The 576,716-nt window shown below is 38.2% G+C and overlaps 22 protein-coding genes and 2 pseudogenes across 34 annotated transcripts in view; 13 read left to right on the top strand and 11 right to left on the bottom strand.

Annotated features, from left to right (window-relative positions):
- ca16b (carbonic anhydrase XVI b) overlaps positions 1-5,513 on the bottom strand; it is a 139,603-nt gene extending 134,090 nt beyond the window's left edge. Inside the window, exon 1 of the mRNA XM_042507475.1 lies at positions 4,842-5,513. Within this exon, the coding sequence (XP_042363409.1) occupies positions 4,842-4,926 (85 nt within the window). The 5' untranslated portion in view covers positions 4,927-5,513. The remainder of the gene's footprint in view (positions 1-4,841) is intronic.
- Positions 5,514-95,336: 89,823 nt separating this feature from the next.
- cfap20dc (CFAP20 domain containing) lies at positions 95,337-136,254 on the top strand. The gene is made up of 17 exons (XM_042506580.1): positions 95,337-95,357; positions 95,540-95,629; positions 96,794-96,887; positions 96,974-97,046; positions 98,131-98,245; positions 98,427-98,574; positions 98,955-99,101; positions 102,884-103,056; positions 103,171-103,279; positions 107,356-107,466; positions 109,027-109,161; positions 110,665-110,987; positions 119,569-119,940; positions 123,662-123,907; positions 129,212-129,273; positions 134,506-134,600; positions 136,136-136,254. Exons 1-17 carry the CDS (start codon positions 95,337-95,339, stop codon positions 136,252-136,254), a joined length of 2,433 nt encoding a protein of 810 aa, XP_042362514.1.
- An 11,399-nt stretch (positions 136,255-147,653) lies between these two features.
- On the top strand, positions 147,654-150,527 carry si:dkeyp-67f1.2 (uncharacterized protein LOC556106 homolog). Its single transcript, XM_042494563.1, has 9 exons — positions 147,654-147,674; positions 147,758-147,856; positions 147,961-148,002; positions 148,109-148,232; positions 148,320-148,378; positions 149,628-149,678; positions 149,782-149,866; positions 149,948-150,074; positions 150,199-150,527. Exons 1-9 carry the CDS (start codon positions 147,662-147,664, stop codon positions 150,304-150,306), a joined length of 708 nt encoding a protein of 235 aa, XP_042350497.1. The 5' UTR covers positions 147,654-147,661; the 3' UTR covers positions 150,307-150,527.
- A 4,204-nt stretch (positions 150,528-154,731) lies between these two features.
- On the top strand, positions 154,732-158,951 carry LOC121952710 (protein FAM107B). 4 transcript variants are annotated; one of them, XM_042499544.1, is made up of 4 exons: positions 154,732-154,805; positions 156,498-156,684; positions 157,356-157,512; positions 157,885-158,951. In XM_042499544.1, the coding sequence occupies exons 2-4, from the start codon at positions 156,506-156,508 to the stop codon at positions 157,987-157,989; spliced, it is 441 nt and encodes a 146-aa protein (XP_042355478.1). In that variant the 5' UTR covers positions 154,732-154,805; positions 156,498-156,505; the 3' UTR covers positions 157,990-158,951. The 4 variants fall into 4 exon arrangements, with proteins under 4 accessions (XP_042355478.1, XP_042355463.1, XP_042355471.1 ...); XM_042499529.1 differs by lacking the exon at positions 154,732-154,805 and adding an exon at positions 155,741-155,870; XM_042499537.1 differs by lacking the exon at positions 154,732-154,805 and adding an exon at positions 155,887-155,968.
- An 864-nt stretch (positions 158,952-159,815) lies between these two features.
- Positions 159,816-184,562, bottom strand: camk1a (calcium/calmodulin-dependent protein kinase Ia). Its single transcript, XM_042507462.1, has 12 exons — positions 184,330-184,562; positions 181,984-182,102; positions 168,975-169,106; positions 167,857-167,931; positions 166,378-166,516; positions 166,161-166,287; positions 165,794-165,869; positions 165,603-165,715; positions 165,426-165,504; positions 164,085-164,172; positions 163,722-163,896; positions 159,816-162,346 (listed from the first exon to the last, which is right to left on the bottom strand). The coding sequence occupies exons 2-12, from the start codon at positions 182,067-182,069 to the stop codon at positions 162,243-162,245; spliced, it is 1,194 nt and encodes a 397-aa protein (XP_042363396.1). The 5' UTR covers positions 182,070-182,102; positions 184,330-184,562; the 3' UTR covers positions 159,816-162,242.
- A 3,074-nt stretch (positions 184,563-187,636) lies between these two features.
- Positions 187,637-203,523, top strand: pbrm1l (polybromo 1, like). 4 transcript variants are annotated; one of them, XM_042507434.1, is made up of 30 exons: positions 187,637-187,721; positions 188,036-188,208; positions 188,407-188,504; positions 189,551-189,698; positions 189,823-189,972; positions 190,651-190,767; positions 190,852-190,920; positions 191,014-191,112; positions 191,204-191,289; positions 191,409-191,500; positions 191,586-191,802; positions 191,978-192,119; positions 192,309-192,394; positions 192,585-192,864; positions 192,989-193,094; positions 193,727-194,366; positions 195,004-195,224; positions 195,321-195,512; positions 195,752-195,909; positions 196,013-196,255; positions 196,824-196,969; positions 197,106-197,263; positions 197,671-197,854; positions 197,961-198,168; positions 199,068-199,266; positions 199,346-199,501; positions 201,192-201,311; positions 201,704-201,768; positions 202,515-202,728; positions 203,104-203,523. In XM_042507434.1, the coding sequence occupies exons 2-30, from the start codon at positions 188,068-188,070 to the stop codon at positions 203,265-203,267; spliced, it is 4,899 nt and encodes a 1,632-aa protein (XP_042363368.1). In that variant the 5' UTR covers positions 187,637-187,721; positions 188,036-188,067; the 3' UTR covers positions 203,268-203,523. The 4 variants fall into 4 exon arrangements, with proteins under 4 accessions (XP_042363368.1, XP_042363362.1, XP_042363385.1 ...); XM_042507428.1 differs by having other exon boundaries at positions 201,192-201,344; XM_042507451.1 differs by lacking the exon at positions 201,192-201,311 and having other exon boundaries at positions 199,346-199,417.
- A 1,044-nt stretch (positions 203,524-204,567) lies between these two features.
- Positions 204,568-214,833, top strand: stau1 (staufen double-stranded RNA binding protein 1). 3 transcript variants are annotated; one of them, XM_042507407.1, is made up of 15 exons: positions 204,568-204,752; positions 207,250-207,560; positions 208,674-208,795; positions 208,900-209,056; positions 209,172-209,328; positions 210,243-210,414; positions 210,524-210,622; positions 211,263-211,475; positions 211,576-211,719; positions 211,860-212,006; positions 212,112-212,187; positions 212,303-212,622; positions 212,718-212,840; positions 213,058-213,137; positions 214,027-214,833. In XM_042507407.1, the coding sequence occupies exons 2-15, from the start codon at positions 207,368-207,370 to the stop codon at positions 214,112-214,114; spliced, it is 2,091 nt and encodes a 696-aa protein (XP_042363341.1). In that variant the 5' UTR covers positions 204,568-204,752; positions 207,250-207,367; the 3' UTR covers positions 214,115-214,833. The 3 variants fall into 3 exon arrangements, with proteins under 3 accessions (XP_042363341.1, XP_042363350.1, XP_042363336.1); XM_042507416.1 differs by having other exon boundaries at positions 207,246-207,560; positions 208,900-209,044; XM_042507402.1 differs by having other exon boundaries at positions 207,246-207,560.
- A 2,248-nt stretch (positions 214,834-217,081) lies between these two features.
- On the bottom strand, positions 217,082-221,468 carry LOC121955379 (retinol dehydrogenase 10-A). Its single transcript, XM_042503316.1, has 5 exons — positions 221,016-221,468; positions 218,781-218,879; positions 218,442-218,587; positions 217,698-217,829; positions 217,082-217,199 (listed from the first exon to the last, which is right to left on the bottom strand). Exons 1-5 carry the CDS (start codon positions 221,466-221,468, stop codon positions 217,082-217,084), a joined length of 948 nt encoding a protein of 315 aa, XP_042359250.1.
- A 3,852-nt stretch (positions 221,469-225,320) lies between these two features.
- On the top strand, positions 225,321-234,927 carry si:dkey-7k24.5 (somatomedin-B and thrombospondin type-1 domain-containing protein). The gene is made up of 5 exons (XM_042506569.1): positions 225,321-225,543; positions 226,467-226,670; positions 233,943-234,021; positions 234,157-234,342; positions 234,725-234,927. Exons 1-5 carry the CDS (start codon positions 225,321-225,323, stop codon positions 234,840-234,842), a joined length of 810 nt encoding a protein of 269 aa, XP_042362503.1. The 3' UTR covers positions 234,843-234,927.
- A 5,749-nt stretch (positions 234,928-240,676) lies between these two features.
- On the bottom strand, positions 240,677-277,522 carry kcnb1 (potassium voltage-gated channel, Shab-related subfamily, member 1). 2 transcript variants are annotated; one of them, XM_042507391.1, is made up of 3 exons: positions 277,454-277,522; positions 272,622-273,292; positions 240,677-243,253 (listed from the first exon to the last, which is right to left on the bottom strand). In XM_042507391.1, exons 2-3 carry the CDS (start codon positions 273,243-273,245, stop codon positions 241,328-241,330), a joined length of 2,550 nt encoding a protein of 849 aa, XP_042363325.1. In that variant the 5' UTR covers positions 273,246-273,292; positions 277,454-277,522; the 3' UTR covers positions 240,677-241,327. The 2 variants fall into 2 exon arrangements, with proteins under 2 accessions (XP_042363325.1, XP_042363316.1); XM_042507382.1 differs by lacking the exon at positions 277,454-277,522 and adding an exon at positions 277,196-277,422.
- A 2,195-nt stretch (positions 277,523-279,717) lies between these two features.
- On the bottom strand, positions 279,718-290,212 carry ptgis (prostaglandin I2 (prostacyclin) synthase). Its single transcript, XM_042507370.1, has 10 exons — positions 290,086-290,212; positions 289,243-289,366; positions 287,866-288,041; positions 287,611-287,757; positions 287,388-287,500; positions 287,106-287,281; positions 282,173-282,335; positions 281,687-281,868; positions 280,595-280,746; positions 279,718-280,039 (listed from the first exon to the last, which is right to left on the bottom strand). The coding sequence occupies exons 1-10, from the start codon at positions 290,154-290,156 to the stop codon at positions 279,880-279,882; spliced, it is 1,464 nt and encodes a 487-aa protein (XP_042363304.1). The 5' UTR covers positions 290,157-290,212; the 3' UTR covers positions 279,718-279,879.
- A 5,652-nt stretch (positions 290,213-295,864) lies between these two features.
- On the top strand, positions 295,865-338,113 carry LOC121958435 (SLIT-ROBO Rho GTPase-activating protein 3-like). Of its 2 annotated transcripts, none has more exons than XM_042507356.1 (22): positions 295,865-296,369; positions 306,917-307,112; positions 312,236-312,398; positions 314,441-314,503; positions 319,335-319,526; positions 319,732-319,860; positions 319,987-320,208; positions 320,338-320,439; positions 324,187-324,384; positions 324,485-324,569; positions 326,243-326,270; positions 329,012-329,042; positions 329,398-329,458; positions 331,296-331,373; positions 331,698-331,832; positions 331,922-332,027; positions 332,100-332,327; positions 333,884-333,957; positions 334,072-334,252; positions 334,967-335,113; positions 335,285-335,600; positions 335,923-338,113. In XM_042507356.1, exons 1-22 carry the CDS (start codon positions 296,303-296,305, stop codon positions 336,385-336,387), a joined length of 3,267 nt encoding a protein of 1,088 aa, XP_042363290.1. In that variant the 5' UTR covers positions 295,865-296,302; the 3' UTR covers positions 336,388-338,113. The 2 variants fall into 2 exon arrangements, with proteins under 2 accessions (XP_042363290.1, XP_042363281.1); XM_042507347.1 differs by lacking the exon at positions 329,012-329,042 and adding an exon at positions 327,454-327,556.
- A 34,517-nt stretch (positions 338,114-372,630) lies between these two features.
- LOC121949863 lies at positions 372,631-380,374 on the top strand (annotated as a pseudogene).
- Positions 380,375-388,009: 7,635 nt separating this feature from the next.
- LOC121958429 (caveolin-1-like) lies at positions 388,010-390,522 on the bottom strand. Its single transcript, XM_042507334.1, has 3 exons — positions 390,296-390,522; positions 389,829-389,973; positions 388,010-388,897 (listed from the first exon to the last, which is right to left on the bottom strand). The coding sequence occupies exons 2-3, from the start codon at positions 389,937-389,939 to the stop codon at positions 388,556-388,558; spliced, it is 453 nt and encodes a 150-aa protein (XP_042363268.1). The 5' UTR covers positions 389,940-389,973; positions 390,296-390,522; the 3' UTR covers positions 388,010-388,555.
- Positions 390,523-392,305: 1,783 nt separating this feature from the next.
- Positions 392,306-395,497, bottom strand: zgc:172270 (uncharacterized protein LOC100136849 homolog). The gene is made up of 3 exons (XM_042507323.1): positions 395,178-395,497; positions 394,795-394,982; positions 392,306-392,826 (listed from the first exon to the last, which is right to left on the bottom strand). The coding sequence occupies exons 1-3, from the start codon at positions 395,403-395,405 to the stop codon at positions 392,676-392,678; spliced, it is 567 nt and encodes a 188-aa protein (XP_042363257.1). The 5' UTR covers positions 395,406-395,497; the 3' UTR covers positions 392,306-392,675.
- Positions 395,498-404,857: 9,360 nt separating this feature from the next.
- LOC121949229 lies at positions 404,858-406,139 on the bottom strand (annotated as a pseudogene).
- Positions 406,140-410,523: 4,384 nt separating this feature from the next.
- LOC121952510 lies at positions 410,524-414,053 on the bottom strand. Of its 2 annotated transcripts, XM_042499251.1 has the most exons (6): positions 413,948-414,053; positions 413,481-413,652; positions 413,230-413,386; positions 411,919-412,091; positions 411,450-411,678; positions 410,524-411,335 (listed from the first exon to the last, which is right to left on the bottom strand). In XM_042499251.1, the coding sequence occupies exons 2-6, from the start codon at positions 413,634-413,636 to the stop codon at positions 411,133-411,135; spliced, it is 918 nt and encodes a 305-aa protein (XP_042355185.1). In that variant the 5' UTR covers positions 413,637-413,652; positions 413,948-414,053; the 3' UTR covers positions 410,524-411,132. The 2 variants fall into 2 exon arrangements, with proteins under 2 accessions (XP_042355185.1, XP_042355193.1); XM_042499259.1 differs by lacking the exon at positions 413,948-414,053 and having other exon boundaries at positions 413,481-413,788.
- A 348-nt stretch (positions 414,054-414,401) lies between these two features.
- Positions 414,402-422,961, top strand: rrp9 (ribosomal RNA processing 9, U3 small nucleolar RNA binding protein). Its single transcript, XM_042506438.1, is given in 16 exon segments — positions 414,402-414,613; positions 416,352-416,446; positions 416,554-416,666; positions 416,755-416,822; positions 417,648-417,689; positions 417,806-417,932; positions 418,100-418,224; positions 418,316-418,408; positions 418,515-418,615; positions 418,708-418,842; positions 422,000-422,068; positions 422,211-422,265; positions 422,267-422,384; positions 422,641-422,711; positions 422,879-422,890; positions 422,893-422,961. Coding segments are annotated over 16 exon segments (1,377 nt in total). The 5' UTR covers positions 414,402-414,529.
- Positions 422,962-429,278: 6,317 nt separating this feature from the next.
- grm2b (glutamate receptor, metabotropic 2b) lies at positions 429,279-462,309 on the bottom strand. The gene is made up of 5 exons (XM_042506350.1): positions 461,826-462,309; positions 456,694-457,321; positions 435,946-436,783; positions 433,536-434,596; positions 429,279-429,527 (listed from the first exon to the last, which is right to left on the bottom strand). The coding sequence occupies exons 2-5, from the start codon at positions 457,201-457,203 to the stop codon at positions 429,279-429,281; spliced, it is 2,658 nt and encodes an 885-aa protein (XP_042362284.1). The 5' UTR covers positions 457,204-457,321; positions 461,826-462,309.
- A 7,172-nt stretch (positions 462,310-469,481) lies between these two features.
- On the bottom strand, positions 469,482-515,909 carry LOC121948480 (testis-expressed protein 264). Its single transcript, XM_042493881.1, has 4 exons — positions 515,482-515,909; positions 506,837-507,058; positions 481,067-481,232; positions 469,482-471,738 (listed from the first exon to the last, which is right to left on the bottom strand). Exons 1-4 carry the CDS (start codon positions 515,734-515,736, stop codon positions 471,452-471,454), a joined length of 930 nt encoding a protein of 309 aa, XP_042349815.1. The 5' UTR covers positions 515,737-515,909; the 3' UTR covers positions 469,482-471,451.
- Positions 515,910-516,896: 987 nt separating this feature from the next.
- Positions 516,897-518,857, top strand: gpx1a (glutathione peroxidase 1a). Its single transcript, XM_042495084.1, has 2 exons — positions 516,897-517,219; positions 518,172-518,857. The coding sequence occupies exons 1-2, from the start codon at positions 516,995-516,997 to the stop codon at positions 518,520-518,522; spliced, it is 576 nt and encodes a 191-aa protein (XP_042351018.1). The 5' UTR covers positions 516,897-516,994; the 3' UTR covers positions 518,523-518,857.
- A 1,762-nt stretch (positions 518,858-520,619) lies between these two features.
- Positions 520,620-522,334, top strand: brk1 (BRICK1 subunit of SCAR/WAVE actin nucleating complex). The gene is made up of 3 exons (XM_042498801.1): positions 520,620-520,836; positions 521,387-521,469; positions 521,806-522,334. The coding sequence occupies exons 1-3, from the start codon at positions 520,719-520,721 to the stop codon at positions 521,830-521,832; spliced, it is 228 nt and encodes a 75-aa protein (XP_042354735.1). The 5' UTR covers positions 520,620-520,718; the 3' UTR covers positions 521,833-522,334.
- Positions 522,335-523,173: 839 nt separating this feature from the next.
- rbm5 (RNA binding motif protein 5) lies at positions 523,174-535,448 on the top strand. Its single transcript, XM_042507303.1, has 25 exons — positions 523,174-523,321; positions 523,596-523,637; positions 525,736-525,913; positions 526,711-526,869; positions 527,032-527,101; positions 527,517-527,590; positions 528,855-528,938; positions 529,234-529,294; positions 529,684-529,749; positions 529,858-530,018; positions 530,151-530,248; positions 530,367-530,454; positions 530,547-530,615; positions 530,886-530,952; positions 531,296-531,396; positions 531,494-531,689; positions 532,202-532,290; positions 532,386-532,562; positions 532,691-532,831; positions 532,930-533,016; positions 534,065-534,250; positions 534,359-534,433; positions 534,532-534,632; positions 534,768-534,897; positions 535,007-535,448. The coding sequence occupies exons 2-25, from the start codon at positions 523,621-523,623 to the stop codon at positions 535,130-535,132; spliced, it is 2,601 nt and encodes an 866-aa protein (XP_042363237.1). The 5' UTR covers positions 523,174-523,321; positions 523,596-523,620; the 3' UTR covers positions 535,133-535,448.
- Positions 535,449-541,206: 5,758 nt separating this feature from the next.
- slc38a3b (solute carrier family 38 member 3b) lies at positions 541,207-576,376 on the top strand. 2 transcript variants are annotated; one of them, XM_042507282.1, is made up of 17 exons: positions 541,207-541,527; positions 553,992-554,172; positions 554,561-554,581; positions 554,752-554,833; positions 554,921-555,036; positions 558,796-558,869; positions 559,786-559,878; positions 561,015-561,096; positions 567,504-567,586; positions 568,876-568,934; positions 570,158-570,331; positions 570,457-570,536; positions 570,626-570,726; positions 572,325-572,449; positions 572,547-572,691; positions 573,871-573,974; positions 574,796-576,376. In XM_042507282.1, the coding sequence occupies exons 2-17, from the start codon at positions 554,069-554,071 to the stop codon at positions 574,898-574,900; spliced, it is 1,548 nt and encodes a 515-aa protein (XP_042363216.1). In that variant the 5' UTR covers positions 541,207-541,527; positions 553,992-554,068; the 3' UTR covers positions 574,901-576,376. The 2 variants fall into 2 exon arrangements, with proteins under 2 accessions (XP_042363216.1, XP_042363224.1); XM_042507290.1 differs by lacking the exon at positions 554,561-554,581 and having other exon boundaries at positions 541,208-541,527.
- Positions 576,377-576,716: the final 340 nt, after the last annotated feature.

Genomic DNA, 576,716 nt, shown 5'->3' with positions numbered 1-576,716 from the left:
ATGCACTGATTTAAGAAAGAAAATAATCCCCCTCCATTTCAAATCTTTTATTTTCATGTTAACTTAAGCACCGGTTTGGTAATACTGTCTATGTCAACTCTAAATTTATATTACAAAGATTTAGGTCACCAGCCTAGACGATAGATGAATACGGTTACGTGACAGTGTACAAGTAGTTAAATTGGATTTATCCTTCGCCACCTTGGAGCCAGTCTGCCCGTCAGCCTGTATTGCCCGTTTGCTGCGTGTCAAAGGTCTGCTGAGACATGCCATATGAGAAAACTCAGATGTGTTATGGGCCTGGAAGGCTACTAGTCAATAAAGCTGCAAACTAAGGACGTGGAAGCAGGGAACTGTGGGATTTTGGGACAGAGAGAGGGGGGGCTGACTCAGAGAGGAACCATTCTCCTGTGTTACATCACTGTAACTTCAATATGGAAGATGATTGGTGCCACAAAATAAAGCATCCAATATACTTATCATGGACACTAACTAGGAGTCCCTCCAGATGATGTAATGTTAAAATGAAATTTAACATAAAAGTGATTATACAAAGTAGATAATTAATTAATTATAATTAGATCATTCTTCTAATGCTTTTAATGGAATGATAATAGAGTCACATTGATACATTATAGGGCTATTATTATCAGCCGATATTAGCTTAACATAGACATAGTTTATCCATCACATAACAATGACAAATTATGCAACCATATTCTCCCTTTTTTGCGAGTACTCTATAATAATTTAATGCAATTACTCAAATATGGAAATAACATATGCCTATTCCTAATCAATTTATGGTGTGAATTTAATTTTATCAGAATTGAAATCCTGCACTAGTAAGGCTGCACACTTGATCTTATATATACCACAACCACCACTTTGGCTTCACACAATTAAATGAACATGATCAGCTCCAATACTGACATTTAAAATGCGTGCTCTGCTCAGAGAAAGCTTTGCTACATATCGAATCAAACACTTCCTAAACAGCAAGCCTCCACTTTTGAAGAGTTGTCATACCGCTACGCGTGTGTCTGTTAATCCCCGTCCTTTTACAGTGCAACTCAGACATTAATGACAGCAACACTGCAGCGCTTCACGATTCCATAACTGCTGTAAAAAAAAAAAAAATTTTTGTGTGTGTGTGTGTGTCCCTTTTTTTAACATTCTGTCCCCTTTCTACATTCAGACGCTTTTGCACGGTTAAAGTAAACTTTTAGACCTGCGCAATTAACTGTTAAGTTTTACTTAAACTGCAGCTGGCGTTTTCTGCTCCTTCTGTAACCAGTGTGCACTCTGTGCTCCGACAGTATGGTGCAATGCATAACTGCAAGCTATATCTATTCCAAGGTACTGTTTTTGGACATCCAGCTCCAAAAATATAAAATCAATTCAGGGCGGAAGATGTTTTATTGTGGTGTGCTGCCACAACTGAATGATTGTGTAGAAAACTCTGCACCGGTCTTATTTTGAACAACTCCAGAATTGTAGCACAACATGGTTTAAGCACTTATGCTTTATATCATGCAGTGACTTTGAACCTGCTGATGCCATATTTATTGACATGCAAGACACACTTCGTAACTCTAAGCATAAATGATAATAATACTATAAATATTATTATAATTTATGATTAGAGTTATTTGCCATTGTTAAATCTTATCGTCATTTGGAGTTTTACCTTGTTTATATTTTGTCTTAAGGTTCTAACTTAGCTTTCATTTCATGTTTTATTATGTTTGTGTACAGCTACAGAGTAAACAAACATAATTTTGTTGTACATCTACAATGACAAATAAAGTGTCTCATGTCTTATGTCAGATAAAATCAGTGCTCTGTTTTCTTAAACGTGAAAATGCAATAAAATATTCTATCACTTTCATGAATAATAATGATCTCAATATTGCAATCATGCAGCCAGATGTTTTTATTAGATGGGGACAAATGCAAATGTTCTATATCAGGCATGTCTTGTCCAGCCCTGGGGCCAATCGTGGCCCTCAGATCGATTGTAAATAGCCCTCGGCTGGTTGTTCAAGATATAATATGTGTAGCCCTATGCATTATTGGTTAATAAAGCTAGATCAATTTGCATTTTTCTCTGGTAACCTCACAATGACAGGACTATCACACAGTTAAAAAACAAGTACCAAGTAGGAACCACGCAGGTTGAACAAATGTATTTTCATCAACAGACAACCAACAACGAACAGTAACCTAACATCAGACATTTCCTGCTACGAAGCTGATACAGCCACAGCAAAGTAGGGGTGGAAGAAAATATCGATACACTACAGTATCATGATTTTATGTTTCCTGATTTTTTTTTTTTAAATCAACACCATAAAACCATACAGATAGACAGCCATGCTGTAATCTGTCTTCATTCATATGACATATTCCTCGGGTGTTACAGAGGCTGTGATAAATACTGATCCTTATGCTCTGATTGCGTTAAAAAAGGAAACATCAAATTTTATGCATAAGGTGGATTGGTCTTTATAACAATTTTCCTTCATATTAGACTTTAAAAAAAATACCACACTATATTAACTTGCCTACAATATTGCAACATATTGTGATATATTGAACTGTGATCTGCGTTGTGGTATGTATTGTTTTGTTAGCTTTTTGCCAATACAGAGTCCTAAAGTAGGGGTGTGCCATATCGTATCGTCCACAATAATACCAGTGTAGTTTTTAATATGATACGAAAACTTCATATCGTGACAATGGCAATATTTTGACTTGACATAATAATGTCATACCGCTACGCACAGGAAAGGCTGAAAAGCAAAATTGTGACTGGCCACAAGCAACTTTTTGAGACATAACGCTCAGAGTAAACTGTCTGCGGCTCTGAGCAGCACAGCATCTTTCTCTCTCTCCTCTTGCACTGCGCGCAGGAATACGTGGCATCAGGTTATTTTGTCATATGCCTGTTCTACAGCAAACCTATGTACGCCCACTTACATACATACATACATATATACAGATACAGATATATATATATATATATAGTCATTGTAACATTATACGCTGCTACTGCGTGTTTACATACATGGCTCTGTGTGTGTGTGTGTGTGTGTGTGTGTGTGTGTGTGTATGGGGTGTCTGATCATCAGCACTAAGTGACACACAATCAAGAGTGGAGGAGAAATTGCAGTGCATACAGGTCCTAGTGGATAAAACAACTCTGTCATTTATATGTATGTACTGTATTTTATTTATTGAATTATTTGTTTTTTACACAGACTCTAAATCTCACTGTGAGTTACAGTCATTGTTTACAAACTTAAGAACTGACAGTTTGTTTTTGTTCAGCTTTTACAAAATATTTGAGGGCAAACTACAGTTATGTTGACATATACCATAATAACACTTGTAATTTTTTTGCAATTACATTAGTTAATTGCACTGTAGATTATTATAAGGTAACAGTGCTCATGTACAGATGTATTATAGTATGTGTACTGCAAAACATGCATGTGTACTGCAAAATGTGTATTGTGGTATATGTACTGTAGTATGTGAATTGATGTTAGTGTGTTTTCCATGTTTATAGTGTATTATGATGTTTGAAACTGAATATTTTGACACTGTGGAACTGCATGTAAAGCCCAACTGGGAACAAGGATTGAAAATTAGCAATACTTATAGACTCTGTGCAATAATTCTGTATTGGAACGTATGTTAAACTGCATTGTCCCTTTAAAATAGATAATTTCGAATATATTTTTGAAATCAATAATGAAATATTCTCAGTATTTTAGTCCCATTGTCAAGAATATCATTTCTGCAAAAATACCTGGAAATAGTGGGATATTTTACACCCACCCCTACCATAAAACAAGGAAGTGTTCAGCTGACAGTAAATTCACTTAAAGATGAAACATTGTTTGTCTCATTTTTTTTTTCTTCTAATAACCTACATGATGCAAGAAGCAGCTGGCCCCCAGGTATTTTCATATTATCTAATCTGCTCCCCATTCAAAAAAGAAAAATTGGACACCCCTGTTCTAAATAGTATAAATATTGGGGGGGGGGGGGACGTGACCCCTGCGCCCCCCCCCCCCCTGAAATCTACGCCTTTGAACAGCGGTCATCTCAACCTGCCAGCCGCTATTCCAGGACTACGTTTGTGCTCTGGTGGCATTAATCGCCCCTCATACATGCACATCCATCTACGAGCCAACAGCGCTAACTATCGCCCTCATCCCCGTTTCTACCTACACACATGACAGTAAGCAGACACAGATTATACCTCCACATAAACCCCAACTACACTCAGCCTGTAATAAAACTTGTGGGCACCTTATAAACACCACAACAAAACTACAGCTTTAACAGACACAGACAGAAATACTGCTAATTCCACTGGAGATAAAGTAACTCAGTGAATACCCATAAATCACACAGAGTGCTCACAGGAATGTTATATTAGCTGCGTTTCCTGGGATTGATGAATTCTTCAGACACCATGTTGTATGAACAACCAGTAGCTATCGGGTCAAACAGGAGTTGTTTAACGGGACTGGTAAAATGTTTAGCCTAAAAGCAGAGGGGTAGTTTGCGCCATACACAGTCCAGCTGGATAATCAATAACATGCACACACATCACGGAGGCTAAACGTCTCTAACGTTTAACCGTTGGACGTTAAACTCGACTCGGCCCTGTAACCGTTAGTGGAGCCGGGGCTAAACGTCGCCTCTGAACAAAATGTCTTTTACTCGACAACCAAAAGTCGCGTTTTAGCCTTTTAATATAAAAACAAACAGAGTGGACTCTCAGTAGTTATGCTATATACATGAAAGCTAACCCAAGTACTTACCAGGATGACAGTCTTTGTGTTTGGGCAAGGTTAAAAAAAATAAGGATAAAATCCACCAGTAACTCGGTTCCCGTATTCTCCGCATGTTAGATAGCTCATCGAGAGCAACAAGAAGGCAACGGGTGACAAAGTTTTTCAGTCTTTTCTCTTCTTTAAAAAAAAAAATCACATACACACGACCGAAGCTGAGACGAAGTTGGCACAGCAGCCACGAAGGCAGAGCATCAAAGTAAATGGTTAGCGGCTCGGGCTGCAGAGTTTTTTTTTTCCTCAAAAAGACAAATTTATTCGCCTCCAGTCCGAGCAGAGGCTGTTTTTAGCTTCGAGGAATAAAACGGTACGCACACTACGGCTGTGCAAAAACAGTTGAAAATGTGTTGGACTCCACCGTGCCTGTAGCGGGCTTCCAGATAGCGACATTCCCGTAGTGTGGAGGGGTCAATCGGCGATCAATCGCTGTCTTTAACTACAGGACAAAAAGTGGTCGAATAATATCGATCACACGTGGTCATTATTAAGCGATTATCCGCGGCGGCAACGTGACGAAGGTCAATGCACAACGCGGAGAAAAGTGGTGCTGGAAATGTCCCATTCTTCCATCCAGGAAGTGGACTAGCGGTCAGGCATGCATGGATATCTGGCTGCTGGTCCCATCCTACAGGACAGGCTGCGTGTGAGAGGGAGCCAGCGGGGCGGGAGCAGCGGAGGGAGGGGAGGCGGCTCCCGGATTTGCTGAATGCAAAATGAGTCGGAACGGACCCAGAGTCTGTTTTTTTTTCTGTCTGTGATAAAGAAGACTCCAGAAATCAGTGACTCATGTCACATTGTCAAGTCACCAAAGTCCACAATGGATTGCCTTTTTTTGTAATGTTGCGTCAAAAACATGTTGCATCAAACATGATGAAAAACTGTCAAGGCTGTTTCAGAATCTGCACAGGATTGAAGTCGTGTTCAAAGAGAGAGAGAAAGAGAGGAGAAAACAGTGCTAAATCCACTGATTCCAACCCCCATCCAGTCATCTCAGTGTTTTGTTGCTTCCTCCCAGGCCCCATTATTAAAACGACCCTCCTGTGGCCACACAGTGATGTCCCTTTGCCTCCTGCTGGCAAAACTGTGAATGGAATACTTTAGCAGTAATCATCACCTGGAATATCATCATGTATGAGTGTGTGCTGATTGGAGAATTATGCATCCACCGGTGACACTCCCTTAGGTAAATGTGTAGTCAGTGGTGTTCTTGCAGAACTATCCAGCTGGACATTTAATTTGAGGAATCTGATTAAATTTCTCATTTAATTACCCAGTTCTCTGCAGGGCCATTGAAGACAGTCACAAGGGCCCTTTGCTTTTAATGTGGGCCATCTGCTTCCTCTCCAAAATGCCTACCTTTTCAAAGCCCCCACAGCCTCGTGGGCATCCTCGCACGATCCTCCAGGCTGCACTACCTCCATACACACTGCAAAACATTAGTGTGGTCGACAATCCTCCAGACCGGACTGTATTATGACTGATCGAGTGCAATTAACCTGAGCATCAGTTTCTGAATTCAGTTTTGTTTCCTGCCTTGGTCTGTCAGGTGATGTGAGGGAATGGCCCTTTGATTAATCATGCAGACTCCACAAATGTTTCTACAATAGAGCCAGGGGACCCAGGTACCCAAAATGACCCGGCATCAGCATCGGGCCAAATTCAGCACGGTGGAAGAAGTACGTCAGGCTGCATCCGGTTGAAGTCTGAAATTTGGGATAAATTACGCCCCAGAATCAGACCAAATAAACTGGCCCAATTCCAGCTGCCAACACTGCCATCACTAGGCCATCATCCAAAATGACACAAACTAGCATTTGCCCAAATTCAGCACTCCAGAAGAAATAAGTCAGGCTGCACCCAGTTGCCCATCTCGGCTAAGACTCAGGATAATGACGTTCCCGAATCTGGCCAAATAAATGCGCTTGATTCCAGCTGCCGACACTGCCATCACTGGGCCGTTATCAAAAATAGCATGGCAATGCTTTGGCCCGAATTCTGCCCGCTGGAAGAAATAAGTTGGGCCATATATGATTGCCCATCTTGGCAGAGAATCAGGCCAAATAAACTGGCCAAATTGTGGGCCAACACTGCCATCAGTGGGGATTTACCCTTATGTGTAGAGGGTGAAAAGAAAATGTGTCACCAAACCAAGAAAACATCACAAATAATGGAAATAATCGCACAAAGTTACCTAAGTCATATTAAGTTTAAGTATATAAATACTAGACTAGGTCACAAACTTATCAGAGTGTTTTCTCAGTTGAATATATAAGTGACACAATTCATAAAGTAGCCGAATGACAGAAAATCAATCTGCATTTTTTGATCTCAAGTTTTATTGCCAAACATTCTCTGCTTACACCTTCTCATTCAAGGCAGTAATTAAAATAGCCAAAGGGGGACACATTCCCCCAATATATTAATTAAAAACAATTAAATGACAATTGCTCTGCCAAGACAGGTAACCTCCAGTGAATTTATAAAATAATAGACAAAGGTACTGTGACGTCACCCATTGGTTTGTGGGCTTCCATTCTGAAGCCTCAGGTTTGGCATTTTGGCTGTCGGCAGCTTTTTTGTCGTTTTTTGGAGGCAGAAGTGACCAAATTTGGAGGAGAGGTTGTAGCTGTAGATGAGCGAGGGGTGGAACTGACTCACAAACTGCAGCAAAGCATCACAGATAACCTGTCAATCAAAGCAGCCACACCCTTAAATATGCATAACTTCAAGACTTAATAAAATGTAAACCGGGGATTTACTCTGTTTTGGAGCAAGCGTCATGTGGCCATTTGATGAAGTGCAGTTTTTGGCACTTCTGCATTGGCTTAATTTTTCAGTGCAACTATGCAGCGCTGTCTGAAACAGTCATTAGCAAACGTATTCACATACATAAATAAACCTAACAAATTGCTATTTTACAGTATAGTTGTACCTACTTTTAATAAATAATATTCCTATAATATAAAAGGACATTTTGAATTTAATTATTTTTAGATTTTAGTTTATCATAGCCGCTCACCCCGATGGATAGTTATATAATTAGACATAGACTTAATTTTCCCCAAGGGGAGATTCTTTTTTCCCAGCACTATACATTAATTATTGGTGAGGGGGGGCAGACCCAATGGCAGATTTTGCCCCCCACTCCATGGCTATACACCCCTGTTCTCATTTGTAAGAACTGCAGCCTTTCATGTCTCATATGACAGTAATAATAGATAAATAGTACTTTTCTAAGTACTCAAAGATAAAAAGGTAATAAAAAGGATTTTAGTAAATGGAATATCTTTTGGTTTTGGATGGTTGCTTAGAACAAAAGTCAAACTTAGAGACGTCACTTTACTGTTTCAGCAAATTACTTTTCACCTAGTGGCATATGCATCCTCGGAAAACAGCCCACAAACAGCAATCAGTGAAAACTTAATAACAGACAGTTCCGAATTAAAAAGCCATGCTTGCATTTGTGGTCATAATGTAAGCAATACGCCACAAGGCTCTGTGATGTACTTTGTGTCTTTTGTGAAACATTGCCTTGCAGCTGTTTTGAAATCAGCCATGACATGATCCAGGCTTACAGCTTTAATAAAAAGGATGTAAGTGTTCCACAATGTTTCTCTCTCTGTCACTCTTTCTTTCTTTATTATTTAAAATTTCCCCAAAAAATTGCATTCAAGCAACACTAAAACAAAGCAGATGGGTGACATGCTCTTCATGAAAAATCTTAACTTGAGAATATTAAAAAACAAAACGCAGTTAAGGAGTTCTTCATCAGATGAGTGTTTGTGTTTGTAGACTAATTTTGCGGCTGCATCTCAGCGCCTGTTGAAACTCAATTTTCTCCCAAACAGTAACACTTATTAGCCTCCCTGCATGCAGTGAGCTGTGAATTTCTAAAACATGTGAAATAAGGGAACAGTATAATTAATAATACAAAGCAGCTGTTGTTGCAACCTGCATGGCATCAAATCTGGAAGTAAAATGCACTTGTGAGTCCGCATTGATTTGGTCAAAGTCTTGCTTTTTTCAGACAGAGCCGCTGCTTTTTTCTGTCTCCGGCAGTTGCCAACACATAAAAGCAATCACAGCCATATGAGTCATGACCATCATTTTTTTTTCTTCTGTCTTAAAAGCATCATGCAAAGCTTCATGCCAGGACCACGGAAAATCAAAGAAACCCTGAACTAGCCTTTGCTCTCTTTGCAGTTTCATAAGGCATTTCTAAAGTGTGCCCTGACATTTGACATTCTAATCTCTTATCGCCCTTTGGGACATGAGACCCTAGAGGCAACCCAACACTTCCTCTGACACAAATTGTGCTTCAGATTAAAAAAGAAAAGAAAAGTTGCAATATACATGATTCATGCGAGTCTAGCCATGACACCAGCATTGTCCCCAAGGGCATCTCCCTCCTCTTTGCCCTTAAGTGGTTTGAGAATCACACTTCTATTATTTTTTCAAACACACTTCACATGTTGACAGTTGGTACATAATGTACGACTCTGTGCATCAATTATGTAATGCAATTCAGGCTATGACCATATATAATTTATTTGATTCTCAATCTCTTACATTATTTAATCAAAAGCTATTTTTACCATTATTACTCTGCCCAAATAGTTTTATCTTTTGTTGGTCCATCCTCTGGTTCTCCACATCAGTGTGTCATGTTTCTGCACTGAATCTACTCTGCAGTAATGCTTCAGGACAGTGGCACGAGTGTCTGTCGGACAGGCACAGGACAACCTTAAAAAGGGTAGCACTCTAAAACTGCAAAGAGTGGCTGAAAAGTAAGCCTTAATAGCAGTTTGGGTTTTTGGTTCTTTTTTTAAAAGAGAAGCCTTATAACACAAGAGTGTCAAAGAAGTGGGATGCAGTCCAGCTACAAAATGTGATCCTCCTGCCCCGTGGGTGTATTACTGTCTAGATTATTGGTGAACAACTGCCAACTTAACTCATATGAAAAATGTAGGTTATGTAATATTTGCATTAGAACCACATTATGAAAAATATCGCTCGCTCTTTTGAGGCTGAGTTGCTCTTGAAGTTGATTTCAGGAGCCAATAGGAGGCTAAGGATCTGAAGAGGCACCTTGGTTGTGATAATAGTCCGTGGCAACACCTGAGTTTTGATTCAAAGACTTAAGGACTATACCAGTTTTATTTAACCTTTATTTAACCAGAAAGACCTCTTTAGATTAAAAATCTCTTTCTCAAGAGTGTCCTGCCAAGACAGGCAGCAATATTAGTTACAGACAGACAACATAGAATAAAACTACAAAATCAAAACATACAACTCCAAAACGAAAAATATAAAACACAAAAAGAGCACAAAGGGAAGGACTAAAGGTATGTTAATATATACTAGAAGTGAACCATAAAAAATCGAAAAAATATGATGGCTGACAACCGTTTTTTAAGGATTTACAATATAAGACCAACACCGAGCATTTCACTTGAACAACTCAGCCACAAATATCTTCACAAACAGAAGAAACAAGTCTTGGCACTTCAACATTACATACATATACATGGCGATAGAGAGTGTCTGTCAGTCCACTAAAATACACTACCATCGAGGTACTCCAGCATAGGACTCCAAATTCTGAGAAATATTTAAGTCTCATTGTTATTGCAGAAGTTAAACATTTCTAAGAGCAATGCATTCATCAACTCGCAGTCTGGCTTATATATCGGTAGAATAAGTTTCCTCACCAACAATAAAGCCACAATTAGTATTAAAATGTCTTAAATCAATATTTAAAAAGTATTAAAAGGCAAAGACATGCCAAAAATGATTTCATGAACCGTTTTCCCATGACATTGCATTGTAAAATCTCAAAATAATTGGCAACATCTATAATTTACCAAGTGCCTCTTGCATTAATGTCATGCAGATCAGGATAGTGGAAAAACAACTCTTTACTTTTCTTTCCGGCTGGGATGCTCAGAGCAGCTGATCCCCTGTTAGCTAGCTGTCACTGTGTCCTGGTTGACACTGGGAAGTACAAATTCAATGAAAATTGGCTATTTTACCAAGATTTTGTGACACGGCTAAAACCAGTGGGTAATACATTTGAGGGTCGGTGTACTTTATGCAAAAAGGTTTTAAAACTCAAAGCAACGGAAATGAGGACAGTGGAATCCCACATGCACAATGTGAAACACAAAAACGCCAAGAAAACCCGGCATCAAATGCAAGGTATTTCTCAGCTCTGATTTACCCTCATCTCAGCCATGAGACAAAAAGTGCTGCTTAAGCTATTACTGCATAATAATTATGTGAGTTGTTTTTGTTTTCGCAAATTAAATTGTGTTTGAAAATACACATTAAATGAATCCAACATATTATTCGCAAAGACAAATTGTCCTATTCATAAAACCCATTTAACTTAGAGTACACAACATTAATGACAGGCTGTGTCATCATGTGAGCAAGCTAATGCTAAATCACTGTATGCTACCTTTTTTTTATCCCACAGTGTGGCACTTCCGCATATTCAAACATATTGGCCAATTAGCTGTATTATCATTCAAAGTGAACGGACATTCCTGTGAGCCACAAAGGGTCGTTTTGTAACTTTCTGAGCATGAGACTGACACACCTTCCTCTTCAGGCACCACTTTGAAAATTGCAGACAGTGAGATGAATGCACCTAGCCATGCTATAGGCAACTGCAAATGAGAGAAGACCAGTGGCATGTCCACACTTATTTTGGGGTGGCCCAAGTGGGGCACTGTTCTATGCAGGGGTGGCATGAAGTATGAACGCAGCTGCAGGCACACGCGTCGGCATAGCTTTGCTTTACCATTTTTCTCTCCACTACCTACTTTAATTACTAACATTGCGGTGTCTTACATTCCTCTTCATAGTTTAGTTTAAAAGATAAATAGACCTACCAATCACAACACAGCAGAGTGACACCACACAAATGTAAAATACAGTGCCACCAAAACGAAAATAAATAAGCCTATGTGAAAAAACTTTTAAACAGTTGTATTAATTTATGTATATGTAAAATGAATCAGGCTAGACACGACTCTGGCACATTACTGCCTCTCAGATTTACAACAGCATTGCACCTAAAAACGAAAAAATTCAGTTTACTCATCAAAAGGTTCAAACTGGCCGCGCAGATAGCCAGTTATAATGGGGTGGCCACTTCTTTGTCTCAAGTAAAACTCAGTATTATACAATATATGTTGCTGAGGTTCCCTGCTCAGTCTCTCTTTCAGCCAAGTGGTCCTTGGCTGAAGACACTGAACCTCCCTGCTGTAATTTCTTTATGGTATGAGACGACTTGAAAACATTACTGTCTCATTTTGTCATTGTTAATGCAATGTTATTATTTTGTTGTTGTGCATAGATTGATTTGAAAAGTCCGTCTGCCTGCGTGATGCATTCCTGTGCTGGGGGAAGTCAGCTGCCAAACAGGATTGCATCTATGATTAATGCTGATGGAAAGGTGCGAACACAATCAATAAGCAAATAGGTAGAAGCTGCAAAGTAAAATGTGAATTTTGTCGCAGCCTACTCAGTGTTGGATATTGAATGTGCTCATGATTCCTCTCAGGGATTCAGGATTTGAATTTAACTTTTGCAAACGCGCATCAAAACAAAGTTGCCCCTGAGAACAGAAGGGTGTCGATAGCAATAATACTCAAACCAACACGATTCCCTGAGAGCAGATGGGAACCTCTGCGGTTCCTGTGGAAACAAGAGGATACAACTCCTGAGGTGCAACTGCTATCCCCTGTATTGATTATTGATGATATTCTATTTGTCATCTGTCTCCCTCAGTGCCAAGGCATACACTGGCAGTGAGTGTTAAAACAAAGAACACGAAATTCTTGCGCTGTAAGCATTAACTGAACCACTCTGTTTCCCACTTTCACAATTTGTTTTTAGATCATTATAAGACCATACAGTTGTTTCTCATGTGCAAATTATTTCATTCATCAAAGTAATAATGTACTCTCAACTGCAGAGAGCCGTTGTCATGATGTAATATGTTGGTGCAGTTGACCTAATTTTGGAGGACTGAGAATAATTTCCTGTAATGTGGAGATAATGAGAGAAACATGGAAAGTTGTAGATTTGGGTGGTCAGTGTTGAATAAAGGAGATTTGAGCAAAAGAGGGGAAAAAAGGGAGTTTGGCAGAGAAAGAGAGAGAGAAAGAGAGTTATGACTTGAATGATTTGAGGCGGTAGTAGTTACTATTTGAAGCCAGTAGAGGGTGTCTGCAAAATTCATGTTGCCATTAATCACTGCAGTTGTTCAAACCACCTAGGACCATCAGTGAAGAATATAATAGATTCATTTGTCACAGAAGGGCAACGAATCCCAGCAAAGGACTTGGATGGATGATTTAATAGCCAAGAAATCCAGAAAATAGAGTCAGAGTGTCAGCGTGTTTAATATGGTATATTGAAGCCACAATAACTTACTTGATGTCAGTGTATGGAGGCCTTGCATAGTGTGTTTGTGTGGTTATCACCAATAAAGCAATGATTAGGGACTGTACTTTATTTATTAGAGTGGTAGGGTGGCTGGGGTGCTGCCTCATTTTTTAAAATTTCTTTTTTTATATCATGACCCTCTTAGGAACTACCAATATTTTTCCTTGAGCCCTCCTGAGTGAATGGAGAAAAAAGGCACAACTCTCTCTTCACTATAAATAACCATATTTCACAGATTCTGGCAATAATAAATATTGTGATTTTGGGGATTAAAACAACAACAACATGATTTTCAAAGCAACACGTTCTCCTCCTAAGTCATCACATGTCCCTGCTCTGTCAGTAGACTTTCATGTCCACATATTAAGCACTACGTATCCTCCTGCATTTGCTGTTGATGTTGTGGGATGCAACAAAAGCAGATGGTTAGGTTAAGGCAACAAAGAAACGTGGTTAGTTTTGGGAAAAAAACCCATCATGGTTTGGCTCTACATTCATATGGGAAGCAAATACTGATCTCTCAGGCGAAGGTTGTAAAGTGAGCCCATCCACTGTCCCTCCCACCGTCGTTAAGTGACTTTCAGACTCTTTAAATTACATCGTTACCAGCAGCATTTCCACCCCTGAAAATTGATTGGCTAGGTCCCACCCCATCATGACTGGTTATCTGCCCAGCCAGTTTAACTGCTTGACGAATAAACTAAATGTTCTTTTATAGGTGGAATTCTGTCTTAAACCTGAGAGGCAGTAATGTGTCAGAGCTTTTTCTAGCCTGACTGGTAGCCACAGAAGAGGAAAAAGATCTGTTTGGAATTGGAGCAGAAACAAAAAGTATGTTTTTATTTTACATTTGTGTGGTGTCACTCTGTTGATTGTGATTGGTATTTGTATTTATATTTTAAACAAAACTGTAAATATGAATGTAAGACACTGCAATATGAGTAGTGGAGACAAAAATAGTCAATAAAAGCTATGCCAGTGTGTGCACCCCTGCATAAGTCAGTGCCCCACTTGGGCCAGCCCAGCAAAAAAAAGTCTGGACACGCCACTGCTGACGCCATACGGTGGTGTACTGTACCGCCACAACAGGGAGCTTCTGGGGTCGGTGTCTGATGCTGAAATCACAGACAAAGTGGTCGTATTTGACGACTTTGGAATGAGAATGGACTGTTTAAACCCTCTTGCAGGTTTGGGAGTTTCAATCAATCAATCAATCTAATTTTATTTACATAGCACCTTTCAAACAAATCAAGTGCAATTCAAAGTGCTTCACAGTTTGAAGAAAAACAAACTTGAACAAGAACAACATATGGAATAAGCAAAAATGGATCTTAAAAAATCAACCTTAAAAAAATATTTAAAAATTAAGTAATTAAAAAAAGAATAAGATAAACCAATAAAATAATGATAGTGAGACACTACATAAAAGCCAGACTACAAAGCTTTTTAGTAAGTTTACGTTTAAAAATATCTATAGTTATCAAAAGTTCGAGGGTATTTGAAATAAATACAAAAATGACCATTTAAAGTTGAAAGTCCATTCCGTAAGCCAAATCAAAAAACATAACTCAATCCTCAGTGATTAAAAAAAAAAAAAATTCATCCCCTCCCCTCTCATAAATAACAAACAGTCCCTAACCTCTTGTCAGAGAAGACAGCCACAGGTAAAACATAAGAAAAAAACATGATATTACTTTCCCGTTGTGACTTCTAATATCAAGCTGTGAGACACCAATTTACACATAGCAACTGTTCCTCTGCACATTGCAACCGATGTCTTCTTCCAACATGGAACAGAAAAAAAAATCATCCCAGATTCTGTGAAAAGCTTGGCAAAACGTCAGTGTGTCTTTTAAAGATCATTTGTACCACAACTGGCAAAGCTCAGGGATCAATTTTCATTTCACTTCCAACAACTTCCGCTCTTTTGCAAGTCACAGAGGACTGTTGAAAGTTATCACCGTTTATCAAATGACACAAAGCGTGAGAGAGACAGAGACAGAGACAGAAAGTAGGGGAAAACAGAATTGTTCTTCTCGAATTGCTTAATGAATTTGCATGCATAAAACCACTATATCGAGATAGAGAGGGAAATGATACAGTCATGGTTTAAAACTACCACTCCTCACTGTCTCTAAGCTGTTACTAATATGACTGCTGCATCTTGGTCATCAGCCACAATCAACACAGGTTTGTGTCTCATCATTAAGCCTGATTTCCATCGCTTTGGGACCGCCACTGTTCCTAAAATAGATCAGAACTTGGCTCCTTGTTAAATTAGACGATGCTTTTATGTCCTTGCTGTGATTGAAAAGAGCAATGACAATCCTCAAATTCCCCTCATGTCCAAAGTCATTAAAATTAAGATACCTCTGACTTTCTTCAATAATTCAGAAGTTGCTGCATTTATCTCCCTCTTGGCACTAGCTGGCGTCTTTTTAGGCACAGAGTGACTGCTAGAGCTGGCAGATGTTTGGACACATGGCCACACAGCGTTGCACAAAATAAGCTGTCAGAGTAACGCGTCCTTATAAAGGAAATTAGTTTGTCAGCATCCTGGCTGAGAGCTGCATCCCCTGTGCTTTACAGCACATCCATAACATGATTCGAACATGATATTGTGCATTAGTGTTTGAGCTCATGGATCTGCTCGAGTGTTTTACTTAACGACTGTGTGCATTAAGTGTGAAGCTCCTCAGAGCTTTCTAACTTCATCCACAGCCTCCCCTGGACATCAGGTATCACAGGGTCTTCTTGCCACAACTAATCATTTAAATGAGTCTCCTCTCGCGTGCATAATCACAAATATAAAACGCCAAATACAAACTTGACGTTGGATCCCATCAGTGGACTTAGAGACAATTTATTCCAAGACTTAATAAACCTGCTGAGGTGGCGAGTGTTGGACCGATGCAGAATTATATTATAATAAACAAGGACATATTTTTAACCTTTCAAGTAAGGAGAGCTGTGATTCAGATTCTCTGCATTTTTCTGCCCTTTTCCTGCTACATAGAAACGTAACATTCTCAAAGCAGGTCCTTTTAATATAGTGGACTGCAGAGGAGATCTAAAAACATGACCTGATGCACTTTTGTTCCTCATGAATTTGTTGTTCAGTTTGATAACGTCAGACAGATCTGAGTCATTCCTGTTGGCTTCATCTGTGTATTCATTATATTTTCTTTTTGGACCCATTAATGATGTTTGTTGGGTCAAACTGACCGTTGACAAGAATGGCCTTTTAAACCATCATGGAAATAAGTCATGTGAATAGTCCATCCATAGACTGTATACCATTATAGAGAAGGCCACTCTGACATGCATTGGTTTTATTTTCTTGTTGGATTTTTGGAGCCAGAAGTGACATGGAAATAATCCTAACGCTTGCTTGGTTAGCAAGAGACCATGGTAAATTATGACATTACTACTGCTATTGCTTATATTCAGGTTTCAAACCATTACACCAAAATGTGTGTACTGGAAAAAAGGGAATGTCTGACTCCTAAGAGGGTCTTTCAGTAGACTTCTATCTAATAAAAACTGACTTTTTCAGGTTACCAAAATGCAACATACAAGTTTTAAGAGCTAAAAAGACATTGAAAAAGGGACAGCTACAGCTACACGTATACTCTGTGATTCTTGGGTGAGGACATGGTTACATTACCTGACCAACGTTAGGTAAGCAGTAAAAAGCCACATCTTTAATTATGCATAATTAAGCCTCAATAACATTTAGTAAAACAAAATATCAACACCATTTAGATGAAGAGGAAAATTTGCTACTGAGACCAAAACCAGTTTTTGTTCCAGACCGTAAAACATATTTATATCTGCTGTTAAGTTGGACATTTTAACATGGGGGTCTACGGGGATTGAGTCGCTTCTGGAGCCAGCCTCAATTGGCCATTCATTTTTTTAATTTTAATTGTCCATCACAAGTCCAACAATGTTTTAGGGGCCCAGTGCTACATCAGTGGAGTACTCTCAAAATTAAGTTCTTATCTCAGGCTTTATGATGTGCATTTTTTTGTACTTTGTGGGAAATTGAAACTGCAAAAACTTCTCTGGCCAATTTGACCAGGTCAGCACCAGATCAAGGACATACATTTGTAGAAGTGCGGTTGTACACTGAGAAAATATGTTGTGTTCTTCCCAGAAAATAAGCCACAGAGATTCAGCAAAGAACCAATTTATAGTATAGCCTTTTTTTTCAGACCCAAACACCACATAAGGGTTAATCTCTAGAATAGCTGTTTTCTACACAAAGAAACACCAACAGAATTAGAGACATCTCACCCAGGAGAGATGACAAGCAGTGCAGAATTTGAAGCCAATTACACAGTAGCAGATGAAAGTGCTATAACATTAATATCTGTAAAAGTATGTGACTGTATGCACAGCTGATAATGAGATGTAATTTATGCGAAACTTAGGGATGAATATTTTACCGGCCTGCTTTTTTTTGTGTGTGTGAAAAATCACTAGCAAGAGTCTGAATGCAGCATAAGAGAGAGCACAAAGCAATAGCGGCCAAATAGTGCTGCTGGGCAGGTGCCTGGAGTTCCATTTGAGCAATGCAATTATCAAAATTGAAGTTATGCAGATGAACAAAAGGATTGCTGTTGGGAAATGTGCCACTGTCCTCTATTCTTCTCATGAACAGTTTTTAAATAAAGAAATAAATATAACAGAATGTATTTGGAAGAATCTCTGTATCTGTGTGGAACAGGCTTAACTTGTCTCTTATGTGTCCATCGTTTTATTGACCCAAACCAGTTAAAAGAAACGAAAAACAGATTCCAGGCAGTATCCACGCTTGGCAGTGCTACCGCACTACAAACAACCCAGCAGCAAGGTCAAACTGCGTACAGCACTTTATTAGTCTGAATTAGGTCTCTTTACTCTTATAATGGAACAATCTATCTTTTCTCTCCCTGTTGTTTTAAATGAAAGTAAACTGTTAAATGTCTGATCACTGAATTGCTTTTATACTGTCTGTATCCATTTTAATCTGAACGTTAACCCAAAGGTAGGACACGCTGTATATTTAATGCCACATACTTTGCAGAGGGCTATTGCCTTTGCACTAAAAAAAAAAAAAAAAAAAAAAAAAAATTAAAAAATTGGTCAGTTGGCACGGCTTAGTACCACCTAATAATAATGGATGGATTGCAGAATGGGCCTGTCAGGCAACAGCCCAGGGGCCCAAATTGTCAGGGCCCCTGGCCTTCACCTGCAAAGTGTGCAAAATGTCACCTGAATTAAAACATACTGACTAGGAAGAGACACAGAAAGACCATGAAGAGATCTAAGGAACTGCAAAGAGACACAAAATTATACAAAAATAGGCTACACAGTCACAAAGACACGCAAAATATCCACAAGGAGACACAAAATAACATAAAAAAGGACCAACAAAGAAACAAAATTGGTTTCAGGAGACACAAAATTACCACAATAAGACACAAATTTACCTCACAGAGACCCAAAATGAAACCAAAGAGACACAAACTGACCAACTAAAATGCAAAATGATGACAAAAAGACACAAACTGACCAAAATAAAAAGATATTGTACATTAATACCACACTAAGACACAAAACAACCAAAAGTAGACACAAAACAACCAAAAAGGACACAAAATTACCTCAAGGAGACAAAAAACAACCACAAGGAGATACAAAATGACTACAAAGAAACATAAAATGATAAAAAAAGATACAAAATTACCTTAGTTACACAATGTGACTTAAAATGATCTCAAAGACATGCAAACAAAAACAAAAGGACACAAAACTGCAAAGAGACACAAAACAATCACAAGGAGATGTAAAATGACTACAAAGGATCACAAAAATGACCAGAAATTACATCAAAGAGATACAATACCGCAATAAGACGCAAAATGACAAAAAAGACTCAAAGAAACAAAAGACAACCACAAGGAGACGCAAAATGTTAACATAAAAAATACATAGTAAATAAATATACCTCAAAGAGACATATACAACTACAAAAAGGCACAAACAAACCTCAAGGAGACACAAAATGACTACAAAGCATCATAAATGACAAAAACAACACTAAACCACAAAGAGACCCAAAATGACTACAGAGTATCACAAGATGACCAAAGGACACACAATTACCTCAAAGAGCCAAAAAATCACAGCAATAAGAGACAAAATGATCCCAAACAGACCCAAATATCAAAACAACCACAAAGTAACACACAATCACAAAAAGATGCAAAACAAAAACACCCATAAGTCTATGTCTTGCTCCTCTGTAGGAGAGGTAGCGGGGTCTTTCACATATCTTTGCTCAGGGGCCAATTGTCTCATAATCCACCCACCCATGCTAATATTGTATAACAGAGGCTTCATTCTACCTGTTCCACTTACATATGTTACTTTGCCTTTTACCCAGATCAGTGTCCTAAAGTGAGACAGAAGTCACTCATATTAAAGGAAGGTGCTGCTTCTGTTGCCATATTGACATTGCCTTTATCCACCATTCCAGTGTTTTCTTGCTGTACATACCATGTCATTATCTCAGAGTGATGGCATATATAAGACACAGATGTATGCATCATCGGATTGACAAATCAGAGCTCAACAGCTTGCACGGTTGAGCTGAATTCCTCGGAGACGTCTCTTTGCCCTCTGAATAAGGATTTCTTTTTTGACGTGGCAATTATGCACGGACCTGGGTTTGTATATTTTCTTGTTTTTCATCTTACCCCCCCCCCGAACACATGATCACCCCTGAAGCAGTCTTTATGCTCTCTCACCGCAGTATGTCACCTGTATTCATGGCATCCTGCAGGTGTTTTTTCTGTACATAGGTGGGGGATGACAATGATAACACCATGCAGTCAAGTGAGATTACAGCTTATTGTGCTATTTCTATATATAAGAGATGAGATATCACATGGAGATGGAGGGACAAAAATCAATTTCACCATCAATCCACCCTGAGAAGCCTTCTCGATATGCCTTGAAAGGTCATATACTCTTGTATTTCTCTGGTGCCCTGGTTGTAATAATGAAATTTAATTGAAATCTGTATGTGTGACCTTTTGTGCAATACATCATTTACCTTTAAAGTATTTCGTGGTGGTAACTCTATGGAAGAATGGTGGGCTGGGATTTATTATTTTTGAAATAAGTTGAATATGTGTTAAATATGTAAGCAGACATTCAATCATAAAACTTCTTTTACCATAAGCTGTTCTTCTTCCAGTGCTATGTGTCGAGCAACTTTCCAGACACCTTAATTTGTTTGTTTTGCAATGAGAGCTTCGCAGACGAGCTCCATTCAGTCTCCCCACCTGAATCATTGCCGGATTGATGCATACTGAAGATCATTTTCTGAGCTACTCGTCTGTGTAGTGGCTCACATCCAGCGCATGCTTTGTTTTAGGTCCCAGAGAAAAAGATGGATCCAAATCCAAGAGCAGACAAATAGGAGCGTTCGCTACCTGGATGCCAGGATTCTGCCTTGAATCAGATTAAACTACATTATCGAATGCACAGAGCAGACTGAAAATAAATCAGGCTTTATTGTGCCGAGGAGATAGATACATGTCCTGGGGGAGGAACATCCAGCTAAAAAAACAAAACAAAACAAAAAAAAAACCACACACACAAATGGAAGGAAGTGCGCTAAAAGTGCTGTTTTCAATAGCAAATCAATGAAGCATGTTTCTCTAAATTATCTTGTCCAGGTGTCTTGCATTTGTAGACTTCTCTGCAAATGAAAAATCCTCAGCCGAGGCAGAAATATATTTGTGATAAGGAAGACAGACAGTCCATGTGATTCCTGAGTCACTTTCAGAGCACAAATCATGCATTGAATTTCTTCGCTGCACTGCTGCAACAAAAATAGCGGCTTACTCTGCAGATATATGATACAGGCCTGCAAACAGAGCATAGATTCAATATAAACGTGTGATGGCGGGCCTGACAGTTGAAAAAACAATACACTCCTGACACTCCCCGAGCCTTTGTTTTATCGACCAGCCTCCCTCCGCAGTTATTGTGGAGTCTATAATAAAAATGCATCAGATGCATCTCCCTGTCCTCAGCAGAACGTCACTCAGGGGACGGCATGTAGACCTTTATGCGAGCTAATGACCCACGGCTTTTAGAGTCCCACACCCATCAGCATAATTAGGTTCAATGTCTGCACTCAACCTTTCGTTTATGTGCCCTTGAAAGCAAAAATGGCAAGTGATATTGACAAATGAACAGAGGGATCCAACTCAGATGGCAGGGATTGTATATTTTCAGGTGATGTTGCCAACTAAAGTCCATCCGCCCTGCAAGAACGATTTCAGTGCCTCTATTACAGTTAAACTTTGAGTGACACTCGACACCCCCTATTTATCATTAATAAGGCATACATAGACTCTTAATAAATTGTCTGTCATACACTAAATTGCAGTTGTGAGAGGAGAAGACAAGGACATATTTAGGTGTTTATTAAAACATTTTGTCAAGAATTTCTACTTTTCCTTATACCTGTAACTGTTTACACAAATCATTCACAGGCAGGTTTACAGCTGTTTATAATGTGTTCATTAAAAAAAAAGCTCAAAGGTTTGTTCTTCATCTTTGAAATAGTAAATTAAAAAGTGAAGAACAAAACATACACACCAAAAACAGGTCCACGCAACAAAAAACTCAAACTCTCCTTACTAAATTGCTTTGGAGCTTTCAGCTACACCTTGTTCCTTCATCACTGGATGGTTTGCTAAAGGCCTAGTGGAGAACTAGTGGCAACAAAAGCCGACTCTTGTGTCGCCCTACGTTACCTGTGTCTCAGCCAAAAAGTTGCACACTGCAAAAAATACAACAGACAGCCAACAAGCATGAAGGTTCTGCACGAGTGTGAGAGTAAATACACCTCAATACCAGCAGACAGTTGTAATCTTAGCACATTAACAACACAATCCAGTGTTGAAAGAACAAAGTATATCAACCATGTGCCAGTGAACAACAGCACAGTCCACCAGGAAACATTGCAGCTAAAGAGCTCAATGGCTACAGAAAAACAGTTTTACCTTATACAGCTCTATGCTAACCTGTTTGTTTTGATCTCACTCCCTCCTAACTGTAACTGTTTATTTGCTTTCCTCACTTCAGTTTCTCTTCTTGTGCACTGAGCTGAAACTCCAATCAGAGTGATTTCATTCACAGACAGGCGATTCGACATGCTATCAGCTGAAACAAAGCAGACAACGGCCAACTAGCACCAACTGTGGAGGACTCCACAAAGACTAGGGTGATAGACAGTACCCAAGCACCCAGCAGTGATGGCAAACCACTTCGGTCAGTCAAAATTCATAAAGTTGATGAAAAAAATACACATAAAAAAGTTAAATTAATAACACTAACATAAACACAGTAATGAATACTAAATAAATACTTCATATATGTAAGTGAAGATGTGTTACTTTACACCGATCTGGATCAATATATCGATTCACTGATCAATTGTTCAATATCAATGATGCAAAATAGATTGCACATAGATTCATTTCGTCATCTTTAAGATATTATTTTAAAATTCCAATGGCAACGTCTGTGTCATTATTTCCATCTATGCACGCCCCCATTTAAACAGTGTTAACAGCCTAACACCAAGCCGATAATGATGAGCAGCCAGCAAAAATATAATTAGGTTATTTACTGATATTGTCTGATATCAGTCAAAGGTCCCTGTATTGAATCAAATCGAAATCATATCTTTGAAGACTCTGTGATATCAGCAAATATTGTATCATTGTCCAAAGCATTGATATAATATTGTATCATGATGAAACTTGTGATTTACACTTACTTTAAAAATGTATCATATTTTATCTACACATAAGCTTTGGATGTTTCAGAGGAGCAGTTATAGTTTTTGACGAATCCATTGATAAACACCTAAGATGTCATGATATGTGCTTACAACTTAATGTCATACACTGCTTACAAACTCTGGGTTAAAGTAAAGCATTACCAAACTGGGTTGACTTATTTTACCCCATGAGCTGTAGATCACACTCACAATACTGCATATAGCTTGTTACACTATTAAAAAAGACATTTCCAGGGATATTTCCACATTTAGGATAAAACTGAGGAGTTATTACATTTTCTGTAACAAATAACAAAATGCAGCACAAGGTCTATTTAATTCATCAGACTCATTAGATTATGTGCACTTATCTCTAGGGAAAAACATGTACGATACAATGAGTATGATAAAACTGAAACTGATGACCCTCAACTCAATTAACCATCTTTTATGTTTCTCTTACACACTGTATTTCCACAGCGTATATTAATTCACATGCTATTATTCTGCCACATTCATGAAGGTATTTCTACCCTATTTGTGATCTAAGTTTATAGGTAAACAATGAATTATGGATCTGATCCCTCGTGACTGGTTATACCTCCCCCTAACTAGATGCATATGTAACATCAATTAGCACTCTGTTCTAATCTGGGAGCTGCAAAGTGGAAATGCAACAATCTGTAGTGATTATTGTCTAATTTGTTTCTCTTATCTCTCCTTTTCATTTGACGTTTTGCTCAAAAAGGGTTGTTTAAATAAAAAGATAATTAAGCATTTTTAAAAGTTTAGTGAAGTAGTTGGTTGAATATGTCATTCAGTGTGGTACAAGGGTTTAAAATGTCATTTTCGTTCAGTTAAGTGAAAAACCGTACCTCAAGGATGAGTTAATACTTGTTTTCAGTTCGGTTTAAATTGGTTCATTGATTTAAGTGAAGTGTAAATTATTCTCTTTTTCTTGACACTGGTGAATTACCAGCTTGTTCTTTTTTTTTTTTTTTACGATACTGCCTCTTGTTTAAAAGTGCAGTGAAAGCAATTTGAATGACATGCAGCAAAACTGAAAAAAAATCATGTTCCAACCCATTTGATGTGAGATGCTACAGTTGATGTACATGATTAACCACACGAAAGAACTGTTTTTGTATGTGAATATCATGGATGTAAAAATGTAGTAGAAAAAATAACTGGATATAGCATTGCGGCAGAGCCCTGTTCATTCCTATAAAAGTTGCTCAGTGGTGCTATAGACGAAAAAGTTCAAGATCAACAAAATCTTAGCAAAACATGAGTTTGTGACCTAGCTTGCTTAGGGATATGAAAGTACTTAACTTTCATCACATACAATATGACAAAAACTTCAAGCCATCTGTGGCTCCACTCGTGCTAACCTTGTGCTTAGCTGTTATCTAATTTAGGAAATCCAAATAAGGAAAGTCAATATAGGGATGAAGAAATGAGAGAAATGAGAACTGGAGCTGAGAAGAGTTTTTTTTTCCCATCTGAGAACAAGACTGATTAAAACTAAAACTCACTAACAAATTACAGTAAAGTTACACACTGTGTGCAGCTGGGCCACGTCCACAGACAAAGGCTTTTATAGTGTGGTCTAAACTCAAAAAGTAACATCTCCCTAGAAACAAAAGTATACTTGCAGCCTAAATAATTTTCAGCAAACATACTGACTGTTACTTTTTGGAGTGGAGCTGTCATTAAATAAGTTTTTCACAGACATAAAGAGGGCCCTAACATAAGATGTTGCCGTCTATGCAGCAGAAAGACACAAAAACTTGAAATTGGTGCTACATGACCAGAGAAAAAGGACTGTGGCATTCACTTTTGCTCAAGCGGTAGAAAGCCTACAAATACCAGAATGCACCGCAGTTTAAATATTTTAATCTATACTTACTACACACATTGTTTACACTACACACAATAAACTATTCTAATCTAGTATTTTTGTGTTCAGGCTACTAAAAGTGCTGGACAGTAAACAGTTGGATGAATCACCTTGCATCAGTCTATTCTGCTTAGAAACTTGCTCTGTAGGTAAACAGCAGCCTAGTCATGTCCATTTCAACGTGAGGACTTCACTCTTTTAAAGGAGCACCATGGTAACATCATCGCATCCGTCAAACTGCCATGTGGTTTTATGCCTCTGTGCACCGGTCATGTTGCACTTTACATCCATGCCTGTGAGAACATGTGAGCTTCACACACATCCTCATCCTCAGCAGCACAGAATATCTATACAATCACACTATCAAGGTAGACACCCAAGGTTCCTGAATTATGGCCTAAAACATGCTTTATGAGGGCACCTTAAACGAGCAGATTCTAATCAGTTCATTCTTGAGTCCAATTTGCCAAATGTAAAGAAACTCCCTCTTCGGATATTGTGTTCACAAAAATGAGACGAACGCAAGGTCACAGTGATTTCAACCTTTAAAAAACAAAATCTAATCAGCTCATCCTTGAGTCTACTCGAATGTCTGTTCCAAATTTGAAAAAAAAATCCCTCAAGGTTTTTTAAGACACTCTTGACAAGAACGAGACAGATGAGGTCACAGGGACCTATGACCACCTTAATGAATCTTGATGTCAAATTCAAAGAAATTTTGAGGTGTTCATAAGATATTGCATTGACAAGAATGTTACTGACGTACGTAGGGACAAACTGACAACCTGTAAACATAATGCCTCCGGTCTCAGATATCACCGTCACAGAGGCATAAAAACAGATGCCCAGTACAGCAGATACCCAAAATCATCCTTACAGCAATGGACCAAGATTGCTGATTATAAAGGCAGCACAACAAATTTTTATTTTATTTTTTTAACCTCTGTAGCCTGCACATCACTAGTGGCCTCCTCCAAGGCACTACAGATGATAATAAGCTTTTAGCTATATCTGGCACAATACACGTATTGTGCATTGTCCCAGCTGAATAAACAATAAATAAATGAAATAAAATAATTTCTGTTCTGTTTCCAGACATCTTCTCATTAGTTTTGAATTAAATGGATGAATGTTTTCAACACAGTTGAGCTTATGTGCTCTCCATTCAGCACTGTCAAATTAGCTCAGCTAGACTGTGGGTGGTGACATCACTTCAACCATTTGTAGAAAATTCAAAGCTGGACTCAGACGCTGACAGAAAGTCATAGTAATAGAGCCACAGCTGAAAGGAACTCACTGCCCAAACAGTAATGAGAATAACGCTCATATGGGTTTGTTTAAAAAAAATAAAAAAGGTGCAAATACTGCAGATGAGTTTCTGAATACTGTAACTTTACAGTTTCAATTTCTAGTAGCTTCACAGTTAATTATTCATCCTGCCAAGACTCGTCATGGCAGTCACACTTACATCCAGACATTATAATATGCATTGTGAAGCAACACTGACACTTCTCTATCCTGTCATGGGGGTTGACATAAATGAAGCTGAAAACAATCAGTGCATTTGCTGGAAGCAGAATAGTAAAGAGGAGGTTAGGGTGTCCTTTTCAAAATCAGCTAAATGGTTGTCTAATGCACCGATGTCACATTTGGGTATTTAAAGAAAAGCTCTGGTTTCTTTCAACCTGGGATAATTCCAGTAAATGGGCTCTATGGGACGTGGTCAGAGACTATATAAAATAATGGACTTAGCTACTGTTACGATAATGACTGGTTTGTAGACTGTCGTTTTGAAGCCTGAAGTTCGGCATTTCGATTATCAGCATTTTGTTTTTTTGGAACCAAAAGCAGTGGTAGACAAACTATTCATATCTTTTAAGTTAAAGTATTAAAAATAAATATACCCAATGCAGACAAAAAAGAAAACAAACAAACCCCAAAATCAAAACAACAAAAAAAAATTCAAGCTTATCAGAAAAAAAGTTATTTAGAAAATAGAAACACCCAGAAACAATTTAAAAGAAAAAAACATAACTTAAAATAATAAAAAAAGATATTTATCAAAATAGTTGGCAATTAATTTACTGTCAATCGACTGATTGATTCTGGTTGTCCTAATAACTTTAGTGAGATAAAATAATAGCTTAGTTAAAACATCACAACTTACTCGACCCCTGCAAGCTCGACTCCCCTATTCTTTGTTTTTTAACCAAAGGAACTACCAGCTGTCTGAACAGTGCCACCTGGAAATACCTGATACCAGAACATCAAAACATCACTGTGAACACTAAAGATGTGTAAACAAGATGGTAAAAATAAATTCAAAAGCTAAACCAACGTTATTATGTTTACCAAAGACAATTTCAATCGTAGAGTTTTATGATGTGAAAAATGATATAATAAAGGTTTGGTTAGGTTTAGGCACAAAAATGACTTGGAAGTGTTTAGGGTAAATATTATGGAAACAAATTGTGATGTCTGTGGTGACCTTTCTGTGGTGCTACAGAGTACTGAAGACCAACCATTTTACTGCGCAGAAGGAAGAGTGCATCTACTCGTGGATGAGAGGCTCATGCTTGTGATAGTATTACAACATTAACATTATTGACGTCCTCCTCTGCTGAGCTGTAATGTTCACCAGCTCAGTGATGCTAGGTGAGCTAGCAGTAGATACAGGCTTCCTTCTGGTCAATGATATGCTTGGTGTTGTTTGGTAGAAAGAAAATAGTTCCTACATGAAACTGCTCACAACAAGGTCTGTGGGTTTTCTTGAGTATCCAGGTTATGATTTTTGGAAAAAGACATTGCTGTTGAGTTTTTCAAAATGCATTTTATAGTTCCATTATGTTGGAGAGAAAGCAGACATCTTGATTTTTTAATATAATATATTTAGCTCTATTTATTAATTTACCTCAAGACCATATCACATGATATGAAGCACAAAAATTACATACAAAAATAACAACAATTGCACACGGCATGGCTAAAGTACCACTAATGTTACCTAAACAAAGGAAGGCCATTCTTTAAAAGGAATCTACAGATAACTTTTGGCTTATCTGACTGTAACAACAAATTTAACTTGAACATAGATGGGCATTTTAAATAATACTTTTGGCAAATACCTTTGTCAAACGGACACTAAAACAAAATGTGATACTTGTCTCCTACATGATCTCAAACACTCAGCAACTCACGATGAGGTTAATAAGCACTACAGGAAAGAGGAAAAATATTTAGTTTTGATTTTCAAGTGAACTGTCCCTTCAATATACCTCAGAAATTCATAATGTGAGCTTGATTCTTTACCTAAAACTCCAAAAAATAATGACAATTAAAAGGGGATTTAGTATCGAAAAATAATCTTTTTAGCTATAAACACAGATCCACATCCAGATCCGGACAGGTGTGTAGGCTTCCCAATGTTTTGCACTCTGTTGTACAAGTTGTGGTTGGATTTTTTCACCTATCAGCCCACACTTTCCTGCCAATATCTCATTCCCACATGTCTCTCTGTAGCTGAGAGCAAGAATGATGCAAAGGTTATTGGACTTTCATCTTGCATGATGTGACGTGACTGCACCGAGCCATCTACAGAAGTAATAAGAAGGTCAAATGGTACCTTCATGTATTACTATCAGCAATAATGTGTAAGCAGCTCTAACTCATTCTGTTCTTTCTTGCGCTAGTTGTAAGAAGTTGGGAGTTTGGAGAAAGGATGGCTGTATTTTGAAGCTTTACAGAAGTGACAAGCGATGCTGCCAGTGTCTCGGTAATCACGTTCCCTCCGCCAAATTTGTCATCCAACCCTCCACTTTCTTTCTTTTCCAGCACAAATGAGTGCACACACAGGAAGAGCTCGGCTTCTCAAGCTCCAGTTTTTGCATGGAATATTTTTTTATTAATAAAAGGCCATGCTTCAGGTTACTAACGGTGACACCCCTAGTTCCCTCGAACAAATCTGAGCACGACACAAAATGATGAACGACCGTATTAAGATAAAGAATAAAAATAATCACTATGTTGTACAGAGATGTCATAAATAAATGGGTCATGATGCCATTTATCTCATCCTGGCATGTGTTGATCACATAGAGGCCCAAATCTCCTTAATGAGCACAGCTAATGCTTGCCATAGCTATTGTGAGTGCGACCACTAAGTGAGGTTATTACCGAGTCTAATGAAGCTGATTTGGCTTTTAGTGGATTCCACAATATTCTATTTCAAGCTGTTATTCTTTCTATAGAAAAGTAAAAATGACAGTCACAGTTTTACATGCTGTAATGCTCGTTACGTGGGATCGAGAGAGCTGCAGTCCTCCAGCGTGCATGCTGAAGTGTCTGAAAGCTATTCCACTGTTGACTATCCCCCAGTGAGAGCTGGCAATACCGAGATGCAGAGAATTTGCAATAGAATCCCATTAGATTGATGGTCCCTTCTTTTTGGTGCATGTTTCATTTCCCTGTTGTTTGCTGCTTACAGCAAGGCAACATCTTTTTGTAATTTTCTTGCGTATGGGTGAAGTTTTGCAAGTCTAATTCCTGCCCTTGAATTGAATTACAAAAAAGTGGCCACAGCCATACGGTGTATTTGCATGTGGATCATTTAATATTTCGCTGTCGAAGGTCGTTAATCTTGCTCTTGTTTCATATACAAATTGTGCATCGATAACGTGTGGGGACAGGAACAAGGAGAAATGAATCACAAGGGTAATATTTTTGATTTATCACACATCTAATTTTTTAATCGGTGCAAGAAACAGAAAAATTAACAATAGATTTATCTTGCTTGTGCTTCAGAGCAAGATGAACCATGCAGCAATAGTGTGTGGCAGGTCAATTCAAACGACACACACAAACCCTTTAATTTGTTATTCTCCACTTTAGATAATCACACACTGTGCAAAGATGACAGCAACGTAACTGCAGCCTTACATTTAGACCCTTTAGCCAGCTCATTTAGCGCCACACAACACCCACAGCTTAATTAGCTCTGTCAGTATCATTTGCAATTCTGAATGTTTTCACAGCATCTTTTTGATGCTTGGCTGAAAGACACATTTTCTCTGTAATTTAGTCGGCTACTAATCTAATCATTACTATATCTTGGGAGTGTTTTCTCACTTTAGCGGGCAGTTAGCTGTGATTTGACGGCCTACATAAAAGCCTATGCTGTGCCTGCACAACGCCAACTGGGTGACACGTGTGAGGCACTAATTATGATGATGATTAATGAGCAAGGTCACATCATGTCTTTCATTTAGCACAATCCTCTGAAAAGTCTTTCAGAACCAAAGCGTTGCAAGCTTCTCCTTGTTAAGATAATCAACATATTGATCTATTTATATCTTAAACACTCAAATCAAGACTCATCAGACAAGATTAACTACTTCCTATCTTGTGGATGTATTTAAGGATTGTTCTGGTGTTTTACAAAATGGATTTTATTTTTGCAGTTGTGGCCAGAATTTTTGATTGGTTATGATAACACTGTCGCTAAGAACTGGTTGGTGCACATGTTACCACTTGATTAAATGGGCATTTTTAGTTGTAATCAGTGTCACAATAGATTAGGGCTTTTTTTACCCGCCTTATTTTGGTGATCACTAAGGAATTAATGTCATATTATGCATAATCTTATTGTGATGGCCCATCAGAAGATGGACACATACAAAAACACTTTTTTTCATGTATGTATTATTGATTCATCTAGCAAAATAAAATAAAAATAGTACTTCAATTTAGGATTAATGTTTTCTACATGTTCACTTTGTCAATTAAAACCATCTTTACCTATCTTTACCCCAAAAAATGCTTTCTGTCATTGTAGGTAGTTCTGATCACCTTGATGTTTGTTCAAGTATTTATTTTTTCTGATTTATTTGGTTTAAATTAGTTACTTGATCCCAAAAAAGGGGGTTTGATGTCATGATTGACAGATGTGTGTACCAATTGGTGTGCTCATGATCAAAGGCGTGCTCGCAATTTGTCTGATGGGTGTATGGACAGGAACTCAATAACGCATAGATCAATACTGCAGACTTTGGCTCCAAATGACATCACCAACGCAAGATGGCAGCAGCTGTATCTGGGATATTTACGCTTCATTTTTATACATTTGGAGAAAGTGGAGACACGTTGTCCATCTCTATATACAGTCTCTTGTCAGTATGTGTTAATTTTAGTGACATTTTGCACGCCCATTCAATAATCCATCCTCATCTGAATGGCTCTCTCAAAGCAATAAATGCCAACTGGCATAAGAAGTGGTTCAGTTACATTTTACTGACATCTTAGCTAAGTTTAGAGGCTAGGTTTAGAAAAAAAAAACATTATGGTTTGGCCTAAAATAAGTTTGTTACAGAATGAATATCACATGGAGATCCTGTGGATCATTAAAAATCTTAAAAGGCATTAAATCAATTCATCTAAAAGTAAGGCCTTAATTGGCATTAACATGTCTTGAATTGATCTGTCAAAGTAATTGGTAATATCTATGTTTATCTTATAATTTACTGGACGCCTCCTGCATTAACGTAATATAGGTCAGGTTAGAAGAGAAAAGTTTTGATTTTCTTTTAAACATTTGAAGTAGTTTGTCTGATTTTTTAACTTTACGCGTCCACATGCAACATACACGGGTGACTCATTTGACAACTCGGATGGACGAAATCGGATTGTGTGCACATAAAACACTGAAGGACAGCATCAGGTAATAATGCTGCCGGTAACCACGTAACATAAGGAGCACAAGTGTGCTTATAGGGCGGGTGTGTGGGGAGGTGGATGGGTCCCACAAACAACCAACTTTTGTGTGGGAGTTCGGCGTTCGCTTCCTGTGTGGATGTTTTTGTGTGTTGTTTTTTTTCTACACCTTACCATGTGCCTCTTCTGCCTAAACCTCACCATCCGTGAATGTGTTGCTTCATCCGAACCATGATGACAGTCCACGCTGTTGTGTAAACATAAGGACCATGCTGCATTTGTTGACATCACATCAATGGGCTGCGTCATCCCACCATGACGTCATCCCACCATGTGCATTTTTTGACATCACCGTAACAGCATCATGGAGCGTAAACAGCTGACGCGGAAGGATACCTAAAACATCATAGGCATATGCGTAAGGTCCTGACAGAGCGGCACCATGTGACAAGTTTGGAGTGAGAACGTGTTGTTAAATACTAGTCAGTGAAGTTTTAACCCATATTTATGACGCTGATAATCACTCATAATGCCCATTTAATGAAGTGATAACATCACCAATTTGTATTAAATTAAGTTTTCACTTTCTGCTCTCCTTATATGCAGAGGAGAGCTAAGATGTAAAATTGCAGCTGAAGCCTCAGAACTTCCTGCATGTGCTTGACAATAAATAAATTCTGTTGTGAGGGCAGTGGATGGCCTTTAATGTGAAACTGGAAATGTGGAAAATGTCCGTCACAGTTAGCGAACATCAGCAAAAACACAACTCCTTTTTTAGATGATAAATCTAGACATTCTCTTCTCTTTTTGAGAGGTTGTTTTGTTTTGCATGGAAGATTTACCCTTTCTGACTTCTGTTTTTAGGACATTGCAACATTCCCAGATGTCTTTAATTAAAGTCTTTGAAATGAATATAATGTTGTAGTCAATCAGAGTCCCTTTAACCTTTTATATGTGGTATGTTGACTCATTTGTTTTCTCATTTGCCCCTCATCCCCACAAAGTGAATGTCAAGCTATTCTTATAGTATAAGCTGTTTTCTTTAGCTTTCATTAAGAAAAAATAACAATAAATATCGATGAGAGACACACATTTCTGTCATTAGTATTTACATGCCCACGCAAATCCTCTATAATCTTTCCATTTCTGTCACAGTCTACCTGTTTCTTTGTACCCGCAGTGGCGGATTTGTTTTAGTATTTATTTGTTATATGCTAATAATGTATTGTATTTTCCTCCGCATCTGATTATGCACACTGGAAACATTCCCAGGCTCATTAGCTGGTTGAGATAAATCGTCCCAAACATGTTTTGGTATTAATGCGATTCTCAATTGCTTTATCTCACATCAAAGCTGAGGAATTGGCCTGATGATAAAAGGTTTCTCAAAAGAAACTTATTCTATTGACTTGAAAAAGATAAGTGGCTATCCGGAAAATTAAACATGATTATTAGGCATTAATGAGTATATTGTGCAAGCCAACAACAGAGAAGGGGTTAAGGTTTGTGTCCTTGAACTGGGTATCACAACCTATACACAGCTGCTAAACTTTCAGTTACGTTTGGAGTGAGATAGTGAAATTACTTCAGATGTTTACATGGTCATAGTCAGGGTCATCCTGAACAAGATTGAATTAGAAAAAAAATCTCCAAACCTCTGAAGGAAAATTTTATGGTAATTTAAACATAAGGACATTTCCCTTGTGTTACAATATATTTTGAGGTAATTGTCTATAATTTTCTCCAAACTGTAAAGTAAAATGAAATAATATATTCATTTTATATAGTTACATTCAGGGTCATTCTGAAGAGGATTACATTGATAATTTTGACAAACCTCTGAAGGAAAACATTCAGCCATCCACTGTCCCTCTCGCACCCCCTATAAACGCCCACGCACTCCTTACACTGTGTCATTACTGGCAGCGTTACAACCTGACGCTGTCCTGATGTGTTTTAATTTGCACGGGACAGGTTCTGTCCGTCCTTGTTCTTAAGTGACCTGTTCCCATATCAGGCAAGAGCAGCAGGTGCTGTCCAACCGCCCGCTCTGTCCAGCCGTGCTCTCACTTGACACCATCCTGCAGCATTACATATGCACGCGGTGCCTATTGACACCGTGCACTTGTAGCAAAACCACTGACAGAGTGGAGCTATTTGACAAATTCGTAAGAATGGGATGGATGTTTATAAATCTGTCATGATTTGTCATATAAAATGTGACAAATTATTCCCTACATGGGAATCTTTCTTCATCCTTTTTGGCTGCTTTAAGAGTCGGTTCTGTAACAGAACACTGCTGCTGTTGGGCTGTGCTTCTTTGTCCTCTTTTCGAGGCCTTGACATTCACTTCTAGACTTGTTGTCAATGTACGAGAAAATGGATGTGTGGAATGAGCGAGCATGAAAAGTGTCAAGTGCATGAGAGTTGGCAACCCTCCCAAAAGGGACTGCAATCGGCAACCTTTTGATACGAAGTGTCATTTTTTTGGATCCGGGAATGTAGCGCTCAACATTTCATGAGTTCTTTTTTTTCCTCAGCAGCACCTTGTGAAGTTTGAATAGGTAGATCTGTTGATCCAATCAGAGCTGATCAGATCAGATTGATGGATGAGAAAAGCAGCTGCTAGGGAGTGAAAGCAAACTATTAGACCTGGCCGAATGAACGGTTAAGTTTTACCGTCACTGCATCTGGAGTCCTGCTGCTGCATCAGTGCCCAGAGTACACTCTGCACTCCAACAATGTGGTGCAATGCATATTTGAACAGTATTTATATTCCAGTAGCGTTCCTAATAGTACAGCAGTTCAGCGGTTAGCTTCCAAAATTGTGAATTTTGCACTTTTTGAGAAAAGCATGACATTTTCAACTTGCCAAAGAGGGGTTGCAGCTGCTGTCTTGTTACTGAAAGGTTGTTTCTGCCTCAAAATGACATCTTTAATTTGACTAATTGTAATCAGTCCAGTCATTTTTATCAGTGATATAAGTCAGTAAATAGCCTGATGGTAGCCTCAGCCACCAAAATGTGTGCTTTTAAACATATTTTGACCCTGACTTTGACCTAAATGTTTTTTCTTGAATTCTGATGATTTCACCAAATGAATGGGCATCCCCAATTTCGTTGGAAATGACATCTCAATTGTTTTTCTACTCTGTGTGGTTCTAAAGTTAAACATGTTTGGACATCAGATGGCGGGGACTGGCCGTCATCTTGGATTGAACCTCTCATGGTCTCCAGAGGTCAAATCTGACTTTCCTCCACATCTGAAAATAAATATTATGGTATGCCCTAACTATGTTAGAAGTGTAAAAATCAACTCATGGTGGCAGATGTTTTGATCATGGTGTGGCAACATAAATAAATGAATGTGTGGAACCCTGGACCAGTCTTATTTTGATGCAAAGACTCCAGGAATGTAGCACAACATGATTTATGCACTTCATATCATGCAATGACTTGAGCCACAATGCACTCTAAACCTGTTACTGCCATTTATTTATTGATAATTATTTGAATTAGCTCATTAAGATCTGTCGATTGTGTGATGAATGGGAACTTGAAAATGAAAGTTGAACTGCTTTATAAAGGTTTTGCAGTATGTGGTTTATTGCTTAGCTCTAAAATACGTAAAATGACCTCGAGTACAAATGCTCATCTGTTTTCAAATCACATTATTCATTACTCAATGTGCAGTAGACTTACAAATACTTTTATATATTCCTATACCTTCACATGAGAGAAAAATGCTGCAGTTTTTGTCAAACTTGATATTATCATCAACATTAAAATAAGATATCCTCTGTTTATGTCTGACAAGGCTACTGTTGCATAATCCTGCCAATCACTTATGTGAATGGGTAGATTCAATGCCTAATCAGTTTGCAGAAAAGAGAAAAACAAAACAACAAGAACAACAAAAACATAACAAAACAAATGACTTGAGATGAAATCATTACAGACTGAACCCTTTGCTGTTCTCTTTGGTGGGAGTTTTTTTTTGTTTTGTTTTTTAACTGTAAGTTGGCACTTTATATAACTTTTTGATAATGAAAGAAAATGACAGAAAGTTTTCTTGACTCAAAGCTTAAATTCCTCAACCCACTACATTTCTGAAACCATGAATATGTTACATTTGTACATTTTTTGTAGCAGATATGTTTGGAACTTTACTTTTTAATTTTAATGTTGTGACAGAGTGTGGTTATGTTAAGGCACAAACAAATCTTGTTTTGGTTTAAGATACCCAGTTTGATTGTTACAACATGGCTGGAAATGTCTCAGTCCCAGTTTTGTTAGTGGTCTGCTGCAGTCTGCTGCTTGGCTGCCATCTCGCCCTCCACCATCCCCTCCTCCTCCTGATGAGAAACTCAGCTAATCTGCATGTAATCTGAACAACAGTACATCATATGTATGAAATCTTCAAATGCAACATATTGGTAGTGGTAGGTGAAATGTACAATTCCAAAATGTACTCTGGAAACTGGGCTGAATTTGGAATATGATTGCTAAAATGGCTTTTCTCAACTATATGGAAAAAATGATAAAAATGTGCACATCCACAAAACATCCACAAAAGGAAAGGTGCTGGACCCACAAAGAGTGCAAACAAAAACAGAGAGAGGTCTGCACACTTTTTGCTCCCCTTGCAGCTTTTATTGAGCTAATCACAAGTGACGTTTCAAGCAAAACAGCTCTTTTTCAGACAGTCTGAAGAAGAGCTGTTTTGCTCGAAATCATGGGAAATCTTTTGCTGAAGCCTGAATTGAAAACATTGCACTGCTCTTTTTGCCCAAACATAAATAAGCCATTACTATTTCTATTCTACTCCATGCTTTTCCACTTTTAAATGCTAGGGAGAAGAATCAAGAACCAGTTCCAAAATGTCTGATCCACTGAACTAATATGCCTCGGAGCTTATCAGTTCATTTGCATGTTTTTCGAACAGTTGCACATTGCAAATGACTTCAAACTCAGGCATTGTCTAAGCTGCAAGAAACTTGCAACAAGGAGTCATGACGAGTAAAACAAACAGTCCAAAGCCTGACTCCATTTTACAAAGAAACACTGACAACAGTGCTGCTTGTAATATTTGTGAAATGATACTTTCAAATAAGAATGAAAACACCAGCCATATGCTGAAACAGCTTTCTATGCAGTAAGGGCTTAAAATCCAAGAATGCCCAACAGTGCCGTTCACGTCTACATATGACGTGTTTGGGATCCTTCTGCATTTGGTGATGATGTTCTGGGACGCTCCTGTTAATTCCATTTGTTTTTCAAAATACACTTCTGTTTTCACAGGAAGTGTACTGTTTCTGCTTTCACACTTTCTGTTAGATGCATACAGTCTTTCTAAAATATAATTACAACACCTTGAACTGACATTTAACTTATGTGCAACAAAAGCACATGGCTAGGTCTAAAAAAAAAAACAACAAAAAACATCATGATTTGCCTCAACATTCAGGAAGCAAACAGCAGGCTCCTTGGAGAAAGTCTGAGGTTTGTTGGACCCCTCCTCTGGATCTCAAGTCCACCCTATAGGGACTTAAACAAATTATGGTCACCGCTGCTACGAGGCTGTAGAGCCGTATTAGGCGCAATTTAGCATGATGATGTTCTGTAGTTCCGTCTACTTACTCCGTCTTCTTCCGACACTTATTGCCTTTTTTAAGACACATAAAAGCTTCAGAGTTTGTGAGTGGGTTATTTGCTGATGTATTTAAGGTCAAAGAACAGAACATGAAAGTGTCTTGAGCTTGCATTAACCGCAGACCTTATTTAAGGCTTATGACCAAAAATCCATAAAAACAAAAACAAAAAAAACATTGACTTTGAAAACTAGAGAACCACTGGTGCTCAAATGCTCACAGATTTCCAGATTTTAGGACTCATTACTGGGTTTTCCATGCATACAGGTTGTATAATTTTGTGATTTCAGCAAAATAATTGCCATAGTCAGAGAAACACTTACATTAATGTTATGCTGCTGTCTGCTTTATATTGAATTTTTCTATGGCGTCCCATCCATTCTCATCTTGGGTGAAAAAGTTTCCAAATTGCAAATAAAAACTTATTTTTCCTCTCATGTAACTTGGATCTGTCATCTGTCTGAAGAAGAAATCCTCTAATTGGCACCAGTTTAGGCAAAAAAAAAAACAGGCAGAAATCACCTGAGAAAGATTTCTGTCACAAGTTAAGTACCAGAGGCCCCGCTGTGGTCCTGTCTGCTCCCCTTTAAGATTCACTGAGCAGTTCATTTCTGTACCAGGGTTCAAATGACAGAGACCAACACTTTGATTCTCTGGTTTGCTCCTTTGTGCTCCATATTGAATCACATACTGTTCTGTATCAGGATAAACAGAAATATAACAGCAGCCTTATATTTAGACGCCTGCTCATTTAGCGCCACACATCACCCACAGCTTAATTAGCTCTGTCAGCATCATCTGCATTACTGAATGTTTTCATTGCAGACACTTTTTCTCCATAATTTAGTCAGTAACTTATCCAAGCATTGCCACAGGCCGGGCTCTCTGCATCTCCAGTCTACTTCACCTGCTCACTGTCCACCACTGTGTCCACCGACATGCCTTTCTTGCCACGGTGTCCATGAGCGGTACAGGACACAGGGGACATGGAGTGAAAGTTTAATAGACCTGTTTTACAGCACACATTTCTTGTTTAACCAAAGTTTTACTAGTATAATTATTTGCGGCATTGCCTACAGTAATGACTATGAAAGAGACATCAGTCTTTGTATTATTTCAGGTCAAACTCATCCGTCTCACTGTTGTTTTAGTAGGCAGCTGGTTTAGATAAACTGACTGCACACTACCTAGTGTAGCATTTAACAGCTAAAGAACCAGATGTTTCCCTCAGGAATTGGTGAAGCCAAACACAAAGCTGAAAGAGAAAATATAGGACTTACACATAACAGCCTTGATTACATTAACATTGGGAGGGACCATTTTCCATCTACAGCTTCTGCAACCCAACCTTTTTGGAGGGTCTGTGAAGAGAGATTTTTGTAACTTTTAAAAACAGCTAAACTGACCATTTTAGATTATTTTGGTTTGCCTGATGGGACAGTGCGCGGGAGTCCTTTTGCAGCTCTTTGGTCGATCCGTCCCTCACCAACTGTCTCATCTGACAGATGTGCAAAGTGTTGTTTTGTTCAAGATAATTTTGAAACAAAAATCCTAGATCAAGGGTTTTCAAAGTTGTGACGCCTGAGTGTCACTTCAGGGAGCCAGTGTTATGATTGAGGGCCGCACACAATATGACTTCTTTATGACAAAATTATACTGTGACATTTTTATGACATATTAAACTTCTTTTACTTTTACAACTTTTTTATGATCTTTCTTTGACATACTAACATTTTACAAAGCAAAACTATAAAAGTCAACAATGATATATCCTATTGAAAAGGATAGGTCGTGTTTGGGATTTGGGTTTGAATGAGGTACTTATCCATAGTGTGTTACAGGCAGTAGATGCCAGTCGGCATGCCCTCAATGCTGGATTCTAACAGGGAAGCGAGGCAACTTACTGCTGCGTGTGGGGATCAGCAACAAAATGTATTTTAGTCACCTAAAATAAGTCCCATCGTGAAAAAAAATCAATACCAAGTGATCACTATATTGAGAGTATTTTCATCTTATTACCTTTACATCTGTCGTCAAAGCCATCAGACTCCATTGATGAAAACAGTAATTTTAGCTCAAACTTAAATTTCAGCTTCAATCAGTCAGTCAGTGGTCCTCGGCATCCGACACCAATGCCAAGAGAGACCCTATAAGCGGCTCAGACTTATGTCAGTCGAATTGGATTTGGCATTTCAGTACAAATATTCAATGATTTGTTTTGTTTTCCATACAAAGTTTTAAAGTTTGAATGGGGCTCCACAGGACACAATTTGTGACAGCAGCATTCATGTAATATAGTAAAAATAAAAAAAAGCTAAAGGCTCTAATGACAGATCACAAATGTTCAACATTTTTTGACAGCAATAGATATCAAACAAAAGCAAGAGACTGCAGTGTATTAACTTGCTGTGAGCTGTAAATTCACCACTTCTAAGCAGTAACTATCTCCTCTGTGATGCAGCTGTTTGAATCAAAGCGTAGTGTGACAGTCATGAAAGTCAAGTGTGCTCACTCTGTAGCAAAATCTGGAGACCAAAATGTCCCTAGAAGCACACTGCACAGTACACTGAATAACCAATAAAGAAAAATTTAAATGAAATGTTCGACTTGAAGCGAACTGAGGGATCTCCGAATGATGATTCAGATCTTCAACTTTATAATCCTAGCCCTAATAAAAAGTGATAAAATCCTCTCAGTACTTATTTTGAGCCAAGCCATGATGTTGTTTTATAAACCTAATTACATGCTGTTGCTTCCTAAACCAGTTTCCTAAACCTTTGCTTAACCTTTTTTGATTAATGCTGTCAGTGTCTTCACAGGTCAGTGCTGAAGGTAACATTTAGTTGAATGAACCATCTGAATCCATAAAAATGTTCAGAACAGAGTTGAAAAAAACAACCAAAAAAACATTTATTTTGCCTTGGACAGTGTCTGCTAGTTCCAATGCTTCAGCACACTAATAGTGAGTGAAATATTCAAATCAAGGATATTTTTCATGGCTGCACCATTACATCAAATAGAGAGCACAGATACACTGTTCCTCATTTTATACAAATGGGAAAATCAACTCATTTAATATCTTGTGGGAATGTTAGAGACTTTATGAGGATTAAATTAAATGGTTTGTGGTCTTCCAAACAAACAAACATCGTGTATGTGTATTGATGGACTATCCAGAAGGTCAGTTGGTTAACAACGTTAACGTGAACAATTGATAAGGAAAAACATTAGTGGCTGGCCATATCTGGGAGAATCAGTTGATATTGTCTGAGGCATTCTTGGCTTCTTTGCAAACAAATCAAATAAGCAGAGAAACATCAAACATTTACAGATTCAGTTACTGCACCACTATATACAGTAAGCATCGCCTCACAAATGTTCTCTATCTGTTGCTGGATACATTACCAAGATAATGACATTCAATCCACAGGCCTCATTTACAATCAAGTTACTGTATATGTGGGGCCAGATACACAAAAACCTAGCATACTGCACCTCACACAAAGCAGGCACACATGGTCTTTATGAGCTGCAGGAGCAATTACAAAATGTGAGACAGAATCTAAATAATAAAACATTGGTTGTTACCCAAATTCACTGTCTGAGTTATTATTACCCAATTCTTAATACATTTTGTATGAATTCATCTTTTTTTACATTTGAGTCATCATTTAATGCTCTTCACATTTTATCCCTGATGTGAAGTGTTTTACAAAGTCTTTTTCAATAAAAGTGCTAATATGTCTTCATTGATCATCTGGCCTTTGAAGCCTTAAGAGAAAACTTTTTTGTATTTTTTGTGAATATATATGACTGTCTATTTATATGTTTTTCTATTGGTTTTAAATCATAGATTTATATGCAATGGACACTTACTTTTATTACATTAAGTACTTTTACAAAAGTACAATTTTCAGTACAGGACTACTTGTAATAGAGTATCTTTACAGTGTGGTATGACTGCTTTTACTTAACTAAACCTACACAATCATAAAACAAAGTGTCACTGAAAAGATACAATCCATGTTTCCATGTTTCCACAATGAAAGATATTCTTACTATCAAACTAGCACCCATTCATTCATTCAGTCAGTCAGTCAGTCATTTTCTGTAACCGCTTGTCCTCGTAAGGGTCGCGGGGGGGCTGGAGCCAATCCCAGCTGTCATCGGGCAGAAGGCGGGGTACACCCTGGACAGTTCGCCAGACCATCGCAGGGCCGGCAAACAACCATACACACTCACAGTCCCAGTCACACCTAAGGGCAATTTAGAGCCACCAATTAACCTGCATGTCGTTGGACTGTGGAGAACCCACGCAGACACGGGGAGAACATGCAAACTCCGCACAGAACTCCACCTGGACCGAACCCCGTTCCAACCGGGATTCGAACCAGGGACCCTCTTGCTGTGAGGTGCTAACACACAAAGCCACCGTGCTGCCCCCATTCATTCAAACACAAATATTTTGGTCAGAGCGTAAGCCAAAATAGTTTTTATCTCTTTACATTTGGATGGTGTATTTTACAAACGTCTACAAATATTAAACCTCCATAGTTTAAAAATGTGTTGTACAAAAGAGTAATAGCTGAACTTGAAGTAATGAAGTCTAATGGCGCCGAAACACTAAGCCAAAGGTCGGCTATTACATTGGTTTTTTGCGGTGTGTCCCACATCATTGGCAGTGTCAGTGTTGGATAGGGTGATGCCTGTTGGTGAGTAAAATCGCTCCGATTGCTCATGCAGGAGAAGAGGAAAGTAAGTGAGGAAAGCAAACGAAAAGCTAAATTAAGAGGGTTTGAAATTTATTTAGCCATTGAGCTCTTCAGCAGAAACAGTTCATAATTGTTGTGTTACTTACTTGTTTTGCTGTGCTACTTTTTGATCTTTCAACATCGGGTTGTGTTGTTAATGTGGTAACTAATGACTTGAATCTGTCCTGTCAGTCTGCTGGTTTCCTATGGTGTAGGTCAGTGGGCCCCAGTGCAGCTATTATGACAGGCCCTTGGGCTCCTTAATTCCTGGAGCACATATGCACGTACAACTAGATGTACGTATTAAGTACCAACCATATGTTGGATTTACAGTCAAAAGTAGTTACCTAGGCTATTGTATTTGCAGAGTCCAAAGGTCAAAGAGAAAGTGATCAGAAACAGGGATAATGCAGTGACAGCCAAAGTTCACAAACGTGACAACAAGCACCTGAGAGCAGAGGAGCTGTCCATTTCACTGTGGTACTGAACTGGCCACTGTCTTTTTCTGGCATTTGTAGTACAATAACCTCTTGCCTCATGACAATTGCACTCCTCTTCGACATAGAGGTAAGAAATTATAAAAAAAATAAGAGAGAAAAGAGCTGCAATACAAACAACACCAAGTCCCGTCAACTGGCCAGCTACAACGGCACACAGTTTTCCAACAAAAGTACAAAAACATACAATGAATGAAACAGTTGCTCAGTGGCGACCTGACTCTAAAGTAATAACCTTTTAAAAAGGGGCACGGCGGCCCATCAGATACCCCAAATACCCTCAGAAAGACACTTGTACTCACCTATTTGGATGGTTTTGACTCTGTCTCCAACTTGTTAGGCCTGCAACGGAAAATATGTGCATGTAAAAGTTATCTCATTTTAGGAATAGCTAGCATCTACAAGGCTATTAGTTAGCTTACCAGAATAATTCATAGACCCCATAAACCCATTATATACAGGTTAGCCTACATAATACATGTATACCTTGTCTAAAAACTTACATCTAACATGATGGCCTAATGTTACGATCATTTAGATCAGCTCTGTCTAGCTTGCTCTGAAGGTTATCTTACCTGCTGCATGTTTGTTGATACTCCACTGAGGGCAGCGGCAGAGATGCTGAACTGGATTGATGTACTGCTGCTAGGAAAGGGCTTGTCCGTGGGCTGGCAACTGTAAAAAAATCCAAAAGAATCTAATTCAGGAAACGTTGTAACCTCCTCCTTCTCTTGTCTTCTCTTGTTTACATGGCATGACTGCTCGCTTGGCTTAACTAGGTTTGCTCAGCTTGTCAGTCTCAACAGATTTTGTGCGCTAGCTGGAGTCTTGTTGTCTTGTCACATGATCAAGTAGAAATTTAAGATCAGGCAACAACACACACGCACATGCTTTTTGAAACATTATTATCACATTTCTGCCAGAGGACCACTCTTTATCAAGCGGGGTCCACTTATGTCAAGGGCCCCATTACGGCACAGGGCCCAGTGCAGCTGCACTGTCTGCACTGTGTATACTTACACCCCTGCTGGTTTCTCTTTTTGAATGACAAATACAGAGTACCGGCACCCTCTATGGGGAGCTATTTCGTCTCACGCAGGCGTAGAACGTACCTGCTAGTCAGCATTTGGCTTTGTGGTGTTTTCAAGTGCAACTTTTTAGCCAAGACACAGGTGACTCAAGAAGATGCAACAGTCAGCCTTCTTCACCACTAGTTCTCTGATGTCAGTTTGGCGTGTTTGGGCCTTTACACGCGTTGGGTCTCATTCATGAAATGTGAGTAAATATGCAAGCAGATTTGCACATGGAGCACCTTGGTACTAAAAACCTACACCAGATTCATGAACCCTGTGGAAAACCTTGAATTGATCATAGACATGTGTGAGTTCATAAATGTCAATCAATCTTAAACTGGCAGCGTGCTCCCGCTACTCAGCGATTTGCATCCATCCTCGCCCATGAATAGCCATATAAGGAGGTAGAAATGACTATGAATGGTGCATCCTGTCAACCTGCAAACATGCTGCTAACAAAGAAAGAGAGAGAGAGAGAAAGAAACACTTTTCTGAAGCTGAGATTGAAGTTATTGCCGGTGAAGCTGAAAAAGATATTTTATTTACTTCTGTTAGTAGCCTAGTGGTGTGAGAGTAAATTATATTTAAAATTGTTAATATTTTACAGGCAGGTAGAGCAGCGGAGGGAGCAATCAGGCTCTGTAGGAAATACAGTTTAGAAAGTAGATGATCCACCAAGTTTAGTCTATGTGATGATCTCGCAAATAGTTATATATTCTGACAGCCATCACTGAGATTTTTTTCAGTGTATCTGCCAACTAATTCAGCTAAATGTAAGTTAAAATTGCAATTTCTTATGATGAGCAATATCTATGTGCATTCCTTATTTACACAAGCACTAGGAGCATTCGGAGGCAGGTGTATATATTGATAATATCTACGAAAAGATCGGAGGTGCATATTGTTGAATGCCAGAATACACATGAACTGCCTTCTGTGAACGCTTTACGCATAAATTTGCTCTGTTCATTTCCATTGGGGCACATTGGCAGCTCTTTACACACTCATGGTCAGAACCTTGATAGAAAGGAAATAGTGTTCAGCTAATGTTTCGAAAATTGCTATGAATCTATTAAAGTCCATCTGAGTCAGACTCAAACCTGTAAATAAAAGTTGTTGGATGGACATTTGTAAATATTCAGTCTTTGGTGACACATGTTGTCTTTGAGTTAGTTTCTAGCATCACTTGATTAGAAAAAAGCACTGGTGTGATACAGAATGAACTTTAAAAGCTGTTGCCACACAATGTTCTTTTTTCCAGAAATGTAAAGCTGATAGATGGGATAATTTTTGCAGTGCCATTTGAGAAAAAAAGTGATTTGGGGCTGCAAATAACTTTCGAACACGGTAATAATGTCAAATTGTCCTCATGTGGTTCCATCACTTCTCATTGGCATGCTCACTAGGTGCTAATAGTATAAACCTACACTTTATTTTGTGTCCATGGGAACACAGCAGGAAATAGGAGAAAGGTTGCCACTAACAAAATCTAAATGACGAGTTATTTTCTGTAAAGGTCACAATCACTTAGAATCACAGTAGCATGAAGTAGTAGAGCAATTTTCCTCAGTAAACCTGATGTAAACTATTACATTCAGAGGAGGCAGCAGGAAGCTAATTTATAATATTGTGCAAGCTGCTGAGAGGAGGCTAAGTCTGCCTAACAGTAACAGGTGTCTGAGTTAGATGTGTTGAGCTGAAAACAGCTTGTGTTCGTTTCCTAAAGCAGCAGATGGAGAGTGGTTTTCTCCGAATGTACCCGGTCATATGCAAGCATGATTATACCGATGACAGGAACGGAGGATGGGTGGAACCTGTTTTAAGCACATTTTATATAAACATGTCAGTATTTATCGGCTGGTTTTGAACATTAAAATCTGGTCACGGATACAATGAGTCATAGAGGAGAAGCTGTAAGTGCAGCTGGCAGATTTAGATCATTACTTTAAGTTATGGCATGATGCTGTTGTGGTAATTGCAGTATAATGGGCCATCAATGTAAATTTGGATGTTGGTAATTGTAGCTGTCTGGCAGAAAATGCACAACAAGAAAGTAAGTTCATATTCTATTATTGCTAATAAATATAAGTCTTCAGTTTCTTTTTTCTTTTTTTGCTGGGTGATGTTCTTTGTAATAAAAACTAACATTTTTATTATGGTTAATTATTCACATTTATCCCATTTATTGTTCTTACAAGATGAGGAGTTGAGGTTACTTAAACCGAAAATCACGGTGACCGTTTCCGCATAGACATTTAAAGATGTTTGAATGTGTGTTTGGGATTCATTAGGACAGGTCAATGTTTTCAGCCCAGTCTAATCAGGAGAAAAATAGCAGCCACTGCTTGTCTCAATTAAAAAGCCAAACAGTCCATTTATATGAGCATCAACACAACCAGTATGAGAAATAATTTAACACTGCAAGTAATGTTCTGCTTGAGTGAAAGGGCACCACAGGCCCCCCATTATTATCTGATTGGTATGCATAAAATAAGATATGGACCTGCCAGTATCCTCTTTTTCACCTTAGCATTAATTGTTAGCTACAGTAATGACTTTGACCTTCACTAGTGAGTTGTTTAAGTATATTATGTGTACTCCCCCTACATCTGCGCTGCAGCAGGCACTGCTTGTCATGGCATACTGAGGAATTTAAAAACATTATGGTAAGCTAACTAATAGCCTAGTAGATGTCTAACGCTTAACTTTTTAAACTATACCCATTGTTGCACAGGAGGGCTTTGTATTTAGTGTCAGTAGGTTTTTGGTTCTTACTGTAATGGTCAATGGACTTGAACTTACATACAATGTAAAAAATGTCTTGAAAATTAACAGCAAGGTGCCATAAAACTGTAACTATAAAAACAATGAAAAAGAGTTAAATTTATAGTCATATTTTGTAACGCACTGAACCAAAAAAAATTGTGAATTCAAAGATTATCATAGTTTAAACACAAGAAAACTGTAATACAAAAAAAATGTTCTTTAACCGATACATTTACCATGTGTTAAAATAAAGGTTTTTGAAAGGTACCATGCATTTGAGTGTTACATTTGAATGTTCCTTAAAACTTGAGCTTTCCTATTAATGATCACTCTAAAAAAACACAAAACAAAATGCTTTTGGCATAAATATTAGGAAAGAAAAATAATTTTGATTTTCTAATGTATAGATTTCTAATTATTCATTTAATTTGAGGGTTTTTACACATAAAGTGACTGGTGATGGAGTTGCAGAAATTGCATATTTGTCTTCCAAATGGACAGTATAAATTGTACAGTTTAAAATGTTGTAATTACAACAGCTTTACAGTAAAATTACAACAACTATAAACTGTTAAATGTACAGGTTGTTCAGTGAAGTTGTTTACATCTTCACTGTATTTTTTTACAAAATTATTCTGGCAACCACAGCTGCCATTTTTTTTCTGTAAAAAACAGGCAATTTTCTTCTTACAGTGTATCTTTCTAGTTTTCCGACCACACAAGGTGCTTTTACACTCCATGTTACATCACGCATTCACACACACATTCACTGACTGGTGACTACTATACAAGGTGCCACCTGCTACTCACTTAACCATTCACACACACTCACACAATGATGGCACAAGCATCAGGAGAAATTTGGGGTTCAGTTTGTTGCACAGGGATACTGCGACATTTGGACTGGAGGAGCCAGGAACAGCTCGTCCTCCGATTACTGGACAACCCGCTCTATTTCCTGAGCCAGAGCAGTCCAAATATACCCTTAGCCTATCCTCACCAAACAAGAATGACAGGGAAGGAATGTCAATATCTGACTAAAACCCTCCATTATCTCTATTATAATTACTGACTGCAGCAGTGCTGCCCCCACCTAAATTTGTGATGTAAAAACTGATGTTAGCCCTGAGTAAAATGAAAGGGGGCTTATAATTTGAGGTGGAAATTACATTTTACAATCCTCAGTGTTTGTACCATTATGAAAAAAACTTTGCATATTAATTTGTGGAGTAAAACAGTGGAACAGTATGAATGTGCATCTCGTCCAAACATGAGCCAGTTTAAAAACAGGTATTAAGATATCATTTTCTCAAGGGACAGGGATGTTTACATGGATTAATATGAAGATAGGAATTTAGATATGTAGATTTGTTCATTCATGGGTATGTGAATATGTTTATACTTTGTATTTTTTATATGAACAGTTTAGCATATATAAATATATATATATATATATAGATAGACATATATAGATATATATATATAAATATAGAGAGAGAGAGAGAGAGAGAGAGAGATGTGTGTGTATTATTAGTTATAATTTAATATATTTTTGTATAAGATAAATGAGGGTCTATATATACAGGCGTGTATGAGGCAGTATTTTCTATATTCGGAATTGTAAATGTTTAGACATAAGATGCGTATGTGTACACTAGTATTTATATGACAAGATGTGATTTCTATAGGGGATTTTTTGTTAATAATTTATATATTAAGGCAGTATTAAATAGGTTTGTACCTCTTCCTACTCATTTGGGGGGACCTTGATGATGCTATCATATCTGGTTCTTGTTAAAGCTAAGGACAATATGGTCATAAAGACAGCAGAGGGAAAAATGCACAACCCACTTGGTTCCCATGGTTTGTTGATGTTTGTTTTTCTCCTGTGTTTTTACAAAAAAATATCTTTAAATTGTTTTAAAATACAGAACAGATGGCAGATGCAGCAGGACACTCTCTGAAAGCACTTTACACTCTTGAGAAAAGTTTTGTTTTGGTACTGATATTAAAATTCTGTACTCAACCAGTATTGAACAGAAAGCAGTTGCACGCAAGCTGGTGGGTGGCGGATTTGATGATAACTGACCCGCTCACTTTATTATGACAGAGATGGAAACATTTTGTCACGTTTTCCTTTAGCAGGGAATGTACGCTGTTCTGAAATTAAACTGTATTACACCAGTATGTACACTGCATGTTTACTGCGTACAGAATAAACCAAATAACAATCTATTGTGAGGCACACACGATAAGCATCTAATATATTCTTTTTTGTTTTGAAATGCTAATTAGTAAACATTTACTCAATATGCATGTGTATGTCTGTGTGAGAGGGATATGGAGAGAGTATGCATGCCATCAGGAAGTTATTTGCATTGTTGCACAGGTGTCTGGTTTGGAATGAAAATGTAACGCTCATTTGCAAACATAATTCAATGTGAGATACAGGGGAGGCTTTTACAGAAGTTATATAACTCTTTAGTGAATAAGCCAGCCCGGATCAACAGGATTTTCGACGACAAATCGCTTATTCACCAAATCATCACATAAACGGCTTTGCCTGATGCTCTGTATGACCATTCAATGAGAAAATACCAACTTGCCACCAATGTTTTTTCACCCTTGGCTGCATTATCAATCCTCTTAGCAGGATGTGAGATTGGGCTTTCTGTCACGGTGCATTCATAGGTGCAGCAGCACCGCGGCGGGGAGGGTGCGTCTCCACTGTGAGCAGATAACAATCATCAGCTATCACAACTCATTCAAGCCCTGCACCAATGTCACAAGCAGCCTTTTCAAGATGTTAGCGATTAGCATGGGTCGGCCTCATCGCTAATGACATTTCGGAGCAATGACAACGCTCCTGTACCGCACTCATTAGCATTCCAGCGACACTGGGGCCGGGTCAGAGGTGGCATGCATGCAAGCAGGATGTCTGACAGCATGCCAAAAGCAGCACACCTGTCCACTTTTCCGAAGACCACAAATGCCCCTCAGTCATCAGCATCAGAGTCGTGGTGCAGTCTCAACCTCAGTTGCGCAGGTTGCTGCTGACTCACCCACTGCGTACAGTGGCCACAAACAGACTGTGATGAATGATGAGCAAGTCGGCTGGCAGGTCCCTTCTTCCATCTGAGTTATTTCCTCTGCAGATACAGAAGCAGAATATGTGACGGGAGGAAAGAAGAGACATAAGTGGAAGGTGCAGTACAGAGGGTGGGCAGCAGGAGAAAAGCAGTATTATGTAGCTCTTAAAAGTACTTTTTCATGCTGCAACTGCTCTCTGAAAAACAAGACATGAATGCAACATGAGAGAGACGCTGAGTCCAGCTCAGTCCAAGAAAAATAGAGCATTTCCTTTGATGTAAGAATGCATCGGGAGTAAAGGCAGGAAAAATAGTCGGGGAATGACACATTTAAAGAATGCTAGCCAGCCTGTTTCTCTTGATCTTCCTGTCACATCGTGTCATAAAATGTTTTCTTTAAAATATTTTTCTCTTTAGTTTGCTGGAAATAATGCCGTAATAATAACTGCTGCACAGTCAAAATAACAGATGCTGACAGGTAAGTTGACAGATGGCTTTTTAAAGTCCACTGAGCGCGGTGAAAAATGAATAATAAATAAATAATAGCAAATACTGCATCATGTCAGAGATTAGATGCTACTGTTTTCATCACCATCACTGTGAGCAGAACCATTAGCATTTATTTTCAGCAGCACTAAGATGGAAATGCACGCTGGCTACGTGCCCATCAGCCTGGCATTTAACCCCAAACAGGTGCCAGTGATGCTGCCTTTTGATGTTGAGCACTGAGTCAGAAAGATGATCTCCGTGGTGAAACACAGACACTGTAAGGCTTTACTCTTCTCTGTTTTCGGAATTAAAACGGCAAACATGTCCTTTAAAACTGACCTTCAATGTGTCTGTGTGTGTGTGTGTGTGTGTGTGTGTGTGTGTGTGTGTGTATGTGTATGCACCAGTGTGGGTGGGGGGGTGGGCGGATGATTGAAGGGGGGGGCAGATGCTCAAAATGGTAATCACATATCTCATTGCATGTATAATGAATCACTGAGAGTGAAATGGACAATTTAAACAGCAGTCACATTTTAATTTTTTTTACAGCTTATGTGGGAAAAAACAGGATTTTCTGTTTACGCTTGTACATAAGGATTCAGGTTGAATGTTTGAAATTAAATGGCCTAGCACCAGATGATGTGTGGATAATTTATCAATCGACATCAATTTTAAAAGATAATGAAAATCTTGTAAAAAAAAAAAGTTTTGTGCTGCTGATTTCACCCATTTAAAATGCTCTGTGGATGACAGATTACCTAAATCAGAACAGAAGATTAGGGTACAAATAACAATTATTTTCAATATCCAAAACCAAAACTTAGATAGATAAGATATTCAGTTCATTATCATATATGATAAAATAAAAAGCATCTGATCTTCACATTTGACAATCTGGAACAGCAAAAATGGCAACCCAATGGTCAGAAAAAATGTTGGTATTAAACTTTTCTGCAAACCGCATGTTATTGTGAAGCGGATGCATTAAAAGTTGGTGTTTCACCAACACTATGGCTAAATGCTTAGCTAGGTTAATGTACAAAAACTACTTGGCTGGTCAGAAAAAGATTTGGCTTAAATCTCCCTGTTTTGGTTCATAATCCCTGAAGTAAAAGCAGTGCTGTCTTTGTGAAAAGGCCAATATTTGTGGTTCCATCTCCACCGATGGGTCGCTACGAAATATACACAACTGGAGCAAAATAACCTTGGAAAATCACCAAGGATTGCCACAAAATGCCCATGATTGAAGCCTAAAAGTCAATGGAAAACAAGCAATGACTCACCAAAACACAACCTGTTTGTCACAACAGTTATCTGCAGCTTGAGAGCCGCCTCACCACAGTGACACGTCATTCACCGTCCCCACCACCTCCTGATGACAAAGTCAGCTCATGTATGTAACTTTAGAAACGTTAATATGATGTGTATAAAACATATGAAACATGCATGTGATGTCTGTGCGGTTTGGAGAAACATACAATGCCAGAATTTTCTTCTGGTGTCTGGACTGAAAATGTGACATTCATACTTTAAAAATGACTAGTGGCTTTAACAGATGCCAATTCTGGGCTCCAGAGCTTCAGTAATGAACAGTATCACACAGCTAATGTTAGCTAAGAATTTTTTATGGGTTTAACAGTGAAGTAGAGCCGTTTCGGTGTTGGTGTGAGTTGGTTGGGACCGTTTGATGGCTCGGTTCGCCACTGCTGCTGTGTTAGCTTATGCTACCTGAGCCACCGTGGCATCACCCAGTGATTTGTGGTCTCCTAGAATTTAATTCTGTAAGGAAACAATAAATGTTCATAATCATGAGCTCCGAATCTGATACAACAGCTGTAAAGGCAGTGTCAAACCGATGTGCAGGGCATACAAGCTCCAACAAATTAAAGATTTGACAACGCCCACAGATTTGGCCAGGCCGATTATCTGCTGAGCTATTCAACATTTTTAAAAATAATGTTGAAAAGTTTTGCACTATTGCTTAAAGGCATTTAAACAAAGTTGTGGATTTTGGGATATTATAAATGTTGACATTACATTTTTACTTTACATGTATATCAGTTTCAAATACTGATTATTAATATTAAGATTATTGGTAATCTTCTTGATTACTAATAATTTGTAGTCTAATCGCACCTAAAAAAAAATGGTCAGTTCCTCATCCTCCTTAACAAACAGTAACAGTCAAATATTTTGCCCTAAAAATAACAGAAGAGATTAATCGAAATAATGATAATTAATGGTTAATTTTCTGTCTAACAATAAATCAATTTAGTTCTGGCTTTCTGAGCTTATAATGTAAAGCTGGTTCTTATAAACCTTAGCAAAGGTTAACCAATTCAGCAAATGTAAGTGCAAAGCTTTATAGCCCTTTGAAACCTGAGCAATTTTACCTGATTTCTGTCAAAAACATGGGAAAAAGGAAATGAACAACAAAGGAAGAATGAATTTGTAAGAACAAGAAAATTACTTGAAAATTAGTTTAAAAAAGAAAAAAGAAAACAAACAAAAAACAAACAAACAAACAATTAGTCAATGACCTAAAGAATACAGTTAAAAATTATAATAATTCTGTTACATAATTTTAAACATACATTTATTAAAATCATATCTCAATCTATTTTCTTGCAATTTGTGGTATATTTATTTACAGGTTGCTCATTGCCTTTTTTCCATGTTTTTGAACAAAATCACACTAATTTGCGTAGGGTTCAAAGATTTAAATATGTCTGAAAGGCATCTGAAAGCAACATGAGAAAAGTGATGTTGCTGCAGGTTTCAAAAGGGTAAACAAAACAAGATGACAAATTTATGTCCATTTGTCTTTGATCATGCAGCAACAAACACAAGACATTGATGATTTTACCTAAAACATATCACATAAAGCATAAAATGTAAAACATGAATTATCTCTGATATGCGTGCACAGCCACACACACACACGTACACACACACACACTCTATGACTCATACAAAAGCTCAGTGTGCAGTCCAGAAGAACAGTAGTAGTAGTAATAGTAAGTGTAGGGAAAAAAGAAACATTTTTTAGTATAGGATATCAGTTGCACTGGAAATACGTGACTTTTTGTAAATATTCTTTTTTGCCAAAGGCACCCCTGAGGGCAGGAATTTAAACGAGGCATACAGGGGGTGAGAGTGGTCCTTTCAAATATCTGGGCTTTGCTTTTGGTTCTAATAGTGAAAAAAGCCCCAGCTGATTGTGTTGTTTCCCGGTGATTTTACTGACTACGTAACCACTCTAGTTAAAGTGTTTTTGCGTTCAAACCACAGTATCTCCACCAAGATGTTAGATTTTTCAAGTGTATCTAAAATGAAGCTTTCAGTGCAAGTTCAAGTAGAAATGCAATTATCATTATAATTCACTATCACCCTTTCAGTGATTTCTCTGGCATTTGCTCACAGGCGCCTGTTATACAGTGCTGGTCTTAGCTGAACAGATATATTATACATATGTAAAAGATTTTACTGATATATATTTAACAGATATATCTCACATTTCAAATCCACTGTGAATTCTTCTGAGTTGATCTTAGTTAAAGGAAAAAATCTCGGAACCGATGGCCTTGAAAACTGCGAGTAAATATAACTATTGATCTTAATTAATGTTTACTTTACATATAATTAAGTTTACTTAAAATCTTGTTTATTGTGACTTAAAAATTGACAAGTTTAATTAAAATAAGCTTTTTAACTTCAGTAAAGTAAGTTTACTGTGCCATATATCTCTCTTCTGCCAGTTGCAAACTAGTCAATCATATCTGTGTTTTCTTAAACATGTTAGGAAAACAGATCTCATAGATCTCCTAATTTCGTCATTGGAGAAATCCTCTTTGTGATGAACTATTTAAGTAAATGTAATTTGGTTTGCTGAAATGGCTAACATTTAGACAGAGCAAGGTCATTCATTTTAAGTTGTGAAAACTTTACAAAATCAAGTAAACACATCTAAATTTTAAGTAAATTTAACACTTATATATAAAGTGACCTACTTAAAAGACAGAAGATGAATACAGGTGTTCCAGCACAGATGGTATGAGGAAAGGTGTTTGACCATTAACCCTTTGAAACCTGAGCAAAGTGGCTTGATATCTTTCAAAAACACAGAAAGAAGGCAATATGCAACTTAACAAGAAATGGCCCAAAAATTATGAAGACAAATATAAAAATTTGCAAGAAAATTACACAGGGAAAGAAAAGTGACAGGACAAAAACAGAAAATGTGAAAATAAAAATAATAAATATTGATAATAATAGTAATATTCTAATCTTTAATCTAATTTTAAATATATATAATTATAATAATGTTACACTTCTCTTGATAAACTAGTTTAAGCTAAGATAAGGTAATTTTCTTGTCACATTTTACTTTCTGTATAATTTGCAGGACATTTCATAAAAGTTTCTGATTGCCTTTTTTCGTCATGTTTTTGTAGGAAATTCCATTTGAAAGGTTACCAAACAGTTGAGCAAGACATTTAAGGCTTAAAACCAGTAATCATGTTCCTGTAGAAACCCAAGATATAAGTGGTAACCTTAAAATTTGCATAACAGATCCGCCTTGAGATGCAGTTGATTAACAGCCAAAAGCACTAAACCGTAAAGCCTGAACCAAACACAAAACTCCACTGCTGTAAGAGTGTGATTGCAGGCAAACCCACAGGTTCAATACTTTCATAATCTGCAGCTGGACTCTGTCTGGGGATCAACAGGCCAACCCACTGGCAGAGCAACTTACATAAGCCAAACAACACACACTTACAGAAAAAAATTACCTTGCCACAGTCAGCCGCACAATAACACCCGCTCACCAACCAACACTGACACCTTCTTGGATAATTGGGTACTTTATGCCCTGTCGTCGCTGTCAGTGGTCCCAGCCTGAACAAATGTTCCATAACAACTCAAGCAACACAAAACCTCAAGAAGACGATGACCATTATTCCATTATGAAGCAATTAAAATCAAATCTATAGGCGAATAAAGTTTTGCATAAAAGCAGATGCAAAGGGTTGACATAAGATGAAATTTCCATTCTAACCATCATAACCATTCGTTTTGGTTTTAGCTACAAAAATGCCACCAAAAGTTCAGAACTTTTCCAGCACTTTCTCAGCACTCTAAGTAAGAAACAACTTTATCACTTCAATCAGCTTGTCAAGGTAGAAGTTAATTGGAGGAGATTTTTGCCACTCAAATTGATTTTATTCAAATTAGTGCTGGGCAACAAAGTCCTGGTCAGGAAGGAGTCACAGGCAAGATAATCAAATTATGTTTGATTATGTTTTCATTATTCTTCAGTCTGCCTTATTGTTTTCTTGCTTTCCCTTGCTTTCTCTTGAGAAGCTACAGTTGAGATTTTCATTTATTTTTAATTTTTATTGTGACGGGCTATGATTAAGAGAATCAAATAAAACTGAAATAAACATTACTTGAGGCAAAAGCCCACACAACCTTCACTGTGTGACAAAGGTTTCTGAGGTTTGTTTTGCAAAATAAATGTTCTCAAAATTGGTCTTATTTTTACTGTTTGACATGCAAGTATTTTTAAACATTTCTTTTTCAAACGGGACTCATTACAGCCCCAAAATAAATGTTGGCATTGTACATTTCTGTCAACCACAGATAAGTGGTCAGGTGGCTCAGAGGTAAAGTTGGTTGTCGACTAATCGGAAAATCGGTGGTTTGATCCCTGGCTACACCTGTCCACATGCTGAAGTGTCCTTGGGCAAGATGCTGTATCCCAAATTGCTCCAGATGGCTGCCAGCAGTGTGTGACTTTGGCATGAATTTTTAACAACTGAGTGGCAGGTAGCACCTTGTATAGTAGCCTTGGCCTACAATGAATGTGTGTGAATGTGACAAGTAGTGTAAAAAGTAAAGTCTGCTGACTTAAAAAACGCTGTGCAATTCCATTCACCATGTAGCAGTTGCATATATCGGATATGTTGAAACTTAGGAAAATATCCTGTTTTGGCTTAATTAAAATACTCAGCTTTGGTGAAACAATTACTATCAAAAAATTGTGCCAATTTGCCTAAACCTAACAGTCTGTGACTTTGTTGTTTAATCCTAAACAGCGTGTAAACATAAGGACCATGCTGTGTCATCCCACCATGTACATAAGTTGACATTAAGGGAACGGCATCCCAGAGCGTAAACAGAGAGGCACCATGTGATGAGTTGGGATGAGAATTTGTCATTATTGTTATTATTGTTGTTGCTGTCTGTTCTTCCCTCTCTCTCTCTCTCTCTCTTTTTCTCTATGTGTATCCTTTTGACATATTGATTGCTGTAATTTTATTATGTTGATGACACAACATCTATTACACATCTGCCTGTCCTGGAAGAGGGATCTCTGCTCATTTGCTCATTTTTTTTTTGGTGGGGGGTTCCCTTATCCACTGTGAGGGTCCAAACATAAAGGGATGTTGTATGCTGTAAAGCCCTCTGAGGCAATTGTGAATTATGATGAGGGGCTTTAAAACTAAAATTGACTTGACAATAGCTGCTGGAAACATATGCATGTCCCGCCAAAATACAACCGGTGTTGCTGTTTCTTGGTCTTGAACAGTGGCCTGAAGCTTGGCAACCGTCTTGCCTTAGTGTTGCACCATCCACCATCCCCTCCACCTCCCAATCACAAAGTCAGCTCATATACATGCAATCAGAACTATGGCACTTAAGAAACGTTGAAATGTATAAATGTAATGCATCTGTGGTTAGCAGAATCATACAATACTAAGATTTTCTTCTGGTGGCTGGGCTGTATAGAGAGCTACTCTTTCTAATGGGAAGAGATGCTTTGGAGTGTTGCTTCATTTTTGTCTTTGGCTTGTGCAGTCCTAAAGTCTCATTGGGAAAAGCCCTATGGCCATGAGATTGCTATATGCAGTGGAATGCTTATGAGTCATTTTTATACTGAATACTAATTAACATATGCATTATTAAGTGGCGGGTGTAATATGGTCTTAAACTTGTGTGTTTTTCCTCTCTGCTGATTTTGATCTTTAACTGTCAAATACATTTAAACAATTAATTCATTTCTTGAGGGACAATATCTCCCCATTTGATATGCAATGCTTTCTGTCTTGTAAATACTCATTAAAACCTTGCCTCAGGTTATATACACCGGTACATGGTCTACAGATGTGGCTCATCACATGCCGTGTGCATCAAGACACTTTGCACTCCCAAACTCTGCATGACAAAATCCAAAAAGCATTTCCATTCACTGTACCTCAAGCAAGGTCTTTGATGTTTGAATGAACAACTATGGTAATATCAAGAGGATAATGATAGTTGATGTGCCAAATGAGGTCCAATAGAAAAATATTAAATCTAAGAAAGAGCAAAATAATAAGAAAGTCAGGAAAACACATTCAAATTTGCAGTAACAAGAAATAAAAAAGGTGACAATTAGATACAGCAATATGATTCAAACAGAAAGTGCATTTCAGTTTGCCTCTGCTAATTCTTTCATGTCTTTGTCAAGGTCCAAAATCTACTTGCAGAGGACAAAAACAGACAAAGCTGTAACCTTGCTTTGAAATGTCAAAGTGAAAGGTATGTATGAAGTATGTTTGAATATGATTATGGGTGGGTTAAAAGTAATTTAAAGGTGTATGTCATCTTCTATAGACTGAACCTTTCCTTTTAAGTTATTAAAAATGTGGAAATGGCCAAATGAGCCATTCACAAAATATACAAATTAATGTAAAGGCCATAGAAATTAAATTAAAAAGAACATTTCAATTGTTTCCATTGCGGCAAAAAGGTACTCTGCTGCTTTCTTCATCAGAGGGACACAGTGATAACGTAGTGCTTTGGGACATGTCAGTCTTTTGTTCAAATCCCCGCTTTAATCGCTTTCTGATGCGTGTGGTTGGATTTGTTCAATGGGCGTTCACACCGGGTTCACCAACAAACCTGTTTTAATGAGGTGTTCAGCTAAAAACTCCACAGGGGCTCACAAGTGACGTTGTATCTCTGCAAATAAGTCTGCAAACAACTGAAACAGCCACAAGTGCCACAAAATCAGGCAATTCCTGGTCTCACATTTTCATTGTTGGTTTTTTTTCCCTTGCCAGGTACTAATTCTGCCGCTGCTCTTTCAGATCCTGCCACTCCCATCTGCCCTGCAGTAACCCCAGTGGTCCCACTTCTTCTTCAGCCCCCTTCCACTCATTCCCCTCCACATTATCTAATGTGCAATCCAGTCATTTTCTCTGCCTGTTAGGACCACTGCCTGCCTGCAGGTCTCTCCAGTCTGATCCCTCTTTTGAATACATTATCCTCATCTCCCCTACCTGCCTGTTTTTGATCATTATTGAAGTAGGCCTCTTATGACAACTTCTTTTGTTGAACGATATATCGTCGCAGAAATAATTGCAATATAAGATATTTTAATAATTTTAAGGTCTTTTTTTATGCCACTGATACAATTACTGTATAATATACACAGTAAAATCTAACAAGTTGATCTTATTTAAAATAATCTCAGAAACTGATTGCCTAGAAGATGTAAAGTAAATGTAACTATTAATCTCAAGTATCAAAATTTAGATGTATTTACTTAATTTGGTGAAGTTGTTGCAAGTTAAAAAATGGCAAGTGAATTTATCTTGTTCTTTCTAAGTATTAGCAACTTCAGTAAACAAAGTTAGTCTGACTTAACTTGATCATGACGAAAGAGTATTTTTGCCAGTGTTGAGGAGATCTGCAAGTTCTGCGTTTATAACATGTTTAAGAAAATACAAATATGAGTTTAGGGTACAGATATGAAGCATAGTGAACTTGGTTTAATAAGTTGATTAAACTTATAAAGATTGGTTTAGTTAAACTCGCCGGTTTAAGTTGAAACAAATTCACAAAATTAAGAATATTTTACAACATTTTAAGTCAACTAAACAATTAGATATATAGTAAACCTAAATTATATTAGATTTTTCAAGGCAATCACTGAGTCACAGGGTCAGCAGCCTAAGCAGCAAGCTCCCTCTTCAACATGACAGTGCGGCACAAAGCCTGCACCACTGCTGATGCCCCACCAAATCGCCTGTTCATCTCACACTCCATTTTACCCCCACACATGGACAAGACCTTGAAATACTGGAACTCCTTTGCATGGGCCAGTAACTCACTCCCTTAAAGGAGCTGTATGTAAGATTTAGTGGGATTTAGTGGCATCTAGCAGCGAGGATTACAGATTGCAACCAGTTGAAACTTCTCCTGGTTAGAATACCCTCAGTGTTCATTGTTCATGAGGTTTTTATCTGGAGCTTAACCATCCGCAGAGGTCTCTTCCGCTCCAAAACAAATCTACCAGGTGATTTAAACCAGTAAAAATGCTGAAGAAAGCAGGTTAATGTGAAAAATCTGTTTTTCTCACACTGCTGATCACAAAGGGTCTGCTACTACAGTGGCTGCCGCAAAAACGTGAACGGCTCTGTCTATAGCCAGTTGTTGGTTTGTCTGTTCTGCACTACTATAGAAACATGGCAATCTCCGTGGAAGAGGACCCACCCTCTATTTAGTTTCAAATGGGTCATTCTAAGGTAACAAAAACACAATTATTCTTATTTTGAGATGATATTGCTGTAAAGAAACCATACTTTTTTTTATTATATTCAATGTGTGCCAATACATCCCCCTAAATCCTACACACTGAACCTTTAAAGAGCAATGAACTTTTAATTTTTAAGAATATTCAGAGATTGTAATGTGAAAATGTGGGGGTACATAACACACAGTTTCACAGGTAGACAGTGTGTGTGTGGAGATGTACCCTTCCTCCAGTGAATCTCTGACACAGACGAGGGGACAAAAGCAGCGTGACCAAAAATGACAGCAAAACATGTCTCAGTGTAGCTTTTTATCTGTTCATTCAGCTAGTCGGAGCTCGGAAATAAAAATATATTGTCCAAGTCTTACTGTAAATGGTTGAGAAAAACCTGCTGTTTTTTCTGACATCGTGTTTAAAATGTTGGTGACATTCTTATGTAAACACAAGGGCAACAACCTACAACATATGGTCATGACCTTATTTATTTTTGCTGACCTGGATTAGTCAATGTAATTATTGTGACAGGCCTAGCTTGAACTTTTGATTTTTCCGCCCCGGTCCCTAAGGGGGAGCTTTTGGGTTCAAACAGGTGGTGGAAGAAGTATTTAGATCCTTTAGTAAAAGTCCTGCCTTGAAAATGTTACTTAAGTAAAAGTAATTAAGTATTATCAGGAAATGTACTAAAAGTATTAAAAATAAAAGTACCCAATGCAGAAAAAAAACACAAAACAACCCCACACCACCCCACCACCCAAAAAAATCAAATTTTTTGAAAAAAAACTTTCTTTTTTTACCATCCCTCAAAATTCTTAAGAAATAAATTAGAAAAAAACAGCCCAAAACTCTAAATTATTTTAAAAAGAAGGGGAAAAACACTGAAATATTTAAAATCATAATTTTTTTTTTCTTAAAAAATAGAAAAAAAAGTTTATCAAAAATAATTGTCAATTAATTCTCTGTGAATCGATGGATTGATTAATCAACTGCTTGTATAAGAGTTGTGAAGTGATGAATTGCCTTTCTGTGTGTTCAGTTGTCCTATTGATGAAGCGGACATTTAAGGGACAAAGAAACTGAGAAGACGTCTCCGTGCTTTTCTTACCCACAGCCCTTAAGTAATTCAGCTTATAAAGTTAAGGCCGGATAAATGTAGTGAAGTAAAAAGTACAATCTTTCCCTCTGAAATGTAGTGGAGTAGAAGTATGAGCATGAAAAGGAAAGTAAAGTACAAATACTTCAAATATATACTTAAGTACAGTACTGAAGTAATGTACTTAATTACTTTCCACCAGTGGTTCAAATGTGTAAACTCAGCTTTTACAATAAGAGTGTTAAGTCAAAGAATCCAGAAAAACAGTCTGACAAATGTTAAGTGAAAATGAAATTGATTCAAAACAAGCTCCTCTGACAAATTTTGCCAAAAGGACTAGTTTGTGTGCCAAGCCACGTGGAGTGTATGTACAGAGCTGATATTTGACATCTGAGCTCGGCCCTCATCCCACTCGGGCAAGCATACGCCAAACTCGACACTGCAGAGATTGGAGGGTGATGCTAATAACCCCTTATTAAATGCTACATTTACTGAAATGTTATGTGAGCAGCAGCAGTAGAAGTAGCAGCACTAAATGTTTGCAGCAGTGTTACAGCAGCCACTGGCCTCACCTCAGACCACCGAGGAAATATACCATCTAATGAGCACCCTCCTTCGCTGTCTGAGCACCAGATGCTTTGTGGCCGTTCTCCAACAAAGCGCCTGGTATGTTAAAGCCTGCAAACAAAACACAGCAACCACCGAACAAGACTAATTAGTGACATAAATTGCTCTAAATGACATGTTTCAGGCTAATGATATTGTTTTGGGTGCTGGGAGACACCTGTGGGGAAACCTGTGGACCGAACTGTCAATTAGGCAATGATAACTGACAAATTGGAATTTCATTTTTCAATTATTAGGTGTGATAGAGTACAACAATTATGGTTGCTATCACTGTCATTTTCACTATTTCAACTGAGCAGTTGAATGTCTGTATTTCAACACAGCTAAGAGTCTGCAGCCATGCTTGCAGCTCAGTGAGACTGTAATTAGACAAAGCAGAACTGGTATGAGGAAAATGCTAACGTCATATTTAGCAGACTAAAATTGTTTCAGGGCTGCCGTTGTTTCAATTTAGTTTGGAGTTAGATTTGGTATCTGTGAAGTTAGTACATTTTGTAAGTGACATTTCCCACCGCGGGGGTCCCGGTCATCACTCCTCAACCCCCAGGAATTTTTTTCGAAAACTTTCAGCAGCCAATTCACAGTTTTAAAGCATTTCCAAGTCAATAATCATAGTCGGTGATGAACAAGTATGCTTGATCAGCAAACGCCCAAATCTCCAGATACCATAGCTTAAAGTGTGAGATTTAGGAGGAACTAGTTTCATATTGTGGTGAAGACTGCAGATTGCAACCAGCTAAAAATTCTCCTGATTAGTTCTTTTAAGATTAATTGTTCAGGATGTTTTTGAGTGGGAGACAAATTATCCACAGAGGTCCCCTCCTATTTAAAATAAATGGATCCAGAGACCTAAGTAGAAAAAAAACACCAAAAAAAGCAGTTTCACGTTAAAAATACTGAGGCTATACCTGACTCAGAATTATGTCATTCAAATCAGATTCGGCTGTTAAATGCGAATATTTGACACATCAGGGGATTTTTTTTCCGTGCAAAGCTTTAAAGTTTAAATGGGATTCAGTGAGACGTTCAGATTGACAGCAGCATTCATGTAATATAGTAAACAATCTAACGGCACTAACGATGGAGCGGCAATGTGTAACATTGAGCTGTAAATTTACCATTACCAAGCAGAAGAGAGAAGATAATGTTGCCTCAGAGCCTTACAGTGCAGACTCTCGCTCCCTTTTCTTCAAAGAGTAGCATGACAGTTAAGAGCACTCACTCTGCAGCAAAGGTTGGGGACCAACCACATCTCCGATTCTCAGAGGGCAGCCCTAAAAAAATCTGTATTTTTCTGGCACTCTTGTCACAAAGGGGCTAATAACTAAGGTTACCAGTGTTTGGTTTGTCCGTTCTGGGCTACTGTAAAAACATGCCGGTGCAACATGGCGATCTCAGTAGACGAGGACCTGCTCCCCACATGGATATAAACGGCTTATTCCAAGGTAGCAAAATCACGGAGGTTCTTATTTTTCTTATTTTAAACGACTCTGGAGCATTACTTTTCATAGAAAAACATATGAACAGTGCATGAGATCACACCGGGAAGAAGGCAATGAGCAACAAAATAAGAAATTACCCAAAAATTAGCTAGAGATTGGTAATAAGTACAAGAAAATTACCTGAAAATTTGTTTAAAACACACAAACGCACATGCATGCACGCAAGCACGTATGAATGCACGCACACACGCACGCACATACACACACACACACATACACACACACAAATTAAGTTTAAATAAACAAAAGAATGACCCTCAAAAAAGTGTGTAAAAATATATGACAATTTTGTAACATAATTTTAAATATGTAATCATAGGAATTATAAACACGTTTTTTCCCTAGCTTTTCATTTTTCCCTCTAGATATTTTGGCCAAGCATTTTTTTATTTTATTTTATTTTTTTGCCCAAGCAAATAATTTTCTAAATCTATGAATTTCTTGCAATTTGTCAACAATTTATTTCCAAGTTGCTGATTGCCTTTTTCCCCATGTTTTTGAAAGAAATAGCACCAATTTTTCTAAAGTTCAAAGGTTTAAATTCTTGTGATATTTTGAAGGTTACTGATGCTGCTGAACTGTTTTAGCGACAAATGTGTCTAATATTGTGTCTACTTTCACTGATAAATGAGGTAGAAATTCTCACACATCTAGAAATTTTTATCTGCAGTGCCTGTGAATTTTATTCTTACTTTGAAAAATGTGTTTTTGTTTTACTCTTATTGGCTTGACTAAAACTTTCTGTGATTTATTTGCACTCAAACTTAATTCTTAAAAGTGATTTTTTTTTTATTGTTTTTGCAGAAAGTCAATTTTACAGTGACAACAGATTTATGAGATCAGGGAACTATGCAGCAGTTAAATTGAAAGAAAAAACATCCACTGTGCAGATTTGATCATTTTTCTTTGCAGTTTGATTACTGAGACGTCTGTGGGACTGCAAGGCAGCACGAGGGGATACAGCTCATTTGTTCGATGCTAATGTGATGGAAAAAAGATGAGGTCAGCGAGGCACCAGAGTCACCAAAGTGGGATTGATTCCAGATCAGATCTCACTTACATGAGAAACATGGGTGTAAACGTATTGATTATGAGTGCTCAGAAATCCTCAGTGCCTCTAGCTAGATTAAAGATGCCAGAGCCAGAATCAGCAGTGTCCTCCTCCTCTCGCCCTGTCCTTCTCTGACAAGATCATGATTATCGGGGATCTGACTCTGTCAGCTCTTCCCACCATTGGCTTTGCGGCATCAACAACTGGTCAGCATAACTTTACGGGAAATCACACTCGCTGAGGGTGTTTAATTAATAGCTAAAAATTTCCATTTGCAGGAGTTTTCCCCCGGTATTAAATTCACAAGGCACAAAAATGACACGTAAACACAACTGCAGCTTAGTATTATTATTATTTTTTGTTATTAACGTGAAAACAGTGAATTCTTAACTCTTGACACACAGCACAAAAGTCTACAGGCCTGTTGCCAGAATTTATCTTCACATGTCTCTCCCTTTTCTTTCTCCAATCTTTGCCCTTGTGTTTTTACTTAATCTAGTAAAAATTCAAAGCTACAGGAGCAAAACTGCTTCTGTGCAAATATCTAATCATTCACAAGGTGACACATGTAGACCTCAGAGGCGGCCCTCCTTCGCAAGTCTCAATGATAATCTGCACTTACTTACATCACTGATTATGTCTGTGGAAGAGAAAGTCCGCCGGGCATTCACTCCCGCTATTGCACAGAGACAGAGAAACACGAAACAAACAAGATTAATCATAGCCTGCGGTGCTCATCCCTGGGGCCAAGCAGCTAACAACTCTTGACAAAACAGGGTTTAGAACGGCAGATGGATTGTCTGTAGAAATGAAGGCAATGTGCATAGGGAGTGTAATGAAGAGAGAGAGAGCGCTCGGTGCAGGCTTCTCCCAAAGTCCCTTTGAACGAGCCTATGGAAATTAAATCAGCCTTGTGACAGTTCCCATCGACTGATTCCACCTGGGGACAGTGACCACAGATATGAATATACACTAATCAGCCTTTGCTTTTTTTCCAAAGAAAAGAATGCTTTTAATAAATACAAACAATGCTCATGTGGTTTGATAAAAAGACAGCCGGTCCTTGGGAGAGTTACAACTGGACCAACTAAGAAACTGAACACAGGCATCAAAATCTTTTACTGGCTGTGACGAGGAAACGTGAGATGCATCTATTTGTGAAAAAGGGGAAAGCCAGTGGAGCATGTTTGGAAGCGAAAATTTCAATTTCCTGATTCTCTTTGACATCAAAGCTTCCAAGCACCTCATGTTAATTAAGACTCTCTCGCTTCTCTGTGCTGCTGATACTGGATATGACTCGGATAAACCGGAGGCTGCGAGGACAGCTAAGTGGCATTTTATCACTGTACTGTAGACAAACTGTTCTCACAAGAAGACAGTGGTGGAATGTAACTAAGTACATTTACTCAAGTACTGTACTTACAAATGACTTCGAGGTACGTGTACTTGAGTATTTTCTTTTCATACCACTTAACACTTCTACTCCACTTCATTTCAAATGGAAATATTGTACGTTTTACGTCACTGCATTTATCTGACAGCTTTATTTACTTTACAAATGAAGACTTTTGAATAAAACCATAAAAAGAGTTTATAAAATATAATATTTTGTTATAAATTAAATTACCAAACAGTTTATAAAAGTACAGCTGCAGTAATTAGTTGATTAATCAATAGGTCAATTCACAGAAAATGAATTGAAAATTATTTTGATAAACATTTCAGTCTTTTTCTATTTTTTCTTAATAATTTTAAGTTTAAGGGTGTTTTTTCTGTTTTTTATTTTTTCTAAATGTTTTTTCTTTTTTTATCAATTTTAGTTTTGGGGTGCTATTCTTTAAAGAAAAAGATGTTTTAGGGTGATTTTTTATATGTATTTTCATTTTTGGGGGTGTTTCTTTATTTTTATTCTTTCAGTAGTTTTAAGTTCTTTTGGGCGAGTTGTTTCTTTTTTTTCTGATTCGTATACTTACTTTTAATACTTACAGAGTATTCCACAGTGTGGTATTAGTACTTGTATTTAAGTAAAGGATCTGAATACTTTTCAGCAAAGACTGTCTTTTTAAATAGAATTTTGGGACTTTTCCCGGCTGTGTTTGTAACAACCAAACTGGCTATTTTAAACCAAAACATATTCTCCTAACCTTAACCAACTAGTTTTTGTGCCTAAACCTAATCACACGTTAACCACAGAACTGTTACAACACAAAACTGGAAAATAAAACAAAGAATTGTAAAGTTTCAACATATCCCCCTACATATGAAATGTGCACATGTAACATATTAGTTGAAGAAATGTACAATGCCAACATTTATTCCGGAGATTAGGTTGCTGTATAATGAAGCATTATTGCCAGTATTGTGAGTGAACTCACTTTCTGTTTTACAGATACTCCAAGGAAAATGTTTTTATATATATATATAGCAAAGACTGTCTTTTTATATATATACGTCCAGGTGCTGAATAACACACCTGGGCCTGTTGAATATATACTTAATCCATGGCTGGATTAAGACGCAACAGGGCAGAAATGAGCCACTAGGGCTCTGTTATCCCACCGTTTCCTCCCGCTGTCTGTGCAATGTTTACAGTTTTTCTCAACCTGATGGCCAGACAAAAACGTCAATATTGGACAACTCTGCAAAGCCCTGGATTATGTTTAGTGACAAGAATTTTTTATGTCCAATGTCAACTCTATTTTCTTTTTTGGTTCTCGCTGTCTACAATATATTTGCATGGCAGCAGAGGAAACTGACTAAATGTTAGCTCTGGTCTTCCAGTATGAATGACTGGTTTCTCTCCACTGGAATTCTCCTCTGCCACAGTGACAGGTATTAGATAAGTTGAAAGATCGCACTCTGAATCTTTAACAGGAACACCCGTCCAGGTGCTGAATAACACACCTGGGCCTGTTGAATAAGACAGTGATATGTAGCTTTAATCGCGAGGTACAACTGCTAATGTTATGCCCATGTCTGTAAAAAACAGGGATCACAGATCAAATCCAGAAGCTGTCAGGAAACTACACCCACTGGAAGCCCCCAGGCAGCTGACATTACTGCAGTGGTGTGAAGACCAACTACTACCTGACACATTTAATCAAGTGAGAGGGTCTACATTTAGACAGGTACGGTCCACAGGGAGCATGAAGAAGGGTCTCGCAAAAAAAGGAAGAGAAGGGGGGAAAAAAACCATCTCGTCTGATTGATTCTCTCAATCTGTGATTGAAATTCATCCACTGCCATTTAACTACATGACTGCAGAGAGGGATTTAGTTCAGTTGGAATGATGCAACAAGACATCTGATGAACAGACAGTTTTGTCATGCACTGGTCAATCTCGAGCTTTTGGGCTATTTTGTCTCCATGAAATGTCTCCTTTCAGATATGTGAAGAGAAAACATCCAAATTACACATTTAGGTGTTACTTTTGGTTCAGGTCTTTGTTCGGGAAATGCAAAAGACAAATATTTAATTAGATAATGCATTATTTGCATATTTAAACATTAAATTTCTGAAAACTTGAAAGTTTCATGGTGATATCAATAAGTGATATCAACTTAAAAAAAATACAAGTGGTCTGATGTCATGATATTCTTAAATAAGCAAGGTATCGAAAGTACAACCTTTCAGTGAGTACATTTAAGGCAACGGGTCAATGATAATGATGCTAAGGGATTTTCTGATGGCTCTTATACAAAATAATAGCTGTGAAAGTTGTGACCGGATGTCACAGCCAAATAAGAAATGGTTTGATTGAGCAAGCTATTGAAATCAAAACCATAAAGTGTGCATATTTAAGGCAATAGGTCCTAATAATGATGGGATTTTATGCTGGCTCTTTTTGGAAAAATAATAGCAGTAAAAGTTGTGACAGCATGTCACAGACAGGTGAAAAGTGGTCTGATGTCAGTTTAGTCATATATGAGCAAGCTTTTGAAATTATAACTGTAAAGTGTGCATATTACAGCAACAGGTCGGTGATAATAATGTTAAGGGATTTTCTGAGTGTTCATTACACAAATTAACAACTGTGAAACTTGTGATAGGATGTTCAAGGGGACTGGTTTGATGTCAATATAATCCTAAATGAGCAAGCTATTGAAATCACAACCTTGAAATATAATTTAAGGCATTAGATCACTGATAATAATTTTGAAGGATTTTCTGACGGCTCTTTTCCTCAAAATTATAGCTGTGAAAATTGTGACAGGATGCCACAGACACATGAGAAATTGTTTATTGTCAATTTATTCATAAATGAGAAAGCTATTGAAATCACAACCTTGAAACGGTGTATTTATGGTAATAGGTTACTGATAATGATGCTAAGAGATTTGCAGAGGGCTTTTTTAAAAACAGCTGACAGTTGTGACAGGTTATGAAATGTTTACAGATCACCACTCTCTGTGAGATTGCTATGCTGGAAAACAAAACAGTTATTTGATATTGAAATGGCGTGTATTGCACTTTTACGACAGTCCCTAAATATGCCTTTAGTCACAGGCGCATTGGACAGACATTCAGTTCACTGACCTTTCAACGCCATTGTCATTACTGACTAAATTGAGTTGACTAAAATTTTGAAATATCTGCCTAAGTCACCTTTCCAACATATCCAAAAACATTTTGATTGAGGCTTTGACATGTAGCGAATATCAGATAATAGCCACAAAAAAACGGCAAATATCAGATAATAAACTGACTAGCACCATGGTCCTAGACCATGTGTTTTAATATTCTAAAAGCCAAGACTTTCCCTGCATTCCAATACCCATACAACCATACTATTTAGTATGTCTGAAAAAGATTTAGTATGTGAAATGCCGTATGCAAAAAATACCAGGATGTCCTACTACATCCGGCCGCATTTTGCAGTATGCAAGCCAGCATGCTTTTCTGGCTATTCTTACCCACAATCCTCTGCACAGCTGCAGGTTTGTCACATCTTGACCAGTCACATGGCAATAATAGCAATATAATTTGTTGTTTATATTTTGTAAACAAAAAAATGCATAGAGAAACAGAGAGAAATGCATATTTAGGCTAATAAAATAAATACATCATGTTAGAATTCACAATGTATGCAGTTATAACTGCGGTTGAGCAGTGTTCACAGCTTGTCGTCAGGCCATTACAAGCTACAAAATTGTATTATCATCTAAATTTGGCAATAAGTTTCATATTCTGAAAGCCAAGACTTTGTTCATTTAAAATCAAACAAAAGCTAACAAATGCCCAAAAATGGAAATGCTTTCATAAATAAATGTAACATATTGCCATTTTTATTATTATTGTTGTTGTTAAAGCTGGTTCTAATGGGTGTACTGCACTTCTGTGTGTGGTTTGAGTGTTGCTGTACTCCAGCAGAAGCAGTTGCTCACCTGCTGTGGGTACAATAAATGTCAAACACTGTCCTGTCTCTGTTTAACTACTTTCAAATGTATTAGGGCTGAAAAGCAGAAAACTGGAATGTAATAATCTGCAGAGTTTCCCTCATCTAAAAGGGTTCAGATTAGTGCCAATAGTAGAAAAGTTTCAGTCCCTTTCCAAGATAACTTTTATGTTCTACAGGTTTCTCAATATTTTTAGATTTTTTTTAAATTTTAAAACATCAAATAGAACGAAACACTGCTGTTTTTAGTTACATGTTGGCCATCGATGAATCAGCAATAGCACATTTCAAGGACTTGCATCACTGCAGACCTGAGATTGGATAAGCCGTTTATATTCAATTTGATTTTAATATCAAGGACTTGAAATTACTTTAGTCCTCAGAGGTGCATGCACTATTTTGAATGCAACATCAATTAAAAGCACCACATTATACCAATGTGTGGAATGCGAGCCTTAACATGAACTGGCTGCTGCATTTAGGTTTCCTATTATCTGGAAATGACACTATGTGGTAGAAAATAATGTATGTTGCCGGTCTGAAAGTTCCTCCCACAAGACATTTGTAATTACTTTGAATGAATTAAATCAGTCAATCCACTGGCCACTGTGAAAGTGCCATTGTGCCCTCTACTGCTGGAATTCAATACATCCTGAACCTCAGAGCAAATGCACTTGGAGAGATGTAACTGGAGAACTTACTCGGGACACAGAGGAGGCAGCAACAGGCGGCAGGCAGTGGATGATGAATATGAGGAGAAGACAGCAGCACAGCCACACAGGTTTATGACCATCTCGACCTGCTGAAAACATGGAACGAAAAAACAGCTGTTTAGTCACACTGGTAACTGAGAAAGATAAGATTGGACAAAACAAGCAAAGAACCAACTTTTTTTTTTTTAACTTTTGACTTTGAACAAATGGAGCATAGCGTTATTTCAGGTAACACGCTGAAGTCACACTTGTATTGGTTGAATGACATCAGCTTTTTTTAAATGTTTCACAATCACTGGCTCGTTCTCCAGCAATGGTGTGTCCCAGCCCCTTTTTTTACTGGGGTGGCCCAAGTGGGGCGCTGACTTATGCAGGGGCGGCGTAAAGTACAAGTGCTGCTGCGAGCACACGCATCGGCATAGCTTTAATTTACTATTTTTGTCTCCACTACCCATACCTACTTTAATAACTAACATTGCAGTGTTTTACACTCCTGTTTATAGTTTAGTTTAAAAAATAAATAGACCTACCAATCACAACACAGCAGAGTGACACCACACACATTTAAAATAAAGCCTGCATACTTTATTAAAGAAAGTGTCCCTCCAAAAATAAATAATAAATAATATTAATATTAAAATGATAAATAGTACAGTAGCAAGTTTAAAGTGCCAACAAAATCAAAGTGCCAAAAACTTTCAATAAATAAGCCTGTGTGAACACACTTTTTAACAGTTGTATTAATTTATGTGTATGTAAAGTTAGTTTGGCTAGACACAACTCTGGTACATTACTGCCTCTCAGGTTTAAGACTGAATTGCATCTATAGAAGTAAAAATTGAGTTCAAACTGACAGGGCAGATAACCAATCATAATGGCCAATCATTTCAGGGGTGGCCCCTGCCACCCCTGCCACCCCAGGCCACTCCTTAGACACACCCCTGTTCTCATGGTGTGTAGCAACGTGACAATATAACTTGAGACTTATATCTGTTCCTGAATTGCTAAAGTTTGTGCAACATTTGTTTCCTTTAACCTTGTCCTGATGTGGTAATCAGTTAATAAAGGTTTTTGATTAGATGTGTTTATCAAAAGATCATTTGTATTCCTGTTACATTTAATTTTTGAAGAAAACTTTGTTTTTCGTGCATACCTCTACAGTGAACGGAGAATCCAAAAAGGCGAACATTCGTCATGAATTGAAGTAAGAGATTTAACAGCAGCAAAACTGTATCAAAACATCTGTTTACAAACTCTCCCACAGCTCCTTTGGTCTAACAGAAGTCTCATTTATCCAGTCGTACTTGGTAGCTTATTTCCCAAACACATGCATTTTTGCTCCAGCGTTACAATCAAGCCTCGATCTTCCTGTCATGACAACTAGAGATGGCAACGGCCATAATGCCAAGGCTTCAAAACGGGAGTCCACAAACCAGTTGCTGATGTCAAAGTAGCTACATCAGTTATTTTTCATTCAATGGTTACAATATAAGCGGAGCAGAGCGCAAAACATACATGCTTGCCCAGGCACGCTACTCAGCTGTACATGAGGGTTTTTGTACTAACGTGTTTTAATTCATATGTTTTCATATGATAAAACTGCAAGTGTTGGAAGTACTGAGCATACAACTAGATATATGTGACTGGGGTTATACTGTAAGAGTTTGTTAACAGATGTTTTGATATTGTTTTTGTTCGTTGTTGAACACAGTCCCTGTTTATGAGGGATGCAAGTGACCACGTTTCATGATTTTTACGATATTATAATCATCATTCATAACACAAAATTGCAACTTATCGCTTAAAAAAAAGTTGCCTGAAAAAGTTTTTAGTAATGAAAATACCTACAAATTAAACGGCCTCACAGAATTGATTAAATGTATGTGAACTAAAATTAAGAGGGGTGAAAATGGATGTGAAATGAGGGATGATGTATTAGATTTGATTTGTTCATCGAACATTCATCATTCACAACACTCAGCTGATGTGAAATGAAAAATAGAGTGACAGATTGTTAAGTGATTTGATTAATTTAAAGACAGCTTGATTAGAAGAATTGTGGTATCATAAAAACAGCAATGTTTCATTGTATTCCTCATCTTATATTCATAGTTCATAGCAAAAAATACCATTATTCGTATAAGAAAGTGGCCTTAAGGGTGGAAGTAACAAAAAAAGAAAAGAACTGAAGAAGAAAAATGTGCTATAAATCAGTCAAAAAAACTTGACAATTTATCACTAACTTTCACTTCACATCCATGTTTACTGCTCTATTTTTCAATTCACATCAATTCCATTGCCTCCATTTTCTTTTTTTTTTTGTTTGGTTACTCCCGGTGCGCAACAGTTTACTTTAGTGATGAATGTTTGCTATTTTTGGATTCTCCATTCGCATGTGAATTTTCTTCATGAATTCACAGTAACACGCAGTGAGTAACTGATATACAAATGGTCATTTTGTGGGTGAAGTATTCCTTGAAGAGGTTTTAGCTCTCTCAGCAAAATCTTTGTTACTGCTCTTATTCTGTGAGAGTCTCCCTCAAAAAGCACAGCCTTTTCTGCTTAATATAACAGAATAACCATTTGCTATAATGGTCAGTTCCTTGGTGGAAGTGTCTCCAACTGAACTGGTTTTGCTGACTTCGCTGTCTTCAGAGCCCAGGAAGAAAAAAAACAGCTTTCTCCCATAAGGTTTTACTACATCCTAGTGAGTTTGGTTTGGGCAGTTTCATGTTAACTGCCACTTTTCAAAATGCCATTGACAAGATAAATTGTTGTTGTTTGTTGCAGGAAATAAGGTACAGCAAAGCAGTCACAATACTGTTTAGCCAGCATCTTCTGACATGTGCATTAAAGGTTTGTATTGGTTGGGGAACAAGGGTGTTTTTTCTCCCTCGGCTTAGAATCAGTTGCAAAAAAATTACCTAAATCATTGGGCGCTGTTCTCAGGATGCACTTAAAGTGACTCTAAATGACTTGGAAGACAAATCTGTCGAGGAATGTTTTTTGATAACTTATAATTCTGTAATTTATCTGTTTTCATTTTAGGTTGTTTTATGTTCATTTCATGTCTGCAACCATGTTATCTGTGCTTCTGCCTGTCTTTGGACAGTCTTGAAAAACAGTTTTTATTTTCTGGTTAAAGAGATTCTTTGTGTAGTCTGTAGATGAACCATGTTAAACTTCCCTCCATCTTACAAAATCTGCCAGATTTTAGCTGGCTCTAAGCCTGTTGCTTGAGATACGCATTGCACTTCCCCATTTTTATGTATGCCTGCCACGTTAAGAGTAAAGAAGCGGATCTAGAGAGAGACACGCTCCTCTTTCTCTCTCAAAATCAGACCAAGCAAAGATTTAACTGTAAACCTACGTGGTGCTGGTCAAATCTAAAACAGGCTTCTGTGTTGCCTATTTCTCAAATCATGTTTTCAAAAACAGATTCTAGTATACTGTTTAGCTGTAATATTAGAACATTTGTCCCCAGCTGGCCACCATATTGTTTTCTTTTATCTCTTGAGCAAAAGTGAATGCCACAGCCCTTTACCTCTGTTACAAAAGTATTTGTGTCTGCATAGACAACCAAACCCTCTTTTATAAAAATGACATCTTTTCAGCAGGGAAGTACTTCTTTAACCCTTCCATACTGTCAAACTTAATGCAATACTGTCAAACTTGTGCACATGCAAGCACAAGCACCTGCAGGGTTACAAGATAACCCTTATAATAAGCAAATTAAAAGTTTGGGGGACTTCAAAACATTGACAATTCGTTGCACATGTGGGTAAGGCACACACACGGGTCACACATACAAGGTTTTCTACCACTGCTTTGAATCCAAAAAACTAATTTGTCATTAGCAAGTATTTTTTATTTTGTTTGTTGGTTAAATGTTGGTCAATGTTAGTTAAGGTCATAATTACGTATTAGTTATGAGGCTTTTATATACCTGCTACTGCCATATGCAGCCTACAGGGCTGCATATGGCAGTAGCAGGTTTTTCCTCCAGCTCATTTGGGCATTTGGGAGTCGGTCACTGGCTGAATGTGTCCCCAGCATGTAGTTTAGTGAGGTTATGTGGCAGCAGGGCGCTGTTTCAGGCATCATGTGTGACTGGAGAGTGATTAGTGACTCAAATGAGCGTATTGCACAGCTCTAAGTAGCTGTGCTGAGTAAACAGTGCTTACATACCATTCACAGTGTTCTCTGTTTCTTACAGTGAGTCTTGGTTCACAGGCACATGTGCAAACACCACACAGACCATGAACTGATTTTTTTTATTGATTTCTTTCAATAGAGAGCTCAGTGTGACTATGTGCTGGTCTTACTTCTTGTCCTTCAATAACCCCGGTAGAGACAGCCTTTCTGCAGTAATACATTACACTTGAAATGCTTTCAAACAACATAAATGTGTGTGTGTATATATTATATATATATATATATATATATATATATATATATATATATATATATATATATATATATATATATATATTATATATATACACATATCATCTTCTATGGAAATACATCATAACATTTAATTGCCCCCCAGTAACTACAGTATAAAGAAATCTATTATTTTAGCTAAAACACACAAACACACACCCGTGTCACATTTATTCTCTGTTGTCTCACAATACAAGGTTTTTTTCAGTAAATCATATGAGAAATATTACATTCTGTTACCCCTAGGGTGAAGCTTCATAAATTAAAGCGAGGGTAGCGTCTTTTTCAATCTTATCAGGTCATGGTCATTATTCAAACAAACAGACGTTGGCACAGTTTTCTAACAAGTTTTACAGTTTCCTTAAAATCAATTATAAAAGTTGCATTGAGAAGAAAATAGACCACACGGTAAATTCTGTTTGCTTAATACACTGTATAAGTGGCTGAAGGCAACGCATGCACACATACATACAGCATGTGTGATATATGAAATTGCGCAAGCGTAAAGATGGCACAGATTCAAAATTATGTCTCCTTTTTTTCTTGTTTTAGTGAACATTTTTTCATCTATTAACCTCAGTTGGTTGATGAATAGGTATAACAACAGGCCATAACAGCCATAAAATGTATGCAAAAAAATCTAAAAAATATTTTCAACCTTATGTCTTGTCCTCTATTTCACTTTTTTACATGGAAAAGCCCATGTCTTACTTTTAACACAGGATCATCTGCACTGAGAGCGCTGCACGCCAGTGTTTTTGTCGTAATGAGGCATTGACAACATTCGCCAGTGATGGGGTCTTTCATCACTCAAGTGACTGCATAATGCTGGAAATCACTTAGCTGAACATATGGAGAGTGCTATCAAGGTCTCTTCAGCCATTTTCAGCAGAGACACATCTCATCCACCACTGCAACACAAATGGGATCGGCAGTCGAAAAGAATCAAGCCATGGGAATCTGTATTGAAACGTACTTGCAGATAGATCACTGCCAAGACTTTGTAAATTGCTCTTTGAATTTGTGGCCTTAAAATTGGAGAAAATAGCTCCCGCTCTGCAGAGAAAGCCAGTTGAGCGGGTTCAAGATAAAGATTTTTTTTTTTAATGGCCCTTTATCCACTCCTGTCATTGTAATATCCTGTTGAAAAGAGTGTCCTGTTTTTCCTCACAAACAAGTGTGTTATTACCTATTATTTTTTTTCATTAGCAGGAGTCATCACACTGGATCAATAATGCATAATTCACCTCGCCACATCACTGGGTTTCATTTATTTGTGCTCTTTTGTTCCTGGCTTGTTTGTCCACTGTGTCATAATGAAAACAACTTAGAGGCACTGATGATGATTGCACCCTTCATTCTGACCTCAGCAGTGGCTTGTTTTCAGTCTTGTTTGTTTATCTGTTTGTCTGTTAGATTGCAACAAATGTCAAAAGCTTATTTCAATGATCTCCAAATAAATTTCTTGTTTTAATGAGTGTTTTCCAAATTAAGATACTTCGTAAATTTAGGGGAAATGAAAACGCGATTCATCAGGATCAAGACTTGTTGTTTTTGGTATTTTTTCACGAGCAAGAAACAACAGCAATTAAATGACACATGCACAGAACCTGATATTGTCTGTTATTTTGTTACAGATCTGGTTCCTGATACAGATTATGAAGTCTCAAGTCTCTATCCATGCAAGCAGCACACCAGCAGATCTCCACTAACTTGCATGTCTGTGGTTATATGTTAAGCTTTATATATTAGTACGATGTTGGCATTTATCTCAAAGTGCAGCTTAGGTAGTAATTTGCTTTCAAGTGGAAATATTAACATGGTAGCACAAGAGGAAATGTCACCAAAGACACTCTGACTACAAACGAAAAAGCTGTGTGCAGCTAAATGCTGCATTTGTCATGAAAAACTTACTAACCTCATCACCTTTTTCTTATTTTTTTACAGTGGTCTGTAGCTTTCCAGCTGTCTCATCTAGGTGTCACACCATCCCCTTGACTTCCCAATGAGAAAATCAGCTCATATTCTTCATATGATTCATGCGAAACACACAAATGCAACATATGTGGTTTGCAGACACCTACAATGCCAACATTTTATTTTGGTAACGTAGCTAAAATGTGAGTTATGGGGATCTGATGCTAACTTCCGATTATGGGTGATGTGATACAGTGAAATTGATGACTGATGATTTGATATTTAAAAAAAAGAAATTCTGATATCATGTTAACAACACATATCATGATATCATGAAAACAATCCAGCACCTCTTAAATAGTTTCAGTGTCTGGCTTGGTCTCCTTCTCCACCTTCCTACACTCATATTTTAGCCTACTGGCAATTAATTTATTAAAACGTGACAAAACACACAATAAACAAACTTAAAGATTAATTTTACAGATAACATTATTATTATTATTATTATTATTATTATTATTATTATTACTAATTTTCTTTGGATATCACAATTATATTGTATGAAATCTTTTGGCCACAATAATCATGTCATGGAAATTTGATGTCATGCCTGTCCTACAATACACTTTAAATAGGACAAATATGGTAAAATGACAGAAACTATGATTTATTCTAAAAAAAGGGCATTATCATATTACATGATTGATGTTGTGACTGATGAAGTAGAAGCCTGTTGGTTTAAAAACTATTGCTACTATTTCATAGTACCATGTATCAGAGTATTCTGATGGACTGATTCACCATAAATAGTATAACTATACAGTAATGGTTGTTTTGGAGGAAAAGTTTTTTCAGACCCCAAAGACACTAAGGGTATTGTATTCTCTGTGTAAAAGTCGATTTACTTAAGATACATTCACATTAACATTCACATAACCACAATGGTGGCTCAGGACTGTGAGGCTCCACTTCTTATTTCTTTTATTGCGATGTTGTTGGTTGCATCCAAAAGAAAAGAACTGAAGAGATTGAACAAAGGAGCAATTAAATCAAGTGTTCAGTGAGCACTTCCATCTAAAATAATTAAGGACATTGTAAATAGAGCTGAACTGTCAACAAAAGAGACAATATGAGAACAAGCACCCACCCCCGCTCTCACCAATAGTTCCATTTTCTGGTAATTAATTCAAAGACAAACAATATTTTAGGTACTGCCTCAGACCACACAGTGTTTCTGTGAATCGGGCACACTGCAGAACGGCCCGTGGGATCACTTAAAATGGTGCATGAGCACCAAGTGTATTGTGTGTCTACAGCAGGCAAAGCAATGACCTTAACTTCCCTTAAAGAAAAGCATCCTTGAAGTAAAATAACTGTGATGCTCTTGGGCTCAGGAGAAATCTCCATCCCCAGAAGAGACGTTGGCACGGGCAGACCTGCTTTGGGAAGAGGAGCGTCGGAGGGCCCCGCGGGCTGATGAGTCACTTTGAGGCAGATCTGAGAATATCGTTATGGCTGCAGGGGCTGGAGAATTGTCAACCACGCGGTCTTAACCCTGAAGAGCTGCAGGAAGGAGTCTCCCCCTCACTTCCTCGCTAATATTCAATGACAATGAGTGAATCATTTTTATTTTAACTCACATTTATTCAGGAGAAAAGTTTTAAAATTTTTGTAGCTATGCTTGCACGATGCAGAGGCAGACGCTCGGAAATGGCAAACACAAAGGTGTGTTTCTTAGGCAAGAAGAACAGGACCAGTGACAATATGCAGGGAATAATAGTCTCTAGACTCACAGATAGTGAAGTAAAGATTTAGCCTTAAGTTCAAAATGCCATGCAGAAGAAAATGAAAGAGTTTCCGTAAGGTCTTATCTGTCTGTGTATTAGAAATTACTTTTTTATCTTAAGAAGACTGTAGAAACCGATGAACTAAATGCCGAGCATAAGGTCTCCTCTAAGCAGAGCAAAAGATTACCTTACTCTATTATACAGCAATTTTGAAGTGAGGTAAAGGTTAATGATGAAAGGAGGGCCCCTGTCTGTGGCCAAAGGTGCCATGCAAGCAGACAGAGGATTACTCACGAATGTTTTACAAAAATGATTTGACACTCAGGAAACGGCTTTAGTGATGAGTTAATCAAAGGCACTACATTTTTTTTTTCTTTTTCAAACATTACTTCAGAAAATTCAGCTCTCCGTGCTGATAACCTGGTTTGTTAAGTATTTATTTGCATTGTTTAAGCATCCTAGCTCCAGTGTTGGGCAAGTTACTTTAAATTAGTAACTTAGTTACAGTTACTAGTTACCTCTTTCAAAAGTAACTCAGTTACTTTAAGTTACTCGTTACTTCCAAGGTAACTAGTTACTAGGGAAAGTAACTTTTTTTTTTTACTCTAAATTCTCTTATTAATGCACGCACTTTATTTTGGGGTTGATGTGGCATAGTGTTCGACAAAACAACTGTAAAATTTGATCATTGTACCCAGTATCAGTATCACTACGATGCAGCAGATCAACAAAACACAACATACCGTATATTTTGAAACTTTTGATAGATGTTTCAGCAGATTCGAGTTGCTGGTCTTTGATGAGGATAGTGTTTTCGAACCTACACACAGATTGCAGGTCACCACAATATTCCTCTCGTCTTTCGCCGTAACAAAGGAAAAATAATGTCCATATTTCCACGTAAGAAATCCCACGCCTGGACTGCCGTCGACTGCCGCCATTGTTGTTTTCATTTATTGACGCGGACGTGACGTCGCCGTGTCACGTGAAACTATATTCCTGAGTTATGCACGTGAAGTAACGGGTAACGAGCCTGTTTAAATCACAGTAACGATAAACGCGTTACTGATTTTGACAAAGTAATTAGTTACTGTAATCGTTACCGTAAAAGTAACGTAGTTACTGTAACGTGTTACTTAGTAACGCGTTAGTCCCAACACTGCCTAGCTCTAACTTGGTCCTGTTTGTAGTCAGCTACAATGAAAACTAGAGCTGTACCTGACTCTGGCTAATGCCAGTCCAATCGGATTTGGCAGCTCAACATGAATATTTGACAATTCATTTTGTTTTCTATACAAAATTGTCAAGTTTAATGGGCTATGCAGGATGTTCAGTGTGACAGCAGCATTCATTTAATATACTGAACAAGAAAACAGCAATAATGATGGGTTGCATATGTGGAACAGCATTTTTTGCCAAAAATAGATATCACAGGAAAGCCAGAGACTGTATCCTGTTTTAACTTGCTGTGAGCTGTAAATTCACCACCTCTAAGCAGAAGGTCTCTTCTCTCTCCTCTGTGCTGCGGTCAGTATGTCTGCACGTCCGTGTTATCAAAGAGTAGCGTGAACAATAAGAGCACTCACTCTACAGAAAAATCTGGTGACCAAAATGTCCCCAGAAGTCCCCAGACAAAAAAACGACTGCTCGACTGGACGTAATCTCATTCGACTGAGGGGTCTCCGACGATTTGATTCTCAAACTTACACGGGGCAGCCCTTATGATAACCATGTAATATCTATTGCTGTACACTAATGTGTAACAGAGGATTTTAACATACTGTATGAACCATTGGTTTTAAGGGGTGACAGCTTTGTTCTCAACATATTTTATGTTGTTGAGCAAAATGTGAAAGTCTCTCAAGCTAGAGTTACCCACAGACCTTATTTAAGGCTTCTAACCAAAAACCCATTCAAAAAACACACTGACTTCAAGACGACAGAACCGCAGGTACTGAAATGCTAATGGATCTCTGGGTTTTAGGAGTCATTCTGGGGTTCACCATTTGGTCCTAAAAACGATGATAAAAATGGAAACTTTACTTAAAATCACAGCGTACATGTGATGTGTTTCTATGATACAAAAAAAAAAATGAGGGCCACATTAATAATGCAAACAAGTTGACCTCAGGATACCACATACCAACAAATCCAAGAGGCGGAGGTTGCCACGGCAACATGGAACAAAGAAAGCGGAGGCATCCACAAACTGCATGTTTGACTGAGATACAACAGAAACTGAAAATACTACAAAGTAACCCAGCAACCCAAGATGCAACACAATGAAAAGTCTCTTTGTGCAGAACACTGCCAGAGTATCAATACACCTGAGAAATGAGACCAGCTGAATGTTACGCACTGAATCGATTCAATACAACAGCCCCATGAATGGCAACAAGGTCTGTTTTTCACTGTATGTGTGTGTGTGTTTGAAACAGGAAGCAGGACGTGTTAATTTAGTGATGCCAGCCTGCCCTTTAATGTTACACGTTACACCTTGTGCTGAGCTCTACAAAATGCCAACAATGGAGCCATTGTGTCCTGTACTAAATCTTGTTCACTCGGCATAGTTTTTTTATGAAGTCCTTCCTGAAATGCACACTGCATATAAATATCCCTTTTCCCCTTTCACCTAGAATACCTCGCTTGAAAGTTTTATGTTGAAAAATCCGGCCAAATGGACAGGTTTCTCCTGAATTTCATTATAAAGACGACTTGGAAGGTCTGCAAGATGCAATTCTCTCAAGTCTAACAAGCGGATTACTGACTTGTCAATCACACAACAAAAAACGATAGCCAGGGCAGGATTCTGTTTTTGGAGATTTTCATGTCTCTGAGGAGGCAATTCGTCACTGCTCACAGAAAGTCTAGAACCAGGAAAATGAGCTGATAAAATTAAAAGGAATTCCATTTCTAGGAGTTGCTGGAAAGACCACAAACACAATTTATTTTATTATTTTAGAAAGCATTTAAAAGCAAGTATGTTCAGAACACTGATATCATCTAAGTTTGTGTTTTCAGTCTATTTTTTAAGACTTTCTGCCCCCCGGTTGTGAAAAATTGTGTAAAGCAGCTTTAATTAATTTGGTGGTCATAAAGTTGCTAGACTCGTAACCATGGCAACATGCAAAAACCTGGAGTTACCAACTTTTTGCTTCACAACCTCACATGTGAGTTCAAATTGTTCAACAAAAAATATTTAATTTTGTTTTGCCCATGAGTCATGTTTAATGGTTCTTTGTGTCCATATCTTGTGTTTGAAACAGTCAAAACACACCTCATGGTGTTGTTCATCATGGATTATCCTTACTTCAACAACTTTATACCACTTAGGAATAACTATATTACTTTAGACAATCTTTGCTTGTGGCAATGCAAGCATATTAGGTGAATAAATTCCCCCAGTGGACTGGACATTATTATGTGCAGGCATGTGTTCAAGATATAGCTTGCTTCAGCAAATGCCTCATACTCAGCAGCAAATTAAATTAAAATGACCAATAGGGATTACAGAATAGCGTGAGCCAAGTTAAACATTTCTTTTTTCTGGCACTAATGAGAACAAACCACATGTCATGTTTTGATTAACATGTCATTTATTTTCAGTGACTCAGAGGTCATGAAACCATAACTGCAGTAACAGTGTTGCAAAGGGGTTAAAACAAAGGTGTGTTGAGCATTTTGGCAGCTCCTCATTAAATGTGAGTAAAATCTGTGTAGCAACCACACTCCATTTGACATCTCCTCTTTCATATTGCCGGCACAAGACCCTAATTTTCTCCCTCTAATTCTGTTAGTCATTATTTAGTTCTTCATCAATGCTTTCATGGCCTGCTGAGTTTTTTCAACATACTGACAAAACAAAAAATTCCTCCCTCTTGTCAGTGAATTGCAGCTGATTGCCTCTGACTTTTTCAAGGATCAGATTCTTATAATGAAAGTACTATTTATAAGCTCAGGACATAATCAAACATAATATCAACTGAGCTGCAGTTCATCTGCAAAAGTGAGACAGAATCATGCATGAGGACATTGAAATATGCAGCACAAATGGTTTGAGAAGACTCTCTGGGAAACTATGTTTAAAAAATGAGTAATAAATCTACATTGTACCTCATTATCTAAAAAGGGAAACCAGAAGACCAAGACCCCTGCTAGCCAGTTAGCACAACATAATCGGATGGTGACAGGATGAAAGATATTTACATTGTACTTGTTAACAGTAACACAAAAAGTTATGATCTGTTTCTGCTAAAGAGCTCAATGGTTAAAAAAAAGTAAATGGACCTTATATAAAATGTTTGTTTCAAGCTCACTCCCTCTTACGTAAGTTGTTTGTCTGCTGTCTTCACTTCTGTTTCTCTTCTTTTGCACTGAGCTGAAACCAATCAGAGTGATTTCATTCAGTGCTGATTAAACGTGCTGAACTGGTCAAAAAAAATGTTCTGCTTGTTTGGCAGTGTCATTCTGTATGTACTTATGTCACTTCGATTGCTTTTAAAAATTGCATATCCTTTTCTAGTCTTTAAATTGCATGTTTTCTTCTTTTGTGTGTTTGCTTGTTGTTTCTCTTGGGGTTTTTTTTTTTCTCTGCTGATGTGTTTAAGGAAGTCTTTTAAACTGTGCGCCCTATTTCTTTCTCCTTTTTTTGTATTTTAACTCTGGCATTTTTAAGAGCTTGTGTTTTTATTCATCTGCACTGTCCCTTTTAAACTAAATTAAATCGAAACTGAACCCTAAAGAGCTCAATGACAATGGAAAATAATCTGAACTTGTATAACAAGTTTGCTTCAGTCTCACTCCCTCTTGACTTCAGCTGTTTGTTTACATCCCCAACTTCCATTTTTCTTCTTTGCATTGAGCTGAACAGCCCATTAGACTGATTTAATTCACCGATTGGCTCCACTGTCATCGATACTGCTTCGACATGCACAAAAAAGCGAGCGTCGACAATAGCACCACACACCACAGAGACTAGGGCGACAGATTTTCACCAAAAGTCCAGCACTGACCAACAGTTGGCTTGGTGTGTCAGGGTTACGTCCTCAGCAATGCTGGAGCTTCAAATAACAGAACTAGTGTTATTATGTATAACTGCTGTTGTATTTTACTCAGCCATTGCTCCTGAAAGGGGAAGACATAGAGCCCTGTGCACTCAAGTGAAGTGCGTGTAAAATCTTAAAATTGTGATAGTTTTGATGAAGGTTATTAACAACAACAAAACAAACAAAACAACCCATAAACCAAATTGCTTGCAATGAAAATTGTTTTTTTTTTTTCTGTTGATAGGAGCTATCTCAACCCGCAGGAAGCTCCTAACAACCACAACGCTGTCACACTGCCAAGCCCACCTCCAGGGCGTTATACTCAAACACACACGTTGGCATCTGTGAGGGATCAAGTGCATGAGACAACCTCCACTGAGCCTAAATTCAAATTAGAAAATGAAGCCAGACACTATATAAAGATCACAAACAGAATTGACAGGGTAAAGGTAACTGTGATCAATTTAAAATTACAAACTGACAGACTGACTTTTCACTGGCAGGTAGTGTGGGTGTGTACCGGGTAGCCGGTGAGTTGCAGCTGTCAGCAGCGCTGAGCTATAGCAGGGTTAAACAAAACCACCACTGAGCTCTCAATAAAGCTGTGCCAAGTAGCACAGAAAATAGCCAATTCTGTCTGTCTGTCTCTCTCCGACTCACTCACACACCCGACACACACCCACACCCACACGCATCTACAAACATTTTAACAAAGGAGGGTCGGATGAACCAGTCTTGAATCTATTCACAGCTGTCCAACAACATGAAAAGAACAGAGCTGGTTAGAAAAATTGGTCTTCCCTCTACTGCTGCTCAGTTGTCTCGACTGTCCAGCAGCAGCAAATGAGCACAAAGCCTCCTTACAGTTACAGTTTGAAACAGACTTTGTGCTCCAAGCAATTAACAGAATATCTTTAGCATCAATAAGATGAGCAGCTTATAATTTTTCTTTTTTAACCACCCTGTGGAAATGATTTTTCATTCTCATGATAAATCTTGAGGCTTACAATTTGTTTTTGTCAGTTAAGTCTACCTGATGTGTGTTTTTAAGCATTGACACAAAAAAGTGTCATGAAGGACAAAGGAACAAAACAAACATAAACTGAGAAGGAGTCAAACTATTTTTAATGACTGTTTAGACACTAAAGTTGTGAATGCAGCTTGCAGGGGGTTGTCTTGCACCATGTCGATATTCTAATCGATTTTAAATTATATTAGTTGCAAAATTTCACATTTTTTGACATGATTATTATGAAAAGTGTTGAGACGGGCATAATTTCAATCATGTGCAACTGTGCACTGTTCCACATTTACATATTTGCATCTGGGAGCTGCCATCGTCCAGCTGTCTTCACTCATTGGCCACTGAGAAGCAACTGTTATGATTGCTCATTGAACTGGACCACCACAAATGAACCACTTCATTGTCACTGAATGGTTTTATTGATCAAAACCTGACAGAAAAGTAAAGCGCAATGAGTAAACAATCCGTCAATACTAAAATAATCTGCAATATTTGATTAAACGTATTTGAAAAGTACTCTATACAAAGAGCAGCCCCATCAAATTTAATATATCAGGAAAATCAACCTCCAAGTTAAATCAGACTGAGAATTTATGAGGCTTGTAAATCTCCCATTCATCTGACTCACCATTCGTCCACCTTGCCAGAGCATTAATAGAACCTGACGAGAAGAAGCTATTAGCTTTGCCAGCATACAAGTTTGGTGTTGCCAGCTCGTGTCATGTGGAGGGAGATTTTGCAGTAATTGCCATAAAAATCCACCAGCTCTATCCATGTTTTTTGGGCACGTAAATGATGTAAGACAGGATACATCATTTTCAATCCAAGGTAACAGACTCTGCGTTCCCTTTTCAGAATGGTGTGTGTGGAGCACACACATCTAGTGAGCAGTGCTTACAGCAACAGGCCATGTGTATACTGTATATCAATGACCAAACTGGCATCACATAACAACAATAATAATAATAATGACAATAATAAACCTTACCAATTCATTAATGCTTAACATGAGTACCAGGGTCAGTAATATCAAAATACTTTGGAAAAAAATAAACAAATGTATGAAAGCTAAGCGTCTTATTTGGATGTGGAGAGGGCAGTGGATGATATGAAATCCCAGCCCGTTCTTATTCCAAACTCATGAAATAGCGCTGCTCTGTCAGTGCTTTAGGCCTACAAGTGTGATGCCAAAAGCCACCCTCTAAGTCCACATGCAAAATGCATGGACAGCATCACATGATAACGCAGTCGGACAGAACTGTTTGCATTGTAATTGTATACTGGCGGATGGCCGAAAGGCAGAACGTGCTGGAAATCCAGTCAAGATGGCTGCCACGCAGCAGAGCACTGTTTAAGACCATCGCACAACAAATGTGGTATTTTTATCATCATGTCAGGTTTTTTAAATCCAAAACATGAACTTTTGATAAGCCTGACTAAGTGGTTTCTGTGGCTAAACATAAGACTTGAATGTGGAGGCTAATGCACACCTTCAAAAACGTATAGACAGGCGCGTCAGAGGAAGGCGTCCTGGAGAGAATTCCCACACATTGTCCTACTGCTTGAAATAAACTTTAAGTTAACAACCTTTTCAGTCCTCAGACCTTCATGAGGTTAAGAAAAAGAACAAAGAACATTTGAAATCATATACTGATTGAATTCTCAGCTCATGCTTTCAGAAGGGCCTTAACCGAGTAGGCGTTATCTGATCATAATATTATTAATAATTATAATAATAATAATAAACAGTATATCTATTTTTCAAAAAGAGTTCACAAAGTGCTTTACAGACATAACAACAGAAATACACAGCACAATTACAAGATTGAAATAAGTCCAATGCGGCTGATAAAGAAAACAAAAATAAGAGAAGCAGTGATACTTTATACCGCTCTGAAAATCACTAATGTGACTCAGCAACAAAGTGGCATGAGACATCTGCTGTGACGCAAGTTTCAATTTGTGGTTGCAGAAGTTTAGAATAGCAAATTGGCCAGCAAAAATATGATATTACAGCAGACTGTAGGCCGGGCACTTGGCAGAATTGAGGTCTTGTGTGTGCACAGTAACTGTGTGGCGCCGCTTATGCTGTCTGTGTTCATCTTCCTGGGTAGAAAATAATATTAGACCTTTTTGAAGCTTAGCTACTGTAACCTGCTGCAGAGCTCTCCAGTTATCTCCACAAAGATCACAAAGGCTATGTATTTTCATCATGTGCCTCGTGGTCCTAGCCAATTCAAAGATCACCAGCTTAGCGACATTTCACAGACACACTCATCAATCTCCACTGCTCCAAAGCCTTGTCTCAGGGCACAGTCGCGTTAAAGATGAAACACACAGAAAGAGGTGCCACTTTAGAGGTACTACTGTGTGTGTCCTGTCCATTTATCTGCTACCCTGCAGCCTGATCCGTAAACCGCTCTCACGACTGACATGATTATCCAAATTCACCACCTTAAATGCTTAAATACTGGAAGCAGCCCGTCCGTCTGCAACCATGCATGTGAATTATTGCCTGTCGTAGAGGTGACCCATTCTTTCAGATAAGCAAGAAAATGGAATTTGGAAACCGCATACTTTAATAAATTAATCAACACTCTCCCTCATGTGCGATACTTTGATGGCTTTGGCGTTTGCCCCGAGCTAATTTTACTGAATGACAGTACCTTGCTCATTATCTGTTTCCAGCTCACTTTCTAGTGCAGGTGTTCTCTTCCAGGGTGATACCTTATTAGTTTGTAATCCAAAATGAGTTTTAGGAAAAACTGATTCACTATGTTATGAGTTGAAGCCACGTATATAGACATATCATTTCACCGCTTGTGTTAGATACAGTTGGGAATTAAGACATCATGATTTTTCTATTTTAATCAAATTGCTTCAGAGTTTCAGCAAAAAAAGTTCATTTCAATGCATTCTGCATCAGTCAGTCAGAAACTCTGCTGTAACAGGAGGGGGAGCAGACCTGATTCACCACCCCATATAATGTCGACTACAAGCTGAGAGAGACCCAATGTTTAATTTAAACATTTCAAGTAGCAGAATTTTTTTTTTTTTTTTTACATTTTTTAATGAAAGAACAAGACAATCTAAGGCTATGCAGGACATTTTCTTGACAGAAAATGCTTTGTTTTTTTATGAATGGTTGAAGTCTATACCATAAATAACAGAAATATATACACCTTTGAAGTCTAATTAAAGTCCCTGTTAACTCTCTGGGTGTTGCTACACATTTTGACAAATAAATGCTGGCTTTAATTAGACGCCAGGGCTGGTTGCCATTGATGCTGCAAAGCAGTACCGTTTTATAAAAGTATAAATGTTTTTAATGTTTATATATATGGTAATGCCACACGTCGTTAGCTCAGATATATTCTCACAGTTCAGTTCAGTTCATTTTACAGAAATGAAGTTGACTGAAAAAGACCATAGCGCTATCTTCACATAGTTTCTTTTTTTTATTTTAGCAGAAAAGCATTAGCACGGCCAGCACTTTTTTTTTTGAAATAGCGCACTGAGTGCAGGTTTTGTTTCTATGACAACATGCTGACATTAACAATTAGACAGCTAGCTTGACACCTACCACATGTACAGTGATAAAGGCACAACACACACAAGCATCCAGTGTCTGATCTGCTCCCACAGATTGACTTTTCTTTCTCTGTTGTGACAGCAGTCTAGCTAAAAAGCGGCAGTAATATCACCACTTTCTAAAAAGTTCAGAGATTTTCAACTAGAAATACCAGGAGTGGCCGCACAAAAGAAGGCAGAGCAATCTGAAGAAAAGACTGGGGCTGGGCGCTTATTCCCCAGGCGGCAGCATGCAGCCGCAGACTCCCACTCCCCATAAGGAATGACTGAAAAAAGACGCTGGTGCTGAGAAAAAGAAATGCTGAAGACACATGCGCCAAGTCTTTCAGATTTACTGGCATTGTAAACAAAAAAGATGTTGACTCCTTACCTCTGAAGTAGCTATGAAGTCCAAATATGTGTCCATTCCTCATTTATTAAGCCTATAGGCCTTTGTCCATGGGGGTAATCTGATTTTCAAAAAAAAATAAAAGGGGATTTTATGAAAATAAATCTATATTATTAACAAACAAACAGTTGAACAAACAATTGCTAGGGCTTTTCTCATTTCCATGTCAGCCACGGTACACATGGGTTAAATAGTTGCTAAATTAATGGATATGGTCACAATGACCTCTCACATTCAACTAGCAGAATACAATAAAGAACGTAACAACGAGTGGAGTGACCTAAATATGTCTTCAGAAAATAAAAGCAAAAGGCCTTTGTGGTAATACAGTTTACTGGGCCAGAGGCTGAGCCCTTGCTCAAACTCCCAGTGCTATAGTGTGTTCAATATTCACTATTCAATTTGACACTGTTTGTACACAAAGCCCAGTTTAATGTGATGCACAGATGTAAAAATTAAATCTGAGCAAACAGTAGCCATAATCACACACATGATTAGTTCAAGGATGTGGGTCAGAGATCTGGAGGGCCAACTGCATTTAAAATATTAGTTAAATTAGCACTTTTGGGGAAAACCTGAGCAGGGACAAGGTATGAGAAGCTTTACAATTTTTCAAATTAGTTTCTATTTAAGGTTAGAAATGTGGCTTTGTGGGATACAAAAAGAGGTCACGGCGGTTGAGAATGTGTCCCACTTGCCACCAGCAAGAGGAAGTGAGAATACAGAGGACGGTAATGACCCTGATTACTGACTCCTCACTTTCCGACTTCTCGATTCGTTTGTCTTTGTGAACTCGTGGCAAGTCTTATGTTAGGTACCTATAAATAGATATTCAAGGTTGCGGGTTTAGGGTGTCCAGATTGTTAAGGTGATCTGAACATTTGATTGAAGTAGGTCACAGATGAAAAAGTTCAACAAACTTGTAACTTATGATGAGTACTTTATATTGCAAATGGCATATGGGTCAGGAAAAATAATGTAAAAAGCTCTTGAAAAGGTATTTAAACTCTCAAATGTCTTTATCACAAAGATGGTTGAATGCAAATAGGACTTCAATATGTTTCTGGAAATTTCAACTTTGCCTCACTTGAATTGTAGGCATAGACAAAATTTTAAAAAATATTTAGTATAACAACAGTTTCACGCAAAATGTCATGCTAACACAGACAATCTGCACTGCAGGTTGAAATTAAACAAAAAGCATTTTACAGACACAAAAGGGGCTGGCAACTGCTGCTAAAACGTAGCGGGCAATGTTTGCAATTGTGATTCATTTTAAATGAATCATTTCTTATATGCATACAAAAAAAAAAAACAGGTAACAAAAACAGATAAAATTTATTGTCCCCTATCTCTTTCTTATGGAAGAAAACTAGCAGGGCCAGGCATATGTAAGGACAAAAGGGGAGTTACAAGGGGAGGATTTTTTTTTTCCATTATGAAAATAAAGTTGAAATGTCAAGATTAAAGTTGAAATGCCATTTAAGAAAAAAGTCAAAATGTAATTTAAATTGATTTATTGTCAAAAATTTGGCAAACTACTGGCATTAGTGCACATGGCTGCTTTGTGAGTCGGTGACATTGTACTTTAGAATCCGCTTTACTAAGAAGGAAACTGTTTCTCTTATACAGCATAAACATGGTGTGGTAATTAGTACTAATTAATTATTTTATCTCAATATGCCTTGAGTTGAATGCAGCTACACACTTTTCTGTGTTTTTAGCCTCGACACAGATCTGAACAGTCTTTCACCAGACCTCTGGGAACGATTGACAAAGGTAGAAAATAGTAGCTGGTATCATCAGCCTGGACAGCGGTCCATTAACGTACCGAGTTGAAATATAAAATACAGTTATACTAAAACACATTTACTCACCGGACCAAAAACAAGACAGCTGTCACTCACATTAAGTGTCCACACAGAAAATAGTTATAATCCACTATTCTCTTGTAAGTTTTTATTAACTTGCAGTGTAAGGTTTATAAAGTTAGGAGGTCTGGAGGACGAGGTAATTTCTAACAACGATCGTGGCCACACCAGGTAAATCAGTCACTTTTGTGGAAAAAAAATCATCTTTTTTTTCATTCTGAACAGATCACATCCAACATGACTTTCTATTTTCTAATGATACTTGCTCTCATGTCCATCCAACGCTTTTATGTTAACTTACTCTATTTCCAGTTCAGGCAATATATGGATTTTTCACTTCTTGCCCTCCATCTGAATTCCGTTTGTCATAACAGTCATGTAATTGCATACAAGCTTCAGCTAGTAATGGACAGACCTAAGGGTATCCATGGTTACACTTGCATGCAATAAAGAAAGGACATGTTGTATCAAGACAGAATTTGATGGACTGGAGGAGTAAGCTTTATTCGCGAAATGCAGAAAATAATGACCCCTCTGATTTATTGTTTCTTAGGTCTGGCACTTATACTGAAAGTTGGACGTATCAACTATTGACTTGATCCTCAAAATGACGGAAAAAATTCCTCCTCTCACTACTCCGCCGTACTGGTTTGTATATTTATCTTATTTTAGCTCATAAAAATGTCTTTGTTCAAATGTTATTAAAGCAAGCATTGCACCTGCTAACAAACCATGTTTAAGCTTTGGATGTACTACTACTGTAATATACTGCACAGTTTATTTGGCCTTCTGGGAAACCATTTCTACACTGTCGTGGAGTGATTACATTTTTTACTTTGAAAGAAATGTATGCTTTGGTGATGATGAGTTCTGGGAAGAAAAACAGACTGGATCAATACAAATAGGTTTACAGTAGAAGTCAGCTGCTGTGCGTATTATATACTCTGAGATGCATTTTAGTCGGCAACTCATCTGTCAGGGTCACTCCCTGCTTCCCTCTTTCCCCATTAAACAAGCTCTTTAAGAGAGCTGAAATCCAGTGCTGTGTAATTGCAATGCTTAACACTAGTAAAAAACTAGTCATAGTTTGATTATTTTTTTTAAAAAAAGGTTGTTTTTTTTTTTTATGAATTTGATCAACAACAGTGGCAAAAACAGCCTGTGTTACTGTCACTCTTCAGTATATCAAAACTAACATTGTCTACACTAATTGATTTGTTTTGATTGGTGCAAATGAATAGATTCTTTTCAAAATAATGAGTGAATAATTAGTCATAATTAAGTATGCTAACAAGCAGTGATTTATTAACTGATTTCTCCATACCGGCTTCGTCAGTGTTCACTGCATGCCAGGCTTTATCTTAATGATTCTGTCTGTCCCAATCAGTGTCAAGCCATTCCTGTAGAGAAAAAAAGTCATTTATGAAACTTTCACTGTGCCATGCTCTGTTGACGCGGTTTCTATTTTACACAATTCTGCACTGAGAGTCATAATACAGCAGTAATACAGCGGGGACATTCTTCACAGTCATTATAAGTTCCAGGGGTGATGCAGCTACAGCAATTACAAGTGGATGTACTTCACCTAAGTGCTCTTCATTTCAGTTAAGAATGAATCACTGTAAAGTTAAGAGCATCATGAGTTTATGCAGCCTTTATGGTACTACACAGAGGTATATTTTAATACATTTATTGTACAGAAGTACAGTTCCACATGTGAGAATGACAGGTACATCAGTGGGAGGAAATGATAAACCCAAAGGGCATAATATTTCATGGAGCTAGTTTTAAAGAAGATACTGCATTTACAATACTGTGAATGTGAAAGTGGTGAAAGAAGAGGCAGGGAAAAGACCTCAAAAGGCACAATTGGAAGCATGGCGTATTATGACAAGATGACCCCCTGGGCACAGATATGCAAAAGGCCCCACCACCTCTCTTGGAAGCAAGACAGACAGACTTTGCGGTGGACTTGTGCCTCTTTGTTGTTGTTAAGCATCCTTTTTTTGGGTTTTGTGTCTCATTGTGGTCATTTTGCATCATTTTGTGATAATTTTATGTCTCTTTTGTTGTATTTTTTAGGGCATTATTGTATCTCTGTCACTGTTTTGTGTCTTTTTGGTAGTCATTTTGTATCTCTTTTAGGTCATTTTGTTTCTTATTGTATCTGTTTATAGTTTTGAACTTCCATGTGGTTGTTTTGTGTCTCTTTGAGTTCACTTTGTATCTATTTTGTATCTAATTTGGTTGTTTTGTGTCTCTTTGGTAGTTGTTTTGTATCTCTTTCAGGTAATTTTCTTGTCTCTGTGGTGTTTTGTGTCTCTTTGAGATCATTTTGTGTCTCTTTTGTCATTTTTGTATCGCTTTGTTGTCTTTTTGTGTCCTTTCATAGTTGTTTGCCTCTTTGTGTCCTTTCATAGTCATTGTGTGTCTCTGAGAAAATTTTGCGTGTCTTTGGGGTACTTTTGTGTGTTTTTTTGGTATTTTGTGTATTTCGTGGTTGTTTTGTGTTTTTACTGATTATGTGTCTCTTTGGGATCATTCTGAGGTCATTTTGTGTCTTTTTTTTCCGGTCAGTTTATTTTAATTTGAGTGACAATTTGCAGTTGAAGGTCACGGAGGCCCCTAACACTTTAGGTCAGTGGGCCTGTGCTCGGTGGGCCCATTCTGTAATCCATCCATGTATACAAGATGCACTCTCTCAGACTGATTTTACTTTGCAGAGTTGATACCACCAGTACTGTGACATCATATTGAAAATCCATTTACTCCTTTTGACCTATCTCTCTGACTAACTGATTGAAGTGTCTATGGAAGATTTGGGATCCTAGCTCTGTGTATTGCATTCTTTTCTCTATGATGCATTCTTGTCATTCAGTCTGAAAATGTTTTCAGGACAAAAAAAACTCAATTTTTGCTACATCAGAGGAGCCTTTTGGTATCACTACAACAAGCACAAACACAAAAAAATCCACAAAAATGCAAATGGAGACAGTGATATTAAACGCTGCTGTGGTAGTTGTTCAGGAACAATAAAACTCACAGTAGTCATAGGTGTGACTGGACAGCTTTCTTTTTTGTGTCGTCTTTTGTTCCATATCCATAAATAACTGAGACCACCTTACGTTTGAAGTCAGATACATGCAAAAAATGTTAATAAGCGGTAAGCCATACCATTGTACTTCCGGATGTGGTCTCCCTCAGTAGCTAATTAAAAAGACATCTTTTTGATCTCATAATAGTCCTGCTGCCAGGGTAAACAAAGCAAGCGACAATGACACAATAATGGATTTTTGCATTTCAAGAGAAGATACAACTTTAAAACAGGTCTATTTTTAACTGTTTGGTTTTTTTTTCAGCAACATCTTTAGGTCAGGTTTGATTTGAAACATCCCTTATCACACTCAATGAACCCTATAGTGATTATCTGTTATGAACAGCTATTGTTTTGCTCTTGATGAGCCCAGTGATGACTTGGGAGAAGATCGAAAATATTTGCTATCATCATTTAAAAAAATAAAAGCCATTCTACACAAGACTACTGTCCTGTCTGCTCATTGAGACGGTCACCTCGGCCCTGTCTGTCTTGACTGACACATAAAGACTTTGAAACGTGAAAACATGAAAAACATGAAATAAAATGTCTATTGGGAAAACTATTAATTAAAAGCAGACTGTGAAAGACTTGGAAATAAAAATTGGAAATAAACTAAACTAGAATTAAAGAAAAAAGGGGAAAACTTGCAATAAACTATGCAGTTGGGAAGAAAAAAAACAGGCTCAAATAACATAAGGGGAAGATGGGGAAGATGCTTCACATTAGAACAAAGTCAATTTGCCTGCAAAAAAAAACATTAAAAAAAAAAAAAATATATATATATATATATATATATATATATATATATATATATATATATATATATATATATATATATACTTGCCTTAGCATGTGCAGGATGATGATGCATAATCCAACACTTTGTTTGGGTAAACAAATTGGCTGAGCCAATTTTTCTGTTACTGCACAAAAATGAAAATCCTGTTGAGGGGCATTTTGCCCCAGTACTGCCCAGGGCAAGATGCTCCCCAGCTCAATACAAAATATCTAACTAAAAACACTAAAAAACACACAGTAGTGAAATAATAGTCTAGTCCCAGGGCTAATGCGGAGAGCTGTTACTGCAGTAGATATACTTATGATGGTAGTGCACATTTAGGTGGTTGACAGTGCAGGTATTGTAATGTAAAGTTATTAAATCTAAGTGTAGGAGCAGTGCAGGAGTAATGAATTTCATGCTGTGCATAATATAGAATGCAAATTGAATATAATATATGAGCAGAAGGTGCAAAAACAGTGAGAAATAAATAATAAGGGATGCTGGAAAATACATCCTACATAGATAACTATTCCCCTTTTTACACGCAGTTTACCCTAAAATGGTTCTGGTGGAATAGATGTAAAAAATGCAGCATTTCAGATGACAATGTTGTCATGCAATACATGTGTTGAGAGTAGATTTAGTACCGTATATTGGTTAGGAGAGGAATTAACAGGATGGGTGCATATTTTCCCATCTTACCCTCATGTCAAAAACATGTCAGCAACATGCTATTTGACATGGTCATAATGTATTTTGTGTGGAGGCCTATTTATTCATTCAACAGCTTTTCTCTTTCACAATGTCAACTGACAAAATGACAACAAAGCCTTGTGCAGGTCAATACATTATTATGCCATAGCCTGTCTGTTTGTTGACATGCAGCAACACATTTAACAACCCCGCAGCGGGGGCTGTGCTTCAGCCCACAGCCGTTTAATCGACAATCGAGTAAATCAATGCAGTTATTGACTGCTACTCACCAAAAATCGGAGCTCTGTCTCGCTGTATATTGTATTCAGGTTACCCGCCAATAACTTCCAGGAACTACCTGACGGCTTCGTGAGTCACGTGACGCTGAAGCATTTAGAACTTCCCTTGTCGCGGCTCTGGTTCCGTCATCGGTTGCTACAGGCAACAGGAGCGTCAGGTAACCACGGCGACCTATCTTGTGTTAGCTAAACGGTTTCCTATTTTTACACCTTTATGTTACTTGTTCCCACTAATCCTTGCTAAACGCTTTTGAGTAACATAACAGATAGTAAAAATATATTCTATCCGGGCAAAATAGCACAACATTTTTTTTTCACCGTTGACGTGACGTAACATGTTCAGAAATAACTATCAGGTACGTTTATTTTATCTATTTACCGCTCATCAGACAAACTTTGGCCTCATATTTCGTGAAAGCCACGGTCTTTGTAAATAACATGTTCTTGTTTTAGGCTAATGTGAGTTTCAACCGGATGTAACGTTAGCATAATATTAGATGCAAGCTAATCTAAATGAAACCTACCATGTTTCTCGCAGGGTGGAGCTGTGGTTGAGATCTTTAGTGGACAAGGAAAAGACCCTGTTGCAAAATGGAAGCTTTGTGGAGGTCCATCAGCCATACATAAGGTGAGTTTTCAGGGCTGCTAGTTTGCTTGTTCTTATGGTGATGACACATAAGTTAGCTAGCAATATGTCATCTCGATCAAGCTAGCAAACAAGGCCTGGATAGACAGCAACACATTATCTTTCTGCAGTCTAAGAAACATCATACACTTAAGCAATTTTAAATGATTAGGCTACCATACAGTTGGATTATCCCAGGAACAGTGTATCAAAACATTAACTTTGAATTTACACTGTAGCAGGGTTATATTGTTTTTGTATTGTTCAAGTTCCCATGGGTGTCACCCTTTACAGCAGTGATTCTCAACTTATGGCCTGCGGGCCAAATCTGGCCCCCAAGAGGGTGCCTGGTGACCCCCAAAGTAAAGTAATTCACACAGGGAATTGTTTTTGTACTTTTAGTAGAAATAAGGGGCTTATTTATCAGAAAAAGTGACAGTGGAGGATCTACCACCCCCCTCAGAGGTCCTGGCTTGGCCCGTAATGTACTAAAATCCTAGAAATGTCCTGAAATTATAGAAATTATATAAAATCCTAGACATGTTTGAAAATCCTGGAAATGCTCCAAAAATTCTCAAAATTTCCTCAAATCCTTAAAATGTCCTCAAATCCTGGAAACATCCTAAAATCTTGAAAATGTCCTAAAATCAGAGACACATCCTAAAATCCTAGAAACATGTATGAAGCTGCTGCGACTGGCACGCAGAATCCCGTCATGTTTCAGAGCTGGCCTCCAAGCAAAGCAAGTTGAGTATCCCTGCTTTACAGCCTCCAATTTCATTTGCCACTTGGACATTTGGGATGCTGCAAATTAGGCTGTATAAGAGATTGTAAACTGTCAGGATAATTGAAAATACAGACTATAAATAAACTGCGTTAGATAAAAGTCAGAAACTTCACTTTATGTGATCATTTTATTGTAGATACCAAGGAACACTGTCACTCTAACCACTTTTTCCGTGCACTCACAATGGATTTTTTTATCATTATAGAGGTGTTCTTGACACATAGCCTTCCCATTTCAAACCTCATATACAGCATATGGTCTCATAAAAACATGTGCAGTCTGCTCTCGGTGACACACTATAGGCACTCAATACTGGTCATCATACTTAGCAAGGCTGTGTAGACCTAGCAAGGTCCTGTCTGTGTTAATTCGTCTCTTAGGAGTACAATAAAGAAGTCAAGGGATTTGTTTACTGTCTGGAGGGAAGCAGCCAGACAGTCAAGATGCAAATGCCAGAGAGTGGGAAAATGTCTCGTAAGTCACCACACCTGCACCCATGTAAACTTTATTTTGTTGTTCCCATGTTGATATTAATTCACTTCTTTCCTTTTTTTAATAAGTTGGACTTCTCCAAAGATTCTTGGTCCTTCAAGTGAATATTCCCCAGTGCAAAGATTTTTCAATTGAGCTTGTGTAAGTACAGCAAGTTCAATGTTTTTTTATTCTTCTTTATACTTTATACATTGCAGCTCACCTTGAACAACACTTGTGAGCGTGCGCTGCTGTAGATCTCAATAAATCTTTAATTCTGTGGTTGAGAAAGGACTTATATTACTCAGTCAGCTTGGCTCAATATGATAGTCACAGCAATCCTGAACAGAGATTCACACTTCCTTATATTAGCATATAGTTAATATTATACTGCAGAGTAAAATATAGAAAATATATGTTAAATTAAAGTAAATTACCCTCAGACCACTTAAAGAAATATTAAACGAAAAAACAGCTTGTTTACATCTAGTATAAAAACCCCTTGAGCCACCTGGAAAAATGATTATAGGAGCAATCACTATTATGAACTGCAATTTGCTTAAATAATCATTTATAATTGAGATGATGTTAAACTACTTGCTATGAAGACGGCTTTTACATTAGCAGCAGTAAACTCTACAAGTTGATATACAAAGGAACAAGACACATTTGTAAAACATAATGTGTAGATGTTTAATGATAGAAAATTAAATGTCACTGTGTGTTACCAATGTTCTTATATTCATAAACTGTGTTTGTGCAATCAAGACTTTACAGAAGTCTATATTTAAAGGCTTTATTGAGTCTTTTATTGGGCTCAAAACTCTTCATGTGTGAATTTACTTCGTGATGAAATTCAGTTTATTACAGACTCAGGCTGTGGTATACAGTATAGATGCTGCTGTTTAAATTTTGTTATGCCATGGGGGCCATATAGAAAACAAAGCTAGGAGGACAAACTGTCAGAAAATGAAGTAATTCCTCACTATAAAGTCATATATCTACTTTTTTTTATCCACACATATCATTTCAAGAATCTGGGGATATATGTCTTGCTGGCATTGCTGTTCTTCCTTTCGAATGTGTGATGACGGCTGATTTCATGGTACTAAATAAATGTGAAAGCACCTTTGAGAGCTCACCTTAGAGACCAATAAAGCTTGTGGCTTTGTCTCCTCAGGTTTTCCTAATGACATTAATGATTAATGCTGGTGATAATTCATGTTTTGTTTTCTGTTATTTACAGGATCACTGATTCAGAGCACCTGAAAAGAAGACTTCACTTATCAACAGTGTATAAAGAGATGTCTGCCACTCTTTTGCATGCAAAGATACCTTTTGTAGGATTGAAACGCAGTATTGTGAGTATCTAACTCATCCTTGACATATATATTTTTTAAAATATTTTTGGATATGCTTTCAGCTCTTGTTTTGTTTTGTGTTTTTGTTTTTTATATCCGTATTCATATTTTTAGTAGGCATTGAGCTGCGTCTCTAAGAGATCCTTTTTACTGCAAAATCATTTTGTTTCTGCTGTCTCAGTGGTCTACTCTGTGCATCGACCTTGCATCATTCACCAATGAGCTCTTCAAGGGGTTTTTGACACTGGATGGCATCACTTTGTTTGCTACCTGTAAAGTCCGCAGAATCTTCACCATGAAAACAGAGCCCACAGGAACATCAGATGATGGTAATGATCAATGTTAAAACAGAGTTTATCAGCTTACTTTAAAGCTTCACTGTGAGTAGATTTGTTCTGAGGTTATATAAAGCTGTGTGTCTGTATGTGGAGACAGAGAGAGACAGTTGGCTGTTTTCTGTGGAAGTTGGCTGAGAGATCAGTGGTGGTTGTTTTTTAACTCAGACATGGCTCAGCAGAGCTAACAGCTGCACTGGGCACTAGCTACTCAGTGCACACCTACACTACTCGCCAGTACTGACAGCTTGTCATTTGTATTTTTCTGTGGATCAAAGTGTTTAACTTTGTTGCGTGATATTTTGTCATGATGATGTGTTTTGGTTTATTCTATGATTAGCTTAATCTAAGACTGCTCTTTTCTTCATATCTAGATATGTTTCTAAGTGGAGCTGGTCTCATGGACTTGATCCCGCGCAGTTGTCAGTTCCCATCAGATGTAAAGCACGTCACTCAGGTGTTGAACATGGAGAATTTGCGAAAGGCAGATGTGAGGGCTGGACTGTTGAGTTCTGACTCTGGTAGGTAAGAGCAAATCACAGGATTGTGAATCAATAAATGAGCAGTGGTAGAGAGTATCCAAGTAAATTTACTTGAGCAGTATATTTACATATAATTCTAAGGCACTTGTTCTTGAGTATTTCCAATTTGTGCGACTTTACACTTACTACCTTACTACTCCACTTCATTTTGGAGGCAAATATGTTTTACTGCACAAAGATTTTCTGACAACTTTAGCAAACCCAGCCCAATCACTAGAATAAACGTTGGCATTATACAACGTATGTTTATGCAAACCTTGTATATGCTATGTAAAAAACTTCTACATAGCATAGCATAGCATGTTTGGAAGTTTAAAACTAAACTTCGACATCACAGTGATTAACATTTGGTTGTATTCAGGCACAAACATGCTTACGCTAAGAAAATATTTTGTGGTGCCACAATAATGGCTGTAAATGCCACATGTCTTGCTGAAAAACAGCCGGTGTTGTTTTTTTGGTCTCGATCAGTGGTCTGCAGCTTGGTAGGCATCTTGCCCCAGTATCACGCCATCCATTATTGCCACTATCCACGATGACAAAGTCAGTACATATACATGCAGTTAGAACCACACTAGAATTGTTGATATGATATGAAAAGCCTTTTTTTTCTTTTTTTAATTTCAACCCACAATAAAAAGATAAAGATTTTACATTAACATGTTTAAATATCAAAATAGTTACGGACAATGACAAATACCAACCCATTAATTTATCCTTGTGCTCTTCAGGCAGAGAGACAAATTTTCTTATTGTCTTTCTTTTTAAATACTTTTTTAATGCTATTTCAAGCAAGGGAAGCAGAGCACATAAATTCTTTCTTACAGAGCTCAGTCCTTGTACAAGGAACAGATAACAAGACAAAATTTTGAAATCCCTCTCACTATAACTACAGTCAGATCTGTATTCAGTCAAAATACAAATGCTGAGGGGGGTTTAGGCAAACATGGCTTTATAAAATGTTTTTGAGTTGTTAAACAAAAACATGAAAGTTTAAAATTTAGGTGTCCACTTACTTCTGTCCATTTAATGCATGTCTTTTATGATACATCACAACGGGTTGTAAATTATGACTGATAAACTGAATGTGTAAATCTAAACAACACAGGATATCAGCCGACAGCTACCAGTGAAACAGTTATTATGCACAGAAAAGACTTGTGTTCCAGAAATTGTTGCACATGGAAAAATTGTTTTCTGCGATTGGGATGATAATCGATTTGTTTTCCTCGTACGAAATTCCTGTGGTCCTCATTTTTGTGTTCATTTGCACCTCACCTGTACTTAGAGAGCTGCAATTATCTCCTCATATGAAGAGACATGCACCAGTAATCCAGTTCCGCCGCCTCTGTGGCCTTTTTTTATCAACGCTTATTTATTTGTTCTGACAGCTGTCTAAGTCATGTTTAGTCAACTGGCAGTGCCCATAGAAGAGAGAAGTAACCACGCACAAGGAATAGCTTTTCATAATTAGCATCTGCATTATTAGCATAACATTCCTAATCATAATTAAAATGATTGCTATTAGAGTAGGCATCCAATTTAGCTGTGACCAAGTTGCTTGGTGAATATTGTTGCTTCAGTACCAATCTGTCAGAAACTGTTAAAAGTAAGTTACAGCCGTTTTTGTCATGGAGCCAACTAACAAACCATGATTATATAATATACCATTACACCAAAGATATTCTGTTTTAAGGTCAGTGAATTTTCACAGATCAAAATCACAACTCAAAATATTCTTTTGTCTATCAGCTATCATGTATCTTATTTAATTCTTTTATTCTATTGTTTCCACATTCTTTAAATTCTTTAATGGGCATCTGCAGATCTGAAGTACACTGAAATGTACTCACTCCTACTGTAAACATGGGTCATTTGTGAGTGTCGAATCTGCTGCTTCAAAGGAGTGCGACTTCTTTTCTTCCCTCTCAGTGCATCCGACTCGGCTCCGTCTGTATCATCTTGACGATCCTGTGTGTTTTGTGGAATGAAAGTGTCTGCTCTCTGCTCTGATGAGGATCAGAAAGAAAGTTTGTTTTTCTGTTAGCATCAGCGGTGGTGGTCCTAATGAGCCCTGGCACAGATACAGCAGGGTCAGGTCGCGGCCCTATCACGGCTCCCTCCAGAGCCCATTATTTTTACATGATGATTATGGAGCAGATTGATAGATTAAAGAAAAACGCCAGTTCAATCAGACCAGCAGTAGAGTCTAATTTATATTCAACCTAAACTATAAACTACATGTTGTAATCACTGGGCTCAAATCCAAAGCAAGAAAAAGGAATGTTTTTAAAGTTTTCTATTTACTATTTTTAAAAAAAATCAGCCACAGCAGCTTTAAAAGGTCTTTGTGGCTAGTTCGGATACGGCTTTTCACTCATCTTTAAAATGCCTGTCTGCGGCCTTCACACTGAACATGCTTTAAGGCTACATTTATCATCTCAGGGGTTGACAGACTATCAGCCTGGCCAATAATTAGAGACAATATTTTGCATTTTGCAGATTATTTGTGTCTGCATTTTATTTTAATGATCACCGATAAATTAATTCAATAAAAAGTGCAAAGAAAGTGTCAGCATGGGAGGAACATTTACTTTGTAAAACCTCAGGGAGCTATTTGTTTTATGTATTTTTTTATTTAAAATTTCACTTGACTTTATCAAAAAAAAGTTGATGGGAATTTGCTGTATATGATGTTGAAGGTTTTGGTTTTGATTAAGCATTTGCTGAAGGCATTTAAGCAAAGTTTTGTGTTGGAGTTTGTTATATTCCAAATTCTAAATATTGACAGAAAGATTTTCATTTTTATTGTAAAGGCATATCCATAATCGGTCTCACTAACTACTAAAAATTGGTATTGGTAGCAGCCCTGAAAAACCAATATTGGTCGACTTCTAATCTATATGAACTATCCAAGCCAACACCAGGCATTAATATGATATCAGAAATATACTCTTAGAGACTCTTACCTTGAACAAACATTGAATTTAAATAGGTTTGTTATCCATACCTGACCTTAGCATGAGATGTTTGGAGGACGTTGGCTTTTGGTTACTTTACAGAATTACTTAAAACCAACAAAATATTAACATCATCTGTTGTCAGCATTATACGTGAAACTGATGTTGGCATAGATGTCTGATATTGAATTTTTTGTCACCCTTCGTAGCAACGTTTTGTCAAAAATTTCAGCTCATTTGGGGGTGGTGCGAAAGCTCATATGAACTTTGGTCTGCCTCAAAATGCGGGTCTTGGTTCGCTTCCACATGCACTAGAGTTCAGTTCACTTGAGGTGAGAATGTGATCCGACCAAAATACAGGAAGTGAACCAAAAAACAGTGCTAATCCATAATTTATTATGAGCATGCCTCTCTCATCTTCTGTGTAACAAGGACAACACATCATAATCTCTCCCTCATCAGGGTTCATTCAAAGATTGAAATGTTTAACAGCTGATTGTCTTGTCGGCTGCTCATATTGTTTGCCTTCTTTTAAAATATTTGATTGATTGCAACAGTCTCATTTGTTTATGATATTTGGTGCACTTGACAAAGTGCAGTTTTAACACTAATCTGAGCTATTAAAAAAATGCAAAATTGTTGCAACTTCACCCCCAAATCGCACAGTGTCTACCAAACTATAGATGTGAAAACGCCCTTCAAATATGTATGAGCATAAGATGTAAGAAAATGCCTCAAAGAAAACCCTATCCAAAAAGCAAAATCACTACTGGTCAACGTATAATGGGATTTTTTTTGCAGTTCCTGATCAATCTACCACTGCAAGATCAACCACTTATCGACAATCCAGGCCCCAGGGTGTTTCACTCGCAGCGTCAGGCTCCAGGGTCTCAGGGCCACCCCCTCAAACTGGAAAAAAAAGCAGTGCAGCCTCAGATGGAACGGATATAAGTGTACTCTTAATCACAAATGCGGTAATCTCATGAATCCCATAATAACATATATCCCTTTATGTTATACATTACCATAAGTACAAAATAGAACACGGCTTTGAACTTGTTTTTCTTTTTGTTTACTGTTCCCCGCAGGGATCCCCAGCCAGTAAAGTGATCCAAAAAGTTACTGCAGAAAGTGAGAGCATTGCCACGCAGAGTGACAAGTTATCACACAGAGAACCGTCCCACATACTTCTTGAGGGTAAATTTGAATCGAAGTCCATAGTCATTTTAACAACTCTGCATACTTTCTACAACTATACATGTCCTGGTCTATCAGTTGCTGAAATAAAGGCTTTTTGATGAGTTAGAATTCTAAGCCAACATCTCACTCATCAAAATGCTAAGTGTTGATATCAAATGTTAATTTCTTATGAGTGAAAATGTGCATTGTAGATATCTTTAACTAACTTAATTACAATTTGACTTACCACTGACTTATATTTTAATTCAGTTACAGATATCTACAATGCAATTTATAGATATGTGTAACTGAATTTGAACAGAGGATAGTTGTATCTGTAAAATTTTTGGGTCTCACGGTAGTGCATTGGTTAGTGCTGTCACCTCACAGTGTTGTTATGGTTGTCATGGGTTTTCTTTGGGTTCTACAGCTTCCTGTCCTATTCAAACACATGCAAGTTAGATTAACTGGAGACTCTAAATTGGCCGTTGGTGTGAATGTGAGTGTGAATGGTTGAGTCTCTATGTGTCAGCGCTGTGACAGTGTGGCGACCTGTCCAGGGTGTAAGCCGACTCTTGCCCAATGTCATGTAGGATCAACTCTTGCCCCCCTGCGACCCTTAACATGATAAGCAGTTACAGATAATGAATACAATTCAATTTTGACAAGTTATAAAAATATAAAAATATAAAAATTATAAATTCAGTAATCTAAACTATTATTCAATAGTTGAATAGGGATCAAATGACAGTGGAAAATAAGAATAAAAGACTAAAGTAAATGGCAAAAGGTAAAAAGTGAATTACACTCACACACAAGTTCAGACATACATGATTAGTACTTAAATATAGACATGAAAAGCAAAATACAAAAAATATATATTGCACTTAAAGTGAGAATATTATTATTATTTTCTGTCTTTTTATTCTATTTTTGTGTGTCTTTGTATTCTGACATATTCTGTACTTACATGATGGGCCAGAAGTCTTTAGATTCAGTGATGAAAGGCTGTGTAGGAAAATTGAACCAAAGCTGACTATTAGCAGTGATTTTTGTGTACAAGGTACTGCACATATCTGGGTCCAACTTGTTGTTTGTGTTGTGTGTGCTTTCCATGCCAACCGACTTCCGGTTATCTGGCCAAATATTGAAGCTACTCCTCATTCTGGAGCACTATAAGAAGCAGCTAACATGGAAGCAGATAATGGTGAAGAAGAAAGAAAGCGAGATATTGTTATATTTAGAGTCTAAGCTGTAATATGGACTCATCCACAGGATGCAGAGGTAGAGCAGATATCATAAAAGGCAGATTACTTGGTCTTTGTTCAAAAGCACAGTCAATAATAGGTAAGCAATCAGCGAAGGCAAACAGAGCCAGAAAGGGAGCTGGCAGGGAGGTATTATGCACATAAGACAATTTGGCAAAGGGAGTGAGTTGGTGTACCAGTATATGTATGACTGATAGGTGGGAATAAGGAGCAGAAAATGTGAAAATGAACTAAAATGTAGCTGAACCGAGGACAGACAAGTTTTTGGAAAATTTCCAGAAAATTAGTCCTGTAGCTAGAAAAAATTTTTTAGGACGAGCAATGCCTGCTTTCTTTTCTCACATTTTTGCACAGGTTTAATCAATTATAAACTAGATACAGCGGAAACCACTTATAATGATCACGGTAACAGTGATCATCCAATTATATGGATCAAAAAAGTTTAATGGAATCGTAGATATATACAAATGCTCTTTGGATATTGGTTTATAAACATCAAGTAGTCTCACAGTTTTCAATTCAGTGTTTTTTTTTAGCTTTACTCCCATGATACTTTACCCTGTGGTAACCTGTCTGCTTCCAGCTGGCTGTGTGGTGTTAGTGCTGCACTGACATTGAACTCATGACTGGAAAAAGAAAGTTACTTTCTCTCAATGAAAAACGTAGTTCTCTCAAACCTTATGGCTGCTAGTGATGGAGACAAATAAATGAAGGTGTAGGGGGAAAAGTCTTGTGGTTGAAGCTGCCCTTTTCAGTTGGATTCCCAGCAAACATCAAGATGTTAAATGGCTGTTGTTTGAGCATCCTATTAAGACGTCCCATTACGGTTCAAAGATAGTTCCTTAAACTTGTGCATACATCTTTGACGTTACCTGGTTGGACGTCCTTCCTGAGCATCCTACCAACTCACTTACACGACCCAAAAATAAATGAATTTTGACTTGAACCCTGCCTACTGAATGAAAGCCCTGTGTTTTAACCACTCATCCACTACTAGATCTTATTAGTATCATACACTATGTTATTTTTCAGACTACGTCAGACTTTTTTTTTTTAGCAAAAAGCCCTGAATGCCACTTCTCCCATGTGCAATCAGAGACAGTTTGAATATAGACTTATGGCTCTTGAAAGCTGCACAAACATAAAAAGACGAGACAGAAATATAATTTAGATACATTGAAAATGGCATAAACATGTCTTTTGTTTTTAAAAAAGGAGGTGAGTGGTCTTAGAAATGTGGCCTTCAACTTTCGATAAAATGTCTCATTAAAAACTAAAACAAAAACAAACAAAAAAACAGGTAATGCCTTGCAGTTTTTGGCAACCAACCAAGACTATTTTTTGGCAAGGGACATGTCTTCAGACCACATTTTTTTGGGTTATAAAGCCTGGTCACAGAAAGTGCCCGTAAAGAAACAGCTGTATTTTGTTTTAAACAATCTGTAAAATTCAGTAAATAGCAAAGCGGTCAGTTTCTTTACTTTATATCAGTGTGATAAATATACAAATGTCATTTGATGGCAATCTGCAAGAGAAATAATGAAAAGAGAAAAAAAAAAATGGTTAGGATAATTATTCGCTTATAAGGATCAATTTGACCTGGGGAGAAGTGGCGGTTTCAACTGTACTAATATCACAACTGTCCAAACCCTCAGTTTTCCATAGTGGCCCCTAAAGATTGTTTTGAGTACAGAGCTGGGACTTTTGCCATCAAAGCAAATAAAGAAGACAGAGAAGTGCTGCTGGGTGAAGTGGTCACAGGTGCTCTTTGGATACTTCAGGTATACTGTGTTTATTCAATCTTGTGAAGTGCTCATTGCATGAGTGAAGTATACTCTCAATCAAAAAATATAAAATGCAAGTCTCATTCAAAAACGATCCAAGGCACACTGTGGGGTTTGTGCAGACTGCTGTCGCTACAGCAGATTATGACCTTGATAAAGACCTGTGAGTGGCAATGTGTTGCTCATTTTAATCTATATTGCCATGTAAAATAAAGGCGTTTTTTTTAAGGATACTTGTATTTTATATATCTGACAGAGTTTACATGAATCATGCAATGTGCACTTCATAAAATGGATTAAAGCAAAAAAATGTTTTTCTAGTGCCATTTTTATGAAGTTGTTTCACCTTGCTGTTGTTGGTATGCAGGGAAATTTCCAGTGCTTGATCAGGTGTCACGAAAGTGCATATGTTATTTACTAAACTTAAATGATATGTAATCGGCTAATGTGCAGTGATACTCACTTTTCCACTTCATGTAGAGAATGAGGAGCTAGAAGACTTTCTAGTGAGTCTCGTACCTCTACATATCTAATGCCCCGTGTGACTGAGAATCTTTATAGATTGCAGATCACCTACCTTTTTTATTATCTGGCATGTGAATATAATGTGCATTAATGCCGATCAAGCTTTTAAAGCTGCGTGACTTAAACTGTACTGCCATCTGTAAAAGTGCCTCCTCATGGTCTTAAGAATGCACCCGATTATTGTGCATTGGTAAAAGCATCGCACATGAACCAAGAAAACAAGAGCCCAGCTCTGACAGCACCTAATAACAGCCTTTACAATTGATAATACAACAGCCTTTGAGCATGACTGAATGATGATTAAAATTCCTTAATTCAGCTGAACATAATGTAGCTGGATGTATTCTCTAGGCACTGAATGAATGTAAGAAGCTCAGTTATCGGAATGCCTTCATTAATAAGGATTTTCACAGTGCATAATCAGTTCACAGATATGTTTCTGGCAGGCTATAATAACATTGATGTTTAACTGTTTTGTGTTATAAAGCTTTTCTAATGGTGAAAATCCTGCATGTAGGAACACTTGGCAGTTTGCAGCCCCATCCCCCGAATGACAGAGTGTTGGACAAGCTGGGATCTAAGAAACTGCGGGTCTACAGTGCTAGAAGAGAGAAGCTAGCATTGTCAGGTAAACTGTGTGCACTACACCTTACATTTTCTGTCTATTAGGGTGGCTGCAAGTCCTTAAAATGGCTTAACTTGTAAATGCAAATTTACAAATGCGTTTTAGTCACTACTAACTATTCGGTGGGGCACAGACTTTGACACACCTGTATGCACAATATGCCTGAATTGTCTCCCCCTTTTCCTATAAAATCACTGCATTAATAACCCTTTGGGGCAACATCATTTTTCTTAAGCTGCTTTCAGACACTTTTCAAAAGTGTTTAAACCATTGAACCTGTGGTGCGATTTTTTTTTTAGGTGGAAAAAAAAGGCTATGACCTGCTTAGAGAGAAATGGCCAAAATCGTGGCTGGAGACAGAATGCTGTTAGGTTTATCGGGGCAGAGACAAGGAGAGGTGGTCAGAGGCGAGCCGAGTCAATTATATTTAAAATTATGTTACATAATTAATATAAATTTTGAGCACTTATTTTGAAGACTTGTTTGTTTTTTTTTTAATTTTTCAGGCAGTTTTCTTTGATTTTTTTTTTTTACCAGTTTCTTGCTAATTTGGGGTCATTTCTTCTTTCATTGCTCATTGCCTTTTCTCTGAAAGAAATCAAGCCATTTTGCTCTTGTTTCAAAGGATTGCACCAAGGCCTTGCTAGGCAGCCTGCTTGTTATCTTTTATATTTACTGTGTGGTAGAGTGACATATTGTCATGCAACAGTTCTTATAACATCCTACAATTTAGCCCCCAAAATTATGTTAGGTACTTTGCCTAACATTACATAATTAATGTGCAGTTATGGAGGTTAGATTAAGACAAGTAAAGCTACTGTGTTAGGAAAAGAAACATGTTGACAACATACCTCAAAATGACACAAAGTTCAAACTTTGATGACTGGTTCAGAACATTGGCTATTTTGAACTGGCACTAGTGTTTACTTGGAAAGTGTAGATTTTCATTTTTGGTGTGTATTTCTAAGGCCAGTTTGGTCCTACATTTAAAAGTAGCATTAAAAAGTTCTTTAAAAGTCCTTAATTTAACTTGTTCATACCTGTGGAAACCCTTTGTATGTTGAGATGATAGACTCAAGACTACATAAATGATAGATGTAGCCACCACCCAATGGTTTGTGGGTTATCATATTGAAACCTGGAGTTTGGCATTTAGGCCATTAGGCCAATCTTTTTTTTTTTTTTAAATCAGAAGTCACCATATTTGGATGAGAGGGTGGGGTTGTGGAGGAGAAGGGGTGGATCTGACTCACAGACTGTAGCAAAGCCTCATATACAGCCTGTCACTTAAACTGACTACACCCTTAAATATGTGTAACTATGGGCATTATTAAAATGTTAACACAGGTGAGTAATATAAGCAAATCACCCCCTACAGTTGTTTTTAATGTTTAAATTCGCTATAGTGACCATAAGCATTTTTTTACCAGGCTGAAAACACATTTATTTCTGCTGTAAAGTTGGGCAATTTGACGTGGGGGGGTTATGGAGATTGACTGACCAGCCAAGAATCTACACAGTTTGGTGAATGTTAATATGATAAGATGTTCTTCTGGTTAACAGCCTCTCCAGATGCTGTTAATGGTGGCCACAGAAAGAAAAGTAAAACCAGGGAGAGGAGCACTCCCTCACCCAGTAGGCAGGAGAGCAAGCAACAACCTCTGACCCCAACAGAAAAGACAAAGCACCTAACAGCAGGTGAGGCTCACATCTGCTGTGAATAGACAGGGAGCATGACAGCAGGAAGCAGCAGCAGGAAGACATGTGCACTTTTCCACTGAGTGATGGTTAGAAAGGTCTAAAAAGACAGCGAGGGATGGGACAAAAGAGAATAATGTGCATATTGAGTGGTATTGGTGTCTACTTTGCATGTTCTGATTTCACCAAGTAGTTCCTTTATACTTGAGAAAAATACCTATTTCTGCTCTTAGTTTATGAATTAAATCACTTCAAAATATTGCATGAATTTTAATGAGCCTCATTGTATGCTGCATACACCATCACTTTTGTTCCCCTTTTTAAATTTTGCATAACCCACGTCAAGGCCATTTGCAGGATTTCTTTTTTTTCTTTTTTTTTTTTTTTTTTTAGGAGTACCTACTCCTACTCTATCCCACAAAATCCCCACCCCCTGCCACCATAACCACACACACATGCACACACCCCCACCTACACCAGCATTGTCCTCACAAAATGAGTGCACGTGCTCTGAAAGCTCATTTATGGATGTTTCTCTACAGCAATAAGCTCCTTTGCTGCAGCCCTGCCCACAGATGGAAAGTAGTTAGTTCATTAATGGTAATGTGGCACATTAAATAAAAGTCACAGGGACATCTCCTGAGCCCAGGGTTTGCCACACAGTGGGCAATTAGAGAAAGTGATTATACTGTCGAGAGGTTCGAATGTGTTCACTCATTCAGACAGAGGTGCCTCTTTTGATGTCACGCCTATCGTGGAGTTTAAGATTCAGTGCTTTGTCTTGCAGACACACACACGAATGGATGCAACTTTCATTTCAGGCTCAAAAAGACTGTACCCATATTGTCAGGGACACAGTGTCAGATATTGTAACACTGCTGTAAGATTTTCTGTTTCTACTTGAACAAAAGTGGAAAACCAAAAGTGATTAAAGCTGGATAGGAACAATATTTGCTTAGAAAATATGCCAGTTAGATTTCTAAGGATGTTTGGACAGAGCTGTCATTTCATGAGTGACAACTTTGCAGTAAACTGCTGTTCTCACTGTTGATTATGTTGTTTATATTGTTATATTGTCGTTAAGGCATTAGCATTGCAGGGCTGTTAAAAAAAACAACACAAAAATGTCACTGCGGGAGAAATTAATGTCCTCCTTTGGCAAGCGATGGAATTCATTACAATTTTGCATATTGTTATTATGAATTTTTATGTGCATATGATCAAATGAAATTAGAACGCCATTAGTCACATGATGAAAAAATTAGAAACGGATTTATCGCTCACTGTAATGAGATGCCTATCATTATACTCCCCTCAGTCTTTGCAGTTAAGACCTTCATGTGTATTCTGAAAGACTTATCCATGTATTATACAATTTCTACACTCAAAGCCTCTTTAACAATGCACTCATATGCAACAGTGTATGTTTCAAATGGAGAATTTACTCCTGTTTGGGTTAAAACTGTCTTGTTTTTGTTTTTGTTCTCTAATCTTTTATTTTAGATGAGCGTAGCTGCACCCCTGCCAAGGAAAGTTCAGGCGCTGCTCCCACACCAGCACAGTCTCCCTCCTGCTCGATCTGTCCAGGTTTGCCATGTGACCTGCAGGTCTGGAGCAGCTGGGAGAGTAATGAAGGGTCTGAGCCCCAGCTCACTCTGCGAGAGGAGGTGTTCACTTTCTCATCCCAGCCACACTCACCCAAACGAGGGCCAGGCCAGGGTGACCAGGAGAAGATGGAGATGGGAGCTGATCAGGTTCAGAGCAAAAGTGTGAGGCGGTACGAGGCCCAGCCTGAGGATGACTTCATCGGCAGTGAAAGTGATGAGGTATGTCTCTTGTATGTCTGTGAGAAACTCATGCAGGCTGTACTTCAAATACACTCACATTTGAGATGAATCTTTTGACACAAGATATAGGCCTATTACTCTGACTCTCATGACCTTAAATAGGCAAACTTGTGTTACACCATGTACAGTGACAGTATAGACAAACGCCAGTTTAAATACATGTTCTCCATTTAGGGATGTATTCTTTCATCTCAATTCTTCCGCCAAGATTCAGCGTATTTCAATATCTCACATTATGTCCACAGTTTGATTTCAGTCGGAGTTATTTGATTAATTGGGATTTCCTGCAAATGCAGAAAACTTCAAAGGTCAGTGGGGTTATTTATCATCAGATAATTTATTAATGGTTCTGAGACATATAATAAAGAATAGTAGTTTTCTTTATGCTGAGCAGGGAAATTAAACTGTTGAACTGAGTATAAAGATGATCTTCAAAGAAATGCTAATTGCTTTTACTTATTTAAAACTTTATAATAAGTCTGATAATTCAGACTTAAGAGCCTCATTTTGTTGCACAGCTGATTACTTTTAATATAATTTATTTTTTCATTAAAATAATGTATTCTGTGCACCACATTTAAGACATAATCCACCGTAGAACACAAAACCTAAAGAAAAAACAGATACTTAAATTGGCTGTTGCATGTATTTGCCAAATGGTGTATTTTTTAACTGGTTTAAAACATCCACAGACTGCATTCCTATATGTTGTGGATATGGTACCAAACATAGACAAAGTGCAACTGTGTCATTGCATTTCCAGCTTATTTATGTTGGAGTCAACAGGAAAAAAGAACCCCTCTAAAATATTAATAGTCATTGTCAGGTTTTGGAATCAGTCAGGTGCTTCTCCCATACTCACTATTTTCCATTGTACATTTTGTGCATGTGCAGGTGTGTATGTATTGAACTCACACCACATCAAGCCGATATGAAAAAACGAATAAAACAGGTTTTGTTTGAAAAAATGTGATTCCCCTTTAATGGTGACCTTTGTAAAGTGCAGTTACTATACCTGCAGTTTCTTTGCTTTCTACAAAGCTCTACCCAGAGTTGACATTTTTCTTCAGCTTTTGCATTACTTTTTTGGTTTTGGGAGTGGTTTTATATCTATAAACACTTTACATTGATTACAAGCCAAAAATAGCTTATTATGGACTTATTATCAGCAGTGCCCCCTGGTAATACTTGCCAAAACAAACAAGCAAAATAAGGTAGAGTATCTGCTTTTGGCAAGGTAGGGAGAAATTGTGTGGCACACACAGGTTGTGAGACAGGCTGCGTTGTTAAAAAGCAAATTATCCTGTAGCTTTTCAACACTGATTTAAACACAGCCCCAATAATGAGCCATCAAAACACTTTGTAAAGGAACAAACACCCACCCACCATAGAAACATATTGCCTGGGCTTTCCTTTGTACATTGTTTTTTTTGTTCTGGGGACTTGTTGTACTTGCTCTCTGAACCAGGACAATGCACTTGCTGTTACCATTAACAGGGCCATGCCTATAACTATAAAGCTTTTAGAGGTAGTCATTTTTCCCCTCAACCTTTGCACATAAAAAAACACCAGTTCAACTTTTCAGGTAATGTCCATCAGCATTCTGGGAAATAACTGAGGATGGAAAAAGATGAATGCCCAACACTAAATTACATTATTTCACGATTAAATAACACTGAAAGTGTGTCTGAGTGGGGTGTTTAAAGGAGCACTTTTTAAAATGATCACATTAAAATCACCATCACTCGGTATGAACTATGGTTAAAGGGTGAAGAAAGAAGCATATAATTTCACTCTTTGAAAGCAGAGTAAGCATTTTGATCCTGTGTTTTGAATCTACCAGCAGAAAGAAGAGCATTTTTATGTTTTCCCACCTACAACTTCTCTGTGAGATGGTCATTTTGAAAGTGACTTTCTTCAGAGGGGAAAATAAGAGCCACACTTGTTTGTAATATCCAAAGAAAACACAGTTTTTCTACAAGGACACAATGGCTATTCCGTCAGGTAACAAAGATCATATATTGGATAACCACAACTTCTTCAAGTATACTTCAAGTATAGACTACACTCCAACAGGCTAGAGTATGCTGAAATGAATTTCTGTGATAGATTTTTATGATGACTGATGGAGCAAGGCTATTTGTGGTAGACCACAGAGTTGCAAATTGCATATTGCCCCAGATATGGTGGAAACTGTGGGATACTTGGAGTTATTATAACATCTTCCCATTGGGCAAAGATGACAATATCAACTGATAAAGTTAATTTAAATGCTCTTTGTAGAGTTTTTGACCTCAAGTTAAGCTAGGCAGCTATGACAAGCAGCTGTGGGTCTCATACAATAGAACGCAAACATGGATAGAGATACAGAGTCATGCCAGTGGTTTGACACTGTTACACTGATTTGCTGGCTGCCTCCAGATGATTAGGAATTTGTCCTTTGCTTACTATTACGTAGGGTGCCGAGTGTAGTGCAGCACAAGCAAACATCATCAAAAAGTGCACATTTGATTTGGCGAGTCGAGGTGTGGAAACTAAATGCCTGTTCACAAACCTGGTAGCTCCATCTGCTTGCTGACTTTTTTGCCATGCATTACTTTTCCTGGCAAGATTGTTTTAGATGTTAATTTTTTGTCACAGAGTTCAGGGAGTTCTAAAATGCAAAGAGAGTTTTTCTTCCCTCTCTCTACCACCCCCACTTTTGTGTGCTGCTTCTACATCACATACAGCTGTTATTTCATCCTTTGTGCAATAAAAGGTCAGCAGCAACTGAGACTACAGTTGAAATAATTTGAACTGTGAGCACATTGCTTGGTGGCAATTTAAGTTGGGCAGTGCAGAGTGTTTTTTCCATCAACGGTGTGTGGGGCCCTTAAGGACCAAGATATGCAGTAATATGCTACCAAAGGCATGAAAAAAGAAGATGGTATAGCAAATAAATGTGAATAAGTAATGCTGGATTAAATACTTAATTACAGTTAACTTTGTAAGTGTTTTATGTGGAAGGCAAGGCATTTAAAATATCTGTGTGTAAACATAACTTTTTTTTAGAAGAAAAAAATACAATATTCCCTATTCTACTCTTTTTTTAGTAAGGCTCTTAACAGCAGCTTTATCAGAATACTGTGTGCCTAATAAACAGTTGGATAAAGTGATATAATGATAATATAACAATAATGGGCCAAGCATTGAACCCTGGGGGACTCCACAACATTGTGATCCACTCAAATTTATGATCAACAATGGCAGCAACGAAACATATGTGTGAAACCAACTGAGGACTGTACCATTATATCAGTCTCTGTAACAGTATCAAGGGCTTTATTAAGAAAAAGCAGCATCAAAACTGATGTTTACCTGAATCAGTATTAAGACAAATTTACTTTAAAACCTTTATCAGTACAGTGCTGAGATCTGATCCAAAGCCAGACTGAAAACTACCCAAAAGGCTATTTATATTTAAAAAGTTGAGCTGAAACTCAACAACGTTCTCAAGATTAACGATGGGCCTACAATTATTTCATAGTAAATCATCAGGACCAGGTTGCCCTTTTTTAGCACACCCATTTTGAAGCAACGGAAAATAAAAGGAAAAGGCTTATTGGCAGGCTGTCAAACAGCAGACAGATGAATTAAGATGCTTCACAACATCCTCCAGCGGTTTTTTAAAATGATAGCATTGAATGCTGACATTAGCCAAATGTTTCTGTGAAATTGCAGCAGTGGTCTGGTTCAATTGTTTGACATGTAGGTATACGACCACAATATTTTCTTTTTTTTTTTTGCTGAAAAAAAGACACAAACTCATTTTACCTATCGAGGGATAGAAAGTCAAGGGCTAAACATGTTGGTGGATTAGTTCGCTCTTAACCAGTAGTAAAAAAGACACGAGAACTGTTTATATTTCTGTCGATGCTGTCAGAAATATCCACACACTTTGTAATCCAGTGTGTGCCCTTGGCTGTGTGTTGGCCCTTTCACATGCAGCAACAGATAAAAAGTTTCAAACAGACTACAGAATCCTCTGGCAGTTTTGTCTTTGGGATTATCAATGTGAATGTTAAAATCACAAAACTGTTAGAATGTCAGAGAGCATCTCAGAGAAGTTATCAACAGAATTCATTAAAACTTGGTCTGTAAATTTTTAACAGCAGGATTTTTGCTGTACGTTTCAGAACAGTGCAAAGACATTAAGAGAAGGCAAAATCACCACAGGATAGCCGCTGCATGCACTGAAATCAGTCTGTAAGTAGCAACAACAACAACACCACCTTTCATGTCAGCTTGAGAAAAATAAATAGAATTAAAGTTCGGAGAGGTTGGTTACAATGGCTCTCCTTCAAGGTTTCTGCTATATTGTGTTATTTCATGATATTGTTTTGATTCCACTTGTCTCTTGTCCTTGGCAGAGGAAGCAGAGATTGATGCAAGAAGTAGTCTTAAAGATATTGGAGATTAACAATTACTCTCCTGAGAGACAGCCCTCCTGTTTCTTAGTAGTCTTGTTGGTACTATTTAGTTGTGTCACAATTTTCTTGTTGTCTGTGGCCCATGGTAAAAAGGGTATGACTTCCACACCTCCACATTCACTTCTAATTGGTGGATCTAAGTTTCATGCCTTGAAACATTCTCAAGAGGTTTGTGAAAGCTGACTAGTATCAGCTAATTTCAGGTTACCAGTCAAAGCAATTCAGTACAGTAACAAAGCGAAAGGCTTGTGTTGTTTGTAAGCTGCCCTTGTGCAGTGCTGAAGAAGTGATAAAAGTTATCACAAAATATGGTTGCAGCCTTCAGTGTCCTTCATAAATGAAATGATTTATACATATCCAGGAGCCTCAGTATATATTTTTTATCAGAGAAAAACAAAAATGTCAGCAAAAGAATGTTAGCAGAGCAGAGAGCGAGCAGTAAAACATCTGCTGTGTAAGAAAACAGGAAGTCATTGTCTGAAGATATGTGAGAGTCACGGTGGCAAATGTCGAAACATTTATCTGCCTTAAATCTTGACTTTAAAAAAAGTTGTGTGCATATTGTACATGACAAAAATGGCATATGTGAGGCCTAAGAGTCCAAAAAGCACACTCAGCCTTACAAAAGTGGTTTAAACCCCATACTGTCATTAGCAAAGGTAATAAGTAAGATGTGCAACATATTTCTCAGGTCATGTCCCTTTTTTTTAATTATTTTTAATTTTTTTTTTTTCAACTAATTTTCAGGGAATTCTCTTGTACTTCTGTTGAATCTCTTGCTAATTTGGGGGTCTTTTTGTGTTCCTTATTGCCTTCTTCCCATATTTTTGAAAGAAATCAGGTCAATTTGCTGAAGTGTCAAAGTGATAATTATATGTGTACAGTAATATGTACAGTAAAAAGTGCAAGACATGCAACACAGGTTGTGGGACAGTTTTTAACATATCACATCAGCTTCACCTCAAAGCTTTAGCTGGCTAAGCCACCATTTTCTGCCACCATGGTAATAAATCCGACTGTGTTTAGCCATCAGTTGGCCTGATTTTGATTTTCATTCATTTATGGCAGGTCGCTCATTTCTCAACTTGGAGCAATATCATCTTTCAATGTGTTGCATCAGATTTATGCAATTCTTTTGTGCTAACATTTGTGTTTAAACATAGAGAAATATTAAAAGCAAAACAAAGCAATGAACCTGCATTGTATGAACTATTTGGAAATGTATGAGATACAATAGACCAATGTTAAAATTTGTTTTATTTTCAGGGAAAAACAGTTGTTTTAATTCAATAATAAATGAGAGAATGAACTGTGCAGTAGTATCGTAATTGTTTATTCACTTGCAGTTATTGAAATGATAAAGCATAGAGAGAAAAGAGAAAACAAATACCATATGGAGCAGGTGAGATAAAAATCTCAAGGGGCTTATAATAGCCTTTCACCCCAAAACAAAGCTCAGAGATGAAAGAAAACGCCTCAAAAACAGAGACAGCAGAAGGAAGATATAAAGAGATAGAGAGTGCAGCTCTGAGGGAAGCTTTAAACAGTCTAATTCATGAGAAACAATGTCTATATTATGAACTTTAAAAGTGTAGGTGTGCTGGCAATCTGGCTCTAAGTATTCGTCAATTGTAATCCTCTTTATTTCATGGAGAATAGCAAAGGCTGGTGTGAATACTTGGAAAATATGGTTTACAGCATTTTGCATTTTAATCAAAAATATAACTCAAATGTATCACTTTGACTAAACTAAGATACTAAATCAAGGGATCAATTATTGGTCTTGTTGACATAGATTTTGTTACCTGTTGAGATGGTGTAGAACATTTAAGGAACACTATCTAAAATCTTTGTTTTGAATATGAAACATTCACGCCTGTGGGCTTGAATGGTGGCTCTGGAAAGTTTGTAGCTTTCTCCTTTGTGGACGACGGCAGCTGCAGTCAGCTTTGATTCAATAGTTAAAATGGATTCCAACTGTGACCCACTTTCACTGCAAAGAATATATCAAAATGTCCACAAAAACTTTCCTCCAGCATCATCATACCACACATACTGGTTACTCAGTTTGGTCCAAAACAATCCTTTTTTTTTTCTGATATGGATAATTGTTCAGATTCTGTGTGCCGCTCTGAGTTTTTTGTGTCCATCAACTACACTGACATGGCGATGGGATTTTAAGAATGGTCATTTACCTGTGTTGACGGTGACAGAAGTGCTTTTTGCTGCAGGATTTTTTGAAAAGTTTCCATGGCGTTTTCTTCTCTCTGTGAAACTAGGTCACAATTGGAATCTATTGTTACGGTTGTGAATCCAGCTGCCGTCCTCAGTAGATGAGCAAGTTACAACCTTTTCAGAAATGTGTATCTTTCAAGCCTACAGGGGTGAGCGTTTGATATTCAAAACTGAAGATTTTAGTGTGTTCCTTTATTGTTGAAAAAAGCCATGTGTCTGTATGTGCAGTGTGCATTATGTAACCTGATTGGTAGGCGACACATTGTGAACTACATCACTGAGTGTTAACTTTGGATCTGAAGGTGGGAAAGATTAGCAGACTTAAAGAGAATGCCATTACCCTTTTTAAATGTGAGGTTAATTTAGAGCTAAGCCACCAACACCTGGTCAATCCCAATGACTGTTTGCCATCTCATCATCGTGTTTCATTAAGCACACATCAATCTAAAGGGCAGAGTGCAACGTTAAACTTGTTCAGGCAACATTGCAAACATTATAACAGTTTACCATCTTGAGCAATGATTTATCATCCTTTTTATAGCGTGTTTAAGGCTGCATTCATACCAAATCAGGCATTACGGCTAAAACGCCAGCTCTCCCACTCAACTAAGTGATGGGAAGTATGTTTGGGCTGTGTTAGTGGGGTCGCAGGGGATGGGGGGGAAAAAAGAAGAAAAAAAAACAGTTAAAACACAATTAATTTTTGGAGAATGCAACTCGATGTGGCCATGTAGCTGTCAATCAGACTGGAAAGACAGAGTAAAAGAAAAACTAAACTATAAATTAACAGTTGTTGTGTACCATGCTTATACTATGACTTTATGCCTCTGCACTGGTGATAGCCGTTGACAGAGGCATTAGGATTTTTGGGTTGTCCGTCTGTCCCCTTTGTCCTTAGACCCTGACATCGCCTAAGGAAAAACTCCCCCCAAAAACCCCTGTAACGGGGGGTGGGGGTGGAGGGATCCCTCTTCCAGGGTCAAGAATGAACTGATTGAATTTGGTGGTCAAAGGTCAATGTGATCCATGTGCTGCATTACTGTAAGCAGGATGTCTTATGAGCATCTTAATGGAATTTCTTCAAATTTGGCAGAAATGCCTACTTAGGTTTAACAATGAACAAATCAGAATTTGCTGGTAAAAGGTCAAGGTCACTGTGACCTCATGAAACATGTTTTTGGCCATAACTCAAGGAATTCATACGTTAATTATGACTAAATTTCACATATCCAAATCTAAATCCAAAAGGTCACAGGTCAGCTTCATTATGACATCATGATGTTCTGCAAAAACACCTTTTCTGCCCATTACTCAACTTCAGAGTTCAGGAACAGAGGGGGAGAGATTTGGTCTGACACTGAATTGGTGACACTAATCTTCGGTGCCCAACCTGAAACTGTGCTGATGTCTGTAGATCTTCTGTGATACCGAGGGGTAGATGTGTGTGAAGCAGCCACGTTTTAACAGACATGGATATAAACTGTAAGTGCAACTCGACTGGTGCGCGGAGGCGTACAACCGTGTCGCAGTATATTTAGTTTGTATGTGCGCTCATTTGTGTCCTCTGTGGCAGTAAAGATACTATAGTAATGACAATCAAAGGAACTCTATGGATCTTTTACTCCAACACAAACTAAGCCACTAAAGACAAATACCAAGACTCTGTGATGGGGATACTGAATGTTTATAGTTAGTCTCCACCCTCCACTCCCCCAAAAATAGACCATTTAAGTTTCACTCCCACACCGCAGCACAACCCTGCGGCTTATCGCTGCAAAGCCTGATTTGGTGTGAATGCAGCCTTACAATCATTTTAAATCAACATTATGTTCACCAAGTTCCTGTATTTCTTTCAGGATAAGAACTACACCAAGTTCCAGCATCAAACAACAAGTGCTGAGTCCAACCCTGCCACTCCCAGATCTCTCACTCCAACTACGGATGTGCAGTGTGAAGTACATCCTGAATCTCATAACATGGAACATACAGCACCGAAAGAGCTGAGTCCAGCTATCACCACCATGCATCCTCTCAGTGGGAGAGCTGAACCAGCTGGGATCGCCCCCACACGCTGCCTCTCACCCAGTGTGGCACCCAGCAGGCAGGAACACAAATGTGGCCCACATGTATCAGAGGTAGTGAACCAGGCTGTGAAAGGCAACAGCAGTGTTTCGCTTTCAAGGAGACTCCTGCAAGAAGTCAAACTGGATGATTCCACACAGCTCAAGGTAAAACTTCTATTTACAATATTAACAAAGAAACTGGCCTCACACAGTGTGCTATGGCTCTTTATTTTTTGTTTTCATGACAGGGAGACTTACTTTGAAGTTTCACCTCATAATTAACTGAGTAGCTGTCAATTGGCCATCATCCTTAATTACCTCCACGGTGAGATGTGTATGTTTGATGCTTCATGTTATTGCCACAATATTGGATTACCTTTCATTGTGTCAACTCTAACAAAGCAAACATGCTCAGCGTTTGTCAAATAGATGTGACACTTTTCCACAAAAACAACAACAACAAACACCTCAATGGCAAGCTGCGTTTATATATTTTTTTTCTTTTTTATAACGCTTTTGATTTCAAGATTTTAATCAATAGGAAAAAGAGCAGGCACACCTACAAGTAGGCATGTCAAATACTAGAAATTTAGGTGAAGGTCAATATCGATATCACTGAAATTCAACAATTCTCAATGCTTAATTTGATACCACAATAAATAAATAAATCAATAATTCCCGCTGTAGTGACGGAAAGATATTTTAAATTTTACAAGACATCACTAATTCTTGGAAATTAAATATGTTTTTACCAAAATGTTTGTGTTTCAAGAACTTTGCATTACTGCTTTCTGTAGGTTTTATGCCCTTGTGTAAAGATATAATCGTACAACTAAAAGCATTTAATTATTTTTTTTCAATTAAATGCCTATACATAATGAAAGTGTAATCACAGTGGTAAAATCAGGGTGAGTTAACGGTGCGGTGCTACACAGCTTTGAGCTTTTTTAAGCATGTAGTTTTTGTTTGATTACTGGCAAATGTTCTACATATTTTGAGTCTGTGCAACTCTCAAGAATCCCTGTAGGCGACTGTTTCTACAAAAAATAAAAATAAAAAAAGAAGCTTTGATAAATCCACTGCGCACTATTTGCTCAGCAAGAAACATAAGATAATGTTATCAAGTGGCTGGTAAAAGAAGTTGAGCACTTAAAAGGCTCAAATAAAGATCAAGATATTTTTGAAGATCACAACAGAATAAAAAAAGAGAGTGAATACCCCCCCACAAATTTCCATTATTTTGATTAAATTCCATCGGAATATCTTTGTTTACAGTGATTGTCATTGCATCCTGAAGTCTTCAGTAGACGGGCTTGGCTTCGTTCAATTTAAGCTCTGGTGTTCTGTCTGGCTGCCTCTCTTTGCTCAGAGTAATGTGTGATCACTGCTGATTTGGACAGCTAAGGAGGACTTGTGAAAAAGTTTGTAATGCTGCGCTGTGAAGGATCAGACTACGGTCTGTTACAAATTGAGGTTGGCCGCTGCTCCAGTTGAAAAGATCCAGGATCAGACGATAGTCAACTGAAGCGATCACAAGGCCTGAAGGGAGATCTGTCACTTGGCTGTTGCTTTCTGCATTTACGCAACTCACTGCTGAGACTTGTCCCAGCATCCTTCATCAGTGCAGCTCTTGACTGCTGATTTGTGCCAGCTCCAGCAGGCAGCATGCAGTGAAGGCTTTGACTGAAAGGTTGTCAGAGAAATATGACAAGGAGTTTGTTTCCCTCCCTGCAGCCTTGGTTTATTGACTGCCATTGATTCAACACCAGGGCAACACCAGGCACAAATCAAGTTAGCATGGCACTCTCTCGAATCAATAGATCAACTGTTAAAAGACATTTCCTCAGAGGGTCAAAACAAAGAATTATGTTCTGTGTGGGACTGCTGTCTGCTGGTTTAGGATTTACTCTACTTCGCCGGTTGCACAAAACATTGTATCAACTCTGTGGATTTACTGTGTATGCATGACTAATATATTTATTTAATCTAAATCAGGACAAGTATGTAACAGAAATTGATGCTACACACCACAACATTTAAAGCGTAAGTGTATTTGCAATGCCTGTCTCTAGGCATGTCGGGATTTTAAGTTATCCACTTATTGTGTGATATATGTGCATGATGATCATTTTGATGACTTCATTATTGCCCGTTGTGTTTACATGTGTGTAGAGCTGCATGATATGCAAAAAAAATAATAAAAAATCATATTGCAATTATTTTAAATAATGATAATTTATCTGGGTTCTGTACTAAACAAATATGTTTTTCCTGTGTCTGGAATATGATTTGAAGGCTTGGGAATCCCTGAAGCACTACAGTGCTTAATTTATAGTGGTATATTGTGAGACATTTTACCTTTAACAAATGGATGGAAAAGAGTTCTTTATTACAAAAGTGAACTGTGCAGGAGAATGATAGACAGGATGACTGGCTGAGTTGAGGCATGATCTGTGTTTCTGTGGTTTTCTCCTGCTGGAGGTGTGGACAGAATGGCTGGCAGGGAATCCTGGCAGAGATCACGAAATAGGTCTTAGCAAAAAAGAAAACACACAAATGGGCAAAAAAATGGAAAAGATCAGAAATAGAGCTGGACTTGCCATGCAACAAACCATGTTCAGCAGCAATCCAACAAGAATGACTGTAGACTTGGCTGTCTTGTAGGCTTGATTGCAGGCAGGTGTGTAAATTGCAGAGTGTCACCAGGTGTGTCAAGTGAAGGAGTCAAGGGATGGGAGGCAGAACAAAGGAGAGATAAAACCAAAACACAAAAGGCACACACCAAACACACAAAAGTGACGGGAAAAAATAAACAAAAATCACTGATACGCAGACACACACAGGTCACCTAGAGCCAACTGTGACAGTCGTGTTCACACCGAACACGATCAAAAGTTTCGCATCAGGTTACTCGCGTGTATATGGCTGCTGGAGTATTTTTGGTGCATTTTGCAACTGGCAAATATTTGCCCTCAGCAGCTGTGGTTGCACTAGGAGAGGCAGCTAACAGTTAACTTGGTTGGTATGAACACATAGCTGGATGTAACACAGAGGCTCTGTGCCCTGAAGTAGAGTGAGCCTGCCATTTATCGCAAAAAAAGTTTTAGCATGAATTAAATCCATTCCTCTGTGAAATTTTTGACTATCACCTCCCCCCTATCATCTCTCATACGTAGCCACTCCCATGTATAAGGGGCTTGCCTTTCCAATATTGCTCACAAAACACGCCTGCGTCACCTTCGACTGAAAAAAAGGACGGCTAGTGCAGTGGCTGCAAATGAAATTGCCATTGCTATGCTTTATGGTATTGCAAGAGGAGAAGTGCATTACATTGCAAGAAAAGTTGCAAATCACTCAATGGAAACTCAGTCATCTTGTGTTTTATTGACATTGTGAAGAAATCGCTTAATTTTTGCCCAAATCTGTGATGGAAACCCGCCTAGTGACATAGTTTATCGTTCATTTCTGAATCTCGGTAATGTCAGGAGAATTTCAGCTAGATCTCAATGGTGACAGGCTGTCACAACACTGAGTTACTTAAATTTCTTGCTAAAGTTGAAAAATTTAATTTTGAGTGGACAGATCCAAAGGACAAGTGGTTATGGGCAATGAATGAATGAATGGACAGGGAGACAAGAATTCTGCGCTTTTGCGACCATCATTTTACATCCAACGTGTTCATGATGTCGCCCGTTGTGAATTCACGTTTGTTTGCATCTTTGCATTGACGTATGTAAACTTGCTGCGTGAAATGCCTGCATCACGTTCAGTGTGAACACACCATAAGAGGCTTGTTTTTTTAAAATCTTGCCTTTGACCAATATATTACTAAGTGTAAATCACTGTCATTGGGATTGCTTCTAAATAATTAATTTCTGTATTACAGTCGATCATTTCAAAGGGAGAGGAAGACGACACACTGAAGCCTGTTGACTCCAGCTTACACCTGCTTAGCAGTCTACAAATGCATGGGGATGATGATGACGAGCTTCGAATGCTGGCAAGTCTAAAAAGGGAGCAGGAGGAAGATGAATGTAGAGCCTCAGGCCTCAGTGCGTCTCAGATCCACCAGTGTAATGTCAGCATCAGCATGAGCAGTGACGACGCCTCTACCTGGACCCACATCTACACGGTCTGTGCTATCATCCTCCGCTACTCTTGATCTTTTTTTTTTTTTACTGTTGATTCTTTACTAATGAGCAACACTCATGTGCAGCTCATCCACTATTTACAATCATTAGCACGTTGTCCCTCTCTCCATCTCCTGTCTGGAATAATTTTTTCGACCCTGGTTGATCCTCACCCTTGTTAATTTCCATTTCAAGCCCCCAACTTATGCCACCATGAAGTGCTAATGCACCTCTTTCTCCAGCATGTTTTCTGCATTACAAAAGATTATGGAGATAGAAACACATTAATTGGCCTCTTACCACTTTTAAAAGCACACCAGCATAATATACACATTTCCCCCCAGTGACTAAAAATTATTTAGGTCATTTGAAATGATCTTTTTAGAATTCAAAGATGGTATAGTTTGCTCTTGGCTACTGAAGGTCATTTAGATCTATGGTCCATTAGCATACGCACATTGCACTTTATAAAGCGAGAGAGCACTGCCCTGTCTGGCCCTGCTGGGTCCACTGTGGGATCCCCAATGAATACAGCCATTACAGATCCCCGCCTTATAGGCCTGTTACCGTTTCTGCACATGCAGGTATCCATAAATGCACAGAGGTTTAAGCAGAACACACGCATAGAGGTATTACCACAGGGATTATCATCTCATGGTTCCTTATAGAGGACACAGTGATGTGGTCACCAATATAAACATCTTTAGACCATACAGAATAAACAGTTTTCCACGGGGACGGGATGAGATTTACATTTGGCTTGATCAAACCCCGAAGTGATGTTTTCCGAATCAGCCGTAGTGATTTACAATTCTAAACCCATATGGCAACAGCACCACCATCAGTATATTAAGAAAATGCTTTGCCAGTAAAGAGAGAGGAGGAGACATCAAAATAATTTTTCAAATGCAAATGTAGTTTTGGTCACATATAAACTTTAACCCTTTTAAAGCTGGAGCGACATCACTTTTATTGTCCTGCTTTGACAAGTATTTAAACCTTCAAACCCAGAGCAAATTGCTGTGTTTCTTTCAAAAATACACAAGAAATGCTCACATTGCAAGATATTAGTAGATTTTGAGAAATGTATTTAACAAAGGGAAAAAAGCTTGGGAAAAACTACATGTACAATTCTCATAATTTTTTAAGCACTTTTTCCAGGTTGTGTCCTGTTTGATTTTTAAAATACTTTTTCATTGTTGTTGTTGATGTTGTTGTTGTTGTTTTAACAAATTGTCATGCAATTTTCTTGTACTTTTTACTAACGTCTTGTAAATTATGGGGCTATTTCGTCTTTTGTTGCTCATTGCTTTCTTCCCATGTTTTTTTAAAGAAATCAAGCCAATTTGCTTGGGTTTCAAAATGTGAAAGGACCTAAAAAGTGCCTGTAAATGATTAAAACAGGAGACAGTTTTGCGGCCGAGGAAGAGAATAGTCATCATCTGTGGCTGTGACTCCTCCACTAGAACTGACAAGCCATTTCTTGTCCCTGGACGCTGTGATTCGAGTGGCCCTGCTGTTGCTATCTATGCTTCTGTCTCTGCTGCTGAAGCTAAAGTACCAGCCCAGACTTAACTTCACCCCAGACGATTGTATGCTGTGCTTTGGTTTCTAGGTTGAACACAAAAGAATCACCTTGTAGATTGTATGATTGTGTCAATTGAGATGTCAGACACCTTAATACGTGGTTCTGGTTTTGATACATTCGCTCTGTGGTCACAGGGCTGTGGTAAAAACTGTTATGTCAAAGTTTTTTCCTCTTGGACCGTGATGTGTGATTACGGCTACAGATGGCAGATTAGTTAAAACTCCAACCAAAATCGTTCTTGTATACTCTTGGCTTGAAAAGTGGCAGTTCTTGCCTTCAATGCGAACTTGTCAGTCACAATGAACTACAGTGGAGATGTTAAATAGTCAGCTCTGACATGACGGTGAGCCATCAGAGACATTTTGTGATGGAATGAGAAGGTTTATTAAAAGTTTCAACCATGCCACTTTCACAATTCATTATCGATGAAAGCAGACTGACTGAATTCAATCTCGAATTTGGCTCGGGCAGTATCCATTTTTTATACCTTCATACCTTAAATGGTCGTAGAAGTTCACTGAAGCATCCATAGTAACACACGTTTAAAACATTCGCATTAATTAGTCTTGTGATCATTCAATAAATTAGCCTCAATGGCCATCACCAGAGAATAAGAACAAGTTGTGACCACTGCTGTACTATTGATTAGCTGCTTAAGTAATGCAGTCATAAATTACTCCTAAATAAGGATTTACTATTTAAGTGCCATATGTAAATGTGGCAGCTATTCCAATGATTGATTAATTGCGGCATTAGATTTTGGGAAAAACATGTTTGATCGGCATTTAGCAAGCCAAACACACTCAAATAAACTCACTTGAGTTGCTTGCTCACTGAAACATGGCTTTGACGTGTTTAACACTAAAGCAGTGCTTATACTTCATGAAGAAAAGATCCTCACATTGTTTGTCAGACAATCTGTTCCTCCTCGATGTCAACACAAGAGTGCCCAGGCCAAGAATTTGTGTAAGGCAAGTAACGACATAATCGTTTTTGATCAGTTGATTGATTAGTAACTGTAATGAGACTGAATTTAGAAAGAGTAACATGTTCCATTACTGAGTTACAGACAAATAAAGATGATTAAAGTAACCACCCAACCCTGATAGTAGGAGGAAAACGCCAGGAAAGTCATAAGAGTGAACAGATCCATCGGCAATAACTGGAAACGGTTGATAAATAAGGCAGTAAGATGGATGTTAAAAAGAAATGATCTGGCACCAGCACTGTTTGGTTGAACATCATTGCCAGACAGGTCTGTGCAGCCCAGAAATGCTGTGTGGCGAGGTTTGACAAACAAATGTTTTGAACCAAAGGTTTCTGCTGAGTTTTATGTCTCCATAACAGAGGGCAGGCAAAAAGCCAGAAATGATAGATAGAGTCTACAGTGATGCTGATCAGAGACAAGCAGAGCTCTTTTAGGTTTTCTGATTGTTGTAGCACCGTTTGACCCAGCGTGCAGGATAACAGATGATGCACAGCGGTGGATATGTAGGAGGGGAGGGATAGTGCAGCTTGAGCACTAGGATAGCTAAATGTTTGAGCATCAGTCAAGGAGACCGATCAAACAACAGAGGTGCCAGCTCTAAGAGCCAACTAGAAGTTGGGCTGTGTTGAGGATCTAGGCGTAGCCATGCCTGGAGTGTAGTGACTTTTTAGCCAAGACCTATCCTGTGTTTTTCTGGGAAGCTTTTCAGCAGGTAGTTCTTCTGCAGCTACAGCCAGCCAGTGCTGCTGTGTTCACTCACCGGCCACACTCTGCTGTTGAATTAAGAGCCAATCAAAATAAGTAATGTACTTCTGTTAGCAGCAGATGTACTTGTAATTCTTTTGGACCAAAGTGTTCCTTTTGATTCTGTCGTTCATGCAATTTTAAATGACCGTTTTAGGCACTGGGTTTTAATATTACAGATAGAGTACAGAAATGGTTCTGCTCCCAGTACCTCCCCAACAGAGTTTTCTCCATCACCTGACAGGTAACTCATCATAATCAGTACATATTACCTGCAGAATTCCACTGGGACAATTTTAGGTCCCTTCTTATTTTTAGAAGAGGATTATATAAGGAAGGCACTGGAGTGCATAGATAGCTTAAATTTACTTAAGGAATGCAAGGACTACAGCTTCAGCATGACTGCTTCTTCATCAACGTCACGTAACGTAATAGCCTTTAAACAGGCACTAGACTTAAATAGCCTCCTGAGGCTGTAATATGGTCTTTAGCTTTGACAAGATAGAGAGGGTAATGCACTTGTGTTTCTTACAGCTGGATATTACTGTATATAAACATAATTTGAAATTATTCTTATCTTCTGCCTCCAAGTCTCTTATAACCACTCTGGCCAAATCAGTCAGCTTCTCACTCAACGTTGACAACTCCATAGTTCCTCCCTCCCCCCAAGTCAATAGTCCTAATAGGTGTCGTCCTTGGCGACGCATTATAATTAGAAGCATACATCAGTAATATAACTCGGCCTGCATATTTCCACCTTATATCGACTGTCTCCGCACGTCTCTCACACTTAATAGCACCACCATCCTTGTCAACACTTTGGTCATCTCCCGCATTGATTACTCTCTCCTCTCTGGTCTTCTGCTCAGGCTCCTTCATAAACTTCAGTTAGTTTAGAACTCTGCTGCCCGCATCATTACCAGAGCTCCCTCCAAATAACACCTCATCCCCGTCCTTCAACAACTTCACTGGCTCCCTGTCAAACATCACATTAATTATGAGATTCTTCTTCTCACCTTTAAGGCTCCCCATAACCTCGCACATCCGTACCTCTCTGCCATCCTTCATCCCCCCACACCCTCCCGTGCTCTTTGTTCTTCCTCCTCCATGCTCCTCACTTCGCCACCTGCTTGTTATCTTCTGTGGGGTCAAGAGCTTTTAGCCGTGCAGCCCCTCGTCTCTGGAACTCTCTTCCACAAACCATCCAAAACACACCTTTTTAGACTTGCTTATGCTGTAGGACCTTATACTGTACATTGCTTTACTTGTGTCCTGATATTTTGCCCATAAATAAAATGTAATAATATTATTATTATTATTATTATAATTACAAAGAATGAAGCTTTCAGTTTTCTTTGTTTTACTACATCGCTGTGTGTCATGCATATCCTTACTGTAATTATATATTCATCTCTTGAAACTAAATAATATTTTTTTTAAAAATGATCAAAAACAAATTAAAAAAAGAAGAAAGGCAGTGATTTCACTTGCCAGTTAAAACAGTACACAGCATATAAGAGGGCTTTTTGTCTTGATAGACTGCATAAGGATTCTATAAACTGAAGCTTTAAGCTTAATTTGAGGTTGCACTGATGTTTTTGTGGAAATTGTCCTTGTCTAGCTTGTGCTCAGTCATTGATGTGTGCCTGTAGATTTCAATGAGGCATTGTATGTCCACAAAAGACGTGTTGCCTCCTGTGACAGTTTATCTGCCATAAAATACACATTTTATATTCAGAGACAACCATCATTTATCAAGTAATCAAGCTTGAATAGCAGTAGGTTGTTCTGAACCTAAAAAACATTTTCAGTCTTGTGCTGTAGGTGTTTATTATATATCTTTTTAGCCCAACAGATCACTCCGTGGTCTTTAAAACTTAATGGAAATAACTAAGTATTAATAATATTTTTTGGAAACATTTTTTAAGTACCCGAGTTCTCTTAATAAATCCTTTTATTTATTTTTTTCTTATATTACTGATTCAGCCAGCTAATCAGGGTCACCACTATCAGAAGGAAATGAACCCCCTCCTGCAATCAAACCCGAGGTAAGTGAGCACATGTCACACACAGCTGTAGCAGAATTACTTAGCTGAGCTCCAAATATGTACATTTACATTATAAAGTACATGACAAGACAAGGTCGGCGTAGTCTTAAAATAGAAACCAAACACTTGTGTAGTAATACCACATCTTTTCAAATGATTTGCACATTCTTAAATGTCGTGCATGAGGGTCAGGCAATGAATAGAGACATTTTCTTTTAGAGGAACTGTCGTGCTGTTTCCAGAAACCCAACTTCTGTGTGCACTTTGTTGTAGTTAACCAAGCAGAAGCAATAATAGTCGATAAAGAACAATATCCAACCCAGTCAAGAGAAGAATGTCGGACCATGTGTCAGCAAACTTTCCTTATTTTTCGCATGTGCGTTTTCTTGGTATCATACTTTGTCCCCACCCTAAATTTTGCCATTTTTTCAGGTCTGTTAACACATCTGTTAACAGATGATCTGTTTCCCTCAGCAGCTGTTTGTGAAGTTTGACTAACAGGGTGCATAATTGATCAGTCAATCTGAATAAAGCTGATCTGATCATATCGATGGATAAGAGAAGCAGCTCCTTCAGAGGCGAGAGACAAACTGTGCCAAGAGTACACTCAGTGCCTGAAGTGCAATGCATAACTGAATGGTATTTTAATAGTGCTCCTAATGACAGTCCAGCTCCAAAAAAAGAAAATCAAAGCATGGGGACAGAGGTTTTAATCGTGGCAGGCCACCACAGTACATTAACGTGTGGGAAACCCTGTTCTTCTGCTTAAAATACCTCATTTAGGGGCACAGTCCCTGCTAAAACACAGCAATGTCTCTGTAAAAAAACAACTGCTGCAAACACAGAGACAGGTCACTACAAAACACACAAGTTCCACGGATGCGGAGGCAGGTTGTGGCTGAGGTTGCTAAGTGACCATAACCACATCATCGAAAAGTTGAGCTCTGTTCATCTTGGGGTGTGGCCATTGCGCCTTGAAAAATAGGTGCTCGGGAACACGTGCACATCGTGACAACATGGCGTATGTGCACGCCTGCTGCATGTCTCCATTGAAAACGGTAGAATGGAGCGCACAAAAATAGTCAGCTTACATGCTATGTAACTTTAGCTACACTGATATGAAATGTATGAAATTTTCAAATTGTATTAGTGGTTTGCTACGTCATGTCAAATGCCAACATTTTCTTTTGGCGAATGGCATGCAGTTTCATGTTTTGCCTGACAGAAAATGCCCTGTTTTTGTATTTGTCTACATGCGCTTAAAACTCACCCTGAAAACCATAATCAGATGGTAAACCATTGACTGTAGAATTAAGGCTAAATGTCAACTGTCAGATAGATATGCAAACTAGGGCTTATCTTGCTCACAGATGAGTCTGAATAAATTGAGAGTGTGCCAGGTACTGTAGTTTTCTTCTTCCATAGCTGCTATTGTCATTTTCACAAGTACAGATAATTACTCGCTTATTATTGTGCTTGTCAGACTCTTCACTGGCAACTTTTTCTTATGACATTTTCTATCTTCTTGATAATTAATGTTAGACAGAAACTTTTTGGTTCAAGTCCTTGAAGATCAAAGGCAGGGGTTAGACTCACCATTTAGCACAGCCTCTCAGCAGTCATACGAGGAGAAATCCATCATTGATGAAGCAAAGGCCAACTTCTGCATGGCAGGAGCCGTGGTAGTTCATAATGCAAAGCAGCCACGAGTCATGTTCCACCTCGTTTTACCTGCCTACAGGTCAAAACCAGTGTAAAGTTCTAACCTCAAAAAGAAAACATATTGATGAATGGGCTTTTATTACTGGAGGAGGCAGAATAATTTACAACCACTATAATTTGGGAAAGTGAATCCAGTACCAACTTCAGGCTTATACAATGGTAAGGAGAACACATAATGTAGCCCAACAAATGTAGTGCAAGTTGAAAAAGTGAAATGAGAGAAAGTAGAAACACCAAGAAAGGTAGATTACAACACTTCACCTGGAAATATGCTACGTAGTGTGTTGAACAGTAAGGAGCATTCGTATTAAGCAGTGAAAGAGTATCTAAGAGAGTAATCTTTTCTTCAAATAAAGTTAAATAGGATTCGGAGTTTTCAAGGCTAGATGAGATAGAATTACAAGAAGTGTAACCCTTATTGACATTTCAATCAGATCTGTTATTTTTCTGTTTCTTTGAGGGAAAATAGCTCTGAGGTTAGGCTTGAATCAAATCTTCAAGTTTAATATGTTAAATCAGAGCACGAGGTAAGAAACTCTTCAATACTAACATTAATAATACAGTGTCACACGTTACCATCAAGAGCACATTGCATATTGTTTAAAGTGCAATCTCTGGGCAATATTTAAAGGCTTACAAGCACTGCACATCCATCTCAAGACCCCACCATGGCAGCACACATTATGGATGACTCCCTTTGGTTCCCTCGGAGGGTTCTGGAGACCCCGAATCACCCCGCTGAGCTCTGTCTCTGCACGTCCTCATCTCTTTGTGGATGTACACAACCATGCGCCGTGTTACAAAACAAGACAAAGGCGTTGCATCATAGGTCTGCTACTCAAATTATGCAACCACCTCCTCTCCAACAGTTGTGATTTATTGATGAAAAGCGAGGTAGCCTGTTGTGAACGTATGTAGACGCCCATGCATTTAGATACTTTCATATTTCAGTGCCGACATGTTTTGGGGGTAGTTTTAATATTCAGCGAGGTTATGCTGTTTGTTTGAATGTCCACTGAAATGAATATTACTATTGACAGCTACCTCAAACATAATCCCTGAGTCACACAACAGCATCTGCAGCTGTACTACTGAAATTAGACTTAGAAGCAAGCCTCGATTTACATATCGGAGAACAGCTGCACAGGATTTGTCGTTGTTTTCGCATCTTTTCTTTTAGGCATTTAATTCCAAGACACCCTTGCAGTGAATTCTATGATGGTATTATTTGACCATCTTGGCAACACTGCAAGGCTTCCTCGCTATTGAGAGCTAGTTTTCCTGACAGCTAAAAATGCTCCTGTTGCTGTGCTTAATGTTGCCAGGGCTTTTCTAGCATTTTTAACATGTTTTCTATGCGTGTGATACTTGTGTCTGCCTTTGGTGGGCAAAGCAAATGTGAAACCACAAATCAGGCCGTCACAGGGACCTTGAGTAGCAATTCATTTGTTTTTACAATAAAGGCAATTGTGAAATCCGGTACAACTGCCAGGATGTCAGATGGACAGTGTTGCCTCTACACCGTTTGACTTGAAGATATTTGGAAAGCTTAATTTCAGTATTCTTCACAAATGTGCAAAAACAGTGTACTCACTCAAATTAAATCAAAACTATTTCCTCCTTTTATCACGGGTTCCTCCATGACTGGATTATAATGACTTGAAAATCTAAGAATTTAATCACTCTCGCCAAGTTCCTTTTTAACAATTTGAAGTCCAATTTGCAGCTCTGTAGCAGAGGCCTTTGTCCTTGAAAATTGCTTCCATTAACTTTTGTACTATGTTCCTGCCCATCACACAGTCAAAGGGGTGTTAGAGTGGGGTAAATGCCTTTGTTAGAAAGAAAAGTCAGAGCCTCGGTAGAGATAATGTACTTGATCACTTTAAAGGCATGAGGTTAAAAATGAAGAAATTTCTAATTCAGGCTTTAATGCATGGAAAGATGAGATATAGTGCTTTTTTATTTCCATAGGGAGGAATTTAATCGATGCTAACAATAATGCTTAAATATCTATGTGTAGGCCCATTTCAGATGTTATTCAACTGAAAACTGTGAATTTTACCTTTTATGGTTTCATACAGTTGTTGTTGTTGTTGTGTCATTCATTTTACATGCTATCAGACTCTTTTTTGAGGAACATTGTCATTTTTGGTATTTTAACTTCACTGATACAGTTAATTTCAGACACCATAACACCATCAAATGTATGTGCCTATATTATTGTAGAATTATGACAGTAAAATTGGAGTTGGCTGTTCAATACGCTCCACGGGGTGTTCAGTATGACAGCGGCATTCACGTCAGATAATTAAGATGCCAACTGCATTAAGGACAGGTTGTAAATGTGCAACAACATTTTTTGCCAACACTACATATCAAACAAAAGCCAGAGACTGTATCATATTAAGCTGCTGTGAGCTGCAAATTCACCACTATCAAACCAAGGAATGATATCTGGAAAGAGACATTGCTGTTGAATTTTTCAAATGCATTTTTTGGGGGCTTTGAACACCACAAGCCGAGTGCCACCTAGTTTCAATATATTGGAGAGAGGGCAGACAGCTCTATGGCTGATCTCTCCCTCACTTGGCAACTCAAACCAACACTTTCTGGATTGGCAAAAAGCACTACAAGTAAAAGGAGGAATATATATTTTTAATTTTGGGTGAACTGTGCTTTCAAGTCTGCAACAGCAAAGTTAGTCAGAGAATATAGCATTGTAAATGTTTTGAACGTACTCTGCTGAAAGTATGACCATGCCTCGATTTTAGTTTAGTGAATATGCCATAATGTGGTTAGTGCATGTACTTTGTTCAAAGAGAATGACATCATCAATCATTCATAATGAATGTATGAATTGCCTACTGTCAGCTAAATGTTGCACAGAAGAGGATGATAATACCTCATTAAATATGCTATGATGTGCACTTATGAGATGTTATGTCCAGAGGCAAAAGATGTAAATGGATAATTGTGCAACTGATGTATATAGCCCAAAAATTGTTACGAATTCTGTTTAACAAATGAATCTCGCAGCACTTCTGAGTGATATTTCATCCTGTGGCATTTTCCTTTCTTCCTCTAATCTGTTGCTCTGTGCTAAAAGAGCAGTGTTGCACTTTACTGGAAAATGATTGATGTATAGTTGTAGCCTGTGCAGCTCTCAGACGGGGGAAGATAAACTCATTTAGGGAGAAAGGAAGTCCTGCTCTCACAGACACAGGCAAGGTTAAGACCCCTACTCTGGGCCAGAATGTGGACACTTGGAAATCACAGCTTGAGTCGGAATCTAATAAATGATCCTTCAGGTAAAACTGTGAGGCGGCGAGGCTAAGTGTGCAGGAGAAGTGGCTCAAGGACAACGGAGGCTTAGGCGGGCTTGTGAGAGCACATGATGATGGGACTTCATTGTTAAAATATCATGGAGGCAATTTGATGTGCACTGTATAGGATGGTGTGTGTAATGGCATGTGTTGTCATGACTGTGTGCTTTTATGGTCTTTTCCCGAGGGAGTGGATGGACGTGCTCAGCCCTCCCATTATGCCTCCCAACCAGGAGAGAAGATCAGGCAACACATGGAACAATTTAGAAGATATAATCGCAGGTACAGTACTATTAATTTTGGTCCTTTTGCCCACAGACACCTTTTAAAGTCAGACAGACAGCAAACAACACAATGCCATTACATTAACCCCACTAATTGCGCAGATGCATCGAACTAATGGAAACATCCACCGGCATCAAAGCTTCCATCCAAAGACTGCACTCAACACGATGGGAAAGCATGCAAAACTATCTAATTAAGGGGTAAAAACCCACGAGAGTGGAGCTCTCTGTCCTCCACATAACTCCATAGGTCAAAAGAGACAGGCTCATTACAGGTCTGTACCCTCAAGACCCATCGACAAGGTTAATTGATGAAACCTTTTCAGTTTACAACATCATTTTTAAACCTCTTACACAATGTGTCTTATAATTAGTTTTCATTATGGTCGCCGAAGTTCTGATAAGATAAAATGTCCCTCCTGGAGCATTCCATAACCTTTTTAGCATTTAACTGCCTGTCAATTTAACAGCTAAATTCCCACGTTTTAAAGTAGTGGGGATTACAGGGAATCTCTTTACAGCTCCATAATGTGGTACAGGGTCTGGGTGTCTTAGGTCCTGATTGATGAGAGAAAAAATGGCAGCGACAGAAAACTTTTAAATCCACCCGAGTCTGAAGGTCACCTCCCTATGAACGCTCCTCATTTCATTCCAGTAACAGCTGATAGAGTAGGCCCTTACTCATATCTGGCACAGCTATGCTTCTGTACATAGAAAATACAATAAACGTTTTACATTTATACATTTTTTAGCCATGCAATCCTAATTTATTTGAATTACACTGCTATCTATGTGTGTTTAAAAGGTCCAGTATGTAGGATTTAGGGGGAAATTTTGGCAGTAATGGAATATAATAAGTATGTTTTCTTTAGCTTATAATCACTTGAAAATAAGAAACATCATTATGTTACCTTAAAATGGCCATTGGCCTTCTGCCATTCAGAGCTCCAGTGGTCATAAAATTACAATTTTTAAGGGCCTGGAAAAGTCATGGAATTTGTAAAAACGATTGAAAGTTTTGGAAAAGTCACGGAAATTTGTACTGTAATTGTTACAGTAATCTTGATTTGATAATCTTCCACAATATGTTTTATTTCATTGTGTTCTAAACCCAGGTGTTGTTTGAAATAAAATTGAATATGTGGTAATAAAGCTAATGTGTTGACCTTAAACTAATGACCAAGGACAAAATCTGGACTCCGTGGCTAGACCGGTTAGGAACCACTAGACCAGTTGGGAACCACTTACGTAGAGACACATTGATGAAACACGAAACTGCCTTATTCAGTTATTTTTACTGGTTATAATCACCTGATCCATTGAGTTTAGAGAGGAGGATACCTCTGCAGGTAATTCGGCTCAAGGCAAAAAACTCACTGGAGGAATTCAAACTGGGAGCTCACTCTTGACACATGGAAAAAGTTTCAGCTTGTTGCAATCTGCATCCTCTGAGATAGATGCTACTAAATTCTACACACTCATTCTTCAAACAATTACAATCAAGTGTTTCAGAGTGTTCTGGCTTTATTACAGGGCGGGATGAGTCTACAAATGAAGAGGAGAAGGAGGACGAGTATTTGAATCTGCTCTATGATCCGTGCCTCAACTGCTATTTCGATCCAAAGACGGGGAAGTACTACGAACTCGTTTGAAGAGAATCGAAATCATTAAATCAGAAGTTATTGACAGCGGATGAATGGCTTCATCAAAGTTTTTGAGGCCTAGCATATTGATTGGTAGTGAATACCCCATTCACAAAAAACCTTTCCATGTTGCTGCTTTTGTTTTTGAGGAACTAACAGGAGCTTGCTGTCTCCATAAATAGTGTCATGTTAGTGTGTAAGGGAGTGGGACTCAATAAATCAGATACATGCTTTTTGCAAGAACTTGAGTAGTTGCCCATTCAGCAGCACATCTGATGGTAGAAAGAGTCTTTTGGAAAGTCTTGGCTAGCAGATTAATGTGTGAGCCTTTTGAAAAAACATCCTGGAGCTTCTTTTTAGAATATTTTTTTTACATTAAAACTTTGCCTGGATTACAGTGTAGGTCATTTGTTCTGTATTTGTCACAATTTGTGTAAAAAAAAAAAAAAGTTGAAAATGCGTTGGCGTGTGTATATATTTGAATTAAATTTGAATTGAAATGTTGCTGATTTCATGTGTGGATTGAATTCAAGTGTCCTGTAGCTGGACAGAGCTGCAGTTCTCTTATTTGATACCCCTACAAGCAAAATATATCAAAAAATGATTTTGAATGTATTTCAAATGTTGAATTCTCCACAGTTACAGTTCTTGCTGTAATAATTGTATTCACATGTGAACCTGCAACTTGTTTTTTTTAAATATATAACCAGCAGTAACAACAGACGGGGAGCTCATGGGGCTGGCAGGTCTTTTAATCAGTCTTGCCAAAACACTGATCATACCTAATGAGCGGCTGATACGAGATTGATTCATCATTTTCAGCCTGAGATGAATTGTCGCTTCAATGTGACGGGGAAAAAAATGAAATGAAAAGAAGGGGAAAACTAACATTCATTTATCACATTGTGATTCCCAGTACTTTTAATCAGACAATACACAAACTGGATCAGTGAGTGACCATTCAGTTGGCCCAGCCAGCGTGGGAGCGGGTCAGAGGGCACGCTGTTTGTCAAATACTGACATATGGACATTACATGAGCTGTCAGAGAAATGTGTTCAGACTGTGTGAATACAGTTTATATACAGTATTCAACTGTTTTCCAATCACAGGAACATGCATGACTTACAAAACAATATCTTGGGGGGAAATCAACAATATAGACACAAACATTAACATTTGAATATTTATGTGACACCAAAAACTGGTTTCTATAAATTATGTCTTGAGGACATGGAAACAATTAGTGCAGGACTTATTCAGATCCTTTATGTAGGTATAAGCACTAATACCACACTGTAAAAATACTATCAAAAGTCTTGCATTAAAGTTGTAAAAGTTTATTAGATCAGGAAAATGTATTAGGTAAAAGTACTCAATTAAGGTTACTAAAGTTATCAAAGTACAATGTTACACTCTGAAGTGTGGTGGAGTAGAAGAGGAATGTGACATGAGATTAAGTACAATATTTGAATATACTTAGTTACATTCTAACACTGTAAATATGCATTTTAGTGATGCCAAAATGGGGGGCGCATACCCCTAGGGGTTTTCTGGAGTACTGCAGGCATGAGATAGGTTTTTTTTGTATTAAAATTTAGATAAAAAATTAAAATTATATTACATGTATTAGACAATATTACATTTTAACAGAGCGTAGGTTAATGGAGTGTTTTTCAAATAGGGGTGCACATAGGCTACCCCTAGGGGATCTTTGGTGTACTGCAGGTTTGAGCTTTAAAAAAATGGTAATTTAAAAATATTATTAGTACATAATTCTTACAATAATCACATCACTAAATTGTAAGATGCAGTTTAATATGACTACAGTGTCACCTTAGTATTATTGTATGATAACCAAAAATTGGTTTGACATTAATTTAATAATGGACTGTAAACATTTGAAATGAAGCATTTCAGTATTTTTCAGTGCTACAATTGTTGCTTAGTAAATCACACACTGATGCCACAGTGCTGTTTTCTGCCTCTTTACATATACTTGGCTTTATATGTTTTGTGTTGGTGAGAGTGTAGGCCTACTCGGCTGTAAAAAAAAAAAGGAGTACATCACTGAAAAAAGAAAATCAAGAAACAATGGGGCAGCACCTGCCATATTCTTCATACTCATGTTTTCTAAACATGATTTTTATGCTTTATGTTGTGACTCACTGTGAAAAATGGAGGTCTTTGTTCAGGAATTTTGCCAAGGCGATCATCTAGTGAAACAATATTGAGGTTTGAGTGTGTCTTTTTTTAAATGTCAAAAACATATTCTGTGAGTAAAACCCTGAATAACAAGGTCTCATCAGAAAGCCACGTGACACACCACCAAATGTCACGAGACGTGTCCTGAAGGGGGGGGGGGGGGCGGGGAAACACAGGTGAAAGCAACCAGGAAGTAAACAACCATGGCGTTTGGCTCAGCGCAGTGACAGTTAGAAGAAAACCTTTGCAGTGAAATAATCAAAGTTTTCCCGCTAGATTGAGGCTTGATCGTGATTAAATGACAATAATGTTCTGAGCTGTGTGGGTCCATCATGAAAGCAGGTTAACCAGCATCTAAAGTGGTAAAATGTCTTCAGAACAGGTAAATATGGAAAGCTATATGGAAATTAGATCCGTGAAATTTCGCCTGTAATTGTTTGGGTTTGCAGACATAAAATTTGGCATGCAGATGTACAAACAAATCGTTATTATAATCGTGGAATAGGGGCTGTTTGTCCTTATATTTGCAGATGGACCATAGGTAATTGTGTCTATAATGTTAAATGTGAAGCTGTTTAAACTTGTTGACAGTATGTGGAGGCAGAAATGTAGAAATGTTTTCCTCATTTGGTTCTTTGAAGAATCAAACACATGCTGATATCATGAGAATATTAAAATTGATGCATTTCAGAGAAGAAAAATACACTTAATAGTCGGTTCTGTCCTCCTTTTTTCTTTTTCTTTTTTTAAATTTCACAGTCTACTGTTGCATAGATGTATTTAAAATCATTGCCAAATTCATTCCTGCCATAATGCCATAATGTGAAAAACGTATTAAAATAACATAGATTCATAAAGATGTACTGTACTAATTGGTGTAGCTGACTTTGGTCTTATGTGTCATGATCCATTTACGAGTTCTCTGCACAGACAGCATATGCTTGATACATTTTATTGGAATCTACAAACCTGGCATTTAAAGATATTGTCAATTGCATTGTAGCACTTTACACAAAGATAAAAAATGTATAATAAGGGAATGATGCAGGCCAAAAATATATTGATATTACAAAATAATGTGGTTAGTTCTTATTTCCCTTGTCAGCAGCTATACCGTATAATTTATGCAGCCTATTATTTATATTTTCAGCTGTGCAGTAGGCTTATGGACTTAACAATAATCTTTGCAATAATACATCTGCGCAATACATTTCAGCTAATTTACATTTAATTCTAATATATATTTTCCTACATTAATGTTTAATACACATATAGATTGAATTTCTCTGCTGTTTTATTTATTTATTTGTTTATTTATTTATTTAAAATGTGCCCTGTAGTTGTATATTGTAGTGTGCACATATTTGTACATATTTCTTACATAACTTATTTCATATTTTTCTTTTTGGGGGATTATGAGACAGTAAGCTCTTGGACACAGAAATGTGAAATGCCCCAACACCTCTGCCACATAGGAGCAAGACACACAGACTTTGTGGTGGTTTTGTGTCTTTGTTGTTGCTCTTTTGTATGTCTTTGTGGTCATTATGCATCTTTTGATGGTTAAGTTTTGTATCGCCTTCTGGTTGTTTAATGTCTCTTTGAGGCAACTTTGTGTCTTTGGGTTATTTTGTGTCTTTTTTGGTAATTACATGTTAATTTCATTTTACGGGTGAATGACAGGGTGTCCCTGATATTTTGGGCCTCTGGGCCAGTGCCCAGTAGGCCTTTTCAGTAATCCATCTATGTCTACATAATGTGTTATATTGTAGCATTTTTTTTACTCTTAGAAATTTTTCTTAGACTTTCTTGAATCCTATACATAAGAGAAACAGCTTTCTTATTCTGTAACATTACATTTTAGTGATATCACATCACATTTTCATTGTTTTTCATGTCTGACACCTCCTCATGTGTGTGATTGTTGAATTGCAACTTTTTGGTGGTGTGAATCCTAATTATCACCACAGAGATTAAAGTTCCCGCACTCTGCTCCTAACATTACCCTCGATCTCGTGCATACCTCTGACTTAAATGGGTTAGTGATCACAGTTCTGATGTGACTCATCATTTATTGTCAAAATTGCATCAGTTTTCCTGCTTGGCCCGTGATTCACACCCCTGCTGTTGAGCTTTTGGGTCGTTCAGCTGCGTGATCCATAACACACACGCTGTTCAGCTGTCATATCTGCTGCCCATATTTCCTTTTTTATCTGAGCCACACATCATGAACTCAGCTGTTAGGTTTATGGGCTCTTTAACAACCCCACTGTTAGATATTATTGGATTCATTTGTCTTTTTAGGTCGGGTTAAGACATCACTCCTGGATCATTGTATCGGTGATCTTCGTCTCTATGGCGGCAATAGTTGCTGCTGTATTGATCATCCGAAAATACTGCTTTTCAGTCAAGTAAGGACACTTTGTTGTAGAGTCCTAATGAGATCATTTAAAATTCTTAGCGCAGTAGAAACACATCACCCTGTTCTGTCACGTGACTTTTTTCAGTGAGGCTACATATAGATACTCCCAGCTGAGGCGGATGGAGGATCAGGGTTCAGCAGCGACAGAGGGGGAAGGCGACAGAGGGCCCTGCACAGTGGGAGAGGAGTCAGACGAGGTCGGTGCATCAGGGCTTCCCTGATTGTAGCTTTCACTGTCATCCGTCCCACCATACAAGTTGACACTGTAACTTTCCTCATCACCTCACATGTCATTTGTAACCTCCTTTCTTCCCTCGTGACAGGATCTGCTGGAATAAATCTCTGACGGGAACACTGCTCGACTGACTGAAAAGAGTTTACTGTGGATGAATTGTGTGCTTCAGGGCTGCAGATAATGTTTTAATTGTTATAGATTAATCATGTGGGCAAAAACAACGCAATTTTATATAACATGTTTTAAGTTATCAAATGTATTTTGTTGAAACTACAGTGTAAACCCCCAAAATCTCCACTTTAAACTATAACCTAATTGATTAATCTGCAATTAAATAGTTGAAATTAGATTTTCTAAAGACTGACCTATTATCAGAATAAGAATTAGAATAAGCTTTTTTAATATTTTTAATGTGAGTTCTTACTTGCAGGTAATTTGCTTTGGTCTTTGGTGCATATATTAAACATATAGAGGAAATAAAAATAGCAAAATACTGCAACTGTCAAAAACATAAATAGAGAATACAAATATTACAGTAAAATTGTGAAAAATATACTTTAAAAATACTAGAACATAGCAAGTATTTTCTGTACAGCTGTTTGTGAATGAGAAAGTTGTGCAGTTTTGCACAAGATGTACAAAAAAAAATTCAAGGGATGTGCAAAAGTTCACAGTATTGCAAATAATTATCAAAATATTAATCACGTAGTGTGTTGTGGTTTATGTTTCTAGATTTATATTTACTTGCGCTTAATTTGAAATATTGATTTTAACCTGTATTATTACTGACACTGATGGGTTAACCATATCCTTTAAAGCAACAGTTTTTTATACAACGAGGTCTAACACATTCTTTGAAAACAGTTAATGTCTTCGTTGACTGTGGAGGAGCTTTTTAAGTCAGACAAAATAAAACCTGATGTAGCTGTGAGATAGACTGGCATGTTGGGAAATGCAGGATCTGGCATTTTTAGAAGCTGATCCAGAATCAGTACTTAAAATCAGGATGTCTTGACCTCTGCTGCAGTTCTTCAACTTTGTGCAAGTGTAGTACTATCACTTTAAAAGTTTCAGTAAGAGTTACTGACTAAAAACAGTCTTCTTGCTGTCAAGCTAGTTGTGAGAAAAGAAGAGGTGATAAAAATGTTAACACATTGCAATGACAGAAATAAGCCTTAAACAGTTGTAAGTATTTAGGACTTAAGGTTATTTTCTGGATTTATGTACATTTTCAAAATGCCCAAAATAGCATTCACATAGATTTTACTATTTCCTCTAATTTTTTAGTATTAAGTCACTGACCTTTAATCGCCCCTCTCATCTGAAACAACCCCTTGATCAAATTACTTTGGTTATGTAAAAAAGAGGCTAGTGCTGCTGATCCCACTGAGAATCAGCACCCCACCGCTCAGATTTTTCATGGTTTCACTGGTTGTATAGAGAATGTAAAGTTCACATCATGCAGTGTTACATGTCTCGAACAAGGGCGCCATCCTGAAAAAATCCCACTGTTACATGTGCCTGCTTCGGTGTTCAAGCAACAGTATTTGGATACACTAATCACAATAAACAATATATATCGTTATGACTTGTAAACTATCTCGGTTTTAGACTGAATGTATACACTTTGGTAATAAGTGACAGAGCGTGTACCTCAAAGATGCCACTCCCATCCCACACGATGTGACAAACCTTCACATTCTCTATAAAGTGCTCAGTTCATAAACTTAAGAAAAAAAACATGATAAAACACCTAGACTCTAAAACAAAAACATCAAATCAAAATGTAAACATTATTGGCACATCACTACATGAAAGATAAAAAAAAATGGAGAGATAAAAAGTCGCCTATATTCTCATACTCATTAAATAGTTGCTACCTGTCAGTTATGATGTAACTGCAGCAAGATAATAATATGCTTCAATGCATTTTAAAAATATACCTCAAATTAATATTTTTTTTTGTAGTATAATGTCTCCAGCAATGTAACAAATGCAAGTGACTGGCAGTTGCTGCATTATAGAACATAGACCCCTTTATTATCATCTACTTTTCAGCAAATATGAAATAAGTGGCTGCTACAAAGCATCACGTGGAGATCTGACATTTCAAATGCTTCAAACATACTAATTGACTTACAGCTATACATAGAGGCGATCTACCAGCTGGCCAATTCCCTTTGAAATATATTTCTCTTTTCATGGTAACATTAACCACTTAAAGTAAATTTGCTGTAGAGTTCAGAGTCCACCGACTCATTAATGGACTTCCAGGCTGAGTGATGTTGCATGATATTTTTTGCTACATATGCCACAAAGAAAAAAAATCTCCACCAGCCAGAGAGTCACAAGAGAACATTATGATGCAGACATCAGTGTCACAGTATGCTGCTGACAGCTCAAACCAATTAATCACTAATCCCAAAATCAAGTTTTCTCTGTAAAATCAACAGATTAAGTAATGGCATCAAGCTGTTGTCATTTTTTTCCTGCTTATGAGTGTGAAGTTTATATATAATGGCACATTATGCAAATGGTTTTGTGATGACGGTGTGAATAATGTCAGTTATAACTTCTGCTGTGTATATATTATATTCTGGGGTACATTTGAGAGATATTTTGTTGGTTATTAAATAAATTAATGCTGATGTGTTTGCTACCTGCTTGGATTGACCTTCTGTCTAATTGATGACTTGCATGGTTCGTGGTTTTCATGCTGTCTCTTTTCTCTGCTTTGTCTGAGTTTAATTTTATTATTCCTTAGGTGCACAGGCATGTTGTTTACCAAAATGTAGCAAAACCTGGGTATTTTGTTCTGCAGTGCTATTCAGTCATATGACTCTCTGAATGCATAATGTTTCTTCTTATCAGTAAAATGCGGTGCACATAGACCCTCTGCTGGTTGTCTTTAGTATTACACCATGTCTTTTATTAAGCTCTGCTGCTATCTCTTCATATGTACAGTGGTAAACAAAGTATTCAGTTTCTGTACTTAAATGAAGGTACTGATACCACCCTGTGAAAACACTACTTACAGGTAAAAGTCCTGCAATAAAAATGTTACTTAAAGTAAATAAGTATAATCTAGAAAGTGCACTTAAAGTATGAAAAGTACCCCAATGCAGAAAAATCTATTAAGAAAAAATTGGAAAAAAAACCCACCAAACCTTAAAATTCTGAAAAAGAAAACATCCCCAAAACTCAAAACAGAAGAAAAAAAATCACACCCAAAACTCCACATAAAAGTATAGAAAGAAACGCCTGAAAAATTACCTTTAAAAAGAGGAAACAAAAATATCAAAATTATAAACAATATTGAAAATAACATCCCCCCAAACTAGAAAGTGTGTAGTGGGTGACAAGGGTTGAGTAAAGATAGGGAGAAATATTTCTGATCAATTTAGATGCTAAAGACAATATGGCACCATGATGCACCTCTGGTGATTTGATTTTTTTTTTTTTTTTTTTTTTGTGCATTTCATTATCAGAGTTTTCAGGTGTGAGACAGGAAAATATTATAAATTAAATAATATTTAATGGTTAATATTGCACCGAAGCAAATCTGTCACAGTCTGCTGTGTCCTGACACTTTCAGACTTTTGGGAAGACTGGACTAAATGTTTGTTTAACACTCATTTCAGTTGCCTTCATTAGTTAGTTTGTCTTTGTTTTCACTTGGTCGGCTTATTATTAAGATTGTTGTGATGACTGATGATTGTTTGTTTATTGGGTTTCAGTTTACTGTGTTCTCCTGCTCCTGTGCTCCTTTCCCTCATTTGCCCGTCCACGCACCTGCCCTGCATCAGCCTTCGTTAGTCCTTCACTGCTCCTCAGTTTCTCCCAGCCGATCAGCTTCCTGCCTGTCATTCTTCCTAATCATCTGATTCCCCTAACCTGAGCTTCTCCAACTTTCTTCTCCACCTGCACTTCATTCCCTCATAAGTCTAATTAGTATGTCAGTCCTGGTCTTTATTGGATCTTTTGTTTGCTGTTACCATAAGAATAAAGTGTTATCTGTTTGAATTCCAGTTGTCTGCTGTATTTGAGCTTTGACTCTCATGAGAACATCTCATGTTAATGCACACACATACTGTGAACCTGGAAAAATACTTTCTAGTTTTGTTCTTAAATAGCAGTAAACTTAATTTATTGTAGAAAAAGCTGGATTACTTTGGCAGTTTTCTTGAACTCCCAAAGGCCCTCTGTGTTCACTATATGGCATTTAGTTTGTGGTATTTTAAGTTAAACTGTAAAGGCGTTTAAAGCAGGGGTAGGCAGTAATATGAAAAAGGAAAAAAAGGCAGAATTTGCAAATACACACTGCTGCTTAGCTCTTCCCTCTCTGTCCCTATCTCACTAGATTACCACAGTTATATTTTATTTATTTATATCATTGATTTGGGACAATGCTAATTAACATAGAGCAATTTCCACCTGTTACAAACAAGCTGTAGTAACTGATGTCTCACATATAGAGATTATAGCTACTGTTAGTTTCCATCTCCTGTCCCTAGTTAGGCTTTTAGGAAAGAAAAAGAAAAAAGATAATATCAAGGTTACACACAATAACGTGCATACAGTAAAAGAAAAAGGAAAACAACAGTGAAAAGGGTAAATATTTATATCAACGTTGCATAGAATAACAACAAACAGTTACAGTAAAAAAGACAAGTGTAGGAAGTTGTTGCCAGTGCTGAATATCAATTTTCTCAGCAGGATTGTCCACCATTGATGAATCAGGCTCTTACTGAAGGGATGTGCATGGGCATCTGCATTTGGAGAACAACCAACAGGAACGCCCTTTTTCTGAAATGACCTGTAATTGGCCACAATTTCCGCCTATATTATGTAAGGCTTAAAAACAGAGCCAAGAGGAGGTGCACAAGTTTTCTCAGACTTACAAAATGTTCAAAGTTTATTCTGGGATATTTGCCCAGTGAAGCCAGAATTAATCTGCCTATACCAGCTTTATAGTTACACAGTCTTGAGGCTCTGTCTCATAGAGGAGCCCTGTTTCAAAGTCAGTTTTTAATACTATTATTTCAGTTTCTGTAATTTGTCAAGTCATCTGTTTAGTTCATTTGTCAAAATATGGCCATGCAGAGGCTTTGATTTCCTAATCAGCCACTTCACTGACTCTTGACCTATGACCTTATCATGATATGGCCACAGTAACTTTAATAGCTGTCATAACATCCGTTCATTACTGCCTGCGGGGAAATGCTTTCTCTGTTTGGACCCCTCCAGTCAGGCCAAAACTCCAGCTCAGCTACTGTTTAAGGATCAGAGGGCAGATGCTGACTGACACGAGGGCTCGGCCTCTGCTCTGAGGAATTATTGTGCCGTTCACCATTTGAACTGTGTAAACAGGGCTGTCCATTTATAAAAAATACTGACATAATGATTTATGTATGATATGATTTATGAAAACACATTTTAATCTCAGTGGCATTCACTTGTATAAACACAGATAAAATAAAGGTAAACTGGTTTGAAGAAAGATTTTGCACCTGATCACTAGCCAAGACTATGTTGTGATGGCTAGTTTTCACCTTGTGTGTGTCTGTGTGTGTGTGTATGTCATCATTGTAAAATGTAGTCTAAGTGATACCACTTGTGGCAAGAACTACCACAGAAGCTGTTTTGAGTATTTAGCTGGGGGTTTATATGTCTGTTTGTCAGTGGACAGATCTTGTGGCTATGGTCTGAGCTAGGGGGGCAGAAAGCAGGGGGTAAGGAGGGGGGCCTTTGGCCCCCCTCTTTTACTCCCCTGGTCTACATTTGTTTTCATCCACAGATTGCTGTATTGTGGCTTGAGTGACCCCATCAAAAGATGGTCTTTATTTCCTTTGTGTTTTTAGTTTCTAAGGAGATTTTGTGCCTTTTTCGTTCTTATTTTTTTGCTTTTAGTGAGGTTTTGAGTAAAAATCTTTTTATTTAATCTGTAGTCTGTAATTTTTTGGGGGGATATCATCACTTTTATGCAAATAACTCCACATATATGGGATTTACTAAAAATTTACATACAAATAGGAAACGCTGATAAATAACACAGGGATCCTTTAGGCTTTTTTTTTTTCATTTACACATCCAATTTGAAATATGAAGCTTGTGTCCTTTTTTCCTCCTCTTTGTGTCATTCCCCCTCCAGGTTTCAGATGCTTGTTTGCCCACCAGCTCAGAACAATCGGCTGTTTGCCAGCTGCATTGTTCACCACAAACAGTATCCGTTACTGATGGAGACTGTCCCATATTTGACTTTGTAAAAGAGAGAAACCTGATCATCTAGTTCACAGGGGGTGTACACGTATACATAATACCACATCCTGGTTATCTAGCAGAAGGAGGAAGAGCGCTGACACTTTTTTTTTTTTTTGCATATCCAAACACCCTTTTTACAAAGCATTTTTGAAGGAATTATCAGGGAGCGTGTTTACACATGAGATGACAACAGTTCTACTGTATCTACAATACTACTTGTTGGCAGGGAATACTTGAAGTGCATTTCAGAGGTCTCAACTCTTCCTTTTAGGAGGCTCTCTGATTTATCGTGGACATGAGATATCGAGGTGAGATTCACTTAATTTCAAAAAAAGGTAGTTTTTGTTTAACATTTGAAAATCTTCATTTGTCTTCTCTTTGTGGTCGACAGCTGGTTTTCACTCTGTTGTTGTAATTGTTGTCCTCGTAATAACATGGAGAATTTCCATCAAATCATTTGATGTGCAGGAGAAAGCAAGAAATATTCTTGGTGAGTTCATTTCGGCTGATTACATCATAAATCCTGATCTGCCTCTTCTAATTCAGCTTCATTTACCACATTTTAATAACACCTCCTCTGTTCTATCATCCTAGGGTTTTATGGCGTGCATCAAATCACACCACAACTCAAACCAGGTAGATTTAATCACAATTGAACTCATCTTTCCAACATCACACAACTTTTCATATTAACTGTATTTGTTAACTTCCTGCAAGATCAGCTTTCTATCTACATTTTCAGCTAATAAAGCAGCTGATCCCAAGTGCAGCCTCTCCAGAGTCTGTCCGCACGACCATTTTGCTCTACGCATCAGCAGCGGGGCAGCTAAAATTGTCGGACCAAAGATCTGCTTTGATGGTAAAATGTGCGTGTTTGATATGGTAGTACCTGAATTAACTGAGGATGGGAATCTGTGTGACCTTGTGTGACAACCTCATTGGTCTCTCAACAGCATTATGAGTTATGTGCTGAATAATGTGGGACCAGGACTGAACATTGTGGTGGTAAATGGTGAGTAAAGACAGATTTTTATATTACAATTTTTTTGTATGACTGATATTTAAGACAAAAATTGCTTTAAAAGATCTTTTACAAGAATCAATTAATTGATTTTTCTGAGCTTCAAAGTTTTTTAAACTTGGTAAAAGTGGTTTATGAAACAATTTCACATAAAAGTCCAGTAATCAGCTGTTGTGGAGCTTTTGAAAATATCAAATGACCTTTGTCAGTAAATGTAGCTTTAAAGTTTCCTCAAACAGTGTATAAGATTTAGGGGGATTTATTGGCATGTGGAAATGAGGATTACAGATTGCAATCAGCTAAAACTTCTCCCATTAGAATTCCTTCAGTGTTTTTTGTTCAGGAGGTTTTTATCGGCTGCTGAATTATCTGCAGAGGTCTCTACGTATCAAAAACAAAAAGACTAGGCGATTAAAATGCTGTAAAAACACTGAATGAAATAGTTTCATGATAAAGTCAGTGTTTTTCCACCTTGTTGTAGTAAGAGTAATAACTACAGTGGCTGATAAAAAAAAATGAAAATGGCCATGTCTAGAGCCAGTGTTTGGTTTGTCTGTTCCAGGCTACTGTAGAAACCACAGACTGTGTGAATAATGGATATAGCTACCATGATGTAATACTTTGGTTTGTAGACTGCCAATTTAATGCCTCAGGTTTGGCATTTCAGCAATTGCTTTTCAATTGTTTTTTTGGAGCCAGTACTCCTGTGGAGGAGCGAGAGATGGATTTGACTAATGGACTGTAGCGACGCCTTGCAAACAGCCTCTCACTCAGGCAGCCCTGCTTTTAAATCTGTGTAACTTTGGGCATCAATGAAAATTAAATGGGTGTGTTATAATAAAATTACAGTTGTCATGAAATACGCGAAATAGACCACAACCATTTTTGTACCAGGCTGTAAACATGTTTATTTTATTTTATTTATTTTTTTACCGCTATTATCTAAATAACCCATTCTGAGGTAATGAAAACATAATTCTTAGGTGATTATGCATCAAAAAACATACTTCCATTTATGACAATATAGCTCTCTAAAGCCTAAACACTGGACCTTTAATTTTTGGGAAAAAGTCAATATAGTGCTGATAAAAAAACAACATCTTCACTTCCACAACAATTAGGCAAATTTCATCTGCTGAAGACAATCAAGTGATTTGATCGAAACCTCCATAAAAGCTAGTGAGTTTCTTTTTTGGCTATTTTTATTAACCAAATGTTTGTTCTGTTGTTGTTTTTTCAGGTGTAAATGGAATTGTGGAAAAGTTTGGCTACCTAAATATGATAGATGGACGTGAGTTTTTTTAAATTTTTCAAAATCTTGTTTTCAATTTTAAAAATTATTGTGACCCCTAAAACAATGCTTTTTGTTTGTTTTATGATTACCCTGATGAAAGATGAAGAAGACTTCCTGGCGTATCTGAGAGATATCAAACCTGGTATGATTGTCTTGGTGGCCTCGTTTGATGATGTGACAAAAAAGTGAGTCCAAGTCTCAAAGATCCAACGGCTAAAACAATTTCATATCACACAATGTGACCATTTTCTACTACTTTGTGGCAGGATGACAGACGAAGTAAGGCAGTTGTTTGTCGGAATGGGAAGCACTCTGATCAAATCTGTGAAACAAAGAGATAGCTGGGTGTTTGCTGGAAGAGCAGGGACAGAAAACAAAAGCGTCTTTGAGAAGGTAGGTGAGCCTTTTTTCTACTTGTGACAGAAAGGACCAATGATTTTAAAATAAAAGTTTAAAAAAAAAAAGGAAACACACTTAATGGCGAAACAAATGTATTTTTCCCTGTTTACAATGACAGCAAGCTATTAATGATGAGAAAACCAACATTTATGAAGAATGGCCGGCCATGGTGGAGGTGGCCGGCTGTTTCCCGAGGACCCCAACTGATAGACATAAACCGTTGTGATGAAAAGCACACTAAAAATGATGCCACTCCTGGAAGATTGATCTCTCCTCTGTTGATCTTCGTGGCGTATCCTCAAGTTGTTCTTGTTCTTGTAAAAGACGTCTGAGGCAAGTTTGCCATTTGTGATTCTGAGCTTTATAAATAAAAATGACTGGATTTGACTAGTTCTGTTACTGGTGATAGAAAATGAAAAAATAATGTTGAAAGAATGGAAGAATAACACTGGACACTTTGGCAAAGGTGTTTGGATACTGTACAGAGTATTTGTCATTGGTGGGGTATATGTCAATGTTTGTCCTCTCTGAGACACATGAGCAATATTTGTTCTGCTTCCTGGTGGGTGGAGAAGTATTTATCTTTTAATTGCCAACGATAAGATGCTCGAGGTTTTGTGATCTGCTGCGCCTTCTTCTATCTCATATTCCCTTTTATTCTTTACTTTCCATGGAAGCACATTTGTTGCATATTTTTACAATTCATTTTTTTTTTAAACACTTTAAAAATACTATCCTGAATTCAAAATCCTACTTACAGTAATGATCTTGAAGATTTTCATTTGAATAAATGTCTGTTAATTCTCTGTTTATCATGGCAACACAATGGCGATTGAGGCTAATGTCGTTGCATTAGCTGTATAACAAACTGCGTATCTGTGACAACATGCCCAGGAAAAATTACATGTGGCACACAGTTAATGACACGTTTTCCATTCTCCAGTGGCTGGTCTGCAGCAGTGGACAGAGCTAATACAACCGATTCAGCAGTCCTGTCTCCTAGAAATAATGTTTATGTACAATTAATTTGAATGTATTCCAAGTGAATTAAATTTTATATTAACGTGATGAAAAAATGTTGTTATTGAACGTATCTTGAGGGTCGCAAATATGCTGATACTGAACATATCAACAGAATGTTTACCGACAACAGTTGTTTTGCACCAGAGTGGGCAATCTTGCAATACTGTATACACATTTTTATAAACATTTAACCAAAAACTAAGTCTTTCCCAAAAAGTTGCTTTTGCTAATGACAGCACTACATTTTAAATTTGTAATACACTTAATATTTCGTGTAAAGTAAGACATGTTTTGGGATTTTTATCAACCTATTTTAAACAATTGCCAAAACAACGTTTATTCTAAACTTTCCAAAATATTCTGTTTAATTCAAACCATTTCCAGGCCTTTTTTTTTTTTTCTTCAAATTTCATAACTTTTCCAGGAATTTCATGACCGTGGGAACCCTGACTGTTATATACTGGTCGAGGTGGGGCTAGATTTAACTTCTTAATGTACAGTTCGGTAGTACAGTTAACTGGTCCCCACCTTCTTGGGTTCTGAAATGATCTATGGTAGATGAAAATAGAAAAAAAAAGTTCTAATACACACATTTTTGCATTATTTTTATGTGAAATATTAAATAATTTGACTTCTCTGGGCCTTGAGTTACTGAAATGAAATCATAATAGAAGTCTAAAGGGGAAATGTCTCTTTGGTGGAACAACTCGTCATCTTAAACATGGAAAGGAACCCCAAAGCAGACACCTTTACAAACCACTTATTTAATTTTTAACAATTCAGTGTTGTTTGCAGTACTTGAGTACATGTATTTAGTCTTCTAGCTCCATGACACTGAATACTCCTCCAGCACTTTTGGCCCTGGTTTTCAGGGTGTATCTTCAACTTGGTTGCTGCTTCCCTGGAAGCATCATCATTGGTCCAAACACAGAGCAGTTTCCTCTCTCTGCCGTTCTCGACTGCTGGAGTAGAGCGAGAGAGAGAGACCCCAAATTATTACTGCAACTCTGTACACTTTGTGCCCAGAAGGTGTCTGCAGAAACTCAGTTTGGACTCTGAGGACAAGATGGGAGTCACCCATGGAAAGAAGGTAGGCTTGTCGATATTTATCCTATTTGTTCTGAATTTTCCCTGTGAGATGTAACACATTACTCGAGTCACGTTAAAATATTCCAGCAGAAGCATCCATGTGGCAAAAATACTGTCTTGGCATGCATTGTGCGTTTGAGGGGATTAAGAGACTTGAAGATAATGAAAAACCAACTGTTACAGTATGTTCTGTGTCATACTACATGATATGCAGAGTATTAACTATTCTTTATCACGTTTAAGCTTTTGTTTGGAGGAACTTTTTAGTTTTTCTGTGGTAGGTTTTTCTGTCACTATTGATCTCTACTTTTTGTTTCCTAAAGACAGTGAGGGCTTGAACCAAACACGGGTCTTTATCCGATAAAGAAAAAGCCTTGCCAACACTGGAGAGTGGGCCTTGGAGAGTGTTTACCCTGTCATGTCCAATTAATTCTTCTCCACACAATATCCACCATCTGAGCTTTAGCCAAACAGCATGACTCTCATCAACCACGCAGCAGCCAGCAGTAGAGCTGTCATTAAAATTCCTCTTCTAGATTGCAATTTTTCCTCATTCTGACGATATACTGTCACTTTGTTTAAACTTTACTTAAAGGTCCAGTGTGGAAGAATTAGGGGGAAATATGATAAATATAATAAGTAAAATGAAATACAATAAGTGTATAATAACCTGAAATAAGAAATATTGTGTACTGTGTGAGGTGTACTGTTGTGTGCTGAGTATATCTACATAGGAAATGGATTTTCGTGTAAGAAGAACAGCATGTTCAACCCGTTCTCATTCCAAGCCGTCACATATCGACGCTTTGTCAGTGCATTTTTACGTCTACATATTATGCTCTCGGTATCGTTTTGCTTCTTCTGTTTATGTTCCAGGATGACGCTACCGATGCAATGCAACTAATGTAAACAACAGCACGTGGTTATGTTTAGGCAACAAAAGCACATGGCAACCAACGCTGCAATGTTAGGTTAGGAAAATACATCATGGTTTGGGTTTACATTCATACGGGCAGAAAACCCCTGACTCACAGGTGTCAACAAGTCACAAGCTCCATATAGTGCATCATTACTGGCAGCGTTTCAACTTTACACCGTCCAACAGTGTATCATGCAGACACAACAGGTTCCCTCTGGTCGCACTATCAACTGACTATCAACCCGTATTAAGTTGCCACAGCAGGTGCTGTCTGGCCATCCAATGGCGTATCCTAACATCGCAACCAGTTCTATCTGGCCACGTTCTCAGCTGACACCACCCAGTGGTGTATCATACAGCCATGTTTTTTTGCGTCCTTTTGCAGCAAGAAGCATTGCAAAACCGATGGTATTTAACAAGTTTGTTATAACAAGGGGCTGTTGTACTGCCATGTTTCTACAGAATCCCAGAACAGACAAAACAAACACTGACTCCAGATGGGGTATTAACTTTTTTGTATTATTGTGTTGGTCACCATAGTTAACAAGTCCTCGGTGAAAGGAAATTTGGAAAAACGATGATTTTTTTGTGTGAAACTGCTTTATTTATTGATTTCACTGGTTTAAATCCCCTAGACTGTTTTTGATGGGAAGAGACCTCTTTAGATAATTTGGCTCCCAGAAAAACTTCCTAAATGCCTGGATCTTAAGTTGTCAGACAAAAATGATGAGCAAACATTCACAGGAGCTAGGCCAGCAGCCTGTCTGTGACATGCAGAACTGCATAGGAAAACAAATAAAGCTGCTTTATCCAGTGATTTTTACTGGTTTGTTTTAGAGAGAAAGAGACCTCTGCTGATAAATTAGCTCCTGAACACTGAAAAAATCTAACCAGGAGAAGTTTCAGCTGGTTGCAATCTCCAGGACTCACCACTAGATGCCACTACATCTCCTAAATCTTGAACTTAAAATATTGAAGACCGGTTTTTGATCACGTTAAGAAATGCTACTACATTTCTTTTGGGGTCTGTAGATGCCCAGACATGTTGCAGCTGATTTGTAACTGCAAAGCCAAGGCTACAACAAACATTATGTAACATGCACATTGATCAATAAAGTAACTGTGATTAGCACATCAGCAAAAAGTGTAGTCTACCATGTGTAGTCTTTTATTTTATATCCAAAGTTCATCAAATATTTCATCAAACAACTAAAAACAGAGAGCATCACTTTATTCAGCAGGCCAGCCTGAGTCCCACGGGGAAATAATTCTTGTCTCGACTATTAATTCTGCTCAAACTCCAGCAAATGAGAGTCTCAGTGGGAATCAAAGTGTGTTTTGTTTGATCCTTGTCATTAATGAGGTGGCAGCCCCCCACCTCACCAGTAAGCGCACTCGCTTCAGTGGACACGTGGAACTAGAGCTGGCACTTCATTTGTCTGTCAGCATCATAATACGGCTTTGTGCTCTTGCTGCTATTTGCAAGAAGCTGCATTGTTGACCCGACTGGGAGATTTCTATTTATTTGGTGCGCTATCTTGTTTCACACTGTATCTACACACTTGTATTTTTTAAAAAAAAGCTACCACAGGGAGAAGTTGGTGTCAATATTATATCCTGTTTGACATGTCATTGATTTTTTTGTTGACAGAGAGATCTCCAATATTCTTCAGAGAGACACCTGAACGGGTCTGGTGAGAAGCCTATCATTATTAACATCAGTGAAATAAAGAGGTTGGGTGAGCAGTCTGACTTTTTTCGTGTGTCGGCGTGACTCAGGGAAGAAACAGTGTAGTGGTAGCGTGTAGTCACAGTAGTATTTGCTGTAGAAGCATTTTTATTGATTCTAACAGTCATTAAAGAGTAAACGGGGTCAGTTAGAATTTGTTTGGTCAATATTCTGTTATGCGGCTGTCGATAAACCATTTGCCGAGTGACGTTCAGCGTTCAAGTCTGTAAAATGGGTTATGAAGTGAGACTGTGTCCCTTTGAAAGAAAAAATAGCACAATTTTCCCTTTAACAAATGAAAAGAAGAATCCATACACAACAAAATTCATTTCAATACACCCAGAAGTTTTGTTGTTACTGCCTTACTTGGTCTGGTATGACCAGTTGCTTTCGGTGGTTCATGTTTGCTACTGTTGGGATACTTTCCACAGATATTGCTTTGAGTCAGGTCACTGACTATAAAACCATTTTCTTCTTGTGCTACTGTCAGACTGTCTTAGTATTAAAGCCAAGGTTTTATGTCTCTGATCTGAAGTGTGAATACAGAGACTTAAATGAGCCTCTGCAGTTGAATATACTGTATGCTGCAGGTTTATAGACTTTTGGATATCCAGCATAGATAGAACCAGGTTTTAAATCCTTTTGCTTCACTCCCATTTAATCACAGCTTTAAGGAAAAGATGTAATACTTTTTTCATGCGATCAATAGATACCCCTCTCTATTTCTCTAAAGTTTTGGTTGCAGTTTTGTTAAAATACATGTTAGTGAGCATTCCCCCTTTTCCTAAGTTCATCCAGCTGACAGGTGTGTCATATTAAGCTGCTGATTAAACAGCATTATTACAACACAGTTGTGTCTGGGGTGTTCACAATCAAAGGTCAATCACACACATTCTCACTCAACTTGTGCAGCATGAATACATTTCACTTTAAGTGACCTGAATACTCCTCTGTGGATATTTTCTGAAGCTTTCTGAGAGTGGAGTTTGCTTAATTGTCAAGGAGATAGTTCAGTTGTCATTTGAAGCAGGTATAGAATAGGTCATGGGGGGTTGTTGTAACCACTGTTTAACCCTTTGAAACCTGAAACCTGGGCAAATTAGCTTGATTTTGAAACAAGGAGAGAAGGTAACTTTACAAGTGTTTTTTCTGAATCACAATTTTAAATATAAAATTATGATAATTACAAAAATAGTTTTCAAGACATTTTTCCCTATCTTTTGATACATTTCTAATAATCCTCCCCTTTTTTAAAACTATTTTTAGGTAATTTTCTTGTCACATTTTTTTGCAATTTGCAGGACATTTCTTGTCAAGTTGCTGATTGCTTATTTCCCTCTGTTTTTTTCTGAAGATTTTCTCAGGTTTCAAAGGTTTAAATGCCTGTGAAAGGTGTCTGAATGCAACACAATCAAACTGATGTCAGCCCAGGTTTCAAAGAGTTAAATATGGTCTCTGGTGTCTGACTTGGATTGTGTACTTTGTCTTTCTGCAGAGTTACTAAAAGCTGCTAGCATGTCTTTCTATTACAGAAACTTAACCAGCTGTAATGGTGAATGTTTTACTTGTGAGAATGATAAATACTGTATCAGAAGAAAAAGTTGCACATAAAAATGATACTCATGGGAAAATATATAATGTATGTTCTTTGCTTTAGCCGCAGTAATGCAAACACACCAAACTGAACAGCAAGACCGATACTCCGAGCTCCAGGCTCCTTCATCCCAACTACAGAGTGAGAAGGAAAGCAGTAATCTCATCAGACCCCAGAAACCTCTCAATCCTTTAACTGCCTCCAGGAGTCACCAGGAGCTCCACAAGGAACTGCGGATGACCCACAAGAGGTTGGAAAAGACACACAGACACTCATAGTCACTCACACTTTACTTTTGTTGTTTATATCAGAATCAGAAATCAAAATAAAGAATACTTTATTGATCCCCGTGGGGAAATTGTGGTTTGTTACAGTTGCTCTGATGCCAAGCATAGAGAATTATAGAAAGTGGAAATAAATGTAAAAAATGTAAAAATAGAAAAAAGAAATACAGTAATATTAAAAACAATTATCACCATTATGTTAATATTTAAAATTATAAATGTGTATAAAGTGCTGAGTGTGTAAAATGTGTAAAAAATTAAAACTTGTGACTCATGCTACAGCTATGCATAAAGCTAGTATGTAAAGTTAGAAATATATAATATGTGTGTAATGCTGCAATGTACAGATAACAGATATATACATGATTACGAGGGGTGAGAATATATACAATATGTGTAACATACTAAATATAGCCTACATTTAAGAGTTAAAGAATATTGCACATTCAAATAATTGCACGGAGGACTGCTGTATTGAGTTATCGCATCACTTATTGCAGTTAGCGGTGATATAAACAGTTATTGCACCTGAAAAAACCTCATTGCATATTTGAGGTATAATGAATATATTATGGTATTCTAATAACAGATGTGGTAACTAAGTCCATATGAATCACAATGTGTGTTTCTCTGTCAGGAGAGTGTCTCAGGAAGGAAAGACTGAACTCCAGAGGGTTTTAGAAAAGAGGAGATGGGAACAAAGGATGAAGGCGAGCCGGGCTCAGGAGGAGGCAAAGAAGAACAGATCACCACTTCAGCAGGAACTGCTGAAAAGACATCAGAGGCTAGAGAAGGTTTGCATCAGCCATACTTTATTTTTTTCTCTCACATTTCACGTCTGACTAGAAAAATCAAAAGCAGTGGTTGATATTTCATTAAATTATCTATTCTGAATATGGTTAGTGGAGCATCATGTTGTCTTGCAGTGAGCCAGTGGAGGGCAGTGTGCACATTGTTTCACATAGGCCAGTATAGACTCCTCCAAAAAATAATGATCTTTTTGTAGAAAAACTTTGTTAGACCGTGTACACAGATTTGCCTTTGTTAGATTCTGTGAATTTTCCAGGCCTTTGTTTTGAAACGTAGACATTCCCTGAAATATCTTGTGCTTGTTTACTGTGGCTACACGTATGAGCTCCACATTTTTAATATGCATTTCTCCACAGCTGGAGAGCGACAAAGGACAACAGCAAGAGGGGCCAGAGTTCCTCCAAGTCAAAGAGAGACTGAGAAGAACCGCCATGCTGCATGCAGAAGGAAAAGAAGTGTGACGATTTTGAGTGTATGTGCATGTTTTCTGTTGATGGACTGTTGGGAATAGGTGACTTGGCGGAGATTGTCACTGTTGCGATTTAGGATTTTAAAAAGTAAATAAATAAATTTAAACCAATACAATAAATAGATAACGCTGCTCAGCATTCATGGTGAACACACACATCCGATAAATCATCCCAGTGATTATATAAGCAAAGGTTCAAGAAGTGCTGCCTTTTATGTGTTTTATGTGTGTCTTTCTGCTGTTTGCATACTGTTTAACAAGATGCACATTCTCCTTTGTTGTCAGTACATTGAGTAGAGACAAATTTTTATAATTTTATTTTTGGGGGCATTTACCCATCTTACCCTGAACATGTCATTGTCTTATACAGCCACATCAGATCTATCTTGTGTGATGTTGGAAAGTGTCATATTCTTAGGTTTTGAGTTATGTTGTGGACTTTGTTTTGGAGTTTATGTTCTGTTTCCTGTTTTATGTTGTGGTATCACTCCGCATGTGTTATGTCTGGTTTTACTTCCTGTCTTTGTCTGTTTTGCCACCATGGTGTTTCTCTGATTAGTTTCACCTGTCCCTCATTAGCTGCGCTGTCCTCAACCTGTTCTCACTTTCCTTTATGGTTTTCCTGTGTCCTTAGCTCTCCCTGCCTTTGTCTGTTTCCCTCCTGTTTTCTATCACACCTGTCCTTTATCAGTCTGATTTGTCCTTCCTTGTTAGAGTCTTCCCTGCACACACGTTCTGTTTTAGTCTTGTTTGCTCCACCCTTATGTTCTCTGCCACACATTCAATATTTTACCAAACCCTGTGTTTCCCTCCTTTTCCCTGTGTCAACCGACCTCAGCTGTGTGCTGTTGTTCTGATTAGTTAGGTGTGTACATACACCAGTGTGTCTCCCTTTTTCAGTTTGTCTATTAACCTCTCTGTTATCCTCCCGTCCCGCTGCTGTTTGTTGCTGTCTTCACCTGAGTTCTTTCTTGTTATCTTGGATGGTTCAGTTTAGTTTTTGATTCATGTTTTATTTTTGTTTTGTGTATTTGTTTCCTACTTGTTTTTTGGACATTATCAACAACATTAAAGCTTGCTTTTCATTTGTACACCAGTCTGCCCTTTTCTGCTCTGCATTCGGGGTCCACATCTGAACTCATACGTGACAGAAAGTGCAGAGTCATTAGTAGGTGTGAAAAACACGAGTATCATTATGACAAAATATCACTTCAATTTTTTGGGTCCAGGCTGCTCCCTGAATGAATATACAGAGGGATGGTTTGCTTGGAGGGTGACGCAGACGTGCCATGGGAATTTCAAAACCAGTCTCATGTTAGATGTGACAATATGAATTGATTTTTTTCCCTTTTTTTTTTACTTTGGATTGATAATTTTGGATCGTTGATCACTGAATCACACCCTACAGTGTGCTATATCTAAATCAGGTTTAATTGTCTGGCAAAATGTTTGAGTGATTGCAGTAACTACTGTTTTCTCTGTGTGTCCTTAAAAAAACATTTACATAAACATGGAATTGAAATGTTAAAATATTTTCTAAAGACAAATTAGTGTGTTTTCATATCCCTGAAACATGCAGATAATGTGAAAAACATGGCGGGTGGGAGCTGCATATAGCTCATTTAGTATGATCATAGGAGGAATAAGGTAGTAAAGGGATAAAATTGGTCAAACAAAATAAATACAGTGATCTTAATACATTGTATTTTGTCATTTGTAACTAATAAATGTTGTACCGCGTGTATCGACCAAAAGGGGACTGAAGTTATTATATAATGACAGAACACACAATGCATAGACAAGGAAGTTTTTAATGAATCTCCTGCAATCATTTCTCTGTGGGTACAAATCATTGTATTTTCTTACATCTTTTTCAATAACCCATGATGCATTGCATCCATACATTTGTAGCTCAAAACAGCTTTTACAAAAAAGGATATACAATATATACTTATATTTATATATATAATATACACGTGTTTCTTAATGCATTTCGATGTGTTTGTAATGGGTAAAATAAGCTTTTAAAAAAAACACAGCCAAGTGGAAACAAATCCCAGGTAAGGTTCAATATAAGGTCTTTACCAAACAAATAATAGCCAAGTTATCAAAGTCATCAGCGTTGGCTATCTAACAGTTAACATGAAGCCCTTCACACACAGTTTGCATATTTTCCACAATTACAGTCGTGTAAATCCAGAGTGATTGCCTTCTCTTATTATACTGTGGACCTGTAAGAATCAATGACAGATTGTGGGTTTATATGGGCAACAACATTTTAATGGATAGGTTTTCTATCTCTACAGCTAACTAATAATGCGGCATTGTGTGCTGAAATACCTTAAACTAAAATGTAATGGCATGGTTAATATCAGAATTAAAGTATTTTCTGGGAGAAGTTTGCCTTTTCTTTTTTCTACATTAAATATTGAGCCGAAGCATCGTCATCCTTCAACAGAGTTGTATATTTATAAGATGAAAACACTTCTTAATCTGCAGTAAAATGTCCCCATTTAACTGTATGGCTTTAGTTTTGTAGTTCGTCTCCTCGGTATAACAGCTATAGTGCTCGCTCACTGAAAGCTACTCCCGTGGCAGACAGGTGATGCTTTCCAAGCTAAGTTTTCTTTTTTTTTTTTCATGTTTTGCACTGTGGCTGGCACCTGTGTCAAAATAGGATATGTGTATTTTTTCTGCTTGTGCCTGGGTATCAGAGAGGAACAAATAGATTCAACATAAGCAAGAAAACAGACTGGAAAAAAGTGCAAATAAACAAGAGAAATGTCCCTCAGGTAGAGACTTGACTGTCAATGCAAATGATAAGTCCACTGTGCTGTGTTGTACTTTGTCAACAACATTACTTCTGGTGTTACTCACTTCACATTATATAGCTCAAAATTACAGTATTACATCTTTTTTTTTTCAATACAACAGAGTAATAATAATCATGTGTATTTATACTAATTGATCATCATTCATGTAAACATATTTAACCAGGTCATGCAAACAGTAGACCAAAATTTCTTCCACTAGAGGTGCACAGCACAGAGCAGGCGGAGCGCCCAGACTGAGATCCCTCTGACCCAGAGACTGACCAATATTTAGACGCTTTTCAAAAACAGAACAGGGATGATGTGAATATGGTTGTTTCCTTCCTACATGCAGCAGATTCTAGTCATAATCGCACCTTCAAAATAACTCCTCCTAAGGCCATGTGAACCCACAGAGGAAGGTCTGATTCCTGTGATTTTATAGACTAACGGGGATCTCAGTTTGAGCCTCAGATAACAGAACAGCCATAAAACAAAACAAAAAAGTCTCCTTTTGATATTCATGTTTTTCCCAAACAGAAGCATGCAGACACTCTGGGTCAGAACCAATCTTTACAAACCCAGTCTGAGCCAGAATATAGAGTCCATAACCCCCAGAATCACCTTCAATGTTCAAAAACAAAAAAAGGCTTTAAACAAAAGTAGTAAATACTTAGAAAAGGACAAAAACACTTAACATGAGAAAAAAGACAGTGTGATCAAACAGAACAAATAGGCATGTGGCATCGGCAGTGGAGTCATGCCTTGAATTTAACTCTATTCAACTAAACAGCTACTTGGTCAGTGACTAGATTGAGTCACACTGATGGGTAAGGAGTATAAAGACATGCAGGAGTAGCTTTCAGTATTTCCCTTTTCTTTGAGCCCTGTCTGGCCAGATTTTTGGAGAAAGCTGCCAGTAATGCAGAGAGTGTGAGCCAGATGGAAGCAGACAGACGGTAATTGTGATTAGAGGTAGATGTGACAGATAATGTGAGAACAAAAATAATGGAGCAGACTGCCTTTAAGCCACCGCCTCATCTTTGATTAAGACTCCAGAGGCCTCCTGAAGCTAACATCCAGAATCATGTCATGTAATGTGCGCACTGTCAGATGACCCCTGTCTGCTGTGGCTGCACAGGACAGCTACATGTTAGGTTGCTTATCATCCAGACTGGCCCTTTCCTTAAATCACTGTCTCTGCATAAAAAAAAACAACACAAAAATATGTGTCTTGAATAAGATGTGTATATATCTTTTTGGGGGGGACAAAGACTTACAGTATGTTTCTCCACACTGTGACAGTGACCTGCTTGCTGTGGATGTACTCTGGTGGACACTGCCTGATAACTACTCTGCATTCCTGGCCAGACTGGGCGGGCGGGCTCTGGGCGCTCCAGGGATACAATGTCACCATGACAACGGGTAGTTGTGCTCAAACGCGACTGGCTGGCCTACAGCAGTAGGTGCAGCTTCTCAGGCTGTCCCGGTCTGTGCTGCCCTCGGTGCTTCCGCGACGGCCGTCCTCATAGTGCGACACTGGAGATGAAAGCGGAAAAATGGAGTGTACGAAGTTAAAGGGAAATTCTGGTGCTTTTCAACAAGGGTCTTATTTTTGTAATTGTGGCGTTCTAGGTCATAATAACTTTACATTCACCACCTCCTTTGTAGAGATATTGGAAATTTGACTCCTGCAAATAAATAAATAAAAATTCACAAGTGGTTGGTGGTGGCAAGTGCAAGGTCAGCATGACCAAAAGTCATAGCAGACATAATTATAAGAAAAAGATCCAGGCTGAAAATATCATAATGTTAGAGGATAACCTTGGTATTTTTCAGCGTGGAGACAATTTTTTTCCATGTTGTGTCAAAGTGACTAGAGACAACAACTTTTGAAACTGATTCTGTATTGAGTGAGAGCGCTACAGCCTACAGCTGCGAAACAAGCTGCAGTGTCCCAATTGGGGAAATAATGCATTGTCAATTTTAATCCCCTAAGAATATGTCTAAGAGTGTCTGACAACATTATGGAAAGGATCATTACAGTAGTTGCCTTTTTATTAAAGAGTCATGTTTGTTTGAGGCAAAACAGCCATGAAATTGCTTTTCACGAACTCACCAGACTGTATTTAATTAAACACTATCATCATAAAACACACTTTGAAGTCAACAGAAACAAAATAAAAAATAAAAGCTGTTTTGGTTTATCATCCCACTGTTCCAACAATCAACCACTCTGGTTTGGTTGAAATAAACCTTTAATTCACCCAGTGAGATGTGGAAATGTTAAAACTACTGTTTATTTACAATCATACAACAGCACTTTCAGAGCAGTTTCTGATTAAACAAAAAGCATCTCACGCTTTAATCAAAAGTTCTATCTCTGTAGAGATTGTTTCTAAAATGTTGTCAGACATGTAGAATAATGAATAATGTGGCAAAAACAAGCATTTTCAGTAGACATAAATTGACAGTGTGAGTATACCCAAAACATTGCAGCGTGCCAGCTGCTGAGCCCTGGCTCAATACTAGACCAATTTTGGTTTGAGTGCCTCTTTCCTAGAACGGGAAAAAAAGTTTCAAAAATGGGCAAGGAGGGAGGTGAAGACACGCTCAGTCACCCAACCATGCCTCATATTGATCCACAGCACCTCCCTGACCCCCACCTCCCATGACTTTGTATACTTATAACACAATATGTAGAATTTTAATACTTTGCACTCAAATGTGAACAGCTGGACCTGAGTCAATCAACAATATTGCTAAATATCCATATAGATTTCTTTTTTTTAACTGAAATAAGTAGTTTGGGTGTTTATTTACACTTTAAAAACATACTGTGGCTTGATTCTTGTGAATGATAACGCCACACATTTGCAGACATGGTGTTTGTTCATTCACTATGATAACTTACAGCTCTCCTCCTCCCCATTCCCCAGGTCATCATCTTCCTCCTCTTCCTCCTCTTCCTCTGGGAGCAGATGTCCATGGCAGGGACTGGTGGGAGTTATCTGACTGGGTCCCTCGAGACTCGTGCCCAACTGCAACTTCCGCATGTGGCGCACCACCGCTGTGGCATTAAATGCTTGCTACAGGACAGAGAGAGAGAGAGAGAGGGAGAGAGAGAGAGAAAGAGGGAGAGAAGGGAAGGAAAAACCTGTCTGTGTCTGACAGCTACTGAGAGAGGAAAACAGGCGTACAAAATGTGCTCTAACTCCTGCCAATCTTAAAACTGCTATTTCAGCAGGCTGCTTTATTATTCAACCAAGGCACTGACCTTCCATTTACTTTTGGCAAAGTTCTTCTTGATTTGAGCGCTGACAGACTCATGGATATTCTTGTCCAGGGCTGTGTCTCCGCAGATCCTGCAATGTCGAAAATATACAGCTTATTAAGTTGTATTATATGTCAATTACTAGAATGCCAGAAAATGTATCTGCAACTATTCTGACAACTGATTAATTGTTCCAGCAAAATGCCACACCTGAGCTGGTCTAAGGTCTAGTCTAGACCCCTCAAAAGTAAACACAAGATACTTTTCTTTGTGCACATATATGACAGTAAAGTAAATATCACTGTCGGTCAGATGAAACAAGATGTCTGAATGTGTCACCTTTGGCTCTGGCAAATTAGAAAGTGCATTTGTTATTACTAGTTTCTGACACTTCATAGACAAAGGGTTTTATTGTTATGTTCTTTTTTTATTTAGCCTGTCAAATATCAGAATAGTGAATAGTGAAAAATAGCCATTTTAACATTTAAGATCTCAAGTGCATGTCTTACAATTGCTTATTTTGGCTGTCCAATAGTCATTAACCCAATTATTATTAATTTACAAAGATAAAAATATAAAGCCACACATCATTACATGAAGTTACTGACTTTTGGGGGCACTTTTGCTTGAAAAATACCATAAAGTACTACATCAGCGCCCAAATGAGTATTTGTAGATCAGTTACTCAACCCATTTTTCATCAGAAGATAATGTTTTTCTTCTGTGCCTCTGATGAACAAAGAATCCAAACAAAGCATGAATTGAAGTCATAGGCAACCGCGATCAACAACAGCAAAACTATATGAAAAGCCACTCACTACTTTCCAAACAGACAGCCATTGCCTACAGGGAACTGAACAGAAAGTAAAACTTATCTATGCTCTCTTTAAAGCCAGACTCCATTGACAGAAAACTCACTTAAAATGGGACTTGCTCATCTATGACTGGATATATGACACTTTACTGTGTTATATATGTGTGAGAGTTTTGAAATGGACGTTTTGATGTAGTTTTGCTGTTGTTGAATGTGGCCCTTTTCTCCATTTTTGAATTCTTGGTTTACTGGAGGCAAGCGAGAAAAAACTTTTTTTATAGAATTCAGCATACAGAGAATGAGCAACTGATATAAATATTGTTATTTGGGGGGGATGAGGTATTCCTTTAAAAGATTAATCTATTATTAAAATTGTTCAATTAAAATGTTCAGTTCCTGCTATCAACTAACTGACATAGTCAATAGTCAGCAATACACAGAATGATACTGAAAGGGATCAGCATTTCTGTATTGTTTAGCTTTTTTTTCTTCCTTTTTTAAGATATCGAGATTTTAACTTTATTTCTCACCATGGATGCTGGAGGGCCTGCTCACATGTGTATCTCTTCATAGAGTCTTTCTCCATCAGGTGACATATGAAGTCTTTGGCTGCAGATAAGAATGGAGTTCATAGTGTAAAAATCCACTCTGAGTTGTACATTTTTGCAGTTGGATCTGCTGTACACAGATCTGCTACTTGGTAGTACCTGAATCTGAGATGTCATCCCAGTACGGAGAGTCAAATTCATACTCTGCTTTCAGAATCTGCTCAAATAACTTGGCATCATTTTCATCGTAAAACGGGGGATATCCGCATAACCTGAGGGAGCAATATTGGAACATATTAAAAAAAAAACATCACTTTACATGCTCCTTGTGATGAATAGCGCAGACTTACAGAATATAAGAAATAACTCCTATGGACCAGCAGTCCACTGCTTTGCTGTATGGCTTCTGAGCAAGCACCTCAGGAGCTGTGGACACACACACAGCAGACATTCAGGGGAAAAAAATACAATACAAAGCAGCAGTGGGGCTGATTTCCATTTATCTTGACCTCTCTGTAATACCATATGATCTGCTAGGTCGCGTTAAACAGGTAGAGAGCTCTTCTGAAACACTTGCAATTGACTCAGTAGTGGATGAAAGAGCCTCTCACAACGCAATGAATAAAGAGAGGATATCAGCTGAAACGGAGAGTGCTGAGCTCACATGAAAGAGAGGGGGGAGGTGAGGAGAGCTGACCAGCGAAATAAATGCCTTACCCACATATCCAGGAGTACCACAGGCTGTAGACATGACACTGCCCGCTCCTTCAATCTTTGACAGGCCAAAGTCACTGATCATGATTTTGGAGTCCTCGTCCATACTGTAATACAGCAGATTCTCCGGCTACAAAGACAAACAAGGTTTGCAAAGGTAAAAATAAAGCGCAAAGCCAGATTGAGCTGTTATATTTCTGTCTTCCCTGAGCAATGATACCTTCAAGTCTCTGTGGACAATCCCCATATCGTGGAGATATTTGACTGCATCCAAGATCTGGTGGATGAGCTGGCTGGCGTCTCTCTCTGTGTAGAAACCTTTCTCCACAATCCTGTCAAACAACTCACCTCCGGATACCCTGCCAGGTGAAAATCGTGGTGGTTATGTAATAAATTTGGGTGAAATGTGGCAGCAGTATTTGTACACGTGACATACCGTATATGAATATATATGACATTAGATGGTCAAATCACATTATAAATCTATTTTGGTAAACAAAAAAGGGAAAATTTCTTGTTAAAATATATTTTAAAAAGTTAAAAAACAACAAAAAACAAGCAATCACAGTTTCTTAGGTCCCATGGCAACATCTTAGAGCAATACTTCACCCCCAGGATGACCATTTGTAGATCCTTTTCTCACCCCATGATATGCAAAATTTACTTTTTCTCAAATGTCACTGGTAAAGTAAGAATCCAAAAAAACCCAGAGAATTCTTGATAAGTTGAAATCATAGGCAAACGCGTTTAACGACTACACTATATAAAAACATCTTTTTAAAAACTCTTACACAGCCCATGCAGTAAAATCCAAGTCTCATTTATCCAGTTGATGTTTCGTACTTCCCAGAAAAGACAGCTCTAAACAGGAAACTCTGTTCAAAGTCCCTTCAAAGCCAGACTCTATTGACAAGAACAGCAATTTTACCTCTCTGAACACTGGAGCTGCTGGTTTACCGCTGCCACGATCAGTCAGTTTGTGTGTGTTATTATATGACTTTAGAGACTCAGAACTTATCTTGTAAAACCCCAAAGTCACACAACAACACAAATACACTAACTGATCAAGGCAGTAGCAGATCAGCAGCTCTCATGGTGAGAACTAAAATTACTGTTTTTGTCAATGGAGTCAGGCTTTGAAGAGGGCATATTTACTATATTTAAGCTATGCATTAGAAAGGTCTGTCAGTTTGGGAGGCACTGAGCTTACGACTGGATAAATGAGATTTGGATTATAGCACAGCTACAAGGTCAATAAATATATATAGTTGTATGATATAGTTTTGCTGCTGTTAAACTCGCCTCTCAATTACTTCAGTTCATTAAGAATCGTATCTGTTTTTTGGATTCTTCCTTCAGAGGAGGCATGCAAGAAATGAAAGCTTTCCTCACTAATTCAGCATAACATGGGATGAGTGATGGATTAGTAATGGATATAATTATGGTTATGTGCATGTGTGTGTGTGTGTGTAAAGTATTCCTTTAAATGTTTTGTTTTGTCTGGCAAACAGTCCAACAACAACTTACAATGATGTTAAACAGAGAAAAGCAGCAAATGAACCAGAGAATGATTCGCAATTTTGCTCGCTAAATTGATGCCATACAATTTTCAGTAAATTCACACATTGATTAAAGTAAAAATGCATACTAAATGCATCCCTTATATCATGTGTGTGTAAGATAAAGAGGAAGTACTCACAGCTGCATGACAAGATATAGGTGGGATGTACTTTCAAAGATGTCCTCCAGCGTAACAATGTTAGGGTGCTTAATTCTGAGGAAGACAAACGGACAGAAAACATCAGATAGAATATGTTGCATTTTCAATTTAGCCAAAATGTTCACATGCTTACTGACAGTTGGGCACCAGATGGCATTCTTGCTGCGTAATTCAAATAAAGAGTGGCCTGTACTCTCGTTTCTTAGAGCAAAATCTATGTGTTTGCCCTTTTCTCATTAAATACAAACTGTAACAGCCCCTCAGATGAAACACAGAAAAGCTTTCAATACAGTATTGCTAAATTGACAATGACCAGTGTCTGCAGCTGGAACCAGTACAAAGAACAGCTTTGAAGATTATAGGGCTTGACAGAATAACTATAAGATATACTGCACACACACACACATGCACACAGACACACACTCACACACAAACACAAATAGAATTGGATCGTCTCTTATTGTGAAGCAGCGAACAGACAGTCGAGCATCTCTCTTGGCTCTCAAGACAAGCTGAGAGCATACGAACACACACGATCGCTGTAACACATCAGCAGCTGAGATGTGACTTTTAGTAGAAATAGAAAATCCCTCTTTGTTTTTTTTTAGATTTATTTTCTTCACATTTCTCTCTCTCTCTCTCTCTCTCTCTCTCTCTATCTCTCTCTCTCTCTCTCGATTCTCTTATTTATTTAACTTTAGGTATTTAGCCAAACTCCACTCCCCCCATTCTGCCATATCACTCTCTCTTCTATCATACCCAACCCCCCTCTCCACTTCTCCACCCTCTATGTCTCTTGCTCTTTCTTCAATACACTGCTGCGGGGAACTCCACACCATCTCCGCCTCTGTGTGCTGTTGCCCTGGCAACAGGGACACTAAAAATAGGTCTATCTTCTTTACTCCTGACATTTCCGGTGCACAATCCTACTGTTTCTACTGACACCATGCATTTAGTCACCCATTCAATTGACCCCTTGCATACATTCTGCTTTGGCACATGCATCGTAAGAAGAAGAAGCAGCATTGACTAATTCCTGCCACTGGACACACAGCACACAGCTGACGCATCATCTCGAGGAACTTTGGTGACCTCACCTATGTAGTACAGCGATCTCATTTTCGATGTTGTTTTCTTTGCCTTCCAACGCTTTTTTGGGGATGCACTTGATGGCCACCAGCCTCTGGGTCCTTTTCTCCTCTGCTAGAACCACCTCCGAGAAAGCTCCCCTAAAACACAAGCAGTGGAAACACACACACATATGCACATGTTAGAGAAAGAAAGAGAAATGTGTGGGAGTGTGGGGTGAAATAGACAAGATGGGAGCTAGGTAGGATTCATTCTTCTTAGGCTATGGGTTACACAAAAGAAGCTGCTAATAGTGTGACAGAATATTCAGAGCTTGTCATGCAAATTACATTCTTTAATTCTTGATATCTTTTCATAGCAAGTCTGTGTTTGTGGTTGGTTCCCACGCTGAATAAAGTCCAGTGGTAGATATTTTTGTGGCCTTCCAAAAAACTCTCTATCAACTAACCACAAGCTTTCAAAAATAAAAAAAAGAACTCCAAATACTCTCTATTCAACTATGTGTGTGTGTGTGTGTGTGTGTGTGTGTGTGTGTGTGTGTGTGTGTGTGTGCATGCATGCGTGTATGTATGTGTGTGAGTGGTGTTTAAATGAATAATTCAAAATGGTGACATTAACAAGAGTTTTAGGGGGCTGAGGAAATGCTCAGGAGGTAAGGCAACAGTCGCATATAGACATTTATATTAACATCACTTGATCTTTTAAAAAAGAAACTATTTTTAATCTGTTCAATAATAGATAAAGTATATGTAGTGTGGCTGTTTCTGAGGGAGACTAGACTGCATTATGGATTATGGTGATGGTGAGAGGGAGAATGGTGTGTATTTACACAGTCTCCTCAAAGGAGCGTGGGAGGGAGCTCGGGAGGAGGTCTAAACGCACAAACATTGTTTGCAACCATAGGGATCCTTTACACGCATGTGAAACAGCACCGTCATGCAATACACAGTGGAAGTTCAGTGTTCATGCTCGAGCAAATATTCCCTCTTCTGTTCCATCTGTCACACTGTGGAACATGTGAGGAGATCTCAGTCTTAACATCCCTTACACCAACCTTAAAGGTACAGTTCACCCCAAAATCCATTTTTTTTCCTCTTACCTGTAGTGCTATTCATCAATCTAGATTGTTTTGGTGTGAGTTGCTGAGTGCTGGAGATATCGGCCAAGGATGTCTGCCCTCTCTCGAAATCAGCTCACACTCAAGGAAAAATGGCCATATAGGTCAACTGTGCCAGCAGCTTATTACGACCCACACTTAGTTTTACTTTTGGGTAGCCCTCACTAGGGGCAGTAGCAATATAAGGGAGCAGAGGAGGGAGTGAGTTGATGTAGAAAAGAAAGCAACTGAGTCATGTTGTATAAAGATTTAAGAAGCTCCTATGGCAAACTATAGTGAACCGCAGAAATGAGTACTTAAACCTAGAAATGAATTAGCATGCATTAGCAACGCCACCATAGCCTAGTTCGTTTTAGCCTAGCAATAGTGTTTTACCTCTGATAATTGCATTTAATTGCAGAAAATTGTTTCTTCATGAAAGATCTGTGGATTATCTTGAGTAACTGAGTCATGGAAAGAGACATTGCTGGTTCTATTATAATTGAGACTAGGCAGACATCTCCATGGCCAATGTCTCCAACACTCTGCAAAATACACCAAAACTGTCTAGATTGATAAATAATAGGAAAAATAAATGAGACAAAAATACATATTTTTGATTTTTTGGGGAACTGCCCCTTTAAAACTAAACATGCACATTTCACAGTTCTGTTTCTGATGACACTGTGATAAGGGGGCAAATGTCTCACTTTCTGTTTATTCTGCTTTGAATAGCTATAAACAGTTAACTGTAGAGCAAGAGGAGTTATTGTGCAACTCTGACCGTCTCTCAGAACTCTTCCTCCCATCATCATGTCATAATAAATGCTCAGTGTGGATCTGTGGTAATCCTTGAGATGGCTTTGTACCGGGGCCATCTTGTGCTCAACGAACCAGCGCTGCAGAAACATTTGCATAGTGAAGCTGATGCACATGAGGAGAGACGATTCTCATACACATCTCCAGTTTCATTTTTTTTTAAATAGTGCTCAAAATAATCCAAAGCAAAATCACATAAAGCTCCAATTCTCATCGACCCATAAAAGCGTTTTAATGTGTTTAAGTCTGCAGCATTTACAGACAGGGTTTCCTCAGAGTTTCAGACCTCTGTTATAATCTGTTTAGTCTATTTTGGTTGTTGAAAATAGAGGGCACAATGGGCCAAGAAAGGGTAGGACCATAAAGGTGGTGATTGACATGTGAATTTATTGTGGGTATTAGAAACAATATTTGTATTTCTGGCCATAACTTTGTTGGTTACAGGGCTGCAATGTATGATTATTTCAATTATTTGCTAATAAAGGAGCTCTACACTATTTTCAGAACATTAATACAGCAGCAAACACTATTTGCTATGTAAAGATTTAGTATAGTCCTGTGCAAACAATGAAGTCACGCTACTTCTGTGTGTCATGTGTGTTCTTTTTTCTGGCAGACTGTCCAGTCGTGTGCGTGTCAGTGCATATGAGGCCCTGTGTGTATCCCACTAGAGAGGTCGTCACCACTGCTTTGTATTGCACTTAAATGGAGGTTATCACTGTTATCAGGATATCATTGTCACAGAAGCATTGCACCCATCCTCCAGTTACCCCCTGGTTAACAGTACTAGCTCTGTCAGCGCCGTTGCTGTTTTTAGCACTGTTAGCTGCTAGCCACTGGGTACACAGCCGTGTGCACACATCCCCTGATAACCATTTGCTCTTGATATTACATAGAACTTCTTTAAATGTCAGAAAATGGTGAAAAATGCCTGCACAGTGTCCCAGCACTAGTGTTGCAGCAGTATACCAGTTTTAAAGTATACTGTGATATGAAATGATAATGATAGAAAACAGAGTGAGCAGCAAAATCCAGAGAATAATTGGCTTTTTTGTTTTACATTTGACTTATAAAATGATTATTTTGACTATCAAATATGATTAAATCTGTAAATCTACCAGTCAATTAGTTCTGAAAGCATTTTAGCTCTGGTGGTTAGCTTTGAAGTGAACTGAAGTGGCTTTTTCTAAAAGAGAGAAACACAATCCTCAAAATACAGCTAACCAGAAGATTTTCTTTCTTTCTTTCTTTTTTTTACAGACCCCATTACACATAACTTAAGAAACGTTTAATTTTGACAATAACAGCATAAGCAGCATAAGTGTAGCAACAGTATCTGTTATTCTATCCATTATGACTATTCCTACTGTCAGGACTGTGCCACAGTAAATAGCTACAATTTTAAAAAAAACTGACTCAAGTTTATACTGCAGGTGACCTGAATCATGCTTTATCTACACTACTCCTAAAAGGAAGAAATGCTTGCACACACCTCTCTACTGTTGCTGTGAGACACGTTGTAATTAAGCATCCTGTTGCTAATTTCTGCTTGGAGACATATTAGGGATGGGCTCTCAGAGGGTTTGTGAAGAAGAACAGTAGAAAGAGGAAGAGAGGACGCTACTGTAGCTGTTAAACAGCTAATGTGTAAGTCTTAGCATTTAGCCTTTATGTCTTTGGCAGCAATCTGCAACAGACCGTTGACATTTTTTTTTCCATCTATGCCAATAAATAATCCTGGCACGCACATTAAGTTGCTGTTAAGAAATTCAAATAAATAAGTTTCATGTGAGTCACTGGCCTCAAGACTCATAGCTGACGCTCGGCTGTTTTTCTGTATGCAAACACGACAGTCACCACATATTTTTAGACACTTTTAAGATAGATTAAACCTCCACAAGATAGATAGATAGATAGATAGATAGATAGATAGATGGATAAAGCATGACATAAAAGCCCTATGCCTGGTAATCATGCATCTGTAATGAGAGTGGCTGCCCCAAAACCATCAGCACAACACGAGTCTCTGTCTGACACACACACACACACACACACACACACACACACACACACACACACAGAAATCCCAGCTGTCTATATGGGAAAATATTGATTCACACATTCACATATCGCTGTCAGCGTCTGTCAGTGCTTTCATTCTGGTAAGTGGGCTCTTGTTGCTCTCTTCCATTTCTTAAATTAAGTTGCACCATTAAAATATAAAAAAACCCTCTAAGCAAGTGGACTTAAGTGTTACTCATATGCTAGCCAAACCAAATAGAAAGTAAAGGAACATAACAGGAGTAACAGGAGTTTGATGTAGCATCACAAGTAGGCCTCCAGGGAGCCAATTTGACATAGGGCCTGTGCCCACATTGTGTTTTTTTCTCAACAAAGTTTTTTTTTTTTTCAGTTTTTCCCAATGAGGAGAGGGCGTCTGCAGCCACATATGGCCGCTTTAAGAAAAAGCACCCAGCATCTTTTTTCAAAGTGGCCCACCTTTATGTTGCAGCCACTCCGAGCTCTGCATGTTAAAATATCTCTGAACTTTTCAGAAAATGGTGACATCACTGCCACTCTTTTAGCAAGGCTGCTGTCACAACAAAGACAAAACAGCCAAACTGGGGGAGCAGATGAGCTGATTGACACTCGCTGTTGCTGGTGAGTGTTGTGCTTTTAACACAGTAACTGTTGTGAGCTTGTTATTAACCGTACTGTCAAGCCTCTGTTAAGAAGAAGAACAAGAAAAATAAGAAGAATGTTTTACTTTTGTCACGATCTTAGGTTTTGATTTATATCATAGACTTTTTTGGGGGGGTTTTGTCATATTTTCTTGTTACTGTTGGTTTTACTATATTTGTGTGTTTTCCCACCTTAGTGTTTCCCTGATTAATTTATTCTTTGTCAGTCTCGTTTGTCCTTCCAGGTTACCAGTCTTTCCTGCACACTTGTTCTGTTTTAATCTTGTTTGCTCCACTCTTGTGTTCCCTGCCACACCTTTGATACTCAACTGAACCCTGTGTTTCCCTCCTTTTCTGTGTCCACCTACCGCAGCTGTGTCTTGTTCTCTCGATTAGTTCAGTGTGTACATATACCTGTGTGTCTCGCTTTGTTCCTTATCAGTTTGTCTGTTATCCTCCCCGTTGTTTCTATCATCAATGCTGCTGTCTTCTCCAGAGTTCTTCTTTGTTATCCGGGTTGGTTCAGTTCAGTTTTTGACTCATGTTTTATTTGTACTTTGTATTTTTGGTTAAAAAAACTGGTAAGAATGAAGGCAATGTCTGACTGAAGATGGAACTAGTTGACGGTTATGTCCAATATCAGGCAAGATGCAACCAGCTCATGGACTGGTTGCCCAAACACAATCAAAAGTGTGATGTAATTAAATCCCCTTGCACTCGAAATGATGGATGCTTGCTGCAATGGCTAAAATTATTAATCCTGTTCTTTTTTTGGTCTATAGATACACTATCAGTAAGCCAAAGTCAGGCTCCTTGGACTTGTTGAAGACAGCTTCGTGCATCCATCAGTCTATTGATCTCACCTGATGCAAGCGTACCCTTCAAGCCCAACATGCCTCCAAGTTCCCAAAAGAGCTTTCTCTTTTTAGCCTAATCCATATTGTGTGTGTGTGTGTGTGTGTGTGTGTGTGTGTGTGTGTGTGTGTGTCGGTGTATTCAAGACAGAAAGACAGAAAGAGAAGACTCGATATGTGTGGACATACAGTATAATTCCACTCCATACAATCTCCAGATTCATTCTTTGGTCTGCGTCATTATGAAAACCTTTGCTTATTCATATCAACAAAGCTGGGGACTGGTCCATTCACTAGCAATTGTACAACTCTCTGTTTTCCATCTACTCCACTAAAGTCATGTGTAGGTCAAACCTCTTAACTCCTCTGCTCTTCTCTATAAACATCCAGCATGAGTGCTTTCCAACAGTGTTTAGTGCTGCACAGTCACAGTGTTTATGCTCCTACACATTATCCACCTGGACTGCACGAGTTGTCCTTTAAACTGGCCTCCCACAGATCTTACTTTCTCTATCTTTGTTTCTCTTTTAAGGCACCATTGTTACGCTTTGTTTATGGGTACAACATTCATATGCCACTTGGCATCTATCATATGCCAAATATGATGTTAAACCTCAGTTAAACAACATGTATTTTAATACTCAATAAAATAGCCTGTTTGAAAAGGGTTGCTGGTAGCTGCTGAGAATCAAAGCCAAATTTTGCAGCTCTTGCAGCTGATTTGACATCCCTGTTTGGCAGACAGCCTCACAAAGGTCGACCATATTCTCAGTGTTTTATTCTACAACACATCTTTTTTGTTCTGTGAGGAGTTCTTATGATGGAAAGCTCTAAAAGGAGCACAGAGCATCAGCAATGCACATCAGAAGTACTCTGCTGTGGATATTTAAAACTGTTTTTACTGCTGTGTTGTGGTCCGAGATGATTTTGTTAATTGGCCCTGTGCTCTTCATTTCTGTCAGGCTAGCTGCCAGCTTGCAGGGATATCTCAGGACTCATAAAATGAACTAATGTTTATACTTAAGTTTTATCCTGACATCCTATTTCATAAACAAGCACGAAACCATGGACAAAAACATCTCTACGAAAATAAATTGGGCATTTAATGAAACTATAAAAGAAAAAGACAACGGTGATGTCAACATACATAAAAGATAGGGTTCTTACAGAAGCTAACAGTCTTTATCACACTTTATTACACTGATTACAACGATAACCCATAACATCTACAGTGGTGGTTGAGCTGCTTTTTTTGCTTTAAGTTAGAATATATTAATTGCCCCCATTTGACAAAAAAAGCAACAGAGGTACTGCTCCACATTAACTTTGATAACTAACACAGAATCACAACTCTAAAAAGAACAAGTATGGTTATGTTAAGTTAATATCACAGCTGTATACCTCGCCTGTGTCAGTCAATTCATCCTAGGTTAATGACATTGTTTGAGAAAAAAAATGTTAAGAGTATAGCAAAAAATAAAGAACGTAATAAGATCACAAAAAATGAAGTAACTGCAATCAACCTGTGTTTCATCTGAAAAATCTAGAATTAGATTAATTAAATTGTCTAGGACACCTTGATTATTTCTAAATATGTCTTTAAAATATGGCATTTTTTCATGATAACCAGTGCCCTTAAACTTCATCCAAAAAATGAACATTTGTTTGTCAATTGTCTATCGCGTGTTTCCTTGAATTCATGAAAAAGAACGTTTTCTTGCATTTCTCCACAGTGAACAGAGAATAAGAAAAAAAATCCTATAACTAATTAATTAAAGTCATTGGGGGCTACATTTAACAACAGCAAAACTATATCATAACATCCATTTACAAACACTCATTTGGCTCGTGCAGGATAAGTCAAGTATCACTCATCCTGTTGTAGTATCAGTACTTCACAAACACATGCATTTTCATTAAACATTGCTATATAAAACACTTCCATCTATAAGCAGCATGCCTGCGCTTGTGTATGTGTATGTGCTTGAGCAGGGTTCAAATGCACTCGTGTAGCAAGGCATGCTACTCAGCGGTGCATGAGACTGTACTTATGTGTTCCCAGCTGACTTTGGGAAGTACTTAACATGCAACTAGATAAATAAGATTTGCATGGCCATTTTGGGGTTTGAAGTATTCCTTTAACTCATAAAAACTGTGTGTTACATGCAGGGTTTTTTTGACATGAGATCCACTTAAGGGCGGACTTGACGGGAGAAAGAAAGAGCGGTGTTGAGTCAAGATGGAAGGTTTAAGCAGCTGCAGTTGCTACAAAACAGACTAGCAATATTGCCCTCACCTTAAAAATGTGCCGTGTGTGTGCACCTTGTCCAATGCAATTTGTGCAAGCCAAAAATAAAGTTGCAGTCATCTGCAAAGACAGAACTTCACATTCGAAAACACACTTACAGCTAAGTTTTATTCTCAGTTGGCCTCGTCAGCCATCTAGATAGTGTTTTAAGGTGTTTAGAGAGAAAACAATAATATCTTTTTTTAAAAAGGAGGTGCAGTATTTTCAATGTTTCATTTTGAATTAATCCAGAAGTATTCATATAATATTCCATATTTTATTTTTGGATCACATCACTAATTATAAAATACGCCATGTAATTTGTATTCAGTAACTGAGTACACTTCAAAGTAGTCTGACCCAGCCCTGGTGACAGACATGATAACTGCAGAGTGGGGGATTGCTTCAATCTGGTAACCCTTCCTCGAGGACAGCTTGTCCTGAAGTGGACTCCAAACAGAGGTAGAACTGTGAGGATTAGCCGGATCTGAATATGATATTTCAACATAAATCAATTAACTTCACACACTGAATTCCTGGATAAAGCTCCTCTGTAATCTTCTCTGCCAGCATAAGGAGCTTTCCGTCAACACATTAATTCTGCCCTCTGCCAGGTCCAGCTACAGTGAAAGAATATTACTATAGCATTTTTCCCCCATTTTAAAAAAAAAAAAAAAAGAAAGATGGGGACATGCTATCCTAGCAATTCACTCTTTCAATCCTTGTTACATAAGCTTTAATATTTTTTTCAAATTACAATCACTGTTTTAAGTTCCTGTGAGTCTTAGTGGAATCATAACAGAAGTTATCAGCGTTTAGCAGCACTCATGAATCCTCAAATAAACAGTCTGCTAGTCAAAGTGCACTGAATACTGCATGCACAGCTTGGAGACAAAGACTGATGGAGTCTTATTTGATGTCCTCCTACAGCACTCGACATAACCAGACAGCTTCATCTTTTACGCACTGCTATTTCACTTTTTTGGATGTGAACCAGAGTTGCGCAGTCATTAAAATCTGATTCTGTGCAGCCTCTCTGGGGAAGCAGGTGTGATTCCAAGAAGATAGAAAACAACCACACTCCATATGGCATGCTTGTGTCATCCCAGGTGGACGTGTGTGAGGTCACTTGTACTTGGTTTTGGGGGGTTGGAGAGGTGCCCCCTGACCATCTGGGCTCAATCCTGTCACCCTGGAGAGCGCAGTCACAGGTCTGTGTGAGTCCAGCCCTCTTTATCACAAGGTGACATTTTTCCTGCTGGTTCAAGATTAATTTGCAGTTTATTACCAAATGAAGGTATGTCAAGGCCCTGACACACAAAACCCACATCAGAGAGCTAGTGGTGATGAAAGACAACTGTTTCAACTCTTCATAGTGTCTGCATCTCGGCCAAAAAAGTAGCACATAAACACAGCAAAGACTACAACCCACGGCCAACCAACATGTACGTTTTGCACCAGCGTGAGCCAAAAAAACTCTCCATACCAGTAGACATAGGTCGTCTGTAATCGACAATCAAAAAGGGAACCCCGCAAGACCATCATGATGCAAGTTAGCACGTTAACAACACAACCCAATGTGAAGAGAGTAAGGTTTTTGTTCCGTGCGCCAGATAACACAAACCACCAGGAAACGTTTTTGCAAAAGAACACAATGGCTAAAGAAAAACAGTCCTTCCTTATATAGTAAGTCTGTATCAATCTAACCCCCTCTTCACTCTAACCCTTTTTATTAACTCCTCTTATTTCAGTTTCTCTTTTCATGCACTGAGCTGAACCGCCAATCAGAGTGTTTTTACTCACAAAAAAGCTCTGCCATCTCCAATGCCAATTCCACATGCTAAATTGGCAGAAAAAACACTGAGTAGTGCTAATGTTGCGGGTAACACTGCAGCAACTCGGGCAATACACGCTCATCGAAGGCCCAACATTGACCGTCGGCCAACTGACAGCCAACCGTCGGCTTGGTGTATCAGAGCCTTTAAATTTAAATGTAAATGTGATCTTTGAATTTAAGACTATGAGCAATATGAAATATACAGTAGGTTGCCACCCCACCACATTGCATACGTCGTAGAGTTAAAGTTTTTCAGACAAACATAAGTGTATTATTGGATAACCGCTTTGAAATGAACCATCTCGTTTTACAGGGGGTCCAACACAAAACACAGAGTACAACACAAAACAACAATTACAAGCACACATGTACAGTAAATGGCTCTCGTTAACCCACCCACTCATCTACGACACATCTACCCACTCCCACTGCACCCACACAGAATGAGTGAACATTAGATACCGCAGGGCATATGACCTGAAACTAATAAAAATACTAATAATGGTAACAATGATAATTATAGTGATAATAACAACAACAGTATTCAAACAAAGTTGTAATAGAAATACATAACTTGTATTGCTTTGTTCACACTAATGTCTCTTACATCCCTCCTGTCAATCATCACATGAGCAGAGGAAGGTGCAGCTGACTCTAATACCATCAGATATAGACGGGTTGAATATTGGTTTGTCTACAAGTTTCACTGGATTTTGTAATGTTTCATGTATACTAATCACATGAGCAATAAATAGTAAATTGACTTCATTCACATAGCGCCTTTCTACCTTACCAGACCAGGTGCTTTGCAATTTGCCTCTCATTCTTGTGAATGTCTCTGGTTCACCCACCTATGTTGGAGAGACCACATTGTATCTGTCTCCCAAATGACAGAACAAAGAATTTATTTTCTCTGCTGCTGCAGGTCTTTTGGAGCAAGTAGTAAAAATTCTTTTGTTTTTCACTTCTGTGATTATGGTACAAGTGTTTGTCCACCATTGTTAATTCAAAACTGCTCCTCAACATGAAAATCTGTTTCAAAATTGTAGATCAATTCAAGGATAAACTATATGAATCAGCCAACTGTAACAACATGTTAAAGCTGGCCAACAACACCAGCTTTGACCCAAATCATGAACAGCTGGAAGATACAAGATCCCATGTTTTAATACGGTTAGACTGAAGCACTTGTATGTGCACCAGTCAGTCATAAAACTAAATGTGGAGCTTAATAACAGATCAACTGCATGTTGACGGGCCTTGAATGTTGTTAAATGTATGCATCTTGGTTTCCTATCTTAAATATTTGTCCTTTTGTTGCAAACGGAGCTGCTGAGGCAAGACACATTTCAGACTTCTAACTATGAAAGTATTATCATCATCATTACACACCTAAACACACCAGTGGTGGTGTAGCTGCCATGCAAGTTGGGGGTTCAGTGTCTTGCTCAAGGACACTTCGACATTCTAAAGGACGACCTGCTTTACCTCCTGAGCCTTAGCTGCCTTAGTAATAAGAAAGAACCACTAAATTTAGTTAGAATTTAGTGTCTGGAAAAATGGCAGGATGAAACATGGCCTTTCGTAGAATGAGAAAAACATTTGTGTCACTGACAACAGCCTTGCATCCATTCAGGACTCTTCCCACGCTCCTCAGAACAAGAAAACCAAAGTCAGACATAAACGCTAGACTGCCTATATATCATGTGCACTCAGCATTAAGCACATTACTACACTGCATCTACAGAACTGCCTTAAATCAGTGAAGTATAATATGTGCTATAATACAAATCATGTATGTTGAATGGCTTAAATTAAGTCCCCAGTGTGATTCTGCCAATAGATTTCTAAGTCAAATTGTTTAGATTTACATAAAACGGATGATGATGTTCTGTAACGAGCACAGTCATTGTCTATGCAACTATGCATACATGCCTGCGCATGCATATTTGCACGTGCATTTAAACACACGCATGTTAAACACATACACAATAGCATCTCTAGCAATGCCATTTTCCTCTCATGATCAGCTGTATACATGGCTGTATTAAAGACCAACTTGGAAACTGCTTTCAAAACTGGTTTCAGTTAAGTTCTTATTGCTTTAGTTACTATATACTATATATACTATACTATTTACTTTGCGTTGCCTTTGACCAGTCAATACATAAAACTTAACTTCAATCCATCAATGTTTTTGCACAGCTCAGAAGAAAGCCAAATTAGCCAGGGAAAAAAACTGCATGTTTAAAAACTTCCAGGCGAGTGGGAAATAGCTGAGTCAGCATCCAACAGCGGCCAAGAACAAGACAAGTCTGAGTCAAAATGGGCAGAAGTGACAGGCACGTCCAAAATGTCAGTCAAGTTTCTTGAGACGCTCCAGAATCCACAGTCACATACTGCAGCCCTGACAGCATGGACAGATGGGGGAAAAAAATGAGTGGCGGCTCCCTTTGACCCCTCGGTTTCTGCAACTCTCTGTGAATTGTATAAGTACCCTGATACCTGCAAGCACCTGTCAATTACAATGCACACAGCCGAATGCACATGCCTCAAATTTTTGCCTCGAATTCTGGAAACCAACCAGGGCTGTGTGCTGGAACTCAACCTGGCCGCAGGCTTGATGTTTGTCTATTGCTTTTGTGGTGATTTGATTTGAACACAATCTGATTTATGTAAGAACAACAAGATCTCTGATAATAAAGACAAGATTTGGCTAAGCAGACCAATTATGAAAGGCCCTCCAGACTAATCCACATTTAAAGGGACAGTTCATCAAAAAATCTAAAACACATATTTTTTTCTCTCAACTCTAGCACTCTTTATCAGTCCAGGCTGTTTTAGTGTGAGTTGTCCTGTGTTGGAGATATAGCCTGTAGAGATGTCTGTCTTCTCTCTATTGTAATAGAACATAATGGCACTCAGCTTGTGAGGCTCAAATGACCAAAAATTGCTTTTGCAGCCATGTCTCTTTCCAGAAATCATGACCTGGATACTCAAGATAATCCACAGACCTTGTTGTGAGCAGTTATATGTAGGAAATATTTTCTTTCTATCAAACTACACCCATGTGGCAGCGAGTTATGTAAACATTTATGGCATCCTCCGTGGTTGAGCCTTAACATTAGCTAGCTGAGATGCTAAGTGAGTCAGTTAGTAGATGCATGCTTCCTTCTGTGCAGTGATACAGATGGCATGTGTAGTTTGTGTCAACTAGTGCCATTATATTGGGGAGAAGGCAGACATCTCCTTGGCCTGCAACACTCAGCAACTCACACCGAAACAATCTGGATTAATAAATGGCACTACAGGTACTGCCACCTCTACACAATGGAAAGCATTGCCCTTGAGGGTCATGGGCAAGTGGTATAGTTGCCCACCTTGCCCCCATTGTACATCCAGGTTTGCTATGACAACAGCACTAAACTACATGCAAAACTTACGTCCCCAGCACTTCTTTGAAGTCATAATGTTCTTTGATGTCTGATGTCTTCTTTTTCCATCCATTTCCATCCTCTCCAAGAGGCATCCTACAATGCTGATCGGATTCGCCACACTACAGCTACAGGGCAAAAAGAACAGAATTTTAAAAAACAGTCAATACACTCGGAGCAAGGACAACTGAAGGTTCAGTGTGTAAGATTTAGGGGGATTTGGTGGCATCTAGTGGTAAGAATTTAAAATCGAAAACAGCTGAAACATCATATGGTTAGAATTCCTTCAATGTTCATTTTTCAAGAGGTTTTTATCAGGAGCCAAATTATCCACATGAGTCTTTTTCTCTCAAAAAACAAAGAGACCTAGTGCTTAAAACGGCAATAAAACTTAAGTGAAAATAAAAACATTGTTTTACGACGCTCTCGTTACAAAGGAGTTGTGAACTACGGTTGTCGATGCGAAAACACTAAAGGCCCTATCTGGTGCCACTGTTTAGCTTGTTTGTTTTGGGCTACTGTAGAAACGTGGTGGTGCACCATGATGATCTCCATCGACAAGGACCTGCTCCCTATGTAGACATAAAAGGCTCATTCTAAGGTAATGTAAATATGATTCTTTTTTTCAGGTGATTATACACTAAAGAAAACACACTAATTATATTATAATCCATTTCCGCCCTTAATCCTACACACTAAACATTTAAGCTTTGATTCGTGTAAACATATAGATCTGATCAGGAGGATTGCGCCAAATCAAACCAAAAATTTAAACGGGCTGAACGAGAGAGTTTTAATGAAAATAAGTGCTATAGACAAAAAAATTCCATCAAAGGCAACATGGTTTTGTATCATGTTTTTATTGCCACTTTCTGATGCGGTCACTATTACAAACATCACTCCAGCACAGTGGGGAAATAATAGATGAGACATGAAATGTGACACCACAATCAATGGGCACTCTTACACTGTATAATGTACTTAGAAGTATTTAACCTGTAAGATACAGTCTACCTTAGTACCGCTTTAATGTGTCCACTACAGTTTGGCTGACTGATTGTTGCATAAAACTTCAGTCATTAAACAAACCACTGATTTTCTTGATGAGGTGCTCTGGTTATTGCAGCAACTTTGATTGGACTCGATGAAAAGAAGACAAGTTAGGGACCGTTTCTTATATGTACTACCAATAGATATCAGAGAGGACAGCTCACTAAATATTTTTAAAAGAAACCAAAAAAAGGACTTGTTCCCCTGTCTTTATCTACCACTACACAGAGTCAGAAACTGTGAAGCATAGTTAATTATGGTGGAGGGCGGGTGATGCATTTTCCCTGGTCACTGAGAGGCTGAAGGAGAAATATTTGTAACTCTGGGCATGGCCATGATATTAAAAACAAACAAAGAAACAAACAAAATATAAAAACAAAGCCAAACCCAAAAATAATGGCAAATAAGGTACAGTCCTCTAGTTTCCTCTTATATGAATGATGACTGATAATAAGCTGAAATGTTGAATCAAAGTCAGAGAAAGCATTGAAGCTACACCACAGTCACAAAAACAGAATAAATCAGAGAGAAAACTTTTATGAGGCTGAGGCAAAATGTTAGCAAGAAATTATTATGACCAAAAGCATTAATAAAAAACAGATTGGTACCAAAAAATAAATAATAAAAATGCACATTGATAAGAAGATATGACTACTGCTCCCTAAAAAAGCTACAACCCACACCATCAACAGCCTACTTTGCTGACAACCGGCAACAATAAATAGCTACAAATAACAGAAAGTAGGGCAAACAACAGTGCAGCAGAGACAGTCGCAAGAAAGGGACCATGCACCGTCGCAAAAACAAACGCATGGTCAGTCGAGACAGATACCAGCTGGGGGGACTTGTGCTATATTTAACATCTGATGCTTTAAACAATTGGGGTTGCTCCGAAGAAGAAAATCTACAAATCCAAGCCATGAGCTCGGGTGAAAAGGAAAGTTATTCCACTGAGAAACATTTGATAAGCTACTCTCTCTGAATTAAAGCTGCAGGGCGTGAATGGCAAGCAGGAGGTTGAATGGGAATTAAAACCGGTGCAATACATCTGTGAAAATTAGTCCAATTTTCGAGGTGGTGATCATGCAAGTAGGCTACAGAGAGAAAAGGCGGTGTGGGTGCGCGAACCGTACTGCAGCGCTCAAGGGTATGGCAGTCAAAGCAAAGGCAGCATCTTTAGGTTAAATCGGGAGGCTGCAGACATGCGACACGGAGGGCACAAAAAGAGCTTTAAGGGTGTCATTCCCCCCAAAGAGAAGCTACGCGATTGATGGTGCACTTCGGTGAATATATGACAAAACATACCTAAATGGCGATCTGTGGCTGTGGTGTGTTCTCCTTCCCTCTGGGAGCGATGTGGTTTCTGTGCTTGTGCGCAGCGCTGGGTCCGCTCAGACTTCTCCTGACGTCAAGAAAACCAGACGTCTGTGGACGTAGTGCAGCATAAAATCACTCACTGTTCTCTTAACAACGTGATCTGCGATTCACCTTACGATAGTCCAACCGCCGTCTGTTATATGCAAACAGCTTTTAGTGCATCTGCTTGCTTGAAAGCTCCTCGCAGCGCAGTCGGTATCAGTGTGCAGCGCATGCAGGGTATTTTAGAGGCTTTGCAAAACAGGCAAAAGGTGTCATTGTGAATAATGTGCACTGGCAAGGCACACGCAAGCGTCCCGTGTAATGTGTAGGTCTTTAAATTCTTACAGAAACTGTTTTGCAGAATGAAGGTGGAATAGTGCATTTTTTAACTAATAGGCCTGGTGTACACTTGCAGTGAATTAAAGCTCTGATTTCTAACTAATCTTGAGGCAACGCCCTGCTTCACTCTCTCACAGCATCACTCCCATGGGAGTCTTCCACCTGGACGCTGTTACAGCTCACAGGGCCCATCAAAGGTATGCTGCCCTGATGACATCTAGTTGCAGGGTATGGACATATGATAAAATACAACAGATACCAGGACTAAAAATGCCAAAGTGCATCTTAACCACCTCTCTAACAAACTTAAAACTTGCTGAGTTATTTGTGTTGCAAACTAATTAAGCGGCAGTCTCCAGGGCTGAAAGATGAAGCCAGAGCGGAAGTGCCTAAAACTGCAATTCCCTAATGGCCACTTGAGGCTGGCTCCAAAAGTGAGTCAGTCCCCAAAGACAGTAGTGCTAAGGGTAGGCCTACTGTGTAACTCTGGAGAAAGATAGCTGATTGTTGAGAAGGCTGTTGGTTTGGTACAACTACCAAAACCAAAGCATAGCCTATCTGACGACCTTGGAATGAAACTAGACCTTAGACTATGGCCTTGTACATAGATGGTGTCTGGCTGCTGTATAGGTCATTAACCCCGCCACACTGATGTAAGTGAATTGAACATGGGCCACAATAAAAACTCAAAGTACACATTAGGCTAAATAAATTTTCCCCAAATATATTCTTCCAGCTAGTTCTGAGAACAGTACAATGCAATCACTGAATGTTTTAGTAACGTTTTCAGTAGCAATTCTGTGTTCCCATATCGTTCCTCTTAAAGTTAATTAAAGCAAAATTGTCTATAAACATAAAAAAACTACTTTTTCTTTTTCTTATTTTTGTTTGTTAATATATCATATTACATTTCCATCTGAGAAAAACAGAAGTCTGTAATCTCAGTCCCCAATAACATTTTCTAAATGTTGCTTTGAAAACATCCTTCCTTTGCTCTCATGTAACATTGTGGGAATGTTTTTAGAAAAGAACATTCTCTTATCTGTCAACACTAAACATCACCAAAACATCCCAAGAATGTTGCAGTTAAAACGTCACATCTTAGTCAGAATTTAACCTTAAAGGAACATTATTTGAAATGATAAACATCCTTAAAACTTTCTTTGAACATTACATTAAAAGGATTTAGAAAGTGAATGTATGGCTTTGGGCTTGTGCTCATCTTTAACAGGTGTATTTGTAGAAAATTTAGTTAGATGTAAATACATTTTATACAACACTGGAACTCAACTTAAACTTGAGATTCATGAACTGTATATTCATACAAACAACACTTCAGTGGTGCATTGTATTAATAATATGAAATGTTTCAGTCAGTGATCTGCCTGCACAGACACTCTAATGCTGGTAACACAGTTGCTTCATTATTATTTTTGGACCATGGTCAAACCCATAAACTGCTCCACTTTGCAGACATAAAAATGTCATCAACAGACAGTGAAGCACAACATCTTCACTCTGACCTCATTTGCACGCAGAGACTCACATAGGTTTAAAATTGAGCAAAGATTTTCAGGGGTTTTAAGCAAATACTCAACACTTAACTTGTTAACTTCCCCAAAGAAAAAGACAATATTACTTTTATTAGATCACTTACATCAAAAGTACCTCAAAATTGTAATTATGTACAGTACTTGAGGAAATGTACTTGGCTACATTTCACCACTGTTTATACACCAATTGTAAAGCACTTTGATTTGACTTGTGTTGCTGTACAAACGCATGGGTCTTGATTTGGCCTGGTATAGTTTTAGACCACTTTCAAGTTCTGTCTCAGCAAACTTACAACACTGTCTGAAACTTAGGAGCCCTCTTGTAGGTCAACCAGTATTATAATTACCAGTGGTAGAAAAAATATTCAGATTCTTCACTTAAGTAGTTAAGGTACTAATACCACATTGAAAAGATACTGTAAGTAATAAGTAAAAGTCCTGCATTCAAAATGTTTTACTTAAATAAAAGTAAGTGGGTTTAATCTAGAAAAAGTAAATAGTGTTAAGGTAACAGTACCCAATGCGGACACATCTGAAAACAAACAAGCAAACAAACAAAAACAACCATAACACTAAAAATTACAAAAAAAAGAGACAATAAAACAAACACCCCCAAAAATGAAAACTCAAAATTATTTCACAAAAAGAAAAAAAAAATGTCAAAATTATTTCAAAAAATAGAAAAAGACTTAAACATCTATCAAAAAAGGTGGCAATCAAATTTCCGTCAATTTAGTGATTGATTAATCAAGTAATTATTGCATCTGTACTTGTGTAAACTGTTAATTTAAATTCCAAGAAAACATCATATTTTGTAAACTCTTTTCGTGTTTTTATGCAAAAATATTAATCTGTAAAGTAGCTAGTGCTCAGATAAATGTAGTAAATTAATGTAGAAAATAAATGAAGTAAAAAATACAATATATTCCTCTGAAATGTAGTGGAGTAAAATTACAGAGTGACATGAAAAGAAAATACTTATGTGAAGTACAAGTACATCGAATTTGAACTTAATAACAGTACTTGAGTAAATGTATTTAGTTAACTGTAGTGCTTTCATCATTAGTAACATTCTTAATTTTGACATCTTATGTTATTATTTAAACCTTTGTATCTGGGAAGCACTTTGTGCTTAAGCTTGAAAAGTTCTATATATAAAAAAAAGTTATTATATTATTATTATTATTATTATTATTATTATTATTATTATTATTATTATTATTATTATTATTATTATTATTATTATTATTATTATATATCATTGGGTGCAGTGCTTCCCCTGTCCTGAGGGGGGCAGTACGGCCTCGGGTGGCGCTTTCCTTCTCTCCACACAAACACAATACAGCCTCAACTTCCGGGCAGGAGTTTTCAAACAACACTAGCTAGCCAGCTAGCCGTTACACATTTTTGCTCAGGGAATTACAGCAAACTTTGCTGAGTTTTGGGGTAAGATTTGTTTTTGAAAGTCAATGTATTTGTTTATTTATCAGAGCTTGCTTGTTTGTGGCGACTTTAAAACATTTATTCTGGTTTAATGTTTGAAAAGCGGCAAACAAGCAACGGTAACATGCTAACAGCCGTTGGCTTTGTTTCATATCCAAGCGATGCAAATGCTAAGAGCTAAGTTTACTCTCTTGTAATTTTAGCCTTGTTGTGAATAGCAAAATGAACGGCCGATGTGCTTATTTTAATCAAATCAATCGCGTGATAATCGGGCCAAAATACACAGTAAAATGATCTTTTTATGTTTGTTTATATAGCTAGCGGGCTAGCCTGTTGTTATTAGCCAGCGATGTCAGCGAGCTCCAAGAGGAGAAGAGCCACTTCACCCTCCAGCAGCATCAGTGGAGGAGGCGACCTCGACGATGCCTCCTCTACACCTGGAAGTGGCAGAAAAAGAAGAAGAATCTCAAATGTTCCTCCTGTAGATACGGTAAATGCAGTTGATTTTTGTATAATTTGTTTGCATCAGACTTTAAATGTGTTTTTTAAGAGTTTAAACTAACGTGACATTTTCTATTCCCCAATAGTCACGTCGGTTTTATTTATTTATATAGCTCAGTGTTGGGTATATCATGTAAGTGTTAGTAAGTTAAACACTTGTGGGATTTTGATTACTTGTCTCCTCCAGATTGCTGTATGCCATGAGCTGTTCAACGCTGTCAGGGACCACAAGGATGACCAGGGGAGGCAACTTTGTGAAGTTTTCCTAAGGGTACCAAAGAGAAGGTACTGTAACGTAAAGGCCTGAGTGAAGCTTAAAATACAACCCTAATTCCAAAAAGTTGAGATGTCAGACGTACATAAAAATAGAAGTATTCAAATAAGTATTAAACACATCAAATTCCTATTCGTATAACACATTTTTATGCAGCTATTCATGTAAAATTTCAATCAGACATTAACTACCACTGACCAAAAAGTAGTAACATTTCAGTCCATGTGCAATATGTGGAATGATTAACTGGCATCTATTGATTACTGGTTGGAGGCCCCGGGGCAGACGCAGAGTTCGCTTGAGGGATTATATAGCTTGCATCGTTTGGGAATGCCTCAGGGTCCCCTAGCTTGAAAGCATTGCTGGGGAGAGGGACGCCCAAAGCTTTTTGCTTGCAGATGAAAATGGGTGGATGGATTTATTAATTACTTGAGGAAGACTTTGTTTGCAGTGTCAGCTTCTAGATACTTCTTGTATGGAAAAACTAATCTCTTGTGGTCTTCAGAAGGGATTTGGAACTGTTTTTCTACACAGACAGTCTTGAAAATCTTGAAGATTTTGGGGACCTGCTTTTGAATGGTGACAAATAAATTTCTTTTTCAAAATTCAACAATCAATGGCTGTAGTTCCTAAACACTTACCGATGTTGCTTAAAGTAAAGGTGATGTAAGAGAGAAGTAAACATGCGCTGTCCCAACTTCTTTTGAACGTAGTTGCAGACATCAAACTCAGTGTATTTATGTATATGTGTATATTTAAAACAACAACAACAAAGTTTAGCAATTTGAACATTAAGTATCTTGTTTTTGTACTGTATTCAATAGAATATATTTAAAAAAGCATTTACAAATCATTGCATTATCTTTTACTTATATTTGTCACAGTGTCTGAAGTTTTTTGGGATCTGGACATGTTCACGATACCCCCTTACAGTTTATATGGATGCCAGCCATCATAAACTTTGCATGTCATATTGAGATTTGACAGTTGGACAGGTGGGTTGGTCTCAGACATTAGAAGATTACAGTGACGCCTGATCTCCCTTTTTCTTTTTCAGGAATCTGCCTGACTATTATGAAGTGGTGGCCCAGCCAATTGATATGACAAAAATTCAGTATAAACTGAAGTCAGAAGATTATAATGATGTGGAGCAGCTTACCGCAGATTTCCGGCTCATGTTCAACAATGCCAAATCCTTCTACAAGGTAGGCAGAGAAAAAAAGTACTGGTTAAGTATTTATTTTACTGTAACACAGTGTAAAAGGACAATTCATTCTGTTAAGCCCTGTTTTCAAAACTCCATATTTATTTTCATGTTTAACAACTTAGAGTGACACCGAGGAGTATCAAGCTGCATGCAAGCTGTGGGAGGTATATTTGCAAACAAGGAATGAGTTTGTGCAACCCGGGGATGGAGATGAGGATGATGAAGATGCTGATGACATGATGGATACTCCAGGAATGTCAACTGAAGATGAGGTAAGCTATTTTCCTTCTCCCTATGTATGAATGTCACGTATGAATTTAAGCATCTAACATAATTTTAGGAAATAAGATGTTTATTTCCAGTGCTTTAAAAAAATGTTTTATTTACCTTTTATCACAAAAAGTAACATACCAACAAATAAACAAACAAAGCCACATAACCCACATACACAAAACAAAAACAAACTAAAAGCCAGACTAGGAAAAAATACATACAACCATGTTTTGCGTATTACAAAATAAAAGTAAAAGTGAGTAATGGGTAAGTGTAACAAAACTTTTTTTGTGCTTTTTAAATGTTTTAGTTTTTGTATTAAAGCTCTTCTTTGCAGAAATGTTATAATAATCATAGCTGTTTAATGTTTATATTAGTAATTTATAATTAACTAAGAAACTAAGAATTCTGGTAATATTCTGTAGTCAGCTATGTTAGTTAACAGTAGCCCAGAATAGACAAATCAAACACTGGCTGGGCCATTCAAGTTTTGCTTCAGCCACTGTAGTGTCCTACACGCCTTGCACATAGGAAAAGTTTCGGTTTTACAACCACACTGCTAGGTAACAATCACTTGTACACACTAGACCTTTAACTAGATTGATATGCTTTTTAATGGAAATTTGTGCTTGTATTAACAATGAAGGAGAACTAATTCATGCATGTTTATCTTGAAGACCTCAACTGGCAATTTGAAGGAGGTGTTTGAGCAACTCTTGGAGGCCATAGTGTCACACACTGATCCCTCAGGTCGTATGGTCAGTGAACTGTTCCAGAAATTGCCATCCAAAGTGGTGAGTCCTTGAAGCTTCTTTGGACTTGTGCCCCTGAAATCGTTACACATTCTTGACATTTACACGTCTGTCTGTCTTTCCCAGCATTACCCAGACTACTATGCCATTATTAAGGAGCCAATAGATCTGAGAACGATCGCTCAGAGGATACAGGTAGTGACTTAATTCGCTGTTCTGCATCATTCATGATTTCATAACTTTATGGTGTTTTGTTGTAGCCAGCACTAATTGATATTATTTGCATAGATTGGATACTATAAAAGTGTCAATGCGATGGCCAAGGATGTTGATCTGATGGCCAAAAATGCCAAAACGTACAATGAACCAGGATCTCAGGTTTTTAAGGTAAACTGTTTTTCTTGATTTTTTTTTTTCATTTTTTTTATCATCTGTAACATACCAAATATTAATAGTTTTTCTCTTTTTTATTGTTTAGGATGCTAACACCATAAAGAAAGTCTTCATCCAGCGGAAGACTGAACTTGAGCACGCCGAACCCACTAAATCTAGTCTTCGAATCAGGTATTTTTTAAAAAACGGCATAGGTTTTTAATGTATTATTTTTGTTTCAAAAACAATTCAGGAAATTATTCTATGACAAGAAACTTAATTTATAAATGGTGCGTGTCTTTACCATTCAGGAATCGCAGATCTGGCCAGGGGGATCGACTTTCTGGGGTCAGTGTTGCTCTTCAATATGGCTCGGAGAGTGAGGACGACCCCGTGCTCTCTGGTGAGTATCAGCGCTTTAGGCAGTGGAGAAATTCACCTTTTGTTTGTGTTGAAAAAATAATGGGTCACCATGTAAATGTTTGCAGGCTCTGTGTGCTACGACGAGGGAGAGTCTGAGGCCGAGAGTCAGAGTTCTAGTATGGAGATGAGCAACCCGATCTTCCAGCTGTATGAGGCAGTGAGAGGCGCTAGAAACAACCAGGGCCAGGTCTTCTCTGAACCTTTCCAGCAGCTGCCGTCTCGCAGAGAATATCCTGACTACTATCAGCAGATTAAACAGCCCATTTCTCTGCAGCAGATCAGGTAAGGAATGATCATTCAGTAGATTCAGCTGATGTTGTGCAGATATGCAGAATGAACAATTCTTTAGAAGTTAATGATTAGGGTTATGTTTTGAAATTCTTACTTATGTGGTCGATTCACTTTTTAACAAAGTTTCAAAGCAAAAAATCAAATCCATGGAACCTGTATTTTTAAGGGCAAAGATGAAGAACTGCGAGTATGAATCTGTGGAGCAGATAGAGGCTGACCTCACTCTAATGTTTGAGAATGCAAAGCGCTACAACATGCCTAACTCAAGCATTTACAAACGGGCCTTTAGGCTCCAGCAGATCTTGCAGGTAAGGGCATCTGCTGATTTTTTTTAATGTTAAGATATGCTGGAAGATGTTTTTATTTTAGTTAGACCAAGCATGAAAGAAATTGACTGTAATTTGAAACAGACAATGAAGCATCTTACAGAAACAGCTCACTTAATGTCATTGTCCACCAAGGTAACAACCTGTATGTTAAGGCGTGTGTTGTTTTAGTTGAAAAAAAGGGAACTTCTGAGGAGAGACGATGAAGATGGAGACAGCATTTTGTCATCTGATGCAGGGAGCATCAAGCGGAAAAGGTATTTTTAGAAGTTTTTTTAAATAGATTTTACTCTTGTGTTGTAGCTCTATTGTTATTTCTCTCATATGTGAAGATTCAGTAGCTTGCTTGCTGCCGACAAAACTAAATGCATCACTCTTGAAGCCTTGCATTGTGTCTGTGTTGCAGTTTAATCTCATTCATAGTCTATTTTGATTCTTTTTTTTAAGCCACAAGAAAAACGTCAAAAAGAACCGCATGAAAGCCTTATACGCTGCAGTGACTGAGGCCAGGGAGGCAGGCACCAATCGCCGTCTTTGTGATCTGTTCATGGTCAAACCATCCAAGAAAGACTACCCTGACTACTACAAAGTCATCCTTGAGCCAATGGACCTGAAGACCATTGAACACAACATCCGCAACGAGCGCTACGCAACAGAGGAAGCTCTGATGGAGGACATGAAGTTGATGTTCCGAAATGCCCGACATTACAATGAAGAAGGATCTCAGGTAGACCGTGCATACAGTGTAAAATACGCATAAAATATACAGTGTAGTAATAACCAATGCAAAAAAATAATTTTGGCATGAGCTACATTTGTCTGATACTACCAATTTTTGGGGGTTAATGCAGGTGTATAATGATGCTGACATTCTGGAGAAGATACTGAAGGACAAGCGTAAGGAGTTGGGACCGCTGCCTGAAGAAGAAGATGTGGGATCCCCCAAACTAAAACTAAGTGAGTTTGTTCATGTCAGTGTTTTTGCTGGTTTGAGCCTATTGCATGTTTTAGCCCACCACCTACAGGACCTTCAGTTTTCTATTTTTTCCCCATAAAGGGGTCGTGGGCTTGACGTTTTGTGAAGTACCTGTATGTGCTGGTCTGGTCCGTTGGTATATGCAGCTAGTTGTCTAATGTGTGAGTGAAGTTTTCACTCGAGCAAGCAGTGTGCTTATTCACAAATACCTGGGAAGTGGGTGTTGAATAACGTATGGCTATGTTGTTATATTGACCTACCTATTTTTAGCTACTTAAAAAAAATCATGGGAATAAGATAAAATTTCATGGAAAAGTTTTCAAAATTCATTGGTAAAAATGTGTGAACCCTGGATGGAATACACACATTATGCCTGAAGTATCTAAACATGTAATTACACAAAGACCCAGCAGCGCTTCTACTCCATCGTTTTAAAGGGAGAAATCCTTTGTTTCAGAGCCATGCGATCTTTCCTCTAGACCAGCATCGTCCCAAACAACTAACTCAGCGAAAAATCGGTCTTTGCAGAGGTCTGCACTCCATTGAATGTTAACATGCTTTAAAATTGTTTCTTATCTTTTTAATTATCAATGGATGTAATTTCTTTCTCTAGGAAAAAGTGGAGTTTCTCCAAAGAAGTCCAAATACCTCACCCCTCTCCAGCAGAGGTTAAACGAGCTCTATGACGCTGTGCGAAACTTCACTGACCGCAGAGGTCGGCGCCTGAGCACAATCTTCCTTCGCCTGCCATCTCGTGCCGAGTTGCCTGACTACTACGCTACTATCAAGAGACCTGTGGATATGGAGCGCCTGCGAAGCCATATGGCGGCCGGTCGATACCAAGACGTCGAAGCCCTGGTGGAGGACTTTGCTCTCATGTTCAACAATGCCTGCATTTACAATGAGCCTGAGTCTCTGATCTACCGGGATGCTTTGGTGTTGCACCGGGTGCTGCTGGAGACACGCAAGCAGCAGGAGGGAGGCGAGGACTCCGGGCCTCCTGCTGTGGGACCGCTGGTGCGAGAGCTCATCAGGAACCTGTTTGTGTCTGTGCTGGGCCACCAGGATGAAGAGGGCCGGTGCTACAGTGACTCGCTGGCAGAGATCCCCGCTGTGGATCCAGCCGCCCCTGAAAAACCGCCGCTTAACTTTGACGTCATCAGGATGAACGTGGACCGTGGCCGCTACAGGAGGCTGGACGTCTTCCAGGAACACATGTTCGAAGTGTTGGAGAAGGCAAGGAGGCTACACAGGTATATATCAAATTGTCTTTAAAAGGCTGACACGTGGAGGTCTGAGGAAATATCAGTCGTGGTTTTCTATGTTCAATCTAAGGACAAAAAACAGTGAGATAATTTATCTTGCATTGAAACAGCAAACAGAAAAAGGGTTTTCACATGATTGGGCCACAAACATTTTTTTAAAAATGGAATGCATACCATTGAAATGTTTATCAATATTTGAATACACAATATTAAAAAAAGTTGATCCTGAAGCCACAAGTAAATGAAAAGTGTTTGTGACCATCAAATGAGGAAATATGCTCTCTTCAATTCTCATGTTTTTTGTAAGGGAAAAAAATCGTTCACAATATTTTGCTAACCTTTGCATTTGAAGTGAAATAGACCTTTATAGTTGTTATGGTTTTGCAGTCCTACAGGACTCTTACAGTCCATATTACAAAGGTTTGCTAATGTGCTAATGTGCACTACTTACAGTCCCACTTGTATATATTGTTCAGGGTAATATGCTTAAGAGCCCATCAGATTGTTTTAACCTTATCTTTGTTTTTACTGTTTACAAACATCATTTGGATACTGTAATTCTCTGTTGAACAGCCACACTGTTCAAAAGTGTCTATAACATGTGGTGTCTTCTTTGCCTTTGCAGGACCGACTCAGAGATATTTGAGGATTCAGTGGAACTACAACAGTTTTTCATAAAGATCAGGGATGAGCTATGCAAGAATGGAGAGATCCTGTTGTCATCTGCTCTCAACTACACGTCCAAACACCTGCACAGCGACGTGGAGCAGGAAAAGAGGGAGAAAATTCCCAAAGAGATTGAGGAGGACAAGCTGAAGCTGGAGGAAGAGGGGGAGCAAAACAAAGGTGTGTGTGTGTAAGCTCATATCATAAACACGTTTGAGGGATATTTTGAGACTTTGAGGTATTAATTTAAAATTCTTTCATTTTTGTCACCTAAAGAGGGTGAGAAAGCCGAAGACCTACCGGGAGAGGCGTGGCAGTCAGAGTCTGAGAAGGAGCGCAGGTACAGTCAAGACTGCAGTTTTGAAAACAGCACATACCACGTGGGCGACTTTGTGTATGTGGAGCCGTCAGAGCCGAACCTGAAGCCACACATCGTCTGTATTGAACGTCTGTGGGAGGATGAAGCAGGTAATACACATTATTTTTTGGAAACTTAAAAATTATCAATTGGCGATAGCTCCTACACCAGTGTGCCAAGGCACCATACCATCATAAATGGCAAATGTTGTACTTTTTGTGACACACCCCAGTCAAAATTTACAGGCAGAATTATTATAAAAACAACTTTAAACAACCGAAGTTGCTCGCTATTAAAGATTTTTGCAGATTTCTTGTATTGATTATTCGCTAATTGCTTGTGTGTGAAGGTGAGAAGTGGCTCTACGGCTGCTGGTTCTACAGGCCAAGTGAAACTTTCCACCTGGCAACACGCAAGTTTCTGGAAAAGGAGGTCTTCAAGAGTGACTACTACAACAAAGCCTCTATTAGCAAAGTTCTGGGCAAATGCGTGGTCCTGTTTGTAAAGGTGAGACCCTCTGCAGAAACTTAACTGCAAAACGACAATAGTTTTTGTTCCCACACAAGGATCTGTTCACCTGTTCATGCTTTTTTTTCTCTCACATCTGTAGGATTATTTCAAAATGCAGCCTGAAGGCTTCAGACCTGAGGATGTGTACATCTGCGAATCCCGCTACGCTGCCAGGAACAAGTCGTTCAAGAAGATCAAGATATGGGCTGTGCCGGCGAGCTCTGTGAAGCTGGTCCCTCGGGAGGTGCCTCTGCCCGTCGTCCGTGTTGCTTCCATGTTTGCCAAGCCTGACCAGGACAAACTGACAATTTCATATGCTGGCAGTGGCAGTTTTGTTGAAAAGGTGAGGCAACATAGTATTTCATTGGTTAAGACTTGGCAGTACTTTATTTGTTATATAGTTCTGATTCAATTTTTTCTGACCTAAAGTTAGATTGCTTTATGTCCTTGGCCAGAGGAATATGCACTACATAAGTCCTTATAGTTAGTATGAGCTACTTTTGATCCTGAGTGCGCCTTACTAATTGCACTTTTATGGAAACTGGATCATTGAAGAAGGACACAACAAAGACAAATTATAGGTTGAAATAATGGGTTGATGCCAGACTTCAGTATTGATTGACCTTTGGCCTGGTCCCAAAAGACCTCCAGAATGAGAACACCAGTCCTTCAGTCAACTTCAGTGTAAAGGAAAAGGCTGGATTTCAGAACTAAACAAAAATAAAATCAACAGTATAACGTCGCCGAGCAAGAACACACTACAGGGGATTCATTATCTCACGGCTTGGTAGGAGGCATGTCTTGACAAGAAGCACGGCAGCAGAGGAATAGTTAATGTCAAGTATGAAAGTTTGTTTGTCACAATATAAACATCACCTAAGTCCTCCGTGTGTCCATGTTTATTCATTTAGGAGAGAGAGGATGTCCCTATGGAGATGAGTGGAGCTGAGCCCGGCTGTCAGCACTATGAACAGTTACGCTACAACAACATGTGGTTTAAAGTGGGAGACTGTGTTTACATCCAGTCACATGGTCTGTCAAAGCCCCGAGTTGCAAGGTGAGTGAAAGTAAAATAAATAAGTTTGCCTCTTCAGTGTAAGAGGTCTTCTAATTGCAGCAGGGTCTGATGCGATATTGGTATCGTGTAGTTCTTATGGATTCGATAACTGTATGCTTTTTTGACTGGGCTGCAGGATGGAGAAGCTGTGGGTGCAGAATGGAACTACTTTATTCTTTGGGCCCATTTTCATTCATCCTGAAGAAACAGAACATGAACCCACAAAGATGTTCTACAAGAGAGAAGTGTTCCTGAGCCATCTGGAGGAGACCTTGCCCATTACCTGTGTCATAGGTACTGCTTTGAGAGCTTGTCTTGTGCACTTAAAGAAGTATTAGCAAGTATGAGTGACTTTTTTTAACAGTGCAAAACTCTATTGTTATTTGGCAGACAGAAATGTCTACATTTTATGAAAAAAAATTAGAAAAAGGACAACATTTGCTGCTGTGACTTTCAGAAGACACAGTGATTTTCCACCGTAGCAACGGTGCGCTGCAGCATGATGAAACACACAAAGCGGTCAGGGAATTTGTCTATTCCTTCCAGCTGCCTTTTTTAAAATTTAAAAATGACAATTCACCTGTTTTTTTATTGTTACACATGAGGCTTTGTGCCCTTACTGCTTGTGCAAATTCCGACTCAAGTAACTCATCAATAACCTTAAAAAAATATATGTTTTATCCCCCCTGCCCACTCCCCAGGCAAATGCATGGTGTCCTCCTTTAAGGACTACCTGTCATGCAGACCAACTGAGTTTTCAGAGGAGGATGTCCTGCTGTGTGAGAGCCGCTACATCGACACGGAGAAGCAGATGAAAAAGTTCAAGGGTCTGAAACGCTTCTCGTACTCTTCCAAAGTGGTGGAGGAAGAGATCTTCTATTTCAGGTTGGTTTGTCAAGTAGAGCACTGTTAATGATTCAGGGCTGTACAGTTCTTTGCCCAGGCTGAGTTTTTGTCCTTTTTTTTGTCCTGTGCTGGTAATCTCACATAGGAAGTTGATGGTGCCACAGAAAGAAGCATCACCCGTTTTGGACAAGAAGATCGCTGAGCTTGAGGTTAAACTGGCTGATATGGAGGATGCCGATGATGATATGGAAGATATGGACGACGACGAGGAGGCTCCACAGACGCCTTCTATGCCTCAGACGCATACCCCTCTTGCAAGCGATATGGACAACATGCCATACATTCCTTCACAGGTACGAATACCTACATCCCTAAAAAAAACCTTAACCCAAGAAGATCTTATGTCCAAAGGCTTCAAACTCCAAACTCCAACTACCATGAAACGGCGAGCAGATTGCTATCTGATTCTGCATATTTACGTGTTTCCTGTATAAAAAGGAAGCTAGGAAGGGACTGCAGATATCGATTGCCGTTTACAGTAGTCAGTCGGATGTAAGGTGGCTGGCTGAAACCAGGGGGAACCAGAGGGTAGGCCTTGTGCTTTTAGGATGACGCTGTCCTGACATGAAGGCAGTAACTACCTCATGAGTGGCACCACTCCCCTGTATGCACTCAGCCCAGAAGTGCGCAGTGGAGTGATGATGATTAGCTAGCAGCAGGATAGCAAATGGTTGTTTGCTGCTACATTAATGTTTAAAATCTCATAAATAGAACCTTTAGCCAAGGTTAGAGATGAAAGGCGAAAAGATTGTGGGAGTTCGCACAACCACGACCCATAACTGCCCCCATGCTGACCCATAAGCCTACAAAACGGCGTGCCCAGCCCACGTGCTGAAGTGGGCACCTCATGCACAAAGGTTATGTCCTTGTTGCAGCATTTGTGGGTTCAATTCCACCCCACAGCCCTTTGCTTTATGTCATCCCCTCTGTCTATCCTGTCCTGCTGTAGCTGTCTTATCAAAGAAAGGAAGGAAAACATCCCCAAAAAATGTTTTTTTGGTCATTTTGGGCTAGATTCTGGCGTACAAGTGACGATCAGCGCAACACATATGTGTTAAATGAACAAAAAAACAACAACCAGTAAACATCTTTTTTTTATTTCTTGGGAACTTAAAAAATAATATGACCTGTTTTTGTTTTTTGTTAAACTTGCCTCTTTGTGTTTTTTTTTTTTTTTTTTTTTTTCATAAAGTCGACTCCTAAGGTGAAGGGCTTATCTAAGAAGGAAGGGGCCAAAAGGAAGATCAACATGAGCGGCTATATATTGTTCAGCAGTGAAATGCGAGCAGTCATCAAAGCTCGACACCCAGATTTCTCCTTCGGGGAGTTGAGTCGACTCGTTGGCACCGAGTGGAGGAACCTCGAGGCAACCAAGAAGGCAGAGTATGAAGGTGAGAAGAAAGAATTTGTGGGTGTGAAGGTACTTTCGTGTGAACTGATGTCAAAACAGGAATTCTTTGTTTGTTTCAGAACGTGCAGCCAAAATAGTGGATCAACAAGAGCGTGAGAGACCGGTCCAGAAGCAAGGGTCCCCTAGAGCAGGTACCCCTGTAGGGGCACTGATGGGGATGGTGCCTTCGCCTAGCACTATGGGAATGATAAACCAGACCATGACACCTGTGACAGGTAACCCCTCTCAGAGACAGCACGAGTGTTTGGAAACAAGGCAGCGGGGAATTGAGGCTGGACTGTTAAAGACCTTAATATTCTTAATTTTCTAACAATTTGAAACTTATTTATTTCAAAACTACATTCCTGTAGCAAGAACAATTTTCTTCTTTTGCTGCATTTTTAATTGTTTTATGTTTTATCACCAGCTCCATATCTGAAAGTGCATGACATTGACTGCATGATTTTTAACCATGAATAACTTTTTTTTTTAAATTTCATTTAACTTTCATGCTTGTTTTGCCTGCTAACATTCTTTGATCCATTTGTATTGTCTGCCCCTTTCACACACTGAACCTTTAAGGTCATCAGAGTTGGTTATTTGGGTAGGACAGTGGCATTGGTCATCCACACATTGATCCCTAATACTGCACAAGTTGGTTTCCAGTCTTCATGACAGTCCAGGATATGAAAGTGGGGGTTTTCGGCACAGCTGGACAACCAAAGAGAGTTAAGAAGATGTGTGCAACAAAAGATGGCTGTACTGAAGTTTCAGGGTCTACTCATATGATTGATTTAATTCCTATCAGAAATGTATAAAAAAAACATAATTAAGTAAGAAAATTGTAACATCTTGCAAGATTTACACAGGGGTATTACTGCTCCTGTTCCCACTGGAGTTGTGGTTACACATTTGTCAGTCTTGCACACTGTGCCAGGCTGCCAGCACTGAAGAACGATCTGGTTAAACCCATCATAATTCCACACTTAGGGAAAAAAATGCTCTGGGTTGATTGTATTTCTTGAAACTAGGGGATGTCCCAATCAAGTTGTTTTGCCCTGATACCGATCTGGGTCATTTAATAACGAGTATCTGCGGATACCAAGTCTTGATCTGATTCTTGTATTTACCTGAATAATACAGCTGCACAATGCACACTTGAAGTACTTTAAAGTTATTAAAATGAATCCAGTGTATATGCTTTACAATTTAATAGCTCTGCAATGCTATACAAGAAAAAAATGTGCATCCAAACACTTTTTTAAGGTGTGTGTGTTTTTTTTTTTTTTTTTTACAAATTAACTAAGTAAACAAAAAAAATTTGGCTTCTATCACAATTCCACTTAGTGCAGCATTTGTTTTTTCAACAAAATAATGAAGTAAGAAAAAACAAAAATGCGTCCCCAAAAATTGCTCTCAAATCCACAAATCCACCATTGTAATAAAAATACAGAACACTACAAATGAGTAATTTACTCACAATTTCACTCCCAAGTAGTGCTTTACTATAGTTCAACTTTATCATTCCCAGTCACAACAAATTAAAATAGGTTAACATTCTGCTTTTTGCAGCATTATTGTAGAACTAGTTCACTAACAATAAACAACAAAAATTTCAATTCCAATTGAACATAAAAAACCCTGTTTCAACTTATTGTAGGTGCATCATTACAATAAGACGTAATTGTGACAGCGGACGTGAACAAAGGATCAGTTAGGGCGCATGCTCAAAATAACTGATCCCGGTCAACTTAAAAATCAACTAATCCTGAGCAAACCTATAAAATTGCCAAATTATTTGTATCATAAGGTGCATGTGTGAAAGGGGCCACTGTGTGCAGTAGTAGTGCATGTTATCATAGAGTCAGTTGCATGTCACTTATGCATGGATATGTTGTTGTCCTCTCCTTGCCCTCTTTCCCCAAGGCATGATGGGAGCTTACGGCCCACCTTATATGCCCATGCAGGGCCCCCATGAGGGCTTGTTGAGTGTGGCCCCAATGCCACCTCACCCTGCAGGGATGCCTCTTCACCATCTCCAGCAAGGTATGCCCGGGTACCCTGGCATGCCTCATCAGGGTAAGGGCCACTGTCCTAGCCACACCTGCTCAGTCACATCCAGTCGTGTCTCTCCTGCTGGAGGGGTTTACCTGGTCCACAGGCTGCACTGCCTCATCTACTCACTGAGCAGTCTAAGCTCTCTGGTCTCCAACAACCTCTCCTAATGTGTACTCACATGCCACACCTAATACAAAAACCACATACACATTTATAGATATAGCGCATGTAAAAACAAACCAAGCCACTAACATTCAACTGATATTCAAAAACTAACATTTTTTTCACAAGTCATTGTAGAACATTGTTGTAGGTTTTAACATAAAGCAAACCAGCATGAGTTTACGCCTCTTTATAAACTAAATGTTGTCATGTAACAGGTATGATGGGCCCTGGTATGAATGGCATGGCAGGAAGTCCTGGGCAAGGAAACTTTATGCAGCAGGTGAGCCCCAGTCGACACAATACCACTGTGTTTACATACTTTCAACTTTTATGTGAATGCAGCCTCTGTGGCTTCACTGATGGATGTTAAAAGATGGAGTTAAAGGGTGTACACTTGAAAAGAAAATCTTTGCATATTTATTATATAAAGCATAACAGGGTCCCCATGGTCATGGAAAACTTGGAAAAGTCATAGAATTTCACAATCACATTTTCCAGACCTGGAAAAGTCATGGAATTAGTAAAAACCATTAAAGTTTTGGAGAAGTCATGGCATTTTGTTATGTGCCATGAAAGTGTTAGAGTAATTTTCTGTGGCTAACCTTCCAAGTAATGTAGCATAACGGCAAATTATTCTTTTGCTGTCAATGTGCCGAAGCTCTTAAATACCATTATGTGTGATGCTTTTTTATTCCATCACACAATTATCTTCCTTTTTGTTTTTGCTTCCTATCTATCTCTCTGTGTGGCCAGCTAGCTGAAATTCTGATTAAATATCCCGGGCTAAAATCGAACACCGGATATTAACTATATTTAATCTGGATTGCATCTGTGTGGCACAGTGAATAAGAGATAGTTGGTTAGAAAGTTAGTAAGATAGATAGATAGATAGAGGTATATAGATATAAAGGGTCCTTGAGAAGTCATAAAGTTTTGAAATTTTGTCCATATTATTATTTTTCGGATTCAGGATTCCACATATGCACTCCATGTGTCTGAAAGTATATTGTCGTTGTTCGATTTTAGCCCGGGATGTTCAGCCCAGGACCACATGCTCCTCCACCATATCCGGGACAGGGTCAGTTAGGCCAGCCCTCACACCTGCAGCCCACCACTCCCATGTTTGTGGCTCCACCACCAAAGACTCAGAGGGTGCTCCACTCAGAGGCCTACCTGAAGTACATCGAGGGCTTGAATTCAGAGTCCAACACCGTCAGCAAGTGGGACCAAACGCTCAAAGGTGGTGTTCTTAAATCATCTTTTCATTTGGGTTCTGTGCGTGTGGGTACAAGCGATCTCCTATACGCAATATTGACAGTACTGAAACCTCATATTATAGCACAGATTCCCCAACATGGTCTTAGATTTGAGTGTCTTTTATTAGTGTGATTAGTGTTCACATAAAAATCAAGAATAAGTACATGTTATAAGGGGGTTTTCTTAAATATAAAAATAGCCCACATCTTTTTTGCATTAATTTCTTTTCACACATAAAAATTTCAAGTGTCTCGTTTTTTTGTATTAAATAGGGAGAAACGCCATTATGCTAACATAAATGAACTATTTGCCCCATAAAAGGGTACTTTAATCTACAACCCTGTGTTTCCATTCACAGCTCAGAGGCGTGATGCTCACCTGTCCAAAGAGCAGGAGAGCCGCCTGCCAGCTCACTGGCTAAAGAGCAAAGGAGCCCACACCACCATGGCGGACGCACTGTGGCGCCTGCGTGACCTGATGCTGAGAGACACTCTGAACATCTGTCAGGGATACAACCTGTAACCTGTTGGACTAACCACTGTAACCAGCTCACCCACTGCTCTTATCCTCAAGCTTTGGAGTTTAGGAAGGATAATACACCTTAGAAGCAATATTTTATAGTGAATCCATTTTATATTTATTAGCTAAGATAATGAACCTGATAGATGTTTGTGTGTGCATTTTCATTTTTTTACACGACAGGATTATTTGTGCTGCAAAATCAGTGTGTTTTTTTGGCTTATTGATGCAACCAAAATAAAATTAAGAATACCCTGTATATACTATGTTTGTTTTTAAATTTTTGTAAGTTTCCAACAAGTGCGCTTGCCTAGATGCATTTAAGGACTGTTTGTTATTTATGAGAGGGGAGGGAGTGGTGCAACAAGGAGGAGGCAAGCCAAATATTTTTTTAATCTCTGGAGAGGTACTTATGTTTTTATTTTGGCTTTGAAGGCGATGTTTTCTTTAAAAACAAATTAGTGTTGGATTTCAAAATTTTCAACAGCCCTTGAACACGTGGGAGGAATGCTTCCCTCCGATAAAACATAACCAAATCTAAGCTTGAAATAGTGATATTTATCAAAATCACTTTATTCTACTCTCATTTAAAAAAAACCAACCAACAAACTAACCAGCAAGTATAAGAGTGAAAAACCAAGGCTTTTTTTTCAACTTCATTTTGTCTTCACTTTTTAAACTTTTTAACATCAAATGAGACATTTTTAAAAATCTAAAGTTAATCCTGCAGCAAGCAGTCTGATTTTTGAGAATTATAAAGTGTATTTCTTTATAACATATGTCACCTTAAAAATGGAGCCCACATTACATGAAGAAAACTAGGTCTTTTCTTTGGACAACTTAAAGGATTTTAAAGAACAAAATCCAGTTTCTCATTCTTTCCCACTCCTTCATTTGTCTGTCTGGCCCTCCTCTTTTCCTCTATACCTTCCCTGTTTAGTAGTAAGAAACTAAGTTGCTTGGGGGAAATGTAGCGGAGTACAAATAGGCTATACATTTTGTTTAGGAATCATAGTGGAGTGAAAATGCAAGTTGTCTTAAATACAGAAACCCAGATAACATAGAATCTGACAACTTCAACACCTTAACAAAGTATTATTATGTATTTACATCACACCACTGAAAAAAATTGTATTTTTGAGAAATAAAAAAACAAAACAAAAAGACAACAGTCTCAGACAAACAGCCCCTTATCATATTTTTTTTAAGAAAAAAAAAAACCGTGGCGCCTTTTCATTATCCATAAAATCCTGCATTATTTTGGAAGTACTTCCGCTCTGCTGATGTCACTTCCTGAGGAGAGAATCAAGATAGGGCCATTCTCTTTAGTGTTTGCCCTGTTCTCCCAATGTCCACCTCCTCACCGCCCGCATTTTGATACAAAAATATCATAGACTGACTCTTGGAACTGGCCATTAACAGAAGGAAACCATAGTAAACCACCATGTACTATGGAGTAACTATAATCTGAGCCTAAGGAACGACGAGGTGAGGTTTATTTTGTGCAGTGACTTGCCGAGAGGGTTGGGGTTAGCTTGCTAGCCAGCTAGCTAGCAAGTTAACCGGCTCTTCTCAGACTCCAAGAATAAGACGTTTAATCAGCTAATAAACCAATGTCAAGTATTGATGACAATTAGCTGTTAGTGCATCTTCCTTAAGACACAATTGCTGCAATCATTCAGGCGTTAATGTTCATTTTTACAGAGGTTTTTCCATCATGTCCATCCCTGCTACTGCACTGCCAAAAAGCTGACGCTAGTTTGCTAACGTGGTCCTCTGGGAAAGCTCGCATAGCTACCCGTCGGCCGGATTTAATTCACAGCGTATTAATGTCATACTAATAATAATGTCTGCTACAAAGGTCCTTTCACACAGATAGTGAAATGATAAGGAAATAAACAAGACCGGTGATGTTTGAGGTATTTTCCTTGCATATTTGCAACGGTTGAAGCTCCGTTTTGTAACAGCTAACTAGCTTGCCGGTTAATCTTTAAAACCACCGTTAGCAATAATGTATGTTGACTTTTTATCAGTAAATCACTCGATATGTACGGCCAACATTTAGTAACGTTGGGTTGAGGTACACCATAAACCAGTGCATGTGAAGTTTAATTAAATCACAGTTTTTAAAAAAAAGGCTTCAAGGGCCCCACAACACCCAGACAATAATCGACACCTCCCAAGCGTGAATGAGGAGGAAATAATTAGGACGTTTTTGGATCAGCAGCATCCTAAATTGACAACCAGGGTACCGCAAATGTTGGTGGAGAGACAGGCTAAGAAAAGATAACACTGGTGGGGATAACGTAGGTTTTGCTCTGTCACATCCTCTTGTGTCTCCAAAATTGTGTTGTGCTGCGTGTCGTCCTGTGGACCCTGCACACATTTCTCTGTACCTTTGATGTGCATTTTTAGGGCCATATAGTCTGTATTCTGAGACCTTTATGAATGTTGCTGATGCTTAAGAGAATATAACAATGCAAAGTTAGCTTTCAGAGTTGTCAGTTGTTTTTGCGCTCCTGTCTATGTAAGTTACCTATCTGTAAATTTAAAGTAAGTAAGTAATAGAAATCACAGTGAAACTAATAACTAATTCATGATGAATTATCTCTCTGTTGCCACAGATGGAACATCTTAAAATAAGAAATATCCTCACGTGTAATATTTGCACAAAGGCCAATAGGGGTGGGCAGCACGGCCCTAAAATGAAATCACAATATTTTAGGATATTTTTGCGATAATTCTATCCTTGATGATATGACAAAACACTGAAAAATATAAAAAAGGTTTTTTATTATTAATAACAAAAACATACAACTGCAACAAATTAAGTGTGATAGTTTTATATGTCAGCATAAACATAAGTTTGCCTTTAGATATTAAGTAAAAAAAAAAAGAAATCTGTAATTTCAACAGTAACCTGTAGCAAATTGCTCTCAGCCATGCTTGTTGTTGCTTTGTGTGACGTTATGATGCATAGGTGAATATGTTGGAATGTTATCACAATATGATTTGTTAATCATATTAAAAGTTACTCTGGTATTATCCTGAATGAAATAATGTGGCACACTCATAATGGCCAAGGATAGAAATATTCTGTAATTTTGACCAATGACAACAGTGCAGAAACCAAAGCTTGACAGAAACATTGACTTTAGTGTTAATTTTGCACACCCCGTTGCTTTTTGTCATATATTAAGAAGACTGCTTCATACATAGCCTAAGCTTTGTTCTTCACTGCATTGTGCTTTTTTTTACTGTGGCCAAACAATCTGGAAAATCATGTCAGAGGATTATTGTATTGTAAATCTTATCTGCATGCATGGTTGGAAATTAGCACCAGCACCAGCCAAATACTGGTACAATATGCAAGGGGCTGCTGGATTGGCTTTAATCACCAGTCAAAAAAAAACAAAAAAAACAATGCTAATCTGTAGATGGCTGGTAGATTTTGGGATACATCAGCCATTGTGGCTTGTGGACAAAAAGGTTCATTTCCAACCTTGTCTGTACAGTAAAATATACCTAGAATTTACCAAGTTAATGTGTATTGGATTCATATAGGTCTATTTTTAGTTTAACAATCATAAGATTAATCTGAAAAATGCACCATTTTCAGGGTGTAAAGTTGAGTTTAAGGGTGCAGAAGCTTCCTGTGAAGCTCAGTAGTTAGTAGTGTTGCCTTACAACAAGGAGGTGCTGGTTTCAATCTTACCCGGCCAGCTGGGGCCCTCCTGTGTAGATTTTGCATGCTCTCCCCAACTTTGCATGGGTTCCCTCCAGTCCTAACTAAATTGTGCATACATGTGAATGTGCTTTGTCTTTGTAAGGTCTCTGCCAGGGAATACTCTATGTATTGGTGCTGGAGGCTCCAGTTTCTGTGACAGTTTTCATCTTAGATGAATGGAAAATTATGTAATCTTCATATAGAAAAATGGGCACATTTTAGTTTGTTACTTCACACATCTTTTTTCTTTCTAGGCAGAGCTTACATTCAGACCTCCTCAATCAACAGTTCCTCCCACTTTGGCATTCACCATTGCTGCGCTACAAAGTTCTTATCTTGACCTCAGCCCACGATTGACTAAAATAGACCAACGAGGATGTCCCAGCTCCAGTTTCAGTGTCCAGCCAGCCCCATGCCTGCTGCCTCAGCCCCGCTGCCGCTGGGGCAGCCGCAGCCTGGCTACAGCATCCCCTGTGCCTCAGGCACCCTACCCTCTGAGAGTGCCAGCCAGCCCATGAGGAGCTCTGCGCTACCTGCGGGCTCAGCCACTCCCTACACTACCACCACCGGTTTGTTTGATGTGTTTCATGTTTGCCATTTATTTAGGGCTTTTTAATTGTGCACAGTAAAGCACTTTTGTTTCACCCCTGAAAGAGATAGTTGGCCGATTTTCAACCAAGTTTGAATCAAAACAATGTCGGTAGTTTGTGTAGATGAACTATGGTAAACTTGCCTCCATCTACCCAGCCTGGATACCCCTCCTCCCCCAACACCATAACTCCTCCAAATTACATATTTTACATCATTTGGTGACTGTAATTCTGCATTTTCTACCACCCATGCAGCCAACAGTGTGGACAAGGAGTATACAGCTGATCAAGAGAGTTACTCAGATCGAAATTCGATCAAACAGTAAAACTATGCAGTGCTGATCAAATATTAATCAAGATCATGTTACTGCCCTTCTATTTTTTCTTCTAAAATGTTTCCAGAAACATGTTTAACGCCCGTGTTTAGCTGTTATAGTGAGAGTTTTCTGAAAGGGAACTTGGTTCCATACTGCTTCCTGTACAGTGAAAATGGAGGCCAAACAAACATAATCAAATGGTAAGCTTACCACTTAACTGTAAAACAAGATTGCTGGCCACCATTGTTTCTCTTGGACCAGTCGACATCACGTCACTCACCTGAGGGAGTGTCTGGTGAGGTGTGATGCATTCTCGTAGTTGTAGGTTTTTTACCTTTGTGCAAAAGCGTCCTTTTTCTCTTGTTTTCTCAGGTCATGTAGCACCAATTTTAAAAGTATGCAGCTTTCTACTACAGAAAAAGGCCTAGTTTTATGTGAGGACTCTCTTTTCATTGGTGAAATACTTATTTATTTATATACCAACTGGAAAAGTATTCTGTGAATTTGTTGGATTCACATCTTGCATTAAAACCCTACTTCAGATTGTGCTGTCTATTGAGGGCTTTCTGTACGCCACGGTCATTTAATTTGAAATATTTAGGATTTTACGCTTCTTGTTATCAAATGATCATTAAGCCCCGTATGTCTCTCTCTCAGAGTTTGTGTATTTGCTGTCAGACTTTTCGTGTAGGAGCAGCTCTTTGTTTTTTTACGTTCATGATCATGTATTTGCCCAGTTGTGAATATTTTGGATCTCTTTTTTGTTTTCTGACAGTATCTAACATGGCAAACCCTAAAGAGAAGACCCCTATGTGTTTGGTGAATGAGTTAGCCCGTTTCAACAAGATTCAACCTGAGTATAAGCTGCTGTGTGAGCAAGGACCAGCTCACTCCAAGGTACTTTGAGAGTAATTTTTAAGAGACAAACTCTGCTGTTGTGTTCTTTTGTCACATTTCCAAATGTAGAATTTGTTGTAATTCCTGTGTCCTGTGCCTATCAGATTTTCTCAGTTAGGCTCACACTGGGAGATCAGCACTGGGAGGCAGAGGGGACCAGCATCAAGAAAGCCCAGCATTCCGCTGCTGCATCTGCCCTCGCTGAGACAACGCTCCCTAAACCCACTGTGAGGACACCCCGCAACACAGGCAAGAACCCAGGTGGGCTCTTCCCACTGGCCTGGTCGCAGTCTCTTTAATGTTTGTTAACACTTGGTAGAGAAGAGTTTTCTCATATATAGTTTCATGTTTGTTTTTCTTTGTGTTGGCCTTACAGTAGATGGCATGACACATACCATGGAGTTAAATGCACTATGTATGAAGCTTGGTAAAAAGCCTATGTACAAACCCATCGACCCATACCCGGCGATGAGACCACCAAACTTCAATTACAATGTCCGGGCTCCAGGACCTTACCAGCGCTCTATGCAACAGTAAGTTTCCTTTACTTCGAAGAAAAAAGAACCTTCTGCCACGTTGTCCAAATTTTAAATAATCTCCAGGGTTCCCACGGTCATGGAAAACCAGGAAAACCCATGAAATTTTGCAATCTAATTTTCCAGACCTGGAAAAGTCATGATTTTCTTGTGTGCAATAAAATAAATTGTTACAGTGGTCTCTCAGGGACAACCTTCCACATAATGTAACATACCGTATTTTATTTTGTAAGTTCACTGTTGACAAAATGTAGCTCTAAAATACGTCGACCTATGGCTGCATGATATATTGTTTCAGCATCAACATAGTGATGTGCAGTAGTTGCATCGAAGAATGAATGTTGTCAAGTCAGGCAAATTAACTCAAACAACTTATTTTCTGCTTGATACATATCGCTGCTGTCGGGCACAAACCTCCAAACCAAATGGTAAAACCCACTGATCAATTTAGAGGGGGACCAATAGAATTTATTAAAAAAAAAAAAAAAAGTAAAATGTGGAGATGCGAGGTTTGCGCCTGACAATGACGATATGGAAAACTGGCATGGTTTTCATTTTCTGTGACTAATACCAGTTAGGCCTTCCCCTTGAAGACTGTTTACATTCAAATGTGACATAGTGTGGCCACGCAAGACTCTTCTGCGTGTGTGTGAGTGAGTAGAAAAGTACCGTAACCGGGCCAGCAAGTGCCGCAGACATAGTGACACATATGCTTTTGCAAAATGGAAGTTTTATTATGCTTCCTTGAAAAGTCATGGAAAAATGTTGTGCCATAGCAGGATTTAGGGAAAATTTTAATTTCTACCTTGTACCTTGTAAATTTGTCCATGAGAATGTGTGGGAACCATGAATCTCATTAAGTCTCTTTTTGAGTTGGAAAAAATGTGCCATTTTATTTTTTGTGTGTCTAGGTATTATTACCCATTTCCTCCAGTGGGACCAATGATATACCACATGGAGCTTTCCATCGGAGGCCAGCAGTTTATTGGGAAGGGACGCACACGGCAGTTGGCCAAACATGATGCTGCTGCCAAGGCCCTGAAAGTGCTGCACAAGGAGCCAATATTGCAGCAGTTGCCAGTGGTGAGAAAAGAAATGCACATTCAGCATGAAATGATGCTCGAAAGCCTTTGTGCAGTTTTATTCATACTTATTGTTTTTCTTTCTTTAATATGTTTTCTGCTCCTGACAGATGAATGGAGAGCCTGAGGAGGAGGAGAACCTCAACAAGTCAGAAATCAGTCAAGTGTTTGAAATTGCATTGAAACGCAACTTACCTGTCAACTTTGAGGTGACTTATATGTTTCTTTTTATGGATGTTAGTAGGAATGCAAGAGTTTAGTTAAATGTATTTATTTTGCAATAACATTTCCCAGGCATGGAAAAGTATTGGAGCAGTAAGAACCATTGAAAGTTTTTGAAAAAAATAATCTAAGTTTGTTGTCTGTAATAAATTGGCTTGAGGGGATAGGCATACAGCTTAAACGGCTACATTTTGTGTTTATTTTTACTTTCTTTTTTTTTTTTAATTTGGCTATGATTTTTTTCTCAAAAATTTTGGGAAAGTTTTCTTTTAAATTCAAATTTTGGCAATTAAAAAAAAAAAAAAAAGAAAACACTTTTTGTAAGAAAACAGATTTGTAGTGCATGTTTCCTTCAAGAAAAACCAACAAAATTACACCGGTTATGACAGCCAGATACTGTAAAAAAAGAAATTATGGTTGGATTATCAAATTTCTGACTGTCCTTGAACACATCATTGGGGACACTGATATTATAATTGAATCTTATACATTTGAAAAACACTGGGCAAGGAAGAAAAATGTTTTGGGTTCTTGAAAAGTCACAGAAAAGTTTGACATTTGTGTGGGAACCCTGTGTCTATTTTAATTATAGAAAACCAAAATGCTCTTCTATATTATGTTTTCCAGGTTTTAAAGGAAGAAGGCCCTCCCCATATGAAGAGTTTTGTAGTATGTGTTACAGTTGGGGAATTCATGGGAGAAGGCGAGGGAAAGAGTAAAAAGATTGCTAAGAAGCTGGCAGCAGCAGCGGTGCTGGGGGAGTTGAAGAGGCTACCCCATATACCCAGTGTAGAAAAGACGCTGCCACGCATCAAAAAGAAAACCAAATCCATCATCAAGGTAACGTAACCGTTAACATAACCACTAAGCTGCAATCATATAATCATTACAGACCTGAAGGCTCTTAATTAAGTAATGATAAACCTGTCAACACCAACAGCTGCAGACCAGCCCAGAATATGGCCAGGGAATGAATCCCATCAGCCGCCTGGCTCAGATCCAGCAGGCCAAGAAGGAGAAGGAGCCGGAGTACAGCATGGTGACAGAGCGAGGTTTACCTCGCCGCAGGGAGTTTGTCATGCAGGTGATTCAACATCATCAGAGGAATGCCCTCAGCGTGACTTTCGCCACACCTGTCTCAGTTTTCCACTGGATTTGCTTTTTAATTTCTAATTTAAATTCAGTTTTTTCTTCTTGTGTTTGCTGCTTGTTTTTCTGGTACAGGTGACAGTGTGCGGCCAGACTGCAGAGGGAATGGGACCTAGTAAGAAGGTGGCCAAGAGGAACGCAGCAGAGAAAATGCTGGAGCTCTTGGGATATAAAGTGCCTCAGCCTCAGCCCCCGAAACCGGCACTCAAAACTGATGAAAAGGTACTGCTGAACCTTATTCGAGCAAGTCTTGTTAACTTAGCAGACAAGAAAGACATCCGTAACACACTGTCCTTCATGTACATTTATTGTTTTTGTAATCTTTAGACTCCAGTGAAAAAACCTGGTGATGGGCGTAAAGTGACCTTCTTTGAACCTGGCTCTGTAGAGGACGTGGCATTGAGTAAGTTACAATATATCTACCAGACTCACATATTTGGCAGTGGTTTATTGTGTGATTTACTCTGTCATTTCTGTTGTGCTAATGCGCCGCTCACCTATGTGTTTTTCCTTTCAAGGTTCCAAGGAGGAGGACTTTCGCATGCCTTACTTGAGCCATCAGCAGCTGCCTGCAGGTATCCTGCCCATGGTCCCTGAAGTGGCTCAAGCAGTCGGGGCCTGCCAAGCATCCCAGGCCAAGGACTACAGTCGAGCTGTACCCAACCCAGGCAAGGCCACAGTCACTGCCATGATTGCAAACGAGTTGCTTTACGCAGGGACATCACTGACTGCTGAGACTATCCTAAAGAACAAAAATAATCTGAACCAACTGCCCCACGGACCTCTCACCAGGCCGTCGGAACAGCTTAGCTTTCTTGCGTCGGTGCAGGGCCTGCAGGTAACTGACAGCATGTTCTGCTTTGGCCAGCATACATGTGATTAAGAAAACAAAGAATTGTGAAGATTAATTGAAAGATTTTCATTTGCTTGCAGGTGGAATACAAAGATTTCCCCAAAAACAATAAGAATGAGTTTGTGTCACTGATTAACTGCTCCTCCCAGACACCACTCATCAGTCATGGGATTGGGAAAGATGTAGAATCCTGTCATGATATGGTGAGTTGTTTTTTTTTAACTACATAATGTTACATCATGTCCAACTGGACGCAACACCAGTGAGTGCCAGTGCTTCCTGGACACCCACTCCCTTTTATGGACGAATACCTACTACCCAGACCGTGCAGCTTAACATGACGGGGTTTACTCAGATGAGAAGTCGTTGCCTCTTAGAAATGATCACTGCAGTTACTCATGCTGTTCTTCACCTCTGCAGGCTGCATTGAATATATTGAAGTTGCTCTCGGAGTTGGACCAGCAGTCAAATGAAAGGACAGGAAATGGACCAGTTTCTCGGTAAGCTGTGACAAACTCTCTCTCTCTGCTTACATAAAGCTGTGTTTACAAAAAAGATTCTGCTAATAATCATAATGAGTAATTAGAATAAAAATGCCTAGTGTAAATACTTCAGTCAGCATGAAATGCCTTGTTCTCGAGATGCTGGGCCTCACTTAGCAGTGCTCTCTAATTTTCCAAGCGCTGCATGTTTCCCAGGGAACCTTGGGAAATAATCTGATAATTATAGCATAAATAGAAGGCTCAGCTTTTGCTTAATAACCCTGGTTGGGGTATACCCTGATAAAAAAATCCAAATTGTGTAAAAAAAAAAAATCATGCCAAAAAACAAAAATAAAGAGGAAAACATTCATAGCCTTAAAATTTTTTAAAAACAATGGAAAAAAACAAAAACATATTTTTTTAAAAAAGATAAAGACTTAAATGTTTATTACAATAGTTTGTAATTAATCCTCTATCAATAGTCTGATTAATCAACTAATCATTGCAACTGTTCTTGTACACACTGTTAGGTAATTTATTTGATATAAAAAAAATCATATTTTTTGTTTTTCATGAAAAAAATCTAAATCTGTAAAGTAATTAAAGCTGTTAGATACAGTGTAGGGAGGTAAAAAGAACAGTATTTCCCTCTGAAATGTTAAAGTAGTAAGTGACATGAAAAGAAAATACTAAAGTAAAGTACAAATACCTCAAATTTGTGCTTAAATACAAAACATGAGTCAATGTACCAAGTTACATTTCACCATTGTGCATGTGTTTATAGGCCTATGGGCCTAATAATTACATACATTCGAATGAATAAAGTCTGGTGTACGTAAACACAGCCATCAAGTGAATATTTTGGGACAGATTAACTGCAAACATTATATGTGTTTATTTTCCACAGGTGTGGCAAGCAGGAAATCGAAGGTGACTTGCACCTCAAACAGGCTAACTCAAGCACATTGGCACAGACCCTGGATGGCACTGTTTAGATGATCAGGTTTGGTTGTCTGTAAAAGCACTAGAGAAAACTCAGACACTGTGTTCTTAGTTTAGAAGGCTACAGGGAGCTTTGAGCGCTGTAGGCTCTAAATCATCACTGTCCATATTCATCGTTCCAAAACGTTCACAGTTAAACAAGATTGATTGGAAAAAAACTGGGTTCTTCCCCTTGATGTTGTTTAATTGTTCACAGTATTTATTTTGTTGCTTTGTAGAAAAAGTAGCTGCATCCTAGTCAATGAGTTGGGGGTTTACTTATTGGAGAAAAAAAAGAAGCGATTAACTGTGAATTCTGTTTTTGTTTTGCCTAGAACTTGTTTCCTGTCTGTGAGACCTTCTAACTCTTGTTTTTAAGTCTTTTACTTTTTATCCCCCGCTGAGGTAGTTCATTAAACACGATCCTATAAAGGTTTGGACCTCATCTTTGTCTAGGGTGCAGCTGGCGAACCTCTGTTGATTTTCCTAGAGTGCTTTATATCAACAACCACAAGTGAAGTGTTATTGACATTACCATGTAGGGCTGGGAAGAATTTGTGAATAAATGTAGCGTGTGATGTAATGTGACGTTGTCTCTGCTGTGTGTGGCAGGGACGGTTCCCTGTTGCGTCAGTTTATCCGATACTCCCTTTTCCTCCCTTTATGTCAGCCTCCCTTCTCTTTCCGCTCCCCATGGTAATTAAACTTTACGTGCTTACGTGCACAAAACAAAGACCTTAGTTATCTTGTGTTTTTATTTACCTGCCAGTGGTGGAAAATACAACTGAAAAGTATAGGATATTAAGGGCTATGCTATAATTCAGTATAATTTGTCAGCTTTCAGTGTATCATCATTATGTAATCCTATTTATTGTGTCAGCTTCTTTCCAAATTAATGATTCTAACACTGTAAAAAAAAAACTTAAACAATGAGTTATTTAAAGGCCCAGACACCAAACCATAAACAATAAACGGCCAACTAACCCCTAAATTCTGCGCCTGCGTGAGAGAAAATAACTTCATACCAGCAGATGGTTTTAGTCTGTATTCATTAAAAAAGGGAAGACCATCAGGATAGATCCAAAACGCAGGTTAGCCAGTTAACTAGTTAGCACATTAAAAACACAACCTGGTGATTAAAGAACAAAGGATATTTACCATGTGGCAGCTTATGATAACACAATCATGAACTGTCTCTAAAGAGCTCAAAGGCTCCCTCCTGACTTGAGCAGCTTTTCTGCTTTCCTCACTTATGTTTCTCATGCGCTGAGATGAACTGCCAGTCAGTGAATTCCGACGTGCTCCAACAAGGACCAACAAGTGCCAGCGATATGAGAAACACCGCCAAAACTAGGGCGACAGACATACTCACCATCATTCTGACATTGACCAACAGCTGACTGTTGGCTTGATGTTTCACGGCTCTTAGTTGTGTCCTTCAAATCAAAAGTTTTGATCAAATCCTAGGTCTGATTCTTGTGATATATGCCTTGTTGAAACCATAAAATACCTCTGCTGTTAACATTTGCAGGGTTCCCACGGTCATGGAAAAACCTGGAAAAGTCATGAAATTAGTAAAAATCACTGAAATATTTTAAAAAATCACCAAATTTTGTTGTGTTGTAAACTTAATTGCTACAGTAATCTTTTGGGGATAATCTTTCTTCATTTTCTGTTAGTTAGCTGTTGACGTAACAAAGCTCAGTATATATCGTTTCAGCATCGAGGTTGTGTTGCGCAATATTCACATTGAAGGACATATGATAAGTCAGACAATTTCACTTAAACAACTAATTTGCTGCTTTATTCATGACTAACTTCAGCCAAGTCTTCCTTTTCAGGACAGGTTATGTGTTTATGTGACAGTGTGGTAACGTTTGCTATGGGAAGTAAGACTTTCCTGCACGTGCGCATGTAGGAAAGTATCGTAAGTGGGCCAGCAAGTGCTTACATTAAATAATATTAAGGTGTTTAGGTGTTTATTAAGGTGATTAGTTTTGATACAAAGTTAAAGTCAGGAAACATATCTTAATCTTTTCTTATAAAAGTTTGCTATTTGCATTTTTCTGCCTGGGACGCTCTGACTGGAGACATTTTAAACAGCACTTCCTTACATTATGTTGTGGGAAATGCCTCATCATTAGTCACGCTTGCTCTCTTGCATGAAAACATTTTTGCGCAGTGATTACCTTTTGCTGTATCACTGCTGTCTGTTGAGATTAGCCACACTTGTAAGCACTTGAAAAAACTGTGTGTGCATTGACACGTGCATAATCTGAAAGGTAGAGGGAGAAAGTGCAGTAGCTTCAAAATTGGCCAACTGGAAAGCCCCTTTTAGGAATCTGTGATAAAAGTGGAGAAAAAAAATACGTTTCTGGAATAATTCATCCTTGCTTCTTAGCCCCTGACTTAGTACAAGCATCGTTCCACTGTCGCCTTTAACAACCTTACTTCTTTGCTCATTTACATGTTTTGTGAATAGTACAGGTACATTAATTGCTTGCTCTCACCACACAGTGTGTTTAGTGGTTTTCAGTCATTTTATTTTATGTAAACATAATACAGCACAATAGTCTGTTACATTATTAAGATATAGATATTTAAGACACTTCAAGTCCTGTTTTGGCCAGTCCAGGATTCAGTCACTAAGTATTTTACAGGTGTATAATGAACTTAGTTTGAAGGGACTTTAAACTTTATCTTAACATCATCAAAATGTTTTTAGGGTGCTGATGACCACTTGGCTGAGTCGTCATCTAGTACACACTTCTGAGTGATCAGACTAAAGATCTAAAGCACCTTCCATTTGGCTTCTGCATTACTTCTGGTCATCCGTATGTATTATGTTGCTGAAGTTCAGCTCACTGCTGTCAAAACCAGCAGATGATGGTTTTTTTTTTTATTTTAAATTTTTTAATTAATTTTATTTTAATTTAAAGGTTATGGCTCCCAAAAGTTGTCCTAACTGTACTTGGGTACAATTATGCAACTGCAATGGCAGCATTAGAAACTTTCTTTTTGCAATCAATAAAGGGGTACATGCACTTGTCGGATCCCATGAAACGATACGTGACCACGTTTGATTCCCATGGCAACAACCTGCAAAGACACATAAGATACTAAGCGTCAGCTGCAAAGCAATGGACGTGTACAAAAACCAGACTTAAATATTGACTCTGGTTATCAGAAATCTGAATCAGAAATACTTAATTGATCCCATGGGGGAAATTGCCGTTTGTTACAGTCGCTCTGATGCCAAGCATAGAGAATTATATTAAGTAGAAATAAGTGCCAGCACAAAGTATGTAAAAATATAAAATACAAATACAGTTATAAGACACAATTAGTAGTAGTATGTGAATATTTAGAATTATAAATATGTATTTTGTGCTGAGTATGTAAAGTCTGGCTTGAACTGCAATGCAATGTATAAAACTAATATGTAAATTTTGAAATATAAAATATGTTTGATGCTACAGTGTCCAACAGATATGTACATGAGTAAGAATAAGTAAGAAAATACTAAACAGTATGTGTAACATATTTAATATAGCCTACATTCAAAGAGTTAATATGAGGGTGTGGCTTTGTACATACGCTCTGGAGATGACAGGCAGGTATGTGAGGCGAGGGATGCACACTAATGGTTGGTCTATCAGGATGGCGTTCATGGCCTGCTCGACACAGTACTGGGGCTCCAGAGGGGGTAGGAGCAGTTCCACTTCCTCCCTGTCAGTGGAACCAGAGGGCAAACATGCTTTCACTTCTGAGTCAGTATGCAGCGTTTTGACAGCAAACATAAGCAGCCACTGGTGGCAGAAGTCAACACACCCATATTCCTGTTTTTGTTATATGATTGTTTTAGGCTCTGAAATAGTCCAGCATTTTTAAAAATGATACATTGTGCCCCCAAACCTAGTGAAAAATTACATATTTATTGATTTTCTCGACCTTCAAACCCCATATGAGAGCACACCTTTTCAACTTGGCATATCTGGTTTGATCTGACGGTGACAAGCATATTGAGATTTACAACAATGATATTTTATAATGTTGATTTCATACTTTTGCCTAGTTCTTTTACTGACTTTTTTTGTATATTGATGTATAGATACATTGCTGCTTTTTTCTTTAACTTTAAGTCTTGTAAGTTGTACAGAGTGCTTTCAAAGTTAAATTTCCAACCACGGTCAAACTATAAGCACTTGCTCTGCCATGCTTTTTTTCAGATTCTGTCATGAACTCTTGGGTTCGAATCAGTCTATCCAGATTCTAGGAAATACAGTTTAATGGTACAATATGATTAAAATTAAGCAGTGTATGATAATTTTGTTGACATACCGTATCTTGCAGCCTTCAAACATGCCTGTGTCCACGATATAGGGGCATACGAGAGTCGTCTTCACTCCATCGATCTCCTCGGCCAGCAGCTCATGGGCCATAGACTCATGGAAGCCAACTGCAGCAAACTTACTGGCACAGTAATCCTGTCTCAAACAAAAATCAAAGCTTGAGAAATATTAATAGTTATTTACGATTTTCCAGAACAACTGAGACTGCTGTTATTTGTTTGAATTTGTTGCTTCATTTCCTGACTTGTGCACACAAGCGTGTGAACGGCTGTAACAGTAAATCTGTTATATCTTAGAGTTGCAGTGATGTTTTCACTCCCTGGTTCACCTCCACACAAGCTGTGCTGAAGAGGCCGAGGACGCTGGCAATGGTGATGATGTGTCCGTGATTCTGGGCCTTCATCTGAGGGAGGAAGGCCTTCGTTGTCTGAGGCATGTACACACACACACACACACACACACACACACACACATACATTGTTAAGATGGCATCAAGTTATAATAAGGTAACAAATCCGTGCGGTGATCATACGACTTATAATGACTTAGATGTTGCTCAATGTGAAGGAAGCTTATGTTAAGCGAGCAGCTACATATTAAGAGGATTTCTGTGTGGAACCTTCTCTATAGTGTATAGTGTGAGACGGATAAAGCTATTAACGCAATACATTTTGCGTGTTGTGTCACGCTGACTGCGCACAATAATCTGCTCTGTTTGGCAGCTGATGCTGAAAAGATTGTTTATTGTGAAATTCAAAAGCTTTATTTCTAGGTAATGCTGAATCATTTTTTTGTGTTCCACCTAAAAGCAGATTTGATTGATTTCAAGAGATTATTTAGTGTTAACAGATCTGTAAACGAAATGGTAAAAAAAAGGTGGCACACCATCAAAACAGTCCAGTGTGTATGCAGCTTTATATTTTATTAAGATGTCATTACTGACTTGTTTCTGACAAAGCATGAGGTAGTGTTCGTGCCAAACAAGGTGTTTGGTATTGTTTGAAATAAGCAACATTTTTATGTTTTCTTTTTTTTTCAAATAACATTAATCGATTGTTAATTTTACTTACAAACAATTAAGGAAAGTGCTTACGACTTGCAACCTTTCTCTTGATTCTATAATATATGTGTTTGTTGTGCAAGTTACTAGAAATTTGCAATTAGTTTCAGTTATTACTCTCAAAATTAATCAAATTACTTGACCAATAACTGAATACAACATTAATCAGTTACAGGGAAAATAAATTCTATGTTACTTTTAAATGCCAGCTTCGGTTCTCTTATTGAGGCAGTGATTTGCTGCTAAACACAGCTGATCCACTGAGGATGGCATCTGAATGATATTGAATTGACTGTTTTGATGGTGTGCTCCCTTTTTCCACTCTGAAAATTTAATTGAAACGTTTCTATCTCTGTCTTTTGTTGAAATAATTTTCTCAACAAGAGCTACTGATCGGAAAATATGAACAAGAGTTTTATTCCTTTGCCACAATTAAAGTACCAATTATCATTCTGGATGAGCAGATTAATAGAATAAAAGTTTTGTCCTACAAACCTGCACTGAGATAACTGGTTGAAACTGGAGCAGATTGTTTTTTTGTTTTTTGTTTTTTTTTAATAACATGGGGAGAAGGCAACAAGCAACTTAACAAACAAAAGTTTGCAAAAAATAATAAAAAAGTTATAAGAAAATTACTTGAAAATATGCAAACCAAAAGGGAAAAAAGTATTTATTTAATACAATTATATATAATTGTATGTATTGTATTTTTTTTCTGTGACATGATTTTAAATATAAAATTATTATAATTTTATATATAGTTTTCAGGACATGTCTTCCTATTTTTGGATCATTTCTAGTAATCCTCTTTTTTAAAACTATATTTTAGGTAATTTTCTTTGGAAACTACTAATTTCTTGAAATTTGTGGGACATTTCCTGCCTTTTTTTCCCCATGTTATCAAAAGAAATCAGACCAATTTGCTCAGGTTTCAAAGGGCCAAATAGCTTGTGAAAGGCATCTGAACGCTGTACAAGAAAACGGATGTCTATCCAGGTTTCAAAAGGTTAACATAAAAAAATAAACAGATGTTTAATGCCTTCTAGGAAATTTAGCAGGGCTGGGCAATACATAGATATTATACTGATATTGTGATATCACTAGATTTTATCAAAGATTTTAGATGTTGTAATATTATAAGCGTTGTCTTTTCTGGACTGTTCTAGCTCCTCTGTTATTTGTTTTTAACGACTTGGTCACTATATCCACATTACCGATGATTATTCATCAAAAAGCTCATTATGTAAATATTTTGTGAAAGCACCAATAGTCAACCATACAATATCATCGCAATATCGATATCAACATTTTTGGTGAAAAACATTGTGATATTTGCTTTATTCCATATTGCCCAGCTCTAAAATTTAGCATTATTAATAAGTCAAGGGCAGCTGGACCTCCTGTTTGGTCTTGTTTGACCTCTCTTCTGAGTGGGCGGGCAACACTTTAGGTGTGATTGGTAAAATGTCTTCAACATAGTTCATTTTGACCAAAGTGTCTCACCCAGAAGAGGGCGTGGCAGTTGACTTTCATGGTCCTCTCCATCAGTTCATCAGGACAGTCCAGCATGCGCTCCCCAGCCACCACTCCAGCGTTGTTCACCAGCATTGTAACGTCCCGGCCCAGGTCCTTCCGCACGAGCTCTGCGTTGCGATACACATCCTCCCTGTTGGTCACATCCACCGTGTACGTGTGCGCCGTACCCCCCATCTCATGCACCAGCTTGGCTGTCTGCTCGTTGGAGCTGCTATTGATGTCCCACAGCACCACCTCTGCCCCGTGCTTGGTGAATTCCTGAGCAAAGAGACGCCCCAGGCCGCCACCTGCCCCGGTGATCAGCACCAGCTCGCCATCAATGGGTTTGGTGCGCGGGCGCAGGACGGCCCGCACAGAGTTGCGCAGGATGAAGTAAATCACATCCAGCAGCATCATCTGGAGGTCCATTAGAAAAATCATTTTGATCTACTTTAGTGCTGAAGGTCTTGATCGACTTTAGTGGTTTAAACTGTACACCTGGTATCTGTGAAGGCGTGTTTCCTACGGCCGGACTAAATGTTATAGAGTGGAAAAGATGCAGACAGCCAAGCTGGTGTTTCCCCCCTTCTGTGACTCTCAGCCTCCATCTGTGGTTTATTTAAACACTCTCCTCGCGGATTAGAGGGAATATCCTGAGCTTTAATAAAACCACTTATGTTGCAAGCTTTGAATGTATGCATTTTCATCATTACTGAGGAAAATAACATGTGCTAGGCAGCATTACATTCTTGAAGTTTCAGGGTCTTTGTGCACAGCTTGCATATACAGTACACGTGAAACGCAACATAGGCTGTATAAAAAATGTGCACTTTTTTAAATTTGTGGAAATTGTGTATTTAAAAACATTAGAAATGCTTTTTCGAGTTGTAAACAAAAGCCTTCCTGTCTGCATTAATTTCTTTGGTATCAATGTTATTCTGGGTTATCCTTTGGTTGATATTAGATCAGCAAAAATAAGCTTTGGGCTTCGGTCTATTCCTTGTTCAGTCATTGACTGAGAAAATTAGTGTGAAATAACCTTTTTTTCTCATGATAGAGACAGTCAGTGGCTCAGAGGTTAGAACTGCTGCCTCATAAGGAGATTATGTATATGTGGACTGTAAATCTCTGCATTGTTATTTATGTCCCAAGAAGGCCGCTTGTAGTGTATCACGTTTTTAGCTTAGGCTGAACACTGCCAGCCTTGTTTACTTTGTGTATTGGAATGTGAGCCATATATGGGCGATTTTGCATGTTTTAACCCAATTTATTGTACATGTTGAAATTTGTTTGAGAAAGCAGAACTTACCCAATTGTCATATGCATTTTTGTGCCTCTGTGCAGTTGATAGCTCAGGCTGGAGGCAGTGTGTTTTTGGGTTGTCCCTCCATCTGATACATTTTTGTGAACGCTATATATCTCTCCAATGCCTCGAATAGATTTTTCAAATTTTGTAAACGTTTACTTGGACTCAGTGATGAGATTATTAGATTTTATGGGCCAAAGGTCAAGGTCACTGTGACTTTATCAGGCTCATAGCCTACTTGTGAACATGATATCTTAAGAGCACTGTAGGAGCCATTAGTTATGTCTGCTTATTTTTTTTTTGTGTAAATAAGATTCACCACAGGTGGCAGTGCAGGTTATTATGGTCGGTAAAGCATACAAGAGGCACAGGTGTTACAGACGGCGTAATCATGCATGGGTGATGGGAAGATCACATGATTTTTACTGCGTGCTCGCCCGTTTTGCTCGTTTTATCATTATAAATATTGTCATCATGTCACCACCGCAAGTTTTGATCACAATAAAAGCTGTTCGTTTATAAATGTGCGTCACTGATTAATCGGAAACCTCACCCAACTGTGTGCCTTCTTGGAATCTCACTGAAACGCGTCATGAACAGGTCTCCACCCGCACCCAGCTGAGCGGCTGAAAAGTAGGTCAAGATAGTTGCTACAAACACCTTGAGGGAATTTCTTCAAATTTGGAACAAAAATTCACTTGCACTCAAGGATAAACTGATTAGATTTGGTGGTTAAAGGTCACAGTGACCTTGCATTTGGCTCATTCTTTTGAAGCAATATCTCAAGAACACCTTGAAGTATTTTTTTCAGATTTGACACAAACATTTACATGGACTCAATGATGAGCTGATTAGAATTTGGTGTTCAAAGGTCAAGGTTACTGTGTCCTTTCATCTGTCTTATTTTTGTAAATGCAATACCTGAAGTTGGCCTTGAGGGAGTTTCTGGTCAGAGGTCAAGGTCACAGTGACCTCATAAAACATATTTTTGGGAATAACGCAAGAACCTTGGCTGTCCACCTTGAAACTGTGCTGGTTGTATTGATCTTCTGTGTGTGAAGCATCCATGTTTTCACAGTTTGACTGGTGCATACAACCAGTCAAGCTGCATACAGCCACGTGGTGGTACATCTAGTTTGTTGTCAGTTACTGTATTGTTGAAACTGAGATGAAAGTGGAGTTGAAAATGCGACCTCTTTATCTGACATTATTATGGAGAAAATATTTCTTTCTCTAAAATACAGAACGTATTTACAGAAATGGGTCAGAGCTGTAAAGCAGTTAGCTGAAATACTGCCAAGAATTTTGCCCTTCTGTGACTTGTTGAGCAACACTTGGAAACAAAGTGAGCGTCTTAAATCTGGTGCTTATACTTGAATATTGGCACATAGCTCAAGTGATGTGGATGCAGTGTGGAACTGTGTCTGATGGCTTGCCAGCCAGTTCCCCTGTTGGATATGCCATAAAAAATGGTACATTTTTAACTGTAGTGTTTTCTATTGGTGGGAAGCCATTCAACCCTGGACTATTTCTGCCCTTTCAGAGCTGAGTTTATCAAATCTGTGCAGCTTTTGGGATACAATACATAGTCCAAAAGTAAAAAGCAAATAGTAATTTGTTTTTGAGAACATGGTTTTCTTCAAGTTTACGTTTGGGAAAAAAAGCAGTAAAATGGACATCATATCTGTAAGCTACACTGTGAAGCTACACTTAAATATTTCTCTCTCTCTACCAATATTATATATATATATATATATAATATTATTCTCTGCAGTGTTTACATTTTAAATAGGGACATGTCACTTCATGTCAGCTCTTCTACTATAATATTTTGTTTAATTTTCTTACATGAAACTAATGTTTTCATCTGATTTTTCTGACCCCCCCCCCCCCCCCCCCCCCCCCCCCCCCCCCCCCCCCCCCCCCAAATAATTTTTTTTTGTTTTGCTTTATTTTTCTTTTGTTTGGGTTATTTCTTCACTACTGTTTGCATTGTTTATTCAGGTGAGACATTTATAATCCTTTATGGGTTTTTATCTCACCTGCATAATCTGTGGTTGTACTTTTGTTGTGATTTTATTGTGCAAATAAATATAATTATAATATAATATAAGAGGTAGGGGGCGCACACCACAACTGTCATGGGAATGCTTTTCACTGTCTGCATATGTTTCCCCAAGTCTTAAACTTGACCTTTTGGTGTTTTGAGCAGTATATTTTTCCAGCTCCCCCCTCTCTCTCTCTCTCTCTGTTCCTATCTCCTCCCTCCACACACACAGCTGAAGGCTACTGGGAATCTTAGTTCGAGCAGAGGCCTGCACTGTCCACACTGTTGTTCTTTTTGCATGAATAACTCAGCCATGGAGTTTCATTAATCCACTCTGTTCACATGTTGAGGCACACATGGGCCTGGGAAGCTCCTGGCTTCACCAACAGAGACAGAAAGAGGCAGTGAGAGAATTTTAGCAATTTTTTTGGTATTGATACTTTTACTTAAGTAAAATGAACTTAATAGGCATACTTCTTACACCACTGAGTAAGGCCTCCGCGTAATTTATACACCAATGCCAATAAGTTTGCCTACATTACTTTGATAAAGTAATTAAAATAGTTACATTACTAATTACATTTTAACAGGGTAACTAGTAATCTGTTACCTTTTACATTTTAAAATATTTCTAACACTGATAGGTACATCAAATTGAGTTTTGTGGCTCAGCTGTTTCTTGTTCAGTCTGAAACTTTACTTGGTGAACTGTTCCTTTAAGAGATGTAGCGTTGACACAGAATAACTTTCACCTCACTAACCATTGCTTCAGCTGCCGAACCTACCTAACTGACCACAGATGAGGACTTAATATTAAGACTTTTACTTTAACGGGCCAGCACTGTCAACACTCTGGTTAATAACTTCAGACAGCGATTACAGCTGAATCGTTGCACAGCGCACTGCTCGTGTTGAAGTTCATGCTGTGCGCCCCGCCGTGATGACTGTCAGCTCTGTCACGTTGGTTTGTCTCTTTCTGTCTTTATTCCTGGTCCCTCCGTGTCAGTCGGGCTGTCGGGAGGCAGGTCTGTGTTGCACTGGCCGGGACCAGTCGTGCATCAGCAAAGGATGGAGGTCTGACCGATCCTATGGCACCTGCTACTGTGACCAAGTCTGCGTCCACACCCTGGACTGCTGCCACGACTATGAGACGGCCTGCCCAGGTGGGTTCGTGCTGACTGAAAAACGTCTGTTTATCAAATATTATACTCCATGGACATCTGTGCAGTATATTGTGATGATAGTTGTCCTTTGTTTCTCCCCTTTCCTCAATAAAATACATTAGTAAAATATCAAAAATAGAAGTAATAAATCTACAAAAATTTCAATATTATGATCAGTGGTGGATAAAGTACTTTAAAGGCACATTTGAGTAAAAGTACAGATATCTAAAATGACTTTGGTAGACATTGAAGTAATCTATTACAATATTACTTAAGTAAAAGTATCTGATAAGTATCAAAGGTAATTATATAAAAGGGACTTAAGTATTTGAAGTAGAAGTACAAATAAATTCTGTAAACACAAAGCAGAATTTAAAACGAATTATTTCTTCGTAAGGTAGACCAACTTTAAAAAAAGAGCGTACATAACACCTCTGGAAAAAACTACGTCATTTTTGCAATTTAAAGGATCTAAATAACAAAATTTAGTTTTTTTCCCTCCCATTCTTTCTTTTGTCTGTCTGTCGAAGTAATTAAGATGCTTATGGGGAAATGTAGTGGTGTAAAAAGTGAAAGATGACAAAAATATATTTATACATAAAAATGCAAGTAAAGTACAGTTACTCCCCAAAATACTTAAGTGCTTCAATGAAATATTATTTTATGACATTACACCACTGATAAGAATTTTGTATTAAAATTTGTATGCTATGGAACCATGGGTGGCTTCCTCCCAAACTTGCAAATGTCTGTGGTAGTACTATCCTCTTAACAGGAGGCCTACAGTCTCACTAAAATGTTTGTTGTTTTGCTGACATTTATGTGGTATGCTGATCTGTAGATATCTGACAACTATTAAGGGATTTTTTTACAGTGCTGGTTTTGTTGTTTCTGCTGCATGCACTCTGTTTCTCCTTCCTCAGCGCTGTCCTGTGTGGTGAGTGAGTGGACAGAGTGGTCAGGCTGTGCACAACCCTGTAAGGCCACAGTTCGCAGGCGGAGCAGGACGATCCTGCAGGAGCCGCTCAACGCAGGCAAGCCATGTCCTCATCTGGAGGAACACGCTGGCTGCGCAGACGCTGGTCGCAGCAAGGGAGCTCAGCAAGGGAGCTGTCACAATCCACTTGGTGAGAAAACTTTCAGCTGAATCCTTCTATGCAGTAGAAGAAGAATGATGTGTAATCACAGCACACATTTTTAAAACTTTCTATACAATGGTGTGTCTCAACAGGCTATTCTATGTAGTTTAAATCTAGTTTTCAGCTGTTTTCAGGACATGTCAAATTTTGACATTTTGGCATTAATATAGCTTTGCATTTTCTGCCTTTTTTTCAACATGCCAAATAATGGTGTTTTTGGCCCTTTCTGCAACTTTCTATGTAATGGCATGCCTCGGCAGGCATTTCCAGGCAATTTCCAGCTGTTTTTGAAACGTCAAATTTTATAATTTTTTGATATATTATAGCCTTGCATTTTCTGTTATTTTTTATCAACATGCCAAATTATGTTGTTTTTGGCCCCCCTTCTGCAAATTTCTTGGGTGCTATATGGACTGTCTTGGGCATTTTTGGCTATTTTATGTGGTTTAATATCATTTTCAGCTGTTTTGGGGACATGTCATATTTTGACATTTTGCCATACTATAGCCTTGCATTTTCTGTCATTTTTTCCACATGCCAAATTATTGTGTTTTTTTGGCCTCTTTGCAACTTTCTATCCCATGGTGTGTCTCAACAGGCTATGTTATGTAGTTTAATGTGGTTTTCAGCTATTTTTGGGACATGTAATATTTTGACATTTTTGCCATACTATAACCTTGCATTTTCGGTCATTTTTTCCACATGCCAAATTATGGTGTTTCTGGCCCTTTTTGGAACTTTCTATGCTATGGCTTGTCTTGGAAGGCTTTTGTTATGTGATTTAATGTAATTTTCAGCTGTTTTTCAGACATGTCATATTTTGACATTTTTGCCATTTTGCCTTGCATTTTCAGTCATTTTTTCCACATACCAAATTATGGTGTTTCTGGCCTTTTTTGCAACTTTCTATGCTATGGCTTGTCTTGGAAGGCCTTTTTATGTGATTTTAATGTGGATTCTCTGGCCTTTTTTGTGACTTTCTATGTAGGTCTTTTTATGTATGATTTAATGTGGTTTTCAGCTGTTTTGGGGACATGTCATATTTTGACATTTTGCCATACTATAGCCTTGCATTTTTTGTCATTTTTTTTAAATGCCAAATTATGGTAATTTTGGCCCTTTTTTGCAAATTTTTATGCTATGACACGTCTTGGAAGGGCTTTTTTATGCGATTTTATGTAATTTTCAGCTGTTTTTCAGACATGTCACATTTTGACATTTTTGCCATACTATAGCCTTGCATTTTTGGTCATTTTTGCCACATGCCAAATTATGGTGTTTCTGGCCCTTTTTGCAACTTTCTATGCTATGGCTTGTCTTGGAAGGCTTTTTTTGTGTGATTTAATGTGGTTTTAAGCTGTTTTTGAGACATGTCATTTTTGACATTTTTGCCATACTATAGCCTTTGCTTTTTTGGTCATTTTTTCCACATGCCAAATCATGGTGTTTTTGGGCCTTTTTGCAACTTTCTATGCTATGCTTGGGAAGGGTTTTTTTTTGAAGATTTAATTGTGTTTTTGGTCCTTTTTGCCAAATCTTTGTTTTTATGCTATAGCTTGTCTTGGAAGGCTTTTTTTGTGTGATTTAATGTGGTTTTAAGCTGTTTTTGAGACATGTCATATTTTGACATTATTGCCATACTATAGCCTTGCATTTTTGGTCATTTTTTCCACATGCCAAATTATGGTGTTTTTTGGCCTCTTTGCAACTTTCTATCCTATGGTGTGTCTCAACAGGCTATGGTATGTAGTTTAATGTCATTTTCAGCTGTTTTTCAGACATGTCATATTTTGACATTATTGCCATACTATGCCTTGCATTTTCGGTCATTTTTTCCACATGCCAAATCATGGTGTTTTTGGCCCTTTTTGCAACTTTCTATGCTATAGCTTGTCTTGGAAGGCTTTTGTTATGTGATTTAATGTAATTTTCAGCTGTTTTTCAGGCATTGTCATATTTTGACATTTTTGCCATTTTGCCTTGCATTTTCGGTCATTTTTTCCACATACCAAATTATGGTGTTTCTGGCCTTTTTTGCAACTTTCTATGCTATGGCTTGTCTTGGAAGGCCTTTTTATGTGATTTAATGTGGTTTTCAGCTGTTTTGGGGACATGTCACATTTTGACATTTTTGCCATACTATAGCCTTGCATTTTTTGTCATTTTTTTAAAATGCCAAATTATGGTAATTTTGGCCCTTTTTTGCAAATTTTTATGCTATGACACGTCTTGGAAGGCTTTTTTATGCGATTTTATGTCATTTTCAGCTGTTTTGGGGACATGTCACATTTTGACATTTTTGCCATACTATAGCCTTGCATTTTTGGTCATTTTTGCCACATGCCAAATTATGGTGTTTCTGGCCCTTTTTGCAACTTTCTATGCTATGGCTTGTCTTGGAAGGCTTTTTTGTGTGATTTAATGTGGTTTTCAGCTGTTTTTGAGACATGTCATTTTTGCCATTTTTGCCATACTATAGCCTTGCTTTTTTGGTCATTTTTTCCACATGCCAAATTATGGTGTTTTTCAGACATGTCATATTTTGACATTATTGCCATACTATAGCCTTGCATTTTCTGTCATTTTTTCCACATGCCAAATTATGGTGTTTCTGGCCCTTTTTGTAATTTTCTATGCTATGGATTGTCTTGGAAGGCTTTTGTTATGTGATTTAATGACATTTTCACCTGTTTTGGGGACATGTCATATTTTGACTTTTTTGCCATACTATAGCCTTGCATTTTCGGTCATTTTTTCCACATGCCAAATTATTGTGTTTTTTGGCCTCTTTGCAACTTTCTATCCCATGGTGTGTCTCAACAGGCTATGTTATGTAGTTTAATGTGGTTTTCAGCTATTTTTGGGACATGTAATATTTTGACATTTTTGCCATACTATAGCCTTGCATTTTCGGACATTTTTTTGACATGCCAAATTATGGTAATATTGGCCCTTTATGCAAATTTCTATGCTATGACATGTCTTTGAAGGTTATTTCAAGTGGTTTAATGTGCTTTTCAGCTATGCTTGGGACATGCCATATTTTGACATTAACTCCATACTGTAGCCTTATATATATAGCATTTTCAGTCATTTTTTTGACATGCAAAATTATGGTGTTTTTTGCCCTTTTTGTAATTTTCTGAAGTGTGAGCCTTTGTTTCTTGGACCACAGTAGCAGAGACGGACACAGTTGGAACATGAAAAAACAGATTTAATGTTCTGGTAGTTTGGTCAGTTGAACAGACAGGTAAGAAACAGAATCTCCAAAATGTGAAACACAAAATGGTGGTGGCTGGAGACGGGCTGACCGACCGATGAAGATGGCGACGAGTTGGTGAATCTCTGGTATGCACACTGGAGACATGAACAAAAAGCTGCCGGCAGAAAACGCAGTGAGGCACACTCTACAAAAATCAGTAAAAGAGACGAGAGATCAACAAGAGTGAACATGAAAACACTTAACGTGAAGAATTCAAGACTGGTGACGCTAGAAGCGCAGCAAGAAAATTCTGGAAGGCACTACCGAACAGACCGGAATTTTTTGGCGGAGAGGTGAAGTGAAGATCAGGCTTCTATGCACAGGTTGAATGCAGATGATGAGACTCAGGTGTGCCTCGCTGCAGCCAGGAGAATGCAAAGTGGGCCAGCCACGCCTCCAAGCCAATCACACACTGGGTAAAAAATAAAAAGGGAGGGGGAAGAGTGCAGGAGAACAGATGGAAAAACAACAAAAACATCCACAAAAACCCAAACCATGACATTTTCTATGCCATGGTGTGTCTTGGAAGGCTATTTTATGTGGTTAAAAGTAGTTTTTCAGCAATGTTTGGGACATGCCAAATTTTAACATTTTTGCCATACTATAGCCTTGCATTTTCGGTCATTTTTTCCACATGCCAAATTATGGTGTTTCTGACCTTTTTGCAACTTTCTATGCTATGGCTTGTCTTGGAAGTCTTTTTAATGTGATTTAATTTGGTTTTCAGCTGTTTTTGAGACATGTCATATTTTGACATTTTTGCCATACTATAGCCTTGCATTTTTGGTCATTTTTTTAAAATGCCAAATTATTGTGTTTTTTGGCCTCTTTGCAACTTTCTATCCTATGGTGTGACTCAACAGGCTATGTTATGTAGTTTAATGTGGTTTTCAGCTATTTTTGGGACATGTCATATTTTGACATTTTTGCCATACTATAGCCTTGCATTTTCGGTCATTTTTGCCATATGCCAAATTATGGTGTTTCTGGCCTTTTTTTTGCAACTTTCTATGCTATGGCTTGTCTTGGAAGGCTTTTTTGTGATTTAATGTGGTTTTCAGCTGTTTTTGAAATATGTCATTTTTGACATTTTTGCCTTGCTTTTTTGGTCATTTTTTCCACATGCCAAATTATGGTGTTTTTGGCCCTCTTTGGAACTTTCTATGGTTTGGCGTGTCTTGGAAGGTTATTTTATGTGGTTTAATGTGGTTTTCAGCTTTTTTTAGGACATGTCATATTTTGACATTTTTGCCATACTATAGCCTTGCATTTTTGGTAATTTTTTCCCAATGCCAAATGATGGTGTTTCTGGCCCTTTTTGCAACTTTCTATGCTATGGCTTGTCTTGGAAGGCTTTTTAATGTGGTTTCATGTCATTTTCAGCTGTTTTTCAGACATGTCATATTTTGACATTTTTGCCATACTATAGCCTTGCATTTTCGGTCATTTTTTCCACATGCCAAGTCATTGTATTTTCGGCCCTTTTTGCAACTTTCTATGCTATGGCTTGTCTTGGAAGGCTATTTTATGTGGTTTAATGTCATTTTCAGCTGTTTTGGGGACATGTCACATTTTGACATTTTTGCCATACTATAGCCTTGCAATTTCGGTCATTTTTTCCACATGCCAAATTATGGTGTTTCTGGCCTTTTTTGCAACTTTCTATGCTATGACATGTCTTGGAAGGCTTTTTTTATGTGGTTTAATGTCATTTTCAGCTGTTTTTTAGGACATGTCATATTTTGACATTTTTGCCATACTATAGCCTTGCATTTTTGGTCATTTTTTCTACATGCCAAATTATTGTGTTTTTTGGCCTCTTTGCAACTTTCTATCCTATGGTGTGTCTCAACAGGCTATGTTATGTAGTTTAATGTGGTTTTCAGCTATTTTTGGGACATGTAATATTTTGACATATTTGCCATACTATAGCCTTGCATTTTCGGTCATTTTTTCCACATGCCAAATTATGGTGTTTCTGGCCCTTTTTGCAACTTTCTATGCTATGGCTTGTCTTGGAAGGCTTTTTAATGTGGTTTCATGTCATTTTCAGCTGTTTTTCAGACATGTCATATTTTGACATTTTTGCCATACTATAGCCCTGCATTTTCGGGCATTTTTTCCACATGCCAAATCATGGTATTTTCGGCCCTTTTTGGAACTTTCTATGCTCTGGCTTGTCTTGGAAGGCTTTTTTATTTTGTTTATTGTCATTTTCAGCTGTTTTGGGGACATGTCATAATTTGACATTTTTGCCATGAGAAACGGCTACCACATCCAAGGAAGGCAGCAGGCGCGCAAATTACCCACTCCCGACTCGGGGAGGTTGTGACGAAAAATAACAATACAGGACTCTTTTGAGGCCCTGTAATTGGAATGAGTACACTTTAAATTCATTTTTTCCACATGCCAAATTATGGTGTTTTGGCCCTCTTTGTAACTTTCTATGCTTTGGTGTGCCTCGACAGGCTATGTTATGTAGTTTAATGTCATTTTCAGCTGTTTTTGGGACATGTCTTATTTTGACATTTTTGCCATACTATAGGCTTGCCTTTTCTGTCTTTTTGTTTTCACATGCCAAATTTTAGTGTTTTTGGCCCTTTTTGCAACTTCATATGCTATGGTGTGTCTTGGAAGGCTTTTTTATGTGGTTTAATGTCATTTTCAGCTGTTTTTGGGACATGTCATAGTTTGACATTTTTGCAATACTATAGCCTTGTATTTTTGGTCATTTTTTAGACATGCCAAATTACTGGATTTTTGTCCGTTTTTTCAAATTTCTATGCTATGGCATGTCTCGGAAGGCTCCTTCATGTGTTTTAATGTGGATTAATGTCAGTTGTTTTCGGGACATCATATTTTTACATTTCTGTCAAACTATAGCCTTGCATTTTCGGCCATTTTTTCCGCATGCCAAATTATGGTGTTTTTGGTCCTTTTTGCAACTTTCTATGCTGTGGTGTCCATCGACAGGCTGTTCTAGTGGTTTCCAGCTTTTTTTTGGACATGTCATATTTTGCCATTTATTTTATTTGTGCCGCAAAGTATCGGACACTCTGGGTCTAATAATGCCTTTCATTCCTAATAATATACAAAAATACATATCAATAAAATTAATAATACACACATCTTTAAAAAATTCAATTCAATTCTGCTGTGTCTGCTTCCAGAAATCATTACCCAGTTATTCAAGATAATCACAGAAAAATGCATACTTGCTTCTGCGCAGTGATGCGGTAGGTGGGTTTAGTTTGGTAGATAAAAAATAATTCCTACATTAAACAGCTCAAAACTAAATCTGTGGATTATCATTAGTAATTGGATCATTATTTCTGGAAAGAAACATTGTGATTAAGTTCACTTTTTTGGGGGGGCACTTTGGTCACCACAAGCTGAGTGCCTTCAAGTTCGTTATATTCAAGAGATTGGAGGCATCTCTGTTATTTCCAATATTTAGAAACACATGCCAAAACATTCTAGATTGATAAACTGCACTACAGGTAGGAGGAATTATATGTACTTTAGATTTTTTGCTGACCTGACCCTTTAAGCATTTAATTAATATGCCATGCCACATTGATACTTAAGTACTCAGTATGAAGAGCAGAAGTACTGACTGTGACAATAAACGTATAAAGAGAGAAACATTTTATAAACACATCCATACAATCTTGAATAGACAGTGTTTTAAAACCTTATTCTTCTTTTGACAAGGGACTGTAGTGAATGCAGCTATGTTATTGTGAGGTCTGTTTTGCACTATAAGATGCATAGAAAAACTGATGCATGGGGTCTCTCCTGTGGGAGTACATGCAGCATGATTTATAGCCACTTCCCCTCTAGAACAAACTGTATCTAATAAGGCACATGAGCAAAGCTGTTTCATGCCAGAAAATCATACTTTCATGAACATTTACCAGCATGCTCATTTGAAATGTATGAGGTATTGCAACATATGGTCACATGTAATGTTCTTATCATGGACTCTCCCCCTGCAGTCCCAGCACTGATTATCACTGGTGGCTATGGCAACGCAAGGAAGAAAAGAGACATCCCTGACAGCAGCGACATTATAGGGTAACACATTAAGAGAGTCCTTCTGCCTTTGATGTTCTCATGTGTCTTCAATATGAATTTAGTCTGGGCTTGGTTTACGAATATGTGTGTGTGTGTATGTGTGTGTGTGTATATGTGTGTGTTTGTGTTAAACAGGTATTGCGTACAGTTTCAATTGACATCTCTGACAAAAGGATGCCAGCAGAGTTCAGGCCCACACACCCAATGGATGCAGCACCTGAGGGAGGGGCACCACGTATGTGTCGAGTGCCAGCCTCCTGCTCTTGCTGCTGGACAGACACACTGCGCTGGAGATGGAGAGGAATATGAGGATGAGGACAGGTAACAATGAAAAGCACTGTAATAAACCATTGTCAGATTGATTGTACTTATCTGTGCAGCCAACAAACACTGTAACACTGCATAGACAAAACCTCCCGGCCCTGTTATCTGCAAAAAGGAAGCATGCTATACCTGATTCTGGGACAACACTGGTCTGTATTGTGAGAGCTGCAGTGTTGAATATAGATCAGTTCAAATAGCCTGGGTCACATTTCCAGGGTTTGTTTTTGTTTGTTTTAAGTCCCAGACCACTGAATTCCACCGCATCTCTTAGATCTGATAACAGTGAGGACTACCACTAGATGGCAACATTGTTTATCACTTGGATTTAAAGAGAAATCTTGTGAACACTTACCCATTTCTTCTTCCATCCTTTCTGCAGAGTACAGTCTCTCCTGTGGCAGGCGGTGGGGAACCCTCGATGCAGGGGTGTGTGGAGGCGTGTTGGGAGGCTGGAGGCCTGTTCCTGTCCAACAGCCCACAGTTTCCTCTTCATCTAACCTCCTCCTTCCTTCTGTGAGCCTTCCTCCTGCACATATTTACTCAAACTCGTGTACAAAGAACAATCTGCCAGAATAAATAGAAACCAACCAGAATGATAAGCACTGGCCAATAAATATCTTCTGTTAAGAGTTATGGTCAGTGCTTCATTGTGACTTTGTCTCCAGATCAGTGCAGTTACATGGACATTCTCTTGAATATGGCAACACATTCTTACTCCCAGTTGATAAAATACCAATAGCCCTGTCAGTTTAAACCTAATAAGCCTCTGTTTTCACAGGATATGAACAGTTTCTGCTTGTTGAATGCAAACATTCTCTAAATAAACTAATAACAAAAAACAAAAAAAAAACAACAGCAATTTTAGGCTTGATTTCTTAGATTTAGATAACAAAAGCATGTGCTCAGGTTAAGAAATAAACATAATGGTCTGCCTAAAATATCTATTTTTGTTTTTGCCGTTATATAACATGATGTGCCATGCATCACATATGTCAGGACATACACATCTTGCGTAGTATGCTTCACATACTAGCACACTATGTTGTAACTCAATTGACTTTTAAATTCATTTGGGAGATAAACAGCAGCCTCCTGGATGAAAGTCCGGAGTTTGTTTGACCCACTTCATGCTGACTTTCTTGCTTTTTATAATATGGCAGTTGCTGGGAGCATAAAAAAATTGACAAATTGGGAGTGAGCCCAGGTTGAAAATGGCTGAATATTCGCCGATGACAATTTCCATTTTTTCTTCAGTATACATTTACTGTAAAACAAAAACTTTTATAATACAGTACATATTTCTATTTTAGTTTGCATCAAAAACTGCAAATTAACAGCAAAATTAAAGTCAGAAATCCCTAATTAAAATGTAAAGTGATCTGATTTATTTCATTTTAGTCATCCAAGGGAAATGTTGCTTTTCTTAAGAAATAGAAATATCTTGGGACACTGAGACACTTTTTTTTACATGACAAGTACTGGCTCTGTGTGAATCACAACCAGTCACAACGCCAAAGTTACAACATGCACAGAACAATAGAACATTTATACAGAAACAACAGCATAGAAAGTCAACAAGTAAAAATGTGTTGGTTTTTTTTTTTTTTTTTTTACAAAACAGACAGCCTCAGGACCTACAAACAACATTGTATAAGAGCTGGCTAAGGTCGTTCAAATATCTTTATTTTTCAATTCCCTGGAAACAGTGTACTTTACAAAGACTGATGGCTTAGGCAAGGTTGGGGTCAATTCCACTGAGAGCTGAAAACGTAGAAAAAATATAGTTTGTGATTTTAATTTTTATTAGGTTTTAATTTGTGTTATGCTCTAATACTGGTTCCTTTTATAGTGTCATGTGTGATGTGTGTTTTACTCCATCTAGGCATTTTGAATCGACCCCAACCCTGTAATACAGTGTTAGATTCAGAGTATGTGGAATTGGGCTACTTGCTAAAGCGGTGGTTGTAATTGGGTTTTGGAAACTACCACATGTCCTTGAACAGGGTCCTATGGGGTTTCTAAAAAAATGAATAAGGCTTGAACCTCTTTACAGTTAAATTTAGAAGCTAGCACGGCAACCAAATTCTATTTTAGGTTTCAACTAGATGCATTTACTGTACAGCCGGGAGCCTTGTTTTGAAAAAGTGTGAGAATCTGTGCTCTTTATTTTTGTTTGAATCAATAAATGAGAAATAAAACAAGTTGCTTCATTGTGTTTTCTTCATACAGCATGATGGTTTAGTCATTTGAACTTCTCCACTAGGATCTCACTGAATGGTTTTGTTAATTTGAATGGCTCCCTTGGAAATGGATAATAGTAAAGTGCCCAAAAGAAATAAATTAAAAAAACAAAAAGGATGACTTGTAAAAATCAATGATTTTTTTGTAGTATGGTGGTATCATGTCACAGTATCACAGTCTAGGTATCAAATCACAATATCATGCTTGATGTTTGTTTTGCACTACCTTGTCTAAAAGAACAAGAGTGTCAATACTGGCGGCAGGATTTCAATGCTTGTGTTTGTGTGTATGCACATGGATAAATAAATCTCAGTTCTCTAAAACAGTGCTTGCTGTCTATTAATGGAATATTGATTGTCAATATTGTTGAGAGATATTTCAGTGAAAAAATGGTCCCTGACTACCATAATATAGAAAACCTAAATGATTGAACAAGAAGCTCACACGAGGTTGTGTGATCTGAATGCCCTTTATCTTTGTGGTGAATATTAAATTTAATTGAAATGCATTTAGAAGAACATATCTGACTGAAATTTGTTTTCTTTTGCAACTTAGGTGACATAAGGTAAAATATGTTAGCATACATTGGCCTTGACTTTCATAAGATAAAAAAGCTATGAAAAGTTAATCAGGAACTAGCATCCAACCGGTGGTCAATGAACCAAATGTTTCTCTTGTTAAGACTTGTCATGTAACCAAAAGAAAAAAACACTGTAATGGACCAAGCTGAACTTGACCTGTACCACTTCCACCTCCCAATGCGATATGAAAAATTATGCAAGTTTGTTCTGGGAAAAAAAAAAAAATGAATATATGAATACCTCCATAGGAGCAGCCATTCATAGCAAGTTTTTGGGGAAACCTTAAAATGACTCAATCTGAATATCACCAGATCTCATCTGCAAAATGTTAAATATCTGCAGTCAATTGTAATGCCATAGATATATTGTCTTGTGTTAAAATTCAAATCATTTACTTGGCAACACCTTTGCAGACGATACCTATGTTTATGTTTTAAAATTCTGTTTTTACAAACGTAGCTTTTAAAGTTAGCAGATATTTGAGATCATGTGCAACAGAAGATAATAATTAAAGATTTTGTTTGAATTTTAAAAAAAAGAATGTAGTGTAACATAGTTTAGGAAGCTGAATAATTTATCACCAGCTCAAACCATCCATCCTTGCCTAATAATGATGAGTTCTATATAAGATCCATAAAATGTGCGTGCTGTCCCTCTCTTCTCAGCTGTAAATGAAGCTGCACTTTGAATTGTGTGCTATAGTAATCAAATTCACTCATATGGTTAGAGTTCAATCTGTGTCACTGCTGCATGCTAGAGTTAGATCTGTTGATAGAATATGGAGAAAACAGAAGCAGGATTCCCCCGACATGCATACATTCATAAACAGTTCATTCTTCTCCATTAAGCGGCAGCCACACTGCTCTAATGCCCTGGCTTTACAGCTGTCACACACACACACACACACACACACACACACATGGCTCCCGCTGCCTCTCACAGTCATTGCTATTCCTTTCACACCTCAGCTTCTCTCACTATGGGAGAGCAATATGAAATGGTTCAACTCTGTGATTAAAACAGGAAATGAAATCAGGGTTTGTGATTAGACTCTTAGCCACAACACTAAAAAATGAATGTCACTCATCTTCTGTTGACTTTTAAATACTTTGCTCAACACCTGCATTTCTAAAAGGGCAATGACCTCTTTCATTTGTATTTCATCATTTTACTTTTATGTCCATGAGCTTTTCCAGTTTGGTCGTTTTTGAGTTTGTTTAATTGGCAGTGAAGTTCTACTTCGCTCATCTAATTCATTTGTGATGACCTACTCTTGCCCTTCCCATCTAAAATTCAACATATCCTCATACAACGGTTTGTATGATAGCCTATGAAAATGCACACACAAAAGTTGATATAATATACAATGAATTAACGTCCCCCAAATGATGTTGTGTCCTTAACGTAAAGTTACTTAGGTTTAGAAAGAGATTCGAGATGATAATGTACCTTAAAATGATTCAACGTCACTCAAGGTTCACACAGGTCCAGTCCCCTGGGGAAAGGATTGATCATGACTATCAACAATCTCGATGATGATCATCATATCATAAGTAGGGTATGTACAAATTGTGGTGCAATACTTGGCAAAAGTAACAAACAGTGGATGAGAACAGCCTGTGATTAAAGATTTCAAGGGGCTATGGAGAGGAACAGTAGGTTAACTCTTTAAACTCACTCTATATGAAGGTCAAGTCAATATATGATTTATTTAATTTTTTCAATGCTGGGACTATGATGAAGACCATTTCTATAATGCTTCTCTTGGGGGAAGCACTGCTGTCTCCCTGTATTCTGTCTGAAGGGACACTTACTATGAACACATGATAGAGAATGCATTGCTGGGAGTTGCAGTATTTATGAAACACTACAGATTTTAGACAAAAAACAACAATGTACAAGGTCCTCAAATCATAATGTTGCTTTTACACTTACATAAATATGCACAGTGAGGAGTTTCTCTGCTAACATGTAACTACTGTGCATACCTGTCACTTTATGGGTACATGCTTGTGTGTGAGTTCCTGTATACTGTATGTGTTGAACATATGTAACATGCAATTAGACCTTGGCGCCCCAATTAGTAAACCATTGCTGAGCTGCTGCAAGTCCTTGAGACAGCTGCTGTCTCCATGGAAACTAAGTGTATCTATGTATCCTGAAAATGGTCTTTTATACCTTTGTGCATCTCTAGTGGGTGTATATGCTCATGCATGGGTTTGATTAGGTCAAGCATTTACAACCGACTTAAAGTAAACCTAGTGGCGTATATTTGTGCTTTCAAAGTTTATTTTGACAATTAAAGGAACGAAGTAGAGATGGATAACTCCCCGGCTTCTAGTATCAAATACACACCTATTCCATTCGCTAAGTGTGAGATCTCTTTGGATGCTTTCATGTCAACACATTCACACTCCCAACTCGTCAAATACAGCAGCTTGGTCAAGGGCCCTACACTTCAAATTTTGATGCTGGGTCAATTTCCACTTGTTACTTGCATGGTGTCTTTTGAAAATAAACTTCAGTGTAAAAACATAGGTCTCGTCTCCAAAACCACTTCAGAGTTAGGCAACTAAACTACTTGGTTAGGTTAAGAAAAAAAGATGAAGTTTCCATGCTTGTTTTATATATATATATATATTTTAAAGAAAGTTATGGACTATGTTATGTAGATAAATATAGAACTCAATGCTTCACACAGGACACAAATAGCTGTCTCCCAGGTGAAACTCTTGTGTTTGTTTGACCCATCCAGTACCCCTTCCTTCCACCAACCCTACAGACTTTCTTCCTCTAACTACATCTTTGGCACGTATGGGTTAACTTTTTAGTTAATTGAAATCATGGTACGTCACATAGAAATGCTACAGGGGGGCCTTATGTGTCAGAATCAGGAACCAATGGCCACTGCTCAAGCTGCCATATTTGACACCGCAGGGTGATATTCATGTTGGTAAAAGGAAGGCCAATGCATGCTAAACATCTGTTACTGAAATTTAAACTTAATGTCAGTGATGTTATGCTTCAAACACAAAAACTTTATTTAAGGATTTTTATATATTTCATATCTAAAAGCGTCTCATGTTTTTATATGTTGACTGGTTGGATGCATGCATGCTTCATAAATGTGCACTTTATGCAGCATTCAAGCTTATTATTTCTGGCTTCTTATGTTAGCCCATATCAAAAATTCTTGGTCCACTACCACTAACATCCTTAAGAAATGATACTGAGGTGCTAAGACAATATTCAGTGGTCAAGACTTGAAAGTATCATCCATTCTCACTATGACATGGTAACATAGGGGATAGCAAAGTACTCTTCAAGAAAGAGCGCTCATGATAATGAGGATAATCGTCTGGAACCTCTAATAACTTCTGATGAAACTTACACAGGATTACTCTTCACATATGATTATGACAGCAGACTAGCAAATCACATGTTTCTATTAGGAACTTTCTCTTATCTATATAAAAATAAATCAGGTAAGACAATCTCAAGAGTGTGTGTACATGAATTACCATCATACCACCCATCAACATTCATTCGCACTCACTCACACACATGCTTACAGTTTATGCAGACATGCACACCCCTACAAATGTAAATGACTAAGGCCAGTTTTGGGAATGGAGGGCACGAGTAAGTAGCTTATAGGCTTCTAGGTCCTCTCCTGTATCTTCAAGACTACAAAATGAACTGGAATTTAGTAATGGGATAGTGGGCAGTTGGGATTTTTTTTTTTTCAGAGAGATATCCCCCTAACGCTAAAACCATCATTTGGTTTTGTTACACCACTTAAAACCACATCTCAATTTCTATGACGACTCTGCCTCTGCAGGGATCTCTGAACAGACCCATTGGCTACCTGGGAGTGCTGTTTTGTTTTGTGTTATACCTCTAATAGGAATGAGTTGAAGGAGGGGCAGTGACATTCTCCAATTTAGAAGTGTTTTTCTCCCAGAGTATTCACCACACATATTGACCCTGAGCTTAGTGCCCGATGGCATGCTCAGGTAATTTGTGAAATTTTCAAAGAGACCCTTTGTCTCTCCGTCTTCCTCCATCTCTGGCTTACAGAGTGTTTTTTAGTCTGTCCAATGTCTCCATTACAAACACTCTAGCTCCAACTTCCTGTTTATCTCTGCTGCACTTGTGCCTCAGAGGTTTTTATCTAAAGTAGTTTGACGCCCCCTCTCAACCTTTGGCCTACGTGCCATCTCAGGTCCTACGTGATTCTCGTGAGCTACCCCACGAATGCTTTCAATAGGGAACAGACAGTTCTGTCCCAGCATTTTTTGGGCTGCTTCTAAATGGTTGGTGCCTTTCTGGTAATTGATGTTAATGCTGCGTTTTGGGCTTGAACCAGCCAAAAGACGCTCTGAGGGACTGGTGTCAGAGATGTCACGGAGGTGCTCATCATCATCTGTATCGGCATCGATGTATTTGCTGATGGAGGAGTCATGGAAGGTGAAGACAGTCGGGGCCAGGGTGGTGCTGTCTGGGGACTTTGGTGGGGTTCTGCTGCTGGCAGTGGTGTAGACAGAAACTTCAGGGCTCAACAGAGAGCGGTCTGACAAGACTGAGCTGTCTGAGAGTGGAGACGGGCCTGACTCTCCCTCGCTGCGACAGCCTCCTTTGGTGATAAGGCTTTTTGAGGAGTTGCCAGAAAAGAAGAATCTCCGTGCATTCTCTGAACATGAGGGCTTTGTGATAGACACAGGAGTCAGCATGGGCTCACGCTCCCCACCGGTTTGCTGGCCTGTTTTTGCACTGCTGTGCTGGGTCAAAGCTGTAGCCGGACTGTGGGAGAACCGGTTGCTTTCCTGAAGACCAATGTCCAATGCTGGACTATGGGAGAAGCGTGGATTCTCCTGGAAGTCTGTAGCACAACTGATGTAGCTGTCAATGCTGGACAAGCTTTTCATGTCCCCTACTCCTTCTCTGGTTCCTAGCACTGTTGGGCCATGGTCTTGGATGGCCCCCAGCTCTATCTCATCTCTCTGTTTGCCAGCTCTAGAGCCCCTGTCTTTTGCATTGAGGTTTGGCTGGGATTGTGTCTTGGCCATCTGGTTGTACATCTCCTCGAGCTTCTGAACATTTAGCCTCTGGGGACTGGTGGCTCGGGCCTTGTTAGGAGAGCTTAACTCCTGGGCATTGAAAGAACGATTTGAGCTTGTTTCTGATGCAGCTCTCTTTGGGGTCCATTTCCAACGGCTTGGAGAGAGATGGTTGTCATGTGGCCTCTCACTCTTCTCTACTACCACATCCATCAGTTCTGCGCTACGAGCAAACGCCTCTTTCAAGTTCATTGAGACAATGCTGCCGTTTCTCTTTGCCCTCTCTAGGGCCTCTCTCCGTTTGAGTGCTTTTTCCTGCCTCTTCTGCTCCTTGTAGAATTCTGAGAAGTTATTTACAATAATGGGAATAGGTAGAGCAATCACCAGTACTCCAGCTATGCAGCATAAACCCCCCACTATCTTTCCCAACAGAGTTTTTGGGTAGATATCTCCATAGCCTACTGTAGTCATAGTAATAGTAGCCCACCAGAAAGAGGCTGGAATGCTTTTAAATTTTGTATCCTCCTCATCTTTCTCAGCAAAGAACACCAGACTGGAGAAGATCATGATGCCCATGGCCAGGAATAGTATGAGCAAGCCCAGCTCATTATAACTTCTCCTAAGAGTAAAACCCAGGGACTGAAGACCAGTGGAGTGACGAGCCAGCTTCAGAATACGCAGGATACGCATGATCCGAAAAATCTGAACCACGCGGCGGACATTCTGGAATTGCAGCACACTCTTGTTAGATTCTGTCAGGAAGATAGTAACGTAGTAGGGCAAGATGGCCAGCAGGTCAATAACGTTTAGAGGACCCTTAAAGAACTTCCACTTGTTGGGGGAGGAGAGGAAGCGAAGCAGGTACTCCATGGTAAACCAGGCGATACATACAGCTTCCACATGGGCCAGTTGTGGGTTGTCTGATGACTGGCCAAACTCATCAGTGTCCTGCAGCTCTGGAAGGGTGTTCAGAGACAAGGCAATGGTGGATAGCACGATGAAGAGGATGGATATGATGGCCAGGATCTGAAAGACACATTTATAAAGGTTGTATGAGTAAAAACTTTAGGATCAAGGAATGACAAATATCAGTTAAAAAATCAGATATCAGATGAATTCAATGAATTAATGAATTCCCTACACAGATTACAAAAAATGCACAGTCAGTGTATTTAAAAGGGGTTTTGATTACATAATGAAAGTGCTAACTGTATGTGAATTCCAATAACCTCACAGCCTAAAAAAACCTTCAATAAATGCCTGACTAAGTGTGTGATTGGCTGAGAGCTAATGGATTGGATTGCCTTAGACCACTCATTTATTCATGACTCACTTATCAGGCTTATCCACATGAGTGAGTTTACTTGAGTGGAAAAATAATGTTTAGCAACCAATGAACAAAAGCAAAAGCATACCAATACCAAAATCTCCAACTGTCTGATACCAAATGGACCTACCTTTTTAGGTAGGTTAATAACATGACTTTTTCCAACTCAGAATTTTGTGTATTGAACAGCCAGTCATCTGGCTTTTTGACTGTTTGTTTCTTTTGCTTCCATGCAGAGTTTAAGAGTGAATTGAATGGTGCTCGTCAGAACATTCAAAGTGACAGCAGCGCTCATGTAATATAGTAAACAAGCCAAGTGCTAACAATGGATTGGATATGTGCAACAACAGGCACCAAAGTGGTGGATGCACCAACAGTCAGCCCAGTCACCAGATGAAAATGTTGGCATTTTTTTGTACATTAATGTACAATTTGGACATTATATATTAATTGATAGCAACTTTATGAAATGATGTAGTTCAGATGACATGTACATAGCCTGAGTTTCTTATCAGGAGGACGAGGGGATGGTGGATATTGTGAGCCCCAGGTGAACTGGCTGCCAAGCAGCAGACCACTGTTTGAGTCAAGCCGTGTTTTTTAACAATATGTGGTGACAGTTCCAGTGGTGGTTGTATTCATTAATTTATATTGGGTATTTTAAGCCAAAACATGATCTTTTCTTCACCATAAACAATAGTTTTTTGTTCCTAAACATAACCACTTGTTAATGAAATGTTATTACAACATAAAATGAAAAATAGAAACAAAAAAAACCCAAAATTGTTATGTTTCAGCATATTTGCCATATGAAACATACTAATCTAACATATTTGTGGTTTGAAGAAACACACAATGCATTTGCTAACATTTAGTCTGGCAACTGCTTCACAGCGGCCCAACAATGTCTTTTGAAGAGCCATGTTGACAGCATGGCTAAGAGGCCTTATTAGATTTAGAATCAGTGACCTAACTTGCATAAAAAGCTCAAGAATAGCCAGGTCAAATAGAAGGTGGATGTAGAATAAAAAAACAGGTTATGTAAATGCAATTCTATGATCACAGAAAGACCCATGAATGGGCTCCTAACCATTTTCATCTAGACTGAAATTTGCATGAAGTGGCAGAGATAATCAGACAAGTCCACTGTTTTCACACAGTGCTGACCCTGCTCAGTATTCACCAATACAGTGACATAGTAAATGTCAAATAAAAAAGCAAGGTGAAAGGCTTCGGGGCTCTGTCTGTGATCATATAACTCTGGTTACAAAACATTATCCTCATGCTATTTCACGTAGGTTTCTCCTTTTTAAGGGGATTCACACTGCTGTGTGGTAACCGGCCGCCTCCGGTCAAAGGTGGTAGAGGAGAAGCAGTTTTGAACATGGTCGTCAGGGTATGAAGCGGTTGCTGCCCATGTGCACATGCCTATTATTATTTGAGTTCATGGTGTTGAACTTTTGGCGGTTGCTGGCAGGGTTTTGCTGGAAATATTTGATAGCAGGCATCACAGAGGCAGAAAAAAGACAAGATGGAAGAGCTAACAATTTTGGTCTGAATACCTGGAGTTGTTCAACACAGTGCCAGCAACTTACAAGGACAAGCAGAATTAAAACTGGACCGTTAATAACATTTCCACCAAACTTAAAATGACTGGTAAATTGTCCAAATACATAGAAATCTCTGGTAATTTCAGTTGTTTTTATTGTCCTGCAACAGAATGCAGCTATAGTCCTGCTTTTATTTCTGCCAGTGTTTGCTGAAGCACCTGCCTGACATTACAGCTATGGACCATGGCGGCAGCAGCCACTTTCAGAAACGCTTTACCCTTTGGGGGAACGCACTAGCAGACAAGCAGTTGTCAGGGGAGCTACAGTGTGGCAGTATGAAAGCATCTTGTTGGACTCTCTAGATTTAGAGGGTAGATGCCTATCACTGCCTGCACCGACTGCTGTGGCATTGCCATAACATAAAAATGAACACTTAGGAGCAGAATGTCCCCAGAAACCACTGGGTGATGGCTGATTCTCATTACACAGTACAGAAAACTCGGACATTTGTCAGAAAACAGCACCCTGCGCACACGCACACGCACGCACGCGCGCGCACACACACACACACACACACACACACACACACACACACACACACTACCCCAACCCACATTCTAACGATTATGCTAACAAGAAAGTTCGCTGTGGTAGACTACACCTGTTTTAGCACCATGTGACAGCTCCCCTCTCAACCGGCATTCATAGATCTAAAAAAAAATCACTGCCTTTGCTTTGAAGCATATTATTCTCGTAATTTGAGCTTATTTGATCTGAACAAGACTACTCCGTCATGTGACAATAAGGAAAAAAAAAAAACAAAGAAAATGTTGCACAGCTATCCAGCTTGTAATATCCTATCAACCCCACTTATAGCTCAGATAAAAGATACATGTTAAGTAACCAGAATGATTTTATGTTTAAAGGGTGTATTTTGTGAATAAGAACTGATAGCAGCACTTTTGCGTGTTGCTGTAGTTGAGACTCTTTGTTTAAATGCATGAATTTCATTGATGTCACATCACAGACTTCGGTCCTGTCTGCACGTAAACAGCTTTTTCTAAAAACAGATATTTTCCTCTTTGATTTGGTCTCTCTCTCCCATGCAAACTGAGTTTTAGGATACTGATCATGAGATGTCTGAAAATGCCTTCCTCTTCCTTAGAAGAAGATAACATTATCTCCCGAATTGTTTTTTTTTTTCTTTTTTGTATAATTAGCATACTACACCTTGGGCCCATAGTTTGTTTGTTAGCACTACTTAGTCTAATTACCACTTTGCACTTAAATTTTAGTATTGCTGCACCAATTCACAGACAAACAGAGCCGTCTGCAGTGCCCAATATAATGTGGTCCACCTCAGCATCCACTGTTAAAAGTCTAACAGAAACAATGGCTTTCGGTCAGGCCTAGTCAAAACAACATATAGTAGGACAATTTTGAGATTGGGATTATTATCGATGAGGAGTGGAATGACAACTGTCCAGAGCATAATTTGTATCTTTGACTGATCTCCTGCGTCCTTATATCAATGAGGAGTTAGCAGTGATTAGATCCCTAGCAGGTGTTTTCAAAAAAGTCATGTTAGCCTGCAACGTTACACTTTACTATCTTTTCGGCAAGGGGAGACCGCAGAAAACAGCTAACAGCACCATTGGAGGTCAGTTTACCAAATCAGATAAAATCTGATTTTCTCCTCACTTAGACACCTGCAAATATTGTGGTATTATTTGGCCAAATTTTGATGTCTGCCACAGAGATTAAAGCTGTCAGCCCAAAGGAAGGTGAGCATAGAAAAATTATGTGGATGAAATATTTAACTTTCCTGAATATTGCAGTCCCTTTCATATGACCTACTAAAGAAAAAGTGTGGTTTACCCAATAGGAATAATTGAAAAAGTATCTTTTCTCCCGAATATTCTTTTCTTTTCTGTAATATTACATTAGGGTTATTTTTTAAGCTGCCATGGGGCTGTGCCCACATAAATGTGTACCGTTTTTTTAAGGGTTTATTTCATTATTCGTATAACGACAACCATGACATTTGCTCCTCCTGTGTGCATCCCAATGATAATACTTTTATTTTTATTTCTAAGAGGCTCTAAAATCCGCTTTCCTCAAACATGAGGATATAGGCCACAAATTAAACAGCTCTCTCTTGGTCTATGTGCTGCGGTATAGGAGCAGGGCTTGTGCCTGACCTGAGTGACAATGATTCACAGTGGCAGCATAATCCAGAAGTGTATATTTATCATAAACAAACATATGCTTGGATGTTCTGGCTCATTTTAATGCTTCTACACATTTATTACTATTGTGATTACTGACTAGACAACTACAAATTTGGTGTAACTCTGCCTCTGCAATCTGCATTTAATACCCCTTTATGTAAGGCTTCAAAACTGATTGTAGAGCAGTGATCTCAGCTATGTGGCAGGTGTTCATCTGTCACTGAAGTGCAGTGGGCAACCAGACGTACACCCTTGCATCCATATATTAAGTATAAGATAGAATAAGATTAAGTTATAGCCAACTATTTGAACTGTATATTAATTACTTATATATATATATATGTATATAAATAAAATAAATAATAAATAATATATTATAAATAATATAAATAATAAACAAATAATAACACACCGTTATCTAATTTTTTCAAATTGTTTTACCTACACTATCATATCATTTTTCCATGCGTCCCTCTAGTAACTGCAGGAATGCAGAAATACCCTCAAGGGTACAGGTACCCCTAGTTGGGAATTAATGCATTAGTGAACCAAGTACAAGATTACTTGATAAATTATAATCTGCACTTGTTTTAATAGCCCCGAATGACTCCAAAAAATCCTGACACAGGACCAAAAAGCACAACTTGGAGGATGAGTAGGAGGTTGTAGCTGGAACACAGAGCCTGTTTTGGAAGTAGCCCACACACGAATGAGGTTAGGATGTTATATGATGACATAAATCAAAGTTAAGAAAATAAATCTTGAAAAATTAGCACAGCTTAGATGCAGTGTAGGCATGAGACATATTCATAAGACACCCATGTACAGTTTAATACAGATTAGTATGAAATTAATTATTTCAGTGTGATTTAATTTGAATCATAAAATGAAAATAATAATTTCCTCCTCTTTACTCTTTTTAACCTTGATCAAAACCTCATCTGTGAACTGGAATCAACTGGTTAAACACACAGTCACTTCTGTAAACAAACACGCTAAAGGCCAGCGTAGAGCATATGATGGGGGTTTTCCCCATATATCGTCCAGAGGAAATTAAAGCTTAGCAGCAGAAACAGGGCGATAGCAGCGGTTGTTAGGAGGTGATTGACAGCGCAGGCCTTCACAACGGCCTAATAATTCGAAGTCCATTCCCAAGAGTAAAAGTGATGGCTAAAGAGGCAACCTTATCTACGACCAATCAGAGCAGGAGGACACTGTTGCCATAGCGTCGTGGCAGACATGAATAATGACCCTATCTGTTTATTTTCTTCCCCTCTGTGCTCCTCTCCTCCTGCCCTGGAGGAAATCTATTTGAATCAAACACTTCAAGAGCAGAGGTGCCGCGACCGGAGAGCGAAGGTGGAGCTGACGAGTGTAGCATAAAACCGAATGGACAGAGAGAGTACAGGTAGTGCACAGGTAGGAACTCAAAATTATGATGTAGTTAAAGAGAAAATTATTTGTGCAAAGTACATGAGTTTGTCACACAACAGAAAAATGTGTGTCCCTAAGCTGATTTGAGTGATTTAAAAAATGGCCAAGTATTTAAAATTAGGTATCACAATCGTGATAACATAAGCATGCACAGAGATATTTGGGGCATTTCTGTGGAAGGAGCTGAAATGTAGAAAAAGCTGCTGTAAAGTAACCATAGATGATAAAATAGATTAAGCTACAATGCCGTCACTTATTGGTTTGTGTTTTGAATGTTTTGAAGCCTCAAGTTCAGTGTTACATCCCTTGCCATCTTGTTTTTCTGAATCCAGAAGTGGCCACATTCGGGTGAGAGCTGGCCAGTGAAGAAGCAACACATTTTCATCTCAAGTCATCAAATATTGCAGCTTACAGTGGACTTCCAAGTCTAAATGTTATGTTTTAGGTACCTTTCTGTGTCTGCACTTTATGTTCCCTGATGCTGCCACAGTGATGTCAAGAAATGTCAGTGGTGGGTTATATTAGGTTATTCAATTCAATTTTATTTATACAGCCCATTATCACAAATCACAATTTGTCTCAGAGGGCTTTACAGCATATAGCATCCCTCTGTCCTTGGACCCTCACAGCAACTAAGGAACACCCCCCCGCAAAAAAAACCTTTAATGGGGGAAAAAAACAAACAGAAAGCTCAGAAAGAGAAACTGAGGAGGGATCCCTCTTGTCAACAGACGCACATGTTGATGGGTAGGATTAGGAGGAGGAAGCACATGGTAAGACGTAGGAAAAAACATCACATTCAAACGGGAAGCAAACACTGGGGTCCTACATCAAAGTCCGGGGTTTGTTCGACCCATCAACCTCCACTCCCGCCCACCCTATAGGTGCCCTCGTATTCCATACTTTATATTATTTGCAGCATTTCAATCTGACGCCATCCAGCAGCATTTCATGCGTGTCACACTATTGCGCCAAAAGCACTGACAAAATGGTATTATTTTACAAGTTCGGAAAGAATACAGGCTGGGAGGAGCAAGAGTTGGATCTGACTGAAAAGCCGAGGACACCATCAGCAGACAGCCTGTTACTCGCTTGCACTTAATTATGCGTGACTTCAAGCTTCAATAAAATGTAAACAGGTGAGTTATAAAAAAGTTCACCGCACGGTTGTTATGAAAGGGGAAAAGTAAGGTTGGGCATTTTAACATGGAGGTCTATTGAGATTAACTGTTTTAGGGAGCCAGCCTCAAATGGCTGCTCTGAGAACTACAGTTTTTGGCACATCTGCGTTGGCAGCTCTGAAGGTTGCTTCTTTAAAGCAACTGACTCTCGTTTGTAGCAAACAAAGTAGCACAATGCACACCCATTCCTTGAGCCGTGGGATAAAAAACAAAGAACGAGCCACTGCACAGCAACAGACTCTTGTTAGCTGCTACTGAAGGAGCACATCCCCCCATCCAATAAATGAGCCACCATACAGCGACATTCAGTCGTTAACCCTGGCCAGGTAGCCGATTTGGGCTAAAAGATTGACTCGTATGTTTGTGACAACTATTTGGCTTGTGCTTATATTATTTTGGCATTTAATTAAGATGTGTTTTCATGTGAGATTCACTGAAAGAGCTTGAAGAGCCCATTCAACATTACAAACCTGCTGCTCATAAACAGGGGACGAACAAGATGACACTGATGCTATGTGCTCCAACTTTAGTTTGTATGTAGCAGAAGAGGATTATGTTAAGGATGGCTTGAATGCTTTATCACCAAGCCATGATTTTAGGCCCACCTAAAAAATCCTGGACACAATAATAGTGGAAAACAGTTGAATGGTCAAAGTCCACATTACTGTGTGGTTTTTCCAGTGTGTACCAGATGCAACAGAACTGTAATGAGCTGGAAAAAAAAGATGCTGATAACAATTCCCCAAACTTAAAGCTGTGGGAAATTGTAGCCACAGAAGAGCAGGACAAAAAAAGGGCAGAGGTAATAGGATTGAGAGGCTATAAAAAGGTTGCTAATGAAGGCACACTAATGCTGCGTAACATTATGGTTATGAGGTCAAGTTCCACGAGGAAACCCTGCTCATTTCCCACTGGTCTATGTCCCTGTTGCCCCTGCCTCTACACACTCTGCACTCGCTCATGCTGCCTCGCTTGTCTTTATCTCTTCCTATGCTGGGCTGTTTAATGTCACGGGTGCTAATTTCATCAAACTATTGCACTTTAAAGCTGAGATAAACCTTTCAGTGTGCATAAAGGAGACCGCTAAAAAACAACACCAAAAAAAACACATGTCTGGGAAAAGGTTGGCTGGAGTTCCAGACATGAATGTAATGGCATCAACACAATTACAGGCTATTCATAGACCCCCAGTGGACCCTGAGGCACACATAACAACAAAGGTGATAATAGTGGCCACGCCCCGAATTATGTCTGTTAATGTCATGCAAGTTAGGTGTGATGAATAACTCTATTATTACAACTAGATTATATGGACACGGATAAATGAGAGTGACTCCCTGCGAGCGCTCCTTGGTGGCCGACTAAAGGGAAGAAAAGATGAAGGGAGGGAGATATTTATATCTAGAGGAGACCAAACGACAACATGTGTGCAAAGGATGGAGAGAGAGAGCAGATTGACAAGAAATCCCACTGTGACTCTAAACAAAGCCTGATCACACTGGTTTGTGTCTCTGATGGCACACTGCAGACGCAAAAGTCCACATAGACCCCAATCTTCTACAGGACAAGGTGACACCAGCCCTCATCAGGGAGTTCGAGAAGATATCCAAGACACAATTGATGTGAATGACGCCCTAAAACCCCCCACCCAAACACATAGACAGCCCTGTGATGTTCTCCTCTGAGTTACATATGGGTAATAAATTATTTCATATACTGTAGGGAAGAGGGAATAAGCCTTCAGACACAATATCCATTGCACAGGGACTATTGGCTCACACACTACATATACCAAAACAATTGCTCTCCAGAGGCACGCACAGTTGGGGCTCCAAGAGAAGACAAACCCATTCATTTACAATTATTTCTTGCTGTAGTTGTACTTGCTGTTTGCTCTGCCACTAGCTCTCGCTCAAACACAATGCTCTGTTTTTATGCTGGCAGTGTCCCAGCAGCTGTGATTAATTTTCTTTGCGCTACATTGGGTTTCGCCATGGTCGGGTCCATTCATCTGTCTCCCCAGCACTCATCCAACAAGGGCGGAACCTTGAACTTTGCCCTTTTTATATAGACTTTAAAAAAAACGAGCAGTATTATAAATCAGATGTTGACCATTAAACTGTTGATGTGAATGTGAGCACAGAACTGAGGGAAATTAGTGGTCATTGAGGCATCAGCTGATAAAAAATTTGATATGTAATGCAGAATTTATTGAACCAATGAATCCTGTTGGGATAACCCCCTGAGTGCCTTGTAATCAGCAAGAGTATGATGTTATGATGTTCATGTTATTTGTAAGAAAAGATTGTTGTATTTCTGCTTTCCTTCGAAAGTTACAGAAATGTAATGGTTTCTGCACTCTTCATGGCTAATACGTTTCAGTTTGCAAGATATTTGTAATGCGGAATAGTTGTAACACCTTTATATTCTCCAATCAGAAACAACAAGAATCACGTAAATTGCTCTGCACATGCTCAGTTAAATCCTTATTCCTCATTAAGTAGAACTTAATAGCAGCCAGGGTACCCTACCCTACCCTAAAAGAGCTTGAAAAACAAACAAAAAAAATGTCTAAAATGTCACAGCCATCCGCAGTCACTCCTACATGATTTAGTTGTTTATTTGGTTCAGCCACCTCTGTGTAGTTCGGCACAGCTCAGGTTAGTGTTTTCACACTGTATTAAGTTTGGTGGCATCCCAAGTGACAGTACAGGAACTCCCAGACTCCCAGTGCTCCGGCTGGCACCTTTCTCATTAGCAGCAACAGGAGCAACAGACACACTGCTGCGCTTTAGCAGTGGAAGCTCTGGTTCCTGTGAATCCCCAGACCATTGTCTGTTAACTCTGCCAGCACTCACTAAGGGGAAACACATTGAATCTACCTAAGAATGACAGGTGATACTCTTAAAGGATAACTTTGCTATGTTTCAACGTTAACATCATCTACCAAAGTGTAAGAGGGGAAACTCAGAAAAACTCATATTTTTTGTCAATACAGAACATACTGACAGATTAATTGCTTCAGCTGATTGCATTTACCATCAGCACTGATTGGATATCCACCTAAAACGTGGCAAATTACTCCTTTAAACTTCCACTTAACGCTTAAATAGGCATGGACTTTAAAGGTTTTAGTAAAGATGTATTTATTTTCAGGTAAATAAATCCAGGTCTCGCTTGATCACTAAGATCCCCTGACTAGCTGACTTGTTTTCCCATCATCCCTTGAGCCACATCCGAGGCCACAGGGATACCAGGCAACACTCTCCAAGCCTCGACTGCCAGCCACTGTCACCATGACAACCCCCTTGAAGCTCGACAGGAGGTGGCTACGTGGACCTGCTTGTGAAAAGCAAGTCTGACAGAGTCCTCCTCTCTCTGTCTCTCCCTCCTTCTCTCTCTCCTTCCTTCTCTCCCTGATTTGTGCCGTATTCAAAGCTCACCCAGCTTTGAACCATCTGTAGTGCTCTAGTCTCTGTTCTATCTCGAGGTTTGTCTTATTTGTGTCAGACTGCTATTTGTATTTCAGCTGCTGCGCTGTCTTCTTTCCATGCAATTTTAACATTCTTAAAGGTGAAGGAGTACTCAAATGCTACGTCAGTCTTTAAAAAGGCCAGACACCTTACTTTACCTGGTATATCATTTGATTACATTAACATCGCACAGCCATGGCATTGATTTTGATCTCCATCGAGATGTTATTGACAGCAGTCGATAGTACGAGGGTAATAATGTGAGTGTTAAATAATGTGGAATAATTCACACCCCTGATTTTGAATGTAGACGGGCTCTGCCTCTCTGCCTGTGAAAGAGATGGGGTTTCCATGGAGACGGGAGGAGACTGTGTCTTCCACATTTCCCCCAGCATGATAGCTTGAAACACACGCACACATTCACAGTGGCTCAGCTGTAGTCTTCCCACCCGATATCACTTCTGCTTGTAACTTTGAACAGCAGAGCCTCATTTATCATAACCTCCCACATCTTGCCAAAATGAATAAGTTGTATCTTGTGGCTCCTCAAGGGAGCTACTGCCAGTTCAGCTTTCCACACAAATGCACAGGGCTGTAGAATCATACTGGTGACCGATCATATAACCTTGCTTCTCTAACGTTAAGGCAACTGCACTTCTAACCTCCTTGTATGTGTCTCATTGACTGGCAGAAGAAGGCTTGGTCTCTATGAATATTATATGATGGTCAAGAGTATTTTTCTATAGTGCTAGAAAGAGGCAAGGACCTTCTGCATTTGCAGGTCTTTTTTGATAATTTGTACTCGTAAAATATATATATATATTTTTTTCACCCAACATAGTGTTTTACCTTATAATTAACTTAATATCCATTCATATTCAGAAACTCTTAATTTTGTGGTCGAAAAGCTCCATAACCTTGCTGTTTAAAATCCAATTTAACCAAATAACCAAAACTAGTGTCAAATCTGTACAACAGAGAGCATTGGGTTTTATCAGTTTGGCATATCGCAATAAAGTTGTTGTGGATCAAACCCAAACCACAAGACAGTCTGAGGAAAATTTTATCCACAGAATCACCCAGACTATTGAGTGTGACGCTGAAGCTAATGTCCTGATTTCCTTATCAAAAAGCCAAAATGATTTTTTAACAGGCAATTTGTTCAGCCATTTAACCTTTACAAATGAACACCTTTTTTTGTAATTTTTGAAGCCTAAATGCAATCGCCAGAAGTAAAACGCTAATGTGAGTCTTTACACAAACTACTTCATGGTTGCAGGACTTGAAACTGTGTTCAATAAAAACCTGGATAATACTTAAGAAGTATTTTTAGTCCAAATGGGTCAAATTCTACCCAAACAGCATGGGAGGGTTAAAAAAAATCTGCACAAATAAAAGACAGTTTGAAAGTCACGTTAGCGTTACATTGAAGCCATCTGACTTTCCGTCAGCTCTGTGTATTTTCCACATATTTACTGTATTTTAGAGACACCATTTTCAGAGGATCAGATATATATGTAGTATTTTAATTATTTATCCCCTAAAAACACCATTTACTTTAAGGTCACAGAAGAGAGAAACAAGCCATTTTTGGGGTGGGCTTTTTGTCAAAACTTTTCCCAACTCATACAGTGCTTGCAAAGTGCATCACAACCCCATTCAGTAAACTACTAATGTAGGTAGGAAATCTATGCCTGGACCATCCATCTCCTGAATGAATCCCACCTCATCTCCTCTCCCTCTCAATTATTCATGCATTTCAGATGAAGAAGAGAATCCAGACTCAGCATCTATATTTAAACTCTGACTGGTCCATGGTGGCAGTATAAATAGAAACAGTATAGGGTCTGGTCTGGCACACCAAAGGAGGCTGTCTTCATCAGGAATTTTAACTTGGAGTTCACAGCATTTATTGGAACAGAGCTTGGTCAGTGTTGTGTAGAGGCATTTCTGGATTGAGGAAATATCGCAGAGCAGTTATGGCAGGTAAGGGGATGTGTGAAAAAGTGTAACCTCTTTCTGCTTTCCATTAAATGTCTAAAAAAAACCCTCACCTTATCCCCATGGTAGTCTCCAAAGTGCACAAAATAACTCATTCTTAGCAATGGTGTACAGTCACACAAATATGTATATCACAGTATATCACAATGTTCAGGGATGGTTCAACATCATCTAATAATGAATGTATGATGCAGTTCATGCAGTCCTGCAGTCCGTGATATTCTATTTATTGCGGAAACCAGAGAATGCCACATTATACTCTGCAGACGACAGCACAGAAGGAAAATGTAGACATGAGAGAAGCATTGATTTAAAACGCAAAGAAAGATGCAGACTGAAAAAGGCACACACAACCTCTTTATACACACACACACACACACACACACACACACACAGACATGAACACACAGTCAATCAACAATGATGCCTGAATAGAAGGCAGCTGCAAGTCTCAGCATCACAGAAATGACAGTTGCCATGGTGATAGTGACAGTGAACTTTTAAACATTTCGGTGACAGCAGGGAAAGGGAAATAAAAGAGAAAAACGAAGAGAGCGCAAACAGAGAGACAAAAAGACAAGACAAAAAGACAAGACTTGGACAACCTAGACTGCAAGACGTGAATGCCACGTATTGTACTCATGGAGCAAAAGCACTATAAAGCAAGATTACTCTTAATCCTGAACTCCAACACATGCTTACTGCAGATATTCTACTTACTAACATTACACTGAGTCCATATTTCACAGTTTGTGAGAGCTCAGTGGCCATTCAGTGTCAGCGCTGTTAATCCCTTTGAGGGCTGTACTTAGATTAACAAGCAAATCCGTGGTAACTGGACAGCTGTAAGTACATGATTTTTATATTTAAAACAGCCTCTATTGTTTTGGTACTGAAATAATGTAATATCATTCTAACTGTGATGCAACTACCTGTTAGGTCAAATGAACATGTGAGAACATACTGTAGCAATGGATAAGCTCAATATGCATGTACAATGTGTAATTGAATTACTGCAGCATGTACAGGAGGCTCTGTGCTGTACTAATGTAAATAAATGTGCAAGAGGATAATTAACTGATCACAAACCCCGCCCACCCAGTCTCTGTTGCCATGCCTGTCAAACTTTCCACTCTGTTCTCACATTGCACATAATGCAGTTTACAAAAAGAATGGTGACAGATCATCATTTTTTTGTAATTTTTTAAACAGTGATTATGATTTCAAGAGCAGTCTGCTTTCTAGGGACTAGAGGCCGTATTCACAAAGCTTAAAAGTTGCTCCTAGCGACGAATTTCTAAGAAAATGTTTAGAATTTTGACATTTTCAAAGAATTTCCCCTTAAAATAGATTAATTCATTCAAAAACCTGATGACAGTGAATAAATGTAATGCCACAGATTAGATGGCGCAGGGGTAATGTTTTTGGTTGATCTCATCAGAGATTGACTCACATCTCTCACCCAACGAAATAACAATATGTCATGTCAAGGAAATTATGTTGTTTTTTGTCTTGTGTCTATGTTGTCTTGTGATTTCCTGTTTTATTTTGAAATCCTAACACTCCTCTCATTTCAGGTCACCTTACTTCCTCCCTTTGTGTGTTTTCCCGCCGTTGTGATTGTCTGCCCCGCCCTGATTGTCTCCACCTGTTTCCCCTTACCTTGTGTATATATAGTCTGCGTCTCCCTTTGTCCTGTGCTAGTTCGTCTTGTCTTGTCTGCAAGTGAACCAGCGCCGTACTTATGCCCAAGTCAAGTTTTGTTGTTCCTCGCTCTACTGCATCAAGTCAAGTTTTTGTTTTTCCTCACCTTTTTGCATTGTGCAGGTTTGAAACCTATTTTCATTTGATACTTTGTTGAACTCTAGATTTTTCATGCACCTCATTCGAGTGATTTTTTTGTTGATACTTCGTTTCTTCTTCTGAGAGATTTTTTGCTGTTACTTTTCCTCTTCGGAGTGATTTTGAGTTTTGCATCCGCTTTTGTAAAGACTTAATTGCTGCCTTTTAAAATAAAGTGTTTTTTGACTTTTGATACCTAATGTTGTGCATTTGGGTTCAATTCCAGTTCTGTCTTGTCACAATATTATGCCAGAAATAAAGTGATCACAACACAAGATATTTGGCAACTAGCAAAGTAATACTAATACTAAAATACTAAAGTATCTAAAGTAATAGTATCCAATGCAAAAAAAATCTTGGAAGAAAAAAAACCCCACACCCCCAAAACTCAAAATTTTAAAAATAAATAAATACATTTTAAAAACCCACCCACAAACTCAATCATTCTTTTAAAAGAGCAAAAAAAATCTTTATTATGTAAAAAGGAAGACAAAAAAAACACTTAATTCTTTTTCTTTAAAAACTCTCAAAATTATAAAAAAAGAAAAATAGAAAAACACCCCTTTACAACAGTACATTACCAAGCTTCTCAAGCCTGCTTCTCCAAACTGGAGGCAGGATAACTGGCATGAAATGTTGGTATTAAACTGACTAACTGACAATGGATAGGTACTGTGCAAGTACTATGATAAGTGCTATGCAACCCCATTTTCTAAAAAAGGGAATTATCTCTTTAAATCAATCAACAATTTTGCCTTTGTATTTTTGGTTTTCCACCACATGAAAAAACACCACACTCCAAACTCTTTAAAAGCTATTAGTTTTTCTACAGTCCCATGCACATTGCTGCAGCATGGAGAACTACAAAGCTTGACAAACCTGCCAAGCCTAGTTACCGTTGCTAAGCCATCACTGTTCAGGGGAGGGGCTTAGCAAATCAATTTGGATGTAGAAGAAGCATTAGTAATACCCAATGACAGTAAAGACATAAAATAATGTAAGAAAATTCTGTAAGTGTGATGGTGTGTATGAGAGTGTGTGTGCCTGCATTTTGGCTCCCCTGTTGAAACCTGAAAGTGGTCTCAGGGGGAAAGTGCTCATCAAGGTGAAAGGCGTCTCGCACCAGTAGTCAAGTGCTCTCTCCCCACTCTCACAATCGCCCATTGGCTTGATGAAGGTTTCTCCTTCACCTTCGTCGTTTCTATTTCTGCCTCTGCCCTTCACACTTTCCTTAAAGTCATTCCTTCACCTGATCACACATAGCCGACACAGTGGAGCGAAATCCTTCAATGAGGAAAGCTGCAACAACAAGTGGAGCATCTCCTGGACCTGAGAGCACTGATTTATAGACCCCGTTGTTCTGTGCATACATTTATAAATGCCGAGTATTGGATATGGTGTGCAGGGGGTTGCATATCATAATAATGGTGACGTGGCCTCTCTTAGGCCAGCAGCTGCCTCAGGGCCTTTTTTCTCTGCTGTGTATGTAAGTAATAGTGAAAAAAAGGAAATAACAAATGTTCAAAAAATATATATATACCTGTTACGGTATATGCCATAAATTGCATAGCGCAGACATAAAATGTCATGATATACACTTTAGCATGACTGAAGTGGTTATTTTCTACTTCACTGGACAGTGGGCCATGGAGACAGTGGGGAATGTCGTGATCCATATATCCGTCACAGTGTGCATTTTTACTGAATGAGCCACTGTGATTTGCTTGAATGTCTGTATGTCTTTATCATTCACTAAGCAGGGGATTTTCTCTTTGCAGTGACCCATACTTACAGAAACAGCACATATATCTATAGATTTCAGTGTAATAATAAGAATAAAATAAATTACTGAATGACCTTTGTTATCAAGAAACTGGCTTTTCTTGTTCTGTTTTGGATCTAAAGTCTGTCATATTAACTCAAAGTCTGTGTTCACAACATTGATAGTGTTTCAATTACACTTTCATTATGGTCTTCATTCTTCAAAATGGGACCTCTGAGGGTTGCAGCAAGACTGGATTGAAAAACAGCAAGCACAAGTTACAGCTAGTTTTTATGATTTTGCATTTTTCATTTATTTATTTTTTTTTTTTAATGCAGTAAAATCTCAAAAACAAAAAAATGTATAGGAATTACTCAAAATAAATTAGACAGCAACTTAAATGTTTAAAATAGTAAATAGCTACTATTCTGTAAATTGTCTAATTGATGAATGGACTCATTATTTCAGCTATACTTCTATTAACAGCTGGATAGTTAATTTATAACAAAACATCATATTTTATAAACTTTTCTTATGCTTTTTATGCAAAAATCTTAATATGTAAAGTGACTAGTAACTTAAGCTTTCAGATAAATGTAATGAAGAAAAAGTACAATATTGTCTTCTGAAATGTAGTGGAGTAGAAGTATGAAGTGGCATGAAAAAAAAGACTCAAGTACAGTAAAGTAGTTAAGTACTTAAGTACAGTACTTAGTTACCTTCCACCACAGCACATGAGGAGCTTGATGTTCAGAATAAAATGGAAATAAACTACTACAAAACATGTTTAGTTCTTTTCATTATAACATGGGGATTATTTGTCAGAGGCAAAATTTAAGAAGTTTACAGATAATATTTTATAAACAAAGCATGTTGTGAAGGCAACTGACCCACAGTTACATCCCTGTCTCAATAAACATATTATGAACCAATGCATGTTGTGTTGATACATTTGAGAAAAGAATTTAGACAACAAATTCAGACTCAGACATTTTCTGTATTTTTCCATCTGTAACTGTTGTTTTAGTTAGTTCTTTTTCTTCTAATGTCTAGTTTTAATTTTTATTTTGGTTAATTTATAGATTCATTTATATGATTTATTTCTACTTTTGTTCATTTTTGCCTGTACCATGAATTATGTTAAATTATAATTTAGTTTGTTAAATCACAAGTTAACTCAAAATCATTGAGACAAATTATAGCTGTCATGCTGACACTTCAGAACTTGGCTCTATATGTCTTCATGTTGAGGAGACACAGGTTGATCTCTGTTGTATTTTCTTATGATGCATTTTGCTTTACAGAAATTGTGCTAAGACATTAAACAGTATTACACAACGTGCCTGTCCATGCTTATATTGCATTAGTAGTCTTGTCTCTTCCATAATGCTAAATATTTCATGATAATTTTAACAATACATGCTGTTTTACTCCTATGAACAGTCTGGCATCTGCGTCCCAAAATGACTTTGTTGCAAAACCCCTGTGTATCGAAACAACTCGTGATGAGAATTAATTAAGAAGATTTGAGTCTTCAATGCTGAACTTTTGTTTTTCTGCTGTCATGGCAAAGACAAAATACTAACCAGATGCTTTTGTTCTTTTAGCCTCTGGGAATGTGGGTGATTGTCCCGCATATGAGCCTCATCCTTTAGAATTTAATCTAGTCCAAAGGCAACCACAAACTCAAATGGCTAATACTCTCCATGAAAGTGATTATCGAAGACTTTCCCCCAAACACTAAGTTTTCAGGTTATCCAGGTTCAGTTGTCTCTAACTTGTCTGAGGCTGTACTTTTTAGTCAAGAGATAGTCATGTTATTGAGTCAATAATATCTAAATAATATCGAATTAGTGGTCTGGACACTTGAGTATTTTATTACTAAGTTGAAACATGTATTGTAAACATCCTTTTTATAATAACAATTATAATCATAATAATACTGATAATGTTACATGTATACTATGTAGGATTTTCCTAAAAAAAAAACACCCAAAAAAACGCACAATGTATAGTCTCATACAAGAGTAATCCCCCTCAGTCATCACGTTACCCAGTAGAAGTGTATGGTGCTTTATTAATCTGCAAAGACTCTGCCCTATGCTTGTATTTTCTTCTTATTTTTCTGTGTTGGGGACATTTCTGGGCTGTGACCTGAGTTTTGTGTAGCCCCCAGTCATTGACAGCAAGCAGGTAAGGTCAGGACTTTACCAAAAGGGAGCGATGAGGTGACCAAGTTCTGCAACTTGCAGACGCAGCAATGAAAAAAAGGCAAATATAGCAAGGCAACACGCCAAGCAGACAAGGCTTGATTCAAAAAAAGAGTGAATCTTAGGGTAGCTTTCACCTGCTTGTTTTTGGCTGGACAGATAGATGCCTGCAGTTAGTTGCTATTAGGAATGGGCATTTTAAGTAATTTCCATATTCAAGTATTCACGTAAAAGTATTATCCAGTGCTCACACACACACACACACACACATAAAATCTTGCTGTAAAAATAAGGTCCAAAATGAACACCAAGTTAAAATGTGGATGGGAGTTTGGATTAGCAATTTTTTTTCAGGTTTTCTGCTCTCAATAGATATATTCTACAAAAATATTTGGTTGCAAATTTGTTAAAATCTGTATCAGTAAGCACTTCTCTGTAATCAATCTACCTGACAGGTGTGTCATATCAGGATGCTGATTAAACAGCATCATTACTACACAGGTGTGCCATGGGATGGTAACAATAAAAGGTCACTCTAAAATGTGCAGCTCTATATCGAAAAAAAAAAATAGGATTTTATATGTTTTTATATAGCACTGCAGAAATGCTTTTTTGTTGTCATTGATTCCCCAAAGAATAAGTCCATATTAATCTTAATACTGTGTCTACAAACTGCAACAACACCTGCATAGGATACATTTATGAATATGTTGTTGTTTATAATAGTAATTGCAGTCATATTTCTGTGTGTGTGATGTGAATGTTCAAACAGCATAACCAAAACTTGACCTTAATAATGTAATGTGGAATTGTTAATAATTATGAAATAGTGAAAATACTGAAGAAATTGTTGTTGCTGTTATTTGAGGCCCTACAAAACATAATGATGCATATTGATTCCCAGAGGAAACAGAAATGTGAGCAAAACCACATCATCCACTGACAACCCAGAATTTGAAGTGTTCTCCCCACAGGCTAAAGAAATGGGAATATTAATCTGCTTGATTCTGATTTTCCATCCACAATAAACCCTAACTCTCCAGATCTCTTGATCTATCGCAGTTTTTTCTCCCTTACAGTCTCAGGCTGTCTCCTCTCTGGGACAGTGAAGTCTTAGTGTCTTTTGCTCAGTGCTCACGTAACAGCTCAACTCTAAATTGAACGAACAAAGAAGCTGTCGAGCTTTGCGGTGGCAGAGCACTATTTTTTCTCCAGCATTCTCTTGTCGTCCGCTGCACAATCTCAGAGCCTTTTCCCTAGGAGGAACATATATCCTGTTCATCAGTGACAAAAGCATACATTTTTATTTTTGTTAAGCCATTCTTTTCAACACATGTGCAATCACTTTGATCTCCACGACTGTTGCACAGATGACCACAGTTATAATTTAATTTCCAACACACTTGTGAGTTTTAGTCACCAAGCAGACAGAACACGTCCACTGAAATAAATTCTGCGCCAGTAAATAGAGCAAAACGAGCAAACAGTCCTTACTTAACCTACTCTGAAGCAGTGAAACATACAAAAGCTGTGCTCCAGTGCAAGCCTGAAAAGCTGAGATGACACTACAAATCCTGAACTATCCACTACAAAATGTATGACATGACTTGTAAAATACTCACAAACATGACTCAGCCACCAGCGAATCAGACCTCTGTACGTTAACAGTGTCTGAGCGCTCAAATATGCAGCACAATGTTAAAACAAATACTAAACAATCCCAAACTCTTTCCAAAGTCCTGCATTGAAAATGTTGGTAATGCAAGTAAAAGTGTAATCAGAAAGATGGACTTAAAGTATTAAAAGTAAAAGTACCCAATGTAGAAAAATCTTTTTATAAAGGGAAAAAAATAACAAACCCAAATTCAAATTAAAAAACTCAAAATATTAAAGAAAGAAAAAGAAAGAGAAAAAATATCCCCAAACCACAAAATTAAGCAAAAGAACAAAACATTCAAAAACTAAAAAAAAACACCTATAAAACTTAAAAAAAAATTTAAATATATTTTTGTTTCTGTGAATAGGCTCATTGATATATCAACTAACCGTTGCAGCTGTAAGCTGTTTGGTAATTTAATCTATAAATTCTTCATGTTTTTTATGCACGCATTTTAATTTGTAAAGTAATTGAAGCTGTCAGATAAATGTAGTGAAGTAAAAAGTGTAATATTTCCCTTTAAGATGTAGTGGAGTAGAAGTATAAAGTGCCATGAAAAGAAAATACTCTAAAGAACAAGTATGTCAAAATGACACTTAAGTACAGTACTTGAGTTAATGTACTTAGTCATATTCCACCACTGCCCATGACCTCATCTCTATCACAACAATAAGCTCAAAAATTCAACTTAATAATTAGTGCATCCTCTCACTTCAAGCACAATATTTGTAATGTGCAATTAAGAAACCAACGGAGTATCCCATCACTTTTCTCTTACTGTCACCATCTGACCAAACTACTGTGTATTCTGTGTAATCTGCCCAGCAGACTGTTGACTGCAACAGTAACAGCTAAGTCCGGCCAGAGTGGACATCCCCATTTACTGAGTGCTCCCTCTGAAAGTATGTATAAATGTCATTTCAAGATTTTATCTGCTGTTGCTGTAACTAGTAGACCAAAACAAACAACAAACAAAACAACTGACCGGTGCACATTGTCGGCACTCTCAAGATAATTAATGGCAGAGATACTTAATGTGAGTTAAGTGTCTCAGATAATGACATGTAACCCAGCAAATATGCTTGTCAGTTTCCACTTCTCAAAAACTAACTTTCTACTTTTGCTTCTTACTTCAATTCTCCCATGAAGTCAATCCAATCTTAACCATATGTGAAGAAAATATTCGTCTGGATGGCTTCACAGTGGCACATAAACAGAATTTTGCTGCTTCAAAGTGTTTGGCTATGACTTGCAAATGAATTTGCGATGAGTCCAATAAACCCATCTCTCTTCATTTGGAGATCGTGATCCTAATTGCTCAGCAGATACACAAAAACCCTCAATGTGCCACCATCCATCTGGCTAAAAGTTAGGTCACTTTCTGGCTCACAACTTTCTTGGACACCTTTGAATTTTTTTTTTTTTTTCACAGATTTTCTCAGATCAAAACAAGTCCAAAAATGTGGCCTTTTAATTTCAGCTGGTAAAATCAAGTGCTAGCAGTCTTGTTAAAAAGGTTCACTTTTATGAGTCAACAGCAGCTTCCTACACTTTAGCCCTTGAATGTACAGGTTTGTAGGCTCTGTTAGTTATTTTACTGTCACTATTCTTCATTAATATCTTGACACTTATAGTAGTGATGTAAGTAACACTGTTAATCACATTAATGGGGTTTCAGTCAGTCTGGGAAGGGGGTGGGGGTCATAAGACTTCATTATAAACTCCAGGGATTGTGTTCCACTACACTAGAAACTGTTTATTATGCAAATATAGGTGTGTGTGTGTGTGTGTGTGTGTGTGTGCGCACACGCGCTCGTGTTCTCCTAACAGTGACAACATAATCAGTCACAGGTGAGAGCTGGTAATCAATTCCCTCAACTCCTCTTTGTCAGTTAATCTGTAGGTTAAGCACACTACATCCAAAACAGATATAGGCCTAAGGATCACATAAGGTTTTGGGGTTTTGAGTTTATTTCAACTTTACCCCTCAGAGGTTGCAGGAAAGTTTTATAACTGCATTTGCATCTGGCTTCAGGGCAAGTTAGAAGAGACATAAGCACTCAGAGGCACTGCTGTTGACGAGGAGACACTGTGACAGGGAGAGAGAGCGACCGGCATGAAAGCAATCGTTGAGGCACTCAATCTCCCCAGTACACATGATCCCAGCTTATATCTCTGCGGCACACAAACACAGACAACACGGACAAATAACCTGGGAGAGACTGATATGTTATTTCCCCCCTAATCCCATATCAAGCACAAATTTGTGACTTCAGCATTGCATGGTCACTCTGCAGCTTCCTGCCAGAGAGTAATATGAGATACCTGATACTCGCTGTGTTACTGCCTCCTTTCTCTGTGGTGTTCCTAACTGTAGGGTTTAAAGACTCACATATGTTGCAAAAAAACCTAGGGGAGAATTTGACACTGAGGGGCACCTACTGGGTTCAAAAATACATTATCTTTCTTTTAAGGTTCAGACAAGAGTGTTTCATTTTAACATAGGGGGTGGGAGGGGGCACATGAAACAGAGGGCATCAAACACGTTATTTTGTTATTTTGTGTGTGCATAAGTACAGTTTTGTCAAAATAAAAGTCATTTGATACTTTCATGTTTTTATTGCACTTTAAGTGGCAATTGTTGAAATGGCTGGTGGAAATTGTTGGTCAAATTAATGCAACTTATATGTATCATTATCAAAGTTTTTTTTTGTCCATAAATGGGCAGTTGATGTTATTTTTAAGACAACCAAGATGAAAATCAGACTGTTGGAATTATTGGATTGCACTGTAACAAATACTGTGTGTCTTCACCGTGTCTTTGTGTCACCTGAGAAAGGGAAAAAGGGAAAGAAAGAATGGACACTTGGGAAACATTGCAAATAAACTAATTCACACAGGAAAAGGAGTGTGTTGTTACAACAGAGAAGGTAACAGGTTTAAAACTGTGCCCTGAAGACCTACCCAAGTTTCTGTCCAGATGATGTGAGAAATCAAAGTGATGAATCTATAAAAAGAGCACTGAAATCTATATCTGGCTTTATCTGTCAAAAAACAGCCAGTGACCTTGACAAGGGACATTTCGGCATGGCTGTAAAATCTGATTTAAAACTTTTAAAACAGTTCAGGGCTTGATTTTCACCAAGATATGAAGGCTTGGTTGAACCTGCGCCTTTTCCCCAAATGAAGCTGTCTATCTCTGTATGAAAAATAAGAAAAGAATAAGGGTGAGAAAGATTGCTTGAATGCTCCAACTTCTACAGAATGATTTATAGGATTTGTGTGAAATTTGTGCAAAAAAAAGCTACATTTTTAGAAAGGAATTGTTGGTCTTTCATGAGATATTCAGTCTTAAAAAGCCAGCACACTATCCGAAAAAAAAGCCATTTAAGTCAACTGTGCAAGCAGCCTGTTGTGCCCCATACTTACATTTATTGTTATGCAGCGCCTATAATAATTCAACAGACGTATGAAAAGTGACAAAGTCTGCATATAGCAGGCTCAGGACATTCACCCATTTTTGATGGCTCAAAGTTAACACTGACTTCTTTTATTAACAACATCGTGTGATATGCTAGTATGTGTATCAACCTAGTGATATTGGCGATGGTCATATATGTCGTTTTGAAAGTTGGTAGAAATCAAGCTGTATTTCTGATGTTTAGGTGTAAGAGTGTTGAGAAAAGCAGACTCTGGATGATCCAGCCCCTGATTTGCGACGCTGCATTCTAGGCTTGTTTTGATGTGACTTCCTATACATCATTATCCATTTGACTGGCTTTGACTTCCCAGCTGTCAGAAACAGAGATCGATTCTAGTCTGGTTGCTTCTTGGATTCTGCTGCAGACTGATTTATGAGTAGGAATATAGCCAATCCGCATTTATATGTCATCTTAAGCGTGACATGAGAGGAGCATAATTGGAATTTGTTGCCTGCCATCTGATGCACAATACCCCCTGACAGAACAGGAACTGGTAATTCTCCATTTCTGGATTCAGGGTGGACAAAAATGACAGAAGCATTCATGTACGGCTTTGGTTTCTCTTTTAAAATGGTTGAAGCCAAACGCATGTTGATACTGGATTCCATTTCTCTGCTGAGCGTCAAACCGAATCTTAAAAATGTTACTGAAAACTACCTCAAATGTGATTATTTACAGTTGGGCTTGGTGTTTCTAAATCCTTCAGTAATGGAGGTATAGGTAGGGGGATAATTTGAAAGATTTCTAAATTATATATTGTTATTTTATACTGTAGTGTCCAAATAACAGTGGTGGATTATAACTAAGAACATTTACTCAGGTGCTGAACTTGTATGAATTTGAGGTACTTCTACTTTACCTGAGTATTTTCTTTTAATGTCACGTAATACTTTTACTCCACTGCATATCAGAGGGGAATATTGTACTTATTACTTCACTGCATTTATCTGACAGCTTTACTTACAAATTAATATTTTTGCATTAAAGAAATCATAAATATAGTGTATAAGATATTACCAAACCACTGACACAAGTACAGCTGCAACAGCTGTTGATTAATCAATCAATTGACTCACAGAAAATACTGTACTGTAAATAATTTTGAGTTTTGGGGGTTGTTATTTACAAATTTGTTTATAATCTTGAGTTTTTTATGTTTTTGCCCTTTTTTCTATTTTTTTTTTATTAATAATTTTGAGTTTGGGGTTTTATTCTATTTGTTATTTTGAAGTTTTTAAAAAACAATTAAAATAAATTTGACTGTAAAAAAACATTTTTTCTTTTTTTCTCATAATTTTTGAGTTGGTTTATCTGTGGGTTTTTTATACTGTTTTGTTTATATTGTTTTACAATGTTTTTAATACTTTAAGTACATTTTCCTGATCATACTTAGTTATAGATCTGAATACTTCGTTCACCACTGCCAAATAATACAGGAGAATACATCACTACTTTTTAAATTAGTGCTTTTTTGTATGTCACAGTATAAAGAACAAACATTTGCTTGTTATGTGAGAATTCTCAGCACCCTAGTTTGGTAACGTCTAATAGTTCTGATATTTTTTAATGTTAATAATGATATGAAACCAGCCAAATTTAAGATGGCATTACAGAAATGCTACTGCAGGTGAAAAGGGGGCTTTTCATGGTGCCTATCTGTTAGGCGCTGCCTTGCCAGCGGACAGACACAATCTTATTTTATGGTGACTCAAATCTGATTTGAGCGAGAGACAGACAATGCTGTGGCTCACAAAGAATGTAAACATAGAGAGGGGGAAGCTTCAAATTGGGCCCGGAGTCTCCTGGAGAATAATTAACGTGACATTTCCCTGACATTTAGTCGGAGGTATAGTGGAGGAGCCTGAAGAAGGGGAGGAAGGAAGCAGAGATATGAGCCAGTGAAGGAAGAGAGAGACAGGAAGGACGACGGGGCAGAAAGAACACAGACTGTTTTTTTCTCTGAACATATTGACAAATATTTCAGCTTTCTTGTATTGCTCTGTGCTGACAATAAAATACAGGAACTAAGCTGAAGTGTGATTACGCTCACACACACAGAAACACAAATAGACCTACTCTAATGTTCACCCCTTCAGTGATGATAAAATAATACTTTTGTTGCTTGGTTACCATTTGTTTTGCACTCAACTCTGCCATTTACCATCTGGTTATGGGCTGTTACACATACATTTCCGTCTCTGACCCAGGACAAGAGAGCACAGCTGATGAGCTAACAATTTGTGGTCGAAGCTGGACCGCTCGACAAGCCCACAGTGTGCTCCAGCCTATTAAAAATGACTTAGACAATATATCAGTCCCTATCAAGGCTTTTAGTAGTTAGGTCTGTGGTTTCACATTGCCCTTTTAAGCTAATTAGGAACTGATAAACTCTGCCTCTTGCTGTGTCAAGGTTGCTCTTTTGTATTGGCACGCCGTCCTCAGCTACAGTGATACCAAAAGAGGAGTTGATGAACACTTGTTTTAATGGTTAGTGCTGCCAACCCAGTCGCCAGAAAAAATGTTGCCATTGTACATTTCTGCAAACCATGAATCAGTTACATTTGCATGTTATTATTTAGCAGATACATTTACGTTTCAACAATGCTGTGATTAATGTTAGCTTAAGTTTGTTAATGGTTAGGAAAAGATCATGTTTTGGGTTTTGGGAAGCACTATCCCAGGAGGAAAAGCAGCCATGTCTAAATACAAACAAACAAACAAAAGAACTGCTTTTCGTGCCAACTATCCTGTCAGGAAAAAGCGGTCTTGGAAAAAATGAATCACTTTTCATGGCGCTATCCTGGCAAGACAAGCAGTGATGTCTCAGTCTCAAATAAACAACCATTTTTTGCGCTACTTTCCCAGCAGAAAAAAAAGTGATGTCTTGGCAAAAAACAACTGCTTTTCATGCCATTACTGCAACACGACATGTGACTCTTCTGAGGCAGACTGCAGGGAGATAGCAGTCAAAACATGTCAAGGTAAAAAAAATAAATATAAAAAAACAACTGCGTTATGTGCCACCATTACAGCAAGAAAAACAGCAATTTTTTGGTTAAAAAAACCCAACACAAAACAAAAAAAAACAACACTTTTTGTACCTAAAACATTGCTGGAAACACAGCAATGGGTCACAACAAAATACCCACATTTGATGCCTTAACCACTACTGGAACAGCAATGACTTGCTATATCACAAGTGGTTTTGTTGTTTGTTGGTCTCAAACAGTGGTGTACAGCTTGCCAGACGTCTCACCAAAGTGGCAGAAACATTAACATGCACGCATAAAATGTGCAAATGTAATGTATTTGTGATTTGCAGAAATCTACAATGCCAACATTTTCTTCCGGCGTCTCAACTGGCACTGCACCCACTCATGATTTGGTGGTTATTGAGAACTTCAGGAAACAATATGCTCAAGCACTTTGCTGTGTCATTATTCAAAGGGAAGAGGACCCATCTTGGTTAAGCACTTCCAAACTGTTCTCTAGTGATGTTTTGATAAATCGCAGATATCAGGGTGCGATAATGGAGACAGCAGCATATGGTCGGCTCAGAGTGGTCATCTCCTTTTTGTAGGCTCCAGCACTTCCTTAGCTCTAACACAATAAATATTGATTTTACATCCCTTTGATTCCTATGAAGGAGACATTTCACTGACAGACTCGCAGCACTCATCTCAGTCTGTTTGTGGGGTAGCGCTGACAGTTCTCACAAATCCTCACCACAAAGCATCAGCCAGCACAAATAGCTAAAAGTTTTATTTCCTATACATTTCCCAAACAAGGCACTCCGCTCCATTTAAAAAACAGTGTGGGAAAAGAGACAGCATCTTCTTTGATCCCACCGATCCAACCCAGAAGAGTGTGATCAAAGGCTGCTCGTGTTTAACACCGCTGTGGTCTCCCGGGTTGCAGGTGTGGCACTCTGAGAGTCCTGCTGAGGGCCAACTGTCTTTTTGCACTGATTTAAGGTGAGTACACGGATATAAGTCAGCACCCTTAGGCACGGCCTTCAGATAAGGAAATGTTGTGCAGTAGGGTGAAAACTTCAACATCTAATTATGACTGCGGGGTTTCAACACAAGGATGTTCAGACAAAATGCAGGGTCACATACTCATTCGACCAAATACTAACATACTAAGCTACTGATAAACAATCATCAGTAGACTGTAGTGTTGTAGTCAAAACCATACTAACCAAGACTAAGACTTGACCTTAAAATAATCTTGGAAACCAATTGCCCCGTAAAAGGAAAGTAAATTTAACTATAAATCTTGATTTTTATATCGAATTGTCAAGGTTACTTTAAATTTAGCATTATTTACTTAGTTTTCTAAAGTTCTTGAAACTGAGAAATGACAAGTGAAATTTCGTTGTTGGTTTTGAGTGTTAACAACTTCAGCAAACCAAGATAGCCTGAACTTGATCATCACAAAGAGAATTTTTCCAATGACAAAGTTCTGATCTGCAAATTCTGTTTTGTTAACATGTTTAAGGAAATACAAATATGACTGACTAGTTTGTAAGCAGTAGAAAACAGATATAGCTCAATAAACTTGGTTTATTGATGTTGCTAAAACTTAGAAAGACCGATTTAATTAACTTAATAATTTAACTAATTATCAATTAAATAACTTAACTTAGCAATTAGAAAGTGAATATAAATAAAGATTCATAGTTCGAGTTACTTACAATTTTTCAAGGCAGTTGGTTACCTAGATTTTTTTTAAAGTTATATCTTCTTGTCAAATTTTGTGAGCTTTCTCGATCATGAGATGAACTCCACAGGTATACACAAACTGTTTCTGGGTTTCTATTTGCCAATGTCTCTTGCTGTAGTTGTTTATTAAAATATTCTCGATAATGAGATGCCACAACCATCTTCTATTGATCCAAAAATGATCCTCCCGAGCATTGATTGACCCGAATAATTCAAACGATCCTAAATCATTTCTGACTTGTCATTTATGTGCACAAAGATATAATTCAATATGCCAGCCTTCTGCAGAATATCTCAGATTCACTTGGCTCAGCTAATGCAGGGTGGGGTTACCGCAAACAAATGGAATGCAGAGGACAATAATAAGAAACGACTCATATGCATTTCATTCTGTAAGCGAGGCTAGTTAAGTGATGTATAAATGATTCATTGGTGTATGGCCTTTGCACAAGGTCAGATGGAGCGTAAACATGCACATGTGGATGTCTCGATGCTTGTGCATTTTTACATCTGTGTGTTTGAAGATGTTTTTAGTGAATGTGTATATAATGGGCCTGCAGAGAAGAGCAGACAGACAGAACCAACCATTTTTCAAAATCGAGTTAATGATGTAGCAATCAACTTTTGTTACAAGTTTAGTAATAAGAGCATTATGGGAGATGCAGACAATGAACCTCGTGTCATGTTTTAAAGATAGTTAATAGCTATGCATCCGGAAAGCTGCTTTCATTGTGAGACTAAGACATGCCTTTTTCAGCTCTTGAACAACGATAATGGCAGATAATAGAGCACACATCCCACACTGACAAATCACATCCGCTGGCTTTTTTTTCTCCATAATTTCAACTTTATACTTTGTGCTCCAACCTTGGAACAATCAAAACACGAGTAAATACAAAAGCACAGCACATGGAGATTTACTAATTGACTTATTTTGTGCAACAATGTAATTGGTTTTCAAAATGTGTTTGTGCAGGTCTGCTCATGTGCAAAAATTTTCTTTTCCTATTTTGTTTTCCTCTGCAAGAAATAGCAAGTATATGTCCAGTTTCTCGTTGAACTCACACTAAAAACATTGCATTGCGCACGCCTTCTGCACAGGCATTGTTATGTTAGGTCTATTAAAAAAGATTAAGTGGCCTAAATTTGCTTGCCTGAATTAGCTTCAAAGCCCCATACACTTCCTATAGCCCTGATATTTCGGCACGGTGGTGCTTTGAGCTAAATGCTGAAGGCAGCATGCTAACACGCCAACAATGACAGTGCTAACACGCCGATATTAGCATGTATTATGTTTACCATGGTCATCATCTTAGTGTGTTAGCATACTAATATTTGCTAATTCGCGCTAAGCACAAAGTACAGTTGAGGATGATGGGAATGTCATTAATTTTGCATGTTTCTGTGTGTGGGGGTTTTGGGGGGTGGCGGGGCCTGTACAAATCATCATCATGCTTGTGGACGATTGCCGCAATCAATCACACTGTCACCTCTTACACCCACCACGCTGTGACACTTACCTTTGCTGCAACAGATGAGCTTGGCTTTTCGAGGAGGTCCCAAAGTTTCTTTCGTTTTTCAGCACAGCAAGTGTTGTCGAATTCTTCTCCCTCTCTGTCTTTCATATTGTCGGCCTCTCGTTTGAGCTCCTCATTCATTTGCTCCTTTTTCTGGTGGTACCTTGCCTGGCAACACGACTCCAGGTAGATCTCGTCAATGCCCCAGTAGTCGAGTTCTTGACTGAACGACAGGGCGCACATTTCTTCCATCATATGCAGCTTGCCTGTGCGGTAGAAGTTCAGAATTGATGTGAATGCCCCCGGATGTCGGTCAAAAAAGTACTCATTCTCCTCGAGGTTGTAGTCGTCGCACACTTCCATCAGTGATTCATGGGTGTTGCAATCTCGTAACTTTCCCAAACGTGTTCGTGGTAGCCTATCCAACGTTCGCCACAAGACCTCATGTGGGAGACCCCCGACATTCAGCCTGACTCTGCGGAAACATGATTTGCTGCGAATGATGTCCACCGGTTCAGGTGGCAGCGATGATGTTGAATGGGAGCCGGCTTTATTTAACTCTGCCAAGGATTTCTCCATGATGACTTTAGGTTGAGGAATCAGGCAAACATCCACTGCGGCAAACATTGAGGGTTATGGATTACAGGTGATCCTGTGCTCTTTCATTATTGAATCTAAAGGATTCAAAAAAAAAAGATAGAGAAAGAAATCATTAGTATTCTAGCATTAGCTCCACATGTCAGAGTCCACACCTCCATCATCAGACTCTAATATGGTGAGAACAGATATTATATCTGGGCCCCAGGGGTAATTTGGAGCAGGGGGTCAGGGGTCAAGGGGCATAGAATAAATATCACTGGTCACACGATGATTGGAGAAGAAAGGAAGAGAAAAGAAATATTTTTGTTACACAAACCTTCTTTGATTTTTATGACTGACTGATTTTTGCCTTTTCATTGTGAAGCATCGGATACTTCAAGCCCAAAAAGACAACCAGGTCGCCAGTTATATGAGCAACCATGGAGATGTAACATTTGTATTTTAAGCTATATGTCGGAAATTTACATTTCAACAATGCTGTGGTTTATGTGTGGTTAAGTGTAGGCACAAAAGCCATTTGGTTATGGGTAAGAAAAGATGATGTTGCAGCACCCACTGTCTCTGCTGTGATGGGTTGGAAACAAACACCCAAGTTTGGTGGCTTAAAATCCGTTAAAAACACAGCAATGCCTCATTAAATCGCTACAGGTTTTGTTTTTGTTGGTATCAAACAGTGCTCTGCAGCTTGACAGGCATCTTGCTAAGGTAACACGCCATCTACCCTCCGTTCCACCTTCTGGATACAAAGTCAGCTCAGTCAGAAACATTGATATGTTAGGCCAACACACAAAAAGCAAATGTTACTCATTCGTGGTTTGCAATGGCAACATTTTCTTCTGACAACTGGGGCTAAAAATCCTGCAAATCAAACAATTCAAGAAGGCAAAATCACTCTTTGGTTAAACAGCTTACAGTTCATGTCCACATGATGATGCACAAAAAAAAGGGACAAACTACCCGGTTTGTTACACTAATCCTTGATTAGATTTATAGACTGAATATTGACAAGTAACTGCAGGATCCTGAGGACAGGATTTCAAGCTCACTGGTTGAAAGGGCTGAAGGCCAGTGAAGTATAAGCTATATTATGGCTCCTGCATTATCATCTAATTTAAACTCATTGATGATTTATTTTCTAAATTCCTGATCAATTGACAATGTTCACTTAAACAGGAGTTCTTCTTTTCAGAATTGAGAATCACTGGGCAGTAAAAAAAATGTATGCCAAAATAAAATGTAGCCTATTATTGGAATTTTAAGATCTTTATTTATTTCATGTTAATTTGTATAGGGACAAGTATATAGCATAAAAATGATGTCACATACCTCCACATTTATAGCCTAAACTAGATTAAACTACTGATTACTGTTTTTTTAGGAAATGATTTCCCTGCCCACAGATTGGGATTCTTCAGTTAACTCAAACCTATCAGAAGTTAACAAAAAGAGGAATTTATTATCTTTTTTTCATACTTAATATTGCTCATCTTTACTATTGTTAGTTAATACAGTTATGGAAATAGACCTAATTGAATCTAATTTCCTACCAAAAGTTTAAAAACCACTGAAAACCAGTGGAGGACTGCAGGGTCCTGAAGACAAAAATTGAAAATCACTGATATAAAAGGCTCCAGGGGAGAGAGATAGGAAGCTGATGAAAATTGTATCATTATCTTCGGATATTTCACTATTATCATCATTGAATTCTTTTTAAATAAAAAACTTTTTTGAATTGACAATAAATCCACCCTTTAGCAGAGGTTCTTGAGATGGCTTATGCACACAATATTAAACGTTTACAAGGGAAGAAAAATGGAAGTCTGACTCCATATTGTATTGTCCATATCCAGACTAGGTACTCAGAGCAACTTTTTTGCATTTATATTTCCCCATAACTTTTCCAAAAACTTTTCCCACTCAGACTGAAGCCCAGCATGAAAATACAGGCTCCTGCTCCTCCGTATATATATTTATAGAGTATAAGTGACAAATTGCTACATATTCATATAATGATTTAGTTGAACTTGAACTATTCACTCAATGAGTATGTAAGTATGTTCATGAATTGTCACAGGTACTCTATAGATAACCCATAAATCATCGACAGAATAAAGCAAAACAGCAGAATTCCTGAATCTCACCTAATTAGCTGTTAATTGTTACAAACATTCTATAAAGCACGGACCCCCTACAATATTGTATAAAAATTGAGTTGCATATTGGCTCACAATAACATGTAAGGTGTTATATGTGTAAAGATAGCCTTTTTATGGTGCATGATCACATGATCGTTTGTCCACCATCAGTGTTGTGCATGTTTTAATATTTGAACGAGAAAAAAAAACCTCAAACAATAATTTTGTAGAATTTAATGCCTGGCCTCCACTTTGCTTTGTTTGTCTATGCACTTTGTAACTCTGTTTTTTAAGATGCTTTACAAATAAAATCATGATTATGATTAATTACTGATTAGTACTAAATGATAATAATTGTTGTTGTTGTTGTTGTTGGGGCTAAGAAAAAAAAGATTCTTGGGAATCATGACCAACACCTCAATAGTTCCCACTGAAGATTTAAACCAGCTTGCACTGACTTATTTTTTTTAGGACATATTCTATATAGATATAATATTAATATGAACAATAAAATATATTTCTTAATGGCTGTCTGATTTTATGTTAATTTTTGTTTTAGTTTGCCATTACTGTTTGGCTTCTGTTGTTTTAATGCTTTGCTTTGTTTTTTTGTTTTAAACGCACTTTGTAAACTCTGTTTTAAAGAGATGCTATATAAATGCAATTATTTTTATTTTTATTATTATATTATTATTATTATTATTATTATTATTATTATTGGGGCTCAGGATAAAGGAAACCATGACTAACACCTTGTTGAATATTCCCCATTAAAACTTTAAAACCAACTTTCTCTGACTTATTTTCATTTTTCTTCTAAGGATATAATATTCATATCAAAAATACAATATTTGTCTAAATAACTGTTTTGTCATCCCTAGCATTTGCTCAGTGCTCGTGTGACGCCCATGCAGTGCTGTGGGTGGGGGCGCAGGACACCACGGTGATGAGTGTGGTACAAAGTGAGCGCTGTCCACTCTAATGGTGCTGAAACACCAGGAAGCGCCGCTCTCTCCCTGAATCACGGCGAGCTCCCTTGGGGGGGAAAGGCGGGCTGAGAAGAAAATATCGAGCCTACACCTTTGGACACCTCTCTCCAGACGTATGGTGTCCAACGTCTTATTTATCCGCCATTTATAAGACGTGTCTGCACATTTTTACATGCTGCTGTTTATGTCTGTGTGATGATGATGAATGATGATAATGATGATAATGATGATAATAATGATGATGATGATGATGATGATGATGAGAGCGTGGAAGCCCAACAACACCTCGGGCCTGCAGATGTAGATCATTGATCGCTGTCACACAAAGTTTCCAGCACTTCACAAACACAATTAGGCCCTTGCGTTTTGTCAACACACATCACAACGCACAACACGAACACCGCATGTATAATTGAGGATGGAGACATTGTTATGTCGGCTTTTGGACGTGCAGTAACAGGCTGCAGGGAGGAAAGAAATTATAATTTCAAGGAGCCTCCACCCTCCTGTTTTACTGAAGTCGTCGATAAAAAATGATTTCACGCGAACCATTAAAGCAAACAGTGTTTCTCCTTGTGTAAACACTGCACTGTTATGCGCAGCTAAATTGAGACTGTGTAATGTTTGATCATCTACAACTGCAATGTTGTGAATGCAAATCCACCATCGTTAAGCATTTTCCAAAGGCTGCCTGCTCCATATTGGTGCAGTTTAAATGCATAGTCCTATATGCCTCTAATAATCTATTACAAATGATATATTACATATTATATGAAGTCCACAGATGGAAATAATCTTAAAAAATACCGTAGTGAGTTGTTGTCATCCTGCACTGAATCAAACAAGCACGTACCGCTGTGAACAATCAATCCGCTGGCACAAACGGGGATGAAGCAGTAGCATTTAAAAAAAAAAGAAAGGAGACGTCGTTATTGGTTTACTATTGCCAGGGTCTAACCCAATCCATTTTTTCCTCCTCTGCCTCCGACATGGCAGAGAGATCCTCAGCACGATCTACTGCCCACCCGCCGGCTTCCCGCTCCGCATATCGCACCAGCGTTTCGCCCGGAGATCAACAAGTATACGCCGAGAGCCCATTCGGACAGACTACCTGTGTTTCCCAGTCAGCTGTGCGAGGAGGCGCCGCATCTCTCTGAAGGTGGATCTATGTCAGCTCAGCTCTCTCTTCCACATCTGATTAACTCTTTCAGCACCGCGCCTTGACGCCTGGATGAAGACTTGCAGGCACTGTTGTTTTTAGGCCGGGGTGTACTGGTAGGCAGAGGCAAAGCATGCACATAAATAGATGAGTGAATATAGCTATGTATGATCTGGGTCACATGACCTGAAAGCACAGCAAAGCAAAGCCAACATGAGAGAGAATCAATAATAGTACATATTCAGAGAAAAGGGCCACTTCAACAAAATGACAGGAAGGCAGGGGCAAACCGCAGCAGCCCAGTTTCCAAGATTTTTGCACTTTTCTGGGATTTTAGGACAATTCTGGGATTTTAGGACATCTTTAGGATTTAAGGGCATTTCTGGGATTTTAGGATGTTTCAATGATGTTAGGACATTTTGTGGATTTTAGGACATTTTTAGGATTAGAGGATATTTCTACAATTTTAAAACATTTCAGATTTTAGGACATTCTAGGATTTTTGGAACCGTTCTAGGATTTTAGGACATTTACAGCATTTCAGGACATTTATAGGAGTTTACTACATTTCTGGGATTTTAGGAAGTTTCTAGGGTTTTAGTACATTTATAGGATTTTAAGCATTTCTGGGATTTTAGAACATTTCGTGAATTTTAGGAAAGTTCTTGAATTTTAGGGCATTAGGGGCTTAGGACCTCTGTTTTGGAGGAAGCAGGGGATCCTCCACTGGCAGTTTCTTTATTGTTATTTTTTAGGACAAACTAGCTCTATTTTGATGTTTAACGCACTCTGACACCTTTTGAATACTAAAAGTACATAAACAATTCCCAGTGTAAATAACTTCATTTTTATTGTTAATTAGGAAATGGTTGGGGGGCCACCTAGCACCCTATTGGGGGCCAGATTTGGCCTGCAGGTTGATTTAGACCATCTTATAAGGAAATTAAATCTGTTTGATACTGCTTAATTTTATGCTTGAAAAAGTAAGCTATTAGCAGTGAAATGTAGGCCACCCAAAGCACCAATACTAAAAGTTCTGCCTAAAATGGCCCCTGTGAGTGTTGTATAATTCTATATTACATTTTTAGATTCAGGAGTGTAGCACCAAATACTTGGTACTGGGCATAAGCAGCCTCTGTGGCCCCCTGTCCTTCCTCTTTCGATCCATGTCTCTCGCACCTTTTCATTTTTTCCTTTCTTTAAAAACTCAGTTTGCTTTCTTTTCCTTTACTTTTTTTTCTTTTTGACAGACATGACAGTGTACATTAGTGCTCCAGCAGCATAAATGATCAGTCATTCAACTAGGAGGAATCCCACTGCGGGCAGACTAAACCATTTTGTGCATTAAAGGGGCGAGAGTTTCCACTTTTTTATGCAAAGTTCAGCCGTTCAATCAATTTGTTTAGCCAAGTTTTAATTTAGTTATGAAACTAATTACTTAGAAATAAAAAATGGCAAACAATTACATTTAAGGTTGGGTAATTTAATCCAGGGGTTCCCAACCTTTTGAAACCCCCTCCAAGAAGTCATGAGACAAATCTAGGGACAGGATAGGAGACACACGACATTTCCTACTTTACTTCACTCTTTAAGTCCATTCTATGTGTATGTGAGCTGGAGGTTTAAAATGTAACATTTCTGAGTGGTAAACTGGGCTGTGATGCTTGCTTACTTTTTTTTTTTACTCTGTAAACAGTGAAATAGTTAGGCATTATTTATGCTATCACCATCCTCAAGGTTATTATAATTCACATATGCATTATTTGTATCTATAGTCATGTATTAATAACTGTTAACACTGCTTATAGTCTTGACTGCCAAAACCCCTCACATTGGCAGATAATCTCAGTTTTATACTGCTCTTTTTCTTTGTAGTTGTAGTTTTCTTTTTTTCACTGTATGTATAATTGTACCTATTTTGCACTACCACTGGCTGTAGGAAACATTTTGTACTCTGCATGAAGATGAAAATCTTCACATGCTCATTATAAAATCACATTTACAGTGAGCCCAGAGCAAAGCTGAATGTGAAAACAGCCATCTAGTGTCAAACTTTGCACATAAATCAATCTGCACGGTGAAGGTTGAGTGAACTAACAAAACACTTGACATGTTTTTGGTTGAAAGGGAAACTTTAGAGCCATCAAATGTTCAGCAAGTGTTGGCCAAAGTATGAGGGCAAAACTGTGAAATGAGAAATATGTTAGGTTTACTCTAGGTTTTTTTTCTTTTTATTGAAAATATTAACAACCAAGTTAAATATGATATATAGATGCACTCACTACAAAATATAGTATAAATAGCCCTACAGTTCATATTACAAAAAGCTTTATCAATCAACAATTCTACAGTTATTTACATTTAATCAAATTAGCCTGTCACAGTTCTCGCTGTGAACTCTTCAGTCTGTATCGGATCTGCAGATCTCCGTCTGGCTGGAGCATCCCAAAGCCATAGCGACTGGGATTAACTGGTGGCAATTTAGCCTCCGGGTCACACATCTCCAGATCAAGATGGGTCAAGAGCAAGAACACAAATCTAGAGACAAAAGATTAAAAATGCAGCTTAGAATAGTTGCAAACTGCTGATGAACATGACTTTTAAGACAATATTTATATGAACAAATGCAGGTAAAGAAAATCACATCAAGTCAATTAAAATTTTGAAATAAGACACAAAAGCCTAAAAATAACTGATTCCCAAAGTCTTACCTGTCTCCTAATCAACCCTAACTAACCTACTTCTGCTTTGTGTGTTGTAAATAACAAAGATTTACCTTTAACCTTTGCAGATGGATACGATGTCTGACAAAAATGTGCTCTTCGTAATGACTGTCCATAACCCTTTTCCATAAAGTTCATTACAGAGTCAATGTGATTACTATGTTACAGCTTATTGCTAATAACAGAGTTCAGAAGGACTGACATGTTAATGGGGTCATATTAAGTAGAAATGGATTTCGCTGGTCTGGGAATCAGGGTGAAACACGGTAGCAGGAAATGCCTTGATCATGAATGTATCATTTTAAAAAGGAAGATATATCATGAGAAGATATCAATCTAAACAAAAAGAGCAATGGCTTTTTTCACTCACTGTTTGATGGCTGAAACAGCAAACTCTTTCCCAACGCAGATGTTTCTCCCTGCACCCCAGGGCATGGTGTAATACTTAAGCCTTTTTCCATCTTTGTAGAATTTATCCTTCACTGTCATGTCTTCATTTAGGAAGCGATCATACTTGAAATTCTGTTAAGAAGTGACAAGAAAAAAAACATGAATGCATCAAATGTGTGCATGCAAATAAGGTTGATCGTATGTCTCCTGCTCTGTGTCTTCTGTTATACATAATTATCACCTCTCACCCTTGGAGACAGATAAACAGAATGATCATGGTGAATTGATCTTGCTCTCTTGCTATTCAACTCTGACTTGTTTCATTTGTCAGCATTTAGCAGCTCATCCCAAAGGATGTATTCTGTTAGTAATTTAAATCCCACTGCTTGATCCAGCCTCCTCAAGACTGCTTTGTACACTATAATATGTATAAAAATACCACAATGGAGATACACAAGTATATGTATCATGACGGCAGAAGCTCCGTATCCCACAAAATGTTTACATGATTATAGAATCTAAATTGTATATATTGTATATATTCTTCATGTTCGTCTTACTCATCTACATATCTGTTGTACATTGTAGCATCACACATATATTTTATTTTTCTACCTTTACTTACTAGTTTTATACATTACAATTTTTAGGAGCATAAAGCACATGGTTTTATACTTTTAAACATTTAACACACAGCATTTTATACATATTTATCATTTAAAATATTCACATAGGAGTGCAAATTGTTTTATTATTACTGTATTTCTATCTTTATACATTTTACATACTCATCACTTTATACATACTTACGGTTTTAAATATTTAAATAATAGTTCTTATGGTTGTTATTATTATAACTGAATTTCTATTTTTTGATATTTTTACATACTTTGTGCTGGTGTTTCTACTTTATATAATTCTCAATGCTTGGCATCAGAGCGACTGTAACGATCCACAATGTCCCCCCTGAGGATCAATAAATTATTTCTGATTCTGATCTCACAGGCTTATCACAAGAACAGTTCCATGTTTGTGTTCTTAGTGCCGTTTGTGTTAATGCTTGCTAAAGTACCTGTGGTTCTGGGTGTATCTGTGGGTCCATTTGAGGGCTGAGGAAGGGGAACAAACACACTCTGTCCCCTCGTCTGAGGTGGTATTCCCGTCCATTGTCCATGCGCAGGATTTTGTCCTGCACCACCTCTCTGTTGATCATCACCGCAGCGGTGAGCCGTAAGGTCTCGTTCAGGACGCTATCTGCAGAATGGAAGGGACAGCGGAGTGGATGATGTCAGAGGGGTGTCAGCGTGAGTTAAATCAGCAGTGCCCTCTGGCTTAATTTGTTTGCAGAGGTACAAACATTTGTACGGATATGAACATATGAAAAAGACAATCATAATTTAATTGAATCAAAGGTCAAACTTTTATTGCTGCTGTCATTTATTTCAGTCTGCTGCGCTTATCTTGTTATTTCCAGTCTGTGTTTCCACCTCATTGCTGCAACTTAACCTAAAGGTGTCGGAGTGAATAAGTGAAAACGCTGCTAGCAGCTGTAACGTACCAAGCACAGGTGTGCTGTGAGCTTTCAGCAGGTTGATGGGGCGACGCTGTAGGGAAGTGTCCCGGAGAGTGAGGCCTCTGATCTCTGATTTAACAGCCTCCATGGCCTCAGTGTGAGTGAGCAGAAAGCCAAGGAGCCAAAAGGCAGCAGGTCCAGCATTGCACTGAAAGGAAAAACACACAGTTTACATCTTTTAAATAAGCCTCTATGAAAAACTGTGTAAAAGTTTATGTATATTTTGTATATGCGGATGTACAATTCATGAAATCAGATTTAGAATCAGAAATACTTTATTGATCCCTGGGGGGAAATTATGGATCGTTACAGTTGCTCTGATGCCAAGCATAAAGAATTATAGACAGTAGACATAAGCATCAGCACAGAGTATGTCAAAATATAAAATGGAAATACAGTAGTAATACATAAGTAATGAAAACAACAAGAATATACACAATATATGTAACATGTTAAATATAGCATACATTCAAGAGTTGAAAAAACATATAAGCACATTTGAATAACTGCATAGAGGATTACTGTATTAATTACTGCAGTTAAGACAGTGATATAAAGAATTATTCCACCTTAAAAACCCTATTGCACATCTGAAGTTTAAGAAATAAATTACAGAGTTTTAATTGCAGATGTGTGAGATTAGTCAAAGTACAAGTCTGATAATATAGTGATACTTCTGATTATTTATATACTTTTTGGAATATTTCCACTATTATTTCCTCAGCTCTCTGTAATGCTGCTGTCTGAATATGAATGATTTGAGAAGTCAGTGAAGCAGTCCACACGTTGTAGACACTGCTGTCAGCCTCTCGGGAAGAGACACCTGAGCCTGTCAGACAGTAATTGCTGCGGGTTAAGGGAGCTGTTCTTTTTACCTCTGCACATCTCAGGTCAGCTCTCCACTGACAGTGAGGGCAAATGCCCAAAAGTGACTAGAGGTGCATCACAGTGACTTTCTGCCCTCTTAGATCTTCAGATCAGCACATCAGATGCTTCAGATAATTATATGAGTTTGGTTACAAGCAAGGTAGGGATTTTTAAAGGAACAGGTGGGCATTTTGAGGAAATTAGAGAGCTAGATGAGAAGGTTTCAATCTTCTCTTAAGTGATGTGAAAACACACATTATACCTATATCTGTGTTTTATTCATTTTGTGAAGACAACTTAAGAAGTTATTTTTTAAGTTTAAATTACTATTTTACAACTACTTTAGTAGATTACACATTTCACATTCTCACAGAATAAGGGCACTGCAAAGACTATTAAGAATATGAAATATGTATAATTATATACATCCAAACATATTGCAAAACTAATCTCTAATGAATATACACATTAATTAATCTGCAAAAAATCCATCCAAATCACTTGTTTTCCTGCACTTATTGCCTGAACATTTTGGTAAATTGTACATTTTATCAGTTATGTACTGTTAATGTTATGCAATGAATATGATATGAAATATCTATAAAATATGTCACTTAGTCACTGGTTGTCACTTTGCTCAGTGACAGGAAAAGTGGGGAACCACTGCTTTAGGGTATAACTCAGTTCATTGCAGCTGTATACTGGGAAGAGCTAGGAATGCACGACTCACTGAAACTAATGTGGCAGCCAGTGATTTGCTTTATTTTCCCTAATGTGACTTTCCCCATATGGTCAGGAATTTCTTCTGGATTCAAATACATGCGTAGCATGCACACACACACACCTCAACACATTCAATCGCCATTACCCCTTCAAGGAAAGTAACTAATAAATCAATGTTTTTAGTCTATATATGTTTCAGTCTATAACATTGATTGTTTAAAAATGGAAAGAGAGCAGCAACCAGCAGCTTGTGCAGGACTCACGACGGACGAGGTGGTACAGTAGGTGGCTTTAGTATAAATCCTAGCATTGCACTCTGAAAAACCTCTGTCTGCCTGTAACACACATATAAGCCACATTCACTCTGCCACATCCCACTGGTCTCGCATCTAATGCCTCTATTCTCTGCAGTGGTGCTCCAGTTTCTGTCCCAGACTGAGACCGTGTGCTCCAGTATCCCAGCAGACATGATAAAGCACAAACAAACATACTGGAGGAATTGTGGTCTTTCCCAAACTAACAGAGCATCTGAGCCTGTGGTGGGTGGCAAAGGTTTCACCTCACTTGTGGTGTTGCTGGGTGAACAATCATTGATCCGGTGAGACTGGCAGGTTAACAAAGGGCTGAAGCTTTTTCAGCTGAAATGTAGCATATGTGAACAGCAGACATGAGGACGATCTAACAGCTTGCTATCTCTCCCTGCTGGCAACACGGAGCAATGACACCCTGTTGATCTTAACTTGTTTGGAGTCGTGAGGTCGAGGAAGCAACAATTCTGTTTTCACAGTGAGGTTTGTCACGATAACTATGCTTACGTTGTATTGTCCCAGAAATAATTGAGATAACTGTTATTATTGTCATTTTTAGAGCATTTTATGCCACTGACATAATGATATGACAACACAATAATACACCATTTCAAAGAGCACTAAGTTTCTAATTCCTATGAATGTTTTGACACTGAAATGTGAAACAAATCTAAATAAATTAAATATTGACAAAATATACCACACGACCAAAGTATTAAATGAAATAGCCCCCGAGATTCAAATATTGCACAATATTGCAACATTACACACATATTTTTGGTGACATTCTCAGGTCAGCAATCTCTACTGAGGGCTTTAAGTCACAGCTGAAGACAGTGTTTTCTTCTGTGAATAATGTACCTTTTTGTGAGCTGGGATGCTGCCTATTGCTTTATTTCTGTTGTGATGTTATTGTTGTATTCATGCTCTGTTATTTTAGCCTCTTTACTTGTGTACAGCACTTTGCAACCTAGGTTTCAAGAGGTGCTATATACATAAGATTTTACTATACTTTGTGAACAATATAGAAAAGTACAAACAGTTGTAGTTAGGTGCTGATCATGAGCAGTAAACTTTATAATTGGAAACAAGTGTCACACGCTCTGGCTTATTATGCATTATTATTCTTTTTTTAAATTTATTTATGTATCAATGAATGCTGATCTCAAAGAAGGCCTGAGGGCTGAAACGTCATCTGAATAAAAAAAAAAACAAAACAAAAACGTGTAAGAACTAGAATGTGTGAAACTTGTCTCCCACTTTCGATTCTCACATGAATAAACACGCCTGTAAACACAAGAGCAATCTCATACATTACATGGATGTGACCTTGATCATTTTTGGCTGATCTCAAAAAGTGTATTACATAATCCTTATGGCCTGTCTATTCAAACCTGTGTTAATATTACTAGTTATGGAAACTTTGTACACTTTAGCCATGTGAAACTGAATAAATACCATCTGACAGGCAGATTTACTGATAAGTGTGCTATGCAGTCTTGCATTAGACAAAGCTATGTATCCAAGACACTTTTGATGTATTTTAACAACCTTTATCTATGGCCCTAGGCCACATACAGTCCCCCAAAGCTTCCCATCCAGCCCTCAAAATATTAATGAATTTAATATTTTTTATATAGTGCCAACCTTTAAAAGCAAATGAGATGGAAATAATTTTATTAAGAATCATTTACCAACCCAAATCATTTGTTTGACCCACAGGTGCGTCATACATGCATTTGTCAGCTTATTGTTACTTTATTACGGACCAACAGCCTGCACGACGTGTTCCGGTAAAATTACTAAGAAATTTTACAAGTTAAAAAATATAAATAACTAATTAATTGCATGCCATCTTCCACTTTCTCTAGTTCTCTCTCACACTCACACATACACACACACCACAGCACTTCGTCGGTGTCTCTCTGTGTCCTCAGTCCTGACAACTGTGCTACTATAACGCAGAAATATTGTGCATAAATCTTTATGGGTCAAATCGGGTTCGGGTAGTTGATTAACTCATATTTTTGCTTGTGTGATGGACATTGGATTAATAAGGCTGAAACTGATTCCCGTCTTTTATAAACGGGATATGGATGTGCCGTATCTTCATGCAAGCTTGGTGCCAAATTTATGGCTCTCATTTAACATTTTACCACGTCAGAATTATAATGTTCTATTTGCATTCTTTTTTGAACCTTTTTGTTCTACATTAAAGTCTAAAAATGCATATCACTTAAAAAAAACCCACCTCAAACAATGTTTATCAGTTATCACAGAATACGAACATACAACTCAATTTTTGGCAAAAATGACAAATGGAACCTTATAATTCTTAAGCAAAATTTTTTTTTTAATCATTCAACATTTTGTTTTATTTACTTTTAATTTACAATTAAAGTAATTAAATAATAATTAAAGTAAAAAATGACGAATTTGGTCTACATACTGTACATAGACTTCCTTATCTATTTTTTGAGAGTCTGGCCCCAACAGGGTCTACTTAGAGAAATTCTGGCACTTGGAAAATGTAACTGATGACTCTTGCTTTATATCCATTCACATGGATTAACTAATGTAAGGCCACTGTAGTCAGCAGTAAAAGACATGATTCACAGAGTAAATGCCACGTATGCACAACTACAACTGTAGTTTCAGTAAGATACAGGAAACACCAGGAAACAACTTCAACTGACTAACACAGCTCTCTTATGCACTGTATTCAAAAGTGTAATTACTAAACCTCAAACAAGATAAGGTGTCATGGAAACTGATTCCCTTAACCATAACTGGCAATATTTCAGTTTGAGTTTCAGGTTAAGACACGTAGCTCTGAGTAACTGGCAGAGAGGAATCTGCCACTCACCTCTGCATTGTTTGCAGGCTGAGCACCATGGTGTGGAATTCAAGCATGCAGTCTGGGTGTGGAAAGTTGATATGTTTTGGCACTTGCATGTGTTTGACATTTTTGAATGTGTGTTTCTGTATGGGAGAGAGACAGACAATAAACCTACTCTTACCTGTGTGGTCCACAGCTGCAAGAGTAAAGCTTTTTTCTGCATTTCTGCATCTACTCCTTCCTCCTGCAGGAAGCGGTAGTAGCTCTGCTGCCAGGAGTTCGACTCTCCGCTCAGCCAGCTGGGGGACAGCAGGTCCCAAAGTCGCTCCCGGGATAAGTTGGCTATTTTGCTTTCCCCTGTTGACATAAATTGACACATAAATTACTGTGTTGTGTAGACATGAAGTCAGATAAGAAACTGAAGGTATAATCATTTGATTTTATTCACTATTGTGCAGCTTACCGCGCTTAAGTGAACAACGGGCCAGTTTGGCAAGAAGATCGTCAAACTTGCGGAACTCTTTGTAGACTGCAGTGGCGTCATCTCTACTCTCAAACAATGTGTGATATCCAGCCCTGAGCGCAGCCATAAAGTTAAAAATCTCTCTATGCATCACTCTGTGTTTTATAAACAGTGAGATCATTTGAATTACAGTATGTCGCTGGGTTAAAACGCTGTGTGTTACCTGAAGAGCAGGCTGTAACAAAGGCTGAAGAGTCCATCCTGTCTCCACTGTGAAGGGCTGCAGCTGTTCTGGTCATTCAACAGGATGTTCTGAAGGTGAATGTTCATGGAGCTGCTGAGCTCAGAGAGACTGACACCTTGAAAATGCCTGAGGAAAAAATCAATGAATATTGAAATTGCAGCACTAATTTAAAGCAGATTCTCAGTAATCATTTAGTGAACCACAATGTCTGCAATTAAAAGATGCAATCAGTACCCTTCCATCCACTTCCTCTCTGCTGTGGGTTTGACACTTGGCAGCTGCAGACTGAAGATTCTGTTTATCAGCTGGTTTCTGATGCGGGTGAAGCTCAAGGAGACTGTGTCATTCATCACGGCATCGAAAGAGTGTGGGTCCAACAGCACTGTCACATAATGACCAGCAACACGGACCTGTGAGGACAATATTCACTGTTTTCAAATGCAGCCCTTTCTATTTTTTCTTAAATTTAAACTAAGGTAGAAATACCAGACGTAGGAAACAGTAGCCCATTTTACAGTGCCTGTTCAAGGTGGGAATATCACGTCATTATGCCCACTCTCTGCTTTTTATAAAGGTAAAATTAATGAATGGGGGGACAGAGGTGTCTCGCCTTGTCTCGTGTGAAAGGGACAGCTGGGAGGACAGGATTGCGGGCGGGACGGGTGTGATCTTTTTGACAGCATGTTATGCATGCAACCCATTTTCAGAGATTAAAAAGCAGCTAGCAGCAGTTCACAGCTAAATCAAAAAAGAAGAGCAGCACGCATTAAATGTCCACAAATTGGGAAAATAATTAGATTTGCAAGCTTCTTACCCTCTGAGCAGAGGACAAGATGAGTTGCCACATAACAGGAATGGTAAATGATGTTATTGTTTATAAAGGTCTGCCTGCGAGTATGTTAAATGCCACGCTTAGAGGTTAACACTGTTGTGTTAAATGTCACATCTCTTTTGCTTCCACGATGGCAACATGCTGTCTATAGTCACACACTGGAGTGGCCTGATGCCGCCATCATTTGGAAGAGACTCATGCACCCTTTGGTGCAATGTCTGTGTGAAAAGAGCTGCTATGTTTTTCTATAAAATACATTATGTAATGGTTTTGAGGGTGTGCATTCTTTAAAAAAAAACTCTTATTTGAGTTGTTCTGTCCTAAAAAAAAGTTTTTTTTTTCTTTTAATTTGAAGCGATGTAGAATGGCCACTTTTTGCTAGAAGGCCTGTTAATTGAAACATCTTGTTCTACATTAGAAAAATAATAGGTTGCATTGGCCTCTGCAGTACTAGTGTAGTAATTTAAGAGATATTCAGATTAAAAGCATTATAAGGGACTAATCAACTTGCTATCACCACACATGCATAACAAAGTCTTGCTAAAATTAATAATTTGCTGCTATCATGGGAAAACTGATTGCATTTCAGATCATAAATCAGTTAAGTTGACAGATGTTGCTCCTGTATGCAAAAACATCTTTGAAACTTTTCCTCCAAACTATTACATTCTGTTTGTCATTCTATATGAAAGTCAAATTTTCATCACTCTCAAAACCACTTCCCCTTTCCTCAGACAGAAATTGCTGCTTGCAGTGACACAGTCTTTATCAGAACTTACTGTGAAGATATCCCCATGTCTTTCTTTCATCCAGGCCAAAAACTTGGCAGCATCTTTTCCAAACTGAAGAGCGTGCCCCAACCATGGAATGAGACCGTTGTCCAGAGGTGGCTCATTGTTTTGTCTGTTCAGAATACAGATGCTTGTTAAAATTACAACAAAGTGACAGAGTTGGCTTATTTATTGATTCATTTGTTCATGAATGTTAACCAACAGGTTTGGAGTGCAACATTAAGTTTTGTCAAAAGAGCTTTCTATGGTGTGGTTGAAAAGCCATGCAACATATACGTATACCATAGAATTAGTTATAAGAATATTTCTGAGTTTATTCACTACTGTTGTTTAAAAAGTAAACTAAACTCAGATAATGTGCATTTAATACTCATCACTGTTCTGATTTTTATCCGTTAGATAATATGAATATTTAAATGAAGAGGTACCGGTATATATATCCTTTATTCTTCCAGGTAAAATGGTAAATGGACCTGGGCTCGTATTGCACCTTTCTGGTCATTTATCTAATTTGTCTCTTCAAAGTCTCAGTAAGATTTAAAATCTCTTTTTCTAGAGCAACCTGGCCAAGAGGGCAGCATTAACCTTGTTACAACACTAACCACAAGCAAACAAGTACAACTGTCACACCAAGCAAACGAGAGAGCACAGCATCCAGTTAAAATGCAACATAAAAAATAATTCAACACATAAACATGTACAGTCTCTAAAACAAACAGTAGTACAGCTTTTCCATATCACAGCATAACATTAGCAGTAAATGCTTTTTAAGTCCTGAAATGCATTTTTGTTCATATCTGCTAATATCAATACAATAATGAATGGCTTTACCGTCTGCGAGTGGAGTAAAGGAGAACTAATATCAGCAGTCCATTAAGAAGTAAGAATATTGTCCATAACATGTTTCTATAAAGCCTGGTACTTGTCCTGTCACGCAGTAATTTATTCCATAGCTGCTGGCAACTCTCTTATATCTTTGAGCCCGGCTCAACTGTAACTACCACTTGTAAGGAGGCGTGGAAAGGTGTGGCTTGTGACACAAAGAGAGCGTTACACAACTCTCTACAGTCCTCAGTGTCACAAAAAACACCACATTCAGAGTAAACCACACATACTGAAATGAGTCATAATGCCACTTATCTAGTGTTTATGGCGTTCCAATTTACTAAAAAATTCATAAAGACAGTTAAAAAGCCGGCAAAAATTTTTTTTTAACACTTCATACAAAGCACAGTGAAGCCACCAGCCTGAACATTTCACTGCAGTGACATCATCAAGGTGAGGGGAAGAAGGTTTCTTTTAGTAAGGGGTGACGTAAAGGCACAAATATTTCTTTGAAGGCGTCATGAAGTCAAGTTTGCAGAGGTTGCTGATATGAAGTCTTCGTATGACAACATTTAGTTTCCCTCAAAGATTGTGCAATGTCTATTTTTACCTCCCTGAAGATGACTTCCAAGCAGTCACAGGGACAAGCATGCACTTATGACGGCTGTCTGCCCCACCGAAACCAATGATTAATTTACCTAATTCTCAAGCACAGAGAAGAGCTTTCACAGGTTTTGTTTATGCAATACCAGCAGTGGAATACTACTAAGTACATTTCCTGAAGTACTGTACTTAAGTTCAAATTTGAGGTACCTGTACTTTACTTGAGTATTTTCTTTTCATTCCACTTTATACTTTCACTCCCTTACATTTCAGAGGGAAATAGTGTACTTTTAACTTGACTCCATTTTTTAAATGTCTTTAGTTACTTGTTACTTTGCATATTTATTGCAAAAACACCTAGGCATTTATGAAATATGATTTGTGTTATAAATTAAATTGACATACAGTTTATATAAGTACGGCTGAAATGATTAATTTATTAATTAATTAGTCAATTGACAAAAAACTAACTGAAAAAAACCCCAAACCCTATTTATATATATGTGTGTGTGTGTGTGTGTGTGTGTGTGTGTGTGTGTTGTTTTTTTAGTTATGTGATTTTGTTTTTGCAAGGTGTTCTTTTACTTTTAATGCTTGAAGTACTTTTTCCTAATTATATCTACTTGCTTTAAATTACCCTGAGGGGCAGTTTGGTTCACAGCCAGCAGTAATAAATAGACATCAACAGAACAATAAATACAACAATAAAACACCAAACACAAACTACAACTACCGAGTGTCATTTCCAAGGCTGACAGCAGCAGGAAAAATGACCTCTTGAACCGGTTTAAATAAATGAGCTGCACACAACACTGGGATTTTATATTCTCACTGGCGAGTATATGCATGGCCAGTGCTATAAACTGGTTGCTAACTCTGTACCAGCAGATGGTAGTCATGCACTGACAGTAGCCTCACCTCTCAGCTGGGGACAGTCGTTCAGCAGTGGTCCCCGTGAGGTAAGTCAGCTACTTCAAATAAAAGTCACACATCTCGACAGCCCGAGAGAAACTCATCTTTCTACCTGAAAATAACAAGTAGTCAATGCGGCAAAGCTTGACACTTGGTGCTAGCATAGCATGAATGAAGTACTCAAACAAAGTACTATGCCGTCATATATATTTAAGGAATGCCAATGATAAGAGAGCAATAGCTTTGCAGCTTTGTCAATGAACGTGTAATTCGTTAAATAACGTGGGAACGGATGAAAACTTCACGATATTACCTCATGAGCATTTTAGAAACGTGAGTCATTAGGCGGGTTTCTCAACATAGGGTTTGCTAGCTTGCAGCTACTGCTAACATTTTGCGGGCTCTTCGCCAAACGACCGGGTAGCTACAACAAACGGAAATTTAGTTCCTACAGCAAACATTCACACAGTAATGTGCACAAAATGTGAAAAACGAAACACGCAAACAATCTTACAAATAAAAAAAGGTTTGATTTCTTACAAAAACACAGGGATAATGCAACGGGAAAAAAACAAGAAAGTGATAAATCACTGCAACAGTAACAGAATACAGGTCCCTTTCTAAAACATAACTCATTTTTTCAAAGTCATCAACTCAAAATAAATTACCATAAATAGAGGCCATTTTACTGAGAAGTACATCCCTTATATCTTTGTCATCCCTCCCCCCCTTTTTACTAATTTCTTGCATTTCATGACATTTCTTGCCAAGTAGGTCGTTGCCTTTTTCCCCCATATTTTCAAAAGAAATTGAACTAATTTGCTCGAAGGTTGAAATAGCTTGTGAAAGGCATTTGAACAAAGTGCAAGAAAACAGATGTCGATCAGAGTTTAAAAGGGTTAATCTAATACAAGAAAAATATAAGAAAGGAGCAATGGGATAGACAATACTTGACTCAGAGTTGTGATCACAATCTTACTTTACCAAATATGTCCTGCTTAATCCATAATCAAAGTCTGTGAGGCAAGGGGATGATCTATGTGCCAGTTTGACAGAATTTTTTAATTGAAACATCTTGTTCTACATTAGAAAAATAATAGGTTGCATTGGCCTCTGCAGTACTAGTGTAGTAATTTAAGAGATATTCAGATTAAAAGCATTATAAGGGACTAATTAACTTGCTATCACCACACATGCATAACAAAGTCTTGCTAGAATTAATAATTTGCTGCTATCATGGGAAAACCTGATTTGCATTTCAGATCATAAATCAGTTAAGTTGACAGATGTTGCTCCTGTATGCAAAAACATCTTTGAATTATCAGAATGATAATTAAATCTTTTATTGCAGTTGTGTGCTGCAGTGTAGTGCCATCAAGCACCCCTCACTTGATTGTCCAAGGCAGTAAGAGGATGTCTGAGGGGCAGGAGGGGTGAGGAAAAAAGGGCACCGGCTGCATGCAGTGGGGCACTGGCTGCATGCAGTGGGGCACCAGTGCATACAATGTTTTCTTGCTTGCAGGACATATGGGCCTTCATTGCATTTTTTTCCCTGGAAGAACACTTTATTAGGTTGTTCTTGCACATTATGCTGAACGCTATAGTAAAAGGAAAAGTAACTAATAACTACAACTGTCAGACAAATGTGGTGGAGAAAAAAAATCCTCTGAGATGTAGTGGAAAATAAGCATAAAGTTGCATGAAACTGGAAATACTCAAGTAAGGTACAAGTAGAATTTGTACTTAAATACAGGCTACTTGAGTAAATGCACTTAGCTAAATCCTACCACTGATTAAACTGCAAAATTAATGCGTAAAAATTTCAGTGTTTCAGGTTTGTGATGGGTCAACAGATTAAAAAAAACTTTTAGGAAAATATCAAATATAATTAAGTATTGTACCATGTATTATGGTATTTTAAGTGAAAAATTTACACTTCATTACTGGTTACTGAGTTGCATTGCTTTTACAGTTTATGCAGTAATTCTGAAAAAGCAAACTGCCACATGATAGGTATTATATTGCAAAATCAAAGTACAATACAGTAATTTTAGGGCAGCATAGACCACAGATAGGCTATCTGATGACATACGTGACAGTGAAGTCACAGTATACAGCTGCCATTTCACTATAATTAACTGTAAAAATGTTAAAATAACTTGCTCTGAAAGTATTCATTCAGTTGCTTTTAAACACTGCAAATATGAAGAATCATCTGATATTGTATTTGTAATTTACAACTGTATCAGTTTTTTTTAACGTTGAAATTAAGCACTTGATTTATTAGTTCATTAAAGACAGATCTATTATTTGATGTCATCCAGTACAATAACCCTGCGATATAAAAGTGGTAATATAAAATATCACATGTGTTATATTAGCAGATGTAAACATTAACAATATTTTGGTTAATGATTAAAAAGTAAACATATAATTTAGTCTAAAGTCATGTGTTTTTAATTTATAAAACTCACCTAGTAAACATTAAGCATAATCCTGAATGCCTTAACCATAAAGACGGTTTTAATTCTTACATTTACACAGCAATTAATCTTTATTTGCCTCCTGAAGGAGCTCAATCTCTCAGTCTTTGGACCATGTGATGATCACTCCTCCCTTAAAGGCCTATAAGTAGATGGTGTTAAAGTTTCCACGGCCTAGTTAGACGTAGCTTTTTCACATTATTTTCAAACCCAGCCCAACTTTTTTATCAGGCTTACTCTGAGGCCAGGAACTGGTGAGTAACATTTGCTGAGGAAATTAGTTGAGATTGCACGGTGACAACTGAGCGGCTCTTCTGCAGATTTCTCCAGGGCTCTCTCCTAGCTTTAACAGCGTTGTCACAGGCTGACAGTAGCCCACAGATTTCCAGAGAATTGGGTGCAAAGGCGAAGCAGGATTTCTTGACACAGTTAAAATTGCAGTCTCAAAACAAGAGTGCTCAATTATCCCTGTCCTATACATCAGTTTACATCGCTTTCAGACAAAAACACAGGATAGTATCTTAGCACACAGTTGCACTTGAGAAGCCACAGGAAGTTATTTGACTGCATTTGTCAGAAAACTCTGCTGCAGTGAGCAGCACTGAGAGGAAAAGAGCAGGGCAGAGTGACACATTGAGCCATTCTGAGTTTCCCTGAGGAGAGATGATCCATCATCTTTGTCAAAGTGTTGCAACTCTGGAGTGGAGAGAGGCTCCAGTCAGTCATTTGTAACAGCAGTTTCTCCACTCTGTGATATCAGTTAGTTGTCTTGCTAACTCTAAAGAAAACCAGCTCAAGTTTTCATTAATTTAAAAGACAAAATTGTCTTTTTGGGGTGCTTGCCGACATTTTAGGTTTCTGTATAATCTGTACTGGTGATTGTGTAATTATGTGATAGCAATAGGCAAGGCAGAATTTCATATCTTAAATGGTTCTCGGCCAGGATTTTATCTACAGACACAACGAGTTGTCAATTTATCAATTACTCCTATGACAGAAAATTAACCTGGAACCATTCCGATAATGGATTTATCATTTTTGTCATTTTTTCAACTCTGCCAAACATTTACCTTCACAAGGATTTAATATTTTTTTGTTGTAAAGGATAGCAGAGTCAATATTATCTGTTTTCAGAGTGTTGTTCAGACAAAACAATATATCTGAAGATGTAATTTTGGGCTGCCGGAAGGAGGTGGGGGGAAATCTGGGCCCTATTATATTATAACAGTATTTTTCACTCTTTCCTGTCATTTTACAGTAAAAAATAAATAGTAACTAATAATTAATTAACTGATAACAATGGTTAATCCCTGACAATTTTTGATCAAACATATGTTGAAACTGAACTGCTTCTGTAGGTCCAAATCAATTGTATGTCTTTTTTCTTTGACTATAAATCAAACATCTTTCACAATATCCTGATTTTGAACCCCCATATTTCATATGTGCCCCCCCAATGTTGAAACGAAAATTACGCCCTTGGATGTAGTCTATATAATCAATATATAACATAAACCAAATTGAATTCGAATTAAAAAGATGGCTGAAATTGTTGTTCTGCAGTCGGCGTCATGTTACACTTGATGCCATGGAAACTGAGCTGTCAAATCACTAACAATCTATTTCCTTCAGCTGTGGATTCAACAACATACATGTAATATAATTGGCAGACGTTTGCATATCAGTTCACTCATCCATGAGGAGGAAAGTGGTGAAGAAGGGAGGGGGGTGGGGGAGGAGTCTCAGATTGACTTTCACATCCATTCAGCCTTTTTTTCTGCAGCAGCATTGAACTTGCAGAGAGAGGCAGAGAGAGAGAAAAAAACGGGAAGACTGGGCAGTTGTTGTGCAGAAGGAGCCTGCTGCTATTATCGCCAAGGCTGCCATAGCTGTTCCTTTCAGAGCGCACTCCAGGCTTTTTATGAAATGCACATCAAACGTGAATTGTTTCCCGATTCAGTGAAGAGTGCTGCTGAAGAGGAGTGGTCAGGGACGGAGTGGATCAGTATGCACTTTGAGGCTTCGACGTCGCCTTGAACGCAGCAGCAACATCTCCGAGCCTCAAGTACGTTTAATCTCTGAAGTTGTGTCAAGCGGGCGATGATTCGCATCTGATTGTTGTTCAACTATCCGGAGAGGACTGCAGACGGGCAAAACGCTGCAGCATTGTGGCAACTGGAGACGCTGATTCCTGCCCGAGGATTGCACAAGCCGTTCTCCCCAAAATGTCATCTCATGCGAAAGTCAAGAAGGACAAAGAGATTATTGCCGAATATGAGACCCAAGTGAAAGGTTGGTGACGCGCAGTCCTGATTTTATTATTATTCTGTGTGTCAAGGCACTATTGCGTAACTTTACCACAAGCTTTGTATGGCTTTCAGTGTGCAGTGCTGTGGGGCGGGACACATTGCATAGTTATGGATGACAGCCATTTATTTTGTTCTTCTTATTTATTTATTTTTGAAGCATATCTCTTTGGAAAATGTCTCAAATCCATGGCATCAACTGGCCATTTGGGACGAATCCAGCGATACATTGATTAAAATGCAACTTGGCTGAACAGGTTCTTCTAAAGACGTGTGTTCATTATCATGCCAAGCCCTGCATGTGTAGCCATGTAAGCTACTAGAGCTTGATGTTTTCTTTCAAAGTCCATGCTGGAATTTTTTTTGTCAGACTGCTCTTGATGCTGCACACCCAACAAGGAAATGCACCAATTCACCTTGGATAATCTTTCCAGTAGACTGGAGGTCATGCACCTCAGGTAGACTACTCATGCAGAATACTTGGAGACATCTGGGTACAACTTCTTCCTTGAAATAAAGGTTAAGATGATGTTAAATTGGCTAATATTGTGACAACTCGTGTCAATTTAAAAGACAATGTAGCGATTTTCCTGACACCCCAGTACAAAGTGTATAGTATCAGGAGGGAAATGGAATGCTTGAAAAGATCACACCGCAAACAGTTCAGAAAGTCCATAAATAATATATGCTGTCTGTATGAATTATGAACCATGAAAGGATTTCACTGTCTGCCGCTAAATATGTGACTGGATGAACCACCCAGAGAGAAAGAGAGAGAGGAGAGTCAGGAACAGTGTCACTGTATTGAAACAGACAGTGCAGGCTGTATATTGGTGGGTTGTCCTCTCAACCGTTTAGATGCAACCACAGGCAGTGTGAACTTAAACACTTTGTGCATCACTCTCCTCACAATTGTGGTTTTGCTCAGTATTATGTTGCAGGTTTTTCTCACAGAACTCACTCACTGCTTGACATAGTAATGCTAGAATTTTATGGACTGTAGCCCTAGTAATTTTTTCAGTAATGAAGCTAATTGTTTTGGTATAAAACAGGCCATCTCAGATTATGATATTAACAGGATGCAATAGCAGCTTCTGCTTTGGTCCAAAATCACCCAACAGGACTGCAGTACTCTAAAACATCCCAAGAACTTATTGGACTTTGGCAGAGCAACGCCGATTGAAACGTCCACTCAGAACTCATGGTGTGTATATGGGGCCTACTACTTAACTCTGTAGGATTGTCTCATCTCCAGGTGTTCGTCAGCATGGTCCTCATTACAGGTTCAGTACATAATCTGAAGCAAAGTTAGCTCAGTTTATATCGAATGCTACTAGCCATGTGGACATACAGTAAAGCTCATGCAAGAATTAAAAGGTAGATTATGCAAAAATCAAACAATGACGCTGTGGGGAACCCCTCAATCATGGACCTTCAGAGATGGCGTATCAGTGTACGCTCGGTACATGCATTTGCATCTTTGCAAAATAAAGTTCTGTTTTCGCAGGAAATGTAGGGTTTATGGTTATTAATAAATAAAAACCATGAAAAAAATACATTTTTAGGTTTACTTCCTAGGAAACAAAAGTAGGCCTAGGTGGTTAGGTTTGGAAAAAAAACGTCATGGTTTGGTTTAATAAAAGTAAGTTTGTTACTAACATAACGAAACATTATATGTCACATGACATCACAATAGTTTTATTAAAATAATACGGCTGACTTTTGGTTTCACACTGGAAACAAACAGTGGCCCTGAAAACGGAGTTGGTTTGACTCATCTATTTCCTATCTCATCTGGCCCATGCAGACTTTTCTGCTCTTTAGACTATGGCAGTTGCTTGGAGCATCAAAAATCCTGTTGACTGGTGAGTCTCATTCCACTGCTAAAGGGTGCATTGGAGTGCTGGTATCTGGCGTTGAGGGCCACTGACTAGCCATCGACATTTGGCGTGTTGGAAGTGAGATGGGGTTGGCAAAAACATTTATTTCTTGCTAATTTCTTTTGGCTATATGTTTTTAAAAGGGAAAAAAAAGTAATTTAAGAGGATCAACTCCACTCTCATGTCTGTCTCATATGGAGTTTCAGTTAGCAGCCAGTTAGCTTTGCTTAGCGCAAGACTGAAAGTAGAGCAGAACAGTTCATCTATTTTTAGGCTGGGTGCCATGATTTCCTGAAATCAAGAAGTTCAGGAATCAAACAAATTTAAATCCAAGTAAATGTTTTAATAAGTGAGTTACAGAGGTGCTTGTAGGCAGATATTGGTCATCTTTGGACAGAGCCAGGCAGTTTCAAGTCTTTATACTAAACTAAGCCAACTGGCTGGTGATTGTAGCCTCATACTGAACATACAGACATGAGAGCTGTAACCATGCAACCATGCAATGCCTCTGGAAAGTGGTGGACATTTAAATTTAAAGTTGGGGATAGTTTAACTTCCAGCAGCTTCTGCTAAAAATATTTATTTTTTTATTTTAGTGGTTATTAACATTTCATGTGTGTCATGATCTGGATTTAACCCTAACTGAAATATTTCTTATTTATATGATATTACATACAAATTAAACAATAACATATAATTACATTCATATTTAATAAAATTTAATGACAGATGTGACTCAGTCCGGCAAAAACTGTTTTGACTGTAATTAAAATTCATGAAAATACATAGCAACTGATGATGCCACTGATATCAATATTGGAGTTTATGAAGTCATTATATATTAGTCTATATTTGACCAAAGTCAAGCTCTTCTTTTACAGACTTAATTAGACCGACTTTTGTTGCACTCATCGTACATAGAGACAAAATGACCAAACCTTGTCAGCATGTGTGTGGAATGAAGAGTATGATTAGCATTTACTCGAGCAGAGGTGTGGTTTCCTCTCCTCCTGTCATTCTCTTTGTCTGTCTGTTTGTCTTTTTGTTTGTTTGACTCCTTCACTCTCTCACTCTTTCACACACTCACTCTCTCACTCTCTCTGGTCTCCACACCAGCTTTGTGGCTGTGAGAGAGCCATCACAGCTCCGTCTCTCGTCTCAGTTTCAGGAAAAGCTTTTAAGCTGACATCTTAAGCTCATTTGCAAACTGGGCTTAGATCAGTTTGGAGCTGTGGGGGCTTTACTCTGACACTGACACTAGCCTCCAATAATGCTGAGTTGCTGACTGCACAGCAGTTCAATCAGGCACAAACCTAATGCACTTTGCAGTAGTTTTCATCATCCTACATTTCAGCAAACGGTGGAGGCTCAGTCACATCTGAACAATGATTGTTGGCATCCTGGTGTGTCTTTTTAGCTTTGCAGGTCTTGGCCTGTATTTGTGATTATTGGCACATATCATCTCTGATTCATGGATGACTGAATACTCACTCACTGATAGCAGATACTGCTTTGTATTGTGATGTTAAGTTGTCAATTAGTCAGCAGCTGAAACCATGATTTTCACAGTTGTCACCAAAACAAGATTTATCTTCCTGGGTAGTACTTCATAAAGTTTTGGGGGCTAAACTAATATTTTTCCTTCTTCGGAGTGTAATTGACCAGCCCGAGGTATCTCTATGCTTCCTGTATATCCCGAAACCACAACACAAGGAAATGAGGGGATACTCTTCATCACGCATCATACTGTACTTCTAGCTGTAGGCAACATCATCTTTAATGCCATTTGATCTGTTGGGAGCTGAGTTTCACTCTTATGTACAAATTGCTTTAATAGGGAATGTTGTAAACTATTTATTGCAAAATTTGCTGTTGCTAAGGGAACATGTAACAAAACATTGGGTAACATTGACCTTAAATGGATATCTGTCTCTAAAACATTGTAAAAAACAATTAAAATACCCTGTAAAAGCTGACAAGATTTTATTTTATTTTTTAATTCTAGGAAACTGATTGATTTCAAAATGTAAGTTAATACAACTGTCAATAGTATTTTTTTGTTTACTTTATATCTAATTGTGAAGTTTACTTTAAAAAAATGTTATTTATTTTGTGAAGTTGTGGCATCTTAAAAATGATGATTAATGAAGTTTAATTAAATCAGTCTTTTTCAGTTTTAGCAACTTCAGGAAACCATGTATATTGTGCTATATACCTGTATTCTGCTGGTTGCAAACTATTCAATTATATTTGTATTTTCGTAAACAAATGAAGAAAACAGAACCTGCTGATCTCCTAACTTCATCATTGGCAAAATCCTTTTTGTGATGAACAAGTGAAGTCAGACTAACTTCTTTTAATGAAGTTGCTAACACTTAGAATGAACAAGGTAATTTCATGTCATTTTTAAGTTGCAACAGCTTCATTAAAATAAGTAAACACAGATAAATTTCAAGTAAACTTACCACTTAGATATAAAGTAAAAATATATTAAGATTTATACTTTACTTTTTCAAGGCAGTCGGTTTCCAAGATTATTTTAAGGAAGATCAACTTGTCAGGTTTTACAGTGCAGGAAACTGTAATATTTGTAACATTTCTGTAATTTGCTTATACTGGCTTGGTAACAATCTGACCGTCACAAAGTAGCATGTCACTCCTACAGCCACCATATTCACTGTAGAGATGCATTCCACATGGTGCATGTAGACACAGCCCTCTGTGTGTATTCATCATAATGAAAGAATGCTCCGACTGATACTGTCTCGAAATGTCAGGGTTGCGTTACAGCACTGAGGACAATATCTTTGTTTCCAGTGTATTGGTAACATGTCTTGGTAACACTGTTGCTGTGATGACAGGTACATACCCACAGTTGAGCGATATGAGATTTAAAGAGAGAACCACTTTGAATTCTGCTCACTACATGCTGGATTTTCCTGGCCTTGGGTTGCACAAATAGCGATGTCTTTCCTTGTTAGAGATATTTGTATGGAGAGAGAAAGGAAGATAGAGGGAGAGAGGAAGAAATGTGAACTCAAGCAGATAGACTGTAAATGCATACCATAGCCATTACTGCATTTGGAAGGCAAGTGTTCACAGAACACAGCCTTGATTTGTACCAAATTATGTCAACGTGTCAGTCTGGGTTAGGCCACATGTGACTAGCCACGCATGGTTAACTGCAGACACAGCCCCGGAGACTGCTGCAGGACATTGCAATAGCTGTGCTAGGCTAATTTGAGCTACTGTGGTGACAAGGACTCCTCACTATGTGATATTTGGTGCTCTCTGTTGCAGCAGTTACAGGAGCTCAACTGGCAACCCTGCAAGGCAACAGTGACCAATAGCTTCCCCCTATTTCGTTACATTATCTGTCAGAGATCCAAGCATGGAATCTCTGCAGACGTGCTGTGTTGGAGCTTGGCGAGTGGACGTTGTTTGTTGTTTTGAATGTGCAGGGTAAAAGAGGAGGCCAGGGTCCTAAAGCAGCTGAGCTCAGGTACTTTCCCTTTCTGAGGCGTAAACCTTCGGACATGACTAGCTGATGTGGGTGATTTGAATGTTGTATGAGTTGAGGAACATTCTGTTTTTGGGTGGCTTGATTTGAGTTCTATGTCTTTAAAGGGACAGTTCACTCCTAAACCAGAAATGCTTATTTTTTCTCTTACCCGTAGTGCTATTTATCAGTCTAGATTGTTTTGGTGGGATTTACAGAGTGTTATATTGATAGATATCAGTGATAGAGATGTCTGCCTTTTATCCAGTGTAATGGAACTAGATTAGGGGTCGACTGATTATAGGCCTGGCCGATTATTGGGGCCGATATTTGGCAAAGTCAAGTGAAAACTTTAATAAAAAATTAATATATTAAAATAGCTCCCTGGGGTTTGACAAAGTAAAAGTTCCTACTATGATGACACTTTCTTTGTACTTTTTAATTAGTTAATTTTATTGGCTATCATTAATATAAAATGCTGATACAGATCATCGGCAAAATGCCAAATATTGGCGCCAATAATCAGCTGGCCAATCATCTGTCGACCCCTAGTCCTAACAAACAAAAACAGCAGTGGCTGACATCCAACACAAACTTTTAAATGGTCTCAACAAACTCACACCAACATCAAAATGCCTTGACTCTGTTGTTACACTGTTAATAACCACGAAGTAAACCACGTGATGCTAAGAGATGTCCTTGTTAATGTGTGGGACTTTCACAAATGTTCCTGGCATGGAGCTCACACTCCTGCAGCAGTAGCTACAACCCATGCAGTCTGTGGTGTGGTAAAGTCAGGTATGATTTGTCTGATGGAGTAGGTAGTTCAGTGCCATCTCGTTCGATTATATCAGAGACAAGGCAGACATCTCTATGGCCGATATCTAAGACATGGCAACTCATGCCAGAAAAAAAAAATCATTTTCATTTTACTCTGCTGTTTCAGTGTTACCCTCAGGTCTCTGGAAGTGATTAATTTGTGTTCAAAAAACTTGTTAAAATCATCGAAATGTACCATGATGTTAACCATGTAGGTTAGGAGAAAAGTACAACATAACAAATGGGTAATATCCTATTAGTAACATTTCCACAAGCCTTTGGGTTTGGAACATTTTATTCATTCTGGCTGCACAATGTTCCCAGAAAGAGAACCTGGTGCGGCATATGTAGCAAATGTATTCCATTTAAGGACATCTGCACTATTGTGTCATCAGTGAAAAGATAGAGAAGAAGCTGTCTCTATCTTTTGAGGCTCACTCCTCGGTATATTATTCACTTGAACTCCTTGCCAGCTTCCTTGTAATTATGCATTACTCTGCAAAGGCTTGAATCATTCATTGAATGTAGTGCAGTGTTGCACAGTCCCTAGTAACAGTTTAAGTTCTAAAAATAACATGCTCGCAGGAGAGCGGATGCAAATATCATGAGTCTATTTGATGTCTCCCTGATAAAATTATGCAGTTAAATCAATTTAGATTTAGATTACATTGTCCGGTTGTTCTTTTCCTCTGTCACCCTATGATTAAGGATGATTAAAGTCACACAGGCCAACAAATTGTGTTGTTCAGTGGTCTACTTTAGCACAGGGGTACATTGTAGTGACATTTCTTGCTATTTTGAACTTGATTGCTGCCTCGTTCATCAGCACAGGCTGTTTATTGAGTATTTCAAAGCGGAGAAAGTTGCCCTTGTCCTTGGCCATTATGCTAAACAGACTGACTGCTGTGGCTGTCAGAACAGGGAACTGGCCTGCTCTCATTGAGATGCCTCCAGAGGCATGTAACCAGGCAACTGGGCAACTATGGGGACCATGAGGGGTACATGTCCAAACAGCCAGGGATAACGTATTTACACTGCCGCTCTCGCTCTTTCATTCACATCTTCGCTCACGCACTCAGGAATGGTTGGAGGAGGGAGAAATCTTTGAATTCCTTTATTGTAGATACAGAAACATCATTTAGGAGCGAACAAAAGGGCTTCTCTTCTGCCGGGCCATCTCTTCCATTGATAAATTTCGACAGAGTTTCTTTCAGAGTGCAGCAATCATGTGCATGGTTGAAACAGTCTGTCATAATGGAATCTTCAGCCCTCTCAATGCTGCTCAATTGCTTCTTATTGTCTTGATGAGTGAGGCTGTTAATTCCCCCCGTGCATGTGTAAGTCTGTGACAGTAACAATTTACTTAAGTACTGCACTTAAGTGCAGTTTTTGAGTATCTGTACTTTATTTGAGTATTTTTATTTTTTGAAAACTTATTATTTTGGCTTTACCACATTTGTAAGATAAACATTGTACTTTTGACTCCGCTAAATTTCTGTAAAGGTTCTTGTTACTCATTGCATTTGCTTTGAAGTCATGAAGATAACTTTTTTTTTAAATGCAAAAGTCCATAAACTGATCCTGCAATTCTGCATGTGGTTTGTTTGTCAAAGTGATGTTCCTGTACCTACCTTGCGCATGCCCTACTCAGATTGGGCAGCTCATATGTAGAGACAGGTAGAGAGGAGAGGTCAGCAGGAGGCGCTTGTATTTGGTTATGCAGTGTTAGTAATGGCAATGGCAGCAGATTGAGATAAAGATTCCCCACCAGATCACCCACGGCCATACCTCGACTCCATGTTTGAAATCTTTAAGATGAAGAATGACTCCTATCGTTTTAAATGTTTGCTCTGTTTACTGCGCACAAACTTCATTACAGCCTCATTAAGGCTCTGTCAATGTATTGTGACAACAGACAACAGTGTGTTGAGAAGTACTCTGATTTTTTTTGTTCTGCTTTTTTATGCAAGTATCCTAATTTGACTCAGCAACTTTCACTTATCTCAAGTGATAGAGTTGTATACTTTGTCCACCACTCATTGTAATCCACAGATGTGAGCTCAAAATTATGTCCTAATTATGGATCTCATGCTGGTGTTGCTTTATGTTATCCAAATGAAGTTAATAATTCCAATTTTTATTTTATGTAGAGAGAGTTTGGTCTTCTGTTGTAGTGAATCAGCTTATTGCTTTCAGCATCCGTTTGATTATTTTTTGCCTGATTTTTAATGCCCATTTCAAATGATGGACCTCACGCAGGAGGCAATATACCAACTGATTTTTTTCTGATTTTTGTTCATATCCATGACTTGTACTTATTTTGTAAGCACCTCTGGGTTTCTCATTCGCCAATGTGTCTTATTTTGAGAAATATTGTTGAAAAGTTTTTGAAAACACTCTTATGAAGATGCAGGGGAAAATGTTTCATTTTCAGAGTCTACAAATTGTTGTAAGAAGTGAAGAAAACAGCTTTTACATTTGAGGACCATAAAAATGCATTAATATCACTCAGTCAAGTTGAGATTAATATATATATATATATACAAATTTTGTGGTCATTACAGTGATCAGATTATTGAATGTGGGCTAAAGAAATACTATTGGTCCATAGCTCTCAATTAAGACTTTAAAAACTCTTGGATGATATTGCATGCATTTGTCTTCTCAGTGGCATTTGTACTGCTCTTAGTTGCTTTGGCCATTAAGGCCAAACACAGAGAATACATTTTCAGATAACTGAGATCTGTTTGATGAGACGCATAAATGACTGCTGAGCCATTTCACATTAGCGAGAGCACTGCTTTCAGAACCAATTTCTTTTAATTTGACTTACTGTGGATTCCTCTGCTGACACAGCACTTGCAGCATCACAAATGTTTAGCCATTGCTGGTTTTATGATTTTTCAACAACGCCAGTACCGAAAATCGTATATTTAGACGGCTTTATGTAAGTTTAACAGTATGTCAATTACATACCACAGAAGTTACTGTTCTCACAGCCTTTTTGGTAGCATCTCTCCAATTCTATATAGTGTTTAGAGGATGTCGTCTATGCTAATAGGCTTATAGGGTACCTATGATCAAGTGGGATTCATTATTCAGCACAGCTGGTAAGAGATGATTTTGAGAGTTAAGAATGTTTAGTGCATCTTGACTTTACTTTTCCCTTTTTTCATCTCCTGATAGAAAATTAAGCAAAAAAAAAAATTAGAGGAATTAAGAGAATGCTGCTGCATGAATCCCGATGTTACATAAAGAGAGATTTTGTGAAATGCCCTCATCGATATCCTAATAGTGATGTCAAACATATCACTCAGCCCCCTGGCTCTGATAAGATTTATGGCCTGTAGCCACACATTCAGCAGCCATTTAGCTACTGGATTTATGGCAGCTTTGCAATAAACAGTATATGGATGAAATAAAATGTTATTTGTATTCCTTTTCAGTGTTAATGTAAGACCGTAAAAGTGATGTTATTACCTCACTGGACGTTTTTATCACCTGAAATCTCAGGGGTGTATAGGAACACTGTGTACTATACCAGTACAAGCTGCCCAGCATGGAGTCTGGATATTATTCCTGGTTGTTTTGAAAATATAGATGTATTAATTATACTCTTAAGATGCAAGCTACTGCAGTAAATTGTCAGCACAGGAAAAAGGTTGGCCTTAACATAAAACACCCTAAGTGTGCTGCAAACAGTATTTTCCCAAAGCTTTTAATTTTGAAAAGTACCAAACTGTTTGAAAATGCCATATCGACCATGTTTTCAAAATTTAGACCAAAACATATTTTTTCCTCATTCTCAGACTATGAATAGGAGCATTGAGTTTTCCAAACCTCATAAGCAGAAAACCACAGCAATCTTGTAATCGAAAGAATGCCCGCAATTTGTTTTTTCAAGACAAACTTCTCTGAAGGCTCGCTCAGCACAATGCATTTTGAGAAGCTGACCTATTTTATATTTTCCGTGCTGTCTGCTGCAATCATCAGACATGCATCTCATATGCACGTGTGCTACCCCAGCATTTAGACACCCCCACACTCTCTCCCTCCCACTGCACACACATGCACACACATATACACACAATGGACAAATGCACTTTGACATCCAGTTTTATACAATTATGATGACTTTGTTGTTTTATTAGTGCTTGTGCTCGACTGTTTTCTCACATTTTTGTATTTTCTTCATCCTCTGCTCAAGGATTGCTGGCTAAACTCTGACCTGCAACACTGTTTGGCAGGCAGAAGTGAGGCCCAGCATGTAAGCCCCCTCTTCCCCAGAGAGGCTGTATTTATTCTGAGGGTGGTCTCTCCCTTTTTGATATGCAGAGATCCGTAACCAGCTGGTGGAGCAGTTCCGTTGTCTGGAGCAGCAGTCTGAGTCCCGACTGCAGCTGCTGCAAGACCTGCAAGAGTTCTTCCGTCGAAAGGCCGAGCTTCAGCTTGAGTACTCCAGAGGCTTGGACAAACTGGCCGAGCGCTACTCCGCCAAGATCCGCACCTCCAGAGAGCACCATCACTTCAAGTGAGTCTCACCACTGTCTGTCTGCTAAGCACCAGAACGTCTGTATCGAATGTGCTTGACCAAAAAACAACTGTTACACATTTCATACTGATCACTGGCACGGCACAGAGAGATGGAAGAAAAGAAAGGGGAAAGCAGAGGAGGGATAGGCAACAAAAAAGAGAGAAGGGATAAAAGCAGGAGAAATGACCTGAAATGAAGCCAGGGCCATGGAAGCTTGTGGCCTCGGGCTGCTGTGTTCCTCCCAACTAGGTCAGACTCTTTATCCCCCCCCCCCCCTCCTCGCCCCTCGTCTTTTCTATCTGGCTGTCATTTCATTTCCATTCTCAAACAACTTCATGCTAGACTGCTGCCCAAATACTCATATTTTCTCAATGGTCACAGAAAACAAATAAGAGCCTCAGTTTGGAGTCAGAACGCAACAATATGGCCAACCTTATCAGATTGACTTAAATTGTTTATGTGTTTGTGTAAAGAAGATCTGTGGTCATGAAACAAACATACCCTGCAGCATGTTGAGGAATTGCTGCATAGATGCTCCGACCAGCCTGCAGCTCACTCTGACTTTCAGATCATTTTCTAACTGTATATGCAGCCCATGGCCTGATTTGATCAGTGGTCATAAATAAAGCCACTTTCCCACTGGACAAAAAACACCCACTAACATCTGGCTTTTGTATTTAATGGAAAAGGTTACAATCAGCATTCATTTCTGGGACAAATCACTTTGCAGTAGTCACGGGACACACTAATTTCCACCTCTTTTGCACGAAGCAATGCCACCACAAAATACTCTCTGTCCATGCAGTGTTCAAACATTGTATATACATTATATACAAATAATTATATATATATATATATGTGTGAACACTCATCAACTACAAAGCTGTGCACACGTCTCTGATATGTTTGCCCATGTTTAGTGGGTTTTCCCACAGTAAAAATACCTCCATGTAAGCGTTAATGTTGGTGGAAAAAGTGTACACGAGAAAATGAATAATCAGAATTAATATGAATTAATTGGAGTACATTCCATGGAAATTTTTAGCCATAAAAGTTTGCTCTTCACCTTGGAAATAGATCAGTTGCCAGATGTCGTTGTGAGCTCCTGAAAAAGCTAATAAATGGATGTTGAGTTAAGTTTAATTAGTCGAATTAAAATCTATTTGAAGACTCTGCTCTTCTCTAATGCCCACTGCAGTAGTATTGAATCAGCAGTGCAGTAAATCGAACTCACCTTTTAAAGCAACACAGTAAAGATGGTATAATTGAGACGTAGGCAGCTGCACACCCTTTCATGTGACCTGGCTGTGTCAGTCATGCGTAACAAAATTGTTGGTTTATTTAGGAGAAGTCTCTCCATCTCTCTTTCAGTCTCTCCGGCCAATTGGACACAAAGCGTAATCGTGGTGGAGAGCTCCCGTCACTGGGACATTGATAAATGGAGCATTCCCTCCAAGGGAGACCCCTGCAAGAGAGTCACATTGCATGACTTCCTTGTACACCCTGCTGTCCCAGATTCTCCCCCCGTCACATTAAATGGTCATCATTATGTCGGTCTGTCATAGGCTGGATTCACACTCGCAGACTACAATGGGCTGACTAAGTCTATATCATCATTAATCCCAAGCGGTCTTCTGGCTCTGCACTCTCTCTCTCTGTCATTTAATTTTACCTCTTTTTTATCAACAGTACAACCTCAGTGCCCTTTTTTCTTATCTGGGATCCGTTCAGATTTTCATTTCTGATGTCAGATCTAATAAAGCGGCTGGCAGGAGATTGTCAAAGAACATTTTTAAAACCTTCCTTAATAGAGCAGCTGCAACAAAAATGTGATTGCAAAAGAGCACAATGCTGCTGTGTACATTTATTTGAAAAATCAATTTATATCCAACATGTTTTACAATAGTTGATGGATACAGTGTGTGTTTGCATTGTCAGTTCACTGTAGTTCAGCTGAGCGGCGCTACTTTATGATGCAGAGATCTTGTCATGATACAGGTTTTGTTGTACTTTTTGTAGGCTGTCGGGTAGAAAACCTTCTCCTGTCATCTTCCATGAGCAGTTGTGCATCAACTCCTTTGTGTCCCGAATACTACAGTCTCATCCTTATTCAAGAGCAGCCAAAAGCCAAAGATTTCCAGTCAGGTTCCTGGCACCCCATGTACTGTACAGGATCAAACACCTGCTCTGTTTGAAAGGAGGGCCTATAGGGGTAGCTTGTTCATGTTTTTTATCAAAGTGTTAAAGGATGAAAGGAATGAAGATGCTGATGCCCAGCACTCTGGATTACCTTTAGCATCATGAGTGCAACTCTTTCAACTGGCTGTCGACACATAACTTTTTAGATTGCTGTTCTGTTGTACCAAGATCATGATTTTCTCTTAACATCATTGATCCAGACAAAAAGAAAGCCATGCATTGAACATACACTAAGCCAACAGTAATATAATATAGTATATTATTAATATAGCCTTTAGACCTATGACACAGACAGATAATGCACATACAAAAATGTTTCATAGTTTGTGTCTGATTGTGGTTTAAACTTCAGAAGCAATTTCTCAAAAAATCATTTTGTTGAATATTGGTGCAACTCACTATTTTTGTATAAAGGCCAATTTCTGATAACATTTCAACATTGTTTGGATACATGGAGACCTATAAGAACTCCTTTCTGTTTTAGTGCGGAAACTTGAATTAGGTGAAGATCAGAGTGAGCTTCACCAAGACAGGAAAACAGTCATTCACATCAAAAAAGAAAATGAAAGCATGAAAAAACCTCTCCAAGGATAAAATGATCAAAGTTTTGAAGCAGTTGACGGAAAACAAGTCGTGACTGTCCTTGCAATATGATCTTCAAAACTGAGATAAATAACTGCTGCATATCGGACTGGTTGTTACCATAGATTGGTTGTTCATCACATGATTTGTAGGGAATCCAACAAATAATTTGGAATAATTTATTAAATGTTCTTTTCTATACATTTGACATAGCATCTTGTTTTTAAGAGGTCTTATAACAATGGTGTATTTTATAAACTTGAATGTTAGCGTATGTTTACAGAAACCAATGCAATGACCATGTAATATTTTACCAGCAAATGCAGATACAAAATAACTTTGGGGTTCTCCATGCCTACAAATACGTAGCTGTAAACAATGTGCAGTTCCTTGGATCAAGTGTATTGTGATTTGTATTGTTTGAATGACTCATGCAATTATGCAAAATGAACCTTTTTAGCAACAAAAGGTTCCTTAAACTCACCAGTGAAAAATTTAATCGGCTTTGTGAAAAGCAGAACTCTGTGATAATAAAAGAGCTGTTTCTGTATTTTTTTACTGCTGAGGCCAGATCATTACATTAGATTGCTAATCAATTGCTAAATGACTGCCTAAAAAGTATACTGCATAGGCACCAGACATGTCTGTCCATTGTTGCATCTTGCCGCATCTTGCATTTGCAACCCTACCTTCGATATGTGTGGTATTTTTTGCTTGTGGTGTGTAAACCGCTAGCACTTTGCATTAGAGCTGCAATAATGAATCGATTAAGAGATTATTTTTTAACTTCTAAATTAAAAGTCAGCTAATTTGATCATCAAGTATTCCATTTGTGTTGTTTCTTTAGAAAAAGAATGTCAAATTTCTTTCATTCCAGCTTCTTAAACGTGAGCATTCTTTGTTTTTTGTTACTCCTCTTTGACAGTTAACTGAAAATCTTTTGGTTCAAACAAAACCAGACATTTAAGCATGTCATTTTGGGCTTCAGGAAACACTTGACATTTTTCACCCATTTTTGACATTTTACAGACTAAACAACTAATTGATTAATTGTGAAAATACCAAATTTAATCGACAGGTGAAATAATTGTTAGTTGCAGCCCTGTTGTGCAAAAAGCACCACAGCTTCTGATAGTGCAGATAGGAGTACTTTGACAAGGCAGCCTTCAGTGTGGCAGATTGTTAATAACTAGTGAGATATTATCATAGGTAATAGCTAGCCTTATAACATTCATTCAAAATCAATAGGCCATTTCATAATCATTGTCTCACTATATCACTCATCTTTGCTCAAGTACACCTTCCTTGAGTTTGCTGCCTGAGGTTAAGGATGGTCAGGATGTTGATGCTGGTGGAGCTCGGTCCGCGCGTGCATTGGTTTCTTGCCAAAATAAGGAGGAGTGTGCAGCCTGGAGCAAGTTATCTTCACAAGTCAGGAGTAGCATAATGGGATTCAGTATGTAAAGTTAGTGAACATTAGTTTTTTTTTTTATTTAGAAATAAACTCAGCTAAAGAGATAATTGTGGCAGCTTTGAAACTGTTCCTTTCTCTCTGTAAAGCTTCTGACTGCTTGTGTGATTTGATAAAAGACTGTGCTTGTGAATCAGCAGAAATGGCCTTCTGTGAGTGAACTGTCTTTTGTATGTCCTCCTCCCTATCAACAAAGACATGCAAAGTGTTAAGATCATTCATCCTAACTTCACTCTTCTCCTCTCGCCAGTCATTAAAGGAGAAGTAAAGTTGGATTTATCTGGACGGGATCCCAGCATAGGTCAGCTATCAGCCAACAACAGATGGTTTTTACACACAGCTTTTAAGCAGGCTGTGTATGAAACGTGTGATGCAGCATTTTTATATTGTAGTCACGATTGTTGGAGGTCAGAAAAACAGTTAAAATCTCTCCAAAGACAAAAGATGAAGACAAACAAACTTTTCGGTGTGAGGATAATTGAACTCACATGCTCCCTTGAACAAGAAGGCGAGTGCAGTCAGCATGCCTTCTGTCTGTCTCTTCCCGTATGTGTGTGTGTGTGTGTACAGCTACCTCCTTTTTAGCTGATTCCTTACTACATGTGCAGTGACCCCTCGATCTCTTATAAAGTCTTAGAGATGATACCAGTAGATCAAATGTAAGATTTGTGTGGTTTGTAAGACAGTCTGTATCCTGTTTTATGTTATGTTTTATGAGGACAATAATCCTTTTTTGTACTTATGGGAAATATACAATGTGGTCTGGATATTGCAGTTGTGTTATTCTGTGGCGGGAAGCTTTGTTTATTGTTTAATGACACAGACCAATATTTTCTTCTTTGTAAAGTCTTTCCTTGGCTTTTTTCAGAAAGGACCAGAATCTCTTGTCCACTGTGAACTGCTGGTATTTGGTCTTAGACCAGACCAGGCGAGAGAGCAGAGACCATGCCACTCTCAGCGACATCTACAACAACAACGTCATTGTCCGTCTGGCACACGTGGGCGAGGATGTCATCAGACTCTTCAAAAAGGTCAGAATCTGAATTAAATGGATGAGGGCATGCAACCCTGACCGTTACTAACGCACACAGTCACAGAACTTATCTGCTTAAATCGCATGACTGATGCCCACAGCTGGGAACTTGACGCCAGACCAACAAAAATATGTAAAAATATGTTGAACTTTATCAGGACGCACAGTAGGCCTATATTTCAAACTGTGCAGACAATAGAGAGCTCCAGAGAAACATAGGCCAACCTGGAAGCGAACACTGCCCTGATTTCTTCATCAAAAAGCCTACGGGATTTTTCCATTGGCTTTTTGGTCATTGCAGAAAATAAGCTTTGTTGTAAACAAACGTTTATGATACTTACATGATTTGTTCAACAAGATAATCTTCACAGATGAACATCACTTTCAGTATTTTCAAAGCCTTAATGTAATTGTCAGAAGTAAAAAGCTATTGTTAGGCTATAACAAACTCACCACTTCTATGGTGCTGAAAGACCCCATTATCATTAACTATATTAGCACCACCAGCCGTGCTTACACTGATAACTGTGCTAACAGAGCTAACAGTAACAAGGTGAAATGAGTTTTTCAGCTCATAACCTTTGTGCTTCAATTACAGTAGTGTACACTGTTAGCATGCAAGGTTTCCCCACCTATTCTACGCTCTGATTTCAAATAATGGCCCTTAGGCTGACTATTCCCCTTATCACTGAGGTTATTCGTCCCTAAACTTACACCACTTGAGCCGTACAGTAGCACCTGGCTATTGAGAGAGCAGCATATGTTGACAGAAAAGCTTATCAGGGCTGGTGAGAGATTCTGTTTCTCTTTTTAACCCCCCGCCATTCGTCATGCGTATTGTCATTTGAAATATCATGCTCAGTTTGCTCCCTGTTCAGATCACTAACCTTTTTTTATGCTCTTTACCCCTCATCATTCTTGATGCCCATACTCCCACGCATTCTTTTTCACAGAAAATTCACATTAAGTGGGACTCATTCAGAATCCTGCAGATATAATTAGATGTAACTTGCTTCTTTTATCCAAAATGTTAATGCTATGAATGCATTTGTTCTTGGTTTTGGTTTTACTCTTGTATTTCATTAGGCATATTCTTAATGTATTGTACGCGTGAGAGTAGCAGAGTGCCTGTGGTTCAGGGGAGGTGATGAACAATCTGCCTTTGGTAGCTTAGATCAGTATCGTTTGACAGCGGCAGGAGTCTACTGTAATTTATGCCCTCCAGGGGGCTCTGCTCTGTTAAGATGGGAGCCTTGATGAGACTGGGATGGCTTGTGGCCAGCATAAAGAGGAGCACTAATAGCTGCCTGCAGAAAGAAAACTGTCTCCCTGTGCATGAACTTAGCTCAGATTGTGACAAACTTCTCCAAAACAATAATCCTGTTATGCTGTAGCATCCTGGTTCAGCTGCAGTGCAGTCTCACTGCTAATGAATTACACATGCGCGGAGGAAGGGGATGAATCAGCTCTGCCGTTTGTTAAGTCAAAGTTTAAATGCACTGAGTGTGCTGAAATGTAATTCTTGTCACATGTGAAAAAAGCAAAGGTTGCTGTTTTGACAAGTGGTCCCTGAGAGGTGGCAAAAAACAGGATTGATTGGGCTAAGCGTCACTCCATATCCCCTCAACAGGATTTCCAGAGTCACTCTCTGCTGGCCCCATTCCTCCTCTTGGGCTATAAGCCCTGTCATGGGACATGTCCAATTCATCATAGACTCTTAGCCCCTGTAACTGAGCTGAAACTGTGACACAACTCCTTGGGAAATGTTGTGCGGTAACTGCACTGTTCTATTTTTGTCTGAATGTGCACTTTGGGCATTGTATTAGATCTTTTCTGGTGCAGAGTAATGACAGCATTTCAATGCCTGCTGACACTCCTCACAAACAAAATATAACCGGTACGCACCCTTCAAGTTTTTCACTTGCAGGACGGCAATTCTATTAGATAACAAAGTTCTCAGTCTTAGATGTGTGAATACTTGCCTTCATTTGTCCTTCAAATGAGCATCTAAAAACTGTCACCTGTTTTTCTCTTTTACAGAGCAAAGACATCGGAGTGCAGATGCATGAAGAGTTAGTTAAAGTCACCAATGAGCTCTACACTGTGAGTTGAAGAAATATGTTTGCCCTTTCATGTCTAACCTTTCTTTGTCTACACCAGCATGCCTGTTTTCCCTTTTCCCTTATGTTAGCCTGTGTATCGTCAATTCTGAGCGAGAGCCTTTTTTTGCAGACCTGAACCTGTAACCTGCGACGCAGCTGGCCTGACACTGCACATAGCAGATATGCCTTATCAGCAGTGCAGCCTCTAACAGGTCATTTCTTCCATCTCCTGAGGTCGTGAAAGGAGAAAATTTGCATTCTTCCTCCCACTGTGAATTTCTACATCAGTTTGAAGGGGAGAGCGTTCTTGCCCCTGGCAGCACTTCAAGCGGACTCAGCAGTCTGTGCTGCAGAGGTGCACTGTACTCACAGCAAACATGAATTGCTGTAATAGTTTCAGCTATTGTTACACGTAATCACACATGTTGGTGTGTTGTCACCCTGTCTATTGTTGTATGTTGTACTGTACATACAATAGACACCGCATATTGAAACACGTGCACACACATGGCAATAAACACACAGAAATGGTCCATGTGGTGGTGAAGATAGGCAACAGCTGTGCTTAGCGCTGATGCCTCATTTGGCTAAAGATAATGAACTGATGCAGTGATATTATCTGCTGTATGTGGGACAGAGTGTAACAAACGCACAACAGTGCTTCCCTCTGGGTCTTATTGCTCAGTGATAGTATTATTTGTTAGTTATTGTTCAACAGATAATATGCAAAAAGAATCAGTTAATATGATTCAGAATGTCTTGCTGCACATTCTGAATCATATTAACTGATTCTTCACATTTAAACCATTTAAAACTGAGCTCTATAGGGGTAACAAATGCAAGAGTACAAGTATCTATGGGCAAGCAAGGAAACAAAAAGGTTGTGTGATTAAATATCCTACACCATGTCCAAAATTCAGACTTTAAATGGCTGTAATCTCAATATTATAAAGTCTTAAAATTATGTTTAATAGGTCTTAAAGGGACAGTTAACCCTAAAATCTAAAATATGTATTTTTCCTCTTCCCTGTAGTGCTATATATAAATTGAGATTGTTGTAGTGTGAGATGTCAACTGATGTGAGCAGTCGCTCATGCACGAGAGGCTCACCCTCGTGACATTGTGAGATGTAAACATTAATAGTCATCACATTAGCTAGCTCAGTGGTGCTAGGTGAGATAGCAGTAGATGCACACCTCTTTTTAAATGGTGATGACATTGGCTGATGGAAAGAAAATAGTTGCTACCTCAAAATACTCACAACAAGGTCTGTGGATTACCTTGAGTTACTGAGTTTGATTTCTGGAAAGAGACATCGCTGTTGAGTTTTTCAAATATACATTTTTTTGTGCTTAGAGCACCACAAGCCAAGTGCCATTTAGTTCCATTATTTTGAAGACAAGACAGACATCTCTACGGCTGATATCTCCAACACTCAGCAATGTGCACTAAAACAAGATTGATAAATAGCATTGCAGTTAAGAGGAAAAATAGGAATTTTTGATTTTGGGATGAACTGCCGGTAAAAAAATTCCAACACAAATAAGCTGAGTCACACCTAAATACTCCAATGGTTATACTGTTTCTTTTATTCTCAGACATATTGTAATTTGATCTGACCAGCTTTGGTCTTGCATTGTATTTAATTTAATTCTATTCAGGTTAGACCATACATTTGTTTAAAAATACTTGGTGTACTTTCCTATTCTGCTTATTCATTATTTTATTAAGAAAAACTCCACCTTATGCTATTTCCTGCACGCTTAATCTTCTGCATTACAATCAGAATATTATTGAGTAAATACTTTCAGTGATCAATCAAAGATAATTAGAAAACAAACAGCTTTGGTTTTACTTAACACGCATTTTTCATGGTGCTGCACAATTGATTGTGAGGCATACTGTAAATATGATAAGACCAAAGTGAAACACTCTCCATCATTCTTTTACGTGAAATCTTAAAAGTCTGAAGTGAAGACAGAAAGCTGTTTAATGTTGATATGAGCTTTTGAAGAATTTAACAAATCACCGTACAAGGGACTGTGTGTGTGTTAACATAAATATCTTATAAGAGAGATAAGATGCATAGTATTTTAGAAATATGTTAAACGACAGTGCAGTTTCACTGATTATTGACAACTAGTCACACTTATTTCAAAGGATGTTTGGTACGAGTGAATGAGCAGTGAATCACTAGTACTTGCATGTAATAAACCACATGAGAAATATTCTCACATGTAATATTATACAGCACTTTACTGCTTTACTGATATTGATTTTTCCCCTCTCTGATTCATGCATTATTAAATGGCTGTCTGCAGCTCCCCAACACAGCACGAGGAATTGCACTAGTCTGTTAAGATTTGGGCTGGATGTAGTTTTATATAGCTTACATGAACTTGTATAATTTGTTTGTATTATCAGTTATTAGTTAAATTTAAAATAAGGTATCAGGGGAAATCTTCTTTGTCAGCCTGCCGATCTCCGCTAATGACCCGCTGCTGGAATTTTGTGGAAATCAAGTAGTTTCTTGTTTCACTGGTTTGCAGTGAAGGTTGCTCACTGTCACTTTGTAACCTCCCTCCTCCCCTGCTGATCGATCTTGCTGTCCTTTGCACGTCCGCTTCAGTCGGTGTTGCTAGGAAACCAGAACTTGAGCGTGAGTGATGGTGGAGCAGATGTTGTTTAATTGTACTGTTAATTCAGGGTTACACGTTAAACCTTTACACACCACCTCTTTAATAACACCACAAAGTATCAATCTGTTTATGACACCTTATGACAAATTCCTCTGAAGCAATCTGAAAAGTGGGAGTGTAGATTATATTTGGAGCAGTGATGAAACTTGGTTACGGTGGAACACACAGTACTCCCTTTACCTCCCACCCCTTTTTTTATGTACTCATGCTGTGGTGATGACAAACAATCTCAAAAATGTGACAGACGCAACCAGCACATCTGTGACACTCCCTAACATTTACGAATTTACTGGGAAAAAGAAATGTTGAATTAGTTAATATGTACTACATTTAGGGTGGGGAAACATTCATAATCTTTTAGTCAGCCACATCGTGATTATATGGTCTTAAAACTGCTAAACTGCTAATTTTATTAAAAAAATTATGAAAGATTGTCTTCACAAAGTAAACTTTTTTTGAGTATGGCAAAGACACAATTGTTTTTCTCTTTTTCATGTATATTTTTTCAGTTTCACACCCCTTCATGAAGAAGGTTTTAATTCAGTAGCCATAAGACTAAAGTAAAAGAAATAGTCAGTTTACTTTGTGTATACTGTAAAGCAATAAGTATACTTGCCATTTTCACACTTTTTGACACAATAGGCCTCTTTCACTAACATGTACATAATGATGTGCTTACTCTGCGTACAACATCAATACATATGGAACATATATAATAACTACTTAATATAACTTTATTTAGCATTTTTTGTAACACAGTCACAAAGTGCTTTACAGAACAAGATAAAATAGTATACACTGTTAAAATGAAAAGAGCAAAAACATCAATAAAAACAAATGAAAACATTTAAAACAAGACTAGGCTAAGACCAGATAAAACAGAGTGTGTCGTAAAAACATTTAAACACCAGCAAATATTGTTCTTACCAACATGCGTGCTTTGAAGAATTCTAAATTCATTCTGAATTGACAGGCGCGTGCCAGCTTTTTGCAATCATACTTATGCCTTCATTTCTCTATATAAGCATTTGCCTAGAGGCTTATTGAGGTGTATCATGGAGAAAGGGGTTAAAAGGCACATCTAAAGGTCCTGACACATCAATATTGGGCCGTCAGTGAGCATCTATGAATGTAATTGGCAGTGGGAAACAGCTGATAAGCTTTTTTTCACTCTATTCAAACATGTTGATACATGCGGTCTCTGATGATGTGCTCTCTCCTGAAGGCACAGACTGCAGTGTCTTCCAAATAGGTTAGATTTGGCATCTTAACACCAGCTTGGAGATAGTTCAGAATGTCTTAATACCCTGGATGCCTAATAATAGTAATAATAATAATTCCATGGCTCAATATAGACATTCCCATACACTACATTTATTGTAAGCAAGTAATGGGGCACACTGATTTTGACAGTAGGTGATGTGAATGAAGGGCCGTGAAATAATTCCATACATTTGTAAATTTTAAGGTTAAATATTGTTTTTCTGTTGAAGCCTTTCTGAATGAATGCCACCCACTTCAAGTGATATGCTATGCGTTTAGTTACATACGCCTGATCTAAGGCTGTTTTGAATATGTTCACAAAGTATAAACACATTGAGGTGAGAAAATATTGATGAATCCTGGAATTGTGCATTAAACGTTCTACCCATGGATTTAGGAATAATCTGTGCGTGCACATTGTTTGTGAATGAGGATAATGTGCCTTCCTTGGTTTTGCACTATGTATCAGCCACTGACATTAACCCTTGTGTCTCGTTACTTTAAATATCATTAGTATCACATTTGTATTTTCTGACTGTTTGATGCATGTGAATTGTAGCAGTTTGCTTAGAATTGGAAATGAGGCACTCGTAAAGTGTTTAAAAAATGCTCACTCATTTGACTACACTATAGAAATAAATATAGTACTATATAAATATAGTTTACTTGGATTAAGAAAGTTAAACTTAACAAAAATAAGTAAACTCTACAATTAGATTTAAAGGAAACATAAATTAAGATTAATAGTTATATTCTCTTACATTTTTCATCGGTTTCCTAGATGTTTTTAAGTAAAACCAGTTTGTCAGATTTTACATTGTATAATGACCTTGTTACTGAGTTGAGTTTGACAGATGTGTGTTTGTATAGGTGATGAAGACGTACCACATGTACCATACTGAGAGTCTCAGTGCTGAGAGCAAGCTAAAGGAGGCTGAGAAACAAGAAGAGAAGCACATCGGCAAGGCCAATGACATTGGTTCCAGTCTGCTGCGGTATGGTCAGGACGAACGTCCACAGCGACGGAGCTCTGTCAAGAAGATGGAGAAAATGAAGGAAAAGGTCTGTTTTGGTTGACTGGTTTATACATGATATAATACGGGCATTATATCTAAAATGAATTTGTATTTGACATCAAAGTATTACATATATTGATAGATTATATACAATATAATAGGCATGATGTAGTAATGCATTCTTTGAGTACATTAGGACTCCACTTTACATCCTGGCATTGATGGGACTCTCATTTCCTCTCTCTCCCCAGAGACAAGCCAAGTACTCTGAAAACAAGCTGAAATGCACTAAAGCCCGGAACGACTATCTTCTCAATCTGGCAGCTACCAATGCCCTGGTGGCCAAATACTACATCCACGATGTCTCAGACATGATAGATGTAAGTACTGTCTGAGCCAAAAATGCAAATGTTAAAAGAACTACCTTTTATGTCTTAGTCCTTCTTCTAAGCTCCAGGCCTTTTATTGTTTTTTTAATTACTGTATGTTTTACTTCTTATCCCCAGTGTTGTGACTTGGGTTTCCATGCAAGCCTGGCACGCACCTTGAGAACCTACCTGTCTGCAGAGTATAGTTTGGAGACTTCTCGCCACGAGGGTCTAGACTTGCTGGAGGGAGCAGTAGATGCCATGGACATCAGAGGAGACAAGCTGAAGTTTATGGACACGCACAGTCAGATCTTCTGTCCTCCAGCACGCTTCGACTATCAGCCACACATGGGGGATGAGGTGAGTCACACGGCTGTAACAACGGTTTGTTTATAGGTCTTAGTTCTTGGTACAAAGTGCACATCATCATATTTGCTGTTCTTTGTGTTAAATCCTCCTGGTAAACTTCCCTTTCTTTCTTAATCCCAGGTGTGTCAGGTGAGCGCACAGCAGCCTGTCCAGACAGAGCTCTTGATGCGTTACCACCAGCTGCAGTCTCGCCTCGCCACGCTGAAGATAGAGAATGAAGAGGTGAGAGTGCACACAAGTCTCAGAGGGCTGAAGGTTGCCAGTGTCAGCTTTTTTATTTCAAATTGAAGCTCCCTCACTGCAAGCGTGGTATACACAGTAATGTTTTTTTCCTGCTGACTCAGAGGAGGACAATATGACTAAATATACTGAGTCATGTGTACAAGTGTACTTTAAAAGCAGGGTTTCCTTAAGGAAATTGTGAAGTCGAGGTGGTAAGCCACTTAGATCTTGACGCATGTCATCTTGTGACCCAGTTAGTTAGTAGATGATAGCCTGAACAATAGCCACACACAGTAAATATGTGACTTTTACTGTGTGAAATAACACCTTTGTTGTTTTTACCCCAAAGGTTAAAGTCTTATTTCATTAAAGTTAGGCTTGGGCGGTTTTAAGGTATTACAATTAAACATCCTTAATTCACCAAGTTACATAACTTGGTGAATTAAGGATTTATATTAACCTAACTGGAGCTGGTGATTTTGGAACAGTGGGCTTTCTAACTAGATAACTTGCAAGAGTAACCAAGACAGTTTGGTTGAGTTTTATTTTTTTTCTGTTGAGCTTGAATGATGAGTTAACAGGGCAATTAGGCCTCATCAGTCTTCCATGACTGAGAGAAAGCTAAATTCAAAAGGTACACAGTTGTATGTCTTTGTTAAAAAAAAAGAAAAGAAATGTGTCAGAATATTATTTTTCTGTGGGCAAGGTGTTGTCAGCTCACACTTCTATTATCATATACCATATATCTAGGTGAAACTGCAGGAAGGTGTGAAGGTATAAAATATTACATACTGCCCAAGTCTAATTAAAATATAATAACTCTTGATATGACGAGAGGTGGTCTTTGTGGCCCACTTCTGCTGAAAATGACAACACAACAGTGTGTGTCTCTGTGTGTATATAGTATGTATAACTATGTGCATGCCTGTGAATGTTCCATGGTGATAAGTATGAAAAAAAACCAAAATAGAATACAAATATAACCACCATGCGCCCTGGATCCATCTACTAAAGCACAAATAAATTCTAATGCAAAAGTTACATCAGTGGTTAAAGGAAAAAAACTGAAATGTCAGTAAAAAACATAAAAAGACTAAAAAGGCCATTACGTACCACCAGGTTATTGCAAAAATACTGAGGAAACAGGAACAGGAAATGAATGCCTTATCATCCAAATGATTAATCATGTGTGACCACATGTTGCAGAACAGGAAGATGTCTTAAAGATTCATATCTGCATGTGGTTTATAACACAATGTTAACAGGCTCTGGGGTATTTGAGAGTTTTTATGGATGAGTCAAACAATTTTATAGAAAGAGCTTGACACTGACACTCCAAGTGCAGGAAGATTTTTTTTTTTTTTTTTTTTACCAGGTTAGCTGTTCCCCCCATTTCTGGTATTTATGCCAAGATAAGGAAGCTAGCTCTAGCTATATATTTACAGTACAGGCATTAGAGTGGTATAAATCTTCTTCATTCATCCCTCAGGCTGAAAAGAGAATAAACTCAAACCACAAAATCATTTTAAATGCTGCTTCTCTAACGGGACTCTCTAAATGAAGATAATTTCTGTATTTTAAGATTAACAACTCATATGCTGGGTTCACACTGGACGTGAGCGTACTGCGAAGCGTGCTTATTCTCTGTGGAGCGCTGCCTGCTTCTTTTTGGCACCCATGTTAACCAGTTGGGCTGTTAATGCAGGACGCATTGTGGCCTCGAGGTCCGCGGCTGGCTCACGATCTGGAGCGACAGTTTCGTCGTCTGGTCAGTTTTTTTCACACACTGCAAGGAAATCTGGCAAGAAAACACACTAATAATCTATTATGAACATTATAAAGGATGTAATTGATGTAATATAAATGATGTGATTATGATAAATATGCATCCTTTGCTTCTCCATATTTGTCTGTTGTGTCTTAACAGAGCGAGAGAGATGAGAAGACACACACACATACAGACACACACACACACAGACAACCAGACAAAGACAGAGGAGCACAGAAGACTATAATCGCTTGCTGACTGGCATGCAGAAATGTGCCTTTGGTGTGATCAGCCAGCAGTTTCTTACCGTGCAGTGTCTGCACCTCAACTGACATATTGGGGCACTGGTAAAACAAAAAGAAAAACTCTAAATTACAAATCATTCACTGTTATAATGCTTGTAATATGTAACTTTGCCAACAAATATCAATCTGTGCCCATGAAATTATAGTATTACCAGTGCTAATATTATTTCCACGCATATTTATTATGATATACTTTGAAAATCTGGTATCTGGTGAAATGGTGAAGAAAAATCATACTGATGTTTTTTTTTTTTTTCACCAAATATAAAATGAACTAATAAGTATATAATATTAAAATATTTGATATAACAACAGTAAACACCTTTCTTTTATTTCAATAAAAAAAAAAAAAAAAAAGTATTATTTCAGCATCATTACTTTAACCATAAAAGGCCAATTTAACAGTTTGGTAAGACATGATTTAGATAGTTATAAAATAATATTTACATTTTTTTCATGTATTGTGGATAGCATTCAATGTATCATTTAATAACAGGAAATGATCAGAAGATTTTTATTTTTCATTTCATTAGCTGAACTTCAATACCTTTACCATAGAAGGCAAAATCAACCGTTTGAAGGACCATGTTTAAAAAACAAAGATTTGACCCTTATTATAATTTTATTTTTCTGTTAAAGATACATATATCTGTTTTTAAGACATCTGAAACTATAATATGTCGAAAAGAAATCCCTACATATGAAAATCCCACCACACAGAGCTTTTTTCTTTTTTTTTTTTTTTACTGCTTTTGCTTTTTGTCTGGTGTGATTTTTGTTGTGATTAACTTCCTGAAGGCAGACTATTTAAAGACTAAGAGACATTTAGAGGATTTAAAAAAAAAAATAGCATATCTAAACATATGCATATCTAAACCAAATGGTAGAGATAGCTCAATCAGGTTGAGTTGAATTCAAAATATTTTTCATTAAGATATAATAACTCCAAATGCACTTCACCAAACAGTTGAGCAGGATTTAAAAAGGGATGAAGCACCTGAAGCGTTTCAGTGCCTTCTTTGGATTTGCTACATTTTAAAGTGGGATTGGCAGCCAACACTGTCACCTCTCCCTCACGAACATGTAAGAGTCTTCAGCACTGTCACCCTGCATTTATGTTCATCTTTAATCACACACTGACCTGTGGGGTCATCTCTCATCCAGTCCTCTGCCTCCACAGCGGGGCCACTGCAGCATGCTCCCCGGCCTGTAGTCACCATGGCCACTGTGACTCACACAGACCTGTTTAAAGGTCACCAGGATGTGTATGTGTGACAGTGCCTGTCTGTTATGAATATAGAAATGCACACTGCCTTCCTGTCTGCCTCACATGGAAGGAACATAGTTAATCTTTCATGTCACGATGCCACATGCTAGGTAGCTAATTGCTCTGTTGTTTATGGTGTGTCAGTCAAACTGCTGTGAAAATGGCCTGCAGCGGTATAATCTTAGACTGCACTGGCTTGTTAACACCACGCAGCTTGTTTGTGAGACTGGGAAGATGTATTGGATGGATGTGCATCAGTTATAATAACAATATACCTTGTTGTTTTTGTGTGTATAACTTGCCCAATTAAGTTCATATGGATTTCACATAATTATATAAAACAAAAATGTTGCAATTGTGGATATTGTGAGAATTAAAATCACATGTTTGTTTGCTATGTACGTCAGGTGAGAAAGACTCTTGACGCCACCATGCAGACCCTTCAGGACATGCTCACAGTGGAGGACTTTGATGTTTCTGAGGCCTTCCAGCACAGCCAGTCCACAGAGTCAGTCAAATCAGCTTCCTCCGACTCCTACATGAGCAAGGCAAACATCGTTAAGAGACGAGCCAATCAGCAAGAGACGGAGGGCTTCTACTTTACTGTGAGTTCTCAGACAAATGACAGCAGAATGAAGCACATACTGTACATTATAGCTAGAAATAACCTTGTGACTTTTGTATTTATGTCTATTTCATCTGCAGAAATACAAGGAGTACTTGAATGGCAGCAATCTCATTATCAAACTGCAGGCAAAGCACGATCTTCTGAAGCAAACACTAGGAGAAGGTGAGACTTAATGTGCTGCTATGAGTGTGATAAGTTGTGGCGATAGTAGGGTTTCCACAGATCCATAAAAAGTCCTAAAAAGCATTGAGATCATTGATAATAAATACTCATAATAATAATTAATTGGTGTAAAATTGACTTAAATGAATCCTTCAAAGTCCTAAAAATGCTCAGACATGCTCTATTTCTGACATTGCACTGTAATTTTATTATTATTTTTTAATAATTTAATAAATTACTTTCCTTAAACTTGTCATGATGAGAATCCAAGCAGTGGAATCGCTCTCTGAGAAACACAAAAATCATCCAGGAAACAGGCCAAAAATCCCAGATATTTCCCACATCTGTAGGTAACTAAATAGATAACTTTATGGTAATATAATATGTTCATTGTCTTCCATGTGACTCACCCTAAAAAGAGTTATTTTCCAATATTTGACATAGATAATCTGACTTTTTTACTGGAAAATAAAGTCATGTTTTTGTTACAATAAATATTTGGGAAAAATACAATAGTCCTTGTTGAATTTTGGTTTTTTTTTTAAAAAAAGGTCTTAAACTTAATTCTGAGTGACATTAAAAGGGTCTTAATAAGAAATAATTAAATCTAAATCGCCTTAAGCTGTAGGAACCCTGGATAGTTGGTTTCCTCCATATTTTTGGAATGAGAATACAGAATTATCTATCTGAATTTGTTTCCTTGACAACATGGAGGATTACTTTATCCCCCAAATGATCATTTGCATATCTGTTAATCATCCTGTGTTACGTTGAATTCATGAAGAAAACCGATTGATCACAAATGTGCAAAAAAAAAAATAAATAAAATTAAAAAAATTAACAATAGCCAGAGACTGTTTCAGATTAACTTGCTGTGAGTTGTAAATTTACCACTTCTTAATAGAAGATGGTGAAATTTGACAAATTGAAGCTGAATACAGACTTTTGTTAAACTAACAGTTTTTGGAGCTGAAAGAGGAAAACAGGGTAGAGAAGACAGGAAAAAACACATTGGACTAGTAGTGGTATATTTAAAAGGTATTCCTCATATTTAATATGCATTACCTAAGCCAAAAGACAGGATAAAAATGTGTATGTCCCCTGTCATTGTGTTTCTGCTTCAGTCTTATGCAAACATCTGCTTCAGGGTTGGAAGTCTGTGTGTTTGACATCAAGTAGGATTGTGCTGGAAGCTGCTTTACACATGACGTGATCCTTGAACAAACATTTCTGATTGACTGATCAAAGTGAGGCCTTAATTACTTTGCGTACAGTGAGTTGTGTGTGTGTGTGTGTGTGCGTGCGAATGTGTCGCAGCTATCATGAAATCATCACACTGTACAAATCAGCTCCCACAAACCTCCCACTCTTGTTGCCCCTGGATACATTTTCACTTTGCAGAGCGAGTAGACGAGCTATCCCCTTCTGGGGCTCTTGTGCCGTTTCTAGGGCAACCGCTGAATGACTGCTGCCTGGCGGTGAGTCAAATGCAGCCATGGCGCTCACCCCATTGAGGCTGCCTGAATAGATGCCCGTTTTCTCATAACACCCCTTTCCGTCTCCATCTGCCAGCGTTGTATAGTCGGCCAGCACTCAACCGTACAGCTAACTTCTGTGATTGTAAAACTAGCGTATACTAATTTGGGCTCTTTCTCTGCTGATTTTCCTTTTAGGGGAGAGGGCTGAATATGGAACAACAAGGTAAGATGTCCAGTGACAAGAGGGTGAATAAAGTAGGCGATGGTGTGTAAAATCCTTCCTGTGTCCCCTGGATGTGGCAGGAATGAGATCACAGTGTGGGAATATGAGTGTAGTCTCAACTTCTCGCTTATTTGTTGAACAAAAGGTTTGATCCTAATTAGAGAAGGCGGCGCTCAGAGTCGTTCTTCCTAGTTCTAATCTATAAAAATATGTTGAGACAAAGAAATGAAATGCCAGTGAGATGGATAACGTCCCGCTGCTGCTCTATTTATAGACAATTCAGTGAGAAGAAAATGAGCAAATATTGACAAGCCGCGCTCATGACTAATTGAATACAAGTGTTTGGCTTTTACCTATTTTGAAGTATAGCACATTCCATTAAATTCAATCAAATCTTTATTGAATTTTGTGTGTGATTCATTATCACTGACTTTGATAAAGTTTGCCACAGCAACTCCGTCTCAGGGTCGATTTAAAGGAAGAGTTTGGGAAACATTCTTATTCGCTTTCTTGCCCAGAGTTCAATTAGAAGATTAAATACCACTCTCGTGATTTTACGCAAGGTAATGCAGACTGTTAGCTTAACTTAGCATACATTTTGGAAGCAGGGGCAAACCTGAAATACCAAATAAAAGTTTGAAATATGTCCACTTGGACCATAAGCTCATTTTTTAGACAGCACGATTTCTCAGAAGTCCCTTTTCTCTGAAAATGCACACTCCGTGAAGTTGGTTTCAGTTCCCAAGTGGTGTTTGAGCCACCAATCCTGGGTGTCTTTACTGTACCCTTGCCATGTCTCTCAGCAGCGTTTGAGTCACCGGGCTGTCTGAGAAACAGGCTTTTGGTCCAATGGAATATTTTTTGGCTAACTGGGTTTCAAAATTTTGAGCTATTGAAAAAATGGGCAGTCCTTGGCTGTTTCCCCTTGTTGCCAGTCTTTGTGCTAAGCTTTGCAAACCAATTTGTGACTGTAGCTTAGTATTTACCATACAGATATGGAGCAGTATTGATCTTCTCATCTTATTTAAATTTTGTGTTTTTGGAGGTGCAATTTACTGTGGTAAAAACATGTCAACAAGGACATAAAAGAGTCTGTATTTTAATGTGTTAAACTGCCTTGACCAATGTCTTTATTTTTCTTATTTACCCTGTACCAATCGTACACCCCCCACCATCTCCCCAGGCCCCCCACTCTTCCCCCCAAACCCCAGAGATTGAGGAAGTCTAGACCTCGCTCCATTTTTAACCGTAAGCTGTTTAACGGCAATATGGAGGCCTTCATTCAGGTATTGGCCCATCTGTGCTCTTTGTCTCTCCATGAGCTCAGCTGTCTCGCTAGCGGTCCTTGGGGGTTCTTTTGCCTTTGACCACTCTTTTACCCAAATGTTGGCTCACTCATGCACTGACTTTCCTCTTGCTCATTGCCTTGTGTCCACTGTCTCGCAATTTAGGAAAGACAGGGTGAGGAGAAAACACAATAAAAGACATTCTGGAGATTGTTTGATTTCATGAGCACGGCACCGGTGTGGGGTCTTGCTTTTAACATCCTTTCTCCTGTGATCCCTGGCCTCCAGACACTGAATTAATTTGGCTCCATGTTTGTCTCTTGGCCATGCACCAGCCACATCAGGCAAATATGCAAATAAACACATGGCCATATTCACTCTAATGCTCAATCAGACAGGGGCAGGAAAGACAGAGTGTGCATCAACAGCAGTGGAGCAGTACAGCCAAGACGATCAGTCGATTGGCAGGAAAAAGTGATTAATCATTCATAAATAGGGATGTCCCAATCTGATTGGAAAGATTGGTAACGGGTCAGATCAACAAATTTGCTTTGTATTAGTTATTTTGAACATGCGCCCCACCCTATCTTATGTTTATGTCAACTATCACACAGGTGTCAAATATTCAGGTTTATTTTACATAAAAAAAAAACAAATGCACCAAGCGCAATTGTGATACGAGTCATATAAAAATCTTTTTTTTCAATCATAAATAATATAAAAACACTTAAGGAACTCTTTGGATGCAGACATTTTTTGTATGGCATTGGAGAGCTGTCAAGCATGTACATTGGGTTGATTTTAATAACTTCAAAGTACTTGAAGTGTGTACTGTGCAGCTGTATTATCCAGGCAAAGACAAGTATCGGATTGGGATCCAGTATCGGCAGATATGCAATTTCCAGTGACTCGGATCGGGATCAAGGGTACACAAAATTTGATAGGGACATCCCTAATCATCAATAATCCAATATATTTTTCCAGTATAAATTCCAAATCTCTTGTTTCAGGCTCTAACTTTGTAAAGACTGCATATCTTAAGCTTTTATAATGTTGGTTGGGAAAAAAAATTATTTAATGATGACGCATTTGAATTTAGGAGATTATGACGGACATTAATCATTGTATTCTGACACCTTACAGAACAAATTATTCAACCAATTAATTGAGAAACTAATGGGCAGATTGATGGATAATGAAAAGTAGTCGCAGCTCAAGAAAAATGCCTTACTGTGTGTAGTTCTCACTCCATTCTTCTTGGGTAGCACCCTCCCTCCCACACACTCCCCCCGCTGAGCCATGTCTCACACCCCACAAGGCACTGATGCTTTGGCTATTCTCTCAGGCCAGGCCTCCTCTTTTTCTCTCTCTGTACGGTCTGTCTCTCTCACTAACCTGTTGTGGTTGTTGTTGCCTCTCTTCCTCTGTCTACGTGCCTTACTGCTCTCTGCCCAGGGGAAGACGGAATGTCCGTGCCAGGAGTCAGGTACTCTGTCTTACAGCAGGGCGGGAAAATCGCACTGTGTTCAGTAAACTAACCAACATCTCTGTGCCTCTGTCCTGTTGGCATTCCTGTGAAAATACTGTAGTGGTAGTAATATATGGTGGTGCAAACACTAACATGATTTGGTAATGCTTATTTTTGTTCTATATGTTTAAAATCAATCATTTAAAAAAAAAGAAAGAAAAAAGAACATTTTTCTCTCAAACTTGTGTAGTTAATTCATTTATGGGGCTGCTTCTATAAGCTTCTGATGATAACAACCTGCTGGCATGACTATTTGTTTTCTTTTATTTCCTGTGTGAGTGCTTCCAATGTATCATATTAATCTGTCTTGTAGGACTCGGGGCAGCCTATACCGGTGGTGGTTGAGAGCTGTGTTCGATACATCAATCTGTATGGTAAGTTCCTGTTGTGTTCATATGTTGTCTTTACACAAAATGACAAAAAAAACTTTCTCATAATTTATGTCAGGGAATTGTTAAGTATGTATAAGATAAAGTCCACTATCTGACACATTTCAGTAGGAATGTTGAAGACTGAAAATAAGTGTTTGGTCTACAAATAGCCTTTTTTCACCACAGGAACTATTCAGTGTAGCACGGACTAAATAAATAATTTTGGAGAATGAATAACTGGCTCTTGAACCGGTTCTGTTGAGGATTCTTGGAACCTTGGTGCAGTGAAGCAAATCAGCCCACGTCTCCACCAGTTTAGAGACAAACCGTTGGAATCAAAGATGTGTCATCAACGGAGGGGTTGTGAAATTCACAACAGAAGTAAACAGTGGAAGCGAAATTGCAGATCACACTGAGTACCTGCAAAGATTTGTTCTGCCATTACAGCCCCCCCCCCCCCCCCCCCCAAACAAAAACAAACAAACGAGCATGGACCAACTATTACCACATGCACAGATTTTTTTGTCAAGAAAAACTTGCCATTTCTTGGTTCCAGCTGTGAACCAACTTTTCTGGTTCTGAATCAAGTTTTTTTTTTTTATGTAATTCTTTGAATGGTTTAAAATTAGTTTTGGTAAAAACGGTTTTATGTTGGAGGAAATGCCTTATTGGGAGGTCCCCCAAGAACTATAATACATGCCTCTGAGGTTTTTTTTTTCTCTGCGTTTGCAGTTTCATCCTATCCTACACTGTCATTTTGCATATGTTTTCTCCTAGAAGCTGTTTGCGTTTTGAATTTTGTGTTGTTTTCATGGCTTACAGGTTTTTTAAAAAATGGGGGTTGCTGGTGTTTGGCCAGTTACCATACATTTATGTCACAGAGGTTCCTCTTGTGTTGGGAGAGCACCTACTCAGAAGTGGGAATTAAATAAGTCTCTCAAAACAGTGATCTAAGAACTACGATAGTTTCTACTTATTTTGGGCCACAATAAATTGCGTGATTCTTTGCACTATGAAAAAGTTACCATGGTCTTAAAATGCCTAATATTAGGACAAAGGGTGGACACAACACTCTGTGTTCTTTAGTCTTGATGTATAAAATGTTTCCAAAGCCGCCATCATTTTTAATCTCTTACAGACTCATTTGTTTAATCATTACCATCACATTATTCAGATGTGGTAGAAATACAAGCAGGAAAGTGCAACAACTTTTTTCCTATTTTAGATTCTGTGGCTGCATAGTTCCTGGAACTATTTGGTTGAAAAGAGCCTAAATAACAACATGTTTTCACTCTATTCTTTGAATTAATTGACAAAATCTGTCAAATTGTTTTTCTCAGTGTTATTGTCCCTTTGCAGCAGAATAAATTGTGTTTGTGAATATTATACTGAAGACAGACAAGTGGTTATCATTACATTCTTGTAATGACTAAAAACACAAACTGCATTTCCCAATAATGGACCAAAAACAACAACATACTCACAAAAATGTTTACCAAGACTTCAATTACCACTTTTCTAGAAATCTTCTTGCTGGTGCAGCTTTAATCTCATGGCACCTTCTTTCATTAATTATTTGCTGCTGCAGACAGCTCTTTCATATCCAGTCTCCCACCATTTTGCACCATTTTTGTCACATACATACAGAGTATCCTCAAATTGTAGCTAAAACTACCATTTGTGGTTAATTTTTTCCTTTTTGTTAATTTGTCCGTGTTGCTTTAAGTGCTATAACCTTCAGGCTCTAAGTGCTGTACACTGTGAGGCCTGGTTACTATTCTTATATTGTAAATGAAAGAACAATTGTACATTTTACACTAACATGTCTCTCTGTCCACAGGTCTTCAGCAGCAAGGTATATTTCGAGTTCCAGGCTCTCAGGTCGAAGTCAACGATATTAAAAATGCATTTGAAAGAGGTTAGTCCCAGTGCGCTTGGCCATCTTCTCTTGATTGATTTTAAATTGCGTTTTGTTCACCTCAAAAGCCATAGTCTCTTCCGCAGGCCACTAAAGTGGAAATAAAGAGCCCATGTGTCACATGTAGCCCTGTAATGGACATGTAAAGCATTTAAAATGCATAATACATAAAATCAGCATCTTAGAGTGATGAGCGTAACTGCACTCTCAATGTTTATATTAACCTCTCAACTTGAAAAACACATAAAAAACAGCAACAGTGCTGCGTTACATGGGTAGTAATGAATGATTGATGAGTGGACTAAATGTATGTTGTGTCTATAGGAGAAGATCCGCTGGTGGATGATCAGGCTGATCATGACATCAACTCTGTGGCAGGTGTTCTTAAGCTCTACTTCAGGGGGCTTGAAAACCCACTGTTCCCTAAAGAGCGTTTTCTTGACCTCATATCCACAACCAGTGAGTCACATTCCCAGAAAACATCTGAAAAATTTAAGCTTTATATGAAGTGTAGCTTTATTTTATCATTGTTTGTCTTCTTCTTTCAGAGCTCGACTCAGGAGCAGAAAGAGCTCATCACCTTCAGCAGATAATTGTGACTCTCCAGCGGCCCGTGATCATCGTCATGAGATACCTGTTTGCATTTCTAAACCAGTAAGTCCTGCCACAACGACGTTGGCTTGTCTGATGCTCATAACGTGAGCCTAATTGCGTGTGTCTTTCCAGTCTTTCTCAGTACAGTGATGAGAACATGATGGACCCCTACAACCTGGCTATTTGTTTTGGCCCCACACTGATGCCAATACCAGATGACCAGGATCCTGTGGCCTGCCAGGCGCATGTTAATGAGATCATTAAGACCATAATCATCCACCATGAGGTCATCTTCCCGACCCAGCGTGAGTTGGACGGACCTGTGTATGAAAAATGCATGACCGGTGGGGAAGAGTACTGGTAAGTGAAAGACCAGGTGTTGAACATGTTGATCAAGAGTGTGAGTGTGTGTATGATTGCATATTGTCAAGCTCTTTGAATAAAAGCTGCTATTTGTATGCAGCCATTTTTTAACATTTAATCACCCTTTTTTTTTTTTTTTACATTTTCTGCTTTTGTACTAACTTATGCAATATGCATAATTATTTACATTTGGCACAATCCTAAATACAGAAATATCTTCTAATGATGTTGAAAGTGCTGTTAGTCTGAGAGAAACACTGAGCTGGGGACAGATTATACCAGCTGATACTTCTTCTAATGATTAGTAAAAAAGAACATCAATAGACATGATTTTGTGGCCAGACAGAAACCCAAGACAGATTGGATGTTTTTTTTTTTCTTCTAGAACACAGTGGTACTGTTTTTGATAAATTAATTTTATTGTTTTTATAAATTTTATGTTTCAGTAGACTACTAACCATTTTATTACCATAGTCATTTTGTCACATGGATTATCTTTACTGTAATTTTATTACCTTGGTCTGTTCTGTAAACAGAATCCCTCCTCAGTGCTCTTTCTGAGGTTTCTTCCAATTTTTATTATTTTTTTGGAAGGGAATATTTCCTTATCTGCTGTGAGGTTCCAAGGAAAGAGGGATGTCATATATTGTAAAGCCCTCTGAGGCAAATTGTAATTTTGGGCTATGCAAATAAAATTGAATTGAACCACATTTTTACCTTTTAGTTTCTGGTAACCTGTTTATACCTTGTATGAAAATGCATTTCAGTGATGCAACACAAGTAGACAAGTAGACCTACTGCATGCCTCCAGCTGACCACTCATGTTCAGATTTTTTTACTGCTTACATCACTTATTCTAGAAGTTTAAATGGCTCCATCCACAGATACTATGCCCACACTTTTGCTGGCATGCTTGCTAGTCATGTTGGCAGTTGTGTCGGTACAGCTGGAGACATGACTGTCAGCAGAATTTAACACAGCTCCTTCCATTGGGCAAAGTGATGAACTGTCCTTCAACACCGCGTCCATGTTGTAAAATGGGCAATTTATAGAGCACCAAAACATCACCACATCCTGCACTGATGACATAGCCTTTGTCTGGGATACATCAGGATGCATTAGCAGTTACACTGCAAAAGATATATAGTCAATTGTGTCACAGTCCACCTCTGCAAGTTTTTGAAATGATCGGATCACAATGCATCAATGCGTCATTTACACTTTTATTTAGCACTTTTGCACTTGTGATTGAGCCATCCAAGAAGCATATTAATTCCAGGTTCACAAAGCTGTGTGCTACTGCGCATTTATTTTTTTGGATGCAAAATCTAGTTGTGAATTTTTGATTTTATTTGACAGCTGATTTTGTTTCTGTATTCAATTTTTGTGTTTGAAGATTTGAGAAAAATTTGGATGAAACTTGAACAAAAATATGTCAACAACTGAAAAACATCCAAATCATACTGAGTCACACATTTTGTTTGAGCTGTCCTTTACATAAACCTTATTTTACATGAATATTAAATATAGTTTAATTATATTTCCTCTTTCAGTGAAAGCCCCCACAGCGAGCCTGGAGCTCTAGACGAGGTAGACAACGGTACCGGACCCAACACTAGTGATGAAGGTGAATCAATCAGTCCACTATAAACGCAGCAGCTTTACCTGTAAGAGCTGAAATAATCAGAAATCTCAAAAATTGATTCCATCACATAACTTTGCGTTTCACTTTGTTTTGCAGAATTGGAGCAGATCGAGGCAATCGCCAAGTTTGACTATGTGGGCCGAAGTCCACGAGAGCTCTCCTTTAAGAAGGGAGCGTCTCTGTTGCTCTACCTGCGAGCCTCTGAGGACTGGTGGGAGGGCCGGCATAACGGTGTGGACGGGCTGATTCCTCATCAGTACATTGTGGTACAAGACATGTGAGTAAGATACAAGATTTTTTTTTTAATTAAACAGATATTGTTTTTGTATAAAACTGCATCAGAAAAGTGATCCAGTATGGAAGTTAGTACCTTGGTTCTGCTGTAGGACAACAACTACTTTGGGCTTGGTCATTATTTATGTTGCTCTATTTTCCCAAAATTCATGCTTCTATTCATACCGTCCTCGCGAGCTGTGTTATGTTTTGCCCTTAAAACGTGTGCCTTTGTAAAGATCACTTTACATAAAATGCTCCTGTTTTTCCTGCATGCTTTTCTTGTATTCCTGACACAACCATTGAAAAGAAAATGAATGCCCCCCAATCAGTAATTATCTGTAGTGCTGTAAGGAGGACAGGCACTGAGGTCGCTCCTCAAATGGAACCTTTAATTTCTGCTCTGGCCCCTTGCCTGATAACCTCTCCCACATTACAGGGCAGGTAACAAAATTAAAGCTAAATTAAGAGGAAGAGTGATGTAGGTACTGCCAACACTGGCTTCCAGGGACCCATAAGTGATTTATTCTGTCTTTAAAAGTAATGAGGCTTGCTTTGTGTTCTTGTGGCAAGAATGTAATTTTTAAGCATTCTCAAGTGCTGTACAAAACATTAAACTTGTGCAAAGCTCAATCTCCTAAAGTAAAAGCCAATATAAACATTTCCAGAGGCCATAAGCCATTAATCGAGATCAATCTGTTCTGTCTGTCCGCATCAGGGATGATGCATTCTCAGATAGCATTCAGAGGAGTGATAGTGCGGCCAGCAGTGGGCCACACCAAGATGAACGAGCCTCGTCCAGAAATGACCGCCAGTCTCCTTGCGAACACACACCTGAGCGCCGTTTTGGAGCAGCATTTGGACGGTTAGTTAAAACTCTGTGGGCACACACAGTACAGATAGTGAATACTTCATGTAAATATGGGTAGTTAGAGTTTTTTTTGCACTAAAGCACTCAAGTTGTGCATTTTAAATTTCCATGCATGAGAGTATAGACATTCAAACTAAGGAAGTACCAAACTGTGATTTTTCTTAGAGTGAGGGTGCGATCAGATGGAGCCACAGGTCCACGCCACAGGAACGGCGCTGATAGTCACAGTCCCACAAGAGCAGCAGACCAGCCTCCTAGAGTTATGCCTCGTCCCTGCAGCCCACACAAAATGGCAGTTAGCAGGGGCCCAACAGACAGTCCAGAGAAACGGCGTCTCACCACATTTGGCAGTGCAGGCTGTATCAACCACCCGGACAGAAAGGCCTTTGTAGACAGCCACTCTCAACGATCTTCACCCAGCACCACCCGGCACGCAAGTTTAGGAGATCACAAAACCCTTGAGGCTGAAGCACTCGCTGAGGTGAGTGTTAAAATTTCAAGAGACATAGACAAATTAATACAGTAGTTTAATCATACACCGACCTTTCTTAAAATCATCTAGTGTAGTTAAAATCATACAGTTTGCTTCTTGTTCACAGTCACACACTCACACACATCAGGATTGTGAGGGCTGGACAGTAAGAAAACACTATTTAGAAATGTTTAAATCAAACTGAAGCTTTAAAGGTGAGGGGGACATGCCATCATCTTCAGTGGAACTTTGTTTTTGTCGCATCTTTTCTGATTTTTCATATTCACTTCTAAATGTCATCATATTCTGTCCTTCTGCTCATGTTTGTCAGGACATAGAGAAAACAATGAACACCGCTCTCCATGAATTGCGTGAGCTGGAGCGACAGAATGTAGCCAAACACGCGCCTGATGTTGTTTTGGACACATTGGAGCCCCTCAAACACCCCGGCGGAGCCCAGGATCCGCCTGGCAGCCCTCTGCACACCATGGTGATCAGGGATCCAGACGCAGCCCAGCGACGTAGCAGCAGCAGCTCCTCCTCCGAGACCATGACCACTTTTAAACCTGCTATATCAGCACGTAGACCAAGCGCACCTCTAAGGCCCCCACCTGTCAGACCTGTCCGACCGGCTCCTGTGATTGGACAGGGTCAGGGACCACATCGCTCCAGCAGCTCTAGCTCCTCTGGTCTGGGTAGTCCAGGCATCACTCCCACTGACAGGGTCTTTCCCAAACCTCCCTCCCCATCACCGTCCACCTCCTCCTCATCCTCAGACAAACAAGGTAATATGTAGCTCCTGTCAGTCACAAGTCAAGCGGCTGAAGAACACTGTGGATACCAAGTGATTGTGATTACCATCACGCCCCTGCACCTCTTTTTGACAGCAAAACAAACATTGACACCTGGTCTGTACGATGAATATTTACCACTAATCTTCTATAGAGTAGGACGGCTACTGCTGGTTTCTGACACATTAACTTGTTGATGGACAAGTCGATGTACTGTATTACAATATTACACAAAAATAGGATTTAAATCTATGAGAATAATTTTATAGAATGCTGCCGTGCTGAACAGCCATGCTGGATAAAAAAGGGATGCACTGGAAAATGTTTCTGTTTACTTAAATTTGACGATGAAAGATTTCATGTTGTTAGCTTACAAACATGCTGTGAGCTCGGACATTGTATCTGGTTTAATGTTCCATTATGAGGGAACCCTTATGGGAATGTTTCACCACTAGTTATGGAGACATCCAGTCTGTGCTGGTTGATGTAGTCTATTCAAACTATAACTCCTTGGGTGCCATTTTCCTTAGAGAGCCTGTCCCGCCATACACCAGCGAGCATAAGGTTTTCAGCAACAAAAAGACATAGTGGTTCTGTCTGAAATCACTCTGTGTTTACTATATAGTGCACAACGTTAACTGTCCACAAATTTATCTGCGTCTGAATTATGCGAAATTTGCATCTACTGGGTGCATTGCCATAAAAAAATCAAATGGAATGAAAGAAAGAAGTAGGCATGTAAAGTGTAATGTGTAAAGAAAAGTGGATACAGCTTCAGACGTAGGGCCCCGTTCATTCCTATAAAAATTGCTCAGTGGCACATAAAACTGAAAAAAAAAGTTTGACAACCCAGCTAAAAAGTTACCCAGAACAATAGAGCGTTTGCATTAGAGCAGCTACCTCCAGTTTAGCCCTCCGCTAACTTGAATGGGGATAAAATGATTTAATTGTGCACCTCTAGACTTTCAAAAGTCTACTAAATCTATTAGATCTGGATAGTCAAATGAGTCTTTTCATTGGGGTTTTGATGCTCCAATTGACTGATTTACAGACATCTCTTTCACAGTGCAAGTCGATGAGAAAAAGTATTTATGGGCCGTAGGGTATCACATGATATAATTCCATTGTTTGGCCTCTTTGTCAAATTGGCTTCAAAGCCCGGTGCTGTTCCTGCGGGATTGATGTTTCTGCCAACAGTCCTACAATTCAATACGTCAGTAACAGTTGTGTGATGCTTTACCAAGCCCTAAGGAACCCAGCTTAGCCTTACATCTAAAAATAGAATACCATTATAAAAGAGAAGTCTGTAAAACTGTTGATGGGACACCTCAAACTGCAAACAAGGTCAATTTGGACTCTTCTTTTATACATTTTCAATCCAGGGATGTTTTATGTTTGTAAAACTTTCTTTGAGCCGAGAAAGCAATTTTAAAAATGTGCGATGAAATCTCAATGTGGAGTCTGGACTGAGCTGGAAATTGTGGGCGGCCGCAGTTGGAGAAATAGTATAGCACTCATTCAGTGGGCTACATACCGTGGAAGTAAACCAGAACCTAGAAACTTTTATGCTGTCTGTGCCAGTTGAGCAATTCTGATTGGACTGAATAGAATAGGCTCACCTTTTTGTGTAGGTGGACCTGGAAGCTAATGGCGCCCAGGTTCCCTCGTCAAAAAGCCTATGGGATTTTTCCACTGGATTTTGGATCATTGCAGAAAATAAGCTCTGTGGTAAACACGTGTTTATGATACTTACATGTTTTGTTCAGCAAGATAATATTCGCAAATGGACACCACTTTTGGGATTTTTTAAGCCTAAACACAGTCGTCACAAGTAAAAAAAATCTAATGCTAGGCTAAAACAAACTACCCTACCATCACGTCGCCACCATGACAAGGCTGTAAATCCGTGTTTGGTGCATTTTGGCAGTCTCATTTAGCCACTTGTTAGCAACTGTCTTTTTAAAGATAAATACAAACTTCAAAGTTTGCGAGTGAGGTAATTACTGATGTATTTTATGTCATACAGCAAAACCTTTGAAGTATCTGAAGCTAGTGTTAACCACAGACCGTATTTAATGCTTCTAATCAAAAATCACTGACGTTAAGATAAGGGAACCAGAGGTACTGTTTTAGAAATCATTCCTGGTGTTCTCTACAGGTGCATCTAGGCGTATGGTATCCTGATCAAATAATACATCCATACACCACACCTGCTAGTGATTAAAAAAAATGATGCCTGTTAAAAAGCGTTTGAAACCCCAATTCAGTGTTCACAATCGAGTAAACTATTGAGAGTCTGTTTTATGAGGAGATGTAGGCAAGGGGGTGATTTCAGACACAACCCATGGCTGAATGGTAAAACTAGGGTAGGGAAGCATTAAGTTGCAGTTCCTCTAATGGCCACTAGATCCTGACTCCAAGGAAATTACATCTATATCAAAGTCACTATTTGAAAAAACATATTTGTGTAAAAAGAATAAATAAATAATAGGTGGCAGGTGCTTGCTGCATTTAAATGACTGACACCAGAGTAACCTGTGGATATTGATTACAAAAGACTGAAAGCATCTCATAGATGGCAGCATTATTTACTAGGTTCAGATAATTTTTCTTTTACAGATTTATCTGGAAAAAAAAGCAAAAATGCTACAATTATACAAAAACTAAATCTTTGTAAACTTGCTTTAAATGAAATGTCGTCCAATTTTTTACTTGAATCGCTCCAATAATTTTTTCCACAAGAACAAGATTAAGAAGTCTCAGAGAAATAGTCTCAGTAGAACTTGTAATGGGTTTTAACTGGTTAGTAGTCGCTCATCTAAACAGCAGTGGCAGCATCACTGGTGAAAAACCGGGGTTGGGCCAGGTTTACTGGTAGCAGTGGAGCAGCATACTCAGCAACAATCTGAGACACTTTTTGTTGCATTTCGTCAGCAGTGAACCAGGACTGTTACAAATCCATATTGTGACTCTGATATTTGATAAACTCATAGTGTTTGCTGCATGTCAGTACTGGCAAGATGTTGCAAAATTAACATCTTAATAAACAAAATTATTATTTTTCCTTCAATCATTAATCTCAAAACAGGTCAGTGGATATCAGAAATACACCAGGCTGTAGGGTTACAGTCACACAGAAAGCATTTACAGTTATTGTGGACATTATAGACATGCCACCCCTATCACTAATACAAGGAAACAAGGATGAAAATCAGCAAAATGTTCTTATAATGTAGTCATCTCTCTATATAAAAAGATTAGCTGTGTTACCTCAGTAAAGAAGTAAAACGTTCTCCTACAATTCAAGTGACTAATGCACTTAAAACACTACAGGGAACTGTGCTGCATTTGTAAGTTCTGTGTTTTCATTTTGATGAAGTTGTACTAGAAACATGATATAGCACATCAGTATCATTGAAGCTTACATAATATCTAGATTGCACACGGTCCGTTCGGACTGCGTGGGTGTTTAGATGAACTTGTTTACTGTTGGTGGTGTTTGTCGTCTCTTATAAGGATGATCAATATATCTTTAAAGTGTAATAGGTACATTGGATTGAATATATACATACTGTTAAAGGATACTTGTATAAATAACATTGTATGATAGGAACAGGATATATTATCATGTCTAGTCTGTAGATTTTTGTAACTCTTATCCTTGCACAAACATTAACAAAAGAATAAATCGGTGAAACCTCACAGAAAGTTGTGGTTTTATTATGACAGTCATTAAAAAAATGAAAATGCATGCAACATTGTATCCATAGAGAACAGTAATTCTGTTGTATTGTTCTTTATTTAAAGTCAGCGTCCTTGTTATACTTCACAGCTGTGTTGGAAAGCTAAATGAACTCGACTCTTGTACAGCACAGCTCACTCCCATGTGCACTGACTAGAGTGATTTTGCATTGCCATCTAGTGGTCAGTGTAGATTTCATGCTCATTATATTAAAAGACAATTGGGTAACAGTTAAAAATTAAGAAAATGCCAACATGAAATGCACCACGAGCTTCCAGAGCAGCCTGAAGATGAAGAAGAAGCATTCATTTTACAAGTATACAAGGATGAAAACGTCCATTAGAAATGGCATTATTTGGTGTTTTGATGATGGTAGAAATCACCTGGGTACATTTACTCAAGTAATGTTATTAATTACTGTTTGCATGTACTTTACTAATTATTTTTATTTTATGTTGCTTTATACTTCGCAGTGGTGTAGTGGTAGTTGGTGTTGTGGGTATACTATTAGATATGGCTTTTTGGCTGACAGGTGGGTATACTGCAAAAGTTTTGAAATGGGGGCCAGATCAGATAATATGAAAAAATTGTAGGGCCCAGCTGCTTCTTGCATCAAATATTTTTTTTTAAAGTTTTAAATCCCATGCAAATGAGAAAAATGCAACTAAATTATTTCATTGTTCAGTGAAATAATATACAACTTACAAAGCCTTTGAAAGCAGCGGCCCTCTCAGCGGCCCAACGCCCCTTTGCTGTTTCCATGTCTGCTTCCGAGCAGGAAATTTCTGCTGTTAGGTAACTGTTCTGTTTGCTAGTTTACTGTCTGTTTATGAAAACACATCTGTTCTGACTGCATAGTTTCTGCTTAATGCATGCAAACTGTATGATTGTCCTGCTATTATGAGATGAAGGGGTAAAATGCAAAGTGATATTGCTTGATGAACTAATATTGTATGCTGGGCCACAAATAGTATATTTTGGAAGTCAAGCTGAGGGCCACAGACTTTGGACAACACTTTTAATCAACAGACACCAGGAGATGGAGCCAGTGCAGGGAACAACAGCCCTGTAGAACCAGATGCCAGCTGGAGATCTTAGTAGCTGATTAGCACTTCCCCCCTCCACATGCTGCAATCAGGGGGAGAACCAGGTGAAGCTTGTCTTCAATCAGCTCAGCATGGGCTGAAAGGCTCCTCTCCAAGCCTCAGTCACGGGAGAGCACGGCAAGAGGACCAACCCTGTCTCAGTCCAACTGCAGCAGATTCATTTAATAAAGTTAGAGAACAGCTGGAGTTTCATTGTTGCCATGTCCTCACTGTGTGACTTGGGTTTTTTTTTAATTTCATCTGAAATTTATTTGGAATTTCAGGAGTTTTGCTGCATAACAACTTTCACAAGTATCATGACATAAAAAAAATCCCAGAGGATAGCACTTAAAAGCGTTACCAAATGTACTTGTTTCCAAAGTGGTCCTCGATGGAAACAGAAAACAACACACAAAAACATCCGTATTAATGTAAATAAACAGAATATATCATATATCAACACATCACCTTGCAACTCCACTCCTGTGGTTAAAATTACCTCCCTCAAAAGCGACCCATTACCTCTCCCCTGTAACTCTTTAGTTTTGTTTGCCTTTGTTTGGCTTTGTTTAACATGTAGGGACAGGTTTATAGTATTATATATATTTTGGGCCCCTTTAATATTTCTTACAAACTTATCAAGACATACAGTTACTGCTTGTGCCCTGTGGATGGAGGCATTGTTATCCTGAAACACTCTGACCGAAAGACAAATTCTTTACAATGGCATAAAAACGGTATCTTAAAATTTCACCCAGAAAAAAGTAAGAATAATAATGGGAGAGAAAAAATTAAGAATCTTAACTTGACACATATTTTTATTTTTATTTTTTTTTAACTAAGAGGTTTAACAAAGAAATATCTGTTTCATAGAAATGTTGGAGAAAGGGCAGTAGGACCCCTCTCTTTTATCAAGTGGTCACAACCAGAGAGGGCGGAAACAACTGCTTTAATCTATAACAATGCATTGTTTTTTAATAGGCTGATACAAAGCTACTTATTTATTTTCCTCTAAATCTTGAACCAATATAATCATCAACAGAGAGGAAATGCATAATACAAAAACTATCACCAACACCTCAGCCACAGTTAAACTCATGCTTGTTTGTGTGTTTTGAATCTGTAAGGCATGTGAGGAAGTCATGTAGCTCTCCATCCTCACCCCCACCCCAAGCTTAGCAGCACATATTTTAATCTTTTAACGGCATGACTCGGAGGTCACTGCCCTGAGAGGAATCCTGACCTGAGAAAACTGATTATCATCTATTATTTACAGTTAAAATACATTGTTTGGGTATATACAATTTTAAAAAAAGAGATTAATGTGAGTGTATAAAGCAGAAATACATGGTCTTCTTTACCTTGTTTTGCTTTCCATATCCTGATCAAGGTAATTCTAGTTTTATTTCTCCCATGGCCAGCACTTAGAGCCAGCTTCAATTCGTTTATGTCTGTTTATTGAGATTAAAGTGGGAATATAATCAGATTTCAACCTTTCCCGAGGCCTGAATGGCTGCCAAGAGGGAATGGACCACCCGTGGACTAACACCCAGCTTTCCGGCTGTGCCTTCCTAGTTCAAAAGGCCTTTTCATTAGTGCTGTGATATGATTAGCAAGGCCACCAGAGTCGCTGCGAACGCAAGGCTTGGGATTGTAGCATCAATCCTCTTAGCATTTCCAAACAGTTCATCACCTCCATCCCAGGCTATTAGGATATTAAGTATTGTAATACACATGTAAGTAAATAAATAATATTAACTTGTTTATTGTGGCAGCTCTGACATGTTACAGTCAGTTCTGTGAAGCAGTTCAGAGTTTTGACCTTCTGGCTGCCCATTTATTCCCAGTAGAAGGTTTTCATTCAATAAGAGCGTTTAATTGCCTTCTTAATTCTTGCCTCTTAACTTGCTATCAGCCTCCACATATCAGGTGTGATTGAAAGCAGCAGTTCATCTGAGGGCTTGATACTGTATAATGAAGAATAATGGAAACAAGTTTGAATGTCTCTGTTTGTACTTTTTCCCTTACACAATATTTGGATAATTTTGCACTATTAATTTGTATAAAACCCTGTTGCTCTCTGCACCATGCCTATTGACAGAGATCATTTTTTCTAACAGGCTCAGCCTCTCATCCCAAAATGTTAACTTTAAATACCTTACAAAAGTTTCTCACCTCCTTGTGCTTGCACACCCTAAAGTCTGCAATCTAAAATATATATATATATTTGGCCACTTTGGAGAAGCAGAGATAAGCTGTTAATACAACAATGACATGTTATAGAAAGGTTTTATAGAAAACTCTGCAGACTTTTGCCCATTTATATATCCAGCAGACACTGAGCATTAGTAGTATTTATTCTGAATTGCCTTTGTGTCCACCTAATGTGTGTGTAATGGCATCTAATGGTGAGGTTGCAGACTGCAACAAATTGAAACTTCTCTTATGTCTCAAGTGTGTAGGACAGCATTTCCCAAATCTCTCCTTGAGAACCACTTGTTTTTCTTGTCCTGCATGTTTCAGATCTCTCCCTGTTCCAACACAGCTGATCCAAATGATCAACTCCTTATCAACTCCTGAAGCTGCTTTATAACCAGCTGATCATTTAATTCATCTGTTTTGCAGCAGGGAGACATCTAAAACATGCAGGAGAAGTGGTACTAGAGGAAAAGTTTGGGAAACGCTGATGTAGGAGCACTACGTGGCCAACATGAAAATGTGAATGGCCCTAAACAGCTATTGTTTGGTTTGTTCTTTTTTGAGCTACATGACGTACTCCATAGATGAGGACCCGCTGTGAATGTAGATATAAACAGCTCATTCTAAAAGGTAACAAAAACACAACAGCTACATTCTCAGGTGATTTATACACCAATGAAAACAAAGTTATGAATATTATATTCCATTTGTGACAGTATATCCCCCTGTATCCTACACACTGGACCGGGAATTGTTCCTTGGCGTGAGATAAAGCAAAATAATTCCAGATATTTACCTATCCAGTTTTAAAGATTGCTAATGATGACTCAGTTCCTCCTTTTATGTGTATTCGTTGTAGCATTTGAAGGCAAGTTGTTGCAGATTCCAGTTGCTGCTCCAGTCAATTAGTTGAACAGTCTGATTCATTATAACCCAATGTGCTCATTTAAAATGTCAGGTCAGAGGACAAATAAGGTTATTGACCTTAAATAGAAATATTATTATTTATATATGATATCCATGTTGGAAATTAAACAAAAGAACTTAAAAGTGTTAATCTTGTGTTTCACTATATAAATACAAAGCTGTTATGTCAGTCAGATATTCTCTAGTAGTATGTGTTTTTCATTATTTGAAACATCTGACTGAAATATGACTCAAGCTGAAGGAACTATTTTTATGTGCAATATGTCACAGGAATACAATGCTTTAAATGTTCCTGAAAACATATGACTGAGCTTTCCATAAAGTAATTCACCACAACTGTGACTGTTTTATGCTGTCAGATAATATTTATGTAAGTAAATGAAACTATCCATACATGGAGGTTTGGATTCCCTCTTATGGCCCAAATTGGTTCACTTGCTGGTTCAAATACCCCAGATTCATCTCAGGGTCCTAAATGTGATTAACTCCATGTTTCTGTTTGATCAGTGCAAGTTTAACCTGACAGGAAATAGCAATTCACACTCACATGGGTTGAAAGTAATTGAATTGATTAGGCTTGTCTCCAATTGCTCTAAACTTGTTCAATTTCTATGTTGCCATGTGCCACAGTTCTCTAAAGTTGTATTCGGAATATAAGAATAAATTGAAGATACTTTGTACAGTGTGGTGCAATGAAACAAACAGTTCTCCAGTCACTTAAAATACGTTTGAGTTTTGTATCGGGTATGCATGACTTTCTTGCACCAAGCCCGTTCTCTAACTCCCCCACATCCAATCTTCTACACCATTAGGTTTCCTTTAAGCGCACAGTTTCAAGTGAACTAAGCTAATTGCTAACCACACCAACCATGTAATGTGACTTAGTCATTCATACATGATAAACTTTTACTTTCCCTGTATGCTCACAGTTACTCTTCATCCAGACTTACAAACTGCAACATCAGCAGTGTGGATCTTTTGCACTGTTTATGCCAGCTGCATCAGGATATGACTACAGGACATTAACACGCAGCAAGAAACAACACATCCAGCTGATTTTAATTGCAAAATATTCTTACTACAAACAGTCCCTTGTTTCTTGTGCTTGTTTATTCTCCTCACTGACTGCTTAGACAGGTTGGGTAACTTCGTCCATATTTTTTTAAGTAGTTCGTGCTTCAAAGTATTGTGATAGCATCTGAAATTCATTAGACTTTTCAGAAAAGTGTGTCTTGATGACCCCTTTAATTAAACTGTATCTACTTTATTAGTTTTCTCTGCCCTCCCACCCCACTCCCACTGAGTATCACTGCCTATGCTATTCTGGTTGCAAAATGCATGATATGAGCTAAAATAACCTGAAATCCGAATGCAGACATTATACAGAGACTATCTTTCTAGCTGATAGGATGACAGGAGTAATGAAGCAAAAAAAAAAAAAAAAAAGAATCACATGCACTGGATTTCTCTGTTTCACCTGGTCTCACCTGTTTCTGATTTGACACTCAGGGTATTGTCTGACTTACAGGCAAATAGTTACATTCCCTTGTCAAGGCTGTATTTTATACTGTACGGGTGGTCAGAGTAACACAGCATGAATTTTGTTCATGGTCAGGAACAGCTGCCAACATCTGTCTCGTTACTGTTGTCTTTATGCTCTTTAGGTACACTCCCTAAAGTAACATGCCTTCATACTGTATGTTTCCTTTCATCTCTGTCCTCCTTAACTGGCTGCCTGGGTCAGCCTTATTGCAAAACTGCTGCAGGTACTGAAAGTCTGCATCTGTTGTCTGTTTGTTTTATTTTAACTTAATCATGCAAGACAGTAAATACAATTTAAAAAAGTTATTTTAGTATGATGATGTATTGGAAAGTCAAGAGGACTCAGAGAGGCAGTGGTTTAATTAAACAAAAAGCTTTGGAGGACCTTTCAGACAGACAGAAACAGGACACAATGCAAAAGATCCAGCTGACAAAGGAATATTTCACCTGCAAAATGACCATTTGTTTATCAGTTTGTCATAATTTGTTAAAACCTTTGTTTTTCTCGCATGCCTGCACACAAAACAATCACACTGATTTATTGATTGATTGGGGAAAATGTGTAAAAACAGCAAAACTAAATCAAAACATCCTTTTACAAACTCTCATACAACTTCTGTATTATAATCCAAGTCTGATTTATCCCATTGCATGCTCCGTTCTTCCCAAAAACATGCAATTTTTTTTTATTTAAGGGGATTTAGAGGTACCTAACACTGAGGACTAAAGATTACAATCAGCTGAAACTTCTCCTGGTTGTCCAGGATGTTTAGGAGGTTTTTACCAGGAGTGGAATTATCAAGGTGTCTTTCTCTCCAAAACAAATGGACACAGTGATTAAAACCAGAAAATTTTTTAAAAAAAAGTTTGCTTTGTCCATTCTTGGCTACTGTAGAAACATGGCGATACAACATGGAGGACTCTGTAGTAAAGGACCTGCAGCCTATGTAGATACAGACAGCTCATTCTGAGATAACGAAAACACACTAATTTTATGATTTTACACTACACTAAATTTCTGCTCATACATTCCCAAAAATCCTACACAGAGGGAATTTAAGTAGTAAGGTTTCAATGAAAATGCATGTGTATGGTTACTCAAGTACTCAGCATGAGAGTTGGATTGTACTGCACGAGTTTTGTGAGAACTTTTAAAAAGGTGTTTTGATATAGTTTTGCTGTTGTTAAACTTGGTTGCCAGTCACTCAATAAATCAATATGTTCAACGTTTTCCATGAGACGTGAGAAAAACAAAGATTTCTTGACACATTCAAGGTTACACGGCATGACTAATTGATTTGGTTCCACTAGGTGAGAAAATATAATACAATTGGAATTATTAGCTTGCAGATGTTACAGAATAAAACAGATGTTTCATCCTATTCTTATAACTTTTACTTTTAGTGTTAAAACAAAGCCCCCCTCATATATCAGCTCTTAATACATTTGATGTACTTTTAAACATATTATAATTAAATCAATATGCCTTAGTATTTTTGAGTTGGTCTAAATCCTAGCCTACATATGATGAAGCAGATGTGGAAAAACAAACTGTGGCTCAGGCAGAGCAGGTCGTCAGTTGATCACAAGGTTAACGGTCCAGTCCTCAGCTCCTCCTGTCAAAGTGTCCTTGAGCAAGAGCACTGAACCCCAAGTTGCTCCGGATGGGCAGGCATCAGCGCCAACATTAACTATGTCCAATTTAAAGGAGCAGTAGGCTACAACATTTTGAGTTACAGTATATCTGTGTTTATTGCAGAGCTAGCAGGGAAGCAGTTGGCCTAGCTTAGCAGAAAGACCAAAAGCAGGGGGAAACAAAAATTAACATGTTGTACGTCATTTGTGTTATCTGTAAATGATTGATGTACCAAAATGTTGAACTTGAAAAAAAATTAAATAAAATGTGACATATTTCCTTTGTTGTCGTAAACTGTTGATCATAAATAAAACACACAAGCAAGTATGGGATGTGTACTACCACTTTACTGCATGTGTGTGGTGTGTGTATAAAGAGGGATACACAAAAGTAAGACTACACTATAAATGCTAGGTGTCTTGCAGATTATGCTGATTGACAAATAAGCTAATAAATGAATTATTATAAATTAAATTGCAGCATTAACCACAGCGGCCACTAAACCGTTATTCCACTTTGTGTTTCTATTTTGCTGTCCTACTTCAATAATTTACTTTAGAAGTTCAAGTTTTTTCAAATTGTAAATTTGTTGGGTTTTTTTTTCTGGTTTCATAACAGCGCCTCAGACAAGTGTTATTGGTGCTTTGACTTCAAATTAGCTGCAGCAGGAGGCTGCATTTCATGAAAGTAAAATCTGCTAATTAGAGGGGAAAACATGACTTCTAAACATTGAGAAATGTGCACACTGCGAGGGACAGAAGCATTTAGCTCTTACTTGTCGAAGGTAAATTGGAGAGGAAAATGCATAGTCAATGGTGGTAAAACCGTATTTTTATCTCATTTAATTGAATAAAATGAAGATGATCATCATGTGGGCAGCTGCAAGCTTAGAGGAGCCATGGCAGAAAATAAGTATTTCCTCTCTTGAGTGCTATTAGTGAACCACTGGCAACCAAGAAGAGCATGTGTTAAAATCTTTGCACAGCATAGAGCTACAAAAAGTCAGGTTTCTAGTTGAAAATATTGAGCTTGCTTGTGTGTGAAAATTGTGCCAATAAAAAGTTGGAAATTTAATGTGAATGGAATAACTCTGCCATGCAGCCGCTGGCTCCTCCAGCCCCTGCAGCGTGAGAGGTGCAAACATCCACGGTGTCTGTTTCTAATCAGAGGGACATGGAGCAGTGATTCCTCCCCCTTCCCATCTGCTCCCTGGCTCTGCTAGATATTACCAGCAACAACTGGAAGGTGCTGAGGTAACTGTCAGGAGATGTAGGAGTCGGATCACCAAATCTCTAAGAAGACAGGAATTTTGGCCTAAGAGGAAGAAGGAGAGAAAACAGTCAGATAATAACTGATGACCGGAGGCAGACGTCAAAGTGCCAAAATACTCCTGGCAGGTCAAGGTGATTAATATGTCATTCGGTGAGTCTCAGGATCCATCATGGATGGAACTAATGTGCTTTTGGAAAAATGCAGGTTATCTGTATCCTGGAGGTGAGAGGGATAGATTTTGTTATAAAGAGAAAATTGTCCTCTCAAAGTCAAATCTGAACTTTTCAATCTGATTTTTTTAAACTGAAAATTGCCTTTGGCTTAAGGAACAGATGTTATAATACTCTGTATACTCAAGCAAATGACACAACAGGTCATATTTATGGAGAAAATTATTCATTGATAGGCCCTACTTAATCTCAGAACCAGTGGCGTGCACAGACTTTTTGAAGGGCAGGGGCGAAAAGGAAAAAAAGGGCACATATAGCATTTTGGCGTCCAAGAGGGCACTTTAGCACGCGTTTTGGCTCCTAAGAGGGCACTTTAGCGCGCGTTTTGGCTCCCAGGGGGCACTTTAGCACGCGTTTTGGCGTCCAAGAGGGCACTTCAGCGCGCGTTTTGGCTCCCAAGAGGGCACTTTAATGCGCGTTTTGGCTCCCAGGGGGCACTTTAGCACGCGTTTTTCAACAATTGGGCCACGATGGGGGGGCGGTCGCCCCCCCTCGTGGCCCAATGCGCTCCTCCTCATCACACAAACTGTTACCTGCTGTTCACATGTAATCATCAACACTATATATATCGAATTTTTACTCTGTTTTAGCTTGGTTTTGGGTCTCGACCAACTAGTTATCTAGTTCCTCAGATGCAAAATGTGTTCATCAGCTGTTTGTTAACTTTGCCTGTCTGTCATGGCATATAGTTTAACATTTTGGAGTCTTTCAGCACATCGTTGCGGCATCGACAATGTTCTGAAAAACAGAGCCACCACTCAGCATGACCTACTAACATGATGTGTGCACTTTAAGAGGTGAAAAAGAATATTCCAGACACCACCCACATAACCACCGGCAACTGTTTTGGGATCAGCATGATTTCCAGTCTCAACAGGCTGCTTTCAGTGGAAAAAGCTCTTATCAACTACATGCTACATGGCCAACACAAAACATTTGAAATAGTATGTTTACCAGCTGTTGACCTATTTGGAGTATTTAGCTGCTTAAAAGCCAGTTGGGACCAAAATAAGAGTGAGAATTTAATTAACATTCATCATATGGACAGAAACACAACTTTAAATGAATGCAAATGTTGCTGCATTTCCTCTGGATGCTTAAATAGGCAAGTGTTTGCTAATGTGTTAACAATACATTTCATATTTTAACAATGTCATATTTTATATGGTGATAATATGTGTTGTGTTAGCTTACTGCTCTGCTACCAATAAACAAAAAAATCAATTAATGCAAACTTTCTTCTTCCCCTTTACTCATTCTCTCTTGTTTTTTTATTCTTGGGGTTATTTTCTTCTTTTCTCCTCTTTTCCTCTCATTACTGCAACTTCTTTGACTGAAAACAGTTGTCTCACCATATCCTAATAACATGAGACAATTGCTATACATTTTCTACCAAACAGTGAAATGGAACTGATCTGTCAACATGGGTGCTTTTGATTTTGAACTTGACTTGATTACTAATGTTTGTCTATTTTTACCTAGTATAAGACTTAAAAGATTTTTATTTGTATTGGTGGATCTTTTAATGTGTAACTGCTTTTATTTTTTAATAATTACACCCCTGTTTAAGTGTGAGGGAAAGGTCAAGTATCTTTTAAAGGAGTTAAATTGATACTTCCTTTCTGATCTGTTCAGGGACATACTGTTATCTCAGAAGCCAGCATGTGGCCAGGGGTAATAATCGGTCTCCATGTCAACATGCATGCAAACATCTTCTCTGTTAGCTTAGACTGTGTTTTGACACATTTTAGAATTGGGCTTATCTTTCTGCATGAGAGCTCGCTCACCTCCATCTGTTGAACATATAACTGGAATTTTTGTCCTTGAAGTATAAAGTCCAGTGGGTCTATTATGTAAATGTCCAGGGACAGCTTAAATTGAGATTTGATATGGACAGACTCTCTGAAAACTCATGAATAGCTTGAAGCCTCATCACTACATTACACTGCTGAGAGCTTCTCCGGTATTGATTTCATGGATATCAACTGTCTCTGTTAAAATATGAGATACAGATGTAGGATCTTGTTCCCACATTTGATTGCAATGTGTTATACATGAAATGCTGCATCAGGGGATTGTCCATTAGTTTAACCTCTGCTCTTCCTGTGGACATGAAGTGGCATCAAGCAGCAAGTCTCATGGTTAAAAAGCACCCGGGGATTAGGTATAGACATTCACACGCACACCACCACAATTTACTGTGCTCCTGACCTTGTCTAAGGACACAATGAAAATACCTTTCTCAGATACTGTTTTTATTTTGTTTCCGTATGCTTAAAGTTTTAATAATTAACTTTAAATGTCCAGTGTGTAGGATTTAGGGGCATCTGTTAGCAAAAAATTAAATGAAATATGCATAACTATGTTTTCATAGTTTATAACCACTTGAAATAAAGAATTGTTGTGTTTTGTTTCCTTTGAATGCAGTTTATATCGATGTGGGTCCTCTTTTACAATAGCTCAGAGCAGACAACCCAAGCACTTGTTCCATAGGACCAATCACATTTTCACTTCAGCTACTGTAGTTTCCCTACATGCTTGGCATACTGGAGAAGTTTCAGATCTGCAGCCTCCCTATTAATATCCCCAGGCTCGGACTGGCCCCAGGGCAATTCTGGCAAATGCCGGATGGACTGGCCCACCTTGTGGGCTGCAAGACTACCACCAGCAATGTTGAACAAAAAATATGAAGGAAAAAGAAAGACAGACCAATTGACTGTGGCCCAGCTGATTTTGGGACAGCCCATCTGGTTACGGGTTACCCAAAACTGTCAGGCAGGTGCAATGGTAGGCCTACTGGCCATTGTCACCCCTCACCCCACCCCTTCAAGTGGGTCAGTCCATCATGTAATGTCAGAGGCCAAGCAAGAGAGGTCAAGTGGGTAATGAATGAGATCAAGACAAAAAGAGGGGAGTAATTTAAATGTTAATACAAATGAGATGGATAATGGAGCCAAAGATTGCAAAGGTAGAGCAGAAAAGGTCTGAGACAGAAAGATAAAAGTACATAAGGCTGATGGCAGCGATGACGCCACAGCATCTGATCGCCAAAGAACTATTCATCTTTATTGTACACTCCATAACAAACCAGCCTATCGTTCATTCTTAAAAAAAAAACAAGGTTCAAGGGTTCAACTACATACCTGTAACACAAACCATAACCAGTCACAACAGGAAGAGAAGGCAGGCGCCAAAAGGATGAGTCAAGCCAACAGGGGTATTTTATAATCTGGCCTTGGTTACGGAAGTTGTTGGTGGAGGGGTCAGGCCTGGGCCTGCATTCACTAACACTACACATGATAGCATTGAATAAACCTGCACCATGACAATGCCATTTAGCTCAGCTGTTCTTTGTATTTAGTGCTAATTAGCAAATGTTAACATGTCAGACATTATACATAAACATTATGCCCGCTGAACATGCACATTGTCCAAATTTCTGTGCTCAAGCAAACTTTTTCCATAGTGCATACAGTAATGATTTCTGAAACCTTAAAAAAGCCATTTAGATGGTTTCCTTTAAGCTTCAGTGGTCATGATGGAAGATTCAAATCACATCAGACCCCATTTCGCTGGTAAAAAGTAAACACAGAGCCAGAGGACCACCGTTCACTTGACGGGGGATCAGAAATAATGAAGATCTGAAGCATCAAATTACGGCTGAATAACCATACAACAGCTTGTCCTGCCCAGCATGTAAATATTTAGAATCTGTTACCAGGAACTGAAGGTTAAGTTTTCCTTTATTCTTCCATTCACATCCAAAAATGTAAACTTCTTCAGCGGAAACAGAAGGCGCAGCTGCAAACACTTTCAGATTCACTCGAGAAATGTTATGAAGACATAATGTGAGTCATCTTATGGAACAACTTAAGCTCCTGTTATGGTGTTTGGAGGTGGTTTGGCAGGTGACACAGAAAATTCACTTCAATGCAATGTGACGAGTTGGATATCCACATTTTTGACAGGATGCACAAACTGTCCCCCCCACAAGAAAGTTTTTTCACTTGTCTTTTGTGGTATCGTCACGAGAATTCTTTTCTTGCCACATGTATGAAACTTTCATGGGTACTTTTCCATATTTACAGGAGAAAATGTCTTATTTCCCTAAAAAGGCTGTTTATATGTGCTAAATGTACATATTATTAATAAACTGTGCAATAAGGAGTGGCGTAGTGGATAATATTTGACAGATTTATCTGAACTCTTTTGCTCATGTGGTTTTTATCAGCCTGAGAGCTTTTGGGTGCTGTTTAGTGTCGTGTCTAGATTTGTTTGTTCAGATCTAAAAAGGCATAACTGGAAAAGCTGATTATATTTGTTGACTTATTGAGATGACCACCAGTCTGCAGGGATCTGCTGGGAAGAGACTCAGTGAAATTCATGACACCAGAAGCTAAAAATATCTAGTGACGCTCTTTTTGGCAGACGGATTGCATGTTAACTGAAGGAAGTTATGTAAGTCAAAAATGGCTTCTGCTTTGATCTGACTAATGATGATAGATCAGGACAATATGTTGTGTCTGATCGAACAGTTGGCACATGCAAACAATTCGGGTGAACTGTTCATTATAATACATGTTTATAGTGAAAAATTACCATTACCATGTTGTACAGAAGGATATCAACACGTTTTCACCAATTTAAAATTGAGAGTGTTTTCAACATGAAGTTTAGCTTCAGTTGGATCGCTTAGCAGCCACTAACAGCACTATCTGACCGAAGCAGCTGACCAGCGGTGGGAGAGAGATGTAGTGCTAGAAGAAAAGGCTGTGTGATGGCGAGGTAAAGCAGTGAAAGTACTCTAAATATAACATCCGCTTTGACTGAAATTGATTTTGGTAATTTTCTAAAATGGCAAAAATATGTTTTTAAATCAACCCCTGTGGGTGCATTTCTACAAACCAGGAGTGCGCCGACTACCAGCTACACTGACTATATATAAGTATCTCATACAGCCTGACTTCAAAAATCCACAACTGTCCCTTTAAATCTCTCTCATACTATTTAAATAAAATACTCAGAAAAAACTTGTCAGTTTCTTTGTACCAATATCAGTTTTTCTCATAGTGCATTCTTGTCATACCTGGAAACATTTTATAGCCACATTTTAAGTGAGTTCTATGACTGAATTTCAGGCCCTCAGACATATTAACAGGATGAAAATGCTCCAGCTGCAGTTTCAGTGTCACAGATGCTTATCCAGGGTATGTACAAGGTGCTTGAGGTGCTTGAAGTACTTGAATTTTGCACTCAGACATTTAAGTACTGGAATACCTTAAAAATCAGACATTTTTTCACTTGGCCCTTCAGAAAAATGCTTCAATAAGCTTGAGAGGGAAATGCTTTAACATTTTATGAGCAGTATGAGCTTGGCGTACCAACAGGTCAGTAAATACTGATAAATAGTCTGCGCTTGGATGATTCGCTTGCCTGCAAAACACTCACACCAGAGCAGATTTAGCATCAGTGATTTTTCTGGCTCTTAACAGTGAGATAGACACTTGTGAAGAAAACAATTCAATTCTTTAAAAAAATGAGGGTGTGTGAAAAAAACTTGAAAGTCCTTGAATATGACTTGCCACTTTCACTAGAAAACACCACTCTAATCCTGTATTTATAACTTTAGGTAAAGCAGTAATTAATAACTAAAATAAGGCCTCTTTTAAAGAAAACATCCCACGCCATATATTCACTATAAAAACATATCATATCTTTTGCTTTAATCAGAAGTTGCTACATTTAGGATTTTGCCTCTGGTTTTCTAAGTTACTCTTGTAAATAAAGAGTCGTGAATGAAAGAAAAAATATCCCTCTCCAAAAGCCTATAAGTTGTGCTTTGGTTGACTTTTCTGGGTCTAGGAAATGTTTTCTTAATGTTGGCAGATATTTTCATAACTAAATTTCCTGGATGTTATTGTGTGGAAATGTCCATTAATGGCCCGTCATAACAGATCTAAAGAAAACATCCGACTTTGATGTATTTTTGCTACTAAGAAATACAAATACAGATCAGCTGTCAACCTTCATCGCAACCAAGCTGATAAGTGGATGTGTTGTTTATTTTAGCGTGTTGACGTGAGAAGGCCTGAGCCTGCTAATAACATATCTGCGATTTAAGGCTTTTTAGCTGCTGTTGTCATTAATATGCAGTATATCAACATTACTGAAGTGACATAGTTCAGATTACACATATATAAGTTGACTATCATCAAGACGAGGAGGAGAGGATCGATGGTGTGAGACTGTTGAAGACCAGTGACACCCAAACTACATCTGCTACATATGAAATATAAAAATGTAACATATTGCAACACCAGAAACTTACAATGGCAACATTTATTATGACTATTGGCTTTTTAGTGAATTATCTTCATCTACACTATATACTACTATATACTACTACCATATACAACTCAGTGGGTATTAATCATACTTATTTGATTCATGGCAAAAAATGCAACAATAATGTGGTTAAACACTAATGTGTGTCAGTGTGTCATTATATTGTAAATACATTGATTTCATTTAACCTTTATTTAACAAAAAAAGAAAATATTTAAATGAAAAATATCTTTTTAATCCTGGCCAAGACAGACAGACAACCGAGAGCAAACAAAAAAAATCAAATATAAAACTTCAAAACAAAGAATATAAAATACAAAAAAAGAACCCAAAATAAACTACACCAAAGGAATAAAAAGTATGTTAATATATTCTATAAGTGAACCATAAAAACAAGAAAAATTAAAAGACCAGCTAAGATACACATTGTCGTTTGCATGTGGAAGATGACATGCAAAAGTCCTGCAAAGTGCATTAACAGATCTCACTGAACACATCTTTTTGGGAACATGCATTTGAATGATTCAAGGTGTCACTCAGTTGACGATTCACATAGATTGTCTTCTTCCCTGTCAATTCATAAACTGTAATTTCCTCTGAGCAGACTGGTTTGCTGCGATTGTATTTTATTCAGTAAACACAACATCAGCCTGCGACTAATTCTCATTTCCTCCAGTCTTGCATGATGTAGTGATAAGTTACAGGCAGAAAATGAAAACAAGAGTTGATGAGAAAAACTTTAGATTAAATCATGATGATGTTTGTTCAGCGCAGCCTTTGCATTGCTCACACCACTGCTCATACCAGCAGGGTAAAAAAAATCATCCCTGCATTTAAGCTGGCAGATGACGACACAAAAACATGCCTGTTAGTTTAAAGGTAATTGCATTGTATTGCCATCTGGCAATATAATGTTTTATTGTATCATTATCACCATACCTTTTCATCAATAAACTATAAAACAGTAAATTCAATTGCTACAACGTATGATCTGTGGTCAATTAAACTGGACCATATAAAGAAGAGTTAAATGCAGAAAGAGGCAGCATTAGGTTGCAATAACTGCAATGAAATCTTTATTGCATGTTTTTTTTTTATCTGGGAAAGAAGATTGATACCACATCCAACTTTTGGCAACAAAGTTTATGGCCATGATCCCCAAAATCTTTTTATGCGTCTAAAAAATCCTTCTCCATTGCCCCTCCCACCCTTTGAAACTCCCTCCCTAAACACATTCGTGACTACAGTGACCTTTCTCAGTTAAAATCACAAAACCACCTTTTTCAAAACTGCCTTTAATGTTTAATTCTTGTGCTGTATTATTATTATGTTTTTATTTGTACTTTTGTATTTAATTGTATTCATTGATATTTTTTTACTATGTAAAGCGTCTTTGAGTTCCCTGAAAAGCGCTCTATAAATAAAATGTATTATTATTATTATTATTATTATCATATTTGAAATTGTTGCATTCTTCCACCTTAATTATAACCAAACATTTCACACCATTGCTTGAATTGAAAGGTTATCAGTTTAGATCTTGGTTGCAGTTCACATGCCTGTTATTTTCCGTACAGCAGGAAATCTTTTCCCAGAACCCCAGAGACACAGCTAGAGGGAAATGCAAGAGATCTTCGCCTGGCCCCAAACACTCAAGGTTCAAAAGGATGATTTACATCTAGAAAAAATATAGTAAAAAAAACCCATCTCATTGTGAATTTTATATTTGTGTGAGAAAACTTAAATTCTATGTAAACAGCTGTCTCTTCACAGGATGTTAGAGACTGAGTTCTGTGCTTGGTAACATCTTTGCCTGTGGCACAAAATGATGAATCATCTTCATGTCAGCAATAACAAACCCTGTTCTGGGTCCTACTTTACAGCTGTGCAGCGACAGGCAGCCACAAGATCAATGTTGCAGAGGGTGTCAGCTGATTTATTCAACAACCTCTGCTAGTGTGATACTCAGGGCTGCAGTCATTTACTGACACAAACCATCCAGCAAGCTGTGTTTTCTGTGTATCATTCAGTTGTGGGTAAATATTGTCTTTATGTTACTTACAGGAAAAAAATGTAAGCAATACTGGCTGTGTTATAAGAATTCTTTATCAAGATGCCTGCTCACCGAGATAAGAGATGATAAGATGGATTTGAAACAGCCTCACCCAAGGCAAAGATATAAATGTGCAGGGTAATGTGCACCATATGTAGCAGGCCTTGAGATTTCACCGAAGGTTAACCACTTACTCACAAAATGTTGAGCTGTAAATTGAATTTTCCTATTAAGATTTAATAAGCCCAGAAAGTTAAGGTGGGAGCTGTAGATCAATTTTTAGCTCATGTTCTGATACAGATCTTCTCACATATGCCCAAAAAAGAAGCTGAATTAGAATACTGCTACTGTATCACTGTCAAAGTGTGTCTGTGTCTGCTCCATGGGAATGTTACTGTTGGACGTCTGTCTGTCTACAATTCTTTGTACTTTTATAACAAAGTTGAAGTTAACACATTGACTTACTAAGTGTTATAGAACAGTTTTGCATTTGTTTTATTTGTGAGGTTTATTTGTGTATTTGTCTATAAGTTCGTATGCACAGATCTTCGTTTAAAGTTCAAGTTAAGATCCTAATATTTCCAAAAGATCATGTGTCACAGTTATGTACAAGGCATGTAAAATATTTCCATTTTAAGTAATGGTGCAGCCAGAATGTTTTGGATGTAAATAGTTGCCTCAGTGAAGTGCTGGAACAGGCAGATATAAAACATGTAATGTTGTCATATATGAAAAATATTATTGTAAAAGTTAAGAGCTACATATGGGGAATTCTTAAGAGGAAAATCAGGGATCAAAAGGTTAGGAAAACATGTATGTACTGATTACACGCGCTTAATTTTCCTGATCGTTTGCTTATCAGCCCACCACAGGACGTGAGCTTTCATCACATGATATGACACAAGAACATGATTTATTTTTACTGTTGGCCCATGTCAACCAGCACCCACTCTTTCCTTTTTGGTTATGCTATGGCTCTGAGGAAAACATTTCAGAATATCCTGGAAGAAGCAAAATTAGACTGACCTCAGAAAGTCATCCACAATTCATTGACAAGCACTGATATAACAAGACTTAGTGTCTTATTTTCAGTGCAGCCAGAATCACTGGCTGGACCAATAAATACAAATAATTATTTTATTGGACCATGTTTCTGTGTCAGTTCATTTAAATTCAGTCAAATAATCCAAATAACGAACCAATTTATATATATGTATACTGAAAATATGTATACAACTCTATAAGATTGTAAAGAAGATAGTTTTGGAATAATTTTGATTTAAAAATCATATAAACAAATTATTGGGCATACAGTGTTAACAGCCACATAGAGACACAAAATAACTACAAAAATGGCATAGCTACAACAAAAAGACACAGGATAACAACAAAAATTGACAAAACTACCACAAAGAGACACAAAGAGGTGCTAAACAACTGCCAAGAAACACAAAATAATTGCAAAAAGGGCTAAAACAACCACAAAGAGGTATAAAATAACTACAGAAGGTGCACAATTACTGCAAAAGGAAGCAAAATAATTGCAAAAAGGGGCAAAATTACAACAAAAAAAAACGACAACAAAAATAGACAAAACTACCCAAAGAGTTGCAAAAAATGGGCAAAATAAATACTAAGACACACACACACACACACACATACACGCACACACACACACAAAAGGGGTTCAAATGACCACAAAGAGACACTAAATGACAATAAAAAGAGGCAAAACTGTCTGTGTCCTGCTTCCAACACCTTTGGAAAGACAGGACTGAGTATCTCAATTAGACTCATTTAAGTTGCTTTTATTAATTAGTCTGTCTTTGTTTTATCACTCAGTCGCTAGTCGGACTAGTTTGTATTTAAGTCCTGGTTGTCAGTTTAGTCTTTGTTGGATGCTTGGTTTTTGTTGTGTAATCTCCAGTTTGCTTTTCCCTGCACAGACCTTTGCGTAAAGAGTGATCTATTAAAGTCTGTGTTGCCTGCAGTCTCCTGCGTGTGGGTTCACCTGCTCCACACCACATGACAAAAACAACCTCAAACAGACTACAAAGAGACACATATTGATCAAACAAGGGACAAAATTACCTCAAGGAGACACAAAATTACTGCAAAGAGATGCAAAAACAACAAAAAAGAGGCAACATCGCCACAAAGTCTGTATTTCTTGCTCCTGTGTGGAAGACTTTGTGTCTTTTGTATATGCACAGGGGCCCAATGTCTCATTTATTTTTTATATTTTAGTATATGTCTCAGGGACAGTGCATAATTATAAACATTACTGTAAATATTCCAGAATTCACCATAATCATAATGCAGCCATGATAATTGTACCATACACATTTATTGTTTTCTTAAATAAAGTGGTGCATCACACTTTTGGTGCAATACTATTTGTAGGACAATGTGAAAACAGTGCACGAGAAGAGGCTGTATACTGATGTGTTAGCGGGAATGGTTTGGTAGATTGTATATTCAGTTCCACTGTAAAAGACTATTGGATGGATGAAGATAATTTTTGGTGTTTGCTTTTTTGAATAAAGAATATTTTGTTAAACCAAGCTTTCTACTTCAATCTCAAATTCCTGGTCAGCTCAGTTAATACCTCTCAGATACAGTAGAGCTCCATTGCAAAAGGAAAATCATCCTCTTCTTTGACACTCATAGCCTGTGGATTTCTCCAAGAATTCATATGTAGTCTCCATCTTGCTTCCATTTTACATGCTTCCAGTGTGATCTGTAAACATGATATCACCTTTCATTGGTACAATACACAGATGTGCCTTAAACCAAGCGAGCAGCCAAGAAACATCCTAGTGATGTACATGACTCAATGTGACAAAGTATGCCACCGCTGAAATAAATAAATCAGGTTTGAATTCTTTCATAATGAAATGCTCTCTATGTAAAGCTAAATGCCACGGGTTTTCATGCTTTCATGCTTAAAGTCTGATTAACAGCACAACCTTGCTTACTCAATTAATGAATAAGGAAAACAAATTAATTAAACTGAATATATATTTTACAAAATTTGGTTTCTTCCTTTTTAATGTGATCTCATCCCAATAACAGGGGCAGAAGCCCAGGGCATTACTTATATGGCTTTCGGGGCAGCCTTTATCTTGATGTAGAGGGGGTCAGCAGTAAGAAGAGGTCGCCAGTTAGGTTTAAGCAACAAAACTACTTGGTTATGGTTAAAAAAAGCTTGCAAATGGTGCACACTGCAACGGATGTTGTTGTTTGGTGGTTTCGAACAGTACTTTCCTGGGTCAAAGTCAAGGCTTTGTTGAACTTTTCCAATCTAATGAGTTTATTGTTGAGTCTAAGTGGACATTTGTGCCACATTTAAAGAAATTCCCTCAAGGCATTCTTAAAGCTGTTGCTCTCATGAGAACGGGATGGAATAATGCCTGTGGTCCCAGCTGTCGCTGGTGTGGAAGCATAAATATAATACTGACGACATGAACTATCATGGTACCAGACACAGACTTCAGACTATAACAAGTACAGATAAATATATATTTTCTGCATCTGGGAATAAGGGAAATTCATGCTTTAAGAGACCCCACAGACATGCGCTTAAACATAAAGCAGTCATGCTCCTAATTTATGAAGAAAAAGCATGCACTTACTAACACAATAACCATAATTAATTGGGGCTGTAGTTGTTTTACAGTTCACCTCCACCTCAGCAAGCAAACATCGCTATCTTTCCCATGGATTAGTGATAACGTTTCATTACAAACTTAAATAGATAACTTGTTTTTATTGAATCCTTCAAAGAGGGGTGAATTCTTCCAAAACATATCAACAATACACAACATTTTCAATAAACCTGATTCAGCTTTATTTGGAAATTTATCATATTGCAGGCATACTCTTGTAGTTCTTGTTATTTGCTGCCTAAGGCCATTCTCAGTGCACTGTAATTACCACATTTAATGGAGGAGGGTACAGTATTTCATGCTTCTCAGCACCTCCAACACATCGTATCCCAGCTCAGCCCCATCTGGTATGATTTAATGGTGTAAATGGATAACACTTCTCTCTCCCCTTGATCTCATTGTTTTATCCAATCTGCAACCACTTTTCAATATCTACCATAACTCATCTTAAATGTTTCTTAGTATTAGCACTTGTCTTTGAGAGGCTATCTGTGCTGATTAATGGCAGGTGATAATATAAGCATCAGCCTCGTGCAAAACCCCTATTTAACTGTCTGTGCTCTGGCTGCCCTCTGCTCCCAAAGTCCACATTTCCCCACAAGTTAAAACATATTAGTAACATTTGACAGAAAAAAACTTCCTCAGCTGTGGTTATACTTTCCAAATGTATACAGAGGCAAAGGCGTAGGTTTTGTCTCAACAGTGGGGGGAACACATATGAAACTGGGGGTTTGGGGGTCCTCTGCCTGGAAATGTTATGCATCAAACACTTGACTTCTTGCAATGACTGATTTTTATTCACCAATTTGTGCCTTTTCTACATCAATTTATAGTGTACATGTCTAAAATTATCAGTCTCCTGCAACTTCCCTGTTTCTATGGAGGGGCCAAATGCTGGGGACGTGTCCCCTCAACCCCCTCTGAAATCTATATGCACAGAGGCCATGTGTCAACAGAGAGGTAAGGGGTCATTGTTTATTAAGAAACCAAACCGGACAGATATTTTCTGAATTTCAAAGTATTTTGTTTGTATTTACATTTATCAATAGGTTATTGTATCTTGGTGAGGGAAACAAATTGTGGAATGCAAATTATTTGAGCAAAGCTGCTGTGATGTTTGGCTCAAGCAAGTAACAAATCCACGTGGAAACAACACAGGGTAGCGTGTTGCTTCAACCACTAGTAAGACATGAAGTTCAGTTTAAGTGACAGATTCATGAATTTGGAGGCAAATTACACAAAACATTGCACAGTGACTGATAGTATTCAAAGATTGTGCTAAAATCTAAACTGAACATTACATTTATTCCACACAGTTATGAGCAACGGCTTTACATGCAGTCATCAGTTTAAGCACTGACCAACACAATCTCCCTTAAACTCAGTTTGACAAGGCAAAACCTTGAAACTGATTTACTCAGGGGGACTATAATCCCTTGTCAAGTCAAATTTACCTGGAATAAACAAATGATGTGATTTGAGGCTACATCTGTGGTTAAGGTTAGACAGCACAGGAAACTGTAACTTACAATGTTTTGTAAACCATCCAAACATTTTAGGAAAATCTTCAGGGTCTGATGCACTCAAAGCACTTTTTCCATTGACATTTACCTGGTAAAGGAATCATTTGTAGCAGACAAGGAAAACTTTTACAAAAGAAACATCACCAAAAGTAAGCATACAGATCCTCTGCTTGCATGCATGTTAATGATTTTCAGTTAATTGAGCTCAGCTGCAGCTGTTACAGATGCTGCGGGTAGAACGCTATCCTCTGCAAACACTGCCAGAGGGTAGTGGCATACACTGCTGTCTTATGGATCCTCTGAGGACTAGGCTTTTATCCTTTTTTTTTAAATTGTGTCCATATGCTGGAGCAGTTGTTGAAACTTTTGAAAAACAAAATGATTATTAGTTTCTCAATCAGCCTAAAATCATTGTATATTTTTGAATATCTAATTAGATAAGCCCAGCTCTTTTTTAGCCCCTAAGACATAGAAGTGCAGAGATATATCTTGTTTTACTTTGTTGGTTGTTCTGCAAAGTTGAATGCTATCAGTTAAAGAAAATATGTAAAAATGTCCTTTCTTTGGTTCTCAGAAGTCACTGTGTCATAGATTCCACAGAAACAAATGGTGCCAGGAAACTCATCAACCCGAGTGCCACAGTGAATGTTGGTGTTATACATTTCTGTAAACCGCTGGTATCTTACATATGTACGTATCATGTAGTGGATGTTGAAACTTTATGTTTCTTTATTTTTCAACACTGCTGTGGTTAACGTGGTTATGTTAAGGACCAAAAACCATTGGGATTTTGTTTGGAAAAAATCAAGTTCTGGCTTAAAATACCCGTTTTTGGTGGCATAATCATGGCTGGATATGCTGCCAATATTTCCCTAAAAAAACACCCCATTTCACTGGCACAATTTTCACTGAAAATTCAGCCAATGTCTTGCTAAAAAACAACTTTTTTTGGTCTGTTGGGCCACACTGACTGCACGGTCTGCAGTTTGGCAGCCAACTTGCCTAGGTCTCACACCATCCACCATCCCCTCCACCTTCTGATGAGAAAGTCGGCTGGTATGTATGTAATCAGAACTGCATCACTTTAGAACAATGATATGTATAAAATTTACAATGTAATGTATCCATTGTTCGCAGAAATGTATAATGCCAACATTTTCATCTGGTGACTGGGCTGAAATTACCCAAGATTACCGTAAAAGATAACCACAATACTTCTCTCCAAAGCCAGTGCTTTTAAAAGAAAGCTGAAACAGGCACTTTCCGGGGAACAGTCATTTGATTACAATGTATTACCCCCTAAAACCTGGGTGACTTTGCTGGATTTCTTTTTTAAAAGCATGGGAAAAAGACAATAAGCAACTTAAGAAGAAATTATCCAAAAATAAACAAGAAAAAATAATTTTAAAAACTAAAATAAATAAATAAATTAATTAATAATAATAATAATAATAATAATAATAATAATAATAATAATAATAATAATATCACAAAAGAGGGAGGAAAGTTAAACAAACAAACAAGGAAATGACCTAGGAAAAAATATAATCATTTTGTGATAAAATTTTAGATATGTGATTATGATCATTGCAATTATAGTTTGTTGGACATTTTCCCAAAGATTTTTTAAAAATAATTTTCTAAATCTACTAATGTATTGCAATTTTCAGGATATATCTTGTCAAGTTTCTCAGTGTCTTTAACTCCATGTTTTCAAAAGAAATCAAACCAATTTGCCCAGGTTCCAAAGGTGTTGATGCCTCTGAAATGCATCTGAACAAAACACAAGAAAACTTTAAAAACGTAAAAATACTTAAAAAAACCCTGCTCACCTGCCTACACAGTCATTTTCACATATTATACCTGTTTGATTGACATCTCAAACTACTCTCTTCTGAGCTTTATTGCACCTTTGCATGACAATTTATATCTGTCAGTCTGATTGGTACATGTAGGTTAACCCTAACCCTAACCTTACATGTTTGGGATTTGACAGTACATCAGTGTACATATTTTGCAATGATCCAGAGCACCAACATATTTGGAGGGGCTTGCTAATTTGCATAATGTGTACTACCACCTTAAAAAATAATGACTATATGTATATGGCTGGTGCTCTGTTTTGACATTGGGGCGCCTGTGGCTTGGGAGAAAGAGTGGTCATCTACAAGCTGCTAGCTGGAAGGTCGGTGGTTCAATCCCTGGCCACTGCAGTCAACATGTTGAAGTGTTCTTAGGCAAGATGCTGAACTACAAATTGGTCCCAATGGTTGTGAGTGTGTCTGTGTGAATGAGTGAAGGTAACCTCTAAGATTAGAAAAGTGCAATGCAGTCCAGGTAGGAGTTACAGCATGAGGGACATGGGTGGTTAGGTAAAATTGGAATTTAAAAAAGTATACTTCTACATCTACCACTACATCAAATGTTAAAAGGTTATTTTTCTGTTTGTATGCAAAATCAATTTTTTTTTTTTGTTGTTGTTGTTGTTTTTGGGGTTTTTTTTACAAAAGAATTAAAGCATTTATCCTGTTGTATTGTTTGCTTTTCTTGTAGAAATCAGTCAACAAACTTGTATCAGTTACTCACTAAAACAGAAGTTTCTCATAAAAAAAAACATACACAAGAGAAAAAAGCTACTAACTGTAATCTTTAAACATGTCATGCACACAACAGGCGCATTTAAGTAAAAAATATTGTCTTAGAGACAGTGTTTGGTTTGGTTTGAAATGTTCTTTGTGTTAGTCACGCTAAAATGATTTAGTTCTGCATGTGATGTCTGACCCCTCCACCACCACACACATGCTTTAGGTTAGGAACAAGAGAGTGACTGCTGGTTTATACCTGTGTGAGTGCACAGAAACCACGGGACAGCTGTACCAACACACGGTTTGTTATCCTTGTGTTGCAGTGGTCCTCTCGTGCTCGTGCTTTCCCGCTGCAAGATGTCTCCACACTTACATCACCAAGTCAAACGACCATCACAACACAGCGACTCGATTTTAAAGTATACTGATAGACTGATGGTGTATAGATGCCAAGTGTGCTTGATTTGATGTCAGACTGAGTGTTTGTGTGGTCTGGAGTGAAACACTAGATCCAATCTTTGTCTGTTTACATGCCAGTCTTTGTGCTGAGGAGCATTCATTGTGACACTCATCTGTTTCATGTCAAAGTATTTGTCTGAAACAAAATATTTTTTACCATTTATTTTCCAGTTCTGTGTTACAGAGTATGTATGGTGTGCTAATGCGATTTATCTGTGCTGCTATTGGTGGAGTTACATGAAAAGAGCCATGGGTGTATGGCAAAATAACAACAGCATATACTACATACACTGTAAGCTCTAAGTGAATTTAGTGTTTGGCTGTATATGCCATTGAAACTAGACAACTGGGTATAGGCTATAGGAAACATTTGGAGATTGGGTTTTTATATAAACAGTTATGTAATAAAGCTCTGGAACATTTCTTATAAGCAAAATTAAGAATGTGTATGTTTTACATTTTTTCTTATTATACAGTAGTAAACAATTCCTACCATTGTTGCCCAGTTCTGCTTTTTGACTGAGGTCTTGAACATGCATCAGATCTCAGACCATTTTATCGTGTTCAAGCCTGTTTTTTTTTTTTTTTTTCAAATAATCTATGTTAATGTGTATTATATGTTGCAGGCAAGACAAATAGTCAGGTAGATTGTATTGGCAAAAATAAAATAAAATAAAATAAAATAAAATAAAATAAAATAAAATAAAATAAAATAAAATAAAATAAAAATAAAATAAAATAAAATAAAATAAAATAAAATAGTCTCCATTGGACTAGGTGGTAGAAGGACATTGCAATAAAAAGCCTACATGCAGGCCATAATACAGCCCAAATTTCAAAAAAGTTATGCCACCATGTAAAATGTAAATAAAAACAGAATGCAGTCATTTCTGAATCTTTTTTTTAACCTTTATTCACTGCATACAGTCCGAAGACAATATTCAATGTTCAAACGGATGAACTTAATCGCATTTTGTAAATATACACTAATTCTGAATTTGATGCCTGCAACATGTTCCAGAATAGTTAGGACAGGGGCGTGTTTGCCACTGTGTGACATCACCTTTACTAACAACACTCAGTCAGTGTTTGGGAACTGAGCATACTAATTCTTTAATTTTTTAAAGTGAAATTCTCTTCATTCTTGTTTGATATTGTCTAAGGTCTCTGTTGTTGTATTTTGTGCTTTATAATGTGCCGCACATGTTCAGTGGGTGTCAGTTCTGGACTGTGGGCAGGTCAGTCAAGTGTCCGCACTATTTTATTATGAAGCCACACTGTTGTAACACATGCAGAATACAGCTTAGCGCTGTTTTGCTTGAATAAGCAGGAGTATCCTTGAAAACGAACTCAGAAGGTGAATGTGTTTATTAACAGATTCTACCTTGTACCTTTTACCTGCCAGGTTTTAATCTTGTTATATATGTGAAATTCACACTATCAAGTTAAAACAGCCCAAAATATCAGATGACAACATTGTTCTATCCTAAAGTTTCTGAGAAGGAATGCAAATAGTAGATTACTGTCATTACCCATTGGAAATAATATCTTGCAGATCTTCTGTACTAGTATTCACCTGCCTCTGCCAGCTTATTATGATGGATTACATCCTATATAAAAATGAGGAATTCTGATACACGAAATATTATAGAACAGGTTTATTTTTAATGAACAAACCCTGTAAGAGCCAGGACTTGAGACAGAGATGGTATAATTGAAAGAATTTTCTGCAGCTCCTCTTAATAAACTGTCCCACCAAATTTAATGTTATGCAAGTATTCAATACTGTCTCATTAAAGTCAAACTATTTTTCATAAATCGTGGTTTCGTAATCAAAACCTTCTCTGTAATGAGCTTACATAAGAGGTTATGGCTTGTTTATGACCATAGTGTTAAAGCATCTTGCAAATTAGCTGTTGCCCTTAAAATATATGTGTACACAGTACACAGAGTGCCAATGCTTGGGGGGTTTACCCAGCTGCTGTTGCTTGTACACACTATCAGGGTCCAAAACAATTTTATGTACAACACACACTGTGTCGTTCACAAAAAGCAGAAATTATAGGGGCCACAGTGCATGGTACTTTTCATTAAGGTATTACATAATGTCTGACACCTCGCATTACTTATGTTTAAGCAGTTAGTTAGTTAAATACTTGGTATATGCGGATGCTTTTAAATAAATGATAAAAACGCTGCACAGCCCTTTGGCTGATACACTCAGAACCAGCCTGAGGCATAAACACACCAAGTTGCTGCTTGGGGCCTTTCTCTCATTACAGTTTAATATAACCAACTGCATGGACTTCCTGGAAGATTCAAAAACTTCCCATTTTGGTTGCTTTTCCATGTTTCATGTTTGTCTGTGCTTCATTCATTGTTTGATAAGATGTGTGATGTCAGCAGTTTAAAGGTCCTGAAAACGTTTTTTTGGACACCAAAAAAAAAAAAAAAAAGACAGAGGGCAGGGTATTTGCAGATAAATACACAAGTCAATGCTTCTAGTTGGTGATGATTAAGAGGGATTACTTTTGTTTTAGTCTGTACATTGGTGTTTTTTTCTTTTAAGAAAATTCTGCATAGTATACCTTTAAGAGCAGGGAGGAGAGGACCAGGAAGACACAGAAAACAGTAAACATCTGAAGAACAAGATGTGCTTCAGAAAGCATTGGCCACAGTATTTTCTGAGCCTTTAATGTGGTGAATATCTAAACAGTATGACTGCAAATGCAAAAACCATGGCATCAATCTGCGGTTTGGGCAACACAAGGAATGAAGAAAGGTTACTGGATTATGGGCTGTGTAGACCATCAGAGGAACACTAGAGTCGATATAAACTTCCAAACATTACAATGCCCACATGAAGGCAAGAGTCTCTTTCTCTCAGAGACGGAATATAATTTTACTTATACATGTTTAATTTGAACAACTCACAGGATGTTAAACATCATTTCTGTTGGACTGAAGCAACACAGTACCTGCACCTTCATCACTTGCATCCACCTGCAGCTGGAACTGATAATCCTGACAAAATGCTATGAGGACAAGAGGTGAACACAAGACAGTTTTAACATTTCCAAATGCTTGCTGGCATAAAGCTGACCCGATGTACCTTGCTCTACTATAGCTTTAAACACATCTTTCAAAATGGCTACCACAGCTGCAAAGCTCCTACAAAAACTGCAATAGTAACCCAAAACAGAGGAAGCACATAGTCTTCCTACACTTTCACTGTGCAGAGTTGACTCTCCGGTCAATCTAACAGATTCATGGTATGGTGGATATGATCTTCCCAAACATTGCTGTAGATGACAACATCATCAAGGCGTCATTTTCAACCAGCAGAACTAACTGCACTATACAGATCTAAACCGGGTCAAACAAGGAACAGACAAGCCCCCAAGGAAACAGAAACAGGACACCTAGTGCCAGGTGGAGGGGGTCGTCACGGCTCGTTTAGGAAAAGGTTGACGCATATAACACATATAATACAAAACATACTTTCTTACTCCAATCAAGATGTTCACCATCCAGATAAAAATGTGATTAGAGTTTCTTATTTATATGCCAAGTTAATCAAATCTGATCAAACCATGCCAACATATTATAAGCTCTGTGCGTACGAGTGTGTGTACATGTGCATGCGTACATGCGTGTGTGTAAGATCTTTATAAATAATACATAAGGATGCTCCTTTTCAAACCTTGAAACAAGTTTTTAGGGGCTTTAAGATATATTTTTTTACATGCATCTAAAGCCTAACGTAAAAGTAAAGTAAAGCTTGTTTTTATGAAATGCTGGATGATGTATTGACCACAAATATCTACTTTATCAACCAGAGCTTGCATATGACATGTTTAGCAGTTCACACCACCTTATATTGATTCAGGAAAAAACTGCATGTCAACTATCTGGCTTATGTCCTGGAAAATGCCACAACATGTCAAAAATGATTTATCTATTTTTCTCTTTTCTAAAAAATAGATACTGCGTGCCTGCAAAGTCAGTAAAAAATTATCCTTCATTCTGCTCTTTGTACATTGAACAAAAAAAAATCTGTATCAGTAAAAGATTATTTTCTTTCTTCAATTTTTGATCTCTTGCTGAATCTTTTGTTCTACACATTTTGGGTTTGTCTCCAGACTCTCCACAGTGCTCTAATCAGAGAATCACCCCAAGGGCTTCTTCATTCATGCTCAAGCTTTCAACTCATTCTTTGAGCAGAAGAGCACCATCTTGACTCCAGCAGGTCACCTTAGGAACCTCATATCTGAAAAAGTAAATTAATTACTTTATTTTTAGGGAATATGTTGAAAGAAACTTTTTTTTTAAAAAAAATGAAAATGACAGTAATTCCTTAGATTGGCATACAAGACACTTCTTGTGTAACCAAAACTAGTGATGTAGTTTAGGGTATTTGCAGGGTATACCCACTTCTTTTTTTCTAATTGTTTACAAACATGTCAACCAAAATGCCATTGAAATATATGGGATAATGTAACTATTTATTCTTAACTAACCTACCCATCTACCCAGAAGTACTGTCATCTCTTCACTACACCGCTGATCAAAACTGGTTTAATCAGGTATTCAAATGCTTTCATCTGGGGATGAGTGTTGCATGAGCAAAGCAAAACTGCTTCAGTTGAGTCAGTAGTGTCATTTGATGACCTGGACTGAAAATGGTATGAATAAGGTGTTACTGTATGATAGTATATCTCCTAACCCACAGATTGATGACTGATGTCAACAACCCATCAGCGGGTTGTGCACTCAGTTATTCACAGTGGATATTATGAATTTTAGCCTTCTCATTGAGCCTTTTTCTAGTAATTTTCCAGTCATTATTATGATGAAAACAGAATGATTATTCAAGCAGGCCTGTTTGGTGGCTGATCCAAACCACGTCCATCACTGTGTGGTTTGGCTGAAACACAACAGACAGTCAGGTCTGCAGAAAAAAATCACTGGTGCCAGCCTGCGCTCCAGTCGAGACTTATACACCTCTAGAGTCAGGAAACACTAGAATATAAGTAACCTGCTACATACATACATAAATACACACACACACACACACACACACACAGACAGAGCTAGATAGATAGATAGATAGATTCTGATTCTGAGGGAGGAAAATTGCACAAATTTCTTCTTGGTTTGGTTGTTGTTGTCAGTTTATTTAGATTTAGGAGTGTGTTGATGTGTTCCACATCAGGGCTGCAGGTCACTGCTGTTGGTGCACAAAAAACACAGACCTGTACTGAATGTTACATGATCTGGTTTAGAGATAAATGGGTCTCTTTAAAAAAAGAGACCCATTTATCTGTCATCATGTCTGGTCAGATTGCATCTAGTACACATATAACAAAACAGTTCATGTAAGGGCTATTTGGCTGAACAAATGAGTGACAATACAGCACCTGCAAGTGTTCAACTAAGTGTGTCAGATAAATCAAAAAGAAAAAATGTTTTTACATTGTATATTTGATGTTCACATGTTCAAGTTATGCTGGAGAACAATAAGTAATTTATTAAAGTAAAGGCGAGAGCCACATGTTTCTTTTGGTTGAGCAGAAAAAAGAAATGGGCTCATATTTAACTGTGAGATATTAATATTTGCTTAATAGGGCTGTCAGTGTTAACATGTTAATAGTGATCCAACTGAGGTCCATACATAACACATACATTCTTTTAAATCATATTAATTGCTGGCCAACATCCCTGTCTTTTAAAGACTGTATTGAACTGAGTTTTAATACTGGTATCATATGAGACCTGAAGAATCTAGTATGTCACGTTAGCTTTTTGGGAAGGGTACCGAATAATGTTCCAAAGTTACTCTGAATTTTGGCCATGAAAAAATGGCACGGTCATTTCACAGGGGTCCCTTGACCTCTGACCTCAAGATATCTGAATGAAAATGGCTTCTATGGGTACCCATTAGTCTCCCCTTTACAGACATGTCCACTTTATGCTCGTCCCATGCAGGTCTTTGCTGTCATTTGATTCCAAGTCAAAACAGTCTGGTAAGAATTAATTTACCTCAATGTGGACATAATAACTGTTTTGAAATGTAAAATAATGTATTGAAAACGTGATTAAAAAGTGACGAATTGCAATTAACTATTGAAATTGTGCAAGTAATCAAAATTTTAAAAAAAAAATTATTGACAGCCCTATAATTTATTTAACTTATGTCAGTTTCTGAAACATGCGGGCAAGATGTTGTCTAGCTTTTCCTGTTCAAAGAAGGATGATTTTAAATTGGACATGAGTGAAAAGCCCAAAAGGTTTGATTGAAGCAACATATCAGATGTTTAAATAAAAAATGAACATTTTGGGTGATGGCTGTTTTGGTAAATTAAAATTTTATTTTGCTTCAGTGTTGAATGGGCCTAACAAAAAGGGATGTTATTTTGTATTAGTATTCATCTTACCAGGAATTCTTCATGACTTCCGGAGAGGGATTTAGGGAATTGAATATGGCCTTAGGGAGTCAGTTATCTCTGACAGCTGTTTGATTCTGTTTGAAAACAATTCTAACAAACACTCTTTTTTGCTTGTTTGGAGTGCAACTGGATTGAGTTAATTTCTGCCCTGACACACTGATACATTTTGACCTCACCTGCAATCATCCCCTGATTGAGCCCATGCATAGGAAGTGCCAGTTTACAACATCACAGTACTTAACTGTAATTAAATCCAATCAAAGCATGCTGTTCCAGCTCCAGATAGTATCTTTCTCCATATTTAGTGGGTTTCTTTGGAAAACAAGTGACCCTTTATGGCTGGGCAGAATCAGAGTGGAATTTTTCTCCCTTTGAATCTTACAAGGGATCACTTCAAATCATGTAGATGCTAAAAGGATTGACTCACTGCGCAAAGCAAGATAACATCGCTCAAATGCTGTTACGGGGCATTTGGTTTTACAAAGTCAAAACCTGAACTCAAAGTGCAGGGAGGGAGAAAGAAAGGAGTTACAACAGCTTGCTCATACTCAACCCAGACAGTTTCCTTTGGAGGAAAATAGATAAGGGGAGGGGGTGAGTGACACTAGTAGGTTTCGGAGCTTCTGCAAACCACACATCAATCTGTGCACAGGGAGGGATGAGAACTGCAGTGCGCAGAGATCCCAGAATAAAAGGGCAAATCATCGCTTGAAAGGTAAGCTTTGAAAGTTTGAAAAAAAAAAATCCCATGGTAATGTTGTATTGTGTAAGGTTGTATGAGTTCAACAGTTTGAGATGGGTGTTCAGTGAATTAGAGTTCAATTCAAGTGTTAAATTTTGTTCCTCTGCAGGCGAGAGCGATGGATTTTGGACTATAGAGTAATTAAATCTGATTCACAAAACCCACTTTAACAGAGTGAGCTGGCACAAAACTGCGGATCACCCCACAGCGGAGAGACATCTATTTGTTTGGTGATGTGAACGCTGGCTGCGCCGGAGCGGCGCTTTTGCGCACGATGGAGGAGCTTTTACGCGAGCAGAGTAGTTGGTCGCAGAATGTTTCCTGGAGCAACTCAAGTCGTGGGAATGATACTCATTTAGGAAACGCCACAATAAATCCTTTGAAACGAAATGAAGACGTGGCCAAAGTGGAAGTTACCGTCCTGGTCCTGGTGCTGCTGCTCGCTCTGACCGGCAACCTGTGCGTCCTGTGGGCCATCCACACCACCAAGCACAGCCAATCTCGGATGTATTACTTCATGAAGCACCTGAGCATCGCAGACCTTGTCGTTGCAGTCTTTCAGGTCTTACCGCAACTCATTTGGGATATCACATTTCGCTTCTACGGGCCGGATTTGCTGTGCAGGTTGGTCAAATACCTCCAGGTCGTGGGGATGTTTGCATCTACCTACATGCTCGTCCTGATGTCCATCGACAGGTGCTTAGCTATCTGCCAGCCGCTCCGCTCGGTGCACAAGAGAAAAGATCGCTTCTGTGTGATCGCCTCTTGGATGCTCAGCCTGGTCTTCAGCACTCCTCAAGCGTACATATTTTCTTTGAGGGAGGTCGGGAACGGAGTTTATGACTGCTGGGGGGACTTCATACAGCCATGGGGGGCCAAAGCGTACATCACATGGATGAGTCTCAGCATTTACATTCTCCCAGTGGCAATTTTAAGCATCTGCTATGGATTGATATGTTTTAAAATATGGCAGAATTTCAATTTAAAAACCAAAAGGGATCAGTTCCTGGCTCTCACTCCAAGGCCCTCCAAAGGCGCTCATCCCCTCTGTCGTGTGAGCAGCGTGAGGCTCATTTCCAAAGCAAAGATCCGCACAGTGAAAATGACATTTGTTGTGGTCCTTGCCTACATTGTGTGCTGGACTCCCTTCTTCTTTGTCCAGATGTGGTCTGCATGGGATCCTGCTGCACCAAGAGAAGGTAAAGACACACTCAGTGTTTTTTTTTTTCTTTACTTATGCACATTTGGTGGCCATGGCGAGCTTCCCCTGGTTTTATTTTATTTTTTATTTTATATATATTATTATTAGTATTATTATTATTAATTTATTAACTAATCTATTTAAAAGTGACAGTTGCTCAGTCTATAGGGACTGGGCTTTAGGAACAAGAGGGTCACCGGTTCAAGTCTGCATACAGACATCGAGTGTGGACTGTGTTATGGTCAGAGATCCACAGAGTGTCAAAATCTAGTTCACAGGTTTCCTTGCTGATCAGGAGTTATTGGGTTTACCTGGGATGTTCTCCCTCAGTTGCTGGCAATCAGATTGCTGGGAGGCTTTATAGGGAGGCTGGGTTTTCCTGCTCAGTTGGTTGTGTGTCTCCTGAGAGTCCACACCTTCAGTTGGCTTTATTTGTTTTTTTTTTTTGTTTTTTGTTTTTTTGTTTTAGGTGGAAGTCTGAGTTGAGTGTGTGCTGGAGGTGTGATTCCTCTTTTGGCCATTTATTTTATTTACCCCCTATTCAGTGACACCCACTTAGGTCTAGTTTTGGGAGCAGTTGTTTAGTTTGTCTATTTTGATAGAATCAGTGAGTGGCTGTGGGGAGTTTTATTCACACACCACCTTTTAGAAACCAAAGTGCCTGATTTTGCTTTCACCTTTTTGTACATGTGCAGTGTTTCCCAAACCTGCGACCCATGTCCTTCAGGTTTTGTTTTCTGGTGAAACGTAACAACTGGTAACTGAGCAGGTGCCAGATCACCTCCTTGAGCAAGGCTTTGAACCCCTGGCTCGGCGCCAGTCCATGGGCAGCCCCCTCACTCTGACATCTCTCCATTTAATGCATGTATAGGTCCTGTTTTGTGCATTCATGTGTATTTCAGGCTTGTGTGTATATGACAACAGAGTGAAAAAAATTAATTTCCTGCTGGGGATTAATAAAGTAATATAAAATAAAATGAAATTATATATATATATATACTATATATATATATATATTGCATTTATTATTAATAAGAACAAGAGCTGGTGACACAGTGGTGCCCTTCAGTTTGGAGATGACATGGTCTCCCAGTCAGTGTGGATTGTCTCATGGGTCTCTGTCAAAGACATGCAGCTTAGGTTAACAGGTGACTTTAAATTGCCTGTTGTCATGAATGTGAGCATGAATGATTGTCTGTTTCTATAGACCTTTTACACTACCTTTTCAAGGTGAAAAAATGTACTGTTATGCCACCTTGCCATTATGTATAAAAGGTATGTTTGCAGAACTGGAGGGCGGGGTTGTTGTTTACCTTAAAGTTGGTAGTGGAGGTAGTAACTGCACCGAAACAGCATCTGCATAAAAGGGACAGCCAAAAGGGAAAGGACCATATTATTGTTGATAAAGTGCTTCAGACACATAAGTTATGTCACGCTAGAGGTCAATGCAGTTGTATTAGAAGTCATGCTCATCACACCTCTTTTGCTTTCGCCATGCCAGCATGGCATCTAAAATCACACACTGGAGTGGCATGATGCTGCCGTTGTCTGATTCTGTGAAAAAAGAGGCACAAAAAAGGGACTTTGTAGCAGCCCTATAGCATGATCTCTATGTGTCAGCCCTGTGATAGTCTGGTGACTCCGCCTCTCATCTAATGTCAGCTGGGATAGGCTCCAGTCCCTGTGACTCTAAGTAGGATAAGCAGTATAAGTATAAGCAGAAATCAACAAAATAAACAACTTAGCTAACAAACAATAATAGCAACATAAATACAAGCAATAAAAGAATACGATATGTGCACTTTCTTATTTTTCTTTTTTTTTTTGTTCTGCACCCCAGATGGTTTTACCTTTGCATCTTCTTTTACTGTGCATACTCTTCATAAACTCAACTGTGTTAGATTTTTTTTATGTAAAAAAATAATAATAACAAATATGGGACAGTGAGGCAGTCCGAGGCAGTTGCCTATGTCACCTACAAGAAGATCTGCCACTGCCAATGTACAACAGATGCAGTTTGAATCCTGACATAAACCTCTTGCACATTCACTAAAGCAACGATTTATCTTGTGTATTTACTGGCTTATGAAGACATTAGCCCTCCTTTAAAGTGCCAAGTTCTCACTGACACAAGGAGTCGATCATCTTTGTCCAAGATTTATATTGGTGGATTTATTGCCCATAAAACATGTGATGTAAGAAAAATCACCTTTTCTGCAGCAATATTTCAGCACTAAGTGCCTCATAATACAAAGGTCATTCTTCCACCTCACAAAATATCTCTGGGAATATATAAGCAATCCACTTCACTTCCAAGGCAACACAATGGTGTTTAACTTCAGACTTCCCCAGAGTGAACGCAGATGAATAGGAGTGTCATTTACAGTGGTTATCAGTTCACAGAAAGTCTTCAGAGCCACTGGGAGAGTAAATGTACCAGGACATCAAAGAGTTCCTCTCTCTGTTCCTGCTAGTGGTTTATATCATTTCCATTTAACGGCATAGTTAAATCCTATCTTTTGAGTTCACCATTAAAGGGTACAAGAGTAGGGGAGCAAATATGCTCCAAAACCTTTCAAGTGGCGTTATCTGAACTAAACTGGATAAGTGTTCATTCAGAGCAGTCAGAGATACAGATATGTCCAGACTTAGCCAAGCTAATTATCTTTCTTTAGTTTCCCTTCATGCAGATTTGTGCAAAACCAGGAAAATAAACACATTAAAGCCAAGAATGCATGCAGTGCACATTATAGAAATGTATGTTGTCATAGAGGCCCCAATGTTGTTTGGATGGCTGGATGGACCCAGCTACCAGGCTATGCATATTTTAAATAACCCCTTGTTTTAAACGGTTTATTTGTTTTATGAAGAAAGGAGAGTATTCTCAACTGAGAAAGGAATACAAAACCTTTCAGTTTAATAATTTCAGATCACCAAATTTGGAGATCCTGCTTTTTCACTGGACAGTGACACTGTAAAACATAAATTACTCCATAACATTAAAGCTACAGTAGGTAACTTTTCTTTTCTTTTCTTTCTTTCTTTGAGCACACATGGCAAAGCTGACACTATTACCCGATCGTAAATGAGGCAGATTATTTGTTAAAAAACAAGACATTCTCATCCTACAATTACCGCCACTTGGTCAGTACCATTCATGTCTATATATGACGTAAAAGATATCCTCCTGTTATTGACATTCTGGGACATTGTGTCAATTTGTGCCTGTTAAATGCATTGTGTCCTTGCAAAATACACTTCCATTTCAAAGGAAATGCACAGTTTCTGCTTGTTAGATACATACAGTCTTTTTCAACGGCGGTAAAATACCTTGTTAATAACCGTGCTCAAACTGTCAAACTAGGCAGGGCCGATCAAATATGAACCAAGATTCTGTTACTGCATTGCCAATATTTCTTGCCTCAGATATTTCCAAAACATATTTCAGTGTAAAGTTAAACAATATAATGAGAAAGTTTGCGCCGGCTGGTGGTTGGTCAGGTCATAAACCTTCCTCACACCCTGTAGAGATAATTCAAGTATCATTGATTATCTGCTCATTTCTACTGACTTATTGCATTCTCTTTGAAGTAATGTCCCCTTCAAGTTGCTTAGGGCAGCTTAAAGTGTGACAACAAACACTCTCTTCCAGGGCCTGAACTTTAGTCATATCATCACATTTAACAAACCTGCAGTTGATCCACTGATAGCAATGGAGAGGCTGACTTTCTGCACTTGTGGAATGTTTATTTAACTTTTTATACATAGAATTTTCTTTGATAAAGTGCCTATTCTTTATCAAATAAATGATGACAGTATCATCACTATCCAACTTTTCAGCATCACCCTGATTCCATTTTCCCAACTTCAATCTGAGAAAAGCTCACGATATTACAGAAAAAGCAGCCAAGATGAATATTTTTTTTCTTTCATTTCTAGCAGTAGAATAAAATGGTTGATGTACTGTCAGAGTGAACGATACCAGGGCAAGAAAAAAAAGAGTTTGAAAACTGTCATTTTGTGGTATTTCCCCTTAAGAGACCTCTACTCTTCATTGCACCAAGCAATCTCACAACTCTGGATGGGATGTTTGACTTATCTGTTATAAATTTGAAGAGACATTTGACACTTCGCACAGCAAACCTCTCACAATAAAGCAAAGGACTATAGAGAGTCAGAGCAGCATGAACAAAACAGGTCAGCAGTTTCACTTGAGGAGAGAAGAAGACAACACACACTAAATCTCTCTCGCTCCATTAAAGATTTAAAAAAAAAGAAGAGTTGGAAGTGTTCCACTTTTCCACTTTTCAAACAGCATGCTCCTTCAATGTGGTCTTTGCCTCTAAAGATTGGAAATTTAATCACTTGAATGAATGAGAAAATAAGGTGTAATTTTCCATCCAGGACAGCCTGTTCTAATTGAAGCCATTTATCAATTTTGTGTCAAGCAGGTTAAAATCCTATTTGTGTTGCATCCATCAACCCTCCATATGTTTTTAAACTTTAATCCCACACGTTTGTAGGGTCATCTGAAATGCTTCAGCAAGTCCCTTAATAGACTTCTCTATAAATGATGTAGCTAGCTTGAACAAGGACAGATATTTCTATGTATAAAGTAGAAATAAAATGAAAAGTCTTAATCTGTCCTGATTGTATGTGTGTGTGGTTTGCTGCATCTTAATTTAATTTATAGAAATGTAGGTGTATGGTTATGCTGATACTTTTTGAACAAAAGTTTACAGCCATGGCCTGGCATCATGTTAATGTGCACTAATTAGCACTAAACACAAAGAGCAGCTGAATCAGTGTTATTAGTTGTGCAAGTATTTAGTCATTAACCTAAAGTTGTTGATACATTTAAGTCTGGACCAAAATGGTGGGCTGACCAATGGAGCAACCGACACACCTAAGTTTCTACGCTATCAATGGCCAAAAGCACTTACAGCGTCAGTTCACCTGCTTTTTATCAGTCTAGATTGTTTTGGTGTGAGTTGCCGAGTGATGGAGATATCTGACGTAGAGATTTCTGCCTTCCCTTAGATGGAACTTGGCTTATGGGGCTCAAAGCGGCCAAAATAAAATAAAATAAAATAACAATTGGCAACTCACACTACTACAATCTAGATCAATACATAGCACTACAGGTTAGGGGGAAAATGTCTTTTTTTCAGTTTTTGGGTGAACTGTCCCTTGAAAAGTGTAGCTTGAAAGTCCAAACAAACACACTGAGTTAGGACTTTAGCCCACAACCAGGTGATGACATCTGACTGAAATGCAGAAAAATGTTTTTACCTTAAAGGCTTTCTAAAAATCCATCCATCCATTCCTTTTCTAAACTGCTTGTCCTATTCAGGACAGTAGGGAGCTGGAGCCTATCCCAGCATGCACTCGGTTAGAGGCAGGGTACACCCTGGCCATTTTTCTGCACAGGGACAAGGCTGGTGAGATTTAAAATGTTTATCCTTCACAGGCTAAAAACTGCATTTGTCTGACAAAATTTTCAGCCATAGAGTTGGTGCATTATTGAGTAAATATGGTGTATGTGGGATTGACTTAAAGTTTTACATTTATGCTGTAAAAATACACACATTCACCAAAATTATAAAGCATCTATTCTTTCTCTCTCTCTCTAGACATGGCCTTCATCATCGCCATGTTGCTGGCCAGTCTCAACAGCTGCTGTAACCCCTGGATCTACATGTTCTTCGCTGGTCACCTCTTCCATGACCTGACGCAGTGCTTCTTCTGCTGCTGTAGACAGTACCTAACAGCCTCCTCCTGCAGATGCGATCGACAGTGCAGGCACAAGAACAACTCCTCCACTTGCGTCATCAAGAACACCAGCAGCCAGAGGAGCCTCACACACACATCCAGCACAGGGGGACCAGGACTCTGAAGAGCCAGCTGTAAGACATCCAGGCTTCCTGTAGTTGAACTGTTCGGCAATCATGCAAGCCTCCATTTCAGGCATTTAATCATCTGCAGTGGCACTGCAGCATTTTTTATTTTCAAATTGAGCTAAATAGACAATGTAAATCCCCTGCACAGATCTCTACGGATGTATATCCTTTGCTTTCCTAAATCATCACTTACCTTTTGGACTCCCTTTGCACCTACAAATCACATGTTTATTTTACATTGTAGCATTTCGAAATTTATCCTTATAGCAGCTGCATTTTCAGAGTTGTTTGTATGCCTCTGTCCTTTAGTCTTAAACCTTTAAGTATTGTAATTTGTTGTCCTGATTTGACCTTAAAAGACAAGTAATTTTGACAGTAATTATATAAATTGTGCAAGACATTGTTTTGGCAAATCATTCTTAACTGCATTTCAACCTCCTGGGACTCGTATGTGTGCATAAAAAATTAAATAGTCTTTGAACAGTCAGTTTTTTAAGAAAAAATGATGTCCTCATATCAGGATGATGGTTTTTTAATCATAACTGTGTAATCAGGTATACAACAGTTTATTTTAATGTCTGAACATTGTTGTGCAAAAAACAAAATCACAAACAACACAACAACACAACATTTGTTCCATGTTTTGTAACTATGGGTTATGGGTCATTGTTGAAGTCTAAAACTGTTTAAACCTGTTCATTTCAATGCCTAAACATGGCTGTGCTTAAGCAAAAAATAATAATAATAATAATAATTAAAAAATGCAAATAATGCTGCATATCTTAATGCCTTGTGATTTGTTTGCTTTGTAATTCTGTATGAATTTTCCTTACTCTACATTCCAAGCTAGGAATTTCTATTTTGTCTGTAGGAATAGTCTGTCACACCAAATTGGCCTGTGTGAAATGCTGCGATAATAAAATAATAACATCACAAATCCCTCAAACAAGAACTTATTGTTTTATTTCATTATTATTGCTAAAATTGGTCAAATTTGCATACCATATCAAACTAAAAACATTATTAAGCATTAAATAACAAATTTCTATTAACATAATTAAATACACCTACTCTCATTACTTTAATAAAGTTGTTTTTTGTGTACTTGCACTTTTTTGTAGTTGTGAAAATACGTAATTTTACTTTAAGTCGGCCTATTGTTTGTCACCAAAATTAAATGTAGCATTTATATAGGCTACACCAGACTGACGGTAATGTTTTGCGGTCACAAAAACTAAATACATTCATCATAAACTATAGAAAGTCTGTTGTATATTATTTTAATTATTTTGAGGATGGAAGGATGGAAAAGAAAGATTCAGGATTAAACAGCACAACTTGGGGTCAGTGGTCTAAGTGGGATGTGAGGATTCTTAAAATAATAAAATAATATGTAGATGTAAAGCCTGACTGATCTGCACTGAGAGCTGTTATGATGGTTTTGATTTATTGATGTCGTTTGAAGGTGACAGATAGATTTATTACAGCAGTAAAATTAAAAAATGCTGATATACATTAGAATTCATGTAAATGAAGGCTGAACCATGAGCAGAAATCACAGATCGCCTGCATAATATTTGAAAGGTTTACATTGTCCATCAATACAATAATTGGAGACTTTAAACAGACTGATAAACGATATGATAAGAATGAATGAATGAATGAATGAATGAATGAATAGGAATCCAATCTAACAGGATGTGGGTGCTTCTGTGACTTCCTGTATAGACCGAAGGCCTCTGGGTAAGTCAGAAAACCTCCCGACTTCAAATACGCAGCGACACAATCAAATGCAGTTCGCTTCCGTGTTGGTTCTGGTTAGCGTTACCGTGCCTAAACATATCTCTGAGAAAGGTTGCATCTACCTTAACTATTGACTCATTTAATGTTCAAATGTACGCTAATAACCAAAATCAAGCATATCTGCGACGTGGCATGAGGCAGTTGCTTGCTGAACACGCCAAACGTCCTTGTGCGTCTGGCAGAGCTTTGGCTAGAGGGATTTTACATTCAACGGACTTTCTACTGTTTTTGACAATAAACCGTCATGTGAGCGCATTCAGCTCAGCATTTTGGAAAACTTTGAGGAGCGCAGTGGAACAAAAAGGACCAGTGGACTATTATATTTACGGACTTCGCGTCACAGAGTGACTCATACAGGTGAGTGCAACAACTCCGGATGATATTATTAACAACCAGTACAGGCAATATTGTATACAGCCCCTTATTTTGCTTCTCTTAAATGTATTTTTTCTCTGGCTGCAGTGCAAATGGAGGACTTAGCGTTGACGCAGCTCACAGAGTGACTCATACAGGTGAGTGCAACAACTCCAGGTGATATTAACAACTACAGGCAACTTTGTGTAGCCTGCAGTCCCTCCTTTTGCTCCTATTTGCTGTGATGTGATTGTGTTGCTGCAGTGCAGTTTAAAGTTAAAACAGCTCCGCGTTGTCTGTCTTGGTGATTATTATATCTACTGTCGATGCTACAAAATGTGTGGAGTTGTCTTTTTTTCTGATTTATTTCCTGTTGGACATAATTGCTTTTGTTGTTCTACTAGTGTGTACATGGATATTTAATGGGACTGAGACAGCCAGTGTTTCCCCTAGAATTTTGTCAGGTCTGGTGGTGGGCCTACACACCAAAAAAAAAACAACAAAAAAACAAAAAAAAACATTTCCAGACACAACGCCTGGGACTGACGTGGTTGGCTCAGGCCTCCAGGTAGTGCGCCAGGTTGATGCAAAATTCACGGTCACGTGATGCACACTGGCCCAGAAAGACTGTTCCCTGTTGACTAACCATCCGGTTCGATAACATTTGGAAAGTCTAAAAACTGCAAGATTAAATGTTTTACACCGCCATTTAAGCTAGGGAAGTCGGTCGGCCGCCTTCGGCTGCCATTCATCTCTGCTACGCGCTCCAGAAATCCATGACATATATACATAGACCAAGCAGTCAGTGACAGCTGCATTGACTCACTGCAGTAGACAGTGGAGGCAGAGGTGTATCAGTGATTATCATCATGACTCACTGATTTGTATAGTATATATATATATATATATATATATATATATATATATATATACAGAATAACTGGTTAAATTAAGAATGCAAGTTTTCATATCAAAATGCTAAATTTTATTTCAATGAGTAAATGTAAGTTCAATGACGACTTCATATAATAATATAATATAATATAATATAATATAATATAATATAATATAATATAATATATATATGTTTGTGTGTGTGTGTGTGATTTATTATTTAATTCATATAATTTTTTTTTCTTTTATTCATTTATATATATTGTAAGCACTTTTAAGCACAGTCTAACATAAATTTCATTATAGTTCAAATATAGTTCTCTGACCACACCTGATTCATTGGCTATTTTTTTATGTGACTGACCAGTCCTGACCAAGTTGCTCTGTAAAATAAAAAAAGACTGAAAAATATTGAAAGCTCTGGGATTTAGTAGTTGTTAACATGAATGAAATTACTGACTGTAAAATACCCCTCAAGGCTAATGAAACATTATTTGTAGACTCTAGGCAGTGATGTAATTTACAGTAAAACTATATTAGGTGCAAACTATACACATTGTCATTTCAGATAGATAGATCAAAGTGGGAAAATATCCTGACTTGTATCATTCCCAAATTATGCTGGGGCCAGACAGTTTATGCCACAAGCAATGATTGCAACTTGATACTTGTTCAAAGTATGATGAATGATTAATAATATGTCTTACTTATGCCTGGTTAATGTGCCGTGACTGGGCGGTTTATTATTAAACTTGCCAAAAGTAACACAATTATCATTATTATTTGGCTATAACTTTTATGGTATTGATTAGTCAAACTGGCTACAGTGGTTAGGCTAAGAATAGCCATGTTAGCCAAGGCTGGCTTTTTTAATAGTTTCAGGGTAAATCATCAGGCTGTGCATCTTCATTAATCTCTAGATTCAATTTGGTTACGATTACAATTATCATGTCAAGGATTGGCTTGGAGTCCACGATGCATCATGACACATTGCATCCTTAGTTTTCTATATTAATGCACTTTGCGATTTTTTCATCAATAAATTCACCCATTCAGGTAAATATGAACTCCCCTTTTTACAAGTTAAACATTTATTTAAAAATCAAATGGAAATCACAAACATTATTTATTTTTATGAAATCCTTATTTAACCAGATTGGTCCCATTGAGATAAAGAATCTCTTTCCCAAGGGAGACATGGCCAATACAGTCAGCAGTGATAACACAAAGTTGCACACAGAGACACAAGGGGAGACAGAATACATTTCACAATCACTGAAATTTGCATTAAAAATGATCTATGAGCCAAAAGAGAGCTTTCCAGGAGTCATAACTTGAGTCTAAACACAGCAGACAACAGGAGTATTAACAGTAAATACTAAAATGCCATCAAACTTTAAAGTAGTTTAAATAGTGCAGTGTACTTTTTCATAAAAGAAAATATTTTTTAATAATATAAATGTTTAAATATTAAATTTAATGGCTGCTACTAGGAAGTTCTTTCGAACTGTAAAACTTTATTGTCCAGCCGCAGCTGAAAAATCAACTAGCAGTGTTACATGGCTATGATTGATTATGGGTTGTCACTGCACTGATGCAGAATCGTCCATGTCTGCATCACGATGCATCTTAAAAACGACTAATTTCACAGTTTCAACAGTCTTTGTACATCTGCAAGGAAATGCAGATCTAAAATCACTTTAAGCGTTGATATCCCAACAACACGATGGACTTAACTTAAATTTATACATCCTTTCAGTTATAGTGCTATGTTGTGCTACACTGTCAGTAAAACAGGAAAAATATACATTTACAGTACAGTATCACAGGGTAGTCCTGTTGTGACTGTCTGACAAGGGAACCTACTGTTTGGAAACTATATGTGCCGTTTGAACTCAGGGGCATACTGTTCAAAGACTTAGGCTGTCAGGGGATCTCCTCATGCCGCTGAATCAGAAGCAGCACACCATTTGATGATTACCATACCACTCAGCGGTCAACTTGTGTAACTAAATTGAAAGTGGCATGAGTTTGCTAAAAAAAAAAAAAAAACCCTCCCAAACCTGGAGCTGAAACTAGACCAGCTGGGTATAAACCAGGAGTCCTGACTGCCAGGCCATCTGGGACAACAGTACACTGAGATCTGGTTTGACTAGCAACTTGACAACAACTGACACTGTTGACAACTGATTCAACACTCAGAAATAACAAGTACTATGAATTTCAGAACCACCTAAAGAGCCTCTATAACAGACTTGACGAACACCACTACAGCTTTAAGTGTGCAGGAAACTTTGTTACTCTGCAGGTTGATAAAGGGGAACTTTTTACATCTAAGGTTTCATCTTCTTTCTCCTTCTGCTTTGTAGAGTTCATTGATGCCCAAGACAGTCCAGTGGTGAAGGACACCGACCGCCAACATAGAGAGGAAGCTTCAACGCAGGCTCAAACCCTGCCTGAGGTGTGTCACACGGGACTGCTTGTGATGAGTGAATGTGGGAGTCAAATTTCAAGCGTTTCGTCGGTTCCCATTGGGAACCAGTTTCAACTTGTGATTTTGCGAATTTCACCTTGTGAATTTCAACTTGCGAATTTCAACTTGAGAATTTCAACCTGTGAATTTCCAAATTTCATTTGCGAATTTCCCAATTTCAACGTGTGAATTTTCCAATTTCCACGGTGGACCACAGAGGAAGGAATAGAGAGAACGTAAGTATATGGGAGCCCAGGGAGTTGAGCTGGCTTAATTGGCTAGCTTGATGGGTAAGTGTTTTTATTTTAAAGAAAAACTTGTAAAATGGTCCAAATAAAATTAGAGGCAATGTTTAATCTGGGCATTAAATGACCTAAAGTTTTAGTTCAGATTAAAGTTTGAGTGATTAAAGGGCTTACTGTACATAATAGGGTTCTAACTGGCTCCTGTCTACAGTTTTGTCCCCATAGATGGAAATTTTTCTATTTGGTTATTTATATTTTTTCTCATTCCTGCCGTTATTAAGTAATTGTTATAAAAGTAACAAAAATAGAATAAAAAGTAAAAACTGTATAAAACTGTATATAATATGAGCTCTAATAACATGGCGCCCTCTTGTAGAATAACAAATATTGTATAAGGACTTTGATCCATAGCTTAAAGACTGGAGTACATTTTCCCCACTATTTAAGCATAATAAGTCACGAGCTAAAAGAGATGAAAAAGCTATTATTATTTTTTGCCCGACAACTAAGATGTACATCTGTGCAAGTAAATCAGACTAAGTTGACCACTGAGTTACATAAAACTATTTTCATAGGTCTGAATGACCCTGTTTGGCCTCATGATGATCACTGATCCTCACAGTGGACAGTCCCACACCATCCACAAAGATTCTGGCCTCTACAAAGACCTGCTGCAAAAGCTGCACATGGCTAAGGTTTGTGACTGCATTGGTGATAGTGACACAGACAAGTGGCCCATCAGGAGGAAAAACACCTACACCTTAACCATAACTAACCAAATAAATAAATCCATGAAAAGTTTTGGGTCTACTCACCCATGTTTTCATGCATAGCATTTTTGAAAAATAAAGGTTTAATACTTTTCTATTTTTTTTCATCTGATATATCTGCACTTTACACTTATGTAAAAACTGGTATAGGCTTGATATTTTTTAAATTACCCTTAAAGGTCAGCAGTAGTTTATTGGTAACCCTACAAGTTTCATACTACAATACAAAAACAAATCTTTCTCTAACAATTAATGCAGCTCCCCCTGCTAGTGTATTACATTAAAATAGCTAATAGATGTTAATTTTGCTGCAGCAGCCACCACAGTTTATGATTAGTTTTACGTATATCAAATACTTCCTGCCAGGGACAGATTCACCACCAGCATAAAAAGGAACTCTAAATAATCACTGCAGTACATCAACCACGTGCAGCAGGCTTCTTTTAAGTCTATTTTCTTATCCATGGTAATTTATGCATACTAATACGCACATAGATACATACATAAACTTTAGGCTGTTTGAAACAAATTAATTTGAAAGCAGGGTTTAAATTTGATCATGTTTTGTACCTTGGCTGTAGACTGACTTGGCAGATGTGGCTGCCTTCTTGTTTTTATGTGGATAAGCGTTTTGTGTTTTTGCTACCACTAGATGGCACAACAGTGTCCACAAACAAGGACAACTTGACTGTAGTGATTGTTTACTCCTTTAAAACACTGTATCATTGTGTACAGGCATTTTTCTTAGATATTTTAATATATTGGAGGTTAAGTGTTGATATGCACAATTGTAAAGATAATACCCACTTTTTTCATCTTTTTAACATCTTCATTTTAACAACACAACAAAAACTCAGCAGTAATGTAAAATCTATAATGAATGCATTTTAAAAAAGGAAGCTGGTTTCAGCATGTTTTCAGCAGACTTTCCTGTGCTACAGATCAAACAGTGTTTGTCCTTCATGATGTAATATGGGGTTGACTTTGTAAATAGTTTCCACTGCTCCTCATGTGTGTCCACATGTTTTTTATCAGATCAATTTCCTCTTCTCTAGGTGGTTGGTGTTTTGGGGTAATCAGTGTACCTGGACTTATAGAAACATTTTATCTCATTGGGATTAATTTAGAATATTGGTTCCCCCTTGTGGCCACTGATTATTCCAATAAGTAGACATTTTTTCCTGCTGTGTTTCTGTTGCTGTGGATTCAAGGCAATATGCCATCTGTTTATACTCAACATATGGAGAATGTCAGGATCTGGAACAGATAATGTGCGTTCTTGGCCTGTTAGGTGTGTTTTAAAACTTCTTTAACTTTATATGGCCAGGGAGGTTGTGTAACAAAACATTGTGGTTTAGGGCAACATTCACAGGAAGCAGTTTTAAAACAGTGAAAAAGTTAAATTCACTTTCACATACAGTTTTCAAAGTGTGACTAGTGTCTAACATTTGGCTTAACCACAAAATTTACTGATGCTTAAATCTGTCTGTCATGGCATGTTGGAGAAATTACAGTTGTTCTACTGTGAGGAACCATTGAACTTGAAGCATGATTTATTTGATGTTTGTCTGGTTCACACAAGTGAAAATGTAAAAACAGTGAAATTCATGGTTGTCAATTGTCAGGTTTTGCTGTAAAAAAAGAAACATCATTGTAGAGCTGCAGTGATTTTTAGAGATAAAAAAGGTTACAAAATATCTCATTCCAGCTTCTTAAATGTAAATATTTTCTGGATTTTTTTACTGCTATATAAAAGTCTACAAAATATTTTGGGCTTTGGGCAACCCTGATTGACATTTTTCACTATATCTGACATTTTAAAGACTAAACAACTAATCACTTAATGAAAAACATGAGCAAGTTGACACTTTACAATGTAAATAATTGTTAGTTGTAGCCCGACATCATTGAAATTCAATCCAGCAATAGACACTAAATCAGCTCAAAATGTTAACCAACGAAAATGACAATCATTAATCTTGCACCCTTGCAGCCTAATGTGTTGTGGATCTTCTAAAAGTCAGTGAAATGTCCAGAAATTAATCTTCGTGACAGGGTAAAGCAGCTGTACAGATCTTACACCTCCTTTTGTAAAACCACCCTCACACTGCTGTATATCTTCCCCATTGCCTCAAAGAATGGGTCAATGAAGATGCGTATGTACAGCGAGAAGTATTGGCTCACACAGTGCATATTAATCAGAAAGCTCTTAATACAGGGAGCAACAACCCAGATGTGCCAAAATGACAGACAAGCAAACGTGAAGCCCCAGATAAGTGACAAAGGGATGCCCAAGATGGCAGTCAGGGTGCGGTAACAGCAGTACTTTGTCCCTGTGAAGGTGATGTTGCTGCCTGTCCACACACAGTCTAAACTGTGTGTCCCAGCAGGCTCTGCGATCACATCTTCAAAGCTGATCTACAGCATACAGAGAAGGGTCATTAATTTACTGTGTTTAGTTAGACAGGCTTATATGGTCAGTTCACACAAATCACAAATAAACATGTCTTCCCACCTACTTCAGGCAGAATCTAGCCAAGCTTTACAGAACACATGCACAGACCTCACAACGAGACAACAGGTACAAAATACGATAATATTCATATTATAATAAAAGGAAGTAGCAAGTAGGAAGTAGAAGCAAGTACAGTGGATGATCCTAAGAGACAGTGATTCCGAAAATAAATGCATTTTTTTTAATGCTCTGACTTACACTGACACTAAATCCCATTTGTTGTTTTTGTGTAGAGGTGGTGGCAAAAAAAAACTGCATTAAAAAAATCTTCTTCTAGGGATGTAACAATGCCAATGGTACGGATTTATCACAATATTAAAAAAGACATGATTTTTTTGGGAACAGCTCGATGGCTAATCGACTTGGCTAAGCTTAGCTCCTGTGAAAACAGCAACAACAACAAAAAAGACAAACAGTAATTTTTCGCATACATCGTTCCAGAGATATTGAATGTTAGCAACATTATATCATTTACATCGTCGACCCCAAAGTTGAGTCCTGTTATCAACACTTATTCAAAATCAACCATTTAAAACTTCCCAGTTCTCTATCAGGAAGCTTAAAATCACAATCAAGATTTTTTTCTATGAAGTTATATTAAATTTTAGCAAAGGCTTAATCGCTGGCAGCATGCATGGTCAAATCAACCATGATCCAATAATAGAAAGAATTATCTCAGGCCTTTGCTCTTCCAACTTACCAAAAAAGCTGACACACACACACATACACACACACACTTTCAAAGCTTGATCAATCTCAAACATTACATCACACAGTTTATACTTTAATGTATGTGCGTCCAAAGCAAACACTGAATATTTTCAATATTTTCACCTTGATGACGTCCTCATTGATTTGCTTGGGGTCTCTATTGATGAGGTCGATCTCCCAGGTGAAGCTGTCCGTCCTGATCATCTGCTCCTGGCTGCTGTTAAATTCCGCCATGGTCCTGCTCTCTGACTGAAGAAGCAGACTGAAGCTGAGATAATAAAGCAAAGGACAGCAAGATGATTAGCCTTGTGGGTGTGGCAGCAGTCCGAGCCACAGAGGGCAGGAGAGGGATGTGGCAATTAGATAGAAACACCACACAATGTTTATTTCAAATCCAGGAATGCCAGCGGGAGCTGCCAGCGATGACTTCCTTAAACTGTCAACTCACATGCCATGTGAAGTATAGGGATGCACACACACACACACACACACACACACACACACATAGAGTAGCATTGTCTTTTCTTTTTTGGTGACAACTCGCACTGTGACTCAACATGGAAAACAGATAACTTCTCAAATTTCCCCACCTGTTTCCAAGCAGTATTATTGTTGGCTCCACTGTTGTACAAACAACCAAATTGCTTCCAGTTTTCCTCAGAGGTCAGCACAGTTTCCACAGCAACCTTGTTGGTTCCACCGTTCAAAACTCTCTATCCTGGGAATAGCAATGAACTACAGTGATACTCTTTGGTAACTGGGTATAGCTACTGATAGCGATCGGGTAAAACGAAAATGCTTTTCTCTTCCTGTTTTGGGTAAGCAGTGGTTGATGCATTTCCTTTGTGCTATAAATCAAGCCTTTATTTTCCCAAGAGATCATACCCAGTGGCAGACATATTTGCATAAAAGTGAGGCTTGTAAGGGAGCCAATCTACATGCAGATGGTGTGATTTTCTATAGTTATGACATTGTGCAATCAGCATTTACTCCATAATGGTCAAGTGAAGCAAAAAGCTTGTGTGTATTGCCACTTTACAGAATTTTTTCATAGAGAAGCATGATGCAATTCACACTGCCGAAAGAAAAAGAGATTTGGTCTCTATTGATAATTTTAACATTCATGACACCTGTAAAGGGGGTGATATTTTGTATAACTCACCCATTTACATTTTATTACGGTTTATATTTAATGGTTGGGCCACTTTGAATGACAGGCTGTCTGCTAGGCACCGTTACAGTGTGTGAGTCAGATCCACCCCTCACTCCTCAACAGCACCATTCCTTCTTGCAAAATATGGTCTTTTCTGGCCAAAATGGTGACAGCCAAAATGTCAGAAATTGTTTCATAACAGCAGTATAAAAACCAATGGGTGAGGTCATGGTAGATATGGCCAATATTAATAAGTCTATTATAGGTTTGCTTTCAAGACTTCAACAAATGCATGAGTAAATATATAAAGATAAGATGAAAATGTGCTTCTGTGTGTGTGTGTGTGTGTGTGTGTGTGTGTTTGTTTGTTTGTTTGTTTGTATTTGTTTCATTCTGACCAAAAGGTTATGTTTTTGCAGGATGTAGAGGATGATGAGGGACGTTACAAAAGAGTGGTTTTGTTTTTATTGCTGACTCTGTATTGGCATGAATTAGATAACTTTTCTCGCTGTACTTAGCAAAAAAACAGGAAGACACACACTCTCTCACTCACTCACTCACTTTCTCTCTCTCTCTCTCTCACACACACACACACACACACACACACACACAGAGGGATGCAGGGAGTGGGAAAGAACTACAAACTTTCTATTCCGTTTTTCTGAATATAATACATACAAATTAAAAAACACTTAAGTTAAATAAAACTTAATATTAAAATATTATCAGTTGTTATTTGCAGAAAATTCATACATTACATAAGGTTAAAAATAATGATCTGAGGAATCACATGGTGATATGAGGACATGGTGGTCACTTTTAAAAAACACACAGTCAGCAATGAAAACAGAGCTGCTCATTTATAACATCTCTCACCATCCTTTACATCCTTTACATCCTGTAAAAAGAGGATGTAGATAGTGAGGAAGAGGTCGGGAAGAGATACACACACACACACACACACACACACACAAACACAGACATAGAAGAGGTGGGGCGGGCACACACCTCTCAGGCACATGCATCTGGAAATAAATCCATCTTATTTTAAGGTTCATCCCCCTTCCTGCTGACCTATTGTCCTTACAGTAATGGTGTCAAGACAATGGTTTAAATATCTGTTTAAATCACAGTGAGTATAAAGTGGAGAACTAATGAGTTATCCATAACTTTTGTTGCCATTGCTTCCTCTAAGAATACATCTAAGAGAAGTGTTTCTTCTTTTCTACTGAACTAAATGTAAAGGTTACAGTTTACTGTACACTACAGTTTGAAACTAACTACAGTTTGAAAGATTTAACCAAATATAGACTAAAACCCCAGTTTTAAAGCATAAATATGATACAACAATCAATTTATATAACAAATGATGCAAAAATTGATCAAATTTTGTAAAATCACACAGAGCTGTGTATCCCCACTGTTGTATCAGTGTAAGAAAACAGTATTATCAACAAAAAGAAATACTTTAATCAATTTCATTTTCTTCAAAACAATCACTGTTATGGAAGTTGTTAAAGAATCTGCATTGTCTTCATCCAAGATGTTTTTTTGTCTCACTAAAGTGATTTCACCCTCTGAGCAAGAAAGGAAGAATTAAATCACCATCTATTGTTTTTAACATTACACACCCTGTATAGACATTAAAAAGGGCCATCAGATGCTTTTGAACTATAACCAAACTGTGGAAAACATGTAATTATAAACATTTTACTTTGAATTAGACATTAAATAATCAAATATCAATGCCCAATTCAGCTCAGTCCACTACAACACCACTGCAGGAAACAAACAATCCCTGTCTGGATGTGTGAGTCTCATTCTTTGGCCAGGTGAATGCTGAAGCCTCCACAGCATCTCCCAGCACTCGTGAGGAAGGGACGCACAATGACGTCTAGCACAATACTCCACAGGCTCTGCAGCCAGCGTGTGCCGATGAGGATACACTGACTGCAGGGACCAACCATCCTGCCAGAGAAAGAAACAAAACAATTACAAACACAGATGCACAAAAAGAAAGTTGTTCACTCCCGCAAAACCCCCAGAGGGTTTTATACTCATAGCTTTGATATTTCGTAACTTTGGGTTGAATCAGGACATTAACCCTTCTTAGTTCTCTGCAGTTATTTCACAGTTCCTCTTTTTGTAAGCACAGCATGCATCTTTATTATGTCCTTTAGACAGTCAGAAAATCAAGGTCCAGAGAAGAAAAAAACTTTGGTAATCCTATGACTCTTGCTGTACTGCCACCAGAGGGTCAAATTTTTCACATAACTCGCTCAGGAAACATCTCAACTTTATTTACTACTTTATTTAGTAGGGATATTTAGTGTTCCCAGATGATAAATGCTTATTAGTTTAGTGATTGACTGACTTTTCCTCTCGTGCCACTTTTTATGATTTTGATTAAAATTTCTCGACAACGGTTCAATGGATAACCTCGATGTCAAAGTCTGCTGTATCCTGATTTTTTCAGACTTTTGGGAGGACTGGACTAAGTTTAAGACTGAATTAAGTTGCCGTTATTAGTTAGTCTGTCTTTAATTTCACTTGGTCGGCTTGTTGTTAAGTGGATTGTGTTTTGGGGTTTAAATTATTTGTGTATTTTCCTCCTGTGTGCCTGTGCTGCCTTTTCCTCATTTACCCATCTACACACCTGCTCTGCATCAGCCTTGTTAGTCCTTTCCTGTTCTCAGTTCTTCACAGCCAATCAGCTTTCTGCCTGGTCTTCTGCTTCATCATCTGATTCCCCTTGTGAGCTTCTCCACTTGAACTTCATCCCCTCATCAGTCTAGTATGTATTTAAGTCCTGGTTTTCAGTTCAGTCTTTGTTGAATCCTTGATTCGATTGTGTGGTGTTCAGTGGTTGTCTTCTGCATTTGGGCCCACCTGCTCCACATCTCATGACACTTGAAATTGTGTACCGACTCTCATGTTCCCCACAGAATGAATTGTAGTTACTCTTGGGATCCCTTCTGTCATCATCAGATGAATATTTTACGATGATTTGTCCAGTACTTTGGTTTATGAGGAACTAAGTGCAAATTTCCCATCAGCCTCACCTGTACTTTGTTTTTAGTGCTAATAATTAAATATATGCATGCTAACGTGCTAAACTAAGAAGGTGAACATAATAAACATTAAACCTGCTTAACACCATCATGCTACCCTTGTCATTGTTAGGATGCTGGTGCAAGAATTCAGTCCAGCCTTAGGCCTGCTTGAAGTGTCTTATTTCAGGATGTGAGAACAACAAACAAATTTCCTTTCACCCCTATGTTATTGGAGTGGAGCCAGAAATTTCACATAATATCTCAAAATCCGGCTAAACGAAACCCAAACTATCTGTGTGATTGACAGTAGTAGTAAGAAACAATGTCTGTGTTGTTCCCTTAAAGGTCTATTGTGTATGATTTAGTGGTATCTAACACTGAGGGTCCAGAACTGAAACTTCTCCTGTGTGCTAAGCGTGTAGAAGAACTGCGATGGTCGACCCAAAAACATGAAAATGCAAATGGTCCTATCCCTTGGGAGGAAGTCTGTTGTGTTTCTGCTCAGCCTTACACCCTAACAGCTTCTTCAACATTTGCACATCATAATGCAAACTTTGTAACTTTTTATGCTATTTCAAGATACCTCCTTCTCTGCTCCAGTAATAATTACAAGGGCCACTAGAGGACTATGGTTGTTTTTCAATGAAAGCGGGCGTGCTCAAGGCTAATGTAGAAATAACATGGTGGATTTCATGGGAGAGGACCTGCTGTGTATATAGATATAAATGATTCCTAATAAGGTCAAAAGGATTCTTATTTTCAGTTGATTGTAAACTAAAGAAAACGTAGTTATAATTATCACGTATCGTTTCTTCTAGCAGATGCCCCAAAATCCTATACAATGGACATTTAGTATGTGCAGGAAGGCCTGATTGAAACCTACCAGATGTGGAGGCAGCTGAGGATGGCGAACAGGACACCAGAGATAATTGAAATGGGAATGGCCAGAAGCACTGTGACTATCCTGTAGATCCAAACCCGAGACACCTCAAACAAGGCGTTACTCCAGATCCACACTCTGTCCCCACTGCGCACTGACACCGGCTCAGCTATCACATCCTCAAACGTCACCTGGAGACACAAAGAGAAAGCGGTGCTGATGCTACACTCCTGTTCCAGTTTGACCTATCCACCCTCAAAAATAAATGATATCCACTGGAGGGCAGTACAATCAGCCAAACTGTTTTTTTTAATAATCTCTGTGTCCAAAGCCCAAAGGGTCCATAAAACAAAGTTTTATAGAGCTACTGCATAAGAATGCAATACCTTGAGACAGTCATTGATACCGCGGGGGTCTCTGACATTAATCAGAGGCTTGGTGTCACTGATTTCTACTAGAGTTGACGTATGAATGTTTTCCTCTTCTTCCAGAACAGGCGGGGCTCGCCACAGCGTCTCAGGTTCCTCCCCATTGTCAAATTCAGAGCCACTTGAGTCTCTCTCCAAGTCAATCTCTACTTCCTCTGAATCTTCCCCTTTCATCATAGTGCTCATCCAAATGTGAAAACACAATCCACAGAGCAGAGTTAGCGCCTGTCTCTTCCCTCACAGCTCAGACTGAGGCCACTGAGTGGACCCCTCAGCTGGCTGAGTGCTGAGGTTATATTGGGAAAGTTACAGTGCCCTGCATGGTATTTGCAGATGGTCTTTCAAGTGAAGATCATTTTCCTGTGCTGAGGGAGGGATAGGAAGGATAGTGTGGGATATAAATACTTTTAGCATGGCGATGGCTCTGATACACCCCATTGGGAATGCAATCACACTGACACAGACAACAGGAAACAAATCTGCATGAGAGCAAAGATACAGTAAAACAGATGTTAAAAGTGCACATTATGTAAGTTCCAGCTGTAATTTTTAGTGACACATATTTGCCTTTCTGCTCCTAATTTTCTACTTACTGATTTCAGTCATTTCAGATGCCTTTCAAAAGTATCTGAAACCTCAAATCTGGAGCAAATTGGTGGTATTTAAAAAAAAAACCAACAAACAAAAAAAAACAAAAAAAAACATGGGGGATAAGGTGATGGGGACTTGGCAAGAAAGGTTCCACAAATAACAAGAGGATTTGAAAAGTTATCTATAAAGAACAACGGAAAATGTCTAGGAAAAAAAAAGAAAAAAAAGTTTAAAAAAAAAAAATTACCATAATTAAATATTTAAAATTCTGATTTAAAAAAACCCAAACATTTTAGCACCTTTTTCAGGTCACTGCATTTATTTATTCATTTATTTATATTCCTTACTATATTTCAGGAAATTTTCTTGTACTTTTAAAAAAAATAATTTCCTCATGATTTAGGTGTAATTTCTTGCATTGGTCATTGCCATCTTCCTATGTTTTGCACAGCTTTCAAAGGGCTAGAGATGCAAATTGGTTGTGTTAGAAAAGGGATTGAATTGCAAGACGATGCTGCCTCCCTCTGTCCTCTCTTCTTCAGAGCAAGTAGATGTGCCTTTGCTCCATTTTTATGTGAAAAACTGCAAGTATGCCAGGAAGATTCATTTTCTTAAGAACTGAAAAGCACTGGACTTTATGGGTCACCCTAAAAATCAATAAATAAATTCAACCCACTGGAGCATTATTACTGTAACATTTTCTTGGGACACTCTCCTTGACATTAAAAAAGCAATAGCATCCTCAGAATATGTCAAATTAATAACACTATTGAAATGCTAAAAAGCCAAAATAATGTAAAACATAAGACTTATAAGTTCTGTTTACCAACAATCACTACCATTCTATGTTTTTAAAACAAAAGCTGTCACTGTCATTTTATATTAGCCTAAGAAGTATATATGACTCATTTATTTTTGACATATGTAAAACTGGAGTGCAGCTTTTACATATAAACATCTGTTGCATTCAAGCCCGATTAAGCTTATTGTCAACAGGAAAAAAATCTGGCCCTTCAGTGTTGGCTTTATTTCCAAGCCCCAGAGGTTGTTGCTTAGGTATGACTGATTGTAAATTCTTATCACAACATTTTAAAAAGGAAGGAGGAGAGACTTTTTTCTTCAACATTTTGGTTGTCTTTGTCTGTTTGGAACTGCTTTAGTTTTGTTTTCTAAATGCTTCATCTGTATGCTTGTGATTTTAGTGTATTCCTCTGATACTATATATGTTGACAGTTTGATATAAACTTTTTTTTTTTAAGTAAGAGGGGAGAGACCATAGTTACAGAGCAGCAACTATGGTGTTAAATCACTAACTGCAAAAATAGGCGCTGTTTCTCAAAACAGACATACTGATGCTTTACACTTATAGATGATTTTGATATTGGGAAAAAGAAAGGAAACAAAACTCTGGTCTAGAGGCACTAGTTGAACTCATATGGTCCAGTGCAACTTTGTACTAAAAATCCATCTTTTTGATCATATCCATCCTCTCACTTAAAGATATCAGTTGACTGTTAAGCTGTGAGAATCCATTACTGCCTTGGTCTGCTCTTTCTGGTTCACTCACAGCATCAGTCTCAAGGTGGAAGCAACAGGAGATATATTGCATGTTATCACAATATCCTCCTCTAGGTCCAGTATGAAGAGCATAATCAGGTCTCTGCACTCTGACTGGTGTAAAGCAGGTTTCGCAACATGCTTTTAACAAAAAAAAAAAAAAAAACCCTTTCACCTTTGTCAACCTTTGGACCCATTAACCAGTCATCCTCTCTGCTATTAATAGGTCAGCTATGAATCCACAGTTAGACCATATCACTCAGCTACCCACCGCACCTTTATCACAAGGCCATCATCATCTTCACACACACATGATGACCCAGTACAGCGGCTGACTATGTGATAATCTGATAAAATAATGTAAATATACCAATACATCCTAAAGAAATACCCTCTCCTTTCTATCCACCCTATTCGTCTCAAAAATCCTCGTATTCTTCAAAATAAAATGATTGACTGAATGCACCATAGTAGATATGTATCCAAGAGTTTGACCCATGCATTGCCAAGAGAAGCAAACAGCATGGACATGTTTTCTATTCATTAAGGTTGAGCAATTACTGCACATAAAACAAACTGCTACCAAAACAAATTATGCATCCGTTCAACGTTGAACATAAATGAGCTACTCCATGATGACCACAGTCTCCATGGTAATGACCATTTCTGTCTGCCACTAGATGAAGATAGAGAGAGAACACAGTGTATGGATGACTGAGAGTTTCCTGTGTCTGTGCCGGAGATGATGGTATGCTAATGGATCACACACCTCGCCAGATGGAGTTTGTTTGTGACTGTGGCTGCACAGGTGAGGTCAGCGGAGAGAGAGAGAGAGAGAGAGAGAGAGAGAGAGAGAGCTCACTTTTTGTTTTAATTTATTAATTTTTAATTTTTACATCTATATACAGTAGACATAACACACACACAAAACAAAATGTTGCTCTTTTTTATTTATGCATGTTTTTTTTAGCCAATGGATTGCTGTTCATTTGAATAATATTATTGATTATTTTTTCTTATATTTATTTATGTCATCATTTAATTGTATCTGAGGCTTTGGCAATATTGTTTTACAAACATTCATGGCAATAAAGCAAATTTAATTGAAACTGAATTTAATTGAACTAACAGAGAGAAAGAGAGAGAGAGAGAGAGGAAACATTACATTCATAAATAAGTTACATTCATTAGTTAATCTGTCTTTGTACATCATTGATCTATCTCATCTCATCAATGGAACACAGTACCAACATCAATTAGAGAGTCCCAAACATGACATTCCTTTAAGTTTAATGCTAAGAAATGTTTTATTGAGAAACAACAATGTCAGCACTGATGCTAGGCCAATTTTACATTATGTTAAAATGACTGTACTTACACTGTGTCTGCATCAATGGCTATTAGGATTTTATCTGCTCATATTGTCATATTGTGTTGCATATTCTTAAGTTGTACATGTTATAATGTGTGACTTTTTATCTTAATGTTGTTTGGCTTAACCATTATACATATTGTATATTCATAATGTATTTTTTTAATTATTTTTGGATGCCTATTAACATCAGGCAAGCAACTACTGTATGAGTGAAATCTAGCTCCCCAGCTAACTCCAGTGAATTTACATTTGTTTAAATGTGGATTAATGAGCACGGTCCCTTCTTAAATAAATAAATTAGAAAAAATATTATAAGTTATTCCTGTTTGATCCTTGATATGATTGTGTTATGTTCAGTTGCGGTTTCCGTGAAATAAATAATGATCTTTTGAGCTCCAGTTGCTGTCTTCTGCAGCTGGGTCCACCTGCTTTGCATCCTAGGATGAAACTGTCCATTTAAAAATAACAAACAAGTGTTTGTGATTGTATTTATAAAATATTCCACCACTGGTTGCATGAAAAGGTGTTACTTTGTAGGTCATTGTAGGTGATTTGTAGGTCCAAAGAGGTAAGAAGTGCTACCACACAAACACATGTTCATATTATTAATATCAGTAAATGGAGGAAATGTGTGTCTGTTTGAACTTTATTTAACTCCAACCCCCATTCAACTGCTGTGTTCCTAACAGCCGCGGCTTATTTAGGGCATGACGGATGTCAGACAGAGTTCCTGCTCAGCACCAGCTGCTTTCAGTACAATAGGTCAGACTGATTATTTTTTAATGTCTAATTAACAATGCAATCACCCATTCAATGCTTCCCATCTAACGCCACAACTGAAAAAAAAATATATATATATTTATTTTCAGCACTGGATTATCTGTAGAAAATCCCCATAAAATGCCAATAAAACAACACAACTGGATGCAGTAAAACACCACAGTATGTCACAGTATGCTTGTACAAATGTTTTGCAAAAAGAAAAGAACAAAGATGCAAAACTTTATTGGGTCTTGATGTATAATGCATATACACATTGCCATTATACACATTTCAGCTGCTGGCTATATTAGCAGACAGATGTATGAGCGAGTCTCAAGTCTCTCATTTGACTTCCGCAAGAACATGAATTAGCAAATTTCCAAAAATGTTGATCTATTCCTTAAAAAGTGTTCCTCAGAGGGTCTGTAATATGCACGTGTTTCATAGGCCCGTGATTAGTTTGCGGGGCCTGAGTGGAGTGGATGTGAGGCTGTGTGAAGCTCAGTAAAGGTGGTTGAGCAGCTGTCATGTTATATGTGTACATGCAGTTCTGAGGAAAGTCATGCTGTTACTGTTTAAGAGAAGATCTGATGAAATAATGTGGTTCACTCAGTCGGACAGCACCATCAATCACACCTCCTCCCTTTGATTCTTCAGGAGCGGTTCTCTCATTATCACTGTCTGTGCAACAACACAGAAGCTCATCAAGTTTAAAGTAAACAGACAGTGCATGGTACAGAACATTAGGTCTTTGCAGTTTAGGACGGTTGAATAACACACTTGGCTGAGTTCAAGCCACGATTTCTCATTTTCTATGGAGAGTGGGCTCATGTTTGATCTACAGTGGATGTGCTTTGCACAAGAGATGCACAGTTGATGTGATTGTCTTGATTTAATAAAAGCCCGGGCTGAGATGGGAGGTCCTTCACTTTAATTAGCAACTTATGAAGACTGCTCAGGCTCAAATATTCATTAGACCGAATCACACACTTTGGAGGCTGGGTGATGAAACAGGCAGTCAGCTCTTTGAAATTTGTTTTTATCTTAAAACCACTGTATTACAAACCATGGTCAGAAGATGGGTAACTAAAGTGTCTGTAATTGTTAGTTCAATGTTATGGTTATCTTTTGGAGAAAAAGGGCCAAAAACAGAGTACAAACTGTTCTTTGTATTTTTGTAAAACTTCCTTATCTTTGTCTCATTGAAGCCATGTGATTTTTCTCACTGAGTGAAATCATTCAAACCCAAGACTTTTTTTGTTTTTATGGTTGCACTGCTCCACCCTATCAAATGGAAATATTCAGGAAGTTTTAATGCATCATATTATAAATATTTATCCAATAAATCATTACATGTGTATGTTTCATACATATCTGGTAGTTTTTAAAGTGCCGGAATATATTACCTGACTTTTGTCATTGGGAGGTGGGGGGGTGGTGTGTCATGCCAAGCTGCAGACCAGTGTTCGAGGAAAAACAACACCAGCTGTTTTATGGCAACCCTTTAGAGTGTTTCCACCAGTTTTTGAAGCACCAAAACTGTGTGTTTTTACTGACACATCACAGCACTTCCAAGCAACGTTTGTGGCACTAAACCTGTATGTTTTTCACCAATCTGTCCCAGCTTTTCCAGTGGCTTCTGTGTCACCAAATGCGGATATTTTAGTGGTTTTTATGACTGAACCCAACCCCCCACAGCGTTATTGAGAAAAATGAAGTGTCAATGCATCCACTTAAAAAAATGTACAAATTTAACTTGGACCTTTGCAAAGTATTGGAACTAATCTCCAATTTTAAATAAAGCTCTGTAGGTCTGTAGCCAGTAATAAATGTCTAATTGGTCAAAAACAATATGGACAACACTTCAGAGTTTACTTAAGTGGACATTAAGAATACAGTCAAAACTTTAAAACTGTATGAGAAGATTAGCATAGAAAATTTGACTTCATATTATCCTTAAAAAAAACATCCCAATAATATAACTTCTTCTATATGACTGTGACGACGGTGATGTTGATGATGTGGGAGACAACTGTACGTGCACAGCATCTGTTTGTGTTCAACAAACCTCCATGTAGGTGTCATATCATATTTGCACACTGTATGTGTGTATATCACTGCCTGTTCTTGGCTTCTTGTTTTATTATGTTGGCTTTGATAACAGTATTTATCTGTACTTGTTATGAAAGTTGCATTGGTACTCTGCAGCACTTATGTAAATGTGCATACAGCCACAAACCATAAAATGGCACCGTGTTATCTTGCTTTTAACATATCTGGATGTCTATAAATCACTTTCGCTTGTGTTTCTGGATTTCAGTTTATGTAGGGACGTTTTTCCTCCTGCCTGTCAGTACACAGTCTTATACAGTTGTCTCTTCTTTTATTGTTATTTCTCTTTTCACTGAAATTAAAGCAGAAGTTCTACATTTAATCTACTTATGTATTTGCTGAATTATATTTAGATGGTCTTTACAGTGTTAGTGAAACTTTAACTCAGCATGCTCTTCTCATTTGTCACCATTCATAAGCATGTATACCAGATGATATTACCTAAATCTCTGTGGGAAAGCATAATATTCAGAATCCACATCTTATCATCTAACTGCCTTGATTGATCAATCTGTGAATAATTTTAATGAAAAGCCTATTTTAACATGAACACACTGCATATACCATAATTTAATGTGTTCTGTGTTTTAGGTCATATTAAAAGGTAAATGTATGGAAATATATAAATAGTTGTTGATCTGCCAGTGAACACATATTAAGAGGGCTTTAGAGACAACCACTTCAGATGTTATGAAATGGTATTTTCTCCTTATATAATCATGTGCTCATGTGCTAAGTGGGTTCAGTCTTAGTCACAGGATTTTCATAAATGGACACACGGACAACAGAGAGGCCCAGAGAGCCAAAGCTCGTCGTCACAGTGACAAAATGAGGGTGCACAATTAGGTCCTGTTGCTAATGCAGACTGCTCCTCTTAGTGGTTTATTTTTTGTGATGAGAGAGAGATGGGAATTTCACTTAAACATTTGGGAGCATTTTGATGGCATCATTCCCAAAAGGGACTAAGAGTGAGCTCACAAATTACTTTGACAGGACATGTGATGGACTTTTAATAGGGAAGCTGGCTGTTGATCTCACTGTTACAGGGCAGTATGATCACCCGGCCGCTCCTTCACCGTTACAGAGTGTCTTTATGGTTAAAGGGACAGTTGAGATCTCTTTAAATGGGTCTTCACTAGGCACTAAGCCATAGCCATAGCACTAAGCTATATTTAGAATATTTTCACCAAGACAACTGGCCTTTAAGAGCTTTAAAGTGAAACTTGTCTATGTGCTCTTCAAGGCCAGACTCCTTTGACAAAAGCTGTTATTTGACTGAACACAGGAGCTTCTGTTCCACCGCTGCCTCAATCAGGTAGTTAGTATAATTCTGTGACTTTGGTGTTTTAAAGGGTTGATTTGGATTCACCAGAGTCACACAATAAAACAGTAACTGATAGAAGCAGTGGTACACCAGCAGCTTCTGTGTTCAGTGAGCTAGAATTGCTGCTTTTATCATGGAGTCTGGTGGCTTTGAAAAAAAGCAATGTTATGGCTTCAGTTTCCCATTGGAAAGAGCTGTCTGACGGCAAGATACAGCGGTTAAAATATTCTAAATATAGAGTACACTTATATATATTAGATAAATATATTATTTTTATTATTATTATTATATATTAATTATTTAAGGTGAGACTTTTTTTAGGTGGCTAATTTTTTTTTTGCTGCTGCTCCTGTCCACAGCAGTATTGCTGAGGTTCGATTGCGGTATTCCTGCCTGCCGCACTGACCACCATCTACTGTCGGTTATACACTGACCATGGATAAATGTCTCATACAACCCCTCTGCAAAAAAATTGAAATATTCCTTTAATGATTACAAGTGAATATAGTGTATTTAATTACTCTCTAACATCAAAAAATTACAAAATCATTGATGAGAAAAAAAAAATCATGCCTGATTGGCAAATCATATATGAGAAATGTAAGAAAACTTGCACATTGTGCTTGCTAGTGATTAAATGCTTACTTACTGAGATCTATAAAATATTATGAAAGAAACACCTGTTTATTTGCAGATTTAAAGCGATAAGAAATAATACAATTTGAACAAAAAGTGATGTGTCTCTTCTTTGAGTACAATAAATAAAGTTCACACAAATTCCTGCAACATAAATACAACATGGCAACACCGAATTACTTGTACAAAGAATATTGCCACTATATTGATACCTCATATAAAAAACAAGTAGCCTCAAGAACTTGTGAAAAATAATGACTGCTAAACTGTCATCTTCATTAGAAAATCCCTCATTTCTTAAAATGTTTACCTGAAGTTCTGTATACTGATTATATTGTCATGACTTACTGTTCAAGTATGATGTTATATTTGTGTCCATTCCTAATAAACTATGTGTAAAGACTGCAGATAAAAAGTAACTTTGCCTCAGTAGTAAGTAAAACCAGTGTTCCTTATGAGATAAGTAACTTTATCTCTATTTTTACCACAAATATCAACGCATTCTCATCCCAACTCGTCAATTACTGCCACTTCATCAGTGAACTTTCATGCCTACACACTAGGTATCCTCCTGTGCCTGTTGTTGATGTTGTGTCTTTTCAAAATACACTTTTGCTTTTACAGGAAATGTCTCAGTTTTTGGTCCTTAGATGCATATAGTCTTTTTCAAAATAAACTTAATGTCCATGAAACACATCATATTTACATTTATTTCCTTGTGCAATGAAAGCATGTAATTATGTTTGGAGAAAAACATCATGGTTTGGATCATCATTTGTACAGGAAACAAACAGCAGGTGAAAGTCTGGGGTTTGTTATACCCATCCACCTCCCCTCTCACCTGCTTTAAAGTGACTTTCCATCTTCTTATGTCACATTGTTGATGCCATCCTGCGGCAATATAAATTGACGCCACCTTCCAAAGTATCATACCACCACAAAAGGTGTCTTTTTCTGTCTGTATCTGGCACCAAAATGAACAACAAAGTGATGGTATTTGATAAGTTGGGAATGAGAATGGGCTGCAAATAAGGTCACAATTTAAGAAACTATGTCCATTAGCATCAATCCAGTGTTGTTTCTGAGTGTAATCTTACATACAAGGAAAAGAGTATGTCAGATTTCATAAACACTTCATTTCTTAGTTCTATATCTTTACTTCTTCACCATTACTTTATGCGAACACAATTGACAGACAGTCATAAAGTACTGTAACTTTTTATCCTGTAGTCATAATAATCCTGCAGGCTGCTGAGGCTGTGGCACAGCAGTGAGGTATATCTAATTGAACTCCTCAGGGATCTGTCCTGGTATCCTGAAGCCAGTCTGCCCAGTTTGATCCAGAGTGCTTCTAGGACTGGATGTGGTAAAGCTTGCACGTGTCTCCACTGTGCAGCTGGTCCTGTGGAGGAACTGCAAGAAGTTCTCATGGCCTGAGCCCTCGTGGCTTGAGACAGCCAGGTCCACTGGCCGGGCTGAGTAGCAGCGTCGCAACTTACAGAGTTCCTCCCTGATCTGTCTGTTAAGAAGCCCATAAAAAAATGGGTTAATTGCAAAGGAGGCATATGCCAACCAGGTGACTGTTTCCTCCAGGTCATCAGAAATCTTAAGAGTTGGGTCTAGTGTCAGATGAAGATGAAAGGCAAAATAAGGCAGCCAGCAGATAAGAAACTGGCCAACAATAACCACCAGAGTGAGTGCAGCTTTACCTCCACCAAAAGGCCGGTCACGCATAATCCTGCGTGGAGCGTTGCGGGTTGTGATGATGGTAGTTTGGCTGTTTATTGAGTCAGAGCGATGCTTCACTTGACTATTTGTCCATAAGGGCAGAGGTCCGTGGTGGCGGGCAGCCACACGGGCCACCTTGTACACATTACAGTAAAACAGCAAAAATCACAACAGCAGGCAGGCAGAAACAGGTGATGCTAAAGAACACGGAAAAAGACTTGTCTGTGTTCGCTGTGGATCCAGTGCAGCGAGCAGTGTGCAGCACTGATGGAGCTCAGGCTTTCATAAGATGACCACCCAAACACGGTGGACAACCCCAGCACAGCAGAGGCCACCCACACCAGCACAATCACAGCTGCAGTCAGCTTCAGTGTCATCTTGACCTCATAGCGCATGGGATGGACGATGTAGTAGTAACGCTCCACACTGATGGCTGTGATGGTAAAGATAGAGGCAGCAATGAGGACTGCATTGAGGAAGACGTAAACCTGGCACTCCAGTACAGTGAACATGACACCAGCAAAGTACGGGGAGCTGGACACAATCCCGAGAGGCATCAGCAAGATGGCACACAGCAGGTCCACTGTACACAGGTGGCACACAAAGGCAAATTTCCTGAGATGAGGGGCTTTTATGACAACAACTAGACAGCAGTGTTGGCAAGAAGTGCCAGAACATTCAAGGTCACCATGAAAAATATCCCTGTCAGGTCCTTCAAGCGTGTCTGCGGGTTGGGAAGGGTGCCCAGCTGTCTGCTGGGAGCTGAGGGCATTGGTGCCCAAACGGTGGAGTTGTCATTGTACTCAGGGTTCAGAAATGAGCTGTTTTCCTCCATGATTCATAGTAAAGGCTTCAAAATAAAAGTACACATTTGTATTCCAGAATCCCCCATTGTTCAGTCATGAGGCCGAAAAATCGTACAGACATACTCGTCACTCCTGTGCCAGAGAAAATAAAAAAAAAAAAGTCCATTAAAACATTAACATTTATGGAGAATCATGTTCAGTTAATACTACAATCATTATTTAACCACTTTGGTGCAGCAGAGACAAGCTGTGAAAAAAAAAACAAAACACATTAATGTCTTTTAAGTTGCCGCCCAGTATCACGCCAAAAATACAGAGTTGTAAATTGACATTGTAACTTGTAAGTAAACAGATTAACACATCAGGCAGATACAGAGTTACATTAGCATTCATTTGGAGTTGTGTTTTCGTGTGTAGGTTCGATATTCACCCTCTTTTAGCCCCATTTCTGGTCTTCACAACTCTTGAGCAGCTGAAATAGCTGCATACTATGTTCCATCTAGTTGTTATCTTAGTCTGTTTGCTGTTTGGTGTTGGGCAGGTAGAGATTCTCAAGCTATTTATTGCTCTTCTGTAAAGTTGGGGGACTTGGATCATAAAAGAATAATCTTTTCTCTATAATTCTACAAATTCTATAATTTTGAGTTCAGGGTGCTTTTTTTCATTTTATTAAATAATTTAGACTTTTTTCATTTTTTAATATAATTTTGAGGCTTGGGTGTTTTTTTTCCATTTTTAATAATTTTGAGTTTTTGAGGTGGGCTGTTTTTTATTATATATATTTATTTATTATTGTTTTCAAGATTTTTCTGCTTTGGGTACTTTTACTTCTCATACTTTAAGTACATTTTCCTGATTGTATTTACTTACTTTTACTTCAGTACCATTTTCAATGCAGGGCTTGTACTTGAACTTGGATTAGTACTTTTACTCAAATAAAGGCTCTGACTACTTTGTCCACCACTGCTTAGACCTAACATGTTTGAAAATAGGGGTAAGTTTCCCTTTACTGAAGCCTCATTTTATTCATAATTTTTAATTCCACAGATAGCGTCTGATATCACATTTGTAAATATGAACATTCAGAGATCCGCACTCAGTCCTCATAACCTTCAAGAAGACATACATACCATAAATGTATTGAAAAGTAAATCAATAACTGTTTGTGAGAGTATTAAAGATGGGATGCTCTCTTTTTCTCTCTCTTTTAGTGATGGCGGGACATGATCAATAAGAATAATTCATGGAGGACACCCTGTCTCTCCTCAATCCGTCCCCATCCTTTTGAAATGAAAGATAATGAGTGTGCTTGTTTTAGCCCAGCTGCGGGGAACTGGCTGCATTGATTAGTATGAGTTCAGTGTCACCCTGCACCACACCATCAAAGAGGAAACCTCTTAACAAGACAGGTTTATCCCCGAATATTGTGTAGTTTCTAATGAAAAATAACCAGAAAGCATTGACTGAATACATATTGTGTTGGCTACATTTTCTCCTCTCCGTTTTGTGTTAAGGTGTCTCTCCACAAATGTATCTACCATCTTGTGCTGATAATTATAATCAGGTTTCAAATGTACGACTGTGGAGGATGCTGTGTCCTAAATACATGTGCTCATTGGCTGCCAGATCCACTGATGCTCTCCTCTGCTGTAATCTTCTCTGGTGGACCGCTATTGGCACGCCACATTTGCAGTGAGATTTATCCCCAGGAAGGACTAGTGCATGTACACTTTCATGCATATTATGTAAGGGTGTCCTCATTTTGTTTTAAACCATATCCCCTTTGCAGCACAACATATGCTACATCCTTTAAATCCATGTTTTACTCCTGAAGTGGATAATCATTTTTCACTTTATTTAATTCCCTAGAACCATTTGCAATTATTAATTCACCAAGCATGCAGAGAATTTTGCTTATGCTGCAGTTTCTGTTTCTACTTTTTCTACATTATAATGAGGATTAAGGGAATTATGCAGGTCTGTTAATCCCTCTCAAATCCGTGTTACAGAGTATTTTACCATGGAGAAACCCCATAATCCAACCCTTTGTTACGACCTCCTTAATCATGTTAATAACCGATTGTAATGCATTTAAGTCGATATATTCCAAGTTATTATCATTATTTTATACCAAAACAAAATAAATAATATTGAAAAATAAATATCTAAAGCATTTAAATGACTAAATGACTTATTGTGATGAAAAAATGTGTCAATAGATATAATTTAACTAAAGATATTGAAAAAGAAGATGGGAATTAGGGTTACTCTAGGATATAATTAAACATAGTTATGAATAATAGGCACAAAAATCATATTGAATGAATTTCAGCATTTTTCTATCACTGTTTTTTTAGCAAAGTGCTGATGTTAAGGTATTGTGATAGTTGATAATATTCCAGTCAAGACATAAAGTAAAACGACAATAATTAATGTTGGGCTTTTTAGATACAAAATGGGGTAATAATGTGAGGGTTGGCTGCAAATATTTGCACCGTCAGCCATGTGTGATGTTTGGATGAATCATTACAGCACTTCTTTGTTTGGTTTGTTATTTGTAATGCTAAAAGTTCATGTTCAAAACTTCCAGATCTGTTCTTACAAGTCTTAAGGCTTGTGTGTTGACCTAATAGATTAAACTTCTACGATTATTATTATTCATTCATATGACAATAAACCTAAACCAAAACTACAAATCAATTATTTGCAACACTCACCTTAAATTTTGTTTCACTCCATCAAACACATCCTTGTACTCAAACATTTTTTTTTTTTGGTAATTCTTGGTTCTTGTTTACTTTAATGTCAGTCTCAGACAAATTTAAGAGAAATGATGGGAGAACTATTAAGAAATGTTACTGAACAAAGCCTTACAGAAAACATGATTTGGAGTTAAACACTACAGAGCTTAGTGTATTTTTCTTTAATTACTGAATGTAATAATATATATTATCAGCATTTATATTCCTTTATATGAACCACACTGAACTTAATCTTACTTGCTTACACAAAAACTTACCAAGCAACTCTTACATTTTGAAACATGGCTGCAGCTCCTCCAAAAAGTTTTCTCTGAGTTTCGTAAAGTTGAGTACTTCCAAATCACGGTAATGACTCGTCTTTGAATCCTTTAAAATTATCAAACTCAGGTGCTGTCTTCAGGTGTGTAACAGTCCTAGTTTGTGAAAAAAAAGGTAATTTCCCAAGAAGCAGACTACAAGCCTTTGCTTAAAGGACCCTAGGGAGAGCTGATGCTGACAGAGAGAGGTGATGTGATGAGCGTCCACTGAGACAGCACAGCTGGCTGAGTGAAAGGAGGGGGAGGAGCCAGCAATTGCTGATTGTTCAAAAAAACACATCTTTCAAGACCAGATTACTCTATCAAACCGCCACCCACTGACATTAACCATGTCCCACACACACACTCTTTCATCAGTCAGTATGTGGCACTGACTGTCACACACTGTCCACTATGCCTCTGTCTTTACAGATGTTCCTCTATTCTCCTCCACACACACACACACACTGGTTGCATTTGTTGAGTCAATCTGCACACAGCATTTTCTTTTTTAAATGGAGCTAATCTTAACTAAGTAACAGAAACCTTTGATTTTCTGACAGTTCACTCTTTTTGAGAGCTGATCATAACTTGCAGAAGAGCATAAAACGGGGCTCAGCGCTGACATCTTTTGGCTGCTAGGAAAACAAAATTCCCATGAGAGCATACTGTATTTTACCATGCTAATGTAACAAAAGGACTCAAGTAATAATCATCATCATCATAATTTTACAGCAACTTTCACTTAAATACAATTCACAAAGTGCTTTACAAAACAAGGCCTTAAAACATATAATCATAAAAAATAAAGGCAATACAACAATATAAACAAAAGCCACAAAATAAATAAATTCTAAGAAAAAATAATTTAAAAAAGACTAAATACAGGCAACTGAAGACCCAAAAAGAAATGTACCAGAAAAAAAGTTCATCTTGGATCGGGAAAAAAGTCATTCTGAAACAATGAGTCCTCTGTTGCTTTTTAACAGTGTTTAACAACACTGCAGACTGCAAGAAAGTTCCATACTGTTGTAGCCAATACTTGAAATGCACAAACACATTTTTATTCTCGATCTAAAGAGCGGGACAGACAGTAAGCTCTGGTCAGAAGATCTAAGAGACCATCTGGCAATATAGGGATGAGGAAGTGTCACAGATGTACTTGAGTGCCTGACCATAAAGGGACATGTACTTGACAACAAGTACCTTAAAATGAATGAACCTGAAGGGAAGGAGATGTAAAGAAGGTAAAATGGGTGTGATGTGTGTGGGATTGGTTTAACATAATCTGTGTTTAGCTGTAAGAGGTTGTTAAACATTTAATCCTTGAAGGAAAACAGAATAACAGAAGGATATTGCTTCTAAAGGTTTATTGGCCTTTACATAGTGAAGCACAACAAACAGATGAGTGATGTGATAGCTGCTGTGGATGCAAGATTATCACTTACAGCATATTTTGCAACTGCAAAATAACTACTCTAGAACACAGTATCACTCGGTGTAGTGCACAGTTTTGTCATAAACAACAGGGTACTAATGGCACCTACTATCTGAGACATTAAATGTCCTACTTTCGAACACACAAAGGCCATCTGCTTGAAAAGTAGAAACGTTTGACAAAGACCAGCTTCACTGACGTGTTATTTAGACACAGCCACACTACCTCAAATTAAATAAGAACACGTGATTGTTTTTACCACTGATGATTACACACGTCACATTTTATAGTGCTGTTTAACATATTGGTTCAGTCACCAGATTTAACTTTGACCACATGTTGGACAACCACAGTTGTAAAAATAATAATAATAATAATAATTCTTCAGTGTTTAAAAAAATACTAACTTCAAGAACTAGATTATAATAATTAATAAACTACAGGTGGATTGAAAAAGGCAACCTGTCACAAATTTCTATCAGACATGAAAAACTGGTGATGAGCAGATGAAGGTGGACTCAGAGGGTTATAACTGAGAGTCATTTCTCATTGCTTCGTTTTCAGGCAGGAGTGGAGTTTCTTGGCAAAAGCTTTGATCAATGATCGCCTTGTTTTCAGTTTTAGTTAAACCTAGTCTCTTCTTTAATAGTTTGTCCTCGTTATTCAACTTTGTGCGGATTGCTGTTTTTATTTGGCTGCTATCGATGCCAAACTTGGCTGCAACGTGATCTGGAAGAAAACACATAATAAAAAGTTTGCAATATCCATTTTTGCATTATAAAATTCAAGAAGAAGGTCGGTGTGCTTGAAAGATTCAGTGATATTACACTTTTTCTGTCTTACCAATTATACTTCTTAAGATATCAGGTGGGAGTTGAGGCTTCTGGCTTTCTTCTCCAGTAAAGGTGCTTCTCCGGCCCTGCAGAGAGTGTGTGGCCAATGTTTGCCTGTCAAAAAGTATCATCAGCAGTGCTGACGTGTACTTCTTGTAGTCTGCGATCTCTGCGATGCGCTCGTAAAGATTTTTTGGTACTCGAAGATTCTCAGAGAGATACAGGAAGCTGTGATCATCCTAAGGTCCAAAAAAAAGGAAAAGCTAGTTATACACATATTAAGATACTTTAATGGCTATATTTGACTCCACCACTTTGTAAAATTGTCTAAATGAACTTAAAAACTATCAAAATCTTGAAACAGGAGAAGTGACATGGGATTAGAGCTCCAACGATAACAGAATTTAGGTGAACTAAGCCATCCCCCCAACATTTTGTAAAGATTGTGTTATTTGAGGACATGGAGTATGAGCACTGACTTGTGGGATATTATGAACCTCTCTCATCTCTGCTTCAGGCTCAGCCAGGAAAGAGACAGTTTCATCTTGAGAGTTTTGCAAAGGTGCCACCTCGCCTCCCTGGAGAACGTGATCCAAAGTGACTCGCAGCTCATGTGCTGTGTGCCTCATCTGCATCATGAGAGTGTTCATCTCTGTAAAAAAAAGGGTCAAAGTTCTTTAGAAATGCTGAAACAGAGCAAGTTTATATATAGATTAATTAAAATTATTAAATGGCAGTTTACAGCACATGCTCAGGGACAATTAGTTAGGATTTTAGCAAACCCCATAACATTTGACATGCTAACAGCCAAACTCATAAGAGTCCAATACAAATCGGAATAAATTCACATTTTACTTTTAATTTTTTAAGTGCTTAAATATATTTTTATCTCTCAAATTGTGGTTTTCTACTTTGGATGTACACGATAAGCAGACAAGTCAACTAAACTTTGCTACAATTTTTAATCTTATATATATAATTTTTTTTCTGTTTTTTGATTAAACTTGATTAAACATCAGAGAAATTAATTGTTAGGAAAATCCTTGTTTTCTAGGGCTGCATGAAAACAATCATTTTGCAGTTATTTTGACACATACTGCATTTGTAATATGAGTCACAACTGTATGGTAAATTTACATTTTGGCATTATTTTTTATTGAAAAAGAAAATATAAAAATGATGACGTGTTTTTGTTTTTCTGGTGTCTGTACCAAACAAGCAGAAGCAGGAATGTCCTTGACAGAAAAGTTAAAATGACACACAGGTAAATACTAATTCATTTCTCATCAATTACTTTACTTAACATTCGAAATATGGCATGGCATGCTTGAAATATGGTGTGGTGTGCTTACCTGTAGACAGATGTGTAACCTCTGCATTATAAGCTGAAATGTACTGTACTGACTTAAAGACTCTGTAGGTTACAAGAGTGATTAATTGTGAATATTTCACCGGATTTGTAACAATTAAATTAAAAATATTGTTTCAACACCCCATTATTTAGATCCAAAAATAACAAACCATTTCATGTATTTATTTTTAGTTTTTACTGGAGCTCAGTTGCAAATTATTCAAAAATTATGGACATGCATTACCTGCAATGTATTATTATTTGTCTGAATTGTTTTGCTTTAAAAATGATCAGAGTCAACCTTAAAAAGCCCTACATGTGTGTAATATGGGCCCTGGTTACCAATAGAGTGTACCATATGAAGTAAATTGACTATGTGTTTTTGACTGGTATTTTATTAGCATAATAGTTAATAAATTAGTCATCTTTTTCCACCCACCTTTCAGCTCCCTCAGCTCTCTCTCAGCCAAAATTCTACATCTGCGTTCATATTTGAGTTGTGCCTGCAGTTGCTCTATTTTCATGAGGAGACTGATGGTGTCTGTTCTGATGCCTGGGCTTGTAATATTTTCTTCATCAAACTCAATGGTTTCTTGCTGCCAGAAGAGAAAAAAAAACAATTCCCATGAGCAGTGTGTTAAACAACTGTTGTTTTTATGCACAATTAAACAGCAAATAGCATCATGTTACCTCATTGTTGAGAAAAGGTGAGTAGCTGGACTCATCAGCCAACCTGTACTTATCCTCCACTGGATCGCAGCCAAAATCCTGTGCATCAGAGCCGATTTTTATCATCTTGGCTGCTGGTAGTGTTTGAGTCGCTCCTGCTTCTCTCTTGGGTGGCATGGAGGTAAAAAAGAGTCTGAGGAGAGTTGAGATTTGACCAGTTGACACGTTAGAAATAGCTTTTCTGCACGAGACTGACTGAAACTTTGAGTCAAACTTTTTCTAAACGCTGTTTGTGTGTTTTACTAGTCATTCGAGGCACAAATGTAAAGTTAGTTCATGTCGCATCCCCCTCCCCCTGCCTCCTCAACCCCTCCTACTAGCTTCCAGGTTGCCTCAAGCTGGAGCCACTGAGTCATACAAACTATCTTTCAATACATAATCAAACAAATGTCATATATGTCATGTTAGACGGTTCAGAGGAGGCTCACCTTGCAGTTCAAGCTCTACTTCACGGGTGAACTGTGACCAACACTCACTGAGGACAGACAGCGCAGTAAATGCAAATACTGCGTAGTAGAGGAAGTAGTAGTACTACTGCAGTAGTACAGTACATAGATCCTGCTACAATTATGGCTAATTTTAATCAGCCGCGCGAAACGTCCCCGGTTAAATATGTGTGAAATACTGCCCCTATGTTTATCTTTTACTGTGCATGGTACACGTGTGTATAAGAGCACTGTGTTGCGAAATTTATATTTTTACAATTATGTGCGGAACAAAGGTGCGAAAACTTATTCCCCGAGGGAAGTATTTTACCCCAGTACAGTTTCCTGCGCCTCTAAAATCTGGATTTGACCAATAGAATTCCAGAGTTGTAACAATAGGCGGGGCGTTTAGGAGACACTGTAAAAATCAGCCAATCTGCGCACGTCTTCGGACATGACGTCAGCTTCCTAGTTTGGTTGCACTGAACCCATGTGGGTCCAGTGTTGACTTGCTGCGTTAGAAAGTTGAGTTATATCTCTCTATAGTTATCGTTTGCGTTTAAACGCTGCTTGTCGCGTTTAACCATGGCTTCATCTTTTTTCATAAAGACAAAAGAAAACCCCAAATTAGCCAAAAAGGCGAAAAATACGGCGGCGCTAAAACGAAAGGTAAGTGAGCTGGACTGTTAGCAAGTAAGCTAACACGTATAACGTTAGCTGACCAGCAAATAGACACATGTGACTGATGTTAGTGTTAAACACCTGGGTCCCGAAAGTCAGGAAATTCCCTGAAAGATTATATATGATATGAAAAAAATGTTTGTCAGGACTGGAAAGGTTTGAAATGAACAAACTGTTTTGGAAAAGTTTAGAGTACATAATATTTTGGCTGTGGTTCAACCCTTTGAAACCTCAGCAACTTAGTGTGATTTCTTTCAAAACATAGGAAAAAGGCAATGAGCAACCTGTCCAGGAAAAAAGCTGGGGATAATAGGTTTATAATTTTTAGTATTATTGCATATTGAAGATTAAGAAACAAAATTACATATATTTTTTTTTTTATTTTTTTTATTTTAAGTACCCTTTCCTAATGTCTATGTTCCTTATATTAAGCAGTTTTTTCTGTCTTTGTGTGTGTGTGTGTGTGTGTGTGTGTGTGTGTGTGTGTGTAAAAACCACGGTTTAGACCTATATGAAAAGTTACCCTAGATTACTTCTTTTGTGATTTAACTTTGGTAAATATGAGATTAGTTGTAATTAGTTTCAATGAGATGGGACAGGAGATAAGTATTGGAGACAATAATTGAAATGTATTTAATACTTGGTGAAGAAGCCTTTGTTTGCTATGCCAGCTTCTAAGTTTCTTGGGCATGTTGCTGCTGATGGCATCATACAATCCCTGCAGTGCATTTTTTGAATTTTCATCGGAGGGTTGTGTCCTGTCAGCTCTGAACAAGGTCCGCCCACCCAGTGCAATAGCTTGATCCGGGTTATTAGGAGTTAACCATGTCTTTGTGAAGATGTGCACAGAGCTGTCTCTGATTCCCTGTTGCTGAGTGAGCCTCAATAGCATCTCATCCTTTTTGATCATTGTCCTGCTGGAAAGTCCACCTGCATCTCATTCTTGCTGTCCTGGTGGATTGCACCAGACTCTTCTCAAGAAATTTCTTTCTACATTCATCTTCCCTTTGATAATCTAGATTCTGCTGGTACCATGAGAAGAGAAACAGCCCCAAACCATGATCCTTCCACCTTCAAACTACCATGTAGTTATGGTGTTTGTAAGGTCATATGCAGAGCCATTTCTCCTTCAAACATGCTTCATCATATTGTTGCCCAAAAGCTTATTTTGAGTTTGTTACACAACATAATGAGAATGGTGTAGATAATGGGAGAACATAGTGTGGTGTTCATATTTGGAGGAGAAATGACTCGTCATGTGACCATAGCTACAGTGTACTGTGAGGGTGAAAGCATCATGGTGTGGGGCTGTTTCTCTTCTCGTGGTACCAGCATGATCCAAATTATCAAAAGAAAGATGAATTGTGTCATGTACTGGAAAATTCTTGGGAACAATCCGTTGCTATCCACCAGGACGGTTAGGATTAGATGCAGGTGGACCTTCCAGCAGGATAACAATCAAACATATACTGCATAGGAGACTTTCAGTTAGTTATTAAAAAGATAACAAAGATGTTGCATTGTCCCAGTCAATCACCAGACTTAAATCTAATAGAACATTTGCAGAAGCAGCTTGAGATCAAGATTCATGAAAAAAAATGTTGAATGTTGTTATTGTCTCCTTCACTGTCATCTTCTGTTCTAACACCTTTTACACGATTTCAGTCGCCATGTCGACTTCATTGTATGCTATTACAAACCCTCCATTTTCTTTCTCCTGCTGCAGGGTGATGGGGACTCGGGCGGAAAGAACAAACCACGAGGCAAGAAACCCAACTCCAAACACAACGAAGAGATCTCCAGCGACTCTGAGACAGAGAGGTTAATTTCTGATGTGCTCAGTCGGGCTCATGCATTGATGACCACTTTATAGTCCTTTAAAGCACATAATTTACCCAGCAGTTGTGATTTTGTGTCTTGTTGCTCAGCCCTGTAGTTTCCAGGAAAAGACAGTCCAATGAGGAAATTGATTATGAGGAAACACCACAGGAAAAGAAGCTTAGATTAGCCAAACTGTACCTCCAACAGCTAAAGGAAGAAGGTAAGCATATTATATCCATACAGCATAAATGTGTATAACATAAAAGTATGTGACTGTGTGTATTTATTATGTAATCTGATCTCATCAGAGGAAGAGAAGGCAGAAGAAGACTCCTTTGAGACCGATTTGATTGCTGGGAGACTTCAAGAAGAAGTGGTAAGAGCGATAATCAAGCACACAAGACAAGAGTGTTTTGGGGTTTTTTTTTCTCCCTGTGGACACAGAAATGACCCCGTCACTTTTTATAATCCAGTTTCAGAGAACCACCAGCCCTGAACTTTTACAGTTTAGTTAAGTTTAGTTTAGTTTAGTGACGGTGTAGTATCAATTTGATGATTGGATGACTGTAAGCACTATAATCTTACTGAACACCTACTATAATCCAGATGAGTGCACCTCACAGCAGAAACAAATCGCAATATCCTCGACTGATTCAGATTCATTTAATAGTATTTGCAACAATATGTTAAGTGTCTTTCATTATATTCACTCATATGTTAAGTGGCTGCTTGTAGACTGTCTTTCTCTATGTGCGATGGAGATTGTTTGAGCTAAATGCAGCCGGAGAAAACAATCTGCAGACACTTGTTATGGCTGATTAAAGTACTGCTGCTTGTGATGGGAGAACCTCTCTGAAGCACTGAATCACAGTGAAACCAATGTGTTTGACATTGTCTGCTCTTTCGAAGCATCAGAGACTGTTTATTCTGCCATACAGTATTAGGTGTTTTTTGGGCTCTGACATTATTTTGTTAATCCTCACTCCCCTTGTAAAGTGCATAGCAAACAACACCCAGCAAAGCAGAATATTCTGTCTGACTTTAAAACGAGTTTTGCAGATCTAAGATCAAGTCAGAAACATACTCAGATTGTGCAGTGTTTGCCCAGCTTTAAACCAAGTCTTTATTTTTGTTTAATCTGTTAGATCATATGCACAGGTCTATGTTATTAATCTTGCTATGTATGTGATTTTCCCCTCAGCTTGAACAGAAAGGAAAGCTTCAGCGGCTGATTGCCAAAGATGTAAGCATGGGAATGTACATCCCTTCAATATCCCCAACATTTCCAGTATTCTTAGGGAAAAAATATTTGTTTATAACCAGACTGACTCTTATTTAAATTTTATTCTGTCTTTTTAGCTCTTGCCACCGGATTCTTCAGAGATCAGGATGTTGAGAGGACACAAACTTCCAATTACCTGTCTGGTCATCAGCTCTGATGAGAAGTACATCTTTTCTGCTGCCAAAGACTGCTCCATCATTAAATGTTAGTGTACATTCAAATCCTGAAAATCCTTTGTTTTGTTTTCAGAAAAGTATACATGAAAAATGAGGTAGGGGATAAACTAATTAAAAAATGGAAGTTGAGTTGTTGCTGAAGCTAGCAAAGGTCTGATTTGGGAGTTTCCACTCAGCTTTTTCTTAAATCTTCAGGGGATGTTGAGAGTGGGAAGAAAGTGCACATGATACCTGGTGGAAGGAAAGGTACAGAGGATCGGCATGTTGGACATACAGCCCATATCTTGTGTATGGCCATATCGTCAGATGGAAAATACTTGGTAAGTCTCTCAGTGTATCCTGCTTCTGACCGTAGTTTGCCAAAATGCAGCTTATATTTGTAACAGAAGCCTGATTCTTGATATCTTTTAGGCCACTGGAGACATGAACAAACTGATCATGATCTGGGATGCAGAAACATGTAAACATCTATATAAATTCACAGGACACAAAGGCCCCGTGTCGGTACGTTCTCCATATTTATCTTTCATTTTTTTATCTTGGCAGTTGTGCAGATACTCCAGCTCTGAGGTCCTCCCGTGAGTGCTATTAAATGCATTTTCTTTCTCAGGGTCTCTCATTCAGGAAGGGAACTCATGATCTGTACAGTGCCTCTCACGATCGCTCAGTAAAGGTGTGGAATGTGGATGAGAATGCATACGTGGAAACTCTGTAAGTAACTAATCAAAAAATCATTGATCTCCCAGCCAAAGACCTGTTAGTCTTGAAAGTTTGATTTTAACTGTGATTGTGACCTTCTTTAGCTTTGGGCATCAGGACGCCATCACGGGTTTGGACAGCCTGAGCCGCGAGCGCTGTGTGACTGCAGGAGGAAGGGACCGGTCTGTGAGGGTGTGGAAGATAGCTGAAGAATCTCAGCTGGTGTTCCACGGTCACGAGTGAGTCTGTCTGTTTCCTCTGCTGTTTTTTGGTTTTTTTTGTATTGCCTTTTCTCCTTTGAATTCAGATTTGTTCTGCCATCAGATCCATATGCTGCACACTTATTTACAAAGAGACACATTTTAAAACTTTTTAAGTCTCTTAAAACTGAGCAATTTGGTAAGATGTCCTTCAAATTGCCAGAAATTGGATAAAGTAACAGGATTACCTGAAAATTACTTTTAGAATAAAAAGAAAGAGATGGAGGGAGAAATCATTAGAAGGTGATAATTATTTTAAATAAATAGGGAAAATGTCCAGAGAACTCTGTTTATAATTTTTAGTCATAATATTATATATTTTTGTTTTGTTACCTTTTTTTAATCTGTATTCTTTTTTTTAAACCAAATTTCAGGTCGCTTTTTTGTAATGTATGCATTCTTTATTTGTTTTTGAAAGAAATAAAGCAGTTTGCTCGAGGTTTCAACGGGTTAAAACAATCAAAATGTTGTGAGGTGACAAAAAAATAAGAAACTTTCAGACCAGTGCAACTATATATATATATTATATATATATATATATTATATAATATATACGTGTTGTATTGTGGTGTGTGTGTGTGTGTGTGTGTGTGTGTGTCAGTATATATATTATATCAATCAATCCATCCCATCCATCCATCCATTTTCTTCCACTTATCTGGAGTCGGGTCGTGGGGGCAGCAGCCTGAGCAGGGAATCCCAGACTTCCCTCTCCCCGCCACTTCGTCCAGCTGTTCCTGGGGGATCCCGAGGTGTTCCCAGCTAAGAGACATAGCCCATAGACATAGCCCAGCCACCCTACAGAGGAAGCTCATTTTCGGTGCCGCTTGTACCTGCGATCTTGCTCTTTCAGTCACTACCCAAAGCTCATGACCATAGGTGAGGGTAGGAACGAAGATCGACCGGTAAATTGAGAGCTTTGCCTTTCGGCTCAGCTCCCTCTTCACCTCAACAGATCGGTGCAGAGTTCGTCTGTAAGAGTCCGTCTGTCTGCTGCCTCCAGAGTCCCACAGGCCAAGAAGGCCCAATAGGACTCCTCCTTCAGCTTGAGGGCATCTCTCACCAGCTGGTGCCCACCAAGGGTTTGGGTTTTGCCGCCACAGCACACCGGTCGGCCCGCCTCAGCAACGGAGGCACAGAACACGGCCCACTTGGACTCAATGTCCCCTGCCTCCCCCGGGACATGGTCGAAGCTCTCCCGGAGGTGGAAATTGAAGCTCCTTTCTGACGAGAGACTGCTAGAGGTTCCCAGCAGACCCTCACAATGCATTTGGGTCTGCCAGTCTGACTGGCATCCTCCCCCACCATCGGAGCCAACTCACCACCAGGTGGTGATCGGTTGACAGCTCTGTCCCTCTCTCCACCCGAGTTTGACAAGGCCCAAGACATTTTAGCGGCCGCAAGTCAGACGATACGACTAAAAAAGTCGATCATCGAACTGCGGCCTAGTGTGTCCCGATTCCAAATTCGCATATGGACACCCTTATGCTTGAACATGGTGTCTCGTCATGGACAATCTGTGGCGAGCACAGAAGTCCAATAACAAAACACCACTCAGGTTCAGATCGGGGGGGGCCATTCCTCCCGATCACGCCTCTCCAGGTCTCACTGTCGTTGTTGCCAACATGAGCGTTGAAGTCCCCCAGCATAACGAGGGAGTCCCCAGAAGGAGCACACTCCAGCATCCCCTCTAAGGACTCCAAAAAGGGTGGATACTCTGAGCTGCCATTTGGACCATAGGCACAAACATCAGTCAGGATCCGTCCCCCACCCGAAGGCGGAGGGAGGCTACCCTCTCATTCACCGGGGTAAACTCTAACGTATAGGCACCAAGCTGGGGGGCAATAAGTTTTGCCGCCCCTGCCTGGCGCTTCTCACCAGTGGCAACTCCAGAGTGGAAGAGAGTCCAACCCCTCTCGAGAAGACTAGTTCTGGAGCCCATGCTATGTGTCAAGGTGAGGCCGACTATATCTGGTCGGAACTTCTCAACCTCGTGCACCAGCTCAGGCTCCTTCCCCCACCAGAGAGGTGACATTCCACTTCCCTAGAGCTAGCTTCTGCAGCCGAGGATCGGGCCATCAAGGTCCCTGCCTTTGGCTGCCGCCCAACATCACACAGCACCACGGGAAGGTCCCACGTGTGCGCCTCCCCATTCGAGCCATCGAGCCCCACCCCCCCCAGGCCTGGCTCCAGGGGGGGCCCCGGTGACCCGTGTCCGGGCGAGGGAAACTTCAAACAAATTTTTTTTGTATATATCATAAGGGGTCCGCTTTGTCTGGTCCCTCCCCATAGGACCTGTTTGCCATGGGGGACCCTACCAGGGGCATAAAGCCCCCGACAACTGAGCTCCCAGGATCACTGGGACACGCAAACCCCTCCACCATGATAAGGTGGTAGCTCATATTATTATTTATATGCTTTAAGTCTGTATATTGACTATAGAACATTTTCTTGGGCTTAGTGAAATTCTGATCAACATTTTTAACTATTTTTGGACAATTTTTAGACCAATCAACTTTAATCCATTAATTAAGAAAATTTTCAACAACAGCCTTATTCGCAGTGTCCATTTGACTTTTAGTGGTCACTAATGTAGTTATTAGTCATCCTTTGGTTCCAGTGTTATAACTTGACAGTGGCGCAGTCACCCTCTTGAAGAGAAACCTGCTGGAAAAATATCTAATAAACAAATTCCTCAAGAGCAAATAGTTCCTGAAGTCTTTTAGGACCCTTTTTTGACAAGTACTGTTTCATGTCACGCTCTGCCAGATGAATCATTCAGCTTGGTGATTTGGGAGGATTTAAAGACCTGGACCCAAGCACGGCAGAATATATAGTAAAGTTAAGGTTCTCAGAATGTGAAGAAAGGGAAATTTAATGTGTTTTGAGGTTATGTTGTGGGATCCTATTTTGCATTCTTGGACATTCTTTTTTTATGTCCAGTGGTTTTTTCAACAATCCTACAAATTCTAGGTTAACAGAATAGTTTTATTTGATTCTCCTTAAATGCCCCAGCAGAAATGGATTTTTACACAAGTAAAATTTAATGTGTATTCCGTTTTTGGGAACTATATGCCATACAGCTCTGTGAGCAGACAGAAAATCTAACTTAATCAATGCATTTGTCTTCCTACAGGGGTTCAATCGATTGTATCCAAGCTTATACTAAATGAGGAACACATTTTAACATCTTAGCTGATGATGGGTGAGACAGTTGCAGGCTTTTACATGAATATTTTCTGTTTTACTGTTTACCTAATTTTTTCTGACAATGCAACAGATTCATTCATGTTTTTCAACATCCTTAATTGTCTCTTGGCCCCTCTCAATTTTCTGAATGACCTCAGCTCTGTGTCTCTGTGGAGGTCAACAAAGAAGAAGCCTCTCAGCACAGTGAAGCAGGGCTCACGGTTGCAGTCATGGTGACGCAGGGCTGGAGCAGCCCCTCATTGGGACATTGGTTGCAGCGCTTCAGAACTCAGATTTTGTCGCCTCAGGTGCCTCTGGCTGTGATACTCCTTACCAGCTTTTTATTTTATCAACATGCATTTATAATTTTTGTGTGCAAAACTTTAAAAAAAACCTTTCATGTTTTCGTGTTTGAATGCAAATTAAATCAATGTGGTTTTTAATTTTTTGGGACATGGTCCTGATTAAATTCTTGCATACTCATGAATTGAACAGTTGATTTTTTCATGTTTAGCTTAAATGTACTGTTCACACAGTCTTTGCATGTGTAATAAAGTTATAACGGTTATTCTGCACAGGAAATTTTAACTGTGGTGCAGCTGTGGACGTGTGGTCCAAATTTTACCGTGGGCTGGAGCTCTCTCTTCAGTGTACCAGTGGTTTGGAGGCTCTTTTACTTCCTCCTCTTGTTTGAATGTGGTCACAGTTTACATTTTTTTGACATGTTTTGTACTAGCCGCATGTACGGCTCATTATTTAACATTTAAATTATAGTGCCTCTCAATGTGTCTGACTGTGTCATCTTTCTTCTATGCATCTCTCCCAGTCTGGTTTTGTCAAAACAGTTTGAAGTTTTCGAGCTCCGGTCAGTTCTTGGTGGCAGGAGTTGGACAGGAGCCAGGTAACTGAACTAATGATCATGTTTCCATACATGCCAAACTGTCTGTATTTTTGCAAGTCCTACCAACTTGTGGCAGTGCGAGGTTCAGGCACAGCGGATGATGTGGTCCAATAGACCTGTCAGTGTTACATCCATGTCTCATAGCCTTGTCACATGGTTTCGGCAGGTCTTAGATGTTTTTAAGGGAATTTAAATCATTAATCGAATAATAAGTTGCCATGATTAGTATTAAAATGTCTTTAAAATATTTCAGACATGAAAAATTGATTTTTTTGAATACTTTTTTCCATCTGATGTTTGCATTGTGAAATCTCAAAATAATGGCGTTTTGAAAGAAATTTACTTAGTGGCTCTCGCACTGAAGTCAGGCCAGGGTTGACTTTTTTGGTGCCATACTTTTTGAAATACAGTGTATTTTTTTTACATGGTATTTTGCCAAAACAATATACTTTATTTAGTATGCCATTTTTCCAAAATGCTCTACTGGATTTTTGTTAATACTATTTTGGATGACATGGATACTTTTTGACTTTTTAATGCTATTTTGAAGAACATATGTCAGAATTATTTTTTTTCTACTTTTTTTTGGATGACATACTATGTCAGTTTTTTCAACAATGCCAAATTTTTCTATTTTGGACGACTTCTTTAGTATGACATTTTATGCTATTTTGGAAGACATACCAAGTAGTGACATTTTTTCAGCAGTTTTTGGATGACGCTCAATAGTATGACTTCTTGATGTTTATATTGGATGACATACTATAGCAACACTTGCAAAAAAGCTCATTTTTAACATGGTTTTTTAAATGTTAAAATGCCATTTGTACATGACTAAATTCATGGCAAATCATTTCTTTTGAAGGCATATTTTCTTAATGTAAGTTTAATTTTAATAAGCATTTTTTTGAAAATGTCATTTTTTACATTTTTTTGTGTACTTAGATTTATATTTTTTGGTAGCTCTTTTTTCATAATAGAATTATTTTTTTTTTCAGGAGTTATTCATGACTGCTATTTTTTTTAAATGCTTTAAAAATCTCACTTACCCCTGGAGTTTGTACCATGGTTGAAAAAACGTCCAAATGATCATTAATTTACACATTTTGAAACTATTGACTGAAATGACAACAAATGTCAAAAACAGCTTAAAACCGCATAAAAAAATAGCATGTTAGATACGTTAGTATGAAAACAGCATGATATACTATGTTGAAAAATTGACCGTAAATATCATACTATAGTTGGTGAAAAATGTCAAAATATGACATTTTTCAAAAAAACAGCTGATTTTTTGACATTTTGCCATATAAAAAGCATGTCGAGACATGCCAAGTCAAATGTCACACAAATCCAAAAACATCATGTCTATGATGCATTTTTCCGAAAAAACTGAAAATGCTATATTATAGTATGGGTGATTCAAAAGACAGTAATTTGGAATGAAAGTAGCATGTCATGGTATGCAATGTGGATAAAATGGCCAAAAACATTTTAATATAGCGTGAATAAAACGCCATTGTAGTACACCCAGGGGTATGTTTCCATCATTTCAGAAACAGTGTACTATTTTGGCAATTTTTATATTACTTTTAAGTGGCATGCTTACTATTTGACTTTGTTTAAATTTTTTGATTAGTTTTTGCACCAAATTTCATTTTTTGACCATTTTTGAGGATCATACAAGCCTTTTTCTCCCTTTTTTGTCCTTTTTTTGAACATGCCAAAATTATGTGTTTTGGCTCTTTTTTTGCATCTTCTTGCTACATGTTTTTGAAATGCTATTTTTCTTCTTCTGCATTTGGGCTCGATGGTGGAATACTTTTTGGGATGGCAATTTTTTGATCATTTTTGCCATACTATAGCCTTGCATTTTTGTTCATTTTTCAACCTCCAAATCCAGAGCCACAAACCAAGCTCGGTGATTTATGGACTTTAAGTGCTATTATTTGTAAATGCTAAAGGTTTTGGAGGCTCTTTTGTAAGATGTTTTTATTTTTAAAACTTTTGAGAAAAAAAATTTTTTGACATTTTTGCCATAAAACCACCTTGCATTTTGATCATGTTTTTCAACATGTGAAATCTCTGTGATTTTATTTTTTTTTTTGAATTGCTTAACAGCTTTTGAGAAGGCTATTTGAAGTAAATTTTAATGTGGTTGGGCAGTGTTTTTGGGCCAAAAGTGAGAAAAGGCTGTATTTGGCATTTTAAAAGCTTTAGCCTGACCTAGACTCATTTCTTCATTTTTTCAATGCCAAAACTTGTATTTTTTTTGGGGCCTGAGCAATTTCTATGCATGGCGCAGGAGGATTTAGCTATTTAAGTAGTTTTAATGTGGAGGTAACAGGCAGTTTTTGCCTGAGGTTGTTGGTACAAAAAATTATCTTGAACAGGTGACATTTGACTTTCATGGCTGCATAAAATGAAATATCAGCTAATATATGCTGTCTGCTCTGTTCTGATATATGGCGTGTCAACGAATGATTTGATTTTCAATGTGTTTTTTCACACAATTGGAACATCCTGCACTGAATACTGAATTTTCCCTGCCAAGAAGCCTTGCATTTGATTTTCGGCTTGACTCATGCTGTGCAATCAGTTGAGTTTTGGCCCAAATTGTCAATGCTATGCTGAGCTAAAGGGAAACGTCAAAAATGGTTTTAAAGTGTCCAGAGGTTTTCAGTTTTTAAATGTCAGTCGCTTAGTGTGTTGAGGTTGCCATGGTTGCAAGTCTTTTCTGGGACAGGTGACATTGGACTTTTGTGGCATAAATTAAATTAGCAGCTGATATGTCTGCTCTGCTGAATAAATCATTGGTTGATGTAACGTGCAACGAAGACTTAAAACATGTGGGTTTGAACCTTGTCTTCTTGTCTCCTGAATTTTCATATACTGAATACTGAATTTTCCCTGCCAAGAACTTGGTTGATTAACGGCCTGCACTCATGCATATCAGATGAGCTTTTTGACAGATGTCACCTGCTTTTTCTAATAAGTGCAGCTAAATAGAATCGATTAAATGCAATAATCTTTGGAAGGTAGCTCAGTGGACAAAGATGAGGATTGAGTGTGAGAGGTTGGTTTTTGAGTAGAATTAGGAAACATTTTTTGACATTTTTGCCATAAAGCCAGCAGAAAATTTGTAGATTTCAACATGCAGTTTAGCATGATAAAGTTGAGTGGATGTCGTGTTTTTGCCAATTTCTGAGGCATGGTCCTGAAACAGGTTTTAAAGCAGTACTGCAATGTGGAAATTTCAGCAGTTTTTGGGACAGAAGACTTTTGATCAGTTTTGCCATACTTCAACCTTGACGGCATTTTTTCAATTTTGCCCTGAAATTATTGATAATGTATCGGCATGACTCACTTTAAGCAAAGTTTTTTGACAGATGTTACTGCTGCTGATGAGCACAAGAGTTAAGTGGATTATTGAATATGAACTTGTCATTTTGACATGAGTTTATAGCCTTGCATTTTTGAGTATTCATTTTCATTGCAAGAAGTAAAACGCCATTGGGCTCTTTTTGTTTTCTGTGCTATTGCGTATTTGGCAGGTATTTATGCGAGTAAAACAAAATTTGGCTGTAGATTTTTAAAGGACATTCCATTTTTTTGACATTTTTGCCATACAGACAAATTGCATTTTTGGCACATAGATTTGAGTGATGATATCATTTTGGGCCAATAAATGAGGTAAGTGTTCCTGGAACAGGTTTTTGCCAATATCAGCAGATTCATATGTCGAAATCAAGTAATATTGGCCTGACTAATATATCAGTTAGTTTTTTCGACAGATGTCACCCAATCAATGCCAAAGGGACGACATCGATTTTGCCATACTATAGCCTTGCATTTGGAGGTTTGGCTCAGTGGCTTATTAGCCAAAGTGGTTTTATTGCCTGGGGTTGTTTGGTAAAATCTTATGCTGGGACATTTAACTTTTATTGCATGAATTAAATATTAATATAAGTTTTCCAGAGACTTCACAGCCGAAACTGAATTTTTGTTTCAACACCATAAGCCCTTTATCAGCAGCAGGTTGCAGTTTAAACACTGATTGTTTCGATATGTTTTTGGGGCTCTTTTACACCATCAGTATGATTCTATTTATTGCTTCCAGTGTTTTTGTGGGCTCTGTTAAAGTACTGTGACATTAATGTGAAAGTTTTTTGGCAGTTTTGGGGTATCTGGCAGGGAGACATTCATGCCATACTATAGCCTTGCATTTTGTTTATTTTTCATTTTTTCCACTAAACAAAATTTTTGCCAGTACTGAATGAAAGACCTGCATTTTCTGAGAAACAAGCCAACAATGTGCTACCAGGCGTGTCACATAGGCCATTGTCAACAACGTTTTTTGCGTCTGTTTTGCCAAGTGGACATTTTTGGGACCAATTTTGTTGTTGTCTTGAACAACATTCATGAAAAGGGTCATTTTTTCAGAGAATGCCAAATGGTTTTGTTTTTTATTGCCTTTTTGCTCTTGGTGTGTTTTTGTAAGGCCATTTGCATTGCAACTTTTTAAATGTTTTTCTGAAAGACATCAGAACAAGACTTCGCATTTTTTTTGAGACTTTTTGGTTAACAAGCCTCATTTTCAGACCATGTTTTCAATGTATGCTTCAAAATTTTATTTTTGGCCCTTTTTGCAATGTTTCTCATAACAACAGTCTCAAAAGGAGGTGCTAACAAGCAGTTTTAATGTGTTTTCATGACATTTTTTGCCCTGAGTGGCCTTTTTTGACATTTTTGCCATACTATAGCCTTGCATTTTCTCTCAGTTTGGACCAATTCAAAAATATGTTGCTTGGGCTGTTTTGCTCAGACAGCTAAAATCATGGGAAATGTGCGAATCCGGGTTGAAAAGATTCTATGTAACATTTTTAGCCTTTTTGGTTGTGACAAGCATTTTGGCATTTTTCAGACTATAGCCAAGTTCTGACATGTTTAGCCATTTTGCCAAAGACCTGATAGGACTTGCCTTTTTGCTTTTTTAAATTCAAAATGATTTGCAATCCTCATTTAACTGGGGTGACAATATTTTAGTATCAGTAATTTGCAGTGGCCTTGCATTTTCGGTCATTTTTTTTTCCACATGCCAAATTTATGGTGTTTTTTGGCTGTTTTTGCAACATTTCTATGCTATGGCGTGTCTTGGAAGGCATATTTTTTGTGGTTTAATGTGGTTTTCAGCAGTTTTTGTGGGACATGTCATATTTTTTGACATTTTTGCCATACTATAGCCTTGCATTTTTGTCATTTTTTTCACATGCCAAATTATGGTGTTTTTTTGGCCTTTTTGCAACTTTCTATGCTATGACGTGTTTTGGAAGGCTACTTTATGTGGTTTAATGTGGTTTTCAGCTGTTTTTGGGACATGCCATATTTTAACATTTTTGCCATACTATAGCCTTGCATTTTCAGTCATTTTTTCCACATGCCAAATTATGGTGTTTTTGTCCTGTTTTGCAACTTTCTATGCTATGGCGTGTCTCGATAGGCCATTTAATGTGGTTTAATGTGGTTTTCAGCAGTTTTTGGGACATGCCATATTTTGAGTTTTTTGCCATACTATAGCCTTGCATTTTCGGTCATTTTTTCCACATGCCAAATTATGGTGTTTTCGGCCCTTTTTGCAACTTGCTATGCTACAGCGTGACTTGGAACACTATTTCATGTGGTTTAATGTGGTTTTCAGCCTTTTTTGGGATATGTCATATTTTGACATCTTTGCCATACTATAGCCTTGAGTAACCAGGTCATGAATTCTGGAAAGAAACATTGCTGTTGAGTTTTTTCAAACATATTTTGTATGTTATTTTGATTCTTTGAGCACCTCAAGCTGAGTACCATCTAGTTTCATTATATTAGAGAGAAGGCAGACATCTCTATGGCTTGCTTTTAGGGTGAACTGTCCCTTCAAACGTTTGGACAAACAAGTTAAGTTTGCTTTTTGTAAGTTAAACTTACAGCCTGTGTTAACTTTAGTGTCTTTTTATTTATAAAGTTTATGCTGTGAATTAGTCGGAAGTTTATTAATGAGCTTTAGATAAGACTGACTCTTATCCAACATAAAATAAATGTAATGACTGGATTTTAATTGCTTAGCCAAAAGAGGAAAAAAAGGCTGGGAAAAAAAGTAAATAATGTCACATTGTTTTATTTTTGGTGGTATAAATATTGTAACACCTAAATGTACATCAGGATGCAATCCACTTATTGACTGCATTGTTTTTACTAATATGTCCTGTTTTGCAAACCTAAACTGTTGCTAGCTTTAAGGGTTGCAGCAGAAATTGCAGTGTCATTTTTGTTTACTATTTCTTTACAGTACTAGACAGAGATATGAGTACCCAATATAGTGGATACTTGTACCTTTCGAGTAGCTGGAGCTGGGAGCGGAGGCAGAGGCGGAGGCGGACACTGCGGCGCTGAAGCGGTTGGCTGTGACTCTGAGAGAGGCCACATTTTTTTGGGGCTGAAACAGGATGATGTGGACTTTGGGGGCAAAGAGGCAGCCAAGAACCACCGAACCACTCAGACTGACGGAGATGCACATGGTGGTGGTCTGCACCTGTGAGGAGACAGAGAGTATCAGTCTGCACTTGGATTTCTTTCTTTTGTCTTGAAAAGGACAAATGAAGTTTGTTCAAAGGCCACCTGGCCCCCAGCACCCTTCACACAGACAGACAGAGAGACAGACAGACACAGACACAGACACCTGTTACTTCACTACAGCCTTTGATCCAACAGTTCACAGTTATATTTATTTCCTGCTGTGGTGACGCCTAAATACAAAAAAATAACAGTTTCTGAAGTTTCCTCTTGCCCCTTTTGTGCTAAATCATCTAACCAACAGCTCCAAACCAATCTTAACTTCCCTGTAAAATGAATACTGTACATATGTGCTGTTCATTATATCCTTGTCTTTCAGTACACAAAACACCTCTCCTCTTACTTCTCTTACCTGACCTGGTTTAGTATGAGAGTCACAAGTTATCGTCATGTGCTTTATCTTTTCTGCCACATCCTAATTACTCACTTGTCACTTATTTTGTGTTGCAAATAAATACATGAATGATCAACATTATCTTATTAGGTCTCTCCAGAGTTAAAGGAAAACAGTGTAGGATTTAGGGCAGATTTAGCAGCATATAGTGGTAAGGACGGCAGATTGCAACTAAATGAAAATTCTCCCAGTTGGAATTCCTTCAGTGTTTATTGTTCAGGAGGTTTTAACTGGGAGCCAGATTATCTGCAGAGGTCTCATCCTCCCCAAAACAAACAGAACATGTGAGTTAAATTGGCAAAAACACTGAATAAAGACGTTTAATTTATTTATTTAGACTGTAGATATATGCACTGTAAAACCAACTTCTGTACATCTGTACTTCCTCCATTGCACCTTTTGTACATACATTTTCTGTTCTTTATATTCTGTTTTTCATTTTTATATTTTGAAATTGCTCCTATATTCTTATCTCTTATACTATTAAATTCTGTATCTTTTTATTCTCCCTTTATGTTAATTGTTTTACACCAAAACACAAGTCAAATTCCTTGTATATGCAAATGTACTACAAATAGAACAGATTCTGATTAAAGTTAGACATCAGTGTTTCTTCTACACTGTTTGGCTCCACACTTGGGCTGCTAGCCACACTATCTGCTAATGTATGTCACCTTTATTTTCTGATAGCCTAAGATCAAGATGTTCAGGAGGTTTTTACCAAGAGCCCAATTATCCGCAGGTCTCCTTCTCTCAAAAACAAATAGAAATGATGATTTAAACCAGTAAAGACATTGATTGAAGGAGTTTCACATTTTAAAAAAGAAAAAACAGAAGTGATTTTCGAATGCAAATGGCCCTATCTAGAGGCAGCCTTTGGTTTGTTCATCTGGGCTGCTGTAGAAACAGGGCAATGCAACATGGTGAACTACATAGACAAGGACCCCTATGTAGATATAAATGTCTCATTATAAGATAACAAAATCATAAGAATTATTATTTTCTGCTGATTAAAAACTAAATAAAACATTTTTATTGTATCATGTTCCTTTTCTGCCAATATATTCCACCATATCCTACACACTGGACCTAAAAATGTTAAAGGGGTGTGTTATAACTGCAATTTTGATTTGTTTCATGTTTTTTGCTATGATATGATGGATAATGCGCTGTGACTGTAATTAGTCACTTTTAAACTTGCAAAACTTAGAATTGCATAAATTTGCCCTAAGTGTCTATATCCTGCAGTCATACCACTAACCAAAACAAAAATGTCTCATGCAGTTATTATTCTAGTATTATTGACCACATTTCCATTTTCAGTTGTGTGTGTGTGTGTGTGTGTGAAGTTTTTAATTATGAATGTTAGCAATTCTAATTGTTTATCTGTATGTGCATGAATAAAAGTGCAAGAGGAAGGATGTGGAAAAAGCACAGCTGGCTGTCCTGGAAAGTCAGGGCCTTGTTAGTCATATTTCAGCTGCTAATGTGAGCTGACTGCTGGGGTCATCTTCCAGAGCAGCATCTCTTCCCACCCCACTGGTTACCCCTGCAGTCCAGGAACTTCTATTTGCAGAACCACAGCATGAAGTGAAATCCCTCCTAAACATACTGCGCAACAACACTGCAGAAATATGCAAAAGCCCTCATAAATTTAAACTCTAGACTACAACAATAACTGGTGAAAACACAGCCAGGACCGCAGGAAATATCACTTGTCTTTTGTCTGCAGCTTCTAATGTCTCTCAGGCATAAAGCTATTTCTATTTAACAGTTCTTTATACAAATAATTATTAAGCATCATTATAGGACATACTGCAGTGTGAAGTCTTCTGTGTTCGTACTTTAAAACTGACAGCAAAGAGAACGAGGGTTACACTTTTTGCTTTATTAAGTGCTCAGTGCCTTTATGAATCTTTTATCATTAATTTTATGGGTTGTTAAATACACTGTATACTTTTTCAAGAGATATTTGCATATTACTTTGGATTTAACTTCATATTATTAATTTAATTTTTTTTTACACTTTTCTTGTCTTCTATCATTTGGTATTTTAATTTACTGCAATTCCTACTTTGAGAATCTATTTGAAAATAAAGAATGTATGCATAGGTAATCAGTATATAGTTAGGCATTGACTGTTTCCAAAATGATGATTTTTTTTTTTTTTACTTTTGATCAAATAAGATGAATAAAATATGCAGGCCAAAGAGACCTGAAATAATTTCCATATTTCTGAAGATGAGAGAATATCTGTATCCATCTGTGAAACCTTGAGTTCATCATGATTCGCTGGGCAACAAGGCTGTAGTCTCTCATTAGAATATTTCTCTGCTATCCAACCCTAATTTGAAATGTGGCAACTGAGCCCACAGCCATTATTATTGGTGTCACACAGAACCAAATCACCAAGGTCTCTGTTGCAGTGCCAAACCTCTCATTCTTTCAATTACTCTGTGTGCTGCTTCTCCAGTATGAAGGCGCATATTCCACAATGTTTGGCCGTGGTCTCATGAATACCACCAGAGATCAGGAAAGGTAAAGGTTTTGGGTTCACGGCTTAGGTGGCAGAATGGCTGATCACTACAGACATGAAGAGCCCGAGGTACCTCATGATGATACAAAGCTTGTGTGATCTAGACGCCCCCCCCCCCCCATCTGTTTGCACAACAAAGGCCTTGTTGCACATCCAGACCAAATGCTATGGCAGTAGCCTTGAGTCTGCCCAAGGCACTGGCGCTCATAACTTACATAGTCTGTCGGCTTTATGCCCGTTATTTTGTGTTTTTGTCTTCCTTTACACTGCATGGGTAAATACATTAATCTGTCCTTGCAGCTATACATTTATACTTGGGAAAAACAAAATGTATATTCAAATTTTTTGGCCTGCTGCTGCATTTCAAACAAGTCCAGTAATAGCTATGCATATTAATTCAATGTTGTTTATGTGATGCAGGGTAAATGCAACCTTTAGCATTTGTGTGAAGGCTAAAGGCTACAAAACTTTATCCCCTTGTGACAACTCTGCAGTAGATATGCCATTTCCCCTCCGAGGATTAGAGAGGCACCGCCACTAAATGAGCCAGCACACTGCATTTATTTTTGACTACAGGTCATAATACTACTTGGTGAGATTGCTACATAGGGCCAATTGTGATTAAGTCTTAGCATCAAATAACAAAAACTACAATAAATCTCCAGAAATCATCGTTTGCACTTGAAATGTGTCATTAAGCATTTAGCAATGCTGCAAGTGAATGAATCAGTTTGACTGTCATTAATTATTTCTGTCTGTATATTTCAGCCTTATCTGTCTCCAGAGTCTTTGTTCTCGTCTTGAAAGATCCTTCAGCCCACATGAAACGAAAGCTCGCTCTTTCAAGGCTCTGGGTGACAGTGATCAAATGGAATGTGAAAGTGACACCCTCTTCTTTAGGAATGATAAACACACTAGGGATAGTCATTTATAGACGTTGTTTACATTATCCCAAAACTGTGGGCTTGGGAACTTTCCACAAATATTAAGTATAAATACTCAGTTGACTTGGTTTAAAAGAATTCACAGATAGTTACCCTGTAGTCGCTGGCGGTGACATAGAAGATGGGCTGGAAAGCGAGCCAGATGATGCACGTGGTGTACATGGTGAACCCAATGAACTTGGCTTCATTGAAGTTTTCAGGGCACTTTCGCGTCTTGAAAGCGTAGACGGTGCAGAGGACGATGAGGATGCAGTTGTAGGTGAGTGACATGAGCATGGTGGAGTCCCTGCTGCTGCACTTGAGGGTGACCACGTCTCTCCTCTCTGGGCTCACCTCCTTACGAACCCCGGGCACCTCCACCAGCAGCCAGATGACAGCCACCAGCAGCTGGCAGGAGATAAGAGCACCGCAGATCGCTACCTGGGAAGCAGGACTGATGAAGCGTGGACGCTGGGCTCCATCCTTCACCCCACTGAAGATGCGAGCGATTCGGTTGGTCTTGGTTAGAAGAGCTGAGTAACACACTGCAAACGAGGTGCCCAAGCCAAGTCGGCGTAGGGTACAGACAGCAGTGGAAGGTTTGGCAATGTAGATGAAGGTCATGAGGTAGCACATCAACACTCCCAGCAAGAGGATGTAAGAGAGCTCACGTCCACTTGCTTTTACCACAGGTGTCTCATTGTGCTTGAAGAAGAGGCCCACTACTGACAGAGTGCACAAGATGCCAAGGCAGGAGATGGTGACGGGACCAATGGCCCAGGCATCTTCCCAGCGGATGTATTCTTCAGGAAGATTATAGCAGCCAGTTAAGTTAGCCAGAGGCCACTGACCGAAGCTGCAGTCAGCACAGGTAAACTCATCCTGTAGGTACTGGTAGGGCTGGCAGGGGATGCAGATCCAGCAGCACACGTCTCCAGGCTGCATGCTCTTCACCTCGTTCTTCCTGCAAGGGTCACTGCATTGGGAAGTTGGTGGTACGAGGTCACGCCAGGGTACCAGGGTGGTGTTCAGGGTCAGGTTCTGGTCCCAGTAGCCGACTTTCCTGTAGACGAACTTCCCCTCTTCCTTGTGGTAATGGAAGATGTTGTAGCGGCTGATGCTGTCACCAAAGGAGTCGAAGCGCACCATGTTCTCAGTGTCGGGTCTGAATGGAGCTGGTAGGAAGCAAAAAACAAGGAAAATAGAAAAAGAGGGAAGAACTGATTATGTTTCTCAACTGTTCTGGATAAATCATAGTTTTACCTGCGTATCAGAGCTATATACATTCGTGTAGACATATATCATCCTACACCCTGCTGAAGGATGGTATATATAATTCAAACTAATGGCAGAGGTTGGATCTTGTCATTGTTTTGTAAGTCACAAGTAATGCTCAAGTCTTTGCATTCAAGTCCAAAGTTAAGTCTCAAGGCAAGACAGGTAAGTTGGAGTACAGTCCAAAGTCCTAAACTTTGTATTTCGAGTCCTAAACAAGTTCTATTGTGCTCTTCACCAACAGAGTAACAATATTCAATTAACAACAGAGTAATAATACATTAGATGTACAAAAAACAGAAATGCCTTTTAAAATGTGTACTTAGTTGCTAAAACAAGTTTGTTGCAATGTCTTGCCTTTCAATTTGTAATTTTGGACCAGCACATTTTGCAAACTGCAATTACTTTTTTTGTTGACCACTCATAGTTTTTGTACATTAATGAAATTATCTTGGTATCTTTTTTTTCAAAGTGACTCTCAGTAACATAACGTCAGTTCTTGGTTCAAACAAAGTGGATCTGGAGAATTAAGTGTTGTCTTGCAGGGAATAAATAGTGTTAATGATAGAAGATCCAACAAATGAAGGAAAATTAATTGGTTCACCGCACACTTTTCAAATAACATACTGATTTATCTTTGTGCTTGGAGGAAGATATCGAGTATTTCAAGTCAAAACACTCAAGTCAAAGTAAAGTCACAAGTCGCTGGTGTTTAAGTCCAAGTCGAGCTGCAATTCTCTCCATGTGAGTCCACACCTCTGACTAATGGCACTGTACGTTCCACTAGTATTTTCAATGGTGCTTCATTAAAAACAGTAGAATTACAACATAAAGAAATGCTTTCCTAATATATAATGTACTAAATGGCTGTAAATACTCAACACACCAATTTCCTGCCATTGAGGCTAAATGTGAGCATTCATTCATCTAACCAATATCCAATATTCTCAGAATAGCACGTTCCAGATAGGTTCCCCTCCCACTGATTCATCCATGGTAATTCATGAATAATTTTTGCTAATTGAATAATTACAAAGTTCTTTTTAGTGCTGCAGAGGAAATCATTTGAAGTCTTAATCCAGTGGCATGCTTATTTGCGACCCCGGTTTGCCTCACATTAAAATGTTCACAATGAATCTAATCCCATTCTCAGAAATTTAAAATAATCTCATGGAGTAGACACATATAGAACAAGCATACTTGTTAGAATGAAACATTTCTCTGTGTTTGCTCTCACTGCTGTGCTTACCATCAAACTTGGTCTTCAAGATGAACTCCTTGTAGAACCTTTTGCCGTTTCCTGGTTTCATGGCGTCACAGACCTTGGATGTGTTGGAGCATACTGCTTGCCTCATGTTGTGCAGAGCGTAGGCCATGGCATAGACTGCATTTACTACAAACATAATCTTAGACTCCTGCTCAAAAGTTCCATCTCGTAAGCTGTGTTCACTGCAGCCGTGTTCCTGGAGGCTACAGCCGAACCGGTGCTCCCAGAACTCCTTGAACCACGGGTTCCTTGTGTTGGTGTACGGGTTCAGCTTGGTGAAGTAATCTTCAAACTCTCTAATTGGGTAGGAGGCCAGCTCGATGGTGAAAGCCCCCTCTGCTGCTGTCTCGCTGCCCCTCACCACACTCTCCTGCGCCCCCCATCCATCGCTGGCCACCCAGGTGAAGGTGACGTTCATGCGAGCGGCGGCCACCAGCAGCTCACGGGCGTCTTCGCTGCGGGTGAACAGGATGACCACCTTAGCGTTGGACTTCTGCTGCAGAGCGCGGATCACATTATCGTAGCCCTGGCGGTTCATGGAGCGGCTCACTTTGGCTGAAGTGGCGATGCAGATTTGGCGACTGCGTGCCTCCTGCTGGAAGGCATCGATGCCAGTTTCACCATAGTCGCCCTCTGACGCTACTGTTGACACGTAGGTCCAGTTGAAGTAACGCAGAATCTCGGCTATGGCTTTGGCCTGGTAAAAGTCAGGGGGTACAGTGCGAGCAAAGTAGTCATAGCGGGTCTTATCGCTGAGCTTTGAGCTGGTGGAGGCATAGCTGATCTGAGGGATCTGAAACAATCGCAGGAGGTTGGCCACCTGGAAAAGAAGAACGAAAAGATTTTATGTTTATGTCATTAAGTCACTTTTATTGGTTATGCCGTCATAGTATGGATAGACACGAACCATGGCAGAAGCATCAAGCATGACATGCTAGGATCAAATGAAGGACTTTCTTGCTAAATTGTGTCATTTTATGCCGGTCTTACGCCAAACAGCTATTCAAGCATTTTCACTGTTGCAGACAGATTTCCAATGTCATGATAAAATCATGAGATTTTGGATCATTTGACTCACAGCTGCTTGAACTTTTTGTCATCTTGCCGTTCCAATAAAGTCAAAAATTTTTAATATTACCATAACGGTTAAATGTAAGCTCACACAAACAGTGAGGTTCAAGGACGTCAACACCGACGTCAACCAAAAGCAGCGCACTCTCAAGTACCGAACAGAAAGCAGCAAATCAGACAGACAATAAACATGGAGGGGACTCCAGGGAGAATCGCAAACTTTTGTAGGACAGTAAGACTTTGCTGTCCTAGTCTGTCCTTTCAGGATGTTGTAATCACAACAAATAACACAAATTCAGAAAATCCCTTTGAATTATGCTCAGCCTCGCAATTTTGTCCAATCATTGAACTTAACTGCAAATCTGACCATTCAAAACTGGTTAAATGTCATTTCATTGTAGAGGTGCACGCAGCATATTGATTTGCTCAGCTCCTCCTTGTCCTGCTCTCTCTGCCTAGTTTTCCTGTTCTCCTCTAAGGGTTGCGTCCACATTCTGTGATGTCTTCTCATTTTCTTTTTGGCTGTTTTTTTCATAACAATCCACTGCACAGACAAGGGCAGCTGTTGCCTAAAGCTGCTCCATTGTTTAGCAGTTTTTCTTCTTGGAAATTTCCACTAGGCAGAATGGCAGATCATCTCAAATGTAGTTACAGATGCCCAGTCTCAGCAAAATCTTTTAGTCTGTAACTAAAAACTCTGTGTCTTATGACACATTTTCTTTAGATGTGAGAGGGTGTTAGACTTTAGTCTTTCCAAAACCTTTTTAAAGCCTTGTAGTGTATGTTAGGCACTAGACGGCTCACCAGAATGTCCTGGAAAACACGGAGCTGAAATACGGTATAAAGCTCCGTCAAGCTGAGGGGAACTGCAGAGTTTGGTGATAATTATCTGTGGGTTTATCAATAAGAGCGACCCCTGTCACACCACAAAAGTCATTTTATCCATTGTTATTCTAAAAAATATTGATTATAGTCACTTTAACAGTCCTAGAATGATAGGGTTGTGGATTTTTTTATTTTGCAGAGGTAAGCATAATGTTACAATATTCCTGTGGTTTAAATGGCACTAGCCGATTGTTTTTAGTGCAATGAAGTCATATTTCCCCTCATGATGAAATTCATGATTTCAAAAACACCCTTTAATTCTAATAAAAGTCTTTGACTTCTTCAACAAAATGCTGCAATGCTCCATTTCAAGTTTCTCGAGTAGTTTTAAGCCCTTTTTGCTTTTCAGCTTGTAGATATCCATCTGGTCTGCAGGTGAAATGAAGCCATGAAAGGGCAGAGCTGCTGCCCGATGTGCTTCAGCTCTGTGGCAAAGCCTGGCAGTGGAAACAGCGACAATTCAATGTTCCTCTATCTCAAACTGTTTACTCTGTCAGGGATCCACATCACCAGCAGCTAGAGCCACAAATCCCTTTGCAGAGTGTGCCAGATAACAACATCAGCAACAATGGCACAGAGATAAGAATTTTATCAGCATGTTTCTGCTGTTTTCTTTAGTTAAAGCCATTCAGTCAAGTCATTAAAGTCTCGTGACAGATTCTGCCAGTTCTGATGCCTACCTAACCCAGAAAAGTATATTGATTTCTTTGCTGAGATGATAGTTGGTGGTGCTAAATTCAACAGGGGTGGTTGATAATCTCTGACTGAAATTCAGCGAGGCATCCATGTTGTACACAAGTCTGCCGAAAAGATTGTGTCAGAGTCATAGCATAAAATCACAGCAATTATTTTCCCACACAGCATTACGAAGCTAACTGTGACTGAGTGAGCTGGTGAAAACCTGTCATTTTGCAGGATTCCTCATGAGAAACGGGGGTGATTAGTTAATACCCATGTGCTTCAATATGACGACCTCCTCCCTGAGGTATCATTGTATGCCTGGAGGCTTCCCAATCAATGGCATCCCCCTGGATGTAATTGGAACCCTTCACACTCACACTAAGTCCCATTAAAAGCAACGTTCTCTGTTACAGCTTCCTCAATCCAACCCACATAAACAGGGCAAAAAATATTTTCTGTGTTATTATAAATCCCAAGTGTTTTATACTGTATGAGCACTTGGCTCACATTTTTTGTATGGGGTGCATGCCCTGAACATGTTACTCAAAAAACATTCTTTAGTCACGTTAGAAGCACGGCTCCAGAGGCAATCTGGGAACACTTCAGCTATCAGTCTGACAACGATAAAGCCTCAGGAAGCAAGGGCCAATATTTCGGGAGATCCAGTGTATTTAGCGGATATCCGGGCCAAGACTTGCTCCTGTGTACACTGGTCATTTTGGCTGATGTCTATAAACAGATATCTGCACATGAATGCAAAATAATTAAAAAAAAACGTAATATAAAGTTAAATCCTCTTCAGACAAGAGCGGATGGCTTCTGCAAATGCATTTCAGCTGATGTACCCTGCCTCACCAAAAGGACTGTTCACCTGCATTCAAACAATACTGATTAGTCAACATTACTTGCACAACAAACAGACTACAAATGGAAACCAAAATGCTTCTGATGTTTGGCATCAGAAGATTTTGTCCTGCTGCCTACAAATTCTGCAAATATATGCAGTTATATGTTTACAGAGATTTTTCTAGGGGTGGCATTGTCAAAACCCACTCCCAGTAATTGCATGACTGCGGTGGATGGAAAAATGCATTTTCTTTTGCTGATTTTCTGTAAAGTCTGTCAAAATTTGTATTACATTTGCATGGACAACCTATTAATGAGAAAATGACCATATTTCACTTTCGACTTATCACCCCAGTAAACATTTTCCTAATGGGTTTATGATCTAACTTGCAAAATTCAAGCCTTCTTCAATACTGCATAATGTTCATTTTGTAAATTATGGTCCCATTTAAAGTAAAGTACACCTGAGATGCACAATCATATTGGCATGTTATCACTATCAGCAGATATTGGCTTTAAAACATTGACCAACATGCTGATTTCATACTTGTTTTTTAAGCGAACATGTACAAAACATCAACACAATTCTCTGTCACTGACACGTTCACCTTTTGACGACCATGACCAGCCTTAATATAAAGCGAAGCAACTGTAAGCATGCATTATCAGAATAAGACCATCAGAGAAGACTACTTGGCACTGAATATGCAATGTAAACACACTCTGTTTTGAATCAGAAATCACTGACATTAACTCTACACTGTGAGCAGGCATGTGCTTAACCTCCTTAAGCTGAAACACCCCAAAGACAGGAGCCAGCAGGAAACGCAGGAACACTTCAAGTTCTTGAGGGGATAAATGGAGTAAATGTGATGTATGTAGACAAGCGCACAGCACCCGGCAGTAGTCCACGCCACTGTTTCTAGCAGTATATAGGGCAGAGGTCTCATCAAATTACCCACTGAGGGACATGATTTCTGTTGTTCATGTGTGGGGGAACCTGGTTGGAGCTCTGCATCTACTGATTCATTTATGTTGTCTGGGATATATACAGTATTTTGTATGCAGCATGCAGAGTAACATACGAGCAGCCACACTGAGTCAGTCAGTCACACTTGCATAGTAATAAGGTAGTTTCCTCTTGCAGGATTTTCAGACAGGCAGTTGGCCTTCATCAATAGATTCTAGGAGAAGCTTGACAGCACACCTTTCAGGACGTTACTGGAGTGTGTGACAGTAACCGTCTGTTCGTCCTCATGCGGTATTTCCCTCTCGCTCTCTCCATCAACAAGTCAGATAAGAACACAACCACAGTACTGGCTCAGAGGTATCATACTGTAAATCTGCTCTCATTGCAAGCGATGCCACAAACTACAACCATTTATTTTCTTAATTAACTAGATGGTGTAGCTTGCAAAGAGCTTAGACTTTGACACTAATTTATTTAAGACTTACACTATCATAATCAATACATATGACTCTAGACTTTACCCTAACCTGAATCTATCCTCAGCAAAGACACAGCCTACTTAAGCTTGTTTAGCTCTCAACTGCAATAATTTGAAGCACCAATTAGGTGCTTGTCACGGTCTGCTGGTTTAAAATCCAAAAGAGGTCCCCAAAAGTGGCATACTGTGTCTTGGACCACAATATCTAAAAAATAGTACATGCCAAAGGCAGGTTCACACAGCTTCCCTGTATAAGATGGTCTGATTAGATTTTCAGGCACCCTTTTGCATAGATTTTTATATTAACTACATCATCTTTTAAAAAAATAAAATAAAATTACTCTTTTAGGATGCAGACATAATTAGAATAATGCCCATATGTTCAGTGAAGATAAGTATATATATACACAAAAATTGAAGTATTTCTGAATTATTGCATTATTAGATTAATGACCTCATTAGCATTACAGGTTATATCTAATATATCATGATAATTATGGCAGTACATTGTGCAGGAGTCTTGGTTTGGTTCTATTATGCAGCAGGTTCATTAGTGAAGCAGTAATTATTTTCTGTAATGTTATGAATGCCTGCTTCCCCTGCGTTCCTTTAGAGACAAACTTTGCAGTATAGAGTAGTGTAATTAATATATATATATATATATATATATATATATATATATATATATATATACATATATACACACACACACAATGCAGTGACCGCATGATATTTTAAACAGATTAATGTTGTGAATATGTGCATGTGTACCTTGAATCTTTCTTTTTGAATCTTTCATTCTTTTTCAAACATTGATGTCAATGACAGACAGAAAGTACGCTCTTTTTTCAGATTTCACAGTAAACAGACATTAAATAGCTGTTTTCTGAATGTGATTCAACTGCCTTTTATTAAATTACATTTAGGACTATTTATACACTGCACTGTAGCTGTTCTGTAGATTTTATTCTTCAGTCCAATCAGTTTTTGTCTTACTTTTATTGTCAACTTTATTTTATTATTATTACTCTTTGTGTCTTGCGGTTCTCTTTTATCTTGTCTTAATGTCTTTTATGTCTTATGAAATGCACTTTAAATTGCTTTGTTGATTAAATGTGCTATATAAATAAATCGCACACAGAATGATTTATGTGCCGAGTTTGATTCCAGACGGCTGTTTTCATATAGGAGAAAAGTTTTCTGTGCTCAGTTCTAAGAGACAGTCACCCCCAAAATCAAAAATACACATTTTCCTCTGCCCCATAGTGCTGTTTATTAGTTTAGATTGTTTCGGTGTGACTTGCAGCATGTTGGAGATAACAGCCTCAGAGATGTCTGCCTTTTCTTGAATATAATGAAACTAAATGGCACGCGGCTTGAGGTGCTCACAGTATCAGAAAAAATACATCTGAAAAACTCAACAGCAATGTCTTTTTTCAGAAATCATGACCCGGTTACTCAAGATAATCCACAGACACGAGTCTCTCGTCCGAGTGGATGCACACTTCCTTTTGTACGACGATAAGGTTGGCGGGTGTAGTTTGGTAGAGAGATAATAGTGCCTGTATGAAGGTGTTCATAACAATATGTGTGGATTATCTTAAGTAACCAAGCCATGCACTCTAGAAAGAGACAGTACTGTTTAGGGTTTTTAAAGGGTTTTTTGTTTGTTTGTTTGTTTGTTTTTTGCACCTTGAACACCACAAGCTGAGTGCCATCTAGTTCCATAATATATGAGAGAAGACAGACATCTCTCCGGCCGGTTTCTCCAACACTCTGCAACTCACACCAAAGCAATCCAGACTTATACACAGCACTACAGGTAACAAGAAAAGAGGTGAATTGTCCCTTTAAATCACAGTAAATGTAATGTACCAGCAGGATTTGTGCCATCACAACTAGCTTTGAAACCAATCAGTTTGCAAATGATGAAAATAAACTAAGATGAGACTAAATTACGCTTGTGTCCAGCAGATACAAGCGTAATTTCCTGAAGGGAAAGGAATTGATCTAGTTATAAGAATTTTAACTTCACATTTGAAGTTTTATGTAAAGAAAACACATCAGATACAAATTAGTATTAAAAACAGAGTATTTTTCAGCGTCTTAACACATACCTAGAGTGTATCTTTAAGTAAAGAAATGCATTTATATATATCAACAAGAAAACATTTACGAGGATCCTGTTTATAGGTCCCTTAGCGTTCTCCCTCACCTTTAGCGCCAGTTTTACACTCCAATATGTTCCCTTTGTGACACAAACTTCAAATAAATGTATTACATGACAAACAGCCTCTGCACAATATATAACATGAGTGCTTAATGTCTACAGCGTGCAGTGTGTACAGCTGCAGTCTTCACTGCAATATCTAGATAGGCAATAGTAAAGCTATTAAAGTAGTTTTACATGGAAAAGAACTTGCTGCAGTGAGCGCTGATATTTCAAGGACAAAGGGAAGAGTTAAGCTGGAACAAGAGAGTAGTCGTACTGGAGTCACGCTTTGGGACAAACAAATGAATACACAGTATTTTGTAAATATCTACTTAGATGATGTCATAGTATCAAAATCACAGGAAAAGACTGCAAATACTATTATAAAGCTTCTCAGATCTTCAGACTAATGAATGCATATAGCTGAGTTTGAAGTGAATGCTTGATATGGTGTGTAGTAGGAGCAGTATTATGGGATTTCAGGCACTGCAGAAAGATATGAGACTGCTGGAACATGTGCTCTTACTCATGTGTCTGTCATGATTTTTTTCAACATGGAAAGTCCATCTGTATGTCCCCGAGGTCCCTGTCAAGCTGAGCCCTACAGTAGATACAGTAGATGGCATGCAGTGTGAAACTTAAGGATGCACAGTGCACCAGCCCTGCCACTTACTGAAGGACCTGAAATACATGTTATGCATTTTGAATTTGATGCACATCACTGCTAAGTTTGGTATAATGGATTTCAGTGAAATGTGGAAATTAATAGCAAAACCTTGAATTTAATAAATATAATAAATGTCCTGTGTGAATCAAAGGGGTGTGTGCAGAAGACAAATTTAACACTGTGCATGTGATAACCTGCAAGCAGGTTACACTGACCAAAGCCGTAAGCATGGGTGTTTTACCACATGGGCCCACGGGCTCAAGGGGCCCCTAAGCCAGAGCCTCTGTGTGAAGTCTCTGTTACTAAATTTTGCATTTCTTATCAAAGCGTTCAGTCATTATGTCATATCAGAACCCTAGAAATCCTAAAAAAAATAATGAAAAAGAAAGAGAGAAACTTAAGGAATAGCCTAACATTCACTTTGAATATGTCACAAGAAAGACACCATTATGATATACGTATGTTAAGTGTTTCTGTCCCCTCAGTGTAAGACTTTAGATGCGCTGAGTACTATGCAATATTGCATGCTTAGAAACAACAGCATGTTGCACCTGCCCTAAGGGCAGTGGGTGGGATTTTTATGCATCCAGACCTGGGGTCCACTGAGTCATAATCCACCTATGGCCATGCAATAACATGTTTCTTGATTATATTAATTAGGTAATATGGTCGCCGAAGACAAAATTATTCAGTCAGCTACACAGCAGTTAAAAAGAGGTTTTAAAGGATAATTAAGGTACCAGAGTATTTTTCAAAAAGCCTCAAAATAGAGCATTTACATTCTAAAAAATCACGGGGAAAGATCCTCGTGTTGTTGTCCTCTAATTCCTGGAAATGCCACTTTGGAGTATAACTAACTGAACAGTCTGTCTTTTACCTGAACATTATGTTTCTACTCAGTACAGTATATTCAAGATGCCATCTCATTCCTAAAAGAAACACGGATGTTTTACAAACAGCAGCACAAATTATCCATGCCAAGCATGCGTTAGGTCCAATTTGGAGATAATCTAGCTCAAATTCTGAAGATGACAAATTGTTCCTATAGAGGGGAAATCACGCAAAAAACACAGCGAGGAGAAAAATCATAAAAATGCTCATAAAGTAACTCTTAGCTCTTATGGACGCCAAAATACAAAATTAGAAAAAAAAACAAGAAAACTTCTTGGAATCAATATTTCATGATTCCACAACAGCATGTTGGTTACACTCATTTGAATATGATTGATGGCTGAAGCAGCGTAAGATGTAAGAAACACCAGCATACTGCAGAACACCAGCGTGACTCAATTAAATGTGCAACATCAAAACACATCTTAAACTAAAGATTCCCTTTCTGTACTCATCCACTTTGTTCTCTCTAAGACAATCTGAGGCAAACCCAAACACCAAGTACGGAGCTCTCCACTGTGATTGCAGCGCCTCTCTCCATACGAGGCAGATTCTTCCAAATTGGAAACAGGATCAACAGCTTCACTATTCTGCACACCTCTAATGCCTTCGCTCGTTTGCATTTGTTTTTGCCAGCTGATATCTCGGCTCCAAGTTCATCTTCAGTTCATCTCACCGCCGGAAAGAAAATAGCAATAGCAGTGTAGACCGTCCAGTAGCTTGTGCCATTTTATCATATATCTGCTGGATCAGCTGCCCATCTGTTATACAGCTGATGAGGATTATTTTTGATTTGAAGCAGCTTTGTTGGAGCCTGCCAGCTTACATTTTAAACAGGGTGTAAATGGGTGTTATCTTATTGGAAGACAAATGTCCCTTCATTTATTTTATATAAATGATTTGTCCTGAACTGACTCGTGCCCTCCCACAGCACATGAGAGAGAGAGAATGACTCTTTCTGCAGCCACTATTTGGGTATTTTTTGTGGTTTTCATGGGTTTACAATAACCTTCTCATAGAAATTACATGTCTGCAAAACTATTATAATTTGCAACTGAATAAATAATAAATAGACTCTGAAGTAATACAGACCACATTCATTTTCGTATTAACAAAATATGTAAGATTTGTCAAAGGAAAACTTCCCCCATCAAATTTTAATCTGTATATCAGTTCTCATCACGTGTTACCTTAAATTCGTAAAGAAAATGTTTTTCTCATATGCCTCCACAGTAAACAAAGACCCCCCAGAACAGAGAACATTATTGATTAACAGTGGGAGCAGCTATAACAATACCCAAATTATATAAAAATGTCTGTTTACAAACTCTCACACAGCTCATGCAGTGTAATAATATATGTCTTATTTTTCCAGTTATGCTCAGTACTTCCCAAACACATGCATTTTTGATAAAATGCTACTGTTCTGCATATGATTAGCACTTGGGAAGTGTATGTGCTTAACCTCTGCTGTGTTTGAAATAGTAAGGCTTTAGCAAAATGCATGTGTTTGGAAGCACTGAGCATACAACAAAAAAACAAAACTGGGTTTACAGCATGAGTTGTGTGAGAATTTGTATAATGATGTTTTGATATTTTTTTGGTCCCCTATGATTTTCATCTATCAAGAAATATCTCCATTGGGCATTCTTTATTCACCAGTGAAGCGTGCAAGAAAAACAAGGTTTTCTTCACAAATTCAAATGGTCATTTTGTTGAAGCATTCCTTTAATTTATGAGAGTGTTCTGGTGTCACCACGATGTAAAAATATGCTACAGTTTCTTGATCTAATGAGAAACATTTCATGTTTTGACCATGTTTTTTTTCCTAGTCGAAGTAAGCTACAATCCGTCTTCCTCCTCTTCTCGCCATATGGATGTTTCATCTTATCTTGTTCTAACAATAGAAAATGAGATATGCTTAACAAGAGAGTTTTATAATATATACATGTAAATGATACAGATAAGGTGAAGAACACTTTTAGTAAAAACAAAATGCTTTGGCCACGAGTAATTGCATGAAAGTATTTCATAATAACACGAAAACATCTTGTTAAAATTTGAGAAGTACCTTGTAAACACAAGAAAGGAAAACTGAATTTCTAGGAGACAGGGTTGACACAATAGGTGGGTCGATTTGTTTTGATTTGAAGAAAAGGGAAACGATAAAAAGTTGTTTTTTTAAGAGTAACTTTCGGCCTGATTTTAGAATTGTATGTGATCTAATCTGAGGTATTCTTTTGTGAAGGCAGAGGATAGCACATTTCTTTACAAGTAAACTCGATATGTGCTGCATTTGCAGACACCCACACATCCAAACTCACAGAGACACAAAACGCAGAAGCCCACATGAAACGAAGGACTAAAAACAAATAAGATTTTCAAAGCAGCAGATGCACATGTATACATACATAAGATCATACTGCATATTATCATTTCTGTGGGTCAAATAATACAGAAGCCCCCATGGCTGGTAATGCAGCCGCAGAAAGAAGTGTGTTGATTTGCTTGCACGCGCTATTTCAGGAGAAGGCAATTCTTCACATTAAACTTAACTCTATTATTTCCTCCCACCAGCAAAACAATGCTCACCACAAGAACGACCTTACGAACCACTCGCAAGTACAAGGATCCATCTGAGAAAACTGTAGCTTTTTATCATCTGCTTAGCTTGAAGCTTTGAAATATCGCTTCTGGCCTCTAGCACTTAGAAAATAAACTTGATAAGTCCAGTAATTTTTCACCGTTATTGAGACTGGAGTGCAGCGCTCCTCCTGTCACACACTGTTCTAAGTAACAGCCAAAGGTTCAGAGGGAAGGTTGATAATTTATTCCTGTGATACCATGTGAAAAAAAAACAACAGCTCTGAGACAGACAAGATGAAGGGAAATGCATCTGGAAATCGATAGGCGAGCAATTTCATTGACTGTGTGGGTCCTGACTCTAACCAACCTTCCAGTCATTACAATGTTTCCCTTTACTTTGAATGACATTCTGATGTGCTAATTAGGGACCGAGCTGTGTTCTCTGAATGTGCTAAAATTTCCAGTTCAAAAACAGCAGTCCCTAGCAGAGAAGAGGAGGAGGAGGAGGATGAAGGGAGAGCTGGGAGGGGGAATTCAGCTATAATATCACATGATAAACAAGCCCCTTTTGAAGTTAACACCAAAGCAGGATTTTTTTTTTTTCAACCACCGCACTCTGTAAAGACGGAAACACAATAAAGATAGAGCCCTCTCTGGTTCCTCTGCACGACACATACACAGACTTAATAAACCACGGCAAACCCAAAATATTAAACATCAATATATGGCAGGATAGATATGAACTCTTATACCCCTAAATTGTTGAGGAGCTTCCCTGCAGCGTCAGCAGCGGTTCCACAGAGTTTGTCTAATGGTCTTAAAGGATTTAGTGGGTGTTTTTGGAGTGTACATTTTACGATATTACTTTTTTTTTAATAACTATCATGTGAAGCGAGAATGACTCATACAGTAGTGCCATATTAGTTTGTGTTGAAAAATCCTGCAAGGATTTCGTAGCTCTTAAGTGATTATTACCAATGGTGTAAACAAATACTTTGTTACAATACTTCAGTGTTTTTTGGGAGTACACAGTACTTGAACTTTTATATTTCTGTCAACCTTTACTTTTGCTCTGCTACACTAAGAAAATGTAAGCTTTTACATTTCCCCTATGCATCTTTGCAGGGGCGTGTCTATAGAGCGGCCTGGGGTGGCACCCCTGAGATCTGATTGGCCACCCCATTATTATTTTCAGCTCTCTGCCCAGTTAATTTTAACTGTTTGATGAGTAAACTGATTTTATGTTCACAGGTGCAATTCAGTCTTAAACCTTAGAGGAAGTAATGTGACAGAGTGGTGTCTACCCTGAATAAATTTTACATACAAATAAACTGATATAAATGTTAAAAAGTTTGTTCACCCAGGCTAATTTACTTGCTATTGTACTATTTATTTTTGGAACAACAATTTCTTAAATTAAGTATGAAAGATTTATTTGACATTTGTGTGGTTGCACTCTGTTGTGATATTGACAGGTCTATTTATCTTTTAAAATAAACTACAACAAGAAAGTAAGACACTGTAATGTAATTAAAGGAGATATGGGTAGTGGAGACAAAAATGGTAACTTAAAGCTACGCTGACACTTGTGTCAGCCGCAGCACTCATACTTCATGTCATTCCTGCATCAGTGACCCATTTGGGCCACCCCGGTAAAAAAAAAAAAAAGTCTGGACACAGCACTGCATCTTTGTTACTTTGTAACTACAAAATAAAAATTTGAATGTTTGGGGAATCAGTGGTCTGAGCTTGCAAGTTAATCACAGATTAATCACGTTGTTTTGGAGAGGAAGCAGATAAAGTGACTCCCGAACACTGAGGAATTCTAACCAGGAGACGTTTAAACTGGTTGTTATCTACAATCCTGCTCACTTGATGCCAGTAAATCCCACTAAATCCTACACACTGTTCTTTTAAGTACATTTAATATCCTAAAATTACTTTTGATACTTAAGAACAGTAAATGTTAGATACTTTAAGATCTCAAGTCAAGTAATATTCTAATAGTTGACTAACTTCTATCAAAGTCATATATCTGTACTTTTACTGACGTGTGGCTTTCAGGTTCTTCATCCAGCTTTGATTATCACCACAGAAATACTTGATTTTTCTTCTCTCTGTTCACGTGTTAAATTATTAAAGGAGGTGTGAAACAGTTACAGTGTGGATTTGTGTTCAAAGTTATTTCATGAAGTCCAAGTTAAAGACAAAGTTGTGATTGTGCCTCTAAGATTTCAGCGTTTTTAACTGTGTGAGTGTGAAAGTGTAGTGACTAGTGAATTTGAAGTTACAAATCCTTTTTTTAGCATTTTTTTTGCAAGAAAAAGTGAGAATAGTTCAGAATGGTTTCACTGTTCTTTTTTTCACCGTGGCTCTAAGTGGCTAGGTTCATAACAGTAAAATGTGTAGGCTGTTAGGACTGAGTCATCTTTCATCATGGCCGAATCTATATAGTTTACATTCCAGATGGCAATAAAGACTTTTCGAAAAATTAAACAGTGAGAAGACTACAAGGACAACAACATGCACCAGGATGAGTAAGAAGATGATGAAAGCCTCCCAGATATTGCTGGGCTATTAATGAAAGAATCCTTTTTAGGCTGAGGAGAAACTGGCTCGTCTCCCACCATCTTTCCCACATCTCTTCCTTGGCCCCAGTCGCAGGCAGCCTCCTCTCCACACGCAGGTGGACTCGTCCCTGCCAGCCAATAGACATGCACCCCACAGATGGGAAAAGCAACTCCTCTCAAAGTTCCCCGGGACCATCCCTGGCACAGTTTTATTACGCTCCTCATCCAGACAAAGTGCTTCTCTGGGGATAAATAGGGACTGTGTAAATCACTGACCTCTCAAAAAAATCCCACCGCGGGCTTCTCGGCGCTCTCACGGCTCGATTCATTGACGCACCCAGGGAAGGAAAGGCGCTAACAAAGAGGCTGTTGAGCGAAGTGACAGTGGAGGTATGTATTCAAATTCATACAAAAACACTCAACACAAAGCTGTGAGTTTCTTTTTGTGACTGTGTGGTCGTTGAAGACTCATTCACAGGGAGACACACACACACACACACACACAACCCTTTTCATGCCTCTTACAAAAATGCTGTTCTTTTGCTGAAGCATCATCAAGGTCAGAGGAAGAGATCTATATAATCCACTTCTTTCTGAGTGAAGAACTCATGTTTATGGGGGACTTTAAATGATTTCAACAAAGTAAGGCGGACACCCTTACTGTCTGTCTGTTTTCTCTCCATTCAGCTTCAACAAGAAGCATTCATCTCTGCCGACTTCTGCCAAACTTCTCTAAGGTCAGACCGCATTCTGACATTGTTTTGCAGACGTTAACAAGGATGTCGCAGTCAAAGAGGCTGCAGCACTCAGCATATTCAAACAATCAGTGATTCACACATATCACTTTCTGTCTGGAGATATTATAAACAAATATAAATGCAAAATTTTAAGAATCATAGTACATAACATACATTTTAGCCTGACTGAAATGTATCTAAAGCGTGTGCTGCACAGATTATCGATAACCACAAATGCCTAAAAGGATTCAGAGGTTGTGTCTTTTCAATCTTTTCTCTGTCTGGTGATCCACGTTGTGTTTTGGCAATAAACATGAGGCAAAATAAATCTTTAGAGGTAGTAACTTCATTTAAAACATTTACTCAGAACAAATAAAGTTACAAGATTTGTTGTTTGAGTTCAACTTGGCACATAAGTAAAAAAAAAAAGTGTTTATGGGCAGACTGATTTACATTAATGAAAAGTCAGTGGCTATCATGTACATAGAGGTGGAATGTAACTAAGTACATTTACTCAGGTACTTCATTTTCATGCTACTTTCTTCTTTCACTATATTGCATTTCAGAGAGAAATATTGTACTTTTTACTTCACAGCATTCATCTAACAGCTTTAGTTACTCTGCAAATTATAATTTTTGCCTAAAAAATGTATAAAGAGTTTATCAAATATGATGCATTGTTGAAGATTAAACTATGTGTCAGCGTTTTGTGTGTTTTGTGTGTACCGCCAGCTACTCTGTCATGAGTTGACGTTTTTTTTTAGCTACTTTTAAAGCGTCTTCTTATACTACACTTTTAGATCCTGGTTGTTTTAACTTCACGTTTGAACGAGGTCGAAGATTTTAACCCTTGCAGTGTTTGGATTTTTTGTTTATCTGGCCCACTGGACTCTTCGGACTGCCGCTAGCTTAGCATGTTTGTTTTTAGCCTGGTGGCTAGGCTAGTCGGTCGCGTCTAATGAAACTTTTAAGCTTTTAAACTCCCAAAACTTCAACGGACAAACTGCTAATCTGATGGCTGGGTGTGGATCCGAGTGTCGGTCATGTCACCTTACCGTTTCAAGGCTGAATTAAAGCATCGCTGGTCTGGAGGCTGACTTTAGGGAGAAGGACGAGCTCATTTTCGGAGGTTTCCACCGTCGCCACAATCCGGGCAAAACACCCCGCAGTTCTGGGCTCCTCTGGCTGCAGCAACCGGCAGACACTCGGACACTGATCCCGCTCTCAACGGATCCATCATTAACGGGACACCGGGGCCCGGAGCTGTTTCAGCGCTGCTCGCAGGAGCTGCGCCCCGAGCAACGGCAAGTCCGACCCCGCGTCTGCAGCACTGGACTGTGGACTCCCCCTGCTCCGCCTCACAGCCTCCCGCTGACCAACAGGTTCAACATCTTGGACATGCAGGATTTCCCTCCACTGGAAGGAAGCTCCAACCCCACAGCGACCAAGTCCCCCACCAAGTCCTCCCCTTAAAGGAGGCCGTCAGGAGGAGCTCCGGTCTCACAGTGCAACAATCCGAGGTGGTGAAAAAGCAGTTCGCTGCACTGATGGAGCCCTTTAAAAACAGCGGTACAAACATTTGGAGGGCTGAACGTTTCAGTGGGTTTCTGGCTTTACACGAGTGGCTTCAGGCTCAATGTCGAGCTCAAAACTTTGGGTTCATAGACAATTTGATTTTTTTCGGGCAGCGTCCTGCGTTTTTTCAGAACAGACGGGCTGATTCACGTATGTTTTCAGCAAACATTTTTCATCGCACTCTGTCCAGCCCACCTGCATGACTGTTTACCACGGAAGTACAATCACCGGCATAATACATCCATGGTGTGACCCAGTTCTGAATACTCACTCCTCATTGGTTGTCAGTTCTTATTCTACGCAGTCATTTATTGTCGGTAACAGCGCCCTCTGCAGGCAGGGAGGAGACATAACCTAAAACCATCACCAGGTATGCTCTCAGTGCGCAGCCTCCCCATCTAACTCAACCCCAGCTGTGCGCCAGCCACAAATTCTGCACGCTAATAGTGCTGATAATAGCACTATTAAATATCAGGTATTTGCCAGGAAAGTCACTTTTAGTGAATGATTTCATTATCGAGGAGAAGCTTGAAAATAATATGAAAATAATAGCACAAGAGCTCTCATGGAATCAACTCCTCAAAACTTTTTCGGCCAGAACAATTAAAAAGGGATGCAGTAGCAACCTTATTTGTTTACTTGTTTTCATATGGGAAGTTTAAATATATTGCACATCAGCTGAGATCCACCTGTTGAGCAACCTTAACAACTATTTATAGGCCCCCTAATAATATTCCACATTTTGTGGGACTTTTCTCAACTCCTGGCTGCTGTGTGTATTGATTTTTTTCCTCTTTTTTTATTTTTTTTTTTTTCATGTTATTTATTTTCAATAATTTGGTGGTCAATAGGTGTTATTTCCTATTTTTAAATAATTGTATTTTTTTGTTGGTTTTTTTAGGTTTTTCTGCATTGGATACTTTTACTTTTCATACTTTAAGTACATTTTCCTAACTATACTTACTTACTTTTACTTAAGTACCATTTTCAGTGCAGGACTTTTACTTGTAAAAGAGTATTTTCACAGGGTGGTATTACTACTTTCAGCACATTTTAATCTTTTGGACAGAGCCAAGGTAGGTGTTTCCCAGTTCTGCCCAGGTTTCCATCATCCTGCTAAGCTGAGCTAACTGTCAGCTGACTATAGCTACATATTTAACAGACAAACATGAGTGTGGTATCTTCAGATTGTTCAAAAGTATTGTTTTGAAATGCGAACTATCAATATAATTGAAAAGAGGTGAATTTTCAAGGAATGTTACAGTAAGTGGGTGATTTTTTTGTAGTGAGGTAGGCATAATAAAGAGATTAGGATACACTGCAACATTTTATAATTTAGAAATTAATGATCAACTAAGTGTCTAGTAAATTACTCGTATTTCAGCAAAGTACAGGGACTTAACCGGACTCTGAAGTCTGAAAGCATTGTCATCCATTAAAAAAAAAACAACACAAAAAAAACAATAAGCTGCGGCTTCAGTCTGTGGATTTTAAACTTGTGTTGTCTTGTTTTCCTGTGTGGGTTGATGAGGATCAGCTGCACTCTTATAGTTTCATATGTTGTTTATGGACTGAAACACACTTTGCCACACTGTAATCCCCCCTCTGTAGACTTAGCTTGTGAATAAATTCCAAATCTCCATTTCTCTGTTGGGAAACACTGGAATCCATTAATCAACATCATTATATCTTTACAATCAACCCTGATGACCCAGCATCTAAAACTGTGTGATGTGAAATGCATTCATTAACTAAACATTTTCAGCAGCTACAATACTGTGCAATTAAGTATGTACACTGATTATGCTGCATAAACATTGCTGCATATTCATAAGCAATGATTCAGCCATCAGGAGTTTCAAGTGTAATATAAATATTCGTATATAGTGTATTTCATGTGTGAAAAATTCTTGTATTAGTCACAGTGTAACCGTTGTGCATGCAGCATATGTTATATTCAGCTTTTGACAGTGATTCAGGGATGTTTCCCATCACATTGCCAACTTGATATCCTCTGTCTTTTGAAGTGGGTTATTGTGGAGAGAAGAATTGTCCGAGTGGGGTGGATGCTGCCTAAAGGGTTGTTATTTAAGCGCTGTTAAAGCATGCAGCTGGTAATCCTCATTGTTTAACCAACTTTTTAATGTGATGAAATTGAATGAGCCACTCTCAAGTGTCCCCTCAATGTGATGTAACAGTGTGATGTAACAACTGGAGGAAATAAGTTAGGGAGCAAAGTCAGTGACATTACCAGTCAGCCACAAGAGTAGTGCCAGTACAGTTGGGTGTGAAACACTGGAAACCAAATGTTGTTGTACTTGTACAAATGTGTCACAAAAATAAGGAGACACCAGAAATGTATTTAAATACAATACTTTGCTGTAGCGATTTAGATATATTAGGCAAAATAACAAGGCTCTAGTAAATCAGTGTCACCCTGACATCTTTTCATTCAAAGGTCCAGTGTGGAGGATGTAAGGAGATATATTTAAACAGAATATAATATATGAAGTATGTTTTCTTTAGCGCATAATCACTTGAAAGTAAGAAACACTGTTTTTGTTATGTTTGAATGAACCATTTACATCTAGGGAGCGGGTCCTCACAAAGTGTTGCACTGCCATGTTTCTACAGTAGCCCAAAACAGAAAAACACTAAATACACTGGCTCTATATAGGTCCATTTGCAATTTTACACTCAAGCATGAGACTCCAAAGTTTGTAGCGTCTCCATAACAAGAGCCTCATAAAAACTGTGTAAAACTGCTTAATTCTGTGTTTTTACCTGTTTAAATCACCAGGTCCATTTGTTTTGAAAAGGAAAAGACCTCTACAGTTAATTTTGCTCCTGGTAAAAAAAAAAAAAAAAAAAAAAAAAAAACTGAACGTCTAGAGCACGGATATGAAACTGAAAACGTTCAGTTTAACTTTAAGCGTAAGGTTTAAATCACCGGTCCATTTGTTCTGGAGAGGAAGAGACCTCTGCGGATATTCTAACCAGGAGAGGTTTCAGTTGGTTGTAATCTGCAATCCCCACTGCTAAATGCAACTCAATCCTCCTAAATTCGACAAACTGTTCCTTTAAGATATGTTTTGTATATAGTGAATTTCCATTCACTACAACAGTAAACAACTAGTCAACCATGTGCTGCAGGTATAAGTATGAACATGGTACCACAGTAATGTGAACTGCCGTTATCTGAAAGCAACTGATGTCTCTGTGACTAAAGCATTAGTTATGGCCAAGTGCTAGATTGCTAATAGAAATTATCTCTGCATATGGATAGTTTACTCTTCCAAAGCTTTGCTACAAATTAAAAGATAGAGCTTAATTTGTGTGTGAATGTGTGTGTGTGTGTGTGTGTGTGTGTGTGTGTGTGTGTGTGTGTGTGTGTGTGTAATGAATGTGTTGTAAAGTTAATGGAAAGTGTAACCAAATTATACCTACACACTTGGTCCCGCCAACACTCAGTGCCTCATGGTAATTATGGCATGTGAGGGCAATCAGAATGAATTAATTATGCTCAGGCGCATCGCCTCTGGCAGCCTTTCATATGTGTGTGTGTGAAAGGTCAGTTTTCTTTGCAAGGCGGAAATGAAGTTGCTGACAAAGTGATGGATGTCTTTGTAAATGTTGATGCGTCAAAACAGAATCATCCCAGGTGGATCTTTATTTCAGCCAAAGCTCAGTCTTGCAGCCTGGAGGAGTGCAGAAGCAAGGACTTTCTGCTAATTATCTGTATTTGTGGAAGTGTGAGGTGTGAATTAACTAAGTCAAGATGCAGTATAAATGTTCCATCCCCAAGTGTCAAAGGAAGCACTGAATAAAGGAGTGACAGATAAACGTGTGGGGTTTTTGTGAGGTATGACAATTCTACATGCAAAAGATTTATAGAAAATTGCAAAATTATTGAAAATGCAACTTAATTGTAGAATTAAATATGCAGATGAAATATCAGGACTCTGCTTTGGTGAGTAAGTTATTAAAAGACACAGGAATATGACAGCTACCTATTAACACTCTAATGTATGTTGGTGCACATTGAATTTAGGCAATTCTCGCCACTTAACCTTGCTGTTAAACAGTTATTTCTGGGGAATTGAAGCTGTTCTCTCAAAGCCATCAGACTCCATGGAAAAAAACAGTAATTTAAACACTTTAGATGCTGGTATAATGCCGCCTCCACCAGTGAGGTGCAAGGTAAAGTGGAGAAAATATTCCAAAAATATGGCATAAGCTTAAACTAGTTTTTATTTTAGTATTTTTAGGGGACTAAATATGTTTTTCTATAAAACGTAACTATGTATCTTAAAACCTTACAGTCACAGCTGGAAATGACAACCAAAATTAACAAGTTTGCTGATTTCACATATCTTTTAAGCTTAAACCAAACCAAAACCCACACAAGCATTAGAGTACTGGATTATGCACAATATCGTATTGCTATTGTTTCTAATTAATGCCAAAATGTTCTTAAGTCTTACTTTCTGTTAAATCTGCACATAGGATCAAAGAAAAGCTGTGGCTACGGTTTGTGAGATTGATGTTTTTGCTCATTTACCTGTATGGAAACGTCGCTGTAGGATCCTCCGATGACCCCAGAGATAGCCAATGGAACCTCGTTTTGGACAGGTCTGGAGCCGTCTGGGCAGATGAAGCCTGGATCGTGCACCTTGGTGAGGGAGGCCCTTACGAAATCTAGAGACTGCTCCAGAGCATATGTGTCCTTCGAGCAGGTGTCCAGGATGTGGGCCCCCAGCTGGAGTCCGGGAAGAATGCGATCGCTGGAGTTAATCTCATCAAGTGCCAGCAGCATGGCTTCCAATCTCTGGATCCCTCTCTCCTCGTTTATCTTCCCACAGTCCTCCGTCCCATCGCCCTTGTGGTGCACCGGGAACAGGCCTCCAATCACCAAGTCCCCGTCCATAATGATTTCCCGTTTGGCCGCAGGTGGTAATCTGGAGATGTTGGGCAGGACCCCTGGAATCAGCAGCTCCAGCAGGAGCATGTGGAGGGGCCAGTACTGGACAGAATTGGCCAAAGACCTGCGGCAGAGCGTTACACTCAGCATGGCAGGATCAGGTGGCAGGGTTCAGCAGGCTGAAGTGGAGAGGAGCAAAGGTTCACAGAGTCTGGAGGCGGATCACTTTCAAGTCTTCCTTCAGTGGGTGCAGCATGTTTGATATTTCCTGAGTGAGTGAAAGGAAAGGCTAATTACCCAGTTAATCAAGCAAGAAGCATATTTGACCATGATTGATATGTTTATCAATCTATCCTTTCAGGTTTTACAGCAGTTATTGGCAGAAAACACATTTACACTAACGAGGAATAAAACTAAGTAATACGATGATCAAAATGTGCATTACTGACACCCACTGACAGATTCTTTCTTTCTTTTCTCACAGATCTTCATTAGTTTTTATTTTTATTATTATTACCCTTTTCAGCCTATATTTTAGCTATATCTTAACTTCTTTCTTTCAAGTATCTTTACTGTTTTCTTAACGATTTTTGTCTGAACTATGTATTTGTTTCAGCCTAATGTGATCTACAGAAAAGTCACCAACAAGTAATGCTGTTATTGGACAGTCTGAACCCTATATGGTTTTGTCAGCAGGCTGAAAATTGGGCTACAAGTTTTATGAGTTACTCTTTGAAATGAAACAGAAGTAGAGATTATTTCAGCCCGGCACTCTGTGATTCCAGTGTGAAATATAATCACTGCAGTTTTATCTGAAAGACAAACTGTGACACAGTGATCGCATCAAACATTTATAGATATTTAAGGCACTTCTCAAGTGGAGCATAATTTCTAAGCTTACAACCGAGATATCGCATAGATGGTGGTTCTCCTCAATGGCTGGGGTTGCCATGGAAACATGGTGGGTAAAAAAAAAAGGTTTGGACTGCAGGGAAGTGGGCAGGGAGACATGTATGCTAATATAGATTCATTTCATGTGGAGGTTACAGGTTTGGGCCTCAGCAGGAGTTGTTATGATGTCTGATTAGGGAGGTGGGCTGCTTCAATCACACAGAGAGGAAACCAATCCGGTTTCTTTCAAACACAGTCATTCATCACATTCATCACACACACACACACACACACACACACACACACAAGTTCAGCAAAGAGACTGATATAAGCAGCCTTTACATAGAGACAATGGACTTTTAATGACTCATAATTTACAGGATTTTCAGGACTATTATAAACGTATCTTTATCCTAGAATATATCAGCATTTTAGAGGCAGAGGGATGCAAAATGATACATTAAATCATTGGAAATTGTCTCGGAGTATGTGTTTCTGTTTGTTTGGGGGGGGGGGGGTTTTTTTTTTTTTTTTTTATCCAAGTGTATATTTTAGAGGAGTCGTGCACATAGTTTGGCTTTAGTTTGGGAGCTTATTAGTGATTTTTCCTATTCTGCCACACAGTGTTGTCACTGACACTGTAACATTGCATGAAATGTGTTACTTGTACACCCGAATTTGGTGTCATTTCTATTCTTAGGCGTTCTCTTAACAGTAATTTTATTTGATCTGAGTGTGTCCCATTTCCAGTGCTCACAGAGGCAGAAACCCCCCACAGCAGGATATTCAGGGGGCAGGTTACAAAACACCAGCTTCTTCAGCTACACATACAGTAGATAAGTTTATCTGTTGTTGGGGTGTGAGTGTGAGTGTGTGTGTGTGTGTGTGTGTGTGAGTGTGTGTGTGTGTGTGTGTGGACCAAAACATGTTTTTAATCAATAACATGAGGACATTTTTGTAAAGTTGGGACATTTTGGCCAGTTCACTCTTTGTCAAAGGCCTGTTTAAGGGATTAAGACTTGGTCTAAAGGACCAGGTGAAAATTACATTTAGTTTAGGGTTAGGGTTAGGTATTTAGTTGTGAAGGTTAAGTTTGGGGTAAAGAACTTGGAAATACATAATGTCAGTCAGGTTCCCCACAAAGATAGAAGTTCAAGAATGTGTGTGTGTGTGTGTGTGTGTGTGTGTGTGTGTGTGTGTGTGTGTGTGTGTGTGTGTAAGCATGGTTTTTGCAGGGACATTAGAAGAATATCCTCTGACATCCCAGAAGCAGCTTCAGCAGCAAACAAAAGAGAAAATGAGGAGGAAAAAATGTAATGAATGTTGAGTTAACCCCCAGATAAATATTACATCAGGCTGTGGGTGGGAAACCTTATGGTACATTGATGAATCCACTATCCACTATCCACCATCCAGCGGAGAGGATTACATGTGGTAATGTGTGAAATCATAATGTAAAATGTGTCTCAGACCTGCTGCAGATCTTGGACAGTAGGTGAAGGTGTTTGATATTGCTACACCACATTTTGCCCTATTATTAGAACCAAGGTGAGAAAGTAACTTGAAGAGTTAAACATTAAGAGTCTAATTGCTCCTCTGTGCTGTCTGCTGGAGCAGATGGGGGCTCTCTGGATGCAAAGACTCGGTCACAGTGTGAATTAATGGTGCAATAAGGAACAGCCAATTAGACAGGCCTATGTAGGCCAAAGTGAGGCTGGAGGTCCAGAAGTGCCCATCAAAAACCTTTAAGAAATGCAAAAAAACGCAGGAGAGTCTGAGGTGGACATGAAATCATCATATTTCCTACCAACCGCTTGTTAAACAGGAGCAGTGATATCAGCTCACCTCAGGCTCTGCTTAGTTGTAAAGAAGCTCCTATCAGCCCTCGATCACATCATTAAAACTATCTTGATGTAGAAACGGCTGTCACACTCGCACCAAGCTGAGCGAGTCACTCGCTCCCCAGATGTCTGAGCGCAATATTCCCTCTGAAACACAAGTTCAAAAAGAAAGGCAGTGTGCTTTACTCAGCTTTGAACCATCAGCTAATGCATTACTGCTCCTACCCGGGACAGCAAGGATTTCGCCACCAAGATGCTTTGAGAACACCATTTTTCTTAACCAAATATAGCTAATGTGTAATGTGTGACTCACTGCAAAGAGGCTTTCAGCCATGATGCTGATTGGCACATACTATGTACACGTATCTATGGAGAAATACAATATCTGGAAAATCAACTGAAGAGATGTTTTGGGGATGTTGAGGGCAGATGAAAGACCTAAAGGCTAACCACGTGTTTGTTATTGTTGACAAAATCCACTATGGTCACACACACACAAAAAAACAATTTATTTGATGTATTATAATACTAGGATGTCTGATGTCATTAATGATCATTTCAGTTCACCTCAAGCATTTAGGCTTTGCCCTCAGGTTTGTTTGGCACATAGCCTTTTGCTGCATACTTGAACTTAGACAACATGACATTTAATTTAGTGTCTAATCCACTACACATGAATCATTAAGCCTGTTGAGTAATAAAAGCCTAAAGACAGCACTTGTCCCTTGCAATTTATCTAAAATATTACTTTCCAATGATTATGTGACTCGCACTGATAGGATGATAATTTTTGGCGGTAGTATTTCTTGTGCTCAATATTATGACAGACTCCACAAGATGGATAATGGACAAAGTGTCATCCTTTTCCCCATTATTTTCTTGTCATGTAATAATATGACACTACAGAACAACAGATTGTTACATTATCCAGCTATTCAGTCAGAATGCATAAGACAAATCACCTTTCCCATTTAACATCATCACCTTTAATGCTCCTATAAAGGAACTAGCTGTTCAAAACAAATGACATATTTGCAGCTAATGGAATACAAAAAGAAGAAAAATGCTGTTGCCGCCATAACTCCACAAATGATTTCCATCATTCTATCATTTCCAATGGGGGACACAGTTTATCCCTCCACCTGGACTTGTCAGCTGAAGGAATTAGTATGCCTCAGTGGTGGTGAGCAGCCGGCTAGATTGTAAATTTGAGCATAGATCAAGTGCATCATTTCATCAAAATAGCACAAGGGGGAATCAGTCAGCCTGTTTAGCTCCCAGAAAACTACAGATGACTTTATTGTGCTAATATTTCACCTGGGTGTTTATTCATTAAAAAAACATAATGTGTCTAAATCTGAGAGTGAGAGAAAGTACATATAAAGATGAGACAAAATGTCTTTGTTATTAAATTCTGGTGGAACCATTGAATAACAACACGATAATTTCATTTATGCAGACATGGTACCAATCTGTCACTTCCCTCCTCTAACATTTGAGAGAAATCCCTTTGCTACATCGCATCCTGTCTGATTCATTGACAACTATTTGATGATCGCGGATTTGATGAAAGGCAAATTAGATTATTCTACATACTTACATGAATCTTGCACACTAAAATGAATCAAAATTACTCTCAAGAGCCAGTGCGATATCAGATTATGCAATTCTTTTGTGCTAACTGGGAAACACCGTTACGTAGTTATCCCAAGATTTGCCAGTTTACAGTCACTCTCGCGTGTTGTGTGGTCTGATGATACAGTAGTAAACACTATTAGATCAAGTTCGGATGCTGTGGGACATATTCACTGTGCTATGTGAGATTTCAGTGCAATGAATGTCGGGTTATCAGCTGATCCTAATAATGGTTTCAATTGCAGATAAATTGAGTTTATGGTGATCAGATTATATTATAAAGATAAAGGGATTCAAAAAGCAAAAAGCACGTCGGACAGCAAAATGCAGAGACAAAGTAATTAGGCAAAAAACAAACAAAAAAACAAACCATAAAATCAAAGTTACTGAGTGTTCGTTTCTTACCTGGTTGTAGCACTAGATGTCTCTTGCCGGATGTATCTGCAGGTCTCCTTCCCACAAGCCGCGCGACAACAGACAGCGTGCAGAGGTTTCATGCGACGAGCGCAGTCCAGATGTTGTTCACTTTGAGCATGTTTGCCAGGCAGCGGTGGGGATCTGTCCTTGGTCCTGAAGTATTGCTCACATGGGTAAGTCTGACAAACTCCTCCCGCTGCTCTCCAACTTGTGCCTGCCAGCCACCGTGTGCACAACTAGCCTACACAGCGGAGCAGAGCAGCAGCCTACCAACCGCCCAAGTGCTCATGTGTCCACTCGCATCGACGGATTCTCCTCTGTGTGGCTGCTGGCTGCACTCTTAAGGCAGGTGGATCTAAATTAAATCTGTGATTACGCTTCTTTTATTCTGCGTTACATTTCCTATTTATAGCCGCTCTTCTTTGGGAAGTGAAATCAACTTCAAAAACAAGAGCTGTTGAGGAATCGCTGCGCTCCTGCAGCCGCTCTCTGCAGCTCCACAGCTATAATGAGCGCAACGACTCGACGCTGCGCTCTCGCCTCTCAGAAACCTCACCGTGCTTCATCATTTTGTTTGCAAGACAGCGACATTGGAGCGACGGAAAAATAATGACAAAAAAAGAAGGCTATGTGCGAGCGCAGGAGTAAAGAACAAAAAAAAAATCTCAAATCTTGTTTCCAACTTCTCACATGCGTCTTTTTTTTAAGTCACTCATCAATTGCATCCCCTTTGGGACACAACTTGTATGGTGTCAATCTAAATTTTAATGATAAACTCTCCTCTCTCTGGTTCTCTCTCTTAAAACTCTTTCCAAATAGACAAAACAAGGCGCTGCTGCAGCCCTATAGCTAAATTTAGAAAGATGAGAAAAGAGAAATGAGCATCAACTTTTTTTCTCTCTCCTCTTCTATGAAGGTTGGCCAGCTCTTCATTCACCTCCATCTCATTAAAACTGAATCACACTCCAGATGAGTGGCACAGCACTTCACAAACTCAAGAGGCACCTTGTACAGTTTGTTTTTTCACTGAACAAGGCTACAGCGTCCCACACACACACACAAAACTCTCAAAAGTAAGAGTTCACATCATTTAATCTGCAGTTCAGCTCATATGGCTGGACAGAGGCATACTTGAGTTCAAGACTGAGTCAAATCCAGAACAATCCAAAAGAATTTTTCCTAATATGTTGTTACAATTAACCCTGAATTAATACAAACATATCAAAAGAAATAACCCTCACTGTACTGATTCAGCCTATTAACTATTTAAAAGCTGTGCGGCCAGCAGTGGAACACTTCAAAGTCTCACTGGTAATTAAGGTTAACTACACTACATGCTGGTCTGAAGCAAAGCATTCAACAGAGACACCGTTTTATGCAACCAACTGTGCACTTTTTTTCTCACCCCAAACAATATTACATCAGCAACATTCTTGTTGCATAATTAGTGAGGAGTGCAGAAGCTGCACCAGTTTGGGGTTTTTGTGTCCAACTCAGTACATTGTGCAAAGCCAGTTACAATTAAAGGGGAATTATGATCATGTTTTTTTCTATGTGTAAGACAGTCCATAAATAATAATAAACATGGATAACTCTTTCCTAAATCACAAAGCTAGAGCGCTAAAACTCATATTTATGGTGTCATCAGGTATTAAGTCTCATGCTGCTAAATAAACAATGAATTGGGAAAGATGTTACAGATGATACTGCAACCCATTCTTATCCCAACTAATCAAATATTGCTGCTTGGTTAGTGCCATCCATGTTGTTGACATTTTTCAATTTACTCCTGCTAAATGCATTGTGTCTTTTCTAAATACAGTTTCTGCTCATCACATGCACACAGTCTTTTTCAAAGTAAATTTACAACATCAGTAAAACGCCTCATATTTACATTTATTTCTGGCGCAGCAAAAGCACATGGTTAAGTTTAAAAAAAAAACAATCAGACATGGTTTGGCTCAAGATTCATACAGGAAGTAAACAGCAGGCTCCTAAGTGAAAGGTCAGGCTTTGTTCAACGCATTCTCATCCCAAGTCATCACATATTGCCGCTTTGCAGTGCACTTCAGCATCTACGCTGTAGGAATCCCTCTGCATCTGCTATTTACATTCTGGGATGGAGCTAGCGTTATGTCAGCGCAAACACATGGTGGGATTACGCTGCATGTGGTCACATTTCGGCAATTTCCCAGCATGTTATATTACATGGCTACCAGCAGTGTTTCAAACTGATGCCATCAACCCGCGTATCATACAGTGGAGAAAGATGGCTTTTGGCATCGATGTCTGACACTGAAAACACTGACCAAGCGGCAGTATTTTACGAGTCCAGACGAGAATGGGCAGGACACTGAGAGCACCCAGGGGATTGTTCTGAACATATGGAAATATCTTCTGTTTCGTGACTGAGAATGCTACCATAGAAAAAAGATATTTTGGGTATAAAAAAGAAAACAAACATTCTGTGGGTCCACAAAATCCCATGCATTGTCTATGAGTAGCTCTAGAATGGTTTCTGGCTTTGAGAGAGAGTATATTAACACATACTGATTGAATTTTCCTAGGACATAGAAATAATACATTGGAATTCATGCTTTACATGGTGTTCCCCTTTAAATCTGGAAATGTTAAGGAAGCAATATATAGTTAACTCAGGAATTCAGCTCACCTATTATTTCATCTTCACACACTGCCACCACCTTTCCCCACCTCGTCACCACCACCCTCCTCTCACCCACTCATACAAAACAAATCTCACCATTTTCAAATGTTTCAATTCTGCACTAACAATACCTATTTGCAGTTAGGGGTTGGGGGAAAGAAGAACTTTTTCTGTGTACAGTGGCAATTAAAATGACAAGCAGGTCCTGCTTGTTGCATAATTCCCTCAGCTAACACAAAGGGACCAATTTCCTCCTGAAATAGAATTGTAGTTTACATTACAATAGTGGAGGGCAAGTGGGTGGAATGCAGAGTTTAGATAGGAACATGCCAATTAATGTCGAGTGAAATTATAGGGGACAGAAACAAAGCGCTCCTAGCGAGTGGTCAGTGCACATCAGTCTGACTGCTGCTCTCTTTGTGGGTTTTGGATAATTTAACGTTGATGAGTGATGACAAAACAGTCTGCACCAAATCAACAATTTGGTTTCTCTATGTGGTGTTTTGCTTTTGTTGATATTCACAAGTGCGGAAATGTGTCATCGTATTACAAACAAACAAGCTTTTATCAGAACTACTGCTTTCTACTGAAGAAAGTCTGTTTTTTGTTTCTTTTTGAAAAAAAAACAAAACTTGTTCCTACTAAGGTCTGTAGATTGGAAGGATTTTTCCAAGTATTTTTTTTTTTTTAGTTTGAGTAGCACAAAATTAATTTAATTTATTTGCTATAATTTGTGTGACATATCCCTTTATGCAGCATGATTACTCAACAGCTAGAGACCATCCTGTAACTGCAAGGTCACAGCCTCAACTCCCCAAGAGTTCATGCTTACTTTTAGGATAATTCTGTTTAATTACAACTTGGTTCTTATTTTCATAATTTTGGCCGTTATCTCTATTGGCTATGATAACACTGTACTCATTAAAGTAATTGCTGAAAACACAGCGAAAAACAAAGTCCAATGTGGCAAGAGACTCGAGCAGTGAGACAACTAGATACTGTAGGTGCCAAGCCTTGTAAACAAGCCAGGAGTTTAGTCAGATCACTGAAACTACTTTATTTGGAGGTAAAACAGAGAGTGACGGAACTTATAATAGTGGCAATAATACCTCACTGCACAGGAAAACTATGTGTCTGCAAATATTCTACAGTACGTCTGAGTTAAAGGGACAGTTCACCCCAAAATCCATATTTTTCCTCTTACCTGACCTGTAGTGTTATATTTACCAGTCTAGATTGTTTTGGTGTGAGTTACAGATTGTTGGCCACAGAGATGTCTGCCTTCTCTGCAATATAATGGAACTACATGGCACTAGGCTTTCATGTGGTAACTCTTCTTCCTTCTACCGAGCTACACCTGAAAACCGTAGCACTGTGCAGAAGGAAACATGCATCGACAGCCCGTTCTCAACTCCCAACGGTCAAATACCACTGCTTTGTCATGGTGTCAGACACTGACACAAAGAGGCACCTTTCGTGGCAGTATGTTACGCACCGAGCAGCAGCAGTTTGTAACGCCAGCAGCAACTACATTAATACAAAGATCTAGAAAGTTCTTATAGGGCAGGTGGGAGTGGAGATGGATGTGTCCAAAAAACCCTGGACTTTCACCCAGTAGCATGATTTTTGCTTCTTTGGTAAACATTAAGCCAACCCATGATGTTTTTTTCTAAACCTAATCACGTGCTTTTGTTTCACAAGGAAATAAACATTAAAACATTTATTTTCCTACAATGTAAGTGTATTTTGAAAAAGACACAATGCATATAACAAGCTTAAATTGACTCACTTATCCTGGGACGTGAACAACAGACTCAAGAGGGTACCTAGCACATCATATTTAGACATGAAAAGTTAACTTGGTATGCGAACATGTTGGCATCTACTGCTAAATCATCTGCTATCAGTGAGCTAGCTAAAGTTACAACTCAGCTGTGGAGGACAACATTAATGTTTAAATCTCACACTGTCATAAGCCTCTCGTCAGTGAGTAGATGCACGTTTCTTTCTGCGCAGTGATACAGCTGGTCAGTTGAAAGGAAATAGTGCTTACTAGAACTGCTCACAACAGGGTCTGTGGATTATCTTGAGTAACCAGATCATGATTTCTGGAAAGAGACATTTCTGTTGAGTTTTTCAGATGTACATATTTGGTGCTTTGAACACCACAAGCCGAGAGAAATCTAGTTCCATTATATTAGAGGGAAGGCAGACATCTCTGTGGACAATATTTTCAAAACTTGGCAACTCACACCAGAACAATGTGAACTGTCAGGCAGCACTACAGGTAAGAGGAAAAATATCTATTTTTGATATTGGGTGGAACTGTTCCTGGAAGCCTTTTATCAATCTGACTCACTCCTGGATCTCAGTAATTACTTTTGTGAGTACAGAGTGGTTGATATCGACAGGAACAGTGAACTCAGACTACGAAATTAAAAAACAAATTGTAACAAATCAGATTTACTCTTTAATTCCCAGAGATATAAAACAGTATTACTACCAACTCCAAAGACACAGCCGGCCCAGAGTATTTACCCCACTGAGATAATTTCTCTGTCACACCAGTGATGCCATATTTCAGTCTCGTTATGATTAGATTCCCTGCGACCCACCTGTGTGCACAATACACCTCGTAGCCAACAAATAATTCACAGATCAGCATGGACTCAGCAAGTTACTCCCCCATGTGTGATCGTATGAAAGAGAGGAGTTCCTCCAGTGCTCCCAGAGAGGTTTTATAATTATACAGCAGAAGCATCTCAGTGCTTCATTCTTACTCTTAAAGCTAATTCATCTTGTTTAACTTTATCCTCTGAGAATTTAATCACATCTTTAGAGCAATCAGCATTTAGATTAAAAATGTAAACACCCCCTATAGATCTTCTGATTTGTAGAACATTTGTCAAGTTACAGCTCAGCGTTCTGCCAATTAAGTTTCCGAGGCAGCTTCAATTCAAAGTAAATTAATGAATGAACGAAGCTGCAACAGGCTCGTTTGTTGTTGTTTTCACGTTTCCATGTGGGGTAAGAACATAGAGTGGTTTAACGAGTGCTGGTGAGGTTAAAAAAAAAAAAAAAAAAAACTCTAATGAACAGTTAGGCGGCTAAAGATCTCCATGAATGCATTATCATTTTCCTCAGAGACCACACTGATAATGCCCGAAAATGCAATTCAGACAAAAACGATATGCTACAGAGGCCTGGGTCCAAGAGGTAAGTTTACTGGGTTATCTGGACAGATTTCAGATTTCTTGTGTCCAAAATTTGCTTCAGGTTTCACTCAGTTGTCAAGATAACTCAGTAAGTGGGTCCGTGATTGGGTAAGCACTCAAGAGCCCCATGCAGGGAAAGAAGCTGATATACTGTACAATGTATGAATGTACTGACTCGTATGTCTTGATGTTGTACTATTAATGTACTATGATTATGTATCTAGAATTGCTCATAAATTTTAGCAGCTTTAGGAAGCTAAGTTAATGTGACTGAACTTGACAAAGAGGATTTTGGCCATGATGATGTTGGGAGATCTGCAAATTCTGTTTTGTTCACGTGTTTATAAAATATAAATATGACTGAGCAGAAAATAGATATATGGCTAAATAAACTTGGTTGGAGTTGCTAAAAACTGAGTAAATATAATTGCATTTTAAGTGAAATTAACAATTAGATATAAAGTCAACATAAATTAAGATCAGTAGTTATATTTACTTACATTTTTCAAGGCAGTCGGTTTCCTAGACTTTTTAAAAGTAAAATTCAACTCAAGGCTGTATTATAGGATGTATATATATATATATATATATATATATATATATATATATATATAAAGCTTTCACCTTAAGTTTAGGTAAAATTCCCTCTTGTCGCTGTGTGGTTTGATGCACTAAAAATCAAAGTTGAGCTGGCTTCAACTTTTTACAGCTCTCCGCTGATTCTATTTATTAATTTATTTAGACTTTGTTGACTCATTATTTTTAGTTTTTGTTTTGAATGCACACTGTGTATATAAAATTTAGCAGAATAGCTTAACAGACCCATTCATGTTACCGTCAGACTTTAGTGTGCTTAGATACCAACCAATATACACCCAGCTGTAAATACCCAATTTGGCTATTTACACCCAAGGTGCAAATAGCATTGTTAGCTATGTACATCTGGGTGCAAATGGTATCGGCCTCTAAATAAATGTATAAAATGCAAAAGGATTATTTCAGAAAAAACTGGGAATAAACATTTTACGCAAAATAATGCTTCCATTGGTGGGTATGGAATAAAGAACTGTATTGGCATCACTTTAACGGTACTTTTTTACAAATACAAATAAAAAATTAAGAAAATCTTAAATGAACACATTTTAGCTCAGAATATTGAAATGGCTATTTACGTGAAATTGGCATATATTGCTTTTCTCTCACTTGATTGCACACATGCACATCCCTTTGAGCCGCCTGCACCCTCCAAGCAAGCACGGCTTGCCGCGATGAGCTCGGTGTGATCTCTTGTTTGCTGGAAGATGAAGAATATGGATATGACTGGACACACATTATAGGCTGTGGGTCATCAGGTGGTCTTTCTGGCCGCAGCTGCCATATCAGAGAGGAAGAGAGAAAAGAACAAAAAAGAGAAAAAAAACAAACAGAAATTAGTCTGTGCAAAGAGACGGCAGATGGGAGAAAGGCTGAGAAAGTAAAATAACACAATATGATGGTTGAAGAGAAAAATGAAGGAGCTGGGGATGAATGTGTGAAGGTGATTTGAGATTGCCAGAGGCCAGATGTAAATAAAAGGTAGAGTCACAGAGCTTTGCTTTCAGTGATAGTGAAGTGAATATTAATGGTCAGCCCACATGCCTTGTCATCTTTCTCCTTGACTGATCATGGCAGCACACTGCACACTCACCATAATCATGGTCCAATCTCAGAGATGCTCAGGAGGACGGCACGGAGAAGCTAATTATGCGATTGTTCACACCTTTCTCTTTGGAAATAAATTAAATTTAATATCAAAACACATGCATCACCAGCACAGCCACGCAAACACACAGCCAGGTGAAAATACACATAACACTTACAACAAGGTGCAGAAATATTCAAACACAAGAAAATCTTAAAAAACAGTACAGATCAATTTGTAAGGTCTATGTGCTTGTAATAATTTCAATGCCTTATTTCAGTTAATAACTAAGGGAATTACGGAACTTTGTAAACAAGTGAATAAGTATCGTTGTATGTTTCGCATGTTTGTGAAACTATCCTTTGAAAAACAAAAATCTTGTTGGAAATGCAAGATTCATTCTAGCAAAATAAAATTTCAAGCTTCTTTTTTTCTAACAAATACTCAGTGCAATTATGTTGTATCATTTTGAAAAATATCACAACACATGTAAAAATGTTTCAAGCAACTCAGGCTACCTGAATACGTTCTGCAAATTTCAAGTGGTTTGATTTCTGTCAGCAACATCTAGCAGATTTTAATATTTACAAAAAATATAAAGTTGTGATAGAAAAAGTAGAAAATAAGTCAGGTTACTGTCTTTGTTCTTCTTATTGTCAACAAATCCACTAAAAAGGCCAAAATTAGCAACATATTGATCCTTCTAAAGAATGCATTGCCTTTGTAGCCAAAGTTTGATATTTCTTTGTACCATAGATCTCCCTTGTTGTCCAATAACTATTACAAACATATAATTCCTTCATTACAATGAATATGGGTATTGTAGTTTACAGTATGTTCACTGGTGTATGCAGGATCAGCTCTAAATAAACAGTTTACTTACACCTTCCTGCTACTGTTTTTAATCACTAGGGCACAAAATGTGGGTTAATACGCAGCTAAAAGTAGTTCTCAAACAAATGCACTATTTGCTCCTGTTCGAGAAACATTTGTTTAAAAACTACAGTGCCAAATTATTTAAGGATTCATAACCTGTTTGTAAAAATTCTCCTATAGGAGAGAATTGGCTTTCAGGGTAGGAAAGACTGGTACATTGTCACTTTTGGTCTTTTCGTTGGATTTGTCAACCCAGTCGCCAGAATAAATGTTAGCAATGTATGTTTCAGCAAAGCTAACACATTTGTATCAGGACTGTCAGCATTAATGCGTTAATCCTAATACGAGTCCAGAATGAGTTTTAAAGCTAGAGTGATGGTACTGATATCATATAAAACTATAAATCCCGAGGAATCCAGTGGTATCATACTGGTGTCACAGTAGCTTTTAGGGAAGGGTGCCGAATAACGCTCCAAAATCACACTAAATTTTAGCGTTAAAAAAGACAGCATGGCCATTTCACAGGGGTCCTTCTGAGTGAAAATGGGTTGTGTGGGTTACCATGAGTCTGTCATTTGATTCCAATTCAAAACAATCTGGTAAGAATTGCTTTACCTTGTCAATGTGGACTTCATAACTGTTTTGAAATACAAAATACTGTAATTGAAACATTTGATTGAAAAACGTGATTCATCATGGTTAAACATTGAAATTCTGCGATTAATCATGATTTAAAGAATTTAATCATTTGACAGCTAATTTGTATGTTTTTCTGTAGCAGATATGTTGAAACAGAAATGTTTGTGGTTAATATGTGATTATGTTTAGGCAAAGAAACCGCTTAGTTATAGTCAGGAAAAGATCATGTTTTGGATTAAAGTATCCAGTTTTGATAACAAAATCACAGCTGGAAATGCCGCCCATGTCTCACTAAAAAACACCCTGTTTTGGTGGCACGATTGACCCTTCGCTAAGCCCACTGCCAACAAAATACAATGCCAACATTTCTTGTGGTGACTGGGCTGGATTTGTTCACAATAGTAAAAATGTGGAATATCACATGTCTATTCCTTTGATATTTACCTATTTGGACACGCTTTCATAATTTGTACTTCCAAACCTCTCAAGTTTCAATCCTTCACTCTCTCATCCTCATCTAATATCCCTTACTGAACTTTTACTCCTCTCCTCCAACAGCTCCCCACCACTCCTGACTGGGAGCCTCCAGGCTCTTCTGGTGGGGGTCTCCATGATGCCACTCTTCCTTTACTGCCTGCTGTCCACCAGTCTGCTCCCAGTCCAGCTCTTTAAACGAGTTCCCCCTGGAGTTTCTCCCTCTGTAGTCCCTCTCCCCTTGATCCTGGAGAGGCACAGAGCGGGCTGAGGACGCCGCCAGGGACGTCTCTCTGCTGTCCGACAGGAGAACCCCACTCCCCGAGCTGTATTCGCTGTTTGAGTCTGCACCTAGAGCAACGAGAAAACAAAAGGACGAGATGGACAGATGGAGAGAGGGCTTCTATAAACAAGCACCACATGAGAAAAACTAGGCTGCCCAAAAATCCATTGTTGGGATTGAACCCAAATCCGCATGATGGTATCTGAGCTGCATTGAGCTGCACTGTGACTTCAGTTCAGACTAACTACAGTATAATCTCTTTTATCAAATTGTGCTTAATTTGACTTCGAACACGATTATTTGGATATCATATGCATGCAGGGAAATGTATGCATACATGTACAAACTATTGTCAGTATATCAAATCTTTCCGAATATGCTTCAGAGAATTGGTTCCCAACTGGTGGGTTGCAGTCCAAAAGTGGGTCGCAGGTCCATTCTGAATGAACCCTACATGACTCCTGAAAATGTAAGGTTTGTAAAAAAAAAACATTTTATTTTCAATTTCAAGCAATAACATTCACTTTTTGGTTGCAGTGCTATGTATCTACTAAGTTGAAAGTAACTACACTTCATTTTGGCATTATTTTTATGTTTTATTTGATTGTGTTATAAGCCCACATGCACATGTTTACATTTTATGATATAAAATTGAATATGTGGTAATTCATCTTATTTGTGGATCCTGAACTAATGACTAATTTGCAAAAACACTCAGGTATAATGTATAATGTAACCCATGTTCCTGTTTAGTTCAGCATGTGATGTTTACAGCTGATTAGCTGTAATATATAATAACATATAATGACACTGTCATACTGACTAAGCTGAAGATAGATAGATTTAACTCCCAAATCCTATTATTTTTATTTTTATTTTTTTACATTTTTCATGACAGAGTTGACGTAGTTGCTTCTCACATATTTTCTGGTTGTTAATGAACTATGTGAAGAGTAGCAACACCTTGTGCTGCAACTTGCAGTCAGAACTCAAAATAGGCATTGCGATGCTGATAATTAGAAACTCAGCTAAAGGTCTTCCGCTCTTTAATTGGGGCGGTTCATAAAAGCAGCCCGTCCACTTGACTCCTCAGTGTTTTTAGTGTGCTCCTTGTGGGTTAATAGGATCAATTTCATGCCTGTATGTGCCAGTCTGTTGACCTTTGGTCTTTGTGTGGCTGTGAGTGCTTCCACATAATGCTCTCCTCGAGTCAATATCTCCTCGCACTAAGTCAGCCTGTCATTAACTGCAGACCTGATGATGATGATACAAAAGAACTAACTGTTCATATGACGGGTCCAACAGTGGACGGGAGCCAGGAGGAGGCTAATTGTCATGTTACAGGTGATAAAGACATTATGATATAGGACAAATAAACAGAGGGAGCTGAGAATTTTGTAGTGAACAGGGTAAGAGGTTGTTAAACAAATTATTCTGACCTGTGTGCAATTCAATAGAATATACCATATAAAAAGCACAAATCTTTAGGCAAGGACTGTATTATGTATCACGTAGTATCAATCAGCAAATGTTATTCCCTTTGAAAACGCATTAAACATTTCATTCTGAGCACATATGAACATTGAATGTAACCTAAACAAATGCATATGTCAATTTCAAACCATGAAATTAACACTATGAAGGAAAAGACAACAAATATAGTGGAAGGAGCTGCTGACAAGCTCCTGTGGCACCATACAGCAAAGCAATGTATTTTTTTATTCCTCATTAAACTTCAAAGGTAGAAAACAGAACTATGCATCAGAGACATGTTAAATGTCACACTTCTCTTCTCAAGTTAAGAGACTCTGAGAAGCAAAATACAAATTGGAAATCTGAATCAGTAATACAGGCCATGTATGTGCTTATTAGGGCTGCACTGGTAAGATTTACATGATGTCATAACCATCTCAGAAAATATCAGGGTTTCATGGTGTACACTATTACATTATCACTTACAATGACCCTTAAAGGAATGAGGGTGTTTTCTTTGGTTCAACAAATGCTTTGTATAAATTAAAACCTCAAACCATTTTTTTTTAAATGGAGGTATGTGTAAAACGTCTGACAGTTGAGGAAGAAAGGAGATTCGCATGCACAGTCGAGATTCTCCGTCTGATGGTGCAGTTTTTTTCAATATCGCATACAAGCAAATATACACAGTATTATAACCATCGATTTTTATACCATAGTATACCTTGAAAATCGATAAAACTGCAATCCAAGTGCCCATACAAGGATTTTACTCTGGTCATATGTTGCTTTCACCGTATAACTGAAAACAAGGACAACAAGCTGCACAAACACAAACACTTGACTACTATAAATATGTATACAAGTGAATAATATACAAAAACTCCCCTTATGGTAATAGTACTTTCCAAAGGCAGAGGCCACCCAGAAGGTAGAAATACCATACAACACCGCAAACACTGTTCAGGAACAGGACCAAGAGCTTAAGACGTAGGGCTGCTCCCTGAGAGTTGAGGTTTCAAAACATCAGTCAGAGGCCTCTTTGTCGACTGAGATTGCTTCAAGTCAAGCAGTCTTTTTTGTTTGTTTTCAAGTCAGTGTGCCGCACAGTGTATTTCGGGGGACATATTGGTCTCCAGACTTTACTGTGGAGTGAGTGCTTTTGACTGTCACGCTACTCTTTGGTAGAGGCTGCAGCTGCAGCTGCAGTGAGGAGGAAGAGACAGTCTGCACTGTAAGGCTCTGAGAAAACATTATTTTCTTTCCTTTGCTTAAAAGTGGTGATTTTACAGCTCACAGCAACTTAATACGACACATTTGGGTCCAAGCCTGTGGTGCAGTGTTTGTGACAGTCTCCTGCTTTTGTTTGATATCTATTGTCAGCTAAAAATGTTGTTGCACATTTGTTGCACAAAATTGTTGTCTCACTAAATTTCCTGCTGGACTCTGTTCAAACTTTCAAACTTTACATTGAAAACAAAAACCTAAACCATCAAATATTCATTTTGCATGGCCGAATGATTCAACTAACATAATTCTGAGTCAGGCACACAGCCATATTAAGACATTGACCTGGCACTAATTTCCCCGAGTCAGGCATCCATTGGACATGCTAGTACCCCACGTCACAACTTACAGGACTCAAAGGATCTGCTGCCAACGCCCTGGTGCCAGACACTGCAGGACACAGCCCAGGGGGGGTAGGGTCCATACCCTAACAGGTCAGAGCAAAGTCCAATTCAGGGCCTCTGACTTGTTGATGCCTGGGGTGCCACCATGTCCCACTGATGTTCAATCGGATTGGGATTTGGGACATCTGGAGACTAGGTCAGCGCCTTGGGCTCTCTGTAAGGTTCCTCTGGCCATTTCTAAGCAGTTTTTACAGTTTGTCATGGTGTATTGTCTTTCTGGGGAGGCCACTGCCATCTGGGAGTACTGTTGCAATGACGAAGTATGCTTGGTCTGTAACACTACTTGGGTGCGTGGAATGTGTCAGGTGGCATCCACATAAATGCCAGGGCCAACAATTTCCCTGCAGTACATTGTGCTGCAACAAGATGCTGAATGTTATTCACTGCACCTGTCAGTGGTTTTAATATTTTGGCTGATTGATGTATATATAAACAAAACACGGTAAAACAGTCAGACAACAGTGTATACGGCAGGGTTGGATTATGGTGTTACACAGTAGCCTGCAAATAGCACAAAACGGTAATTACTCTGAAAGTGTAATCAGGAGCAACTCTGCTAGTTAATAACAAAATACTGCACGTTTGTGTGCTTAGCCTGCTGCTGTGTGTGCTGCGATTAACCTAGAAAACATGAAAGTCCTAAAAGTTCATGTTGTTTTGTCACATGTGCCAAAAATATGTTAGAACAGATAGGAGAGATACTGCAGTGGAAATCAGTTAATGTTGACAGAGAATGTGGGACAAGGGGTCAGGGAGGAGCACAAACAAACTGGAGCTTGAACAAGGGATAATTGAAAGTAATTGCATGTACACTGCATAGCTGATAAATTATTTATTCCATACAATAACACTGCACACAGTGGACTATGAGATACGTTGTATGCATGAGAAAGAATGCAAGGCATACAAATCAGCACTAAACCCAATGTACAGTATAGAATTAACTCCTATTTATCTTTATAAAAAAGCATTCAAAATTCAAATAAAAAACATCCATATTTGAATCTAGCCACAAGCTCTTGCTGATTAATTTACACCCACCTCATGTGCATGTGATTGATGGGGCCAAGAGAAAAATGAAATAAAACATAAAAAATATGCATACCGAGCTCAGATAGCACAATGGGTTTGATTTGGTGTTGGTTTTCCTCTGCTGGTTGGATGCCTACAGCTAGTCTCAAAATTTAATCAGTCAATGAGGAAGAATAATCCCATTTGGATTGGAAGAGCCACATTAGGAATGATATCTTCATTTTTTAAAGGCGAAAACTGTTGCCACATTTGATCGGAGGGGTTTAGTCATGCCTTCAAGCATCAGTCTCTACATGCATCTGAGTGACAATTATTGGAATGAGACGGAGAGAGATGCTGCAGACTTTGAGCAGGTTAAGATTTGATGTCCAAACTCAAAGTTTTCTTGTCTCACCGACTAAACTTAAAGCTTAAATACAAGAAGCAGGGAGAAACAGTTTGCCTGTCTCTATATCCAAAGTTAAAAACACCTGCCTACCAACACTTTCAAAATGCACTAATTAGCATATTACTAATTTGTTGGTCTCTCTTAGTTGCCTGGCAACCCTTATGGTAAGGACAACACTCTAGCAAGCCACTGCAACAGTCAAGAAATACTGTATTTAATACAAGTTACTCTGAGTAAAACCACAACATGTCCATTTTACATTTCTGTTTCTGCATAGATTAAACAAACATAATATAACATGTTAGTTAGTGAGTGTAGCTGTGCTAGTCGGCAAACTTTTAAGAACTTTTTAGATGCAGTCAAGCATAAATCTTTATGCTATGCCACATGCTGCGCCGCCTCGTTTCACGTGTGTGTCAGCCAAAAAGTTGCATATGTACACACCACAAGACTACAATCGACGGCCAACATGCATGTATGTTCTGCACCTGCGTGGCACTGGAAGACAGCTTCAATACTAATAAGCCAGTTAGCACATTAACACAATCCAGTGTTGAAAGAAGAAAGCATATTTACTTTGCACCAGTGAACATCAACACAAACCATCAGGAAACATTTCTGCTAAAGTGCTCAATGGTGATAGAAAAACAACCTTACCTTACATAACTAGTTTGTTTCGATCTCACTCACTCTTGACTTTAGCCATTTGATTACATTTCTAACTTCATTTCTCTACTTGTGCACTTATATGAATTAGCCAGTTAGCACATTAAAAACACAACGCAATGCTGAAAGAACAAAGCATATTTACTGTGCACTATTAAGCAACAACACAAACCACAATGAACTGCTTCTGCTGAAGAGCTCAATGTCTAAGAAAAAACAATCCTACTTAATATAACAAGTTTGTTTCGATCTCACTCCCTCTTCAATATAGTTATTTGTTTGTTTTTCTCACTTCTGTTTCTCTGTTCTTGCAGGGAGTAGACCTGCCAGTCAGAGTTATTGCATTCACCACCAGTTCCGACATCCATTCAATGAGCTGAATTGGCTTGAAAGAAATGACAAGGGCCAAACATGGCCAGTGGTTTGGGACACGCCACACAGACAGACACTTACCGATGGCCCGAATGCTTGCTTGGTGTGTCAGGGCCTTGAGACTCAAAATAGCTCTGGTGACAACTAATGTAGACTAATGATAATCATGGTAATGGCAAACTTAAACTAAATGTTGCACTAGATTCACTCAGACTGGTTTGTGACATTGCGAGTTGTTCCACAGTGAACTATGTTGGAGAATGACAGGGTGATTTCTAGACTGTCTGACAGAGTGAGGAGCCATGTGTGAGGAGGCTGGGGATTTATCTGGTCACTGAGACGGGGTCGGTATGGAGAGCACTGGGAACCAGATGGGTGCGTTGGGGATCAATGGACCAAAGACGCCTCCAGTGTCCTGAATGCTCCACTGACCTGGCTGAGTTGATCCCAGTGTGACAGGAGCATGGCTGCCTGTCACATTATCATTCACAGTCATGCACCCAAACGTCATTCCCACCATGCATCGCACCCATGACACATGAAAAGCAGTGGATTTGTCAATAGCACTAAGTTTCACTCCATTTTGTAGCAAAGAGTGGAGATCCAGATGGACTATTGGGGCATTGTTTCCTGTAGAGATGTGACTTTTTGCAGAGGCAACAGAGAAAATACAGCTAGGGAAATATTCTGTTTAAGTTGGCTTTCAACCAATTCTTTGTGCATAATGTTATCTCAAACAAATCTTTCTTACAAAGAAAGGATGGCTAACACTTTTGGAGAGGATCACTAAATGTCTGGCACCAGCTCTCACATGATCCCCAAGGATGTCAGGATGTATCAGACTTTGGCAGTTTGAGAATTTAAAAAAGGCAATTAAAATCATTTGGAGAGCAGATTTTCCTAAATCCACACTGAATATAGATAAAAATCCCTCTTGAATAAATCAATAATTTTGCACTGTGCTCCTCAGAGTCCAATGTGACATCTTCACATGGCTTGTTTTGTTCAAAATCCAAAAATATTCAATTCGCAATGTTTCAAAACAGAGAAAAGTAGCAAATTCTATTTTTTTAGATGAAAAATATTCAAATAACATTTGGTATTTTGCTGAATAAATGAGTTAGAATATATTTTTTTCACCTATGACCTTCAATCATATCCTACCTATGTGTAAACAACAGAAACAACAGATGCTATCTACAATATGTTCAAAATTAAGTTTATACTGTAATATGTGGCCCCCTGTAGATCCTGTAGTGTTTTTTGTGGTTATTTTTGGTTATATTTGTATCCTTTAAGTTTCAGTTGTGCTATATTTAGATTCTTTATATGGTCTGCTTGTATTGTATTGAATTATATTGAGCAATATGGACTCTGTCACACAGCTGTAGTAATTAGGTGCTATGAGGCCGTTATCATCAAATAGGCTTATTTTCGCTCTCCCTGTCAACGCGTGATTAGACTCGCTTAATCTCGCATCAACCAGGATTGACTTTTGAAAAACACTCCTTCACAAGCTCATGTGTCTCATGAGGATCAATCAGTGTCAAGTGAAATTGTGCTTAAGTGCTTTTGCATCTTTAACATTGACAGCAAGTTTTCTGTGCAGTGTCCGTATAGCTGTGGATGGCCCCTCAGTGAGTGGCAGCACACCTCCACTAGAAGCTGTTGTGTCTGGGCTTTTCATTAACACCTAGGAAGGTGTCAATCACAGTTTGCTTCTGCAGGGTTGCTCATAAACAAAACAGCAGTAGAAACAAGGTCCAATTCCCCTGGGTCCCACCCAAGCGGAAAATACCACGGCTGAATGCTTAAGCCAAAACACAGGTTCCTTAACATGCAGCTTCATAATGGCCATCACAAAGTAGCTGACTGTACAGAACTCAAGGAGAAAGCTTTCTTCCTGAAATTATGTGTCACCAACTTTTTATATACAATTTTATGGTATTAGTGGCCAATTTCAGTTCTCTGAAAGGTTTTTTGGTGGTTGTTTGTATGTTTAAAGCAGCAATAATTAAAGGACTAATGCTGTATTCACATGGAATCAGGCAGACGCCTGAAAATTATATCTGGAAAACCGGATATCATTTTAGTGAACAGGAGCAGGACAGCAGGATGGTTAGAAGAATTGAGGCCAGCAGAGAATACCAGCAATGTAATGACAGATTACTGTATCTTGCCATCCAAAGTTTTTAACTTTTGCTGTCGTCCTTGACAGAATTTATAACCGAACGTTACATAGCTCAGTTGAAAACATGGGCTTACTTGACATTACTCATAATAAATATAAAATAGTTTTATTTGATATATTTCAGGGCTGTCAACAATTTATTTCTTGAATTGCGATTAATCACAGAATTTCTAAAAATTTTGCACTTCAAAACCGTTTCAGTGGCAGCAAAAAGCAATTCTTACCAGACTGTCTTGATAAGGAATCAAATGACAGCAAAAAATCGGATGGGACTAGCATTAAGTGGGCATATCTATAAGGTTGAAACTCATGGGTTCCCATAGAAAACATTTTCAGCCTGATACCTTGAGGTCAGAGGTCAAGGGACCCCTATGAAATGGCCATGCCACTTTTCCATTGCCAAAATTTAGCCTAAATTTTTGCCTCCTTACTGAAAAGCCAGCATGACATGGTTGATACCACTGGATTCCTCGGGTAATCTCGGCATGATACCAGTATCATCGCTCTACCCTTACAACACAGCCTGGTACAGCCTCTTAAAGACAGAAATGCCAGGTGGCGATAAACACAATTTTAAAAAAAAATTAATGCGTTAATTACGTACTTTAATCGCATCACGATTAAGGCTTTAATGCTGACAGGCTTCATATATTTTCTTCCATCATTTGTAATTTTGTATAACATTACCAAAGCAACATATTGCCATGTGTGTTTTATTTTGCGATCCTGACATTCCAACAGTCTGTTTGGTTTTCCGAAGCCATCCTGTAGTTATCTGTCTGCTGTTGACCATCTGCCTGATTCCTTATAAATTGAGCTTAAGGGTAATCTACAAAGAGTCACTTGATTTGACAAACCCAGAGAATTACCATCACTCTGCTGTTCCCTCTAGCAAGGCTGGGCATTTTAATGTTTTCAGCTCATTGTTTTGGTTTTGCAGCCTTCAACTTCACTGTTCTGGTTCAATCTCACCACTAACATCAACCTTGTTTCTGGCACCAGAACCCAAAAGGCTCCAAAACACTGTAAGCTACCAGCTCAACTCCACAGAAAGACAAAGTTAGTGTCAAGCTGGTAAAAAAATGAAGCATTTAGCGACTAAAGACCCTCACATTTCACTCAGGTGTAGGTGTAGACCAAAATCAGCCAAAAAAAGGTGAATATCAGACAAATCAGTGCTAATGTTTCTCAGAATAAGCTGGATGTGCCAATAAGAAAATGTTTGCTAATCCATACACCATACCAGTGGTAATAGGTCTACACCTAAATTTACAATTTAAAACAGAAACTAAGGGGTAACATCGCAGAGGGTATGTTTTATGATTGTGTATTAGTCCCACATCAAATGGCAAACTGACATTAAACAGTCTCTGCAAAGATATCAAACTCAACTTTTTGCTTTTCAGTGATCATCAAATTATAATAATGGGTATGTAGGAATGCTAAATGATGCCCATTTTCCAGCAGTACAACTGGCAAGCCTGTGGTCCTGTGTGGCTTAACAGGGCTTTAAATCCCTGTGGGTTTACTTGTAAGTTTAAAAAAAATATGAGTTTATGCAGTACAGCATGAAGTATACGTACCTGAAACTTCTGAGTCACTGTGCAGTTCCTCTTGTCCTGACATCTTCCTTTCGGCCTGTCGGGCTTCAGGCACGTAGAAATCTCCCTGCCGAGCCAAAGGGGCCATGAACTGGATCTGACCCTCTCTGTAGATCTCTAGGAACGGGTGTGCACACAGCTTCCTTTCCTGCAAGAAATAATCTAAGCTGGTTAAAAAAACAACTATCAATCAATCATTTATTCATCACATGGAACAACTCCGGTGAAATGTGATCCCATCAGCTCCTTTAACTTGTGCACTGTGATTTAGTCCTTTTTTTGTCTTCTTCCATCTTTGGCTGCTGCTTTATAATTCCCCATGTTTCAGCTTGGTTCTAGTAATCCCTGGTTTCTGGTTGTGGAATAACTGTCAACACATATCAACCTCAAAAGCCGCACGGTCGCTCTTTCTGAACACGGCAGTGTTGCTCTATTGCTGCGTCTGCGCAGTGCTATGTTTTAGTAGTTATCCACAGCAGGAACTGGACAACACCTCACATTCCCACCTCACACCAGTCCTTATTTATCATAAAGCACACTCCTGCTCTCTTTCCTCAACCAGAGTCGTCTGCTCTGTCGCATCGCCATATAGAAAAAGAGTCACCTGGTTGAAAGGCACTGTCCAGGATTTAGCCACTTCAGTGAATGAAAGGATATTACAGTTAGCAGCTTAAACGGCCCGCAGCTGGTCACTCAAAATATACTATATGTGGCCTGCCGCACTGTATTGTTCAATCAAGCAAGTTGAATTCCTGTTTTTTTCTGTTTGCCACACAATGAAAGTGCCATAATACAGTTTATAAATTCACCAAGCAGGAACTTTATAGATGTTTTCATGAGCAGATGGTAAACAAACCTATGAACAGCTACCTAACTTCAGACCTTTCCTGCAAGATAGTAAAGCATAAAGTCGACAGCGAGGGACATGGCTTTTTTAATTCTTTCTCAGTTGCATTCATCTCATTTGTATTGCAAGATAGACTTAAGAGTCAAAATTTGGCACAAATTTAGCAGAGCTGACAGCTGTGTTTAGTGTGATGATTTACAACAAATAACAAATAATATTAATATACGTGTTTCCTTTAAAGATTGGGTGTTAATTTGTAATGAGTGGGTAAATTAAATGCACAATTCGTTCAAGTCAAAACATGTCAGTGCTTATTTAACTCTGGAGGTGCCAAAGTTAAAAAGAGTATCATCAACACGTATTAACACTAGAAATTGTGCTGAATGTGTTTGAATGTGCACATACATGTAAATGTAGTGGAAAGAGATAACACCATGGTAAGACACCAGCGCAGACATGCCAGTGATCCCACATGAGTCCCACTATGAGTGAAAATGACGTGATTTCATGTGTGGGCACCTCATCGTTTCACCCCCCTGAACTCTCATGAACTCTGTCATCACACCCCACATTCAACACATCTGAGCCTTCAGTCTGTTCATGAATGTTCAGCCTCCACACACTGACTCTGTTAAATATGCTGTTTTCCTTCTGTTACTTGCCTCACTCCTCCAGAAGTGGGAAGTCTCTCACGACAGAGACCACTCCGCTTTTCCGGGCTCATTAACCTTTCATACACCATGTTTTGTGATTCTGCTCATGCATATCCAATGTCTGTTTCTTGCACCCGTTTGGCATATGCTAAATGTCGAGCACTACTACTAGAAGCACTTTGCAGCTACAGTGCAGTATCTGAATGTGATCAATTATTTAAAGCTAATTTGTTTTAATTTGCTAAAATTCATGTCAGTTTTCTTCACTACTAGTCCGTTTTACTGCAGCCAAAGGGTAACAGATTCGTTGCTGTTTGATGAAATTTAATGAATAAAGAAACTAAACGTTGAATATTATCTCTTGTTATATTCTACATTCCACTAACCCCGAGCAATATTATTCTCTTATGGTGAAAAGGGCTTAAGTAGGATTCAGAGTGAACCTTCTAAAAAATTACAGAATTTAGTGTGGTTTCAAATATAACTGCTTCCTAAAGAGAGGGGCAGCCTAGGAGGTTTTTTTTTTTTTTTTTTTTTTTACATTTGCGATATCATTATTGGTTGACTTACCAAAGCCCCTTTAACATTACCAGTTCAAGGCTGGAATATCGCACCATTATGCCGCCTTGCCATTCTGTATGAAAAGTTCGATTGCAAAAGGGGAAGACAGAGTTTGCCTCACCTTTGAGTCAGCAACATAGGTAGTAACTACACTAAAACGGTGTATGACAGGGCTAGCTTGCAGGATGGTATCATGGGTGTGATGGGTGTAAAGTTTTGACAACATTATGTGTGAGACCCACCGTGGAAAATTATAAAAGCAGCTTGCAGCAGTTAGCAGCTAACTCAAAGAGTAAGAACAATGGCCAAAAATGTCTGAAAAATGGGAAAACAATGAGATTCGGGAGCGCCTTACACTCCGAGCAGAGGATAAGATCAGCCGCCATATAACAGACATGATAAATAATTGTTATTACCATGTTATGCCTGTTGTTTATAAAGCACATGTATATGTTATATGTCACACTAGAGGCCAGCTCTGTTGTACATAATGCATATCCAGCCATAAGCTCATGTTATTTGGGGAGACGTGGCCCTGAAAAATTTGGTAAAGCCTGCTTTAAACAATAAATCATTTCCTACACTATGGCATATTCATGACATCTCTCCAAGAGTTAAAACAGCTTAGATCACGATTGTCTCTTGTCGGATCCTGGGAGTACAGAGTCCCTGCGCCCCTCGTTGACGTTCCATTTTCAAGCAAAGTGGAAGTGGTGACAGGTAGGTTACTGTTTATTGGAATGACGGCAGCGGTGCAAACGAAAGGATCTGATAATCAGGCTTGCAGACAGCACAGACACGCATATGATTCTTCACAGGAGACAGCAGACTTCTTTTCAAACTCCGGCCTATCATCTCGCTCACCATCTGTCTTTCAGCCCAATTATGACAGCACTGACGTTCCTCTCGCTGCCGTATGCAGGAACAACGTTGTCAGTTTCAGTGATTTCTGCAGCATCAATTATTGGAGGATTTTTCCTACAGGAACATCTGTGTTTCCTCACTGACTTGGCTTATCAGCTACTGCTACATATTGCATAGTGATGTACATGCATAGATGCAGGCTCACACACAGATACACGTACACACACACACACACACACACACACACACACACTGACACACACACTAGTTTAATTTTGCAGTTCAGACTCTATCAATAAATGATCAAATGTGAAAATGAAGAGCAGTGCAGACACGGTTGGTAAACAGCTACATAGAGGTGTTTGATGTTAATATTTCACTGGTAAATTCTGATTCGTCAGAGTATTTTTGCTTTAATTCACAGAGTACAATGGTTGCACAGGAAATTGACTAGTTGGTGCCATAAGTTACACAATAAAGGATTGGTGAGAAACTAACAAACATTACGGCAGAAAAAGAAGGACAGAATAAGAGTGGACTCAACAGTCTAATGGCACACTTAAAAGATCTAGGCACAAATGCATTATATGCTAAGGGTGGGCTGTAAAAGCACTACATTTAAAGGACAATATTAGAACCTCCTCACTAAAAATTAATACACAGAGTGAGAAAGACTCTCCTGGACTCTTAGCAGCAGCCTACAAGTCATTACAGGGTGAAGAAAGTGGACATCTATTTGCTTTACAACATCCTGTCAAGAATTACTGATGTTTTGGACTGATGATTAGGGAGGTCTTATAAGATGTCCAAATTTATTATGGCATGCATAACAACAATTTTGGATTTGCCTTCCAGTGTTTATGGGATCTTGGTCTTTGGTCCAATGTCACTGGGACATTATTACTTACATTGTGGTAAATGGAAACATTGTGACAAAATTGTGTTGTTGTGTTGTGTTGTCTTGAACATTAGTTCAGCAAAATGGCCCCATAGGTCTCAGTGAGTATGCAAAGGAGCAGAGCAATAATGGGACCTAATTAGTCCTACAAAATGGCAAGTGACATGTCAGGTTAAAAACAGATTTGGATTTCTCGAAATGCAAAAAAAATTGCGAGAAGGTCAAAACAACTCATCGGGGCCTACTGAGCCACACGTTTTGTGCTATTGTGACTGAAGCTATTTGGCTGCCCAACCATTGCTCCGTGATGCTCTTTTTTCCCTCGTTAAAATCAAGGTATACGTTAAATTCTGCAATTTATACTCTTCTCTTCAACGCAGCTTGTATTTTCTTTACTTTTGAAACTACATCCGCGGTAAATTGTTTGTCAGTCTTGCAATGCAAGTTACAACATTTTTATCCTGAGATTGTGCTTTTTTAAAGATCACAATTACATAGGATGCACATCACGATATGATGTATTTTCATAGCCAATATTAAAACAGAAAATAAAACAATTATTTAAAAAAAAATTACAAAAATGAAAAAAAATATGTGCAGAATTCGCAGGGATTGGTTGAATTTGCATAAACTGTTGTGATCCCAACATTGCAGAATCCTGGAGGGACTGGTTTGTTGATTTTAGGACTGATTGACAGTATCTATCATTCTAGATTTCTTGACACTTTATTTTAGGCTACTTTAAAGTGGAAATAAACAAGTTTTTGTATTAACTCATCATTATGTAATAAATGTTGCTTGCTCAATGTAATGGCTATAGAATATTGATACCATCAGTGTTTAGGTTGGTTTACTTTAAGCCTTACTTTCACTTTGAAATTCTGTCTGCTACCAGGTACGATCTCCCAAGAAAATGAAGGCTCGATTCACAGCAAAAGAGAAGCACTCCACTGTGCAACCAAAATTTGAAGAGGATAACACTTTTGTTTTCCTGGTAGCTATCAGCTACCAAAGAGTATTGGAAGTTCCATGCACACACTATCCCCAGTATGGCAACAGTGGAAGTAACTGTGGAAAACAAAATGCCGTGAATCTGAGAAAAATAGAAAGCAATCTTGTTTTCTTTGTGACAACATCTCAAATTGCTATATAAAAAAAACATATATATTCTCCTGGAAAGCTATCAGGCTTCACACAAAGCCGAATGGATCTTCTGTGCATCTGCCTCTGTAACAGATTGTTTCAAAGTTTCATGCCTTCATTCCATTATTTTTGGTTGCCTTACTCCTGAACATCCACTAAAAAAATTATTCCACCTCAAATGAATTCTTTGCAGAAACAGAAGGCAGAAGCTGTATTAGCGCATTAAAGTTTCAGATGTTCTTTTCATTAATGAAAAAGTGACTGCTCTTTGGCAGGAGGTTGAGGGTTGAGTGCTTCTGACTTTTTCAGACCAACAGTGATGGCCAGACAAGTGAGTGAAGAATAAAGGAATGCTAAATGCTAATTCATTCTGAATGGATTAATATTCAGTGAGAGGGTTCGCTCTCCCAGCGTGTGCGCTCAGCATAACTTGCTGATTTTATTGCTTCATGAAGTTCTCCTGGAAGTTAATAACTAGGGTACTGTTTTAAAATAATAAGAGAATTTCAACTATGAATAAGGACAAAACCAAGACTTTTTTTCTCTAAGAATCACAACTTGTCAAACTCAAAACCACTGTTTTATATTTTATTAGCATGTGTAGTAGACAATATGCATCTAAGACTATGACCAGCATTTGACCCCAGTATTATACCTCAACTTTGCAGAGAGGCAGATAAAATGATACATGTATGCTAAAATAAGAAAGGTTTACGTGCAGAAGGGTAGGACTTAAAATGCTTACTGTCTCTGAAAGACGGGACTGCCAAGAGCCAAAACAATTAGTTGCTTACTCGAATAGAAGACTGACAGAAGTTAATTGGTAGCTATTTTGATGATCAGATGTTAACAGGTCCAGTGTGTAGGATTTAGGTGCATCTATAGGTAGAAATGATGTGTAATATTCATAACTACATTACATTTTAATTAGTTTATCATCACTTAAGAATTGTGGTGTTTTTGTTAGCTTAGGATGAGCTGTTTATATCTACATATGTAGTGAGTCCTCTTCCAAGGAGCTGGCCATGTTATTCTACAGCAACCCAGAATGGACAAATCTAACATTCAGTGGGGCAATTTGTGTTTCTGCGTTGGCCACCAAAATTCTCCAACAAGCTTGGCACACAGGTGAAGATTTAGTTCTACAATCTTAATGTAAATGCACCAAGCAGGAACTGTATGGATGTTTTCATAAGCAGACGGTAAACAAACCTACAAACAGTTACCTACCTTCAGACCTTTCCTGCAAGATAGTAAAGCATAAAGTCGACAGCGAGGGACACCACTTTTTAAAATACTTTCTCAGTTACATTCGTCTCATTTGTATTTGACTTTTTAATAATCCATATGCTTTGAGATACAGCCCCAAGGTATTTTCACATTCTCTAATTTGGCCCTCATTTAAAAAAAATGGATAACACTGAATTTGACCTTTAAGTAAAATTTAAATTTAAATTTAAATTTAAATGATTTTCATGCAAAAATGTTCTCTTGTTACACATGCAAGGGATTTGCTGCTTTTCTTCATCTAATGTGATAACAAACTAAATAACTTTCAGTTTAGATTGTTGGTCAAAGAAAACAAGCAATTTTGAGTTGTATTAATAGGCTTTAAGACATTGTGATTTATTCATTTTTTTTTTTTACATTTTATACAACAAAGAATGAATTAAAATAATTAGTTGCTGTCCTACAGTGTTTTATTCATTTTTTTATTATGAGACCTGAAGACATCTTAATTATTTGTGCACTCAAACATGGAGCCTAAAGCCATCACTTATCACTGCTGGGTAAGTAAAGAAACAAGCCTAACTATGTGATGAGGTGATGAGGTTTCTCTGTGTCTTAAAAACTGAAGACCTGTGAGAAAGGGCAGGCAAATAATTAGACCTGCAGTGGATTCGCTGCACGGTAGGCTTTTGTAATTGAGTAGGGGATTGAGGATGGTGTACTTATTGATTTTTGTTTGATTTTCTCCAAACTCTTCTCCTGCAGTGTCAGGGCCTCAGGAGCCCAGGAGAGCACTTAAGGCAATCCAGAGTAACAGGGTCATAGTAAGGTCATTTTTTTTCTTCACATCCTCCAAGGGACAGATTTGGTGATATTTTTCACCAGAAAGATATGATTTTGTTTCTCAGGCATGAAAACATTATTACATTGTAGCATTATTAAGGGAAGAGACATGGGAAATTACAAGAGCCAACAAAGCATGACCTCACATTACTTTGACTGAGGACATGGATATATCCATCCCTGCTTGATGTTGCTGTTTGCTGTTTGTCATGAATCATAGCAGGTAAAAAAGATGATTCTGACCATCACCATCAATGCGTTTCAAAATTAAGTTGAGATATGGAAGGGGACAGCAGTGATCCAATTCTTCTCAGAAGCATCTTTAAGAGAAGACGCTTCCCTTCACATGATTTTCATGCATACATCAGCCACTTGCCACAGCTATTTCACGGGGAACCATTCAAAGGTACCATTGAAGCTATTATGGCTTCTAGAAAGCTTAATTATTGAGCTAATTCAAATGTCACAGTTAAATAAACCTTGTAATTATGGGGCCTTGTTGTCCTGAAACATAGTGAAGGAAAATCTGCTTCAACAAAGGATTATAAATGAATGAAATTTGTACAGTGTAGGGGATTACCAAAAACATCACGCAAAAAGGCTCATGTGTGTGTACACACACAACCCTTTAATCAACTCTTCAAGGACTTTCTCATGCTAGCTGTGTATTTATTATTATTTGTAGCCACTCTGCAGTATGCGTCCCGAGGGAACTGGTAAAGGATATTCTACACGAAGAAGAGGATGTGTGAGTATCCTCTCTTTCCAGGTTCCTCGCCTGAGGAACAACATCTGCACGGGACCCCTGTGCAAATACATCACATGTGTCCTTGGATAAATAAATGAAACCGTACAGGGTATTTTTAGCTCAAAACAAGATTTCCGGGCCCCCTGGCACAACGTGGTTATGTACTTTTGCTTAGAAAGTCGTGGAGGCTCTGTACACCACACATGAATTATATAGTATATAAATATATTCAAAAACAGACAAAAAAATCATATTACGATTATTTTAACAGATGATGCAACTGCAATATGAGTCATAATCTTAGTGGGATAGGTAATTTTTGCATTTAATTTTCACTGAAAAAATAAATGAATGAAAAATTTGATGATGTCATTTTTGCTGTGGTCTGTACCAAACAGGCATGCTCCCTTATGTCTGGAATAGTTACATTTAAGCAATTTATGAAGAAAATGGATGGATGGATAGCATGTGAAGGCCTCAGAGATTTGTTTTTATAGATCTGTTAATTTACTACCATAACAGATAAAATAAGTGATAAGGTTGTGGCAGGTGCAAAAACTGTTGCATATACACAGAATAATACAGATTGCCAAAGATTCGATACTTAGATCTGATGACACTCACTCAACATAGGCGCATATGGGTCAGTGCAAATGATTTCCCATTTCCTATCTCTGACTATAATAAGTTATACTACATTAAATTATGGCTTGTTTTCTGTATATTTAAACACTGAGTACATTCACATGGACGTGAATAACTGGTTTATGATCAGGGTTTTGGAGTATCCCGTTTATGCGTCTGAGTGTGCAAATAACCAGATTCCGGTTATGAGAAACCTGAATATATTAGCTCTAGAAAACAGGATGTATACAGGCAATATGCATAACCTGATAACACCATATTCTGAGTATTAACATAATCTGGATAAGCCTCATAAACAATTTATTCATGTCCATGTATTTGCACTGGATGATACAAATAAATCTGTATTTTTCTCCATTGTTGTTTGTTGTCTTTTGCAGCTTCTCCTTCTTAGGACATGAATGTTTAAGTGTTAAATTGTGTGGCTTGTTGTAAGTGTACATTCTCCTAATCTGTTTTACTGAAATTTCTTTTCCGAGCAGCAATTCAGTAATAGACAAAGGAGGAGTAAATTTCTCTGCAGTGAGTAGCTGGAAGTGTTGGTGGGGAAGACAGCACCGAAGAGCTCTCTGCCTCAAAGAAGAGATATTTTACCAGCGCATAAAGAGGCACTCTGGGACAGCGTGACAAATATAGTGAATACATTTGGGCACCGGAGGCGTAATTTCAACAAAGAAAAAAGTGCTGGTATTGTAGAGGCGCAATAACCAAAGTCAATTCTGACATAAATAAAGCTTACTGTATGCATGAGCTACCAGTGGTGGTTCTGCAGAGGAGCCATTAACTCACAGCACACAAAGAAATAAGACATGTTTTTCCCAGGTGGTGCTTTATCTTGGCTTGGTTTAAGAATGCCCTCAAATGCATACCATGTTATATCTGAATCCAAATTTGTTCTTTAAAATGTCAAAAAAACAGCACGTTTTCCCACCACATACCAACAGTAAAGATATGAAGCTTACAAATGTTTGCCACCAAAACGAGGCTGTAAAACCATGTTCGGCGTGATGACATTCTGAATCTCATTTAGCCACTTGTAAGCAACGGCCTTTTTTAAAGGCAGATTAAGGCAGGCATGTCCAAAATCTGGCCCCCAGACCAAGTTTAAACGGCCTTTGGCCTGACTTTCAAAATATGCTATATGTGGCCCTCCATTCAATATTGGTTAATAAAGTGATTTCATTTTACATTTTTTCTGTTCACTTCATGATGATAAGAGTATCACACAGTTTGTAGGCATGCCAAAGTCAGAACTACGTGGGTAAAATTAATGTGTTTTCATAAACAGACTGGAAACAAACAGTCAGTTACCCAACAGCACACATTTCTTGCTAGGTAACAGACATGGCCACAGCAAAGAAGTCGACATTGAGGGCTGTTGAAACATAAAACAGTTGCGCTTGTCTTGTTTGCTTCTGATTTCTTTTTTAAAAATTTGAATAACCCTTTTATTTTCACATGATCCCATCTGGCCCCCATTAAAAAAAAGTTTGGACACCCCTGCAATAATGTTATATAGTTTGCCAGTAATATTAGTAGCCTAATCTCAGAGGAATTTTATTTGAGATAATATTTAATCATTTTTTAAAAATATATTTTAGGTTTATGTGGCAAGTTTGCTGCAAGAATTTATTCAAAAACAACAATTTTAATAATACTCATAATCAACAACAATCCATATTCATTCTCAGGTTGAGTTTTCTGCTGTAGAGATGATATTACAGAGATTGCTAAGGGAATAAATCAAAATTATTAAAATTTTCCAGCATTTGACTATGTCTAAAAGCAGCAATGTTCAGAGTGACACTAAATCCCAGGAGACATTGAACTTCCTGTATCTTAGAGTGTCAGCCTTGATGAAACAAAGACAGTGAAAAATTGATGGAGAAACACGAAGATCTGCTGCCCATGGGGAGATAGACGGGAAAAACAGAGAGGAAAACAGCCGACAAATGATCATTCTGAGTGCCGAGATGGATACAAACAACAACCTCTGCCTCAACAATGGCCCCTTGTCTCCTGAGGAGAAAAGCAAAAGAATCTGAACAACATGCTGTCAGCAGTGAACAGGACAGCGGATGGAACATAGTGGCAGATAAGTGCTCCCAACCATTGTACTGGGTTCAGATAATCTGCAAACAGGGCTGTTTTTAGGGATATTAAGTCAAATTTAACATTTCTTTGTAAGCAAGAAAAACTCACCATTCAAGCTATTTCTAGTCAACCATTAGCATAACAAACCATAACACAAATGGACAAAATACAGGTTCAGTACATAATTTTTGACATTTATTATTCATGTTTTATTGCCAACAACTGACTGTAACTTAAAAAGTGGGACTTTCCCAACTTTCTTGGTTGTCTTTAACAGCTGGAGACTGTGTATGAAGATGGACGACACGTCTCAGTTTATGCTAAGGGTGGGCAATATGGTCCTTAAAGAATATCATGATATTTCAGGGTAATTTTGCGATAACGATATTCTTGAAGATATGACAAAATACTGAAAAATATATGGAAAATATAATTTTTAAAATTAATTTCAAGAGCATAAAATTGTAGTGCAGTGTTATTGTTTTACATGTCAGCAATGTCACAGTTTGCCTTAAAATATATAGTGAAAACTAAACAAAAATGATCAAAGTGAGTTTCAGATTCTGTGCAAATAAAAATCTTCTGTGATTTCCTTCCAGCGTTGACTTTTACTTTAATAAGGAGTGCAACTTACAAGCATCTGCAATGCTAGGCTGAGCCAGTGTATGCTGTCTGCTTGACCCACTAGACCCAATCACAAGCAGCACCATTGATCTCGAGTACACTAATTGGAAATCGTCACCATGTCAATCATGACGTCAAATACCCTTTTTATAGTATCAAATAACTAATTAACACCAAACTTATCAGAAACACGAACACTTGAACAAACATCAGTGTGACAAAAACTTTATAACATGTACAGCAGCCAGCAGCCAGGAGCAAATCAATGTGTTTCGACTTCACTTTTGAGAAGTTTTTATGTCGTCTATCATTTTTACAGTCTTTTTATTTTTACAGTTTTTTACAGCTTGTGAACTACTTTCTATGTAAAGGAATGGTAAAAAAGGTTATGGGAACATCTAAAAGATGTGATGTTTTGTGCACTTCAGAGAAACTTGCCCTTCTTCAGCTCTGCTGTGGTGCTAACCATGTACAACAGTATACACTGGCTTGTTAATGGAGTCCACCAACATCAACAGTTGACCTAACACAGGCACCAACCACTGGCTGTTTCCATGACATTTACGCCTTGCAGTGGCAGCCTTAAGACAGACCTTCACTTAGCGTTGGGGTTTGATTACGAATATCTATCATTGGTTCTATCAATCCATGCAAAAATGCCCTATATCTTAAGACTGTTACATCTGGAAAGCAGCAGAACTCTTTGAGAGTTGTTTTGTCTTTACAAAACTTTTCCAATTTGTATGGCCACTGGAGGTTTAGAAAGTTTATTGAAAGTCTTTGCTTCTCTACAAGACAAGCAAAAGAATCCAGAGACAAATATAGACTAGCAGACAACCAGTTTACATGCATGAGTGTTAGGCAAGTCATTTAAGGTAAAGGCACTGTGTCAACTTTCAGTGGTTATCAGAATGAAATCCAAGGCTGTGGTTTGTGGTTGATGTGTGGTTTCACAGATGAGCAACATCCATTTGAAATATACATTTACTAAATACAATTAAGTTTGAGGCTTTCAGGGTCCTCACATTGCAGAGGGCATGCGATGTTAGCAATATTTACAACTTTGTGTGTGTGTGTGTGCATGTGTTTGAATAAACATTACCAAAAATTTTTTACTGCCCAGGCCTGTTTAGCTATTCAGCGATGGTACTGATGGTGTATAACAAGTCCTACGAGAAATACATGAGTATATGAAATGCCTTCGTCTCGGTCCAGTTGTCATTTCAGTGTCATTCAGGTCATATTTGCTAAGGCATATTTGAGTTCATATTTCAGTCCACATGGTTCAGTGAATACGAAGAAGAAATGTGCAACAGATTTCTCTCGTGTTATACTTGCAGCAGAGGAAAAAACACGTCAACAGTAAAATAACATCCATCAAAGCTTGAGCATTCACACAGCTTTTTAAAAGTGAGAAGCAAGACATATTTCGGTGCTAAATGCTGCAGGGACACTACCAAGTGCAGTAGACTAACATGACTTCAAAGGTAATATTCAACTGATGGTTGATAATGACAGCAGGCTTTCAGTGGCTGCAGGGGAAAGTGACTGTCTCCCTTGCAGATAACATGTCCACAAGACCATGCCTTCTATCTTATCCCACGGGACATTGCAAACAGAAACTGGAAAATGGAATTGAACCGTTGCCAGAACTTTAACTACCATGCTGGTACTGAAAGAGTACTACACTGACAAAAATGCCACTCTTGCAACACTGAACTCATGATAAACAATTTGGAATGGCAGATATCTAGGGCTGTCTAGGATTGTTTGGGCATTGAAATTTCAGTGATAAATTTCCGCAATTAATCAAAGATTCGACCAGGTGCGGAGATGAGGACCAGAGTTCGACTTTTTGGAAACATTAGTTGCATCAGTAGATGCACCTAAAACAACATGGCAATTTAGCCACTTTGTTAGCAGTGGCTGTCCTAGACTCTCAAGGGGGCCAATGCAAAGAAGCCGATTGAGGCCGCTTAACACACCCTGGTCTTTCTTTCTTTTGTTTGTTTGTTTGTTTCTGGAGACCAGAAAGGTATGCTCGTTTCATTGTGCAGACAGTTACACTTAATGAATGTCCTAACTAACAGCAGTACCCAGCTGTCATTGGGTTGCTAGAAGGGGCCCCACTTTGTTTTGTTTTTTTGACAGCAGCAGAAATCCACTATATCGTGCCTTTATAGAGAGGTTTAACTCTTTGAAAGCTAAAAAATAGACTTGGCTTCTTTCAAAATCTTTGGAAGGTGGCAATGAGCAACAAAAGTAGAAATAACATAAATCAAGCAAACAACTACAATACAAGAAAATCACCTTAAAATTGGCATAAATAAATAAATAAATAAATAAATAAATAAATAAATAAATAAATAAATAAATAAATAAATAAATAGATAGATAGATAGATAGATAGATAGATAGATAGATAGTTCCCCTGCAAAATATGTGTTGGGGGTGAACTTTGGTGGATCACAAGGCTCGTGGGGAGGCGAGTCCTGTGATTAAAATGGCACTGCAAAAGAAAATGTCAAAAAAACCATTAACAGTTATATGTCACTGTGTGATTCAACTTTTGGTGATAAAAAAAAAAAAAAACGGCTAATCAGTGCCCTTGAGGTGAAATATAACTATACTTTAGCTCTGGAGGAACAGGACCCATTAAAACCACATGTTTTGGAAACGGTAACATGCAGATAGCAGAAGGAAGGGAGAGTGCTGTCCTAAATCAACCGACAAATGGCAGGTTTATAGCCACAGTCTACAACCAGTGAGTCAGAAAACAGACTTTGATGTGTGAAATGGATTGAGTAAAGATTTCAGACACTTCAGAAAAAGTGAAACAGTGACCTTTAGATCAAAACTGCCATTAGCTGAAACTGTGCCAGCTCTTTTCTTAGGTCCTGTTTTTAAAATACTTAAATGTGTGTATCAAGGGGCACTGCAAAACACTCAGTGGCAATGCAGAACATGTAATTCATGGTGACATTTGACCACTTCCTGTACCCTGTGTGTTAATGACAGTAATCTGTAAGATTATGGAGGATACCACTCCATCAGTGGCGCATAGCCTTCTTCTCCCTAGCAATTTACTTTCCCTTTTGTTTCTTTCCTTTACTTCTCCAGCCACATCCAATGAAACCCCTCATATCAATGCTGTATTTCTCCTCTTTTCTGCTTTGCTTTGTCACATGATTATTTTGACTGTCAACACACAGAACTACAATAGCATTTCCTCAATGCTACTACAGTCTTTTTAGACATTTTCTATGGGTCTTATTACTTTACATAGAGGTGGGGGGTGATAGAATATAGTATCTATGCAGCCCCTTTATCAACTTCATTTCATTTGAAAGCCCCGAAGGGAAAAAAAAGCAGTTTAAAGGGGCTGACGGCATAATGAGTGACAGTAGTTGCTGCCAGTACGAACAATCCAGGTGTCACTCAAGCAACAACAGTCTTTACACAGACTTATTCAGCCCTGACAAATGAACAAGGTCTATTTGAAAGTCACCGAGCTGAATAAAGCAGTTAAGCTTTAAGCCTCTTTTTTTTATCTTTCCCATTTTCTTTAGTTAGCTCAGTGAGGTCCCAAACCTCTGCACCTTGGTTAGGTGCCCCCACCCTGTTGTCCGACTCATACTTGAATGGTTCAAAATTGCCTCTGGATTGCTTTTCAGAAAATCCCTCAAGAGGACACTGGAGCAAATTCATTTAATTTGCATGTCTATCTCGACAAAAGACACGACCAAATTGTTGGAATATTTTAGCCGACATAAGAGAATGACTGTGTGTGTGTGTGTGTGTGTGTGTGTGTGTTCGCATTTGTGTGCTTCCTTTTCTCTTCTGTCCAGCAGAGCCACATCACAGATACACAAACTGACCAGGTGTTGAAAAGAGCTTTATGAATGCAATATTTAGTCCTAATAGAGCTAAAACTACAATTTTTGAGAGACTTTTGGTATTTGCTTTGGCAAATCATCCAATCATGAATACATCAGCAGCATCTTTAACATGAAGGGGAGATATCACAGAATGCAGGAAATACATTTCTATTTGTGTCCCAACCAGTTGTCCATATTTCTAAAAATTTGAACATTTTACTGGCTTGATTCCTGAAGGATTTGGGCTAGTCCTACTGCAGGAAGCTGCTAATAAGACAGTGCCATATGTGCTTCAAGTAGCTAAAGAAGTATTTCACTGCTTAAAGATGGTCTTTTCATTTAACTTGGCTGTCTATGCATTTGCACAAATGAATTAAATTGGTGCTGTATCACCAGGGAAAACAGAGAAAAAGGCCTGTGGCTTTTAAATTTGCTCAAAAGTTAAAAAAAAACCCTACAACAACCAGAATGCACTGTGCCACAACAGACCGATAAATGCTCCTGTCGCTCCTCTACAGGAAACAATATGGCTGATGGCTGGTAACAAGCGATCTCAAATTGCATTTAAACAGTAAGTTAAAACATGTTGCTCTACCAGACTCATTATTATGTCAGTCGAATCAGATTTGGCTGTTCCATAAGAATATTCCATTCAACAATTTGTTTAGTTTTACATACAAAGTTCTGGAGTCTGAACAGGCTCTGCAGGACTTTCAGCGTAACAGTGGCATCCATGTAATATAGTAAACAAGCTAATGGTGCTAACAAAGGGTCATAAATGTACAACAACATTTTTTGCCAACACTAGATATCAAACAAAAGCCAGAGACTGTTTCGTATTAACTTGCTGTGAGCTGTAAATTCACCATAAGGTGCAGTTTCTCCCTCCCTGTGTCACTGCCTGATGTCCACATCTGCAAAGAGTAGTGTGACAAAAGTACACTGCACTGGAAAAAAGACAAAAAAAACAACAACTGCTTGACTTGAAGCAATATCAGCCAACTGAAGGTCTCATAATTCAAGCCTCTAACTTTCAAGAGGCAACTCCAATATGTTTCTGAAGACATTTTGGGTGAGAAAAAGACAACGCAGTAACACAATCTTAGTTCGTATCATCACAGCTTTAGTTTTACAGTTTGACCTGAGTATTATTCAACTTCATTTTACAATATAGTTAACAGTACGGTGCCTACTTCCTGTTCACAAATTCTGACATTACAACCAGAAGTGCACTAAAATTGTTTCTGTAGACATTTTAGGTGAGAAGTAGGCAGTACAGTGACAGAATATTGGTTTATAGCTAATCAGCACTGCATGTTCAATCTGTATTTGAAAGAGAGAAGGAGAGAGAGAGGGGAGCGAGTCTCTCTCTTGATCCGCTTCTATCCTCTCTGTATCCATGGTGGCATATATATGAAAATGTAGAAGTACAATCTGCAGTTTGAGCAACAGCCTTAGAGCCAGCTCCAATCTGCTGGAAGACACAGATTTGAGCTGAGATATGAGCAGGTAGATCTGGGTGTTGGTGAGATGGAAGGAAAGTATTTACATATACCAAGCACATTGTTACGATACAAAGCTGGTTAAAAATCGGCAAAATAACCCTTCAAGTCAAAAGACTCCAGCCACAATAATTGTTATTTACACAGCTCCTCCAGTCATTTTCTTCCACATATTTTCTTTGTATTAGCGGGACAAACCAGGGAGCAGGTTTAACAGCAAAATCACAGACCGGTAACATCAGAGTAGACAGCGTGCGTCTTTTAAGCATTCGCTCGATCCTTACATCCTACATGATTGATAAGATGGCCAGTGGCACAAAACAATTTGTCCCATATCTAAAAATAACTATCCTTCTTAAATTGTAATCACACCCTGCTGCCTGATCTTGATTCAGAGCGACAGTGCAACAGAGGATAAAGTTTGAATCAGATCAATCATATGTAGATGTGACATTTAACACCAACAGTAGATTCCCAGCTGCTGAAGGATGAAAGCCATGTTTGAACATTTGACGGGCAAACTCCGCAGAGCGTCCCATGGGAAGAGTTCGCTCACAGGATCATGACGCAACATACTTGATGAAAGAGGCCCTGTGATTTAGTACATTAATATAATTAATTGGTTAAAAATAAAACAACATGCCCAGATATATTAATTTCATTATATTATATTAAAACTATTTTTTCCCTTTGTCAAAAGAAATAACACCTGCAGACAGAATGCCTGTGCTCTTACTCAACATTTCATTGCCTTAAGAGTAATTAAGCTGTTATTTTCATTTTTAAAACTCCTCACTGAGTTCACATGTTTTTCAGTGCAAATAGTGCTTGCTGTATGTGATCACAAGGCAGGAGGGAATTAGAAAAGCGATTAGGAGGGATGACATGCCCAAACGTTCATAGAAATTATAGATAGACTGAGGGGATAAAAAAGATAAACAAAAAAAATGTGCTTTAGCTTGTTGGAGATGAAGCCTTCTGTATCTAGATAAATACAGTAAAAAAAACTGAGCTCCAGCCTCCTGAGCTGATTGCTGCCACTCTAGACAATTCTTGTAATTCCAGTAGACATGCCGCAGTACTTTCAGAAGATACACCAAATTATGAGTATGAATGTATTTTTAATAAGAAACATCGCCACAAATCTTTGATCCATGTACTCAGAATTGGACTTTTAACGGTACTTACTTTGTAGGTTACAGCACAACAAAATTAGGAAATAACAACAATGAACACAATTAAAACAAAGTAAAAAAAACAATTTAACCGCATTACCTACTCATTTACTTATTGCAGAAGCACAAATATCAAGAAAAAAATGACCAAATCAATAAAATCTGCAAGTCTATAAAATCTGCTAGAAACGTTCTGCCTCTGCTGTGGTAATGACGACATGCAGCGGACACAACAAAACTGGGTCGCAGCACATCGGCCAGCGGACTCTGGGTGTTGCTGGTAAGTGTTGTGCTTTTATCACCGTACCAGAGTAAGCTTGTTGCTCACTATGTAGTCAGCCCTGTGTAGCAAAATGTCAAGATATTTTTGTCAGAGAAAAAAAGAGGAGTGTGGATTCAGCAGTCAACAAGTGTTTTAAAAAGTCAACAAAACACGTTTTTCAACACTTGTGAATCGCATTAACCACAAGAGGTCCTTAAGTATACAGTCATGAATGTGCACAAAAAAATATTAGGCTGATTGATCCAGTAGTTTGTAAGATTAGCAGCAGACAGACAGATACACATACTCACTCACGCATGCACTCACAAAATCATGAAATTAATCTTGCTGATTTCCATGATATCCTGGATATGCCAAAATCAATTGACAATGAACTAAATAGTTAATTGGGAGAATTCTACTGCCAAGTGTTGTGCTTTTAAAAAAATGTAACAGACATTTAAATGAATATTCAATACCACATTTCAAGATAAGAGGACTAATTGATTTTTAGTGTGACAAAATTAGGTCTTCAACAGACAGTTGTAATGGCTGTCATTGTAATGTGAATCACATCATTATAACTGTTTATTATTATGCATTCTTTATTTCAATGTTAGCACATGCACTCCATATTTGAAGCATGTTGATTTGTATTACTTTGCATCTTTTATTTGCATTTTGATTTATATCAGAGTTCATGTGCAATTTATTGGACAAGTTGGGCTTCAGTGTATTCAAATGAAGTAAAATGTGGTCAGTGAAAGAAAGACGCCACAGCAGGTGGCAACAAAAAGGTTTCTGACTGAATGTCAATGAGGCAGACATACAAAAGGTTAGGCATTTTCAAAAGTTTCTGTCTGACAGAAGCTCGTGCAAGATTGCAAATTTGGAGATGGAAATGTAATGACTATTGAAGTTGACCATTTGCTGATAAATCATCCTAACCACACGGCTTGATCCCTGCACCTCATTAGTGCCATGAGTTACAACTGAAACAGACAAAAGAAATTTGTAAAACTTCTGAATACTAATATAAATAAAAACGTTCTGCAGGAAAAGCATTGTAAAATGCTTTGAATTTAATGTCGGTTTCTCCCCCATATGGAGCTTAACCCTACCTATGGGAATAAACTGTCTGAATACATGTCCTCTTTCATCTTAATAAGATATTTCAAAAGTTATACACCCCCAGAAATACAAATTAATTAATCACACTCTGAATCTTCCAGCATATGACACTGCCTCCATTACTTTGCCCAGCATATAAACCCCACAACCTTTTCTGACCTTTCTGATCGTACGTCACCTTTTGCTAAAAGTCTGCATGTTTAACAGGCCCTGCGGACTAGCATCTGTGCACTGCTTTGCATCACTCTCACCCACTAATAAGAATTGTGTGAGGCAGCACCTTATGTGCCAAAAATGAGGCTTCATTCGCTATCATGCCGAGGAGGACTTTATGATCACTGTCACACCATGTGTGTTAGTTGCTAAAAAAGGCCATTTCTTAGGAACAAAGAAAAACTTGCTTTATATTCAGCCCAGAACCTCTGTGCTGGCAAGAAACTTCAGTGCCCCGAAGCGAACAAATGTTCCATCGTCTGCCTTTCACAAACCTTTAGATCTCTGTGAATGTCAGCAATATTATTCTCCCACCCCGGTCCCCAATCCAGTCTGAAGGCCTGGCCACCGTGCTTGAATCAAATCTCAAGATGCCAAGGCGTCTGCGATGTAGCCCACCACTAAAGAGCCAAGGCACAGAAGAAAAACACTGGGGCCGATCGATGGTCTGACTAGGCAAATATCAGGCCCAACCGTGGGGCAGCAACTCAAAGTGTCTGACAGACAGAAATCATTCTGCCATGACAAGCCAGGCATGCTAAATGCTGATGAGCTTGTTTGAAAAGGTCTCACCACTTGGGATATTCAAAGTGTCAGCCATCAACAGCATGCTTTATTCACTAAAAGGGACCCATTTAGGACTATTTGTGCTGTTCTGTTAAATGGGAGCCATGTTTTAGTTTATATATTGTTGTTGAATTTTAAACAGTGACAAACTGTTTATAGTGAAACGTTGTGTTTTTTGTTTTCTTCTAATGTTTAGATGGCATTTGCTTCAAAAATAGATTTCAAATTACTTTAAATCATTAAAAATCCAGGTAAGATAATTTCAGTGATTTCACACATTACACATTATAATGTTAAAAAAAATACTTGTTGAAAACATGGAAAACACTGTAAACTATACATTACTGAACTGTGGTATGAGACCGTTAAACTGTTTTTCATCATTTTCATGTACAAGGATTTTTGGACGGGCCTGAAATCATTTATTACTCATTTGTTTAACATAGTTTAAAAAATGAAATTAATCATGGCTCAATGATGCACTGTAGCCATCCTTCACATAATACTCCCCTTCTGTATAATAACTAACATTAGGGCAAACACATCAGTGATGTATAGTTCATCTCCTGTCAGTGGCGAGTTTGCTATGTTCCACGAGCTCTCGAAGCTCTTTCAGTCTAATAAATATGTGAATTAACATCTCTGTGAACTCTCTGAATACTGGACTGACATCACTTCTCTTGTGCTGCTTTCAGACACCTTTCACAAGTATTTAAACCTTTGAGCCCTGGGCAAATTAGTAAGAGTTCTTCCAAAAACATGGAGAAAAAGGCAATAAGCAACTCGGTAAGAAATTTATCACATATTGTAAGAAATTAGTAGATTTAGGAAGGGTTTTTTAAGCTAAGGGAGAATGCCTTTGAGAGAACGCCAGTGAAAAACTATTATTAACTTTCAGATGTTGGTTAGTTTTCATTATGTGTTGCTTGGAAAAGACATAAGGGCGCATGACATGACAGGTAATACATTTGGTTCTTTTAAATGCTCTGATAATTTCAAACTAGACAGTTGGTTTAGTCTGTTTGACAGCTTAGAAATGCCTGGATTTTCTTGGCAATATATTTTGGTTGTCACTCTTTGAATGCTGATGTGTAAATGCGCTCAGTAATATAATTAGGATTCAACTCTCAACCTGCATAGGGCAATGCTGTGTCTCAGAGAGGCCCCAGTTATCTGCATAAAGGAGCATTCTGGGTGAATATTGCGATGCAAGAGAATCAGTCTCCAGAAAGTAACACAGTGTTGAATACTGCAAGACATAAAAACTGAATTTCACTCTGACTTTTTCCCCCCTGAAATTGACTGATTTCAAGTGTTGCACAGTGTAGTTAGAGACCACAGGGGGAGGATAACATCATCCCTGTTCAGTCATTCAAGATCGAGCAGCTGTATTCAAATAACTGCATGACTTTCTTTTAATAACAAAATACTGCAATACAATGCCACGTTGCAAATGTACTGTAGAGCCAAAAAAAGAAAGAACAGTAAAGAAACAGCTGCAAACTCCACCTGCACAGAACAACTGTCCAACCTGGGAGTTACACCCCAAAAGTGTCATTCATGTTACAATTTTTATTAAACGGATATCAGGGCCTCTAAACATAACCACATGGTTTGGCATCAAATCTCTCACTTGATTTCATAGCTGTGAATAAAATGTGTTTGAGATCTAGAGCTCTTAAGTCTTTTTCTACCCTTTTGGTCCAAGGTCTATCTATCCACTAAATTACATAACAATAAATTCACATTTTAGACCTATACAGACAGGCATAAAATGTGTACATAATCCTCTATATATTCCACCCTCTATGTCTGCAATCCTCCGAAACAGGTCAATATGAGAGTTACATATCACTAATAGCTGGAGGGGCAATAATGGACAGAGGACAGAGAGCCACCCACAAGACACATTATAGACAGGAACTGCAGTACATTGGTTACTGCAATTAATACATTTAGACCCCCAGTTTATGAAGTTTATTTCATACATCTGGTTAAAACTAAGAATGTCTGACATGCCAGCCTGACAGAAACTCTTTCATCATGAAGGTTATAAAGTTCAGATTTGCTGAAACTGTATTAGAGAGGAGTTAATAAAACTTTGTCAAGGCTGTGATGCATCAGACATCAGAAACAGCTCCTACAATGACCATGAAGTTGAATCAATACCTGTTTAAAACAGCTTTAACAAAACACAAACGGATTTTTTTTATGAAAGCATAATATATTTCAGGTCTGTTTGCTGCAGTAGACTTGGTGCTGGGAGAAATTATAACTCCACTACTTTTGGCAGTGCCTAATGTAACTGATTATTTTTTCAAATGACATAATGCAATTACAGTTACAGAAATTTAAACAGGATCATTACTTGATACTTTTTTCTTGATCATAGCAGACAAATGCAGCCTATTTCATTGATTTTTTTAAGGATATTCATACAGAGAGACAGAAGGGGAGAAAAAGTGTAAGGTGGACTATTTCAGTCAATCTTTCTGGAAGTTATGACTAACTTTCTTCTGAACGCTGCTTTGTCACGTTTTTACTCACCAAGGACCAGCACATCCCTAGTCATGTGAATGCATCAATCAGCCCCGCTAACATTTTATCAGTAGTGATGACTAGCAGCGATTTACTTACAAGGAACATTTCCATGAATAGTTAACTGTTCAACCAAGAATCAACATTCTGTCTAATGAGAAATGAATTGTAGATGTCTTTAATTAGATTTACTGCAAGTCAATATTACATCATGTTGGCTTGGAATTTTAACTAGTCAAACAAAAAAAAAAAAAATTGCTGATAACTATAATTGCTATTATGGCTACTAATTAAATGTTAAAAGGGCATTCAATAGCATTGCACATTAACTGCATATAATGGCCAACAGTTTTGACAATTAAAGCCTGCTGTTCTGGAAATATGGGCATTAATTTTCCCTCCTCATGATCAAGGACAACAATAGACCTACAGTGATGAGTTGTAATGTTTGTAGGATTTTAATAACAAAGCATATACATCAGTAATGTTTTTGTTTTGCTTTTATTTAATTAGACCTATCTTGATTAGAAATAACTGACAGGGTGTCTGAGAAACAGTTGTTATTTCAGTTTACACTGCCAAAAAAGTTTTAAAAACTTGCGTTGCATGATTTGAAGGCCTGTGAGGCTACAATAAATAGGCTTTCAGAACATATCTATTGTGTTTTGTTGTTCCCCACCTTATTTTCCATCATAGTGATAATGGGTACAATTACAGATCGAATGTGACAGTTGTCTGAGGTCGCCATGGCCTTTATCTGCAAAATGTCACTCATTTTACTGTAACATGGAAACGAAAAATGACCACAAAGAGGTGCAAAGAAACTATAAAGATACACAGAACAACCAAGAAAAGGCACATAATGACCTCAGAGACAAAACCACAAAAAGATGCATACTGACTACAAAGAGATGCAAAAAAGACACAGACTGTGTGATTTTATCATCTGCAGGAGAGGCGGTGGGGCCTTTTGCATATCGATGCCAAAGGGGCCCATTTTCTCATAATCCACCCATGATAGCTAAGTGTGCATTAATAAGAGAATTAAAGCCGATATTTAAAATAAAAGCAACAGTTACTTTCCAACGTATTCTTTAATGTGCTGTATTGGTAAAGTAATTCAGTTGCTTTTGAGAAAAGTAACTAGTGATTGCAATTAATTAGTAATTTCTAGTAACTTGTGCAACAATGTTTTTAGCCCTAGCTAGAAATCCACTTTTCTACTATGCGTCCAAGCATATCACACTGTAGAAGCTATAATTCTTCTATATGATTCAATATTTATGTTACAGACAGAGAGGATCTGTTGATTATAAAATGCAACAATGTCTCCCAATATGGAGCTGAACAGCTACAAATAACAACAACCTGTAAGTGTTGAGACAACACAGTAAATTATGTGTAGCAAATGTAGAAACAATTATCGATAAAAGAAATATTATTGCTGGTAAAGGAGACTGATGTCTACTTTGATGGCTGTGTCTGCTGACCTCTCTGATAGGGTAAGTGCCACTGGAGCGGAGCCAGATTTAAACAGCGCCCAAGCAGATGGTAGAGGCCGCCAGACAGGACACACAAACACATTCCTCCAGCAGAAGCAGAGTGATTGAGACAACCCGTGGTGTTGCCACCTGTTTCAGCACACTGCATAATTAAACCACATCTACAAAACTCACGCCTCACAACAATGACTCACTTTCCCAGCATCCCTCAAGCAGCACTCAGTGAGATCATTCATCATAAAGTGCTAAAAGGAGCTCAAATTGTTCTCTTTCTTTTTCTCCTTTGTCTTCAAGTTCACTCCACACCTCCATATCTTTCCTGTACCATAAATCTCTTCCAGCTGTGCCACCTAACAAACACCTCCCAACCCCCCAGAGGATGTAAAGCGAGGATTTGACGTGCTTAGCTTTTCACAAAACACATTTCAATTCTCTGCCGCCTGAAAACACACAGTATGACTCAGATGTGCATGTGACCATCATGGGGTTAGATATTGATCATTTACTTGCCACGCAAGCCCACCTTAGCGTTAGCAATGATTCATTCTATCATGCACACATGCATTTCACATCACATGCTTTCTTTCCTTTTCTTGCCATTTAAACAAGCACACAGGCCTTGGCTCATAATGGCTATTTATTACACCTATTCCCATTTTAGGAATATAAAATATTTTATACTGAGTCAAAACAGAATCATTGACAGCCTATTATCTGTTTATGTAGTATACATGCTCTATGGGTGTTATAGTGGCACTTTGTGTGCTGACTTAATGTGCAGCCAGCTTTGTGGGAACACTGAGGCCCACGGGACAAGTACTGTATGTACGTCTGATGCTAATGATGCTGTGTCAACATACAGTATGTTTCACTGTGGTTAGTTCTGTTTTCCTTTACACACGTGTTTAGGTCAGGGGGCTACGGGACTCCCAACAACATTGCATAAAATTGAGTTTAACTCCTCCACTCGACATGTCGAAGTATCCTTTAGCAAGATACTGAACCCCAATTTGCTTCTGATGGCTGTTCAATCAGTGTGTGAATGTGTTTCAGTGTTTAAAAACTGAATAGCAGGTGGTACGGTAGCTATGGTTACTATTAAAATATATATATGTGTTAATGGGTGAGTGTGACATGTCGTGTGAAAACGCTTTGAGTGGTAGGTCTATACTATACAGTTTATATATACATACACACACACACACACACACACACACACACATAGTGTATATATCATATTAGATAATAATATGTTCAATTTATGTTAATGTTTATTTAATTAGATTTAGAAAGCAAGGGAATTGGGTACTTTTTTTACATACACAATTAGGATCAAGGGCAAAGGTTTTGTTTCTGTATTTGAGGAGAACACCAAATAGGGGCTTGGAAGTCCTCTAACAGAAGACTTTGGGCTTCAAAAACCTTATTTGCTGCATTCTAGTGAATTATTTTACACCAAGATTTGCCTTTTCTTCATGAATTCTTAGTGTAAGTGTCTTTAACTTCCCATCCATCACATATTATGATATTGAAGGCTACATGTCCCTGGTGTCCTGCCTGAAATCTACTGGGACTGTAGATGCATAGGAAGCATGTGTCCAAGCATGTGTGACAGTTATGTAGAGGGTGTTAGTGTAAGAGTATACCTTAACGATTTTACGATTATTAAGCCTTACTATATCACATTTCCTGAATGGAGCATTTGCTTTCTTGTCATTTTAATGATCAAATAATTGATTATTGACAAAAAAGAAATAATCTCAAGATTATTTGTAGTGACATGCAAAATTTAAATGTATGTTAGTGGTGGAAAGGAGTCCAAAGGACATGGTACCTTGATGTAGTGACCCAGCCGTGGGTAAACTCTTCTTATTCCCAGGAGGATTGAGAAATACGTCGTGTGAGGGAACGAGGTAGTGACCACGTGTGTGACTTCGGGAAAGGAAAAGACATTAAAGCCAGATGTCTCATAGCTATTTAAAAGCTCCTCGTCTGCCTTGTTTTCTCCCTCGCTCAGAATACTGCCGACAGCGCAGCGGCATTGTGGCTCGGGCACCTAGGAACAAGGACCAAATGAACAAATAAATAAAGGTGGATATGAGAGAACATATAAACAAGAGAGACTGATGGATACTTTAGGTAGATAGGAAAGATAAATAGAAAAGGTGGGTAGATAGAAATAGAGATATATAGATAGAGAGATATAGAGAGTAATGTATTAAATTGTACAAACGCTGCAGTGAACTGTATTGGTAGAGTGCAATTATCAAATGCAGTTATCAAAACTATGGTGCTTTTACTGATAATTCATCGCTGACTATTTACTACTATAGTTTTGAGTAAATATTTGCAGCTGTTTTTTGTTTGTTTTTGTCCTTGTGTTTTTTTTTCACCATCTACCACTAAGAGGAGATCCACTGAAATTTTGTTGTACATTTGTGCAATGACAAAGTATTCTGTTCTTTATTGTCTTGTATAAAAATCAAAAATGGACAGCATTCAGTACAATACAGAGCCTGTATGCGGCACCTCTATTAATATCTATATGTAATGAATTAATGCATGTAATATATGTAAAACATTATTTTTTTGGATTGTTTTGGCAGTAACATATTTTTGTTTAAAAGCTTTTTTGAACTAGACAGACAGACAGACAGACAGATAGATAGATAGATAGATAGATAGATAGATAGACACGCACACTGTCTAAACCAGCATTTGACCTTTCCCTTTTCCTTCAGTACAGCAGCACTGACGGAGAAATTAGTGCTCTGAAGCAAAAAATGCTATCTGGCAATTTCAGAACAATTCTTGATGCTTGCTAAGTTTTTTTGCAGGGACTTATTGTACAAAAACACTACATCATCTTTTTCTAGCCAGTCTGTCTCTTTGAAAAAAGGTGGGGGAAACTGTGAAATGTCATCTACAGTACCATCAACATTTCCAGAGTACCCGTCTGCAAAGACTGATGAGTCATAAACACTCGGGTGTAGTGTACCGTAATTTTATGTAGTAGTGCATAGTATACATTAAAAAAACAATATGATGTGAGCAAAATAGATATCCTCTCTGGTGTCATCCAGGTGCCAAATTTAAGCAGAAAATATTCTCATTAATCTGAGCTCTAATTGGAGAATTTGGCAGCGCAGCAATTATTGCTCCATCCTCTGCTCTGAGCACCACAGTGCCCATTAAAAAAAAGAAGAAAAGGGAGACACTCTTTACAAATGAATACTCTTGGGACATCCAAGACTTTCTCCCCACTGTGCTGAGCTGAGCACTGCTGAAGGCTCGTGTAATAAATAAGCTGCAATGGTCCAATTTGTCCATAAACCTATCAATGCTACGCTTCAAGCACAGCCAGCGTGTCTGAGAACTGCTATTTTTTTCTCTGTTCCTCAACACGCAAAGCCAGTCATGGGTAGAAGTGTGATGTTCACTGTGCACTGCAGACTAAGCTACTTTTTTTTTTACACAGCTGCACATTTGAAGTTTCAAAACACACGCAAACAGAAATAATGCAAGAAGTGAGAAATCAGCATACAATTATCTAACTTGAGATTTATTTGGTGTCAGCAGATGAACAGATGATCCTACTTTGAGTATTATTATGAATAAAGTCTGCTAATCAACATAAATCTTAGGTGGTAGAATGGTTTTGTGTATTTGAATAACTTTGTGATAAATTCTGATTGTCACAGTTTGTTTTTTCTATGGTGCAATCCATAGCTTAACTCTTGGTAGATCTGACATAATTCATCAATTAATCAGTTAGTCGATCAATTTGTTTGAGCAATTTTTAAGCAGCAAATCAGATCAGCTGTTCAAAATGGATATTCGACGGTTCAATGCTCCGTGTGACAGCAGCATTCATTTAAAATATTACACAAGCTAATAGCACTGAGGACAGATTGGGTATGTGCGACAACATTTTTGCAGATACTAGATATCAAACAAAAGCCAGAGACTGTGTCACATAAACTCAATTCACCACTTCTAAGCAGAGGAGAGACAACTATGTTATGTCAAAGCCTTATGGTGCAAAGCCTCTCCTCCTCTGTACCTCTGCCTGCATGTCAGCATGCTGTCTGTGCCAAAGACTAGTGTGAAAGTCAAGAGCACTTACACAGCGGCAAAATCTGGGGACCAAAAGGTCAAAAGAGGTACACTTCATACAATCTCAGTTGACTCAGGGGTCGCCAACAGATGATTCAGATCTCCATCTTTAAAGAGGTAGCTTTCTACCGGTTCAGTTCAGTTCAGTTTCAGTTATTCACAAAAAAAACTGGTACAACAATTCTTGAGACATCATGGAAATTTGAAATGAGACACTCTGATAAGCCACCTAAAAAAGCAGATAGTGTTTAAATGTTTTTATTGACACATTGCCTAGATTTAAGAAAAGGAAAGTACATGTATTATACAGTAACATTTGTAACCTATACAAAACTCAAGAATCTAAGAACTTAACTACTTTAACACGAACTACTATGTTCCCATAACATTTATTCCATCAGTCTAAATATTGGTTAAATGGGTAAAACACAATAAGTGGAAATAACAGTACAAGTTAAATAGAGTGGAGAGTAGAGTAGTTTAGAAGTCCTCAGCTGTCATATTTTTATAAAACAGAAACAGACACTGGCATATTTACAATGTAATTAATCTCATTATACCTGTGGACCTCTGCAAACCACACTAAAGCTCAAACATTTCCATTTTTTGTCAAGATTTTGTATTATTACTTTGTTTAACTGTTAGTTTCCGGCTCTATCCCCAGGTACAGAATCTTTATCTTGAGTCAAGTTGTGGAGAATAAATACTGCAGTCTGAGTTGAGAACAGTTTCCGATGTGTATTGTTTTCTCCTGCCAAGAAGTTATAGATTTTTCCTCCCATGTGTTGGCATTTTGGTCACACATGAAGCAACAAACATACATACAACCCTTGGCTGTATATAGGATGCACGTGATGGGTGAAAAGGGCCAGAATCCAGAAAATACCACTGGATATCTCTAAGATTATCTGGAGAATATAGATTCCTTGTGATGCATATTCTGAGTTTTGTTTATATGGGCCATATCAGATCAAGCATGGACTCAATCTGCATTGTGAGGACATATATTGGATACCAGATACATCTAATTTTTGTCATGTATGTTTTTCATTTATGACCTTATGTTATGTCTGGAAATATCCAACACTGATATTTTACAGATGACAGGTAAACTTAACTTTCTTTGTGTAGTAAGCTTGCAAGGCTTTGGATGCCCAGTGGAGATGATGAAGGGCAGCTTCATAAAGACTCACAGAAAAAGATATGATCTTCATCAAATGTCCACAATCTTTAAAGAAACATCTATTAACAAGTGCAAATCATAGCGACTGTCAGTACAGTTTAAAGAAAAGTCAGAAGAGCTGGCCGAACTAAAATATGTCAAAACTTACAAAAGACATTGATTTTAAATATCCGGCTAATAGCTTGATTGATCTTATTTTAAGTATCAAAAGTACATTTTGGAAACAACACATACTTCTGACACTTTGGATGTTTCAGGGGCTCACAGTGGGGAGTCTGAGCCTAGTGGATTTATTAATCATCACAGGACTCCATGTCGGGAGTTCAAGAAGAAAGAACGAGCACCAAAAGCACCAGCCTCTGTCCACAATCTTTGTTTTGCTTCTCTGCACTCATCAAGACACTAGTGTGCCATCTTTTGATGTTTCTTCAACTCAGTGACAGCTCATCTGCAGCAAAAAGTTTCCGAAATCCAACTGAAGGAACAACGGGCTTCGTGTCTCTGTTGCACATAGGCTGAATTGACTTTGTTAAGGCAACAAAGTAAGAAAGGCAAACTGTCTTCACCAGCATACAAAGTACTTTCCTTCCGCGCTCAGATTTGGAGAGGCTCACTTTTTAAATCTTTTACTGACTTTCTGAGAGGACAAGTATCGGAGAGATTTTCTGCTATTTCATCATTCACCACAAAAACAAACTTTCGGACTGATACACATTTCCTGACCAGCCCCTGCTTCAGCTGCCATGCCCGCAGCTTTCATCGTATTGTGACCCAAACATGGGTCCCTGAAGATGGGCAGACACATGTGTCATTTCACCACCATTCCACTTGTCACATAGCTTTTTATTCATGTCTCAAGGACCACAAATCATGACCCCGATCGAGTACTTGGAATATCAAGCTTGACAGAAAACCACATGATCCACACCCGTTACCGCCCTCTGACGATTGTCAAAGTTGGATGCAGAGGAGGAGCTGAAGGGTAGAGGTGAAGTGGGCGCACTGGGTCAGAAGCCCCTCCACCAACCCACCCCCCACCCCCGACCCGGGCTTTGAAACTATGGAGGGGCTGGAGGAGAAGTGTGAATTAAGTGGGGCCCCAGAATATGTGTTAGCCATTTAAGGGAACAGACAGAGCTGCTCCAGCCCTGTATCCATGGCAACCATCCAAGGACCAACTCAAGTCCTTGTTGAGGTCTTTTGTTTCTCCAGAGGAAGTGATTAAAGGAAGTAAAAGTGAAAAAACCGAGAACAGAGGATGAGACTAGCCACGCTGACACTTATCCTCTGTCAGCTGCACTTTTGAAAATCTTTCTCACTGCAAATATCAATGGACAGTGTCTCTCTGTTTAGACACCAAATACCAGTCCCCTATCTGAGAGCGCTCTCTCGGGCTCCTGACGCTGAGACTGAATGGCATCCTGAGGCTCCGACGCTAATGAGCTGAGATCATTACGCCAATTATTTTAACTTAGATCAGGACTTGGCTGTGACTCTGTGCAGAGGAACTAGGACCCAATGTTAGCCTAATTGCTGGCTTGGGAAAAAAAGAGGATGAGCATCACAAAAGTGTTTTTGAAGCAGAGCTGAACTCTGGATACATTCCATCAGGTTGTTGTGCATCAGGCTACAGCAGGGTTAGCACCACTTAAGTCAATACTGTTGAAAGGCAGCTCTGTAAATGGCAGACATCAACTGGTTGACCGAGAACACATGCAAATATTCGAGTTCAGTAATACTGCCTCTCATAATTTATTCAGTACTAGGGGTGGGAATCACCAGAGGCCCCATGATACAAGATTATCATGATACTTGAGTCACAATATAACATTATTGTGATTTTTAAATGTTATTCAATATGCTGGATATTGAAAAGAAACTAGGGATGTCCCGGTAGGAGTGGAAGGATCTGTATCGGGCCCAAACGATGCATTTTTTAGTTGATAAGGAGTGTATTTTGAGCACGTGCCCTGCCTGATCCTTTGTTTATGTTCGCCGTCACACAGGTGTCATAAACGGAGAGCATGATTTCAGCAGATATTCAGGTTTTACTGTAATGCTGCTACTCCAATAAGTCGTTTTTTTTTTTTTATTCACCTTGAGCTGCTACAAACAAAGTGGAACTGAAATTTTTGTTGTTTATTTTTTGTGAACTAGTTTTACTATAATGCTGTAATAAAAATTGACTGATTTTATTTGTTTTGACTGGGAATATTAAAATTCAACTATAACACTATTTTGAGGGGGAATTGTGATTATATTATGTATCTATGGTGTTCTGTAGTTTTATTACAATGCTGCACTTGATTTGAAAGCAATTTATAAGGACATTTTAACTTGCTTGCTTGGTTATTTTATCTCTAAAAATTCTGCACTAAGTGGAATTGTGATAAGAGCCTTATAAAAATATTTTAGCTTGTTTACTTTGTTATATAGCTAAAATAAAATGAAATTAAAAAAAACAGAATAGGAAGTGCTTGGATGCAGACATTTTTTTTAATTGCACTGTAGAAATATCTAACTATCATGCATATAGACTGGACTGATTTTAACAACTTTAAAGTACTTTAAGTGTGCACTGTGCAGCTGTATTATTGGTATTGGCAGATACTCAATATTAAATGACTCAGATCAGATTGAAGTTTTCAGTCTATTCATCTCACAGGTGCTGTTGAATTGTACTGCATTATACTGACAGATGTTTTTTTATTATTTTGTCCTTACTACACACATTTGTTGGTTACAGCTTTTTATGTGAGATTTTCCTGCTTTTCTTTATCATTTACGGCAAGAAATAATGATGCTTTGAATTTCTGACTGTTTGGACAAAAGAAGCAAACTGAAGACATGATTCTGGGTTCTAGGGAATTGTGATAATTATTTTTTTCCAAGATTGTTGGACAATTTCTTAGATTAAACCATAGATTATCTGCAGATTAGTTGATAATGAAAATAATTGTTAGCTGCAGTTCTATTCTGTTTAAAATGAGATACACAGAGAAAAGTCTGTCTTTACATTTGAGAAGTTGAAACCAGACAAGCATTTCAGCTTAAAAAAATACTTCATTGATTCTTTTTTTCAAATCAATGGAGGCTGCATGTTACATCTTATTATTGTGATATTACATTACTGGAGATATCTTCATTATTATCATTATATCTGATCTCATCTCCACTGTATACTCTCATGGAGGTCGTTTAGAGGTCAGCATTTTTGCTCCAGCAAAAACAGCCAGCTACATTCAGTATTAGCATGGCAGACTGTGCACCATTGTTACTTGAAACTTCAGACACTCCGTAGTTCAACAAACTGTACTGCTTAATAATTTCAAGGTGCTGCTCCTTTTCTCATCCCTCCTCATTCTGTTTGGGGGGAGTGAAAAAAACAACTCATGCTGGACTCCCTTTAAAATATGGGAACTAGCACTGCATGATTTTGGAGACCCCAGAGAGTGAGCAGGATTCAGTATCAGGGAAACAGTTCCAGCAGATATTATTTCCTGCTGCTTGTAGACACTGAGATTTTGGGACGACTGGAGTTCACACAAGGGAACGGTTTGGAATGCAGGAAAACATCTCACACAGAGATCCAACTTTCTAATTGTGTTTTTAGCAGTAAATGAGACCACAAGTGCTTCAGTCACATTCACAGTTTACCCAGTTTGGCCCTTGATCTTTATGGAACTCCAAAATAGCTAATGGCTAACCCTGTTTTATTTCATACTGGCATCATTCCCAAGTGACACTTAGACTTTACTCTCAACAAGAGCAACAACAACACCAGTGCAATTTGATTTACACAAGTAGTTGCTGCTGTGAGGACTCCAGGCTAACAAGACAAGCTATTCATCTGACTGTCAGAGGGTGAATCCAACACAACCTGCCTGAAAATTGTTTGATTAACTGACTGATGGAATATGTTTGATGATTACAAATACCCAATGGCTCTGCACAGCTGTAGACGAATTACACTCCCTTGTGGCTAATTTGTATGTGGCCCTGCAACACACAACGCATCAAAAACACCAATCAAACACACATTTATATCAAATCAGCAGATGAATCTGACTCTCCAAATAAGGTTATTGTTGGTGGCAAGGAGTTTATTGAAAGAGCTTATCCCTGCAGTTAGACTCAACAGATCTCATTTAAACTTCAAAATCAGCGGAAGATAAGATCAATATCATAAAATTCAATTCGGTTGTACACTGTAAAAACTGACAAATGGATCTTACTTAAAATAATCTTGAAAACCAATTGTCTTTAAAAAAAAAAAAAAAAGGAAAGCAAATATAACTATAAATCTTAATTTATGTTTATTTTATAGCTAAGTATTAGCTTTACTTGGAATTTATCAGTATTTACTTAATTTAGTAAATATAACTCAATTTAAGTAAGTTTAACGATGGGATATCAAGTACAAGTATATTTACTTAAAAATTTCAAGGCAGTCAGTCTCCAAGATTTTTTTTGGTAAAAGAAACTTGTCAGGTTTTACAACAATCTATTTCTAACAATTTGTTGATTTGTTGTGATAAATGCTACTGTAGGTAGGTGACATACTTCATTGCTCTGATCCAGTATGGTTTGTATTTATTTATATATAGCCATTTCCATGTCATTAAGTGTCCTATTGTTACATATTCCTATAGACCGAAGATTAAGGCTTAAGGTTTGGGACTACATCTCAAGACCTCAAATGAACAGCTCCAAAATGCACATGGATAGCCTAATATGTTATGACATCTCTGACATCTGAATCCACAAAACACACCACACCCTGTCCAGCTGATATTACACGAGGGAAAACACAAAAACCAGTCAGTGCCAAAAGTCTTTGTAAAATGCTGAGTAAAGTTAAGAGACTGAATGACAGGATAACATGAAATGGCACAAACTGTTGAGTCAAAAAAGATACATTCAAAAATTTAAACTGGATACATGAAATTATTCAAACCATCAACTTTTTACCTGCTGGGAAATGATTTATCTTCGACCACTTCAACCGTTTTAAGAGAATTACTTTATCGCCATCTAGCGTTCATATAACACCGCTCACATTGCAAAATCTCCCTAATTTAAAATCTGACTGGAAACCGTGGAAAAACGGTAACACTGATACATTATTTTTTTTAAAAAGCACTGCAGTACTACTTAAATGTTACGCAATGTGTGTTTACCTTTTGGGGGTCGTCGTAAAATATTCCGATACATGGCAGCTTTGGTCCAATACTGTGAGACTCCTTAAAAACTTGTCCGCAGTTTTTGTACGGTCCTTCTTTGAACTTGTAGGCGAATGTAATCTTCCTTATGGGAGGAGAACCAGTCATTACGGTGATGTCTGCGAAGAGTCCCGAGTACAAAATATAACCAGCTACTGTTACAAGACTTAAAAACAGGCTGATGACCGCAAACACACTGAGCCAGTCTGGCATGTTAGCTTGTTAAACGGCGGGCAGGTAGCGTTATCGAACTTTTTCTGAACCCCTAATGCAGCTATTACAATTTCTGGTGTCGGGTTAATATTTTCAGGAAATGTTTGGTCGTTTTCAGTTGGTAATTGTCCTTGAATGAACTTTAAATCAAGCAGTAAAAATAACAAATTGCCCAGGACTTCCTGGAATGTACCATTCATGCCGACCAAGGCGGGTAGGGGGGGATTAGTTTCAAACAAACGTGTAAAACTCTTAAAAAGAAAACAAGCCCACCCAAAAAAAACATTTTTATAATTTAGATTTGCTGTTCGTGTATGTGTGTACAGCTTATATTTGCAAAAATCGATTGATAAATGTTAGACAAGTACCAACTTTTGTAATCGGTCCCTACGTTATTGCGATGCCCCTTTCCCTCTTTCTAACGTTTACAACTTATTCTGAAAGGAAGTAAAGTAGGTGACCTCGTGACACAACAGTTCAGACTCTATGTATCTGAATAAATCTAGTAGACCATCAAGAAACGGTGGGTGAACTGATTTACCATATTTGGCCAATAATCAATATTAAGCTGTGTGGTAGGTGCATCATGGCAATCTACTTCCCTGATACTGATTTTTTTTCTCTCCTTACACTTCATTGAATACATTCAACACATTCGATATTTTCCTGATACAAGTTGTATAAAAATATGTTATAGTAAAAACATAAATGAATAAACTGTGCAATAAATAAACTGTAGGGAAACAGCAAAAATAAAAACTCTTCAGGATCTGCTAAACAGATGGAATAAAACTGAATGAATGAAACATTTGAAAATGTTTCATTTTTATTATATATTATATATATATATATATATATATAATATATATATATATATATATATAATTTCAGGTTTACTTGTAGAAACTAATTTGTAACAAAACATCATATTTTTTCTTTATCTTCTTATACTTTTTGTGGACATTTTTTTTTTAAATAATTAAAGCTGTCAGGTATTTTGATTTATTGTGATGTCTGGCGAAGTAGTGGAGTAAAAGTTGGCTATAAAATAGGATAAAATGAGAAGACTCAAGTAAAGTACAAGTATTTAGTTACATTCCACCACCAGAGTTGGTTGACAACTATACAGTATATCCGCCCCATGAAAAAGAGGGCTGGACTTGTTGACATTGAACCTGCTTTATAGAGGTGCGTCGTGCTTCTTTCTTCCCTTCTTACGTGTACTAACTACATTTTTATAAATTCGGGATTCACGAAAATGGCTGGGAACGTGAAAGGGTTTTACGACCTGACAGCTAAGCTTCTGTCTGGAGAAATGTTTAGTTTCTCTTCACTGAAGAGGAAAGTTGTTCTCATTGAGAATGTGGCGTCTCTCTGAGGAACAACAACCAGGGACTACACTCAGATGAACGAGCTCAGCAGCCGCTACTCTGCCAAGGGACTCGTTATTCTGGGTGTGCCCTGTAATCAGTTTGGACATCAGGTAAGCCATGTGTGCATTCAAAAGTGGCTGATATGCTCAGTTTTCTCATGGGAGGATATTATTTACATAGGCTAAGCCCATTTAGAGCAAAATCTGATGTGTCGAAGACTTTCAAACAGCTGGCATATGTTCGTGCTCAGACTATAGAACAAAAGCCAATATGGAGCTTGCCGCTTGTTAATTACATACATTTTAATATTGTCATCAAGACATTTGACGTGTTATTCTATATATTTTATATATTCTTATTGTTCTTCCTACTTACTGTGAGGGACACTGTTTTATGCATTGTATTATAGCATATGGCGCGCAGTTTTATATTTGTACACACATCTATAATTGTAAGTATTCGTATACTAGAGCTAATTGTTTCTTATTATAGCTGTATTTGTACTTTATATTTTACACACTTGACACGCTCAGCACATTACACATATTTATTATTTTCAAATATTCACATATACAAGTGCTAACCGTTTTATTATTACTGTTTTTATATTTTATATTTTTACATAAGCTACTTTGTGCTGGTACTTATTTCTACTTCCTTGAAATGTACATAAATGTACATTTCAAATGTTATAGTGATTTCCATATTACATAAACTAATCTAAAACTTCTTCATAGATTTTGTATATAAAAATATAAATCTGCAAAAAAACTATGGCTGCAGCTGTCAGATAACATAGTAAAAAGTAGAGCATTCATTCTTTCTTTCATTCATTCATTCAATACTTTTCTCTGAAATACAGCCTATATGTAGAAAGAATAAAGAAATATAAAATGGAGATACTCAAGTGAAACACAAGTACCATACAAATGTCGTGCAGCACAGTGAGAAATGTACCAATAGTCTCATTTTTTGGGTTGAATCAAACCTCAAGTTGTTTTTAATCAATATGATTGCATACTCTCCATAATGTAAGTGAATTTGCTGTCTTTTTTATAACAGGAGAACTGCAAGAATGATGAAATCCTTAAGTCTCTCAGGTATATCCGTCCAGGGAACGGCTTTGAACCCAACTTCCAGCTCCTGGAGAAGGTGGACGTGAATGGAAAGGATGCCCACCCCTTGTTTGTATATCTGAAGGAAAAGCTTCCATTCCCCAGTGATGATGCCATGGCTCTCATGACTGATCCAAAGTTCATCATGTGGAGTCCCGTCAGAAGGAACGACATCTCCTGGAATTTTGAGAAGTTCCTGGTCGGCCCTGATGGGGAGCCTTACAAGCGCTACAGCAGAAAGTTCCTTACCATTGACATTGAGGCAGATATTAAAGAGCTACTTAACAGGGTCAAGTAAAGTATGTTACAACATGCACTGGGTGGCTGTAAAGTATATTACTTATGACCAGCCTGGCCGAAAGGATTAATCAGTAAACATCTGTTTTAGGTATTTCATCATGTTTTGTCCTCCTTCAATGTTTCACTCAAAGTTTGTGATATTTCCAGAGTAGTACACTATGGTTGGTCAGCCTTATTACTCAATGAAGATGCTCTTTGAAACCTTTTTGTGAGAGGAATTTCTGATGAACATGTAAAAGACTGACTGTGTCACTGTGTGTTACTCATATCACAACTATCTTCATTGTCTACGCTTAAAAAGGAGAAATAAAAATGCAATGTCATTACTCTTTATATAATGTCATTACTCTCAATATTAACTTTATTAATATTTCACCTGTTATATAATCATGTGTAAAAATTGAGCTTTTTTAGGAGCTGTTCTTCATTATCAAAGTGTGTGTGTGTAAACCACTTTTACCCAGGTTTAAGGGTTCACAGATAAGTTATTTAAAATACAAATACAAGCATTTAAAGTAGAATGTCCTCCCTCTAAGCAAAATAAAAAACACAACTCCCTCCCCAGTGATTTGATTTTATTTGATATGGAAATTTACTTCAAACATAAAAAAAAGAGAATTCCTGCACACTATCCAAATTCTTGCAAGAAAACTTAATTCAATTCACATGTTTTGGTCGTTAGACCTTCATAGGTTTTTTAACCTGAAATGATGTTCAGGTAAAAAAGTTTTGTTATAAGTATTTTGACAGAGTGCGGGAATCCTATTTCTATGGATATTTTCCCCCCATGCACCTACTGACACATTTTGGAAGGTGCCCATGAGCCTCCACATTCAAGAACAACAAAAATAAGAGAAACAGAAATGATCATACAAACAAGATGACACAGAAAAAAGTAATATTTACAGACAATGAAAAGCAAAGCAAAATAAATGGTCAAACACTTAATCACTTGATTGACATATTCAGAAAGAGTGAGAAGAAGTACAAACGTATTTAATCCAAACCCTTCTCCATAGGTCATTGATTCTAAATCAATACTCTAATTAATTTTTTACAACTTGTTAAATGTAATAATTATTACCTTTTTTAATCATACAAAAAAAGTCATTATACTGCATTATTATTTATTATTATAAATCCATTAATGATACAATATTCTTATCAAAGATATAAATTCAATATTTAATTTTCAATATGTAAATGTAATTTTTAATTTAGTTTTTGGTGAGGAGCTTGAATAATCAGAGTTGTTTGATGGAGATATTTGCTGATGCCTCAACGTCAATATAAAATGGATATTGGAGAGGTAAGCCCGCCTTGAAAATGATTTAGGCCTATGTAAATTTCTTTTACATTTGTGCCAATAAAAAGGTTATAAAAACTGTACTGACATGTGTCAACTGTAACACATGTAGCCTAATTGAAATTTTTATCCTAACTGTTATGAAGGAACATCATGGATCTATCCTTGGACTTTGCATTTGTGGAAAGAAAGAAGATACTTCTTTCCATTTGTGGGTTGTGAACTGCTTGTAATTAATGAGCAGAAATAATAAGAAATCACGTGCCCCAAGTCCTTCACATGAAAAGACAGAAGACATAAAGATATAATAACACCTGCATGAAAAAATATGATCAGAACAGAATACATAGAATGCATCTTCACGTGGATAACCCCCCTTCATAATACCTGTAAATGTATGTGTTGTGATTCTTAAACAGGCTTTTCAAGTAAAATGTGCCTTAGCTTTCCCTTAAGTTTCTGTTACTTTTTTCTTCGTTTTTTTCAAATCATTTATTCAACTTAACCCCATGGCATGTTTGTACTTATTTGAATTTTGCACAACGTTAATTACTGCTGCCATAACATGTGATATGTGCAATGCAATTTGTTAAATAAAGCTGATTTTGAAATAAATACATAAAATAACCAACAATGTAGGCTTGAGGTGATCATTCTCACTGTCCGTCTGTGCACAACAATAAATGTGGTAGCTGCTGTGCATAAACCTGCCTGAATAATTATCTAACACTGTTGTGCACGTCACGTAACCATGTTAAAATAAGTCTGTGGTTTGTATGAACTGTTAAAGCCACAGCCACATCTCGCCGGTCTACGCTGCGCTTCCTGCTGTGATCGCAGCGCTGCTATCCTCGACTGTCGGCTACGCTAAACTGCGACTCGTCCAACATGGCCGGCCAGGAAGACCCAGTGCAAAGAGAGATTCACCAAGATTGGGCGAATCGAGAGTATATAGAAGTTATTACGAGCAGCATCAAAAAAATCGCCGACTTTCTTAACTCATTTGGTAAGTTTTTATCAAACAGCTGTGTGGATAACATCACTAATGTAGATTTTGTTTGTGTAGATAGCTAAGCTAGATCAAGTTAGCTCTCTAGCTTTACGGCTAGCATTGATGTTGATGTTTTATAATGGCCACTCCCAGTTAGCAGTTAGCTTTAGCGTTAGCTTTGAGTACAAATACAGTTATTACAGTTTGATATCGAGTCTTTTTACATTTACGCTCGCTTGTTAGCGGACGTTTGCTGTCTAAGAAGGAGAAAAAACAATGAAATAAAAGACAATTGGATTCTAAGTGTTGATACCGCTAATGGTTGCTAGGCCACTGTAAATGTTAGTCTTATCAGCTGTCACAACAGACTTTATATCTTTACGTGCAGGCTATGGCTGTCACTGATGCAGCAGCTGAAATTTAATGATGCTCTCTCAAATACATCGGTAACTGGGATGTTGTGCATTAGTGTCGAGTTGTTGTGATTGACAGCATCGATGAACTACGCCACATAGATTAAAATGCTACAGATGCTTAGATGCTAAATACAGTTTATCATCCTCAGATATGTCGTGTCGGTCCCGCTTGGCCACCCTCAACGAGAAGCTGACAGCGCTGGAGAGGAGGATTGAATACATAGAGGCGAGAGTAAGTGCATTGGTATTTAACACAGCGGTATTTGTATCTGAATGTTTTAAAAACGATGTAATCATTACATATGCAGTTGTCTTCCATGTGCAATTGGATTGAATAGTTTTAAACTGATGAGTTTGCACAATTTTTTTTTTTTTTTACTATTGCACCTTTCCTTTTCTTTCTTTGCACCTTGTCTTGTACTATTTATATTGTTCTGTTGCTTGCTTATCGTGTACGCACATTGGTCCTGTAACAATGCGAATTTCTCCATTGTGGGACTAATAAAGGATTATTTTAAAATATTTTATCTTGTCTTATCTTAACTTAAATATATGTATATCATTACAGGTGACGAAAGGAGAGACCTTGACTTAGAGCTCATCATGGGACCTCATTGCATCCCAGAGCCACCTGCCCATCATCCCCCTCCCTGATTTTTTTTTTTTTTTTTTTGGAATATGTGTGATGGATTCCACCCTCCTTTTTTGGGACCATGTGGACCATTTTTTATAATATATGGCTGGGTTTTGTGTTATTTTATTTCATGACACATTTGTATAGAAGATATGGGTCTGCCTTTGGTGTCAGTGACTCAAGCATCATCAATGTTACAAAACAAAAAATAAGCTCCATTAGTATTGCTTTTGAGAAAAAAAAGGAAAAAACATTGTGGGGCTCTATTATGGATCTGGTACCAGCACAACGTGTGTTGTATGCAGTGTCATTACCACATCAGAGATTAACGAAAGGGTAACATCCTTGTGTGCCAAGTTGAACAAGTAATTGTGTAGTCATCTTTATTAAGGACCTGCTTGTACAGTGAACTGTTTGGTGATGTTTCAGGATTTAAATACTGTAATAAATGATAAAACAATGATCTTGTTTCAATTTGTAGTTTGTCTTAGTAAGATTTGGCTTGATTGACCAGGTGTGTAGTCACAACATGTCTGATTCTTAGTAGCTCTCAGTATTTTCAGAGTAGCCACCTTAACAGGACGAAATGAATGTTAAATAAACAAACAGCTTAACAAATATTGACAAACAGCTAAACAAAGGTAAGCCAGTCCATGCATGTTTGGTAGGGGGAAGAGCTGGACAGCAAGCAGTATATTTTACAGGTCATATTGTTATTAAATATACAGGACTGTGGTACAGTGCAATAGGTATAATACATAAATAACTATGAAACATGAGTTAGCCGTGAGATTTTGTAGTTTGTTAAGGTTTAAGACTAGAAACAGGAAATAAAGAATGCCCTAAGAGGATCCACACACTGAAAAGTGGAATCTAGGCTTTAATTGCAATATTATATACAATGCAGTTTAGTGTGATATTGCTAATCATCTTAATTTATATTGAAAAACGAAAAAAATAAAGTATATATTACAAAATACTACTACAAATAAGGCCAACAAAAAAGCTACATACCAAATAAAATGGCCGAAAAGCGTTGCAGTATAAATTATGCCCTTAGTTTAGCCTTTCAGGCAGCACTTCAAACTACCATAGTATTGATCAATGTTAAGGTAGTAATATATCCTACTCTAGCATTGGCCGATAGACAGCTGTAACAGTATATAACCAAAAATTCAACCAAATCTACTGTAATTTCAATCCAATTTATGTGAACTTCTAAAACAACCCAGGACTCGGTGCTGCCTGTGAAGCAAACGCGGGGCAAAATCGTTTCACTTCCCACAATGCACCGGGTAAAACACCAATGCATCTTGGGACGAAGAAGGAGTCGTTGTTGTAGTGATTTGAGAAGTCCTTGAACGTGAGATGAATTTTTTCCTCAAGATTTTTTCAAATACCCTTTTCAAAAACAACTAGTGATTCACAACATTGTTATCAAGCTACGCAGGTGAGTTATTGAACATTCAGACCGTAACTCAAACGGTTTTATGGCTCCTCTCAGATGTTATGGCCGCTAACGCTCGGCCGGATCCATGTTAACGTCACGGTTTAACGTACAAATACTCTACCGTGCTCGTTGCAATCCCGCTAATTTGAATGCAGTGAAACTGTTGTTTTTTTTGTAAAAAAAAAAAAAAAAAAAAAAGTAAGCATGTTAATAAACCAGAATAAGACAACACGATTTTGTTTAATTTGAAACTCGGATTTTTTTTGTTATCTAGAGTCGTTTGTGTGCAGTTGGGAGAAATGGGAGCTGATAAAAGGTGAGTTAATGTTAGCACTGTTCGCCATGGTAGGTGTGGTTAACTGAAATCGCAGTGCTATTTTTAATTTGAGTTCAAATACATTCTTCTAAGAGAGAAAGCAAGTGTTACACTAACGTTAAACGACATTATAAACGCCTGTCTGTAACCTACAATAACAAAGAGCCATAAGAGTTGTAAAAAAAAAAAAAAAAAAAAAGAGCCACATGACGTGCAAACTAACAAACCCACTCTTTGTCAAAGTAAAAGCACACAAATTTAAAGATCTGGTTGATTTAAACACTGTTCAAATCAGGCATGGAGGAAAAACTGCTACCTAACAGTATCCAGTAAGTTTTTCAAATGGTTGAATGGTTTCATGATTTAAGAGGAATTTCCCTATTTAAGATTGGTGAGGAGTAACGATAAATAGCATTGTAATGCAAGCAAAGTAGTTACTTAGAACAGCTGTAGCATAGAATTGAAAACATGCATAACTTTTAAAGTCAAAACAGCATTTTGAAGAGATGAGATGGTAGAACAGAGAGGAACGGGCGCAGTAAGGCAGGGAACAAGATAGGTAAGTTGCTTTTGATAGTGTGATTTTTGTTTATTCTTGTTCCTTTTAGTTTAGGGTTTGTTAACACAATGTTAAACTGCATTAAATCCAGTCAGAAGAAAGAAATGAACATAAAAGTGTTGAGAGGTCAAGAAGCCAGAGGCTTGTATAAAGAGACCCCCACCCGACTTGAAAACAACAAAAAATAGCAAAAGCGAAGAAAAAACAAATAAAAACAAACAAACAAAAAACCCTAAATTTTACTGTAACATACAACAAAAGATAAATCACATTAAAAAACAGGAAACATAACCAATAAGGCTACATTAACTCAGCAAAAACCAAGCAGTACATAGAAGCCATTATTACATGTATGCACACACACACACATCCAAAAATAATGAAACATCATGAATTAAATGTAATCATTTTCCGATCAATTTTGATATGCTTTCTATTTGTGTGTATGTTTATTCAGATTGATCTGTTCTTGTTTTGACTTGAATGTTTAATTCTGGTTTGATTTGAGGTGTGTGTATGATGAATAGTGGAGCAGAAGTGAGCAATATTTTTCTTTAAAATTGAGTTTTTACTATAAAATTGAAGTAGGGGTGATACGTTTTTACTTCCTCCTACTACTTCTTAGACATAAAATACTTATATTCTGGTGTTGATTGTCTTACTTATATTTTATTTTTATTCTCCCACTTAATTTGTCATGTTCAAAATAAAATATCTAACTGATAATGGTATGGGATGGTAGCCTTTAGAATTATAAAATTGTTAACATTCAGATTGTTTGTGTTAGGTTATTTACAAAGACAGGATAACTTCAGTCAACACTTTTGACTTAACATTGCCATTTTTCCCCCTTAAAGCCAATCCAAGTGTTTAAAACTGTTGAAAAGGAGTGATATTTTTTTCCGTGCTCTGCAAAAATGCTAACCATACAGGAAACTATTGGAAAATCATTTTATTACTGTCTTCATTTATGAGTCTTTGAAGTAAAATTCATAACAATCTTGAATTAATGTGTCATAAGAAAGGTATAACTGTCAAAACTTTGCCGGTAACAAGATAACCATGCATACGTACTGAAGCATAGCTAAGCCTTGTGCTGCTGATTATGGTTACTTTATTGCACATTTGCTCAGTTTTTCTCTGACCACATCACAACAATGTAGAAATAGAGAAATACTGGCAAGGCAGAAAGCTATTTTATATGTTAGATGTTCCATTCTGGAAATATTTTGGAGTACGAGAAGAGTGTTTATTAAACTTGGGCAAATGTAAATCTGAAAAATGCTCTACACAAGCACTGCAACAAACACTATAAATGTTACAGCATTTCAGTGTGAATCTTAGTCCAAACTTGAGGCAGTGGCCCTACAACAGAGGAAAGACATCAGGCTTATTTTTTCTGTGATGTAAGTTATTCAGTTATCTCAGTGAGTTTGCTGATACGACAGTATTTGGCTTTATATTATTATAAGTAATATCATGCAAGTGCAGATTAGTTGTGCTAATGTGTTGCTTGCCTATCGATGTCCTCCTGAATAGGATTAGTCGGACAGAACGTAGCGGGAGATATGGCTCTGACCAGTCTCGTGATGAATCAGATTGGCGTGACAGACGAGAGAGGGACCAAGAGCGTGATCACAACATGCGCCGCTGGGGCGAAGAGAGACGCAGTGATCGCTTTGAAGGAGATCGTCGAGGATCAAGAGACAGTCCAGAGGTAGTTATCATAATACCTGCAATGTTATTTGGTAGTTAATTTTTTAGTGGAGAGAGGGTAGTTATATGCAGATCATGGAGGTGCAAGGCAGTCAAAAAACAGCATACATGAGGGAAAAAGTAGTGCCTGCTGTGCACACTTCATGCCACGCAAGTTTAATGAAGACAGCATTTCAATCCTACTTGGATCTTCGTCAGGTCAAAGGAAAGGTTTGAGGAAAAATTGGAGATTACTTTTGTTCTTCCTTAATCCTAATTTAATACAATTTTGAACAGTAATAAACGGTAATGTAGACTGATAATGAATTATGATAAGTATTTTGATCAGGGTTGGAAACTGTAATCTATTGAGTAGGTGGTAGATTTTGGAGTGCACCAGCCACAGTGGCCGGTGGGCGAAAAGTTCATTTCCAACCCTGATTTTGATAAAAAGATGAATTTTGACATGAGGAATCTAGATATAATGTTTAAATCAATAGATTTATGTTTTATAATATGGCCTGACATTACTGCTTTTCTTTCCATATGTACTTCTATGTATTTTTTATGTAATTTCTTGAATTGCTCATCAGCCTTTTAGTGTGCATTATGTATAAATATATCTGTGATTTCATCTTTTCAAACATTTTGACCTGATGAAGATCCAAGTAGGGTTTAAACGTTGCCTTCATTAAACTTGTGTGGCATGGAATAAGTGTGCAGGCATTACATTTTTCCTCTAGTATAATGTATTCGAAAAATACTTTTTGTCTGGTGATGTCCACACTTAACTGAAGCACTGATCTCTTTGTTTTAAAGCAAAGAGAAAGGAAACGACGTAACAGTGATAGATCAGAAGATGGTTATCACTCTGATGGCGACTACCCAGAGCAGGATTACAGAAGAGAGCCTGGGGAGGAGAAAAAGAGCAAGACGATCATGCTCTGGGGTCTGTCTCCTCATGTCACTGACGATGATGTAAGTCTTTAAGCTTCTGCAGATTTGCAGTCTCTTCAGGATTTAGTTTGGTTCTATGTGTGTTCACTGCCTATTCTGTAGATGAAATGCATTTTTATTTTTTATTTTCCTAAAGAGGCGCAGGCTTCACTGTTTTTAACATACCATCTGAACTTTTTTCAGATTTGTTTTGCCATAGACCAACTGGAGGGGCCGCAGCCAGTGGATGTCAGGCTGATGAAAAAGAAAACAGGTGAGAACCGGATATTGACGGACCTCGACCTCCCCCCAGTCTTTACCATAGGGCCAATCTGCTTCCATTCAGACCCATTTCCCATAGCAGCTAGAAGAGAATAGTATCAAGATTCTTGAAAAGGGATTTCAAATGTTGATTTAAGACACATTTCAGTTCTCTGTGGATCTTTGTAAGGTAAGTAAGAACAGCAATGATAAAAGTTTTAACAGAACCTCAATTGGCAGACACGTGGAGTGTGCTTCAAACAGTGGTATTCAGCAGGATTTCTTGCTATGGTAAAACTCCTAAGGAGTGGCCTATTGTGTACCAAACAGGGCCTGGGTCGTGAAGCAGTTTGTGGAAGAGTTTGAATAATATGCCCATGGACTCTTAACTAACACGCCTCCCGTCTATATTTGAATGCTGTCTCTAGGTATAAGCCGTGGTTTCGCCTTCGTGGACTTTTATCACTTGCAAGATGCTACCCGATGGATGGAGACCAATCAGGTTGCTTCACAATCGCCAAGTCTAGTTTTAATCTTGGGGATCTGGAAAAATAACCTAAAAGGCAACCAAAGTGTTTTGAATAAGTAGTATGGAGGTTGTACAAAGCTTTAAAAAAACAACTCATGGATTGTATGGCACAGAGCAAAAAGATGTGATTTATATATCATGATAAATCATCATATACATGATTCACAACTTAAAGCAACAGTCTGTAACTTTCATAAGAAGAAAAAAAAATCTTCATATCTCCTGAAACTATCTCTACATTCATGCAGCACTTAATTGCTTCAAATATTTTCAGAAACATATTTTAGTGTACTGTTTAGCTATAAAATGACAAATTTTGTGACCCCGCTGCCATGTTGGACACAGTTAATTGGGAGTACCCTGCACTTCCCACCAGCCAAACCAACTATCTAATTTTACAGCTCAACAGTACACTAAAATATGTGAAAACATTTGAGGTGAGAAATAGGCAATGCAGCAGCAGAATTTTGATTTGCCTCTTTTGAGAGTTTGACTTCTGTTCAAGGAGATTGACAAGATTGACAGGTGTGTTAGAGACTCCTCAGCTCTGATTGGTTGTTCTTGGTGCTCTACAGTCATTTCTACCAAATGCCATCAGAGGCATTAAGTGGGGGAGTGATATGATTGTTTTTCACTCCTACTTGTTTTCAGAAAATAGCGACAGTTTCAGCAAATATGATACAAAGTTATTTTCATAAAAGTCACCAACTGTTGCTTCAGTGTTTAAACAGTTACTTTTAAGTTAACTGCAATGGCAGTAGCATCAAAGCTGCAGATTTGGCTCATATTGTGAGGTTATCTCCTTAAGGAATCTACATTTAGGATAATGAACATTATCTTCACCTGTTGATAGAGGCATTATCAGTGATATTTCAGAGTTGAATGTAAACTCTGCCTATTTTTTTTAAGCCTACCCCTTAATAGATGAGGATTTTTTTAATCTTCCGGTTTTATTGTTTTTTGTTATTTTGTTTTTTCTTTAAAGCAGTCAGAAGTGTCTGTTAGGGTCACATTATACACTTTGCTCCAGCTCAGCCTGGGCACTCGGGTCCCAAACACTTAAAAACCCCTCTACACATCATGCTCACATACACATCACGTGCCTGTCTTGTCTTTAACACAAAGGCTATCTGTTGGGGGTCCCTCTCCCCCTTCTCTCCCTTCCAACACTGCTTGCTCTATTGATGAGACTAATGCTCGCCAGGAACGCTTGAGTGACTTTGTCGTCCTCTTTCAGAAACGCCTGACCATCCAAGGCAAAACGGTGGACATGCACTACAGTCACCCGAGGAACAAGTATGAAGACTGGCTCTGCAACACTGTAAGTAAATGCACTGTCGTAGCTTCATGACCACATGATTCAAAACTACAGAACACCTCACACACAAACACAGGCCTTTAAGTATATACTGTGTGTTAGGCCCATAAGTTACAGTTGTTGCAGTCCTGTTACCTTAATTTGGGGTTCACCTACATTTGAATAAGTGGGGAAGGTTAGGTTGTATCTCAGGTGAGTATGGTATTCTGCAGCAATATAGATTGCCTGTTTTCTGAGGCAGCACTGTTCAGGGCTTTAGTAGGTGTATAATAAAAATGATGTGAACGGTTACTTGCAGTGTGGCCTGTACAATTTCCGGAGGAGGCTGAAGTGCTTCAGGTGTGGAGCAGCCAAAGCTGGTAAGTAGTTAAATCAACAAGAGGCCACTGACTGCAGTCATCCGGGCAGCCTGAAACAACGTTGCTGGGATGCAAAGTTTGTGTTTTTGGTGTTGTAGAGGCCTAGTAAACCAAAAGATATGGATTCATAAGCGTTGTCACTGTGAGATGTAGGCAAAGATGTGAAACAGCATGCATTTTTATCCTTGCTACCTGAAAATAATACAAAATGAGGACATAACACATCACATAATTAAGTTTATGAAATCTATCTGGTACTGTAAATACTGACCCATTTTAGCACAGATTTGACAGTTATCACTATATATACCCAATTTCCAGTTCTTTGACTACACAGTCCTGAATGTTATGTTAATGCACCTCTTACTTCTTTGTCATTCTCTCAACAGAAAGTGAAAATGGCAATAACACCGGAGTCTCTGAAACTCAACCCAGTGGAGATTTCTATGGAGACAGTAAGGGTCTATTTTTTTATAGTTGAAGTGTCCTACTTAAGCTTGGAATTAAAAATATCCCAATCTATGGAAGGATGTTCTGAAATACTACCTTTTTTTTCTGCACAGCAATCATCCTCAGAAATATTGCTCCTCTGACCACCGTGGAAGCCATCTTGACATCTTTGGCACCATATGCTAATCTTTCATCTAACAACATCCGTCTTATCAAGGACAAACAAACAGGCCAGAATAGAGGCTTTGCCTTTGTACAGCTGTCTTCTCCTCTGGTAAGGCATTTTTTCAACACGTATGTTGTCACAATTTACTGTTATTCAGCATCGTCATTTACTGTTATAACAATTCCATTTCATTTTCTTGTTTGTCAAAGTTTTTCTCTTTCATGAACACTCTTTTCACAGGAGGCCTCTCAGCTGCTAACCATCCTACAGGGACTGCAGCCGCCTCTAAAACTGGATGGAAAAACAATAGGGGTGGATTATGCCAAGAGTGCAAGAAAGTGAGTAAAAGAGTTACTCATTTGCTGCGGGTTTGTGATGGATGAAAAGATTTAGCTACACCTAAAGGTAAATTAAAGATGGGAATAAACCTTTTTTTTTGCCCTTTGCCTGTTAAAGGGACCTTTTACTACCTGACGGGAATCGTGTCAGTGCCTTCTCTGTGGCCAGCACAGCCATTGCTGCAGCCCAGTGGTCTTCAAGTCAGGTGGGTTAATTTTCTGTCAACATCCTGTTATCTTGTTATTCACCTCCCAGTGTCAACGTAACAGGCTCATAATCGCTGTTTTACCTTTTCAGCCACAGCAGAGCTCAGAGGGAATGTCGGAGTACAGCTATCTACAAGAAGGCTATACTCCAATGTCACAGGTCAGTAGAATAAATAAAGCAAGCATTGAAACCGATCAGCTGTAACTTGAGAGAAGATTAATTCAGATATATGTCAGTTTGTTTGCTTTAAAAATGCATTCAGAGATAATACGCCAGACTGTGTGTACTCGTGTGTATCTCCACAGTGTTTTAAATACTAAGCCAATCTTTCACATTTCACTTTGGCAGGTATTTACATCCTCCTTTGGGTAAAAGAATGACTTAGATGAGGGATTTTTTTTTAACACTGAAAATTACTTTTTTCAATAGGACTACCAGACGTACTACCAGCAAGGAGCAGGACCAAGCACCTCCCAGGGAAATGGGATTCTTGGAGGTATGACATGCTTTGCTGTAGATGAATGTCGGTGCATCAGTATAATGTAATATTAATCTGGGGGAGAAACAAAAGATGATATTATAGCTGGTATTTTGTAGAACATAGTTTTTCGGTGCCTTTTTTGTGATGACATGCTGCTGAGAGTACAGGATATAACATTTATTCAAATTAACGTAGTAGGAATAATTAACACACCGTGTAGATAGACCCTGGTTTTAAAAGCAACAAGCACAGACAGAAATATCTTTGCTAGATTCTGAACATGATTTGACTGATTGCACTGTGATTTGGGTTATTGGTAAAAAAAAAAAGTCAAAGAGCTTTGATTTTCCAATTTTAGCTGCCCCCGGAGTAAAGATTGTTCCAACTGCAGCTGGAGTGCTAATCGCACAGAGTGCACAAGTCTACCAACCCCACATAATTGGGCAGCCAGTAATTCAGGTAACATACATATTTTTTTCAGATTTAATTACACTATAGTACCATTATTAAAATGCATGGTGTAATAATCTCTAATTAACACTAACATTTTTTGCAGGCAGTGCCACTTGCACAGCAGCTGGAGGCAAAACCCCACACAGCACATCTTTCAGGCATTGACGCTGCGACTGTAGCTGTCGGCCCTGTTGCTGCTGCTGCTGCTGCTGCTGCCGCCGCCGCCGCCGCCGCCGCCACCACCACCACCACTACGACTGTTACCGCTGCTGGTATAATAACGCCTGACACCAGCTCTGGTATGAGCACACAAAATCCCTGTCCAGTCAAATGTGATGTGTATGAAGAGAAAATCCTCTTGAGGTCACTGTCATGGACATTACAGTGTTTCCCTGACTACAGCTTGAAACAAAGAAACCTGAGAATTTGGTTCTGCCTATAATTTAAGAGCGATATGTCGTTCCAGAATTTTAAATGTGATAAATATATTTAACTGATTCAAAGTACTACATTTACAAACAAGACGGCCAGAACCAGTGTTTGATATGATTGACTACATATGTTGATCATGCAGCAGTTCCTGCAGCTTTAAAACCGTCAAGAGCTTAATGCTCATGACACTAAAAGGCATCTGCCTTCAGGCTGATGTTGGTTAGGGAAAGATAGTGAGAATAAAGGCTGGAACTGTTTGTTGACTTAATAATAATTCAGTATAATCAGTGACTAAATTGCTTTTTTATGCATGAAAAATTCTCCACATTTTCCAGTTCAGGCAGTGGTTTTTAATAAAGTTATGTTTTATAATCAACAGCTCCTGACACGTCCACCTATCAATATGATGAGTCCTCCGGTTACTATTATGATCCTCAGACTGGCCTCTACTATGACCCAAACACTCATGTAAGTAGTGCACAGCCACCATGTCTGAGTCAGGTTGCTTCAATATGTTGGTGATTGTTTGTATTTATTATATCCGTTTCTGTTTATCTCTTTAGTATTACTACAACTCTCAGACCCAGCAGTATCTGTACTGGGACAGTGAGAAGCAGACATACGTACCTGCTCCTACAGACACAAACACTGCACAAAGTGAGAACGCGGCTACAAGCAGCAAAGAACCTAAAGAGGCAAAGGAGAAAAAGGAAAAGCCCAAAAGCAAGACTGCTCAGCAGGTATTGTGATATGAATCCTGCGTCGGTACATGTCTGTTATTCATGTGGCTTCTTCTTTGTAGCCTTCTCTGGATACTTTTCATTTTTAGACCTTTAACATCATGTTCAAATCTGTTTGATTCTTGCAGATTGCAAAAGACATGGAACGATGGGCCAAAAGTCTAAACAAGCAAAAAGATAACTTCAAGAGCAGCTTTCAGCCTATTAGTCAGGAGGAGAGGAAGGAGGCAGCAGCTGCTGATGCTGGTTTCATACTGTTTGAAAAGAAGGTAATCCAGCAGGATTCATTATCTGACAACAAAATGTGAGAGTAAAAGTGTACGGCTTTAGACTTAAATGTCCTAATATTTATTTATTCATATTTTAGCAGGCAGGCACTCTAGACAGACTCATGCCAGAGATGGTAAAGGGCCCTGAGGAGGAGCCACCAACCAGCTCAGTCAACACTTCCAAGGTGAGTTTTTCTACATCTCTTTCCCAGTGTTACACTTCTTCCTGACACGCAGCAAATGATCAAACTCTAAGAACGAAGCACAAAAGTTTGTCTTAGATATAGTAGCAGCGACAACACAGTTAGGGGTTTATCAAGCCCAAAGAGTGAACCCTAGCAACGGCTTGCAGATTCTCTGAAAATAGGCTGGAGGCGTGCAAAGCTCCACAAAATTACAGCCAGAGCAAGCTATTGTTTTAAAGCTATTGTTTGCTCTGTGTGTCTGCAAACAGCACGTTTGCAGACACACAGAGCAGGTTAGGACACTTTCAATGGAAACAACTGAAACAATCCGATGATCACTTGTTTGCACCGTGTCCAGTTAGGAATCTGTATTTAAGAAATGAGTGTCAGAGCTATTTTAATTGCATTGCAGATATAAACTCAAAAAGCTGCAAGTATAAAAGTTAATATTCTTCAAATATGTACATTTGTCTTAAAAGTGAGACATAAGGCTACAAATTTACCCCATAGTTTTAGATACTACTTTGTTTAAAACTCTCTATTCCATGATTATAGAAGTAGACAGGCTCAGAATCTTCATATTCCTGTATAACACTTCCCCGTGGTCAGTTTTCTGTCAGATATCGTGGAGTTGGCTCATCGAATGAAAATGTTAATTTACTGGATTCTTCTGTCGTTGTCTGTGTACAGAAAGAGACTTTGAAAAGCTCTGCTGTCAAAAACATGTTATTTGGTTCAATAATGATCCCTTTATGAAACGATGTTTAAATGTTCCAAATAATTATTTGCACTTCTATTTTTTTAACCCTGTACTTATAGTGTGACACTTTGAATTTTTAGCAACTAAATGTATTGATGTTTTGATTGCTTGTATTTTACCATTCATATGTTTTCTGGGTGTGTTTTAAGCCAGTATAGGTTTCTACCTAACCCTCACATGTAATTTTTATGTTCTATCCCCATCGTGCTTTGTATGATGATTCAGTTATATTCAGGTGTTTTTTGTGTTAACAACATTTACACTTGTTTTTGTCTGTGGTGTGGTTAGTGTGGCCTCGTGGCGGCGTACAGTGGAGACAGTGACCCTGAGGAGGGGGCAGCTGAGCCTGATGGTGGCGATGGAGGCCAGGACAAACTGACGGACTGGACAAAGTTGGCTTGCTTGCTGTGTAGGAGACAGTTTCCAAGCAAAGAGGGTCTAATTCGACATCAGCAACTGTCCGACCTCCACAAGGTAACTTCACATATATTGTCTTAAGGTCTGAATAGTAAAAATCCAATGTGTCACTCAAGAAAAAATTATACCATTAGTTCATGGAGGTATTCATCTTATCTTTTCTAGAAAAACTTGGAGGTTCATCGCAGATCCAAAATGTCTGAGGCAGAGCTGGAAGAGTTGGAGAGAAAAGAAACTGAGGTTTGGCTCAACACAGAATCACTGTGAGTCATAGTGTTCCCATACTCAATGCGTCAGCATTTTAAAATTCAAAATGTTTTTATTCTGCTGGTGAATAGCTGAAATACAGAGACCGTGCAGCTGAGAGGAGAGAAAAATATGGCATCCCTGAGCCCCCAGCACCCAAAAAGAAGAAATTTACTCAACCAACACCAGTGATGTAAGCAACTGTCTTCTGTCAAATATACAATTTGTGTAACCTACTGTTTTTTAGTTCCCACAGAGCTCTAGATGTTCTTTTCGGGTGTTTTTTTTTTTCTTTAAATCATTGACATGTCCCTTTATCTCCATGCAGTAACTATGAACAGCCTACTAAAGATGGACTTAACAGCGACAATATTGGGAACAAAATGCTGCAGGCCATGGGATGGAAGGAGGGTAAAGGACTGGGTCGAAACCAGCAAGGCATCACAACACCAATTGAGGTATTTACAGCAATCATCTGGTGGTGTCGGGGTTAATCCAGCAGCCATCAGCATTAATACCTCTTTAATATGTCTAAAAGGGAGTTAAGTTTGCGTGTTTCCTCCTCAGGCACAGTTGAGAACAAAAGGAGCTGGACTCGGCACTAAAGGCACCAACTACACCCTCTCTGCTTCAGACACATACAAAGACGCAGTCCGAAAAGCCATGTTTGCTCGCTTCACTGAATTGGAATAAGTCAATAGTCTCAAGCTCAAATTGTTTATCGTCGTGGCCCGCAGATGGTTCTAGCTGAGATTTCTGAGCGATTTCTCTCCATGTGTGATGATCATGCCTTTTGTCAGAACGGTCAAACCAGACAATAGAAAACATCTGCAATGGAGGTGGGAATTATATTATTTATGAATTGTACATAGGCAGAGTGAATTTACCTCCTTTGTTTACATATTTCTTCTGTTAATGCCCTTTTTTTGTCTCAGCATGTTGAAAGATTGTACAGTTTCTACAAAAATCTTGTCATTTTGTACAGAAAATAAATGACGTGATTTATGAATGGTCTTTTTCATTCTTTATCACCCTTATCAGAAATGTTTTTTTTAAACAAATAAAGAAAGTATTATTATGGGGACTGTGTAATCTTCATAAAAATAGACCAATATAAGTAGAACCTATGAAGTAACACTGCAATAAGTAATTTGTTTAAAAAAAAAAGCAAAAGTAGGTAAATAAAATGGTCAGTATCACTGCACAGTCTGTGCAGTGATACTGACCAGTCAATTGAGATGCATTTTTCAGAGGCAAAACCCATCTTAGTATATATTTCTAAATCATACTTGACATGTCACACTGCTGTACAGCACTTCACTATAAATGAAAAAAAAACCTATTACCAGAATTATCTAAATTGAAAAGATGCACTGCTGAATAGTGTTGCAGTACCACCATGTCCTGAATGTTAAATATATCCCATTAAAAAGAAACTTGGAAATGGACAAAACGCCTGGTGAGACATGCAGTCGTTTTTTTTTTTGTTATTGTATTTTTTTTTTAACATTAGACTATAGTATTCTTACAGGCAGAAAAGATTGGGTAAATGAAAATTGCCGTGATCAATAACAACAACACCAGCTGGGACTTCTTTTAATCGTGACATATGTCCTTTGAGTACTCTTTGACTCAGGACGTGTTGTTTACAGTTTGCCGTGCTCTGATCATCATCTCTTAGTAAACTGTATATCCAGCATTGAAGCTCAAAGCTTTTTAGAAGTCACTATGAAGACAGGCTGTCTCACTGTGCAGTGAAGAAGATCTCACAATATTTAACAATTCAAAAGTTTGCTGCGCGTGTCTGATGTATTTTGAAGGTGTTGCAGTGAGACTGAGCTTCCACTAGAGGACACAGGTTTAAAACCATGTTGTGACTGGTGTCCTCCCTGCTGAGGTGTCTTTCAGCAGGATACTAAATGTTCTTCCGCCCCTATGGTTCAGTTGCTGACCTTGCACCCTAATTGTCCTGTGAAAGTGACATCAAAAATATATTTCCCCCAATCTGTGGCACACAGCAAACCTCCACTAGCTCTAACAGATGGAGGGAATTTGGTTGGAAAAATATAATTCGATTTTTTTATCACACTATTTATCAAATACAAACAATTAGGAAAGCAACAGAGCTTCTGGAGATGCTGTAGGCAAACGAATGTCAATAAGCCCCATATATTTTGGTCATGTAAAAAATCACACATTTTGGGATGGGGGTTATTTTGATTTTTGAGGGAAGGGGGGTGGTTGCATATCCCTTCGCCTTTTTCCCATGTTTTTTTTTTTTTAAAGTAATCAACCCAATTGGCTCAGGTTTTAAAGGCTTTAACCCAACTTCTACATTTTTTAGTCTGTAATTTATGTTTAATGTAGCTTGCCTTAATGTTTGTTTCCTCCCATCCCCCCTCGGTGACTCCATAGTAAGCTGAAGAAATCTATTTGTGTTGCTCCCGTGTGTTAAAGAGATCATTGCCCCCTGAGTTCAAGGTCTTTGTTTGTGCATCTGCTTGTTAGCGGAAAGAGAAGAGGAGAAAATTACCCTGTTAATGGGGAATGAAAGGTTATTTACTGGATGCTGCTTATACTTTCTACCATTGAACTGATCAGAAAAGGGCGCATTTACGTGGAACTATGAATTGTATCGCAAATGATATTGTTCGTCCTCTCAAAGAGGTGGTCAGTTAACCCGTCTCTGTGCTGGCAGTCCTTATACAAACAAGTGTGTTACATAATGCAGCAGAATACAATATATCCCTTGGGTTATTCCACAGACCTCATGGGGCCTCATCCTTTGATATTTTCATCTTCTGGGTGAGAAATGTTCTGAACCTCACATCCACCTCTGTTACATAAATATACTGTAGCAATACAGTCTGTGGTCTGAGGGGGAAATGCTGCTGTTATATTCCCACCCTGCTTTCTCAGAAACGTCATAAAAATGAAACATCCAGCTGCAGCTTGAGAAAGATGAGCCATCTCTCTCTCTCTATGAGCGGGCTTACGTAATTCTTTTAAATAAACGGTAAAATCGATCAAAGAGCTTGTCAAGTTCCTCTCATTGCCAAAGCAGATTTTGACTGAGTGCTGTAGTGTGTGAGCGAGCAGGAGGCAGGAGTTCAGGGCAACATGATATGACCAACTAATTCCATTAAATGCAATTTATACTGTACAATATGTTATGTAAGTAATGTAATTCCAGTAGCCTTCTACCAAGGATCCCATCAGACAACACTTGAAAGTCTTCAGGTTCTTTGACAAGAGCGAGATGGAGTGTAGTTTGATTTCACATCCTTTTGTTCTGTTAACGCTCTGAAACTGCTCTGTGTAGACTTTCTACGTGCCGTCAACACACCACACCTAAAACCTGCTGTGCAATACAATAACAAACTGTACATAGTATATTCTAAAGCAAGTGTGTAGCTGTGCTGTCTATAGCCCCATTTTGTGTCTCTCATGACTTACCATTAGATGCTAGTTGCAAAGCTAAGCATTTATCCATTTTTCTGAAAAACATATAATTTGTGATAGTGGAAGAAGTCAGCTTCTTTAATAACACGGAAATACCTCCAGCTGTTCTGGAGAAACCATCTGGATGAAAAGAATAACTAGACTTGACATATGTCCATGGCCTTTTTGTAGGCTATAACAAAAGAAACATATCAAAAAATATATTATTACATTGTATTGTAAAATATCAAATGAAGTAATAAATAGAAAGTAACAAAATAAAACTGAATTTTTAATATTTTCAGCAGATTGAGGCACAGTTTTGCACTGTGATGCCTAGCACATGAAAGTGTCATTTTTAAGCTAATTAGAGATAAAGAAAGCATGTCTGATTAATTCTCTGGCAGTATAAGAGCTAAAAGACAGGCTTACGAACAATGTTGCACATTTTTATAGCTGAGCAGTAGACCATGCTGAGGCTGACAAAAAATACAAATGATTAGAAAATACCTAAGTTGAGAAACAATATCATATCCTGTATGCAGAGTTACAGAATCTTGTGTAAACCAATATTTTTTTTTTTTTTAAAAAAAAGCCAAAACAGTGATACTCAATGTCAAGTGTCTTCACACCAAGTGCAATGAATGAATGATTGTCAGGTATGAATGTGGGTGTTGAATACATGATTTATATCTTTATGACACATTACAAGTGTTCTGTAGATCATGGGGTATTTTTTTTTTCCCGATAATATAATGCCCAACGGTATTGATAGTAGTTTTCATTTGAACACCAGGAACTGGCTCAAGATGTCCAGCTTCTATCCATGCTTATCTATCTGCATGAGTCTTATAAATACTCACCAATGAGCAACCCCTCCGATATCAGAAATATGCATTAACAATGTCCATAGAGAGAAAATGTTTCAAGATGACAGATTGTGAAAATGCAGGTACTATGAGGTCATCAGGTGTGCACTCTATCAATAACTGTTTTTTGAGTTTGATCCACTCAGAAGGCTTTAACAGTATATTAGTTAATATTGTTGATCTCAAAGTGATTTTCCCTCCAATGCCACATTATTAGTTTTGTCTCTGTCTGTCCATTAAATACTACTACTACTACTATCTTAGATTTATAAAGCGCCTTTCATGAAACCTAAGGACCCTTCACAGAAATGAATAAAAACGTAACACAAACGAGTCAACAAACTGAACAGAAAAAGATGAAGAGCCCTAAAAGGTCAGGAGAATACTGTCACCCTGTACAAAAAAACTGCTTTCTGATTTACTCTGCAGAGATATCCTGTTGTTGGAGGTGTTAACAAGGAACAAGACATGGCCTCTAGAGGTCACTGGAGGGGCCATTTATTCTCTCTAATGACTTTAAACCTGCTGAATGACTCCTTGGTGAACTTCTGCTGAACAAACTACAGTGATAACATTATTAAGTGCAGTGTAGGTGTGTCCGTCTTATATCAGTGCGTGTTATGAGTTTAAATATACTGATCTAGTCTGACCTGCAAATATTGCTCCATAGTAGCCTAATTTATTTGATGTTTTAATGGTTTTCATTTTGTTTTGAGCATTTGATTGACATTTTTTTTCCAGTTGTGGTCTGTGTTCTGTATTTCAGTTTTTTGTTACTATATTGCTAGCGCACATGTTTTTGTGCTGCTTATGTTTTGGTGAGCTACAGACAATTTCCCACAGTCCAGGACAATTACATTTTACACTAGTAGGCTACAGTTACTTGCTAGTTGCGTTTCAGTTTTAAATCCCCCCAGCTTGGTGAACTCCCATCTGCACGATGCTATAACCATCTTAATCTTTCCCCTCTCAAAATAAAGATATGGATTTGGCTCCGCTTGTTGCGCAGCTATGCAATTAAAATCAATTAGAAAATGATTGTATTACAAGGTATTTATCTTCCAGAGGCATAGACGACCTCCTCACCTCTGTATTAAGTGCCCAGCTTTTGTTCTCTCATGAGTGTGTGGGGAGAAGCTCTCCACATTCCTCACTCTTACCAGGTGCCTGATCTCAGGCTTCACCGTGCTTTGAGCTGCTGGATCAGATACAACAGGCAGAGAGAGGGAAACGGAAGAGTCCCAGAAGGGGAAATATACCTCACCATCACTGCGGGAAATTGCCTGTAAGGTAGCTTATGTATTAAGAGGCGTGTGTGAATGGGACATAGAAAGACAACACGTCACATATTTCATCATTTCATATATTTAAATGCAGAGGTGGCGTTAGGCTTTAGTATTTAAGGCTTCAGTTCTGAATGTTTTATACATGACCCAGGATCTTAATATGTAGGTTATATCAAAGATCCAGAATTGTTTTATTGTCATTCCAGCCTGCAGTACATGAAAAGAACAAAATTAAGTACTCAGGTCTCGGTGATCATTGAATAAAAACATAATAATAAATTAAACACTGGGTTATCAAATATGTAAGTAAATAAATAAAGTGAGCAGTATGGTGTGTAAACAGTAAGATCCTCAAATCTTAAAAACCCGTAAAATCGAAAAAAGGATGTGGCTGATAAAAATAAAAGGTCCCGGATCTCATAAGGTCATTTTGTTCAAACTTGTACTTGAATAAATACAGTCCACCAAAATTTACTGTTATACATACAAATTTTCCAACTCCAGTCAATAAGGATTTGAAGTTGTTAAGGGTTCTGTTTCTACTCAATACTAATTTAGTTAATTTAGTTTTGAACTCCTTCAGCAGATTAAACGTTGACATTTCAGTCTGTTTCGGTTGCTTTCGGCGCTTCTGACACCATGTAATGTCATTTATTGAACAGCCTTGATCACAACCGCAAGACATCTCTTTGTCTTTTTGTGTTAATGCAACATAACATACATGCACTTCGCCATCAGTGCATGTATGTTGTAGTGCATATTATGTTGTACATACTGTTGCCTTCAAGCTACATTCACTGTATGAAATTCCATCTATTACAAAGGCTCAGTAAGGTGCCAGAGTACATAAAAAATGAAATAAAACAATAATGATTAAATAAAAAGAGTAGAGCTTGGTCATTAAAAACAACAAAAATTCAGGGGGAGGATCCCCTCGGAGCCCCCTGTGTCCTCACATCCTACAAACGCCCCTGTTTAAATGTCTGCTTTGACGCTCACGACCAATTAAGGCCCACACGTGTAACCCACATCCTCTCCACAGTATTCTTTGATTTACGCACCATATTCTCGCGGCGATGTGCGTTACGCATTGCTAGACTACACATTGTGCCATTTATGCGCAATTCTTTTGTGCCAAAGACAAGAAACCCGCGTGACTGCCACGGTCTCTGGTTTCCTCGTCTCTCGCTCACCTACCACGACCAGGCTGTGAAACCTTCAGCGAACAGCGCAGCTCCCGGGGGGGTTGCCAAAGAGGCGGACCTTAACGCGACCCCCACAGTTGAGCTTCAAATGGTTTTACAATGCAGACCATTTCTTGAGGCGCATTTTGTAGCTGCTGACATAAAAAGCGACGGTCTGAATGTGCGTAAAACCCCCACGAATATAGACACCACTACCTTCAGTGAGATAAAGATAGAAAATCAGATCATCAAATTCACTCCCGCTCATCAGAGGAATTAACTTGGAAGCTTCGTGACAGCAACCTTTGGTAAGACTGAACAAATCTTATTGTTTAAACAGAGAAATGTTTTGCTTACAGAGATGATGGCGTTATGTTTGACATGATGTTTGCTTTTAACTGATTCTTTTGGGATTTGTGAAGTCAAATCTTAGCTAAAGTATGATTTTTCCTCCATCAAACACATTTGATGTAGACCATAAAAGGGATGAAAACATGTTTTGCAAAGCGCAAATGGTCACATGGCAGTTAACACTGGGATATTAGGCTTTGTTTCCTATTGGGGGAGTGATCAATACAGAAAGAATAGTATGTTTGGTGCTCCTGCAGGGAGCGCCAAGTCCAGACGTCAGGACCATGTGCCTCAAGGAGTCACTGACAGATTGTCCATCTATTGTCTCTGCGACTCGTTCTGCATTTGAAGTCTTTCTCTAATAAAGGTCGGATCAGCCTGCAGGTTAAGGTCGCTTTATTGCAACAGGTAAAACAGTTGGGTGAATGGCTTCAGCCTACGTGGCCAGTGTGTGACTCAAACAGGTATTACTCTTGTTTGGTCAAAGTGTTGCGCAAATGTTGCCTAGTTTCAGTGGATATGTGAGGGGGATTTTTTTTTTTACGCAAGTGCTGATCAAGCCTTTCGATACCCACGACGCCTTCTTCTACAGCTTCTGCCATTCTTGATAGCTTTTTCCTGCAGTTCACTCAGCTTTCACCTTCATGTGTTGCTGGTGTCCAAGCCACATGGCATGGAGTAAACGCAAAGGCAATTTCCTTTTCCTCCTACCATCAAAACCATATCCGACCCACACTAATAGCCCAGTTTGTTCAAAATATCAGCCCGGCACACAGTTTGCGTCAGCACGAGTATAATATAGACAGCACAGCTTTAACAGCCAGTAGCAGCCTTTTAAAGCACTTCGCCTTTGTTATTGTAGCTAAAGATACCACTGTGGAGGAAGAGTGCTCTGTGTGGGAAGTTAATGCTGCACATTATCACACTCTGCTGAGCCACTCTGTTACCGTGTTATTATTTTGAACCTGAAAATAATGTGAGGAAATATTAAGTCTCTCTTCTGCATCCTTTTCATGCACTATGAGAGTCTTTTTTTTTTAATAGTTAAATTTTATGTTTTACTTGAAGCAGAGGGTGCACCCATGACTTAAATGTAAATGCCCTGCTCCTTCTTGTTTCTCTCAGTGCCATCTACTATTTCAAATCATTATGACATCAGTGGCATATTTGTTGTTGTTGTTTTTTTTTTTTTTTTAAAGATATAATAATGATTTTGTTTTAAATCAATTGATTGTCATTTTTCGAGCAAAATGTCCAAAATAGCTGTGATGACTTGCTGATTTCTTCTTGGTCCTATGTGATAGTAAAATGTATATGGAGTAAAGTGTCTGTGGAGCTCATATATACACAACTTTATACACTTTCTATGTTGCTGCATTTTGTTTCCCAATCATTATTATATATCATTATTCTCAGTAACTATTACATTCTTGCACTTGTTAATGATAATAATAATAATGATAATAATAGTGATGTTGGTGTTTTTGTTTGTGCTTATCTGTATCATGTATCCTGTTAACATGCTGAAGGGTGGAAGAGATTACAAGTGTGTTGCAGGTTGCCAGTTTCCATCTTTGACCTGGAAAGCAGTGGGTGTGTGTGAATATTCTCATGCAACAACTGCTGAGAAGGTGTGAAATAAGGCTCTTAACCTCCTGTTGCAGGTGCTGAGCCGTCATCATGGAAAAATGTGGTTGGTGAAAACATGGAACTTTCTATGATATTGTGAGGCACTGAACAAAGTACCAAACCATATAACACAGATCTGAGGACACAGATTGACTGTGCAGAGAACTTGTGTCTGTGTATTTAAGGTAGTGTGGGTGAGGGGGTATGTTTTTGACTTTGGCCCCTATCTAAACACTAACACCCTGTGGGTTTTCATGCTGGGTTCATCGCAGTGGAGAATGAGCAGATAAGCTTGCCTGTGGTCAGTGACCCCAGCTTGCGCACTGATCAAAGTGGCTGAGAGTTTGAGGAGGAGCTGGACAGGTGCGGAGCACACGGTGGCCGATGTTTTATCCATGTGGGAAGCAGCCAGCTGTGCTTCTCTGTCACACTGCAGAAACCTGTGAATATCTGCATTTGAGTCAGCCAAAGTGTTAAGTGTCAGACACTCCAGAGGTTATTATTATCTTTGTCATGAGGCTCCTAATCTCAGGGGCTGAACTTGACCATATCATGTGCTGTTGTCTATTTATATTTAAGTCACTGGAAAGTCTTTTGTTGATGTTGTGTGTTTAAATGGATAAATTGCATATATTTATGTAATTAATTAAATGTTTCCTGCAAGCCATTTAATTTTAAATAGCATGATAATAGATGATGATTATGACATCTTTTTGAAAATTGTCCCAGCAGCTTATATCTTATCATCCTTAAATTCAAAGTGGAATTTGTTTATGTTTGTGGCTCTCAGTTCGTTCAAAGAGCATCTTTTGTGGTGTTCTGTAGCTTGATGGGTATAAAATGGTACCAATGCTCCCATGAGTTTGTTCCCTCTGGAGCAATCAGTGCCAAAATATATGTTCTCAAGTCAATATGTGCTGCCCAAAAAAATCCACAGAGAGCCATATATTTTATTGGATTTGAAGACTCACAGGAAATAAATGACCATAGACTTGGCAAGATACAGGATCAAGCATATACTAAATGTCAGCAGTTAACAGGCTATACAAGACGCTGATATATGTCTTGGCTTAGAATATAAGAGCAAAACATTCAAGTCTCAAGTTTTGACTATGAAAAACCCTGCAACAATACAACATACACAAGACAGCAATATTCAGAATATTTTAAATATTTAAAACTGCAATAGACCAAACTGATTTTATTTACTTATTTATGCAGCAATAGAAACAAGCTGGAAACACAACACTAACATATAATAACCTCTAATGTTCATCTGGCAGCTTGTTAACTAAGAGTTGCCAACTTTCTACATCCATAAGAGAAATGTTATAATTAACTTTCAGCTGTAATTTTGCCCACCTGGCTAATAGAAGTGTCATGTTAACTGCCTTTAAAGCTCAGTTTTGGTCTCCACCTACACCTGACAGAAATATCTGACCCTTAAAAGACTACTTAAACCCCAAAAAGATCATTTGTATGTTAGTTTCTCTCCTTATTTTATGAATTCGGGATAAAATGATGATGAAAATGATGGTTTAACGCAGAATCCAAAAACCGAGAAAATTCTTGATGAATTGAAGTAAAAGGACAGCAACAGCAAAACTGTGTCAAAATAGTCATTTACAAACTCTCACACTCGTGCAGTAAACCAAGTCTTATGAAACCAGTCCTTAGCTCAGTAGTACTTCCAAAACGCGTGCATTTTTGCTGAAACTGTAATGTTTGAAACACATAAAGACTCAAACACAAAGACAAGTATTGCACCTGCGTTGTTTATGCAAAAATGTTTTAAATATTACAGTTTTGAAGTGCTTGTTTTTGAAGTACTTAGCATGCGACTGGATAAATGAGACTGGGATTATATTGCACAAGTTGTGAGAGAATTTGTAAAAGATGCTTTGATATAGTTCAGCTATTGTTAAATCCCCCCAACCCACCTTAACTTCAATACATCAAAAAATGACTCAGTTTTTGCATTCTTCATTCACTGTAGAGGCATGTGAGAAAAAAGAATTTTTTCTTCCCAAATTCAAAGTAACAAGGGGTGAGTAACTGACGTACAAATGATCATTTGGGGGCTTAAGTATTCCTTTAAGCTGCTAAATGCTCCACTGTGTTCACCAGCTTTACTTGTCTGCTATTTGTTGCTGAGCAGGTTGCATGCAGTGGGTTTATCAGTGCTTTTCACTGAAAACAGCTGCTACTGAAACAACAATATGTGAGTGGTGAAAGTGAACCGATATGAAGACACCGCACAGCAACATACAACGTGGCAGAAATGAGTGTACGTTGTAATACTGGCTTGGTTTACATCACCTGGCTGTACAGTTGATGCAAACCGGTCCTAAAGTCACACTTGACCAGCATCAACATTTCTCATGTGATGTGTTTCTTTTGTAAATACACAGAGTGGAACAGAGTTTCACTGACAACAAATAGAAATTCACATGCTCACAAAGACATGCCAGTCTCAAAGGTGTTTTAGATTTTGTTTACAATACATGTTGATGTATCAATCATCAGCAACAGCTACAAAACAGAGATCATTTTTATAACATCCGATGTCTAAATTTATAAATGTAACATTTCGTATTGTGTCAACACATTAAGACAAACCTGTGCTCAAGTGTAATGAGCAGCCTGGAGTATAATTACCCTGAACCTCCTGCTGCCAGCTGTTGGTTACCAGGCTTTTTCTTAGAAAAGTCCCCTGCAGCTTGTCAACATGCCCTCCTGATTAATGGAAGTTAACTGATTCCTTATGTAACTGACAGGGTGTGTTGTTATAGTGAACAAGTACTCATTCAAGCTTCTTTCTCATACTTCTTTATGTCCTTACCCTTTAGTTTATTTACATTTTTACATCATAGACTGAAACACTTGGGATATTAAAGACATTTTACTTGTTTGCTTTTTTAAATTGGCATTGTTTCCATCGTCAATAACACTTTACCCATCATCGTCATAGAAACTGCACACACCAGCACATAATGGCATTAAAGACCATAGAGCTACTTCCTTCCTCTCTTTATTTTTCATTTAGGCGATGGTCAAAATACCTAGAACACACCGTGCAGTCCAGTTGATTTACCACTCAGGTCAAAAATTAGTATACATCAGTTCATTAGAAGTATCTTTTAAGTACACAGACATCATTACAAGTACACATTTACTTTGTAGTACTTAACTTAAAGTATATTTAACATATAGTTTTAAAGAAATACTTTAAAATAGATGTCAATAAGTTCAACTTCAGTGTACTGAAATAAATATACCAACTCTATAAAACTTATTTTAAATTACTTGTATGTGTAAATGGACTTGGCAATAAAACCTGATTCTGATACATAATTCTACTAATACAAAGTGTACTTAATTTTAAGTGTATTTTATATTATATATCAGCATACTTTCAAAAAATATACTAAACTGCAAGTAGTTATTGTAGTAATATGTGTTGGAAAGTATACTTATAAATAAAAATTATATATATATATATATATGGAGCCAATGCAGTGTCAAAAAAAATTAACATTAAGGTTCACAAAGGCAGGATTGATTGGAGGTTCACACCAGATTGCATTTTCTTTTACACGCGCTTTTGTGTTTTCACCCCTCTCCCGTATTCTAACCATGATTCAGGATGTTTCAGTCGTCACCCTCATAACATACATCCGCAGTGCTTAGGGTTGCCTGAGCCTAAACTAATGGCCAGATATGGATCTGTACCAGTGTTTAACTTGATGAAGTCATGCAGCACAGAGTTCTGGACCTCCCACGACTGAAGCCACCTCTGCAGCTCGTGCTCAGCTACACAGTCTAAATTTGACCCTGAGTCATTACTTTCTAAAATGTGTTTGGAAGCTTTAACACATCAGTCATGCCCTTAGCTGATCAAAAGAGTAAAACATTTCATGCATTTGCTTCTGATATTGTTTTATGAGAGGCAGTTTCGGGGTCCAGCACCACACCTGCTACCAGGCTGCATGCTACCTAGATTAACATTGCATAGATAGATGTTCGGGCTGTTTGAAGTCACCCTGCAAATCATCAGTGTGACAGCTGAGTGTAATATTTTCAGCTAAATCGTTGTGCAAGCACAGATTGTGTTGACTGCTTGTAAAACAGACTATTGTATAATATCTCAACTCTCTGTTAGTACTTCAGTAGTGCTGCTTCCTTTTACGAGGCCTTTAACGATTCAGTCGGTCTGTGTGTGAGAAGGACTCAGAAGATCATCATCAATCATCATCCCATGAAGACTTTTAATGAGATTATGTTTCATGAAACACTCATAACTTACACGATAACCGATATCAGATGTTTGTGTTGTACCCTCCTCTCCATCCCATATACATTTATTCTTGGCTACAGCGACCAAATGCTCCTGAATGTCACAGTAAATGCGAAACCACGTGTAAATGTTTTATTGCTTTTAAAGCTGGCTCAGCCACACACAGACAGAGACATGCCAAGACTGCTGTATACTGTAATAGTGCAGTTACTCACCAATGAGACACCAAACCACACAACCTTGACAACTGAGTTGTCTTAATATTAATATCTAGCAACTTTTGTTCCGATTACCATCCCACATCTTATGACATAACAACCTGCATGTTTCATCAGACAGCTATGTAAAATATGACAGAGGATGCTAAAGACTTTCTGATAAATGCTTGTGTTAAAAATGGCAGGGGAAACTTGAAAAGCTTCAATTACTTTACTGTCAAAAGCTTACATGTGATGTAATTTAATCACTAGTGTGTGAGTGTTTATGTGATGCCTCACACTGCTTTAATACCGAAAGCAGTGATGCAGAAAGCTAAATAGCATTAGTTTAGCCTATTGATCTTTTGTTGTGTAGTGGGGTGCAGGTAAACTGATACAGCACAGAATAGCAATATTTTGCCAGGTAATATTGCATTTATATATCTGCTTCTGAAGATGAAAGTTTCATAACCATCATGGCCCAAAGGTGAAGGAAACATACTTTATTATTTTTTTTTTTACAAATTCATGAATTTTAAAGCTTTATTTAGTGAGACTTGTTTTTGTGTAATCTACAGCTGTAATATATCTTGAAATTGTGCTTCCACGCAGGATGTGAAATTTCCCTCAATCACCACACAGACTATTTAATATAATTTTGTCATATTTTCCACAGTTTTTGGTGTATGTTGATTATTTAGTCAGAAAAGCTGAAACTATCAAGCATTGGCTTATGAGGAGGTGAGTAGAGGATGGTGTATGACCTTTATCGCCTATCAACTCTTGAGTGTCATTGCTGTTAAAGCTTAATTTCGTTGGTATAGTGTACTGAGTCATGAATTTAAGTATTTTTTGAATGAGTTTATTTATTTACCTTTCTGAAAAAATAAAAAAAGACAATGGGTGCTGGACATAGACTGTAAAAATAATGGGCGTAGCTACTATGACATCACACATTGGTTAGATCATCCAACCGCCAAGTAGCTCCCGTTTAAATGCAGGATTTTTCTCCTGTATGACGTTGTCGAGCGCCCGGCTCTTCCTCAGACTTTTAATAAATACCAGCAAGTTAAATACCCACAATGCATCTACAAGCACATGTGACATACCACACTTGTTGCAAAGAATTATCCCAAAATAGTAGTAAAAAATACACAACATTAAGCAAATACATCGGTAATGTATCAAGGCTACACACAGATGCAAGAAAGGTACACAAAAACGATGCAAAGGAAATACCAATATATTTTCAAATCATGTACCCCCTGTAGGTTAGCACACCCTATAGCTAATTTTTATCTATCTGTCATTTTTATTTAATGAACCTGCATATGAGGGTAATATCTGCCTTAAAGATACATCCTCAGAAAGAGGCCATAGAAATCGAAAATGTTAATTCCCTTCTCATTACAGACACATCCACTAGAATAAAACAAACAAAAAAAAAGTTCATTTGCCCATTAAAAGTTTTTTTTGCAGTTCATGAGAAACTGACCATAATAAAAGCAGTCCCTTTAGCCCGCTTTGCCACAGAGCAGATTATGTGTTTCAGGTGCTGGCCGATATCGCCGGACATGAGCATGTGTTCCTCTGTCCCCAGCAGGCACGTGGCTGAGATGAGCTGGTGCTGCCAGGCGCTGTTGACTGAACCTCGTGCCTGTTCCTGATACACCACCACATGGGCATCTCCTCATCTACATGTGCCCCTCACTTGTCCTGTGCCTGCCCTGTTTTATGTCCAACTGACACGAAGAGACATAGGAAATAATCGTTGGTTGTTTTTAAGACTTAAATGTTTTGCGCCCTCACATTAACGCTGAACAGATGGAAAAATTGAACAGCTAATCGCCATTCAACCTCCCACCTGTTCAAACATTTCAAATGTCACCTAAGTCCAGTAACTCAGAATGGGACTTTTCGCTCTCATGCCATTTCGGGGCCGATGTGTTACACAACACAACTCACTATAGGCTGCAGTAGAGTGTAAGGTGAGCCTGCTGGTGCTCACTAGAAGAGCATATGCCCATATGGCGGTTTCTCATATAGACAGACATCAGTGTCAGTAAATAGTCAGATGTTATCTAACCCCAGATGAATTTATTTCATGTGTTTTACTGATACAGAAACAGCATGTTACTCACCAAACAAATATCAAAATGTTTATGCATTTTATCTTCTTGAATAGAACATTTGGCGCTTAGCAGGAAGTTCGCAGGAGAGTCACCCAGGAAACAAAGACAAAGACTTAGTAGATCAGGAGAAGCAGTATGAAGTGTTATTTTTATCAATAAAATTTGCAGCAAGTATTTGGTTTTTTATGGTTGTACATGGTGGAAAAAAACTCATGCATATGAACATAATCCGTTTTGTGAGGCACTGAGGATCACACCTTCTCCTAGCCTTTATCTGAAACATCGATATTATATCGTTGCACGCCATTAATCTTGTGTTTCTGTTTTTATTTGTACACATCTGTAATTAATTTATACTTAGACATCCCCAAGATGACCCAAACAACTTTTAAGACAGGTAAACACTATTTCTTGTTTCAGTACCAAGCTATCAGCACAACAATGAAGTCGTAAACCACACCAGTCGAGTCTCTAACAAGCTGTCCTGAATCGTCTTGAGCGACATGTTTATAGACGCACATATGGATAAAGTGTCCAGCATGCCATTTGCTGGATACAGTTACAACAGCAGAAATAGTTTTAGCGATGTGTCTGTTTAAGGAACTTATCTGATCTCAGGCTCCATCTGTTAATGTCAGAAGTTTCTGCAGAGTTTCAGTCCTGTCAGTTGTGTTCGTGCAGCTGATTGACTGTGTCCTCGTGAAACTGGAAAGCATCATGAGATGACAAGTGTTTTTGAGTTGGATTTATGGAAGACTCACGCGGAAGTTGGCCTCAATTTACCTTTAGTGTTGCACCTTGACTTTTACTGAGAACTGCAACAGACTGATGTGGCCTTACAGGTCCTTATTCCACTCACCAAAAGACCAGAGAAAGCCTGGTCATGTTTTTGTTATGGGTGTGTGATTTCCCTAATAGTTTCCTGTGGCAAATACTCCTGGCTTATGCCAGCAATTAATATGAATGAGTTAGTTGGAAGTCTGCCTGTTGAGCATTTTTGTTATCATCCACTGAGTTTACAAATTACATTTTTTTTTACTTGTGAATTATTTGAAGATCAAGATCTTGTAAATTATTTGAAGATCATTCAGGAAATCGAAGACCTTTTATGTGGCAATTTTAAAATTGAATTTGTGTGGTGTACTTGTATCTACCTTGAGGGAGTGTCCTAAAATTTTGCTCAAACATCTGCTTGGACTAGAGAAGGAACTGATTAGAACTTGGTGGTCAAAAGTCAAAGTCACTTTGACCTCACAAAACACATATTTGGCCATAAATCAAGAATTCATATGCACATTATGACAAAATTTCATACAAATGTTCTCATAGACATGGATGTGAAATGTAAGTCCAACTTGACTGGTTCGTGGTGGTATACGGCTGTGATCTATCTATTAAAAAAAACAAAAACACCCACTTGTAAACGTTAACCTCATTGGAACAACGTAACAGAAAAACATGTAATGCCAGTGACAAGTGAGTTTGTTTTAGCAAACATTTACTACCATTAATGATGTGTAACGGACATGAAGCATTATACAGTACAGGGTGTTTTGTCAGGTGACAAATGTGTAGCACAAAGCAGTGATCATATGGGCGGAAAAACGGCAACAACATGAGACTCCACAATGACCATTTATTTACTGTAAATGTTTGTGGCCCCAGGCTAATCTGCTGCTTTCATCAGCGATTGGATTCTCCCGGAGGAGGCACATACTTTGTAATTTATAGGTCGAAGGAGTGGAACAATTTCTTGATGTGATGCTAAAATCGGGCACTTTATCACTGATGAGGCAGTATAAAAAAAAAACAAGTGATGTGCTGAATTTTAAAGTGACGTACACGTCACTCTTTTCCCACTCAGTCTCTCTGGAAATGACGATTATCAAAGTCTAGTGTTGCAACAGAAAGTATTGACATTAGGCGCTTTTATGTTTGTGGTGATGGTACGGGACATGTTAACTTAGGGCAAAAAGAACGACTCAGTAGATAAGGCAACGAAAGGGCTCTCTGAAGTTAAATGATTTATTTTTTTAACTTCAAATAAGATGGTCTCCAGATTTTGATCTTAAGATTTTTATACATTGAGTCGTATTTGAGAGTAAATTATTGATGAATTGACAGGCCTGTTTACCTGATTAGTGTGACTTTGTTTTATTCCTCTTAACTTCCTTTTGTAGCTGTAGTGGTATGTTATCAATGGTCCTCTTTAATTGTACAGTATGAATAGCTGTAATCGTGATCTTCTGGCTGAGAGGACATTGTGAACACAATTGAGCTGTTGTACATTCGTCACAGAGGAAGCAGCTAACAACACACTATTGTCTCTCTGAGTTCACACTGTGAAGTAGTGAAGAGGATTCATTTATGTCACTGGGGTCAGTGGAGGCAATGACCAGTTATAATAATGTGACTGAATGTGAACGATGTGAATTTTCCCACAGAGATCTCATTTTTATAGTTTGCCAGTGATTTATCGGTTGACAAATAAACCTCCTGTCTCCTCAAACTACGGGTACAGAAAGCCCCAAGCTTATTTAGGAAAAATACTGCTGAAATGTGTTATCATAGTACTAAGGTAATAATTGTTTTGCAAACCACTTTCTCTGTAATTTAAGGCGCGTTGTTGTTAGTGATTAGCGTTTTGTTTGATCACACTGTGCTCATATTCGTCACAAAGACCACCGTGTGGGATGTTGCACTGAGAATCTGCAGGCTTGTGACATTAACTACACAAAAGACAAACGCAAACAAAAGTCCAAAAAGCTCAAACAGACCTTGACCTTTGACCATGTGGTCTGGACTTGTTTACCTTGCTCAGTACTGAAATTCTTAAAAGCAAAAAAAAATTGTCAAAGTTTGCAGGCTTTTATCTCAGCCTGTGATCATTTACAGCTCGGTACCATTCATGTTAGTGTATTGCAGAAGTTTCGGTGAACAAATTGAATGAGTGAGTGAATGAGGTCAAGTCTCGGGTGTTGGAAGTCACTGTGTCAACAGTACAATAGAGCCATTGCTCCACAGATGTTGTACAGACAAATATTGAACAGGATTTACGACGTCCATCTGATGGCAGAATTTACAGACATGTCACTGCATTAACCACCGCTGCTCGAGTTAAATATTCTTTAGACAAAAAAATGAGGCAATAATGCAGTCAGCAAACTGCACTGTATTAAGAAATACACCATAGGCTGTTGCCATAGGCCTACCCTTTTCACAATACAGAATTCCTGTTGTGTCAAAAGTTAAAATCAACCAGTTATTATATCCTTATTACATTACTGTGAAAATTCAGGTTTTTTTTTAACCTTTTACTGTTTATAAAATTATTTTAAAAACCTGAAACCATGGTTTCAAAAACTCATTTATCTATCATGTTAAATATTCACTACTAAACATGCAAGACTTCAGACTTGTTTGACACCCAAAATATCTGCCTCTTTAAGGACAAACAAACAAAGAAAAATAAAACATCTAACGTTTTTCGTGGTGGAAAAAAAGCCCAAAATTTTTGGACTTTGGCAGAAAACTAAGTTAGGATCCTGTTGACCATTGCAAGAAACTTATCTGAGAAAATATGTTTTCATAGCCTTTAAACATAAGATATATTTATCCGGTTGTATGTTCAGTGCTTTCCAAACCCATGTATTTTTGCTAAACTGTTACAATATTAAGACTTCTGCGTAGATGTAGTGTGCCTTGGCAAATGGGTGAACTCTGTTCATGCTTTACATTGAGCAGGGTTCAAACACAGATGCTCTTGCCCAGGCATGCTATTTATCTGTGCATGATACTGTTTATGCGAAAGTGTTTTAAATAGTAAGATTTGAGCGAAAATGCATGTGTTTGAGAAGCACTGAGCATAAATGAGATAAATGAGACTTGCATTATACTGCACAAGTTATGTGACAATTTGTTAACGGATGTTTTGATATAGTTATGCTGTTATTAAACGTTGACCCCTATGACTTCCATTATTTAAGAATTTTCTCAGTCTTGGATTTTTTTTTTTTTTTTGTACTGTGGAGGCATGTACGAAAAAGTTTTCTTCAGGAACAGTAATTGATATCCAAATGGTCATTTTGTGGGTAAAGTATTCCTTTAAGCAAATAAATCCAAGCAAATGTGTATAACTGATTTATAACTTTCTCCCTTTGCCCTAGATATTGAAGATATTTAGCATCTTCAAAGGATCATCTTTCTCAAACACACTGAAGCAAAAATCTGCTACAACTTCACGATGGAACCTACTCAAGCAGAGATGAACATCTTAGCCAACGGGAAAAGTCACGACCTCAGCAGTGACATTGGAGTGCCAATGAAGACGTTGCCAGATGAGGATCAGTGAGTATTCTCTTTTTATTTTTAACACAGATGAATGGCTGCTCTTTGTCGCTTACATACTGTCTATGGCATTTTAACACAGCATGTGTCAAACACTTTTTATACCTGTTGTCTTTCTGTATCAGTTATACTTGTGTGAAAACTAAATCCTGGATGCTTTAATGTAAATCAACTGTCTGTTAAGCTAACTAAAAAAGAGACTTTTGGACGGTTTGATTTACATACATCTTCCTTTGTCTCTTTGATAAGACTTTCCCTTTAATAATAACCAGGATAATGAATGTGGTGGGTGACATACAGTATCACTTACTTTCTGCATAATCTTCCCATCTTTAAATGCATGTTTACCTTGTTTTTTGCTCGTCTCGTCTGGTGGATCCTTATACAGAAATGGCACGCAAACAGTCAGGTATGTCTGTTGGGATTTCTATGAAGGGTTTTTTAACTGCATATTTGTTTCCATGCATATGATAATACAAAAATCAAACAAACATAAGTTTGCTATGGCAGATATGTGCACACATTTTGGAAATGAATAGAAAGAACATTAAATAACAGCCATATATTTGCCCCCCATAGATTTGATGATCCTGAAGGAGGACTGGAGAATGAAGGATTTCTGCCCAGTGCAGATGGAAAGAAACCTATACGCTTCACAGATGTAAGTGTAAAAGTTTACAGACATAAAACAACAGAAAGAGCATTATATTTGAGATTTAATGTGTGTGCTTGTTTTTCTCACACTCAGTTTGAGGGGAAGACCTCTTTTGGCATGTCTGTCTTCAACCTGGGTAATGCTATCATGGGCAGTGGAATCCTGGGATTGGCGTACGCCATGGCCAACACCGGCATACTCCTCTTCCTGTGAGTAAATGAGTGTGTTGATCACTTAGTGGCTATTTGCAAAGTATGAGCTAGAATCCACCCCGGTATCTAACATAAGTAAAACCCCTTGTGTTAATTGTTGCAGGGCTGAATTGTTGTCAGTTTCTTAACATACCAGTGTGTTTCTGTGGACCTGTACCTACAGCTATATAACTCCACTGTAGGGTGGAGTCTGTTAGATGGTTGAATGCACTTGAAAGAGTGTTAAAAAAAAAGAAAAGAAAAAAACCCATACCATGGTGCCTTGTGACTCTGTAATGTACTTCTTGGGGGATTACAGTTAAGAAGCGGGCTGCTGTTTGGTGTGATTAAAGAAGTATTTGACTGCTGGAAGATGGTCTGTTTACACAACTAGTGTATCTATGCAGTAGGAAGACACAAATACTTTTAAGATTGGTGCCACATGACCAGAGAAAACAAAGAAAATAGGGCTGTGGCATTTGCTTTTGATCAAGAGGTAGAAACTCACCTCTTACATTTGCAATTTGATTGAACAGAGATCTGACTGTATCTATATTCTGCGATCTCAAGATCTAGTCTTGTTGTCTATCTCTTGTGCACAGACTGAGCTGGGAAAGAAAGCTTTTATGTGCTCTGCTTCTCTCACTTGGAAAAACATCCAAAACATTTATAACTTAGAGAACTGGTCCCTCTATCTGATTTTAAAGCTCTCATAAGTACAAGGGTGAATGAATTGGTTGGTATTTGCTATTGTATGTAGGTGTTTTAATATATCTACATGTTACTTTTTATCTCATGTATTTATTGTGGTAATAGTTTGGAATTAAAAAAAAAAAACTTTTTAGGTGAGAAATAGGCAACTCAGTTACAATGTTGGTTTATTTTTGATCAGCGCTGCTTTGATTTACTGTTTGATCTAATTTTTTTTCAGCCACCATTCAGGAGACAGTATGGTGCCCACTTCCGGTTCACAAATTCTCATAATACAGCCAAACAGTGCACTAAAATATGTTTCTGAAAACATTTAAAGTGATTAATAGGCAACACTGAATCTTTTCTTAATCAGAATTGCCTAGTTCCACAGTGTAGTCTGAGTTTGAGGGGTGGGGGTTGTTACTTTCTTGATCCGCTTATATACTTTGTGTTCATGATGGCAGGCATATGGAAATGAGAAAATACAATCTTTGTTCAAGTAACAGCAAAAGAGCCAGTGAAAATTAGAATGGCTTTTGCAGGCAAATGCAGGGAGATCTGGGCACTGGTAAGATGAAGGGAAATTTAACATAGTTCATTTACACGAGCTACCTAAATAGTAATGATACAACGTTTGCATGGTATCCCTTTAAGGACCAGGGGGGCTCTGGTTACTCGTAGGAGTTATTTAGTTTCTGCTATGGCATCTTGAAACATATCATATACCATGATACCCCCAATTCTACTCATACCCTTTTCCCAGGCTCCCATCCCACCCCGCCCTCATTGCTTCATACAGACCCCAGAAAGGCCACAGTCAGGAATAACTGACCATCCAGACCTTGTGTGAGGCATCTGGATCGCTCATTGAATGCTGCTGTCAGATCGTGAGTCTGGTTGTCTTCGTCATGGGCAGTAGTCTATGTTTGTGTAGCTGCAGAGAGCAAGTACAGTAGCATGACTGTTGAAAAAAAGCCAAAGCATTTTTCATCTCAAAGCTGGAGCATTCAAAGAGTAGCTCCTCTAATGAAGGAGGCTACAGGCGATTTCCTATGAAATTCCTGTTAGTAATCGGGTCAGTGGTATCCAAACTACAAATGCTTGGTTTCTGGTTTTATGTAATTGGATCATTGCTGTGCAGCAGTAGGTGCAACTGACATTTCACTCACATTTAGTTTTCAAAGCACCCTGAGGCAACCAAACTGAAGGTGTACAGTCATGACTACAATAGGGCCCTCTGCGTTTTAGTCCATTGAAACCCGAGCAAATTGGCCTATTATCTTCTAAACTTCACAAGAAGTTACCCCAAATTTTATATATATCTATAAAGTGTCCACATGTTGTCGAGAATCCTCCCTTATTTTGAGGTCTCGAGGTTGGCAAGTATACGTCGTTGGCATTCATGTTGACACTTGATGTTGTTGAGGTCCTTGGTGCCTCAGTGGCACCTATTTGGACTACCAACTTTCTTTGTTGCTGTGGCTTTTGTGGAGATTATAGCCTGCAGTGTTGAGAGAACCCTTAATCCACAAGCAAAGATAGAAATAGACATTCTCATTCCTCATCGGCATATATCCAGTGAGACACAGAAATAGAGCGTCCATGAAAAGCCTGATGCCTTGCTGAATATTTGAAAAAGGCATAAGGATCCAGAGGAGGATATTTCATCATTTAGACCAGGTATCACATTACATGTGCTATTTCCAAAAAAAGACCTGTAAAATAAATGCTTGTTGGCAAATTGAGGGAGGTTTGTTTGCATGACCGCTGTCATGGTGCTAATGAACTGTAAAATCTGATAAGTTAATCTTACTTAAAATAATCTTGGAGACCAATTACCTTGAAAAAGGAAAGTAAACATAATGATTAATCTTAAATTAGGTTTACTTTTTGTCTAAGTGTTAAGTTTACTTAAAAGTTAGTTGTATTTAGCCTGCTTAATTTTGTGAAGATGCAGCAACTTATAAATGAAAAGTGAAATTACCTTGTTCTTTCTAAGTGTTAGCAACTTGATCATGACAACAAGGATTCTGCCAATGATGAAGTTCGGAGATCTGAGAGTTCTGTTTTTTTAACATGTTTAAGAAAAAAAAATGATTGACTGTTTTGCAGTCGGCAAATACAGATTTTAAGCACAGTAAACTTGGTATACTGAAATCATTAAATAAAAGATTGATGTAATCGAACTTGTCATTTTTAATTTGCAACAACTTTGCACAATTAAATAAATATAACTTACATTACTTACACTTTCCATGGCAATTGGTTTCCTAGACCTTTTTAAGTAAAATCAACTTCAGCTTCGACTTCGTCAGATTTTACAGCGTGACTGTTCAGTGGGATCACAGCCTCAAACCCTCTGCCTACAGATGAAGGCCAGTGGTAGATTCTCTGTACAAGAAATACAGAGTGTACAGAAGTGCTGGGAAAAGGTCTCAGAAAGGTGATGGATTTGGGAACAACCTCTGACCTATTAGGAATGCTGACCTGAGAACCCTGTGCTGACTTGACTCTGTAGGAGGGCCACTGCAACCAGACAAAAGAGTTGGGAAAATATCATTTTCATCCATGTGTAGGACTATTGATTTCTATCAATGGGGAGCCTTTATATTCTGTTATAAAAAAGCCTGTTTCAAGCATATTTCAACAATGCTTTGTCTTGTTTTATAATTGTTTTGTTGGTATTATGTCACAATAAATACTGTACGATTTGAAATTTCTGACAATGAACAGCATCAGTTTTAAACTGTCATACAATGGCAGCATACTGACGTCATGGAAAATCAGCCACTACTGCAGTTCAACTTCCCAGACTTAATGAAAAGGCTTTTCCCCCCTCATTAATACACAATGTCAGATCAAACAATAAATAAGTTTTGTCTTCTTTGTGGGAACATCTAAGAACATGCACAATTCATCACAACTTAATGCAAGTGGCTGATTGTAATGTACACTGAAAAGGACAGAAGATTGATGCCAAATTATGATCCCAGAGGGAATGTAGAATTTGTTGTACTATAAAGCTGACATCTACAGAGATATAAGATGCTGACGTGTGGCTTTCTCTTCTGTATCGTTTCACAGGTTTCTTCTGACTGCAGTAGCACTCTTGTCAGCGTACTCCATTCATCTGCTGCTCAAATCCTCTGGCATTGTGGGTAAGCCCTGTGTTATGTCTCAACCTTTCTGAACAAGGTAATGTAGCTATATATTATAGTGTACAGCCCTGTTATCAAATTTATACATAAACTTAATGCAGAATTTAGCAGTTCTGCTGTTTCTTGATTAATCCGGTCTCACTCCCAACTTGTCAAATAGGCCACTGGCACCGACACTTGGTCAGTGGGCCTCGGCATCATAAAGCGATGCACAGAGGCACCATTTAGCGGTGATATGAGATACAGCAGGTGTTGGTGTTTTTTACACTTAAAGCAAAATCAATTAAGTCTGCATAGTTTCCCTGTGAATGTGGAGTTTATTTTGAAAAGATATGTTACAAGCATAAATTGACATGCTGTCCCTGAACGTCCAAAACAGATGCAGGAGGGGTACCTAGCATCGATATATTACAAGTTAGAAGTAAGAATGTGTACCAGATTACACCAAAGTTACAAGACATGTAAGACAATTAAACTGATTAAAAGGCCATTTAGTATAAAAACAAAAATATATATATAAAGCATGCTTGAAAGTTATTCTAGAAAAGGAAATACATTCAAAATTAAAAAGAAATTATAGAGTGACTAGTTAAAACATGCATACTTCAGATTGTCAAATACAATTTAAATGTTGCTTACATGACAGAATGATTAGAAGGATTTGGTTTCCAGTCTGCTTAATTTATCTAATGGTTTAGACTGATTATAAAAAGGTCAATTAATTAGTTTATTCTAATATCCAGTGTGGCAAAGTTTATAATGTGTAGACAAACTGTAAAAAAAATAACGTATGGTTCGTCATCAACCGGCCACAGACACGCAGCCTTTTTCATTTTATTTTGCTGTGTGTGTTGCTCAGAGGGACATCTCAGCTAACATAACTGAGTGCGTGTTATTGTTTGTAATCTGTTTACAGGAATTCGCGCTTATGAACAGCTGGGGTACAGGGCTTTTGGCACTCCTGGAAAGATGGCTGCTGGCATTGCAATCACCCTGCAGAATATTGGAGGTGAGGAGATTTAGTGATTCATATGTTTGCGGATTGCCTGTTGCAGAGTTTATATTCCCCTTACCCAACTACACACACAATCACAATCACTTATTTCCCTTCAGAATATGAGGACGTATTAAGAACAGAGATTAGGCGACGTGTTGGTAAACAGCTGCGTTCTCAGTGGTGTGTGAACAAATGTTCCTCCCACTCACTGAACATGTATGGCTGGTTGTTTCTAACCAAAGCTTTGTGGATACACATTAGACTGTCATTAAGTGTATTCCACAGCGTGATTTAAATTGATTAAATTTGCAATGCCCAGAGACTGAATGCAAAGGATTTCATTGAGCTTTTTCAGTCCCAAGTAGATGCAATGACCACGTGAGCGGAGGTTGAGATAATCATTGACTGGTCTCATGACTGACTCAGTGATGCCAGTAACTCACTTTCCAAGGACATGGCCAAGATTTTAGAAATACTAAGGTTGAGCCCCCCTACCCCAACCCACCACAATGAAATTGATTTTTTTTATGCTCAGTTTTTTGTGAGTTTAAGGTCTACAACTAACTATCATTTTCATAACTGGTTTTGACAGAACAACGGTCCAGACCTCAATGTTAATGGACCATATCAGCAGTATAAAAACAGCAAGATTCTCAAAATTGAAAAGCTGGGTCATGTACAGAAATTTGTCTTGAGAATTACTGAAACAATTTATCAGTTAGGAAAATAGCTAAATGATTCTCTATTGATCAATAATTCAACAAGTGTTTAGCTCTATTAAGTTTTTTTTTTTTTTTTTTTTTGCCCAACATTAAAGTCTTAACGCTGTTTTAACTTGTGCGGCTTAAAACAATAATATTCTTGCCTTTCTTGTGAGCCTAAAAAAGGTCATATTTAAATGTATTGAGTCAAATCTGCTAATAAAATACCACCATGCGTTACCTCTCCTAAACTGTAGATCGTAACATCCGCCTGCCTTCTTTCACATGAGTTCATGACCTCAATGTCCCCAGCTGTATATTGCTCTTTCACTTCCACAAACAATGTGACCTGACAGAGCTGATGTCTGTTTGTTCTGTGCCAGCATACTTCCACTAAAACATGCCTGGCCACACATATTCACCTGTTTTCTGTTTTGTCTGTTACAGCCATGTCCAGCTACCTGTATATTGTGAAATCTGAGTTACCGCTGGTCATCCAAGCTTTCCTAAAGGCAGATCCCAACTCTGAGTGAGTATTATCACTTACTGTAACTGCTTGTAGAAATCAACATCTCTGTGCTGAGATTGAAATGCATGGGACTCCTGTCTGCTGTCTAGCAGAGACACTGTGCAAGGTCAGGGGGCCTGGCAGATTATGTGGGCAGTGAAAATATTTCAGTTTGCACCAGTCATTGATTCTGTCAGGGTGGGGGTGTGATGAAAATGGCAGCTTCTAATTGGCTAAGCGACAGGGGGCCCGTGGTTGGGTACTATCTGTTAGATATGTCTACACACAACATAAGTCAGTGCTGTCAGCTTGTCGAGGCAAGTGGTGCTTACGTCAGAGTAATGCCACATACACAGGCACTCCGCATAAGGCCACTAACTACTCAAGTGGATTCCAGCTGCTTGTTTAACTCTAAAACCAAACCTTGTGCTCAAATGGGGTTGCAGCGACTGCATTAGTCTCTTTAAAAACATTTCAGGCCTGGAGGATAAAAAAGACTCTCTTCAGAAATATCAGCAAACCAACACAGCCTTATGTTGAACTTATTGGGGTCAAACATCCAGACAGCCCTCTTAGGGGACTTAGTATGCTTTACTCATTTTCTGTTAATGTTACAATATCAAATTTTCATATTAAACTTGGCCAAAATATCAAATTATGAGGTAAATATATATAAAAGTACATAAACCATGACAAAATTGTGACAGATTTCTCACATGGTCATCTGCTCCAGACAAATGACTTCAAGTGTTTAAAATTGCGTAGACAACACTGTTACCTTTAGCTACATGCTAATGTCAGGCAAACAGAATCTCAGTTGTCAATGTTGTCAGAATAGGTCAGTGAATACTTTGGTTTAGCAGGTTTTATTTGTGATTTTTTCATCAGAAAGTGCCATGTCACAGTTGTTCCCCGGCTTCAAGTACACTGTTACATGTATATTGGTGATTTCTCTTGGTTGGTAGTTGTTACAGTGATTTTCCAGCTGCAAATAGCTACACTTCCACATGTTGTTGACCTTTATGTGCTGATGTAGCGAAACATGTGGTGTTGTTTGCTGATGTTGATTTCTTCACAATTTTGGGTCATACTCCAGAAGATTTTGGCTTGGCAGTTTTTCTTGGTGACTTTTTAAAGTTAGAAAGTGTTGCTATACTCTGTTACAGTCTTTCCTGGCTGCAAGTACACACTGCTACATGCCCTACCTGACCATAATGCCAGGAAAGTATAGACTTGATTGCCTATATTTTTAATTTCAGTTTGGAGGCCTTTATTGGTGATTGATTTTTCTTGGTCAAAAGTTTGTGTACTTGTTACAGTGAATCCTTGGCTGCGATGACTGTGCAGAGACACAATGAGCTCATATATGGACCTGGAAATGCTTGACCAATAAGAGCAGACTAGGCTTTTTCGGGAGCTGGGCTTAAAGAGACAGGCACTAAAATGCTAAAGGGTGCTAAAGGGTGAATACAGGTGTGTTTTTTAACCATTTAACCATTTGGCCCAAATATTATGAACCTTAAAATGAGCATAATAGGTCCGCTCTAAACTCTATCTCCACTACATATATCTATGTAAGAATCTAGTCTGACCTGTCTCTTTAATGTCTTACTGTTGTTGAGTTTAGTGGGCTTTTCCATTTTTGTGCCATGCCCTTCAGAAAGCTCTTACATCTAAGCCCTCTGAAGGACACATCATTAGCTTTTATCGCTGATTAATTTTGACGTGGGATAAACTTATACTTATATTCCTGTTTGTGCGTATTCATTTCAGGGTCAGAGGCTTAGCTACAATCACAAGTGACGTATGAAGTATTATGACTCTATCTCTCTGTCTCTCTCTCTCACACACACACACACAGATGCACGCACACACACACACACACACACACACACACACACACACACACACACACTCAAATGACAGCAGCAGGTGAGGTAACATGGGTGCCAAATTCCGAGGCTGAGCATAAGGACAGGTCAGATCAGGGCCAGCTCTCAGCAACCGAAACACACACACTGTTCATTTCCACTCAGCATGCCTCTTGCTGTTCAGATCTGTGGCGTCAGGAGAACAGGGTGGAGTGAGGGGTGGGTAGTCGGGGTGGGGGGATTGCGGGCTTGTGTGGTCACACAGGGAGAAGGTCAGATATTTGGAAGTAGCAGGAATTCACTGCAGCAGTCCTGAGACTGAATTCGAGGGCAAGGACTTGGACTTGACTGCTGTGAGACTTGACTAAATAAAGACCTGGTTCCAAATGTGTACTAAATGTCTTATGCTAATACCAATATACCAATATAGAACTACCCGCAAAGCTTAACCCTTCAGAACCTGGAAAAACATCAATGCTGTTGTGCCGCGTTCAGACGCTTTTCACAGGCATTAAAACCTATGAAACCTGAAAAAAAAAAAAAAAGAGAATGATTTGTCAACTGATGCTTCTTTTTTTTAACATAAACACATAACACATAAGGATCCCCTAAATTTGATTATTTAAAAAAAAAAACTGTGACCAAAATATGCACTGATTGTGACATTTTGCATTTTAATAATAAACACTAAAATAAAATAAAATAAAATAAAATAAAGACCTGTTAGTGCTCTCTGGTGGTGCAGTTTACATTAATATGATGCAGGCAGGCCTTTTTTGACCACACAGTTTCCATATTTGATAATTAGGCCATGCATTGCAACACTGGATAGAGTCACAGCAGCTGCATTTCTCTTCACATTTGAAAACTGATAGTCTGAAATGACCTACTGGACAAATGTCCAAAGAGGTCATGACATGTGATTCATGAGACTTACTCTGCATTCAAGGGCTCCTCCACACACATTGAGCGAGGGGGGAGCGAGCTAGTCTCATAGATCACTTGTGCGGGTCATGGCAGACAGCTGATCTAACTGGTGTCTCGTTCAGAAGGTTAAGAATATCAGGATTAGCAGTTTAAAAAGGGGGCTGTAGGACACAAAGACTGTTCTATACACAGGATTTAGGAGACAGCGAACATTAATGGTTTGATAATCATGTCCATAAGCTTCCTGTTGCTGGTGCTCATTTTCAGGTCTAAAGCTACTGATGTTCGAGATTTACCATAACTGCCACAGATTAAAACACACAAGGAGAGTCTGTCTTTTATAATCCATTAAGTTAAACTGGTAGATCCTCTCGAGGACTAAAATGACTCCTGTCACATGACTACAAAGAACAACATATCATCTGTTTACCATAGCAATTATGCTGGGAGTAATTATAATCAAGAGAAATAGCTGGACCACAAAAAGCCGAGGCCAGACGTACACACAAAAGTCACTGGGTGAGTGAGTAGCTGTGTTCGAAATCGTCCCCTATCACGGATATAGTGCACTATATATTGTGTTCGCCATTTGGTAGTGGTGTTCGAATTCTCTGCTGCTAATTTCATCCACTAGTGCACTATAAAATGCCTGCAATGCACAGAAAATTTGAGTGTGCATACGATGTACCCTACATTTAAGTCCCGTCTACTACATTGCAATACGTGTATTTCAGGGGGAAAAATAATCCAATGTAGTGTCCGAAATCTCGTTTGGTTATTCCTTATATAGTGCACTATTTAATACACACTACATAGTGAATAGTGAGTGAGTGAATGAGGGGACGGTTTCAAACACAGCTAGTGAGTGAGTGAGTGAGTGATGAAGTTACACTACTGTTTACACTGTTTCTGCTGGTAACATCTTTCCCTCTGGGATCATTCATCTGATCACCATTCCCAATAAATACATGTGAAGTTCTTCCTGTGCAAGAAATTTGTTACTCTACCTGCAAACCTTAACCCTTTGGATCCTGGATCATTAGTGTTGTTGTGCCGTGTCTTTCATAGATGCCTTTCACAGGCATTAAAATCTATGAAACCTGAGAAAATTGGTTTGACTTCTTTTGAAAACGTGGGAAAAAGGCAAAGAGCAACTTGATAAGAAATTTCTGGAAAATTGCAGAAAACAAACATACAAAAAAAGTTAGTAAAAGGTGACAAGAAAATGACTTGAAAATTAGCCGCGAGACGTTATTAGATATTATCCAAAAAAGGATAAAATGTCCAGAAAACTATGTTTATAATTCTTAGAAATCCATATTTAAAATTATGTGACGTAATAATAAGTTGCTCAGTCAAGTCTTCTGATGTGTTTAAAAGAAATCAAGCCAATTTTCTCAGGTTTCAAAGCTTAACCTAGAAAGTCCAGCCAAAGCTGCGTGGTTTCCATCAAGTCTTGTTTCTATATTAAGTCAAATGCGTCATTACAGAGACTTAAGTCTGAAATACTCTCTTATCTCAATTTAGAATGACTTTTAGGGTCGTTGGTTTTGCAGAAACATGTTTTCTATCTTCTTTTACCAAAAAGTCCTATCGTATATAGGATAGGATTTTGGCTATAATAGAACCACCGTACCTTAGGGACTTTCCAATCTAGGACTCCTAAATCAGGATGAGATAGACTGTGTCCTTTAAAACTATGTGACATAATAATAAGTTACTTGTTGATGTCTTCCCATGTGTTTGAAAGAAGTCAAGCCAATTTTCTCAGGTTTCAAAGCTTAACCTAGAAAGTCCAGCCAATGCTACGTGGTTTCCATCAAGTCTTGTTACTATATTAAGGCAAATGCGTCATTACTGGAACTCTGAAAGATTTCCCTTTCCTCTGTCAACAAAGTTAACTCCTCATATCTAAACTTGAACAGCTGTGGCTTTTATGGACTATGGTAGCTAACTAGCTAGCCAATGGCAAGTGAAAACTGTTGATATTTTGGCTTGTCCATCTCAAGTAGCTTACCGCTTCATTCTAAACATGTATACAGGCGGACAAAAGGTGTACTGATTGAAGAATAAAATTAAAAGTATTGGTCAGTATTTCATAAGTTAACCCTCTGGAAGCTGAAGGAATATCACCTTTATTGTTCCACTTTCAGACACCTTTCACAAGTACTTAAACCTTGAACCCTGAACTGTGAGCAAATTAATGCGATTTCTTCAAAAAACAAGAAGGGAAAATGGCAATGACAATCTTGGTAAGAAATGTTCCACAAATTGCAAGAAAGGAGTAAATTTAGAAAATTATTTTTTAAAGAGCTAGGGAACAATGTCTTGGGTAAATGGAAAAAAATTATACAGGGAAAACAAAAATTTAAGATTATGTTACATAATTATTATAATTTTTAAGCGCATATTCCAAGTGTTGTTTGCCTTGTTTGTTCTTTCTACTTTTTTCCCATTTATTTATGTATTTATTGATCAATTGATTTACTCAGTCATTTATTTAAAATAATTTTCAGATAATTTTCTTGTATGTTTTCTAGCTAATTTTTTGGGTCGTTTCTTGTTGTTCATTGCTTTCCAATGTTTTTGAAAGAAGTCAAACCAGTTTGCTCAAGTTTCAGAAGGTTAAGATAAGGTAAGAAGTACAGCCATGAGTTTAGGAATGGCTTCTGTAATATGATAATAGGATTTTTCCTACCTTTGAAATTCAAGTTAAGCTAGGACAAGCAGTTGGGATATATTTCTGTGATGAGGTCACTGTGACAGTTCGACACAGCTCACCGTGACATCGAGCCAGACACCCTGACTGCATCCCAGCATCAACATGTCCACATGTGTTAAGAGCATACAGTACATGTTGTACAGGGTTTATAGAGAACATAAGGGAGTCATGTTTTATGAAGGGCATTTGCACGAGGTTTGTTTAATGGGTGTGTGTGTTTGGGACCCATATATCGCAGATGATGGTACAACAACATGGTCCCCCCTATTGGACTGAGGTGCTAAGACTGGATATGTTAGTTCATCCACACACAATCCAAAACTGTTAAAACAATGCCTTTAAGCTGGAAACTAGTTTGGGTCTTATGGTTGAGTATTAGAGATGATTTCAGGGGATGGTAATGAAAAAAGAAAGAAAAAATAGAAAAAGAAAGGGACAGAGATGGCAATGGTGTGATGGAATGAGCTGACAGTGGTAATATTTACTGACGTTTTCAGTGCTGTGTTGTTTAGTCTCCACTGTTTCTTCCCTCCCTGCAACTGTGAACTGTCGCATAAATCATCATTGTTATGTAATAGTCTGTTTCAGTACTGCTGTTGAGACCAACATAAGCAGACGCGTTTTTTCCACATTCTCGAGGCCAAAGATGTTCCCAGCAGGTCGCTGTCGGTCTGGCAAAACGCCACACACATCAACCATTTGGACCACTAGAATTTAACAACCTTGTGTTTGAAGTGCTTTTAGAAAATGTAGTACCAACAGTTTCACTAAATGCATCAACCTATTCCTTACCATCTAACACTTTTTCCACTCTGTTTTTGTCTCCGTCTCTCTGTGCGCTATGTCTCTGTGCCAGTGTTTGAAATATTGAGCTCAGCAAAGTAAACAATATTTTTTTCTCCAAACAGTCTGTGGTACTTGAATGGAAACTACCTGGTCATCATGGTCTCTGCCAGTATCATCCTGCCCCTGGCTTTAATGAAACAGCTCGGTGAGTAACTACAAACTGAGACATTTCTTTCTTCCACAGAGAACCATCTGTTTAATAGACTATCTACTTGTCTGTTGCAACTTGTGTGAAAGAGGCACATCATGTAATAAAAAAATGGACATGACAGTAACAGTCCACACCAAGAGCAATAACTCACAACTGGTATGATGTGAGCATTCACACTAATAAATGATAGTTTTTTATAAACAGTGGAGTCAAGTATGCCCTGCATGCCAATGTATACTGATGACCTGTCACTGTGCACATAAAGTGTGTATATACATACATCCTTTTTTTTAAATTATTTTGGACTTAAAGTTACTTTGTATTATATTATACCATAACTATTCCTCTCTCAGTTATAGCACTTGAGCTATTATTTTATTTCTATGTTTTCATGTGTGCCTTAATGTTGCTATTTAATGTCCCCCTGGCCTCAAGGGAGAGTAAAGGTAACATTAGTTCCTACCTGCCGTTGTTAGTGAGGACAGGTTATAGTGTAACAGACTCAGTTTAACATGTGTTGTTGTTGGGTAAACAGAAGAACTGGACGTCCACTTTCTTCTTGTATTGGTGTGAATTATTAAAGATGAAACATGATAAACTGTAGTCTGCTGCTTACTAACAAGCCAGAAGGGCCAGAGAACACTACTGAACATGAAAGTATGGTTACAAGATTACACATGAATGATGTCCTTGCACCTCTCTGCCTATGTTTTAACTCAAGCTTGTTGTAAAACACATTAGCTAGTGTTCAGATCCCTAAACTTTGGTTAATTTATTTGAAGTAGTTGAGCAGTTTTCAAAGTGTTCTACATTAAATTCCAATTGATTACCCATTTTAAATTAGCTAATTTTTTTTTAATGAAACATTTTCTATCTTGCTCATTAGGGCTGTTTTCTTTTGACTCTGAGCCAACATAGATAATAACAGTTTGATTGAGCAGTTACCTTAAAGTCAAGCAATTAGTGTCTATCTTTATCCCATCTCTGGTAGTGGAAACAGCAGGGGGCCAATTAGACATTATTTTCCCTTTATTCCAGTCTCAGCTATTCATTAATACATGAAATAAATATGCTCCTCCTGGTGTCACAGGGCTGTGAGGTCTCCTGATGAGGGCATTTTGGGGGCATTTTTGCAGAAGCCTCATTTATAGAACAGTAGGAAACCTTTTGACTGTAAGCTCTGTGGAGTTCTTATGTAACTAATATGGCTCACAATAACATCATGTGAAGGCCAAATGGATCAGGAGCTTTAACAATGACTGTCTCCTCCTCTTTATTTTCAGGTTACCTTGGCTATACCAGCGGATTTTCTCTCAGCTGTATGGTGTTTTTTCTTTCTGCGGTAAGTGGGTCCGGCTCACATAGTGGCACATCACCACTGTGACTCTTCACAAGGAGGCTCATTTGTTCTGGCGTGTCATCTTGGCACACATGTTGCTTACATTTTCCCACCCCGTCTCGTTCCCACCCTCGTCTCTATTTTCAGTGGTATGCGGCTATGTTTGATAAGGCGAATATAGGAGCTGCTTAACACACATCAAAGGTTGAGAGTAAAACCAAAGTACTCAAAGCCTGAGTCACACTAATATGATGTGAAATGTCTTTTTTTCTTTTTTTTTTTAGCTTGAAAGCTTTAGCTTTTTTAGCTTTTTTAATTTACTGAAATTGACACATCCCTTCATGCCTATGTCTTTTCTTTAGTGTGGAACAAAGTACAAAACTACTTAGGTCAAAGTATAGATACTCCTCGTCAAATATTTCTCCAATAAAAATGAAAGTTGCTGAGTTAAATTATCACTTGAGCTTAAGTACTGGAGTACTTGCTTTAAAAAAAGAAAAATCAAGTATTCAAACTACTTTTTAAAAAATATATATAATTGTTGAGTATTGTCACAATACAATTTGCTGCAAAGCCTTTATATGCACACAGAAACAGAAACTGACAAAAGGACCTCCTTTTGAATTTAGCTGCAGTCCTTGTCGCTTGTCTCTCTGTTTCAACTAACTAAATGCAAAAAAACCCTCATCCTATTATCCCAATGCCTTGTCTTGCAAATAATAAAAATGCTGTAAATGCAGCTTCTAATAAACAACCTAACATCCCAGTTGCACACCTGTAGCTTCAACAGCAACTCGGCCGGATAGAAAAATGGTGCTGAAAATAGTGTGAATTCACAACCAAAAATGTTGTTTAATTTGGGGCAAATATCCACCCATTTATTAAGTCCAAAAATGAACCACTGTTGACACTACAAACAGTTTGATGTGGATTTATGAACCTCAGCATTAAAAAAAGAAAATATCATCCACTGACTTTAAAGCAAATATAACAAGTAATGAAATCCTTCAAAAGTCAAAAGTACAATATTTGTCTTCTAAATGTAGCACAATTAAAGCCATAGGTTTTTAAAAAAAAAAAAAAAAACTCAAGTCAAGTACAGATACTCAAAAACTGCACTTCATTACAGTATTTAAATAAATGTACTTTGATACCGTCCACCACTGCTTTTCTTTGGATATACACATATGTTTTTGTTTTTTTTTAATTTATTTCATGTCTTGCAGGTTATCTACAAAAAGTTTCAGATTCCCTGCCCGTTCGAGGAGTTCTCAACCAACAGCACTGCCGCCCACTACAGCCTGAATGTCTCGAGCCACGGCCACGAGTACAACAATGGCCTAGTTCACGAGGACGATGACTCCCACTGCTCCCCACGCATGTTCACAATGAACTCACAGGTAGGCAGTTGTTTTAAATCATTAAGGTCACAAATGTTGAAGTCTCCAGAGTTCCCACACTTACTCTAGGAGGCTTGCTTGTACTGCTAATCATAGAAAGTCACATGTTAATGTGTTCTTCACAGACAGCATACACTGTTCCCATCTTGGCTTTCGCCTTTGTTTGCCACCCTGAGGTCCTCCCCATTTACACCGAGCTCCGCAAGTGAGTCACCCCTCTTTAACCTGCAAATATTTTATAACATGTCACTGCCGAATGTGGCACTCATGCAACTCTCAACTCTGTGATTTCAGTCCCACGCAGAGGAAGATGCAGAAGGTGTCCAACATTTCCATCCTTGTCATGTACAGCATGTACTTCCTGGCAGCGCTCTTTGGCTACCTGACCTTTTACGGTGAGAGCAGTTGTCCCTGGCACTATTTTGGAGTTTGTGTCACAATACACACAATATCAGTGAAAAATAATAATGTTTATGCAAAAATCAGATAGTCAATGCATTCATGAATATTTCTTGTTGTCAGAAGATACACAATAAAGCAAAACAAGTATGGCTTTGACTTTAAAGGCAGTAGAGCTGAAAGATGCTTTTTGTTAAAAAAAAAAAAAAGGGAATAGTTCATGGTGATGATATCAAAAAGGCTTTTGTTGCTGTCTTTGTCTTGAAATGTTAAAGCATCACCATGCAAATTATTCCACTGGGTAGTTGAAAATAACTACTTTAGAGACACCATTATCCAGAAATTCCTTTGTTAAAAAAAATAGTAGAGCACCACCTTCAGTTATTGTTGATGAGTGCAGGTTTATAGGGATGGTTTGCTCACTCAGAATAAAGTTTAGATTTTACTGGGGAACATTTTTTACTTCCTCCACACATAGACAATTTCCCACTGGTGACCTGATTAAAAGAAAAAATAATCTTGTCTGAATCAAGTTGAATCAGACATAATCTGATTGGTTTGTGGCTAAGGGATCAAATCTTGAAAATAAGTTGTTGAAAAGAAAAAAGGAATCTGTAATCGGATTAGATCACATAATCCAGTTTAGGTTTTGATGTGGATCAAACCTTCAGTGTGTGTTCTTCAAAATGTTTAAGTAGGTAGGGCAGGGTTATAAAAATTGGGATTATCCTGATTCCAGGGCGACTCAAGGTGGATTTCAGAAACAAAACACAATAAAACTTTTAAACAGGTCAAATTTAGTGATATGAATATACAGTCGTATTTAGAGCACTGGTTATTTAATTTTGGAAATTTTAAAAAGTTTGTCTCTGAATCAGGATGGTCCAATTCAGTGTTACTTAAAAAAAAGGAACAAGATAGATTAGTTGATCCTGGACAACAAAATACAGGATTTCCAAATTCAGATCTTTCTGATCCCTTTTATTTTATTCAATATTAAAAACAGAAATCTTGCCCTAATATAACTTTTACAAATACTTATTGATATTTTTATATGTTTTATGTATATTTATATATTTTGTAACAAAATACAGTGGCAGCAAACAGATAAGATAGCTAATCATTTCAAATTTTCAAGAGAAAGTCAACTAGGACTTGGCACACAACAAATTTCCTAATTTAGGGTTTTGATTCACTGTATGTTGTTTAGGGATATAATAATATTTAGTATTGATAGTTAGCCTTTTTTTTGCATTGAAGACAAACAGCTTTGAACAGTGTTTGTTTCACTTATTACACATAGAGTCCAAGCTCCCTCTTGTGGTGAGGAGAATACTACTTATTACTACTACTACTACTACTACTACTAATAATAATAATAATAATAATAATACAATTAAAAATAATAATAATAACTCTTTAGTAAGAGTTTACAAAGTGCTTTGTCAAACAAACGCAGAAATGGAATACACAGAAGGCAATACAACAACAGAAACACAAATAGACCTATTGAACACATGTGATATGAAATATGAGAAAACTTTATTATAGTGAAGTTTTTTTCTCTGTGTATATGTTTCCATTGTTTCTATAGACAATGTAGAGCCTGAACTGCTGCACACTTACAGCCGAATCGACCCTTACGACACTCTGATCCTGTGTGTGCGAGTGGCCGTCCTCACAGCTGTGACGCTGACCGTCCCTATCGTGTTGTTCCCTGTAAGTTTATTGTTGATTTGTTTGGTGTGGTGCTCACTAAATACAATACTGTGGTATCATGTCCTCATTGAATCCTCTCTCTATTGTCTGTCCACAGGTACGTAGAGCCATCCAGCAAATGTTGTTCCCCACCAAGTCTTTCAACTGGTTGCGTCACATTGCCATTGCCCTCCTCCTGCTCACCCTCATCAACATGCTGGTGATATTTGCTCCCAACATTTTGGGCATCTTCGGCATCATTGGTTAGTGACTGCACTGGACATAAACATAAAAAACATGGATGTTCTGGACAGTATCAATTAATTACAAGACTGTACAAGGCCTTCTGAGGCTTTTTATGTCATTGGCTCCTCTTTTCAATATTTAGATTTTTTTTTCCCCAAGAAACATCATCACCATAAAACACTGAAAAGTTGTAGACAAGTATCAAACATACAAATCAATGTCATAACTTGACAAATAACATCAGGAAAACGACTGAAAACAACAGATAATATTTCTTAAAGGTCTTATTAATCCACTTTTATTTGGCTGTATTTGATATTCTACATTTGCTGTGATTATGGGTTACTTATTCTGTCTCTGTTTACAGGCTGAATGCTCCTGTTTGACATGGCAGTGTTTGTGCTGTTTTGAGCTCTCTTGTTCCCGATGCACAAAAAAACAAACATAAAAAGCAAAACTAAAAAAAAAAAACGTGACCAGTGCGTGTTTGCACTATGGACAAAGTCAATATTATCGTCACGCTCTGTCCTCATGTGTCACATGTCAGAGGTCAAAGTTAAAAACATTTAAGTCAAAGGACTGCCAAGGCCAAGGGCATCTTCAAAGCAACAGATTCTGCTTTGACAAAACACGTGTAGGCAGATGGCGCCATATACAGAGCTGTTTACAGCAGCCTTTGTGTATTGTTAGGGCTCACAATCTGAGAATTTATTTTTATTGTTAAAAAAAATAATAAAGTTAAAAAACAGGTGAAAAATCAGATTTCACTTACATTTTCCCCAATTTCTAGCACCGTTACGTCACCTCTATCACTGTATTCATCACAACATTTAACAGTGTCCTCCTCATGAAAATTTTGGATAGTTTCATGTAGTTATATATTAATAGAAAAAGATAGAGAAATAAACTAAGTGGACACCAAGACTTGTGGTATATTAATGGGCAAATAAAATGCAAAACTGAAATCACAGTAATTGATGGAATTACTGGACCAAGTATTGTAGTATTTCTTTATCCCTTTAATGAATTATCCAGTCAACATAATTACTATAAAACGTCATCTTAATTTGATTAAATGATATTCATGCATTTTTTTAAAGGTTCCTCTAATGTAAAACCTATATCTTGTTGTGCTTGGCAACAATTTGTGGCCTGTGAAAACAAGTGAAAAATGTCCTTTCTCATTCACTTTACAGGTGCAACGTCGGCTCCCTGCCTCATTTTCATCTTCCCTGCTGTCTTTTACATCCGCATCGTTCCCAAAGATGACGAACCCATGAACTCTGTTCCTAAGATCCTGGTGAGGCCTTAAAATCTTTCTCTCTTCTGTCATTCATTGTGCTAATTTGATGATTACTGTGTGATACAGGCTTTTGTCACTGATAATCACGTGACCGAAGCTTCTTACTGGTTCTAACAGATGACATCACATCACTTAAATCCTGGCTTCTCTCCGATGGCTTCCTGTTAGTTTTAAAATTAATTTAAACATTTTACTGATAACTTTTAAAGCCGGTCTGGGTCTGGCCTCAAACTACATATCAGAAATGTTGACCCCATATGAGGCAGTTCGCAGCCTTGGATCTTCAGGTGGGGCCCTTCTGGCCGTTCCAAAGTCAAAGCTTAAAACTAAAGGTGACTGCGCCTTTGCCATCAGGGCCCCTTGCTTTGGAACGATCTGCCTGAGGAGATAAGGCTCGCAGAATCAGTGATTTCTGTTAAATCATTTCTTAAAACCCACTTCTATAGATTTACTTTGTCTTTTTATTTATTTATTTATTTATAATTGTCCCTATTTTAGTTATATTTTATTTGCTTTATTTCCTTGTTTTTGTCTTTTTGTTGCCTTAATTGCTTTTATTGTTTATGGTCTATTTATTTGTATTTTTTTACATTGACATTTTGCTTTCTTGCATCTTGCATTATTTGTCCTGCTGCTTGGCTTTCTTTAGCTGTTTTGCCTTTTATATATTCAATATCTGCTTTTGCTTTGTTTGCCAAAGCACTTTGTAAACTCTGTTTTTAAAGGTGCGATATAGATGTTGTTATTATTATAATTATTATTATTATTATTTTATTTTAATTTTTTAGTACTTATGGGCTTTCTCCCCTTGTTTTCAGGCTCTTTGTTTTGCTGCTCTGGGTGTCTCCTTCATGGTAATGAGTCTGAGCTTCATCATCATCGACTGGACAACAGGGGGCGGCCACGCTGCAGGAGGCCACTAGATGCTGCTTCAGTGTGCGTGAGCTCTAAAAAGGGGAAAAAAGAACTGGTCAATGCAAAGGGAGCACTATCACCTCAGTGGGAACACACTACAGGGCTGCTCAGCACAGAGCCTGGCGTTTATAACGGTACTAAATATACAGAATACATGTGAGTTGGAATCACACTGATCGAGTTAAATTAGCTTTTTTGATTTTAACTTCACACATATCTGAACAAAATCCTTGAACGATGTTCAGGAATTCAGTTTAACATTAATAATTTCTATGAATAATCAGGACTAAACAGGGTCATCTGTTAGTGCTACCATGATGGTGAATTAGTTTTTTCCTGTTGCTTCCTCTTCATTCACACACACACACACACACACACACACACACACACACACACAGAGCTGCAGCTGTACAGAAAAAAAGGCATGATTGTCTGTTAGGAATGCATCAAGATATACATGACAAATAATTATTTTTACACAAATATGAATTTTTTTTCATGAGACGCACAAAAGAGGACAGTCAGATTATCTCATCCTGAACCAGCTGCACTCTGAACTGTTCATCATGGTGTAATATGAAACAAAAAGAGTGCTTTAAGGCCTTAGACTGCAGGTGACATTTCATATCATGATCTGTCGAGGTGTTACGTATCATACAAAGCTTTTGTTCCAGATCAGCTAACTCTCTTCAGAAACCCTGGTGCCTTTTAGCATTTGGAACAGCATGAACACACAGCAAAAAAAAAGAAAAAAAAGACAGGAGTGTATATTTATTTAGCTATACGATATCTGTGTTTTTAATTTCAAATGGACTATATTTAACTACTGTATATGATGAAGTCAATGATCCAAATATATCGTGTATGATATCAGTTTTTGTTTTAGCTTACAGTATATATATGATGGAAAGAGTTACGACTGAAGAGATTTTAAACGTTCAAATACAAAGAGCTTGATTTAAGGATTTCATACTTTAACTTTGTAGAACTTTAAGCACACATGAAGCCAAACTGTGACCTTAAATAGAAGCCAAGTACAGCTTAACTTTTACCCAGCCTTAAGGCTTGCTCATTGATCCCCTAAATTCTCAAAACTCCTTTTAAACAATTCAGAAATCACTTTTTAAAGTTTTTGTGATGCCCCCACTGAGTGAAAATTCATCCCAAGATGCCATGTTTTTCAGGGCTGCCCTGGGAACCTAAATGAAATGAATTTTGGAAAAAAGTCCTTGTTCATTTTCTTGCAGAGCATTAGATGAGAAGATACAGTTATCGTTACGACTCGGCGCAGGGAAAAACCGCTGGTCTGACTCTGTCCAAATGTTACAAGCCTAGTACCTTTAAAGTAACACTTAAAGGAATATTTCACCCATCAAATCACCATTTAAATCAATGTCAAGTCATGTTGTTTAAAATCAAATTTATCAAGAACATTTTATTTTTCTCGCATGCCCCCACAATGAATGAAGAATCCAAAAACTGAGGAAATTCTTGATGAATTGACATCATTGGGGTCCACGTTTAACAACAGCAAAATTATATCAAAACATCGTTTTAGAAACTCTCATGTAACTCATGCATTCTTAATCTGCACCTCGTTTATCCAGCGGTTTGCTCAGTGCTTCACAAACACATGCATTTTCACCTAAAGGTGGAGTTTTTATAATAGAACTGAAAGTGACATTTAGCTGATCTCTCCATACATGTGTGAACGGATGTTTTGATATAGTTTTGCTGTTGTTAAACGTGGCCCCATTTGACTTTAACTCATAAAGAATTTTCTCTGGTTTTGGACTTCTCGTTCACCATGGAGGCATGGAACAA

The sequence above is a fragment of the Plectropomus leopardus genome, chromosome 2 (assembly GCF_008729295.1).
Source record: "Plectropomus leopardus isolate mb chromosome 2, YSFRI_Pleo_2.0, whole genome shotgun sequence".
NCBI classification, from domain to species: Eukaryota; Metazoa; Chordata; class Actinopteri; order Perciformes; family Serranidae; genus Plectropomus; species Plectropomus leopardus.
Note: the sequence above shows the minus strand (reverse complement) of the source record. Positions and strands in the feature narration are given on the sequence as shown.

Bases quoted from the DNA above. Each gene is read 5' to 3' on its own strand.
- si:dkeyp-67f1.2 (XM_042494563.1), top strand. The intron at 148,233-148,319 runs GTGCGTGTTTGA...GTCTCTCAACAG, and splicing joins ATCTGCTTTGATGGTAAAAT to CATTATGAGTTATGTGCTGA. The intron at 149,867-149,947 runs GTGAGTCCAAGT...ACTTTGTGGCAG, and splicing joins TTTGATGATGTGACAAAAAA to GATGACAGACGAAGTAAGGC.
- camk1a (XM_042507462.1), bottom strand. From the start codon at position 182,069: ATGCCTCTTGGAGAGGATGGAAATGGATGGAAAAAGAAGACATCAGAC. The intron at 169,107-181,983 runs GTAAGTTTTGCA...CTTGTGTTTTAG, and splicing joins TTCAAAGAAGTGCTGGGGAC to GGGAGCTTTCTCGGAGGTGG. The intron at 164,173-165,425 runs GTGAGAAATAAA...TCGACATTGCAG, and splicing joins CAGGCCCTCCAGCATCCATG to GATCTGCGGAGACACAGCCC.
- LOC121952710 (XM_042499521.1), top strand. From the start codon at position 156,356: ATGTCTTTCTATTACAGAAACTTAACCAGCTGTAATG. The intron at 156,685-157,355 runs GTTGGAAAAGAC...TTTCTCTGTCAG, and splicing joins CTGCGGATGACCCACAAGAG to GAGAGTGTCTCAGGAAGGAA. The intron at 157,513-157,884 runs GTTTGCATCAGC...ATTTCTCCACAG, and splicing joins GACATCAGAGGCTAGAGAAG to CTGGAGAGCGACAAAGGACA.
- cfap20dc (XM_042506580.1), top strand. From the start codon at position 95,337: ATGTTCAGAAATAACTATCAG. The intron at 95,358-95,539 runs GTACGTTTATTT...TGTTTCTCGCAG, and splicing joins TGTTCAGAAATAACTATCAG to GGTGGAGCTGTGGTTGAGAT. The intron at 103,280-107,355 runs GTAAATTTGAAT...TCCTGCATGTAG, and splicing joins GTCCCACATACTTCTTGAGG to GAACACTTGGCAGTTTGCAG.
- LOC121952510 (XM_042499251.1), bottom strand. From the start codon at position 413,636: ATGCCACCCAAGAGAGAAGCAGGAGCGACTCAAACACTACCAGCAGCC. The intron at 411,679-411,918 runs GTCAGTGCTCAT...TTTGGACCTTAG, and splicing joins AGGTTCATAATATCCCACAA to GATGATCACAGCTTCCTGTA. The intron at 411,336-411,449 runs GTAAGACAGAAA...GTTTTCTTCCAG, and splicing joins TATCTTAAGAAGTATAATTG to ATCACGTTGCAGCCAAGTTT.
- si:dkey-7k24.5 (XM_042506569.1), top strand. From the start codon at position 225,321: ATGACTGTCAGCTCTGTCACGTTGGTTTGTCTCTTTCTGTCTTTATTC. The intron at 226,671-233,942 runs GTGAGAAAACTT...CTCCCCCTGCAG, and splicing joins GAGCTGTCACAATCCACTTG to TCCCAGCACTGATTATCACT. The intron at 234,343-234,724 runs GTAACAATGAAA...TCCTTTCTGCAG, and splicing joins GAATATGAGGATGAGGACAG to AGTACAGTCTCTCCTGTGGC.
- pbrm1l (XM_042507428.1), top strand. From the start codon at position 188,068: ATGTCAGCGAGCTCCAAGAGGAGAAGAGCCACTTCACCCTCCAGCAGC. The intron at 189,699-189,822 runs GTAGGCAGAGAA...TTAACAACTTAG, and splicing joins ATGCCAAATCCTTCTACAAG to AGTGACACCGAGGAGTATCA. The intron at 190,768-190,851 runs GTGAGTCCTTGA...TGTCTTTCCCAG, and splicing joins AGAAATTGCCATCCAAAGTG to CATTACCCAGACTACTATGC.
- LOC121948480 (XM_042493881.1), bottom strand. From the start codon at position 515,736: ATGCCAGACTGGCTCAGTGTGTTTGCGGTCATCAGCCTGTTTTTAAGT. The intron at 481,233-506,836 runs GTACCATGTCCT...TATTTCTTGCAG, and splicing joins GGCTGGGTCACTACATCAAG to GAAAGGAAGCTGTGTGCACA. The intron at 471,739-481,066 runs GTACGTATACTT...TCGTTGCTCTAG, and splicing joins CAGTGACTCAGAAGTTTCAG to GTGCAGACTCAAACAGCGAA.
- ptgis (XM_042507370.1), bottom strand. From the start codon at position 290,156: ATGTTATGGACAATATTCTTACTTCTTAATGGACTGCTGATATTAGTT. The intron at 289,367-290,085 runs GTAAAGCCATTC...TATTCTGAACAG, and splicing joins CTTTACTCCACTCGCAGACG to ACAAAACAATGAGCCACCTC. The intron at 287,758-287,865 runs GTACTGATTGCA...TTTTTTCCTCAG, and splicing joins GAGAGGAAGTGGATGGAAGG to GCATTTTCAAGGTGTCAGTC.
- LOC121958435 (XM_042507347.1), top strand. From the start codon at position 296,303: ATGTCATCTCATGCGAAAGTCAAGAAGGACAAAGAGATTATTGCCGAA. The intron at 312,399-314,440 runs GTCAGAATCTGA...TCTCTTTTACAG, and splicing joins TCATCAGACTCTTCAAAAAG to AGCAAAGACATCGGAGTGCA. The intron at 335,114-335,284 runs GTTAGTTAAAAC...GATTTTTCTTAG, and splicing joins TTTGGAGCAGCATTTGGACG to AGTGAGGGTGCGATCAGATG.
- kcnb1 (XM_042507391.1), bottom strand. From the start codon at position 273,245: ATGTTTGCCGCAGTGGATGTTTGCCTGATTCCTCAACCTAAAGTCATC. The intron at 243,254-272,621 runs GTAAGTGTCACA...TGTGTCTTTCAG, and splicing joins GCTCATCTGTTGCAGCAAAG to ATCCTGGCCATCATATCCAT.
- brk1 (XM_042498801.1), top strand. From the start codon at position 520,719: ATGGCCGGCCAGGAAGACCCAGTGCAAAGAGAGATTCACCAAGATTGG. The intron at 520,837-521,386 runs GTAAGTTTTTAT...TATCATCCTCAG, and splicing joins CGACTTTCTTAACTCATTTG to ATATGTCGTGTCGGTCCCGC. The intron at 521,470-521,805 runs GTAAGTGCATTG...ATATCATTACAG, and splicing joins TTGAATACATAGAGGCGAGA to GTGACGAAAGGAGAGACCTT.
- zgc:172270 (XM_042507323.1), bottom strand. From the start codon at position 395,405: ATGAGCACTATGATGAAAGGGGAAGATTCAGAGGAAGTAGAGATTGAC. The intron at 394,983-395,177 runs GTATTGCATTCT...TTGTGTCTCCAG, and splicing joins GTATCAATGACTGTCTCAAG to GTGACGTTTGAGGATGTGAT. The intron at 392,827-394,794 runs GTAGGTTTCAAT...TTTCTCTGGCAG, and splicing joins CTCAGCTGCCTCCACATCTG to GATGGTTGGTCCCTGCAGTC.
- LOC121955379 (XM_042503316.1), bottom strand. From the start codon at position 221,468: ATGATTTTTCTAATGGACCTCCAGATGATGCTGCTGGATGTGATTTAC. The intron at 218,880-221,015 runs GTGAGACACTTT...TACATGCCTCAG, and splicing joins ACTGCCACGCCCTCTTCTGG to ACAACGAAGGCCTTCCTCCC. The intron at 217,200-217,697 runs GTATGTACAAAG...GTGTCTTTGCAG, and splicing joins CTGCCTGTCATCTCCAGAGC to GTTGTTGCCATGGGAATCAA.
- grm2b (XM_042506350.1), bottom strand. From the start codon at position 457,203: ATGCTGAGTGTAACGCTCTGCCGCAGGTCTTTGGCCAATTCTGTCCAG. The intron at 434,597-435,945 runs GTAAGCACAGCA...GCTTCCTACCAG, and splicing joins CTTGAAGACCAAGTTTGATG to CTCCATTCAGACCCGACACT. The intron at 429,528-433,535 runs GTAACTATCTGT...GTCTCCTCACAG, and splicing joins TCACCGCCAGCGACTACAGG to GTGCAGACCACCACCATGTG.
- slc38a3b (XM_042507282.1), top strand. From the start codon at position 554,069: ATGGAACCTACTCAAGCAGAGATGAACATCTTAGCCAACGGGAAAAGT. The intron at 555,037-558,795 runs GTGAGTAAATGA...ATCGTTTCACAG, and splicing joins ACCGGCATACTCCTCTTCCT to GTTTCTTCTGACTGCAGTAG. The intron at 559,879-561,014 runs GTGAGGAGATTT...TGTCTGTTACAG, and splicing joins CACCCTGCAGAATATTGGAG to CCATGTCCAGCTACCTGTAT.
- LOC121958429 (XM_042507334.1), bottom strand. From the start codon at position 389,939: ATGGCGGAATTTAACAGCAGCCAGGAGCAGATGATCAGGACGGACAGC. The intron at 388,898-389,828 runs GTGAAAATATTG...TGTATGCTGTAG, and splicing joins TCAATGAGGACGTCATCAAG to ATCAGCTTTGAAGATGTGAT.
- stau1 (XM_042507407.1), top strand. From the start codon at position 207,368: ATGTCCCAGCTCCAGTTTCAGTGTCCAGCCAGCCCCATGCCTGCTGCC. The intron at 210,623-211,262 runs GTGACTTATATG...TATGTTTTCCAG, and splicing joins ACTTACCTGTCAACTTTGAG to GTTTTAAAGGAAGAAGGCCC. The intron at 212,841-213,057 runs GTGAGTTGTTTT...TCACCTCTGCAG, and splicing joins TAGAATCCTGTCATGATATG to GCTGCATTGAATATATTGAA.
- rbm5 (XM_042507303.1), top strand. The intron at 525,914-526,710 runs GTAGTTATCATA...TTTGTTTTAAAG, and splicing joins GATCAAGAGACAGTCCAGAG to CAAAGAGAAAGGAAACGACG. The intron at 529,750-529,857 runs GTAAGGGTCTAT...TTTTCTGCACAG, and splicing joins TGGAGATTTCTATGGAGACA to CAATCATCCTCAGAAATATT.